Source organism: Spermophilus citellus (genome assembly GCF_964194105.1).
Source record: "Spermophilus citellus genome assembly, chromosome: 7".
Lineage (NCBI taxonomy): Eukaryota > Metazoa > Chordata > Mammalia > Rodentia > Sciuridae > Spermophilus > Spermophilus citellus.
The window spans coordinates 78,063,337-78,640,052 of NC_138188.1; the positions used below are offsets into that span (position 1 = coordinate 78,063,337).

At 40.6% G+C, this 576,716-nt stretch overlaps 5 protein-coding genes and 4 pseudogenes across 22 annotated transcripts in view; 5 read left to right on the plus strand and 4 right to left on the minus strand.

The window, feature by feature from the left end:
- The window catches only part of MCCC1 (methylcrotonyl-CoA carboxylase subunit 1), a 69,623-nt gene extending 62,074 nt beyond the window's left edge, over nucleotides 1–7,549 (minus strand). The window contains 2 exon segments of the mRNA XM_081300612.1: nucleotides 3,944–3,990; nucleotides 7,371–7,549. Coding sequence (XP_081156738.1) covers nucleotides 3,944–3,990; nucleotides 7,371–7,459 — 136 coding nt within the window. The 5' untranslated portion in view covers nucleotides 7,460–7,549.
- Nucleotides 7,550–19,081: 11,532 nt separating this feature from the next.
- LAMP3 (lysosomal associated membrane protein 3) lies at nucleotides 19,082–54,065 on the minus strand. 2 transcript variants are annotated; one of them, XM_081300921.1, is made up of 6 exons: nucleotides 53,826–54,065; nucleotides 46,693–47,396; nucleotides 44,920–45,048; nucleotides 34,905–34,962; nucleotides 31,211–31,381; nucleotides 19,082–20,622 (listed from the first exon to the last, which is right to left on the minus strand). In XM_081300921.1, exons 1-6 carry the CDS (start codon nucleotides 53,872–53,874, stop codon nucleotides 20,489–20,491), a joined length of 1,245 nt encoding a protein of 414 aa, XP_081157047.1. In that variant the 5' UTR covers nucleotides 53,875–54,065; the 3' UTR covers nucleotides 19,082–20,488. The 2 variants fall into 2 exon arrangements, with proteins under 2 accessions (XP_081157047.1, XP_081157046.1); XM_081300920.1 differs by lacking the exon at nucleotides 19,082–20,622 and adding an exon at nucleotides 21,932–28,522 and having other exon boundaries at nucleotides 53,826–54,064.
- A 7,193-nt stretch (nucleotides 54,066–61,258) lies between these two features.
- Nucleotides 61,259–309,179, minus strand: MCF2L2 (MCF.2 cell line derived transforming sequence-like 2). 8 transcript variants are annotated; one of them, XM_081300603.1, is made up of 30 exons: nucleotides 308,503–309,179; nucleotides 277,777–277,860; nucleotides 266,593–266,707; nucleotides 221,053–221,143; nucleotides 218,650–218,769; nucleotides 208,487–208,603; nucleotides 200,543–200,692; nucleotides 194,814–194,938; nucleotides 194,005–194,119; nucleotides 193,394–193,513; nucleotides 177,869–178,060; nucleotides 174,811–175,002; nucleotides 163,755–163,932; nucleotides 159,847–159,938; nucleotides 148,506–148,588; nucleotides 113,653–113,719; nucleotides 112,532–112,647; nucleotides 111,343–111,412; nucleotides 106,567–106,659; nucleotides 105,881–105,973; nucleotides 102,533–102,604; nucleotides 99,898–100,023; nucleotides 91,898–92,113; nucleotides 90,910–91,002; nucleotides 90,657–90,735; nucleotides 77,259–77,292; nucleotides 75,160–75,257; nucleotides 64,246–64,334; nucleotides 63,763–63,878; nucleotides 63,402–63,688 (listed from the first exon to the last, which is right to left on the minus strand). In XM_081300603.1, exons 1-30 carry the CDS (start codon nucleotides 308,576–308,578, stop codon nucleotides 63,550–63,552), a joined length of 3,351 nt encoding a protein of 1,116 aa, XP_081156729.1. In that variant the 5' UTR covers nucleotides 308,579–309,179; the 3' UTR covers nucleotides 63,402–63,549. The 8 variants fall into 8 exon arrangements, 7 of the variants coding, with proteins under 7 accessions (XP_081156728.1, XP_081156730.1, XP_081156729.1 ...); XM_081300605.1 differs by lacking the exon at nucleotides 63,402–63,688 and adding an exon at nucleotides 65,398–65,458; XR_014022845.1 differs by lacking the exon at nucleotides 64,246–64,334 and having other exon boundaries at nucleotides 63,548–63,688.
- On the minus strand, nucleotides 123,070–128,263 carry LOC308652711 (annotated as a pseudogene). Its single transcript has 4 exons — nucleotides 128,180–128,263; nucleotides 127,434–127,708; nucleotides 126,052–126,140; nucleotides 123,070–123,883 (listed from the first exon to the last, which is right to left on the minus strand). The product of its transcript is annotated as an uncharacterized misc_RNA (transcript).
- On the plus strand, nucleotides 127,457–145,950 carry B3GNT5 (UDP-GlcNAc:betaGal beta-1,3-N-acetylglucosaminyltransferase 5). Of its 3 annotated transcripts, none has more exons than XM_081300609.1 (3): nucleotides 127,457–127,823; nucleotides 131,491–131,597; nucleotides 142,020–145,950. In XM_081300609.1, exon 3 carries the CDS (start codon nucleotides 142,339–142,341, stop codon nucleotides 143,470–143,472), a length of 1,134 nt encoding a protein of 377 aa, XP_081156735.1. In that variant the 5' UTR covers nucleotides 127,457–127,823; nucleotides 131,491–131,597; nucleotides 142,020–142,338; the 3' UTR covers nucleotides 143,473–145,950. The 3 variants fall into 3 exon arrangements, with proteins under 3 accessions (XP_081156735.1, XP_081156736.1, XP_081156737.1); XM_081300610.1 differs by lacking the exon at nucleotides 127,457–127,823 and adding an exon at nucleotides 128,758–128,894; XM_081300611.1 differs by lacking the exons at nucleotides 127,457–127,823; nucleotides 131,491–131,597 and adding an exon at nucleotides 140,506–140,577.
- LOC308653958 (elongin-C-like) lies at nucleotides 224,560–224,907 on the plus strand (annotated as a pseudogene). Its single transcript has one exon. The product of its transcript is annotated as an elongin-C-like (transcript).
- Nucleotides 278,847–279,183, plus strand: LOC308653492 (V-type proton ATPase subunit G 1-like; annotated as a pseudogene). Its single transcript has one exon. The product of its transcript is annotated as a V-type proton ATPase subunit G 1-like (transcript).
- Nucleotides 309,180–322,562: 13,383 nt separating the features above from the next.
- Nucleotides 322,563–352,942, plus strand: LOC308653857 (uncharacterized protein). 4 transcript variants are annotated; one of them, XM_081302603.1, is made up of 7 exons: nucleotides 322,563–322,833; nucleotides 323,706–323,866; nucleotides 325,006–325,965; nucleotides 334,152–334,315; nucleotides 334,932–335,528; nucleotides 337,017–337,094; nucleotides 343,682–345,920. In XM_081302603.1, the coding sequence occupies exons 1-2, from the start codon at nucleotides 322,594–322,596 to the stop codon at nucleotides 323,778–323,780; spliced, it is 315 nt and encodes a 104-aa protein (XP_081158729.1). In that variant the 5' UTR covers nucleotides 322,563–322,593; the 3' UTR covers nucleotides 323,781–323,866; nucleotides 325,006–325,965; nucleotides 334,152–334,315; nucleotides 334,932–335,528; nucleotides 337,017–337,094; nucleotides 343,682–345,920. The 4 variants fall into 4 exon arrangements, with proteins under 4 accessions (XP_081158729.1, XP_081158730.1, XP_081158731.1 ...); XM_081302604.1 differs by lacking the exons at nucleotides 337,017–337,094; nucleotides 343,682–345,920 and adding an exon at nucleotides 352,184–352,942; XM_081302605.1 differs by lacking the exons at nucleotides 334,152–334,315; nucleotides 334,932–335,528; nucleotides 337,017–337,094; nucleotides 343,682–345,920 and having other exon boundaries at nucleotides 325,006–325,147; nucleotides 325,886–327,044.
- On the plus strand, nucleotides 346,123–347,222 carry LOC308653034 (apolipoprotein L domain-containing protein 1-like; annotated as a pseudogene). Its single transcript has one exon. The product of its transcript is annotated as an apolipoprotein L domain-containing protein 1-like (transcript).
- Nucleotides 352,943–576,716: the final 223,774 nt, after the last annotated feature.

The window sequence follows — 576,716 nt, forward strand, 5'->3', positions numbered from 1 at the left end:
AATCAATGATAAAAGAAGAAAGGAAAAATCCTACATCACATGGAAAATGAACAATATGTTACTGAATGATCAATGGGTTACAGAAGACATAAAGGAGGAAATAAAAAAATTCTTAGAGATAAATGAAAATACAGACACAACATATCAGAATCTATGGGACACAATGAAAGCAGTTTTAAGAGGGAAATTCATCGCCTGGAGGTCATTCCTCAAAAAAAGGAAAAACCAACAAATAAATGAGCTCACACTTCATCTCAAAGCCCTAGAAAAGGAAGAGCAAAACAACAGCAAATGTAGCAGAAGGCAAGAAATAATTAAAATCAGAGCGGAAATCAATGAAATTGAAACAAAAGAAACTATTGAAAAAATTAACAAAACTAAAAGTTGGTTCTTCGAAAAAATAAATAAGATCGACAGACCTTTAGCCATGCTAACGAAGAGAAGAAGAGAGAGAACTCAAATTACTAACATACGGCATGAAAAAGGCAATATCACAACAGATGCTACAGAAATACAGAAGACAATTAGAAATTATTTTGAAAACCTATATTCCAATAAAATAGAATATAGTGAAGACATCGATAAATTTCTTAAGTCATATGATTTGCCCAGACTGAGTCAGGAGGATACACACAATTTGAACAGACCAGTATCAATTGATGAAATTGAAGAAGCAATCAAAAGACTATCAACCAAGAAAAGCCCAGGACCGGATGGGTATACAGCGGAGTTTTACAAAATCTTTAAAGAAGAATTAATACCAATACTTTTCAAGTTATTTCAGGAAATAGAAAAAGAGGGAGCTCTTCCAAATTCATTCTAAGAGGCCAACATCACCCTGATTCCGAAACCAGACAAAGACACCTCAAAGAAAGAAAACTACAGACCAATATCTCTAATGAACCTAGATGCAAAAATCCTCAATAAAATTCTGGCGAATCGAATACAAAAACACATCAAAAAAATTGTGCACCATGATCAAGTAGGATTCATCCCTGGGATGCAAGGATGGTTCAATATACGGAAATCAATAAATGTTATTCACCACATCAATAGACTTAAAGATAAGAACCATATGATCATCTCGATAGATGCAGAGAAAGCATTCGACAAAGTACAGCATCCCTTTATGTTCAAAACATTAGAAAAACTAGGGATAACAGGAACTTACCTTGACGTTGTAAAAGCTATCTATGCTAAGCCTCAGGCTAGCATCATTCTGAATGGAGAAAAGTTGAAGGCATTCCCTCTAAAATCTGGAACAAGACAGGGATGCCCTCTATCACCACTTCTATTCAATATAGTTCTGGAAACACTGGCCAGAGCAATTAGACAGATGAAAGAAATTAAAGGCATAAAAATTGGAAAAGAAGAACTTAAATTATCACTATTTGCAGATGACATGATTCTATACCTAGAAGACCCAAAAGGGTCTACAAAGAAACTACTAGAACTAATAAATGAATTCAGCAAAGTGGCAGGATATAAAATCAACACGCATAAATCAAAGGCATTTCTGTATATCAGCGACAAAACTTCTGAAACGGAGATGAGGAAAAACACTCCATTCACAATATCCTCAAAAAAAAAAATACTTGGGAATCAACCTAACAAAAGAGGTGAAAGATTTATACAATGAAAACTACAGAACCCTAAAGAGAGAAGTAGAAGAAGATCTTAGAAGATGGAAAAATATGCCCTGTTCATGGATAGGCAGAACTAACATCAAAATGGCGATATTACCAAAAGTTCTCTATAGGTTTAATGCAATGCCAATCAAAATCCCAACGGCATTTCTTGTAGAAATAGATAAAGCAATCATGAAATTCATATGGAAAAATAAAAGACCCAGAATAGCAAAAGCAATTCTAAGCAGGAAGTGTGAATCAGGCGGTATAGCGATACCAGATTTCAAACTATATTACAGAGCAATAGTGACAAAAACAGCATGGTACTGGTACCAAAACAGGCGGGTGGACCAATGGTATAGAATAGAGGACACAGAGACTAATCCACAAAGTTACAACTATCTTATATTTGATAAAGGGGCTAAAAGCATGCAATGGAGGAAGGATAGCATCTTCAACAAATGGTGTTGGGAAAACTGGAAATCCATATGCAACAAAATGAAACTGAATCCCTTTCTCTCGCCATGCACAAAAGTTAACTCAAAATGGATCAAGGAGCTTGATATCAAATCAGAGACTCTGCGTCTGATAGAAGAAAACGTTGGCTCCGATCTACATATTGTGGGGTTGGGCTCTAAATTCCTTAATAGGACACCCATAGCACAAGAGTTAATAACAAGAATCAACAAATGGGACTTTCTTAAACTAAAAAGTTTTTTTCTCAGCAAGAGAAACAATAAGAGAGGTAAATAGGGAGCCTACATCCTGGGAACAAATTTTTACTCCTCACACTTCAGATAGAGCCCTAATATCCCGAGTATACAAAGAACTCAAAAAATTAGACAATAAGATAACAAATAACCCAATCAACAAATGGGCCAAGGACCTGAACAGACACTTCTCAGAGGAGGACATACAATCAATCAACAAGTACATGAAAAAATGCTCTCCATCTCTAGCAGTCAGAGAAATGCAAATCAAAACCACCCTAGGATACCATCTCAGTCCAGTAAGATTGACAGCCACTATGAAGTCAAACAACAACAAGTGCTGGCGAGGATTTGGAGAAAAGGGTACACTTGTACATTGCTGGTGGGACTGCAAATTGGTGCGGCCAATTTGGAAAGCAGTATGGAGATTCCTGGGAAAGCTTGGAATGGAACCACTAGTTGACCCTGCTATTGCCCTTCTTGGACTATTCCCTGAAGACCTTAAAAGAGCATGCTACAGGGATACTGCCACATCGATGTTCATAGCAGCACAATTCACAATAGCTAGACTGTGGAACCAACCCAGATGCCCTTTAATAGATGAATGGTAAAAAAAAATGTGGCATTTATACATCATGGAATATTATGCAGCACTAAAAAATGACAAAATCATGGAATTTGCAGGGAAATGGATGGCACTAGAGCAGATTATGCTTAGTGAAGCTAGCCAATCCCTAAAAAACAAATACCAAATGTCTTCTTTGATATAATGAGAGCAACTATGAACAGAGCAGGGAGGAAGAGCAGGAAGAAAAGATTAACATTAAACAGAGACATGAGATGGGAGGGAAAGGGAGAGAAAAGGGAAATTGCATGGAATTGAAGGGAGACCCTCATTGCTATACAAAATTACATATAAGAGGTTGTGAGGGGAATGGGAAAATAAACAAGGAGAGAAATGAATTACAGTAGATGGGGTAGAGAGAGAAGATGGGAGGGGAGGGGAGGGGGGATAGTAGGGGATAGGAAAGGTAGCAGAATACAACAATTACTAATAGGGCATTATGTAAAATTGTGGATGTGTAACCGACGTGATTCTGCAATCTGCATTTGGGGTAAAATTGGGAGTTCATAACCCACTTCAATCTAATGTATGAAATATGATATGTCAAGAGCTTTGTAATGTTGTGAACAACCAATAAAAAAAGAAGTGAAAACCTGACTTAAAAATTGCTAAGAAAATTATCATAAAAATACCAAACTTCAAAGGTTTATGAGAACTAATTCTATTACACATAAACTAAAGGTTAAACATGTCATCGTCGTCTTCTTCTTTTTCTTCTTCTTCTTCTTCTTTTTTTTTTTTTGGTATTGAACCTAGGGATGCTTACCACTGAGCTATATTCTTAGCCCTTTTTATTTTGGGACAGGTTATCATGAAGTTGTTTAGATACTCTCTAAGTTGCTGAGGCTGGCTTTGAACTCTTAGTCCTCTTACTTCAGCCTCCCAAGTTGCTGGGATTACAGATGTGCACCATACACCCAGCCTAAATATGTCTCTTTCTTAGTTCAGTTTGAAGCAAAGCCAACAAAGTCTGTCAGTACCTGTGGTTGTTCCATACTTCATGGTTCTTTGCTTCCAAGTCCATTTCCTATAAAACAAACCCAAATGAAATAAAATTTAATGAGAAAACACAATATCAGTTATTGTTCTTTCAAAATCTAATTTTTTAAAAAACTTGAAACCAAACCCAGATACAATCTAAGTTAAACCTTACTAAACCTAACACTAACAGAGTGATTTAGTAAGACTTTGTTTGGGAAAGAAAACTAATCTAGAAATAAGGAGCCAAGAGTTCTGGCTGTTTTCCTCTTGAACTACAAGTCCTTGAATGAGTCACCTAACCGGTTTACAATAGAGGCTGACATCTGACCACAGAATTACAGAAGATTAAAAAACCAAGATGCTTCAAGATCATCTACTTCAGCTTTTTTTCCAACTTTTTTTTAACATAATAACTCTCAGTAAATACTACCTGACACACACACATAATTAGAAGTTTCATCAAAGATAAATAACCCTACATTTTGATACTTTCCTTTTTTGTCTTTTAAAAATATGCTGGTTAAACTATAGTTTAAAAAATACCAATAGAATTCAATCCTAATAGGACAGGTTTGACATTAAGAACAGACAAGTAAAGGGAAGGAAGCTGAGCAAGGGCAGCAAAGGGAAAGAATGCTGGCTATGGAGTCAGGAGAGCTGAGTGTTCATCTGTGACCCAATGATCAGCTTGCCCAGGCTCAAGTCACCAGTGCTTTTCAACTGTTTTTTTTTTTTTTTTTTCCATTACTACTCTCCTCATGAGAAAACTTAGGAACCATGAAATAAGATTTTATATGTAAGACTGAGCTTTAAAGGGCCACAAACCATGATGCTATGTAAGATTTTCTTTGCTCTCCCAGGAACTGATATTTGCCCCTTGAATTGGGGATGCAAGCCTTAAATATTATATTCAGTGTTCTTGTACAAGAGAGGACTATAGGAGGTGATTCTGAAGACATATCACAGTTTTAAAAATATGTAATTCAATTCCAAGTTTCTGTATTAAAGGAAAGGAGGAATAACTTGTTTGATCTGTTTTACCTAGGTAGAAGTTCATGAATGTTTATGACAGTTTAGTTCCCCAATACCTGTTTAGACAGTAATTTAACACTGAAACATTAGTCAAGAGCTGATGGAAAGCAGGCAAGATTCACTTTGAGAACAAAAAAGTACAATATTCACTAGATTTCAGTTAAAAAAAGAAAATGCTGGGAAATCAAATTGTAGAAGCAATTCCACCTTAATCTTTTCCATCTACATCTGGAAGATGTAGCAAAACCATTGTTACAAAGGTTTCATAAATGAAAACTTTCCACACAGTGTATATAAGATACTGTATAATTATGTAGATATATATAGTATATATATCTTTTTTATATACTATGTAACTGAGTAGGTCTAATATTGCACTGGGGCATAGATTCAGAAGGCTGCATCACTATAGTGACTCTATATACTCATTGCCACTTAATACACATTCAATTGGATGCTGCCATCCATTAAAGGCTGGTGGGAAGACCCACAGCTTTGGCACATGAGTTGTGTAAGAGAGTTTCCCTAGAAGGATGCCATTCTTCCACATCTTCCCAATTCAGTTGACTTCACTTTCTTGATCTTCAAGGAAGAGCATCTTTTCTGATTTTTTATAAGGTATTTTCTAATTTAGCATCTTCTTTCCTTTGTATTCTTCAGGTAGGTTTGTGGTAAGATTTAAGGCCTGTCCTAATCAGATATTTCTATAAAGTGGTGAATTCTCATTAAATTTAGCTTAAGACCTAATAATGTTCCAAGGCCACTGTTGACCTAAAGTTTTCTTCTGCCATCTTCTAGTAAGAGATGGAGATAGATATATCATTATAATCCTCTATCTCAACAATGTTTTGATTGGTATATTCCATTTTCCACAATTACATAAGCTACAACTTAAAACAGTGACTTAAACAAAATTAAGAGGTTGCTTCCATGAAATAAATACACTCTGATTCAAGAAAGCTTCTATTCTCATGCCTGGAATTCCACGACTAAAAATTCTTTTCTCTAAGCTATCAGAGAATCATGGCATGAAGAGAAATGTAAAATCATTATACCGACTCATTTTTTTTAGTTCTATAATCCATCAACAACTCTAAGGCTTTCTAGAGTGACAGCAATATTAAGAATCATTCTATAGATATTACATAAGCTTTGAGAGGGAAGAGAAAGAAAGGGGTCTGTAGTAGTGTTTTGAAGATCCCTGGGAACTGAAGAAAGGTCAGGAGAAAAAGAGTGGCACTACTATTACTTTCACCAACTTTCTTATTTTGCTTCGGTGAGTCCTATAATTTAGTAATTGAAAGTCCAAGGTGGCTACAATCATTTGTGGAAAATAAAAGCAAACAAGTTTATCTAAAGAGCTGAGTTTGCAAAGTTTGTTTATGAAATGATTGAAACAGGTCAGATTCTGTTTAAACTTCTTTCCATGTGTTAATTTTCACAACTGAGGATACTGGCATCACCTCCTCCTAGGTAAGAAAATTGAAGCAGAGATATTAAGTAACTCAGCCAAGGTCACACACCTAGTGAGTAACTAAGCTGAGAACCAACCTTCTAACTGCAGTCTGTGCCTCTGAACACTAAGCTACATTGTCTTTCCAGAATGGTGGAAAATGATAACACTGAAGCAAAGAAAGATAAAGAAGCTAGCTACCTGCAAATCTGAGGGTGTTTTCACTGCCAGAATAATCATTACTCATGCCTGGAACTATAATTTGAAATGGATCTGGAGCCAGGTTTCTAGAGTGGGTCACTTGGTAGATAGTTCTGTTCCAACTTGGGTATAAGAGCTTTTGACAAATGTCCCAGCCCTATGGAAAGTAAATTTACTCTTATTAACTGAATGCATGCTAACAATGGGAAAGAGCCCCAGAAGTCTTTCTTTGATTTGGACCCAAGGGCTGAACTGTAATGGACTTTGAGGACGTCCAGGCCCCTCTTGCTAGTTGCGTGATCTTGGGCAGGTCTTTGGTTTCCTTGAGCTTCATCAGAACCGGGATTGTATTAATGCTGGCACACAAACGGTGCTGTGAAACCAGAAAGTAAATGCCTAGGAGGTGCATAGTGTCGACAGAAGCATGGAGGATGGCAGGCCCAGCTCCATCTCTCTCCCAGTCCTCGTAAGTGGAAAAACAAGCCAACGGCAGATTGAAGGGTGGATGGGGAAGAGGTAAGTAAAGAAAAGGATGAGTGAAGATGTCTCATTTCTGCTGCAGAGACTGACAGCAGAACCCCCCCCCCCCCCCCCCGCGAAAGCGGATGGGGTTTTCCTTCAGTCCTCTCCCAGCCCGCGACCCTGGGGGTCCCTCCGCACTTCCCGCAGCTCATGCGGGTCCATGCACCCTGTGTCCTAGCCCCCGACCACTGATCCACCGCCCCTCCAGCCGCGGTCACCTCGGCGGCAGCAGCAGGACCGGGAGACGCTGCCACCGGTTCCTCTCCGCCGCCACCAGCAGTACTGACGCTGCCGCGGCCGCCGCCATATCCAGGGAGCCTGACTGCTGACAGAAGGGAGGCTGCGACCCACACGCGCAAGCCCTTTCCGCTCCTTAACCCTAGTGTCCACCGACGGCCACCGTCCCTTCCAAGTACAGATGGGGGCGTCTCCACGAAAGCCAATCGAAGAGAAGAAAAAGGCTTCGGTGGTGACGATTGGCCGGCAGAGCTGCGGACTCTGGGCGAGCCTACCCGGGGAAAGGTCCCTTCTCCCCGCCTCCGGGTTTCTCTTACAGCCGCGGGGTTCCTCCTCCGTGGTTCAGCTTCCGAGGGAGGAATGTTCTCTGGTGATCTTTTCCATGAAAAACCCGGGAAAAAAGTCAAATGGAGAGTAATAAAAAAGCAGGGCCTATACGAAAAATCATAGTAAATTAAACAAGCAAAAGTTTAGGGGAAAAATATAAAAATAAACACGAGGAAAGTAGGAGGAAGAAATTAGTAAATATAAAGAAATAAATTAATGATTTAAGAAAACAATACCAAAGGGATAATAAATCGCTGGGAGCAGTGGCACAGGCGTGTAAATCCAGCAGTTTGGGAGAGTGAGGCAAGAAGATCGCAAGTTCCAGGCCAGCGGTATCTCAAAATAAAAAATAAAAAGGCCTGGGGATGGGACTCAGTGGTTAAGATCCTCTGGGTTTAATCCCTGGTACCAGAATAAATTGAGAAAAGGGCGCAAATGCCCCCCCCCCCCACACACACACACGCACAGGGGAAAATTACAGATACAGAACAATGAATAAAAAAGGCAAATAAATATGAAAAGCACATAACCTTTTACCAAATACCAATAAACGTACTACCTTCATTACCATATTAGCAAATATGAAGTGGGAGAATTCTAAGCTCCCACTGTTTTGGCAGTTTTTGAAATCCCAATCCCATTTGGGGTTCACATGTTTCTCTTTGGTCAGTTTAGTTGTAAATCATTTGTGGGCACTTTGCATGTCTTTCAATCTGGTGACATTTAAATTAATTGTTTTGTTCTAGTTGATCCATTAGGAGAATATGCCGAGGTTTTGTTCATCCAACTGAAGAGACAAGAATGACTGGTCACCATCGGAGTTTGGGGTCTTCATCTAGTAAGCCCACATTACTTCACTGGATCATTTTGAAAATTAAAAAAATTATGTTAAGTGACCTCTGAAACTGTAAAATACTACATACATATGTTTTTCTTTTTTAAAAATTCTAATTTTATTTTTTTACACAAATGGAGCACTTTTCATTTCTCTGGTTGTACATGATGTAGAATTATACCATTTGTACAATCATACCCACACGTGGAGGTAATAATGTACATATCTTTCTACCATCTCCCCCTCCACAACCTTCCCTACTCCCCTCCCTCACTCTCTCCCCTCTGCTCAATCCAAAGTTCCTCCCTTCTTCCCTTGCCCATTATGGATCAAAATCCACTTATCAGAGAAATCATTTGGCCTTTGGTTTTTTGGGATTGGCTTACTTCACTTAGCATGCTATTCTCCAATTCCATCTTTAAATTTTCCACTCTTTAATTTTTTTTTTTAGTTATACATGGGTACAATCTTTATTTTGTTTATTTATTTTAATTTTATGTGGTGCTGAGGATCAAACCCAGTACCTCACATGCTCAAGGCTAGTGCTATGCCACAGAACCACAACCTCAGTCCCTGTTTATTGATTCTTGATTTACTTTTTGTGCTTTAGGAGTGTTGTTAAGGAAGACAGGTCTTAAGCCAACATGATGTAGATTTGGGCCTGCTTCTTTTTCTATTAGGTACAGAGTCTCTGGCCTAATTCCTAGGTCCTTGATCCACTTTGAGTTGAGTTTTGTGCAAGGCAAGAGATAGAGATTTATTGCAAGAAAGATCAGGATGTCCTGGAGGGCTAGCAAACCAGAATTTCTACTCATAAAAAGTCTTAAATTTAAACCATCATCTATATAGTTCCCCTAGTAGAATGATTAGATGGACAGAAATTTGAACTTGTGATTCTGTGCTGAGCTATACTCCCTACAGTAGACCATAAATTAATATTTTGCTTTTTTAAAATATTTTTTTTAGTTGTAGATGGACACAATGTCTTTATTTATTTATTTTAATTTTTTTTTTATGTGATTCCGGGGATTGAACCCAGTGCCTCACACATGCTAAGCAAGCGCTGTACCGCTGAGCTACAACCCCGGCCCAATATTTTGCTTTTATCTTATAATTATCCTGTGAATAGCCACAGTTTTGCACTTTTTGTGCTAAAATATTATTTCATTACACATAAATATTCAAAATATACAATTTGGAAGCATTGTTTTAGCTTTCCTAAAATTTAAAAAATATATTCCTCAAAAAATGAAAGTGCTCTGATTGTCTCTAGAACTCTGAAAATCCATTTAGTAAAGTAGAGCAAGGCTCTGTATACCAGCTTGGCTTTCTAGTATCTGAAAGAGGCTCAGACATTTTCTTCATCACCAGTCTCACATTTTTAATTAAACTCTGTTATCTTGTCAATCTCACAAATTTCATGTCATTCTGTATCAGTTTGGATGCGTTTGCCTATAAGTCACAGAACACCCAACCAAAAATGAGAAAGACTTATCATCTCATATAACAAGAATAGAAGATAGACTGTTTCCAGGACTGATGAACTCCATAGCTCAATACTGTTACCAAGGATGCAGGCATATGCTTCTCTGTTCTGCTCTGCCATTCAATGTCAGAAGAAAGCTGCTCAAGTTCCCACCAGCACAGCAGACAACACCCAGCAAAAAAAAAAAAAAAAAAAGACATTTTCCCCCCATGCATTTCAGGTTTTCTCCTTTGGTTTTTAAGAACATTTTATTATAAAAAGGCTTTAACATTTACAAAAGTAGATCGAATTATATAAGAAATCTCTGCTCCCATTAAACACTTTCAACATTACCAATTCATTATTTTTTTTCATTTCTATCCCACCCAATTCCACCCCCCAGCAAATTATTTTGAGTCAAATCCCAACCATCATTGAATTTTACCCACAAGGATCTCAGAATGTATAAATACAAAAGCAAGAATATTTAAAAAAGTAGTAAAAATATAATAATCACACCAAAAATATTGACAATAATTTCTTAATATTATCAGATATAGTTGAATTTCAAGTTTCTTTGTTTTATAAATATTTTTCTTTCTTCATTAAAAATTTTTAAAATTTGGGCTGGGGATGTGGCTCAAGCGGTAGCGCGCTCGCCTGGCATGTGTGCGGCCCGGGTTCGATCCTCAGCACCACATACCAACAAAGATGTTGTGTCCGCCGAGAACTGAAAAATAAATATTAAAAATTCTCTCTCTCTCTCTCTCTCTCTCTCTCTCCCCCCTCTCTCACTCTCTCTTTAAAAAAAAAAAATTTTTAAATTTAATTTTTGCATTTGTTTGAACCAGATTCTTTTAAAAAGTCAAACTTTACATTTGGCTGATACATTTCTTATGATTCTACTAACCTATAGGTTCAGGTTCTTCAATTTCTCATTTAATTCCCTTGATTATTTATTTATTTGGGCACTAGGGATTAAACCCAAGGGCACTCAACCACTGAGCCACATCCCCAGCTCTATTTTGTATTTTATTAAGAGACAGGGTCTCACTGAGTTGCTTAGTGCCTAGCTTTTGCTGAGGCTGGCTTTGAATCCGAGATCCTCCTGTCTCAGCCTCCTGGGCAGCATGTGCCACCTAGCCCAGCCATAAAAAGTTAGATTGTGACAGTTTATCCTATAGCTTCTGGGTTTGGGTTTTGCTGATTCTATTCTCTTGATCTGTTTGAACATGGTCATTTGACCCTGGCGTTTCATGTAAATTGGTAATTGTACTGGCCAGTGCCAGCTGTCTCAGTAGTTGATTGCACATGCGTGAGTGAATCTGGCCAAGATCAGAACAGCCCCATTGAGCCCATCATACTGCTGACCTACAGATTCATGATAAAAAAATAGCTATGGTTTTAAGCCACTAAGTTTTGGGGGTGATTTGTTACTCAGCAAAAGATAACTGATACACTGAGTGTGCTCTTTTCTAGTGGACTTCTTTTAGTCAATGTCTTTGAATTTCATTTACATTGTGTGTATTTTTAAAATTATTTTATTATGTTGATGGATATTTATTTACTTATTTATATGTGGTGCTGAGAATTGAACTCAGTGCCTCACACATGCTAAGCAAGAGCTCTACCACTGAGGCACAACCGCAGCCCTGTTGTGTGTGTTTTATTACATGAAAAATATTACACTTGTCCATTCTCCTGATGAGACACATTTGGATTGTTTCTGGTTTGTAACCTATTAAATGGTACAGAGGAATTTTCCTAGGTTTGAGAATGTTGCTTCCTGCACTTGAAGAGGCCCACCAAGTTCTGTATTTCCTTCTTAGTGAAAGGGAGGCAGAATGCAAAAATCACCTGTATTTTATTTTGGGGGAGGTATTCTGGCATACTCCTGACACTGGTTCCCTAAAGATACTCAAAACAATCCCTGAATCTTTATCAAGTTCATCTTCTCCCTCCTGGAAGACATGTGTCTTACCAAGGTCTCCAGCATGCTAACTACTTTTTGCTTATTCGTTCCAGCTAGCATGATGTTGCCTGTGTAATGGATGAGTGTGACGTCTTTCAGGATATCTCTGTTTGTCCAGGTCTCTTTGGATTACATTGTTACAGAGAGCAGGATAGTTAACAAAGCTATGAGGCTAAACTGTAAATGAATATTGTTGTTTGTTCCATGTGAAAGTGAATTGGTTTTGATTTTCTTTTTAGTTGGAATGGGAAAAAAAATATTTGCCAAATCAATGGATGCCTACCATGTACTAATGGCCTTATTAATCTGCTCTAGCAGTGACCCCCATCAGATGGCTGCTGCAGTCAGGGTTACTTTTTGATTAAGTTTGCAAGAATTTAGAATCATTCTCTGGAGTTCATTCTGCAGGGACCAGACTAATGAGTTCAACAGAGAAATGACTGGGAATTCTGTAGGTCTTTAATGGTGGTACTGATTTCTGCCATCCTGCTCCAGGACACCAAATTATTATTATTTTTTTTAATATTTATTTTTTAGTTATTGGCGGACACAACATCTTTGTTTGTTTGTGTGTGGTGCTAAGGATCAAACCTGGGCGGCACGCATGCCAGGTGAGCGCGCTACTGCTTGAGCCACATCCCCAGCCCCAAATTATTTTTTATTTATTATTTCAGTGGGGACAAGGAGGAAGGCATTTCTGAGATTTCCACGTGGCTTTTGCTACAATGATAGCTCTTTTGTTTTCTTTTTCTTCTTCTTCTTTTTTTTTTTTTTCCTTAAGACCAAATCTCTTACTCTCCAGACTGGGGTCCAATGTAAGGGTTACTGCTAAATACATCAACTCTTAGATGCTCTTGGTCTTTAAAAGTGACCACTGAATGGATTCACACACCCAGTGAGCCAGATTTTAGTGGACTCCGTTTATTACTTGATTCTTGTAGGCCCCATATCTAGCAGGAATATTGTGATAATACTGTGGGTCTCTGAGTAACAATATCAACTCAAACCCTGTATCAAATAGTGATTGGACTATCTGGTTATTTTCTTTTTCTTGTATACAGTCATTGAGTAAGTAGCCATTCCCACTTCCTTTGGGGGGAGAGGGGGAACCATTAAAATATTCATAGTGACTTTGCCACCTCTAACCAATGGGTTCCAGATCTGAAAAATTGACTGAGTTCTGGAAACTGAGCTAGGGGTTATGGAGTTTTATGGGAGTAGCCACCCTTAGCCTCTTGCTCCTCTATTCTTGCTTTGTTCTTCTTGTTATAAGTTCAGTAGCACCATGTTGGCTGTTCATCTCTTTTGCTCCAGAGGACGCCAGGCTCTATTAATCATATCTCCTATCTTCGCAAATCAAGCCCCCTGGCTGCTCCTCTGACCTTGCCACCTGTTGTAGTAAGGGCATTCTCCTGTCTTGTGGCAGTAAATGCTGCCACCTGGCCTTTACCGTTTGGGGAGGGGATCATTCCTATGGTTCCAGCTCTGTGACCACTTTCCTACCATTTGCATTACAGAAGAGAGCCACACTGAAGTTGTCAGTGATGCTGGTGACACTGTCACCAATATATTTGTGATAGCCTCAATAAATGATATATTCTCTGAGCCTCCCTGGGAAAATAATCCTCCAATTGTGTATTTTGACTTTCCAAAATATATCCATTCCAACATGCCTACTTCCCTCGACTTCCTTTTATTTTCTTTCATCATCTACTAGGGTAATTCAGGAATTTCCACCTTGCTGAGTGTTGGCTGTCATTTCTTCCAGGCTTCCTTAGCAAATGTGCCCATTTCCTGGGGTCCTGTGAGGTATTAAATATAATGTTTCAAGACTCTACCCTCACCAACACCATGGTGCATACCTGTAATCCTAGCTACTCAGGAGGCTGAGGCAGGAGGATCAAAAATTCAAAGCCAACCTCAGTAACTCGGTGAGGCCTTGAGCAATTAGTAAAACCCTGTCTCAAAATAAAAAATAAAAAGGGTTGGGGATGTGGCTCAGTGGTTGAGCGACTCTGGGCTCAATTTCCAGTACAAAAAAAAAAAAAAAAATGTACTCTTTAAGTCACAACCACTGAAATTTTTAGCAACTAAGCTGCCTCCCAGAGCCAGGGGCTCTGTGCTCACTTATCAACAAGATAGTACTCCTCCCCCTGTTGGGCAATGGGTGAGCCAGTTCCAAATCCACTTCTTACTGCTTCTTTTCTTGGGCCACTTGTTAGTCCAGGTGTTCCAAGAGAAAGATGGCAATATGTAAGAATTTTATTAGGAGAAAAGCCTGTGGGAGAAGATGGTTAGGGAGCCACAGGAGTTTGGGGAGCTTTCCCACTATGATGGCGCTGAACATGAATTAAGGGAAAGGGAAGAAGGGTTAGATGGAGGCTCTGCAGTTTGAGGAAAGTTTGGAAAACCCTTGGCTGCAGCTGGGGAGCCCACCAGCCACAATCAGCTGTCAGATGAGAGCTGTGCACCCCAGGAATGGTCCTACTCTAGTATCCCACCATTTTCAGTCATTGACTGGGAGCTTCCTGTGGAAGATGCTGTGACTTTGGTGTAAACATGGTAGTTTAAACAGCTTTCTTGCAGCTGTGACTTAAAGACCCAACCAGTATAATTGTAGGGGAGAAAAGGTTTATTTGGGGGCTCACAGTTTCAGAAGTTTTAGTCCCTAGAAGGCTGGCTCCATTTCTCGGGGCTTGAGATGAGGCTGAACATCATGGTGGAGCATGTGGCAGAGGGAAACAGCTCATATCATGGTGATCAAGAAGCAGGAAGAGACTCTACTCTCCAGATACAAATATATACCCAAAGCCACACCCCACCTCCCACCTCCTGCAGCCAGCCACACCCTACCACTTCAGCTACCACTCAATTAATCCCTATCTGGGGATTCCATCACTGTTTGGGTTTAGACTTTTATGAACCAATCATTTCCCCCTGTGAACCTTCTTGCATTGTCTCACACCTGAGATTTTTGGGGACATCTCACATCCAAACCATAATACATGGCAAAAGCTTTCTGAACTCAGCCACTGGAACCCTTGGCTGATGTTCTGTTGTTAGAGGTCTGCAAAGTGGTGCTTATAGTCACCATAGGCTGCAACACAGAGTAAATGCCATTTGCCTACACCATGTCCCCTGCCTCTTCATAAAACTTACATGACAGGTGGAAACAGAAAAAGCAACAACAAACAAATTAGACCATTTCATTTGGTGTTTGAGTGTATGAAGAAAGTGAACAGGGTTCTGAGATCAAGAGTGATGAGTTGTGTGATGGGTCTGTTGAGGATAGTGTTGTGCCCTGAATGAAGAGTGAACGGAAGGGCTGGAGAGGACCAGGGCATGGCCCCTGAGGAGGCCTACAAGGAGGACCAGAAGCAAGTCAGCAGGGCTGGGTATGTGAGCTGGGGAGGGAGACAGGGCCTGTGATCAGGGGAAGGTGGCCCAGAATTGGCAGGTTCCCAGAGTGGAAGCCTTTCACGGAAAGGCTTGATGTGATCTTTTATGTTTTAAAGAATGGGCTCCAGGGGGCCACAAGAGAAGAGTGTTACAGTGGCCTGGGAGAATGATGATGGGGACTTCGATTGAGGTAGTGGCCATGTAAGAAGTGATTAGATCCTGACATATACTATATATATATATAATATAAATAATATATATTTATTTTAGTTGTAGGTGGAAACAATACCTTTACTTTATTTATTTATTTTTATGTGGTGCTGAGGATCAAACCCAAGGCCTCACATGAGGCCACAACCCCAGCCCCTGATGTATTTTAAAGGCAGAACGGACAGGATGTGCTGATGCATTGAGTTTAGATGCTGAGAGACAGAGAAGGACGAAGATGCCTCCAATGCTGTTGGAATCTAAGTGGTGCTGAGGTGGGAGGAAGAAGCAGATTTGAAGAAGTAGGTTTGGAGGGGGAAGGATAAAGATTGAGACTTTGTTTTCAACTGGTTAGGTTTGAGATCTGTGTGTTACACTTCCATGTGGAACACCAAGGCAGAGGATGTTGAAAAAAGATGGCTGAGGAGAGTTGGGAACAGTGGCACATGCCTGTGATCCCAGCTGCTTGGGAGGCTGAGGGAGGAGGGTGATGAGTTCAAAGTCAGCCTCAGCAAAAGCAAGGTGCTAAGCAACTCAGTGAGACCCTGTCTCTAAATAAATAAAATATAAAATAGGGCTGGGGACATGGCTCAGTGGTTGAGTGTCCCTGAGTTCAATCCCTGGTACCACCCCCCCCCCCAAAAAAAAGATGGCTGAGGAGAAAACTTTGGGGAAAACCCTTATTTTCGTTTTCTCCAAAGCTCGTGTGGTTAGTTTAATGTGTCAACTTAACTAGCTGATAGTACTCAGTTTTTAAATCAAACAGTGCTCTGTGTAGCTATAAAGATATTTTCTAGATGTGGTTAATATCTACAATCAGTTGAGTTTAAATAAAGCAGATTCTCCTCAATGAGGTGAGTGGGCCTTGTCCAATCAGGTGGAGGTCTTAGAGTAAAACTTGCTATTTTCCAGAGAAAAAGTAATTCAAACTTAAGACTGCAGCACCAACTTTTGTCTGAGATTCAGACACATACACTCATGCACGTGTATACAGACACACATACACATACATACACACACAGAGACATCATATATATATCCTACTGGTTGTTTTGTTTCTTTCTTTTTTCTTTTTTCTAGAGATGCTGACTGATGAATTGGAGGAAGGCAGAAAGACCAGCGAAGATTGGGGATGGATGAATAGTGGGAAGCAGAGACTCTGAAATGTGATTGATCAGAGGCTACAGATGGCAGTTTCAATGAAAGCTTGGTAAAAAAAAATTCAAATAATAAGGAGAAGACTGAGAATATAGCTCAGTTGTAAAGTTCTGGCCAAGCTTGTGTGAATCCCTGGGTTCAATCTACAGCATGAAAAGAAATCATAAAGAGAAGTTAAAGAAGATGGAAACTGGAAAGTTTGGTCATGAAGAATTTTATTTTCAAATATCTGCCTATCATCTGAGTCTCTATTATTTCCGGTTTACCTATATCTGAAAGAAAATTGGAGGTAATGTCTTTTCTTAACTATTACAGTCTTTTTCATCTGGTGGAGGCCGGAGACCAGAGGATTCTGCTGCCTTGAAAAATGTCTCTTGCGAATGTTTGCTCAGACCTCACACCTCATCATCAAAGTGTTCTGCCTTTGATTAAGGTAGTGTCTTTTGACAAAATGCAAATGGCCTTTGGAGGAATAAAATGTAACTCCAAAATTATCTACCAACATGAAATAATCAACTAGAGAATAAAATTTGGGAGGAATGGCTGAAGCAAGTTGAGGTAGGATTTTGTGGCTGGTGGGGATGTGAGGAAATTAAAACACTATGTGGGCAGTGGCATGGCTTAGGGTATGGTTTGAGTGCGTTCTCTGAGGGTTCATAGGTTTGGTCCTTAGTGAGGCGATGTTGGGAGGTGGTGGAAATCTTAGGTCATTGGTGGTGCTTCCCTCAGCAGGGATTAGGGTGGTTCTCATGAGACCATACATTTGTTCTTGGAATAGTGAGTCTGACTCCCAAATTACTCTTTGGCTTTTGTTTTGATGCAATTTTATACTCCCATGTGTGCTCGCATCTTGATACCATCTGCCATTGAGTCTTCACCAGAGGCCAAGCCAAAGGAGCTGCCCACCCTTGAACATCCTCCCTCTAGTCTTTGAATTAAATGAACCTCTTTTCGTTTTCTTTTTTCTTTTTGGTACTGGGAATTTAACCCAGGGGAACTTTACCACTGAGTTATATCCCCACCCCTTTTTATTTTTTATTTTGAGAAAGCATCTTGATAAATTGCTGAGACTGGCCTTTCATTTGGGATTCTCCTACCTCAGTGCCCCCACTGGGATTACAGATATGTGCTATCATGTCTTGCTGAACCTCTTTTCTTTATAAAATAGTCCACCCCTCAGGTATTTCATTATAACAATAGAAAACTGATAGAGGTACTTAACAAAAAACTTTGCTAGGATAGTCAGGAGGTCATATCCAGAAAGCAAGAGAGGGAATTTTCAAACAGTTTATTTCATAATTTTTGTCCATAACAATTCTTGTTCTTAAAACCAGGTAAAATAAAAACAATAAAAAGGGCAAAACTACCTTAAATCTCTTTTCCAATGCAAAATTGGTTTTCTCTTAAAAGTACCCAGGTAGGAGTGAAAGAACTTAATGATTGAAGAGGGACCAATTCCTCTCTGAGATGTAATTCTTCTTCCTTGGCAGAAGTTATTCTTCCATTCCTTTTTATCATTATAGAAGACACTATTTTGTCTCTCTCCATTGGATCAATATGGATGATTAATATAGGACCTCTTAGTTATCTGAGCTCCTACCAGAGTAAGTTCTTCATCAGTGTTGGTGTATGGGCTCTTAAGACAGTATGCAGTTGGTTGTTCTACCTAAAAGTTGAGAGATTTAGTCTGTAACTTGAATGGTGTAGCCATTCAGCTTCTCCCAATAGGATCTTCCCACTGAGTAATAATGTGGCAATGGAGAATAGGATAAAATAATTTATTTTGGGCTGGGATTGTGGCTCAGCGGTAGAGCGCTTGCCTAGCACATAGGAGGCCCTGGGTTGGATCCTCAGCACCACATAAAAATAAATAAATAAATAAAATAAAGGTGTTGTGTCCAACTATAACTAACTAAATAAATAAAATATTAAAATAATTTATTTATAGAAAGATAATTTGCTTGATTCAAGCAACAACATCCATATTAAAGAAAGATGGTAAGAAAAATTTTAGCCAGATACAGTGGCACATGTCCATAATTCTAGCGATCAGGAGGCTGAGGCAGGAGAATCACACATTCAAGACCAGTCTTAGTAACTTAGTGAGATTCTCAGCAACTTAGTGAGACCCTGTCTCAACATAAAATATTAAAAGGACTGAGGATGTACTTCAGTGGTAAAGTGCCCCTGCATTTTATCCCCATTAAAAAAAATAAGAAGAAGAAAGAAAAATTTAGGTAGCACAAAAACTAATTACAAGAAATAAATGACATGAATGAATCTTCAAAATAAAATTTTATTACAAAATCTTTAAATACACTTAATATTCCATTAAGACTTATTGATCCTATGGATTCACAAGGGAACAAGTCAGGAATGTCAGTATGTTCTCTAGGTTGAATTGAATGCCACTCTGTTCAAGAGGGTAGGGTCATGTGGTCTTTGTTGCTAATATTCTGACTTTGTTCCTTTCATTAGCAGCAAAACTAAGCAGGAATACTACTTTTGGCTGCTCTCCAGAATAAAGTGAACTGCAGAATAAAATGACCACAACATGCAGAAGCAGAATGTTACCACAAGAGGGCGATATCTACTTTCAATAAAGAAAAATCGTTCCTTGGTCTGCAGTCTTGGTTTTTGAATAAAAGGAACTTGGAGAAGTGTTTCGCTTTCCTTCATCTTTACAGACACAGCTAAACAATAAAAGTGGGAAATTGGCGCATGTTTTACAGAGCTCCTCAGTCTCTTTCAGGAGGCTGGGAAGTTTTATTAAAAATGGACTATTTTATTATCTGCAATCTTCCATGTACCCTAATGTCTCATGATTCTGGGTTCATCCATTTCCTCAGAAGAAATGGAGCAGATGTGGGTGGGAGGTGTGAGTAGCACTTAGTCTCATTATTCTTGTAGGCCACTTGGTACCATGAAAATATCAAAGACCTTCATACCGGACCAACATGAATTCCAATTCTGGCTCTGCCACTCCTTAAGTGCACGGTATTTAAGTGATCTGTAGCCCTTAAATCTGAGTTTCCTAATCTGTAAATTGTGAGGATTAAATTAGATGTGTGTAAATGCCTTAGCCTAGTGTCTGACACAAGTGTTTGATAGGGCCATGGTAATTGCTGCTTGCTTATTTAATTCTGTTGTCTGTAGTATTTAGTAAATCTGGAACAGCAATCATCGAGATTTTGATGTTGGTCTCACATCAAAAACCTAGACAACCTGAGATACGTTGTTCTTTCTGATGATCTTTTTGAAAATTTAAACTGAAAAAGGAGATAAGTCTCATAAGGCATATATACATCAAATAAACACAGATGGTAAAAGCACTGAAAGTCCATTTTTTTTTAACCTGGAAAAGATCAAGGGTAAAATAAAATTCTCAATGCAAACACAGGTAGCATTAATCACAGTGGACACTTTATAATATGGAGGCACATGCCACTTTACATGCATTATGTTGATTCAACGTATCTCAATTGTTTTTGGTTACAATATTCTGAAGAAAGCTAGAAAATACTCTTAAACACTAAGTCATAAGATGAACAATATTTAGAAATTGTGAAATATTTGGAAATATTTAGAAATTGTGCTGCTTGAACTTAAATCACAATTTGGTTTTAGAGGAAGATGGTGGTTTACATCATTGGAAGAACCCACACCCTAAGTTAAGCCCCCAACATACTGAAAACGATGAACGAATTCTCTAAATTCCATTTCCCTTGGGCACCAATTAGATTCTCTGGTATCCAGATGACTGACGCCTTAGGCGGATTGTATAGACACCTATACCCACAAGGCAGAGGCCAATCACGATGGCCCCAATCACTGGAAGCACAATTGTGTAGTCAGACGAACACTCATCCACTAAGAGAGAAAACAAATACAATATAGTAGGTGAGGTTTGGTGACGACAGACCAGAAAGGAGAGAGTGGAAAGGACATGAGCATTGGAGTCAAATGTGATTTTCGTGTGTGAGTATGCGCACGCGCAGTTTTCACCCAGCACCTTAAGCATGACAAGCACATGCTCTACCACTGAGCTGCATCCCTAGCCTCTGGTCTTGGCTTTTAATTACATCATTAATTAACTGTGTGATCTTAGATAATTTACCCTTATAATTCTCTCATTTATAAAGTGAGCAGATACTATATGAGATTATTGGTCGATTAAGTAAAATAACCTTTTTTTCCCCCCTCAGCTATTAATATTCAATCATTGTTAGCTCTATTTCCTGAACTGGCCAAGAAGTAATCCCACGTGTGCTCCCTGTAAAATGGGATGTGTCGATAAGGAAAAGAAAATTTGTGTCACAGGATTCTAGATGATCTCTTGAAAACATGGGATGTTTATCCACTTTTGAAACATTTTTGTCACTCCCAAGGTTTTCTTGTATCATTTCAACTAATTTTTTTTAAAGGACAAGTTAAAAGCAAAACCAAGAAAGTTTGAAAACGAAAGTTTATAAACTTGTCAATACTGTTTTTTCTTTATTCCATCAGAGAGTACCTATTCAATTCATTTAAAATATTATCAGTTAGGTCAGAGATTAATCAATCTTGGCTGAAGAAGAATGGAAGGACCTGGGGATTAAGGAGAACTTGGTAGAATACTCAGTGTAATAAAGAGTTTGGGAGAAAAAAGCAAATAAGTGGAGAACTATATATCTTACTCATAGATAAGATACATTTATATATAGATATATCTTATTTATCTTACATACACATATCTAAAATATGATATGTGTGTGTGTGTATACACACACACATACACACACATACATATACAAATTGTGTCCTGAACCAATGATCACCATTCAGCCACTCCTATGTACCTGAAGTCCAAGAAAAAAAAGATCAAGAGAGGTCAGGGAGATTTCAGAATAAAGAAAATTAATATAAGAAAGAAACTGTATTTGTGGTACACTATTTGATTGGCAATGGGCAATATTTATGTAATTATAATAACATGTGCTTTAGTAATTAAGCAGAAATAGTGGTATAGCCATAAATCCTTTACCTGCTATAGCAGGAAACTGACCAATTAAGAAATATCGTGAGGACTGGGGTTGCAGCTCGGTGGTAGAGTGCTTGCCTAGCACTTGTGAGGCACTGGTTCGATCCATAGCATCACAGAAAAATAAAAGGCATTATGTCCATCTAAACTAAAGCAATATTAAAAAAAGAAATATCATTATACAATTTTTAAAAACTTTTTTAGAATTATGGAGATAAATATCAGAGGAAGCTGTTAAAAGTAGTTAAAGCACTTTATCTCTCGAGGGTTCAGCAGAGAAATGCTGCTTTTCATAACCCCTTTTGTAGTAAATGAGACTTTAGTTACTTAAAGATAAATGAGAAAAAGAATTTTGACAAGAAATTAAAATGAGTGGAAAAAATAAAAAACATACTTGTTGATCTCTAGGACTTCATAGTAAAGATAAGTTCAGGGGCTGTGGTGGTAAATGAGTAAATGAGTCCAGCCTGTGAAAAGCCCTGGGTTTGCTACCCAGTACTGGACAAACAAGAGATATGTTCATACAACCACTCTAAGAGAATCTATCAGAAATTTAAACTGATATTCATACAATAGAATATAATGTAGCCACTAAAAAGAATGTGGTAGTATGTGTGCCTAGCATGCACAAGGCCTTGCACCTTCACCCCAAAATATAATGTGAAAATTCTCAATGTGGCAACTAGAAGTTCCCTAAAGACCTTCAAAGGATATCAAGAACCCAAACAAACGTACAGTGTATCCAATGTGAAAAGATATACAAAAACCTGAAAAAAGGACTGGAGTGAAAGTGGAGGGCAAATTTTACTTTCTATATTGTTTTATTTAGTTTAACACTTTTAAATATATTTAAAATGTAGAAAAATTTACAAAGAAAAGTAGCTATCTAATCACTACATTTGGTTTGAATGAATCACTGTAAATCTTGGTAGACATTTGCTTCCTATGTGCATGTGTGTGTGTGCTGATGCACGTGCTTAAATAAAAATGATTGTGTTTTAAATAATGTATACTCACTATAAATGATTAAAACAATTACGAAAAGTACAAGTAAAGAAGTAAAAACCTATTACCTCAAAACTACCCACCCAGAAATAATTGTTAACTTGAACAAGCACTGTTTCAGGCATCTTTCTTTAAAACTATAAGAATTGATGGGCAGAAAAATGAGTAAAGTACTTTTACCAAAATAGGATCATGCAAGTGCTATTTTACCAAAGCTTTTGATTTTGATTTTACTTGAATTTAATAGAAGAAAAAAACACTAAGATGAAATGGGAGGAATTATTGAATGACAATGTTTATTTGTCACAGGAAGTACTGTTTTATAAAGCATACTTTAAAGTTCAAAAATGAGATTATGAAATACACATTAAATGATTATGAAATGCATTGATGTTATGAAATAAATCAGAGTCATGGGTTTTCTAAACCCTGTTTCCAAATTTAAACATTATCTGTTGATACCATCTTTAAAGATCAATATTAATAGATTCTCTTCCATCTCTTTTGTCCAACTCCAAATTTTGAATACTTATATTATTGTATTTTTTAAAATCACTGTTCAGGCTCATAACATTTAAGTTCTATTCGGTAACTATGATTCCTATAGTCTTCAAAAAATGTGTTGTGGGGGCTGGAGTTGTGGCTCAGCGGTACAGCACTTGCCTGGCATGTGTGAGGCCCTGGGCCTCAGCACTGCATATAAATAAATAAATAAAACAAAAGATCCATTTACAACTAAAAAATATTTTTAAAAAAATATGTTGTGTTGGGGCTGGGGATATAGCTCAGATATATATGGTAGAGTGCTTGCCTCACGTGCTCAAGGCCAGCAAACCCCCCCCCCCCCCCACAAAATGTGTTGTGAAGATAGAATATATTCAGATTATTTAAAACGTTAAAATAAAACAAGATGTTGTGCATTGAGAAGTTCCTCTTTAACCTCTTCCCCCATTCCCATTAGACAACTACTTTTTAAAAATTTTCTTATATGTAGTTCCAATGTTTATTTGTGCACATAGAAACAAAAATGAAAAAAAAAAACCTTTTATTTCTTTTTTCTCAGTATTATGAACTATGCTTTTTGATTTAGCAATATATTTTAGGGGCTAGAATTGTGGCTCAGGGCTAGAGCACTTGCCTAGCATGTGTGAGGCATTGAGTATGATCCTCAGCACTACATATAAATAAATAAATAAAGGCCCAACAGCAACTAAAAAAATATATGTTAAGAAACAGTATATTTTGGATAATTTTTCCTTATCCATATCTAGCAGCCTCAGTTTTTTATAGGTATTTTGTATTTTGTTGGGGATATCCTACTTTTTAAATCTGTTCCCAGTTGATGGATCCTTGTTTTTTTTGTTTTGTTTTGTTTTGTTTTTGTTGTTGTTGTTGTTTTCTTTTTTCTTTTTGTGGTGCTAGGGTAGAATGCATGGGAGGCAAGCATTCTACCAACTGAGCTATATCCCGAGCCCTTACTTTTTTTTTTGGCCAACTTTTTCTATTGCAAATAATACTGTAATGAGTAACATGTACAAATATGGTATCATATACCACAAGGTATATTTATATTCCCAGATCCATAATTGGTTAGTACTTTTTATATTTGTATGAATAAAATGTTCAACAGCATTTGTGTGTGTGTGTGTGTGTGTGCGTGTGTGTGTTAGTGATTTTCCTATTCCTGAAGCCTACCTGCTGTTTCCTTGTTTGTCTTATGGCTCATCTCCTATCTGGGTAAATTTCACTGTCAAACATTATCTTTAGAATGGCTTATTGGTGCTGTCAGCATCCTTGGATTTATTCAAGACTGACGACATCTGTTGATTGCGTTTATACCTAAATATTAATTCTGGATTACACTTTCTTTCCCTAAGAACTTGGTAGGCACCAGTTCATTGTTTATTGGTTTTAAATGATACTGTGAAGAAATCTGAAGCCAACTTTAACTCCCCCATTTATAAGTGATTCTCTATCCCCCTACAAGTTCTATAGCTTACTTCAGATATGTCCTAGACTTTCTATATCAATTATTTTCTGTGATACACTGTGCTCTTTCAATCCCAGCTTCAATTACTTATCTCAAGAAAGATTCTTCTGAATCTTCAAATATATCTTCATTCTATTTTTTAGCTCTCTCAGAGATACCAATTATCATTACATTGGATGGTCTGAATAGCATCTCTATTTAGTATCTTCCATAGGATGCTTTATTTATGAGGTTTTATGTACATTAACTGTGATTACTTCAGTCTTTCTTGCCATGAAAATGATATTTCAGATATTTCAGTCCTACCTATTCTGTTCTTGCTGTTTCTATATAATATAGAGTGATGCTGCTTTGATATTTAATTTGTTTTCTTAGAAGTGAAATGTCCTTTTATCTTACTTCTTCATTTAACACCTCATCTTTAACAACTCTGCTTACATAGAATCACCTTCTCAAGTGAGTCTCAGTAAAAAGCAATTGTCAGGGATTTCTTTCTGTTCCTGAGTTTTCTTTGTCTTTTATCAAACGTGTCCATTTCTATTCTCTGTCACAGGCTAACTGTCTTCTCCTCCCATGCGTAGCCTGAAGTCCTAACCCTGGAACCACAGAGCATGACTATATAAGATAAAAGATGTTGTGTCCGCCGAGAACTAAAAAATAAAAAAAAAAAAGATATACTGTCTCTAAAAAAATGAAGTTAAAATGAGGTCATTGGAGTAAAATCCAATCCAATATGAATGGTGTCCTTAGAAGGAGATGGCATTGGGCATATAGGTACAGAAGGAAGAAAGGATATATAGGTCTTCTTTGTGAAGACCTGGACTACTTGCAGCCAAGGGGAGAGGCCTCAGAAGAACCAACACTGTTGACACTTTGCTCTTGGCTTTCCAGTCCCCAACACTGTGAGAATAGAAATTTCTGTTGATTCAGGCATCCTGTCTATGGTACTTTGTTATAGCATTCCTGGCAAATTAATGTACCCTCCCCCCTTTTGTCAGTGTAATTTTCTAACATTCTTATGACTGTTTTGTTATAGTACTTTTGCATAGTGGTCATGCACTTCTTGCTCATACTTGAGCAGGGTAGCCCAGAAATTCAATTTCCTATGATGCCATTTAGGCAAATTATGTTTTTTTTTTCCCCCATTGCCTATGAGATCAGTCAGTGGTTCCCTTTGAGCTACATATTTGGATTCTATCTTCTTCTTCTTCTTCTTCTTCTTCTTTTTTTTTTTTTTGTAGCCTGAGAATTAGCTAGAGTTTAGAGATAGCCTCAGGTTTGGGGCTGGCTCCCCAATTCACTCCCATACGTCCCATGTTCACTCTTCCTAGCCTTTCCAAGAGCTACTGTCACTCTCCCAGGTCAGAGAAGGAAGAAGATGAAGCAACCACTCTTGTTTCCTCCAAGAATGGAATGGAAGCAAGCATTCACAGAATTTTTCTTCTCGAATTGTAGGCTTCTTAGGATAGATATAATTATGGTGGGGGAAAGGAAGGCAGGGTCAGGAGCCCCACTCAGGTGCCCCTCCACTCTCCACAGAAGGTGGGCAGAGCTGTGAGTGCGTAACATAACCAAGCACTTATTTATTGGTGATTCATATGAAGCAGTTACTGCAATGTCAATTTAAATTAATTTTAAGGATAATTTGTATGGGTAGTGGGGGATAGATAACAGGAGTTTAGGCAACCATCACCCAAAAGAACTCACTGAAGATGCTAGAAGGGAAAATCTAAATTTGTATGAACTGACTTCTCCTGCTACTCTTGAGGTGAAATTTTGCTTTTTGTTTTCATCTGCTGTGGGAGAAACTGCCACATCCTAGAAGATTAAATTTACTTTAGTTATTCTGCAGGGTGGTTAGTGGCACAGTGAATAAACACCTCGCCCTCTGCTCTCTAGAATCTTTCAAGTGCTCTTCACCTTGCACACAAGGGAGCCTGTAGCAGGCGCCTATTTGAGGGAGGAAGAGAGAAGAGGGTGTGTTTCTGCAAAGCCAAGCCCTTGCTCTTAACCCTGAGTCACTTTGGGGAACACCAGGCCCTCACGTCCCAGATTTCTGTCGACATCTCCTTTTTAAGGAGGAAACAGGTATTTCCTGACACTCCGACTTCAGCCTTCAGAGGCTCTTCAGGCTGTCTTGAAGCTGAGTGTCCTCTCTACCACTTCACTTCTAAGAAAGAGGAGAGAGCGAAAATACCTCTAAAGAGAGCCAGTGCATTTCCTAGATAAGCAGCAGTTACAGAGCTGTTGCTGAATTTCATAAATTTCCTGTTAGAAATGAGGAGTGGCAGGCACCCTTGGAAGATGGAAAAAATAAGAAAGAAACTTCCTGTTAGTAAAATCAGTTAAGAACATCTGGAAGTCCATTATGTTCTCTTTTTTTCTGAACTGAAATCCCAACTCTCATATTTAAACACTCAGTGTAATAAAAAAACATTAATAGAATGTTTTCCTCCAGTTAACAATCACTCCTAATCAGGAATTTACTGGTTTATAAGTTGTTTTTTGGTGAATGTTTGCAAAGAGGCAAAGGTCATGATCTAGGTAGATCAACCTCTTTTTCGTGACCTAGCTCTCCTCCAGAAATAGCCCAGATCAATAAATATACAAGGACAGAATAGCATCGAAGAAAGACAAATCAGAAAAGAGAAAGTGTTAAGAAAGCTGACAACAAATGAAGTTAAAGAAACTGAAGAATGAATATTTATTACACCTCTTTTGTTTGCCAAGATCTTTGATATGAGTTTTACATTAAAAAGTGAAATATTAGACAGTTTATATTTTTTAAAATGATAATACATTGGAATAGTATAGAATGTCTTTTAAAAAATGATAGTATATTAAGACCATTTATAATTTGAGTAAGTAAGAGTTTGGATAAAATCCAGGAGTTTAAATTCACTTTATAATCTATTTTGAAATGGAATGGTTTTCCTAAAGTAGTATTAAAAAAAAAAAAAAAACAACCTGAATATTGAGAATATTCTTAAAAATATATAAGAAAAATCAGTGCAGTTTTAAAATGTCTTTCCTATCATCCTCCCTCTGGATTTTGGCTTTCTTCTTCTCCCAAGCACCGTGCTCATGCCTGTCTTTTGCCCCCTGATTCTTGAAACCAGACCTGTCTTATTCAGATATGGAAGGTGGCCCTCGGGCCCAGCTGGCACAGCCTCCCTCAACCGACTAGAGGAAGTGGGGTGGGGGTTGCCCTCTGGACAGCCCTTTGCTGGCCCTCTGGTGGAAAACTGGGTTTCCTAACCAGCTTGGGAAAGTGGGACAGGCAAAGAAAGCCGTCAATCATGGTGGGGCACAGTGGTGCACACCTGTAATCCAAGGGGTCTGGAGGCTAAGGCAGGAGTATTATGAGTTCAAAGCCAGCCTCAGCAAAAGTGAGGCGCTGAGCAAGTCAGTGAGACCCTGTCTCTAAATATAATACAAAATAGGGCTGGGGGGATGTGGCTCAGTGGTCAAGTGCCCCTGAGTTCAATCCCCAGAACCCTGTCTCCCCAGCCCCCCCCCCCCAAAAAAAAAGAGGTCGACCCTTTCACTTTGGGCTGAATATGAAGCCAGAATTCCCAAGGCCGTCGCCCTGCACATTTTGAAGAAGGTGGGGCTTTACATGCGTTCATATCCTCTATTGGGCCTCTTTCTGGCCACCAGGCATGCGGTTAGCCATATGACAAGTAGTCCTGCGATACTCAGGCCCACGGCCACAGGGATCTCTCTCCTGTTTCTGTCACTGAAGCATTCGTCAGCTGTAATTGAAGTCAGAGTAACAGGTGTTACAGGCTGGCCACAAAAGCTGGGAAGTGATATTGCCCCTGTCTGTCTCAGTGTGGTAGAAAAGGAAACTGAAAGAGAGATGGAGCTCTGGGCCTCCACCTGCTGCCTCAGACAACAGATGGGTGAAAGCAGGAAGGAAAAGGATCAATACAGTGGATCTGAAATGGGTAGGGCTGGTAGTTGCTTAAGGAGTTTATTCAAAGGTAGATCTACAGGCCCCATGCTCAGGAATATGGAATTTAGTGGGGCTAAGGTGGGGCCTGGGGACTCTGATGCAGCTGGGAGGCAGATCCAACCTTGGGCAACACTGGTTTGGTCTAGAGGGTTATGACTGGAGTCCTGTTCTAACTCTCAATCCAGATGAGCCCTGGAGCTGGGTCCTCCAACTCCAGAAACGGGTTCCTGCACCCAAGTTTTCTATTCAAACTCTTTTCTTCTTAAAGGGGCTGCTGGAACAACCTGGTGTTCCTTGGGTGACAGAAAATTTAAAAACAACAACAAAAAATATGTAAAAATAGTAAAAAGAGAGCAAAAGTAAACTTCTTGTGGGCTCCTGTGTCCTAGGGAGAAGAGGTATGATGCACAGGTCAGCATCTGAGGTTTGGGGTGATCTTTTCTTTGACAAGGCTGAACTTTTGTACTTGTTGGATTCCTCTCCATTTAAATGTCAACCATTGGCCAAGATTTCCCTAACTCCACCCTCCGTCTGCCACCAATGCTGTGTCAATCGAATCTTCCTCTATACCTCAGTAGCCCTTTCATAATGTCTTTTTTTTTAATTATTGTTTTTAGATGTTGATGGACCTTTATTTTATTCATTTATTTATATGTGGTGCTGAGAGAATCGAACCCAGGGCCTCATACATGCTAGACAAGCACTCTACCACTGAGCCACAACCCCAGCCCCTGCACATGTCTTTTTAGCACCATATTTTACAATAGCCTGCTCCTTTTGATCACCATCTCTCATTCTCTGATAAAAAATACTACTCAGGTGGTGGCGCACAGGTGTAATCCCAGCGTCTTGGGAGGTTGAGGTAGGAGGATCACAAGTTCAAAGCCAGCCTCAGCAACTTAGTGAGGTGCTAAGCAACTCAGTGTGAATCGCCCCTGGGTTCAATCCCTGGTACCAAAAAACAAAACAAATGAAAAAATAACCCCACAAAAACTGTTAAAGGAATGACATAAATCTTCCCATTTGAGCATGTGTAGGGAGATCTGAATAGCAAAGGCCAGGAAAATGGAGTTGAGCTCCAGCAGTGATGGTAGGGTAAATGAGAATATTTTGGCAGTAGAATCAGTAGGGCTTTGTGAGCGTTTGGTGAGAGGGTGGAAGAGAGGAGCGAAGGATAACGGAGCCTCATGCTTGAGGACTCACCAATGAACAGTGAGTTTTAGGAAAACAAAGTAAAAAAAAAGAGCTTCTCTCCATCTGCTTTTTAGCACTGATAATAGGAGCCAGGTGTGTGTTCCTGAAAGGTTTGATTCCCCAGCCCTGCTCACTTCCTGCCTCACAGAGGTTCTGATTGGGAAGATGAGCAAGTGTGGGCCTCATTTTAATTTCACATTATCAGTCATGGAGGGTTTCAAACCTTCATCATGTGCTTTAGAAAAAATACTTTCCCTACATTTGAAGTTTTGAGACCAGCTGACAAAGTGTTTGTTGCTAATTTTACTATTTAACCTGAGCTCTAAATTTTACTATTTAACCTGACTGTAAAACCTGCAGAAATCAGGGCTCCAAGGCGAGCAAGGCCTGACGCCTTAGTCTGCTAAGTGTTTCCCATTACATCGGAGGTGTTTTCTGCTAGACACATCTTTGATTTTATAATGAAACCCAATGTGAAATCAGATTCTAACTGTAGAAATTTAATATATGGCTAAACTTCTAGCTTAACCTATATTGGATAATTGAGAAGAACTTATATAAGATTTTTGATGTCTCCTGTGAGGGATATTTTATGAATTGAAGCTCATGAGCCTCTGATCATAAGTAGGAAAACTTGTGACCCTGCTTTCTGGGTGGGGAGAAAAAGGCTTTTCTGGAAAGTCACCCTACTCTGCTCCTGGCCCTCATCCAAGGGCTGGTTTCCTTCCTGGGCAGCATCAGGCAAGCTCTGCCTGTGGTGGTTCAAACCCAAAGCAGAAGTTAGATGGAAACTAAAACTAACTATGGGGAAACACTGTTGGGTAGAACAACCCGTACCGAGAAGAGGGGATCCAACAGAGTTTCTTTCTTTTTCAAATTTTGCTCCTTTCCTTCTGCAGGTGGGAAAGAATCTATTCTGAAAGCTTCATTCACTAATTCTCAGGATCTATAAAGTGTTCTCCAAACATGCCAGAGTTCCCCAGGGCTCAGTAGCATGTATAAGGGAGGTCACAGATGTGCTTCCTGATGGATTGCATGTGTGTTGAAATGAGTGAGAATGTGTTTTGGTTGGACAATGTGAATGCATCCTGCTGGAAGAGAGCTGTGAGTGTGCATGAGTTAAGGAATCTGGTTTTGGGGAGAGAGTGGCCAGGGGGAACTCTGTCCTTAGAGCTTTGTGGATGTTTCTATTTAGGAAGCTCATGTGATTCCCTGCCCCTTAGACAGCATCAGACAGAACATGACTTGGAAGTGAAGCCTATGTTTGTGGCTTGATGAACCTTTAACTTACCATTTCCAAAGTGATCTCCTTCGAAGTCGAAGGCTTGAAGTTGGACGTTCATTGTTTTCAGCTGAAGCTGTGGGGACAGCTGGATGCTCTGTTCACTCACACACTTGAAGGAATGCCCAACCACTGTCTCAAACATCATCACAGCACTTTTCATGCCTTTGTAAGCTTTCTCTGAAGAGAAAAAGTGAAATTTACCTATAAAAAAATTCTGGCCTTTCTCCACTGAGTCCCAGTTGTTGCTGGGCGGGGAGAAAAACGTGACCCACGTGCCACATTAAAGGACTTTCTTTAGATATGGCTCTCTGAGGGTCCTGCTACCTTCTCCTCATGAAAAAAATACCCTTATTTTGGGGGAGGCTCTGGAGGGGGGGGAATGTCTCACAGAAATGTTGAGGATTCTGAAGTGAGAACTTTGAGGAATGCTTCCTCCAGTTCTTTTAAATCACTGGAGATGGTTGTCAGTGCTTAAGAGGTACCCACAGAAATTTTAATAATAAGAGAGGACTGCTCTCTGACACAGTCACATGAGCCCTTAGTGACCCAGAGCAAAGTCAGCAAGTGGAGCATTCGCATATCACTGGCTGAGTGCATAATAGAGTAGGAGGAAGAATTCAGCAGGAGAGGATGTCACATCCACCCATGGAAACTGAGAAGGGCAGGGCCTGTCTCTTCTTCCCTTCTGAATGCTATCCTCAGCCTGCCTTGCCTAGAAGCCCTATGTGCTTGGCCTGAAGGTCCCTCAGACCTCACTGGCTGTATGTTTCTTCTCTTGGACACACTGGTGCCCTGCTGGCCCCCTTGGCACCCCAGCAAGCTACTTGGTAGAGTGCTCAAGGACGGGCCCTGTCTTATGACAGGTGCACCCTCTTCAGGGAGGTGATACTTCAAGGTAGATGGGGTTAAGGATTTTAATCACATAATGAAGTTTATTGGCTCTAATTCCACACTTGTCAAGCACCCTTCTTCCTGTACATAGTTAGGCTTCTTGAATGGGAAAAAACTCATTGGCCAGAGGACCCAACTGTCTTGTCTTCTTGGCCATTATAGCGAGAAATAGCCATGTGATCAATTAACAAGTTGGCATTAAGGTCTGCATTTTATGTGCAAATGCCCTAGATGTTTCCTACATATGACCAGGAGTAACTCCTAACAGAGAAGAGAGGATCAACAGAGTCTTTCTTTCTCAAATGACTGCATCTTGCTCTTTTCCTTCTGGAGGTGGGAAATAATCTACTGTGAAACTTGTGCATATTACGGTATCATGTGATCCTGATCCCTCTCTCCCCACACCCATGGTCTGTTATCACCATCTCCACTAAAAGTGCGACTGCATTAATACTTCAAGTACAACTGATTGCTGCTACTAATAGCACCATCACAGCCACTGTCACTATAGCTCCTGTTGCCAATGCTAAGTCTTGATCATTGGGACCTGGAATCATATTTCCCCTTTATGAGCATCTAAATTAATTTCTGGTCTGACTTTCCCTTCCCCTGACTCTGAAGATGACTATCTTATCACTGGCAAAAATTTGATCCACGCCTAGTGATAACATCAGTTAATTTATGTTAGCACTCACATATTTATTCCCCAGCCTATATGAGACAGGTTTGAATAATGCACATGAAAATATGTTCTCAATATGATATTTTACTTACATTTAACCAATAATCATTAACAAAATCCTCCTGAACAATATCAACATAATATAGTAAATATTTTAAATAAATATTACCCCACATTTTCATTTTTTTGGCAAGTTTCTTTAGTGTAAGTTTCTTAATTAATAGAATAATGTTTAAGCTAATCCAAAGGTAGAACTTTGAAAAGGAGAAAACAGACACAAAATCCAGTGTCTGCACAGAGAAAGGGAGTCAATACAGGTGTGTTATCTAAGAGTAGGCTTTCTGGGGAAACATCGGGGGCCTTTGGGAGACTCACTGGACTTTTTTGGAAGCATGACTGGTCCAGTAATGAACACTGTAGGAGCTTCCCATGGGTAATTCTCCATACAGCAACCAAAGTGAATTTATAAACATAAATCGGATATATCATTTTCCTACACCAAATCCTCCCATGGCATCCTTTCATTCACACTTTAGAATAAATCCAAAGTCCTCAGTTCGCTTTCCACACAGGCGCTGCATACTCCAGCCTGGTCATCCCCCAGACCTCGTGGGTTGTGAGTTCCCTGTCTTGGGTGCCGAGGTGCCCTGCTGGTCCTTATGTGCTATAGTAAGCCTGCTTGGTACAGCCTGTGCATCTATTGTCCTGCCATCAGAAAAGAGCTTGCTCAGGCCCAGATAGTCCTAAATGGTGATATCTGCTCAAACCTCACCTCTTCAGAACTGCCTTCCTCCCCTGAGGGTTCCCTAAGGCTGATCAGAATCAGCTTTCCATTTCTCTCCACTGCTCATAGAAGGTACCAGCCCTTAATAGTGTCCTATAATTTAGTGTGTTCGTGTGGGGTTCCCTCCCTTTCCAGAATGTACATTCCATGAGTGCAGGAATTATCATTTGGAATAATTAGGGATCCCCAATGGCTAATAACAGATGGGGCTTGGCCTTATCTTTATTTTCATAGAATGTGTGATACCAAGTGTAGAGAAAAATTTGCTTTACTGAAACAGCCCCTTTGAAAGTAAAAACTCCCATTTTTTTTTTCACTTCTTAACTTTTCCATACTGAGAATGGAGGCTGAGGGGCTGTCCCTTGGCCCTGACTGCTCTAGGTAATCTGAGACTGTGACATATTTCTGATTTACACAGCTAAATCTACATGTTTGTCTCCTGCTTTTTGCTTTTTTCTGTGCCCCTTCTCTTTTAATAGTTTTTTGTGACTGAGTGAAGAGGTACCCCTTTAATCCCAGCAATTTTGAAGCCTGAGGAAGGAGGATGGCAAGTTTGAGGCCAGTCTCTTCAACTTGGCAAGGCCCTAGGCAACTTAGTGAGACCCTATGTCAAAAGTTGGTGATAGGAGTCTGGGAATGTAGCTCAGTGAAGTGGTCTTGGGTTCAATTCCCAGACACTGCCCCCCCCCCCCCCATCCTCCACCTCCCCCCACCAAAAAAAAAAAATGTTTTCCATTCTCCTGAGTCCTAGAAGATGAGCTTTGAAACAGAAAGATCTATATCTTCCTCAGAGCTGGTTTTGAATAAAAACCTCTTTTTCTCTCTCACCAACCTGCCTCTTGCTTTTTTTTTTTTTTTTTTTTTGGTACTAGGGATTGAACCCAGAGGCACTTAACCACTGAGCCACATCTCTAGTCCTTTCTATATTTTATTTAGAGACAGTGTCTCACTGAGTTGGTTAGGGCCTTGCTAAGTTGCTGCGGCTGGCTTTGAACTTGTGATCCTTCTGCCTCAGTCAGTAGGAAGTGCACGCAGGTAGCAAATTCCTCCAGAGTTCTCTTGCAGGCTACTTCCTTATTATTATTATTTTAATTTTGTAGTTATAGATGGACAGCATGCCTTTATTTTATTTAGTTATTTTTATGTGGTGCTGAGGATTGAAAGCAGGACCTCACATGTGTTAGGCAAGCACTCTGCCACTGAACTCCAGCCCCAGTCCCCTACTTCCTCATTTTGTTTCTTAAAAAGCAGCATCAAAATTAGCAGATTCAATGATATGAAAAATAAGCTAACCAGAAGCAGAGTTTCATGGCTGCTTGAATAGCCATTCTCTAAGTACCAACCTGGATTTGAGACGGTCAAATAGGCTTCCACTTCACTGATATAATATGAATTTTCTTCCTGTAAAACAGCAGCGTGTTAACCTCTGGGTCATCTCCATTTTTATGTTTATGATTCTGGCTTACAAATTTGTTTTGTCAGGATTCCAGCTATTATATCATTGATGTGGGGGCTGGGGGCACATGGATACTGAACCACAATGGTGTTAGAGAATTTCAATAAAATAAACATACCACACCATAAATATAAAAAATAAGTAATGGCTTCTTTCTGGCCCTGGACTTTCTATGGCTTACTTGTCACTAGACCCGAAACTCAAATTCCACTAGTTTAATTTGAGTCCTTTCAGTAGTGCCAAGTTTCCCCTTTGAAGCGCAACTACATTGGGAAGGTGAAAGGGTTGGAGGGACACATATGAGCTTTTCTAATAATTAATGTCTAAGGGAAGGAGTTCTTAACTTGACAGCACTCATCCCCAAGGGTAAACTTCATGGAATGCAAGAACCCTCTGGAAAAATAAAGTATGCAAAATTGTACATGCATTTTCTTCCATGAGATGTCAATTGCTTGAAAGAAATTAATAGGCCCATGTTCTCAAAATGGTAAAACGGGACCCACAGGAGAGATTCTGGGAAGAAATGGTTTACCTTAGAAGAGGACCCCCATTTAGAAACACAAAGTAATATCCCAAACTTTATTTAGGGATAGTCCTTTTGGACAAAACAAATGAACTACAAAGTAACTATAACCTCCTCAGAGTGTAAAACAATCAAAGGAATGAAATTGGGGTATGAAAAGGTAAAATGAAAAGGGAATTTATTTCTTTGGTGCTGGGGATTTAATCCTTGGGTATGATGCATTCTATCATCGAGCTACAATGTCAACCTGTTTTCTGTTTTTTAAAGTTAGTGATTTAGGGTATTCTCATATGAAAGAAGTGCAAAAAGTGGCAGAGTAATCAAAATTGGAATCTGAAGTCAAATTACTTTTTAAAAAGTTTCCAGTCTAGTTGTTAAAGAAATTTAACAATAATAATATTTTCTCTCTTTCTTTCTTTCTTTCTTTCTTTCTTTCTTTCTTTCTTTCTTTCTTTCTTTTTTTTCTTTCTTCCTCTCTCTCTCTCTCTCTCTCTCCCTCTCTCCCTCTCTCCCTCTCTCCCTCTCTCCCTCTCTCCCTCTCCCTCTCCCTCTCTCTCTCTCTCTCTCTCTCTCTCTCTCTCTCTCTCTCTCTCTTTCTTTTGTACTGGGGACTGAACCCAGGGGTGCTTAGCCACTGAGCCACATCCCCAGCCCTTTTATATTTTATTTAGAGACAGGTATTACTAAATTGCTTAGAGACTTGTTAAGTTGCTGAGGCTGACTTTGAACTGTGATCCTCCTGCCTATGATTACAGGATCCTTTCATACTGTGGGGATAGGTGAAAACTTTGTTATGTGAGAACTTTCTTTTCTTTTCCCTGGAATGCAGGAGCTTATAACTGTGTATAGGAAGCAGAATTGGCTACGTAAGGGATGTGTGGGGTCTTACACAAAGTGAAAATGCAGGGTCTCATTTAAAATTCATTAAGAATTTTAAGAGTCAACAGCAAATCATTAAAGCAAGCATGAACCCTTTCAAATGCACAGATTTCACACCGAGGAAACCAGCCCCAACAGGAAGGGCTGTCTGTTTTTGGCCCACAAGAATCATACTAATACAATCAAGCTAATGCAAACAATGAGGCTTTGCTTAAGAGATGGTTCACATTCACTGTGAGTTCTTTTTCATGACATTATAGGTCAAAGTCTAGAAACTTCTATTTTGCTGCCTCAAAATTAGTGAAACATTGACTGGGACTGAGCTGATGTCTGTCTTTAGGCTAAAGAAAAAGTATGTTAGGTGAACTCATGTAAACAGGGGGATGTTTAGTTTTCTTAGAATTCTAAGTTTTACATAATTTATACTGCTGATCCCAAGTGGATCTTACTCAGATAATGGTGTCCACCTTATTCTGAAGAGTTATGCTACAGGATGTAAAGAAATAAAATTGTCTTAAACTACAGCAAAACACATTTTTAGATTTGGAATTCAAAATCTGGCATAATTCGAATAGGAACAGGCCTATGGGAGGGTTTGCAAGCTTTTTGTGTAAAGAGCTAGAGAGTAAATATTTTAGGCTTTGTTGTTCCCTGATACAACTCCTCAAGCCTGCCATTGAGCAGCCACAGAGAACACATAGACAACTGTGCATGCTCCAAAACACTTCATTTATGCCCCTGGAAACTTGAATTTCATATACTTCCGTGTCAAAGATACCCCACCTCACACACCATTTAAAAATGTAAAAAATCATTTTTAGCTTGTTGGCTATACATTCTCAGGTGGAGGGCTGGATTTGGTCTGGGGATCACTGTTGAACCCTGGTCTACACCATCAGTGGAAAGAAAGTTAATGAGTCAGCCAGTCAGTTACTGCTGAAGGAATCCGTGTTATAAACAGAGTGATTAACTTTCTAACTGGGAGAACAAAGTGTTGCTAAGAACTTTTTAATACCAATTTTGAAACATTTTCTTGTCCCCATGTTGGCATCCTTTAAGTTGTCAAATCTTTGTTCTCAACTTTCATTTTTCACTAGTTCAGTAAATGAATGGGGATAGTAACAGGAATTCTTTCTTAGGTTGATATGAGGATTAAAGGAAGAAAACCATGTAAGAAACTTAATGCAGAACCTTCACGTACATTTTAATTGATGTTATTTATAATGCTGATAATAAAGTAGACTGCCCCTTCCCAAGTAAACTGTTTCCATTGAGATCAAATGATAATTTTTATCTATTTCCCAGAGCTCAGCTCTAATGGCAAACACACACACACACACACACACACACACACACACGGTGGGGGGGACACGCAAGTGAGCTCAATGACATGTAGCACTTCATTTCTCTGAGGAGAGAGAATATGTGGCATTATTTCCCACCAGATGTTTTTCTCTTTTGGGGTTTGGGTTAGAAAGTGACAAATATATCTACTTGCTAGACTCTTGAAGATGAAGTGAACACCTTCTTTTTTAACCATGGGTATTGGCTGAATGGGCGTTAACTGATAGGTGCATGCAGCATTTTAGCTCCATGTAAGAAACTTAGAACAGAGTCTTCACTTACATTTTAACTGGTGTTATTTGAATGGACCATCTATAAAAATCTCACCTCCATACTCAGCCAATGGGATGCTGACACCATGCTTCTCACTACTGGTGTCTGAAAGAGCTCTCTGAATATCTCATCAAAGAGATCCTAATTCCTCAAGGAACCTTAATATCTACCTTAGCAAACTGGTTTCTACAGCAAGACCCAGGATTCCAATACAAGTCAGCCCTTCAGGTCTTTCTAGGAAGCCAGCATGCCAATGACCAGCATGCCTTGAGGTTCTTCTGTTGAGAACTTTTTATAAAAGGTGCTGTGGGAGGCACATAGTTGCAGATACTCAGGGTGTGGATTTTTATCTTCAACATTAATTAAGACTTTTTTTGCTCAGCATCATAGTGACAAAAAAACAAACAAACAAAGAAAAAACCTTTGTTCTAAACAGAGGAAAAGGAAGCCCAAGAGGCTGTTTCTCCTGATCTACTTTTGTGGCAATTTGGCCTAGAGTGCCCTGCACAATTTAGATTCACTCCTTTATTCATTCATTTGTTCATCAAACATTTGCTAAAGAGATACTATGTATAAAGTCAGTGTTGGAGCCTAGAGAGAAATGTGAACCAGCCATAGGCTTTGTCTTCAAGACGGCAACATGGACAAATGCATTAATGAAGGTTGGGGAATAAGACGTGGAGACTTGGAACAAAGAGGAGAAATTCTCATCTTTACAGGCTGATGATCACCAGGCCATCTTACAGGATGAATTCAAAATTAACAAAATTCAAAATTAATTAATAAATTTTAATGAATGAAAATAAATGAAAAATTCAAAATCAATTCAAAATTAATTAATTATAATTAATTAAAATAAAATAAAAAATAAAAAATTAATTAAAAATTAAAAGGTGCTGAGGGTACAAGGGTCATTCTAGGCAGAACATATAGGAAAGCAGGGCATGAAATGGCATGGCATACTTGGAAAGTTCTGAGGGTATTAATATTTGAACACTGTTAAGTTATCAGGAGCCCAGCTCATGAGTCAGGAGGACCCCAAACACACCTCAAAGGCTCTGAAGAAAACGCCAGATAGATCATTAGCATTGATTTCAAGACCTGGGCTGGCCAGTGTACTGCTTGGCCCATTCCCCCTTTCCACATGGTGATTGATTTCCCCATGTCCTGGATCCGGGGCTAGAGGCCTGAAGCTCCCTAGTCAAAGTAGAAGGTGAGAAATGCATAATGTTGACTGTAGAAAAATACACTCTCCCTTCTATATCCATGAAGGGTAGTTCCAGAATCCCCCTTAAACACCAAAATCTCAAAGGATGCTCAAGTCCTTTATATAAAATGGTGCAATATTCACAGAATATTTGCACAACCTCCCTTATACTTGAAATCATCTCTAAATTGCTTACAGTGTCTACTTCAATTTAAAAGCTATGCAAATAATTGTTAAACTACATTGTTTTTAAGGGAATAATGAGAAAAAAAGAAGTCTGTACATGTTTAGCACAGAGGAAAATCTTCTTCAGAATATTTTCATGAGCTGTTGATTAAATTCATAGAAATGGAACCTGCAGATACACAGTGCTGACTGTATATCTCTACAAGGCACAGGATGGTGTTTTAAAACAAACTTATCTGGGCAGGAAGGAAGTTGTGGGAAAGAGGGAGAGAAGGTATGTTTATCTTGACCCTAAAAGATCTGAACAACTTTTGGTATATTACCCTAATCAAATGGGACATTGACAGGAAAAGGTTTTCAGTTCTCTAAAAAGTGAAACAGAGGGAAATCTATCTTTCCTGACCCACTGCGGGCCAGTGGTTCACATATGTGAGCCTGGCCCACCTCCACCATGGTCCTCAAACTAAATCCTGATTCACCCTGGGACCCACAGTTCCCAGAGATTATCATAAAACTCTTGAGACCAAGGGGGGTCTCTGGAATAAAGGGTTTATTAACTGTTACAGATGTAGCCAGAAAAGGTCCAGGTCCAGATCCAGGGATAAGCTCTCACAAATTCCAGCAGTAGGCTTAAGATAGAAGCAGTGCCCACTGAACCTAGAGCTACAAACATATTCATAACAAAAAATTGGAGGGCTGGGGTTGTGGCTCAGTGTTAAAGCACTTGCCTCACTCATATGAGGCACTGAGTTTGATCCTCAGCATCACATATACCACATATAAATAAATAAAATAAAGGTATTGTGTCCATCTTCAACTTAAAAAAATTGGAGAAGAAAAGCACAAGCTGTTGACCTTGAACCTCTCTTGGCTATAGATAAAGAGGGCAGGACAATGTGAAACAGGGAAAGCTTGGGGATAGCACAGTCCATAAGGCACAGTGATGGTTGGGTCTGGATTAGCTGGAGCTAAAAGCAGAATGAGGTGGCTCTTAGAGGATGGGGATGGGATTTGAGTGAAGGTTTTAATAGACATTCAGGATTGTGAAATGAGCTTTTTTTGGGGGGGGTGGATGGGAGTTTGGCTTGAGCAACTATAGCGCTTGTAGTTAAATTTAGAACATTTCAAAATTTGTTTTTTCTTATCCACCCACTATTAGAGAAGAGGAAAAGAGGTGTGGAATAGCTAACAATCTGTTCATGGTCACAGAGCAAATGAGAGGTCTAATTGAAGAATAATAAGGTTAGGTGGCACCTCAGAAAGCAGATTTTCTTTATGTTGTTGTCACTAGTAGTATTTCAATTAAAAAATTTGCAAATTATTAGACATAATTTGAAACCCGGAACTAGAGCCTGTATTTCTTTTATATTCTCCCTTATACCTAGTTCATTGTTCACTGGATCATGGGTCCTCCTGTGTAGGGTCCCTTGAGCTAAAGACAGTTAAGAAGAAGCAGGTGCAGAAGAATTCTCTGCCTTCCCCTAGGTCCCTAAAGGCAAGACAGAAACTTTTAAAGATATCACACTCTTCTCTATTTACCAGGAAGGACAAAAGTGAGTCACTGAAAACTACTGGAGACCCCCATCAGCTGGGCACCACATCAGAACAATCTACAAAAGCAATCTTACTAACTAGCCTATATCTCCCAGTGTTTTCCCCATATATTTACCTTCCCACAGTTTCCTAACTGTGGAAGCCTAAAATGGCTTTCTTTTGTCTTGTCACATCTCCAAAATTTATTGTTCTTTGTTGAAGATGATATATAAGCCAGAGTTCTAAGCCATGGCTTTGAGTTATCTTTCCTGGAGGTTTCTCCTGAGCAATGTACACTGCTCACATTAATAAACGGCCTTGTTTTCCTCTCATTAGTCTATCTTTTGTCTCCAACTTATGGGAACAGATTTATGAGGTTTGAGAAAAAAATTACATTTTCTCTCCAATAGGACAAAGTGGATATTCAGTAAATTCTTACTGATGAATTGGTCAGTGCATTAGGTCTGCTCATAAGTATCCTACAACTCGGTTCTCCTAACATCTATTATAATATAATGAAACATAAAGTCATTCTCTAAGGTCCTCCTTTTCTCTAGAGCAGTGGTTCTCAATCAAGGGTGATTTTGCCTCATAGGAGACATTTGGAAATACTTGTACACATTTTAAGTGTCAAGTTCTATTCCTGACACCTCCTGAGTAGAGACCAGGGATGCTACTAAACCTCTGACAAAGCACAGGACAGTCCCCAAGACGATAATTTATCTGGCCCCAAATGTTAACACTGCTGCTGTTGAGAAATGTAAATTCAGAAAGCAGCAACATTTGAAAAGAGACAGATTGAACTGTAGAGCCCATTTTTTCTTTTGGAAAAATCTGGAAGGCTTTCTTGCCTTGTATTTCATATAATAAATACATTTATTAGGGCAGAAGTTACAGCATCAGGGTCCATAACAAATCTAGCTTGTTTTGTTTGGCCAGCATGTGTTCAAATATTTTAAACGTGTTACCAACACTTAAACAAATACTTTTTACCTAAAGATCTGAATTTCTGCCTTTTCTTGAACAATCAGAAGAGCTGGAAACACTGGCCTCTTGTTACCACTTGAAAGAAGTGTGTGTCAAATATTTAACAACTGGCACAGTAGGAAGCCACTCAGAATGGCTTCCACCTGGCCTTTCCGGATCAAGGTTCCCCAATGGCTGGACCCTGCGATTGGCACTGTGATTGGAGCTGAGGAGTGGCGGCTCCCTCTGGGGACGTGGACATTTTCTTCTTTCTCCCATGTGTCTCCTCATTACTGAGGCATGGTCTATTGTCACTTGTCATTCCATGCTTACCTTCACATTTTTCTTATTAGATTGAAGGGGAAAATTATATCTTTCTTGTCTCTAATTAAAACATTTGAAAAGTTAAAAACATGAGACTACCTGTTTCAAGGGGAAAAATGTTTTTATTAGCTTGCTTCATTCATTGAATTTTATGCTTAGCTACTACAATCTTGAACTTGGAGTTCCTGTTTGGCTTAAACAAATTCTTAAACAAATGCAGAAACTTCCCAGGCTGGCAGGAAGTTTTACCTTCTTCTTCTTCTTCTTCAATTTTTTTTTTAGTTGTCAATAGACCTTTATTTTATTTACTTATATATAGTACTGAGAATTGAACCCAGTGCCCCACACATGCTAGGTAGGTGCTCTACCACTAAGCCACAACCCCAGCCCAAATTTTACCTTCTTGAAGCTTCTTTGCTTCCTCCTGTGCTGAAAACAAATCAACTGCCTGGGAATCTGTGCTGGGGATAGAGTAACTAAGGTGGGCTGGCTAGTGAGATTCCGGCAAAGCAATTAGTGAAACACCTTGGGGCCACAGATGGAGAGTGGCTTCCAAAAGGTGGGTGAGGCAGGGAGGAAGGAGGCCTGTTGGTGCTTTTAGCTTCCTCTGGGCCCTCATTTCCTGCCCATACCTCTGCAGGGAGAGAAAATTTGGAGCACAGAGGATTTTCAGAAAGGCAGGGATTCTACACTCTGGTGAGAGTTTGGTTAACCAGAGTCCAGCCTGAAGGCCCTGGAAAGGCAGGGTCAGAGCATCAGGAGACAGAGGGACTTGACAAAAAGAGAGGTTGAAAGGCAGCCAAGGAAACTTTGATTGGCAATTCTCCCTCAGGCGTGGTGGCAGCAGCCATATGAGACACCGACAAGTATTGGAGGTTTTGGGTACCTTCCCCTCAGCAATTATTCCTTCACACATTGTTCTGAGCAGTGGTTCAGGTGGAAGTGAACCCTGTACTGGAGCATAAATGCTTATGTCTGCAGCCCCTACCATTTTTTCAAGGTGAGTCTTAAAGAAATTCCTGACACCTCTAAAGTTTAATTTCAGTTGCCTAGAGATGGAGCATTAATTCTGCTTTAAGTGGTCTTCTGGGATGAAGAACTATATCTTTAGCATTTGGTACCAAAAAGAAATCCCTGACTTCTCCAAAGCAGGTCTGCCTTGCTCAGAAAAGTATACAACAGGAGAATAAAGCCCTGGAGATTAAGTTAATAACAAGAGCAACAATAAATCAACAAATCACCCTTTATTGAACAAAATAAGGGTATTAAATAAAATTTTTAGGAGGCTACTGGTTTGGACTGAGCTCCTGCTCCAGGTTCAACAGACCCAACCACAATGGAGTTACTCATGCTGAAGTTTCAGGCCACCAAGCCAAAACCAAGTTGTTTATCTGATCTTCCCAGAAATCCAGAGAGAGAGAAAGAGATAGTAGCCAAATCCTCACACAAGCTAATTTTGGGTGGCACAATGAGGAAGTCCCCTCTGCTTTAACCTTTATAAGAAAAGTAACTTTGAAATAACTGATTTGCATGTTGTTCTCTTTCTGCTTTCCTCCCTATTCTTCTGTCCATAAAGTTAATCTCCTCTGCTCAGCTCACCAGAACCCTCATTCTCTCTGATAGAATGAGGTGTTGGCCAATCTAGAGTCATAACTGAGAGGTCATTCAGATCTTTAAACTAGATTTCTTATCATTTTGTCATTTGACAATTCTTATGTGCCAAGCTCTGTGCTAGACAATTTACATATATCACTTACAATCTTTAAAAGGGTTTTATCAGGTGGGTCTAATTATTGCCATTTTACAGATGAGGAAGCAGGCCCCACCTGGCCTGAGCTGAGCTCTTACTTGGCCTATTTGAAAGAGACCTTGGGGAAAATCTCTCCCTGGAGAGTAGGATGATAAGATTTTCTGGTTCCCAGGACATTTGCCTAATTAAGTCACTGCTGTGACAGCTGATGGCTATCAAGCATCTGCCACTTACTGTGAGCTGGGCATGCACTTGATAGATCACTAATTCCTTCCCCCCATTTTTTTTCAAATAATAAAATAAAAGCTTGGTCAGGTTAAAGTACCTGCCCAGTGTCAGAAGAGCATGTAACAGAGTCAAATTGGCAGCTGCCTCTCTTGACCTCAGCACCCATGCCCTGTCCACTCCATGCTGTATTCTACCCCTTCCTGAATATGGTCTGGAAAACCCAGGACCTGGTTAAATCCTGTAATTTTACCTTCTGTGGTTGGAAAGAACCCATTGTGACATTTGGTTTTGGACGTAGGATAATCCTGTTGAATGTGGGGTTCACTGGGAATTTTTCTAGATCTCCTCGTATGTACAACTTCCTCCTTTGGTGGTTTGCAAGGGGCACTGGAGGCTAGGTTCCCCAAAAGCCAAGCCTCCCCTGAGAGGCATTAAAGTCTGTCTTGGCCTGCACAGAGGAGGCTGAAGGGGGATGAAAGCAAACATACAATGTCGACACTTCCCTCTTCTCCATCCCCACACTCCTCATTCTTATCAGCAAAGATCTCAAAAGGCTCTGAGGTCTGTTTCTGCCGAGTCTTGGACAGAGGTGAAGCATTGCATCACCAGGACCCCGGGGCAGGGCTAGGGGTAGGGTGACAAGCAAAGCCACACTGGGGCCAGCTGGTGAGAAGGACCCCACTCCTTACCTTGGTAAATGTGAAATTCACAGATCCACCCTTGAAATTCAAGAAAAGGCTGGAATTTCGGGACCCACAGTTCCCAGAGGCTTGGGTTGTGTTGGGTTCGATGTTGAAGTATCTCTGAGGTGAAAAAGCCTAAACCGAATAAGGAAGATCAGCTTAATGAGAGAGAGAGAAGAAAATTCGAGCAAGGGAGTCAAGCACAGACTAGTAAGTGAACTAAGTGGGCATTCGCTTGAGAACTGGGAAGACCTCAGATGGATGACATCCTCTCCCTTCCAAACTCATGCTCCAAAGCTTTCTTCAAGAAGGCATTTGCCTGTGACAGGAGCTCCCTGGCAGGTGGCTTGTGGTGGAAATATTCTTGATAAACTTGTGGAATTTAAATTTGTTCAATTAAGCAAGTTGAAAGATGAAGGATCTGTGTTCTGGGGTACTCCTGTTTTCAAATGAAAATCTGGGTGTGGAAGTTTTCTTTGAAATTATAAATACTATGAAAAAATGAAGGTTTTATTTTATGTTGATTTCTTTCTTTCTTTATTTTTGTAGCAATGATAGTTTATTTTAATATGCTAAACCAAAAATTAACAACTTCTTTCTTTGAAAAAAAAAATCTGAATTCTGTACATGCAGGTTTGGTTTAAATGACCATAATGTATTTAACAAAAAACAAATTGTTATAACCCATCTTATAAAGATTTCTATATAGAGAGTAGATGCTAAATAATTTCGCTGAATGATCAGATACTTAAAAAAATCTACACATAGTTATAAAATAGTTAAGTCCATAAATTAAGAATACTGTGAATTTACTTAACTGTACAAAAGAATCATTCTCTGATTTCTTTATACATCAATTAATTTTAACCCTTCTCTCCATTCTTTTTTTAAAAAATATCTATTTATTTGTAGATGAACACACAGTATCTTTATTTATTTTTATGTGATGCTGAGGATCAAACCCAGTGCCTCACACATGCGAAGTAAGCACTTCATCACTGAGTCCCAGCCCATCCATTCTTTTTTGGGGGGAGGTGGTACGAGGGATTGGACTCTGGGGCACTTGACCACTGAGCCACATCCCCAGTCCTTTTTGTATTTTATTTAGAGACAGGGTCTCACTGAGTTGCTTAGTGCCTTGCTTTTGCTGAGGCTGGCTTTGAACCCATAATTCTAATCCTCCTGCCTAAGCCATCCAGAGCCACTGGGATTATAGGCGTATGCCACCGCGCTGGACCCAATCTTTTTGTTAATCTGGATTTTCATATTAATATCATGGTGGCCAGAACTGTGGAGAGTGTCAGATTCAAATGTCTCATGTCTCTGGTGAGAGGCTGAGGGAAAGTCAGGCAGAGGGGTGTGGCCAGCACCCCACTCACCACTCCCTACAATGCCGAGTTAGCTAGAAGTCAGAGTATGGGTATTGAAGTTCTCATTGTGTGCCTTCCTCTCTATTTTTTAAAAATATTTATTTTTTAGTTATAGATGGACATGATACCCTTATTTAATTTATTTTTTATGTGGTGCTGAGGATTGAACCCAGGGCCTCACACATGTTAGGCGAGTGCTCTAACACTGAGCCACAACCCCAGCCTTCTCTCTATTTTTGTATGTTCTCTAAAACATATTTGCCTTTTAAAGGAGCACCTTGGAGAAAAATGAGCTCATGGTTATATATTTCATTTAAGGACCAGATGCAGGGTATTGTGCATTCCTAGCAAGGCAAATTCCACTCACAGATTTTAAAGGTGGCGTTATAATCTTGTGGCCCCAACTTACCGACTCCTTTTCTTGAACAATCAGCTGTATCCCCATCTCTGCTTTGATACAGAGCCTGCTTCCATTTAGAACTTGGTAAACTCCGGTCTTGGCTGGTGATGGCTGAGGTACAAGGGTGGGCCCAGGAACTATGGTGGCAGGTGGGATTGTTTGGGTGACATTGTGTGACCCTGGGGATGTTCCCGGGGCATGGGTGAGTGGACTAGGCTTTGGACTGGTTGTGCTTTTGTGAGGTATTGTAGACAAAGTTTTGGGGAGAGTGGTCTGTTCACTGGGTTGGATGGTCTTCCTAGTTGTATGGCTGACAGCAGATGTACTGGTTCCAGCTGTAGGGGCTGGTGGTGTGATGGGTGACTCTGAAGGAGTCAAGGTGGGGCCAATGGTGGCTTCGGTAACTGGGTGTGACTTGTTGGGTGTGGCCAGGGTGAAGGTCACTGGACTGGCGGAAGGGTTACTTTTTATTGTTACTGGGGTAGCAGGGGGAGTTTTCATCGTTGTGTTTCTGGGGTTCTCAGAGTTGGAGGTTTTGACAGCTGTTGGAGACGTGATGTGACCCTCCATTGATCTTGCTGCCACTGCTTTGTGAGGCCCTTGGTGAGTTAGCTTTGCTGTAATCTGTCCTGTTGCTACTTCCGTGGGCTGAAGATGGTGTCTGCTTTCTGGAAATGCTGTTGCTCTTATTGGAGGACCATCATGTAAAATAACTGCAAATTAGGAAACAAGAGTGTCAAAACATCAATTGCTTACAAGTTTCCTCTTCCATTCCCATCTTAATGTTGGCTTTTAAGAAAAAAGACAATATACATGTTTTTAGATTTTAGGGAAATTTACAAGCTCTGACATTCCTCTGCAAGAAGCCTCTTTGTGTACACAGGATGTGGCACTCATGCACCCTAAAGTGATCACACTCAGCTAGAGCTCTAGGTGTGTACGCCTCTTCATTTCCCACCTTTAAATGTAAAACCAGACAGTTGACATCAAATAGTGCTCCTGCTGCTGTGATGTTCTGATGGAACCCGGCAGCATGTCTATTGGTAATAAAATATACAGAGGGTTTTAAAAAAATTTTTTTTAGACATTGATGAATCTTTATTTTATTTATATGCAGTGCTGAGGATTGAACCCAGTGCCTCACACATGCTAGGCAAGTGTTCTACCACTGAGCCACAACCCCGGCCCAGAGTTTTATAGTTCTCATAGAATCATATAATCCCAGGTTTGAAAGGGAATTTAAATGTCATGGAGTCCAAACTCTAATCTGATGCATGAATTAAACCTATGAATCTTTGCTCTATGTTCATCTGATCTATGCTTAATTTCCCCTAATGATGGGAGACTCATTTCTTCACAATATAATCCCCTTCATCTTTTATCTTGCCAATCATAAGTTTTCTAAATATAAAGCAATTCCTGTCGTTTTTCTTAAACTTTTGTATGGCCCAGTCTTTCTCAGCCAAAAAGGAAAAATAAGATGTGATTGCTCTGACTCTTTAGGAGGCCTGTCCTTCATGACAGCTCCTCAGACAGCATTCCCTGTCCTATGTAAAACAGGCCCCAACCCCCATGATTCTCCATCTTAACATTATATTCATTGTTTTCACTGTACGAATTACAATTTGTAATTATTTCCACAGGTGGTATTGGAATTAAGACTAGGGATCTGCCTGGCCAGTGGGTACCAGCAGAAGTTCAGCCCTGAAAAAACATGTATTTATTGGTTTATTAATTTTTGCTCATGTCTTACTAGACTAAAAGTCACCAAAGGTGGGAATTTATGTGTATAATTTCACCACCAGTGCCTGTGTGTAGAAAGTGTTCAGTAAATCTGAGCTGAATGAATAAATGACCCAATGGATAAATGAGGATGATAGCCTTAGAGGTCTAGGGCTATCATAAGGCTCAAGTGAGTTGGTTTTAGTGAAAGCTTCAAGACTACTGAGAACATACATGGTGTCTACTGTAGACACAGTTCTTTCTGGGGGTGTCTTTCAGCATGAAAGAGCTCTGGCTTTCTTTCAACTAGAGCGGTTCTATCTTTGCTTTCTCTAGGCATATAACAATCCAGAAAAGTATGCAAAGCAGGCTCAAAATGGCCTTGGGAGCCACAAAATGACCTTGGGAACCGGGTGTGGTGGTGCACACCTGTAGTCCCAGAAACTTGTGAGGCTGAAGCAGGAGGATTGCAGGTTCAAAGCCAGACTCAGCAACTTAGGGAGACCCTGAGCAACTTAGAGAGTTCCTTTCTCTAAAAAAAAGAGTGGGGAGGGGTGGGAATGGGGATGTGGCTCATGTGGTTAAGTGCTCCTGGGTTTAATCTCAGGTTTAAAAAAAAAATGTCCTTGGGAGTCTGATCAGGTACACAGGGAGAGAGTTCTGTCCTCCAATTCTGTGGTTTCATTGTATTTATTCAGACACTCATTGGAGCCATTGTTTCCAGATGTTGGGCTGAGACTTAGGAAAGCATGTGGAAAGGGAAAGGAGAAGGTTCTACATTGGTATTTATAAAGTCCTAATAATCATATCTAATAAAAATGATCTATAAACACCTTTTTATCTCTTTCCATTCAATACATTTCTAAGTGGTTACTTTCTTCCTATTAATAAATAACAATAAATTACCAAATTACAGGACATTTACTACTTGTAGGCCTCAGATCAAAAGTTTTTTTTTGTTTGTTTTTGTTTTTTTTAATGAACTCTTCTTAAAAATCCTCTGGTAGAAACTATCTTTATCCATTTTTCAAAAGCAGAAACTTGGGTTACAAAATTTCATCAACTTGATTGTAATTGTACAACTTGTCAATGTTGGAGGTGAGACTCAAGTTCTTATACATCTGAATCAAAGCCTGTATTTGGATTTGGGGAAGTGTGAAGGTATAGTGTGTGGCTGGGAAGACTGGGGAATGCAGAGACAAAATCACAGGAGAGAGGTCCTTTGCAGTGACCCTAATTTACCAGCTTCTCATAATGGTGGTTCTTGGTGAAACCTTCAAAAGTTCACATGTTGAAATGGTGGTGAAAACTTCAGGAGGTAGGGCCTCTAGGAAGTCCTCAGGTCTTTGAAAGTGGGCATACTTTTCAGATGGGAACCTCACCCCCTAGAGATTTAGTAAAGGTCAAGGTCACTGCTCTGTCTGCCCAAAAAGAGGGCAAGGGACAGGATGGAAGGCAGGGCATAGCTCAGAATCTGTCTCGACCCTCCCTCTACTCAAAAGAACATAGCATTGGAGTTCACATGCTAATCTGCCAACCCCCACCTCCACTCCCACCCCAGAATTTGCTGTCCAGGATTCAGGAGGCTCAGCAAACGAATACCCCAGGGCCTAGATCCATTGCTCTGACTCTTCCAAGAGACTGTTAACAGGAAGAGGTGTGAGAAGGTTTTAGTTCCCCTACAACCAGCAGGAAGAGCTGAGAGCTGAGTCATTGCCCAGTCCCTGGGAAAGTCAGTGGCCACACAGGGGCTCAGGATGACCACTTCTTTAGTTTTTTTTCCCCCCCGACAGGTCCTTTCCAGACAGACTTTGGTTGGTTTCCTGCCACACTCAACTAAACAGGTATGTAGAGCCCTCCTCTGAAGGTAGGCTCCATACCCAGCACTGGGGCTGGGTCTTTGTTCTTGGAGGCTCAAAGCCTTGTGAGGCAGATGCACGATTTCGTTTATACTCCTCAGTGTGACGAGTGTTATTATTGAAACAGTCCCAGGGGGCCAGGGGAGTATAGGGTGGAGCATCTCATCAAGGAGAAATTCTTTGAGCAGAGATAGAAGGTACTCCAGACAGGAAGAGGAGATGTGCTGTGCCGTGAGGCTTGGAGGCCTGGGATATTGGGAGGACAGGAAGAGAGCCTGGGGAAGCAGGGATAGTCAGCAGGAACAGGCCTTGGAGGACACATTTTGTCTGCAGGCCTCTGAGGAGCAGAGTCGGGGGGGGGGCAATTGGAGTCCTGACCCCAAGTACAGGAGCAGGGAACCAGATTTTAGCACCTGACCCCAGCACCTTGCTTGGTACTTCCTGGGGCAGCTATAGCAGAGACGGTCATGCCCTAGAACAGAAGGGTGGAGACTGCTGGCTGACTACTTCAAAATCTTGTCTTCCTCTGTTCCTTAGGAACAGAATGCTGAGTTTAATCTCAACACTTGTTTCCTGGAGTAAAGAGCCCTTCATCCAACTCTCCCTTCTTGAGTGGGGACATGATCAAGTGTTAGCCAAGGCAATAGAAGCAACAGGGTTATGTGGGCCTTCCAGGAAGGCTGGTTGAAGGGAGCTCAGTCACCTGGGTGGCCTGCGTCTCTGTTGCACATCTTTTTTCCTTTCAACAACCCTGTAACTGGATGTCTGCAGACATCCAGAACCACCAGGAGACCTTGAAGGTGAAAGTCACACAAGATGGTGGGTACCTGAAGATGAGCCCCTATGCTAGAACAGGTCTGACTTCCTCTGATTTGTTTTCACAGGAGAGAGTTACAAACAAGAATCTATCTGTTTCATCCATTGTCATTTTGGGCTTGTTGGTTTTATACAGGTGAATCTAAACTTAACAGATACTAATTTAAATCTTCTCGTTTTCTGAAGCAGGAATTTGAGACCAGGGAAACAAAAGTCTTAGATAAAGATTACTCATCTGGTTTACCTAGGAGCTATATCTTTCCTAGCAAGATGTCTAATAGTTTAGCTGATCTCCAAATCAACAAGTTTTTTTTTTTTTTTTTTTGGTACCAGGGATTAAACCCAGAGGGGCTTAATCACTTAGCCACATCCCCAGATCTTTTTATTTTTTATTTTGAACAGGGTCTCGCTAGGTTGCTGAGGCTGACTTTGAACTTGTGATCCTCCTGTCTCATCTCCTAAGCCTCTGGGATTACAGGTGTGTGCTACCATGCCCAGCAACAAGTATCTCTTGAGCCTCTGCACATACGGTTGGGTAGTGCGGTAGTTCAGGGCATGAATCCCAAAGCCAGACTTCATGGACGGCAATCTCCATGGGCTGCCACTTACTAACAGGGAGTCCATGAACAATTACTTAGCCTGCCCCTATCTTAGGATCCTTATCTGTAAACTGGGGAAGAGAACAACACCTACTTTTCAGAGTTCTTAATGAAAACTAGATGAATTAATATAGGCAAGTAGATGCACATATGGAGCCCTTAGCTTATCTGCTATGAGCATGGCTCTGGTTCAAAGCTCAAATCTGTGCTTTGTGACCATTAGCAAAATTTTAAATCATTTTGTGCTTATGTTTTCTGATTGGCAAAATGGAGATGTTGCCAGTACTTACAACCTAGTGAGACCCTGTTATAAGGTTTAAAGAGCTCACAACAATGCTGGCCTACAGAAAGTACCATGAAGTAGTGATCACTCTGTGCCCATAAGCCCTGTGCTGGGAGAAGGGGGTTGCAAAGATGACTGGAGAGAGGGACATGAGAGAAAAATACAGGAAGGGGACTGACCCAGTCAAGCAAAGCACTTTCACAATTGTTTTACTGACTTGCTCTCATGTTGTCCTCCCAGCACTCCTGGGAGAAGACACTATTTTCCCCACTTTTCAGTGAGGAAACTAAACAGCTGAAAGGTCTGTTTATAGAAACAAGGCCTCCCTGCTGGTAAGGGTTGAATCCTGGGGCACTGATCTGCCTCATGGCCAGATGTGGCTCATGGCTCACCCCTGAGGAAGATCATCACACTTCTTTCACTCCTTCACACTGAGAATTACAGCTCAGAAAGGAAAGGGCATTTGCCCTCACTTGCCTAGCTGGCACTTGGCCATACTCACTGTGTGCCTGCATCTGTCAGTCATTCAGTTCGCGCTCACACGTGTCATTACAGGGACCAGGTAGAGTGTGTTTGCTTTTGTATTAGCCTGTAGTGATCATTTTTTTCTTTTACTCCTCCTTCCTCCCTCCCTCCCTCCCTCCCTCCCTCCCTCCCTCCCTTCCTTCCTTCCTTCCTTCCTTCCTTCCTTCCTTTCTGTCCATGGTACTGGGGATGGAACCTAAGGCCTCACCGGTGCTAAGTACCACTCAGCTACACCCCAGCCCAAGTTATTTTTTTCTGTATCCCAAAGAACACGAAAGTATAATTCTCAAAGCATGGCACAAAGGAAAACAGCCTGCATCAGAGGAGCTGACATGACCCTCGCACAGTTTCAAGATATTCGTAATATTCATGGGGCACCAGGGACCACTGTGTCTTGCACTTGAGCATGCTAACAGGGACAGAGCTAGTTCTCTCATATGCTACGTTCAGTGGTTCTAGGTGGAAAATTGGGAATTGACAGGCAAATTTGATAACAGCAACATAACCACAGCACCCAAGAGTACTCCATGTCCTGGAAGAAGGTGCTTTGGTGAAAGCAGGGACTCAGGACATCAAATAATAATTATACGTTTATCATCCCATTTGGCCTCTCTGAGCCAAAGTGCAATGACAGTATATATATATTTATATATTTATAATATTTATATATTTAGTATATATATTTTTATATACATTTAATTTGTTTTTTTAGGTGTACATGGACATAATGCCTTTATTTATTTTTATGTGGTGCTGAGGATGGAACCCAGTGCCTCACATATGCTAGGCAAGCGCTCTACTACTGAGCTACAGTCCCAGCCCCAGTGGTACTATATTTTTTAAAAAAAATCTTTGACACTGGGTTTACACCTTTCTTAAGCAGAGCAATTGTCAGACCACATGAGATGCATCTTGACAGTTCACTGTTTATATAATATAAACATAGCACTGTTATTTAAGAAAAACAGGAAAAGGAAGAGATGACTTCTTTAAACAGATAACAAAATGAGAGCTCCGTTTTTGAGCTGTGGCTCAATTCTCCCTCTCCTGAATCTAAGTGATTTCTATGGATGCCCTTGATAAGGTGCCCACAACCCATGTGCAAGTCGAATAGAGTCGCTGTGCTCTGGAGTTGATGCCTACCAGGCAACACGTCCAAATTGTGAAAACCCTTGGAAGAACTGAAGGTTGGAGACGTCCTTGATCTAAACACCTACAGGCAGAAGCCATATCTACAGTCTGACCTGTCTCTGCTTGGTTAGGGGCATCAGAATGAATTTAGGTTTAAAAAATCAGATATGGCAAAGGCCACCACGGAAAGTGGTGTGTGTCACTCACCAGCCAGGGACACGGAGAGCACCACCACTGCAGAGAGTTGCCGGGGCATGGCTGGCCAGTGAGGGCGAACCCGGGGTGCGAAGGCTCTGCTGCTCTGGGCTCCGCTGGGCACAGCTGGGATGTCTGAACCGTTGGCACAGGGCTAATTCCAGGGCAAGTTCCTGGAACGCCTAGGAAGTTTCAGCTCCTTGCCCCACATTCACTTGTGGCAGAGAAACTAAAGTCACTTACGTTATGAGAAGGATCTGAAAGACCCGCCCAAGCCGTATGCTGTGCAAGAAGGGAAACCACAAGTGCCCTTTGTGGGAGAGCAGGCACCTTCCTCTCTGCCTGGAGCTTTGGTGAGGGGTGGGGACGTGGGTGGGGATGTGGGAGGGGGCCGGCCAAGGTGAAGGGCATTGGGATCTTTTCTCCATAGGAGGTGGAGGGTCTCTGACAACTTGGGTGTTCTCTTTCTCTGATGGCTTGGGTACATTTCTGTAAATCCTGAGATCATTTCCAGTTGAGAGAAAACCAGTCACCTAATCAAGGCTGAGAGGGACACTTACAATACCAGGGCGGAGTGCTCTGCTCCTGTGCGTCTGAGCAGCTCATTTTGATGCCCAGGAAGGCCTCACTTTGGGATCTTGGGGTATAGGAACTTGACCCTGCCAATTCTTCAGATGAATGACCTTGGGCAACCTCTTTGACCTCGGCTATGATTGGAATAGTAATGCCTACACCCAAGTGGTTTTTACAAACCCTGAATTCCTGGAACACAGAAAATATGCAATATCTTTGAAAGGCAACTTTTTTCCAGTTTTTCTCCTCCCTCTGGTAATTAGACAAAACAGTGATGGTCTGTTTCAAGGCTGTGAGTCTGAGTGAGGAATAAGTGTAGGCCGTGTATTAGGGTACCCCCCCACCACATGAGTGGGTCTGCGGCTTTTAGCACAGTCTCAGATCATTTTCTGAAAAACAGTTTTAGCTACAATTATCTTACTATTTTGTCCTAAACACCCTAATCAAGCAAACTTACCAAAGCTTACAGTATGTTCCCAAATGGAATTTTTATGGTAAAACGTGCCTAATGTTAGCAACTACCTGCTTTCTGATCTTCTAGTCAATTCATTCCACAGACAATAATTTAGTAGATGTTGTGTGCCAGGTACTCTCCTTATTCCATTTAAGCCTCATGGTTACTGGGTGTGGGCAGTTTTTTAATTGCCTTCCCATATTTCAGATGGGGAAGCTGAGCACAGAGAGGTCAAGGTAATAAACGAAGAAGCTGGGCTACTCAACCAGGATTGAGAAGCTAGCTCTTTAAGCTAGGATTTTAAGAGGTGTTCTAGACTAGGATACGCTATCAGCTTTCCAATTGCATACTGCCTAGTCGAGAAACAACATTTACTAATATACAATGGCCACAGTGTGGCTGACCAATTGTTTTCTAGAGCCATACTAGATAAAGAATGAAATAGCCAGAGATGACTTTATGATGTTTGGACCTTCGAGGAGCTTTGAGGTCATAGGGGATCTGAATAATTGGAGAATAGCAGTAATAATAATGAAAATAAAAAAAATCTATATAAGGAATTCTTTTTATGTGTCTGACACTCTGTAATGCATAAGGCAACTCTACATGGTAAATTTTTAAAATCTCTGTTTTACTAATATGGTAACTAAACCACCCAACATCACACAACAGATTAAGAATTTACTAATGGCCTATGTCTTGTCTTCTGCTGATCAACAGGGGGAAAATCTCAGGAGTGGTGACAGGTTTGACTGGAAGGTACTGGAGGGTACTGGAGAATAGGAATAGCAGTGGAGAATAGGATCAAGAGATCAAGATGGTGCCACATTGGAGAGACTGAAGAAGTCAGACAGGAGTTTAGTCTTTCTTCCCTGGAGGCTTCAAAATAGGCAGGTGCATTTGGGAGCAAGTGTTGGCCCGACACTTGGTAAGGGCTGGGTGGCTTTGAGACATTAGTTCAGCTGATATTTCTTGGAGGATGTCTAGAACCAGGCTCCTGAGCAGGCACTCAGAGGATCAGAGTTTTGGCCTGTTTCTTCAGGGCTCCTGCCTTTGATTAAAGATGAAATGTCACAGCTGGAGTTTCAGAAGTGGTTGAAGCCAGGTTTTAGACCATCCCCACTGTCCATTAACAGGCAAAATATTTGCTGGATTGCAGGGACCTGTGAAGGCATATTTCAAATTCTGAAAATTGTTCTCCTTTTGTAAGAAACGAATACAAAAGTTTTAGGAGCTCTGTGTCAGGAACTGGGATCAAAGACCAAGTCCTAGAATAAAATTTCTCCTAGCAACCCTATTAACAGGGATTTAGGAGATATGTGAGGAACCGAGGACAGAAAATATGTGTTTCTTATCACAATATCAAGTGATTTATTATTTTAAAGAATTTTTTCTTCTTTGTAATGTTTTGAACAACTAATAATAAAAAAATTTTAAAAAAGAAATTTTTCTTTTAACTAAGTGTTGTTTTATTAGCAAAAAACTATCACATTCCTTGATTAGTCTTATATTTGTAGCATATGTAGTGAGGTCACCTCTTTTATTACTAATATTGATCATTTGCATTTTCTCTTTTTTCTCTGATCAGTCTAACTAGATGTCTATCAATCTTATTCATGTTTTCCAAGAATCAAAATATAGTTTTGTTATTGTTCTTCTGTTTTCTATTTAATTGATTTCCATTTGGTCTTTATTATTTTCTTTCTTCTACTTAATTTGCATTTTGTTTGTTTTTCTTTTAATTTTTTTTGAAGATGGAAGTTGAGGTCACTGGTTTGCGATTTTTCTTCTTCTCTAATAAACGTGTACTGCTATAAATTCCCCTCAAATTACTTCTATATCTGGATCCCACAAATTCTGATATCTTTCCATTTTTACTTAGTTAGAAATACTTCCTTATTTTCTTTCTGATATTTTCAGCTCACAGTTATTTAAAATAGAGTAGGTTAATTTCCAAACAATTCTGGGAATTTTCAAGATCTTTACTGATTTCTAATTTAATTTCATGGTTGGAAATACAGGATTTAAGTTTTACAAATTTATGGAGACACATTTTTCTGACCATGTTTTTTGTGAGAAGTGCCAGAACAAAAGTACCATAGGCTAGGGGGCTTAGATAACAGAGATACCTGAAATTAAGGTATTAGTAGGGTTCATTCCTTTAAAGGGCTCTCTCCTCTGTGTCTTCTGTGGTCATTTCTCTGTGCATGCCTATGCCCTAATCTCCTCTGCTTATAATGATATCAGTCATATTGAATTAATTTCCACCCTGATAACCTCTTAAAGACCCTATCTCCAAATACAATCACATTCTGAGGTACTGAGGTTAAGGTTTCCGCAAATGAATTTGGCGGTGAAAGGGAAGGACACAGCTCATCCTATCACAACGGGATGTCTTGTAAACTGTTTCGAGTGCACTTGGGAAGGACATGTCCAATCTATTATTGAACCCAGTGTTCTGTTGATGTTCATTAGGTTAAATTGGTCAATAATATAATTTGTATTCTCACTGATTTTCTACTTGTTTTATCAATTTTTGCAAGACAGGAACCGAAATAGTTGAATATAATTGTGTTTTTCTATTTCTCCTTGCAATTCTGTTTTTGATTTATTTGTCCTGGGGCTCTATTATTGACACACAAACAGCCAACATTATTAGGTCTTCTTGGTGGGATGGTCATTGTGTCATTTTGAAATGACTTTTTTTTTTAACATATCTTTGTTCTGAGACTGTTTTATGTTAACATAGTTGTTTTGGCTTTCTTCTGGTTAGCATTAGCATGGTATAATTTTTTTCTATCCTTTTGCTTTTAATCTATTTATAACTTTATAATTAGAATGGCTTTTTATCTTGTTTTTAATATCCAGTTTGACAATCATTCTTTTTTGTTTTTTTGGTACTGGAGATTGAACTCAGGGGTGCTGTACCACTGAGTCACATCCTCAGCCCTATTTTGTATTTTATTTGAAGACAGAGTCTCACTGAGTTGCTTAGCACCTCACTTTTGCTGAGGCTAGCTTTGAACTTGTGATCTTCCTGCCTCAGTCTCCCCAGCCAGGAATTTCACCACCACACCTGGCCAAATCATTCTTTTTTAATCGAGATATTTAGACTACTTCATTATTGATACTAGAATGTTTACTATCTTGGTAAGTAGTTTCTACTTTTCTGTTCTTAGTTTCACATTTCCTCTTTCATTATCAGCTCTTGGATATGTTTATTAAATTCTATTTTATCTCACTTGTTGGCTTATTTGTGTGACTCCATCATGTTTGCTTTAAGGTTTACAGAATTTATAATATCACAGTGAACCTTCAAGTGTTATTGTGCTGCTGTACACGTAAGGGACTTACAATACAGTATTTCAATTTCTTCCCTCCTGGTCTTTGTTCTGTTGTGCTCGTCCATTTTAATTGGTCATAAATCAGAAACTGTAACATATTGTCATAAATTTTAAGCTAAGTAGTCATTATCTTTTTTTAAAGATAAAAGAAATAAGGAGGGGGGGGAGCTTTTAGTCTTAACTCTTAAAATTACTATTTCTCTTAGTCTTCTTTTGTATAGATCCTTGGGCTTGTTGTTGCTATGGTTACCCCAAGTACACTGGGTGCACTTCAAGTGATATGTTTGGTGTGTGTGTGCATTTGTTTGCTCAAATGTTTTCTCAGTGTCTGCTCCACTCTAGCTTTAGGTCTTCCTGTTGATTGTCCTCTCTCTCTCCACATACTGGTGGAATCCCCCCAAGTTTTTCTCAGAAAATATTCTTTTAAGTCATCATATCTTATTGTATCTCTTTGTTATAAGTTTAGCCTTTCCCCTTACTAATATACATGGGATATTATATTTCACAAAAGAAAAAAGGGGTTCCATGATCAAATAAGTTTGGGAAAAGTGTATAGACTTCCTTCCTGTAAGAGCTTTCAGATTCTTGAATCTATTAATTGACATCTACCAAGAGAGGAATAGATTATTAAAAACTTTTTTTTCTGCCTAGCAGAAAATGGATTAACTCATTTAATACTTCTGCATATTCTATAAAATATACTGTAGCAATGTTGGGATAGAGGATCTTTGACTTTCTAGCTCTAACATTGCATAATGTATGGCTGGTATTTAGTACAGACTCAGAACTCCTCTAGGTTTTATGGATTTAGCTGCTTCAGCCAGGCCATTATAATCTGTGGCCACAGCATTCTCAACCCTTGGCAACACATTGAAATCCAAGTCCCTCTAGTGGGCCACATTTTAAAGGCATGGGGGATTTGAACAACTCTAAAAGAGGCCTGAGGGGTTTCATCTGGTGGTTTTGGATTCCTTTCCATTTACTCAAATGGGAAGAGAACACATATTTAATTCACGGAAAACATACCCTTTGTTTCTCCACCCTGTTTTTTAAAAATTTTTATTTATTTTTTTTACATGAGCATTATTATTATTATTTTGCATTACCACCCTGTTTTTAATAAGCCTAAAAGTTCACAACTACTTCCTGAGTGAACAGTGTGGCCAGGCCCCCAGTAGAGATTGTAGTGTCCACTGGAGATCTATTGATACCTGAGATGGCTTCACAAGGAATATTCCCCTATTTCTGTGTCCCCTGCAGCCCACCATGAGCTCTGTGATTCCTGGAGCCCAACAGAGCAGCAGCCTGGGCTTTGACAAGGAGGCTGGAGTAGAAGATCAGAGTGGACAGTCCTGGGGCACTGGGGGCAGCACTTGAGGACATCCAGCAATTCCTGGTACTAGAAAGTCTCCTTTGGTCACCTCTCTGTGGCATAATATCTGCAGAGAGACTCCTTCTGGGAAGATAGGGCACTTGTCCCCTGCCAGCACCATCAAGTGTGGACATTTTCGTATGGCAGGCATGGACTCAGGACCAAAATACTGAACATGCCTTGGGCTGAGTTTCTGTAGTGAGCAGCTGGCTAGTCAATGAGACCATCTAAGTGGTGTTTCCTGAGGCAAATGGCAGCATCCTGAAGATTCTTGTGTTTAGCTAAGATACAAAAGTAGTTGAAGTTCTGCCATATTCTCATAGAGAATTGGGTATATCATGATTGACAAGATAAGCAGAGAAGTCTGCTGAGATATTTATACACATGCATTTGAGACTGAATGTATAGATATGTTTTATAAGAAGTTTGAAAATACACCATCATCCATTAGGCGGGACTACATTTTCTTCTGACTTAGTAGTCATGTTTACTGTTGTTCACATAGTAAAGGACTCTGTGTGCTTTCAATACTCGTTTTTTTTTTTTTTTAAATATGTTTTTTAGTTGTTGATGGACCTTTATTTTTATTTATTTATTTATTGTGCTGATAATTGAACCCAGAGCCTCACAAATACTAGGCAAGTGCCCTACCACGGAGCTACAACACTGTTGAATTAATAAGATTCACAAACTAGGTTGGATTTAAATAGGTTCCCCCTTTGAGAACCACATTCCTGCAGACTTTCTACCTTTCTATGGTTGCAGTTGTCTAAAGCATCTGGAGGAAGTCATGAGTGGTCATGCCCAGAGCCTGCCCTACCCTTACAGATTTCCACAGCAGGTTTCCTTTGTCCCCTTTTTCCTCACCTCCTCTGCAACTGACATCATCACCACCTCACAGGTGGCTGGTCTCAACCTTCCTCTTTCTCTACAGATGTGTAAGAAACTGGAATGAGGAGGTGAAGGAGGAAGGGACTCACCACTAATGAACAAGTGAAAATGGGGGTGGGAAACCACTAAAGCCAGTAAGGAGGGAAGATTCCCAGGAATGTAACTGTGATGGGATCAGGAAGAGCAGGAAGAGCACTGGACTCCTGAAATTGCTTCCCACTCTCTGTTGGTGAGCAGTGAGGATGATAGGAGGCAGGATCTGCTGAGTGCCAGGGCCAGCCCTAATGTTAAGAGCCTTTCTGACTCTTGTGGCCCAGGGGCCCTTAGCAACTTGTCATCCCTGCCATGCAGGGCTCCTGTATGCCTCTGTGCCTGAGCATGTGCTATTCCCTCAGCCCAAGGTCTCCTCCTCCTTCTCTACCTAAAGAAAGTTTTGGCTCCTTTAGATCTAGCTCAGATTATCACCCCTTCCCTAACCACATCAGAAGAGTCCGTGACAGTGTTGGTGCTCCCAGAGTATCTGTCACACTGTGATTGTGATTATCTGTTTCTACATTTGTCTTCCCCACTTGATGGATGATTTCTCACTCATCTTTACATTTCTCTGGGCTCACTTGGTTCTTGAATTTCCCTTAGGACAGAAGTATTCTGAGAGCAGGTGTTGAATCAATTGAATAACATATTATATATTTTTATGGTCAAGATGAAACAATGTGGTTTGAAAATGATGCCGATAAAAGAATCTAAGATTATAAGATTATGGGTTTGGGAAGAACTTTTATTGTGTAAATAGTCTACAAAATTGAAACACACATTATCAAGAAAGATACTTTATTGTTAGGAAAGGGGGGTGGGAGAAGGTAGACTCACAACATAGTTTCACTTTCTGAAAAGTTTCAAAGAGGGATGAGCCTCTCCCTTATAGCCTGTCCCTTAGTCTCTACTTTTTTGGCCACCTAAAGGGCTTCCTTATTAATAAAGTGAGACACATGATTTTTTTTTTTTTTGATATATAAAGTGGTTTCCTTGAGACTCACAGGAGAGGCTGCTCTCATTGGCTCACTCCATTCCAGAAACAGTCAGGGGACCGGAGACTCAGCTAGATCCCATGTCTAGGGAAAACTTAAAACCAAATCATCCCTAACAATTCCAAAACAAACTAAATTCAAAAGTACTCTAAAACTAAGTAACTGCAAAGCTAAGATTGCTGGTTGTACACTGGACTTCCCAGCTTCCAGCCCACCCTTCTACTCTCTGCTTTGGAGACTGGAGGAGGGGAAGGGGACGTGCCTCTTCAGCATCCTGCCTGTCTCCCCCTAGCAGCATCTCTACCCAGAGAGCCAGAGCGTGCTTCAGCAGCACCAGTGATCCAGTTGGATATTTTCCTTAAAAATCCCATAACTAGCCCATCGTGCCATTTTAGAGACACCAGCACCTGCTTTTCAGAGTTCTGCATCTAGCTCCCAAGTTCCTGGGCCATCTGTATCTTGAGCAGCAACTGCTCCTCAGGGGACAAGCCCTAGCCATGGGGTCACCTCTACACTCCTGGATTTTGATAATTCCAACCTCTGACCTTTGTTCTCTCAGCTCTCAGTTTCCATGATATCTAAGTATCACTTCTTCTTATGTTTTAAATCTCCAACAGCTGGTTAACAATTCTTTATATTATATTTTCTCTGTTAAAATAACTAATATAACATTTCTTAATTGAACTGGTACACTAAATTCTAAACCTAAATAACTTGGAAAATAAATCTGAATGAATTAAGAAAGAAAAAAGACGAAAATTTAAGTGGTGAAGGCATAACTGAAAAAAAATGACTGAGAATAAGTTGCTCTGGAAATAATTTAAAAACTAAATACATTAAAAACTTTGAAAAAATTTAATATATTTAAAATTTAAATAATTTTGAAAATAAAGTTTTAAAAATGAAATAACTCACACAATAAATAAAAAATAAGTGAATGTAAAAATAAACAGCTCAAAAAAAATAACTGAAGAAACTCTGGAAAACTAAATAACTCAGAAAAAGTCCTACAGTGATAAGAGCATTGCACTCTGAAAATAAATGACTACAGTAATTCAAAAGCTCTCAATGAGTTTCAGTTAGTCAATTGACTGTGAAAATAAATAGTTCAAAATTCCAATAACTAAAAGTAGAAAGCAACTCAGATACTAAACATTGTAAATACAGGCAATGAAAATAGATAATTATAAGCCAATTAATTTAAAACCTACAACTCAAAATAACTATTAATAAAAATAAAACATAACTGAAAATGAATAATTTAAAAAATCTTGAAAGTAAAATAAATGATTATTCACAGGTAACTACAAGTATAAAATTAAGTAACTAAAAAGCTAAAAATGAATGAAATGTTACCAATGAGACTAAAAAATAATTGAAAATAAATAACCTGTATTAAAAAACTAATACATCTGTCGTAAATACTTCATAAGTAAACTTGGAACCAACCCTCTTTGAAACTGAACAACCTTGGAATGAACACACACACACACACACACACACACACACACACAGACGTTCTCTTGGGGGATGGGGAGGCGCAGCAGCTTCCAGGTGCTCATCCTCGGCCTGCGCTCGCGCTCAGGCTCCAAGGCTCTAATTCCACTCCCATTCCCGAGAAATCTTGCAATATCTGAAGGAATCTTTGATTGTCCCAATTTGGGGATGGGAGGGTGTAGGGGCGTGTTAATGACCTGTAGTTTCTAGAGGCCCGGGATGCTGCTAAACATCCCACAGCCCACAGAACAGCCCCCACAGCAAAGACTTATTCAGCCCCAAAGTTCAAAATCGCCAAAAATTGAGCAGCCCTTGGTGAGTCCTGGCGGCGTAAGCTGTGCGCTCCCTGCGCCCGTGGAGGCGCGTGCAGCCACACACAGTTCCCGGGCCCCTGAGCTGGGACCCTTGGGGCGCTTCGCCTTGGGCTCCCCTCCCCCCGCTACAGACCCGGGGCGCCGAGGCCCGCAGGCTGCTTTCTGCTGAAGGAGCGCGCGGCGTTCGTCTGCATCACAACAGCCCCTCCCCGGGATGCAGACGGCACCGGCGGCCGCGGAGCTAAGGGAGCCTGCGACGAGGGTCAGTTCTCCGTGGAGGAGGGTCTCCGGCTTGCTGCGATCGCCCGTACTGCCTGCGCCTGGACACCCGTCGTCTCCCCCCCCGCAGGAACGGGCAGGCCAGGGGACACCCCAGCGCACCCCTCTGTGCTGCTCGATGCCCTGAAATGACAAGAAGAAAGTCAGAGAAGCCCTGGCAACACATCGGCTTACTTTCTTCCAACTTTCACACTCACGCTTTCTTCTCATCACGTTCTTCTGTTCCTCCCTCGGTGCTTTCTCCTTTCTCCAGGGAAACCGTTTTGGGGGAACAGGTTTCATAACTGTCCTCAGACTGGAAAAGTCCTGAGAGCTGTAAGGGTGGGAACAGGGACACACTTCAGAGTCAGCAGTTGGGGCAGTGCTCCGCCCCGGCAAGGCCCATTGAGCCTCTCCCACCCCAGATCTCCCACCTGGGCCTTTGGGGTGCCCAGCTGCAGCCCCTCCTGACTCCAAACCAGCACATTGCCAGAGACAGTGATGTGGAGACATGCAGGGCTGGGAGGGTGCACAGACACTTTGAAGGTCCAGTGATCTAGGCTTCCTGATTAGACCTGGTCTTGATGGGACAATTATGAAAAATGAGGAAGAGAGGGAATAGAGGAGAGGGAGAAGGGGCAGGAGCAGCCCATGAATAGAAATGAGGGAGATTAGAAAAGATGCAAGAAGGAAATAATTACACTCAGCACACTGCTCTCCTTGTCCATATTTCCGCCACCTTCACCACCATCAAAGGTTTCCGTGGAGACAAACTCCCTGCTGGAGCAGCCTTGGGGAGGGAAAGGGTAGGATTTGAGCCCCTTTGAGGGAGGAGGATGATCCCTCTGCCAATAGCAGGATGTAGCAGGCAGTGCCTGTCTCAGGGACACTTCCACCCCATCTCTAACTTCTATCATAAGGCATTGTACCATCGTTCAGCAAAATGGTCATTTCCTCATCCTCACTGTGCTTCTGGCATAAGGGGACTCCAGGTTTGAATAACTGCCCTAAAGAAGAGTCTCAGGGGGTTTTGTGAAGCCTCACCTCAAAAGTGCTGGGAGGCAACCCAAGAACCTAAAGACAGATTCCAGACACACTTCAGGGTAAATGGCACCTTGGGGTGAAATAATTATGGGGAGCATCAAGAACTGCAGCCCTAGGCCTACAGCTTCCGTGGCCCTCATGAGAGACCTGGGTTTAAACTTCCTAGCTGAGTTGTAGCTCAGAAACCGAGATAATAAGTGTTTGTTTTAAGCTATTAAGGTTCGGGAAATTTATTACGTAGCTGAACACAATCAGCACATATTTGGGGAGTGAGGCAGGGACTGGCTCAGGAATGGGCCCCACCTCCAATATCCAGAGGCAACTCTGTAGGGACTCCCATGACTCCTCTTTAGGGTGGTTGTCTATCCCCGAGTCTCCTTATGCCAGGAGCAAAGAGCGAGGGCAGGAGAATGACTGTCTTCCTGAGAGGTCTGCAAGGGAGTCTTGGAGGGATGGAGGGAGCTGTGTCCTCCATCACCCGCTGCGGGAACCAGAGGGGCTGAGCCTCCAGGGTCCAGTGGTCCCAGTGCCTCAGAGGATGCAGGGGCTGCCAGGGACCACAGAGCCCTCTGCTGGAAGGTTTGGATGGTGGCCCTGGCCTGGCTCAGAGGCCTGGCTCAGCCTGGAACCCCCACAGCCCAGGTGGGCAGGATGGGAACTGAGAGGCCTCATGAGTTCCAGCCACTCTGCAGGCAGCTGGCACCTGAGGTGAGGTGATCACCTGCCTTCATTCTCCTGCAGGGCCATGTAGCAATCATGTATCAAATCATTTACAAATGTAAAACAACAGCTTCCCAGACAATATTCACCCTTGATGTGATGGCCTCATCTGTTGCGTCCTACTCCATCTCTGTGTGCTTGGGTTCTGCTCTAGAGGCAAAGCAGGAGAGGTGCTGTGGGAGTGGTTAAGGGTCACCAGAGCCTTTCCAGGGTGAGTCCCAAACTGCAGCTGCTCTGGGTGTCCTCACCTGTGGCCCTGGGCTCTGGGCAGCAGAGACAATGCCCTATTCACTCTCTATCCTGGTGGCTCCTGGAAGAAACCTGGAATTCTTAGAACCTGCAAAACTTGGAGAAGGTCCTGGGGGCAAAGTCCTGGGGAGGAAGGTGTGGCTCATAGGCAACCAACTGCGGTAATTGACCTGTGGGGACTTCTCAAGGCCCAAAGTGGGGTCAGGAGCTGTGGGTCCTGGCTCCTAGATGATGTTCCTCCTTCATCCAGGCCCTTCCAGTTCTTGAGCTGCCTTTTGTTCTAGCTTAAATCACCTGCATATTTAATCCTCTCCAGGAGTTGGGTCATGGGGTCAGCAGTAAGGAGCTGGCAGCATTGAGGGTCCAGAATCTCAGATTCGAGGGTCTGGCCAGTTATAGGCATGTGTGTGGGTGAACACATGAGAGGCCCACTGCCCAGTGGTAGGAGAATGGACTTTGGAACCAGCCAGACCTGAATGCAATTCTGATTTTTCCACTCACAAACTATGTGACCTTGGGCAAGTTAAATCTGTTTTTTTAAAGAAAATCTTAAAAAAAGGAATAATAATGTCTTGGTAAGAGGATTAGCTAACATGTTAATGAAGTAAAATACCTGGTAATCACATGAATTAAAAAAGTAACACTTGTTATAATTAGTGCTAATAATAATTACAATAATACTGAAGAAAGCTTCTCTGGAGCAGTTATGGGCATTCCAAGTATTCTATTGTTACTCAAATTTGGGGACAATTTGTCATTGTCTCATTCTCAGAAATACTCAGGAGAGGAAACAGATTATAAGGTAATAAATAGCTTTAAAAAGAAACAGCACACACACAGTTTTGTTTTAAATTTTTAAAATTATTATTTGTTATATATGACAGCAGAATGCATTATCATTCATATTACACATATATAGCAAAATTTTTCATATCTCTGGTTGGTTTTTCACACCATTTATGTCTTCATATATATATTTAGGTAATGATATCCATCTCATTCCACCATCTTTTCTACCCCCATGCTCTCTCTCTTATCCTTCCATCCCTTTGCCCTATCTAGAGTTCGTCTATTCCTCCCATGCTTCCCCTCCCAATCCCACTAAGAATCAGCCTCCTTATATCAGAGAAAACATTTGGCATTTGGTTTTGGGGGATTGGCTAACTTCACTTAGCATTATATTCTCCAACTCCATCCATTTACCTTCAAATGCCATGATTTTATTCCACATACACATTCTGAAGAACCAAACCAACACACTGGATCTTGACAAATATTCAATTTGATTACAGCAAAAATTTAAGTGATATGTTCCTTCTTGGAAAATGCATAGAGTGACTAGTCCCAGCTGAGGTCCTGCAGTGTGTTGGGTCAGTGTTCCCCAAGCCTCCAAGGCTCTCCCAGTTCATGTAGCAGAATACATCTAAAGAGTGTGGGTGGGGAAGGACAACAAGAGTGGAAAAGGTGGCCCATGAAAATTCATGCTGATAAGGTCTGGGGAGTAGTGTCTTTTCCACTCTTGGATGATCTTCATAGCTCACATCACATAAACCCTGCATGAATCTAGTTTTAGCATTTAGTGTTTAGAATTCCAAGGTTTTGATTTTGCTTAAGAAAATTGAATGAAACTTATGAACAAGAGAACCTATTAGTGAGATTAAGTTATCCTCATCAGAAAACACATTTTTTGGTAAATTATAGACTTCCAAGGCAAAATCATGGCCTTTCCCTTGCTGAACACTGGATGGCACTAACGGACCAATATAGATCCTGCTAGTTCAGCGGCAACTAATACCATGAAGATATTAAATGAGTAAATTCTATTCTATTCTCTTCCAAACTAGATTTTTCTCTATTCCTTACAATTAGGCACAACCTTTAAAGCATCATCTCTATCACATGAACGAAAGCACATTATTTTCACCTGGGGGTCTGGGAGTGGTGGGGAGCTGCCCTAAGGCAGTGCCTGGGCTGCTGACCTTCCATTCCCTTCCCTGGATGTACAGTAAGTAGGTGCTAATGATCATATACTAACAGAAAACTGGGCACAGCCTAAAAGCTTCATCTCATTTAATCACTTAATCTCATTTAATGTGTGTCTACATTTTGTAAAATAAACAATAAAAAGAACTTAAACCCAAAGAGGCTAAACAATTTATTCAAAAAGATGGAGATGGTCTTGAGCCTGGGTCTGTAAAACCTCAGGATTATGCTGTGCTGCTAACCAAGGTTTCTGTCTTCTAGGGTTTAACTCATGAGTCACCTTCTGCCTGATCATACTACTCACTTTCCAGAGCTCACAGAGGAGAGAGTGCCAGAATGTTCCCAGGGTACTAGGCTGGATTAGGATCTTTTGTTTGGCAGCCCAGAGTGTAAATGTAGGTCAATCAATCAATCCAGACTAGTCTACAGCTGAAGCATCTATTTTATTTGCTAATGGTCTTTGGCTAAGAGGAAGCAAATCATTCCTAAGCATTCAGTTAATTGCTTTCAGATTCCTCATAGTCTCAAGGCACATTTTCCCCCCAAGTGTATTTTCTGTTGTCAAAGTTCTTTTCAGTTTGTAGGGCAGTCTGAGTTGGCAGTCTTAGAGTTTTAGAGCTGTTTTAAGCTGAGATCAAAGAAACGTCCCAGCTAGGAAATCACTTCCTAGCTCAGAAACCAGCTTCCTTGGATATTCAGTGTTGGAAGAAGCCCAATGGTGGGGGTAAGGGTGAAGGACAAGCTGACATGTCTCGTTGGGTCTAGTCTAAGCCTTGCCCATTTCATCAGATTCAATGGGAATTTTTCAATAAGACTAAAATATAAAGCCATGCAAACATTAGTATGGTTCCATTTTTTAAAAAGCATGCATTTCTATGGACACAAAGTTGGAAAGATTTATATAGTGGTTATATCCAGTTTGAATCTTCATCTGTACTTTTCTGTATTTCCTGTTTTTGATAGCCTGAATGAGTATTCCTTTTTGTAACCAGAAAAAAAAAAATCAAGCTAGCTGGTTATATATCCAAAATAACCCACAATCTCACTAGAAAGAACTGTTTGCTAGAACTTATTTTATTCATCAATTTACAAGAGGGCATGAAATAATTTTGAATCATAATAATAACGATGAAAGCAAATAATTTATTTAGGCCAAAAAAGGAAATGTCACAAAAGTTAGCAAAGAAACAACCCCTATGTACTATACTAGATAACCCATTTGCCACCTTCAAAACCCTGGGGATCTGACGGGGGTGTGTGGGGGGGTGCCTAAAGAGAGGCTTGAGGAGGGGCCTGTAGCTCTCTGGGGTCTGTCCAGAGGCTCTTCCTCGGTTGCCTATGAGGCAAAAAGCTTATTCTCAGTGATTTTTCATATGGCCAGGGAGGGCTCTGCAAATCCAGGACAACAGTGAATTCAGAGTTCAAATTTTCATTTAACTCCTTAATTTGTATAGTCAGCGGCCAAAAAGAGGCTGTTCAACCAATGGCATCAGAAATAGCACACCCGCTTGTTCTGTGACTGTCCCACTACTGAACTGCGTCAGTCCTTAGGTGAATTCCATCTTTCTTCCTTGTCCCACTCAGACTCTTCCCCTAGTAGAATGAGAGCCCTATCACTTTGTCCTCATGCCAGTAGGCTCGCAGGCAAAAAAGTAGCTGTCACACTAGAGGGAGGATTGATCCTGACCATGGGGAGGAGTAAGACTGCTGTCTGGGAGAGGCAGAGAGGTGATCATTGGGACATCTCTCAGTGCTCCCATGCCCACTGTCACTGCATTGGTGAGTAAAAGAACTATAGCCAGGGATGAGTCTCGGACTGGATGCCATCAGTAGAAATGCCTGATGGGCAGCAGGGGTCAGGGTGTCTAGCATGAGTAGGAGGGAAGTGATGAATTGAAGGCAAAATCCAAACTAATGACCAACTGCAGCAGCAGGTGGCAGATGTAGCTTTAAGCTAAGTAGGACTTTTACCATGTTCCCTAGTGGAAGTGCTCCCTTAGGATCCAAGATCTCTAGACTCATTGAGGCTAAAGTTGCAGGGATAAGTGGGAACAAATCCCTCATGTCGGTCACTAGAAGTGATAATGAGCAAGCATGATATCTTTGCTCTTGGATTCATATATTCTGCCTACTGGGGCTCAGCCCTGTAATGTAGCCACAGTTCAAGGCACATACTGCATCCAGAAGGATGGCACTCCCTATCCACAGTGCCTTGTCCAAATTGCAGCTCTGCCTTGCCTTCAAAAGGCTGTTCCACTCCTCTATCAGGCCAATTACTTCTGAATGGGGTGGTGGGACCATAGTTCAGTGGTCATTTGTCCATGTTGAGTCCCTTGATGAAAGCAATATTACACACTGTGCCCCTGAGCCTGGTGGGGGCTGAAGAAATCGACTTCTCTTAACAGTACCATACTGAGGGCTCAGCATGGATCTCTCTAGCAGGTTGGACATTCAACAGGCTGGCAGCTAGATAGGACTTTTTTTAATAAAGAAAAGCAGGCTTGCTTATACAGACCCTCATTTGGATGAGTCTGGAGTCAGAGTCTTGGAAGTTTGACTATTTTATTATCCTACAAATTGGATGTTCTAGCAGGGAAGCACCGTTACCCCTGTAACTCTGACTAAAGAACATCTCTCCTCTATGAGACTAGGTCATCTTTGTCAACTGAATATATAAGAGACACATGTGGAGTGGTGAAGGAGTAAGGAGACACCCACCTGGCAAGCAAGATCCCTGGTGAACCATGTACCCATGGGAACCAGGGACCCACATTGTAGCCAGATGGTCCTCACATCCCAGAGCAGTCCTGATGATAGGGAGCCCCCACTGCAGGGCCCATGCACAGCCTCCAGTTCTGCTACCAAGATTTCTGTATTAGGAGCCCATGGTTTAGGCTCTAGGGTGCCATGAAGTAAGCTTGCTGACATCTACTGTCCAAGTTGTCCAGTTGGATTGGTCTTTTGGTACCTTTTCTATAATGGATCTTCTTAGATGGGCACTAAAGCATAATTCAAAGATCTTTGCCTTTGGAGCTCATGACCATAGGTCCATGTGCTTCTACCCCAGGTCAGGTCATGTTGTAATGCCCATCCTAGTCTCTATTCTGGAAAGGGTTTGGAAGGGAGATGTGGAGAACATGAGGAAGAGCAAACATTGTCTTTCATGCTTCATCTACAGGTTCTGCACAGTCCTGGGGGGATGGGAGAAGGTCTCTCTCTTAATAAGGGGGAGTAGGTCACCACTGCCAGTCCAGGGGATAAAGGGTATGGACCCAGAATTCTCATTTCAATGCTTAGGGTCCTTTTTACGTATCATGACCTGACTTTGTCTCCTCATCTACTGGCTAGGATCCCAAAATGACCCAGTGACAGATTTGCCTTGCCTGAAAATGTATCCTTTTCTTAAATTCTGCCACTGGCTCTTCAGCTCAGTCTGCCTGGAGATGAGGAGCTAAACATTGGCAAGGAGGCCCTCTGATTCTCACAATGGGCTTTAAACTGGTGACTAATGTGGGTCTGTTCCTTTATCTTCAGTGCCTCAGTGGTACTTAGCAGCAGACTCTTAATTCCACCATCCTCTCCAAAGACCTAGCACCAGCTGGCGTGTCACTGCCCACCTATATCTGATCCCAGCTCACCACAGGTGAAGGTCCAGGCAATTGAACCACAGCAGTTCAGGGATCAGGACTCTCAGTACTCTGTAACACTACTGATGGGGTCCTTATTATTAATTGCCAGCAGGTGACCCAATACCAGAGTCCCATTGTTTCTTGGATTTCTCCTGTACTGTCTTAGGTCAGGAAGCAGATTGTGCAAGTGTGTTATTGAGAAAGGGCTTTCAGATGAAACCTGTAAGACAGTGAGGGCCGAAAACAGGGCGGGGAAGAAGTAGGCGTAGATGTGGGTTTGGCTGAAGTCTAGCATCAGCCGGATCCCCTAGGAAATGCTAGAGCACACATGGGACCACAAGGGTGTTATCTTGGTACAGAGGGTTGGCTTTTGTACCCTGAACTAGTAACCCATTTGTGGGCCACAAGCTACCCTTGGGGGAGGATGTAGCCTCACAGGCATTTCCTGGCTAGACAGCTCTCGTCAGCTGAGGGCAGTTCTTAGAAGGGCACAACTGTGAGATATCATCAGCTAACCTCAAAGCAATTGGGAAGTAAATGGATGTAATAGCCTGATAAAGAGGAACTGGCAGGTTTCAACAGCATCTAATACAATAATGTGCATGTGGCCTATTTGAAAAAAGTCTTTATGAAGGCTCCTATTTTTTTTTTTAAGCAGAAAATGTTTCATAAGAAAATGTGGAGGAAGGTTCAGAGATTTTCCATAAGGCCCCTGCCCCTACACATGCCTAGCTTCCTCACCATCACCATCATTACCAGAGGGGTGAAGCTGATGGACCTACATGGACACTCGTACTCATCCAAAGTCCATTGCTTACGTTAGGGTTTGCTCTTGGTGATGCACACTCTATGGGTTTGTACAAATGATATGTATCCACCATTACAGTATCACACCAGAAAATTTTCAGTGTCCTAAAAATCCCCACTCTGTATACTCATCCTTCTCTTCCACACTAACTCCTGACAACAAATGATCCCTTTACTATCTCCAGATAATAAAAAATTTGAATTTTCTAGAATGTCATAAAGCTGGGATCATATGAATTATAGGTTTCTCAGATTGGCCTTTTGCACTGAATAGTATGCATTTAGGTTGTTTTTTTTTAAATGTCTCTTCTTGGCTTGATGGCTCATTTCTTTAGTGCTGAATAATATTCCATTGACTGGATGTGCCAGTTTATCCGTTTACTCACTGAAGGATATCTTGGTTGCTTCCAGGTTTGGAAAATGTGAATAAAAGCATGTAGAAATATTTGTGTGCAGGTTTTTGTAGAGACATAAGTTTTCAACTCCTCTAGGAAAATACTGAGCATGCATGCTGAATTGTACGGAAAGAATATATTCTGTTTTGTGAGAAATTACTAAACTGCCTTCCAAAGCAACTAAGCCATTTTGCATTCCCACCAGCAATGAATGAGAGTTCCTGTTGCTCCACAGCCTCACCTGCATGTAGTGTTTTTGTGTTTTAGGCTACTTTTCACAACCCAACTGAATTATTTGTGTATTTATTGATTTTATGGTATCAGCCAATCTTCTCAAGAGCTGAGTGGTTTTCATGAGCCTAATTAGTGAAAAAAGATCATCTCAGCTCATATCAACACAATGGTCATTCTACTGCCACCTGTTTGTCCCCTGAAACCAGGCAGCCTTCCCAATATTGAAAGTTGTGTATGTCTGAGTGTGCACACATATATATGAGCATGTACACAGTTAAAACCAAGTACACACTAAAAGTCATCCTTTCTTTCTTCTGCTCACACCATGCCTTTTGAGCATAATGACCTTAAGTTAGCAGTGAGAGAGAGAGAGAGAGAGAGAGAGAGAGAGAGAGAGAGAGAGAGAGGAAAGGAAGGAAGGCATCTGGATAATCCTCATCCTTATGATCTGGGTAAAAGAGGAATTATAAATTTATATAAGTTAGTTCATATCTCCTGGTGATCATATTTGGACATCTTTGGCATTGTTGACCCTTCTGTCCTCAAACAGATCAGCTCATAAAGATCTTTTTGTGAAACACCTCAAGAGCATGACATACATTATGACCTGGCTAGCTTTCATAGGTTCAGTGTTTTAAAGTCCCAGTAATCTGAAAAGTCACCTATTAAATCAACAACCTAATAGGTTGAGAACTGAAGTGCCAACATATTTTGTTGGTCTGTTGGGCCCCAGCTGAAACAGGAGCCCAACTCCAGGCACCTTACCTCACTTTGAGTTTTTCAAAGTAAGAGGAAACTGGAATGTGACGTCCTCTAACCACCACAGTAAATATGAGACAGTGTTAGAAGATACGACCAGTTACTTAGGAGATATAAATTCAGTTTTATTTTCCTTCAAAAAAAAAAAAAAAGCTTTTCACAAGCCAACCTGAAATTTCCACAGGAAAATAAAACAAAAACCTCCAACCTCCCAGAGCTCCTGTCACCTCCCATGGAGGACTAGGCCTGACGAAAGATTTATAGACCATATTCTAGAACCAAGATTTTTCTCAATCCTTATTTTCCCGGTTTGTACTTAGAAGAAAACAGGTCGCTTTTCATTTTCTAAATATAAAATTTTATAGCACCAACACACCCTAGTTGACAATTACTGCCTTATTAAATGGCATTACTATTAATATTTGTTGACCAAGTCTGAACATCTGATTTCTCCATGACGTGGACTTCTTCCTGTTTAATTTGCTCCTCATGCTCATTAACATCCAAGAGTCCAGAAGCTTAAAGAAGAAACTTATTCAGTCTTGGCCTGGGGTAGATGGGAGGTTCTGGGACTGGGCTTGTTTAATGACTTTTGTACTTTCTAAGTGCTCAATAAGTGCATTTTGAACTAATACTTCTTCTAGCAGCCATTGTAAAATAGAGTATGTGCCTGAAGACATATTCGTATTGCACCAAGTTAATCACAAATGGTCTGCTACGGGCTGAATGTTCATGCTCCATCCCATTCACATGTTGAAGCCCTAATGCCTCATGTGGTGGTATTTGGAGATGGGACCTTTGGAGGTGAGAGGGTTAATGAGGTCAGGAGGGCAGGGCCTTGGTCATATGGGATCAGTGCCCTTAGAAGAGACACCAGAGAGCTGGTTCTTTGCCCTGACCCACTGAACGTGGAAGTCACATGAGCACACAGTGAGGAGAAAGCCCCCTGCCATTCAGGAAGGGGACCCCCCAACTAGCACCAAGCATTCTGTTACCTAATCTCAGACTTCCAGCCTCTGGAACTGTGAAAAGGAAGTTTCTGTTCTTTAAGCCACTTGGTCTGTGGCATTTTGTTTCTGGCAACCTGAGTTGATGGAGACACAGTCCAAAAGCCCAAACTTTAAATATTAAATTCCCAAGGTTTTCACTATGGGCAGTTTCAGGAAGCGTAAAGCAGAAGATTTAAAAATTATCTTTAGTTTAAATAGTTAGGAAAAGATAAGATGATAAAATAACATATTCAAAGCCCCATGAACCTATAACCTATGGTGATGTCCTTAAAATAGGAAATATAAAAATGCCTACATATCTGCTTATTTATTTAATTTTCATCCTGCACCCAATTCTGCCTATAGGAAATTGATGTACAAAGTGGTTAGAGGTGATATCCTATGGGGAAGTACCTGGAACAAGAGCTCTGAATCTTTCCACAGAGAGTTTTGGGAAGCAGCAAAATTCAAAATTCAAGATTCCTGGAGAAAGCGAGAAGTAAAGTGCCTCCACGCATCTTGCTTCTAAAGCACAGACCTTCTGGCCCTGCTCTTACCTGCAACAACTACTCCTTCACAGAGCAGCTCTTCTAGAGAGGAGTTACCTCTCAATGTGAGATTTCTGACCTAATTAGAACACCACAAATGAACAGCAGGAAATTGATTTTATACCACATAAAGGGTGTAGATGCTGTTCTTTCTCCTCCCTCTTACTCCTAAGGGAGGGCCGGGACTCAGGTGTCTTCCCCAGCGGCTCAGCAGCAGTGTCACCCTGCTTCTGTGCTCTGCTCTCCATTGGGTCCTACCTTTCATTCCATGAGTGCTGGAGACTGGCTCTTCCTTGCTAGTTGTAGCTCTATCTGTGTTTTCAGTTCCAGGAACACATTCCACTCCATTGCCTTTGCTTTAGAGAAATACAGAGGAGCACTGAATCATGGGAGAGAACAGCACTTGCATTCCTCCTTCTACCAGCCAGAGCAGCATTGGCTTGCACTAGGTTATCCCTGGCTTAAATCTCCAGGTGCAACTTCTCTCTCCTCCTTTACCTGTGATGTAAGATCTGCCCTAACTCTATGGTAACATTCAACAAGGGAACGTTCAAAGGACACCTCTTGTTGGATAATAAAGTTAACCTCTAACTGGCTGCAAATCTTTTTTTTGGGGGGGTGGGTGGGAGGATGGGTACCAAGGATTGAACCCAGGAGCACTTAATCACTGAGCCACAGTCCCAGCACTTTTTTGTATTTATTTATTTATTTTTTTAGAGACGGGATCTCACTGAGTTGCTTAGGACCCTGCAAAGTCGCTGAGGTTAGATTTGAACTCACAGTACTCTTTTTTGGGGGGCTGGGAGAGGTACTGGGGATTGAACTCAGGAGCACTTGACCACTGAGCCATATCCCCACCCTATTTTGTATTGTATTTAGAGACAAGGTCTCACTGAGTTGCTTAATGCCTCACTTTTGCTGAGGCTGGCTTTAAACTCGTGATCCTCCTGCCTCAGCCTCCTAAGCCATTGAGATTATAGGTGTGTGCCTTTGTGCCCTGCATGGCTGCAAATCTTAAAGGTGGAGAGGTAAGGAGGAGAAATCCCCTTCTGGATTCCCAAAAACTGTTTCACTGGCTTACTGCAGTTCCCTCCTCTCCTGATTATTGGCCTGAAATGCCAACTGTTGTACCAAGTCTTTTGGATTAGATTAGATCTAACACCTACTAAACACAGAAGGTCCAAGTAAATGAGATGGGCCTGAGCTAAACCTTGGCACTGCCCCTCCCCACAACTTTGTTTACAGAGTAGTTTGCAAGCTTCACTTGATGCTTCAATGAGTTCTTTCATTCACTAAACATTTACTGAGCACCTATACAAGTGACAGGCCCTTGTATATGAGGCCCAAGGGAAGCTAAAACTAACAAGACAACCTCCATGCCCTAGAGAAATTTATGGTCTAGTAGAGAGAAAAACACATCATAAAATTATAATATGGTCCACTAAATGGTGTAATTAGAGAGTACTTCATAAGATCGTGGGTGCAAAGAGCAGGGAGAGAAACTGCTGGTTTCTAGAGCCTTCACTGACTCCCACCTCTGTCATCTCTTTGGGCAGCTCCATTAGGAGCAGGATAAATGAGCCTAAAAATTTAAGTGGGCTCCTGTATCAAAACTGGATCACAGACTAAGGTTTATTCAGGAAACACATAGTGGGTTCCTCCTTCAGGCCTTAGCCAGGGAGAGGAGTTACAGAGAAAGTTACCTCCTGAAGGGAGTGTAAGTGCATCCTCCTGCAGACTAGAGGGAATGAGAGGACAGTGGTGACCAGAAGAGCTCTTAGTGGAGAGAGGGAAGCTGTAGGAATTAACGTGAGAGGATACTGGTATCCACTCAGCAAAGAGGGACAGGCAAGCACGTGAAAATAGGAGTAGAATTGGAAGTTCTCATTTGAATATTAAAAACAAACAAACAAATAGATGCAACAGCAATTAAAGGAGGTTTCAAAGTGGCAGGTATCACTTTAATTGATGGCCCAGTGAGTCAGCACTGGAAAAGCTGCCCTTGTCTGGTAGTGGGGTCAGGAAACTGATTTTTTTTTTTTAAGATTGGAAATTATTCATAGCATGTTCAATGTTAAAAAAATTCTATAAGAAGAATCATGCAAAATCAATATGAATTATCCATAGCATTTAACATTTCTTTAAAAAATTTTTTAGATGTTGATAGACCTTTATTTTTTTCATTTATTTATATGCAGTGCTGAGAATCAAACCCAGTGCCTCACACATGCTAGGCATGTGCTCTACCACTGAGCCACAATCCCAGCCCCTTGACATTTCTTAAAAAAAAAAACAAAACAAAATAAAACAAGCAAATAACAACAACAACAAACAAACAAACAAAAAACACTACTCACCCAGTGGTTACTTCAAATTGTAGATTCCCTTGACCTGAAACAAAGCAAAACAACACTCTCAAATTTAAGCTATTTTGAATGGATTGTATATATTGATTTTTCATACATGTATACATAGAATACTATAAAATATATCAAAGTGTATAGATCTTTTTAAAAAACTTTTTTTAGTTGTAGATAGACACAATATCTTTATTTTTATTTACTTATTTTTATGTGGTGCTGGGGATCGAAACCAGGGCCTCACGCGTGAGAGGCAAGCACTCTGCCACTGAGCTACAACCCCAGCCCGTGTATAGATCTTAATCTTATTTTCCTACTTATTCAGAAACAGTTTCTGGCTTGCCTGTCTCTGGTAGCCATTGTTTCTCCCACCCATCCTGCTGGGTTCCCTTTGTGCCTGGACTGTGGGTCCATCCATATTTCAACAATTAGCTCCCTTAGTACTGAATTAAGAACTAAACAGTGTGCCTGTGAAGTACTTATTTTTTCCACTTGAACCCAAAGTATATGATCAGGTGAGGGGTAGATCACAAACCTCTGGACAGTAATAAGAATCATATTCTTTATTTGGATGTCATCCTAGGTGTAAGAAAAATAACACATCTCAACTCGAGTGGCTTCCCCACCTGCCTACCCCTTTGTTGCCTACAACAGCCTAAAATCTGAACTCTTCAGCCTGATATATGAGGCTTACTCTCTCATCTCAATGGCATTTCTTCCAACTCTACCCATGACCTCTCAAGCCAGGATTCAAATCACCACTGCCTATGTTCTCTCTTGGAGGCAGCTTTGTGGTCTTCGAAGGACTCCAGGGGCATCTTTTATTATCCAAGTGACCAGAACATGTTGCCCAGTGACTAGGATGGAACTGTGGACTTGGTTTCTACCTTGCCTTGTATCCCACCTAAGTGCTGCCATCACAAAGCTGCCTGCCCCGTGGGCTTTCCCCACAGCCCCCTAGACCATCCCATCATACAAAGACGTCCCAAACCACAGGGCCCATCTCCCTCCTTGACCTCTCCCCATGTATTTGTTAAACATTCCTCTTCCCTGACCAAACTCTGACTCCATAACATCCTTTGGATACAATGCCCTCTGCTGCTAGGCTGTCTCCAATCCCTCCCTGGCTCCCAGTGTCCTTCTCACCCATAACCCCAGGTATCTTATGCCTTGCTCATTGCATAGAATTATTAGGCCCAAGAATCCCTAAGGATGAAAGGTGCTATAGGGTGATAATGGTTCTGTGTCAGATCTTTGTGAAGTGCTAGACATATACAAGGGACCGATGTTCTTGACATTCCTGAACTTGGAACTTGCATACCACCCTCCCCCACTGCCTGGGTGCCCCTGAGTCTCTATTCTGCCCCTGAGAGTCTCATCTCCTCACAGGGTCCAGCTCAAGGCTCTGCCTCCCACTCACTATGGGCCTTTCCGAGTTCTTAGAGCCCTTGTAAAATGTCACTCATGGTAAAACTGACCCTCAGTTTGCATATCTGTGAAAAAAGGGACTGGGACAACTGTGGGGCTTTCAGGGTTTTTTTTTTTTTTCCTTTTCTTTCTTTTCTTTTAATGGAAACTACATGCTGGTTCTGGTTAGCTTATTATCTGGATTATACCTTCCTGTCATAACCTAGAAGAGCATGGTGCCAGGCCTTGAGGAGGGTTTGGGAAATGTATGTCTGAATTTTAGCTGAATAAATACATTTTTACCTTCCAAATAAATGTGTCTTTTTTACTACAGGCCAGGGCTAATCAGGAGAGATTCAGTTAAGATTTAAATTGTAGATTTTGCTTAATATTGTGGAAAAAGTCAATTGACCTATAGATCACTAAAGTGATCCCAATCAAATCTCAGCAAGTTTTCTTTTCCCCCAGAAATTGATAAGCTCATTCTAAAATATACTGTTGACTCTCTGTATCTGTATCTCTTCCCTCCATGGACTCAACCAACTGTAAACAGAAGATATTTGGAAAAAATTACATCTGTAATGAACATGCACAGAATTTTAAAAAATCTTATTCCTTAAACAATAGAGTGTAACAACTATATATGTAGCATTTACATTGTATCAGGTATTATAAGGAATCTAGAGATGACTTAAAGTATAGAAGAAAATGTGCACAGGGCTAGGGGTATAGCATCTGGAAAGCCCTGGATCTGATCCCCAGCATTGGAAAAAAGGGGGAAAAAAGATGTGTATAGATTATGTGCAGATACTATTCCATTTTACATAAGGAATTTGAGCATATATACAGAACCAATACCCCATGAATCCCAAGGGACAACTGTATATGAAAATGTGAAGAACATAGAATAACCAAAACAACATCAAAAGGAAGAACAAAGTTGGAAGACTCAAATTATCTGATTTTAAGACTTATTATGAAGCTATAGTATTTGAGATAGTGAGGAAGTTAATGTCAAGATGGACAAATAGATCAATGGAAAAGAATAGAACATCCAGAAACAGATGCACTTATATAAATCGTCTCACTTCTATAAATAGTCAGTTGGAGAAAGAAGAGTCTTTTAAACAAATTTCATAGACCAACTAGATATCAATATGCAAATATATCAACAGATATCAATATATCAACACCTGAACTTTGATCCATATCTCACATCATACACAAAACAAAAACAAAAACAACAATAAAAATCACTTAAAGTGGATCTTTGCCATTTGTATATCTTCTTTAGTGATGTGTCAGTTCAAATATTTTTTTTTTAAAGAGAGAGTGAGGCACTGATTGGGGGCTCTGGAGGGCGGCTGGGCACCGCCTCTCCCCCCGAAAAGGGAGCAAGTTGACAGATGAGCTCGCAGGGGTCCCTAATCGGGCTCACCTTTTGTACCTGCTACCTGGCTTCTTACTTAATGAACAAGTATGTCCTGTCTGTCCTGAAATTTACTTACCCTACATTATTCCAAGGGTGGCAGACATTCATTGGTGGACTTCTGCTCCATGTGTCATGGAAACTGGGCTGGATGGAGATCAACAGCAGGTGAAGTGACTTCTTCCCTTCCCTTCTAATACCTTTCCTCCCAAGCATCAAATAAATTTATAGGAGTAAACAGTAACTCAGCAGTCAAACAGAACAAGAAGTAACATAAGCAGCTTCAAAAAGCAAGGAAGAAAAGGAGTACAAACAATGCAGGACAGCCTAAATATTCAGGAGGACCTAGAGTCATCAGAAAAATGGTCATATAAAGAACTCAAGGAACACCTTAGACAGATGGAATGGAATCTTAAAGAGGATACAAGACAGCAAATTCAAGCAGCGAAAGAACACATTGAGAATGAATTACATAAACAGATAAAAGAAGAAGTTAAGCATCTTTATCAGAAGATAGAGATTATAAAAAATAATCAAACAATAATTCTAGAAATGAAGGAAACGATAAACCAAATTAAAAACTCAATTGAGAGTATCACTAACAGAGTGGAGCAAGTAGAAGCCAGAACGTCAGATAATGAAGACATAATATATCATCTTGAAAAGAGTCTAGACAACTCAGAAAGGCTGGTAAAAAAATCACGAGAAAAACATCCAAGAGTTATGGGATAACATAAAAAAACCAAACTTACGAGTCATCGGGATAGAAGAAGGTACAGAGATTCAAACCAAGGGAATGAGTAACCTGCTGAATGAAATAATTACAGAAAACTTTCCAGAAATAAAAAAGGAAACAGATATACAAATTGAAGATGCATACAGGACACCAAGCACACAAAATCACAGTAGACCAACGCCAAGACACATTGTTATGAAGATATCCAATATACAGAACAAAGAGAAAATATTAAAAGCTACAAGAGAAAGGAGACAGATTACATTCAGGGGTAAACCAATAAGGTTAATAACGGATTTTTCATCACAGACACTGAAAGCAAGAAGGTCCTGGAACAATGTATTTCAAACACTGAAAGACAATGGATGCCAACCAAGAATTCTGTATCCAGCAAAATTAAGCTTCAGGTATGACAACGAAATAAAAATCTTTCATGATAAACAAAAGTTAAAAGAATTTGCAGCCAGAAAACCAGCATTGCAAAGCATTTTGAGCAAAACACTACACGAGGAAGAAATGAAAAACAGTAACCAAAACCATCAGTGGGAAGTGCCTCAGTAAAGACAGAGGGCGAGGGGAAAGATAATCATGGAGAAACAAACTAAATTTTTTTAAAAAAGGATAAATAATCAAACATGGATGGAAGTACAAACCATATATCAATAGTAACTCTGAATGTTAATGGCTTAAACTCTCCAATAAAGCGACATAGGCTGGTATCATGGATTAATAAAACAAATCCAACAATATGCTGCCTCCAGGAGACACATCTGATTGGAAAAGACATACACAGGCTGAAGGTGAAAGGATGGGAAAAAATATACCACGCACACGGTCCTCGTAAGCAAGCAGGGGTGGCCATCCTCATATCGAATAAAATCGACTTCAAGACTAAGTTAATCAAAAGGGATAAGGAAGGACATTATATACTGTTAAAAGGAACCATTCACCAACAAGACATAACAATTATCAATATTTATGCACCAAATAATGGTGCTGCGACATTCATAAAACAAATTCTCCTCAAGTTCAAGAATCAAATAGACCACAACACAATAATTATGGGTGACTTCAACACACCTCTCTCACCATTGGACAGATCCTCCAGACAAAAGTTGAATAAAGAAACTATAGAACTCAATATCACAATCAATAGCCTAGACTTAACTGACATATATAGAATATATCAACCATCATCAAATGGATATACTTTTTTCTCAGCAACACATGGATCCTCCTCAAAAATAGACCATATATTATGCCATAGGGCAATCCTCAGTAAATATAAAGGGGTGGAGATAATACCATGCATTTTATCTGATCATAATGGAATGAAACTGGTAATCAATGATAAAAGAAGGAAGGAAAAATCCTACATCACATGGAAAATGAACAATATGTTACTGAATGATCAATGGGTTACAGAAGACATAAAGGAGGAAATAAAAAAATTCTTAGAGATAAATGAAAATACAGACACAACATATCGGAATCTATGGGACACAATGAAAGCAGTTTTAAGAGGAAAATTCATCGCCTGGTGGTCATTCCTCAAAAAAAGAAAAAAACAACAAATAAATGAGCTCACACTTCATCTCAAAGCCCTAGAAAAGGAAGAGCAAAACAACAGCAAATGTAGCAGAGGGCAAGAAATAATTAAAATCAGAGTGGAAATCAATGAAATTGAAACAAAAGAAACTATTGAAAAAATTAACAAAACTAAAAGTTGGTTCTTCGAAAAAATAAATAAGATCGACAGACCTTTAGCCATGCTAATGAAGAGAAGAAGAGAGAGAACTCAAATTACTAACACACGGGATGAAACAGGCAATATCACAACAGATGCTACAGAAATAGAGAAGACAATTAGAAATTATTTTGAAAACCTATATTCCAATAAAATAGAATATAGTGAAGACATTGATAAATTTCTTAAGTCATATGATTTGCCCAGAGTGAGTCAGGAGGATACACACAATATGAACAGACCAATATCAATGGATGAAATTGAAGAAGCCATCAAAAGATTACTAACCAAGAAAAGTCCAGGACCGGATGGGTATACAGCGGAGTTTTACAAAACCTTTAAAGAAGAATTAATACCAATACTTTTCAAGTTATTTCAGGAAATAGAAAAAGAGGGAGCTCTTCCAAATTCATTCTATGAGGCCAACATCACCCTGATTCCGAAACCAGACAAAGACACCTCAAAGAAAGAAAACTACAGACCAATATCTCTAATGAACCTAGATGCAAAAATCCTCAATAAAATTCTGGCGAATCGAATACAAAAACACATCAAAAAAATTGTGCACCATGATCAAGTAGGATTCATCCCTGGGATGCAAGGATGGTTCAACATACGGAAATCAATAAATGTTATTCACCATATCAATAGACTTAAAGATAAGAACCATATGATCATCTAGATAGATGCAGAGAAAGCCTTCGACAAAGTACAGCATCCCTTTATGTTCAAAACATTAGAAAATCTAGGGATAACAGGAACTTTCCTTGACATTGTAAAAGCTATCTATGCTAAGCCTCAGGCTAGCATCATTCTGAATGGACAAAAGTTAAAGGCATTCCCTCTAAAATCTGGAACAAGACAGGGATGCCCTCTATCACCACTTCTATTCAATATAGTTCTCGAAACAGTGGCCAGAGCAATTAGACAGATGAAAGAAATTAAAGGCATAAAAATAGGAAAAGAAGAACTTAAATTATCACTATTTGCAGATGACATGATTCTATACCTAGAAGACCCAAAAGGGTCTACAAAGAAACTACTAGAACTAATAAATGAATTCAGCAAAGTGGCAGGATATAAAATCAACTCGCATAAATCAAAGCATTTCTGTATATCAGCGACAATACTTCTGAAACGGAAATTAGGAAAAACACTCCATTCACAATATCCTCAAAAAAAATAAAATACTTGGGAATCAACCTAACAAAAGAGGTGAAAGACTTATACAATGAAAACTACAGAACCCTAAAGAGAGAAGTAGAAGAAGATCTTAGAAGATGGAAAAATATACCCTGTTCATGGATAGGCAGAACTAACATCATCAAAATGGCGACATTACCAAAAGTTCTCTATAGGTTTAATGCAATGCCAATCAAAATCCCAACGGCATTTCTTGTAGAAATAGATAAAGCAATCATGAAATTCATATGGAAAAATAAAAGACCCAGAATAGCAAAAGCAATTCTAAGCAGGAAGTGTGAATCAGGCGGTATAGCGATACCAGATTTCAAACTATATTACAGAGCAATAGTGACAAAAACAGCATGGTACTGGTACCAAAACAGGCGGGTGGACCAATGGTATAGAATAGAGGACACAGAGACTAATCCACAAAGTTACAACTATCTTATATTTGATAAAGGGGCTAAAAGCATGCAATGGAGGAAGGATAGCATCTTCAACAAATGGTGTTGGGAAAACTGGAAATCCATATGCAACAAAATGAAACTGAATCCCTTTCTCTCGCCATGCACAAAAGTTAACTCAAAATGGATCAAGGAGCTTGATATCAAATCAGAGACTCTGCGTCTGATAGAAGAAAAAGTTGGCTCCGATCTACAGATTGTGGGGTCGGGCTCCAAATTCCTTAATAGGACACCCATAGCACAAGAGTTAATAACAAGAATCAACAAATGGGACTTACTTAAACTAAAAAGTTTTTTCTCAGCAAGAGAAACAATAAGAGAGGTAAATAGGGAGCCTACATCCTGGGAACAAATTTTTACTCCTCACACTTCAGATAGAGCCCTAATATCCAGAGTATACAAAGAACTCAAAAAATTAGACAATAAGATAACAAATAACCCAATCAACAAATGGGCCAAGGACCTGAACAGACACTTCTCAGAGGAGGATATACAATCAATCAACAAGTACATGAAAAAATGCTCACCATCTCTAGCAGTCAGAGAAATGCAAATCAAAACCACCCTAAGATACCATCTCACTCCAGTAAGATTGGCAGCCGCTATGAAGTCAAACAACAAGTGCTGGCAAGGATGTGGAGAAAAGGGTACACTTGTACATTGCTGGTGGGACTGCAAATTGGTGCGGCCAATTTGGAAAGCAGTTTGGAGATTCCTGGGAAAGCTGGGAATGGAACCACCATTTGACCCTGCTATTGCCCTTCTCGGACTATTCCCTGAGGACCTTAAAAGAGCGCACTATAGGGATACGGCTGCATCGATGATTATAGCGGCACAATTCACAGTAGCTAGACTGTGGAACCAACCCAGATGCCCTAAAATGTGGCATCTATACACAATGGAGTACTATGCAGCAATACAAAATGACAAAATTATAGAATTTGCAGGGAAATGGATGGCACTAGAGCAGATTATGCTTAGTGAAGCTAGCCAATCCCTAAAAAACAAATACCAAATGTCTTCTTTGATATAATGAGAGCAACTATGAACAGAGCAGGGAGGAAGAGCAGGAAGAAAAGATTAACATTAAACAGAGACATGAGATGGGAAGGAAAGGGAGAGAAAAGGGAAATTGCATGGAAATGAAGGGAGACCCTCATTGCTATACAAAATTACATATAAGAGGTTGTGAGGGGAATGGGAAAATAAACAAGGAGAGAAATGAATTACAGTAGATGGGGTAGAGAGAGAAGATGGGAGGGGAGGGGAGGGGGGATAGTAGGGGATAGGAAAGGTAGCAGAATACAACAATTACTAATAGGGCATTATGTAAAATTGTGGATGTGTAACCGACGTGATTCTGCAATCTGCATTTGAGGTAAAATTGGGGGTTCATAACCCACTTCAATCTAATGTATGAAATATGATATGTCAAGAGCTTTGTAATGTTGTGAACAACCAATAAAAAAAAGAGAGAGTGAAAGAGGAGAGAGAGAGAGAGAGAATTTTTTTTAATATTTATTATTTTTTAGTTCTCGGCGGACACAACATCTTTGTTGGTATGTGGTGCTGAGGATCGAACCCAGGCCGCGCGCATGCCCGGCGAGCGCCCTACCGCTTGAGCCACATCCCCATCCCCAAATATTTTGTTTATTGTTCTCTCATTGGGTTTTGAGAGCTTTGTATACCCCTTAGATACAAGTCTTTAGTTACATGTTCTGCAAATATTTTCTTTCAGCCAGGCACAGGGTGGTGCATGCCTATAATCCCAGCAACTCGGGAGGCTGTGGCAGAAGGATCACGAGTTCAGAGCCAGTCTCAGCAAAAGTGAGGTGCTAAGCAACTCAATGAGACCCTGTCTCTAAAAAAATACAAAATAGGGCTGGGGATGTGGCTCAGTTTTTGAGTGCCCCTGAGTTCAATCCCCAGTACCAAAAAGATATTTTTTCTTTCAGTGTGTGGTTTATCTTTTCATGATTTTTAAATTAAATTTGAACAGCAGATGATTTTAACTTTGATGAAATCCAATTTTTAAAAATTTTATGGATTGTGAAAGAAAATCAGTAGTAGTGACCTAATTTGGTGGCAGCTCTATTTTTTTTTTTTTTTTTTTTGTGGGGGAACCCTTTATGAAATTGCTGACATGCCAAAAAAAAGTTATTTGATGAGAAGAAACATCCCGAGGACTGTGCATCTTATGCTCTTTCCTAGAATGTATGGTCTGCAATGGTATTTACTAGACCAATGAGCTATAGAAGTAAATTTATCCTTCAATTATAATTCTTTTTATTTTTAATTGTTTTTTTTTAGTTGTAGATGGACACAATATCTTTATTTTATTTATTTATTTTTATGTGGTGCTGAGGATCGAACCCAGTGCCTCACATGAGCAAGTCAAACACTCTGGCATTGAACTACAATCCCAGCCCTCCAATTGTAATTCTTGGTAAAAACCCTACATAACTCATGTAAACCTCCTCCCACTTTTTTTAACCCTTAAAAATACTACATGGGTTCAATCCCCAGTTCAAAAACCAAACTAAACCATCCAACCAAACAAACGAACAAAAACCTCTCTAAACCTTTTCCTAATGGGATACATGGACACATTCTGGTTTCTGGTGAAGTCTGTGTTCCCTAAATCATAATTCTAAGATCCCAAATAAATGCCTTTTTGCCTAACAGATCTTCTAGCCTCTTTAGATGACATGGTTTTAGTATCTTATCTAGTCATCTAAAGACCATGTCCATTTTGTCCTGTATTTACCTCTAAATGTTTTATGTTTTATAGTTTAAATTTTGCATTTAGGTCTTTGATCTGAGGACTGTCAATTTTTTTATTTATTAATGTCAATATATCTGAATAAAGATGTTTAAAAATTGTGGTATAAGGTTCCTGTGTAGAAACTTTAATAAGCTAAAATGTGCATCCCAAGGCACTAACCCTAGCTATTCCAACTCCATAGTTCTGGGGTAGGGATCTTAAAACCTGTATTCAAGTCCTTTAAGTCATTCTTAGGCAGGTGGTCCCTAAACTCCACTTTGAGAAATGCTGATCTAAGAAGTAAGTATTTCTAGAACAATCTTGTAATGAGAATGTTGTTCCTGTGAGAAACCAAGTTACTTTTTCCTACCTTTCTGTTTTAAGCCTTAAGGGCACTCAGACTTAATTACCACATTCAATGTAGTATTAATAGCTGAAAAGCAAAAGTAATCATAGTTTCTATGCAAATTAAAATCAACTTATCTATCCTGGTAGAGGCCTAGAGTTTAAATCAAGAACTTTTGTTACTTTCTTGTGACAAGAAACAGAAGTAGTAGTTTTCCAGTCCTACTTCTCAGTGTATCTTTTTCCACATCTATCCATATGGAAAACCCCTCTGTGCACATTCTCCACACCTGCCCTCCGGTCCTCCCGCTAGATGATGATCAGAGGAGACACAGAAAGAGTGAGAAATGGTTGCATTCTTGCCAAGTCTCTAAAGATAAAATTTATCTTTTCATTTTTTATGCAATTTTCCTTACTTTATACAACTTTATGTGTGTGTGGTGTGTCTGTGTGCGTGTGTGTTTGTCATAAATCATTGCCAGAATAAATGACAGGGATAGATTTTTCACATAAGATTGGCATTTCTCAACCCTAGCAATGTTACCTGACCACTTGGAACTTCATTTATGAAGGCTGGTGTGAATTTCCCCTCCCCTGTTATGAGAAGGATTGAGGATCCTTTAAATGATACAAATGTGAAAGGGTAAAGATGACTTTCAATTACTGTGAGTGACATTAGTGAAAATGGTGGAGAACAAAACTTTCAAAAATTCTCTTTACCATGAAAGTGTGGGGTAAAGCTGGCAAAAATTGTCAGTAACATTTTTTTTTTCAGAAAACTGGAAATTAAAGGTTTGCAGTGAAATCTGGAGATCATTTGTTCAAAATGAACCTCAGTCTGAGCAGTGAGATTTGTGGTGTCTTAACTCACCCTGTTCCTAACTTCCCCTTCCTTCTTGGGGTAGCCTTGGAAAACAACAGTCTACAATGATGGTAAAGAATAGCACACAAAAATTAGATCAGGGGCTGAGGTTGTGGCCCAGTAGTAGAGCACTTGCCTAGCACAGGTGAGGCACTGGGTTTGATCCTCAGCACCACATAAAGATAGATAAATAAAGGTATTGTGTCCATCTACAACTAAAGAATTTTAAAAAATTAGCTTAAAATGGATCAAAGACCTAAATGCAAGAGTTAAAGCTATAAATTATTAGAAGACATCTTAGGTATAAACCTTCATCACCTTGGATTAGGCAATGGTTTTTTAAATATCCAAAATATAAGCAACTAAAGGAAAAAAACCAGACAAATTTAATTTCATCAAAGTAAAAAAAAAATTTGTGCTTCAAAGAACACTCCCAAGAAAGTGAAAACAAACGCTCAAATGCAAAATGTTATTTGACAGGAGTTCTGGTATCCAACTAGCACTACAACTCAACCATAAAAGAAGCCAATTAAAAATGGGCAAAGGAGCCGGGCACTGTGGCACACACTTGTAATCCCAGAGGCTTGGGAGGCTGAGGTAGGAAGATCATGAGTTCAAAGCCAGCCTCAGCAAAATCGAGGTGCTAAGCAACTCAGTGAGACTCTGTCTCTAAATAAAATATAAATTAGGGCTGGGGATGTGGCTCAGTGGTTGAGTGCTCCTGAGTGCAATCCCAGGTACCAAAAAAAAAAAAAAAAAGGGCAAAGGTCATAGATTTTTCTTCAAAGAAAATATATACCTAAGGCCAATAAGCACATTAAAAGATACTTGACATCACTAGTTATAGGGAAATGCAAATCAAATCACAATGAGCTATCATTTCATACCCACTGGGATGGCAATAATAATTATTATTTTTTAAAATATTTTTAAAAAATAGACATAATATCTTTTTACTTCATTTATTTATTTTTATGTGGTGCTGAGGATCGAACTCAGTGCCTCACATGTGAGAGGTAAGCACTCTACCGCTGAGCTATAACCCCCTTCGGCAATAGATAATAATGAGCATTGGAACCTTTATTTATTGCTGGTGTGAATCTGAAATGGTGCTACTGCCTTGGAAAACAATTTGGAAGCTCCTCAGAAAGTTAACTAGAATTAACATAGGATCTAGCAATTCCACTTCAATATCCAAGAAACTTAGAAATAAGGACTCACATTAAAAAAAAAAACTTACATGAAAATATGTAGCACCACTATTTACAAAACCCACAAAGTGTAAATAACCCAAATGTTCATCACCTGATGAATGGATAAACAAATATGATTGCTATAATTTGAATGTGTCCCCTGTGTTGGAAACTTGATCCCCAGTGGAAGGTGGGTCCTAATAGGAGATATTTGGGTCATAGGGGCACTAATCTCATGAATGGGTTCATACAATTATTGTGGGGTGGTTTTGTTATCACAAGAGTGGGCCCTTATAAAAGGACAAGTTTGCCCTCCTTCCATGTACACACATGTGCATGTGTGTGTGTACACATGAGCGCTCTCTCCTTTCTTTCCTTCATCTCTCTTTCTACCTTCTGCCACGTGGGATGAAGCAGAGAAGACCCTGAGCAGATTCCAGCCCCTTAATCCTGGACTTCCCAATCTCTAGAGCTGTGAGCCAATAAATTTCTGATAATTATGAATGACCCAGTCTATTGTATTCTGTTATAGCAGCAAAACATGAACTAAGACAATGGTACATCCAAGCACTGGAGTATAATTTAGCCATAAGAAGGAAGAAAGTACTGATATATGCTACAATGTGGATAAAACCTGAAAAAAAAATGCTAAGTGAAAGCATCTTGACAGGAAGAGTTACTTTTTTATAGTATCTAGAGTAAGAAAATCAAATAGAAAGTAGATTAGTGGTTGCCAGCAGCTGCGGGGTGGGTGGGGGGAGATGGGGAATGACTGGTAATAGATACAGGATTTTTTTAGTGAGGTGTTATAAAAATGTTCCAGTTTAGAATTAAAATTAGAGTGGGGATGATTAGACAACCTTGTACAATTGTGAATAGGCTAAAGTACTGGAATCATACGGTTTAATAGGAGAGCAAATTTTATGATATGTGAATTTTATCTCAACTTTGGAAAAAAGGTAACACAGTTTCTGAAAGGTAATGTTGGCTATTTGACTCCCTGTTCATATTTTCTCAGGTGGCTTTTGGGAGCAGTTGACCTTAGCAATTAGGTGTGTGTAGGAACATAACTAAAAGGGACATTTCAGTGCAACCACACACAACTGTGCCCCTCCCCCAAACCCAGTCAATTTAAAGCAAGCACAGGCATGAACATGTGACCACAGTTAATTTTCTGACAAAACATTCTTTGACAACATCCCCAGCCTGCCCCCATTGCAATCAGAATAATGCTCCAGACTGAAGTCAGCAGAGATAACCTACCTTTAATATTGTTTTGTTGTTCCATCAATAATTTACTTATTTCTGAAAACCAACAATCTCTGATTTCTTTTGAGGTTGCCTGCAATTACAGGTAAGAAAATGCTATGAGTGTCAGATCACCCTGAGTATTAAGCACAGGGCTTTTGTTCTCTGCGTGATCTTTAGAGTAAAGAGACAGAAGATCCCTCGTCGAATTACGGAAACACAAGAGGGAAAGAGCAAAGGAAAACCAAGAACGAGGTGTGGGCTTTACCTGCAGGATGTATTTCTCAAGTCCATTTCGGTTGGCAATTTCAAACTTTTTATTGCTCCCCCTTCCAAGTGGGCGAATTGAAAGTGTCACCAACTATTGTAAAGAAAGAAGTGTTCTGTATCAGCATTTTTTTTGACATTTAAATTGTCAATCTGCCCCTCTAATATTTTTCTACCCTTAACAGGTTTCTTTCATCTTCCTTCCAAATGTTTTTTGCTTTCCTCTGTGCATGTCCCCAAAGCAGCATAAAACACAGTCTGGTACAGCATCCCCTGTTCTGTTTGTTTCAAAGATATGCTTTCCCTGAGGAGGGCTGTAGCACTTGACCTTTGAGTGAAGAAATCACCTCTTCTGTAACACCTACTTCACAAATCTCTGTTTAATGGTAATTGAATGAGTATCCATTAAGAAATATAAATAAAGAAAACTACATGAATTGATAGCTTTAATTAATCACAAGATATAAGTGAGTGTGTGTGTGTATGTCTCTGTGTGTGTCTGTCTCATAGCTAGCAGGCTATAAAACATTTCCTATTCAGGTGAAAGATAAGACTTGATGTGGATAGGGGGTTTATGGACCCCCACGGTCAGAGTGAGGATGCTGTCTGCATTTATACACAAAAATATAACATTGAGAAGATTAAGATGAGACCCAGCTTGTGCTTTAATCACCAAATCTGCCCAGAGGAAAGATTCCTCTTTACTTTCACTGATTAGTTTTTCCAGACAAGCCACAGAAAGGTCCCTTTTGTCTTATCTAGCATGCAGCCACCCCTATGCCTTCCCCAGCCCTGTAGGGACTGACGACAAGTCCTGTCTAGAGTCTGGCAGGCCTGGGTATGGATTCCAGCTCAGCTGTGAAGCATTTGGCAAGTTGAACTTCCCCCTCAAAGCTTCAGTTTCCTCTTCTGTAAAATAAGGGGAAACCATCTCTCTCTTCTCAGTCCCCAGATGGTGGTGACTCCAGGTATATTAGGATCCCCTTTACCTTCATCCACTTCTTAAAGCTGTAATGAGGAGATGGCCCCTGGTCACCAGGCTCCATTCGAATCTTACAGAACACGATTCCTCTTTCGAATAGATAGATTTGCCTCTGGCTGGGTTTAAATCTAATAAAATCCTTCATTTTATAACGATCCTTGTGAATTGTCCAGACATTGAAAGGGCCGTGCATCAACAGCTTGCCCAGTTTCCCGATATCATCCTTTTGAAAACAAACACACCAAGAAAGAAAGAAAAGCCATTAAAGTACTTGGCAGATACACAATGCTTAGGGATTGGTTTTCAAATTATAAAGCACACTCATTTGAAGTTTACAATTCTAGAAATGCCACTTGGGAAAACCCGTCACTAAGTCAAAACTAATTTCGAGGGCTTTGCTGATCATGGTGTCATTTTATCATGTAAGGAAGTAAGTTCAGCTATGCAAGACACATACATAAAGGATGTTAGGAATCCTGGAACTAAAGATATTGCCGCTCTGATATCCTATCTTATAATACACTTTAGTTAGCAGAATTCTGATTTATCTTCTTCATGTTTGATACATGACAGTCTACTTAAAAGGGACAAGAGAGAGAGAATTCTTGTTGCATATGGACCTGAGATGGTGGGTGTTCTACCTGTATCCTAACATCTGCTTCAGGGAATAGAAGGTTTGTTCTGAAAGGAAAGAGCATAGCACAGCCTCTCCTTCATAGCATTGCAATAGGAATAGTAATTACATTTTACTCTGTGCTTTTCAGAGTGAGGAACAATGACAAAATAATCCCAAACGACACATTTTTTTTTTTTTTTTTTTTTAACAAAGCCTGTTTGGCTCCAGGGCACACACCACGGCTGCCTCTCCTTCCCCAGGGAGCCTGCCTTTCCCATGTGTCTGCTGGAAGTCCACATGAGATAGCGCTGTCCTCTCTCAGCTCACTTCCAGGGGAGTGGGAAGAACTAAAGATTGGTTTTCTACTATTTTTAAAAAATTAAGTCCCTGTTTAATGTTAATCTTCTTCTCATGCTCTTCGTCCCTACTCTGTCCTTAGTTACTCCGGAACTATGTAATGTTTTGAACAACCAATAATAAAAAAAGGAAAAAAAATTAAGTCACTTAAACCAGATAATCAAGAATTTATTTCTATGAATCAAAAGGATTCTTTTCAGAAGGAAAAGAAATTATTTGAATGGGGCCATGACAAAGAAATTTCCCTTAATTATATCTAGCTGAGATAAAGCTCCACAGTTTTTGTTTTTCTTTTGGTACCAAGGATTGAACTCAGGGGCATTTGACCACTGAGCCACATCCCCAGTCCTATTTTGTTATGTATTTATGTATTTTTGTGATGCTGGGGATTGAACCCAGGGCCTTGTGTAGGCGAGGCAAACTACCAACTGAGCTATATCCCCAGATCCCTTATTTTGTATATTATTTAGAGACAGGGTCTCACTGAGTTGCTTAGCCCCTTGCTGTTGCTGAACTTTGAATTCGTGATCCTCCTGCCTTAACCTTCAGAGACACTGGGAACCTCCACAATTTTTGAGAGTTAATAGTAAAAATATATGTACTGTATTTAGAACCCATTGGGCATGTTTGTGATTTACTGTTTATATAGCAAACAAATTGTGAATATCTTTTTAAAAAGCATGGCTGTATTTTAAGAGCAATACATTCTATAGTGCTTGTGGCATATTTTCTGGGTTAATTTTCTCCTTTTGCTTTGTAAAGTTGACAAGTACAAACTGAGGCAAATGAAACCCTCACTGAGGAATGGTGAGCCTCAGCTTTTGGAACCTTCTTTCCCACAAGCACGGGCCTCCTGTTCTGTATAGCATGGGCTCCACTTGACCACATTCCGGGATACTTTGAAGAGTTTTTCATTCTGACTTCATCCTTCTGGGACTCACTCACGTGTAATCACCCCACTCCTCAGTGATTGCTTTCTCCTTTACAAGCACTCATTCTGTATTCGATAAAAGTATACGTAGTGCAGAAAGCACATGTTAGAAGTGGGTATTTAATATTTGCCACATGAACAACTATTACTGATAGTTTCTATTTTTAAATGGTCTTATTTCACAAATTTGATATACATTTCAAAAATACATACAACCTGACCATATGGTGCATAAAATCCATATGGTAAGGCCATGTAAACTCATAGTAGTTTCAGTTCTGACTTTCTAGTAGGCAGTAGAGAGGAAAAAGGGGTGAGTTATATGATTCATTATGTCCAAAGATGTATACACACCACTTGTTCAGAAAAAGCACAGCAATTCCTGTTAGTAATACATGTGAAAAATTCCTCCCATAGGATAAAGGGTTACTGGGTCACTGGACCAGGCTACATCCTAAACTACATCCCACAATAAATAGATGAATGTATTTTAGTCAATGCTGCTACTTAAAATACACATCAGTATTTAGAACACATTTGGTCAATGTGGAGGTATCACTTCACAGCGTAGCTGTAAAAGCAATTCTAAAAGAGACCAGAGGATGGGGATGAAGAATAAGTCCAATTGTACACTCTCTAATGAATGACCTGTAGAAGCCTGGGCAAAGGCTGGTAGGTGTCCGCCAAGGTCATGCATTGGCTGTTGTATAGGAAGCCTTGACCTCAGCCCTGCTGAAGAGGTAACCTTAGGAAGCAATGTGTTTTTGGTACCAGGGATTGAACCCAGGGGTGCTTAACCACTGAGTCACATCCCCAGCCTTTTTTATATTTTGAGACAGGTTTTGCTAAATTGTCTAGGGCCACACTAAATTGCTGAGGCTGGCCTTGAACTTGCGATCCTCTTGTCTCAATCTCCCAAATTGCTGGAATTATAGACATGTGCCCACATGCCCGGCTAGGCAGCAGTGTTTTTGTGTTTCATCACCTCTGAAATTTCTTTTTTAGTCTCCCTGTAGTCACAGCTACTTTCAGGTTTGTGAATCCAGAAAAGGGCCAACAGCTGACACAGGGCCCTTGGTTGACCATAATAATCCCTCTGTAACTAAAGAAAACTGAGGAGGAGGCAGTGACCAGCAGGAGTTGTAGTTGTGGACAAGCTGTGTGATTAATAAGAAGGGAGGAGAACTATGAAGAAAATGAGTCAGAAGAAACTATGAGGAAGAGAAAAAGGCACTAATGGAGGAAAAGAACTAGTAATCAGTGGGTAAGAGAAGAGGACAGCAGGTATGGGTTGTACCGGGTACACAGAAGCAGGTACACTTGTGAGAACCTCAAATCCCTCCCTAGGCCAAGATCCCAGAGCTGCTATAGATCCTGGGTTCAGTCCCCCTCTCTGTGAGCCCAGCTATGCTACTGTCCTGACTCTACCTGCAGCTCTGTGAGTCAGCTTTTCTGATAAGCCCACCACCTAAATTCTCTGAAGGGAATCACCAGGTCTATCTAGACTGCCTGAAACTGGTTGTGCATTTTTTGGGTCATCTTGCATAGATGTTCTCATGGGCCCATGAGAGGAGTGAACACCTCAGTGTTTGAGGCCCAATCTTCAGCAGGCAAAGCCACATACCCTGTAGGTACAGTGTTGGTGAAGAGCAGGCACAAATACTTTGTTGTTGGCAGGACACATGTCTGTGTCGAAGCCACCCAACCTCCAAAGGAAAGTGGTGGGAGATTCCCCCGAGCAGGACCAAGCATTGCCCTTGGACAATTATTTAGCTTCTCTTCTTTCCAACCAGACTGTATTTGGTCTCAAGGCTTGAGATCACATGCACAACCATTTTCGGATACTTGTCCCCTAGTATTTGTTCATTTATTGTCATTTCATGGCATTTGGGGGCAAGGGACATAGAACTAAATACTCAATACTGTGAGAAAATATTGATTTATTCAAGAAGTTAATTCAGTAACGCCCCTGTACTTGGTTTGAATAGCTTCCCCCTGTTAATTGGAACCTCAGAAAGTGATCTTATCCAGAAAGAGGATCTTTGCAGATGTATTAGCTAAGATGAGTTATACTGTTTTAGGGTGGGGCCTACTCCAATGACTAATGTCCTTATAAAAAGAGCACAAATACAGAGATCCACAGCAGAGGGAAGACAGGCATGTGAACCTGGAGGCAGACGCTCGAGTAATGCTACCGTCAGCTCAGGAACTCTATGCATTGCCAGTGACAACCAGAAGCCAGGAAGATTCTTACCTGGAGCCTTCAGAGGGAACACAGCTCTGTTAAAACCTTGCTTTTGGCTATCTAGACTTCACAACTGTGAGAGAATAAATTTCTGCTATTTTAAGTCGCTCTGTTTGTGGTACTTTGCTATAGCAGCCCTAGCAAACCAATATAGTCCCGACCATATTCTAACAGTGACAAAGAATTGTGGCTGTGTCAAATGGTATGTTGTTGAAGAATCTGATGCTTATGCATTCAGAGATGAGACCCAGGGTTACCTTAAACAAACAAGCAAGTCATATAGTCTCCTCCATAGGAAACACCAAGGCAAAATAAACTAGTAAACGCTATCATTTTCACTTATGGGCAATTTGCAAGCAAGAGCTGTGATATAAGCATTTCAAATGTGACTACATGGGCCAACTGAAGAATCAACCCAAGAGAATGAACCAAGTGACACTAGAAAGAGACTTCTTTGGGGTGCTCTTCATCCTTGGCAGTGTGAGCTAATGTGACCAGGTTCTATACTTCTCACGCAGAGAAGCAGGAACCATCTGGATAAGTGAATCATCACACTGCCTGGTTGAGAAATGAAAAGCAGAAACTGTGGGAGGAGTGATCACAACAGGCAGAGGCAAAGAGCTCTTTCAATCCCAGCCTGATGATTAGGCTCCAAGGAACTCAGCAGGAGGGCCACTGAATCAGCATCTGTGGGGTGCCAGGCAGGTGCCACGTGCCTCACCTGGGATGTAGGCCTCACTGACTCCTAACAGCCACGCTTTGACACAGGTCTCCTGAGGGTGGGAAGATTCTCAAGGCAATCCACTGAGTGCTGAGGTTGTCTAATGTAGCAACATTAGCGTGAGAAAAGTAGAAACTGAAACAGAAATAAAACATCTGGCCCTAGCTCACAATGACCTTGTAATTAAAAATAAGCCTTTTATTGAATTATGCACATTTGTTCTGGGAATGAAATTTTTTCACCAATCTTTATTTGTTCCTTGGAACTTGTTCCTGGTAAGTCGGGATTTACATGATCTTTATTACCCATTGGATAATAAACTTTTTTTTTTTTTTGCAATTGGAGGGAAGTAGATTACAATTCAGCATCTATGAAACAAATCTGCTTTAAAAACTTGTTAAAACTTTTGTGACTTAATTAAACCAAAGACTAAATGAGTATATCCAACAGGGAAAAATGTAAATATTAGAAAGGATTTCTTTTCCTAGTTGTTTTAATTACAAATTGATCCACCAATATTCAATTTCCTTCCTTTTCAAAACCAGGCTAATATTGGGTTTAAAGTAGAAAAACAAAGAGGTTAAGCTCTGGATTTATCTATGTATACCACAGGTGTTTATAAATACCATGACAAAAAGCTCTATAAAACTGAGCCAAAGGATCTTTGATCTGGTGATCTGAATTAGTAGTAGTTAAGATATTATGTCAATGCCAAGGAGAACCAGATAGAGGGTAGATGGTACCCTGGATAGGATGTGAAAAAGAAATAGTCCCAGCTGATGCCCACGTACTCTTGGGTTAGTTAACTATTCATTCCATGGATTTGCTCTTGAATCAGAAAAAGTTGAAAATTCCTCCATAATTAAATAGGAGACTACAAAAACTGTCAGGATAAATTTACTAATGTATTAAATATAACAGCAGATGAAGGTCTTAGGAAAGAAATTACAGAGCATATGGCAAAGGTACAAAAACAGCCATTTGAATTTAGTGTGAAATCTCTAAAATTTTATAAACTGATTCATTTTATTTGCGTACAAGCTGGCTTGGGATGAAATTAGGGCAGATTGTTATTTCCTTATATTTTAATCATTTTTCCCCAGAACTCCCCCCCACCATGTTATTTACACTCAGATGTTATTTACACTTCTTGATGTGTATTGTTTCTAGGAAATTTATTTATTGGATTCAGGGAAATAGATACCTAATAGAAGTAGCTAACACATGATTCAAGATAAAAAAAAAAAGAACAGAAAGATGTGCCAAAATGATTATGCAAATTGTTCCCTTGATGCTCCTTAGTTGAAGAAAGAAAAATTAATACCAAGAAAATGATCCCCTCTCACACACACCTTAATGTCACCCCCTGTAGTTGACGAATATTCTCCTGAATCATGCATCAGTTGTAAGCAGAGAGCACGTTGGTGTCCCAGAGGATAGAATAGCATCACTGTCCAGGATCACAGCAAACCCAGTAGGGCAAAGTTTCTTAGATGCTGTCCAAAGAAATACCATGAGGAAGGGAAGTTAAAGGATCATTTTTTCCCCCTAATTAGTTTGCAAGGTTTGATGTGTGACAAGGACAGGAAAAAAAGATCATTGACTCTTCTGAGATTTCAATAAACAGTGTAGTAAGAACCAGGAGAGAGAGAGAGAGAGAGAGAAAGTATTTGTCTGAAATGTAATTCTCAGAATGCTGACTACTGTTAGATGAGCAGAATAATGGCTTCCCAGGGATGTCCACATCCTAATCCCCAGAATCTGACACTGTTATGACAAATGGAAGTTAAGGTTACAAATAGATTATTTTGGATTATCTGGCAGGGTCCAAGTAATCACAGGGGTTCTTATATGTGGCAGAGAAGTACAGGCCAGAGTGATGTGACTGGAGAACTCCCCTCCTCCCAACTTCTGGTTTTGAAGCTGGAGGAACAGCTACAAGCCAAGGAATAGGGGTAGCCTTTTGGGGTAGTGGGTGGTACCAGCAATTGAACTCAGGGGCACTCAACCACTGAGTCACATCCCTAGCCCTATTTTATATTTTATTTAGAGACAGGGTCTCATTGAGTTGCTCAGCACCTCACTTTTGTTGAGGCTGGCTTTGAACTTGTGATCCTCCTGGCTCAGCCTCCTGAGCTACTGGGATTACAGGCATGTGCCACAGAGCCCAACTGGGAGTGGCCTTCTCAAGCTGGAAAACTCAAGGAAACTGAAAGAACTCTAAAGGGGAAAGCAGACACCTTGATTTTATTAGCCCATGAAACTATGTTGAACTTCTGATCCTGGAACTGTAAGATAATTTGTGTTGTTCTAAGCTACCAAATTTGTGGTAAGTTTTTATGACAGTGTCAGGAAGCAAATATATTTGAATTGAAATCTAGATAAATTCAAAGTGAAAACAGTTAAATATTAACCATATCCCAGACTTGAGATGTTATACAGCTACAGGAGATGATTTGCCTGGACTGGGGCCCAACTGCTCAGGATTAGTGCTGTGCTCAAGCTGACATGGCTCAGTTCCCCAGCATCGGCCTCTCAATGCATTTTCTTTGAGTCCTTTGGATTAAGGGTTGTACAATACTTGTTGGGCCTCTTTTGGACTCTGTGATGTGAAATGGGGCTAGATTCTTATGTAGGACTCATTTTCAAAATACTTTTCACACTGGATTGGGGGTGTGGCTCAGTAGCAGAGTATGTGCAGGTAAGTATGCACAAGGCCCCAGCAACACACACACACACACACACACACACACACACACACACAAATGCTTTTCACAGAGAAACTCTGAAGCAAGAAGGACAATCTTTTAATATTTTAATAGTGAGTTAGAAAAATACTACTCCTTCAGCGCTTTTGCCCTTTGTATGAATCCTGGCCCCTGAGTTTCTGATTTGTTTAGAAGGTGGAATGGCATGACATTCAGGACCCTGAGGAGTATAAACCAAGATCCCTAAGAATGCTAAGGGGCTTTTCACAATCTCCTGGCACAGATTGCTGACCAACTTAGGTGACTTTCCTCAGAATTCAATTTCTTTATTGTAGATGATTTCTCTGAGTGTGCCTCAGCACCTCCCACCTTGGGAATACTGTGCCCACCTTTGATGTGATATCTTCCAACATTTGCTATGGAACGTACCGGACATCCAGAGACTGCTGCTAGGTCCACCGCCAACTCACAGGACTTGATCAAATCCTCTATCACTGCCAAAGCTTGTCCAAGCTCAGCTGAGAATGAGGAATTTTCGGTCCTCTTTGGCCCATCCTGTGGAAACAAACGCCTTGTTGGAAATCAAAAGTGTACCACCTACCAGGCAAAAACAGAAAACAGGACAGAATCAAGGAACCAAGACCCAGCCAGCACTGACTGGGAGGATGGATGCACTGAACAGTCTCCTGCTCCCAAGAGTTGGTAGCTGAAGTCATTTGCTGGTTTAAGACATTTGCAGTAGAGGCAAGCAAAATCATCCCTGGAAACTTCTGTATTTGTATTAATGAAATTGTAGACATTATTTTCCTGCTGTGTAAGATACAGACAGAAGAGGGCTTTTTTGCTAGGCACTGTGGCACATGCCTGTAATCCCAGTGGTTTGGTAGGCTGAGGCAGGAGGATCGTGAGTTTAAAGTCAGCCTCAGCAATTTAGCAAGGCCCTAAGCAGTTTAGTGAGATCCTGCCTCTAAATAAAAAATTAAAAAGTGTATGTGGTGGGGAGCTGGGAATGTGGCTCAGTGGTTAAGTGCCCCTGGTTTCAATCCCTGGTACAAAAAAAAAAAAGTGGGTTTTTTTAAAACAGGAAAAAACCTAGCCTCTTTAACAGGCAATACCCTTACTTCTTAGGGCTTACTGCAAAAGACAATCTAGGTATCATATTCCCATATTTAATGGCGAAGTCTTATTCCTATGGATAAAATTAAACTTAGAACCATCCCAGAGGAGGAAATTAGTGAACTCTGATAAAAGGCAAAGAATTGGCTTCCTTGTGAAGGTTCACTAATGAGTTATACTCAAAGTCAAAACAGTAGCATGTGGCACATTGAATCTTTTCCAGCTCTGCATTTCCTCCCTCTACTTCTCCCCCACTTCTGCCCACATTCCACCACAATTAGAGATACCAAAGAGATAAGCCAGTGCAGTCTGCACCTCCCAAATAGAAAGACAGCATTAAGTGGAAAAGCCATAGGGACCAATGTTCCAGTTATTACCAGGGCAACACCAAGGACAGCTGTGACAGGGAGGATTGTTTCAGCTTGAAAGGCTTTTGTTAGGGATTTCAGTATTTTATTCCCCTGCTACCTACATGGCATATTTATCTGTCACCTGGTAACAGAAACAGAACAAAAAGATTCTGGTTTGTTCTATGTAATTTTTTTTTTTAACATTTCAATTTCTACAACAAAGAATGGATAGCTCTTCACTGTTCCCAGTTGGCCCCACCTCTTTTTGTCTTCAACAGCATGATGTAGGGAAAGGGCAGTGTATTTTCTTAATGTCTACTGAAGCACTGGGTATTGGCATCTTTGGATCAGAGATAAATGGCAGGGCTGATGAATTGAACAGATCATGGAACCGTGTAGCGTGGCCTTTCACCTTATCACGCATAACAAGTTTCATTTCCTGGTGAAAGACAGACTCTCACCAGAGTTTTTTTTTTTTTTTTTTTTTTTTTTTTTGTATCAGGGATTAAACTCAGGGGTACCCAATCACTGAGCCACATCCCCAGCCCCAGCCCTATTTTGTATTTTATTTAGAGACAAAGTCTCACTGAGTTGCTTAGTGCCTTACTGTTATTGAGGCTGGTTTAAACTTGTGATCTCCTTCCTCAGCCTCCCAAGCTGCTGGCATTTCATTACAGGTGTGCACCACTGTGCCCAACCTCACCTGAGGGTTTTTTTTTTTTTAAACATCAGAAATAAGGAATCTAAAGTTTGTATGCCAGGAATCTTTCTCCTTACCCAAAACTTCTGTTTTTGTTTTAGATACCTTTCTGCACCTCTCCCCTGTCCTTTCTATTAACCCTTATCTCAAACACATGAGACAACTAGTTTTCCACTGTACAATGTAGGGCCCAGAAAAATAATTACACAATTTACTATACCCCTCTACCTATGGCTAGTTCCTCTTGCCCCAGGATGCAAAATGATTCCTTATACTTCAAGCATCTTCTGTTTGCAAGGGGTCCTCATCCTATGCTCCAAGTGGAGAGGACATGTAAATGACTGCTCCCGGACACAACTCAAGAATTTCTTGTTAAAACGAGAATATTCTATAGAAAATTGAAAAGAAACCCTGTTGCTAAGCCACAACATTTCTTTTTAACCTGGTATGGCTACCATTGCCTCCAAGTGTCTTTTACAATTCATACTCACATACAAACACACACACACACACACACACACACACAGAGAGAGGAGAACACAGCATTTATACAAATTCGATATGCTAAGAAGTAAAAAGAAGAAACTATAAATCACACATAATCCTGTCATGCCAAAAAAACCCAGAGATTCTATAATATTTACTTCTAGTCTTTCTATGTATACTTAACATCTTCACTTAATTTTGAATTCCCGTTAAAATTTATTTATGTGGAAGGAAAAAAAACACACATTAGTACTCCTTATTATGCTGCAAATCCTTACTTCAAAATTGCCTTTTTAAACTATGATTTATGAAATACATACTATTTTAGAAAATTTAGATTGTTAACAGAGGTCAAGTCCTCCTGTGCATTGGCAAACACCATTTTGTAAAAAATGTGATATTTATACATTACCTTGGTGGAGCCTCCTTCTAGACCTCCTGGGTCTATTTCCACATCTTCAGGAGATTCAAGATCCAGCAGACCCTGCATTAACCCAAAAGCCCTGTTGAAAATCAAGGAGTCGATTGCCGACAAAATCTACTGCACAATCTGCAAAGTGAAACTGTCTGTGTGTAAATTTTTAAGAGGGAAAGAATGAATGACATCTTTGGCACAGATTTCTTTCTACAAATGCAACCACATGGTACACACCACTTGTAAGTCTTTCTCACTCTATAGATATCATCAGGAACATTTCCTTATGACCATAGTTTTCTTTAAAACATAGTTTTTGATTGTGGCAAAGTATTGCATCCTACAGATAAGCCATGATTGGATTATGTTTATGAATCACAGTTTTCTCTGCTGTTGAAGGTTCAAGTTCAACAATTTTTTACTATAATAATTTTTGTGCATTTTTCCTGGGAATAAACTCCTAGACATAAAATTGTAAATATTAAGAGTTTTGAGGTGTGAACTATGGTGGTGCACTCTTGTAATCCCAGCTACTTGGGAAGTTGAGGCCGGAGGATCAAAAGTTTGAGGACAGCAGAGGCAACTCAGTGATCCATCATTAAATTAAAATTGGAAAAAAAGGATTGGGGTGCATCATTGTGGTAGAATGCCTGCCTAGTATGCATAAAACTCTCAGTTTAATTTCCAGTACTGCAGAAATAGAGTTCTGGGGCATATTTTCAAGTTTTTCAGAGAAGGACTGTGTTCCTGCCAGCTATAAATGACAGTTTGTTCCTCCAGCCCTTACCTGACATAGGGCATTACTATTTAATCACAAATCTTCACCAGTTGAATTGACAGATAAATCCTGACTGTTGTTTTAATTTGAATTCCTCAAATAGTATGTCAGGTAAAACTTAAAAAAAAAAGTTTGCCTAGTATTTCTTCTTCTGTTTTTTCCTTTGGTGCTGGAGATGTAAACTAGGGCCTCACATATGCTAGGCAAATATTCTACCACTGAGCCACCCCCCTAGCCCTTTTTCTTTTATTTTGAGATAGTGTTTCCCTAAATTGCCCTGGCTGGCCTTGAACTTGCTATCCTCCTGCCTCAGGCTCCCCAGCAGATGGAATTACAGGTGTGTGCTACCACACTTGACTTTTATTAATTTTTTAAAATAAATTTCCTTTATTCTATGTTTTTCTATTATTAATTTCTGAGAGTTCATTATTAATTATGCATACTGACCAACTGTCGCTTATTTTGCTAATATTTTCACAAATTTTCATGTTTCTTTGATTTTGTTGGGCAGCCTATCCTTTCTTACCTTTTCTTTTATATTTAGAAAGGACTCCCTATATCAGGCTCTCATGATGCTTTCTAAGCCACAAGGCAATTGGTCCAACATCCATGCCCTTCCAAGCAGCTGATGAATGAGCTTTTCCCCTCAGGTGACAGAATGCTACACAGTTCTTTCTGTCGCCACAGCATGCTGACAGTTAGTACTTCTAATTCCAGGCACATGGCAAGTTTAGCAATGGGAACAACTGGTCTGCCTTGGGTAGCCTCCCATAGACCCGTAAGGAATGTTTTATAGTGATTCTATCTCATTTCCTCAGTGATAGCAGCTAAGAAAACTTTCTAAGCACTTTCAATCTGTATTATCTCATTTAGTGTTCCCCAAAAGCATACCAGGAAAGCACTGTTACCTTAATTCTACAGTGAGGAATTCGAGACAGTTTAAATGGCTTGAAAGAGTTCGTGCAGCTGGGAAGCATCAGAGCAGAGATTCCAACTGTTTGCATTTAACATATTCACTTAATTTTGAATTTCCATTAAAATTTCATTTATATGGAAGGAAGAAAATGCATGACTAACTACTGAAGCTGTGTTGCTAATTACTGTGTCTATAGCTCTCCTATGGAAGAGAACTCAGCTTTAACATAAATAACACTTGTGGGAAAACTCCAAGGGAGGAAAGACCACCATTATGTCCTATTCTAAGGGCCCAGTTTTAAGACATCCAAAGTAAAAATGACAGTAAAAGGGGATGGGAGAAGAATAAAAGGCCCTTGATGAACACTGTATCCAAATTCATTCATAGCTATTCGTGGATGGAAGCCATCAGTCAGCTCGTTCTTCCTATCCATACTAGTGTGATGGTCTCAGTGTCTAAAATAACAGCTACACATGGTACGAAGCTTCCTGGGGGGCGGGGGTCAGCACTGTGCCACACTTTCTATGAATATTACCACAGTCTGATGGAGGAGATACTATTCCTCTCATTTTATATAGGAGAAAGCTAAAACCCCAAAGGTCAAGGTTCCAGACTACTAAGCAGCCGAGCAGTACAGTGAGGCTCAGACTGTGGATGGAAGCTGAAAGGGTAACTCCTTCTAAAGGCAGAATGCTGGGCCATGACCTTAACATCCCTGAGCCTCAGTTTCTTCACACTCTAGTGCCTTGCTGGTATGTCTGATTGTGCAAATGAAACATGAGATACATGTGGTAAAGTACCCAACAAACAGTAGGTGCTTATTTTTGTTGATTGATTTTGCTTTTCTTTAAGTGTCAGTAGCCACTGGACTCTTGTTAATTCAAAAGACATTTTGTAGGGATAGCCCAAACCTTTCCTTTAGGTTTACACATGTGAAACTAGCCTTGATAGGGCCTCATAAGTCTTGTCTGGGGTGTCCAGGAGTGCTGGCCTGCAGATATCCTGGGATCAATGACTCACCACTAAGGACAGGAGAACGCAAGTTGGGTTAGGGCAGAGCATGCATGCCTGTGCCGCTTAGGGGTGCAGACACAACAAAATTCATGCTGTTGGGCTGCTTTCTGGATAAGATCCTAAATCTAAGTGTGCAGGTTGATGTTGTAAAAGACAATTCCAATTTTGCCTTCTTTCTGCCTTGTTTGAATGCATGCAAAATAGTAACTTTGAGGAAAATCACACCTCTTCTCTGAAGTACCAGTCCTCATCTGTAAATTAGAGCTATTGATATCTCACATATCCCAGAGAAGATCAGAGGGCCACCTCCCTTATCCTCTTAGTTGCCCTCATTGTGGCCGCAGCCCTCTCCCCACAATGCTCCCAAAGACCTCTCCTCCCCTGAGTCAGGCCCCTAGAGATTCATGCCCAAGCTAGTTGTCAGACTAGCCAGGCTCCAAGATTCCTTCCAACTCTGATTCTCTGGTCTTCTTCCTCATTAAGGTGGGCTGATTGAGGCTTGGAAAAAGGCCTGAAGGAGAGCCATATCTGGAGCCTCAGAAGACCAGACACAAATCCATATGTATAAGGAGCAGAGCAGCAGAATGCAAGCAATTTGCTTTCCGGGCTCAGAAAAGCACCACCTCAATGACTTTACCTTCAACAGCATCTGGTATTTTATCAGTCTCTGGCTTGGTCCTCTAAGATACTTAAAAAGAGGGAGACTATGATCCAGTTGACGCTGGCATACCTTTAAAAGTCAAACAGAAATTACATAAAACAAAACATATAAAACACACACACACACACACACGAGTCATCCCGCCCCTCAGAAAGAGTATGTGAAATGAGAGAACAAGAGAGAAGGGGTGGCTTGACTTGTATTTTTATAGGAACTAAGGAAGCAGGGCCATTTTTCCTTTTCAGAAGTAAATTCAGTAGACAGTGGGTATTTCAAGTCTTTCTGAAAAGGAGGCAGCCCGTCCAGAGGCAGGATGGCATCTATTTGGGTCATCTAGAGTCTGACAGGTAGAGATGGCTTGTTGGCATCATTCCAGGGAGCCACAAAGTATGGCATTCTTAGTTCCATTTTTAAATCCCACCCAAGAAGAGGATACTGGTTTCTCACCAGACCATTATGTGCTTCTCACAGGTGGGGTCCATAGACATCAAGGACAGCATTGAAATTTCTAATGTGTCATTTCAAAGTTTGGGAGGCTTGGAATAAATATAAATCCCAATACCAAATTTCTCTGCCTAGTTCAGCACTTTTGATTTCGATGCACATAAATATTTTCCAGGAAGAACAACTTGTGGGAGACTTAACGTTAAGTTCAACATTACCCCAAAGTAGGCGCAGTCTTGACACTCTTGCCAGATGGCCATTGCTCGGGGCAGATTCCTATGGTATTTAAAATATATTTGGAGGTCTTCTTTCTGAATGGGGGAAAAAATAGAACAAATTAATCAGGTAGCATTTTTAAGTCAGTGGACAGGAAGGTACAGCTTCATTTATTCATTCATTCAATATGTATTCATTGATTTCAGTGTGTGAGGAACTGGGAGCACATAGAAAACAACCTTACGTTGGGGTAAGTATGTGATGGAGAGGTGAACAGGGAGCTCAAACAGCCATAAGTGCTTCACACAGACACAAGCAGAGTGCTATGGAGCATGTGCAGGGGCTGTGGGTAAATAAATAAGTAAATTCACCAACAGAATTTGTGTGTATATATGTGGGCAAGTAATTAATTTTTAATTTTTTCCCATATTTTTGTTGGTGCATATTTTTGGATTTATTGTTACATTTCGCACATGCACACCATATAACAATATAATTTGGCCCAAATCATTCCTTATTATTTCCCCTCTTCCTCCCCCCTGTCTTTGCTTGGTCCCTTTCCTTTATGCTACCTTTGATTTTCATGAGGAACAGGAATTTTTATCTTTATCTTTCCTCCCTTTCTCTATGTTTAGGACACCAATTTCTCTCACAAACAATTCTGTAGTGAGTGATAAATCTGAAAGAAAGAACACTTGTGGCCAATAGCCCCTCTCTTCTCTGTCACCACCTTCTCTTTGTCCTGGTCATCATGATGCCAACCCTACACAGAAACCTAAGAAACAACTCATAACTGGAAATAGCACAAAAGCAAAATGTGGCACTTTGGACAATAAAACACAAATCTAAGTCATTTGGGCAACACTGGAAGTGACAGCTCTGCCCCAGACATCACCTTTCACCTGAAGTCCAAGACTCTGAGACAGGAGAGATTATGGATTGTTTCAGAACTAGAGATCAAGAAGGATTCAAAGTGCTGTGTGGGAGGGAGCAGAGGAGGTAAAAGGGAAGTACTGGGGAACAAAATTGGCCAAATTACATTGTGTCTAAATTATATTGCTCATGTATGAATATGTAACAACGAATCCCACTATTATGTATAATTATAAAGCACCAATAAAAAACTAAAAAGAAAAATAACAACAAAGTGCTGTGTGGCCCCTGTTCTCATTGGGTCAAAGCTCTTGAGAGGCGGCCACACATCTGCCAATATCCGAGGGAGAAAGGACAGCCTTGGCCTATGGGGCAGCTTGGCAGCTTTGCTGGCTCCACTGGGGGTTCCTGGTCCATAGTAGCTTTGCCCATCACAGAGCCCATGCTGCCCCAGTGGAGAAGCCCATGTGGCCACCTCCTTGCAGATTTCTATGTTCCTCTCCTTCAACTCTTGATTTCCTTTGAGTCGACATAGGTTATTTTTTTCCTCCTCACAGCTTCAACTATGTCTACTCTACTTGTAAACACACTGCTGGAGCTAGGAGTGTAGCTCAGTGGTAGTGCACCTGCCTAATATGCATGTGGCCCTGGGTTCCACTCCAGCACCAAAAAACAAACCAAAAATGTAGGTTTGTAGCAAATGATTTGTTTCTCTAGCTCTTCCCCTCACCTGATAGATCGTAAGTGACCATTTCAGCCAACAACTATTTCAATTCTGACCTAGGCTATCCCTACACACACACACACACACACACACACACACACACACACACATTTAAGAAGAAAAATGGCCCTTGAAAAATGTTGTTCAGATTGACCAGAATAATAATTCAGAGCTTAACTATAAAATGGTCATTATTCATTCACTCAAAGGCTGTATTGAGTGCCTTTGATATCAGACATTGTGTTAAATATTTGTTAAATTCAATGTTTCAAATAGCTTAGTGGTTTGGCCATAGGAAACATTCCTGTCATACTGAAGGCCAGACTTGTAAAACACTGAAAATCAATTAAGACATCTTATCTACATTTAGTCTGTCAGGTCATAATGATATTAGATCCTATAAAATAATCCAAGGTTTCATTGCTTTCGACATTCAGTCATCAAAAGATTCTCAGAGTCTGGAGGTGATTTTGGAGACTAAGCCTCTCATCCAGTACAAGAACTTCAACAACCAATCATCTTTTCCTGAACTCTCTTAGTAATAGAGGGACCTGGTTCTACTGATAGTTGCTGAGTTGAAAGCTACCCTTCTGAAGCTTTCACTCCTTGGTCCTAATTCTGCTCTCTGGGCAAAACAGAACATAAGCCTCTAAGTATTGAAATACAGGTATTGGCCTAAATTGTTTTTGTAATAGTGAATAGTCAAAAATTCCTTTGAGAAAGGATGTATACTAACTAGCAACATATGAAAATGCTAATTCCCCTCATCTCCTTATAGAATAAATCAGAAGGCTATAAAACTGCTATCAAAAACTCATATTCATACAAGGAGACATGATTGCTATAGATTCAGACTATGAGCTTTGGTGGTAGATGGTCCAGGTTCAGTTCTCTCCTTTGTCAATGATAATCTACATGGCCTGAAGTCAGTTACTTAACCGTCCTTGACTTCAGTTTCCTCATCTGTTAAATAGGCTCATAACACTTCTGGGATTATTGTAAGATCCAATGAGATGATGTACAGAAAGCCTCAACATTTGCCCTCTATATGCACAGTACTCAGAAAATTGTAACTCTTGTCAAGACACTTCTTATTTTGTAGAACCCTTGTGCGGCCATTCTTACTTTTGTTTCCCACAATGACTTTGCATATTGGTGCCATTAAGAGTGTTGTATAGAAGAGGCAAGTGAGATTTTGAGAGTTTGCTTGAGTCATACAAATAGCCAGTGGCTCAACTTCAATGAGAAGTTACCTTTTTGGAGTCCCACATTCGATCATGTGAGATCTCAGGGCAATTCTAACTCCAAGTAAACTCCTGACAAATACCATTCTACAGAGAGCAGGGTCTCTGGGGGAGAACCTTTTGGATGAGACAGGCCATGGAATCTGATTAAGACACTTGGTCAGAAATAGTTCAAAATTCAATTCCAAGATTGGTGCAATTCTGAAATGTTACTGAGACAGGATAGACTGCTATCATTTTTATTCCCTGTATTTTATCTCCAGCATTATAAATCATACAGGATTAATAGCATGGTTTGTGGTCTAGATTAATGATTTCCAAGGTTTCCCTCAACATGAAGGGCTATAAAAGCTTTGTGAAAGTACAGGAGAGGAATTCTTTTAAGAACACATGTTTAGTCAGCAATTTCCTGACTGTCTCCTCATACTTGAACCTTTTTATTAAAATCATATCTATTTTTCCTTGAGGAATTTGTCCCTGTTTTTCATTCAACAATTTAACCTTTGGAAGAATGATATAAACAACCATAAAGTAGTTCTTAATTCTGAAACTAGATTCCCTGTTAATGGTTTTATGAGTGTAAAAGTGCAAAATAGAATAAAACACTAATCATGTTACAGTAGTAATTTTAAAAGGGAATGAATCAGATTGAATACAAAAATAGTTTTAGTGTGTTTTAAATTCTGGCACTTGCTGAAACTGTGGAGATCCCATACAGGGTCACAGAGGACTTGGTTTCTCCATTCCATCAAGTGCCTTGAAACCCAGGGACTTTTGTTTGCTTGCTTTTAGATAACTCAAGTATTGCTTTCAGATGTATCAATCATAACTTGGGTATTTAAAATGTGTTAAGTCATTGACTTGGGTTCACAAAAAATAAGGCAGGACTTCTTAGGAAAGAGAAAAGAAATGGGAAAGGTTGAGAAAGTGGAGGACACCAGGGGGCATACTATGGGGGCGAGAAACATGGTGAAGGGGAAGATGTTGGATTCAACAGTCCCACTAGCCCAAAGCAGGGATAGAGAAACAGGTAAAGAAAGAGGGACCAGGGCTAGCGGGTGGGAAAGGGAGGTAAATAGAGGTATGTTGTTGTAGGACAGGAAATTCACAAATTGGGTGCTAAGCATAAGAAAGGTTATAAAGATTTCTAATCATCTCCTATGATATTAAATAAAATGGAAGAAAATATAATTTCTGAAATTTTCAATTTAAGTTCAGTATTTTGAGAGCATTAATATAACTTCAGCATGGGGCTTTAAGCCTGCTGTATGATTCATGCCCTAAAACACAGCTTAGTCATTCAGAAGAGGATCACCCACTATGAGGACCTTGGGTGGCCAGCCTTCCATTTCACGGGCTTTGCAGGAAGCCAGGTCTGCAGTTGCTCCTCCATATGAGTGTGAGCCCAGTGTAACTTGGGAGACTAATAGGACTACAAAGGATCCCTGCAGTGCATTTGAAAGTCAGATAGAAGAGCTACTCTCTTAGCATATTTCAAGTATATAACATGTAATATTAACTGTGCTATGTATTACATCTCCATAACTTACTCATCTTGTAACTGAAAGTTTGTACCCTCTGACCAACATCTTCCCATTTCTTCCCACCACTTGTACTCTCTGCTTCTATGAGTTTTAACTCTTTTTAGATCACACTCTGACACACACACCATGATAACCATTTGAGATGACAGATGTTAATAAACTTAACTGTGGTAATCATTTTACAGTGTATACATATACCATATCATCAGGTTGTGTATCTCCAATATATGAAATTTTTATTTGTCAATTATATGTCAATAAATCTGGGGATCAGGGAAAGCAGAGATGTTTTTAGACCTTTGGTGTTTCAATTTGTCCTTGTCACTTACACAGAAAAACAAAGACTGACTTTAATCACATGGTTATTTTTGTTCACTGGGACCACAGACTTACTCTCTTGAGAAAACAACAGGCCAGAAGTTCAGGGTTTTCGGTGCACTTTTCCAATTCTTTTAGAAAAGTCCTAAGGAAATAAAAAACATAAGGATGTCTTGATTGCTACATGTGTGGGATTCAAATTGTTTAAGGTAAAACCACATAAAGTTTTAAGAAGTGTCTAGAAAAATGCTATTCTCTAGGCTTTATTGCTGCTGACCATCTTCTACACGTTCATTTGTGAGGGGAAAAAAATGTACTCTGAGGCATTACTTATGATGACCATGAAACCACCACAGCTGTTCTGGTCATTCTGAGCATCAGCCGCGGACAGATGGGATACGCTGATGCTACATGACGGTAATGTTCATAGCATCTGCCACTGCTCCCGCTGCCGCTGCTGCTTCTCATCAGCCAGGCACAACCAAGTGCTTCACAAACAAACATTTCATTTAATTCTTGACCAAACTCTGCAAGACAAGTTTCATCAGTGTGACACCTGAGGCTCAAAGAGGCTGAATTACTTCTCTTGGAAAAGTAGCAGCCATGGGATTTCATTTCAGTTTTGTGTCTGACCAATGGACAAAGGATGAGGTTAGGAGACAACTATGGTTCAATTTGCCCAGCAATCTTTCCTTCTCCATTAATCAGGTGAAAGGTCTTCAGAGGGTAAAGTAGTCAAAGAGCTGCAGTTTACTCATGTGTGAAATGGGAGGGTTGGAAGTGTCTTCTCTTTCCTTTCTCTAAAACTCAACATCCAAGCAACACTGGGCTAGAGGGACAATTTATTTGGCCAGTTAGCATTTTCTAGCACCCCGTGCCATTCTATGTTAATGGGCATGTGGGTGTGTATCTTGGTCATCTTTGTATTTCCAATGCTGAGCACAGGGCCTGGCATAGAATAAGTGCTCAGTAAATGCTGATGCATGATTAAATAAACAAGCAAAGGAACACAGCTAGTACAGCACTGATGCCTGACACCTAGGACACAGGCCAATGGTGTCTTTCCCCTTCTTTATTCCTCAGGGATCCCTTGGAGCTTCTTTCCCCCTCACATGCCCATCCTACTCCAATCCAATCCACAGACTCCAAATCACTTGCTCAGGCTTGACCATATGAAAACACTTTCATCTCCAAATTCCATCAGTCTGATTTTTGCTCTTCTTTTACTTTTCATTTCTTCCCCATAATGTGAATTATTATGTACCTGCTATGAAATTCATAAAGTTCTTTAATATTCCCAAAGAGAAAGTCCTTGTTATTCTGAAGAGCATCTGGAATCAGATGTTTCAACCAGATAAAATCCATTGGAGTGATGTATCCCTGCAGAGGTGGCAACAAGGTAGGTTTTACAGATATTATATGAGATGATCTGAATCAGCTACTTCAAGAACCAAAACTTTAATGAAATAATTGGGCAATACAGTACACATGCTTCTTGAAAGCTATTCTATTAAATATGTTCTTTAGATATCAGTTTCCTTATGTGTCCATCTTCAGAAGGAGATGGCTTAATGGCAATGACAACAAAGTGGCATTTTAATTGGAAGAACTAATACATATTTTTAAATGTGTATAAGTTATATGAGTAGAATGTGAAAGAAAGGAAAAATCTTACCCATCATTTTATGACCTGCTGCAATTACTGTTAAGTTTTATTATATTTACTTCATAACTTTTAAAAAGCTTATTTTATATGGTTATAATCATGATACATATTTATTTGTACTTTTTTCAGGTTCATTACAGACTCAGTTTATAAAGCTCTCTCAAGAGATTTTCTTAATGTTGCTACTTATTTTCCAAAAGAATCACATTTTTTAAAACAGTTGAATACTATTTATTCAGCATATATATTATATTTTGTTAACCATTCCATTTTTTAATTGCATATTTTGGTTGCTTCTGATTTTCTTATTGTGAAAAATGTATAATAAATAACATTGTACATATAATTTTTTTCCTTAAGATTACTCCTTTAGGAGAAGAAGGAAAGTGTACATTTTTACTCTTAAGAAAAAAAATACCTTAAAACACAAGAAAGAATCTTCCCTTCTTAAGCATCAAAAGTACTTATATTATAATACCCTTTGTTGGCAAGCATGTGGTGAGCTTAGTTGGGTATTCCCGGGATCGGTATGAACTGGCACAATCCTTTGGAGCTATTTGGTTACAAGGACCCAGAGCCATAAGGATGTTCCTTTTCAAACCGAGGAGATATTGTGCTGTTTATTATAAGACTGAAAACTTGGTGAGGTTCTAGAGACAAAGCAACTATTTTCAGTCTCTTTGTTGCATCTATGCTTAATACCCTCCCAATCTACTTACATCGATTATGCTCTCCATTTCTTTTATGTACACTTCTTCAGTCTCAAGCAAGTCACGTACAATGCGTCTGAATCACAGCAGCAGGTGGGAGATTGAAAGAAAAAGAAACAAAGGGAGGGAGGAATGCTCTTTGAGAGTTCTTTTAGAATTATGCTCATCAACACCGGTCCCCTTAGATCCTGGTCAGTTCATTCTGTTCTACTGAACTCTGGCATCTCACAAAAGCACACTCTGCTCACACTGATATCAAGAAGAAACAGCAAGGTTAGAGGGCTCAAAATCCATGAATGAAGCCTGTCCTCTGGGTGGGCTATGTGGCCTGAGGGTGTCAAGAGAGCGGATGCTGAGGTGGGGAATATCACGTTTGGATCTTTGGTCAAGAAGGTCTGCCTGACCTTCACATTGTACGTGTGGTTTCCTAGATTTCCTCTAAAGCTTTCTGCTGTTCCATTGCTCACATCAAGATCTTTGACCCACACGAATGTCTTTTTCCATCCCTGGGTTAGACAGATGCTAATCATGGCCTTTCCTCCATCATTGAACAAACCCTTTCCCTAGAAAGAGGTAATAGAGGGTTTGGTGGGCAGAATTCTGAGATGGCCCCCGAATTCCTGGTCCCTGGTATACAAACACCTCTTCAAAGTGAGTCAGTCAAACACTGATTTAAGTGCTTCTGTAAAGAGATTTTACTCCTTAGTTGACCTTAAGATAGGTGATCCAGTGGGGCCTGTCCTAATCATACAAGTTCCTTAGATCTGGGCCTTGACATCACAGAGATTCAAAGCACAAAGAGGATTCAGCATGGGAAATTTCTCTCTCTTGGCTTTGGAGAGGCCAGGAGCCATGTGACAAGGTACAGGGGCAGCCTCTGGGATCTGAGAGTGGCCCCCTGGATGGCAGCCAGTAAGGAAGAAGTCGGCCCTATAGTTGCAGGCAATGGGATCCCACCACAACTACATGAAGTTAGAAGAGGATCCAGAGCTCTCTCTGAGAATGCAGCAAGTCAACTCCTTGGACTTTACCTTTATGGGACTTGGAACAAAAAACCCAGTCCTGCTGTGCCTGGACTCCTGTCCCAGGGAAACTCTGAGCTAATCTGCCAAGTTTGTGGTCACTTTTTATACAGTAATAGAAAACCAAGTGAAAGAAGGAGGCCAGTCCCCACATCTATCCCAAACAGGCTGTTTTCTCTCACCTTGGGCTATGAGACCACACTGATGCTTCTTTTTTTTTAGGGCTTCAAGAGGGTAACCAAGTGTTTATACAAGTGTTCATGTGTACAATATATACATTTATGGTTTCCTGTGAACTGTTAGTGGGTTATATATTAAATGGAAGCCTATCTCAGAGAAGGATTTTTTTTTCCTCTCTTAAAAATGGATAAGGCAAGGGATAAATAATTCGACAGGAAAAAAATGGGAAAAAGACATGAAATGAGAAATTCACTCAAACAAACAAATGATTGTTAGTCTTATGGGAAAGAAATACTCAATATACACTAATCCAACAAAGGCATGTTTAAACAGGAGTAATCATTTTCATCTTTGAGGATGGTAGAAATTTCAAATCCTAAAGGAAGATGAGGATATGGAAACACTCTCAGACAATATGAGTGGAAATGTAAATTTGTGCAAGCATTTTAGAAGATAACTTAGAAATATCACAGCTGCTTGAAGCTGTAGCTCAGTGGTAGATTATGTGCTTGCAAATGCAAGGCCCTGGGTTCCGTCCCCAGCACCACCAAAACAAAACAAAACAAAACAAAACAAAACAAAACAAATAAAACAAAACATCACATGATCCTGACTCACTAATTTCATTTCTAGGAATGTTCACAGTCACTCAAACAGTATAACTTCAAAGATAACCAGATATTAACTGGAAATTAATTAAGTACCTGTAAAAAAAATGATGGCACATATACATAGTGAAATGCCATGCAGTTGTTAAAAAGAATGAGATCAATTGGTACATGCCAACATGACAAAGCCCAGGTATTTTAAGAAAAACTAAAAAAGCAAAATGCAGACAGTATGTATCAAATTACTACTTGCATAAAAATCAATGTGTGTTGGAAAAATATGAGAGCAAATTATTTTTATTGTTTTAAGGCATGAATAAATTCTTGATAGTCCAAATTAAAAAAAATAAATGTGTGTGTGTGTGTGTGTGTGTGTGTGAGAGAGAGAGTATGTGTGTGTAAAACTACAAGTAAAATTATAAGTGCTTCAGAAACAAATGCAAAGACACTGACGATATTATTACAGGGATTGCATTTGGAGAGTAGAAGTGAACCAGAATATAAAGAGAGGAATTTCTACATTTTACTTTACACCCTTGACAATGTCTGACTTTCTTAAATGGATGAAACATCTACTGATTTTATAATTTTAAAAAAATGTCTTACATGGCATTTTAAGATGAATATTACTGGAGGTAATGGCATGCAAGCCCCATTTGAGAACTATAAATAAGTCATGTAGTTTACACGTCTTATAGCTCAATAAGTCATTCTTAAAATGGGTTTTTGTATCTATTTATCTATGCTTGTTATAAGACAAGACTGATAAAGTATATGCACTGACAGAGGATAAAATACTTCTTGACAAAAAGTATATGAGACTACCAAAAATTACCTTAAGACCATACTTAGCTAAGAGATTCTTGGCTTTTTATAAACCATCCTGAAACAATGACAGTTACTATGTCAGTACCAATCTGTTTCCATGAGCCACGACATCACTAGAGCCACAGCACCAATTCAGTGTTCATAGCAACCAGAACACATCCAGCCTCCTCTGCTCTCACCAAGCACTGGGCCTGAGAACCAGCAGGTCAGCTTAAGGATGGATCGATGATTAAATGAGTGAGATGGTAGAAATAACTCAGTGGTAAGTGGAAATAAATCCTATTATCCAATAATCATATAGGAACTTAGAGATCTTAGGAATTTTTAGGAATCTGATATAGGAAAATAGTTGCAACTCAGAAGAAGAAGAAGAAGAAAAAAATCCTTTGTTAGGTCATGTCCCAGTTTGTAGTTTGGAAATTAGTCTATAGAAATTAGTCTATATTCTGCTGCTTCATTTTACCTTTTGGGGTGTGACAGATATAACTCCAATGACAGGAAGTCCTCTGAAAACTGGAGGCCTATATTTCAGTTCAAATTTTTAAAATAATAATAACCCTCACACCTCCATGAAGCTATTATTCTTTCTTTTCTCTCCTGTTTCCTTTAAAACAGAAGAAAATTTATGTCTCTTGCTGAGGATTGCCTGCTGGTATTCCAAAGTATGTTACTTTGCTCACAGAAAAGACTCTCAAGGATTTACATGGAAAATCATAAAGCATACATAGTGCAAATGACCAGAAAGTACTGGTAGTACTCAAGTCATTTAAAAACACTGAAGCACCTACAGCAATTTATATCTGGTGGATATCTACCCAGAGGCAGAGGACTGTAGTTAGGAAACCACCCGAGTTTATGACACCTCTGGCAGCTTGCATTAATGGGTCCCGCACTAGTGTCCTCGTGGGATCCTAGCATTCTGTTTCAACTTCCAGATTTCTTTTTTTTTTTCCTGTACTGGGGATTGAACTCAGGGGTGCTCTACCATTGAGCTACAACCCTAACCCTGCTCCCCTTTTTAATTTTTTTTTTTTTTTTGAGACACTAAGTTGCTGAGGCTGGCCTCAAATTTGGAATTTTTCTGCTTCAGCCTCCCTAGTCACTGGGATGACAGGCTTGAGCCATCTGGTCCCTGAGCACTTTGTTTTACATTTCAAAATGGATCCACTGTCTCTTAGAACATTAAGGGGGAAATGGTGACATAATGTGTTTTAAAGGAACGTTTCTTCTCTGAAGCCATATTTCATGGTGATTACAAAAGCAGAACTTTGGATGTCCAGTTCCATTCTGTGACAACTCCTGCTTCTTTCAGATGATACCATAACCAAGGGGCAAGAATGGAAGAATCTGCCCTTGAAGATAATAATGCAACCCTGCTTGGTGAGCAGGACCACTGAGGTACATGCAACATGTGCTAGATTCCCTTCTAAGTTTCTTCTCTGTCCATGCATCCTCATCTGCTCCCTTTGGACACTTGCCCCTCACCCCCATTTCCCCCACTTCTCAGCTGTTTAACACAAGAATATCATTTTAGAAACCAATCTGCCAGAAGTCTATTATTGCTCATTATTGTCAAGCAATTTGCCATCAAGACTTTTCTTTTCTTTTATATGTATATATTTTTAGTTGTAGCTGACACAATACCTTTATTTTATTCATTTATTTATTTATATGTGGTGCTGAGGATTGAACCCAGGGCCTCCCACGTGCTAGGCAAGTGCTCTACCACTGAGCTACAACCCCCAGCTCCACCAAGACTTTTCTTTATTCCTGCTATTCTATGACATGAACACATGTAAGAAAGTAAAATCAATTTTACAAATCTGAACTCAGGTTCCCAGGCTCCTTCCCCCTCTCTCCCTCCTGCTGCTGACTCGCCCACATCTTTCTCTTCCTTCCAGGCCTTTGGTCCTACTCAAGCCCACATTGCCAATGGATTCAACATCATAAACTGGATGCCTCCCAGACACCTCAGTCCCATCAAGCTGAGCTAGAAGTCACTGGATGGAAATGCCGTGCGTATGGGGGGAACTGCTATTTTTCTAGGGTCCCTAAAACACAGGTGTTGTTTCAAGCTCCCCTCTGCCATCATACCTTCTATTCAACCTGTCATTTCACCCTTCATCATGACTCCTGGTGTCAGTTTGTTTTCCACCTTTGGTGCCATCACCATGAAGAAGGCTCTAAATTCCTCACCTTGAACACTTTGGTGCACTCTTAGGGGCTCGCCCTTGCCTCTGAGACACAGCCAACAACTTATTTTGCACATCACTGAGCTACACTCTTCCTAAAACTTCATTTTCATTGTGTCATTGTTCTTCCTCTTCAAGAATTTACATAGCTTTCAGTTGCCCATTACTGCCTAAGTAGTTCCTTCCAAGATTTTATGACTCTCCATCCATGTGATAAAAATATTTATTAAAGAGCTAGCTGTAAAGGTAAATCCAGACTTGCACATTCAGAATGAGAGCAGTGTCTGGGGGCTACAGGTGGAATCTGTAATTTTTGCAAGGACCCTTGCTAGATGAATCTAACTGGACTTCCTATTCAAATGAGTAACACTGATATCACTAACTCCTTGGTTACCCCCATCTCTTTAGTTAGGCAGATGTTATCACTATTTGCCATTTCCCCCGACCCACAAATTCTAATCATCCTTGAAATCCCTAACAGCTGCAGATGAAATCTGTAATACAATCTTGTTCTTGGGGGTATTTTATCCAACACCTATTGACTCCCTGCTATGACTCAGGCACAAAAACAGGCTCATGGGATAGAGAAATGCACCACAATCGTAGCTTGAGTAACCTCCAAGTCTAATGGAAGAGACAAGAAAATAAATGATTTCAATAAAGTAACAGGTGTACAGTGAAGGGCATCAAATGAGTTGGGAAGACACAATTTTGAGCTGAGAGAAATTTTTAAGCAGAGTTTTTGTTTTGTTTTTCTTTTTTTCTATTTTCTTTTTTGCCATTGAACCCAGGGCCTTGCATATAGTAGACAAATATTTTACCACTGAAAAACATCCCTGGCCCTACTCAGAGTTTTGTTGTTGTTCTTTATTTGTTTGTTTTTTAAGTGAGGGAGTAAAGGAGAGGGAATATGTCCCAGGCTGAGAAGAACATCATACTGGCTGCAGCAGGGAGAAGAGGCACGAGTGTTTGCTGTATCAAGTACTGGCAAATTCTTTGGAGGGGCTAGGCCGACTCCCTAGTAGGTTCATAAAATGCTAAAATCAGATATAACTTTAAAGGTAATCCAATTTATCTCTTTCTTTTACAGATGGAAAAACAACCCAAACCAACCACAGAAATAGTCAAAAAGAATGGAGGCCAGAGCCATTAAGGTGACTTACCGAAGATCTATGTCTTTGGCAAAGCAAGTGCTCTTTCCCCTCCATTATGTGGTCATTCTTGGCCTATATTTAAGTGCATCTAAAGACTATTTACCAATTATTAAATAAAACATAATTAGAATGAAACCTGCATGGTGTTAGAAAAATATTGGCTTTGGGGAAACTGAACTTTCAATTCTATTTATTCTTCTAACATACAGGATAAATGACTTCCTTTCTCAGGGTGTTAGTTTCTTTATGGGCCAAAGGACTGGATTAAATAATCTTGACGACCCCTCCTGGCTCTCACAGATCATTCTATAAGTGTATTATTATTTCTAATAAAAACCTTCGATGTGATCTTTGGTTTAATGGCCCTTGTTTCTCATTTCTCCCAAGAAATGAAGCAAAGGTCATGAGGCTTTCAATTCATTTACAATCTTCATTAACTAATAAATAGTTAATGTGTAACTGAGGTGTTAAATAGGGACTGCAGGGAGAAGGGGAAGGGAGGTGGGCTGCAGAGGTCTTGGAGAAAATGAAATCTGACTGCTTCATGTGAGCGGAGCTGGGCTTGGCCAGGAAGTTGGGAGAGGGTTAGAGGAAGGAGACACCACAGGGGCTGTTTCATGGAGACAGGATTTAAGTTTGGGATGATGAAAAAGTTCTGAAAGTGGGTTGCATAATACTGTTGACAAACTTAACACTCTGAAAGACACTTATAATAGTTTAAATGGTAAATTCATGTTTATTATACCACATTTAAAAAAAAACTTTATAATTACTAAAATGTTATACAAATGCAAGGATTGTTAACTTCAATTAGAAGTAGAGGGATTGTGTTTATAATCAATTCATGCTTTAAAAAGTGCTGTATGCATAAAATTATTTCATCATTATTGATGATATTGAAAAGTATCCATACAGATAAAAATTATAATTACTAAAATACTATACAAATGCAAGGATTTTACAATTATACAATTTTACAATTATAAATCCTTGCATTTGTATAGCATTTAGTAATTATAAAGTTTTAAAAAATTGTGGTATAATAAACATGAATTTACCATTTAAACTATTATAAATGTCTTTCAGAATGTTAAGTTTATCAACAGTATTGTGCAACCCACTTTCAGAACATTTTCATCATCCCAAACTGAAATCTCGTCTCCATGAAACACAGCCTCCCCACGCTCCACCTCTCCCCCACCCTTGGCAACCAGTGTTCTGCCTTCTGTCTCCATATACTTTTCTACCCTGAGTTCCTCACAGAAGTGGAATAATACCATATTTGTTCTTTCATGTCTGGCTTATTTCACACAGCATTTAATTTTTGAGGTTCATCTGTGCTGTCACTGTATCAACTTCATTTCTCCTTTGTGGATGAATATCTTTTGTTGTATGCATATACCGCATTTTATTTATCCATTCATCCATTGACAGACATTCACATTGTTTCTACTTTTTGGCTATTGTGACCATTGTTACTATGGACATAGATGTGTAAGTATCTGTTAGAGTCCCTGATTTCTACTTTGGGTATATACCTAGAAGTGGGATTAATTAATCACAGGATAAGTCGATTTTTTAAACATTTATTTTCTAGTTATAGATGGACTCAATATCTTTATTTTATTTTTATGCGGTGCTGAGGATCGAACCCAGTGCCTCACGCATGCTAGGTGAGCACTCTACCACTGAGCCACAACCCCAGCCCCTATAATTCTATTTTTAACTATTCCCGGAAAGGCCATACTGTAGTCCATAGAAACTGCACCATTTTATATTGCCACTAACAGTGCACAACGGTTCCAATGGCTCCACATGTTTATCAAAACTTTTTTTTTTTTTTAAGCTAACCTGATTGGTAAGAAGTAAGGAGTTTTAAAAATCATGTTACTATGCACTTGAGTTATTAAATCCCTGACCAGGAGCTCCTCTGAGGCATATGTACTGTCTCATCTTTGTCCCCATAGCTTTATAAGCAGATAAAATGTCAATATATGTTAATTAACATCTTTGCCAACACTTATTTTTCTTAAAAAAGAAAAGCTAACTCGACTGGCATGAAGTAATGTTTTTTTAAAAATTGTGTTATTATGTACTGGAGTTATTGAATCCCTGATCAGGAGCTCCTCTGGGGCAGATATACTGTTTCATCTTTGTCCCCATTGCCTTATAAACAGATAAAATTTCAATAAATGTTAATTGAATGGATGATTAATGGATTTATGGAAGAACACCAATTCTGTGAACAAGAAAAGGAACCAATTGTTGGTTTCATTTCACAGAAGAGGAAATTGGGACTCAAAGCATTTAATGAGTTGACTGAGGTCAAATTGCTGGTTAGGGGCTGCTAATAAGGTCAAATTCAGTCCTTCTAAACTAGTGACAGAACATTGATGTGCCGTGGGGAATTGAGTACACTGGAGTAATACCGCCTTTTCTAACCCTGCCACATAGCTCCATAAGACACTGGTTATGTATAGCAAGAAAACAGGTTAGCAGGCTGGAGAAGAAGAGAGGCTCAGACATTGTCTATCTGTCCTTAGTATTGGAGGAGTATGATTCAAATCTACAGCGCAGTGCATAGGTATATCTGTGATCTAAAATATACCAAGGTATCCTGTGAGGGATTTCTGGCCCAACAAGGAGATTCCTGGAATACTGCTGATAGGAAAACCGTTGTTATTTCAACTGGTAGAAAAGAGTAGTATTTACAGTAATAATCCTTTAAGGAGTATTCAAGAAACTCAATAATCTTCAGTAAACCAAAGAAATAGTGAAACAATTACTAGGCTTCCACCTCATGAAAACAGAAGGATATCTATTACAAAAAAGAAAATTCCCAAAGGGGAACTTGTCTATGAAATAGTCAAAGAGCAACAAAGGCTGAGAAGAGATAACACTGTTTTCTCTGCCCTTTCTGTATAAAACTCTTTATCTAAGTACCCTACTACTCTACTGGTTCCTTTCCTCTTTTCTCACAGAGATCCCTCTCTTTCTAGGATTTCTTCACCTTAAATCTGCAGAGCCAATTAGGTGTTAATAATGGGTTTTACCACTATATCAGACCAACCAAGATGGATTCCTGGAATGTATATGGTTTCAGATTACACCAAGGACTTCAAAATTGGCTTTTCAGAAGTGCTGTTTAAGACAAATCTTAGCAAAGCAAACCATTTCTAAATCTCAACTAATGGTCTACTTATGTTAAATAATACTCAATATAAATCCAAGGCAGAGTTGTAATTGCCTTTTGGAATTGGTTGGTTTGAGTGATCATTCAGTCCTTCTAAACTAGTGACAGAACATTGATGTGCCGTGGGGAATTGAGTACACTGGAGTAATACCCCCTTTTCTAACCCTGCCACATAGCTCCATAAGACACTGGTTATGTATAGCAAGAAAACAGGTTAGCAATGAGCAATGAGCATTTAGTAATGAATATCTATTCAAAAAAGAGAGGGAAGAGGATGTAACTCAGTGGTAGAATGTGTATGTGAGGCCCTGGTTTAATAAGACCCCTGATCTGAGCATAGCAGGGCTTTGCATCTTGTTCATCAATCACAGAAACAACATCATCAATTTGGTAATATACTCCCTTGTGGAAGATTGAGTCTGCAGTGATTATGGTGGAAATAGGCTCAGGAGCTTTGATGGGATTTCTAAATTTTAAAATGTCGATTCCCTTTTCCTTTTTAGTAGAAACTTCCTTTTCAGCAGCAGAAGCAGATTTGTATTTAGTGTTTCTGAGCCACGCAGACCTTCTGTGAATTTCTTGCTTACTCCGCCTGCCGCCTCGCCCCCGTGGCTCTGCGGGGTGCAGCCGAGGTGCAGGCGAAGTTCGCCGCCCCAAAGCCCCGGCCACCACCCATCCCAGTCCTGCCGGCCGCCCCCAAGCCGGCGCCCCCGGCCCATGCAGTGGTGACAGAGGATCTCCCCCAGCGGGCCCTTCTTCCACTTGGAGGACGACGTGGTCTTGCAGCCGCTGCTGGTGGGCTTCAGGCTCAGCGGCACGGTGGCAGGCTCCAGCGGCCCCCCCGGGCGCAGACACGGGAATGGCGGCCGCCTTTCTTGACCGCCCACTGGTCGGCTCGCCACCCGGGCGACCTGAAGAAGGGCGAGGGCAGGGATGCCAGGTTGTCGACGCAAGGACCTCCAAGGCCGCTGCCCCCTGCAGGTGCGGGGTAGGCTCTGCCGGTCCGCGCCCAGCACCAGCCCAGGGCTGTCCACAGCGCCCCGGGGGCGGGCCCGCCAATTGCCTTTTAAAGTTTAAATGTTAATCAGACAGAATTCAAGAGTGTCCCTACAAAAATGTCACCTATTCACTCAAGTTGATGTGCCACCCTGCGTAGGATGGAGATGAGGTGGAGGGAGACTTCTGGGAACCTATGACCCTATGTGCCCTGAGAGTATGAAGTGTATGATCTACCAGTGGGAATAGGAGAAGAAATGCTGAAAGGCCCACTGTCAGGAAATGGTACCAGGTCATTGTCACAGGGGCTGCTTGAGCATTTGCAGCATGGAGAGGAAACGGAGCCAGTCTCACCCCTCCCCTGGATGAGTTATATCCTATCCACAGAACAGCTTTATTGGACTAAAGGAAGATCCCAGCAAGCAGGGCCTGATCCTCCAAGATGGTTCCTGACCCTGTAGGGCCCCACTGACTGCCAGCTGGCACAGGAGAGGGACCCTCATGTGTTAGCGGGAAGGAGAGGATCAGTTATAGGAGGCCCCCTTCCAGGGCAAGAGAAGAACCTGGAACAAAATGGATTCTTAGAATGGCCTGTGGGGAGGGCCTCTTTGTGCTGTCAGTTCTAGTCATTGCCAGTTCTGAGTGTACCCAGTACAGTCTCATCCAGCTGCTGAGGTCCTGGAATTGAGGGAGGATGGTGATGGTGCCAAACCACAGGCGCAGCAGGAGAGCCGCAGGAAAGGGGCTAGCATGCCTCCAGTGTCAGCCTTGGGGCCTTGGTGGCATCAAGGGAGAAGGACACTGGGCCCATTGTACAACAGATGGAGCTTCTTGGAATGCAAGTTGTACATTTGATGAACGTGGAAGCAGTCAGCAAAAATTTAGTTCAACCAGCAGTTATACGGTATGCATTTGCTCTGTGCAAGGCGTTGGGGGTGGGGGGTTGGAGGAAACTGGAGATGAGCAGGATGTGGTCTCCACCCTCAAGGGGTCTGAGGACTCTCAAAATAGGAAAATAGATCCAGGCATCATTTAGGAGTGACAAAATGCTATCAATTATTATTGACAAGTAAAAATACTGAGTCTGCTGGCCTTACGGGCATTCAAGTCCCATCCATTCACTGTTTCCCAAGCATGTATTTAGATATTCCAGTTTAGACATGCTAAACTAAAGACTGATGTGACATACCTAAGTGAAGACGTGCAAATGCGGAGCTTGGAATCTGGCTTCAAAATACAAATCAGGATTAAAGGCACAGAGAAGATCACCAAGTAACAAGTATGGGGAGAAAAGAACAGACAGGAAGGATGTGCATGAGTTGGAGGGGGCTGGTGGGTAGTAAAGGAGGCAGCCAAAGAGTTGAGGTGTTATTTTAAAGGCTGATGCTGTGTTAACAGAAATGGAATTCCCAGAGACGTGAATTGCATCCCATCCTTTCTGGGTGGTAGTATTGGCACAATGAAGCCTCCTCTTCCTTCTCTCCAGAGGAGAGGAGCTTTCTGCAGCCTGTGGTGGGCATGAGGATGCTGACTGTGCATCCTGCCCTTAGGACAGCCCCAGTCACTGTGCACAACACTCCACATGTTATCATTGGTACACACTCCTTACTTGCCCTGCTGTTAGGTGTTTCTCACTGTAAGATACACATGAATTGGTCAACTTGCCTGAGATCCCAGGTAGGAAACTAAGCCAGGATCCCACCAACATGTCTCTAACAGGCCTGGCCTTGCAGGAACAGTGGCTGGTTTCAAAATACAAAGTCTGTGGTGTCTGAATTCACAGGACAGGGTCTATATAGGGTCTGACCTGATAAAATCTAGACAGAGCCAATTAAACTGAACTAGTTAAGCCTGACACTAGTTTGACATAATTCACTTGTGTTAGGTGTAAAGTCAGCTATCAAACCTGCTCCCTCTTCAGGATTTCTTAAACACTGGCCTCTTGCCTGCTTCCACAGTTTCCTTGGTTCTCCTGTTCTCAGGGCTTAGTATTCGCTCCACAACTGATGCTGCATGCCTTACTGCCCCACCTTCTGGTCCTCTCTCCTAAATCTGCTCTGTCTCTTCTAACATGCAAATTTCTCTACCACCACAAGACTCACTTCTCTATTTACCATCTTGATGATAGTTTCTTTTTCTACTCCCTTCCATAGTTCTCTAGTGCTATGCAAAATGTATTCCTAAGGATGGCATTCAAAGTCATTTATAAACTGAATCCCAGGGTTCTCTACTCACAACCAGTTACTGTGGACAAGGAGAGCACCCTGACACTGTCCTCATTCTTTAGGCTGGCCAAGTCAGTGTCTTTATTGTCAGCATCATTGCTGTTATAGAATTTTATTTCCCACTCATCTCAAAAGTTTCATGTACTCTCTCACAGTGAAAGTAACTGAGTTCTACACCATGAAATCCAACATTCTTGTCCCCTCTCTCTGGAGTGGGATTGGGAGCCAGTCTGTTCCAGGAAATTTTCCCAGATGGGCAAAGGGACCTCCCTTTCCTGTTCCCTTCTACATAGAAGGGAAGTATGTGTGTGTGTGTGGCGGGGGGGATGGGGGCCAGCACACAAGAGTGGGCACTCTGGACCATTGTACCCCTTCCCTTACTCTTCCTCATGCTCTCTACCACCAAAAGACTGGCATCTTCTGGAATTATTTCCGGGTTTATTCTTGAAATCATTCATCTGTTGGTCTAATTTTACAAAGGATGATGTGAATATGTGATTTTTATGTGTTTATCTATTTTGGATACGTTCCTATTTCTAGTGGGTACAGTCTTATGTATTCCTGTATGTAGAGCATGCACATATGCTGATGGGTAGGCCTACTGTTCCAAATGACCAGAAAGGAATAGTCAAAATTGAATATTTCATATGAATACAGCATACACATATGCTGATGTGTGGTGGTGGGGGGCTATGTGGGGTTACATTCAGGATTTTAGTAGGGAAGGAATGTGATTGGCCCTGTAGTAATAATTAATTGGCTTATTTCATGGGTTACTATCAGTGACTTCCTTGTGAATCACATTATGTGAATATTTTTGCCTGTGGTCTGATGCGCATGTAGCACTATCATCTCTGAGGTGACAGTGGGTGCAGAGCCATGCCCTCTGAGAATGATACACAAAAAGAATTTCATTAAAATATTCTGAAAGGCTTTTTTTTTAAAGCAGTTACAAAATGTTCCCCAAATCTAGTTTGCAATAACAAATATAATGTTGTATTTACTATTTACAGTTTTAAACTCTGGTTCAGTAAACTGTTTTGAACTCATCACCTCTATTCCTTTTACAATAATAAACCTGAAACTTTTATTTTACTGAATTGGGGGTACTCTTATTTTTCAGCTATGTTCTGAAATATGTGTAACAAAAAAGAGCTCAAAACACGATCTCCATTGAATGGTAATGTTGTGTTCTATATGGAGAAGGATAAGGCAACATTTGGGGAAAAAGAAACCCAAGGCATAAAGGATTAATTTACTAGCGCTTTCCCCAAGTAGACTTCTACATTCTTCTGATAATGTCTAATTTCGTGCATGGGGAAAACACAGAAAGAGAACATTCATGTGGACCTTGGCTTACATTCGGTCGTCTGAGTAAATGAGCCCAATTACCTGAAGAGGCGCGGAGGAATCACTTCCTGGAGCCTTCCTTTGCAGAAAGAACACTTTCGGGCGGGGCCCCTCACCTTCACCAACAGGCCGGGGTGGTGGCACTCGGTCAGGCGGGGTCGGGCTTTGGCAGTGACGCCTGTAGGTGCAGGCGACGCGCTGTGAGGGAGGCTCCCCCGCCCGGGCCCCGAGTCCCCTGATTGGGCCCGCCCCACTCCGCCCGCTTCAGCCCCGCTCCCGGCGGGGAAGCTAGCTGAGCCATCGCTGGCTGCCTGGCCCTGGCCAGAGATTTAAAGCCCGCAAGTTTTGTTCTTGAGACCAATGACTTTGCTCCGCCGTGAGGTGGAAAGCAGACCTCCGATTTGGACGTTTAGGGAGCTGGGCTTGCATTTGGTGAGTTTTTTTTCTTTTAAATTGCTTTTAAGATTAAACTTGAGTTTGAAAGTAAACCACGAGTGAAACGGCCGGTGGGGAGGGGGGGAGAGGGATTTATTTAAAAAAAAAAAAAAAGACTGCTGTAGTGCAGTGTTATTTGATGTAAATTAGTTTTCTTCCTTTGTTATTCAGGCCCGCAGAAGGTCCAGGCATAAGTGGTGTGACTAGAAACCTCTTAACAAGTCTCGCCTGCCTTTAGAATTCTTGCTGGAAAACTAGAATAAGTTGATCCGACAACCGCAAGTCAAAACTTATCCGTATTTGAGTATCTGTTACGTTAAAGGAATGGGTCACGATCCTGGTGAATAGTGTACCGAGGCCAGTTGTTTCTTTGATATGGAATAAATATACATGCGATCAGCGGCACGATAAAAACCGTGCCCAGCAGCATATTGCATCTTAACGTGATTCGAGGCCTCTCGGTGGGTTTGGAAATGTTGCCTTTCCTTTCTGATCACTAAATGGAGACGTTCTCGCACTGTTGGCGGGATAAGCCTCCAGTCCCTGGATGGGTTTTCTTTGTGCGGCGGAGCAGAGACGCTTGCTCCCTGGGTCCCGGGCAGGGCGGCGGGCGCGGGGGGCTGCGAGCCGCCCAGCCTCCGCCCCGCCCCTGCCCCGCCGGCCGCACCGCGGAGCCGCACCTCCTTGCCGGTGCAGCTCCCTATACAGCACAGCAGGCTCTTCTCTGCCGGCTCTGGACCGGACGAGGTTTCCACAGGGCGGAAAGGGAAGAGCGGCGTGGAGGTGAAGACGAGTTCGTTCACATGGGTGGCTCCGGGACGTCGGGTTGGAATGTGCCCTCGGGCCTGGGACGCGCGGCGGGAGCCGATCCCGGGCCGGGAAGCACGGCCCAGCATCGGGAAGCTGGGGAGGCCCTTCCCGGAGTGGGCTCGGGCTGCCCGGCGTCCGAAGGCGCGGCGAGGAAGGAGGGCGCGATCCCTCCCCGAAGCGCCTTTGTTCTGTCCGGTCAGTCTGCGCGGGCGCCCGGCGGCCGGGACCCGGGGCCCAGCCGCCTCCTGGGTGAGGCAGGTAGGCTGGGGTCCCCGGAGGTCCGGTGGGGCAGTTTCCCAGGACCCCGCGGGCTTTCCCTCCAGGAGGGGTCTCCGGCAAGGCGGCCGCGGTGTTGCGCTGCTGACACCCGCCGGAGCGCGGGAGGCGCGAGGCGAAGAACGCCGCGCCCACAGCTTTGGTTTCCGGCGCCGGGTCCCAAACTTGCCGCCACCCCCAGGGCGGAATTTGTACAGACAGCATCGGGTTGGAAAAGGGGAAATTGGCAGACTTTCGGCTGGCTACAGGCTGGGGAAATGGAAACAGGGAAGTGGGCAGGCAAGGGAAACTGGGAAACTAGACCTCTTCCTGGAGAGGGGAAATCTTTGCTCCTCTTTCTATTGACAAATTTTATTTTGCGTCCTGACTTGACAAAGTGATATTTGCCCAGATACCGTGTAGGTGAAAAGTTAACAACTTTAAATTTGCATTTCACTACACTATATTCGTTTATAGTGTTGGTTTTCATAGGTTTTGGATCACGTTAAAGAGACACCAGTGTTGTGTCCGCAAAGCATCTGGTGGGGGCATGTAGCTTATATTTAGAGTAATTTTCTAATGAAAGTACATCCATTAGAATTGGATTTGTTCCTCTGTGTCTTTATTTTGGGAAACCTTACCTGGTCCCTGTGGGGGGAAGGGAGATGGATGTGAGAAGCTGAAATTGACCCAGAAAAGGACGATTGAAGTTAGATGTCTTAAAGTAGTGGCGCAGAAATGATCCAACCCGGAGCACTCCTAGGATGTTTAGTGATTAGCATCAGATGTTTTTGACTTTCTTAAAAAACAACCTTTGGTAGATTTTATATCTTGTCACAAAGAAGAAGGGAAACCTGCACTTGGGAGCCCACTCTTTGCTTTAAAAAAAAAAGCAAGATAAAGTCAGTACCTTAAGGTTTCCATTATATACTTAAAGTGTTGGGCCACTTGTTCTTACTCCCTACTCGTGACCCCACTCTCCAGAAGTTCACTGAGCCCCCTTTGAGGATGAGACCACCCTTTTCCAAGGGCCCACCTGAGCCTTAGGATGGGATGAGTGTTGTATTGGGAAGTTCATAAACCTAGAGAAGCTCTTCATAAGGAAGTGAGATGAAGGATAAATAGGTAGTATAGATGTTTATAATTGCTTTGCCCAAAAAGAAAACTCAGAAGATAGGGTTGAATTTTCAAATGAATTCCAGGTCCTATTGAGTAAATAATGTCACATTGTATTTCATTAGAATAGAACCATATTTCCTTTTTTTTTTTTTTAAAAAGACATACAAACAATGAGACTGTGGAAAAGAAAGTAACTTTTCAATTCTCAAATATAGAACACCTTGAATAACTCATGGGTTTCAAAATGGGTCATGTTTTTTAAATGGGTCACTTTGGCCAGAATCATTGCACTTGGTGACTTTCAAATTTTAAAGGATTGAGTTCTTTTTGAGGCCTAATTGCATTAGAATTTGCATTTCATAACAGATTGCTGGATAAATTCAGAAGTAACAAAATGTACCCTTTTTTGGGGGGAGTTTTACGTATGCTCAATGGAACAGATTTAAGCAAATTATTAAAAGAGCTTTGCCTTTCCACATCAAATTTCTGCCAGCACAGATGTAGCCAGAACAGTGTGAATCTAGAATTACTTTCCTTACAATATGCAGTATCTATTATGTATTAATTTATAGTGAGAGAGGATATAAGAATTTTTATATATAAAGATAAAAAACTTGATCAGGTGAGATGTGAACTTCAAATAAATAAGTGATTTTTTTTTTACATTTTGATGCCATGAATTCAGAGAATGGCTTTAATCTGTAACTTAATAAGATTTATCTTTTATAATGAAGGCTTTAATACTACAATCCAGTTTATAGAAGAGAATGTTCTACGAAGTCTGCAGGCAAGAAAACCCCCAAGAGCCAGGTGCAAAATTTTTGTAAAACAACCTAAGGTCCACTTATGATTTCATATTTTATCTCTTTTCTTCTTGTTCCACAACTTTTTCTGTAACTTTCTGAGAATGGCCTAAGCGAAATAAGCTAAAAGGTTGACTCAAGTCAGATTTCCTTCTCCATAATTTACAGGGTCTTATAGTCTTATTATCTGTCATCTTCATTGATAGGTCTTTACAGTGCTTGTGGGAACCACAGTGTTCTTTCCTGTCAAGGATAATGAAAGAACATGTTTAGTCAGTTAGGATTGGTATTTCTGGTCTCATGGTAACAGTAGTCATGTGTTAAGTGGCTCTTAGCAATCAAATTAGTTTTTTTTAAACTCCTATCTAATTAATATCTTTATAAGAAGCATATTAATAATATATCTCAGATTTTTGAAAGATAAGTAACCCCTAAAAAATGTCAGCTATCTACCAGTTAACCAACTGTGGTAGATACCTGGATAGTAATGGAATATCTGATGTGGACCATACTTTGTCAATAGGTTATCTCAAAAAGAATTCTCAGAAAGCAGTGCTACATGGTTTACAGTGAAGTCAAGTGCATGTGGATGGTAAATAGAAGAGGCAGAACATAAATCTACAGGTTTTTTTTCTCATTCTAAAACTCTTGGCTCTTCTCTATCTCACCTCCAACAGGTCCAGATTCCAGTTTGCAGTGGAACATTTATTGATTTTTGGTTGAGGATCTACACCTGTAACATCTCTCAAGTCTTCCCAGCATCCTTCCCCTGGCCTCCTACACAGTATGTGATAAGTTAATCTTTGTTGATTTAATTAACTGTAGCTTTTACTTTCATTTAGGGCTATGCAGTGCAAGGCCTGGAATCAGGCTGGTGCTTAATACATGGTAGCTAACTTATTATAATCATTGTCCATCAGCTAAGATAGGAAAACTTATATACCTGCTATATCTCAGGTCACACCATCTTCTGCTTCTTGTCCTCTGTGTGTTAAATCCTTAATCCAAAGCTGTTTCTAGCTACAATGCCTAAATGAGACAAATGAACTGCCACTGAATAACAGGCATAAACGGTTACTATCACCCTATTTCTGATCACTATTTTACCTACTAGTTTGACCTCAGCTCTTCTTTTTTTTTTTTTTTTTCCCTCCACTTTTTCCCTTTACCCTAGCTTCTGACCAAACCAAGTTATTTGACATTTCCCACTGTAGCCACAACTTTTTCTCGGGTGTGCTTTCAAAAATGCCTACATTAGGTTCTCTTGGGATGTCTACTCCTGCTCCCTCCACCCTACCAGTAACTTCTGTCTGTTATTACCTTTCCTTCTGAACTGTCACTTCTCCTTTCCTCCCTGAACCCATGCTTGAATTGCAGCCATTATTATAGGTCCTGCTTATTTGCCATCTCTCTCACACAGGGGTTCCCCATTTCCATCCTCTTCTCCTACTCATCTCAGCATTCTTTGTATAGTAACTGGGTTTCCAATATCAGATTCCTGGATGAAATTTCCAGAGCCTCACCTCCTCCTGACTTAATGCAGCATTTCAAATTTACCTTGGTAATTTTTCTGGGGCAAAGCCATCCTAAAACAATCTCAACAATCACTGCTGGAGTGAATGCTGATCTTTGTGTGTGAAGAGTCCTAGAGGGGTGGCACAGGTAGGATTTGGAGTGGTGGCAGTTTTTGGCATATTTTATATCACCTCAAAGGGGATAGGCAGTCACTTGTTCTTATTGATAGGAGAACATACACACACTTATATGTTGTTGTTTCACTTTATTTTGTTTGGTACTGGGGATTGAACCCCGGGGGGCTTAACCACTAAGCCACGTCCACAGCCCTTTTTAAATTTTTTTGGGGCTGGGATTGTGGCTCAGTGGTAGAGTACTTGCCTGGCATGTGTGAGGCACTGGGTTAGATTCTCAGCATCACATAAATAAATAAATAAAATAAAGCTATTGTGTCCATTTACAACAGGAAGGAAGGAAGGAAGGAAGGAAGGAAGGAAGGAAGGAAGGAAGGAAGGAAGGAGAGAAGGAGGGAGGGAGGGAGGGAGGGAGGGAGGGAGGGAGGAAGGAAGGAAGGAAGGAAGGAAGGAAGGAAGGAAGGAAGGAAGGAATTTATCTAGAGACAGGGTCTTGCTGAGTTGCTCACAGCCTTGCTTAGTTGCTGAGGCTGGCTTTGAACTTTCGATCCTCCTGCCTCAGCCTCCTGAGCTGCTAGGATTATAGGCATGTGCTACCGTGCCCAGCGATATTTATTTTTGATTCATGCACTGGCTATAAACCTTAAGCTGGATGCCTGGTTTACATCTGTTATGTCATGTTCACTTTTTGCCTGTCATTTTATAAGCCAACTTTGAGTACATCTTCAAGTTTTTTCTGTTATTCATGAAAAAATTTTCATACAGCTTTTTAATAAAAGAATGATAGCTTTTCCAGGGCTAGTGTATGATTCCCTGCGTGTATGACTCCTTAGTTTACCCAGTACTGTTAATCAAATACTCGCATCAAACATTCTGAATTTTTTCTCCTTTATTTTTTTCTCTCCTCTCCTTTTGTCTTCCCCACCTCTCTTCCCTACTTCTGCCACTTTGGATCCTTCTCCTTAGATCCCTAGTTATCTTTAGAAAAAAGATTTTATGTACCCAGAGTACACAGACAGATGGGGTCATTTTTACTTATTGTCTAGTGCAATTGGGACAAAGGAAAAGAAAAAGGAAGAAGGGAAAATTGAAAATTGAGCCCAAGGAAGGTTAGGAGAAGGTTATGTTCAAATAGAAAATGAATACAAGTGTTGGTGAAATGCAGGTGGGATCAAAACATAAATGACTCCAAGCTTCAGACAGAGACGGAAATTCTTTGGCTTGGTGGATCATGGCTCTAGTTCCTGCTCCACTCACTTCCTTGCCTTCCCATCCTAATGGGAACTTCGGGAAGAGCTGTGCCGGGAAAGGCGTGAACAGCTCAGGGACTGAACAGAACAATCATCTGCTCTGAGTTGCCACAGCGTCTGGAATTGATGGAGGTGAGATAGTTAACCCCAAATCTCAATGCCTCACTTTCTTCTGCAAAATGGGGGGAGATCATTTCTCCCTTATGGTTTGTTGTGAGGCTTATAGAGTAACAAAGGATGTGAAACAATCAGAACAGTGCCTGCTATGCAGTAAACATGCCCATGTTGGAAACTGTTGCTATAGTGGGTAAAGAAGTTTGTTTCTTAAGTAGGAAAGAAAGAAAAAAAAAAACAAAACAGAAAACTGAAAGAATAGTATTTAAAAGAGCAAGCATTCTTGTCAACGCAAACAACCATGTTGCAAGAATGAGTCCAGGGGGCAGGCATACTAAAGCAAATGTTTGACCTCCTTTGTATTTTTATTTTTTGTCTTTCAAATTTCACATAATCAAACTGTCTACTGGGAGATTTTAGTGACTTAATAGAACTGCATTAAAATGTAATACTACTCTAAAATCCCATGCCACCAGTTGCCAGAGTAAAGACTTAGGGCTTGATTTGCTTATTCTTTTGATATTTCTCTGTCATTATTTTCCCTACAACCAGGAAACAAATCTGTACCCATATTTAACTTATAAAGAAACATAGAACTTAGTTTATGTAGATGAGAATCTTGTAATTGGATTCACATGGTAGTTTATAACCCACCTTCCCCTCTATCCTTCTATCCATGCTTGCTGAATTGGAACTTAAAGTTTTTGGACTAACACTGAATCAAGAACTAACTCTGTAAATATATTCTTAGTGGAAGGATAATAGCTCCAAATGGCTTCTACATTTTGCCTGTGGCTTGAGACAGTTTTAAGGTTAAAGTCACAGCCATAAAAATACCCGAAGACACTAGCTATGGGGTAAAGTTTTTCCTTTTTTATAGGACTTATGTTGGAAACACTCAAACTTCGCTTGAATTAAAGAATAATATAACTTTTGAAAGAATGTCTAATTTTTCACTCAGAATAGGAATTGTAAATTCAAATTTCACGTTGTTTCCTTTCTTCTTAAGCAAATAGAACAGGCAGTTACCACTGACTGGTATCTGGTTGTGCGGTCACAGAAAATTTTATTTTTCTTTTCTTTGAGTTAGGCCTGAGCAGGAACCCAAAATTGTCTCTTAGTTGGGACTTTAAGTCTTCAAAATTTAAATGATGGTATAAAGTATTAAGACTTGAAAGAAACAAAAATCTTTGACTTACTGAAGGAGGCTTATTAGTGTATAGTTTATGATAGTGTCACTTTTAAAAGCATCATTAATATTTGAATGGCTCATGGGGATAGTCTGAATACTAAATTGATTTTTAAAATGAAGGCAATCATTAATTTGGTCCTACTTTCTATGAGACCATTCAGGGACAGGTTTTTACTATGATATTTTATTTCTCCAACAAAGAAAAAACTAGAGCTAGGAGACAATGGTTAAATTACTTTTCTTCTTTTAACCCAGTAGCTTTCCTTCAAATAATATTGTCTGCTTAAGTAGAATTTTAGGGTTTATTTTTGTTTGGGGGAATATTTGAACTAAGAGAAGGCCATTTTATGGTGCGGCTTTGATTCCATCTTGATTGGTGTTTTCAAAACTTTCAGGTCACAGTCTATGAATGGTTCATGTAGCTACTTTAGGAAGCATAAGTGTAGCATTAAAAATAAAAGAAAAATGAATAGAAGTGTGCATTGCATATAATAAGCATTAGTACCATTTATGATATAAATATCAGAAATATATTCTGACACACACACATCCATACACATGAATGAAAACATGTCCATGGAAGTCAGCCACACTTAGTACCCAGGGAGTTTCAGTGAGTAGGACAGGGATTAAGGTATCTTGTAAAACAGGGATGTTTAATCACATAAAGGGATCCTGTCTCTGTTTATAATTTTGATACTTTGTTCATCATGAACTTTTCCCTTAATTTCACCTTTTAAAAAATATTTAAAATATTACATTGACTACCTTATTTTTAGTGCTCCCTTAAGTTTTGCATCCCAAATGTCTACCCTGCCTCCCCGCAGTCCATGTTCTGATCAGTGTGTTTCATTGAGGGCATGGAGACTGTGGGCGAACCTCAGCAACTTGTGACATTGGTGGCATATGGGGAGGAGGAGGTGATGATTGGTGTCTTCTCCCTTCTCTAGGGAGCAAGTGGTAGAACAGTCAGAGTGAGGGGCCAGGCCGGGGTTGGTGAAGGGGCTGGGAGAGGAAGAAGGTAAGAGGGTGGTGACACAGCAGTGAAGGCTACCCACAGGCAGAGAATGCCATTTGTGTGACCCTGCCTGCTGGCGTTAGGTTTCTCCAGCAACCTGTAGGTATTGTGGGAGTAGAGATGGGAGCGATGGCTACTGAGACAGGCAGAAGGACAGGAACCAGGAACTGAGGGCAAACGTATCTTAGGATTCTGCATTTGAGGCTGGGGGTAGGGTGAGGAAGGAAGGTTAGGAGGTTGCTGGAGGGCAGAGGAGTCCCACTGCATATTAAAAGGTGATGGATAGGAACTGAATGTCCTTGAGAGTAAATTTCCTGGGATGTAAGATCTCTGAGGAAATGCAGTTCTAAGTGAAGCCATGTAAATGACTTTCTTGCCAATGAGTTTTCTTGGGTATGTGGGAGGTTAATGTGACCAAATGATACCCATATCATAAATAAGGTTTCCACAGACTTGGGAGAATTTTATGTCCACGAAATAAAATGAAAACGCTAGCTTCCCTAAAGGTTAGATGTTGTTACTGTGTTCATAACAATGGCCAGAAATGCTCAAGAAGCACCATTGTTTCTAGTTAGCATCACTCAGCCCTTAGGTCTGAGATTCAGGATGGCTTCTCTTTATGGAAGGTGTCTTTCTTGACCTTAACTCAGTCCCACCTGGCAGCTGGGTCTGCCTTTAGCCCCCCTTGTTCCCAGCACATTTCTAGTTGGTGCTCTAGAAGGACATTTCCTTCTCTACTTGGAGCTCCACATTGAGAACCTTCCTAGTGCTGCTTCCCATACCAGCCATTTGTTAACTCCATCGTAATTTTCTGAGCTAGCCCTTTAAAGTAGCTCCTATTTTCCTTAACGCCTCCCTCTTTTTCTCCTTCCTCTGAGTTTATTTTTCTTCTAGATTTCTCTGCTCATCTCTCTCCAAGGCAGCTCACACATATGCATGATCAGCCATCTGCGTGCTAAGTGCCAACCTGGATTTCAGTCCTGTCTGGCTTGGATTACCCGCTGGTTGTTTGTACCTTGTTATTGCTCCATCACCTCAACCTCAACACAAGTCTAAGACCAAATGTAACTAACCTTTACCACTGCTAACTCAGGAAACCAGTTTTCCCATCCTTGTTAGCAATACTTGAAATTACATTTCACTCCTCCTCATCTTCCTTTCTTCCCCATCCCAGGTCATTCATCAGATTCTGCTAGGCTTTTGTTTTCCTCAAAAGTGTCTTTATCCCTCATTTGGTTTGGTTGTGATTTGTCTCCCAGAGGTTCATGTGCTATAGGCTTGGACCTCAATGTGGCAGTATTAAGAGGTTGTGGAGCACTAAAGAGGTAGGATCTAGTTCAAGGTGAGTAGGTCATTGGATGTGCTGCCCTCTGCGAGATTGTGAGTTGGTTGTTATGAGAGCTGATTGTTGTAAGGTAAAGTCATTCATGTTCTAGGACCCTTTTGTGAATAGCCATTTCCCTTCCCTTTTCTCTACACCTTGTGATACAATTAAAGGAGCCCTCATCAGAAGCTACACAGATGGGGATGCTTGATCTTGGATTTTCGGCTTCCAAAACTGTGAGCTAAATAAACTTCTTTTCTTCGTAAGACACCAGATCCAAGTATTTTGTTATAGCAACAGAAAATGGTTGAATACACCTTCCTTCCCTCCTCACTTTCACCACCCTGAACTCCATCAACTGGAGGCCCACCTGTCCTGATCTTCAGGTACTGCTCTCTATCCTGCAATACCTCTCTGCCTTTAATCCCTTTTGCTCAAACTTAATAAGTATCAAAAAAGGGAATGATCATCACAAACACAAACAGAAACTTCTGTGACTTCCTTCTGCTCTCTCTACAATCTAAGACTTGATTTTCAAGGTTCTCCATAAGCAGGTACCTACCTCCCTGCTTTCAAATATATTCCCATTTCACAAATATTTGCCCCAGGCAATTCTTTCCTTTCTCTCCTGAAACAAAGACTGTTCCTTGTCCTTTAGCCACTTCGATGTTGGTCCTCCTCAGGCCCTGCTGAAATCCTCTGACTAATCCTCGTGGATCTCACTGCTTAGCGACTCCTCTGTTGTGTGCCTGGAGTTGGTATCACCTGAATGATCTCTGCCATGCTGTTTGCACCTTACCAGTGTTGGCCATGGGAACCAAGTTCTTATGTGGAGATAGTGAGTCTTATCTCACATTGATTATAAATGCTTTGAGATTGGAAACCATAAAATACATACTACTTTATGATCTTTTACCATGCTTGACTCACATAGCAAATACTCACATCCTTGTACGATTAATTCAAACATCAAAAGTTGAGGTTAACTTGAATTTAAAATACAGATCGCACCATCTTGATTAAAACTTTGAAATTTCTAGCAAGTTTTGTATAACTTTCCAGGATCACAAAAGCAGACACCACAAGGAAATGAGTTGACAGCTGGTATGAAGTAGAGAAACCTCAAGGGATATTTTAGGGAAGTGAATAGCCTCTAGCACACCAACCCTAGTTTTTTCCAGAGAAGTTTAAAGAACTCTTGTGAAGAAATACATTGTTGAGTAACTGAGGGGCATGTCTTCCAGGTTGTGAAGTATTTGAGTTGGGTTTGTCACCTTTTCTGATATCCCTCTTCTATTCTTTACTTTTCTGACTACTTGTATTACAAAAGAGAATACTAAGGTTAGCAGTTCCATTCTCCCAGTCCAAATAGAAGAAAACCAAGTTATATTCTGAATATCTGCATATTTCCTCTCAGCAATTCTTTGTCCTCTTCTCTATAGTGCTCTGTATCATATTTTTTAGTAGACCCTGGAGTCATCTATAATTTTTACTTCCCTTCAGTAACATTACATTGATATTCACCTCTGATGTGCAGATGAGATTACCAAATGCAATAAGGTGAAGCCAGAGGTTACACAATAAATCTGAGGTGACCCTTGAGTTTCCAGTCTGTTGATTGGCCACTGAGCCGTGCTACAAGCATACAAAGGAAGCTGCATCCACAGCAGAATATTCTGGGTGGTTGCTGAGCTTCACATTTGTTATTGTTTTATGTCCCGTAAGGCCCAGTGTTTTCTTCCACCACATCAGCTAGCTCGATTGGGCTTCCCCAGTCCCCTCCCCGCACCCTGAATATGAGGGTACAGCATGTGATTTCAAGCAGTATTAGGATGCTCTGAGAAACCAGAAGAGTGAGTGCAAACTATTTTTTGTTGTCAGAGCGAGGTTGTGTAATATAAATGAGTAGTTTACCTTCCCTAAATCTTCCCCCTACTGTATCCATATTATTCGGTTGTAACGTGTGTAAATAGTGGCTAAGCAGTTGAAGTGGCTGAGTGGGAGAAATCTCATTTTGGAATTTCACTTGCTGTACTGAACTAAATAAGGAATGTGGGTTGTTGGCTTTGTGACAAGTTCTCGGTCATTTTTCAGAAATATTTGGACACACTGAGGCCTATTTAGAATCATTGGAAAAATAGGGGGGATAGAATGAACATTATGGGCGAGCTGCCAGCTTATAGTAGCATCAGCAGCAGCAGCAGCAGCGTACCAGCCTGCTGAGTCACAGCCCTGGCTCCTGAGGGGTTCTAGCGCCCTTGTGAGTCAGGTGTGTCTGTATGCTGGGAAGTGGGGTCGCATGCTGTTAAGTCTAGTAAGAAGTGCAGGCTTGTAAATAGTGGTGAACATGTACAGAACAAGCTCAGAGATGGGAAGCTGGTTTTGCATGCATTCTGTTGGATTTCAAAGGTTATGTCCACCTCATTAAGCCTTTGCCAGGAGCCTTTGGAGTAGGGACTCCAGATTGGTTTCAATTGACAGTTTTCTTTGAATTCTTAAACACTGATGCTGTCTTCGACCCTGCCATCAAGAATTCTCTGTTACCTTGCTTTAAACCTTCAGGTCCTTCAAGATGTATTGTAGAGGTAGAAGGACCTTCTTTTTGGCCTCCAGAGGGTAGTCTTTGAGTGAGAGCAGTGGAAAGATTGAGAGGAACTGGCAGCTGAATCAAAGTGTATTTTGCAGTTTTGGTAGATGTCGCCATCAGGAACTGATGCTTCCTGCTGTCTCTTTCACCCTCCTCTAGAATATCGGATCCAGACAGTGAGCCTATCCAAGGGGAATGCTGCTCTTATCAAGCTGTTCCTTAGAACAGGGTTTCTGCCTTTCTGATAGTCAAGCACATACTAACGCATTTGACATCACATCCCTGGATTATGCACACAAAGACCTCAGTTTTACCACATGAGTCCACACTGTTGTTCTGGTTTTTCTTTTTTTTAAATGCTGGTTGTGGCTCCCTAGGTAGTGCTTGCAGGTGTAAAATCCATGCCATAGAGGATAAAGTGCTACCTATGCTGATTAGCTCTGGACAAAGTCTCAATTGGGCTTGCTCTAATGTCCTGTCCTTTTTGAAACTTCTGCATGCCCAGCCTTTGCAGTTATCAGCCTGAAGAGGAGTGATCATGGGGGATGGGAAATATATCAGAATCTAAAAGCCCAGCGGTTTGGATGGAGATACCATAGCCAGAACTGATTCCATTTGGCAGAGTGCTCAGTATGTGCAATTACTTTTACATTCAAGGCCAAGGGTTGGGGTGGGGGATGTGTGGAAAGGTCTCAGGGCACAAAGCACAGCCTTCATCCTGGGACTTGTGATGTGGATTCACGATGACCTCACCTGCATTGCCTTTTCCCTTCCAATCCTGGCCAAAGCCCAGGAGACAGATGTGTCACCATGATTGAGAAAGTTGACTTTTCTAGGCAAGGAAGTATTTATTTGTGGCAAGCAGTGGGGACAGAATTCTTGAGGAAGGAGGGTGCTGTTTCCTAGTAGTGGAAGAAAAGGGAAGTATGGCATGGACCTCATCTGAGGTGGCTCCTAGCTGGTCTTGACTCTGAGTTTTCCTGAGTAATCAGCACTTTGACACTCCAGCATGATTCTTGGTACCCATATTTGGTAAATGCCTACTGGATGCTGAGGGTAGAAGGTCTACACCACGGTACTTGAAAAACCATAACACAGTAGGTCAGGAGGTGCTCACTAGAACATCTTTGAATGAGTGGGGGGCCCAATTCAGGCTTCTGGAGACAAATACCTATAGGACTGGGGTGAGCATACTTCATACTTGCAGGGAGGTGGGATGTGCCAGGTCCCAGCACTGCCAGTGCAAAGGGCAGAGCATATGCAAATGCCAGGTGGCTGAGGTTTCAGCCAGTGGTTTGCTGTGTGACAGAATAGCTGGGAAGGCAGAGGCTGAAGGGTCCTGGGTGCCCTACAAAGCCATGAGTTAAACTGAATCTTATACGTCATGGGCAGACTCTGAAGGGGTTTGAAGAGCTCAGCTGATCTCATGGTTAAGTCTGAGTTTTGGAAAGGAGAACATTTAAACTATGATTTTATAAAGCAAATCTTGACTCTTTGTTTTTGAACCTTGATTTATAAAAACAAACAAACAAACAAACAAAAAAAAAAACAACTCTTACTCCTGCCTTTTCTGGATCAAGTGTTAATAGATCTTTGTTGCTATGTACTTTATTTTCATCTGTGTAACTACTTTCATTGTGATTATATTCAAGTTAGTATTTTCACAGATATACTCGTTAAACTTTAGTATATATGTTGGTCACCATTTTGGAGGTGCTTTTTTTTTTTTCCCCTGAGGGTTGTGGGTATGTGGCTCAGTGTAGAGTACTTGCCTAGCAGGCACAAAGCCCTGTGTTTCATCCCTGCCACTGCCGGAAATACAAAGCAAAAACAGTGAGAAGAGGAAAGCAATGTCTATATTTTGAATGGGAAGATAGGATCAAGCGGTTTTTCTGCTTTTTTTTTTTTCTTTATATTCCTCTAAAAAAACAAACAGCTGTGTGCCTCTGCTAAATACTAATTGCTTTGTGAGTCAGGTTACATTTGGTTTTAAGGAATTACCAGTAGCATGTCTATTTTTGTACTCAGTAACCCATTCACTTGTTATTCTTTTGTCTTTTTGATTCTGATAGGTCAAAGTTCATGTTCACTGAAAGAAGTATATGAGCTAGCTGTTCATGAGGCCACCCACCAGACTTAATGAAGGATGCCAACGTGGAAGAATTTTGATGTTACAGTGTCCTCACTCGATAGTGTATTTCATTCTTTTGCAATCCTAGAAAAAATGGTATTATTTCACACTATTGTGTGAAATAGAAGATCCTTTTCTATTTTTAATGACTAACATGTATTAAGATGGACATTAATTCAACAAAATACCAAGTTCTATGGTGTCAAAGCAGCAAGCACCCATTTGAAACTGATCCCAAATAAAAACAGACCTGAGTGGACATGAGAATGTTTGTTAGTGGCAGAAGAGTAAAAAAATGTCAGTTTATTCAATTATTTGCCACTTGTTTTATACTAAGCCTCATGTTTTTTTGGGGACACATTGATAATCACATCGTGAGCCATATGAAGTCCTACTCTTACAGATACCTCATAAATAGTTATGACTTTGTGAATGATACCTTGTCTCTTAAGCACAGCTCAGAGGGGGCTCGCTACCCATACTTGATTAACCACAAGGAGAAATGTCAAGCTCAAGAGGTCCTCCTCTTGCTGTTTATAAAGACCGCTCCAGAGAACTACTATCGCCGATCTGCGATTAGAAGAACGTGGGGCAGTGAGGAGTATGTTCGGTCTCAACTCAATGCCAACATCAAAACTCTGTTTGCCTTAGGAACTCCTAATCCCCTGAAGGGAGAAGAACTACAAAAAAGACTGGTTTGGGAAGATCAAATATACAATGATATCATTCAGCAAGACTTTGTTGATTCTTTCTACAATCTTACTCTTAAATTGCTTTTGCAGTTCAGTTGGGCAAATACCTTTTGTCCACATGCAAAATTCCTGATGACTGCTGATGATGACATATTTATTCACATGCCAAATCTTATTGAATACCTTCAAAGTTTAGAACAAATTGGTGTCCAAGACTTTTGGATTGGCCGTGTTCATCGTGGAGCCCCTCCCATTAGAGATAAAAGCAGCAAATACTATGTCTCCTATGACATGTACCAGTGGCCAGCTTACCCTGACTATACCGCTGGTGCTGCCTACATCATCTCTGGTGATGTGGCCGCCAAGGTCTATGAGGCATCTCAGACACTGAACTCCAGTCTCTACATAGACGATGTGTTCATGGGCCTCTGTGCCAATAAAATGGGGATAGTACCACAATACCATGTGTTTTTTTCTGGGGAAGGGAAAGCTCCTTATCATCCCTGCATCTATGAGAAAATGATGACATCTCATGGACACGTACAAGATCTTCAGGACCTTTGGAAGGATGCTACAGATCCTAGAGTAAAAACTGCTTCAAAAGGATTTTTTGGTCAATTATACTGCAGGCTAATTAAGATTCTTCTCCTTTGCAAATTGACCTATACAGACACGTATCCTTGTAGGGCTGCTTTTCTCTAATAGCACTTGAATGTTTTTACTGTCACTGAGCCAAACCTGGATGGAAAACCCATTAAATGTTTGTCTGAATGCGGAGTAAATGAATATGAAAGTCAAAGAAATATTTTGAAAGCCCAGTCTATCAGAATGTTTCTTTGATTATAGAAGCCAATCAGTATCACTTATCTGCTTCATGGCCTAAATTCATTTCAAGGAGTTCATATTTACAAAAGGGTTATATCATGAATAGAAACAAAACGAATGAGAAATTCACCTTCTCATTTAATGCCACATGTATATTGGAGGTGTGAGTTGTGAACCTTGGTATTAGAATAACAAACAACTTTTTAGAGACATTAATATATTGTTATACTGGGTATTCTAGTTTATTTCTGTTCCCTGCTTCACCACTTGGCAGAGGCAGTGGGGCAGGGAAGGGTTGGAATGGGAGAAAGTACATGAATCTGGCAAAAGAGTCTCTTGTTCTTAAAAGATGTAGGATGATGTCTACTGTTTCATTAAAAACAGCTGAATCACCTAATGGTAATATCCATGTAGCTATTTGCCTAGATACTGTTGGCATCATTTTAAATATCTTTTTCTCAAAGTTTAATGTGAACTTTGAGAATCAAAATCATTGGCTCTGCCCTAACTGGTACTTCATTTCTTTTTCCTTTCCCCCTAATATTAGAGAATGGCACAAAACATGGGCATTCTCATGTTTGATTATAGGGTGCTAATTTAGGGAGAAATGATCGTCAGTTCCAATAAGCTGATTTAATGAATTTTTCAACTGGTTTTTAAGTATTCAATATTGTTTAAGGTAGTTATTTAAATGTTTTTTTTTTTGCATAGGTGAATATATTACTGGAGGAGACTTCAAAAAGAAAAATAGGGCTGGGGTGGAGCTCAGTAGAAGAGCTCTTGTAGCTTGCGTGTAGCCCTGGGTTTGATCCCCAGCACTGCAAAACAAAAAGCCTCCTTTCTCTCTGATTTATAAAATAAATCTTAGTTTGTAAATCCTTGTACTGATTATTAAATATAACCCACCTCTTCCCAGCAAGGTCTCAGAAACCACACTATTTTGTTCCAAGTTCAGAGTCAATTTTAAATTGAGAGTATTAAACGTCAAATCAAAGCTTTCGTATCTACAACAATCTATTTGATCAAATAACTATTAGACATGAGCTTTATTTTTAAAATATTTTAAACTTGAAAGCAGAGTAAAAGTGATAATAGAGAGTTTCCAGATGAGATTGAAAGTGTTTGTAAAGCTCCAGGTTCCTTTGTGATCAGAGATGTGGTAAAGTAAGTTACATATATTTTACAAAGCAGGATAAAATTGTGGCCATGATGCAAACAACCTCCCCTCACTACAGAATTAGGTTATGTGCATTACCAGGGAGATTATATGAAGGCCAAAATAGTGATTTCAGCAAAAATAGTTGAACTGATTATAAAACCTTTAGCTGCAGAGAAACCTGATGGGGAAAACTCAGATGTCTCATGGGATAAGATGATTTCTGAAACATGCAAAACAAAACTAAAAGATTTCTCAGTATACACAACTGGATGATGATATTTATAATTTGTAGCAGGTAGATTTTTAATGTTTACAGGAATTTTTTGTTAATTTTTTCTCATATTTTGAAAATTTGAGGCTTGTTTACATTGCTTAGGTAATTACACTAGTGTCAAACATTGTAGGTTGTAGTTACTGTATTTAGAATAGACTCAGAATTTTAGATCATTACAGTTTCAAATTTCTGACCAATTTTAAAAATGGTAGAGAACAAAAGCACATTTTGACAAAGCAAGTTTATGAGTAATTTTTATTAGTTGATTCTTTAATGACTGTTTGCCTTTGGGCCATATATACCCTGTGTGTCTTTCTATTCTAGGAACTATTAAAATTTGCCATTGGTTGAAAACCTCAGCATCTCTCTGGCCATCGAAGTGATCTTGTTTACAGCAACACTTTGTGAAACGGTTATTTATTTGTTGAAAGAGCTCTCTGGAACTGTGTTTATCTTTTTTTTTTTTTTTTTGCTTAGAATAGAATGGAACAGGTTTAAATTTTAAGGAAATATGAAGGTACTTTCTTTGTTTTAGAAGAAGGAAGCTGCCGGATGATTCCTTCATCAGACTTCAAGTACTGAGGAGAATATTTGTAAATAGAAGTGTTTTAACCTTTTAAAAAGGAAGGGAAAACAAAAACAAAAACTTCATGGTGCTCCAATGCAGGTTTTTTTTTTTTTTTAAATGTCAACAAAGGGAAAATAAACTATTAGTGTGGATGGTCACTTGAGTAAAAGATGTTTGTACACAGTGTTACTGTTAAAAACTTTTTACCTCTTACTGGTTTGCATCTTTTTTCCATATTATTAATTTTATACCAAAATGTTAATATTTATATTATGAGTTTTGCTCTTGTACAGCAAAATAATTAGTGGGTTAAAAAAACCCTAAGATTTCCAATAAACAACTTAAAAATTGTCAGCAGGTGTGTGTTTAGACTCTGGTGTGGACACCATTTGTTTATATGATCAGCTCCTGTTTCATGGCAGAGAGGCATGACTGTGCCATCTTAGTCCTCTTCCCATTCAGGCTTGCTGTTGTACCCAGGAGTCCTCTGGTTTATGGAACCACCTAGCATGGCTTCGTTAAAGGACAGGATGCAATGTCTAGGTAGGGGAATGTGCTTTTCTAATATTTTTTTCAGGAAGGGATGACACAATAACCTGCAGCCATAGTGCCTTAAAAACCATTTGAAAAGGTTATATTTTCCTTTTATGTGATACTGTTCAGTAGCTGCCGGAAAGTAGATCTGAAGTCTGCCCTCATCTCTTACCATTAGGAATGCTTGTGCCTAAGCTGGAGTGTTTTGTGCTTTGGTGTATTTGCGTATAGGAAGTACTCATCTGTCTTTCACCTGGTTGCTGTTCAATTCTTAGTGTAGTATAAAAGGTAATCCAGTCTATGTATTTTCTAAAACTTGGAAGCATCTGAATTACTCAGTTGTAGTAGAACATGCAAGGAATGGTTAGGATGTTTGTGGCCAGGACTAAAGTGAATATTGATTACTTAGATGAGTTAATTAACTTGCCCTATATTTGAAGACTACTTGGACACCATAGCTTCAATGAGAATGGGACCAGAGAACTCTGGATGCAGGGTTATCCATTCTGTTCTAACAGAGGAATGGTCCATGTTTGCCTGACCCAGTAGGTTCTTCATTCTGCAGCAGGACAAGGCTTCATCACAGCTAGCCTTATAGTATTCCTTTGTAAGCCTCCATACTGCCTCCAGCATCTGATGCAAACTCTTCTATCTGGTTTTTGAGGCCCTCTGTGACCTTCCTTTCCTTCATCCTCTGGGGCTTGATTTTTCCCACTGCCACCTTTATGCATCATAAATCTCATTGTGCCCTGTCTATGTTGGCTTTTTTTTTTTTTTGCCAGGAACACCATTTCTTCTGCACTGGTTGAGATCTTGGAAATCCAACCCCACCTTCACTTCTTCAAACATCTCCTACCCTCCTCAAATTTATATACTTCATCACATATATTATTATATTATCTACTAATTGTTCCATATGTTTTCTCCTAGCTATAAGTTCTGAAGGTGGGAACTCAGCATATCCTAGCACATAGTGTTCAAAAACCACCTTTTTCCAAATAAAATAATGCAGTGTTATTCTACAAGCCATCAAACTGTGAAGAGATTAATTATTCAGAACTTTTAATGGGCACTATCTGGTATAAAATTTTACTAATACTAATTAAAAGTTGATACTTTATCCAAAAATGTCTAAATGCTTCTCTACGTCAAGCATACTGTAATATCAACTGTAGTGCCAACAAATTCATATTAGTTATATATCAAAACTCAAGTCCAAAATTAGGGATAAATAAGAAATACACATTAAACTGTTATAACAAAGACTGGTGATCTTAAGGTATTTAGGATGGTAGAACAAAAGCTAATCTCATAGATTCTCCTGTCTCCTGATTTATTGATGGATTAGGTTTTCATTTTTTCAAAGTTTTTTGCAAGAACATTTTTGTTTCATTAGTTACATGCTGTAAATTTTTCCTTTGTCAATAGTAGTATGATTTAGTGATCTACTGAAAAATAATACAATAATCAACTAACTTATAGAACACATTTATACTTTTAGAATTATAAAGAAGGTATGGGTTTTGGTAATAGAAAAGCCCCAAAAGATAAACTCACAAATGGAAAACAACAGAACACATCACTATCAAATGGTGCTTTTCAGAGACCACCCTACTAAACACTTTCAGAAATTCTGAATTGGGCCATTCACTGTAACTCAAGGATATATTTAGTAAATAAACCCACATCTGTTTCTTTGAGTATATCTTAAAGTGAACGAATGAAAATAATAAATGGCTTTAGTCAAGGGGCAAGTTCTTAAAGATGTTTGCTCATTCATTTCATAGGCATTTTTTATAGGCCTGTCAAGCCAATCACTACGATAGACCCCAGGGACAGAAGCAGCTCATGAGTCAAATGACATGGGTAGAAAGATGTGACTACTGCCAGAACAGGGGTTATGATGGGGATTCTGAGTAGGAAGGTTTTTATTTTTTTAATAAATTCCCCTTATGCTTTTGGTTTTTACCTCCCTAATTTAGGCTAAGCTGCTTTCACATGTGTGCAAACACCTTCTTGAAGACCAAAAAATAGCATTGGATTTGTATAAATTGTGTACTTTGAGAATGAAGAGCTTTTAAAAGGGTTAAAGTCAATAATTCAGTCAATATCAACATTAGTTTACATGTCATATTCACTTAATACTCCATTTTTGAAACAGTGTACCCTTGGAAGTTTCGTTTATAAGATGTTTTCAATTCTCTTGTTGCTTTTATGAGATGCATGAGTTTTGTTCTCAAGTACATAAGGAAGGTTACTATTTATAGTAAATGCTGTGACTTTCTCTGGGAAAGATAAGGGATGAGATTTAAAACAGAGGATTCCCACCCCCATAGATCTGTAAGAGAAGCCGGCCCCCAGATCTGCTGACTTACTTTCGAGGGGAAAGGTCTTCTCTGTCAAGCTGCTCCAACTCAGGGTTCCCGTCAACATGACTCCTTGTAAATATTTCTTCATTCTGAAGTGAAAGAAATTTTGGTGAGATCTTGTTTCAGGAGACTTTTACTCTATATTTTTCTTCCCCCCAATTTCTGTGTTTGATTCAGCTTTGGTTTTTCTAGATGAGCAGCATGAACAGGTTCTCCTTCAGTTCTTTAACTTTTTTGGGTTTTCCCCAGCCACTCAGATCTGTTACAGTTCACCCTTTAGGAAGGTCAGAAACTCATACTCAAAAGCAGGTGTCCTTTTTCCTTACTTGCAAAGGGCTAGTCACATTGCACTCTTCTGTGCCCTAAAAACAATTCAGAGTTTGAGCTAGAAGGAACAGGAAAAGGATCACTTCACTCAATATCTCCTTGTTTTTGTCTTTGCTTTTGATAAGAAATCCAGGTATGGAGGTATGACGGCTCAAGGCCAGAATGAGCTAGAGGCAAAGATGAGGTAAGCCATTGTGGGCCTCCATGGACTGGTGGTCGGAAGTCACTTTGTCCCACCATCCTTCTGGGCAGTGGGATCTTTAGGTGGCACGGAGGAATGATCACCAGTGTGCGCTCCTAAGCCAGCCAGTGGTTGGAGGCCCCACTACCCCACTTGCCAGATGTGAGATCCTGGGCAAGCTCACTTGGCCTTGGGGCCTCCATTTCCTCACCTAGAACATGGACCCCATACACCATCTGCCCTAGGGAGCCATGGGAAGAATTAAGTGAGAGCATGTGCAAATGCTTTTTATAGTACATGATACTGGCTAATTATTTACTTGTTCCTTATTAATTAATAATTTTATGATACTCTGTTTACTATCAATATTATACAAATCCACTTCATTGTTAAAACTGTTTTCTCTTTCTTCTTCCTTCCTCTCTCTCTCTCTCTCTCTCTCTCTCTCTCTCTCTCTGACAAGAGTCTCACTGTGTTACCCAGGATAGTCTTGGACTCCTGAATGCCAGTGATCCTTCATCTCAGTCTTCCTAGTAGTTGGGACTAAAGGCAGGTGCCACTGTACCTTTAGAGTAAACTGAGTCCTGCCTCTTTTTGACAAATGCCCAGTGTTATTATGAAAAAGAGCCAGGCTTATGTAATTCCTGAGAAGACACTATTAGTATAGATTCATGTTTGCTTGAAAAGTACTAAGTACTTACTTAGAATATAGTGATATATTTCCTGGGTGTTTTAAAATCAATAAGGAGGTGAATTTTTAAAGCCCATCTTCATAAGACATTTTTTTAATAAGTGAAGATCTAAGTCTTTGAAATTGTATTCATCATACTTAGGTTTCTCATTGAATTACTTTTTTAATTTCAAAAATTTCTCAACATTTGTTATTGGGACCATTCAGACAAGTATATTACACAAACTAAGATAGTCTAAGAGACTAATGAAAATGAATATTGATGAAAACCTAACATTTTGTGTGTATGTATGTGTGGATGGGCAGGGGTACAAAGACCTAAGACCTACCTCTAAAAATTAAAAACCAAGTAACAATGCTATGGAACTTATTAATGATTTTTATTGCCAAGAAATATTTTTTGGGGTTGGGAATGTGGCTCACTGGTAGACTCTTTGCCTTCCATGTACCAGGAACCAGATTTGATCTCCAACACCACAAAACAAAAAAAAAAAAATTAGATAAAAGAATGTTGTTATTCTATAATAAAATATCCAAGATTTAGATATTTTAGATTTTAAGATTTATGTGAAGTAATTTTTTATTTTCCTATTGGTTTATGGCCAAATTAAGTCCCTAAGAGTCAGAATAGAAAATTTACTCAAGGCCAAAATTTTTAATAGTGAGTGAACAAAAATTAGATGATACATGTTCTCAGATCTGGAAAAGCATTTTATTTCAATTAAAAATTTTTTTTTAACTTTAATATTAGGTTATTAGGGTTTAAGTTATATACCATAAAATTAACTTTTTAATATGTATAATTTATTGACTTGACAATTAATTGTGTATCCAGCTGTGAACCCTCCACAATCTCAGGTCCCCTTATGTTCCTATGTAGCCACTCTCTTCCCTCTGCTTCCAGTCCCTGGCAACCACTGCTCAGACTTCTATCCTCTGGATTTGCCGTTTCAAGATCACTGTGTGAATGGCATCCTGGAGCACCTAGCCTTTGAGTCCAGCTTCTCTTACTGGCAAGTGTTTTGGTGATGCATCTCTGGTGCTGCCAATATCAATAGCCATGTTTTATTGCTAAGTAGTCTTCACTGTATGGACATACTATACTTTCTTTATTCCCTTCAGTAAATATTTTAATCTGATACTATGTAAATATTGTTTCAGCTATATAGATCAGGTTACAGTTCTGTTCCAGTGAGTTATTTATATTCGGTAAAAGGGAATATAGATGTAGAAAAGGCCCTCTTACAAAAGTATCGTGGAGGCCAATTTAATGGAAATAAAAAAGATTCCTTGTAAATGATAACTGAAAGTTAAAAGATGAGCTTTCCCCCAAGAATAGGTGGAATATGTTGGATGTGTCCTTGTAAAATAGGGGAGAGTGACAGGCTATTCAGCCAGTTGTTGACAGTGCACCTGGGCTAATAGAAGGAAGTTAAGGTGAGGCAGTTTTATTATCTGTCATGCCACCCAGAGCAAGGATTTTAAAATGTTCAGTAGGGGGATGGGAATAGGAAAGACAGTTCAATGAATCCAATAGAACTTTCCCATGTTCATATATGAATACACCACCAGTGAAACTCCCCATCATGGATAACCACAAGAATGGGATCCTAATTAGAATAAATTATACTCCATGTATGTATAACATGTCAAAATACACTCTACTGTCATGTATATTGGAAAAGAACAAATAAAAAAAAGTCCATTGAACTAAAGAAAGTTGTGGGTCATTAATATTTTTTGTAGATAATCTTTTCCAATCTGGTATCAAATCCAGAAAGCAAATAGATATCAGATATATTGATTTAGTCAATTTATCTCTAAAATAAAATGTTAACCTTATATTCCAATAAGATGCCATTCTTTTAAGAGTCTAAATTTTAGTTCGTTGTTATATACATCTGACCAGGGACTAAAAAATATTTTTTATAAGTCAATGTAGGGAAGTAAACACTAGTCCTAGGATTTAAAAAAACCCAAAGTTTTCACCACACTATCCAAGCTCTTTCTTCATACTTTTTATAAAAATTTAACCAGTTAATATGGCAGTTAAAGTTATACTATATTCCTTTCTAGATCCACATCCTGTGTCTGAATTACCCACTGGACTTTGAACTCCAGTCTTATTCATCTTTGCATACCGACCATGTAATACAGGGCTTTCAGAGGAGTAACCAATGCTATTGACAAACCTTTCTCTCACTGTAAAACTTGCTTCTAATTATACAGTGAACTGTGCTCTTTCCCACTCCAATGATCTATTGTTTGTGGGGTGGACTGTAGAGTCTTTTGTTTCATAATAACCTAGTGATGAACACTTTGTAACAGTGACTCAAGGCATAGATCTTGACTTCCTCACCTTGTACACTGAATGATGACACATCTCCAATTTATGGGATTTGTACACTTGAGACATCCTCTTAGGCTTACAGAAATGCCTTGGCCTAGACTCAGCAGTATCACTCCATGTTGTTACCACATGTCAGACAGTCCAGGTGGAGCAAAGGGAGACTCCTCTGCCAATCAAGTCTGATGGACTATAACATGGGTACCGTGGAAAGGTCCTCAGTAATCTGGAACCACTTTAATAAGAGCCTGCTGTGAGGTAGCTGCCCTGTACATCCATTTTTGTTAAGTCTCAGATTAGTTGTGTTGTAGCGTAGTGGCTTCCAAAGTCTGACCATAGCCCACAGGCAGCACACGTGCCACAGATATGGAAAACTTTTTCAGGTATATTGTAACTGATGTAATACATCTATTTTAAAATTATGCTATTCATTTTCATTCTGCTTCTTATTAATTAATTAATTAATTAATTTATGTTAGTGAATCTACCAAACTGAATTTACATTCACCATTATGACTTATAATTCAAAAATCTCTTATAAATAAAAAGAACACAGTTTGGATATGAGAAGTAGCCCTAGATGGAAATTTCTGGCTACCTTCTCTTTTTTTTGTTTTTAAAGAGAGAGTGAGAGAGGGAGAGAGAGAGAATTTTAATATTTATTTTTTAGTTATCGGCGGACACAACATCTTTGTTTGCATGTGGTGCTGAGAATCGAACCTGGGCCGCACGCATGCCAGGCAAGCGCGCTACCTCTTGAGCCACATCCCCAGCCCTGGCTACTCTCTATTTAAAAATAAAAATACCTTGGTACCTTAGTTCTCTCATCTGTAAAATAAGGATAATTATGTTCACATCAGAGGGTTGATAAGGCAGTTACAGATTACATTCTAAAATGCTTAGCACTAATGGCTCAATAAATGGTAGTGGTGGTTGACTAATACCTACCTTTTAAGGATTAAATGAGGTTCTGCTTGACTTTCAGTAAGTACGAGGCAATAACTACCTTCCTATATAAACCATGGACCCAAATTTTTAACTATGAAGAGCTAGCCAAGCTACTCAATTTCTCTGGAATTTTCTTGTGTATAAAATGAAGGAGATGTGTGATTTGGCTATGAAACATACCTCTGCTTATAATATAAAATACCAAGATAGGTGCTGTTGTTTCTGATTTTGAGATGAAAGTTGAATTGTAGCTGACCTGCTTTTGGGGAAAATTTAAATTGTAATAGGGGGAAGAGGCTATATTCAAGTAAAAGCTTGCTTATCAAATACACCAAAGAAATTGACCACAGGCCAATCACCAGTGGCTACTTTATTTCTTTGCTAGTAATTCCTATGAGCCTCATGGAAATATAAAATGATACTCTTTTAAAGTAGAGCCTAATAATTTCTTGTGAAATCGAGTCCTGATTCCCTTCAATTATCCTAAGAGTTGTCACGGAGCTACATAAAGGGAGCCAGGTTCCTCAGCTAACTAGTCCTGTAAGAGGAACCAACTCAAACTACCCCCTCCAGAACCCAAACAGGTGGCGCAGCCCCTCTCCCTTTATAGTCATTTTGTCCTCAAGAAAAAAGGGTGGCAATGGAGGAGGCAGGCTGGAAACTGCTCTAGGCCTTCAACCCCAGCTCCATCTCAGCCTCTCTCCAGTGTCCAAGTGCCACCAACCAACATACGGGTTCTGCAGCAGCATCCTAAATGTTGATTCTCATATTCTCAACAAATGTAGATAATCTAATTGTTCCATCTCCCCTATATTTTAAAAAAGTACATGCTTTCAAAGTTAAAAACAAACAAACCAGAAAATAGGTTAATTTTGAGCCTGAAAGAATTTTGTAGAAACAGCCCTGATAGCTGCAGTGGGAGGAGCTTTGATTGAGTAGGGAGGGCAGTGGGTGGGAAGGCTTTGGGACATTGCATAGACTAAAGCCCTTTGGAAGAAAAGGGCAGACTTGAGGAACAAGCGCAAGTGGTCCTGAGGTTCTGTGGACATGGGAAATGATTAGAGAATGATAAGGAATGGAACTTAAGTGCACACTTTGCCTGTTATGATTCCTCTCTTATACTTAAAACCTCAAATTTCCCAGCTAATATCACTTAATTAGTTCAGTTTTCTTATGGATAAATTAGTGGAACTAATACTTTACACTATTGGTAGTATTTTGTTTACAGGGAAAACTGCAAATGCTTTTTAACATTATTTTGAAGGTCTAATTCTTTTTAAAGTATCAAAAATTGAGAAATATGTCATAGAATGCCTTTTTCCCATTCCCAAACCAAGAAAATAAAAGGAAAGGAAATAAGCCATGCCAAGAACACTGAAAAAAAATTGTCCATATGTCCTGAATTCTCTCGGGGGGGGGGGGCTGATTTCATGTGATTGTAACCTCAATACACAAATTTTAATGCAACTTAATTTTATACCTGTAAATCGTTTTAACTGATTAATAAAATTACAAATCAGTAAAGGGCTTTATTAGGTCAAGCTATAGCTGAGCAAACGTGGTCCCTAAGCTGGTTCACAAATAGTTTCTGCATATAGCTGCAAGGTCAATGGATTGACTGGCCTAGAATTAATGGTGCGGGGAGGGCTGCAACCACCAAGCAGCGTTAGACTCACTGAGAGAAATCGAGAGTGTAGGTTGCTATCACAGATCTCTGAAATGATGGACTCAAACTTTATCAGTCCTAATTCCTACTGCCTCTCATGAGTATTTCATCTGGGCAAAAAATTTTATCCTATGAGGAATTCAAGATGGAAACCTCAGAGGTATCATCAATATCTTTCTTTCCCTCCCTATTAAATTCTCCCCTTGTCTTCTCTGCCTTGATCTACTCCTTTGTGCACCAAACTTTCTCTGTGAGTCTAGTGTGTTCCAGGCATGGGAAGAACACTGGGTCAATGGGTTTGATTTCTGTCCATTTCCCTTTTTGCTGCTGCCACCAATGAAGTTTCACCTGAGCTGTGACAACTGCTGCCAGGTGTCAGCCTGTCTGCCTGTTAGCACCTTCCTCCTTCCATCAACAATCCTCTACCAAAGTCTTCAAAATCTTTTCTCTGGTTGACCTTCTCTGCATTCTTGAACCATTCCCAGAATAGACCATACCCCTCAGACTTTGGAGACTTTATATCCTTCCCATCATGGAATGCCCTTCTCTAACTTACCTTTGAAAGTGGTATTTATTCTTTAAAGATGGTGCCACTCCTTGGAAAACCATTCCCAATATCCTTATTATGAACTGCTCTTTTTCTACCCTCAAACACATTGTATTTTGTTGACTGTGAGTAAGTCATTCTATTTTATATTACAAAGTACTGAATATGTGTTTCTCCCATGAAATTTCCATGTTTTCAAGGTTAAGCCCAATGACAGAATGATTTTCATATAATGCATCAAATTGCTTCAAACAATATTAAATTGAGCTGAATAAACTGCCAAAACTGGATCCATCAAATGTTCTAGTCATGTCAATTTTTATATTGGTATTAATGTCATTGTTTTTTCTGATTCAGTTTCTTTGGTGAGCAAAGTGTAATTGACACTTTTCTTCTCTAAACTTTGAATTCAATATTAGCTAGAGAGATCTAGATCCAATTTTTTGAGTCCTCCTTTGTCCAAGTCCCCATGGCCTATGAATGTGGATCTAGCAGTGTTTCAAAAGTGTGGTCATTGTATCCTGGTCACTCTTGTCACGAAATGTGCAGATAGAAAATTCAGATTCCTGGATCCTACCCAAGACCTCCCTAACCAGAATCTTTGTGGTAGAGTCTGGGGATCTGTTTTAAGGCTCTCAGCATTAGGGGTGGGGGTGGGGGTGGGTGCAGGAAACCTTTAGATTCTTCCTTCTGGAAGCTCTCTGGAGAGCTTAGTTGGGGGTGCCTCAAGAATTTGGTGGGGTCCCTCAATTTCCTGTCAAGTATCAGAAGGAGAGCACCAAAATGTGTTTATAGTTCACACAGGTCTCTTGTTGAGAATCAGAAAGCTTAAATGAAACTTTTGGGACTAAAGGTAGTGACAAGACAAGGAACTAAATATGGCCCCTAATCTGTTCTCATTTGGCAAAAAGGCCTGCATATTAGAATTCCATTTAAGGCCCAAATCTAACTTTCCTTCAGCTTCTTTTCATCTTTTACACAGGACACTCTATCTATAAACATAGGATTGAGTGAGAAACTAAAACTCCCTAGGAGTCTGCTGTGTGTTGGGCATCATGCCAGGTGGCTCTACAAGTTCCTCATTTACTCAACTCCAACTCATCTACCCATGAAATTGCTAATTATTTGTTATTTGTCCCCATTTTGCGAAAGAGGAATTTTAGGATATGAGAAATTAACTGCTTGCTAGGTAAATTAGGTAAATAATCAGATAAGTTAGGTAGCCAAGGACAATGTCAGATTAATAAACTGCTGATTCAAGTGTCAGCTCCACTATTTATGAGTAGGACGGCCATTGGGGAACTCAGCATCTCTGAGTCTTTCCAACACTGCTAATGAAATCAGGGCTAACAATCTCCTCTCAAGGTACTGAGGAATGGAGCTGAAATCAGGTTCTTACAGTGCCTGGCCCACACTCCTCTTGCCTCTCCAATTCTCCTTCTAGCCTTTGTTTTAAAAATATTTATATTTTTTAAATTAGGGAGCCTATTTACTCAGAAGCCTGCAAAGCCTCTGTTTCTTTAAACAACTTATTAGGTGACCAGATACACAGTTCACTCTTCACTTTGCACCTTTGTGGGTGCAATTCAGGAAAAAGCCCTTGGTCAGCCTCTGGCTTCTGTCTTCCGTAGAGGCTATGATGTGAGCAGTGTGGGAGGCGGCTTCCATGAGTCATGCTTTTAACTTCCAGTTAAGACTCGCAGAACAGGAAATGGCCACATCACTATTGCCAATAACCACAGTGAATCTCTTCCACCTCTGGGCTTTCCCAGTGAGCTGAGCTCCGGCAAAACTGTTGCCAGATGGCTAAGGGACAGTCTCAGCTGCCTTGGGGACAACCTGAGCTGCCTTGTCAGGTTTGGCTTATCATGTTGCAGAGAACTGGCACAGCAAGGTTCACCCCAGCAGCGAAGAGCCTTTTGGGGCAATGATTCTTCAAACAATTTCAAACCACATCATGGTTTTAGTTAAAGGTAATCATCAGTGACTCTAGTAGCAAGTAAAAACAGCTTTGATTGACAGCTTTTTTTTTTCTCTGAATATTTACTGTTCAAGGAAAGGGGTGGCATTTATCATGATGTTATGACTCACTCTGTCACACTGGGTGTGACTTCATTTCAAAAAACTTTCAGTTCTAGAACTAAGGCCAAAAGGATGTCAGAACTGCCACTCAGGTTCAGAGGCATGCCTACTCTATCCAGCCAGGTCATCTGTCTTGGACAATGGCACTAAATGTAAATAACAATAATGACTGCTCTCTCCTTCTTTCCCTTTTAATAAGCAGAGGTCCATGCAGATATTCATTACATGTTCTTTCCTATCCTGTTTCTTACTACATTTCTTGCATATTCTGGAATAACTATTTCCCTGATTCTACTACCCAGCTTATAATTGCACTTATTGGTTCTAGACTTCTCAGTTTAGGATTTGGGGATTTTGTGCATAATCCACTTTCTTCCTATTCATGTTGTTCAAGACTTTGTTTGACTCTGCTTACAGTCCTCTCATAGCATTGGTCTTCACAAGCAAAAGTTTAACTAGCTTGTCTTTACTTCATCCACCACGTTGACTGTTAACATACACACATTTCTGGGAAAAGCCCTTATTATACACACAAGTCAACAGTAAGGAAAAAGGCAACTAAGTGTAGAAGCAGGATTTAAACACGCACATGTGCTTGCTTAACAGTACCCAGGCTGATGGTGATCTTCCCACACACATGGAGGGAGCTAGCCCCTTAGCAGAATGGACTTAGAATCTGAATGAAACAGCAGCATAGCAGAAGGAAGAAACCAACAGTCTAGAGGACAGAGCCTCTTGGGTCCTACCCAATACTTTCCAAGCCCAGAGGCCTCTGATTCTGTACCTACCACCCCTCATTTTTCACTTACAACAAAAATAGGTCTTCTATTTAACACTCACAATTATTAAAATAATTTACTTCTAATTTGAATTCTTTTATAGAGAACCTCCATGTACTTAAAACTTTCATGGTATCTTTAAAAAGTGTGTAGATCAGGGGTTGGGGCTGTAGCTCAGTGGCAGAGTGCTTGCCTAGCCTGGGTGAGGTGCTAGGTTTGATTTTCAGCACTACATAAAAATAAACAAAAGCATTATGTCCATCTACAACTACAATTTTTTTAATTGTGTAGGTTATAAATGTGTTGTCTGATGACAAGCAAAGTAAGTCACAAGAGATGTAAGTTCTAATCATCTCATGAGTCAATGGCAACATCATAAGAGTTTAGGGGGACACTTCTGGGCTAGGGATGATGTTCCCCAGAAGTCTAGGGTGCAGAGAAGGATAGGCTGATGGTGTCCCTTTTTAATAATCCCACAGACTTTAAGGGTGTCAAGTCAGGTGATGTTTCACTGTGTTTACATATTTAAAAAAATTACCATTTACTTTTTTAAATGACTGATCAATATAGTATGAAATGCAAACTGTTTCATTACTCAAAAGACAAGGATGATGCAATTCCTCCAACCAAGTGAGATTTGGAAAAAGATAGCAAAATCCTGATCTGCCTAGAATACAAAGGATGACTAATTGGCAGAAGAATGTAGTTTGCTCTCTCTAAGAAGTCTGCTGGGAACTTTAGTTTCCACCCTGTTTCTGCTTCCAGGAAAAAAAGCCTAAGACTTGCTCTCTGCTTGACTCCTTACTGGTCAGTGGAGTTGCTATAGGTCCTCTATTCAGATCCTTCAGGGACTGATGATGGATCCAAACTGTTACTGAAGTTCATCTGAGCCCATGGTCTGCTGATCTCAGGTTTCAGAACCATTCAGCCAGCTGATTATTTAATTTATAAACTCTTCTGTGTTTGCCTTGTAGCAACATATATTTAAAATTCATTTTATTTGTGTTTTTAAATATAACGCTCCTTTACAATTGTACATACATTGCTTGGCCATTTTCCAATTTTCATGTGATGCTCAAAACATTCCCAGGAAGTAGCTCTTGTTATCCCAATTTTTACAGACAAGAAACTGAGGCTTATATAAGTTATAATGCTTAACCCCAGGACTGTCTGATTCCAAAGCATATGCTTTTCTTTTCCCTTTGAAATAATTACATAGAGTCACATGAGGTTGTAAAGAAATATATAGGGCAGTCCCACATACCTTTTTCCCTACCTCCTCCAATGTTAACATCTTACATGCTATAGTGTAATGTAGAATGGACTTGACGTGCGACACAGAGCTTATTTAGGGTTTCCCAGTTATTCAGGTGTGGGTGTGTGTGTGTGCATGTGTGTAGCTCTGTGTAACATTCATGCTCTTTTTCTACACAAACCACACACTATTCCACCCATCTTAAATATGAAGTCAGATTACAAGAGTAACTAACATGACTTCTCCCTTAAAACATTGTCTAGCAGCAAGTACATACAGGATCAAACAGGATTCATTTCTAGCTGCAATTGAGATGAAAGGAAAGGAAGAAAAGAAAAAAATCCTATAAACACTAGCTCTTGGAGCACTACTTTGTGCTGTGTGCCTTCATGGGCACATCTTCTGGAGGTGATGATAGGTCATCATAGGGGAGCACAATTTGTTGATTTTTTTGGGGGGGGGGGATTACACTGGCAATCCTATCCTGTTAGAAATTTCTACCAGTGAAAGAAAAGTAATTTTACCTTGACTTCGAATTTAGCTCCATCATCTTCCTTTTCCAGGGAGCTCAAATCTGTCTCCGTGTGAGGTTCCTCAGATGTTCTTGGAAGAGGAGCTAAAGCAACAGAGAAAACATATCATTGATTTGGTTACTCCACTTATAAACTATATCTCAGAGGACTTCACTGACTTGGATGGGCCCTGTCCATGCGGATGACTGACAAGCTTCGTGAGCTGCTGAACAGACGTTCTCCTGGGTGGATGCAATTAAAGGTGAGGGGAAAATGCAGAATATAAGCAGAGTCCTTGATCCCAGGGATTTGACACGTAAGCTAAAGAAACAAAAGTCACACCCACACCACTTGAAACAGCAAACTACAAGGTATTGGTAAATACAATGTGGTAAGAACAATAGAATTTTATCCATTCTTTTCCATTTTATCATTCCCATTCTTAATGGTCACCTCATAGACCACCTGCTTCATGAAGACTTTCCAGATTGGCACAATTGTATGAACTCTTTTATGCTAAGCATAAAAGAATTATTAACATGCTTCGAATTACAGAATGCTTTACTTATGCTGTATAATACTGCATTTGATAGTGTTCTTGAATTAGAAGACTAAGTTCTAGGAACCATGTTTGATTGAATATCTTTTCATTTTAAAAAATAATTAACTTGTACTTAGAGAAAATTTGGAAAATACTAAAATTTTACTATTTAAACAAATCACTTAGCATATTTCCTTAGAGTTTTCTTTAAAATGCTCTTTGTCTCTCCACACACACACAGACACACACACACACATGATGTCACTCATACTATGACTGTAATGGGATGTCCACGCCTGGCTTAACTAGAGGAAGTTGCTGCTGATCTGATGATGTAATGGTTGAATTTCAGAACCAATGGATCCATGCTTGTGTGATAGAATCAATTGAGTCAGGAAGGAATGGGGCTGTCTTGCTCTTTCTTTCCTCTTTCAGTCACTTTATTGCCTTCTCTCCTTCCCACAAGGCTCTCAAGCACCTGGAGGTATACGTTCTTCATGCTCCATGTTCATTGGTAGTCAGACTGGAACTTGGGGAAGAGAAGCCCTGGACAGGCTTTCTAATCTGCTTTATCAGCTTTATTCAGTGCTGGGAATGATGGCCACAAGGCTAATAAGTGAATAGTTCTTAGAGTTCTCGTCACTGTCACTATCTTGGAGTTACAGAATAAATGGATTAACCAGAGGCAGAACTTGAACATTTCTAGGTCCTATACCAACATGCCATCCATCTAATGCCACTAATATTATATTATAATCAGAGAAATCTCTGAACCTTAACTTCTTCATCTGTAAAAGGGGGGAGGTCATGAGAAAGCCTACAACATAGGGTTGTTATGAGGCTTTAATGAGTTCGTAGATGTAAAGTATACAGTAGGACTCAATACATTTTAGCTATTATTATAGCCACAGCATTAAATTTTTTTTCACATTCCTTATGAACTTCAGAGGTTCAGTGTTGCACCAAAGGCACTCGGCTGAGATGGTAGCTCTCACCTCTAAGCTCCGCCACTCACCTCCTTTATGTTATGGAATACCACTGTTTATCTTGGCACAAACTCAGTTACTAAGGAATCAGACAAATGTGTTTGAAAATCCCATTAGTCAACTACTAGAGTCCACATATAGTGGTTACTTGCCAAAAACAAAAGAGTAGGATTATTCTGCAAAATGAGCTGGTTGCCTGCCCGAGGTCAAGGGCAACCTGTGCAGACATGAAGATTTGCTTAACCTGGAACGTTTTCTCTTTTTCTTATATAATTATCTAAACTTTATAACACCAGGGCTGGGAGGTGTGTGGCTCAATGTCAGAACATGTACTTAGCATGTGATGGGCCCTGGGTTCAATTCTTAGCACCTAAATAAGTAAACATTTATTTATTTAGGTGCTATGATAGAGCATATACTTAGCATGTGCATAGCTCTGGGCTAAATCCCAGCACCACACACACACACACACACATATATATATATATATATATATATATAACTATACCACAATGGAAGATTAACATATATAGATGTAATATTATTTATAATAAGAATAGAACAGAGGATGATCAGTGGGGACATGTGGAACTATGCTAAATTAAAGAGGCATATGATAATTCCTACAGAAATATCTAGGGTAAAAACTAAGCAAAAAAGTAGGCTAAAAAATTAATAGAGGAATTAAAACCGAATATTAAAAAATATTTGGTAAGACAGAAGAAGTCAGAAAAGGAGGAAAACAGGAACAAGAATACATAAGACCACCAGGCAACAGAAAACCAAATAGCTATTCTGAATCCAACTATTTCAATACTTACTTTGTATGTAGTTGGACTAAACATGCCACTTAAAAGGTAGATGTAGGGGCTGGGAACATAGCTCAGTTGGTAGTGTGCTTACCTCGAATACACAAGGCCCTGAGTTCAATCCCCAGCACCACACACACACACACACACACACACAATGCATTAAAAGGCAGATGTGAAAAAAATGTATTTAAAGAAAGGCATAAGTGTATGTTCCTATAAAAACTATACTATAACTATAAAGAAAGAATAGAAAAAGATGCACCATGCAAACATTAAGTGTAGGAAAGATAAAATGATTACTATATTAATATTAGACAAAATAGACTTGAAGAATATTACTAAAGAAAAGGAGTGGAGAACAGATATTTCACAATTACAAAAGGGCTAGTGGGTCTGGAAGATATGAAAATTATGAATATGCATGTGCTTAATATCAAAGTTTTACAATGCATGATATGAGAAATGACATACATCATGTCCACAAGCAGTTTATTCCAGCAATGTACAGTTGCTTTAACACTTGAAAATAAATCCTTGTAATCCACTGTCATAACAGGGAATCACATGGAGAGAAGCCACATGATAATCTCAATGTATTTGTACTCATCATGAGGAATATCTGAAAAATTCAGTACTTATTTGTGAGAAAAAAACTCACAGAAAACTAGAAATCAAAGGGAAATTCCTCCATTTGATAAAAGGCATCTATGGAAAAGTTTGCTCACATGATCGTTAAAGGTGAACCATGAACTCTTTCCCCTAATATTGAGAAAAGACAAGAATGCCTGCTGTCACTTCTATAAAACATTGGGGGGGTCCCAGCCATTCCACTGAGACAAGGGGAAAAGGGATAAAGATAGAAACAAAATATATTCTTATTCTTAGTTATATATGATAAACTTCATTGTCTACAGGCTAAAAATAAACATGAAATGTCCAAGACTTTTACTTTCTTAACTACTACATTGTTAAGAGAAATTAAAGATGACTAAAATAAATGAAGACTTATAACACTCAGAAATGGAAAGACTCAATAGGTTTAAGATGACAGTTCTCCTCAAATTGGTTCATGTATCTGTATGATCCTATTCACAAGCCCAGGAGAATTTGAAACAGCATTCTGAAATTTATATGGAAATGAGCAGAACCTAAAATAACCAAAAGAATATTGAAAAATATTTACATTACCTGATCTTAAGTCTTACTAATAAGTTATCATAATAAAATTCTGTGGGATTGGTGTAATGATTTACCTATTTTTTTTATCTTTTCCAAGAGCCAATCTTACCACTCCATTACTAATTAACTGTGGACTTTTAAAGGCTTTTAACAGAGTCTGCTACATTGCTAGTGTCATTTGTGCATCTGTATTATTCCTTTTCTAGACTGTGAGCTTCTCCTTGTATGTCAGCACTCAGTGTCATCTAAGTGCTTACAAAAGTCTTCAGGGTCTGCACCATGTCATGACTGTCATTTGATGAAACAATGACCTCAATACATCTTAGGCAACTGCAATCTCAATCCTCAAGTTCACTGATGAAACACAAAAGCCACAAAACTTCCTTCTCCCAAATAACCTACCCAAGGCGGAGGGCTGGTTGGTTTTTGGTGATACCCACTTTGGGGAGGACTCAGGATGGGGGGCCACAGGTTGCACTGGGCGAGTCTGTTTGGCTGCCAATTTCATCAGACTCACTTGCCTCTTGTGAAATATTTCCTGCACATCACTCAGCTTCTGCAGAACTTTCTGGGCTTTGGCCTAGAGGAACAAAAGCAAACCATAAGTAGGTCTCTCTGTACCTGGTCTGAGAACATGAAGCATTTTCTTTCTTCCTTTCCTTCCTTTTTCCCTTCCTTCCTCCCTCCCTCAGGTGCCTCTTCTTTGGGTATCCTTATACAAGTCATTGTGTGTCTTGCTGAGCTCTAGAATTGTGCTTCTAAAGAGTCTGTGTCTCCCACTTGAGATCTTTGAAACTTTTGGGTCCTCTTCACTACTGTTTCTCCAGGGCTCAGAACTCTGCCAGGCATAGGAGAGTGCTCAGTAAACATATGTTGAGTGGATAAGTCATGTCCATTAATGATAGAAAAGGATGTCACAAGGCCACAGATAAAGGACATTAGGTCAATGCACAAAACAGGAGGATATTGAAATTGGAAAGATATCCTGAATAAAGATCCTGATGGAGAAAGAAGATAGTGCTCCTAGGGGAAACAGTGGCTACATTCTGAAGCAGGATCAAGGAAACCATGAAGCACCTGTAATAAAAAGGATACACATTTAGCTTTTGTTCTGCATGACCCCTTCTCTCTAAGTAGGAAAACAATACACGGAAGAAACACCAGGAGAAAGAGCTCACAGACATTCCCCGACTATACGCTCTATAACAAAGGCTGGGGAAAATAAGGAACAAGCCTCAGGTTCCGCCAAGGTCTGCCTGCATACAAAACGTTCCTCCAGCCTCACTTCCAGTAGGATGTCCCTCTAGCTCTGGTGGGTTAGGGGAAGTGGGGTCACACCTACTCTGACTTCCATGTCCTGTGTGATCTGAACCACTAAAGGAAGGACTCTGAACGAGAGAGCCGAACCACCACAAATCACACAAGTGGCTATAAGGATGACTCATTCTGAAAGTGTAGGCTCAGCATAGCCCCTGGGAGGTTGATGCAGTTTATAACTGGAAAATACATTCATTTTCTGAGAGAGCAAAGAGCCCTGAGGCAGGACTTGGAGCAATCAGGTTTCCATGGCCCAGGAGAACTGGCTGCACAAATGTTCCCTGAAGCTGAAGACCCTATCAATGCTGCCCTCAGGGCCAAGATATGGGGCTGGTCTCACTCTTTGAAGGGTCTCAGAGTTCAGAGTTGTGCTCTTTTACACAGTAATCACTAGTCAGTGGCTGTTGAGCACCTGAAATGCAGCCAGTCGGATTTGAGATATAGTACTATAAGTGTGAAATACACACTGTATTTTGAAGACTCAGTTTGAAAAAAGAATGTAGGGCTGCTGGAACACTTGCCTGGTATGTACAAGTCCCTGGGTTTAGTTTGCAGCATCACAAAAATAAAATAAGAAAAATTAATCATTTTTAATACTGATTGTACACTGAAGCGATATTTTGGATACTGGTTAAATAAAACATGATTCAAATTGATTTCGCCCATTACTTTTTGCTTTTGCAAATATGGATATTAGAAAAATATAAAATCACATTTGTAGTTTGCATTAAATTTCTATTGAGCAACATGGTCTAGATCAAGGCTCATTAAACTTATTCTGTAAGGGACCAAATATTAAATATCTTAGGCTTTGCACACCATGGTGTCTCTGTTGCAATTACTGAGCTCTGCTGTTATAGTATAAAAACAGCCATAATAATATGTAAGTGAGCAGATTGACTGTGTTCCAATGAAACTTTAATTACAAAAACAGGTGGCAAGCTTTGGCACACAAGGCTACAGTTTGCTAACACCTAGTCTAGACTAAGCTCAGGGTCTTGTGTTCAAAGGGTCTCTTTGGAGAATATACTCTTTGGTGTCCAAAAGCTCACTTGTACAATAGACTAGAAGTTATAATAATATAACTAAGTCTAACTCTCCTCCAAAACCAAATTTCAGGGATGGTAATAAAACTTGGTGATCAGCAACTACCATCCTGCCATTGATGATCTTGAAGAAATTGAGACATGGGTGTAACTGCTACACAAAGATCAGGAAATCAGACTGAACAATTGTCAAATGAGTGATGTAGGTGGATATAAGGCATGAGGTCACCCCCAAAAGCCAGAGCGCAATGACTCAACACTTGGATTGGACCCGACTTGGGTCACCTTTGTTCTCTTGCATTTCTTCCTTAACCTTCCAGTGAGAGGCTGGGGATGTAGCTTAGTGGTACAGCATTTGCCCAGCTTGTATGAAGCCCAGCACCAGAGTATGTGTGTGTTGGGGGAAACCTTTGAAAACAGCTCATCATCAAGACCTCAGTGTGGACTCTGGAAATGGTTTAACTGTCAGAATACTCAGTAAGAGGGAAGTTTATCCAACTGCACTCTCCCCTGTCCTCTTTCCTCTTTCACTTGCAAATCCATCCCCATACTGCAATTGAAATTATCTTTCTAAACTGTGTATTTGATGTCAAATTCCCCATTTTTCTTATTTTTTAAAGCAAAAACTGTTTTAATTTCAATTTGCATATTTACAACAATAAATAGAATAATAAACTAAGACTTGAGAGAAAATAGATCATCACTGTGAGTGTAACATCCGTGTGTTGATTTTTTTTCAGGACAAAGATCTTTTAAAAATACCACCGTTTAAGGCTGGGGTTGTAGCTCAGTGGTAGGACACTTGCCTAGCATGGGTGAGACACTGAGTTTGATTCTCAACACCACATATAAATGAATAAAATAAAGGTCCATTGACAACTTAAAAAATTTAAATGCCACTGTTTAGACTGTGCTGTTTCAGTTTTGTATCCAGAGCTTGTCCATGCAACAACAAATTTGAAAACCCCCTGTGTAACAAACCTGAATTTAAGACCTAAATATTAATTCCAATATTCCTAACTAACATGTGTATCAACGAAATAAACATTTTTTACACAGTTTAATTTGGCAATTTTACACATGAAAAGCGATACCTACTTAATATTAGTGTATAGTCTCAAAAAGTTAATTCAGGAAAATTAAAAATGATTTACAAAAGGCATTTTGGTCCAAAATGAAGTGCTGTGTGGGAGTCACTGTCTGACACCAGCCTGTTACAAGGCCATTTTGTCTTAGGCATCCTAGTGGCTGGTGGTGCTTCCTACTCCCCACATGCTCTATGGACAGACCCTCCCCAGACTGGTGCCAAGGGAAATGGCTAAAGTCAACATCACATCACTTCCCCATTCAAAAACGTTTCATGGGCTCCACTGTGCATCAGGAGAAAGTCCTGACTCCTTGTCCTGGAGCAGGAGGCTCATCATGACTCCACTTGATTTCCCTCTAGCCTCACCTCCTGCCTGGACCACTCACCCCTGACCCATCTCCACATTCCCCAGATGTGGAAGCTCCCCCAGTGCTGGCTCCAGCCTGGCTGCCTTTGCACCTCTGCTCCTTTTGCTGAGGTTCCTGCCTCTTCTTTGTTTCCCTGAAAAATTCCTACTAAATCTTTAAGCCTTGATTTAGGCATCTTCTCCTCTGTGGAATACCCTGGTCTCCCCAGGTTGAAGTGACATTGCCTCCCCTGGGTGCCCCCCTGTCTCCTTCATCTTACATACTTTCAGACTGAGTAGCATGGATTGGGAAGCCAGTTGTCCCCCACTAAACAGTTAGCATCTTCATCACAAGGGTCACGACTTCCATTGTTATCTTCCCAGAAGACAGCACAGTTTACTTGGCCCAAACCAGGCACCCAGTGAATATTAAAGGATCAAAATTTGCTGTTTGCAGCTGAGATTGTTTTCCCTCTGTGGATTAGGTGGTGAAAGTGAATGAGGTGGCAAAATCCAAGCAGCACTACTAACAGGGGAGGACAGTGGTACTTAAAGAGAAAGCACTGTAAGAGCCTCCCGCAGGGATATGGCTGCTACTAAAAGAACAACAGCTTAATTTCTGAGGGGGTTAACAGTCACCATGTCTTCAGTGTAACAGATTCAACTTTAGTCATAGAGTGCCATTTAAAAAAAATAAAATTCTTTTATTTATTTTGTTTTTGAGACTGGGGCCTCCCTATGTTGCCTAGACTGGCCTTGAACTCCTGGGCTCAGGTGATCCTCCAGTGATCCTCCTGCTTCAGTCTCATGAGTCACTGGGACCACAGGTGTGCACCACTGTCTGGTTATTTTTTCTTTTTTTAAAGGAGATCTATGGCAAAAGTGCAAAGCAGTACAGAGAATTCCCATATATCCCACATCAGTTTTCCTTTTATTAATATCTTACATTGTATATGCTATATTTTTTGTAATTAATGAACCAATTTTAATATATTACTATTCAATAAGGTTGATGCTTTATTTTTTATTTCTTAGTGTAAACATTTATATAAAAACACAATTTATTTTTCATATTGTCTTAGGCTCCTTTTGACTATCACAATTTCTCAGATTTTCCTTGTTTTCAATGACCTTTACTATTTTTAGGGCTGTTGGTTACGTTTTGTAGAATGTTCCTCAACTGGAATTACCTAGTATTTTTCTCATGATTAGACTGGGGTTATGGGATTTGGAGAAGAAAACCACAGAGGTAAATTGCCATTTCCATTGCATCATGTCAAGATACATACTATTGGGCTGAGGATGTGGCTCAAGCGGTAGCGCGCTCGCCTGGTATGTGTGCGGCCCGGGTTCGATCCTCAGCACCACATAAAAACAAAGATGTTGTGTCCGCCAAATACTAAAAAATAAATATTAAAATTCTCTCTCTCCCTCTCTCTCACTCTCTCTTTAAAAAAAAAAAGATACATACTATCCATATGACTTGTCACTGATGTGTTGACTTTGATCACCTGGGTAAGGTAGTATTTGTTAGGCTTCTCCATTCTTTTTTTTTTTTTTAAAGAGAGAGAGAGAGAGAGAGAGAGAGAGAGAGAGAGAGAATTTTTTTATTTTTAATATTTATTTTCTAGTTCTCGGCGGATACAACATCTTTGTTGGTATGTGGTGCTGAGGATCGAACCCGGGCTGCACGCATGCCAGGCTGGCGCGCTACCAGTTGAGCCACATCCTCAGCCCCCTTCTCCACTCTTAATAGAGTTACTTTATTAATTTCACCTCTCTATACTCCTTGGAAATAAGTTACTATGTGCAGCCTTTACTTAAGGAGTAGAGGAGTTATACTTCCTCCTTATCATAGTTAGCTTTCTATCACTGTGACGAAAAACTTGAAAAACTTGAGAAAGTCTACGTGGAGTAATAATGATTAATTTTGACTCGTGGTTTCAGGAGTTTCGGTGCATAGCCATGTGGCCCCATGGCTTGTGATGACGCTGAATATCGTGGCTGGGAGCACATGGCAAAGCAGAGCTATTCACCTCATGGTGACTGGAAAGCAGGATGGGGCCAGGGACAAGATATGTCACTTCCAGTGACCCACTTCCTCCAACAGTTTTCACCTCCCAACAGTTTCTACCACCTCCTGACAGTCCATTCAAGCATGAATCCAACAATGGATTAATCCATCGATGAAATCAAAGCCCTCATGATCCAATCACTTCCTAAAGCCCCACCTCTTAATTAGGGCTTCACTAGGAACTGTGCTTTCAAAACACGAGGGTTTGGGGGACATTCCTTAAGGAAAGTATCTACATAAGCAATCTGAATTTCTTCTGCATGGGAGATAAATTTCCTCTTTCCTGTTTATTTATTCCATCATGTATTTATATCAGTATAGATTAGTGGATACCTATCTCATACTTTGGATTGTAATCTTGTACTACTTTGTAATTCTGTTGCTCAAATGTTCCAGCACTGGCCACTGAGTGCTCTTCCAATTGGCTCCATGTCCCTCGTTGTGGTGTGTTGTTTTGTTTTGGAGTACTCCTTACTTTCTAGCACTATAAGATGCTCCAGGATCTCCTTAAATACTTCCTACCCCAGTCCTAGAAGCAGCCTGTTTTGTTTTTCTTACTGGAGAATAATATTAGAAAATAAGATCTTAGCTGGCCATGATAGTGTGCATCTGTAATCCCAATGACTCAGGAAGCTGAGAAAGAAGGGAATGCAAGTTTGAGGCCAACCTTATCAACTTTTTGAGACCTTGCCTCAAAATACAATTTTAAAAAGGGTTGGGGAATGTAGCTTAGTGATGGAGTGTTTGCCCATCCTATGTGAGGCCCTCAATTCAATTTCTGGGGGTTGGGGGCAGGGGGAGAAAAGAAAGAAAAGGGAGGAAAATAAAGAAGTGTTTGGTTCTAGATGTGCTCATCATACTGTGGTCTCATTGCTTACAGGCCCTTACAGGCCCTCTCAACTATCAAAGTAGGAAATGCATGTTCTTATACTAACCCACGTGTATACATATATCTATGGATATTTCTATATGTATAGAGTACCAGCAATAAAAACAAATTCATGGCTCCTCAATGGACAAAACTCACTCTATGACAGAACATATTTAAATCCAAGCCAAAGTAAGAAAAGAGCAATGTCTTAGTCTGTTTTCATCTGCTGTAACAGAATATACAAGACTGGGTAATTTATAAAAAAAAAAAAGAGAGAGAGATTTGTTATAATACCCCTTTGTGTAGTTGTCCTTCTGGCATTACACATTCTCAAGAAAAGTCACATCTAAATGATTAAGACGTCAATTGCTAGCAATCTTTCTTCAGATTTACAGAACCCAGAACATCAGATAACATCAGAATGTGTAGCACCCCTCTTTATTCCTTTCTTTTTTTTCTTTTTTGGTATTGGAGATTGAACCTAGGAGGGTTTAACCACTGAGCCACGTCCCCAGCCCCTTTTTAAATATTTTATTAGTGACAGGGTTTCACTGAATTGCTAAGTGTCTCGCTAAGTTGCTGAGGCTAGCTTTGAACATGTGATCCTCCTGCCTCAGCCTCCTGAGCTGCTGGGATTAAAGGTGTGCTCCATCATGCCTGGCAAACTCCACCCCCTTTTTTTAAATGAATTTCTTTTCTTTAGTTGTAGATGGACACCATGACTTTATTTTTATTTATTTATTTTTATGTGGTACTGAGAATGGAGCCCGGTGCCTCACATATGCTAGGCGAGCGCTCTACCACTGAGCTACAACCCCAGCCCCAGCAACCCCTCCTTATTCTTTATTTCTGTGCATCTACTAACACAAGACATATACATTGCTGTGAGGCCTATTTTTCAGAAAAATAGTGTTCATCTACAGAATTATATGAACTAGTCCCAGGAGGTTGAGGTCAATTGCAATGTTCTGGCCAGAAAGGAAAGAAAGAAAAAGAAAAAGACATACACCCTGGATGACAAAGACCCTGCACACCATATTGTCTTTCTGTCCACTGATCCCTGTACCTTTTTAAAAATCCCTTTGGCCAATGGAAAGTACTAACAGAAAATCAAAGAGAAGGACAGAGATGAATACTTGTGTTAGTCATTTTCTCTGTTACCGTAACAAAATGCCTGAGATAAAAGCCCTTTCACATGCATGAGTTCCCCAAATGATCTTTTTTTTTTGGGGGGGACACTAGCCCCCATCTTCTCAGGATGCCAGTGCATGAATAAATACTATTTCCTTTCTAGCATTTATCGTTTCTTGAGTACTGGGCTTTCAAGTGGTGAGCAGATGGACTAGGGTCTGGTAACATTATTTTTACAGTTCTGGAGGCAAAGATGTCCTAGAGCATTGTGCTAGAATCTGGTGAGGGCTTTCTTGCTGTGTCACAACATGGTAGAGGGCATCGTAAGAAGAGAAAGCATGCATGTGAGAGTGAGAGAGGAAGGGTAGAGGCTGGACATATGCCTTTCTCAGGGACTCACTACTGCAGTAACTGACCCACTCCCTCCACAACAGCACTAATCCATTCATGAGGACAGTACTCCATGCCCCAATGACCTCTTTATAACTCCACCTCTTAATGTATTACTATTAAACTTCAACATGAATTTTGGAGGGGCCATCAAACCATAGCAACACGCTTTGGGGTATTTTGGTCCATTGTACATACAGGATTTATTAGTAGTAGTTCTTTTTCAATCCTTCCATTCACTCATGTTTCTACCTATTACTCAGAAGTAGTTTATTAGGTTTTATTTATTTCCTGGCAGGTGATGTGGTGGTGGAAGGATTTGCTGAAGGTGGTCAGAAGTCAGCTGCAACTGTAAATCTCCATGGTTGATTTGCTGCACCTGTGTTTTTGGCTACTAGAGGTGGAGCTTGGTTGAAACTGTTCTGCCTTAGGAATTTGACCTGGGGCTAATAGCAGCACAGCAGGTCAGTCACCAGATGGGCCTCTCCTTGTCCCTGTTCAGGGAAGTAGGAGGATCCCTGTACTGGGGGAAAGTCCCATCCCACCTGGAGATCATATCTGAGGACACAAACTCAGTGAGGTCAGGGAGAGGACATCACGAAGGTAAAGTGAACACCAAGCTGCCCCCACTACTCTCTGCCCATGCTGCCCCTCTGCAGGATGGGCAGGATGGATGAGGCAAAGGCCCTGCCCTTAAAGAGTTCCCACTGTAATAAATGAGACAGACGTTCAAAATAAACAGCTAGAATACAGTGTAATGTGCGTCATATAAGAACAAAGGTTCTTAACATATGGGCCTGAGTACAAGGATAGATTTTAGGGTATTCCCTAAAATTACTTATAAAAGTCATATATGTTGTATATTCTCTGTTGATCTATAACAATGCCTTTCTTTGCTCTGTACCCCAAGAAGCTGACCTCTTTGGACTTCACCAGATGAGCTTATGGATTTTTCAATTGGCTTTGGCCAATGGAAAGTACTAACAGAAACTCAAAGAGAAGAACAGAGATAAATATTTGTGTTAGTCATTTTCTCTGTTACTGTAACAAAATGCCTGAGATAATTAATTTAAGAAGAGGAAAGATTATTTTGGCTCACAACTTCAGAGGTTTCCTTCCATTTTTTTGTTGGCCCCATTTCTTTTTGGCTTGTGGCAAGGTGGGGAGCACATGGCAGAGCAAGTTGCTCACCTCATGGTGTCTGGAAAGCAAAGAGAGAAGAAGACAACACAACCCCAGTGATCGAGGACTTTCTACTTGGAGCCACCTGGTAAAGGGTCCCATCATCTTCCAAAAATGCAAAGCTGAGCAGTGAGCCTTTAACATATGGGCCTTTGGACAACACTCCAGATCCAAACTAGAGCAGTATTGCTCTGGCAGGGACTGTGTCCCTCCACGGAAGGCCACATTCCTACTGGCTGCCCTTTCTCACAGTCACAGCTGTAGCTCTTCCTGAGTTCCCCTTGAGGTAGGATGGGAAAAAAATAGGTAAAAAGGAGACATAAAGGAAGGAAAATAAAATAAAATTTTAGAGTTCTACACACTTTTCTAGTACTTTCACTCTCTAAACAGTCTTTTTCAGACTGGTTACTCCTAAATTCCTGGGAAATCTGTAAATGTATCAAAACACTGTTAACTAACCCCACCTAAATAAATAGAGATATGACATTTTAAGACACCTACAACTTAGGGGACTTTCTAGCACTATCTATTGATCAGACAATGAAGACCATATCAGCCTAAGGATCTACAGGTTGACCAGACCACCATGACCCATCTTGAGATCACCAGACTAACATCATCCCTACATATCCTTCCATACCTACAGCTCACCAGGTTTCCTTTAAAAGAAGGGCCAGGAACTCTCAAACCATATCTCTCACTCATGGGATAGCCCACATTCTCTCTCAAATGTGTATTCTTTGCTTTATCCCCAAAGGTGTCTGTCTCTCTCTTGAGACTGCCAATTCTCCTTTAAATGTGTATCTATCTACTTTCCTAAATTAATCACTGTCTATGACTCTGATTGGTGCATACTGAAATTCTTTCCATCACACAAGCCACGGACCCCACTGGTCCTTCTCTCTGGGAACTCCTCAGAACCTTCTTTATGATATCCTGGTACTTCAGACTTAGGAGTGGTTACTGCTTCCTGTGTCTTGCTAGCTCCAGAGCCCTTCACCAACCCTGTAGTACCCCTAAAACCTGTCCATATCTTTACAAATGAAGCCAACATCAAACTACTTTTAGTCACTTTTGAGTGAGCAGGACCCGAAAATATGTGAATCAGATTCTGGAGAGGGCCCATTACTCAAAAAGAGGTAGAGGAGCCCCTCAAGCAGAGATACACACAAGGTACTATGGATCTGAGGAAGGTGTCATATATAACCCTGCTGGCTTCATAGAAGAGGACTCTTCTCAAAATGGCAACCCAGTGATGTTATCCTCTGCTTTAATTCTTCCAAGGCTTCCCACTATTCTCAGAAAAAAAGATGAAACTCTTTAACAAGGCTTACCTCATCTGTCTGTCTTTAAGCTCAGGCCAAATGACCTTCCCTTGCTCTCTAGACTCACCTTGACTTGGGTTCTGCACTTGTGCAGGTTCCCAACAGCCTTGTTCCTTTCAACTGGAAAGACTCCCCATCTTATCATTTTCCAGACCTTGGCTCAAGTGACTCTCCGCAAAAGACTTCTCCGACACCAATCTATGTCAAGTTCCTCTGTCACATGCCCAATAGGGACCCTGAATCCCTCTGTCAGAGCACTTACCTTGTAACATTTTTGTGTCAATATCTTATTAATGTCTCACTAAACTGTAAGTTCAGTGTCCATATGAAGAGTGGAAACCTGTCTATTTCTGCTCATCACTGTGTCCCTAGCACTCAGCATGGAGCAGGATACAACAGAGATGCTCATAAGTATGTGAAAAGAAATGAATAACTAAAGGTGAAACTTGAGTCAGACCTTGAAGGTGTTTGCCAAGACATTTAGGTCAGGAGTCTGAGAGGTCACCTAAGGGTTTAGGGCCTCACTAAGTTGCCGAGGCTGACTTTGAACTCATGATCCTCCTGCCTCAGCTTCCCAAGCATGTGCCAGCACGCCCGGGTCTTGCAAGAACTTTATAGGCAACAGACAAAAATTCCTCCTCCCTCATTCCTTTCTAAACCAAAGGATCAAAATAACTCAGAAACATTACCTTTATGTCAACAGTGAGTATCAACTCAAACTTGTTGTAAAAATCCTTGGGGTTGAGCAAATGGTACTCCTTGGCAGTGCCCAGGAATGCTTCAATGTCATTCAAGGCAATGTCGACCCCCTCTCGAGACTGGCACTTGTCTACAGCTTGGGAAGCCAAGAGGTAGATTCCTGCTTCACACCACTGACTGACCTTTTGGAAAGAAAAACAATGCTCCGTGCAGTTAACCTGACCTCAACTCAGAGCTGCCACCACCCCAGGGGCAGAAGTTCTGAGCTCCTGAGGGGTCCACAAATATTCTGGGACAATAGGAAATTTTCATGGGCTGGCATAAAACTTAGGCGTCAAACCTCTGTTCATAAAACTATGAGGTGGACAAGCCTAAGCTGATTCCACAGGGTCCACTTCTCAGGGAAGTCATTCAATCAATAAAATGAATTGTATAAACATTCTTCCTGTTTCCACTGACAACTGTTGCTATATCTCTTGGAGATGAAAGATCAGTAATTGTAAGTCACAAGTCAGCCACAAGAGAAAAGCAGTCAATGGCTTTTCAGACTCACCTGCTAGCAAATCACCGTCTTGCATCCAAATAAGTTACAAGAATCTGGGGTGATTAATGAAGCATTAGACTTGGCCCATAGATAGCTTCCTGGGGAGGGAATGTCCTTTAACAAAAGCACCACTTTCTTCTTTGTATTCCAAAATGATTCACATTTCCATTTATTGGTATTTGTCTTTACTACAGAAGCATCCCAAAATGCAAATCTTTGTAACCCATTAACAGTAATACTCAAATTTTCTGGATGCAGGATGAAATCAGATGAAGGATGAATTCTAATATTTCAACTTTGGGAGAGAACAGAGGGTACTGGGATGTTGCTCTACCACTGAGCTACATCCCCAGTCCTTTCTATCATTTAAAAAAATTTTTTTCAGACAGGGTCTCCCTAAATTGTCACAATCCTCCAGCCTCAGCCTCCAAGTTGCTGGGATTACACCATCACACCTAGCTAACAATTCAATTTTTTATTTGTTCTTTCGAACTCCGCTGAGATACCTGGATAGAAAGACAGGGGGCCTGAATATGTGAAAAAAAAAAAAGCTTCTAGGGCAAAAACATCTGTTTTTACATTTATCATATGAACTGAAGAGCAAGGTAAATTGATACAACAAGAAAAATGATCAAAAAGGAATACTCCAAGCATGATGGTGCACACCTGTAATCCCAGTGGCTCAGGAGGCTGAGGTAAGAGGATCGCAAGTTCAAAGCCAGCCTCAGCAATTTAGCAAGGCCCTATGCAACTTAGTGAGATCCTGTCTCTAAATAAAATAATAAAAAAGGATTAATGATGTGGTTCAGTGGCTAAGGGCCCCTGGGTTCAAAACAAGCAAGCAAACAAAAAACCACTCCAAATGGTTATTTCTAAGTGGGAAAATCATAGGCAACTTAAATGTGTATCTTTATTATTTTTCTAAATTATTTACACTGACTTTTGGAGCCTGACAATGACAAAAAAAATGACAAATAAAAGACATTTTAAAATGAATAATTCCCACTGTGTGAGGATGGGAGGGGGGGATTGTGCATCGTGATGAACATTTACCTTCCTCCATCCCCCATTTTTGGATTTTCAAAATAACATAACGTTGTGAAACTGTGAAAACTTTCTCTTTATACATCATGCCTAGATCTGCAGAAAATGTTAAACTGGAATCTGCAAAGTCACAATGGAGGTTGGAAAAGAGCAGCTGATCCTGCAGTGGGCTCAGCACACAGGACAGGCTGCGCACCAGCCCCTTCTGAGCCACTTGTTTCTGGAACAACTGTATTTCATTGACATTAAAATCCCTTTGGCAATGGGATGATGTAAACAGGCTGAGTGGATGCCCCGAGCCATGGGACAGAAGCAGCTGCTGGAATGCAGTGTGTTGACTCATGGCCACTGGCCACAGGCGGCCAGGGAACAGCTGACAGGGAAGGCTCTAGAAGTCAGTGTGTTAGTGCTGACTAGGAACTTACCCTAGAGGTCATCTCTGAAGGACATCAGTGTCCGCACATCCTCGCCTATGAGGACCTGCACACACAGCCTTGCTGACTTGCTTAAGAAGCCAGGGTTTGGAATCTGGCAGTCCTGGCTTCAAATTTGGCTTCCCCTTATTTATGACATGGGTGATCTTAGCAGTCATTCATCCCAGGGTTTTTTAAAGTTGTCCCTGGTACCATGTGAACCATTAGCACCAAAATCACTTGGCACTTAAATAAATGACTAATTCCTGGGCTTTATTCCTCACCTGCTGAATCTGAGTCTTTGAGGTAACCCATCAGGGACTCTGCAATTATAACCAGCTCACTAGGTGATTCTTGGGTACCAAGTTTTGAGATCCATTGATTCATCATGCTATTACTTTTTGCCTCTGGACAAAGACCATTAATACCTTTCTCACTGGCTGTCTTAGGGATTAAATATATGACATAATTATGCTCTGTAGGAACAAAGTAGGTGCTCAAAAGCATTCACAATCCTTGGCCTCTGCCTGAGGAGGACACTTTGAAAATATGGTGCTTGATTCTTTGTACACCTGCAAGGAAATCAAGAAATGTCCCCAGAAGGCCATGACAAAACATACTCTTCAAAATCTGCTTCCATGGACTTTAGTTAATTTTAATGGTGTGGAGAGATGGCTAGGACACTTTATATATCCTATACCTCTATGACCTAGAGTCTGCGTTTTTAATGGCTCTTGAGCACTTTTTCACATAAAATTCTGGATACTCTCAGTGATCATGTGAGGCAGGGAGGACAAGTGTGATTAAAACCACTTTATAGTTGGGCATCGTGGCACATGCCTGCAAACCCAGCTGCTTGGGAGGCTGAGACAGGAGGGTTGCAAGTTCAAAGCCAGCCTCAACAAAAGTGAGGCACTATGCAATTCAGTGAGACCCTGCCTCTAAATTAAATACAAACTAGGGCTGGGATGTGGCTCAGTGGTTAAGTGCCCCTGAGTTCAATCCCTGGTAACCGCTTGACAGAAAATCCGGCTTTGTTTTGCTCACCTTGTCCAGCTGTCTATGCAACTCCAAGGACTTTCCCAAAGTGTCATGTTTTTTCTTGTTTTCATTGATGAAGTCATCACAGAGGTGCCTGAGCTCCACACACTGGGGCCTAATGGAGTCCACTGAATAATGGTGGTCTTGGATGAGCTGGTCTCCAGCCAGTGCAAGCAGCTGGGCCTTCTCCAGGGACTCCTGCAAAACAAATACCCACAGCTGAGCATGAGAGGCTTGGTGCCAGAGCCAGAGCATCTGAGGCTGGTAAGTGCCCAACACTGTGTGCTCTGAACTTGGAGGAGGCTATGCAGGTGCAGCTGATTCAGGGCTTTCTCAGGAGAAAGTTGTCACTCATTCAAACATTTGTAGAGTTCTGAGTGGCACACTGAGGCTACAGTGTTAACAAGCCAGGAATTTTCAGCTTAATGGAGAATTGAGATAGTACCTAAATGCTTATAATTAAATGAATATTACTATGACAAACTCTAGGGCAGAAAAGCATTGCATATTATTGCACATATACCAAGAGACTTTTAACTAAAAGGGAAAGGAAGATAGATGCTTGGCCCTGAGGAGAGTGGTAGTGAACTTAAATTGAAACTAGTGTGGGCACCTCTACGGAAGTCATGGCACTTACAAATATGCCTGTCTAAATCCCTTCCTGAGGTTTCTGTCTGCCCTTAACCGTCTGCTCAGCAATTGCATTTCCTCCTTATGTGTGTGTGTGTGTGTGTGTGTGTTCCTATCAGTCAGTCTTATCCCTGACAAGAATGACTCACTGGGGGCTGTAGCTCTGTGGTAGAGTATGTGCCTAGCATACATGTGGTTGGGGTTTCATGCCCAGCACTACAAAAAAAAGAAAAAAAAAAGAAAGAAAGAAAAATCCATATCATTATTCCTAAATGGTTTGTGCAAACAATATGGTTTATGCTGAATACTTCTTTTCTTTCTGGGAGTCTGGAACTTCAGTACCTGCCAGGCTATGTATGTGACCAGTTCCCAGTAAAAACTCTGGGCAATGAGCCAATGAGCCTCCACTGAGCATCTCTGATAGACATTGCATGTGTTGTCACAACTCATTGATGGGAGAATGAAGTGTGTCCTGTATAACAGTGGGGAAAAGCCTCAGAAGCTTGCCCCTGGTCTTCTCTGGACTTCACCCCATGTACTTTTTCCTCTTCCTGATTTGGCTGAGTATCTTTTTACTCTAATAGGTTGAAATTCTGAATATAACTATATGGTGAGTCCTATTAGTCCTCCTTACAATCTTTGTATCATGCAATTTTTGGAACCCTTGACATACAAGCTAGGACCTGAGTAAGGGACAAGCCATGCAGTCTTTGGCCTTGAGTCTTTGGCAGGTTAGAGAAGCAGGAAGGAGATGGGTGTGGTTGGAGCAGAGGGAACAGGTAGAGAAGGAGTGGAAGAGGTGATTAGAGAGGGAAGAGAGGGTAGGACTGGGGAGGGCCTTGCTGCCATTGTAAACACTTTGGCTTTTACTCATTATGACATGGGGAGCCTCTGAAGAGGGAGATGTCACTCATATTTTATAAATGATTCTAGCTGTACTCTCAAGATGGCAGATCAAAAGGGATAGAAGGGAGACCAGTTAGGGGGCTACTGAAGAAATTCAGGCAAGAGATGGGGCTTAACAAGGTAAGGCACCAATCTAGCTCCTGCTCCATGGCCTTCTTCTGGAAAGTTCTTCCCTGGGTCATTTAGGTCTAAGCTCTGAGTTACCTGCTCACCCAACCATCACTTGGCCCTCTCTCTAACTTCATTTATCTGAAAGCTATCTTCTTTGTTTTCTGTAATGATTATTCCCTTCCTTGCTCACTACCACCAAAATGTAAGTAGTGTAAGAACACTTAGTAGGCATCCAATAAATATCTGATCAACAAAATTAATGCATGAGCCAGACGATGCAGGGGTCTACGTGGAGGGATTGTGTGAATCGGCGTTGACCTTTGAGTCCACAGAAGACTGCCACATTTACAAAGGTCTTCAGGAGCAGAGCCCCAAAGCACCCTTGCTGACCACGTTGAGCATCAGGGCTAACCACATTGGCCCTCATTTTGTTTTTTTATGGTAATACAAAGAATCATTTTAACTCCAGGTGAGGTCACTTGCCCCTCTTAACTTGCACTAGTTTATGATTTTGAAGTTTCAAAGCCTCTGTCCTCCCACCCTTACATATTTTCCAAGCCTTGCAGTGCCCACATACTTCTGAACACCTTTTCTGATCCTGCCTCCACTACCTCCTTGTTACTACTGTCTGTTCAGGTCTTTATGCTTTCTCACAGGGTCAGCTGGTCACCTAGATTTCATTTGGGTTGACTGGATTGAGGGATGCCCAGAAAACTGGCAAAACAGGCTTTTGTGTGTGTCTTTGTGGGTGTTTCCAGAGAAGACTGGTGTGTGGTTCAGTGAACTAAGTGTGGAAAACCTGCTCTGTATGTGGGTGGCATCATCCAATAGGCTAGGAAAAAGTGGATGGCATGAAAAAGTAGAAGAAGGAAGAAACTTGCACACGCAGGCACAATCGACCCTTCTTGAGCAGGTGTGTTTTTTGTTGCTGCTATCTCCCATTGACATCAGACTCAGATGCCAGAGGCCTGTTAGGGGACTCTGAGGTCTTGAGCCTTGGACTAGGACTGCATCACTGGCTTCTCTCTCTTATTCTGAGCTTCCAACTTTTCTTGAACTGAGCAGCTATATTAATCTCTAGCATGCAGACAGTTACTACTGTCTGTTCAGTCTCTGATCATGTAAGCCAATTGTTATGATTTGAATCTTTAATGTCCCTGAAAAGCTCATGTTCTGAGAGCATGGTGCTCCAAACAGCAAGATTCGGAGGTGGGACTTTCAGGCAATGATTAAATCATGAGGGCTGTAACCTCATCAGCAGATTAATCCACTTGATGGATTAATTATTTGAATGGACTGAGTGGTAACTGTAGTCAGGTAGGGCATGGATGGAGGAAGTAGGTCACTGGGGGCATGGCCTTGAACTATATCTGTCCCGGGCTCCTCTCTCTCTGTTTGTCTCTGCTTCTCAATCGCCATGAGCTTGGCAGTCTTCTTCTGCCACTCCTTTCTACCATGTTATGCTTATCAGGCCAAGCAATGAAATTGGTCAACCTCTGAAACCCTAAGCCCAAAGTAAACTTTCTCTACTCTAAGTTGTATTGGCAGCCATTTTGATCACAATGACAAAAAGCGGACTAACACACCAATCTAATAAAATCTCTTATAATTACATATATTTATTGGTTACGTTGCTCTGGAGAACACTGGCTAATACATTTTTCTTTAAATCATCCAGACTGGCAGAGCAGCAATACCAACACAATGCCTTAGCATGTCTATGTCATTCCCAAGCTTCAAGTCTTTACAGGTCCCTCAAGATCTTCAGGAGCAAGTTCAAACTCTAGAGCAATGCACATGACTTTCATGATCTGGCTCATAGCTTGGTGTGCCTCTTACCAACTCTGCTCTATGTCCCTCAGCTCTGTTCTCTGCTGTAGCTGTAATTATGACTCATTTGCCCTTCTCCCAGTATTCAGGTAGCTCCAGGCTTCTGTGGTTTCTCCATCTGTTCTCTGGGCCTCGAAAACCCCATCCTTTCCTTCTCACACTCTTCCTGACTCCCCACTGCTCCTATACCTCTTTGAAGCTAACTCTATATCACCTTTCCAGGAAATTTCTCCGATTTTGCTATCTTATGTTCTTTCTCTGCGTTCCCCCCAAATCCTATGCTTCTCTTGACCAGAACTTACCTTTCACTGTATTGAGATTACTTAACCATTGTCTGCACTGTGCCAGCTCTTATGCCACTTAAATATAAGTGGGACATAAAAGGTGCTTAAATGACTGTTGTGCAAAACAAAAAGGAGTGATGATATGTGAATAAAGTGACACGAATCAAGCTGTGACTAGTTTAAAGAACTCAGAGTCAAATTTTCAGTTTTCTTGTTTTGAGCAAAGACCCAGCCAGATGCAATGGTCTCCAGCCCTGGGAGGAGATTAGAATGCTAATTCCCTGGGCAGTGAGTTTTGACCTTTTTGTTCATAGCTCAGAATTTAGAATAGTGCTTGGCCTAGTAGATCAATAAATATTTGCAGGATGAATCAAGAGTGAATGAGAGACCTTTATTAGGACTGTTTAGTCCCTGCAGTACTCACTGCTTAGTCCCTACAGACTGAACCTAGGGAATGCTCTGTAGCACAGAATCTTCCCTACTACTCTGTGATAATAACAACAGCTATTGTTTACTGAGCACATATGAATGTTTTACAATGATTATTTGACTCTTCCCAACAAAACTTTCAGAATAGGTACTGTTTTACAAAAGAGAAGTGGAAAAACTGAAGTTGACCCAGGTAGGAAAGAGAAGGCCAGGCCTCCAATTCAGTCAGCCTGGCTCCAGAATCTGGCTCTGACCAACAGAGAAAAATGGCCACACTTGTTCTGCCTAGGCTTAGAGACCTCATCTGGTTGCTCAAACTTGTCGGACTTTGGTTAAATATAGAAATATGAAAACTTGGCAGAGAAGTCTGTTGACATTTTTTTTTTAAGTACAGCTGCCTAATTTATTAAGCATAACACAGAGTTTTCTGGGTTCAGGGAAATTCAAACAAGATACTTCCTAAGGACCCTAGAGCAATCACAGCCTGATCTTCACTTGGTATGCAGTGTCTTACCCTTCAGTCCTGTTCTTAAGATACCCGAGTGAGGGATGGGGATATGGCTCAGTTGGTGGAGTGCTTGCATCGCATGCACAAACTCCTGGGTTCAATCCCCAGAACCACAACCACCACCACCACCACAAAACAAAACAAACCATGAGGTGGTAGACAAGAGATGTGAATAACAGGTCCAATTGGATCTGCAGGGAAGGTCCATAGAGAGAACTCAGGATCTACCCTGATTCAGCCTCTGGATGGCTAGAAGATCACTATTATAGAAACGAATGGATGATAAAAATAACCTCAGAGTACTGACCACCTATTACATTCCAGACACTCAGTAGGTTCTTAACCATACATCTAACTCATTTAGTCTTCACAGATTCTGCAAGGTACAAATTATTACTTGTTTTATAAACAAGGATACTGTGTTCAGAAAGGCTAAGTAATTTGGCTAGGGTCACAGCTGGTAGATTTTAGAGCCTAGATTTGAATCCAGCTTTGATGGACTCTCCCACCCATTTTCCTGTCACCTTCTAGTTCACCTGTGCTTGCCAGGCATGCTGAGAATGAGGACTGCACAACTATGATTATCACATCTTTGTGGTGCCCACCAGGAACTTTACAATAAAACCTCCAAATCGCCACTTATTGTTCAGTTTATACAGCTCCCACTCAAGATAAATAATAAACAAAACCTCCAAGGTGAAAAAGAAATGATGATAAAGGGCTAAAATCTGTTTTTCTGACCACAAGCCTATCTGGCATTTTTTCAGATGCTGAAAATTCCCTAAGACCAGGGGCTAAATTGTAACATGTAAATCAGAAATCTTTATGGTAATAACAGCTGCTTTTCCCCTCAGGACTCGACTACTAAGACAGAAGAAAATACAGTGTCTACCATGCCTGAAATGCCCAGCAGGTAACTAAAAGCAGCTTACGAGTTTGGCATCTCTGCCTCAATTTTGCATGTCTCTTTTGATCTGAGTCATTCCCTCCCGCAGTCACCCTGGACTCCAGAAACAAATCTGATGGATAAACACCTTGGGGTGAGTTGCAGCTCCTGCTCCCCACCCCCCACCCCATCACAACACTTTCCCATAAATGTTAACAAGGCTCTGCCTGGCTGTCCCTGAGAAAACAACCAACCAGACCACAGTTTGACCAAGGCTGCTTGGCTATACATACTTCTAGCCCCATTTTGCTATATTATCTGGGAGCTCATGTCAGTACCCGTGAAAACAGAGCTGAGGATGCTTGATCCCTCGTGTCTTCCCAATATAACTGTATTGAGTAAATTCCTTTCTTGCCTTTCACCATTACTTTTTCCATTTTGCTTCTGGGGTGAGTGTCTGAACCTGTTAATTTTTTTTGTGAGTGCACTGGAATTATACATAATGGTGGAATTTATTGTTAAATATTTATACATGCACACAATAACACAATATAACAACTGCTATATACCATAATGCCACAGCATTTCCCCTTTCCTTCCCCTTCATTCCTTTACTCTAGTGGTCTTCTTTTGAATTTCATGAGATCTCACCACCTTTCTTTTTCTTATTCCTCTCTAGTTCCACATATGAGAGAAAAACGTAAAACCCTTACTTTTGACTTTCTGAGTTTGGCTTATTTCACTTAACATAATGTTCTCAAGTTCCATTCATTTTCTTGCAAGTAACATAATTTCATTCTTTTTTACAGCTGAATAAAACTCTTTTGTGTATGTATATCACATTTTCTTTTATCCAGTCATTCACTGGTTGCTGGTTCCAATGTAAATTGTGCTGCTACAAATGTGGGTATGCATGTATAGCTATAGTATGATGACTTTAATTCTTTAGGGTAGATACTGAGGAGTGGCATAGCTGGGCTATGCGGTGATTCCATTCCTAGTATTCCTCTATACTGACTTTCATAGTGATTGTACTAATTTACAATCCCATTGATAGTGTAAAAGGGTTCCTTTCCCCTACATCCTCACCAGCATTTATTATTGTATTTTTGATGACTGCCATTGTAAATGGAGTGAGATGAAATCTTAATGTAGTTTTAATTTGCATTTTCCTAATTGCTAAAAATGTTGAACATTTTTTTCATATATTTGTTGCTAATTTGTATTTCTTCTTTTGAGAAGTGTCTGATCAGTTCATTTGCCCATTAATTGATTGGGCTATTTGTTTGTTGTTGGTGTTTTTTTTTTTTTTTTGCATTAGGTATTTTGAATTCTTTATATATTCTGAATATTAATCCTGTGTAGGGGAGTAATTAGCAAAGATTTTCTCCCATTCTGTAGATTCTCTCTGTACATTCCTTTGCTGTGCAGGAGCTTTTTAATTTGATGCCATCTCACTTATTAATTTTGGTGTTGTTTCCTAAGCTTTGGTGTTGTTTCTAAGTGTTAGAAGTCCTATTGAGAAAGTTGTTACCTGTGCCTATTTGTTGGAGTGTTGATCCTATATTTTCTTCTAGGAATTGCATAATTTCTGGTTTGACTCCTAGATCTTTGATCCATTTTGAGTTGACTTTTGTGAAGGATAAGAGATAAGGATTCAGTCTTACTCTTTTGCATACGGATAACTAGTCTCCCCACTCCCCACACCATTTTTTAAAAAGGCTGTCTTTTTATGTTTTTGGCACCTTTGTCAAGGATTAGATGACTGGGATCTGTGTGAGTCTGTGTTATGGTTTGGAAATGAGGTGTCCTCCAAAAGCACTTCTTAGTACAGGTATATTTAGAAGTGAACTGATCAGATTGTGAGAACTGTAACCTATCAATCCATCCTAGTTTGAATGGACTAACTGGGAGGTAACTGTAGGCAAATGGAGGGGAATCACTGGGGGCATGCCCTGGAAGTATACATCTTCCCTATGGCCCCTTCCGCACTCTATTTCTGCTTCCTGAACCTGCTTTGAGCTGAGTGGCTTTCCTCCTCTGGACCTTTCCCCCATGATGTGCTGCTTTATCTTGAACCCAGTGCAATGGAGTCAGACATATATGAACTGAGACCTCATAAGCCCCAAATAAACTTTCCTTTTTCCCCTTGATATGTCCTTTCTGGTTTTGGTGTCAGTGTGACACTGGCTTCAGAGAACAAAATTGAAAGTGTTTCAATTTATTTCATGGAATAATTTGAGAAGCATTTGGCATTAGTTCTGCTTCAAGGTCTGGTAGAACTCACCTGAGAAACTATCTGGTCCTGGGCTCTTCTTTCTTGGAAGGCTTTTTTATGACTGCTTCTGTCCATTGTTACTTACTGATCTGTTTAAGTTTTCTGTGCCCTCTTGATTTAATTTTGGCAGGTCATATGTGTCTAGAAATATATCAATTTCTTTCAGGTTTACCAATTAATTGGAGTATATCTTTTTAAAATAGTCCCTAATAATTCTCTAGATTTCTGTGATGTCTGTGGTAATTTTACCTTTTTCAACTCTGATTTTACTAATTAGGGTCTTCTCTCATTTTCTTTTGGTTAGTTTGGCTAAAGGTTTATCAATCTCTTTACCTTATCAAACAACCAACTCTGTTTCCTTTGTATTTTTTTATTCTCTGTTTCATTGATTTCAGTTCTGATCTTAGTTATTTCCTTCCTTTTGCTGGTTTTGGAATTGGTTTGTTCTTTTTCAAGGGCCTTGAGGTGCATCACTAGGTTTTTATTGGGATGTTTCTGATTTTCTTATGAAGACACATTATAATTAGAACAGCTAACATATAAGGTAGAATTTTAAAAGGTAGAATTTTAAAAGCATATGGAGCCCACAAATGAGCAGGAATAGCTATGCTTATAGCCAACAATGCAGAATTTAAGCCAAAAATAATCAGAAAAAATAAAGAAGTTCACTTCATACTGGCAAAGGGAATAATCCAAGAAGAAGATAGAAAGATAGTAAATATTTATACCCTAAACATTGGTGCACCTAATTACATAAAACAGATACTACTAAATTTAAAGACCCAGTTAGACCCTAGTACAATAATACTGGATGATTTCAACACCCCTCTCTTACCATTAGATAGGTTATCCAGACATAAACTCAGTCAAGACTTTTTAGACCAAAAGAAATTATAAGTCAAATAGGTTTAATAGATATCTATATAATATTTTATTTGGATAAAATAATAGCTATAAAATAATCCTGCTTGTTTGTGGGCTCCATATGCTTTTAAAATTCCACCTTTGTTCTGTATGTTAGCTGTTCTAATTATAATGTGTCATGGGAGGTTCTTTTTTATCTTTTTGATCTACTTGGGTTTCTAAATTATTCCTATATCTTAATGTCCATCTCATTCTCAAGATTTGGAAAACTTATTATAATTTCCCTGAAGAGTTTATACATGTCATTAGTCTGCATCTCTCAATCCTACTTGATTTTCATCCTTTCACTTTCAGCCTGTAAATGTCTTTGCTTGTAAGGTGCATCTTTTGCAAACAGTATATAGTAAGCCTATGTCTTTTAATTGGAGTGTTGAGACCATTTACGTTTAATGTTATTATAAAGAGATGTAATTCTTGCCATTTTGATTTATTTCTAATGTTTAATTGGGTCCTGTTTCTCATTTGCTTAACTACTCTTCAGAGAGTTGCTCACTTGTAAGCGCTGGATTTTGTTTTTCATTTCTTCTGTGTGTAGTAGCCAACAAAGCAGTGTCAGCTTAGTAGTCATGAATTCCTTTAGTTTTTGTTTATCTCAGAAGGTTTTTATTTCTTCTTCCAGTCTGAAGGATAGCTTTGCTGGACTACAATTATGTTTGACAGTTATTATTTTTTAGGGCTTGGAACACACAATTCTAACCCTTCCTGGATTTTAGAATTTTTGCTGAGAAATCAGAAGTAATTCTGATTGCCTTACCTCTAAATGTGACCTGATATTCATCTCATGGGGCTTTTAAAATTCTACTCTTGTTCTGTATGTTAGCTTTTCTAATTATAATTTGTCATGGGGAGATTCTTTTTTTGATCTTTTTGATCCAATTGTGTTTCTAAATGATTCCTGGATCTTAATGTTCATCTCATTCTCAAGATTTAGGAGACTTTCTATTAAAATTTTCCTTAAGAGTTTATCCATGCCATTAATATGCATTTCTCAATCCTCCTTGGTTTCAATGATTCTTTAAATTTGGTCTCTTAATATTGTCCCAGAGTTCTTATAAATTCTGGCCATGGTTACTTTTTTTTCTTTAATAATGTCTGAATGTTCAAGGCCAGCACTTTGTCTTCCAGTTATAAAATTCTGTTTTCAGCATAGGCTACTCTATTAGAGAGACTTTCAACTTAACATTTTATTTTATTTATTGTGTCTTTCATTTCCAAGATGTTTTTGTAGTTCTTTTTCAATATCTTTATTTCCTCATTGAATTTCTCATTCATATCCTGTACTGAATTCCTTAATTCATTCAATTATTTTTCTGTGTTCTCTTGGAATTAATTGATCATTTTTAAAATCATTCTTTTGAATTCTTTATCTGGTATTTCATCCACTTCAATATCTTTGGAGTCCCTTGCTTGTGAGTTGTAAACTTTAGAAGGTGATATGTTACCTTATTTTTTCATATTTCTTGTATTCCTGTGTTGGATTGTATTCAGCTGTTGGGAGGGATTTCTCTTCCACTCTTATGTGTTGGCTTTTTTAGGTCACAGTATTTTCTTGACAAAGTGTTCTGGGATATCAAATTGTAGTAAAATTTTCAATTTATTTCTAAGTGAGTTTTAGGACAGTTTCCCTTCTCAAACTTTGCATGTGGAGCAAAATTAGTGTATTTGGACATAGTGTATATTGTGTCAAAAGCTTGAGGATCTCACTTTCCTGGTAGGTCTCAAAAGAATGGGGTCCTTTTTGTAGATCTGGTTATTGTGTTGTGTATAACAGGGTATGTGTATATCAACCTCTGTGATATCTCTTCTTAACAATTCTGTATATTGTAAAGAGGCATGGGAGAGATCTAGATTGAGACCCCATCATCGGTGTGGTATCCAAAGTCATTGTGTTAATTTTTTTTTGTTGTTTTTGCTGTAGAAGTGAATGTCCATGAGTGGGTCCTGAGGAGTCCCCTCTCACCATTCCTTCTTGGGGACTGGTTATTAGTTTGTGTTTTTGTCTCTTCTATTTTTTGTATTAAAGTATCATTGATGTTTGAGCATGGTTGGTTTGCATGTAGAGCAAAGTGTGCTGTTTCTTTTTATTTATTTATTTATTTTTAGCGGTCATAACATCTTTGTTTGTATGTGGTGCTGAGGATCGAACCTGGGCCGCACGCATGCCAAGCGAGCACGCTACTGCTTGAGCCACATCCCCAGCCCCGTAGTGTGCTGTTTCTTAACAGCCAAGTGTCTAACCTGTGAACTCATAGTGTCACAGTAGATTCTCAGCACCTCACAGAAAAGAGACAAACAACAACAATAGTAATGAACAATATATAGTATTAAAATAAATACACAGTGCCTAATATGACATTTGCAGGACTAATAACCACAAAACAGAAATATTCAAGAGCAAAAAGAATAAACAGCTGTGAATTAGATTTGGCATTAAGTTAAACAGCAGGTGTCAACTACATAATCCACAGTACTAATAACCACAACAACATGAAGGGTGAAATCAAATAATAAAAATCAAATAATTAAAAAAACAGTTCATTAAGAGAAAAGGAAATGTGATAGAAAGGTAAAAGAAACTTTAGAATGTTTAAAACGAGAACAGAGAGAAAGCAGAAGAGATGTAGCAAGTGATGGCTATAAAGAAGGAGAAAATAAAATAAGTACAGAGAAAGAGATAGAATAAGAGAATATGGCTATGAGAGGGAGAATAAAGCAGAGAAAGAGGGAAAAATCAGATTTTAAAAAGAAAAAGAACCACAAACCCTAATGCTTAAAAGACAAAAGAAAAAAAAAAGGAAACAAAAATTGCTAATGACGGGGCTGGGATTGTGGCTCAGTAGTAGAGTGCTTGCCTAGCATGTGTGAGGTACTGGGTTTGATTCTCAGCACCGCATATAAATAAGTGAATAAAATAAATGTCCATCAACAACTAAAAAAAATTGCTAATGAGAAATGAGAAAAAAGAAACAAACAAATATATATATATATATATATATATATATATATATATATATATATATATATATATATCTCCACAAACCAATCAGCACAGTGAGAACACACATGCAAAGAAAAAAAAGGGGAAAGAAATTAGAAAAAAATGAAAAAATCGTCTCCACTGAAGTGGTCAAAACTGTCATCAAAGATAGATGTTCCATGCCCAACTGTCCTTCTTTCTGTTTCTTCTTGGACTATGTACTGCTTAGAGCAAGTGCTGGGTTGTTAAATCCTTCCTTTTTTTTGTGCTGCTCACCTAGCTGCCAGCTGGAGTGGCCTGAAACTGAAGCTAGTTAAAATTGCCTTCAACTTCCCTTCTCATCAGTGTAAGATAAGACAAAATGGAAAGTACTGTGCACTGGAGTTTTGCTGGACAGACCAGATCAATGAGTTCTTGGGTGGGGCTACAGCAGAGTTCTAAATGGGGAGTTCTGGTAGCTAGGGCTTAGCTCAAATCAGGCCTTTGGGGACTTTGTTGGGTGGTATCTTCCCTGGGGAGATTAAATCAAAATATCCCTACGGCCAGTGAGATGCCAATCTCTCTTCTGGGGATCTGGATCTCACGGACCTCCCAAGAATTCTACTTGTAGGGAAGGGGAGCCAACCTTCCACAGGTCTTGTACACTCTATTGCCTACAAATATGGCCTTCCCAGGGTCAATCCCCAAGTGTAATCATGTCCAACTCTTGAATTTCCCAACCCTCTTCAGTTGCTCATGGGAGCTGCCAGACTTAAAAAGAAATCAAGTCGCACTTCCCTCCAAATTCATTCTACCAGGTACAATCTTCTCTGCACCTGTTTTGATCTTGATCTACTAGGCACACCCTAGGACACATGGTGGGTGCTTTCTGGGACAGTTTGACAATATTTGCTGTGTCTCCCAGGCTCCTGCAGCAGTGAGCTGAAATGTAGTCTTCTCAAAATGGCTCTTCACCTGAGTCTGAGCTCACCACTTGCCGGTTGAGAAACGCAGAGCACTTTGTAAACACCAGCTCACTGTGCAGCATATGGTTCAGGTAAGGTTGGACTTCTTTTTTGTTCTGCCAAATTTGTCCATTGTGTTTCTCTTTCCATTTGTGTTACCCCCACGCTGCGGTGAATCTGTGACACTGTCACTTCTGCACCTGGCTTGGCTCCCATATACTTTTTCTTGTCCTTTGTTCAATACTTCCAGGTTTCCGGGTTTTTCAGAATCACCGACTGTCCAATATTGAATTTCAGTTAATTTCTTCAATCACCCTCTTCACTGAGAAGCAGTACTCTTATTGCTTGAATCCCAAGCCATGATACAACTGGAAATGCAGCCTTCCTCTAATCCACCATCTGGAATCTCCTGAAACTGATTTCTTGGGACTCCTAACGTCAAGCTCCCTCTGGCTTAGGACTCTGGGAACACCATCACCTTGTTCCTTTAACACTTTACAGGACAAATGGGAAGACTAGCCAAGCCCTTATTATCTGAAAAAACAATTCCTCTTAGAAACCTGACAGAAGACATGTTGAGGAAGATCTCAATTTTGTTAAGATAGCTTTGTTCAGTATACCCAAAGGTAGCAGATTAGGTATAGTGCATCTTAGGGAAAGTAGATTTTATAAACTGGTAAGTGAGGCACAGGATGGATGAAATCCATCCCTGGACACAGGTCACATCCAGTGGGTTAGTCTAGTTGGTTCAAGAATTTTGCCCATTAAAAATGGATCATGGAAAAAATAAACAAATAAAAATAAAAATGGGTCATTGGGTTCACAGAGCATTCCTATGTTCCCTGATCATATGCTTCATCTCTAGGTTTGATCAGCCATTTTTAAAAAGTATGTATTAAGGTAGACAGAAGAAAGAATGCAATGTTATTGTGAAGATCCATTATCACTATTTAAAATGTAATCAAGAACACCCTCCAGTAGCTTTCTGTTTCACTGAGAATAAAATCCAAATCATCAGCAAAGATCTCAGGCCCAATATGACCATGGGGCCCTGTCCATCTCTCCCAACTCACGTCCTCACTGTGCTCCAGGAACATTCCTTGACTCACCAACCCCATTCTCATGTAGGACCTTTGCACTTGTAGCTTCCTCTGTCTTGATGCTAGTCCCCAAAGCTTTGTGTGACTACAGAGATCTCAGATCAGAGGCCACCTTCAAAGGCCTTTCTTGGCCATTCTAGCAAAAGTAGCACCCCAGTCACTTTCTCTTATATTCTGTTTTCTCTTTATGTCACTGGTCACTATCTGGTATTATTTTATTTGACTGATTTTAATCAACTCTCTCTCCTTAGTAGAATGTAAGTTCCATGAAGACAGGGTCTTGAGTGTTTCTCCACACCCACAACACCTAGGACAAGGAATACCTGTTGATTAATTAACATTCTCCTGGTTGGTCAGTAACCACCTTCATTTATATATGAAGGTATTTTTTTTATTGGTGAGACATTTTTTCCCAATATATAAATTTATATAAGCAAGAATACATTGTATCTATATTTAATAAAGAGTTCTATTAAAAAACTAGAATTATACAACATTGGGGCTGTCTATTCTAGAGAATTTGTGACACGTCATTATCATATATGTGAAGTTCAATTTCTAATGACTTGTGTGTTTTTAGCATTAAAATACTTAGCTATCAATGATCACTGATAAGAGAAGGTGCTCACTAGAGCAGTATGGGATTCCTGAGAGAGGAGCTGGGTGCACAGGTGGGTTTGTGAGTTCACACATGCCCAGGAACACCCTCAGCTTAGCATGACTTTCATTTTGTAGTCTTTAAGGGTATGTCTTTAACTGTAATGTATTTGTCAATTACCTGGGGATTTTATTAAAATGCCAATTCTGAGTCCTAGATAGGGCCTGAGATTCTGCATGTTTTATAAGTTTTCACTCAGATGGCACCTATGAGACTGGCTAGGGGCTCACACTTTAAGAAGCAATCTCCAGTTCTGTAAAATTATCATCTGGGAAACATCCCTCTAGATTAGCTCAGAAAGGAAGTGCTAATCACAGGGGACTCAGTCCCCTGGAGAGAAAAATATAGAGAACTTAATTAAGAAAAAGCAGAAAGGCATTTTCCTGGAAAGAGATGACTCATTTTTTCTAAATCTGTAATAAACTGAATCTATAAGAACTTAGAATAGAATTCCTTTTGAGTGCTGACTGGTGTGCAGATTTGGGAACTTGTTTAATTCTGATATGGGAATTGTAAATACACACTCCTTTACAAGTCTGAAATTTACAACTTTTGGGGCATGGGACAGGAGAAAAATTTTGTCAATTCCGTGTAGCAGAAGAACTAATATGAATCCATTTTCCCCGCCAATTATTGTTTTTTCTGGTTTCCCCTTTTAAAAAATTTCCCCTCCTTGCCTCCAACCCTCACCTCTACATGAGGAGCTCTAAACTGTCTATGCTAATTGACTTGGCCAGTGATTCACCCACTGTGACCTTCTCCCACTTGGCTGCCGATCCCATGAGAGGTACACCTGAACTTCTACCTTCCTCCATATGCTTTAGCAGCTTTAGTAAGACTCTGCTACGGGTCTTATTTTGTATTATTTGTTATAGTTGTTAATATGCCTATCTCCTCGGGGACCTGGTGGTGGGGGTGGAGTGACTGAAGGGCAGGATTTGGGCATTCCTGGGTCCTTTAGCAACCCTCCAACAGCAATGATTGAACACCATTTGTCATTGTTCATAGAAACTTCCTTCCAAGTACAAAAAAAAAAAAAAAAAAAAAAAACCCTCAAAAAACAAACCTGGCCCTTTTCCTCCAGTTTTTTGTGTTCCTTAAGAAGTTGTTCCACATGCATCACGCTGTCTCCAATGCCCGTAAACTCTGCTAGCTCTTCCAGCAAATTTTCCAGGGCAAGTTTAACCTGAAGGACACATTAGAACTGTGCATAAGTAAAACAACAAGCACCCATCTGTAAAAGTATAGGTTTGTTATGTGCAAGAAAACCTAAAAAATCTAAAAGGATCAGGACTTGGGTGAATCAATATATGCCTTTCTTCTTTCTTCTTTTTTCAGCTTAGTACCTTTCAGATTAAGCTGGGGATCTAGAGGCACTCATAGTTAGAATGTTAGAACTACATTCAACAGCTCATCAGTCTAAAAGCAACTTAAACCAACACTGAAATGCTACATATGTCAACAGGAAAATGGGATAATGGGATTCTAGATTGCTGTTACTCCACTGCAAATGTGGGGTCTATGAAATAGTAAGGATGTAAAGAGGGAGCTGGATTAGGCAAAAGAGGAAATCCCAATCCCAGAGCATCTAAGGGGAAAGAGAAAAATCAAAGGTCTGTATGAAAAATGGAAGTTATATTAAGAAAAAGGAAGTTATATTAAGAAAGAAAACAATACCTTATAAAAATTGTGCTCAAAGCGCTGTAGTTGTAGGCATTGGTTAAGTTTCAGGTGATGCTCAGACCAAAACTGACTGAAGGCTTTTTCTGTTTCATCCAATTGAACTAATAGCCTTTTAAGAAATAATGAAAAAGCAACTTTATGTTAGCATTCATTTCTACAGGTGTCTGCATAGGCCTATGTTATGTACCACCTATGTCTTCCATCAATGTTATTAATTGTGACATTCTGTGTATTATTAAAGACTGTGTCACCTGTGTCTTTCTTAAGGTTTAGTGGGTCCCACACATTCAGACACCTGCAGTACAGGAAGAAACTTAACTCCAGATGCAGCCACTGTGTTTTAAAAATGTGCTTCAGGTGACCCAACCTTTGTGCCTTCTTTTTCCACCTGAGACTACACATGTGTAAATAACAGCATCAAACCAAAATTTTTTTGGAAATGAAACTCAACAAATACCATCATCTCTCTGGAAATCCTGGGATTAGAGCATATCATAAGAGGAGGGAATGGAACTCTCCTAAATATTATTTATTTCCCCCTTTAGTCCAAAATATTATTCTTTCTTGGCCTCACTAAGACACAGTAGTATCTATTCCAGCCTGTTCTTAGTTGTTTTATTTATTTATTTATTTTTTTATCCAGGACAATCTATTTTTATTTTTTTCCAGTTTGAAACCATATTTGATTTTTAACATAGCTAGAAATATCCAATAACTATATATATATATTTTTTTCTTAGTTGTTTTAGAACATCTAGGTCTACATTCTCTCCTGAGAAATCAAAGTCCACCTACTCACTCACCTTTCCATGGTAGCTACATTCTCAAGTTCACTGATATTGAGTTTTCTGGTGGGATTTTTGGTTGTTGGTTCTTGGATGCATGACAGTAGGGTGGTCCCTTGTTCTCCAAGTAATTTCAGCTCATCCTAGAAAAGCAAAAATATAGACTTTCTTAGAAGGAATCCACAAAAACAAATTCATGGTATTTGGGAGGTGAGGAAAAAGGTAGATCCATATGTTTTTCATTTAGGATGTTAAATGTCAAAGAAGTCAAGATGCAGTCAATTAATTTAAAAATTAATTTATCCTTAATAAGTAATGCATACTCATGATACAAGATTCAAAATATACAAAAGGGTGTGACATGAAAAGCAATTCTTTTGTCCCCAGCCTGTCTATTTTCCCTCTCCAAAAGCAAATATCTATTAAGATTTTTGTGTAGATCTCAAGCTGTTGTTGTACATTAAAAGCAAACCTAGTTAATAAAAATCTGTTTCTAATCCAAGATAGTGACAAGAAACAAAAAAATAATGACAGGAATTGAATGTTAAGTGCTAGACATTTGCTAAACAATAATAAAACAATAACTGCTAGTGGACCATGAAAGTATTTTATCTGGTCTCATTAGTAAACACTCCCCTCTGCTAACTGTCCCCTAATTGTGGCCTGGTCCAATTCAAGAAGTTTATCAGAAATGGGCAGCAATTTCAGTTTGACATGGAAAGATTTGGACTTCCAAGGCAACTACTAATTCTATAATACTCTTTTAACATGGTGCTTTGCAAGCTATTTTTGAAGCTATTTTCTTTCAAATCCAGTAGCTCAGAGACCTCACCTTGGAGGTCACCTCTCATTACCACAAATTTTAATCATAAGGGCCAGGCTGAAAGCCAAAAGGAGCATATTCAGCCTGAGAATTTTACTCTTCAGAATTCTGGGTTTGGTTCCTGGGTCATCGGGGCTGGTTTGATATGCTCTTGAGGATTAGAGGAGGCCCATGATTCTAACTTAAATACTGAAATACTCTTCTGCCTGTGAGCACTGAAACTGTTCTTCTAGGCTAAGCGACCTCTTCAGCCTTCACACAGCCTCCAGCTAAGGGAGGAATCTACACCCACACCCCAACTATGTTCACATAGAATTCCTGGGTCCTCTTAACCTCATGCCTTTCTTCATTGCCTCCCATCTCACTCCAGTATTTCCCTTAAAGGGTTACTTTGCCCATACTCAACTTCCAACTTGTCCCTAGATCTGTGTGATGTCTAGACAGCTCCTTGGATTCCGCAACTCTGTCCAATTCAGACAAGGCCCCAAGTCAGCAAATGGCAGTCTCCCCTGCCTGCGAATTGGATGCATCCCTTCTTTTCCACTCTCAAGTATGGGCCCTCTTTTCTTCTTATCTCATCAATGCTCATTAAATATTTGCAGAGTAGCTAAATTAGTAATAGTCTAAAAGAAGACAGGTTACAGATGAATAAAGGTACATCAGATATGATGGGAAAACATAGATATGATGTATACTTGTCCTTACCCTTTTTTTCCTCCACCCATCGAAGAGGGTCCTGGATTTTCCCACTCAGTTTCTTAACTGAACCTCGGAAAGGATTCTGGTATTATTTTACAGGTGCACACACGCACACACACACGCACACACACTTTGAAATGCAGATGGGAAGGAAGGTGGTGAGGCTAAAGGAAAAGAGGCATATAGCTTAGTACAGAAGGAGATATGGAGACACTGGGAGAGGGACTGAAAGGAGAGACATATTCAGAGAGCTGCAGACATGAGGGAAGTATCTGAGATAGGGAAGGTGGATCTTAATAAGTGATTTCATACCCTGTGTATCACCTTCACACTGTTTAAAACAAAACAAAACAAAACAAAAACCACAGGCAAAAATCATGACCTGGTTACTGCTTTGGGACTAAACCACATGGTGAGCTTCAGTAAGGTTACAAAAAATCTGCCATAACAAAAGGGAAAGATGGAGCAACTGTGGTTCTCAGAAAGGGTAAAGGTAAGGAGCCTAATCCCAAAATAGAGTTTCAGTTTCCATGGAAAGATAGTGTCCTTCATCCTTTTGAGTATTTAATTTTTTTACTGCCTGCACTCAGTGTGGATGGAGGAGCTCAGGGCACTGTCTCTGGACCCTGTGTATAAATTCATGCTCCCTTCCAGCGAGTTTTCTTCCTTTGTATCTACCAGTGGCGGCAGAGTGAGTACTGCTTGCAGAGTGAGAGAGCCCACTGCCTGTCCAAGTCGCCTGTACTCAGGAAACGGGAGCCTCCCTGTGGAGACGGGGCAAGCACAGAGCTGGGCGCTGTGCCATGGGCTGAGTCCAGCCTCTAGTTCATCATCCAGCGGAGACAGAGGCAGCGCATGTGCTGCCTCCCGGGGAAAGCTATGTGCACACGTGCTCTTCCTTCCTGACTCTCAGATGGGAGAGTGAAATCACAGAAAACAGAGTTTCAAATCTTAGCACCAAGCCCAGTGGCCATGATCTCATTGGATAGAAAATTACACATCCTGTACCAAAATTGGAAGCACTCTTGGACTGCAAGGATGAATTAAGAGCCAAATTGCGGTTCACACTGGGGGAAGGAATTTATGTTACTAAATAAGAGCCTTCTTTAAAGTCATTGGTTTGTTTAAAAGTTTGATAAAATTGTTCTGCTGTGAATGTTTTCAGATTTTGTTTTTCCTGTGTGAACAGATTAGTTTGATATCCAGGATAGCCAAAAGAAAGAGACTCTGTTAGATGATAGTGTTGAACAAAGTAGTAACAACTCCACAGAGAATTAGCAAATGAGGCTATAAAAACTCTTGAATTCAATAGCTCTAGTATTTTGACTGCTTGTCAAGTGACTGGGCGGTTATAAGGATCTAAGATAAGGGATCTCAAAGATCCCAGGAGAAGGTAAATCAAACAGTCAAACCAAGTATCCCAATGCCATGCTAGCTGTTTAGAAACTGTTTTAGAAATTTTTCTCTTTAGGGTGAGAGAAAAAAAAATCATACACCATAACTTTTATACATATTAAAACAGATTTAAAAGTTCACCATTCTGAGGAATTAATCTTACACTATACTGGCTTTTCACTTAGGAAGATGTTTTCTAAATGAAAAAGAACTCATTTAATTTCTTAGAGAATGTTTAGTTAAAAGGTAGGTAAGGGCTAGGGATGTAGCTCAGGGTAGAGCGCTTGCCTAGCATATATGAGGCCCTGGGTTCAATCCCCAGCACCGAGGGAAAAAGAAAAAAAGGTAGAGAGAACACTAAGATGTAAAATAAGATATGTGTAAACAACCATAAAAAGCTATTAAGTTATAAATAAAAATTCAAAAAGTATTTCCTTTTTTTAATATAAATCATTTTCTTCTTAATGCATTTTTAGTTGAGAAAGAGGAAAAATATAACTCCAGTTTAATAATTTTGACATTCTTGCTTCTAAGTTATAAGGAGGAAAGAAATAAATTTATATTTGGCCAATAATTAGTCATCACAAAAAGGAACACCTTCTGTATTATTTTTAAAAGAATATTAATATTACTTGGAAAGACAGAATATTTTAAATCCAAATTCATTTAATATAAATAAAATTGAGAATTTTATCCTCAAATAGTTACAGGTCTTGTCCATGACCTTGGGGCAGCATGGAATAGAAACACAAGTATGATCTTCAGTTTATGCAAGGCTGCATTTATTTTCTTACTAAAAGGAGAATTCAATGGAATCCCCTAAATTCTTTTTAATTGTCTTACAGGTTATATAGAGATATTTAACCCAATTGAAATATGATAATTAGAGTGTAAAATTATTTCTTTATAATTGTCAAATAGCATTTCACATTCTGTGGATCTAAAAAGTTACTCCACAGCATAATCAGAGTTGTGTGTTCTAAGTCTGAAAATAGCTGGTCACCATGCACAGGAAAATGCTCTTCCCCCATCTTGTAGACTGGTTCCTTCCCATTCTGTTACCTCTGTGGAACTCTGCCTGTGTCAAAACTATACAGTGCCTGCTCATCTGACTTTCCCAGAGTATCGCTGCTGCACAGACAGCAGGACTTATCTGATTGGTTTTCACTCCCTAGGTATGTGTCCTTGTATAAAATCCAAACTTTTAAACTTTTTCCCCAGAGCACTGTATGTGCCCTTACTACACCTAACTTGGAAAGGGCTGAACTTTTTTTTTTAAGTGCTAGGAATTGAACCCAGGGCCTCCTGCATACTAAGCAAACACTCTACCACTAAGCTACATCCCTAAACCAAGCTGAATTCTAATATGTACCCAAAAGTTGCAAAAATGCTTTGCTTAATGGTTGCCTGAGAACTATCTGAGTGACAGGTTGTCATCTCGGGTACTTCTGCTCCGCAGCTGCTCCTTGAAAGAAGGCTCTGTGCTCTGTGCTCACGACCGCCTGTGCAGAGCTCTGTTTTACAGTTCCTGTCTGGCAGCCTGCCATGCTCAGCATCCTTCCCATTACACTCTGTCCTACTAACTGCTGCTCTGCAGACTCCTAAAGGTCTTAGTCTGTGCATCTGCAAACTCTTTCCTTAGCAGATTTCACCCAGGCACTCCCAACCCTGCTTTCTGCAACCTGGACCTCACAGGAATCAGGGGAGGTGAGCTTGGCCAACTACTTGGAACAGAAAAAGGTCAAGCTTCTCAGAGGCATTTCCTGGGAAAATCTCCAAGATGCTGTCAGGATTTCAGTTTCATTCCAGATCTTTGGATCACTTGGAGTAGGCTTGGGAATACACTTTGCGCTCTTTCTGGATGACAACTCCCCGAAAGGTGGAGTTCAGCAATGTTCTCTGGCAGAAGAATTAATTTCCCTAAACCACTAGACTCTGAGACTCCCCTAACCAGACTTCGTGTTTCTCAAAGTTGCATTTTTGGGTTTTTTCTTGGCTCATAGTGGTGGGTCCTCAATAATTAACACCGAATAAGTGAACAAACCAGCCATCTAGCAAAAAGTTTTGCAATTATTGATAAGAGTGCAGCAATTTCAAATTTGATGTATCAAAAATTCACACAATGTTAAGGTGTACCAATGCCCAGTCCTTAGTTTGCTGTCTACTGAAAATGGGTCTTCTGATTAACAATGCATTCAGTCTGTTTGTGTTTCCCAGGGCCTGACAGACATGCAGCGAGAAACTCCAGGAGGATTTCTCTTACTGCATAGTCTGAAAAATCTGCCAAACTCCCTTCTCAGCAGGTTCTGACATGCTTTTGTGAATCACTTAATAGGTGTCGCTCCTCCTCCTAAAACCCATTTCAGAGCACCTCCCACAGTCCCTTTTCTCAAATTAGTCTTCAAATAAAACAACACATCCCTGAGAAACTGAAGCACTTAGTCAGTTTATTAGTCCAACCCCAAACTTCACAACAGCTGCTGGAAAGCTCAGATTTGGAATCAACTCTCTTTCCTCTCCACCCTGGCAATGCCATGCCATCTTGCTGTGTTCTAAGCAGAGTCATCATAAGAGATCTGCCCTTGGACGGGTGCTTATACACCTCATCTTGCCAGCACAGTGCTGGAAGGGGTTTGTCTTCCCTAGGCTGCTTTCCCTAGATCTTACATTCAGCAGCCTCCAGAGATTTTTCTCTTCACATACTGCCTATATGGAAGGTCTCGGACAATGGCTGCCAAGTGACTGGAGAAGAAGCAGCAAAGAGTCTTCACTCTAATTCTGCTATGGTTTGTGCCAGGAGCTGGCCTTTGAGAGGCCACTGACTACTTACCTGCAGTTTGTCCTGCTGTCTTGTGTGGGACATGAGAAGGTCTTCAGTGGAGAGCATGCCTCTGGGCAGCTCTGTCATGGACAGGCAGGACCCAAATGTCTGCAGCATCTGAGCAGTATTCTTCAATGTCAAGGCAAAGTTTTCTATGGCCTGGAAAATCAGACAATTATAATAACACGGAGCAGTTAACATTCACCAATATGCTTTCTCAATGGAACAACACTGAATTAGCTATGCTTTTCTCAGTGCCACATATTGTCCCTGATACTATATTTATCTATCATCTCAATAATATAGAGTTGGAGGCATTTGCTATACTTTAATATGAAACTCCAACAAGTTAATTGAATTGCCCAAAATCATATTACTTGGGCAGGAAGGGAGGAAGGGAGGATACAACTAAGATCAGCGGGTTCAGGGCTCTGTTCATTACTCCAGGGTAATGAACATTAAGTCTGACTCCAGATTTACGCAGGTGCAATGCCACAAAGGGCAGAACCACCCCACTTTCTTTCTAAAAAAACCTCACCTTCTCTTCTAAGTCCCTGCAATACCTTCTCTTTTTCCCCATCCCTCCCCCAGCTTCCTGCTGCCTCTGAGAGGCCTGTCAAATCCTGCTGAGAGGATATAAAAATTGGGAGGGGAATGAAGATAGTGATTAGGTCACTAGTGACCTTTATGAGAGTTATTTCCATCTATGGGATGGACTGGGGACGTCTTCCTGTCCCATCTCTTTTATAAAATTTGCAAGCACCGTGTCACACTCTTCTCTGTACTCCCAGGGTGTGGTACCAGAGGGTGCCCATAAACTGCTATTGAGTTAATGGAAAAAACAAAAAGGTTCTACAGAATTTTCATTTGGGAAGAAATGACCTCTGTTCCTACATTATCAGAGAACTGTTTCTGAAAACCCAAACCCACATCATAAAGAATGTACCAGATCCGACAGGGCCTGTCTCTATGCCAGGGCCTGGGGCTGGAGCTGGCATGATAAAGCTTCCAGAGCACTGCCCACTCCCTCTACTGTCTGGACCCAAAAGGTTCTCTACTTCAGCTGTTTTCATACTTGAAGTATTGCTGTGGGAGGACATCTCCCTGTTAGCACAAGCATTTGAACAGCCACAACTTTGAGCACCTTAGTGCTTCTGGCTTAGAAATCCAAACTCTTTTGTAAAAATCTTTCTTTCAACTACACTAGTTTCATTATATTGAGATAACTATATATATAATTGTGGTGAGCCGTTTCTGCGGACTGTGGTCGCCATTACAAGATGGCGCTGGCTCCGCTGTGGTCTGTAACAAACAACTCCTTATTTGGGAGAGTTGGCGCATGGTTTTTTAACACCCTATGAGAAAGCTCCACGTGGCAGCTTCGCATTGGGGCTTGAGATGCTTTATTAAGGCTGGGAGAGGCATCCGAAAGGAAGAAGAAAAAATATCAAGGACCTGAATAAACGGCTGAAAGAAGATTCCTGTTGTTGCGTCTTCCTTGCGGGCAAGGGGGTCGCGACAAGTGGTGCCGAAACCCGGGAACCAGAACTTTCAGTCGTCAGGGGTGGTGCACCGGATAGTCCCAGGTAAGTGGGACCCGCGACCAAAGCGGGGATAGTCCCAGTAAGTGGGATCCGCGACCAAAGCGGGGTCAGCTCCTCTACAAAGAAAGAGAGAGCCTCATATTTTATTGCAGCTGCAATGTGTACTTTCACTTTTGTTTTCTGTGTTTCTTTTGTCGTCTGTGTCTTTTGTTTTCTGTGTTTCTTTTGTTGTTGTGTCATGGGTGCCGCATCTTCAAGTCCGCTTCTCCTGGCCCTAGATGGCCTGTTACGTTCCAAGGGCCTGGAAGTGAAGCATCGTACTTTACAGAGATTTTTACAGAAGATAGATATTGCTGCACCGTGGTTTGCATTTTCGGGCAGCCTTACCATACCTAGTTGGGATAAATTAGGCAAAGATCTTGACTTTGCTTCTGAGCAGGGCATATTAGAGGGCGGGGTGATACCCCTTTGGAGAATAGTCCGTAGTTGCCTCACAGAGGACAGATGTCATGACGCACTTACTAAAGGACAGGAAGTTCTAAAACAATTACATGAGGAGAAATCAGATACTCCCATATTTGTCATTAAGAAAAAATCAAGGAAGTGGCGCCTACTGCATGATCTACGAGCAGTTAATGCTCAAATGCAACTTATGGGGCCCATTCAAAGAGGGCTGCCTCTGCTCTCCTCTGTTCCTCAAGGCTGGCACATTATTGTTATTGACATTAAAGACTGTTTCTTTTCTATTCCTTTGCATCCTAAAGACTCGCAGCGTTTTGCCTTCACCCTTCCATCGTGTAACCACGAGGAACCAGATCAAAGGTTTGAGTGGGTAGTGTTGCCGCAGGGAATGGCTAATAGTCCCACGATGTGTCAGATGTATGTGGGGAAGACACTCGCACCTCTCAGACAAAAGTATTCCTCCATCAAGATCATTCATTATATGGATGATGTATTATTGGCTGCTAAATTAGAGCAGACAATTCATGAGGCCTATAAAGACCTAGTGAAGTTGTTAGCTCAATATGGACTGCATATTGCACCTGAAAAGGTTCAAACAGGGGATTCTATTAAGTATTTGGGAGCAACAATTGGGTATGGCAAATTACGACCACAAAAAATCACCATACGAACTCAGGATCTCCAAACTCTAAATGATTATCAAAAACTGCTGGGAGATATTAATTGGATACGAGGATATTTACATATTTCTAATGTTATGCTACAGCCTTTGTATGCTACTCTTAGGGGTGATCCAGATCTTACTTCCCCTCGTAGCCTCACTAAAGAGGCTAGAGCGGCCCTTATGACAGTAGAAGAAGCTATACAACATGCTACTTTATGCAGGCTCCAGAGTGATAAACCTTTCCAATTATGTGTGCTTGCCACTATGCGGCAGCCTACTGTTGAGCGTGCTCATCGCACCTTAAAGGAAACTTTACAAAAACAAAAGGGGGGAATAGGAGCTGAACATACTCCTAAAGAACGCCTGTCCTTAGCTCTCTTTACCATTAATTTTTTGAATTTGGATATTCACGGTCGCTCTGCGGCCGATAGACATGTGTCCCCTCAGCCCTCTGTGATTGGCTATGTTAAGTGGAAAGATGTTCTTACGGGCCAATGGAACGGCCCCGACCCCGTGCTGACATGGGCACGAGGATCTGTATGTGTTTTTTCCCAGGATCGCACGGAACCATTGTGGGTCCCTGAACGCCTGACAAGAAGAGTCTTGACGCCAGCTACTCAGCAACAAGAAATACCACAGCAATCCCGTGATGAGGATCTTCATTCTGCTGAGTGCTCTGGCTCTGGTGCTGGTGCCGATGACATGGACGACACCAATGCAGTGGTGGGCAGCGGCACGGGCTTGGCCAATGCCGATGCCGGTTCATGATTTAATGATTCCAGGAATGCCTCCCGTATCATTGGCGAATATTTGGCCGGAAATTGGTCCAGATAAAGCTATGATCACACAAGCTCTTGCAGCTTTAGAAAATGGCATCTCACCTCAAGTCTGGCTTGCGCAGATTAAACAGTAAATCTTTGACATGGTCGTTGCACCCCAAGTTTTATGAACATTGCACTGGGATTGACATGTCTTTCTTTGTTATTCTCTTAGTGTTGGAAAGCCCTTGCACTCTGCCGGCTTTACTGCCATTGCACGCAGATGGGTTTCCACACTAGTGCTTTTCTATCGCCTTAAGACCCGTGCCTTTCTTTTAGGGTGTTGCCAACTTGTTTGTCGTCGTATTTCTATACAGCCACAGTTCAGCCTCAGCCATCCCCCTTCGTCCACCATCATCACGATACAGGATGCGAGGCAAGGCACTGCACTTGAGTGATCCTTGAAGTGGACCTCAAGGAGAGCATGTCCTATTGCATGCGGGTTAGATGCGTCCACGCCCCGTCCCACGAAAAAAGGCGTCGGCTGATATGGCCTCAGATCTGGGGAAGGGCCCTCCTTGGGGCTGAGCCATACTATGCAGCCACTTCTGCACAGTGGGATAGGACCTCTACTCTCGCCTGTATTGTTTTTGGAAAACAAAAGGGGGAACTGTGGTGAGCCGTTTCTGCGGACTGTGGTCGCCATTACAAGATGGCGCTGGCTCCGCTGTGGTCTGTAACAAACAACTCCTTATTTGGGAGAGTTGGCGCATGGTTTTTTAACACCCTATGAGAAAGCTCCACGTGGCAGCTTCGCATTGGGGCTTGAGATGCTTTATTAAGGCTGGGAGAGGCATCCGAAAGGAAGAAGAAAAAATATCAAGGACCTGAATAAACGGCTGAAAGAAGATTCCTGTTGTTGCGTCTTCCTTGCGGGCAAGGGGGTCGCGACATATAATTATATGTGTATATATATATATATATATATACACACACACACACACATATATATATATATATATATATATATATATATATATATCACTCTCTCAATTGTATTCACTAATAGCCTATGATGAATAACAGAGAAAAAAAAACACTGGGAGGAATAATAAAAAATATTAAGATTATAATATATTTTGCTTTATATGCATGATTTCTTCTAATGCATCTTAGTTATCATTATTATCATCCCACATTATAGAGATGAGGAAACTAAAGCATGTTGAGAATAATTTCCCAGAAGACATATCAAAAAATACATGGCAGAGGTGGGATTGGAGTCAGATGAGATCTGGCTCCGAGCTGTACTCTTAAGTGCCATATTATCTTACAATTTGGCATTCAAAGCTATATTAGCAAAATTAGATTTAAAACTAGATCCTCAGAAGATCTTGGCCTTGAGAATTGAAGATTTGAATCAGAGTTCAGATCCTAATTTTCCCTAATCGTGTTATTTGGATAAGCCATGTGGTGCAGTTGAGTTCCAGAGTCCTCACTTGAAAAATAGGAGAAATACTTTCTGTTCTGTGGGGATTTTTTTTTTTTTTGGATAAAAAAGGATAGCAACTGTGAAATGATTTTGGTGACAATAAATACCTTACAACTATGATAAGAATAACAGTGACCACCCTGAATGTCAGGTGTGAGGCCTGCAAATGTCATCCTTGAAACAGAGGAGAGGTCACCTATTAACAAATTAACTTGATTCCATGTTATTCCCTGAATAATCACCTTGGAAATGGGCAGAGGATCTGATTCTAATATGGGAATTAAAAAGAGGTTGGTTTAGTTCTTTTTAGTTATAGTTCTGCCACTACTTGACCATTTGACCTTAGATAAGCTTCTTTTTTACTCTGAAGGTCACTTTCCTGTATAATAAAGTGATTGAAGTAAATGATGTTAAGGTTCTTTGAGTCCTAACCTTTCTATGCGTTTCTCAATAACCTGATATCCAAAAAGCACAAAATAAAAAAGAATCTATATGTTTCAATCATAAGATATACAACAATGTGTATGTGCTTCTATACTATTCTACTCTAAGGTTTTAACTAGATGTGTGTATTTATAAAATTATCTATCTGTGGAAAAGGCATGAACAGAATATCACTGGTCTTCTAATACTAGTTGCATTTTTTAAAGTTCACTATCATGTGTTTAAGACATGCACAACCACAAACAAGGTGGCTATAAACTAGGTCTAGTGGGGAAGGAAGTGTGTAAATGTCTGCTCATGCCATCTCTAACCACTCTTCATGAACTTGGCCTTCTTTAACTAAGTTTTCAAAGACCTATTTTTGTCTCTGAAACAAAAAGGTCAAGGTTTATCTCTTTAAAATGTATTTATCACAAATTTGTCTGACTTGAGGTAACTTGAAAAACATGAATAGCATGATAAAATAAGTATCTGGTAGAGAAATCAGAGCAAAGGGGAGAGCTAGTTAGCCCAATAAGGCTGAGTGAATTCTTTTTGATTATCTAGGAAGTTGAGAAATAAAGCCTAGAAGCACTCCAGTTTCCACTATTTATATGGTCTAGGATATAAAGAGGTCTGCAGCCTATGAAGACCTCCTCACATCCCCTCATTTATAACACTCTACATTAACTTCCCTGACAACTTTCTTAGTTAGACTTATTTAGAATTATATGCACATCATGAGATTTTCACCATTCTTGTGACCAAATTGATGAGAAGTGTAAAAGGTTCTGGCCCAGGTTGGGGGACCTTTCTTCAGGTTTTGGGAAACTTCCTTGGAATTCACAAAGAAGTGAGGAAGGAATTGGAATTTGTAGCTTTGAAAGAAATGCAGTGTTTAATTTCTAAATTTCCTTTTTTGTTTTTTAGAAAAAATCACAAAACATTATATCTGAAATGCACATACCTAATATGTATGTGCAGTTCAGGTGTTCACTGGTAAATATTGAGCAACATGCTTCCAAAGTGACCAGATACAAAGAAAAGTGCTGACATCACAAGCTGTGAAGGGAGGTGAAGGAAGAGTGGGTTTTGCTGAGGAAACCTAATCTTTTCAAGGTTAGGGGTTAGGAGAGTGGGCAATGGGAAAGAAACTATAGGATCATATTTTCTGGTGACTGTCTAAGCCTGTTTAGGCTATTATAACAAAAATACCCTAGACTGGGTAATTTATGAACAATAGAAATTTATTTCTCACTGTTCCGGAGGCTTGAAGTCCAAATTCAAAGTGCAAGGAGGTTTGATGTCTGGTGAGGGCCTGTTCTCATAGGTCGCACCTTCTCTGGTCTGTACAAGGCATGGGGCAAGGCAGATCCCTTCACCTCTTGTGAAGTCTGACAGAATCACTTCCCAAAAGGCCCCACTTCTTAATACTGTCACATTGGGTTTCAACATATGAATTTGGGGCAGGGGATAAGATACCAACATTCAGATCATAGTAATGAGTTTCATTCTCACTTTTTCCTCAATATCACTGAAACTTCTATTTTAGCCCAACAACCACCAATACAAGTAGGAAAAAGTAAAATACTATATATCAGGCACTTTCACAGACCGTATTTCCCCTCCTCCCCCACATCAAACTTCCAGGTAGCTTTTGGCAGTCCAAGGTTTCTCAACATTGGCAGTATTCACATTTGGGGCTGGATAATTTTTTTGTGGTAGAGGCCATTTTGCACATTGTAAGATGTTTGGCAGGGTCCTAGGTCCCTAGTCCCTAGATGCCTTAACTACTCGCCACCGAGTTCTGACTACAAAAAATGTCTAAAGACATTGACAAATATCCTCCATGGGACAAAATTACTTCTAACAGAGAACAGCTGTGTTAATCCTTTTTTTTCTTCCTTTCTCTCTTTTGCAGTGCTGGGGATTGAATCCAGGACTTCACATTTACTAGGCAAGTGCTCCATACGGAGCTACCTCCCCAGCCTTGTTTATTTTAAATTTTGAGACAGAGCCTCCCTAAGTTGCCCAGGCTGACCTTGAACCTACACTACTACTGCCTCAGTTTTCTGTGTCTCTGGGATTACACATGTGTGCCACCATGCCTGGTGTTAGTCCCACTTTAACAGAGGAGGAAACAAGCTTAGAGAGGCTTAGGAACTCGCCAAGTTCAGGCAATAAGTAATTTTGGCAATATTTAAGTACAGCTTCTTCTAACTCCCTGGGTTTCAATCTGTACGTACATTGAAATCATCCAGGAAGATTTATGAAATTCTAATGTGTGAGATCCATTCTAGAACAAGTAAAAAAAAATAATTCATGAGATATACATAGCAGGGTGTTGGTTTTTTAAAACTCCCAGGTGCACCCCAAGTTAAGACTGCCAAAGCCCCTGCACCAAAAGATATAGGGAGGTTCCGTGGTCAGCGGGAAAAAACTCAGCCTTTACCCTTACACCCTAGTTCTTCACCAGTTGGTAGCTGAGAAATCCTAATATTCCCAAGGCCAGGCAGCCACCTGCAGTGATCTCACAACTGCTGATCTTTAATTGCCCTGTCTTCTGGAAAACAAAGAGAGGAAGAAAAGCCCAAACAAGTCAATACTCACAGTGCGATGATTTATCCACTGACTGTGGCGGTATTCCAGAGTTCCCCCTAACTCCTGTGTCAGCTGACTTTTGTCAATGTAGCCATGAAGGTCAGAAACTGAGTTTAACATGATGATCTGTAGGGGGAAAAATTATATTTTTAATGGGTCCTCACATAGCTCATGTAGATTCTATTTTTAAATAAGACTTTGAACTTGAGTTATTAGGCATTTATATCCAAAGATGGTTACTATATATAGCAGAGAACTATTTTAAAGTCTCTTTCCACTTTTCCCTTTGGAACAAGGAGTACCAGAGTCAGACAGCCTGTGACAACCTGGTGACCTGGGTCAGGGAAATCAGTTCCAGGCTACTCACAATCGGGCCTCACTTTAGGTAAAATTTTGTCCCAAATTCCCAAGCTAATAAAGTATATACCATAGCCATCAAAATAAAGGACTGTGCTGAGGCCTAGGATATCTGTGATGAGAAGCCCAATAAAGTGTGGTCCAGGAATATCAAAATACAAGACAGAGACCTATAAAGTTTGTATTGAAAAGAGCCACACCAATGTAACCTTCATGAAGAATGTATGCCCCCAATTTATCTTTTAGGAGAAGACATATGGAGGCAGTTGGGAAGGGGGTTATATCCTAACAATTCTGCTCACGAATGAATACCCACACATTTAGAGGACACTGACATAAACCAGATGGTCCCTCTCTATTCCTCCATGGCAGTTCTGACCTCATCATGGTCCTGAAATAGAAATTTGGGGATACTGCCGCAGTCTGGCTGGGCACAATTCAGGAGCCACTTGTCAAAAGAAACTAACTTTATTTTTAGAACTACACACTCCAAACAAAACAGCTCCTCAGGAAAAAACCCTCAGAGCCCAACTGCCACCACCGGCTTCCCACAAGCCTCTCTCCCCAACTCCTGCCTCCCCACCTCCCACAATCCTCCTGCTCTTGAGGCCGATTGGCTGGGTCGTGTGGGCGGAGCCAAAGAAGTCCCCCAATGAGCAGCTCCATGGTCTGAAAGGGCAGGGAAACAGCCCAATGAGCATCACCGCAGAGGAGCCAATCAGCTAGAGGTTGCTGGGGCCGCTGTGAGCCAATCATCAGCTGGCAGTCTGAAGGGCGGGGAAACAGTCCAATGAACATCACCGCAGAGGAGCCAATCAGCTAGATGTTGCTGGGCCGCTGTGAGCCAATCATCAGCCGGCAGCTGGAAGTTTGCTGGCAGCTGGAAGTTTGCTGGGGCCCCTTTGGCTGTGGCTCTCAACAGGATACAAAGAGAATACTGAGTCTCAAAAGAAAAAACACTTGGAAACCATTGGAATGCGGAACAAACTACTTGGGAGTGACCAGCCCCTATCCCTTTCATCTGAATTCTTGCCTGCAGCTTGATGATTGGCTGATGAAAAAGCAACAAAACCTCCAGCAACCACAAGGCAACTACAGGAACCATTCCTTCAGAGACTATGTGCATTGAAGACTTTGGTGACCAAGAAATGACCCTGGCCTCATTATGACAGTAGGACACACACCCCTGAAGATTCGAATGAGGCATGGCATGATTGGAACGTGCAAGGACAGTGCACCAGCACGAGGAAAATTAGCACAAAATTGCACAACTCCACCCTGGCCCCACCTCCTTCAGCCCCCTAGCTACTGTCTCTTTATCAACATTAAAACCCCAAACCAAGACAATGTGACCCATTATTTTTAAAAAATTTTAATTAGGTATATATGACAGCAGAATGCATTTTGACTCACTGTCCACAATTGCAGCACAACTTTACATTTCTATGGTTATACACGAGGTAGTGCTGCACAATATGTGCAGTCATACATATATTTAGGGTAATGAGGTCCATTTCATTCCACCTTCTCTCCTGTCCCCATACTCCCTCCCCATTCCCCACCTCTCCCTCCCCTTTGCCCCATCAAAGTTCTTCCATTTTTCCCATGTCGCCCCCATTATGAATCAGCATCCACTTATCACAGAGAACATTCGTCCCACTCTTAAAATAGCCTGAGCTCTGCTCTGAAAGCGTTTACCTTTGCCTTTCACTTTCTAGAAAGCTCTTCCTCTCTTTGCTAAAACCTGATGCATTCTTAAGTTCTCTTCTGTGATGTGGTCAAGAATTGGAGGTCTGAGTGGAGGTCTCCTGAGCTCCTGCAGACCTCCTCAGATCTCCTTGTGGTGACAGTCTGAGCTTTCTGACCCAGGGGCTGGAGAGAACCCTGGCTCTCCCCTAGCCAGGGACTAGGGCTCCTCAACCCTGTCTTTGAAATGCCTTCCACTTGAAACCTTTAATTAACAACCTTATTTTTTTTTACTCCATGTTGATTATTTTGAAAATTTATTCTTGGTCAGATATAAGAATATGGACTTTCTTATATTATATGAGTCAAGTGATAAATTCATTTTGGAATGAAAAAATATATAAATAAATTAAGGTCTAAAAAGTCTATAGGAGAAACAAAATTAGACAAAAAATGATTTATTTATTTACTATGTATTAAACTGCTAATAAATGCCAAGAACTAAGGAATAAAATCATAAGTACAATAGACCCTGCCTGGGGAACTTGGGTTTAGTGGCATTTGATGACTATTTCTCCTTATGTTAACCCCAAGGGCCCCAAGACTTTCTCTTTCACCTTTGAAAACTGTTTGGGAATTTTACAAATACAAATTTTAGTAATATTAGAGAGGAAAAGAAAAAACAAACAAACAAACCCTAAATCCATCTAAGCTTTTTCCTCCTAAAAATGTTAAACCACTTATGGGAGTTTGAAAAAAGATTTACAGGCTTTCTAAATTAAAATTATAAGACAGGTAACAAGATATTATCTAGTTAAGAATGTATTTTGCTTCTGGGAATATCTGTTCGTTCCTATGGTAACATTTAGTACTGAAAAAAAAAAAAAAACAACCCAAAAACCTATGTACAATATTGTGTTAGACAGAAATAACTGCCCTGTAGCCCAAAGTGTCAAAATCTATCCTGCCAGGCTATGTATTTCCGATTCTCCTTATCTAAACAGGGAGGGAGGTGTGATTTTTCACACTTGCCAGGACTCTGTTTTCTCATCTTAAGCTTTAGAAAGGACCAAGAAGAATTTTAAATTGAAAATTAAGAATAAAAGGAGCATATTAGCAGAAGTGTTGTGCAAGTCAAAAAAAATCTTAAGGTAAAATCTTTGGATTAGGCAAAGAGTTCTGCATTATGACACCAAAAGCATGACTCATAAAAGAAAAGTTGATAAGCTAGATGTCATCCAAATTTAAAATATTTACTCCATAAAGTCACAGTTGAGAGAATGAAAATATAGCCCACAATTGGGAGAAAATATTTGCAAGTCACCTGACAATGACTTATATCCAGAATATATACAAAACTCTCAAAACTCAATAATAAGAAAATAACACAATCAATAATGGCAAAAGATTTGAACAGAAGCTTTGTTACTGGAATCCTAGATCAGAGGGGGCTTGACTTCAAGACGTCCCAACAAATCAGGTCCAGCCACTCATCCCAACAAAATGGAAAAAATAACAGTGAAAGTCAGGAAAGGAATTTATTCAATATAGCTATATTGGGAAGACAAAGGGGATCAAGTGTCCTTAACCCTGTTTTCAGGGGTACTGACATGAACTCTCAAATTAGGTAGCAAAGTGGGATTAGAAGTACACATAGCCAAGCAGTCTTGGTGAAACTGTGGTCTGGTTGATCATGATCTCAGGGCCAGCCAGGCAGAGCCTTGTTGGCAGCTATGAGAAATTTGCTGTTGCCTGGGGAGTAGTTGCAACTCATCCCAAGCTGTTTAACCATCAGACCTGTTGTTCCTGGAATCCAAGGTAACTGCAAGAAGGAATGATTCAGAGAAAAGGGCAGGTGGAAAAACAAGATGGTGTCAGTTCCTTCAGGTTAGGTGCCACTGGGTGATGTGGAAAAGGATATTGTAAAAGCTGGCATATGACAATCTGTTAATTATGATGTCCCTGCAAACCTTGAAAATAGCTTAGTTATTTTTCTAATCTTGCTGCCTTCTGCCTTTAAGGGAGAGGATTACCAGCTTTTCCCAAGGGTTAAGGTAGCAAAAGAGGCAAATGCAAAATGAAGGCAGAGATGTCGATCTTTTATCCTGTTTTAGTTACCCTTTGGACAGCTGCAGGCCCAAGCTGAAGATTCAGTACTTTTAGCAAAAGCAGCCTCTAAGGCCTTGTTACAGCTTCACCAAAAAAGATATACAAATAGAAAATAAGCACATGAAATGAGATTTAATGTCATTAGTCATGATGGAACTGCAAATTAAAACCACAGTGAGATACCACAATACAAGCAACCAGAATGACTAAAACTTTTATTAATTACCAGTTTTTGGCAGGGTGGCAAGAATATGAAGCAGCTGGAATTCTCATATACTGTTAGTGGGAATGAAAAATAGTAGAGCCTCTTTGCAAAACAGTTCAGCAGTTTCTCGTAAAATTAAACATATACCTACAATATGTCAGAGCAAAATCCTGCATGATGTGAATATTTATAGCAGCTTTGTTCTTAATCACTAAAAGCTAGAAACAACTGAAATGTTCTTCCCTGGTGAATGAATAAACCCATATCTCTATAACAAGCGACAATATTCAGCAATATAAAGAACTGTCGACACATCCAACAACATGGGTGAAACCCAAATGGTTCATGCTAAGTAACAAAGTCATACTCAATGTCTGCTTAGTATATAATTTAATTAACATGATTTTCAGGAAAAGACAAAACTGTGAGGACAGAGAACAGATCAGGTTGCCAGCTGTTTGGGATGCGAGAGGAAATGATTAGAAAGAAGAGCATAAGGAAATCTGGTGGGTGATAAAACCATTCTGTAGCTTCACTGTGCTGGGAATTAAATAACTCCGTGTGTTTGTCCAAACAGACTATGTATCAGAAAGAGCGAATTTTACTGCACGTTAAATTAAAAAATGAAGAAGGCAAAGCAGTTTCAACAAAAAAATGTTTTCCTCCTAATTTACTCAGGATCAAGAGTTTAAAAAACAAGTTTAAAATTTTTATATAGGAAAGGGAAATAGCAAAACAAATCTGTTGGTCAAACTCACAGAACATACTGAGCATGTAAATCTGACCTTAAAGTAGTTGTTGTTCTTTGTTATTTCTTTGTTTCTGTATTTGCATATTGGGCATCCTTCATCACAGGATCAATTAAACAAACACTATTTTCTTATTTTCTGTGTTCTTGATGCCCTGCATTTGTGGCCTCAGTGATTGGCCAGAGACTGTCCCTGCCATGGCTAACCCACAACCCAGAGATAGCCAAAGGTTCAGCAGGGAGCATGCTTTTCATATGCAAACCAGCCAATCCCCATCCAAATCCTCATCCACATTTATCAAACTCATATGCACAGACGTTATTTCCCCCACCCTGAAACTAGCCCAGAGCCAGGTACCAGATAACCAGAGACTACTTGTGTAGCCCAGAGGAATTATTTGAACTAGCCAATCATAAGCTGTTTCCCCTTCCTGCAGAAAGGCTTTGGCCTGGTTTTCCCCCTTGCTTCCGCTTCTGCCTCCTGACAGTGCCTCCCCTGTGACCTATGCAGCATTGTGATGATCCCTTCCCTGGAACTCTCTCGAGTGTAACAAACTTCTTTCCAAGCCTCTGCATTCCCTTCTCTGGATCCAAGAACTTTAGGATAACACGTACCACTTGCACATTCTTGGAACAGTTGTTATACATTAAGCATGTCTTTTTTTGTTTCCTTTTCTGTATATATTTATGTTCTTACCCATTACTTGCTTAAAGCTGTTCCTGCAGAAGATGTTGGCTCTTTCCATTACAAATGTAAACATTTCCTGTTTTCTGCCACAGACTTCTTTTTTTTTTTTAAAGAAACAAATTTTCATGTCCATGATAACCTGCCTTTTTGTGAGACTGCCTTAATAACTTCACATAACAGTTTGGCAAGGCAGCTATGTGTCTAGCTGTTTCAGAATGGCCAGCAATAGGTGCTCAGAAACTTTCACTACATTCAAGTACTCTGTCTCCCTTGACTACAATTTTATCCCTATGCCAGGAGATCCGTATGCCAACTATGCATAATGAACTTATTTCCCCTTCAATTTATAGAAATATAATTATTATCTAACTAGAAATGAACAGGGAGATATGATAATAAGAGAGGCTAAGGGCTACAAAAGTACTAACATCACAACCACATTTTAAAAACAAAGTAAGGAAGACTAACAGCTGGATCTGTCATTTAAAAGGCAAAATGTGTTTTGAAGTTTGTTTCAAACTTGGTAACCTAAGACTCTGGATTCCACAGAGCATCAGACTTACCTGGGGCGAGCAAGGTTGTGTGTGGGTCAAATGCAGCCTACAAGGCAAACTTGTACTGGAGAATGATCTAGCAAATGTGCCCAGGGTGGCCGAGAGCTCTCTAAAAAGTTGATTTTAAGTTTCAAATCAAAAGTAGACTAGGTAGGGAATCAACATAACTACCGGAAATAGCTAAAGACATAATATTGAGATAATGTAGATGTCCTGTCCCTCCTCTGTGTAGATGCACCACATGAAAAGCAGGTCATAAATCACATAGGGATCTGTATATATGGTCACTCAGAGGCATGTTTTATGTACAACCAGGGCAATACATAGGATATTGAGCAACTGATCAGTTAAAACAAAGTGGCAAGAAACAATTGATTAGTCTTCAATAATGAAGGGTAAAAAAGCTCATGAGGTCTGTGACAGGTCATTTGCTTCTTGTTAGTTGTCATCTCTTCCCAAATATCAATCATTACTCAATTCAGGAAAATTGAGTAAGAAACTCACAGCTTGTTTGATTTCCCTTAAACACTCAAGCTTTTTTTGTGTGTGGGGGGGTGGTACTGGGGATTGAGTCTAGGGTAGCTTTACCACTGAGCTACATCTCCAGCCCTTTTTATTTTTTTATTTTTGAAATAGGTCTCACTAAATTGCTTAGGGCCTTGTGAAGTCACTGAGGCTGGTTTCAAACTTGTGATCCTTCTGCCGCAGCCTTCCCATCCACAGGGATCGCATGCATGTGCCACCACACCCAACTCAAAACTGCTGTTTTGATTTTGTATCACCACAGCTTAGTTTGTCCTATCCTTGAACTTTACATAAAAGGAATCATGAAGAATATGCTCTTTAGCATATAGTTTCTTTATCTCAAGAGAAATTTTTATAGCCTCTTTAGGAAGCATTTTATTGTTGATTCATGTTTAAGAATTTTCACCGATGATAGAACATCAACACTTAAGATACTCTCCCACATAGCCCGGTTCAGCTTCTGAATCTTGGTTTATGCACACATATCAATATATTTCTCTCCAATACAATCATTCCAGCCATGATTACTGGATCAGATTTAACCTCCAATTTCAATTATTGGCCTTAACTTAGGAAGCTCTTCAGGACTATCTTTAATTCAGAGAGCACAGCTTTATCTACACAGTGGTCATGGGCAAAGTACTTCTCCATGGTGCACACTCACAACGGTAGAAAAGGCAGCAATGATGCCGTGGATACTGAGTATTCTCAGCAAGCAGGTTGATCATGTTGGATGTGATGGAGGAATCCTCTTTTGCTGCCATGTCATTTAGGCTTTTCATTTTGATGGAATGGTTAACACAGGAATTCAGAATAGAAGCAACCACTTTGGATTCTCAAGAGAATATTATTGAGTTGCTTCCATGTTATTGTATGTATTTGTACTTCACTGCTTTTTTTAGGTTTATTATTTTTTATAAATTTTTAAATTTACTTTAATTAGTTATACATGAAAATAGAATGCATTTATGTGCTTTGATATATCATACATAAATGGAGTATAAATTCTTATTTTTTTGATTGTACATGTTGCAGAATCACATTGGTCATGCAGTCATATATGTATATAAGGTAATACCATCTGTTTCACTCTATTATCCTTCCTATCCTCATATCCCCTCCTCTCCTTTCACTCCCCTCTATCTAATATGAAGTAACTATATTCTTCCCTAGAGCCCCCACCATTGTGAATTAGCATCTGCATATCATATTTGGCCTTTGGTGAGAGCCTACAGATTGTGAGAAAATCTTTATCACATGAACCTCAGATAAATCATTAATCTCTAGGATATATAAAGAACTCAAAAAACTTAACACCCCAAAAGCAAATAACTCAATCAATAAATGGGCTAAGGAACTGAACAGATACTTCACAGAAGAAGAAATACAATTGATCAACAAATAAATATATGACAAAATATTCAACATCTTTAACAAGTAGAGAAATGTAAATCAAAAATACTCTAAAATTTCATCTCACTCCAGTAAGAATGTCAATCATCAAGAATACAGGCAACAACAAATTTTGGTTAAGATGTGTGGAAAACGGCACACTCATATAATACTGGTGGGACTGAAATTGGTGCAACCACTATGGAAAGCAGTATGGAGATTTCTCAGAAAACTTGGAATGAAACCACCATTTGACCAGCTATCCCACTTCTCAGTTTATACCCAAAGGACTTAAAATCACCATACTACAGTGATGCGTCCATGTCAATATTCATAGCAGCTCACTTCACTGCTTTTTATTACTTAATGTTATTCCTTTATAGAAGCATGGCACAGACAGTTTCTTCATCCATTCACCTGTCAATAGACATTCTTGTACATTTTTTTTGGTAGACATACATTTTCATTTCTCTGCTGGGTCACAGCTTGAGTCTATGTTTACTTTATAAGAAACTACTAACTATTTCCAACGTGGTTGTACCATATCTTACCATTTTCGTTGGCTGAAAAGTATTTCACTGATTAGGTAGAATATAATTAACTTAACTAGTTGCAATAATTAAGTTCTTCCCAGTCTTTAGCTATTAAAAACAACTTCGCCTGGGAATGGTAGTGCACATTTATAATCCCAGAGACCTGGGAGGTTGAGGCAAGAGGATCTCAAGTTCAAGGCCAGCCTCTGCAACTTAGACCCTGTCTCAAAATAAAATATAAAAAGGACTGGGGACAGATCCCAGCAGTAGAGTACCTCTGGGTTAAATCCCCATGTTATGGTTTAGATATAAGGTGTCCCCTAAAAGTTTATGTGTAAGACAATGCAAGAAAGTTTACAGGTGAAATTATTGGGTTATGATAGCCTTAATTTAATCAGTGTATTAATCCTCTGATAGAGATTAACTAGGTAATGATTGTAGATAGCGCCTCCAGGTATACCCTGCCTGCCCACAGTCACCTACCTGCCCACAGATAGGACCTTCTCCAGCATACTCTACCTATCCAGTCACCTACCTGCCCACAGATAGGACTTCCTCCAGGCATACCCTACCTTCCCACAGTCACCACTCAGTTAATCCCTATCAGGGGATTAATATCTCATAACCCAATCATTCCAACCATAAACTTTCTTGATTGTCTCACACATGAGCTTTTGTGGAACACCCCATTATCTAAACCAGAACATATCTGTAGAATAATTCTTATAGAGAGTTCAAAGAACATTTACATTTAAATTTTCTATAAATACTGATAATTAGTCCTTCATATTGGTTGTTACCAACTATATTCCTACCAGCTAAGCATGAGAGTGATTGTTTCCACACCTCTGTTTGCCAAACTTATGCATACAATTTTGAATCTTTTTAAAAAATTTTGTTGGTTTTTCACTGTACAGATTCTTATGTCACCCCCATGCTTTAGAGTCACATTTTCTTTCAACTTTACCCTTTATCTTCCTCCTCTATTATCTTTCCTTAGTTATATACCACTCCCAGATCAACATAACTCTAGTACACCATTTCACCATCTCACTCCCCAACTAGAAAACCTTTGCTGGACCCTCATTGTCTACTGGATAAAAACCAGACCCTTTATCCTCCTGCTGAAGATACTATTTCATGTTTCCTTCCTTTTCTTCCAAAATACTATTTTCTGTGTGCTCCAACAAAACTGGGGATTCCCCCAGACTTCATAAGAAGTGTGTGCTTCTTGCCCTGTGCCTTTGCGCAGCTGTTCCCAGCCTAGGATGCCCTCCTCTCCCTCTGTAACTCTTGAGTCTCACCTTTCTTAGCAGCCCAGTTCAAATGACAGATGCCCCTGAGAGATGGAGACAAGGTGAGAATTCAAGCTTACCGGCACTTTCATCTTAAATTCATCTCGATAGTATTTAATGCCAATGTCAGTGAATGTTCTCTGGATAAGGCGAGATGGACGAAGGATGAATATGAGCTGTAAGTTTCCTGGAAATGCCACCTGCAAGCATCATGACAAGTGTCAGGGTAGAGAGAAAATGTCACATCCATTACCAAGATATACTTTAGTCTTCTCCTGCCCAAGATCACAGAAGAAAAAGTTAAATTGGAGGCCATGGATGTCAAAGAATTAGAATAAATCTAAGAGAATTTCAGAATTAAAAGAGCCCTAAAGGTCAGGTAACTCAAACTACTCTTTAAAAAGTAAAGCAAATCAAACCAATGAGCAAAAAAAAATTCTTATTATAAAAATAATTCCTACTCTTTATATAAAAATTGTGAAATAGAATTACATTATAAAATAACCACCCATGGTGTCACAGGCATATTTAATATTTTAGTTTATATAATTATAGTCTATTTTGTTCATTAAATTGTCTATATCATAGTTAGACTTACACCACAGTTACTTTGTAACTTGCCTTTCCACTTAATATACTATGAACTTTTATTCCTGTTATTTAATATACTATGAGCTTTTATTCCTGTTATTTAAAGAAGTCTTTGGAAATATTTTTATGGGTGCATGATTTATCTAATCAATAACTTTTTGCTAATTGTTTAAGATTTTTTATATTTTTACTATTATAAATGAACATCTTTATACATACTTTGGAACATTTTCTTAGGATAGATTCCTATAAGAATTACTGAGCCAAAGAACTAGCATTTTAAGGGTTCTTGGTAGGACCCTTTGTTTTTATTGCCAAATTGCTTTTGGAAAGTACTGGCCTCATCTTGAGGTGGGTCCTGAGCAAGGAGTTAACTCGGATTCACAGAACTACTTAGTGACAAAGTCAGAACCCAAGTCTCCCACTACCCACGGATTCCTGTTCTTCCAGTGGTTTCCCAACCTCTTAAAGTGAGAGTTACAAGAAAATCTGGTCTTCACTCCTATTCTGATTCATTAGGACTGATATGAATTCCAGGCATCTGCATGTTTAACAATCACTTGAAGAAATTCTGATACGTAGGTAGATTTAGGGACTCCTGCACCACAGCATCTTTTACACATAAAGTGATGAATATAATTTTGGCACAAATAAGGCTCATTATCATATTGTTCGAGTATTGTCTGTGGCCCCTGGGAAAGCAGAACTCCTCAGAAGCCATATCTCTGGAATAGTCATGGGCATCAACAATGATGGTAGTTATCTTACAGATAAGGCCTGTAGAAAAACTAAAGGGACAAAACAATTAATGTACCAAGGAAAGCAGTACTCCCGTCTCCATCTTTGAAACACAAACTCCTAGACAGGACAGCCTTGCATTTTGTTGTATCATGTTATGATAAATCAGCTGAGGCAAAATGTGTGTATCTGGATGAGGTTCTAAAGCAATCTGAGAAGACTCTATATGGGTACACGTCTGTATGTATGACTGCTTCTGTATGAGGGTGTATGCAAGGCTTCAACCGTCCTTCTCCCATCCTAATTCCAGCACTCACATTAACACCCTGACATTTTGCACCCTCTTTAGTCAGGCTTCACTGTCCTTATGAGCCTGGGCTAGGGTAAAAGAACTGGTGTAAGTGGCCCTGCAACCACATGGCTGGGTTCACAGGTCTGAGGTCCCAACAGAGAAAAGATGCATCTACTTGCTCAAAGGCAACAGTGGTTAAAACTGACTAATAAGGAAAAGGAAGCCCATCGAAAATTGTTCAATTTAATGCCAAATGCAAACATCCCTTCAACAAATGTATCTAAAGACCATTTTGTCTGGTTTTGCCACTGTTTTTCTACTTTGTGAAAAAGTAATTTGAATAGTAAAATAAAGACTGTCTTAAATCAGGCATCCCCCAAAGCAAACAATCAAACAAAGGATTTGGGTACATCTGGAAGCACAGATGAGGGAGTAGGGAGGTAGACAGCAATGCATAGACAATGCATAAATGATGGGGTTACTTTTATAGGTAAGGGAGGCTGAGAGCCTCTGAGATTTTGTTTGCAACACAGCTCAGAATTGTTCCAAAGGGAGATATGGAAGCTGGTGTTTACGTATCAACTCCTGTAACTCAATGGTTATTCTGTTAACTTCCTAGCTCTCCCTGCCTTCCCTTCTTCAGTAAGTAGAGAAGTCAATAAGGCAGAAAGACTCAGAGGAGTCTTTGTGATGCTCAGGAATTGTCTGTTGGAGACCTTCCATGGTGCAATAGCACCTGTTTCAAAGACCTTCTCAAAATTTGACATAAAATAATTGCCTTTTCCTCATAACTTTGATATGAAATATTTGAAAAGACTATTTAAATGACTTTAACTATCATAGCACAAAAATAAGTATTTACTGCTATTCGTGTCAAGGATGCCTTTATGGAGCTCCACTTGTCCCTTCTTCTGTCAATCACAATGACGAATCCAATGCTGGCAGCCTCCACACTGAAAAAAAGCAAGGTCAGTGTTAGGAGAGACCTAAGGATTTGGTATGGCTCCCACAGCAGAACACATCCTGCCCAGCTCAGGCAAGTAACTAGGTCTGATCTTCCCACCAAAGAAGCCAACTCCCTCTCCCAGTCCGAGTCTGAGCCCCAACAGTGCAAGTACTTTGTTTCTCAGACCCTTTATAGGACTCAGATTCTAGCTGGCAAATCCATGCAACACCAACAGAGGACATGTGCTTATGTCTGAAGGAAGAGGCATGTGTCAGTTGAGAATCGTGTGTCCCTAGCATAGCAGAGGACATCAAGGTTGAGCTCCGTCCTCTTTCTTTCCTCAAGTGAATATTAAGGGAGATATCAAAATCCTTCTCCAGGAGTCAGTCCTATAGGTATTCAGAAATAACACATGCCAGCGGGAACACAACCCCCTTCCAGTGTGTGGCCATATAGAGGCTAATGGACCATATACATGAGAAGATATTATCTTCATTAAGACCAGAAGCCCTCCCTGCCCACCACTTAAGCCTGCACAAAATTCTCACAAGGTCCACAAAATAAAAAAAACATTTACTTTGTCTCCTTTGGGATAAAGTGTAGTGTAGAGGAAAGAGCAAAGACTTTAAAGCCCGGATCAAACTCTATGGCTGTTACTTCCTAGCACTGAAAACTTGGGGACATCTAATCTTTCTAACATGTGGTATTCTTCTCTGTAAAATTAGAATAATATCACAAATAAAGCAGTTGTTAAAAGCACAAATTCTGAAGCCAACCTGACTAGATGAAAATTTCTGAATTCTAGTGTATGTGTGTATGTATATATATCTCCATATATTCTCCCTTGGGAGGGAAGGAGTTACTTAACCCCTCTGGTTTCCAAGACATTTTATTTTTAAAGCAGGATTAATAAAACAGTGCCTATTTATAATATTCATGTGAGAGTTAAAAGAGCATGTAAATGTATAAACATACTACTATATAAGTGATGACTATTATTTCTATGTGATTATTATGGAGATTAAAAGAAATGTAGGACATGAAAAATAGTTGGCCCACAGTAACCCTTCAATAGCTTTCTAAATTGGAAAAAAGGTAGGCTTTATCCTAAAAAGTACCTGTAGGTGAATTAGGTAGAAGAGCTAAGCAAAATCTGAAAGAAAATATAAGTAGCTCACCTGAATTAAGCATCACTGGGTTGACCCATTATTGTAGGCCCATATTGACAAATGCAAGGAAGCAAGGAAAAGTGACTAAAAAAATCAACTGATAAAATACTCTGTAGATTTAGGCTAAGAGAAGTTCCCATTGTTGGCAGACAGAAACTTTGGAGTAACTATGATCCATATGTTAAAAAAAAAAAACAGAGGAAAAGGTAGACAAATGATGTATTGTTCTAATAGAGAATTAGAATCTACAATAAAAAATAAATGAACATTCTAAGATTATAAAACACCAATATCTGAAATTAAGAACTTGTTGGATTTGTTTAATAGCAGACTGAATACAGCAGAGGACAGGATAGGTGGAACTGGAAACACACCAGTTGAAAATAATCAAAGTAAAGAATAGAGAGAAGGGGAAATAGAATAGGATGTAAGAGATATGTGGGATGTGAACAAAAGTCCCAGAAGGAGAAGAGAAAGAATGTGTTGCAGAAACAAATTTTTCAAAAATGGTTAAGAATTTTCCAAAACCTGAGAAAACATCAACTCACAGATTTAAGTTGTTCTCCCACTTCCACATAGAATAAAGCAAGGAAAACCCTGCTTTAATGAAAATGAAAGATCAGGAGGAAATCTTTAAAAAGTGAAAAAAGACTCATGACATTCAAAAGAACAAAATTAAAAAAAAATAATCACTGACTTTGCAACAGAAACCATGGAAGCTGCAATCCAGTGGAATATGATCTAAGAGAACTTACCTGGAATTACTGAGAATTCTACACCCACTGAAAATTCATTCAAAATATTGAGGTGAAATAAGAATATTTCCAAGCAACTAGAGCTGACAGAATTTATCATTATTAGTCTTAAACTTGAAGAAATATTAAAGGATATTCTCCAGGCTGCGTGAAGTTGGAAGCATAGAAATGAAAGAAAAATAAACAGCTTGAAAAGGATAAATTTCTGGGTAAGGAGGTTTGGCTATGGGTCAGGAAGACTTTCATTCCTGTGAAAAGCAGTACTGGTTGTATTAAAAACCCGTATTTTTCCTTATATATGAGAGAACTCTGAAGACAAAAGAATTTAATAAGTGAAGAATTTCTAGAGAAGGGTTAGACTTCCCATAGTAAGCAACTTCTAGAGCAGACTTTCCCACCAAGTGGTGGGTTACTTATTCTGAACAGACAAGCAAATGGATGAACCTGAAAAAAAGATAATCCCACCTGGTAGTCTGACTCTGAAAAAATCAATGAAGACACTGCAGATACTAAGCATGTGGATAAATATTATCAACTATGTGTCTTATTTCACTAAAGACTATTGACCACTCAAAGAAAAAAAATAACAAGGTATCAGTAAATATATTGCCTATGTGAAATAAAATTTCTCAAAACAGCATTCAGTATGAGATGGAGTAAATAGAATTTTACTATAGAAATTAAAGTTGATTGAGATGGAATTATACTATTTATGTTGTATATAAAGTAATGTAAAATTAATACAGGGTAGATTGTATTAATTTAAGGGCACACACTGTCAGATTAGAGAAATCATTGCTAAAGACTCAATAGAGGAGATAAATGGAATATTGAAAATATTTGAGGGGTGGGAGTTTAGCTCAGCAGTATAGCACTTGCTTAGTATGCCTGAGGCCCTGGGTTTGATCCCTAGCACTGAAAAAGAAAAGAGAGAGACAGAGGGGAAGAGAGGATGAAATAAAAAGAAATGTGAACAATTCAAAAGTCATTACAAAAGGAGAAATAAAAGGACCAGCCACAGATGACATAATAGCAAGACAGTAGATTTAAACCTAACCATTTTAATAATCACAGTAAGGGGAAATAGTTGATATCACTTCATTTAACAGGCAAATATTGATAGAGTAAATATATTGGTTACAAGAGATATACCTTAAACCTAAGGACAGAGATAGATTGAAAGAAAATGATAGCAAAAGTTATACCATGCAAACAACAATCATAAGATGGCCAGTTTGTCTATATAAACAGAAGAAAAAGTTGTGTTCAAAACAAGGAGTATTGGCAGGGATAAACAATTAATTCATAAAGAGCCAACTTATCAAGAAGATGTAGAAATTCTAAACGTGCATAAATGCAGTAACATTGCTTCAAAACACACTAATCAAAAATAAAATTTATGTGGTGTTGGGGGGTGGCCCTGGAGTAGGGGCCATGGTGGTATGAGGGGACCTGGCTGCAGTAGCTGATGAGAAACTACTAAGTTCCTGTGGAACATAATGGATGGAGAAGAGAAAACCTATGGTAGTTGTGAAAGCCCTGATGCTATGTATGTCAAATTGATATCTTCTAATGGTCATGAATTTATTGTAAAAAAAAAAAAAAAGAACATGCACGAACATCAGGAACAATAAAAGCCATGTTGAGTGGCCCAGATCACTTTACCGAAAATGAAACTAATGAGGTCAATTTTAGAGTGATCCCCTTCACACGTGCTATCAAAAGTAAGCATGTATTTTACCTACAAGGTGCGCTACACTAACAGCTTCACTGAGATTCCCGAATTCCCAATTGCACCTGAAATTACACTGGAATTGCTGATGTCTGTGAACTTCCTAGATTGTTAAACAAATTATAATTAACTGTTAAATTTTTTCACAGTATTTAAGACCTGTAGTTCAGTTAGTAATTTTTTCATATATAGCGTGCTGCCTATATGCAATTGAACTACAAATTGAATTGCAAAGCAGATTTTCTTCTGTTTTTCGACATAGCAATCAAAGTTGAAAATTGTTTCCTACATCAACAAATTAAGAACATTTCCACAAACTGAGAAATAAACATTTGTGCCAATTTTTAGGTGGTTTTGTTTATCCTTTGGATGGTAACTTTAAAAATTAGAACAATGATGATACAATAAATGCTGAAATATAGGCATAAACAAACATGTTCTACAGGTAAATAATGGGGCTATGTATTTTTTTTTTAAATCTGATCTATAGCCACTGATAGTATTACTAGAGTTGTGCAAGTAATTACATAATAAACATGTTTATAACTTAGCCAAAAGTTGACTTTTTAATTCATTCTCATTTGTTATACATGATGGCGAATGCAATTCATTTCATATTACACATATAAAGCACAATTTTCAAGTAACTGATTGTACACAAAGTATTTTCACACCATTCATGTCTTTATACATGTACTTAGGGTAATGAGGTCTAACTCATTCCACTATCATTCCTACCCATTTACCCTCTCCTTTCCCCTCCTTCCCCTTTGCCCTATCTAAAGTTCCTCCATTCCTCCCACGCTCCCCCTCAATTGCCATTATGAGTCAGCAACCTCATATCAAAGAAAACATTTGGCTTTTGGATTTGGGGGATTGGCTTGCTTCACTTAGCATTATATTCTCCAGCTTCATCCATTTACCTTAAGATGCCATGATTTTATTCTCTTTTCATGCTGAGTAATGTTCCATAGTGTATATATACCAAAGTTTCCCTATCCATTCATCTACTGAAGGGCATCTACGTTGGTTCCACAGTTTAGCTATTGTGAATTGTGCTGCTACAAACATTGTTGTGGCTATGTCCCTGTGGTATGCTGTTTTTAAGTCCTTTGGGTATGGACCGAGGAGAGGGATAGATGGGTCAAATGGGGGTTCCGTTCCCAGTTTTCCAATGAATCTCCATACTGCTTTCCAGATTGGCTACACCAATTTGCAGTCCCACCAGCAATGTATGAGTGTGCCTTCCCCCCCCCCCCCCACATCCTTGCCAACACTTATTGTTGTTTGTATTCTTGATAGCTGCCATTCTGACTGGAGTGGGATGAAATCCTAGAATAGTTTTGATTTGCATTTCTCTAATTGCTAGAGATGTTGAACACTTTTTCATATGTTTGTTGATTGATTGTATATCCTCTTCTGAGAAGTGTCTGTTTAGTTCCTTGTCCCATTTATTGATTGGGTTATTTGTTTTTTTTTTTTGGTGTTAAGGTTTTTATATATCCTAGAGATTAATGCTCTATTTAATGTGCTTGTGGTTAAGATTTGCTCCCATTCTGTAGGCTCTCTATTCATCTCACTCATTGTTTCTTTTGCTGAGAAGAGGCTTTTTAGTTTGAATCCATCCCATTTATTGATTCTTTGTTTTAATTCTTGCATTACAGGAGTCTTATTAAGAAAGTTGGGGCCTAATCTGTCATGATGGAGATTTGGGCCTACTTTTTCTTCCATTAGGTGCAAGGTCTCTGGTTTAATTCCTAGGTCCTTGATCCACTTTGAGTTGCATTTTGTGCTTAGTGAGAGATAGAGGTTTCATTTCATTTTTTCACATGTGAATTTCCAGTTTTCCCAGCACCATTTGTTGAAGAGGCTACCTCTTCATTAATGTAAGTCTTGGGCGCCTTTGTCTAATATAAGATAATTGAAGTTATGTGAGTTAGACTCTGTGTCCTCTATTCTGTACCATTGGTCTACAGGTCTATTTTGGTGCCAATACCATGTTGTTTTTATTACTATTGCTCTGTAGTATAGTCTAAGGTCTGGAATAGTAATGCCACCAGCTTCACTCTTCTTGCTAAGAATTGCTTTGGCTATTCTGGGTGTCTTTTTTTTTTTTTCAGATGAATTTCATGATTGCTTTTTCTACTTCTATAAGGAATGGCATTAGGGTTTTGACTGGGATTGCACTGAATCTGTATAGTGCTTTTGGCAGTATGGTCATTTTGACAGTATTAATTCTGCCTATCCAAGAACAAGGTAGATCTTTCCATCTTCTAAGGTCTTCTTTAAATTCTTTCTTTAGAGTGTTGTAGTTTTCATTGTAGAGATCTTTCACCTCTTTCATTAAATTTATTCCCAAGTATTTTATTTTATTTTTTGAGGCTATTGAATATACTTCTTCTTGTTTCCTATTTTCATGTTCAGCAGATTTGTCATTGATGTACAGAAATGTCTTTGATTTATGGGTGTTGATTTTATATCCAGCTACTTTGCTGAATTCATTTATTAGTTCTAGGAGATTTCTGGTGGAATCTTTTGGGTCTTCTAGTTATAGAACATATCGTCAGCAAATAGTGATAATTTGAGTTCTTCTTTTCCTACTCATATCCCTTTAATTTCTTTCATCTGTCTTATTGCTCTGCCTAGAGTTTCAAGAACTATGTTAAATAGAAGTAGTGAAAGAGGGCATCCCTGTCTTGTTCTAGTTTTTAGAGGAAATGCTTTCAATTTTTCTCCATTTAGAATGATATTGGCCTGGGGCTTAGCATAGATAGCCTTTGCAATGTTGAGGTATGTTCCTGTTATACCTAGTTTTTCTAATGTTTTGAGCATGAGGGGATGCTGTATTTTATCAAATGCTTTCTCAGCATCTATTGAGATAATCTACAAGACCTTTAAAGAAGAACTAACACCAATACATATCAAACTATTTTATGAAATAGAAAATAGAAAAAGAGGAAACACTTCCAAACACATTCTATGAGGCCAATATCACCCTGATTCCAAAACCAGGCAAAGACACATTAAAGAAAGAAAACTTCAGACCAATATTGCTAGTGAATAGAGATGCAAAAGTTCTCAATAAAATTCTGTCAAATCGAATACAAAATCATATCAAAAAGATAGTGCATCATGATCAAGTAGGGTTCATCCCCACGAATGCAAGTTGGATGAACATTCAGAAATCAATAAATGTAATTTATCACATCAATAGACTCAAAGGTAAAAATCATATGATCATCTCAAAAGTTGATTTTTATAATTCAAAGAAAGAGAGTTGAAATTTCTTATGTTTTTTGTTAAACTGCAATATTATTTAAGTGTATCTTGTGTTTTGTTTATTGTTACAATTTAAGAACTTTATTTAAAAACAATTTGGAAGATCACTAGGTTCAACTTTAAAGTAGTAACTGAATTGTAAGCCATGATCAACAAGTGAACTTCATGACTTAGATCCTGTTCATTGTGCATTTGGGGCAATACAAAGTACTGTACTTTCATGCTTCCTTTGCAATTTTCATTCTTCATACGTTCCTATGAATATACTTCTTCTTGTTTATGTATGTTTTAAAACACTCATTATGAGTTTTATTTATAAAACTAGATTTTTTGAACAGTACCAGTCTTCCTCCATCAAATGTTATAAAGTATGAAAAATGTTGAGCAATGTAGTAAAAAATCTTATAATACATCTAAAAAATAAATAAATAAATTACTAAATATTGGGATTTTATTACTGCTTTCTTAGAAACTGATAGAACAAGAAGTAAAAAAAAAAAAAGTCAGTAAGAATGTAGAACTGATTTTGAAGAACTCAACTGTCGCATTCCACACAACAAAAACACTCAGGAGTCACTCCAGAGGAATTGGGCTGCGCAAAATAACCACACAAGAGACAGAAATACCTTTTTCTTTGGGGGTGCTGTGAAGGCTCCTCTGACGTTAAGGGTCCGCAGAAAGAGAGAGCACGTGTGCTGACCCCTTTTATTGAGGAGAAGCCATTCAAATGAGGCAAGGGGTCAGGTTTCAAGGTGCTGAGTCTAGCTTCATGATGTCTGCTGTCAGCAGGTTGACTGACATGTAGGAAGGCCACACCCAAGGGCAGAGTAAAAGAAGAAGACACACAAAGGGTGCTTCCATGGAACATTCTATCCCAAACAGGGCAAGGGGTAATATCACAAAGGAACAGGTGAGCTAGCTCGATCCCTGGGGATGTAGGAAGGCACACCCCTACATGAAGACACATTTGCGTTTTCTCTACTCTCAAGATCGGGGCTACCGTCTTTGGTTACTTAAGCAACCAGATCATGAGGTGATCGACAGTGTCACGCAGATCAGGAGGGGAAGCAAACTCTGGTCACATGCTATGTCGGCCTCCCACACTCAACATTTAACAACTACAGAAACACAACTTCTCTTCAAATGCTCATGGAACATTTATCAAAACAGACCATTATCAGGCCATAAAGTAGTCTTAATAAATTGTACGGAATTACAAGTCATAGAGTGGAACTTTATATTCCTTATATTTTCTTTCATTTATTTTGATCTCTATTGTTTTTCTCTATAATTTCATTTATTCCCATTTCCTTGGGTTTAATTGCTATTATGGTTTGGATATGTGGTGTCCCCCAAAAGTTCATGTGTGAGAGAATGCAAGAACCTTCAGAGGTGAAATGATCATGTTGTGAGAGATGTAACCTAATCAATGGCTTAATCCACTGATATGGATTAACTAACTGGGTGATAACTGAAGGCAGATATGATGTGGCTGGAGGGGGCAGGTCAGAGGTGTGCCCTTTGGGGTATATATTTTGTTCCTGGCGAGTGGAGCAGTCTCCCTCGGCTTTTCTGTTGTCATGTGCTGATATGCTTTCCTCTGGCATGTGCTTTTGCCATGATGCTCTACCTCATCTTGGGTCCAGAGCTATGGAGTCATCATTCACAGACGTAGACCTCTGAAATTGTGAACCAAAATAAACCTTTCCTCCTCCACGTTATTCTATCAGGACAGAGTGATGGAAAAATTGACTTAAACAATTGCCATTCTAATTTCTTAAGATGGAAGATAAGATACTGATTTAAACTTTTTCTATTTTCTAATGTAAGTACTTAAACTTACAATTTTCTCCTAAGCATTACTTTAGCTATTTCATGGACACAAATATATTTTTTTATTATCATTTAGCTAAAAATGTTTTCTTACTTCCTTTGTGATTTCTTCTTTGATACATGGATAATTTAGAGGTGATTGTTTAGCTTCCCAGTGTTTTGTGATTTTTCTAATTGACAACAATAAAAGTCAAAATCATGGTCTTCTCATGGGAGACAGGCAAAGAAGTGAGGGGTTAGGTAGATTTATTGATGGAAGAGAAGCAGGAAGAAATCCTCATAGAAATAATTCTAGACCCTGGCTTCAAGAGACAGAGTAGAGAAAGGATACACTTTCCACTAGCTCTGCTGTTTGGAATAGAAATGATAGGAATATTGCTTTATAATAAGTTTTGTTTGTTTGTTTGCTTTGGGAGGGGTTGCTGTTTTGCTCTACTTGTTTCCTTGTTTTGTTACTCTTACTTTCCTTGCCTCTTCCTCTAACAATAGCAACATATTTGGTTCTGTCTGTATCTCTCCCTCTCCCCCTCCCCTTCCCCTTTTCCCCCTTCTTCACTTTCTCCCTCTTTTGTGGCCTTCATGTACTACTTCTCTTCTACTTTTTCTCCTCTCTACTTTTGAATTTTCTAACCTTCCTTTTGCCCTCATATCCCAATTTCTTTACTCTGAATGACCTATATTTTTAATATCCTTTAAATTTACTCAGTTAATCATTTGAGGAAAAGGAATAAGTGGATAAGAGGAAGTCACATTATAGTGGCTCCCAAAGAGTAATTTGAAACAGAAATTCAGCATGACAAATTGAGTCTACCAAGTTGAGAAGAGTAAAGAACCCTTTCACAGGTGATCTGAGCCCTGGAATAAGGAACCTGGCTGACACTAAGAGTAGGGGAAATGCTGAAATCAATTAAATATAGACCAAATCTGGTGAGCCCTGAGTAATCTTTTCTAAGCCTAGAAGGTGCTGGAGGATAGTCTGATGCATCTGTTCTCCTCACCCCAGCACATGGCCTGAGACTCCCCAAAAGAGGGGTGTGTCAAACTTGACAAGCTAAGGAGGGAGTGAAGCTCTGCATAGAGACTCCCCTAACAAGTTTTACTACTTTAGGCCAGAACTGAGAATAAACAAGTGGCACAATAGCTAAAATCCCAGAAAGAAAGGACTATATTTCAAAAACCTCAGCAAGTAAAACAAACAAACAAACAACAAAATAGACTCCAGAAGATGATGGAGAGGAAATAGGCAGTACCTCTTGATCCTTCCACAGCACAGAACTGAAGCAGTGAGTGAATAGTTGACCTGAAAGCCAAATATAGTTTAAAAGCAATTTTACTTACTTGTTATCTAATCTCTCAACCAATTCAAGAAAACCACTCCCATTTACTACTCAGATTAGTGGACTGACATAGAACATTTTTGGTAAGTTTTTCAAAAAGATTTATTAGTATATGGCTTTGTTCTGAAGCAGCTGTAATTATTGGGGATTAATGTCTCCTCTCAATGTGGCATTTAGAAACTGGACATTGTAGCAAGTTCAGATTGTGAAATATTGAACTCTAAAACATTTGCCCAACCCAGGGCATATAGTAAAGAAAAAGCAGCTTAATAAAAAGTCCATTATATTAAAGTAAAAGAAATAATCATTCCAGAAAAAGGGTGGAAATACTAATAATATGAAAAAGCAAGGGAGCAAGTCACTCCAAATAGCTCACAACATGACAAAAACTGATCCCACTGACACCACAGTGGACAAAATGCTAGAAAAAGAAAGTAGAAAGTTGATAATTAATGTTCAAGAAACTGAAAGAAGCTCTGGAATGAACTAAGGGAGAAAATACAGGAAAGGAAAGAACATTTCAATAAAGAGAGATTCTAGAATCAAACAGAAATCCTGAAAATGAAAGACTAAGTAAAGCAAATTAAAAGGTCAGTTGAAAGCATCATCAATAGATAGGCCACACAGAGGACAGAAATTCAGGCCTCAAACAAATATATAAGATAATCTTGAAGTATATAATCTTGAAAACAAACTCAACAACAACAACAAAGATGGGAAAACATTAAGAGACCAAATCTAGGAATCATTGGAAGAGAAAAAGGCACTGAGATAAAAGCTAAAGGAATGCACACCTTTTCTGTAAAATTGTATCAGAAAAATTTCCAAAACTTAAGAATGAGAGAGAAATCCAAATACAAGATGCGTTTAGGACCCCAAATAGACAAGATCAAAAAAATCTTCACTAAGACATGTTATAATTAAAATGTCTAGCAAGGATTTTAAAAGCTTCAAGAAAAAACAGTAGGTCATATTTAGAGGCAAGCCAATTAGATTTTCTGCTGATCTCTCAACCAAGACTCTAAAAGCCAGAAGGGATTGGAAAAATATACACTAACTCCTGAAAGCTAATGGTGCAAAGACAGCTATATCCAGCAAAATCATCCTTTAGAATTTAAGATTAAGTAAAAACCTTTCATAATAAGCAGAGGTTAAAAGAATTCATAACCACAAATCCAGCACTACAAATATACTTCATAAAATATTACAAATAGAAAAAAGGAAGAAGAAACATCAGAGTCAGGGAACGCATAAATCTCACTAAATAAATAGTCAAAGGAGAATCATGTAAATTAAACATCAGGAATAAATCAAGGTGGCAGGAAATAAAAATCATCTCTCTATGATAATTATGAATATAAATGGTCTCAAACTCTTCAATCAAAAGACATCAATTGGTGAAACAGATTAAAAAAGAAGATCCAATCACACATTGTTTACAAGAGATTCACCTTACAGGCAAAGACATCTACCTGCTGAAGGTGAAAGGTTGGGGAAAAAAACATATAAATGAATACCAAAAGCAAGCAGGAGTAGCTACTCTTATATATGACAAAGTAGAATTAAAGCTAACATTAATCAGAATGGACAAAGAAGGTCACTTCATACAGGAGTCATCCACTGAAAACATATAATGATTATAAATATTTATGCCCTAAGTGTGGGTGCAATTATGTACATAAAATAAACCCTACTCAACATAAAGACTCAAACAGACCCCATTACAATAATTCTGAATGGTTTAAACAGTCCTTTCTCACCAATAGATAAGTCACTCAGACATAAACTAAGTAAAGACTCTAAGAACTAGAAAATATCTGATCAAATGTACCTAACAGACACCTATAGAATATTTTATCCATCAACAATCAAATTCACTTTCTTCTCAGATGCACACAGAACCTTATCTAAAATAGACTATATTTTAGGACAAAAATAAAGTCTTAGCAAATACAAAGAAAATACAGATAATTTCATTCATCCTATCAGATCGTAATGGAAGTAAATTTAGAAGTCAATAACAAAGATGAAAAAACAAACCATTTTAGGGGGAGAATCCAAGATGGTGGTCCAGAGGGAGGCAGCATTCTGCGTTGCTCTGTAACCCAGGCCTCAACTAGTGGGAATACTGCTTCTCTGAGAGCTATACAGGACATCTATACAGCTGCTCTTGTGCAGAAATCACCAGCACTGTATCCCCACACAAGGCTCTGGGCCTCAGCATTAGAGCAGGACTCCTGGATCCTGACACTCAACCCCTGAAGTTTTAGCCAATGCAGGGCTTGTGGGCACCTTAACAGGATCACCTATCACCACTACAGAACTCCCAGATGCCACTCTGCTCTATGTAGGACACTCAGCTGCTACCTATCCACAGGAAATCCAGCTGCCACTCCTCTGTGGACCCCCATCTACCAACAAGGGGTTCCCCTTGTCGCCTCCATCTTGCAATAGCTACTGCCATAGTGGTATTGCCTATGTGAAAATCTGTCTACCCCTGGGGGTATCTTACAAGCTCTGAAAGCAGCCAAAGCTGCTATACTAAATGTCACTGAGCTCATCTCTGAACATATCGCACAACACCATTGCCTAGCTCACCCAACTCCACCTGATACCCGTCACTGGAAACAGACTGCATTCATCTTGGCTCAACTTCTTTGCCACATTTGGTGGGGGCAGCTCCCAGATCAGAACTACAGCTGGCCAGGTACCTGGTTTCCAACTCCCCCCTGTCCCCAGCAGCAGTAACCCAGCACAGTAGCTGCCCAACACAAAGCAGCTCTCTGTGGGACAAGTGTGCAGTACAACCAGGACACCACCCACGCGAGCCCGGGTGAGAAAGTTCCCTCAATTGGGAACTGCTAAGGGAGAGGGAAATGGGGCAAAAGTTTAGATACTAACAGAGAGACCAGGAACTGGTAAATCTTCAGGCAAGATAGGGAGATAGGACTGGGTGCTCAACTCAAACGAGCAAACCCAAAAAGAGACTCTTGAGGTGAAGTCTCCCTGCAGGGACTGTTGGTTGCCACTCCTTGCTTCCAGGGGCTCTGCACCAGAACCAGCCTTCCCACCCTGGTTACCTTCACCATCCTGAGGGCAGAAATATCAGCTAACAACAGACAACCCCACCTAATGGATGAAAAGAGAAGCAGGAAAAATATGAATCTCTAAAACTAGCAACAATCCTGGTTTCTTCCTCTGAGAATTTTTTTTCTTTTTTTCTTCCCCGTCTCTATCTTCTGGCCCTCACATCCCCAACATCATGAAACTAAGAACTTTGCATGAATTAGGATTTTGAGGACTGGGGCATCTGAATAATAATAATAATAATAATAATAATAATAATAATAATAATATCGATGTGTTGTATATGCTCCTTTTTTCTTTTTCCCTCCAATTTTTACTATTTTAATATCCTTTATTTTTCTAAATACATATGTGGGTTTGTTTAATGTACTCTACTGTCTTTCCATGTACTTTTCCACCCAAAATTACTTCCTGTATATCTCTTGCTACTAACTCTCTTCATTAGATTTCTCTTTCACACTTCCTAAGATATATTAACTATATATCCTCACATCCTCCCTCCTCAGGAAATCATCCTATGCCTCACCTCCAGTTCATTGTCAATCGTCAGAAACTTTAAACCCTTTTATAAACCTACTGATTATATTATAGATAATAATAGAATCCAACATTTCTGTTCATTGTGACCAAACTGTAAATGTCTTAATAGCAACAAATTGTTCATATGTGGTATATTGTTGGTATCAAGATCTGTTAACATTGTCCTTCCCCACAAAGGAGAAGTATTGGAACCCCATGGGAGCACTACAAACCTATAGGGTAAAAACAATAACACCTCGGACCCACAGTGCTAGAATAGAAGACACATGAGCAACATAAAAAGACAAGGGAAAAAAGTGTCCCCCCCCCCAAATAATGATATCACATTATTAGAAACCATGACGACCACAGCAGAAGAAATTACAGAGGAGTTCAGGATGTACATGACTAAAATGTTCTGTGAACTGAAGGAGGATCTAAGAGAGCAAATACAGGCAGCAAAAGAACATTTCAACAAGGAGCTACATAAACAAATACATGAAGCAAAAGATCACCTCAACAGGGAGACAGAGGTTCTAAAAAACAAAACCAAAAAACCCAGAAATCCTTGAAATGAAAGAAACAATAAACCAAATTAAAAGTTCAGTTGAAAGCATTACCAACAGAGTAGACCACTCGGAAGATAGGACACTAGACAATGAAGACAAAATATATAATCTCGATATACCACACAGTGAAAATGGTAAGAAACTGTTAGCAGAACATTTAAGACCTATGGGATAGCATAAAATGAACGAATTAAAGTTATTAGTTGCCTCAGCCTGGCTGGGCACAGAATCACGAGCCACTCAAGCAGGAACAAAACTTTATTTTTGAAAAAGCCGCCAATACTCCGTACGCGCCGGCAAGCCAAAAACCGGTCCACCCATGCGCGCGTCTACCGGAACCGGGGGGCCCGGACCTCCCCCGGAATTCCCTCCTACTATCCTTCCCCAACCAATGGGAACTCTCCAGGAGTCCCGTAACATGAGTCCTGTAGCAGGCCAAGGTGAACAGCAGGAGTCCAATTTGCATATGAATGTAAATCTTAACATAATCATATCATCTCAATGGCTAGCTGGCGTCACCTTACAACCGAAAGTGCCATGCATCATATTATTTGCTTGTGGCTCCTAGCAATTAGTATAGAGGAAGGCATAGGTTCCAAACCAGAGGAATGAGCAATCTATTCAATGAAATAATATTAGAAAACTTTCCAAACATGAAGAATAAATCGGAAAAGCAAATTCAAGAAGCCTACAGGTCACCAAATGTACAACAGATTCACACCAAGGAACATTATAATGAAAATGCCCAACATACAGAATAAGGAGAGAATATTAAAATCCATGAGAGAAAGGAATCAGATTACACAGGGAGAAACCAATTAGGATAACAGCAGATTTTTCAATACAGACCCTGAAACCTAGAAGACCCTAGAACAACATACATCAATCTCTGAAGGAAAATGGATGCCAACCAAGAATCTTGTATCCAGCAAAATTAAGCTTTAGATTTGATGATAAAATAAAAGCCTACCATGATAAACAAAAGTTAAAAGAATTTACAGCTAGAAAACTGGCACTACAAAAAATAATTGGCAAAATATTCCATGAAGAGAAAACAAAAAACAATAATGAAATCAGCAGAGGGAGGCAGTACCCTAAAGGAAAAACTACTCAAAGAAGAAAACAAGTCAAGTTAAAAAACAAACATAAACAAATTTGGCTGGGAATACAAACCATGTCTCAATAATAACCCTGAATGTTAATGGCCTAAACTCACCAATCAAAAGACATAGGCTAGCAGATTGGATTAAAAAAGATGCTGCCTCCAAGAGACTCATCTGATAGGAAAAGACATCCACAGGCTGAAGGTGAATGGTTGGGAAAAATCATACCACTCACATGGACTGCGGAAGCAAGCAGGGGTTTCCATTCTTGTATCAAATAAAGTAGACTTCAAGCCAAAGTTAATCAAAAGGGATAAAGAAGGACATTTCATACTGCTCATGGGAACCATACACAAACAAGACATAACAATTATAAATATATATGCCCCCAAACAATGAAGCAGCTATGTTCATCAAACAAATTCTTTTCAAGTTCAAGAGTCAAATTGACCACAACACAATAATCTTGAGTGACTTTAACACAACTCTCTCACCACTGGATAGATCTTTCAAATAAAAGTTGAATAATTTTGACTTAACTGACATACTGCTTTCTTCTCAGTAGCACATGGATCCCTCTCTAAAATAGACCTTATAATATGCCACAAAGCAACTCTTAGAAAATATAAAAAAGTAGAGATATGGCCCTGCATTTTTTTCAGATCATAATAAAATGAAATTAGAAACCAATGACAAAATAAAAAATAAAAATTACTCCAACACCTGGAGACTAAACAATATGCTACTGAATGAACAATGGGTTGCAAAAGACAGCAAAGAGGAGACTTAAAAAATTCTTAAAGGTAAATGACGAAATCTAGACGATTCTTGAAGATGGCGGTGGGAAGTGAGTAAGCTGCTCCGTGCTCTGCGCCTCCGCACCCGCAGCGTATGTTGCCGCGTCTTAAAAGAAGAAGTAAAGATCATTAAAGGAGATCTGTCGACAAAGACTCAGCACCGTGTCATGAAAGGGGCCTAGGTGGAGTGAATCCGCCATGACTCCAGCCAAGGTGGAGTGAGTCCATCACGACTTCAGCACGAGCAGTAAGGCTACAGCCTGAGCTGCCCGGCTCCCTCGACCCCTTCTCCTTCTCCTCTCTGCCTTTCCGCTTTGCTTCTCCCCCGCCGTCTCTCCTCCCACGTTCACTCCCTAAATCTAGATCTCAATTTCTTTCCCCCACCCCGCCCGCTCTCCCTCGTGTCCAGTACCCGGCCCGCGCGGGCCCCGAGGCGCTGCCTCCCCTCCCCCAGCCCGCACCCCCTCCCCGGGGGTCCCAAAGGCCACAGCTGGGCCGCCACCGCTGCTGCCGCCGCCGCCGCTTCCCGCAGAGCACCATAGAGCAGACTCTGCACCGCGCGAGTGAGCTGCCGAGTAAAATGGAACAGCTGATAAGATGAGTGACAATTTAAAATCTAAGTGATCCAACATGGCGGCGGACGCGGAGAGATCAAGTCTCTAACCCCTTCAGCTGCGCGAGCATAGGGAGAAGTAAACTGTCAAAATACTGTTCGCTCAGGACCACTAGGCACTGTTGAGCTGAAGGGGATCCCAGGCGAACAGTCTGCCCTTCTCAGAACACACCGAGCCCGGATTGGGCTGCATTCTAGTTCTGGTTTGCCTGCTTCTTGTGACTCAGCACTAATGATCCCACTGAAATAATTAGTCAGCCCACCTGAACTCACAGAGGTAAAAGCCAACTGAGCACGATAGTCAGACCCAGGGTATCGCTCCCACCAGTGCTGACAACAGAGGTCCCTTGCACCAGCTACAAGGGGAGTTGCTACCTGAGGGCAAACAAATTCGCTGGGAGTCCTCAGCCCCAAGCCCTACAAACTTAGGGTCTGAAAGAGGCAAACAGAAAGGGTGTGCCCAGGCATCCATGGAAACAGGGCTCCCAGGAGCAGCAGACCCGGCGTGTAGCCAGTATTGTGGTGAGCGTCACAGGTGAGCGGGGCCTGGCTTGAGGAACCACAAGAGAAGGCCCTAGGCACTCAGGATTGGAGACCCGCACAGTCTGGGAAGAAGAGCTGAGGCACAGTGATTGGTTACCACCCATCAAGAAGAGAAGCCTGGCCTAGTGGGCATAGCTCCACCTACTAGAAGAGAAGTTAATTGAGCTCTATGACTGCATTTATTATTATTATTATTATTATTATTATTATTAATTTATTTTTTTAATGATTATTATTGGTATTTTTTTAAATTTTATTTTCACTTTTTGTTGTTGATGTTGTTGTTGTTCTTTAACTTTCTTATTAATGGTTTCAATTTTTTTAAATTCTTTTTATTCTATTATGATTACCATTATTTTTTAAACTTTAATTTCCATTTGTTTATTATCATTCTAATTTTTTTTTGGTTTTAAATTTTTAGTTTTTCGTTTTTTCTTTCTTTCTTTTCACTTTTTTTCTTTTGTCTTTTCATTTCTTTTCAATTTTCTTATTCCCCCTTTCTTGAATTCTACCTGCTACACTCACTCTCTTTAGTGATTTCTTCCCTTCCCTTCTAATATCTCTCCTCCCAAGCATCAAATAAATTTATAAGAGTAAACAGTAACTCAGCAGTCAAACAGAACAAGAAGTATCATGAGCATAAAAAAGCAAGGAAGAAACTAATAAATGAATTCAGCAAAGTGGCAGGATATAAAATCAACACAGGATATAAAATCAACACACATAAACTAATAAATGAATTCAGCAAAGTGGCAGGATATAAAATCAACACAGGATATAAAATCAACACACATAAATCAAAGGCATTCCTGTATATCAGCGACAAACCCCTGAAATGGAAATGAGGACAACCACTCCATTCACAATATCCTCAAAAACAATAAAATACTTAGGAATCAACCTAACAAAAGAGGTAAAAGACTTATACAATGAAAACCACAGAACCCTAAAGAGAGAAATTGAAGATCTTAGAAGATGGAAAAATATACCCTGTTCATGGATAGGCAGAACTAACATCATCAAAATGGCGATATTACCAAAAGTTCTCTATAGGTTTAATGCAATGCCAATCAAAATCCCAACGGCATTTCTTGTAGAAATAGATAAAGCAATCATGAAATTCATATGGAAAAATAAAAGACTCAGAATAGCAAAAACAATGCTAAGCAGGAAGTGTGAATCAGGCGGTATAGCGATACCAGACTTCAAACTATACTACAGAGCAATAGTAACAAAAACAACATGGTATTGGTACCAAAACAGGCGGGTGGACCAATGGTACAGAATAGAGGACACAGAAACCAACCCACAAAACTATAACTTTCTTATATTTGACAAAGGGGCTAAAAGCATGCAATGGAGGAAGGATAGCATCTTCAACAAATGGTGCTGGGAAAACTGGAAATCCATATGCAACAAAATGAAACTGAATCCCTTTCTCTCGCCATGCACAAAAGTTAACTCAAAATGGATCAAGGAGCTTGATATCAAACCAGAGACAAGGCATCTGATAGAAGAAAAAGTTGGCTATGACCTACACACTGTGGGGTCGGGCTCCAAATTCCTCAATAGGACACCCATAGCACAAGAATTAATATCTAGAATCAACAAATGGGACTTGCTCAAACTAAAAAGTTTTTTTCTCAGCAAAAGAAACAATAAGAGAGGTAAATAGGGAGCCAACATCATGGGAACAAATTTTTACTCCTCACACTTCAGATAGAGCCCTAATATCCAGAGTATACAAAGAACTCAAAAAATTAGACAATAAGATAACAAATAACCCAATCAACAAATGGGCCAAGGACCTAAACAGACACTTCTCAGAGGAGGACATACAATCAATCAACAAGTACATGAAAAAATGCTCACCATAGCTAGCAGTCAGAGAAATGCAAATCAAAACCACCCTAAGATATCATCTCACTCCAGTAAGATTGGCAGCCATTAAGAAGTCAAACAACAACAAGTGCTGGCGAGGATGTGGGGAAAAGGGTACACTGGTACATTGTTGTTGGGACTGCAAATTGGTGCAACCAATTTGGAAAGCAGTATGGAGATTTCTTGGAAAGCTGGGAATGGAACCACCATTTGATCCAGCTATTCCCCTTCTGGGTCTATTCCCTAAAGACCTAAAAACAGCATGCTACAGGGACACTGCTACATCAATGTTCATAGCAGTACAATTCACAATAGCAAGACTGTGGAAGCAACCTAGATGCCCTTCAATAGACGAATGGATAAAAAAAATGTGGCATTTATACACAATGGAGTATTACTCTGCATTAAAAAATGACAAAATTATAGAATTTGGAGGGAAATGGATGGCATTAGAGCAGATTATGCTAAGTGAAGCTAGCCAATCCCTAAAAAACAAATGCCAAATGTCCTCTTTGATATAAGGAGAGTAACTAAAACCAGAGTAGAGAAGAAGAGCATGAGAAAATGACTAATATTAAACAGGGATGAGAGGTGGGAGGGACAGGGAGAGAGAAGGGAAATTGCTTGGAAATGGAAGGAGACCCTCAGGGTTATACAAAATTATATACAAGAGGAAGTGAGGGGAAAGGGAAAAATAATACAAGGGGGAGAAATGCATTACAGTAGAGGGGGTAGAGAGAGAAGAGTGGAGGGGAGGGGAGGGGGGATAGTAGAGGATAGGAAAGGCAGCAGAATACAACAGACACTAGTATGGCAATATGTAAATCAGTGGAAGTGTAACTGATGTGACTCTGCAATCTGTATACGGGGTAAAAATGGGAGTGCATAACCCACTTGAATCAAAGTGTGAAATATGATATATCAAGAACTATGTAATGTTTTGAACATCCAATAAAAAAATTAAAAAAAATTCTTAGAGATAAATGAAAATACAGACACAACATATCGGAATCTATGGGACACAATGAAAGCAGTTTTAAGAGGGAAATTCATTGCCTGGAGGTCATTCCTCAAAAAAAGGAAAAACCAACAAATAAATGAGCTCACACTTCATCTCAAAGCCCTAGAAAAGGAAGAGCAAAACAACAGCAAATGTAGCAGAAGGCAAGAATTAATTAAAATCAGAGCAGAAATCAGTGAAATTGAAACAAAAGAAACTATTGAAAACATTAACAAAACAAAAAGTTGGTTCTTTGAAAAAATAAACAAGATCGACAGACCCTTAGCCATGCTAACAAAGAGAAGAAGAGAGAGAACTCAAATTACTAACATACGAGATGAAAAAGGCAATATCGCAACAGATGCTACAGAAATAGAGAAGACAATTAGAAATTACTTTGAAAACCTATATTCCAATAGAATAGAAGATAGTGAAGACATTGATAAATTTCTTAGGTCATATGATTTGCCCAGACTGAGTCAGGAGGATACACACAATTTAAACAGACCAATATCAACGGATGAAATAGAAGAAGCAACCAAAAGACTACCAACCAACAAAAGCCCAGGACCAGATGGGTACACAGTGGAGTTTTACAAAACCTTTAAAGAAGAATTAAAGAAGAATTAATACCAATACTTTTCAATTTATTTCAGGAAATAGAAAAAGAGGGAGCTCTACCAAATTCATTCTATGAGGCCAACATCACCCTGATTCCGAAACTAGACAAAGACACCTCAAAGAAAGAAAACTACAGACCAATATCTCTGATGAACCTAGATGCAAAAATCCTCAATAAAATTCTGGCGAATCGGATACAAAGGCACATCAAAAAAATTGTGCACCATGATCAAGTAGGATTCATCCCTGGGATGCAAGGATGGTTCAATATACGGAAATCAATAAATGTTATTCACCACATCAATAGACTTAAAGATAAGAACCATATGATCATCTCGATAGACGCAGAAAAAGCATTTGACAAAGTACAGCATCCCTTTATGTTCAAAACATTAGAAAAACTAGGGATAACAGGAACTTACCTCGACATTGTAAAAGCTATCTATGCTAAGCCTCAGGCTAGCATCATTCTGAATGGAGAAAAATTGAAGGCATTCCCTCTAAAATCTGGAACAAGACAGGGATGCCCCCTATCACCACTTCTATTCAATATAGTTCTCGAAACACTGGCCAGAGCAATTAGACAGACAAAAGAAATTAAAGGCATAAAAATAGGAAAAAAAAACTTAAATTATCACTATTTGCAGATGACATGATTCTATACCTAGAAGACCCAAAAGGGTCTACAAAGAAACTACTAGAACTAATAAATGAATTCAGCAAAGTGGCAGGATATAAAATCAACACACATAAATCAAAGGCATTTCTGTATATCAGTGACAAAACTTCTGAAACGGAAATCAGGAAAAACACTCCATTCACAATATCCTCAAAATAAAAATAAAATACTTGGGAATCAACCTAACAAAAGAGGTGAAAGACCTATACAATGAAAACTACAGAACCCTAAAGAGAGAAATAGAAGAGGATCTTAGAAGATGGAAAAATATACCTTGTTCATGGATAGGCAGAACTAACATCATCAAAATGGCGATATTACCAAAAGTTCTCTATAGGTTTAATGCAATGCCAATCAAAATCCCAATAGCATTTCTTGTAGAAATAGATAAAGCAATCATGAAATTCATATGGAAAAATAAAAGACCCAGAATAGCAAAAACAATTCTAAGCAGGAAGTGTGAATCAGGTGGTATAGCGATACCAGATTTCAAACTATATTACAGAGCAATAGTAATAAAAACAGCATGGTACTGGTACCAGAACAGGCGGGTGGACCAATGGTACAGAATAGAGGACACAGAGACTAATCCACAAAGCTACAACTATCTTATATTTGATAAAGGAGCTAAAAACATGCAATGGAGAAAGGATAGCATCTTCAACAAATGGTGTTGGGAAAACTGGAAATCCATATACAACAAAATGAAACTGAATCCCCTCCTCTCGCCATGCACAAAAGTCAACTCAAAGTGGATCAAGGAGCTAGATATCAAATCAGAGACTCTCCGTCTGATAGAAGAAAAAGTTGGCTCCGATCTATATATTGTGGGGTCGGGCTCAAAATTCCTTAATAGGACACCCATAGCACAAGAGTTAATAATAAGAATCAACAAATGGGACTTAATTAAACTGAAAAGTTTTTTCTCAGCAAGAGAAACAATAAGAGAGGTAAATAGGGAGCCTACATCCTGGGAACAAATTTTTACTCCTCACACTTCAGATAGAGCCCTAATATCCAGAGTATACAAAGAACTCAAAAAATTAGACAATAAGAAAACAAATAACCCAATCAACAAATGGGCCAAGGACATGAACAAACACTTCACAGAGGAGGACATACAATCAATCAACAAGTACATGAAAAAATGCTCACCATCTCTAGCAGTCAAGGACATGCAAATCAAAACCACCCTAAGATACCACCTCACCCCAGTAAGATTGGCAGCCATGATGAAGTCAAACAACAATGAGTGCTGGCGAGGATGTGGGGAAAAGGGTACTCTTGTACACTGCTGGTGGGACTGCAAACGGGTGCGGCCAATTTGGAAAGCAGTATGGAGATTCCTGGGAAAGCTGCGAATGGAACCACCATTTGACCCTGCTATTGCCCTTCTCGGACTATTTCCTGAAGACCTTAAAAGAGCACACTACAGGGATACTGCCACATCGATGTTCATAGCAGCACAATTCACAATAGCTAGACTGTGGAATCAACCCAGATGCCCTTCAATAGATGAATGGATAAAAAAAAATGTGGCATTTATACACCATGGAGTATTACGCAGCACTAAAAAATGACAAAATCATGGAATTTGCAGGGAAATGGATGGCACTAGAGCAGATTATGCTTAGTGAAGCTAGCCAATCCCTAAAAAACAAATACCAAATGTCTTCTTTGATATAATGAGAGCAACTAAGAACAGAACAGGGAGGAAGAGCAGGAAGAAAAGATTAACATTAAACAGAGACATGAGGTGGGAGGGAAAGGGAGAAAAAAAGGGAAATTGCATGGAAATGGATGGAGACCCTCATTGTTATACAAAATTACATGTAAGAGGTTATGAGGGGAATGGGAAAATAAACACGGAGGGAAATGAATTACAGTAGATGGGGTAGAGAGAGAAGATGGGAGGGGAGGGGAGGGGGGATAGTAGAGGATAGGAAAGGTAGCAGAATACAACAGTCACTAGTATGGCAGTATGTAAAAATGTGATGTGTAACTGATGTGATTCTGCAACCTGTATTTGGGGTAAAAATGGGAGTTCATAACCCACTTGATTCTAATGTATGAAATATGATATGTCAAGAGCTTTGTAATGTTGTGAACAACCAATGAAAAAAATATAATAAATATAAATAAATATTTATGACAATAATAAAAAAAAGGTAAATGACAACATAGACACAACATATCAAAATCTCTGGAACACTATGAAAGCAGTATGAAGAGGAAAGTTCATTGCATGTAGTTCATTCCTTAAAAGAAGAAAAAGTTGAAAAATAAATGACCTAATATTATATCTCAAAGCCCTAGAAAAAAGAAGAACAAATCAACCCCCAAAGCAGTAGGAGACAGAAAATAATTAAAATGATTCAAATGTATGATATCAAGGCCATGGTACTGTCATGTGTAACTAATTAAAACAAATTAAAAAATAATAAAAAATAAATAAATAAATTCCTTTTGGGGGGAATAAGAGTTGAAATCAACGAAACTGAAACAAAAAAAAAATTGAAAAAATTAGCAAAACAAAAAGTTGGTTCTTTGAAAAAATAAATAAAATTGACAGATCCTTAGCTACGCTAATGAAGAGAAGAGAAAAATCAGATTACTAACATGTGATGAAAAAGGTAATATCACAATGGACACTACAGAAATGTAGAAAATAATTAGAAATTATTTTTAAAACTTATACTCCAATAAAATAGAAGATATTGAAGGCTTCAACAAATTTCTTAAGTCATATGATTTGCCCAAATTGAATCAGGATGACATACACATTTAAACAGACCAATAACAAGTGATGAAATAGAAGATACCATTAGAAGCCTACCAAATAAGAAAAGCCCAGGACCGAATGGATACACAGCCAAGTTCTGCAAGACCTCCAAAGAAGAATAACCAGCACTCTTCAATTTACTTGTGAAATAGAAAAAGAGGGAGCACTTCCAAGCTCATTATATGAGGCCAATATCACTCTGATTCCAAAACCAGGCAAAGACACATCAAAGAAAGAAAACTTCAGACGAATATCTCTAATGAACCTGGATGCAAAAATTCTCAATAAAATTCTGGAAAATCAAATACAAAAACATATCAAAAAGATAGTACACCATAATCAAGTGGGATTCATCCCAGGGATGCAAAGTTGGTTCAACATATGAAAATCAATAAATGAATTCATCACATCAATAGACTCAAAGATAAGAATCATTTGATAATCTCAATAGACACATAAAAAGCATTTGACAAAATACAGCATCCCCTCATGTTCAAAACATTAGAAAAATTAGGGATAACAGGAACATATCTCAACATCATAAAGGCTATCTGTGCTAAGCCCCAGGCCAACATCATTCTAAATGGAGAAAAATTGAAGGCATTCCCTCTAAAAACTGGAACAAGACATGGATGCCCTCTTTCACCACTTGTATTTAGCAAAGTTCTTGAAACACTGGCCAGAGCAATTAGACAGATGAAAGAAATTAAAAGGATACTCATAGGAAAAGAAGGACTTAAATTAGCACTATTTGCTGACGATATGATTCTATATCTAGAAGACCCAAAAAGTTCCACCAGAAAACGTCTAGAACTAGTAAATGAATTCAGCAAAGTAGCAGCATACAAAGTCAACATCCATAGGGGCTGGGGTTGTAGCTCAGTGGTAGAACATTAACCTAGCATATGCAAGGACCTGGGTTCAATCCACAATATCACATATAAATAAATTAAATAAAGATATTGTGTCCAACTTCAACTAAAAAATAAACACTAAAAAATGAAGTCAACACGTATAAATCAAAGGAATTTATGTATATCAGTGACAAATCATCTGAAAGGGAAGTGAGGAAAACTTCCCCATTTATAATAGCCTCAAAAAAAAAAAAAAAAGACTTAGAACTCAACGAAAGATGTGAAAGATCTATACAATGAAAACTACAGAAACCTAAAGAAAGAAATCAAGAATACCTTAGAAGATGGAAAGATCTACCTTGCTTTTGGACAGGCAGAATGAATATTATCAAACTGACAAATACTACCAAGAACACTATAGAGATTTAATGCAATTCCAATCAAAACCCAAATGGCATTCCTCATAGAAATAAAAAAAGCACTCATGAAATTCATCTGAAAAAATAAGAGACCCAGAATAGCTAAAGCAATCCTTAACAGGAAGAGTGAAGCAGGTGGTATCACTATACCAGACCTTATACTATACTACAGAGCAATAGTAACAAAAACAGCATGGTACTGGCACCAAAACAGACTGGTAGACCAATGGTATAGAATAAAGAATATAGAGAATAACCCACAAAATTACAATTATCTTATACTAGAGAAAGTTGCCAAAAACAAACATTGAAGAAAAGAGAGACTCTTCAACTATTGGTGCTGGGAATACTGGAAATCCATATTCAAAAAAATGAAATTAAACTCCTATCTCTCACCATGCACAAAGCTCAACTCAAAGTGGATCATGGTCCAAGGAGTTAAACCAGAGACACTGTGTCTAATGGAAGAAAAAGTAGGGCCTAATCTTCATCATGTGGGATTAGGCCTCAACTTCCTTAATAAGACTCCTACAGAACAAGAATTAAAATCAAGAATCAATAAATGGGATGGATTCAAACTAAAAGCTTCTTCTCAGCAAGAAACAATGACTAAGGTGAATAGAGAGCCTACAAAATGGGAGCAAATCTTTACCACAAGCACATCAAATACAGCACTAATCTCTAGGATATATAAAGCACCCAAAAACCTTAACACCAAAAAAAAAAAAAAAAAAAAAAAAACAACAAACAAACAAATAACCCAATCCATAAGTGGGACAAGGAACTGAACAACACTTCTCAGAAGAGGATATACAATCAATAAACAAACATATGAAAAAGTGTTCAACATCTCTAGCAATTAGAGAAATGCAAATCAAAACTATTCTAGGATTTTCTCTCACTCCAGTAAGTATGGCAGCTATGAAGAATACAAACAATAATAAGTGTTGGCAAGGATGTGGGGGGAAAAGGCACACTCATACATTGCTGGTGGGACTGCAAATTGGTGTAGCCAATCTGGAAAGCAGTTTGGAGATTCCTTGGAAAACTGGGAATGGGACCCCCATTTGACCCATCTATCCCTCTCCTCGGTCCATACCCAAAGGACTTAAAAACAGCATACTATAGGGACACAGCCACATCAATGTTTGTAGCAGCACAATTCACAATAGCTAAACTGTGGAACCAACCTAGATGCCCTTCAGTAGATGCATGGATTAAAAAAATGTGGCATATATACACAATGGAATATTACCCAGCAATAAAAGAGAATAAAATCATGGCATTTGCAGGTAAATGGATGGTTGGAGAAGATAATGCTAAGTTAGCCAATCCCCAAAAAACAAATGCCCAATGTTTTCTCTGATATAAGGAGACTGATTCATGGTGGGGTAGGAAGGGGGAGCATGGGAGGAACAGATGAACTCTAGATAGGGCAGAGAGGTGGGAGGGGAAGAGAAGGAGCAGGGGGTTAGAAAGGATGGTGGAATGTGATAGACATCATTATCCAAAGTACATGCACAAAGACACAAATTGGTGTGAATATATTTTATATACAACCAGAGATATGAAAAATTGTGTTCTATATGTAATATCAATTGCAATGCATTCTGATGTCATATGTAAAAAAATCAATAAAAAACCATTTTAACATGTAGAGATTAAATTATATGCTTTTGAATGAGAAATGGGTCACAAAAAAAATCAGGGGAGAAATCGAAAATTTCTTAAAAACAAATAAGAGCTGAGATATAATAGATCAAAATCTCTGGGACAGCATGAAGGTAATTCTAAGAGGAAAGTTTTTAGCATTGAATGCTTACATTAAAAAAGAAAACACAAAAACTAGAAAGATCCCAAATAAATAATCTAGTGATACACCTCAAGGCCTTAGAAACACAAGAACAAATGAATTTCAAAATCAGAAAATAATTAAGATCACAGCCAATATTTAAAAAATTGAGAATTTTTTTTAAAAAGTACTAAAAAAGCAACAAAGAATAGATTCAAAGAGAGAATATCCAAGGCTACAAAACTAGAGATACAAAAGGAAGTGTCATCACAGACATTTCTGAAATCCAGAGAATCATTAGGGACTATTTTGAAAATTTATACTCAAACTAGAAAGAACAGAAGATATTAACAAATTTCTAGGTGTATATGACCTACCTAAATTGGGCCAAGAGGACAGAAAAAACCTAAACCAACCAACCAATACAAACAATGAAATGGAAGCAGCAATCAAAAACCTTCCAACAAAGAAATGCCCAGGTCCAGAAGGATTCTCAGCAGAGTTCTACCAGACCTTTAAAGAAGATCTAATGCCAATATTCCTCAAATTATAAGTGAAATAGAAAGGTGGGGAGAACACTTAAGTACATTGTTGGAAGCCACTATAACCCTGATACCAAAATCTGACAAAAACACATCAAGGAAAGAAAACATCAGACCAATATCCCTGATGACCACGGATGAAAAAATTCTTTTTTTTTTTTTTAAAGAGAGAGTGAGAGAGGAGAGAGAGTGAGAGAGAGAGAGAATTTTTTAATATTTATTTTTTAGTTCTCGGCGGACACAACATCTTTGTTGTTATGTGGTGCTGAGGATTGAACCCGGGCCGCATGCATGCCAGGCAAGCGCGCTACCGCTTGAGCCACATCCCCAGCCCGGAAAAATTCTTAATAAAATAAAATATTAGCAATCCACATTTAAAATATTAGCAATCCACATTAAAAAATATTAAGAAGATTTATGCCATGACCAAGTGGGTTTCATCCCAGGGATGCAAGGTTGGCTCAATATACACAAATCAATAAATGTAATTCACCGCATAAATAGAATCATGACAAGAATTGCATGATCATCTCAATAGATGAAGAAAAAGTCTTTGACAAAATCCAGCATTCATTCAAGTTTAAAAAGCTGAAGAAACTAAGAATAGAAGGAACTTACCTCTATATCATAAAGCCTAAATTCAACAAATCCAAAGCCAACACCATAGTGAGTGAAGAAAAATTGAAAACATGTTCCTCTAAAGTCAGAAGGAAAATAAGGATGTCTGCTTTTACCACTTCTATTCCACAATAGAAGATCCTTAGCTACGCTAATGAAGAGAAACTCTAGCCAGAGCAATCAAGCAAGAGAAAAAAAACTAAAGGGATACAAATAGAAAAAAAAAAGTCATCAAATTATCTATTTCCTGATGACATGCTTATACAAAGAAGACCCAAAAACTCCACCAGAAGATTTCTAGAGCTGATAAATTCATTAAAGTAGCAGGACAAATACCAACATACAAAAATCAATAGCTTTCCTATACTGCAATAATGAATCTGCTTTTCAGCAGATTCTGTTCATGACAACCTCAAAACAAAAACAAAAACTTGGTAATAAGTCTATCCAAGGAGGTGACAGATCTCTGCAATGAAAACTATAGAACATGGAAGAAAGGAACTGAAGATGACCTTAGAAGATGGAAAGAATTCTCCTGTTCTTGGATAGGCAGAGTTAATATTGTCAAAATGGCCATATTACCAAAAGCAATACACAGATTCACTGCAATCCAATGAATCAAAATACCAATAACATTCTTCACAGAACTAGAAAAAAAATCAATCCTAAAATTAATTTGGCAGAATAAAAGACCCAGAATAGACAAAATAATCCTGAGCAAGGACAGAAATGCTGGAGGCATCATATATCTGATCTCAAATTATACTACAGAGCTATAGTAACAAAAATAATATGGTATTGGCATCAAAACAAACATGAAGGCCAATGGAATAAAATAGAAGTGAGAGACAAATCTATATCCATATAGTCATCTGATATTAGACAGAAGTGTCATCCCCCAACCAATATATTGGAGAAGAGATAGCCTTTTAAACAAATGTCACTGGGAAAACTGGGTATTCATATGCAAAAGAAAGAAACTAGGTCCTGATCTCTCACCCTTCACAAAAGTCAACCCCAAGTAGAATAAAGGTCTAGAAATTATACCAGAAACTTTACAACTGCTAGAAGAAAATACAAGGTCAAATACCAATATACTGGCACTAACTTCCTTAACAAGACCCTTAAAAATCAAGAAATGAAACAAATCATATTCCCATATCTTTAAGTTTGCAAAACAACCTTCTAGATAACTTAATAAGGAAAAAGAGGATGGAGATTGAGAAAGGAGGAGAAGAGAGAGAAGAGGGTAGGAGAGGGAGGAGAGGGACCAAAGCACTGGTATACAAAATAAGAAATGGCAAGGGGAACTGAAAAACAAGAAATTCAAAATTCCCAAGAAAGTCCTTTGCAGACCTCTATGCAAATAAATTTGAAACTATAGACATAAATAATTTCCTTTAAAAAAAGTACTGTTTACCAAAATGGACCTCATCAGAAATGTAATGCTTGAACAGTTTCAATTTAGAGGAACGTCATCAAGGCCCAGAAGGTTTCACAGGGGAATTCTACCTGATCACCAGTGACCACAAAAAATTATTTCAGATCTTTAAAAAAATGAAAAAAAATAACTTTAAGATACTATTTATGAAGCATATATGAGATTGACATCTAAAACTAATATGGCAGAAAAAATAGAATTGTTAGTTCAAGGACATAATGGTAGAGAGATCCTATTTATAATAGCAACAAAAGATATAATACTTAAAATTAAACCTAACAATAAATGTACAAAACTATGCCAGGAAAAATTTTACACACTCCTGGAAGATGTAAAAGTGGATTTGAACAAACGGGAAGACATTTCTTCTTGATAGGGCAATTCTAACACCAGAAAGATATCACTCTTTCCCCCAGGTTAATATATAAATTTAACAATGACAAGATCAACAAGATGTTTCCTTCTTTCTTCTTTTTCTTTTTCTTCTTCTTTTTTTAAAATGGGACTGTACACAGAAAACAAGAAAGGACAATGAGGGAAACACTGGAAAACTAAAGCTTAAGGGGATGGGGAGGAGCCAATTAATCCTATCAGATATTAAACATAATTAAATCCTCTATAATTGAAATTACTCATGAATAGACAGACCAATTGACTCTCGAATCACTGAGGTAAGGATTTTTAAGTTAATGATGCTCCAGTAACTGAATAGCCATTTACAAAAAAATACATACACTCAGCATTATGCTTCATACCACACACAGAAATAACCAAGTGCACCAGAGCTAACTGCAGAAAAAGCAAGCACTCGAAGACACATGAAAGCATGGATGAACTACTGCACCACCTCAGTGTGGGAACTTTCTGACAATTACTCAAATTGCAGATGTAATCAAAGAAAAAAAATGACACATTTGATGACAAACATTTCACAGGACAAAATATATCCCTAAGCAAAGTAAAAGTGAGATAAAAATACATGTGACAGGCATCACAAACAACAGGTTGATGTCTGTAGCACATGAAGAGCTCAGAGAAAAATAAAGCTCAAAAAGGCAATCAAAACAGGTAAGAATATTGGGCTGTGGCTGTGGCTCAGTGGTAGAGCATCTGCCTCGCACTGTGAGGTACTGGGTTCAATCCTCAGCACCACATAAATAAATAAAGATTTTTTTAAAAAAAGCAAGAATATAAACAAATGACTATATATGAATATATATATATATTTTTATATATATACTAGACTGGATACCTGTGTGTGTGTGTGTGTGTGTGTGTGTGTGTGTGTGTGTATTGTTAGAGGAAAGAAATAACCAAAGAGAAAAAATATAATCTAAACCTAGAGAGAATTGAATCTGGGTTGAAGGCTTATGAGAAAGAAGGAAAAGGTTTGGAACTGCAAACTTATAAAGCATAAAAACAAAATTCTAAAAGCTTCCCATGGGAGAAAGAAACAGCTTATGTATGTAGGAATGAGACTCAGATCTTTGTGAGAACGATCCACCTTGTTATCAGTAACATCAGATGCTACCAGTCAATGGATCGGTGATATTTTACATAAAAATTTCCATACCAACCAGATTGCTGTCAAGTGTGAGGACAGAATGTAGCCTTTTTCAGACATTCAAGATCTTGTTAACTGCATCTTAACCATATGCCCTTTCTAAAAAAGAAATAAACTAAAAATATTTCAATAAAATGGAATAACAAAAGAAAGGACCTTACCAGAATGAATAAAAAAGCAATCCTAGGTGAACTGAAGTGTGTAAAGATAATTCAATCAGAAAGATGCTTGTGGTAATGCACTGGCCCCTTTAATAAATGTGTGGACTATCTGCAACAATGGTACAAATATCTTCCTTCCCCATTATTCTTGGGACTCCATAATGATAATAAATAATAAGTAGTAAAAACATATAATAACTAATAAATAAGTAAATAAGTACTGTAAGCTAACACACAGTAAAAGATCTAGTCTCTCTGGCTCACAGTCTTGGGACATTTTATTGACAATTCAGTAACTGGTATAGGGTATGTGCAGAGGTATCTACTTTCCATCCAAAACTTGATTTTTAAAAAAGCAACACTGCACAGTTTTATAGCTAATAATTCACTTAATATCTTTCTCAGTTTCATCTCAATTCCTCAGACCACCTCATCATCATAACTGCTCACATCTCATTCATAGGAGAGGAGGCTGATTGTAATGGAACATAGCTATTATGTTCATAACTGATAACGCCACTAAGACCAAATCCCAGATACTCACGATCATCAGCACCCACAAATTCAAGGAAAAGGTTGAGCTCTGAATTTCTAAAGAAGCCTAAATAAAACATGTCAGAAAGGGGAAAATAGGTTTCTATCCCAACAGGATGGGTGACTCAAAGGCAGGATGCGGTGAAGGTCTTCTAAACACAATGGCCTTCAAAATGAACAAAGAAAACTACCGTATGCACACAGGTTATTCTACTAGGAACACTAGGTGAAGACCCCAATCTCTTTCTGCTAAGACAGAAACCTAGCATATTACATTTGTTTCTGCCCTTTATACAATTTACTCAAATTCTCAGTTGCCAATGGCATTTATTCATTATAGACCCATGGGGTGCTCTCTAATTCAAGCCTCAGTCAGGTACTGAAGTCTGGCTTCTCAGGCATCCTTTCTGAGGCTGCTAAGCAAATCTACCCACTTTGGGCTATGCAGCAGCCCAACAAGACGACCCTCTCTAGACCTCTATCCTTAGTTCTCTAATGAATCAGTCTCCCCAACTTTTCAGAGTACAGTTTTACAGCCTGTCCCAGGAAAAAACATACTTCACCCTAGCCATTCAATCAAAGCAGCACTTTTGCCCATTAGTACTATTCAAAATGACTTTAAAACAGGGGCTTTTCCATGCGTTCATTATGGTAAGAGGCCCAAACTGGACTTACTTCTCTAGTGAGAATGGTTTCTAAAGCTAAGAAGGTGTTATAATCCCATGCAGTCTTTCAATACAAAGGAGCAAGTCTTAGTATAATTCACAGGTCAAATAGTAGCACTGCTTTCCTACCCTTTGCTAAAGAACAAATATCAGACCACATTCTAGGCCACCTGTCATAAAAGAGTGTGAGATTCATCCCAAAGATTATTCATCATACTTTATGTGGGGAAAACACATGAAGGAAAATTGTTCTAGCTTAAATAGGTCCTTGAACAGATTCATTATACAAAAAGTCCTTGTGAAATAGCAAATGTTATAGTTTGGATCTTAAATGTCCCCCAGAGGCCCATATGTCAGAGGCTCAGTCACTTGCCTAAGGCCTTATTGGGAGATGGTAGAATCTACAGGAGCTGAGACCTAGTGGAAGGAAGTTAGGTCACAGGGGTTGTGTCCTGGAAGGAGATATTGGACCCCTGGGCCTTTCCTCTTTCTTTCTCAGCTGTGAGGTGAAACCTCTTCTGTCTTCCATGTGCTCCCTGCCATGATGTACTGCTTTGCCAAAAGCCCAAAGCTACATGGTCAAGCAACTATGGACTGAAATCTCTGAAACAATGAGCCAAAATAAAGCCTTCCTCCTTATAAATGATTTACTTCTGGTATTTTGTCACAACAATAGAAATTTGAAATGGCCAATAATAAAATTAACAATGTGAAGAAATATGACTCTTGTACTGTCTAACAAAAGTAATTGACCTAATTCCTAATAATGAACTTAGAACTGTGAATAAAACAAGGACACTGAATAGAGAAAGAGCAATAAAAACCCATACTTAAATTATACTAATTCTGATTTGGGGACAAACAGATGTGATTTAAAATAGTTACTACTGCTGTGGTTCAGAATGTGTTTCCAATTTTTTCAAACAACCTGGCTACAGATGTAGCCCCAGGCCGCATGTTCTTCAGTGGCACTATCTTGCTTGTTAGTGAGCTTTTAGTTACTGTAACAAAATACCTGAGATAATCAACTTATAAGAAGAAAGGTTCACTTTGGTTCACAGTTGTAGAGGTTCCCCACATTCTCCACCACCCCACCTTATTCAGAAGCTAAGTCTGATTCCAAGTTTTCTTCTCCACACATTTTGAATGCCTGTTCCATATCATCACAGCTTCTCCTCTCCAAGCTCAATGAACCTCAACCTGGCTGTGCAGGGGAATAGCCTAAATCCAAAAAGCATGATTTAATTGCTCTGAATTCTGGTATGGGAATCTGGAGTTTTTTTTAAAAAAAAAAACCCAGGTGATCCTAACATGCAGCCAAAGTTGAGAACCATTGTCCTAGGATGACTTTGATAAGGGAGAGCCAGAAATATCAGTAAAATAAAACACGGTGAAACCATCAAAACCCAAATGAGGCCTCAATTCCACTCACCCAAACATGTAAAGGCAACAGATGCAACTGCAGGACTCCTGCTAGAGCTTCTCTCCCTCCTCCACCACGTCCCTCTCACCAGTACCCACCTTTCCTGTCACCCCTTTCAAGCCAGTCTTCTGGCCACCACCTTCCATTCTGCACCTATCCCCATGCAGACGTCCCTAGTTGTTCTCCCTGCCTCCTTGTCCTTGCTCCATCTGGCCCATTCTGAACAGCACCACCAAATCAGTCTGCTCACGGCTCCCTCCCTGGACCCTCCAAAGGCCTTTTCTTGCTCCTGTGCCTCAGTTCCTCAACTCGGTGGTAAAGGCCTTGCCCAATCTGTTCCCAGCTGTCTTCTTGGCTCTAATGTCTCACTCCTATGTAAGAAGGAGCCTCATCACTCTGTTCCAGTCAACTTTGGTGGGCTGTAATTCCCCCCCATAATGCTCTTCAAACTTCAAAATCCAAGGGAGACAGAAATACAAGGTAAGTCACTTGTCCCAGATTACAGTTAGTAAGCAGTAGGATTTAGATTTCTTCCCCTCACCCACTGGGGTTGAACCCAGGGGAGACTTAACCCTGAGCTATATATCCCCAGCCCTTTTAAGACAGTGTCTCACCAAGTTGTGGAGGCTGGCTTTAAACTTACAATCCTCCTGAACATAACAACATGGCGGCGGGCGCAGAGAGATCAAGTCTCTGACCTCTTCAGCTGTGCGGGCATAGGGAGTCGTAAACAATCTAAATTCTGTTTGCTCAGGATCACTAGGCAATGCTGAGCTGACGTGGATCTGGGGCGAACAGTCTGGGCCTCTCAGAACACACACTGAGCCCGGATCGGCTGAATTCAAGCTCCCGTTCGCCTGCTTCCCGCAGACAAACAGCTGTGACTCAGCACTAATCCATCCGGCTGAAACAACTGGTCAGCCCTTCTGATACTACGGAGGTAAATGCCAACCGAGCCTTCATAGATAGTGGCCACAGGTTTGAAATGGGGCTTGGGAGAGACAGTAAGGACCCACCCGTTGCATTGGTCACCTGGCAAAGGGAAACGAACTGTCGCCATTTGCAAGAGATACCACCATGGCAGAGAACTGACGTCACCAGACTGTGGCGGAGGAGATAACTTCATTGAAACCTGCGGTTACAGGTGTGTAATTCCCTAGCCTTCCCTCTCCACACATCGGGGAAACCTTACGGGCCCCTCCCAGCTCTCCCGTGAGCGCGATAGCCAGACCGAGGGAATCAGACGTGGCCCGGACCCGCGGCGGGGAACTCCCAGCTACCGCTCCCACCAGTGCTGACAACTGAGGTCTCTTGCACCAGCTACCGGGGGCGTGGCTACCGGAGGGCAAGTAAAATTCGCTAAGGATTCTCAGCCCCAAGCTCTACAAACTTAGGGTCTGAGGGAATGGCAAACAGGGAGAGTGTGCCCAGTCTTTCATGAAAACAGGGCTCCCGGGAGCAGCAGACCTGGCATGTAGCCAGTATTGTGGTGAGCGGCACGCGTGAGAGGGGCCTGGCTAGAGGAAAAGTGGGGAAGTGACTAGACACAAGAGGAGGCCCTAGGCACTCAGGATTGGAGACTCGCCCAGTCTGGGAGGAGGAGCTGCTGCACAGTGATTGGTTCCCGCATATTGACAGGAGAAACTTGGCCTGGTGGGCACAGCGCCACCTACTGGAAGAGAAGTTAATCAAACTCTAAGACTGCATTTATTAGTTTTTTCTCCTCTTCTTTTTTTTTGATTTGGGTTTTTTCTTTCATTTTCATTTTTCTTTCTTGTTTTTCAAATTTTTCTTTCAATTTTTTTAAAATTTTTTTATTCTAATTTTAATTTTTATTATTATTATTATTTTTAAAAAATTTTTTTCTTTTTTTATTTCCTATTTTTTTTCTTCTTTTGTCTTTTCTTTTCTTTTCAATTTACTTATTCCCCTTCCTTGAATTCTACCTGCTTACTCTCATTCTCTTTAGTGACTTCTTCCCTTCCCTTCTAATACCTTTCCTCCCAAGCATCAAATAAATGTATAGGAGTAAACAGTAACTCATCAGTCAAACTGAACAAGAAGTAACATGAGCAGCTTCAAAAAGCAAGGAAGAAAAGGAGTACAAACAATGCAGGACAGCCTAAATATTCAGGAGGACCTAGAGTCATCAGAAAAATGGTCATATAAAGAAATCAAGGAACACCTTAGACAGATGGAATGGAACCTTAAAGAGGATACAAGACAGCAAATTCAAGCAGCGAAAGAACACATTGAGAATGAATTACATAAACAGATAAAAGAAGAAGTTAAGCATCTTTATCAGGAGATAGAGATTATAAAAAATAATCAAACAATAATTCTAGAAATGAAGGAAACGATAAACCAAATTAAAAACAATCTCAAATCAATTGAGAGTATCACTAACAGAGTGGAGCAAGTAGAAGCCAGAACGTCAGATAATGAAGACAAAATATATCATTTTGAAAAGAGTCTAGCCAACTCAGAAAGGCTGGTAAAAAATCACGAGAAAAACATCCAAGAGTTATGGGATAACATAAAAAAACCAAACTTACGAGTCATCGGGATAGAAGAAGGTACAGAGATTCAAACCAAGGGAATGAGTAACCTGCTGAATGAAATAATTACAGAAAACTTTCCAGAAATAAAAAAGGAAACAGATATACAAATTGAAGATGCATACAGGACACCGAGCACACAAAATCACAGTAGACCAACGCCAAGACACATTGTTATGAAGATATCCAATATACAGAACAAAGAGAAAATATTAAAAGCTACAAGAGAAAGGAGGCAGATTACATTCAGGGGTAAACCAATAAGGTTAACAACGGATTTTTCATCACAGATACTGAAAGCAAGAAGATCATGGAACAATGTATTTCAAACACTGAAAGACAATGGATGCCAACCAAGAATTCTGTATCCAGAAAAATTAAGCTTCAGCTATGACAACGAAATAAAAATCTTTCATGATAAACAAAAATTAAAAGAATTTGCAGCCAGAAAACTAGCATTGCAAAGCATTTTGAGCAAAACACTACACAAGGAAGAAATGAAAAACAATAACCAAAACCGTCAGTGGGAAGTGCCTCGGTAAAGACAGAGGGCGAGGGGAAAGATAATCATGGAGAAACAAACTAAAATTTTTTTAAAAAAGGATAAATAACCAAACATGGCTGGAAGTACAAACCATATATCAATAGTAACTCTGAATGTTAATGGATTCAACTCTCCAATAAAGCGACATAAGCTGGTATCATGGATTAAAAAAACAAATCCAACAATATGCTGCCTCCAGGAGACACATCTGATTGGAAAAGACATACACAGGCTGAAGGTGAAAGGATGGGAAAACATATACCACGCACACGGTCCTCGTAAGCAAGCAGGAGTGGCCATCCTCATATCGAATAAAATCGACTTCAAGACTAAGTTAATCAAAAGGGATAAGGAAGGACATTATATACTGTTAAAAGGAACCATTCACCAACAAGACATAACAATTATCAATATTTATGCACCAAATAATGGTGCTGCGACATTCATAAAACAAATTCTCCTCAAGTTCAAGAATCAAATAGACCACAACACAATAATTATGGGTGACTTCAACACACCTCTCTCACCATTGGACAGATCCTCCAAACAAAAGTTGAATAAAGAAACTATAGAACTCAATACCACAATCAATAACCTAGACTTAACTGACATATATAAAATATATCAACCATCATCAAATGGATATACTTTTTTCTCAGCAGCACATGGATCCTTCTCAAAAATAGACCATATATTATGCCATAGGGCAACCCTCAGTAAATATAAAGGGGTGGAGATAATACCATGCATTTTATCTGATCATAATGGAATGAAACTGGAAATCAATGTTAAAAGAAGGAAGGAAAAATCCTACATCACATGGAAAATGAACAATATGTTACTGAATGATCAATGGGTTACAGAAGACATAAAGGAGGAAATCAAAAAATTCTTAGAGATAAATGAAAATACAGATACAACATATCAGAATCTATGGGATACAATGAAAGCAGTTTTAAGAGGGAAAGTCATCGCCTGGAGGTCATTCTTCAAAAAAAGGAAAAACCAACAAATAAATGAGCTCACACTTCATCTCAAAGCCCTAGAAAAGGAAGAGCAAAACAACAGCAAATGTAGCAGAAGGCAAGAATTAATTAAAATCAGAGCAGAAATCAGTGAAATTGAAACAAAAGAAACTATTGAAAACATTAACAAAACTAAAAGTTGGTTCTTCGAAAAAATAAATAAGATCGACAGACTTTTAGCCATGCTAACAAAGAGAAGAAGAGAGAGAACTCAAATTACTAACACACGGGATGAAAAAGGCAATATCACAACAGATGCTACAGAAATACAGAAGACAATTAGAAATTATTTTGAAAACCTATATTCCAATAAAATAGAAGATAGTGAAGACATTGATAAATTTCTTAAATCATATGATTTGCCCAGACTGAGTCAGGAGGATACACACAATTTGAACAGACCAATATCAATGGATGAAATTGAAGAAGCCATCAAAAGACTACCAACCAAGAAAAGCCCAGGACCGGATGGGTATACAGCGGAGTTTTACAAAACCTTTAAAGAAGAATTAATACCAATACTTTTCAAGTTATTTCAGGAAATAGAAAAAGAGGGAGCTCTTCCAAATTCATTCTATGAGGCCAACATCACCCTGATTCCGAAACCAGACAAAGACACCTCAAAGAAAGAAAACTACAGACCAATATCTCTAATGAACCTAGATGCAAAAATCCTCAATAAAATTCTGGCGAATCGGATACAAAGGCACATCAAAAAAATTGTGCACCATGATCAAGTAGGATTCATCCCTGGGATGCAAGGATGGTTCAACATATGGAAATCAATAAATGTTATTCACCACATCAATAGACTTAAAGATAAGAACCATATGATCATCTCAATAGACGCAGAGATAGCATTCGACAAAGTACAGCATCCCTTTATGTTCAAAACATTAGAAAAACTAGGGATAACAGGAACTTACCTTGACATTGTAAAAGTTATCTATGCTAAGCCTCAGGCTAGCATCATTCTGAATGGACAAAAGTTGAAGGCATTCCCTCTAAAATCTGGAACAAGACAGGGATGCCCTCTATCACCACTTCTATTTAATTTAGTCCTTGAAATACTAGCCAGAGCAATTAGACAGACAAAAGAAATTAAAGGCATAAAAATAGGAAAAGAAGAACTTAAATTATCACTATTTGCAGATGACATGATTCTATACCTAGAAGACCCAAAGGGTCTACAAAAAAACTACTAGAACTAATAAATGAATTCAGAAAAGTGGCAGGATATAAAATCAACACGCATAAATCAAGGGCATTTCTGTATATCAGTGACACAACTTCTGAAACGGAAATGAGGAAAAACACTCCATTCACAATATCCTCAAAAAAAAAATAAAATACTTGTGAATCAACCTAACAAAAGAGGTGAAAGATTTATACAATGAAAACTACAGAACTCTAAAGAGAGAAGTAGAAGAAGATCTTAGAAGATGGAAAAATATACCCTGTTCATGGATAGGCAGAACTAACATCATCAAAATGGCGATATTACCAAAAGTTCTCTATAGGTTTAATGCAATGCCAATCAAAATCCCAACAGCATTTCTTGTAGAAATAGATAAAGCAATCATGAAATTCATATGGAAAAATAAAAGACCCAGAATAGCAAAAGCAATTCTAAGCAGGAAGTGTGAATCAGGCGGTATAGCGATACCAGATTTCAAATTATATTACAGAGCAATAGTGACAAAAACACCATGGTACTGGTACCAGAATAGGCGGGTGGACCAATGGTATAGAATTGAGGACACAGAGACTAATCCACAAAGTTACAACTATCTTATATTTGATAAAGGGGCTAAAAGCATGCAATGGAGGAAGGATAGCATCTTCAACAAATGGTGTTGGGAAAACTGGAAATCCATATGCAACAAAATGAAACTGAATCCCTTTCTCTCGCCATGTACAAAAGTTAACTCAAAATGGATCAAGCAGCTTGATATCAAATCAGAGACTCTGCGTCTAATAGAAGAAAAAGTTGGCTCCGATCTACATATTGTGGGGTCGGGCTCAAAATTCCTTAATAGGACACCCATAGCACAAGAGTTAATAATAAGAATCAACAAATGGGACTTAATTAAACTGAAAAGTTTTTTCTCAGCAAGAGAAACAATAAGAGAGGTAAATAGGGAGCCTACATCCTGGGAACAAATTTTTACTCCTCACACTTCAGATAGAGCCCTAATATCCAGAGTATACAAAGAACTCAAAAAATTAGACAATAAGATAACAAATAACCCAATCAACAAATGAGCCAAGGACCTGAACAGACACTTCTCAGAGGAGGATATACAATCAATCAACAAGTACATGAAAAAATGCTCACCATCTCTAGCAGTCAAGGACATGCAAATCAAAACCACCCTAAGATACCACCTCACCCCAGTAAGATTGGCAGCCACTATGAAGTCAAACAACAACAAGTGCTGGCGAGGATGTGGAGAAAAGGGTACACTTGTACATTGCTGGTGGGACTGCAAATTGGTGCGGCCAATTTGGAAAGCAGTTTGGAGATTCCTGGGAAAGCTGCGAATGGAACCACCATTTGACCCAGCTATTGCCCTTCTCGGACTATTCCCTGAAGACCTTAAAAGAGCACACTACAGGGATACTGCCACATCGATGTTCACAGCAGCACAATTCACAATAGCTAGACTGTGGAATCAACCCAGATGCCCTTCAATAGATGAATGGATAAAAAAAATGTGGCATTTATACACCATGGAATATTACGCAGCACTAAAAAATGACAAAATCATGGAATTTGCAGGGAAATGGATGGCACTAGAGCAGATTATGCTTAGTGAAGCTAGCCAATCCCTAAAAAACAAATACCAAATGTCTTCTTTGATATAATGAGAGCAACTATGAACAGAGCAGGGAGGAAGAGCAGGAAGAAAAGATTAACATTAAACAGAGACATGAGATGGGAGGGAAAGGGAGAGAAAAGGGAAATTGCATGGAAATGAAGGGAGACCCTCATTGCTATACAAAATTACATATAAGAGGTTGTGAGGGGAACGGGAAAATAAACAAGGAGAGAAATGAATTACAGTAGATGGGGTAGAGAGAGAAGATGGGAGGGGAGGGGAGGGGGGGATAGTAGAGGATAGGAAAGGTAGCAGAATACAACAGTCACTAGTATGGCAATATGTAAAAATGTGGATGTGTAACCGACGTGATTCTGCAATCTGCATTTGGAGTAAAATTGGGAGCTCATAATCCACTTCAATCTAATGTATGAAATATGATATGTCAAGAGCTTTGTAATGTTGTGAACAACCAATAAAAAAAAAGAACAAAAAAAAAATAAACTTACAATCCTCCTGTCTCAACTCCTGCTCACTGAGATTACAGGAGTGCACCACATGCCCAGCCAGGATCTGGGTTTCAGTCCAGGTTTGGTCTGTATCCAAGCCTTTTAGACCCATTCTCTTTTTGGAATGTTGCCCTCTGTATCTACCTGTGGAGACCATTCCATCCTTCAAGGCCATTTCATTCCTGAAGTTTTCACTGTTTAAAGAGACTTTTTCTGTCTTCGGAATTTCTATCTTAAGAGATTTTTTCTGTCTTCTGAGTTTCTATACTACCTTAATTACAATTTTACAAAATATCATGACTACAAGGTTATGTGATGAGTTTCCTAAGGCTGAAGGCATTGTCTCATGGTCTTTTGGTTTTTTATAAAACCACGCATAGCTCTCCACACCCTGGGCATGAAATAGAGACCTGGTGAAGCCTTTCCACATTCTCCACGCCAGCCACAGTGGGAGATCCTTACTAACTTCAGGCACAGAGACCCTGTCCCTGCCCTGAGCACCTTGCCACTTTCCTATTCTATTGTATCAATTTTCCCATTCAATACCACGAGTCCTCTGCCAACTGCCTATAAAATATTTTGCAACCTGGGAAGGGCTCTGCCACCTGGTAACTAGGCAACCACCAGGAAGATGCAAATCATGATAAATAGGAGTCATAAAACCAAGGACAGCCGGTTTCATTCTCTGGAGCCTGAACCATAAAATGGAAATCAATGTTTGGGTCAAATTCTCCTTTCAGGCCTTCTTCCCTGTGTCTCTGCTTTATGTTGAAAGGAACAAGAGGTAGGGCCACAAGCAGGAGTGAGCAAAAGCCAGGAAAGGGACAGGGGCAAAACTGGTCTGATGGCTACTCTCTCAAGAGACAGCATTCTAGGAAATAATAGTCCTCGTTTACAAGAAATTATACAAGTAGCACAAAGCAGAAAAAAGAAGGGAGGCAAAAACAGTAGCCCCTTACTCGGTCACCTCTTCTACCGCTGCAAGGAGGCAGTTACAACCCTCCTTGCTTCTCTCTACCTGGGTTCAGATGGCACTAACATGCTGTCCTAGGCATGATTTGCAAAAGGTGGCAAGTACAAGATGAATTTTACCCATTCAGTTTAGCACTGGATATACCTAGGGAATTAGGAAAATTGGAGGGTGAGTCTAAAACAAACAGGAGAGTGGGGACCCCTTTCACCCAGTGCCCACATCGCTGGCCACTCTCATTCTTACTGCTCACATCAAAGGAGAAGTTGCTAACAGGATGAGTCATTGTCCTGAAATGTAACTGGGTCCAAGAGGAAGTCCAAGTTCAACTCCCTAAATCCCTGGGAGGTGAAGGCAGGAGTGAGGAGTCAGGGTGCCCCCTTTGACCATACAGCCAATGCCTTCTTTTTTTCTCTCTCCTTTTAAAAATTTGTTCTAATTAGTTATACATGACAGAAAAATGTATTTTGATTCATTGTACACAAATGGAGTGCAACTTTTTATTTCTCTGTTTGTACACAATGTGGAGTTGCACCATATGTACAGACATATATGTACCTAGATATCTCATTCTACCGTCTTTCCTACTCCCATCCCCTTTGCCCAATCTAAGTTCCTCCATTCTCCCCCTCACATACAACCATTATGGATCAGCATCCACTTATAAGGGAGAACATTCGGCCTTTGGTTTTTCAGAATTGGCTTACTTTGCTTAGCATGATATGCAAATGCCATAATTTCATTCTCTTTTAAAGCTTCTTTATCCATTCATCAGTTGAAGGGCTTCTAGGTTACTTCCACATTTTAGCTTTTGTGAATTGAGCTGCTATGAAACATCTAACGCCTTCTGTTTGGAATGAGTCATTGTCAAAGCTGGAAATCCCACCAACACTACTCCAGAAGCTATCATGTGTCAGACACTGTTCGAGGGCTGGAGATCAAACATGAAAACAAAGCAAAAAAGGCACTGATCCCACTCTTGAGAAGTTTACAGTCTCATGGGAGATGTAGAAATAATTTCCACTGACTACGGTGTTCTACAGGCAGAAGCTCAGATTCTGTGGAAATCAAGATAAAAGACTCTATGAGAGCAGAAATGAATCAGAAGAGACAAGCTCTGAAGAGATGAGGTCAGAGCTGAGGGCCATGAATGCGGAGGAGTCAGTATCTTGGGGGAGGGAGGGGGAGAGGGAGGGTGTTCCTCACTGTGAACCAAGGTGAGTGAAGCCCAGAAGCTATGTGACACCTTCTCTCCAAGCAACAAAGGATGTCCTCAAACACTCTATGTCTGCATTAATTCAGGGTGAAGGATGAAATGGTGAAATGCAATTTAAGTGTTGAACTTTGAAGAAGTATATTAAAAATAAACCCATCACCACTTCTGAAGAAGAAAGATGGATAAAAGAGAACAAAGAAAAAGCCATTTGAGAGTGGGTTTCATTAAATCAATCAACATTGCACTCTCCATGGTGGGATCAGACTCCAGATGGCCCTCCAGTCACAAAGCTGGTGTTTACCCCTAAATCATATATAAGGCAGATGGGAAGCCAGTGCAAGAGCACATACATGTCTGTTGTGTAAATTCTTAACAACCCTCATTAAGTAAGAGATGATGTCACAGGCAATAAATCCCAGGAGGGCAGGCCTTTCCTGGCCAGGCCAGCCATGCAGGACAGGGCACCCAATGCTATCTAGAATCAGGTCTTGGACCTCATTCCCAGCTGCGCCTCTGTGAAACGCAGCGATCAATATGAGCTCCTTCCCAACCCTCTCCCTTAAAGACTTGGGTACATGGGAGGCCCAAATGTGAGACCTGGGCAGGAAGAGGCAGAAGTAGCAGATGCCAGAAAACATTTCTGTCATGAACTGAGAGCAGTTTTTATCATTGTCTTTTTCGTTTCCTTGCTCTATGACTTAGTTTCATCATCAGACAATGACAGTGATCAATTCTGCCCTAATGCTCTTATTTAGGAAAGAAAAATTAAATAGCTCCTTGACATGGTTTGTGCTCCTTCAGCAATGGTCATGTGTCCCGGCAATGTGATCCAGAAAGCTAGAATAACCCTCGGCTGGAGTAGAGGGCCTGAATCCACCCAGGGAGCATGGGCGGATTCATCAGTTTTTCATTCATTCTACAGTAGTTTTAAGGACTGCCCACAGGCAGCACAGTCAACACTAATACCTGTTCACTTTTCTTTTTCTTTCTTTCTTTTCTGTTTCTCTTTTTATTCTCTTCCTTCCTTCCTTCCTTCCTTTCTTTTTCTCTCCTTCCTTCCTTCCTTCCTTCCTTCCTTCCTTCCTTCCTTCCTTCCTTCCTTCCTTTGTGTGTGTGTGTGCCAGGGATTGAACCCAGGAGCACTTAACCTCTGATCCACAACCCCAGCCCTTTTTATAATTTAATTTAGAGATAGGGTCTTTCTAAGGTGCTTAGGGCCTCGCTAAATTGCTGAGGCTGGCTTTGAACTGTGATCCTCCTGCCTCAGTCTCCCAAGCCACTGGGATTACACACATGCACCACTGTGCCCCACTTGCCAATATTTTCTAATTTCCTTCCACATTTGTTGTTCCTAATTGATGGGCCAGAGATATTGGCCTAGTTACATGCCAATGCAAACTGTGCTGTTGGAAGGCTCCACCTCATTCCAGGCCTGCCACATGACAAATGTGGAGCAAGGCCCATGACTGAGAAAGTAGCAGAACACCATATTCAGCTCACCTGGGGATGCTAGTCAGGTAGGTCATGACATTCAGGAAGTCCTCCTCTGGGATGTGTTTAAACCCCACAAACTCTGGAAAAGTGATGATGGGGGCACCATCCTTCCCTCGGCCTCCTGCAACAAAAATGAGTGGTCAAAACATTAGCAAAATGTGTTCATGTCACTCCTCTGCAAGTCAGAGACATCATATCAAATCAGGAGAGATAATGTTGGCCTCCCCCTTTCTACCTATGTTATTTCAGACTGGAATTTGGAAGAAATTAACACTGAACTATTTTTTGGGGGGGTGGTTCAGGAATTGAACCCAGGGTTACTTAGCCACTGAGCCACATCCCCAGCCCTTTTTTATATTTTACTTTGAGACAGAGTCTTGCTGAGTTGCTTTGGGTCTCGATAAGTTGCTGAGGCTGGCTTTGAACTTGCAATCCTCTTGCCTTAGCCTCTCAAGCTGCTGGGATTATAGGTGTGCACTACCAGGCCTGGCAACACTGAACTATTTTAAGTAGGTCTCTCTTCCCCGTCATGCTTGCTCAGCAGCACCATAAGAATTCAACTTGAATCCTTTGAAGATACTATATGTAGAAAAGGTAATATTGATGATGTAGAACAGGGAATAATGCCAACACGAATACATCAAACTGCTCTTCATTTTTATAGCCAGTGAATATCAAAGGTAATATTGCTTGGTGGTTAACAGAACTCTAAAATCGGACAGCCTAGCTCAAATCCTACTTTGCCACTTAATTACTATATGATTTTGAACAAGACACATACATACGTTGCTCTCTATGGATACTTGTTCCATGTAAACTTCCTATATACATCCCAAATATATTGTTCCTATTATATGTGTTTAGGAAGCTTCTGATATAGGTCTAAGTAATATAAGTGTAAACACAAATGAAAAGTGCCTTAGTAGAGTGCTTATTACACATTAGTGCTCAATGAATGGTGACTTGTTGGAACTCTTATTATCATCATCATTATTATTATAAGGAGGAAATAAGCATCCATGCTTGAAGAACTTGTAAATAAGGATATAAGACATCCCTATGAGAACAAAATTATAGAAATTGACATCTAATTCAGCCGTGCAGACACTACCAGGTTAAACTAAATAGATTGTATTCCTGATCTCCTTGCAGCTACATGCGGCCACATGACCAGGTTCTGGCCTCATAGTTCCCAAACTGTGTGGCAGGTACCTCAGAAACCATAATGAACTCACAGGAACACCATGAATACAGAAGAGGGAAAGTCAGAGAAGCAGAGACCATGTTCTGCCAATACAATTCTAAGGAGAGCAGGGTGGAGACCTCACCATGAGGATCCAAGCCACATGGCCAACCTCATTGATGGCACCCAGGTACCATCATCCATCCCACTCTCCTGCAGTCTCTCTCGCCTGCTCAGCACCTTCTACTTATAATATGACTTCTCAGGTAAATGTGTGTGAAGAGGAGTGTGCTGCCTGGCAAAGCAGAAGTCAGCAGTGTGATTTTTCTACCTGAGTCTCTTGTAGATGTTACGGATGTGGCTCTCAGAAACCAGTCACTAGGGATGGAGGTCACTTTGACATCCTTGTCATCCAAGGAAGGCACCTTGACATCGTGTGAGATTTGTCTGGCATCCTTTTCCAGGAGGTACCTCTTCGTTATTCCCATATGTTTATTTAAACCTCCCAAAGCAAAGCCTGGGATTACATGTTTGTAGAGGCTTCACAAAAACACTGAACTACCTCACTACACTGACAGAATAGGATGTCATCAGCTTTTACTTAACTATTCTTCCTATTGGCAGTTTCACAACTAAGGAAGTTTCAAAGGCATGAGAGTTTAAGAGCATTTGTATCTCTAGTATGGCTAAATGTAGATGCACTTTAATACTGCACTAAACCAAACAAACTAAAATATTCATTAGGATGTGATTCAATTGTGCTATTTAATTTTCCTCCTCCTCCTCCCCCTCCCCCTCCCCCTCCTCCTCCTCCTCCTTCTTCTTCTTCTGGTGCTGGGGAAGAACCCAGGGCCTCACAAATACCAGGCAACTGCTCTGCTACTGAGCTGCATCCCTAGCTCTTTCATAGTTTCTAAACATTTTATAATTGGCTGAAATAAAGCTTTTTCCACCTAAATGGTGAAAGGTAGGTGGAGTTTTCTTCTTCTGAACACCAGAGAAGCCCCTGATTAATTGTGAACACCTACTTGCTATTGAACACTCATTTGAAGAGGCTCCGGCACTCAGGAAACAAAATCGAGCCTACACAGAAGCCCTGACCACCAAACAAAGCATTTAGTGCCACCTTGCGAGAAAACGTGGTAATGCAAGGGGAGAAAAAGACTAGCACATGCCTGGGGATGGATGGCAATAGGGTACCATTGGCAAAGAAGATCTCTAAAGGAAGGAATTTTATGGATTAAAAAAAAATGTGGCACATATACTCGATGGAATTTTACTAAGAAATAAAAGAGAATAAAATCATGGCATCTGCAGATAAATGGGTGGTATTGGAGAAGATAATGCTAAGTGAAGTTAGCCAATCCCCAAAAAACAAATGCTGAATGTTTTCTCTGATATAAGGAGGCTGACTCATAGTGGGGTATGGAGGGGGAGCATGGGAGGTATAGATGAATTCTAGATAGGGCAGAGGGGTGGGAGGGAAAGGGAGAGAGCAGGGGATTAGAAAAGATGGTGGAATGTGATAGACATTATTACCCAAAGTATACATATGAAGACACAAATTGGTGTCAACATACTTTATATACAACCAGAGATAAGAAAATTGTGCTGTATAAGTGAAATAAAAATTGTAATGCATTCCGCTGTAATTTATTTTTAAAAACAATAAAAAAGAGAAAAAACAAAAAATAAAATAAAAAAGGAAGGAATTTTATGGGCAATTTTGGAGCATGTTTTATGTTTATTAAGATGAAAAAAGTCAGGATTTCAGGCTAATAATGAGCAAGAAATTTCCCTTCATCTTGGAAGTTTACTATAAATCCATTGGATGGTCTGGAATATATGGAGCAAGATCAAATAAACGGTTGGACAGCAAAAAAATAAGACCAGTCATCGTGTTCAGCCTTCCATAAGCCTTTTGAGACCTTTGAGAGGAGAAGAAAGATGAATATATCACACCATAGACTCTGAACTACCACAGAACATCCTATCCAATGACAGGAACTTCAGATCTGGTTGCAGATCAGAATTCTCCCTTAAGAGAAATACCATAGGATCAGACGAGATTAAAATTCCAGAATTGATGTGGATGGGCTTTGGAATATTTAAATAATAATATTTAAAACATAAATTTTAATTTAGAGTTTTGATTTTTTAGACTATGAAAATGTTGATGGAGGGATGTTCATTTTAATTTTGGGGTATACTACTGAATAAAGAGATTCACATTAAAAGCTTACATATTTTTTAAAAGCCTACAATTTTAAATCTATTTTGAAAATAGCTAAAATATCAAAAGACTTATTTTTAATTAATTTATAAGTTAATGCTTATTTTATTAATTTAAATGTATCCAATACTAGTTAAAATGCATATTAACTAGAATGTTGTTTTTATTCATTCTCATCTTTCCTAAAATAATGTTTTTCAAACTCTATGCATCTTTGACATCAATGTCTAATAGAGGCCATTTCTTTTTTAAATGACTTACTTTATAAAATTCAGATGCTTTAAGTACATTAATTCAATGTGTTTTAATAAATTTACAGAGCTGTTCGACCATGACCATAATCCAATTTAGAACATTTCCATCTTACTCTAAAAGATCCTCGGTGACTATTTGCAGTCATGCTACCCCACTTCCCCTGAATTTACCTTGTTTCTGATTCACCGTTTCTGGCTATTTCATTCAAATGGAGTCATGATACGTGGCTTCCTGTAATCTGGCTTTTTTTAATCTGGTGTGACATTTTTGAGACTCATCTGGGTTGTAGGATATATCAGTATTTCATTCCCCTGTCTGGATAATATCCTGCTTAAGGACATACCATACTCTCTAGCCATTCATCAGTCAGTGAACATTTGGGCTGCGTTCACTTTGGGGCATTAATGAATAATACTGTTTGGGGCTGGGGTTGTAACTCAGTGGTAAAGCACTTGCCTAGCACATGTGAGACGCTGGGTTCCATCAGCAGCACCACATAAAAATGAATAAAAATAAAATGTCCATAAAAAATAATAATAATGTTCATCTACAACTAATTTTTTTTAAAATAATGCTATTTTGAACAATCCTGTACCAGTCTTTGTGTAAATGTATCAGGGTTACTTTTTTTTTTTTTTAAGAGAGAGTGAGAGAGGAGAGAGAGAGAGAGAGAATTTTTTTTTAATATTTATTTTTTAGTTCTCGGCGGACACAACATCTTTGTTGGTATGTGGTGCTGAGGATCGAACCCGGGCTGCACGCATGCCAGGCAAGCGCGCTACCGCTTGAGCCACATCCCCAGCCCTCAGGGTTACTTTTTGATAAAATTTCTAAAGCATTTCTTCTTAATTTTTATTAAGGTGAAATGTATATTATGTAAGAACTGAGTAAATACTACACAGTCCTAGGAAGGACTTCTTATTTCTCACTTGTACATACATATCTGGGATCTCTATGTGTAACTACATTAATACTATCTTCTTAAAGTTTTCTTAGGGTTGTTTTGTCTTATTTTTGAAGTGCTGAGGATTGAACCCGGGCCTTGTGCATCCTAGGCAAGTGCTCTACCACTGTGCTATGTCCCCAGTCCAAGATTAATTTATCCTTAATGATATCTAACACCTGCATTTGTATGATAATACCCCAGGATCAATTACTGAATCCATTTAGAAGAAGAAGAGGAGAGGGAGGAGAGGAGTGAAAGGGGTAGGAAGAAGAGGAGAAAAAAAAGGAAGGAAGGAAGGGAAGGAGGGACGAAGGAAAGAAGAAAGGAAGGAAGGGGAAAATGATTATTCCAAAGTTCCATTCAAGGAAGACAATGAACCCCAAATTCTTTGGTAAAATGGTAACCTAAATAAAGTAAATACCATGCTTTCTAGTATGATTTTTAACTGTTCATTAAATGAAATACAACTAGCTTGACTGCAGCAAACACTTGTAAGTGCTAGGGACACTAGTGGTTCCTGAGAGGGCCTGAGTGGAGAGTCAGGAATGCTGGGACATTCTATAGGAGGGTGGTGAAGACCAAATACCAGGACAGAGTTTGGCAGCTACTGTTATTGGCCTCCCCAGTACTTATTTTCCCTTTCTCTTCCCCCAAGGAACAGGTTTCGGCTGGGAAAAATGACAGAACCATTCCCAGGGAGGTAGTTTGTTTCATTTACTTATTTATTTATTTAGCAGTACTGGGGATTGAACCCAGGGCCTGGCATGTGCTAGGGAAGAGCTCTACCACCAAGCTACATCTCCAACTCTTTTTATTGTTGTTGTTCTTGTTTAATTTTTTGAGACAGGGTCTTGCTAAGTTCCCCAGGCTGGCCTTGAGCTTGTGATCCTCCTGATTCAGCCTCCTGAGTCACTGGGATTACTGGAGTGTCCATACCTGGCTTCTTGGGGTGGGTGCACTTTGGAAATCCCAGAGCCTGGGATACTAAGTGGCCCATTAAAAAACAAAGAATTGAGCCTGGCACAGTGGCTCATGCCTGTAATCCCAGTGGCTCTGGAAGCTGAGACAGGAAAATCGTGAGTTCAAAGCCAGCCTCAGCAATGGCAAAGTGCTAAGCAGCTCAGTGAGCAACTCCTGTCTCTAAATAAAATATAAAATAGGGCTTGGGATGTGACTCAGTGGTTGAGTACCCCTGAGTTCAATCCCTGATACCCAAAAGAAAACCCAAAGAATTGTCCACATACTTTTTGATTCCTAAATGTCTTACTAGGTAGAGACTTAATATAAGTGAAGACTCCACTTGTAATACTCTGAATGTAGACTCTGTTTTACATATAATCATAAAGAATTTTAAAATAGTTTTAATAAATACTGACTTTTCCAGGGATGCAATTACCCTGTAAATTAAAGGAAGACAGCATTTGTTCAGAATTTAAATTTGACATTTGTTTATCTTTCAGAAAAATGCTAGAGTCACACCACTCTGCATGTCTACATGGTCTGATCACCCACACTACAACCAGAATTTGCAGCAGTCACATCTTCTTGGTTACCCAAGTACAGGAGTACTATTTCCTCATTACTTCTTTTGAAATACATATTGTTGAAATACATGCTACTTTGCTATAATTACTTTCCTTTATTTCCTCTTTACATGGCAGTGGGGACTCCACAAGCCTAAGAATGCTTTATGCTTTGATTATTCATTATTTTCAAAGGATTAAAGCTACTATAAAGCCAGGTACACCTGTAATGCCAGCAACATGGGAGTCTGAAGCAGGAGGTTCACAATTCAAGGTCAGCCTCAGCAACTTGGTGAGGCCCTCAGCAACTTAGCAAGATACTGCCTCAAAATTAAAAAAAAAATAAAAAGGGCTGATGTGGGAGCTGCCTATCAGTGAGCTGAGCATCCCCTCTCAGCCTTGAGTAAGGGGGTGTTGGTCTGGCATCACATACCATGTGCTGTGCCAAGCAAGTGGCCTTCACCTTTGCTCAGTAAAGATGTTTGCTTCAACTCTGGACTTGAGCATTACCCAATGGGATTGGGCAACCCCCTTGAAACCTTATCCCTGCCTTATTTGGTGTAGAATATTCTATAGAAAATCCTTTGTTGTCTTTTCCCTATAAATAAAGGGAGAGTGGGTGTACCCACTCTCTTGCTTTCCAGCATGGAAGAGGACTCTTGAGGTCACAGAGCAGTCTCACCCTCTATCTGTAAAACCCGTTTCTCTGTGTTGTATGATTTCTTGGCCGTTTTCTTAGTTTAATGTTGCAGCTAGCTCTTTTAAACCCAGTTCATCTCGTCAGTGCTGGTCACTGGTAAGGGGCTGAGGATATGGCTCAGCGGTAAAGTATAGCTAGATTTAGTCCCCAGTACCCCCCGCCCCCGCAAAAAAAAAAAAAAAAAAAAAAAAAAAAAAAAAAAACAGAAACAACTATGAAGGGAGGGTTCAGGTACAACGATTCTGAGGGAGAAATAGCCATTAAAAGAAATATTAAAGAATAATTCCTCATAATTAAAAGAAAGGCATTACGGCAGACACTGATAAATGGCTAATTTTTCATAGCCCCCCTTTCCCAAGCCAATATGGCAGTTAGAAGGCCAAGTTCTTGCCTTCTCAGATTCACTTGCAGCTAGGAATGACTATATAACATAAAGTTAGTCAAAAATTCTGGAAGAGTTCCTACTATCCTGACAAAAGGAACAAAGAAAGCAAGTGTTTTCCTTTTCATTCTTCCTCCTTTGGACATAGCATTGATGTCTGAAGCAGCAACAGCCATTTGTGATTAAAATTTAACAAACAAGGAAACATTAAGAGAATCACAAAGATAATGGCCTTAATATCATTAAACCATGATCCAACACCAGGAATTTGTACCTTCAGATATCATATTATGCAGTTTAAAGTCCTGTGGGCTAAGGTCTTTCATAGCCAGATATCATGCTGGGCACTTTCCTTTAATATAACCCATTTTACAAATGATAACCTACTAGTTGAATGTGAATCCAGAACAGTCTCAATCCAAAGTCTAGAGTGTTTGTCCTATACTAACCTGCCTATGTTTCCTAGTAAAGCCCCAAACTTAGATATATCCCAAGTTCCCTGTGAACAGGAAGGGTGTCTTCTATGCATGAGCTGGATGGTGCCCGGGGCTGGGGTCCCTGGTGGTTCTAACCTTAGAAGAAACCATGGTGAAGGAAAGGAAGGAGCCTCTGGATGGTGAAACCATCTGGTCACAAGTCTGGCCACAAGTCAGACTTCCAGCAGTAAGTCTTTGCTCCCCTACCAGCCAGAACAAGAGCTGACTGGAGTCTCATGGAGAAAAAGGCTACATCCTCACTCCACAGCCTTCCTGGTTGATGGGACCTCTGGCTCTTTCCAGAGCTCAGTGAAATCTGGAAAATTCTGCAGCTGGAAAATATTCACTCTGCTTACCTGAACCAGGAAAAGAAAACTGCTGTGCCTCTGAGCAGAGGCTGCAGCCTTAGGGCTGCCACAATCACAGAGATCTCTGCTTCCTGCCCACAGCGTCCTCCTTGCTGACATTTGCTGTCGATGCCAGGCCGAGAGGGATGGGTAGACTGAAGAGCTAGCCTCTGATTCCAAAGAGCTAACTCAGGGCTGGTAGTCTGAGAACCTGCCATCTTGCAAGTGCTTTCACAACAAATCCACACTTCTCTCTCACCAGAGGGGCAAACTTGATGAACAAAAGAGACTCAGAAATGAAGGGTTATCTTTGCCATGGTCAAGTGCCTTTCCTAAAGGAAAGGTGGCTCTTGGTCCAGTGTGTTTTCACAGTTCTGTTTCCACATTCAGGAGTGACAATTATCTTTATTCCTGACTTAACAGTGGAATTCTACACATATTCACTGTGACCATGATTTTGATTCCTTGTAAAAACTCTATCACACTGAAAACTAGCTTTGGTGACACAACCCCAGGATAAATATTTTATGGGAATTTAAAATGTGTCTAGATGCAGCCACAGCAATGTTTATAGCAGCTCAATTCATAATAGCTAAGTCATGGAACCAACCTAGGTGCCCTTCAACAGATGAATGGGTAAAGAAAATGTGACATATATACACCATGGAATATTACTCAGCTATAAAGAAAAATGAAATTACGGCACTTGCTGGTAAACAGATGGAACTGGAAACTATCATGCAAAGTGTAATAAGCCAAAGAACCACAGGCCAAATATTCTCTCTGATATGTGGATGCTAACACACAACAAGGGACAGGGGAGAAGAGAAGTTCATTAGATTAGACAAAGGGGAATGAAGGGAATCGGGGGAAGGAATAGGAAAGATGGTAGCATGAATCGGACATAACTTTCCTATGTTCAAATATGAATACATGACCTGTGTAACTCCACATCATGTACAACCACAAGAAACGGACTTTATACTCCATATATAAATGATATGTCAAAATACATTCCATTTAGTTATACATGACTAAAAAGAACAAATAAAATAAGTGGAGAAAAAGATGAACATTTATCTGGCAGTTACAGCACTATGTATTTGTTATGCATTGTGTCATTTAATCTTAAAATTTATGATGACCCCACTGTACAAATGAGGGAACTGAAACTTCAAAAAGTAAAGTGACACTGCTAGTTAGCAGCAGAATCCAAATCCTTATATAGAGCTATATGGTGTCTGTTTTTCTCACACTGCCTCAAGAAATAAGAATGAAGGCCTGGGGCTGTAGCTCAGAGGGAGAGCGCTTGCTTCTCATGTGTGAGGCACTGGGTTTGATCCTCAGCACCACATAAAAATAAATGATTAAAATAAAGGTTATGTGTCTCTCTACAACTAAAAGAAAATAAAAATAAAAAAGAAGAATTTTTTAAAATGCTTCCATAATACTCAAAAGGGATAAAAATGAACCATTAAATTATAAATTAATGGGGCTGGGGATGTGGCTCAAGCGGAACTCGCTTGCCTGGCATGCGTGGGGTGCTGGGTTCAATCCTCATGCACCACATAAAAATAAAATAAAGATGTTGTGTCCACCAAAAACTGAAAAATAAATATTAAAAAAAAATTCTGTCTCTCTAAAAAAAATTCTGTCTCTCTAAAAAAAAAATTATAAATTAATCAGTTACTGGACTCCTGTCTGAGATGAGCCATGGTGTAATGATAAATGTCAGAATCATATATTGTGCCAACAGAGTTTCGGTCCAAGGCTATAGGAATCCACCCCAACTGCTCCCCACCATCCCTGCAGACCCAGATGCAGGTGGGCCCTGGGGCCTTCTGTGTTGCAGGGTCACAGCTCCAGTTTCTAGGAACCCAGAAGACAGTCTCCATCTTGCCTTTTGTCTTGCACAGCCTGGACTCGCCACAGGAAGCTGAGAGATAGCACCTTCAGGGGGCTGGTTAGGTGCTTCCCAGGGCCATTGCTAGGTCCTAAGCTGGGCATTGAGGAGCAGTGAGTCCACTAACCTCCCAGGGTAAACCAGAGGACTTAGATAATTTTGTACTGAGCACCTTTTATGTTTCATTCTCTGTTCTAAAGTCTGGCAATACAGAAACAAGAAAAATGAAGACCCTGCATTAATGGAGTTTTCACTTGAGGAAAGATCGGGCAGTGTTCTAGATTGTATACAATGTTCCCACCCAGGATGTAATGCTGGAATGGGAAGAAGTATCCCAATAAGTGAAATTACATTTCCTTCATATCAGTGGGCTGAGGCTTTGAAGCAGATTAAATATGATCTGAGAAAGGGAAAATAATGTGACTTCCTCATATTCCCAGTCATAGAGTAAGATTGATACCGACTGCACATTCTCTCCATGATGTAACTAAGATGGTTTTAGGTTTAGTTTTTGCTTTTTCCAGAACAGGTGTAAAAGCTCAAGAGTGACTGGCCACCCTATTCCCCTGTGTGTGAGTCAAGGGCCTCATCTCACTATTTTTCGAGTTTGGTTTTACTATAATTTATTTATAATAATTTGGTGTCATCCCTAGTTTCAGGAATTGAAGTGATGTCAACCTCAACTAAATGAATGAAAAAGAATGTTCTCAAGTGATAACAACTTTCCCAGGATTGTAGATGAGCTCAGGAAATTTCTAGTCTCTTACTAGACTATATCCTCTTTAATTCCAATCTAACGCTGTATGGAAATCTCCTTAGAAGAGATGAGAATAAAAGACAAATGTCTCAGAGAACAAATAACCTCAACAGTGCTCATGAGTCCTTTCAGCAAGACTCTCCAGGTTGACTCCTGGGAGAACATCAATAGGACAATGGGAGAATTCACCCTGGTAGCTGATCCAGCAGTTATTTCTTTGTTCTTCTTCAAGATCTTTCCAACTCTGTTCTTTACAATCTCAAGGCATAAACTCCCTTGGGAAAGATCAAGATTGTCCCCAACAGAAAAGACAACCACTTCCATGAGCTCCTGGCTATGGCAAGCAGGATATCCTCACTCCATTCCAGTCCTGGCTGAGGCTTTAGGGGTGAGTGAAACATGAGCCTAACATTCATCAGGGTTCCAGAGACTGGGCTCTTCCCATAGGAATCCCAACAAAACGTGCAAATGAATTTGCCCCTTACCTGAAAGAATGGCAAATTGCCGGTGAAGCTGTTCTATTATGTCCACTGCCACCAAAGGCCTGACTTCCTGCTGCATAATTTCATCTGTACAAATGAAACACAAATCAGGTTAAACCCTTGCATATTACAAAGAGGAATTAAAACACACACACACACACACACACACACACACACACACACACACAGGAAGGTTCCATGACTGGGGAAACCTGAGACTTATCAAGATATGGCTATGGGCACATTATTCTCTTGATCTGCAGGAGCTGCAGGGCTGTATCCAGGTTTTGAGTGGTGGGAAGCTTATACACACAGGCATGGGACACGTGCCTGGAGCCCCTCCCAAGGAGAGGGAAGTATAGGAAAGGGCCCTGAAATTAAGGCTCCCACAACATCACAGTAACCCTGCTGGATGGATTCATTTCCCAGGCAGCCAATTGCCTATTCCTTTGGGTCCATGGAAGGACATTTTAATACTAAAATCAGTTACCAGAGCTCCTCTCAAGCTGGGTCATGAAATCAATCTGGAATTCATTGATTTTTATTTCCCTCCCTTTTTCTCTTTCTCTTTGCCTCCATTTCTTTTTCCCCCTTCCCAGAGTAAGGAGCCTCTTCCCACTGCCAAAAGGGGCAAAGGAGGCACTCTTCAAGTTGCTATTTAAATATTCTCCTTACTAAATAAAAGTATACAGGTTTCCATTGCAAAACTTCAAACAGTTCAAGAATACACCTACAACTATCCTCTAATCCGAACAAGTGACTTTTAAGTCTATAATTGGCATTTACAGGGGCTCCCAGACCTACTGTGGAGAGTCAGCCAAAATAGCCTAAATAAAAAATATGGTAAATGAAACCTGCCTCTCATATCATCCTAGCACTGAATCCTATGGAGTATGGCTTGTTCACTTTCCTCATGTGTCCGACTGGGGAGCTGCAGGCAGATGCCTCTGCCCAACATCATAAGAGATTGTTACAACCCAATATCATTAGTTTAGCAAAAGATGGATATTCAAAATACTGTGGGCCATCGCATAGAATTAGGCCACTTGGCTGGGCCTCTGAGTTGCACAGCCATGACCAGTCAGTCACAGGGGATCCAGCAAAAAGCAGGCTGCAGAGAAGATGTCCAAAGCCCACAAGTGAAAGAACCAGAAGCTGAAGCAGGCCAAAGTAGCCTCTCAGGCTGAAATTGAACAGTATCGCCTGCAGAGGGAGAAAGAGTTCAATGTCAAGGAAGCTCTAGCACTGAGATCCTGTGGCAGCTCTGAAGTGAGAATGAGACCCAGGAAAAAATGACTACCCCACAGACCTGCTTCCAGCAGAACAGGGGGATGCAGTCTTGAATAATCTCTTGGCCTTTGTCTGCAACATGCGACCGAAATTCATGAAAACTACCATTTAAATGGATAGGAGGAAAAAGAAGCCCGTTTCCTAGATAGGCACTTCAGAACATGAAGTGCCTTGCAGAATATGAAGCTTCAGCAGAACTTGAGTTCTATTCTTACAAAAGGCATGAAATTATTTCTCTGTGAGATAAAAGGTCCCTTTTGGAGAATAGCAAATCTACCTTCTTTGTATAGCCTTAGTCCTTATCCAAAGGTGTTATCTTTTTACTTCATCCTTCTTAGAAATTTAATACGTATGTGTTGTCTGTTTTCCTATGCCTTCAGCTCAAGCAATGGATGTATCAATGTTGAGCTTTTCTTTCTTAGATTTAGTAGGGAAAAACAATTATTTACAGAAAGAAAAGGATTAAATATTTTCCCCTTATACTTTCTTGAAGGTCAGGGGCTTTATCTATGAACAAGTAGTAAATAGTTATTTGTAATTTATCTGAAGCATCAGCAGCCTTAAATTCATCCATTCTGACTAAGGGTTTGAACAACAAATACTAACATACTTGTTAGGGCTACTGTTAGTTTATTTTAATCAAAATTACTAGATAAGAGGATTCAAGGACTTGCTACATGTTATCATTTGGAGTACTGATAATCATTTAAAAGTAAAGACTTTGCCATACAAAAAAAAAAAATTCAAAATACTGAATGAGTATCACTTTACCATCATTGTTAAGTTGAAAAATCCTAAACCAAACTATTCTAAGTCAGGAACCATCTATATATCCATTTGGGAAAGGGAATTAGGGAGAAGAAGTAAGCCGAATCTCTTAGCCTGGGCTGGGGAGAGGAAGGCATTTTCATGTTCTCTCTAGAAAGAGAACTCTATTATCCTTAGTTACATATTTTCCAGGGACTCTGGCTTTATCTATTTATTTATTTACTGTACTGGGAATTGAACCCAGGGGCACTTAATCACAGAGCCACATACCCAGCCCTTTTTATTTAATTTTAAATTTTGAGACAGGGTCTCCCTAAGTTGCTTAGGGCCTCTGTAAGTTGCTGGGGCTGGCCTCCAACTTGCAGTCCTCCTGCCTCAGCCTCCTAAGCCACTGGGATTATAGGCATATAACACCACATCTGGCTTTCCATGGACTCCTAAAGAATGAACTAGTTAATGTTTCTGTAGCAGTTAAACATCTGGGTAGATTAAGGTACAAACCACACAGCCTTGTGTACTGATTCTATTTGGAAAGATTTCCTACTGATCCAGGAGGGAGTTTTGGAAGCATTATGATATTGACCAATCAGAAGGTGATATTTGGGAAGCTCCTCCTGGCACCTTGGTTCCTATTCTCAGCTTTGGTGTGAAGGTTAAAAGAGTTGATTTTTGTAGAGATGTACACAGTAGGTACTCAGTAAAGGCTAATTACATCTGTTACTCTGAACAGACAGGTCTTTCCCACATTTCTTTCAGAATTGTGTAGGAGTGGGCTCACTAGTAGCTAAAACCCCAGGATCCTCCTCAATGAGTGAATTCCAACTTTTTTTTTTCTGGAAGAAAGGACTAAATCCAAACTAGAGCTCCTTCATCTTAATCCCCATTCCCTACTCAATTTGCCAAAATTCAAAGAACTTCTGCATCATTAATTTGGGTGGGTAGAATAACAATGATATCACTGTTAATCTGGGTAGGTGTAGCTATTATAGCTACATTTTACAAAAAGGAGGACTTCCTCTGTTAGAAACACAAATGAAATGATTTCTGAGATTTGCTTTAAATACTCCAGTATTCTCCTCTGCCAAAAGTGTTCCTGGGGTGGGGGAAGGCAAAAAAAACAAGATTGACAAAATGTGCATATTTATTGAGGCTGGTTGAGTCCATGGGGGCTCATTATACAATTCTCTTGCATATGTTTCAAATTTTCCATCATAAAATGTAAAATACTAATGGACAGTAACATAATTTCAGCAGAAAGAGAAGTTATATGACTGAAGAGTTGCTTCAAATGTAATTTTACAGGGTCCTAGGAAAGTGACGTACTCAAAAATAGAGCTTGGTTGTCATTTTTTTCATACCTGAAGGAGCATATTTGAGATGATAAACCCAGAGGAAAGCAAAAAATCATAAAGTGCAACTTATTATTCTTATACCTCTTATTTGAGATATCCATTAAATTAAGCATCTTAAAGAGAAAATCTGAAAAGATCACAGAAATGAGGGAAACAAATCATGCCCTTGCCCCATTTCATTTTCTAAATGAAGAAGTGGAGACCTAAAGAGATTCTCAACTTGCCTGTGGTAACACAACAAATGAAGCATAGAGCCTGGGTCAGTCATGGGTGACCCAAATTAACCAGACTTAATGAAGTGCCTTGACCCTTGGCCTTCAGGTGCAGAGGCCCCTCTCCTCCCCACCTCTGAGAGGCTGACTAGCAGCCCTTAGCCTGGGAATCTGAGGTTCGCACAGATCTTCTCAACAGCCTCATGTGGCTATCTCATTTACAAGATTAAAAGTTATGATTTCTCTTTCTAAGAATAGAAATGAGCTGGTGCATCTCTGGCCCAGGTTTTGCTGATCATGCCTGGCCCCCAGTCTGGCAATGATGTTATTTACTCTTGAAGTCTTCCTAATACAGAAGCCATGTGACCCAAGTTGGCCACCTGCAATAGATCAGGAGCTTTCTTTTAGATTTGGCGTCTGACTCAGAGGTGAAGACTGCCAATACACTCGACTTTAGTGATGCCTGAGATTTGTGGGCCTGCTGGAATAGAGGCATGCTCAGTACTGGCCATCTAAACAAGGCCTGTTGATGCTCTGTACCAACAGACACAGGGCCAGCCCTGCTGTTGGCAGGACTTACCCTCCCATATAGGTGGAGTCAGGAGAAGTACCCAAGTTCCTTGGTCCTAAAGGAACTCGTCCAGCTGCAGTGGAAAAGTCCTGGCTTCAGATACAGACATACCCGAATAAAATACCCTCTCTGTCACCTTCTAGCAGGGCAACCAAGTCAAGAACACTGTAAGTTTCGTTGTCCTCTCCTGGGAATGAATTTCCTTCTCTCAGGAAGAGCTGAACATAACCAAAGATGATCCTCCAGGGTTGGGTGCCTGCTTCACATCTACCCTGGCCTTCTGTCCAGCATGCAGGCTTCTCGCTTGTTTTTTGATACTTTTGATGGACATGGATTAGGGGAGAAACCTGTCTCTTTATAAGCCACAGGAGACAAAAGGGAAGCATTAACTCAGATTCAACCCAATTTCTATCCTGGGCAAAGTTACAAATATACTAGAAAAAAATGCCTTTTTCTATCTCCAGTAAGTGTATAGAAGCATGACTGTCTTTTACCCTACCTAAGATTTGAGAAGTACAGAAAGTATGAAAGGCCCTACACAGCCTCTGGCCTCCTAGATGACAATAATAGTCCAGCATGTTCCATGGGAATCCAGATGTAGGCAGCGAGCAGCAGCCCTGGGTCACCCACTTCTCAATCTGAGATGGAAACATGAACTCTGAGCAGGACCTTTGTTTACTAATGATGAAACCACACTGCTCACAGTAGAGGGCAGGAAATGGGCTGAGACTATCTAGGTGCTGAGTGATGTGACTGGAAAGGAATGAAGGGCAGTGAGACCCTGAGCCTCCCACTCTTCATGTTCTCAAATTCTTGTCTCATTGTGATCTAAAAGACACAAGTATGGTGGTGGTGATGTGTGGGGGGGATTAACTTTTTTTTAATAATCTGGACCAGAGAAGAACAGTAGCCCCAGATGTGGCAGAACCAGTGACATCCAGTGCTTTGCCCAGAGAATCAGGTGGACAGACGCAACAGAAGGGTCTGTCACTTAGGCCTCAACACCTGCATCTGTAGCAACTGCTAATCAGCAGTGGACCAGGATCTCCATTCCTAGGTATTGTGTCACTCACAGTCCTCTGTTAATAGCACCAATACAGCACCAGCTGTGAGCCAGGCACTAACAACACACTTTACAGATTAATTGGTTTACTTACTTAAATAATGGCAGAAAGGGGATAAACCTAGCACTCAAGTGAGCCCCTCCCACCAGCCCTGCCCTCCCATGCCCACTACATCACACCTGACTGCCCAGAAAACATCTGGGGACAAGAAGCTAAGAGAAAACAGCTGCTGGGCTGGTGCAAAGCCACTTGAGGGCACACTGCCTCTCACTTTTCCATCTTACTGATGGAGAAATACATTCCCTTTCTGGACTTTGTCCTGTGCTACAGTGATGCTAAACCTGACCCAGACCAACAACTTCAGTGTCACAGTCTTGTCCACTAATTAAGAATGAATAAAAGACATTTGAAAAGTAGACAGAAGAATTTTTGGAGGAACTTAAAAGTTTTTAAGAATCAAGAACACTAAAACAATATTCAATTCCCTAGCAGTTGATTAATGGAATTTAAAAAGCAATTGAATACGGATTGAACATCCCTAATCTGAAAATACAAAATCCAAAACATTTTAAGCACTGACATGACACCACAAGTGAAAAGACCCACACCATGAAGCTTTGTTTCACGCACAAGATTATTTTTAAAAATTGTATGAAATTAACTTCAGGCTACATGTATAAGGTGTATATGAAAATAAATAAATTTCATGTTTCAACTTGGGTCCCATCCCTAAGACATCTCATTATGTATATGCAAATCTTCTAAAATATGAAAAAATATGAAATCTGAGACACTTTCTAGTTCTAAGAATTTTAGATAAGGGATACTCAACCTTCATCTCATTTCTTTGTTTCCTTTTTCTTTTTCTATTTTTAGTACTGGGGGATTGAACCCAGAGCCTTACACATACCAGGCAAGCACTCTACCATTGAGCTACAATCCCAGCCCCCTTGTATCTTATTTCATCCATAAAATAGTTGAGATTCTAACATACATTGCTGGATTTATGTTGGAAAACTAGTACTTCTGTATAACTCAGAAAATGAGGCCAGCAGTGTCCTTTCAGAAAATAGTTTTACAATATTTTACCCTGTGATTATTGAACACTTATATAGTAGATTCCATACAAAACACTTCATATACATTTCTCCCTTCACCCTCAGAACATCTCTAAGGGTGTTAATGAACAAGCTCTGAAGGGGTTTGTCCAAAGGCAAGCAGAGTCCAAACTTGAACCCAGCTTGTTTTGAACACCAAAGCCCAACATCTTAACCAATGCATACACCTCTTCAGTATATAGTCATTTAAACCTTCATCATCTTTTACCCATTCATTCTGTATCTTAAAAATGTATTACAAGAACATAATAAAATAAAAACATTCTATGTAACAATGTAGACTTGTAATATTATTTTTAACAGTGAAAAAATGGAAGCAATAGTTTATACAGTTATGAAGTCCACATCTACAGAAAATTATTTAAGATACAATGCCAAGAACACTAAAATCATTGAAGCCAGGTTGAAGAAAAAAAGTATGTGGTATATTTGTACACGTGTGCCCAGGTATATGACACAGTGTGTCCAAGTGTTGGGACCACATGTGGTTACTCCTATTTAGTTTACAAGCAGAAAAAAAATGTGCTCTGATAACCTATATTTTTTGCACTAGTATATTTATTGAAGAATAATTTACATGCAGTAAAATGCACAAATCTTAGGTGTACAGCTTGATGAATTTTGACAAATATATACACTGATGTAACCTTATTGCAAATCATGATACAGAAAATTTTCATCCTCCCAGAAAGTTTCCTCGTGTTCCCTGCCCCAGGCCCTGCCCTATGGAGGGCTCCACACAGCACAATCTCCCCCCATAAACATTTGTATGGAAGACCACACAGGTGCTTCTGTCATGATCCAGAGCTCAGCGCTGGCAGGGGACACAGTAGTCCTGCATATCCACCCTCTTATACCGCTCAGGCCCAAGGAGGAACTCCACATCTCTTGGTCTATGTCCTCAAAAGAAAAGATGACTGCATCCAAATGTTATGAAGGTCTGTGGGCTGTGCCACCGCTGACATCATGGACACACACTGCTTCAGAGGACAGGGAGGATCTGAGCACCGGAAGTGCTTAGGTAAGAGAAAAGACAAAGTAATCAACTTGTGAAACACTTCCTCTCATGTGACATGAATGCTGTAGATTCTTGTACAATAAAGTATCATGTCCAGTATTACCAAGCATCAACGTTCTCACTTTTCTTTTTCTTCTAATTCATGATGCAAATATACACAAATTTTGAACTCATCAAATACAATTGTCTTTTACTTAGATTACAGCTATTTTAGATCACTGTTCTCAACAGAGTTAAAATCATGTGAAAAATCTCAAATTATAACAGCATAGCAATTTTGCTGACATGAAGGCAAGAGAAAAAATATTTTAGGGAGTAACTGCTAACCTTATGGGTGAATATACATTATTTATTCAAGGACCACTGATCCATCAACAACACCCACAGGCAATAATTCAGTTCAGTCATCTTTGATATTTTCTGATTTTCAGTCATATAAAAACTATATATATATATATATATATATATATATATATATACATACACACACACACACACACACACACACACACATACACATATATGTACATTGTATCGCTCTGGTGGTATTTTTGTCAAGAGAGGAAAATAAAATATATTAAGCTATATAAATAAGATCATATGGCTATATGAAATAAAATATACTAAAAATATATTCCATTTAACAGTGAGAGTGGTATGTGGCTTTTCATTTGCACTCTTGCCCCAGGATTTCCAAATCTTGGCGAGGAGTCTATTTAAAATAGTGCTTTCAGAATGGGTATGTTATTAGACATATACAGGTCTGGTTTTTAAATATGTATTCACATCTATTTTCTCCTTTTTGCTCACTAAAGTCAAATTTGGTGTTTTTTTTTTTTTTTAGAGCTTCTTAGTTTCTGCTGGTATTTTTACATTGTGACCTTATATGAGGCCTGAGGTAATATTTCCCTGAGGCTGAGGCCAGAGTTTCCATGTGCTACAGTGTCTACACCCCCCAGTGGTCTGTGTGCTACAGGCTAAGTTCCCAGCTTGGCGCTATAGGGAGATGTGGGAACTTTCAGAGGTGGGGCCTAGTGGAAGGCCTATAGCCACTGGGGCTTTACACTCAAAGGGAATAGTGGTACCTCAAGTCCCAGTGCCAAACAGTGCCAAACAGAGGAGAACTCTGTTTCCACGTTTTTGTGTCCCACCACATGCTCCCCTCCATGATGTGCTGCCTTGCTACAGGCCCAAAGCAGCAAGGCTAATCAATCACAGACTGAAACCTCTAAAACTGTTAGGGTAAATAAACCTTTCCTACTTATAAGCTGATTATCAGGTATTTTCTTATGGTAACGTAAAGCTGACTAACACCCTATGCAAAGAGGCCCTTTAGCAGCAATAACTAGAAGCAGCATTCTGGCCACTTTGATAGCAACCCTATAATTCCAGAATTGGCAAACAAGCCCCACTGTCTAGGTAATAAGAAGCAATCAAGGCCCTGGAAGAGATTGTCAAAATGCCTAGTCCCTTCAGAAAGATTTTCTGTTTTATTACTAGATTTCAAAGTGCTCCATCTGTATTTTATACTCCCCCAAAGCAAGAGCTTCAGAAATCATTCTGATCTTTAAAATTCAGATTGCTTCATTGGACCTTGAGGGGGGCCAGAGATTCTACATTTGTTATAAGCTCTCCTAATGCTGCTGTGTGAACCTGGAAGCAAGTATCCACTGGATACCAACTCCCTAGACTATTTTTCAAAAATTTATGTTCAATTAGTTTGTAAGTTTAACAAGTCGTGAATAATCAGCATTATCTGCCAAAGCCATTAATTTACAAATTTCATTTATCTGAATCTTTCAAACATTGTATGTATCTAACAAAGAAAAGTTAAAACCTAAGTAATATCTTTCTCAACACTTCAACTGTTTTAAATCCAATCCAGCATCCTTGCAGGATTGGCTCCAAGACCCCCATAGATACCAACATCTGCAGATGCTCAAGGGTCTCATGTAAAATGGTGTGATGCCAAGCCTGTTCTTGATCCTTACCTATTGCTTATGAAAATGGAGCTCACGGGGAAAACTGTTGTTGGGTTGTCCACTAGTCTGCTTCTCTTTTTTTTTTTTATTGATTGTTCAAAACATTACAGAGCTCATGATATATCATCTTTCATACATTAGACTCAATTGGGTTTTGAACTCCCATTTTTACCCCAAATACAGATTGCAGAATCACAACTGTTACATACTCACATTATTACATAATGGCATATTAGTGACTGTTGTATTCTGCTACCTTTCCTATCCCCTACTATCCCCCCTCCCCTCCCCTCCCCTCCCCTCTTCCCTCTCTACCTCCTCTGAGCAGATTATGCTAAGTGAAGCTAGCCAAGCCCTAAAAAACAAATGCCAAATGTCTTCTTTGATATAAAGAGAGCAACTAAGAACAGAACAGGAAGGAAGAGCATGAGGAAAAGACTAATAGTAAACAAAGACGAATGGAGGGAGAGAAAAGGAGAGAGAAGGGAAAGCATATGGAAATGGTAGGAGACCTTCAATGATAGTCTGCTTCTCTTACTGCCCAAACAAAATAATCCTTTGTTCTTGAAACAAAGGACTAGAAGGTGTGAACTTTTGGTTTAACATTTTCTTCTCTGCTAATTGAAGGCAATAAGGCAACCCTGGATTAAGACTCTGCTTACCTCTCCTTCCAGAACACCTCAAGCCCTTCCCACTGCTTATCATGGGCCCCCTTACAGTCTATGCCCTCCATTCTCCATCCAACAAGTCCATTGTCTGGAAACAGTGCTAAGGGCCAAGTAACAAAATGGTGAGAAGAGTAGGGAGACTGAACCAAGAAACAGGGGAACAGAAATATAGAGGCAACCAGGTAAAGATGGAGATACATACTGCAATGGTGCACCTAGAACCACCAGAGATGAGAAACTGAATCTACCCTGGAGCCTCTAGGAAGCAGACTGGCCAATAGCCTGATTTTAGACTTCTGGCCTTTGGGATTCTGAGAAAATAAATAAATGTCCATTGTTGTAAGCCATCAAGTTGGTGGTCATTTGTTACAACAGTCATTAATACAATAACAACAAATTCAAAACAGACAATTCACAGAAGAAACACAGCCAATGAATATATATCTCAGGCACGTTTAGCTTCATGTCTCCATCATTTCTGCTGCTAAACAAAATACCTTAGATTGGGTAATTTATAATGAATAGAGCCAAACACTGTGTACATCCCAGGAGCTTAGGAGGCTGAGGCAGGAGGATCACAAGTTCAAAGCCAGCCTCAGCAATGGTGAGATGCTAAGCAACTCAGTGAGACCCTGTCTCTAAATGAAATACAAAATTGGGCTGAGGATGTGGCTCAGTGGTTGAATGCCTCTGAATTCAATTCCCAGTACCCCAAAATATAAATAAATAAATAATAGAAATTCCTCACAGTTCTAAAGGCTGGGAAGTTCACAATGAAAGCACCAGCATATTTGATGTCTGGTAAGGACTTGGTCTCTGCTTCCACGATGGTGCCTTCTTGCCTCATGTGGTGGAAGAGCAAAGGGATAAACCCTATATCCTTATGTGGCAGCAGGGACAGAAAGATGAGGCTTCTTTTAGATGGACAGTAATCCTACCTCACAAGGGTGGAGCCTTCAAATGATTAACACCTCCTAGAGGCTCCGCCTGCTAATACCATCACACTGGGGCTTAGGTTTTGACTTATGAAATTTGAACATATGTTCAAACCAAAGGATCAAAACAAAATGAGACATTTCACTGTTAGAGTCTGTAAACAAGTCAGGATGGCGCCTGGCATTTTGCCAGGGGAATGTTAGAGTCTGTAAACAAATCTGGATGGCGCCTGGCATTTTGCCAGAGGGAGTGGTTTGTGAAGTAACTCCAGCGAGCCATTAAGTGTGGAGATTCCTTATTGGTTGACTGCTATATGGAGTTTATGTTAATTAAGATAAGCTGTGTGAAATGTATAAATACCCCTCCTGTCCTACAATAAACGGCTCCCACTCCTGCTGTATCAATCTACACAAGTTGTTCGTCACCCTCCCCCACCCCGTTATTTTGCTGCAGCCGGACTGCGGCATTTCACTTTTTAAAATTTAATAAAATGAGACATTTTTGCCTAATGGATTTGTTATTATTTTAAAGATTAATAACATATAGGGTTGGCAAGAGGGTAGGCAGGTTCTCTATGGGTAAAGGCAAAATTGGTAAAAATCTGTTGATTCTTTTGGGGATAATATTAAATATGCAGTCTTCTAGCTAGGAAATTCCATGTTCATGAATTTAATCCATGATAATATCAACAATAGTGCAAAAATAAGTATGTACTAAGATATTTATTAATTTGTTTGTCTATAACAAATGTCCATTAATAGGTGATTGGTTAAATATATAATGATACAGCCATAAAATAGAACACTGTGGAGACATTAAATGAAATCAGACCTACCTGAATGCACTAAAGAAAGGAAGTTCAAACTACATTAATTTTTTTTTCAATTTTAGATACAAAATAGAACATTATCATTTGTGTTAAGTTAATTCATATGTTTATATGAAGTAACTTCTTAGTTGAATATTTTTACATTGAGAAATTGAGGCAGAGATAGCTAGCTGCCCACCAGAAGGTCTCAGCTCCTATTCCACACAGTAGCATTATCACTGTAGGTGTCTGCCCAGCCAAGGACTCAATCTCCTACCCATTGTCAGTCATGGTCATGTGGCCAGTGAATGCCAATAGGTTGAGCATTGCTCCTGAGTCAGAGTGTTAAAGAAATAGGTGTGTCTTCGCTTTCTTTTCCCTCTTCTAAGCTACAAGGTGTCAACTCTGAGGTGAGATGGCAGACCCACAATATAGTATTTATATTATATATTATACATGTATACGAATACAGTATGAGCAGCTAGGGTCTCTCACAGGGTCTCTCATAGTAGGAGTAGCCAGGATCTCCGAAACAATCTGAGGGAAAACAGTCCTCTAACCAAGAATAGTTTGAGTATATACTAATCCACTGAAATCCAGGTCTTTATCCCTACTATAGGTATGCATTCATTTTATGTTTTACAAACTTTTTTTTTTCATTTAAAAAGAGAATAGTTAATGGAAAAGCAAACCTTTAACTACTGACTCTCCCTGGCCTCCAACAATGACATACAGGTCTTATTAAACACATAAATCAGTGGATCCTTTCCTGAGTTTCATTCTCCTAAAGAGGAATTAGTGTTATTTCAAAAAGTCTACTGACAGCATCCCATTAATTTAAGATGAAAGTAATATCAGAAAGGCCATTTAGATACCCACAAAGCATACATTGGTTTATTCATTGCTGTTTTGAGTCACAGATAAAATAAAATAGTTGAGCCAGGTGTGGTGGCACATGCCTGCAATTCCAGTGGCTCAGAAGACTAAAGCAGGAGCATCACAAGTTCAAGGGCAGGCTCAGTGACTTAGGGAGACTCTGAATAACTTAGTGAGGGCCTGACTCAAAAAATAAAAAAGGGTTGGGGATGTGGCTCAGTGGTTGAGCACTCCTGGGTTCAATACTTGGTATCAAATTAATTAATTAATTAATTAATTAATTAATTAATTAATAGTTCAGAACCAAAGCAAATACATGAACATTTCACAGCCTTCTTCAATGGGGGGTGGGGGGAGAAAGTGACAATGGTGTCTGTAATGTTGCAAGCTTAGGATTCAGAAATTCTTTTATTCTTTCAAATTACATCTTTTCCTCACTATTAACAAAACTGGAGGTGTATAATTATGATTTAACTTTAGTAAAATTTGAGGAATAAGTTTTACCTAAATTCAAGCCCTGTAAAGATATTTGTGTGTACAGTTGAACACGTTTTAAGTATGAAATAGAAAATCTGATTTATAATTTTCCTTTCATAAGTAGCAAATATAAAGTATCGCTTGCTCTTGAAAATATAGTATTTATATTATATATTATACATGTATATGAATACAGTATGAGCATGAATCATATGTCAATCAGAAAGTATACTGCAATGAATTTATTTTAAAAGCACACTTCTCCATTTAGGAACCCAGGTTTCATATGTAAATAAAGAATAATGAGAGAAACAATGAATCCTACTATTATATATAGTTAAAACGCACCAATAAAAATTATAAAGAAAAAAAGATTTGAAAAAAATAATGGAAGAGACAGAAACATTTGCTTTAATACCTCTTCTACCCTATAATCCCAGGGAATAAATATATTAAAATAGTTTCAAGGCAAAAGAAAAAAAAAGAAAGAAACCTGGGAGTATAGCAATAAGACCATTCACAAAAGAAGCAGCCTGACTACTTGTTCTAAGAAACAAGTAGTTGTTTCAGCTCTTAAAGCAGTCTTACTGGCTTGCAATGCATGGAAATTCCTACTCAGACCAAATCTGTTACCAGCTCATGAATCTATCGCGAAGTCTTCTAGACTTAATGATTTTTTTTAAGGAACACGAATTCCATAACCTGGATTCTTATTTTCGTTTTATAAAAGCGCTATATGTTAGTTCCTTTTTAAAGGAGAAAATACAACTGAGCAAAAATAAGAAGACATCATTGTTTCACCCAAAACAAATCAGTTATTGCATGTAATATCCAATATGTACACCTCTATGTACACATATATCTATGCTTTTAAAATAAGCTCACGCCTATACACTCTACTTTTCTTTTCAGAATATTTGATCATCTTTTTTTACTATGACTCTATCTCAATAAATATTGTAAAAGCTGAATGATACCTTTTTAAAAATCATTTTTAGACTCAGCAAGAAAATTACAAAGTTAATAATTTTCAATATAAAATTTCTTAGCTCAAGCATTCATCTGCTAAGATGAGGATAAATGACCAAACATACATAAAACAAATGCCTCCCCACCCTCCAGGTACCTTCTTGTGCCCTACATTCTAGCCTGACGCAGCTTCCTAGAAGACGGTGATACGCTCTCATCTCTGCCTCCGTTATCCGCACCAAGGTGTAAGGTAAGCATATGGGGTCTGGCTTGTCACATCTTGCGCACCGGGCAGCCATGGGATGCCAGGAATCAATGCCCCCTTGCTCGCTCTCCATTCTGCTCCAGGCACTGCATTCACATAGTGTGTTTAATCCTCTCTCCTGGCTAATCTCTCTGAAATTCACTCAAGGTCATTTCATTGCTGAAAGCTGATCCTTTAGATTGGTGAGTGTTCACAGGATTACAGTCCCAACAGATTACCAGACTTCCTCATTTGGAGACAAAAAAAGGAAGTTAGAGGATAAGGATATTGGGTTGGAAAGTAACATGCCAGAGCTGCTGACCATAGTTTTTTATTTTTCTATTTTTTAGAAGTATCACAGCATAACACATTAAGATATTTGAAATACAATAATAGGGATAAATTTTTTAAAAATTTAAAAATGTTTAGTCATTCATTCAGTCATTCATTTGCAATGCTGGGCATTGAACCCAGGGGCTTGTACATGCTAGGCAAGCACTCTCCCACTGAGCTACATCCATGATCCTTTTTAAATTAATTAATTTTGAGACAAGGTCTTGCTAAGTTGCTGAGACTGGCCTTAAACTTGTGATCTTCCTTCTTCAGCCTCCCAAGTATCTGGGATCACAGGTGTGTACCACCAGTGTCCCCCTTAAAGGATGCTCTTAAAATATAAACATATATGTAATTTTTTCCAGGTCACAATTCTGTTCTTCTTTCCTTTCTACCTCTCCATGATGCTAAGAAAAGAAATCCAGACAACAGAGTTTACCATCTCAGTAGGAAACTAGGTTGGCACAGAAAATAAGGTTCAAATTCTGAAATGGGATTTACAGTATCTCTCACACTACTCCTAAGTATCATGACAAATGTTCTTTGCCTCCCATAATGTGACCAACATTTCACCTGATATCATGTGAGGAAAAGTGAGTTCACCTTTTACAACTGTACTGTGCAAAGCAGTATAGTCAGAGACAGACTGCTTTTTCTTAATTCATTTTATGTAGGTTCTTCATGTGATTATTATTGTGCTCCAAGATTTTTTTTAAAGGACCACAATGTGAAATAGCCATTAAGCAAGTAATAACTTTTGTATACAATTGCCATGTGAACTAAAGTTCTCTAAAGAAGCCATATCTATACTGAAGAGCCTGCAGAATGTCTGACGGTGGCTCAGCAGGATACCAAGATTGTGAAGAGATGGCATGCTGCAGATCAAGAGTCAAAGTTACCTAGCACTATATTTAGTCCCTTTAATAGCTGCTTACCATCAACCTCTGTATCTGCCCTAACATCCTGGTGACTACTAGCTAAAACTAAATTTGAATAGCCTCCACCAACCCTAAAACTACAAGTGAGATGATATCTGAATCCTATAGAAAAGATGTCCCTACTCTGCTGCAGCCCACCTATCTGATGATCCTACAAATGTGTTTGGTAAATAATTGATTCAGGACTTTCTTTTGTTCAGTGACTGAAAGTTCATGCAACTTTTCCATGGAGCATGTAATTTGGAGTAACCTGAATTCATGGTCCCCAGCTTTGATCATCACTCAAATTTGGCTCAGAATAAACTATTATTTCCTTTGAAGCAAAATTACTTTATTTTGATAGTCTAGTTTTTATTGGTATCATTCAAGCTAAAATTTTACAGTAAAGTTTGCAAGTGGCCAAAGAGATATTGGAAGATTGGGTTTTTTAAAAAATGCTATTCATTTTATTTTTTCTGAGGGGGTTAAAATAGACACATATTGAAATGTTTATACCTAGAGTATACATTTCAGACAGTTCTGACAAAAGGACATACCAATGTAGTCCATTTTCTGTTCAAGACATAGACCATTTCCATCGCCCCAGAAGTTATCATGTCCTCCCAGACAACCATGGTTCCTAATCCCTAAGCAACCACTTTGTGATTTGTTTGACTGCTTTTTCCAGTTATATCCATTTACATTTGCAGCAGCAATATATAAAAGTACTTGATTTCACACAGCGAGGTTATCTTGTGGTTTGTTTCCACCAAAACTCATGTTGAAATTTAATTGTCAATGTAACAGTATTGACATTTGGAGGAGACTTCAGGAGGTATTTGAGATTCATGGGGGCTCCGTCCCTGAAAGGATTAATTAATTCCCACTACAGTAGGTTCATTTTCATGACAGTGGGTTATTAAAAAGCATCTTGCCCCCTTTATCCCAATCCTCTTTCACACATGTCTGTGTGTTCTTCCACTTCTCATCATGAGTTAAAGCAGCTTGCGGTCCTCATCAGAAGTCAAGTAGATTTTGTTGCCATGTTCTTGGACTTCCCAGAATCATCAACCTCTTTCCTTTATAAATTACCCTGTCTTAGGTATTGTTATAGCAGCTGAAAAGGAACTAAGGGTATTGTTATAGCAGCTGAAAATGAACTAAGAAAGGCTTTCTTTCTTAATAGATGTTAACTTCTTTACCCTTTGTTTTAGTCAGCTTTTTCACTGCTGTAACCAAAATACCTGATAAGAACAATTTTAAAGGAGGAAAAACTTATTTGGCTCACACAATTTCAGAGGTTTCTATCCAGAGAGCCAGCTCCATTGCCCTAGGACTGAGGTGAAGCAGAACATCATGGTAGAAGAGTGTGGTGGAAGAAAGCAGCTCAGGATACCACGTCCTGAAGCAGAAAGAGACTCTGCGGATAAAGATGAAATACAGACCCCGAAGGCATGTCCCCAGAAACACACCTCCTCCAGCCACACCGTACCTGACTACTGTTATTACCCAGCTAATTCCTATCAGGAGATTAATGCACTGACTAGGTAAAAACTCTCATTACCCAATCATTTCACCTCTAAATTTTCTTGCATTGTCTCGTGCATGAGCTTTTGGGGGACTCCTCATATCTAAACCATAACACCCTTTCATGCAGATATGAATATACTGGAAAGCTTGGTGGTATCATAGCACTACTGGACATAAGAGCTAGCTTTGCCAACTGTGTAAGCTCACAATGGTAGTGTCCATGTAACTGCACATACCCAGCAATGACCATACAATGTCAGTTAACAGACCAGCAGGGAGAAATAGACTATAAAATTTTGGAAACTCTACCTATTTGATTATACTTGAATCTATTATATGAATAAATAAATTATAAATCCTATATTCCATGGATTGACCTTTATTATTTAACCCAGATAAAATAGCCATTAAAGGACTAAATTTTCTTTGTTTTAACAGTGGATTCTGAAACAAATGGGGAACTGAGTAATTGCTTAGGAAAGAGTTGATTATTCAATAGTAATGGCCATGAGAAAGGACTATCTGCTCTCTTTCCCCCCAAAAAACTAGACACACACACACACACACACACACACACACACACACACACATCCTCTCATTTTTAGCATTTTTGAAATGTAGTTATTTATCCTTGCCTAGTCTTTTGAGGGTTAGGGCTTTGGATTTATATATTTGAGATTTGTTTTGCTTTGTTTTCATTTGTTTCTTTTTTCTCTTTCTTTTCTTCTCCTGTTAACAGACAAAATTATCTTGTTCTCTCTTTCTCCCTTTGTTTTTCTCCTATTTTATTCTTCTCCTTCCTTACAATCATCACCTGCTACATTTCTTCTGCATTTTCTCTGTTCAGTTTTTGAAAATTTAAACTTTCTTCTACCTTCCTAGCACATTTTCTTTTCTCTTAATTTATTGTATTTTTACCATCTTTTAGAACTAATTGGCTCCTGTAACTCCTGCCCCCACCATTCATGCTGTTGCAATTATTACTGCTCTGGATGACAAGTTGGCACCTGTTGTTTAATTTAATGCCAGATCTAGTTTATGGTTAGTTATTGCTTTTGCTGCTGGCAATTGCTGACCCCACCATTTCTGTTTTTGTGGCAATTAACATTGTAGATATCGTAGTAGAACTAGGTATTTATTTTAATGATGTATATTGTTCACATTGGTTGTTACTATTGTTTGTTTCCTTCTGGAAACCTACAGGGACACTGCAAGTTCAGAGTAGAGACTCTGCCACTGAACTAAACTCAGCCAAAAAAAGCATAACTTGCTCCACACACCGATTAATGACAAACTTCAATTATACTTTAAAACAAAGGAAAAAAGAAACAAAAATCCAAACTAATGACCAGGCCCCAAAGAGAAAAGGTCCCACTCACAGACATCCACTGCAAATCAGAGAGAGTGAACACAAAGGCTGTGGATACAACACCTACAAGGGGTCTCAAGCTAGATAGCCCTAGGACACTTTGGCAAGTGAAGACTGTGCCCTAAAAAGGCCCACACATTAGAAAGGAAGAGAAATCCCTCCAACACCTGCATAAAACCCAACACAGGAATAAAAGTAGTATGAAAAAACAAGGTAACATGACACCTCCAAAAGTTCATAATTCACCAGCAACTGACCCCAAACATATTGAAGTGGATGAAATGTCTAATAAAAAATTCAAAAGAATGATTATAAGAATGATCAATGATTTCCAAAAGACCACAGAAAAACAACTGAATGAATTAAGGAAGTCAGTATGGGATATGAATGAGAAATTCAATAAGGAGATTGAGATAATGTTCAGTTAAATTCTCTAGTAGAGCAGACCATGCTGCAGACAGAATCTCAGAGCTGGAAGACAAATTGGCAAGCCTTGAACATTCAGACAATATTAAAGAAAATAAAAGAAATAACCATGATCAGAATATAGAAGAACAACATTAAGAAACCAAATTTAAGAATCTTTGAAATTGAGGAGGGTTGTAAGATGCAGGCTAATGAAATGGACAACCTCTTCAAGGAAATATTATTAGAAAAAAATCCAAACCTTGAGAATGAGATGGACATACATACATATAGGATGCATTTAGAGCATTAAAGAAGATTAAAAAAAAAAGAACTTCTCCATGACACATTATAATTGAAATATCTAACATGCGGAACAAGGACAGAATTTTTAAAGCCTCAAGAAAAAAACATCAGAACACATTTTGAGGCAAGCCAATCAGAATCACTTTGGATTTCTCAGCACAATCTCTAAAAGCCAGGAGGGGTTGGAATGATGTGTTCCAAGTTCTGGATAAAAAACAAAGAACTATCAACCAACATTGCTACATCCAGCAAAGACATCCTTCAAAAATCAAAGAAGAAATAAAAACCTTCCTAGATAAGCAGAAACTGAAAGAATTCATGACTTCTAAACTGGCATTATAGAAATTACTTAAAGAAATATTCCACACAGAAGAAATAAAAATAAACCCCAGAGCTCATAAACAAATCTCACTGGAAGAGAAGCTAAGCAAATGAGAAACAGGATCAAATTAGATATTATAAATAAGTCAAAATGGCAAAAATTATTAAACAACTCTCTGCAGTAACATTGAATGTAAATGGTCTCAAATTTCAAATTTAAAGACACAGACTCATGGAATGAATTAAACACCAAGACCCAATTATATGTTGTTAGCAAGAGATGTACCCTACAAGCAAAGACAGTCAATGGCTGAAAGTTAAAGGATGGAAATTGATATACCTTGCAAAACAAGCAGGAGCTACTCCCATATCTGACAAAGATGACATCAAATTAAAATTAATCAGAAGAGACAAAAAGGTCACTTTACACTGCTAAAGGAAACAATCCAAGAAGAAGATTATAACAATAAAAAATTATTTATGCCCCAAACATGGGTGCAACTAATTTCATAAAAGAGACACTGCTCAAATTGAAGCCTCAGATAGACCCCAGCAGAATAATACTGGGTGATTTCAACACACTACTCTTACCATTAGATAAGTCATCCAGACATAAACTCAGAAAAAACTCTTAAATTTGAAAATTATGGACTTAACAGACATCTATAGAATATTTCATCCAACAAAATTAATTTTAAAATATCAACTCTTCCCAAATTAAGTTAAAGTCAATAAAATTCTATTTAAAATTACATTCTTTTGAATTTTTTTATCAGACATTTCATCCACTTCAATATGTTTGGGGTCAGTTGCTGGTAAATTATGAACTTTTGGAGGTGTCATGTTACCTTGTTTTTTCATATTACTTTTATTCCTGTGTTGGGTTTTATGCAGGTGTTGGAGGGATTTCTCTTCCTTTCTAATGTGTGGGCCTTTTTAGGGCACAGTCTTCACTTGCCAAAGTGTCCTAGGGCTATCTAGCTTGAGACCCCTTGTAGGTGTTGTATCCACAGCCTTTGTGTTCACTCTCTCTGATTTGCAGTGGATGTCCGTGAATGGGACCTTTTCTCTTTGGGGCCTGGTCATTAGTTTGAATTTTTGTTTCTTTTTTCCTTTGTTTTAAAGTATAACTGAAGTTTGTCATTAATCTGTCTGTAGAGATAAAGGGAATTTAAAAAATGATTATAAAGTTTATTTAAAAGAATTTTAAAAGATTTTCAGTTAAGAATTTTTTTTAAAGTTCATGAAAAAAAATGAAATTTCACCTAGCATATGTTTAACTTTGTTAGAAACTGCTGACTGTTTTCCAGAATGATAGTACCATCTGACATTCCCACCAACAGTATGTCAGACATCCAGTCCTCCCTTACCCTTGTCATGGCTTGGTATTATCACTTTTAACCACTCTACTAGGTATGCAATATGATGTTGAGCATATTCTTGAATATTTATTTGCCTCTGTGTATCTTCTTTAGTAAAACGTCCTCTCAATTTTTTTGCCCTTTTTTTAATGTTTGGTTATTTGACACAGTTATTGTTAAGTTTGAGAGTTCTTTAAATATTCTGGATGGAAGTCCTTTGTTAGATGATTCACAAGTAGTTATTCCAGTTGAAACATTGTCTTTTCATTCTCCTAACAGATCTTGTATCAGAAAAATAAATTCTGATGAAGAATAATCCATCAAATTTTTCTTTGAGGTACTATACTTTCAGTGTTGTCCTAAGAAATCTTTGTCCAACCAAGATCACAAAGATTTTCTTTTATGTCTTCTTCCTGATTATAAACTAGGTTTTACATTTAGATCCATAATCACTTTGAGTTAATTTCTGTATATGAGGTGAGGCATACATAGAATGAGGCTCATTTTTTTTTCTTGCACATAGACATCAAGTTGTTCCAGCACCATTTGTTGAAAATGGCTTTATACCCTTCCCTAGTGAGTTACTTTTGTGCCTTAGTCAAAAATCAATAAGTCACATCTGTGTGGTATTATTTCTGGATTCTCTCCCTTGTTCCATTGATATGTATGTTCATCCTTTTACCAAAACCATACTGTCTTGATCACTCTCTGCCTTAAGTAAGTCTTGAAATTAGGTAGTACAAGTCCTCTAAATTAGTACTTAAAAAAATCCTTTGGCAATTATAATTCCTTTTGCCTATTATAGTAGCTTTTAGCTGGTTCCATGTTTCTACAAAAATGTTTAATAGACTTTTTGATTAGAGTTGTATTTAATTTATAGATCAATTTAGGAAGAATTAACATATTTATATTGACTCTTACAAACACAGACCATGTATTAATTTTGTGAACACGTTTTTAAAGCCCTTATGAAATACCACATAATGTTCATTCTCCTCTCTATTTCTTCTGCTTCTCTAAGATTATACAAAAATCCTCAGAAAATAACCAGGAAACATGATCTTTCTCTTTAAAATCTGGGTTAGTTATCTCAAGACACTGAAGGAGAAAATGCTTGCCCCGTACATGAAGGGCAAATCAGGTTGTAATGGAATTTTCCTTCTTACTTCTGCACCATATGTCAAGGTCTAAAACTCCATTTCACAGCCTCTGGGCTTTTCTCTCCCTTTCAAGCAAAGTTTCTTTTGCTTGCTAGAGGGATAAAACACATTGGAAACAAAACAGAATAAAAAGCAGAAGCCTGAAAATGCAAAAGCTCCTGAGGCCCATTTTTCCAGTAACAACCAACCCTTCTTCACCAGTGGAGAAGGAAAAAGAGGAAAAGGAGGTAGGAGAAGGAAGTCACAGAAAAGGGAAGGTCAGATCCTTGAAACCCTCAGCAGCTAAGGTAGCCAGAGGACACTTTTAGGACAGGAATCCCTCCAGCTGCATTTCAAATTGTCTGTGCTGCTAGATCATAAGATTTCCTCTTCCATCTTTAGAAAATTCCCCTGCATCTTCCTATCTTCTGGGTAGATGGTTTTTGAGTTACTGAGGAAGAGTTGGGTTTTGCTACTAAATCAATCAGGTGCCAAAGAAAGACAGCAGCTGTGAAATCCCAGAAGCAGAGAGGCCAGCGGAGCACAGAAGATAAGTCCAATGCTGGGGGTGAGCCTGGTGCAGGCTTGGGATGAGGAACTGGGGAATGAATGGTGGCTGACTTGGTCTAACTTATGTTTGCTGGATGCTTGTCTCCCCCATTAGATTGCAGGCTCCAGAAGGACATTCATTCATTCGTTTCTCCAAGCCCCCAGCACATCTAACGAGCCATGTAGGGCACTAGGGTTGCAGCAGTGAAGGCAGAGGCCTGGGCCTAAACTTCATGGAGAACTGTGGCCACAGGCAGGGGTCATGCCCACTCCTTTAAAACCCTGGCCAGAGCCAAGCTCCCAGAGGCCCTTGTGAATGTTGTTAGTCATAAATTAGGGGTTAAATAAGATAAAACATGCACAAGTATCTCTTTTCACTCAGTGAATTAATTATAGTTTCCTGGGAAACAGAAAACAAAGCCTAAAATGAATTTAAATTGATCTGATAGCAGGTGAAAAAAACCAGACACTCAAACCCAAACTTGGGCTGGAAAAGGGTCTGGAATCAGATAACTGAACAAAGAAATTCACAATTAACTAGATTCTCTAACCCACCATGTTCAGATATTAGGACTTGTAGTTGTCCACATGTATATGCCCTGCATTTGAATCTCCCTCACAGTAAAAGTCCTTTAAATACAGAGTCTTCTTCACTAAATAAAAGTGCATCATAGAGCTGTCACCTTGCCACTGTAACAAGAGGTTACAACCTTATGACTTTTTCTTTTTTAAACTCTGGTACTTAGTCTAGAAAATGAAAGTAAGCAACACTCCTAAAAATTTCTTCCTTAATAAAGACTTTTTTCTACCTGAGCATTCATATTTATTACCTCTGCATGTTTTAAGGCTACAAAACAAACTCTTCAGTTTAACTGACAGTGTTTCTTTGGAAGAAAGTAACCATTAATAAATCAACATTTCAAGTGGCTTATAAAATACACTAAAGGACTAATGCTGTCAGCTCTGTTAGGCTTTTGAAAAAAAAAAACTTTTAAATTCACTATTAACACTTCTTCCATTTACTGGTTCATATGCGGTTCTGTAATGGAAAATTAAGCCAAGTGTGATGATGTACAGGCTTGAAAGCCAGCCAGACCTCCTTCAATTTTTCCCCCTCCACACTGAATTACATTGGGAGAATTTCCTAACCTGTTTAAGCTTCCAATTCCTCCTCCATAAACATGGTCTGCACTTCTAATTAAGTTTAATTAAGTCAAAAATGTATATAAATCATAATACGTGATACTGAACAGGCAGGAAATGAACAATAGCTATCACATCATTTTAAATATATTTTTTTCATGTCCCTCCAGCCTCTCCTCCCTCTTTACTCCAGAAAATGATCTGTACGAAGACTGGCTTCTTAGAAGGTAGATCTCTGTTCTCTCACTTTTCTTTCTTCTTTCCTTCTCACTTTCCTTCTGTTAAGATAAAGCTCAGGGTTTCTCAGTTGTGCAGGAAAGGGTCATTGACCTTGGAGGCCTGAGCAGAGAACAAACCAACCAGGACAACCAGTACAGGAAGACCAATGCAAATTACCAAAGTGGCTGTTCCCCTCCCTTCCCTTATTAGAGAGCCTCCCCGCTCCACCTGCCTGAACTCTCACCTTCCTTTAAGATCCAGCTCAAGTCATACATCTCGAAAAGAGTTTTCTTTAGCCACAGCAGCTCACAACTTCTCCATCCAAACTCTTAACGGAATTGCCTGTATTGGCGATTGACAGGGGATCAACTTAACTTTTGGGTCTGTCCCTTAATAGCATGGATTGAGGGGCTGGGGATGTGGCTCAAGCGGTAGCGCGCTCGCCTGGCATGCGTGCGGCCCGGGTTCGATCCTCAGCACCACATACCAACAAAGATGTTGTGTCCGCCGAGAACTAAAAAATAAATATTAAAAATTCTCTCTCTCTCTCTCCTCTCTCACTCTCTCTTAAAAAAAAAAAGTGATCAATTCATTTAAAAAAAATAGCATAGATTGAGTCTCAAACTCTCCTCCTATCTGATAGTTCACAGGCCTCCTTGCCAACCCCCACAGATCCTTTGTTTCTGGGGAAGAGAGAGGATCAGAGGACACAGGAAAAGACCCACAACAGGTAGAAGAAAGAGTAAAACAAAACGGACAAATCCTATTTCTGACAGAGGTGTGGAAGACTCTCCCAAGAAAATCTGCCAAAGTTTCTGATTCGAATTACTTTAAAGCAGTTGCACACACAGTCCAGATCCAGAGCTTCATATGACTCAAGCTATCTATACAGTAACAATAAAATATAGGACAGCAGCCCTCTCCCACGATGGCTTTACTACATCCACGAACACAAGAGGTATGTATTTTTTTAAAAATATTTTACTAGTTGTTGATGGATCTTTATTTATTTATATGTGGTGTTGAGAATCAAACCCAGTGCCTCACACATGCTAGGCAAGCACTCTACCACTAAGCCACAACCCCAGCTCCAAGAGGTATGTTCTTAAAGGCCTTGAACTACCCTCTCTGCAGTGCCCCTGGGCAGTCCCAGTTTCTAAAGGAAGAAGCAGGGAGAATGGTAAGAATTTCCAGGACAATTTCCACACTCACTCCAGGCAGCTTCTCACAATTACTGCTGCGGCCAGGGTCAATCAAGGCCAGGGACCTGGGGTCTTTTCATATACTCTACCAGCCTTACCTCACTTACTCTACCCACATTGACCCTGCTCAATCTTCCTACAGGCAGTCAAGCTATTCTGTTGCAATTTGTGTTCCTGCAAAGATAAGCACATCTGTTCAGATAGCAATTTTTAGTAAGAACTAGGGGGAACCAGGGAGAGTAGGCCTCTTAACCAGATTGGCAGAATAATACAACACTCCTTTCACGCTTCCCCTGCTAGTCCACAAAGCAAACAACTGAAGCCATTCCAGATTCCCGAGTTCTTTTTGCAATAGTCTCAGTTTATTCTGAACCACTTGTAACTACATAGCATAATTCCAACTTGTGAAATAAACAAAGGGACTGGCTTAATCATCACCCTGCTTCACAGATGAGGAAATTCAGGAGACATTCTGAGACTTCTTTTGCATTCAGTTAAACACCTGATTCCTAATCTTTAACTTTTATATAGCTGATTTAACCTACAAGGTCACAAAGCAATATTAATTGTGACACTTAAGTAAGACATTGTCATGTTGTAAGAAAAGACTGTAGTATGAGTTCAGTCAAGAACCAAACAGGTATCAATATTTGGAACACAGAAATATTTGAAGCCAGACTGTAATCAAACACTGAAAAACACACATGAGATAGACATCAACTATTGCAGCTACTCAGAAAAGGAGGGAAAACTGGCGTGGGGGTGGCAAAGGGCCATTCTGCTAAGGGTTCCTGGTGGCAGTGGTGGTTGGGGGGACGGTGGGGGGGGAGCTTGGGATACACCCTGGAGGTTCAGAAAGCAGGCAAATGAAGTACTGCTAGTGAGAAGAATCACAAATGAAATTGAAACCCAGAGAGGCTAGTAAGTAGATTGGGTAGATTCCAAAGGGGCCCTCTCCAACCCATTTCAAATCAAACAAACAGAAAAAGAGCTTTTTCATTTATAGAGCCAGTATGAGCTGGATCTAGAGACTAAATATGAGTTTGTGTCTCTGTCCTTAGGGAGACAATTGTGTGGGAAAGCAGAAATTTTTCCTCAATACCAAATTAACATAAATACTCTGTAAAAATTAATTATTGACAGGTAGCAGTAAAATTATTCATTTTGATACAATGGAGAACACATCAACTGTAAAACAAGACTTGAGTTCAAATCCTGACTCCCCCTGTTGGAAGCACTGTGGCTTTAAGCAAGTTCCTTAATTGGTTTTTTTATTCTTAGTTTTGTCATCTATCAATATACGAGTAATAGTACCTACTCTCTGAAGTAAAAAAGATAAAAAAGGCACATATGAAAGGGCCTGATGCTCAATAAATGTTCACTTTCTTTTTTAAATACCTTTAAATACCTTTCAGTAGAAAACCAACACAGAATAGAGAAGCTGGTTTCATTGCATCTCCCTCCCTCTTATGTCTGGTTGTAGTTTACATCCCTCCCTCTTATGTCTGGTTGCCGGCATATTAGGTGATGTATAATTGTCATCCCAGAAAAGACCTATTCTAGAATCAAAGGAGAAAGTGATCAAGGATTTTTCTCATTGGTATTTTTAAATGGCTAAAATCTAAATATTTAAGCTCCTACTGGGAGTGTCTAGCATCTTGCTTGGAATCTGTCCCCTTAGACAAGCTGTTAACCCCACAGGCTTTCCTAAAGGCAGACAGTAAGTGGAATTCTGGTTTGTGTAGGCCAGCATGCTACACTGGACCTTTAGGAATGTTTTAGTTAAAAGCAAAAAATCAAAGCCTGGGCTAAAAGGCTCCCTCCTACACAACCTGCAGACACCTCTGAAATATGAAACCTTCAGTGGGAGGTCCTCCAGGAGAACAGGAGAGTAAACACAGTGGTTAGCCCCCAAACACTCCCCTCCTCCATGTTTTGTAAGCTGTCACCAACAATGGGAAAGCCACATCACAGTCGGCCATGCTCAGCAGCTGGGTTCCAGTTCTCAATGTCTGTCTTCATCACTGTAGTGGACAAAGAAGAGGTGTGACTCCCGTGGTGAGAATTCAAACACTTCTCCAAAAAGCTACCACATTTGTGCCAGGATTGGCCTGCAACCCTGTCAATGGACGTTTCATAAAAACTGTTCATCAGGTTGTGGAAACTCCCCTCTATTTCTAGTTTGTTGAGCAATTTTGCTTTTGTTGTTGTTGCTTTTAATTTAAAAAGTTGGTGGATTTTGTCAAATGCTTTTTCTGCCTCTACTGAGAGGATTATGTGGGTTTTATCCTTCATTTATTGATATACATCATTTGATTTTTGAGATGTTAAATCAACCTTGCATTCCTAGGGTAAGCCCCACTTGATCATGGTACATAATCATTTTATATGTTGCTTGGTGATAGAATTATGCTGGAGCTTGTGTGTGTGTGTGTGTCTGTGTGTGTGTGTGTGTGTATGTGTCTGTTTTGTACCAGGGATTGAACCCAGGGGTGCTTTACCACTGAGCCACATCCCCAGCCCATTTCTATATTTTTATTTAGAAACAGGGTCTTACTGAGTTGCTTGGGGCCTCACTAAGTTGTGAGGCTGGTTTGAACTTGTGATCCTCCTGCCTCAGCCTCCTGAGCCACTGGGATTACAGGTGTGTGCCACTGTACCTGGCCTTGTGTTTATATTCCTAAGAGATACAGACCTGCAGTTTTCTTGTGTGTCTTTGTCTGGGTTTGGTATTAGGGTAATACATAAAATGAGTTGGTACCTAATTCCAACCTCTTCATGAAGGAGTTGTCAAAGAACTGCCATTAATTCTTCTTTAAGTATATAATAAAATTCACTAACAAAGACATCTGGTTCTGATCTTTCATTGTGGGAAGGGTCTTTAAAAAATTACTAATTCAGTATCTTTACTTGTTATAGGTCTATTCAGATTTTTTTTCTTTTTGTGTCAGTATCTCAGTCCATTTTCTGCTGCTATAACAGAATACCACAGACTGGGACATTTATAAAGAAAAGAAGTTTATTTCTTAGCATTCTAGAGGTTTAAGTCCAAGGTTGAGAGGCCCCATCTGGTGAGGACTTTCATGTTCCATCATCCCAAGGCTGAATGGCAAAAATCAAACCCACAGTCCCAAGTACTTTTGTAATTAGTATTAATCCCTTCATGAGGGTGAAGGTCATGATCTAAATTCCTCCCATTAGACCTCAACTCCCAACTCTGTTGCACCTGCTTTTTTGGGGGGGGGCATTCAAATCATAGCACCCTTTGAGTTGCAATTCTTTCATTTCTAAGATGGTGATAAAAATATATATCCCACTCATTTCACAGGTTTATGGGATTATACATGAGAAGACAGAATGTTGCAAAGCACACATTTGCCAGGGGCCATTGGGAGTTCTTTGGGAGCAGAAACTACAGCAAATTCATATCTATATCTGGCATGGAGCTGGCTAGGGAAGAAAGGAGGCAGCAAAAAGGGCAAGAATACCATAGCCTGAACACCACACACAACCTGGTGTTAGTCAAGGAATACTGCCTACCAGATCTTCAAGAATATCCTACATCTGGAGAAGTGGGGGCAGTCTTAATAAGATTTAGTAATCATCCAGATCATTCTCTGCATTTAACTTCAGATTTCACTTGGAGAGAGTCCTAAGATCTGCCCAAGATCTTCAGTGGTAAAGGGATCAATGATATGACCAGTAACTGAAACATATGTGTAATCACAATTTAGATAGTATTTTTTACCCACATCTTACTGATCTTCAAAGCTATGCATTTCTATTTTTCAACTTGAGATTCACTAATGAAAGTGAAAGCATCCAAATCTGGATGGTCACACCACTAGAACACTGCCATTTCCCTATACCACAACCTCAAACATTTACCAATATAGTCATGTACCACATAAATTTTGGTCACCAACAGACTGTACACTCCATTTGTCCCATAAAATTATATAGCCTAGTGACCTCATTGCCATCTTTGTGTTTGTACATATATGCTACATGGTTCCCACAAAAACAAAATTACCCAACATTTCTCAGAACATATTCCCATCATTATGTGACAGGTAACTGTGTTTAATAGAGCATTCAATATATTTTACAGCATATTTGAAATACCAAATTCTATTTTATTAGATTTTTTTCTTCTTCTTTCATCCTGCTTTCAGCAATATTTCACATTCAGTGGTCCCTGGTAGAATTATTCTAACCTTCTATCTTAAGAATTCATTGGTCAGCCATGCACAGTGGCACACACTGTAATCCCAGCTGCCGGGGGAGGCTGAGGCAGGAGGATCTCAAGTTCAAAGCCAGCTTCAGCAACTCAGCAAGATCCTTTCTCTAGATAAAATACAAAATAAGGGCTGGGGATGTGGCTCAGTATTAAAGTGCCCCTGGGTTCAATTCCCAGTATTAAAAAAAAAAAATTCAGTGGTCACATTTGGCACCAGAAATATTTTTTAAAGCTCAATTCTTAAAACTAAGCCTTTCAGTATAAAACATATCTACAAAGTATATCTCCACAATTCTATCATTTGAGATATGCATCATTATTGCACCAAACACATTGGACTAGGTTACTCAAAGAATAAGAGTGGCTCACTAATAGAAGAAATATTTAACATACTGGAACCAAAGAAGCATTTTAACAAATGTATAGAAGGTTGAGGCAAACCCTTTCTAGCTTTATCAATAAAAACTGACTTGCATTCACAAACGAGTGTGAAAGCAGTCAGCAACAGAGAACATTACCCAGATAATTGAAGTTACCCACATCCAAAAGTTCTGAACCTGTATATGTGTCTTTATTGGGGGAGGCTCAGGGCAGTGACGAAGGAAGAAAATGCTGAGAAAGAATTAACTGACAACTGTCACAATGTCTTCTTTCGATTACAACATAGGGCCTGTCCTTTCAGCACAACCTGTATTTCGGGGACAAGGAATGAGTGTTTTGCTTCCCATTTTAGCTCATAGAAGGAGATCAGACTTGCTTGATCTCCTTTGGCTTTAAAAGGTTTCTTACGGGGTTCACTGACAGGGTGCTTACATCTCTGGGCAGTACAGTAACAAGGAGGGTACAGTAACAAGCAGGGTGCAGTAACAAGCAGATGCAGGCTGCGATTAACCGGCAACCCCCTGCTCTTATTTATGAACAAGCCTTCAGTGACTTGGCATATATTCGTCTGGAACGCACCAGCACACGTTCCTCGTGTATCCCCCCACCCCAATGATCTCCAAACAACTCCCCAACCCTGACCCCGCCGGGTCAAAAGTGGGTAACCGATCACAATAGTCCAGTAGCTCTCGGTTTAGGGCCCAACCGACTTGGCAACCACCTGCCTCACAGCCTCCGCCTCCCTACCAGATGTGAGGGCCCCAGAGCTGCCAGCGATGCGCTCCCAGGCTGCCTATCATTGACCGCCCCACCAGATCCCGCGGCCTCAAGCCCAGATGCAGGTACGCACCAGCACCAGCCCAGGGAGGGCGCTGCCGCTGGGCTGAGGGTAAGCAGACAGCCCAGAGAGTGCGCCCCCACCCTCCATTAGTAAAACACAAGGTAAAATAGCTCCATTTACCGACATGAGTGATCACTGTGGCCAGTCGCTGGGTGAGCTCCTGGAGGGCCATTTCTTCTTTTAACAAAAATAGCATTTCACTGAAAACAAAACTACTCAATAAAAAAAAAAAAAGCCAAACAAAACTGTTTCTACCGCTGCTGTGGATGAGTTTTTAAAGGCATCCTCGAGAGGATGTTCTACCCTCCCTTCTTCCTCGCTGTCTTCAGGCACAAAACGGGAGTCACCAGCAGCCCAGGCCAACTCTTAAGGGCCGCTCCGCTACAGCACTCCGGCCACGCCCTGCAGGGACTGATTTTAGGGCTGAAGTCTGGCGGCTTTCCCAACGTAACGGCTGGCATTTATAGCGCAGGAAGGGGCCATTCAGGAGGGGAAGGAAGCAAGTCGCCCCAATCTCGCCAGGGCGCCCCGCGGGCTTCTCTGACCAAGAAGGAGAAAGGCTTTGTGGTCCGGGACGGTGGAGACTCTGACCCCTCCACAGAGGATCGGGATGAAGATGCACGGCTGGCGCCAAGGGATGGCGCGGAGCCTTCGTGCTTGCAGGGCTGCGGAACCGAGGAGGCTGGCGGGCCCCAGTTCCTCCGCCCCGCCCTCCCCACGCCCAGTCTCCCGCCCGGCGCCGTCCGCCCAGGCGCCCACCTCTCCCTGCCCGCGGGCGGCGCCTGGCACTCCGGGAAGCGCGCACGCGCCCCAGCTACGCCTCTTTTCGAGATCGCTGCGCCCCTTCCTCTACCCAGCGCTCCCGCCCCAGGAACCGTTGGACACTGGAACTAGCGACTAAGGCGCTCCGCCTAAGCAGGGGTTCAGGATGCCAGATGTGCTTCTTCCTGGTCTCGGCCCCTCCTAGATCCCCGCCCAGAATCTGTGGAGAAGTCCGGGAGAGAAAGGGGCCAATTAGTAGAGGTGTAGTTCTCCCGCCAGGACGGGGTGGGGAAAGCTGAGAGGCCCTTCTGCCTGCTCTCACATCCTTACTCCAGTCTGTGGCCCTTAGGTAAGGGACGGACGGTGCAGTGTGTTTTCTGTTCAATGGTTGTCTTCACACCGTTGTCATCTTCCTCTGGGCACATCTGCACTGGAGCCCAGCAGGCGGGTTGTGCCTATGTTACAGGGCAGAGGCCTACCATGAAACTGAGGCAACAAGGGGGTTCTCCTTTACCCCATTCTTGAAATCATGCCACAAAGGCTTGAGACACGTTGCTCAGAATAACAGGAATGAGTTTATTAGAAAGGTAGAGAAAGGGAACACTCTGAATGGAGAGTGTGTCTTCTCCAAAAAGAAGGAAGGCAGGCCTCTCCTGCCCTCCAATTTTATTTGGAGGTTCCAGGGTGGTTCTAGAAAGTCACAATCAGGTCAACCTCTTGACTTTTGACTGGTAGCAGGATGATATGAGCCTTTCAAGTCCCAATTGTGCATGACATCTCTAGGTCGCTTTGACCCACGAGGACTGTTTCAGTTAGAACCTGTTCTTACGTATTTTTTTGGTTAGGGGGAATTATCCTTATCTTCCTAAGTTCTGGGATCTGGTATGTGTGTGAGTCACAAAAGTCTCCCCTTTTGAGGTAACTTGTGTTCTTTTTTAACAGCATTTTGGTCCTGCATTTCTTATGCAGATAACAGGAATGTAAGGTAGCCTATCAACTTAAGGCAGGCAGGGCTGCAGGTAAATTGCTTTAAAAAATTTTTTGTTTCAGTTGTAGTTGGACACAATACCTTTATTTTTATTCTTAGTTGGTGCTGAGGATCAAACTCAGTGCCCCACACGTGCTAGGTGAGCGCTTACCGCTGAGCCACAACCCCAGCCCCCAGATACATTGCTTTTTAAAAAAGAAAGTATATGGAGGTCAGCTCAGTGGACCCAGTATATAGATTTATTCCCTTAACCTCATGTTCCCACTGCTCAGATCTTTCGGTTCCTTACCACCTGGACAAGGCTAGGCACTCGTGTGCACTCAAGTACTTGCCATGTGGGCCTTTTCCTTTGTGCAACTCCTCCCTTGTATTGTCAGCTGTCAGATGAGCCAGTGCTCCTTTCTGAAAAGGCTCTGGGTCAGCCTCCATGTTGACCCTTCTTTGCATCTGCCCCAGAAGCATCTTCAGTAGATACAATGCCTATTTTCTTCCATGGATCAGTACTATATGATAGGCAGCAAAAGACTAACTTGGTTCAGCAGAACTCCAGGAAAAGTCTAAGCAAAGGCTAATCTGGTCAGGATTTCTCCCAATCCATTCTACAATGGAGGACCCTCCCACGTGTTCTGAGCCAATGCTGGGAATCTCAGCTGTTTTTTCTTCCACATGTAAAAAGCCAAGTCCCAAACACCCTGGGTTCAATTTGGAGGAGCAGTCACTCAAACTAGTGGAATGAGGACATTTCAAATTGCTTTCTGTAACGCTTGTGAACTACGATTAAGAGATAATGTTAGTTCACCTGAGACATGAAGAGAGATTCCTGCTTCCCCAGAGGTTTGGGTATTTTGTACTGTGCCCACACAAGCAGAACAACCATTTTCACAACAACTTCTTGCATGAGTTTCAGAAAAGGGTTAAAGAACCAAAGGAAGTGAGACTGCTTTGGAATGTGTCTATTGTGGTTCCTGGATATTCAAGGGTCACAAGTATTTTCAAATAACCAAATGAGGTGTTTCCTGTTGATAATATTGTACCCCATGCCTAGCCAAAGCCAGTTTTGAGTTTTGGAACACAGAAATCAGTGCACTGCCAAGAAGACAGGTAAGGTGGGTGCATGCTGGGCTGGGAAGGTTGAAAGCCTCAGCTTTCTGGATTAGGCCAGGTCTTCATGCATGAGAATCTTATAAAGATGGGAGGGAAAGATTGGAAAAGAAAAAGGAAAGAGGAGAAGCTTGTGAACAGGAACAAGAAAAAAAAAGAAACAGATTGAAAGGAAATAAATTACACTCAGAGTGCTGCTCTCCTTCTGTACTTTCACAATCTTCAAAGGTTTCCATGGAGATAAATTGGCTCAATTTATGGTAAGATGCAGCAGGCAGTGCCTATCCTCATAAACTAATTCTACTCCCATTTTTTAACACTTGCTGTTCAGGCAGGGTTTGGACTGCTTTACCTGGTTGATGAGGAAGTGAGTCTGATTTCCAGGTTTCTTTTCCAGAAAGCTCTTGAAATTCTCTAAGAAGAAATGACCATGTAGTATGATAGCCTATTCCACCTTATTCTTCTGAGAAAATGATCATTGTTTCCATTACTTTTGTGAGTACCAACATTCCTCCTCATCCTCCCTCCTTCATTGCCTCTTTTTCTGCTTTCTAATTATGATCTCTTTCCTGTCTACTTGACTGGGAAAATCAAAGAATAAGCCAGAATGGCCTGCCTCCCTCTCCAGTGAATCAGTAACAATCAGTTGCATCTATTAACATCCCTTATGCTTGTGATAAGCACTGCCAGGTACAACTACCAACACCAAATAACAAGTGACTGCTCTGTTCATAGAAAGGTGAAATATAGGTCTTTCTGATGTTACTAGCTCATTTTGGTGTTACCAGTTCATCCAAAGATTGTTTTGCTTAGTTTGAGATAGAAATCACAAAATGGCAAGCAGTATCATCCAAATAAAGCTTTGTTGGGGGTTGTGTTCAAGCACAAGGTTGACAGTGTACAGGGTAGAGTTCCCGGATCAGCCTTCTGAGAATGCAAAGAGCAAAGTTTATGTAGACAAAAAGGGTGGGCTAGTGCAGGCACACAGTCAGAAGTTGCACATGATCTTAGGACTTCTGCACATGTCTTGTCAGTTCTTTGCTCCCAGCCATGAGGTTTGCACTTGGTGCTGGATCTTCACAAGTACATTGGTTTCCTCTGTGCTCTGCTGGTAAAATATGGTGGAGGTTATCACTGCCACCTCCTCAGGAAGACTACATTTGATCAAGTTCAAATGTATAGAACACACAGGTGTTACAGGAAAGCTTGTGGGGGTGGGGAGTGAAGTCAGCAGTTCCTGAAGCTAGAAGTATGGCCCATGGTGGAAATATAAGAAGCTTGTATTAGGCAGGAAAATCAGGGCCCTCCCTGCTTTGCTTCAATAGGGTGTCAGGAGTGTCCTTTTTTTCTTGTGAGAAGACTCTTGGTGGACCTGGAGATAGCTTCAGCATAGGGACTAATCACTAGAAAGACCAAACCTTGGTTAGAAACTTGGCACCTTGAGCATCACCCACCAACATTCAGGGAGGGGAAAGGGGATGGAGATTGAATTAATGACCAAGAGCTAATGATTTAATCAAGAATGGCTATGTAATGAAACATGTATAGAAATTCCTAAATTACACAGTTCAGGGATCTTCAAGATCGGTGAACTCATTGAGATTCTGGGATGGTGGTGCACTTGGAGAGAGTATGGAGCTGTCTGTACCACCACCTCCTATATCTTGCCCTATGGTTCTCTTCCATGTAACTGTTCCTGAGTTGTATCCTTTAAGCTAAACCAACAACCATAAATAAAACACTTTTTACTGGGTCCTGTGAGTCACTCTATCATATTACTGAAGCTAAGGAAGTCTTTGTAGGACTCCCAGTACACAGCTGGCCACAAGTATGGAGCTGAAGACTGGCAATTAAAATTTGAAGGGTGAGGAAGTCTTATGGGTTTGAACCTTTAACCTGTGAAATATATGTTAACTCCAGATAGTTCATGTCAGAATTGAATTGAACACTCAGTTGTTGTCAGAGAGTTAGAAAAATGATATTAGCAAAGATACAACCTACTCTGTAGCTGATTATGCAGACAAACCCAAAAAGTGAAAGGTCACCTGTGCTCACACCATCCTAAGTCATCCTTTCCCTTTCCTGAAATCAGCTTGTCACCCTGAGCAGTATATGTGTACACATATTCTGTCTGCCTCTACCTCTGAAATATCACTCTCCTCCCCACATAGTTCCTTTCTTGATTTAATTTCATCTTGCAAGTGACTGAATTAAAACACAGATTAATTTCCAAATACATAGGATGTCTACTTTTAAAATCATCACATTGATTGAGAAGAATAGGATCCTGAAAGTTGAAATGGAAATATATGAGAAGACTCTGTTGGAGTTCTGGGGACAATGAGCCCCTAACTTCTGATGCCTCTTCTTTACCAGTAAAAGTGGTTTCTCCACCCCCACCTGAGAGGATTAGCCCTGCATTGGCTGAAGAAACTATGATGGCCTCCCATGATTAGTTATTTGCAAATCAGTATTTTTTTCTCCTCAGGACTCACCCTGACCTTCCCTTTTAGACCTACAATCAGGTTTGGGTCCCAGCAGGTCTTTAAACATGACTTAAGAAGTATGGCCCATGAGGAGGAATGCTGCAAAATAATTATTTGAGTTTTCTAACTTATACAGATAAACCATCTGGGGAATCTGTGTGGAAATGGACATGGATGATGATGATGATGATGATGATGATGATGATGATGATGGTGGTGGTGGTGGAAGGAACATCAAGTTGGATTAGGCTGAATTTATTGATATAGGCCCACAAAGCAGAGAAGTTACATTTAAGCTGACAGAGGTACAAAGAGCTCTACTGGCTGGTTAGCTGAAGCATGGATCAAAAGTTTGCCCACAATGGGTGAGTTAGAAAAGCCAGATCTGTGTCTATTTAATGTAGAGAAGGGGATTCAAAGGCTTGAGGAGATCAGGATATTAGAGCAAATTTGTCATGTAATACCTACTCACCCACTCTGAATGATCTAAAGGACACACCTTTCACCATAACTATAAGAAATGAATTTGTGAGGAGAGCACTGACATCCTTAATAACTCTATGATTATTCCTTTCTGTATGCCAGACTTTATAGTGGGAACAACAGTCACCAAATTGGGAAATTCTGACATGAACTATCTGGAGTTAGCATATATTCCACAGGTTAAAGGTTCAATCCCATAAGACTTACACACTCTTCAAATTACAAGGACAATGGGAGCAATTAGATCTCAGAGGGGCAAGGACCAAATAGCAGCACTCAACTGACAAAGGCATGGTGAGCATTGGCTACCATAATAAACAGAAAGTTTGAAACAATAATTAGAATAGTTTGTTTGACTCTTGCAGACATATGGCATTGGCTGGTCGACCATGGTGTTGAAATATATAGAGTAGTAAAAGTGATATAATAGAGACCAACTAGATTCTTACTGATTTGTGTCAGCAAAAAGTTCCAGGTCACATGGACAAAAGTCTCACTTCAATCATAAAAATTGAGAATCCTTAATCAATTCCCATACTTGAGCCAGTTTATAGACTCAGAACTCAGGAAGGCTGGATCCCTTTTAGATAAGATCCCAATAAACTGCCAACAACTTATAGTGTTAACTTTTCTTTAGCCTTCCCCAAAGAATGGTATGGCCTTTTTCTACTGAGTGTTATACGTTAGGGGGAAAAAATAGAGACCTTTGTGCATCACTGGACATGGGCTCTGAACTGAAACTAATTCCAGGAGACCAAAATGTCACCAGGCAGGAAAGGCGCTAATGGAAGTCAGGTGACCAATGGAGTTTGCTATGGACTGAATGTCTGTGACTCTTAAAAGTTCATATGTTGAAATTCTAAGCCATAAAGAGACAGTAGTAAGAAATGGGACTCTGGGGAGGAAATTGAGTTATAATGGCAGAATCCTCATTAATAGGATTAGTGCCCTTGTAAAAGAACTCAATTGACCCTTCTGCCATGTGAGAAGAGAGAGAAGTCAGCAGTCTGCAATAAGGAAAGCAGGTCCTCACCAGAACTGACCATGCTGGCATCCTGATCTCTGACTTCCCAGTCTCCATAATTTTCTGTTGTTTATAAGCTATTCAGTCTAAGATATTTTGTATGTGTACTCCAACATTCATGTATTGGAAATTTAATCCCTAATGAAACAGTGTTGAAAGATGGGATTTTTAAGAAGTTATTAGATCATGAGGGCTATCTTCATTAAGCACGAGTTCAGTACCCTTACTTTCTCCCTCTCACCCATGTGACAACTTCTATTATGATATGACACAGCAAGAAGGCTCTCACCAGATGTAGTCCCTCAAGTTTGGTCTTCCCATCCTCCAATTGTGAGCCAAATTTCTGTTTATTATAAATGACCCAGTGTAAGGGATATTGGCATAAAATGAGTTAAAATGCAGCCCAAAGATAACATTATAGTCCTAGTCCATCTTAGAGTGGGCACAGTGGGTCCCCATCACCCCTGTGGTTATTTTTCCAACTCTAGAATACAAAACCAGAATAGATAAACTCATTGGTTGGCAAAATCTCCATGTTGTTCCCTGATCTGTGGAGTGAAGAATACTAAAGTGGGAAAGATTAAGTGGAAGCCATTTTAAAAAAAAATATTTATTTTTTAGTTATAGGTGGACACTATGTCTTTATTTTTTACTTTATGTGGTGCTGAGAATTGAACCCAGTGCCTTACACATGCTAGGTGAGCACTCTAATTCTGAGTCATAACCCCAGTCCCTAAGTGGAAGCCATTTGAACTGCCTCTTCCTATGAAAATAGTAAACCAAAAGCAATTCCTAGAGGGATGGCATTGATTAGTGCCACCATTAAGGACTCAACAAGTGCAAGGGTGGTGATTTCCACTACATCCTCATTCAGCTCACCTATGCAGCCCGCGAAGAAGGTAATAGATCTCAGAGAATGACTGTGGATTATCATAATCTTAATCAAGTAGCAATTCCAGTTGCAGCTGCTGTGCCAGATTAGTTTTGTTGCTTGAGAAAATTAACACAGCCTCTGGTAGCTGGTATGTAGCTATTGAACTGTCAAGTGCTTTTTATCTTCACACTTAAGAGAAAAAAGACTACCAAAGCAGTTTTCTTTCACTCAGCAAGGCCAGCAATATACCTTCACTCTCCTACCTTAGTGGTACATTAAATATACAGCCCTATGTCATAATTTAGTTCACAAGGACCTTGAAGGCCTTTCTCTTCCACAAGATATCCTACATTACGTTAATGACATTATGTCATTAGTGAACAAGAAATAGAGCAATTATCCTAGACTTATTGATAAGAAATTTACATGTCAGAGTGCGTGAAATAAATGTGACAAAAATTCAGGGACCTTCCACATTAGTGCATTAGTGAAATTTCTAGGAGTCTCTTAGTATAGAGCACAACCAGGTATCTCTTCTAAGGTAAAGGATAAGTTGTTACACCAGAAGGGCTTATAAACAAAAACAAGGTCCAAGACCTAGAGGGCTTCTTTGGATCTGAGTGGCAGAATATTCCTCATTTGGGTATGTTACTCCAGGCCATTTACCAAGTGCCCTGAAAAACTGATAGTTCTGAGGGGGCCTATACCAGGAGAAAGCTCCACAGCTGTATGTGCACATCATCAAATGGGAGTGATATATATGTGATCAGCCCTGAGCTCTGAAGATACAAGTTAGATATATAAAGAAGGGACTCAAACACTCATTGTACCAACTCCTGTTACACTCCCTTCTCTCTGCCAGCCTAAACCTATGGCCTTGTGGAGGCCAACAACCAGTTGACAGGAAGAGCAAACTCAGGTCTGATTTATAGATAAAAAGTACTATATGCAGGCATGACTCAAAAGTGGATAGCTGCAATGCCACAGCCCCTACTGCAACATTCTCAAAGGACAATTTAGTCTGTTTTGCATTACTATAATGAAATAGCTGAGGCAAACTACTTAAACAAAAGAGGTTTATGTTGGCACATGGTTATGGAGGCCAATGGTCAAGAGAAGGTTCTAGTGATTATGACCTTCTTTGCTGGCAGAGTCTCAAGATGGTTTAGGATATCACATGACAAAAAAAGAAATGTGTATATATATGTGTATCTCCTCTGGCTGGTCTCTCTCTCTCTCTCTCTTAAAAGTCCCAAGTATTCAATCATAGGACCTCCACCCTTGATGACCTTATCTAATCCTAATCACCTCGTTAAAGTCCCACTTTTAAACACCATTGTCAGATTCAATTTCCATCCTCTTAATACCTCAAAATAGGGATAAAATTTCAGCACAGGAAGCTTGCAGGATGCACTCAGTGGTGACGGGAAACCCTCTTCGAGGGTGGAACTTTAAGCAGTGCACTTGGTTGTTGACTTTGGATGGAGAACTGGCCTGATGTGAGACTGCATACCAATCTATGAGCTGTGGTCAGTGGTTTAGCTGAATAGTCAGGGATTTGGAATGTACATAATTAAAAATTTAATGACAAGGAAATTTGGGGAAAAGGTCTATGGATTGATCTTTGTAAATAGGCAAAAAATGTGAAAATATTTGTGTCCGCCATGGATGCTCACCAAAGGATGACCTCAGCAGAGGAATATATTAATAATCAAGTAAATAAGAAAACTTATTTTGTGGATAGCAGTCAGTCTCTTTTCTTAGTCACCCCTGTCATCACCCATTGCTTCACGAGTAAAGCAGTCATGGTATAAAGGATGAGATTATGCCTGGGCTCAGCAACATGGATTACTGTTTACCCAATTTGCAATTGGCAAAGTGTCCAATTTGCCAGCATCAGAGACCAACATCGATATGCCACCATTCCCTGGAGCAATTAGCCAGCTACCCAGTGGTAGACTGATTGCACCATACTGCTTCCATAGTGTGTTTTATTGGAATAGACACTCTCAGCATAGATCTGCCTTCCCTGCACACAATGCTTCTGCCAAAATACTATCCAGCAACTTAAAGAAAGTTTTATCTAATGTAAAGGTATTCCACACAGCATTGCTTCTGATGAATGAATTTACTTCATAGCCAATAATCATGGGATCTACTGGTCTTATAATGTTCGCCAACATCCTGAAGTAACTGGCATCATAAACGGTTGAATGGCCATTTGAAAACTCAGTTATAGCATCAGCCAGGTGGTAATATCTTGCAAGGTTGGGGCAAGGTGCCCTAGGAGGCTGTATATACTCTGAATCAGCATCCAATATATAGTGCTACTTTTCTCATAGCCAGGATCCATGGGTCCAGGAATCAAGGGATAGAAATGGAAGTGGTTCTCATTAGTACTGTCCTTAGTGAACCATCAGCAACATTTTTTCTTCCTGTATCTGTGACTGCATACTCTGCTGGCTTAGGAGTTCCAAAAAAAAAAAAAAGGAATGTTTCAGTAGATTTAAGATTGCCACCTGTCACTTGAAGCTCCACGTGCCCCTGAAACAATAGGAAAATAGAATTTTAGTGCTAACTGGAGAGACTGAACTTGAATGTTAAGGGGAAATTGAACTATTACTTCACAATAGAGATAAGCCAGAGATCTCTTACAGTGTCTCTTAGTATTGCCATATTTTGAGATTAAGGTAAATAGAAAACTACAACAACCCAATATAGGCAAGGCTACTCAGAAACTATTTGGTTAACTTCATCAGGTAAAGAACTGTGACCAGGGTTGGGGCTGTAGCTCAGTGGCAGAACACTTGCCTGGCATGTGTGAGGCACAGGGTTTGATCCTCAGCACCAAATAAAAATAAACAAATACATTCTGTCCATTTACAACTACAAAAAATGATACTTGTCTATTAAAAAAAAAAAAAGAACTGTGACCAGCGAAGGTTCTTGCTAAAGGCAGAAAGAATAAGCAATGGGCAGTAGAAAAAGCTAAGTTATAAAGATTAGTTACAACCATGCGTCCAATTACAAAAATGAGTACTGTCTTATGTATTTCCTCCTTATTTTGTTATGAGTTTGTGTGTGTGAGCATGTAACAAATATCTTGGTTTTCTTCCTTTTCATATCCCCTTCTCATGTATTAACATATGCTGCCTATGTATCATAGTATTTAAGTATTATCATCTTTTTAAAATATTTATTTTTTAGTTGTAGTTGGAGACAATATCTTTATTTTATGTATTTATTTTTATGTGGTGCTGAGGAGCAAACCTGGGGCCTTGAACGTGCTAGGAGCACTCTACCGCCGAGTCACAATCCCAACCCTTAAGTATTGTCATCTTTACACCACAGTATTTAAGTTATGGGATATTAAGAAGAAAAGTAAACATCACTTAGGGACTTTACATCTTCCTAGGAAAGGTTATTGTGTTTTCAATTATAGAAAGGATAGTTGTGTCATGTCAAATGGAATTATGATCTTGTAACTGTAATTACTTGGAGCTTAAATATAGTTTAAAGAGTTGTCTATGGGTACCAGGTTGACAAGGGTGATTATGATGGTTAATTTTGTGTGTCAATTTAACTGGGCCACAGGATGTCTAGTTATTTAGTCAAACATTATTTGGGGTGTTTCTGTAACTGTATTTTGGATGAAATTTAGATTTAACGGGCTGAGAATATAGCTTGAAGGTTGAGTGCTTGCCTAGTATGAGTGAGGCCCTGGGTCTGACCCCTAGTACCATGCATGCAAAAGAAGGAAAAAGAGAGAGGGAGTGAGGGAGAGATTTAAATTGGTAGATGGAATAAAGCATATTGCCCTACATAATGTAAAACTCATCCAGACCATTGAAGGTCAGAATAGCAAAAAAACTGGCTCTACTGCCTTATGACCTTCAAGATGAGACATTTACAATTCTTGATTCTACAGCAGCCTGCTGGCATTCAAACTCAAACTGAAACTGGAACATCAGTTCTGCAAATTTTAGACTTGCCAACCTTTATAAATCACATGTGCCAGACATGTGTTTGTGTGTATATTTCTCCTATTTCTCTGGAGAAAACAGGAATAAACTAAGTCATACTAAGTATTTCATGTTAAAGGTGTTGTATTTTTAAATTTCAAATCTCAATTATTCATTGCTGGTATACAGAAAAATTCTGACTTCTTAATATTAACCTTAAATCCTACAACTTTGCTATAATCACATATTAGGGTTTTTGTTATTACTTAGGATTCTCTATACACACAATCATGTTATGTGTGAACAATCATGTTATGTGTAAACAAAGGCAGTTTGGCTACCTACCATCCAGGTTCGTGTAAATATGTTCTATGACATTTGCACAATGATGAAATCACCTAATGTGTTTCTCAGAAAGTGTCTCTGTCATTAAACAACACATGTATATGCATTTCTGCATTGGTTTTTCATTCTTCAGTATATTTTAGATATAACTCCACATTAGTACATATAGAGCAGAAACTCTAGAATTTTATTATTTTTAATAGCTGCATAGTAATCCACTGTATGTTCTGCACTGATGGGCTTCAATCTCTATTATCTTTGCTATTAGAATACTGCAATGGACTCTTTAAACACCAGTCATTTCAACATGTACCTGTAAGATACACTCCTAAAAATAGAGTTTCTGGGCAAAAAATGTTTATTTGCAATTTTAATAGATATTGTGATTGTTCTTCATGGGCTATTGTCAATTTGTACTTCCATCAGTTAAGTATGATAATGCCCATTTTCCTGCTACCTCACCAATTAGAGTATATTTTATGACTTGTGATATTTTCTAATATGATAGGTGAAAATTATATTCTATTATAGTTTCATTGTAACTTTATTATTTTGAATGAGCTTGAACACTTTTATTATGTATTTGTGTTTCCTTTTTGTGAACCATTGGTACTCTTTGTCATTTTGCTAATGGTTGCTGATGTCCTCATTAGTTTACAGGTACTTTTTATGTATTAAAGAAATCAATTCATTGTCTGTGGTATGAATTGCAATTTTTCACCCAGATTGCTCTTTTTATTTTTACTTGAGATACTTTTGCCACTTTTAAATTTTTTATGTACTTGAGCCATCAATTTTCTTTTATGGCTTCTGGGTATTGCTATGGAATGTTATTAGGATTGCTTTAAAAGCCTAAAGCTTTATTTTTTCCCCATTTACTCTTTAACCTATCTGGAATTTATTTTGATGCAAAGTATGTATTGTTAATTGTGATCCAACTTTACTTTTTCCAAATGGCTATCCAGTTGTGCCAACAATATTTGCTTAATTTTTATTGACTTAATAAAAATATGTTGAACTTTATCAAATGCCTTTATAACATTTATGAAGATGACATATTTTTCTTTTTAAACTAATTATATCATTTCATTTCTGAAAATGACGTTATTCTTTTCATGTTATAATAATTTTTAATTGTTTTCCTTAATACTGATATTCATGAATAAAAATTTCAATGGTCAGTGTATATGTGCTTGATGCATATGTTTAGTGAGATTTGGTATTAGTGTTAGTCTTACTTCATAAATAAAATTTGGAAAGTTTCTTCTTTTTCTGTGCCCAAGACAGAATCAATAGCAACAGACTTTATCTGTTTCTAAAAGTTGCATAGTAAACTTCTCCTGTGAAATAATTTGGTACTGATACCTTTGTGGATTTAGGTGTGGGAAAAGACAGTTCTCTTATATATCAATTTCTTCTATGATTATCGGTCTACTTAGAATTTCTACCTCTGGAATATTTTGGCAAATTGTATTTTCTTGGCATTTTATCTATTTCACTTAGGTTTTCAAATTATTACACAGAGTTGAGTCAAATCTCTCATAAAATCTTTTAACTTTTTCTTTATCTATAGTTATCCCTCTCCCACCCTCTCATTGTTTTGCATTTTAATTGTACTCACTTCTCTTTGTTAGGTCAACCAACCATCCTACTGTAGCCTTCCCCCCCCCCCCCAAAATCTTTTACTTAGTAGTGTCCTGTTTCTATTTTCTAATTTCTTCGTTTATCCTTACAAATTCTTTCCTTCTGCTTTCTTTGATAATTTCTTCTCAATTTTTGAATTGGACATTTAATTTACTTCTATTTTGTATTTTCTTTTTGAGCACTACCTTAAGTACATTCCACAGATATTATTATACAGCATTTTATCTTTTCTTCGTTTTTAAAATATTCAGTAATTTCGATTTTGAGGCAGTTAAGAGGAGGATTTTTTTCATTGCACGTTTTTTACAATTTGAAAATGCTTTACCATTTCCAATGGTTCTCACTCCCCGCCCTTTATCCAACGATAACCCGGGTCCCGGTTCTTTGCCTCAGGTGCTCTAAAGAACAAAGATCCCGACACTGGGCAGACGCCCCGCGGAGAAGGCGCAGGCCCTCAGGAGACTCGGAAGCAGGGACCTCTCCCCGCCTGCGCCAGAGGATCTACCTTCGTCCGGGCTTTTAGCGGTGACGCCCCCTCCCGAATGCCTCGCTATGATTGGTCTGTTTTTCGGACCTGGACGGTGGCCAGAGGAGAACAAGAAGCTCCCGTTCAGCATCAGCGAAGGAAGCGATGCAGTGGGCAACTTCGGAGGCTCAGCTTCGCATCTGTAAGCATCAGGCCTCCGGCGGCATGGCGGCGGCGGCCTCACCGTGTCGCAGTTGCAGGTGGCAACGTGGAGGAACCGGTGGCGGCGTCTCCCGACCCTGCTGCCGCTGCCTCGGTAAGAATAGGTGGAGGGGACGTGGATCAGCGCGCGAGCGCGGCGGGGCGGTGACAGGTGCCGAGGGACCCGGGCTCTAAGAAGGGAAGGACAAGAGGACAGAATCTGCTTCTCAGGGAATCCGCTTTTAGCTCCACTGCCAGGAGGGACCACACCCAGCCCCCTCTTCTCCTCCCCACATAACAGGAGCTACAGAATGCTTTTCCGTTTCCTATATTTATACTGCAAGAGGAATCTCCCCCCATTAATTCATCCATTATTTATTTGTTATCTGTGAACTCATAGGTTAATTAATATTCCATGGATTATAATCCGTCAGTATTTATTTGTGGCTCAACTGGCCCAGTTTCTGGCCAATGGAGTCTCTTCAAGCTGGTTCCTTTAACTTTTTTCACATATCCCCTTCATTCCCTATTTTCTAGAATAAGGTGTTCCAAGCTCAATTTGTTCTTTCTCCTCCTGTCCACAGAAGTAGCCATTTCTCCAAAGAGCCTCAATTCCTTTTTTATACTGTGTATGCACATACACACACACACACACACACACACACACACACACACACACACATAAACACAACATGTGATACATAATATGTATTATATACATAACATACTATTATATTACACATAGTAATATATCAATACATAATAAATATAAATAATACATTATTGTTATACCTATATTAACATATACATGATATATATTATATATCATAGTATATACATATATCATAGTATATTATATATTATATATTCATAGTATATACATATATCAAACCAAATATAATAGTTCAATATTTATCCATGGGCTTTGAAGTCAGTTGTTGGAGTCTGTATTTCTATAACATAATAATTTAGAATATTCTCTTTTAGATCCAAAAGCTAATTCTGGCACTTGAAGATGATATGGGAGCGACTTATGTCTGTATTGTGAAATTGGTGTTCTAAATGAATTACAAAAATGCAGGATGAGGCAGTACATAGTACTCTTGGCATATAGGAGAATTTCAATGTGTTAAATAGAAGACATCTTTGTAAGTATTGCTGTAGTTTTCCTATAGCGTTTTTTTTTAAACCAATGATATTTAGGTTATATATTTATTTGGGGAATATAATTAAACTAATAAAGCCAGTTGCTATACACTTTGATACAGAGACTTATAAAAATAGATTTTATTTTTTTTAGAACAGTTTTAGGTTTACAGAAAAACAGAGAAGATAGTATAGAGTGTTCACATATACCTCATACCCTGTTTCCCTCTTATAAGTGTCTTATGTTAGTATGGTAATTTTATTGTACAATTTTAGGGTGGTTAACAGTTAATGAACCTATACTCATACATTTTTTTTGAACTATAGTCCAAAATTCATTCAGAGTTCCTTAGTTTTTTTCCTAATGCACTTTTCCTGTTCCAAATGCTATCCAAGATACCACATTATATTTAGTTGGCATGTCTCCTTAGACTCCTCTTGGCTGTGAAGGTTTCTTAGTATTCCCTTGTTTTTGGTGACCTTGACAGTTATGAGAGTGTGGTCAATTATTTAAATAGAATGCCCATCTATTAGAATTTGTCTGATTTTTTAAAAGAGAATTAAACAGGATTTGGGGTTTTAGGAAAGAAGACCACAGGTATAAACTGTCATTCTTGTCATTCTATATCAAGAATCATAAATATTGACATTGATGTCAGTTACTTGGCTGAGGTAGTATTTGTCATCTTTCTCCAATGGAAAGTTACCCTCCTCCTTCCCTCCCTCCATACTGTACTATTTGGAAGGAAGTCACTATGCACAGCTCCCGCTTAACTAAAAAAAATTTTGAACTATCCAAAATGGATCAAGTAATTTATTTTGAATGAAGTAGATTAAAATGTTGGGCTGAGATTAAGGATCAAATTCATGAGCTTTACTACAAATTATGTACAAGTATTCAGGTGTACATGAGATTTTTCTCTGGCTGGCAGGTTGGGTATGTGGCACTATAGCTGCAAAGTGCTATATTGTCCTTTCCTCCTGCTGAGAGCAATTGCTTCCCACAATCTCTGTCTTACTCAATTCTGTAGTAAGACAGGGACGCTTGGTCTCAAACATGCTTTCTGTAGTAATTTTAAGAAAACTGATTTATTTGCTTAATTGATTTGTCTGTATAATTAATGCTTCTCTCTTTTTTAAGGTTGTGTTGCTTTCTGCTGCCATGCTAATCAATATGTTGGAAGTTATCAAGAAGTTCATGAGAAAGCCAGTTTCAAATTCTGAAGAAAAACGAAGAGGCAACCGTTGGACATGTCAGTGTTTTACAGAAATTTTGGAATAGGGTAATATTTTTGTCATTCGTACACATAAATGTACCTTCTCTAAGGTCTGTACTAAAATTTCAGAAACTAGTATCATGTCTTGGTATTTGAAATAAAGCTAGCAGAGTAAGCACAAGAATCAAAAAATAGCTGAACAGCTGTAACAGAAGAAAAACTGAGATAGACCTCTTCTAAGACACCCAAATTCCTACCTTCTAAGAGTTGGTATAATAATATCTATACTTAGGCATGATTAATAGAATGAGTGGTCTCTTCCAGTGGTAGGGGTGAAAGTTAGAAATCAGATAGCCCTTCATTCCCACTATGATGGAAATTAACATTTCCTCTCTGAAAAAACATAAGAAAAGTAATTATATTCACTTTGTGACAAATGAGAGACTAACAATCAGGCCATTCTTTGTAGAACACAGGAAAAAGGTATACTGGCTTCTAGAAAATGCATGTTGGGGATTTTAGTTTTTGATCTGATAAGAGCTGTTCTTCCCTAGTATTATTACTAATTAAGATGTTGTTGATATCTAGTTATTTCCATAGAAAACTGAAGCAGGATCTAGTTACAATGTAGCCATGAAGTGCTTCATTGTGTTTTCCCCTGCTCAAAATAAAACTGTTACCTTCCAGGCCCTGCCTGCCTTGGTGCCCTAGCAGCAGGGATGCTTGGTCGCATACATGCCTACCAATATGAACACTGACTTGGCAAGTGACTCTGAAGAATCAGGATTTGTTAATATTTTGTAGGTGGTAACAGAAGGAAAAAGATGCTATCAGGAGACAATTCAAATAAGGGAAAAACTATTTTGATTGCTCCTGACTTGCTGGTAAGTATTTTAATTTCTTATTTAATTACATTATTTATCTATCAAAGGTTTGTTTGAGAGGAAGATTTATAGTAACCCTGTCATTTGAAGCTGTGGAGGAGTAAAGATCATACACAACTGGCTGGAGTGGCACATGCCTGTAATCCTAGCCCCCTGGGAGGCTGAAACTGGAAGATCCCAAGTTCAAGACTGGCCTCATCAACTTAAAGAGGCCCTAAGGAACTTAGTGAGGACCTGTCTCAAAAAGTAAAAAGGGGATGTAGCTCAGTGCTCAATTGCCTCTAGGTTAAATCCCAGTACCAAAAAACAAAACAAAACTAAATTAAACTAAACTGTACCATTTCACGTAATTCAGTACTATTTTATGCCATACAAGAGCATGCAGTAGTTGCTTTTTGAATACATACTGTCATATGGCAGATTTTTTATTTTTATGTACAAATTCAATCTATGGTTATAAACTGTGATCACTACTTGTGAAAATTATATTCTCAGTTGAAAATCTGTTATGTGCTTTGAATTCCTTGCTCTTATTTTGATGAAGTAAATTCACATTTTGGTTTTCAAGGTGATTTTTGTCAGCCAGATAACCTTGAAAATCAGGCAAATAAATCAGGAAAATAATCTTATCACCTTACAACAAGATAAGATTTATTTAAATTATACTTGGCAGGATTCTGGTTGGTGAGCATATAGTGGGAAAGCAAATGTGAAATGTAGCCCAGATTTTGGACTTTATAATGTTGATTTGGAGAGGTAAAAAAATTAAAGATGCTGTTAGATCTGATTGTCTTTAGCTTACATGTAAGTCTTTTATTTTGTTTTTAAGTTACATTGCTCCTATTTTGTGTTTTCTTAACAATTCCTATATATTTGGATCTTAGCATTTTCTGATAGCAGTTCTCTTGACTTTGTCTTAGTTCTAGTGGCTTTATCACCAAATAAATTAAATTGTACCTTGTTACTAATGTAAAAATGACTTTAAAAAAATACAGTTGATAATAGTAAGTGACAAGGTGGTAGTCAGACAATGTCATTGTCCTGATTTAGATTCACATGTGAAACAGAATGCTGTTTGAATAAAGAATGGTCAGTATTTGATTTGTTTTTCTCTTGATTTGGTTATTTTATATTTTATTTATGTGATTTAGATTCACATGTAAAACAGAATGCTGTTTGAATAAAGAATGGTCAGTATTTGATTTGTTTTTCTCTTGATTTGGTTATTTTATATTTTAACTTGCTCCAACAAGGACATTTTTCAATCATTGTGCTGTTTTGATAGAGAGCTGTGGTGGCAAACATATTTCAATCATTTATGTTACGGTGTATGTGGTGATTTGAGCAGAGAGCAGTCATAAATATGGGTCAGACTAATAAATCTTTAGAGGTTTTCCTTATTGGAAAAAGTTTAAAGTTCTGTACCAAAGCTATCCAACAGAATGTTCTATGATGATGGAATGATCTTTATCTGCACTGTCTATTACAGTAGTGACAGATTACATGTGAATATTGAAATATGGATAATGCAATGGAGGAACAGAATTTTCTATTTTATTTAATTTTAATTAATTTAAATTTGAATCTCCATAAGTGGTTATTGACTGATATATTGGACAACATAGTCCTAAACAATAGTTAACATTCCAGAGTTAACAGTTGCAAAACTATGTCCAAATGGATTATATAACTCTTCCTTTTGTTTTGTCCCTGACCTTGACATCTGTCCCAGGGTGACATCCACACTTGATTTTAGTATGGGCTTTAATTTTAAAACTGCAAACCCAATACTGTTATCTACTTTAAAAATAGTAATGCTCAAGATACCTGATAAAAATCTCATTTTTCAGCCAAATGAGTCTTGAATGCTTTCATACTAACTATAAAAATCTTTTCTTATTCTCTAGATTTTTTTGGGGTGGTGGTGGTGTTGTAGCACCAGGGTTTGAACTCAGGGGGCACTTGACCACTGAGCCACATCCCCAGCCCTAATTTGTATTTTATTTAGAGATAGGGTCTCACTGAGTTGTTTAGGGCCTCGCTAAATTGCTGAGACTGGCTTTGAACTCTTAATCCTCCTGTCTCGGCCTCCTGAGCCACTGGGATTACAGGCGTGCACCACTGCACCAGGCTTCTCTAGATATTTTTATCAATGTCTGGTGCTCCAATTAAAATCACTCCTTATACAATTTTGGCAAATAAGCAGCCATTGATGGTTAACAAGTAGCTCATATTGTTCTGTAGTTCATGTAGTACTTGATAAAATTCTGATTAATAGTATCTTTTGTTCAGATTTGGCAGTGGGAATCAATTTGAGAAGAAAGCTGTAACCATAAAATTAAAGACAAGAGGATTCTTTGTGACATTGAGGTTTTCTACAATATTATAGTGTAGAAAATGCCAATAACCATAGCTGATCTTATTTCATTTCTGGGATGAGATAGTTTTAAATTAAATGCTCATTGTCGCTAAACAGTTGATCACAACATGAGTTGTACTTCTTTCTTTGGGAATATTTGAATTTTGTTTTAATGCTGATAGTGGATCAGAAATAAAGATTTTGATACCAAAGCAACTATCACTATGATTTCATGTGAGGAAATTCACTGGTTTTATCATTTATTAAGACTATCATGGTTGGGTATAAGAGATGAGATCTGCCTTAGCAGGTAGCTCAGTGGTAGAGCACTTCCCTAGCACACATGAGTCCCTGGATTTGATTCCTGGCACCAAAAAAAAAAAAAACCAAAACAAAAATCCAAAAATGGGGCCTATAAAAATCTTGCTTAGAAATTTATTTACTGGTTTTATTGGATGTTTTCTATTACTTAGTAATACACTTATAGTATAAAAGATATGTGCTGTGTAAAATCAGCCAATTATGTAATACTAGTGTGTTTGTTTGCCTTTACTGTGTTAGTCATTAGGCTGAGTAGAACAAACTTTAAAATGATTTTTAAGGAAAAAAATTGAATTCATTTTGTATGGTATTTTGTCTTTAATGTAGAAAAGCAAGTATTAAGTGTAAACTAAAAGCTTTTTGTTACATTCCAGCAACAATCATATTAACTTTAGTTAAATCCCAGAAAAATTGTCATACTATATGTTAAACATTCAGTAAATTACATAAAATATATTTTTCTCATTCCTGAAAGAATTATACTTTTTTCCATAACTCCATATTTTCAAATGAAGATGAAACAGAGTTCCATAGTAAATATTTTATTCCAGTTACAAAATTTCATACTAATGGGACATTTCATTAAAAAGTTCAATAGTTTTAAGTTACCTGCTGCCTGGCAGTAGCATAGAGACTGATCAATGCAGGTGTTCATAAGCGTCTGCCAGTCCTTATCTCCTTCTTAAAAGAAAAAGGAAGCATTTACATATATATTTCTCCCTCATCTTGTTAGCAACATTTCTTGTACATGGAAGGTAGCTACTAACAGCAAGGTTTTCTGTGTTAATCAGTTGAAGTTATTTTTCTATAACAAAACATGGAGTACTATAGTTGTCCTATAACAGAAACAGTGGCATTGAATGTGATTTTTAAAATTTTTAATACACTATATTTAGAATATTTTAGGCTTAGAAAAAGATTGAGCAGAAAGTACAAAGATTTCCCCTAAACTCCCTTGTTGGGAGCTGCCACATAGGAGCTGAGTGCCCCCTACCTTTAAATGATGGAAATGTGGAGACTGGCTTCCCTGACTGGGAAGCAGATGGATCCCCATTTCTGCTCAGCAGAGGAACCCCGCTTTGGGAGTGGGCGTTACCCAGTGGGGGTAGGCTGGCCCTTGTAACCTTACCCCTCTGCCTTATATGAATAGAATGTTTTTTGAACAGCCTCCCCCAATAAAACCCGGGTTCAAGGTGTGCTCCCTCTCTTTCTTGCCTGCCTTGCCTCCTTTGTGGGAGCTGGGTCAGAGTGGCATAACAGAACCCAAAGAGAAAGGTATTTTCTCTGTCTGTGTGTCATTATTTTGTACTAGCCCAGTTCTCCTTGAGTGACCCTGACTAATTTAGTCTTGTGTTGCGATGCTCCCTGTTCTCACACATGCATTGCAGCCCTCACAATCTCCTTGCACCAGAGTGGTATATTTGTTGCAGTCAGTGAATCTACATTGACACATCTTTATCACCTAAACTCATTGTTCATATTAGGGAACATTCTTGATGTTGAAACCCTGGGGCTTTAGATAAATTTATAATGACATTTATCTTCCATTATGGTACCATGCAGAATATTTTCACTGCCTTAAAAATTATCTTACTCTATTCATCCCTCTCGTTTCCCCAAGTCCCTGGCAGCCACTGAACTTTTATTATCTTCATTGTTATATAGTTGGAAATATATAGTATGTAGTCTTTTCACATACTATATATTATCTTAGCAATATGCTAAGCTTAGCATATTCATTGAAACATAGCAATATGCATTTAAACTTCCAATATGCTTCTTAGCAATATGCTAAGCTTAGCATATTTATTGAAACAGCAATATGCATTTAAACTTCCTTCATGTCTTTTCATTATCTGATAGCTAATTTCTTTTTCATACTAAATAATATTTCATTGTCTGGATATTTCAGGGTTATCCATTCACCTACTGAAGAACATTTTGGTTGCTTTCAAGGGTTGGCAATCATGAATAAAACTTATACAAACATGTACAGATGCTTATCTAGAAATAGGTTTTCAATATCTTTGGATACGTAATAAGGAAAGTGATTGTTGAATCATATGGAAAGAGTATGCTTGGTATTTTAAGAAACTACCAAACTGTCTTCCAAAGTATCTGTACCATTTTGCACTCCCCACTAACATCACATGAGAATTCCTACCACTCCACATTTTCTCCAGCATTTGATATTGTCAGTGTTCTATGATCCTTATATTTTCCTACTCACAATTACTTATCAACCTGTATCTTGACCACAGTTTAAAATTTATCAAAATAACTGCTCTGATATGAGTGGATTTCCACCAGTTGTTTCCATCAGTATCACCTAGAAAATAATATGTTTATGAATTTATGATGAGAGCAACCCCTTGTCCTTTCTTGGTGTTGACATCTACCTTTCTTCATCGTGGAACTATTGTTATGAAAAGACAGATGCTAGAATCCTTGGGAGTAAAATATTAATTAAAAGCCATAAACCATCTTCAGTAAGTCAAGGTAAAAAAGAGATCCTAATAAATAAAACAAAGGGGGTGACATCTCCCCTGATGTCCACTCCCTACAGAGATTGGAATGCTGGTGGAGATAAATACATACAGATAGGACAAAGAACATCTTATAAATTTTAAATATGTTGTATTACATAATTTGCTAGATGCCTTGATGGCCCTGTGTTTTAGCCTATTTTGCCTTCTATAACAGAAAAATATATACTGGGTGGCTTATAAAGAGCCAAAACTTATTTATCACAGTTCTGAAGGCTAGGAAATCCAAGATCAAAGGACTGGCAGATTTGGTATCTAGTGAGGGCCCACTTCCTGATTCATAGATAGCCCTTTTCCTGCTATGTCCTTACATGGTGGATAAAGAACAAGGGAACTTTCCATGGTCGCTCTTATTGGGACACTAGTCCCATTAATAATTGTGGAACCCTCATAACTTAGTCAACTACCAAAGATCCTACCTCTTAAAACCTGACATGGAAGGTTATGTTTTCAAATCTAGAGTGACACAATATCTAACTTGTATCATTTCACCCATGACTGGCAGCTATCAAGAATACAAACAACAATAGTGTTGGTGAGGATGTGGGGAAAAAGGCACACTCATACATTGCTGGTGGGACTGCAAATTGGTGCAGCCAATTTGGAAGGCAGTATAAAGATTCCTTGGAAAACTTGGAATGGAACCAACATTGGACCCAGCTATCCCACTCCTTGGCTTATACCCAAAGGACTTAAAAACAGCATACTATAGAGACACAGCCATATCAATGTTTATAGCAGCACAATTCACAATAGCTAAATTGTGGAACCAACCTAGATGCCCTTCAGTAGATGAATGGATAGGGAAACTTTGGTATATATACATAATGGAACATTACTCACTATTAAAAGAGAATAAAACCGTGGCATTTGCAGGTAAATGGATGGAGCTGAAGAATATAATGCTAAGTGAAGCAAGCCAATCCCAAAAAACCAAAGGCCAAATGTTTTCTTTGATATGAGGATGCTGACTCATTATGGAAATGGTGGGGGTGGGGGTGGGGGGTGGGGAGGGGGGAGCATGGGAGGAATGGGGGAACTTTAGATAGTGCAAAGGGGAGGGAGGGGAAGGGAGGGAGCAAGGGGGTAAGAATGATGGTGGAATGAGTTAGACATCATTACCCTAAGTACATGTATGAAGACACGAATGGTGTGAAAATACTTTGTGTACAATCAGTGACTTGAAAAGTTGTGCTCTATATGTGTAATATGAAATGAATTGCATTTTGCCATGGTATATAATAAATTAGAATAAATAAATAATTTAATAAAAAATAATTAAAAGGATAAAAAAATACATTCATTACATTCTAATAGTCCCCCAAATCTTTACCCACTCTAACATCACTTCTAAATTCTAAAAAGTCTCATCTGAATATCTAAATTCAGTATGGGTGAGAATCAAGATGCAACTCATCCTGAGGAAAATGGCTTTCCAGTCATGAACCTCAGAAACTAAACAAGTTCTGTGCTTCCAAAGTACAATGGTAGGACAAGCATAGGATGATCATTTCCATTCTTCAAAGGGAAAGGGGTAACAGATCTCAAGTATATCCAAAATTAAGGGCAAACTCCATGAGATGAGATCTTAAGCCTCAAGGATAGTCCTCTTTGGCTAGATGCTCTGTATTCAGGCCCAGCCCACCAGGAAGGAGACCTTGCCTTCCAGTCTTGCTGGGGTGGTAGTCTAGCCCCCAGATTTCCATCAATCAGGGATTGTGCTCCACAGCTCTTAGTTTCCCTTAATTCTTAGCTTCTGCCAAATCTCTGTCTCTTCAAGGCTTACAGAGCTTGCAGAACTTGCAAGACTTATAAGGCTTGCAGAGGGCCAGTTTGAGACCAGAGGAAAAAAATGTTGTTACTTTTATATTCAAGCTGCTGTGGGACCTAAATGGCTAGCTATCTTATCTGCTTTTATACTCCAGGACTCTGCTTTCTTAACAAGTTCCTCCCTAAACACTATAGCACAGGAAGGAAAAATGGAATGATCTCATATATACAATCCTTCTTTACCTTGAGAATCTTTTTTTTTAATATTAAAGTTCTTTTTTTTAGAGAGAGAGAGAGAGAATTTTTTAATATTTATTTTTTAGTTTTTGGCAGACACAACATCTTTGTATGTGGTGCTGAGGATTGAACCCGGGCCGCACGCATGCCAGGTGAGCGTGCTACCGCTTGAGCCACATCCCCAGCCCAAACCTTGAGAATCTTTACCTGAGGATTTTAGCAGTCTCACATTCTTTAGATATCTAAAGAATCTGAGCCAAAAAGTCTACCTTAATCTTATAAAGATGTTTTTTTTTTTTTTGATATGAGGATGCTGACTCATAATGGCCAAGACCAAATCCAGTATGGCTACTCAAAATGCTCCTTTACTAGAGTAATTAGAGCCATGTCATGTTTCGGGGGACTCCTGTTTTCTTTGTGTTTTTTTTTTCTATATTTTTGAGCTCATGGTTATGGTAAATTCACATTTGAGCCTGCATGCTTTGGATCCAGTTTCCATGTTAGGGCTGTAGCTCTGTTTCTCTTGCCTAGCATGCATGAGGTCCTGGATTAGGCTCTGGGTTTGATCCTGAGCTCTGGGGGAGAAAAAAAATTGTCATCTCAGTGGGATTTTGAAAACAAACTGAGGTACATATGTTCATCTTTCTAGTTTTGTTCTTATAGAAAACTGATACAGAGTAAGGAACTATCCTCCCCTGGCCCCAGGCTGGGAAAAGTTTTAATAAGTTGTTAGCAAGATAAAATTAGAATATTGATTTCTATTAGTCTAGTATTTCTTTCACTCCACCTGTAGTGGCCGATGCCTAAAACCTTCATTATAGCTTACTAAATTGAGGTTAAATCATGTTTGCTTTTAATTGCCATTCATTCCCATCTCCCATCTCTTATCATTGTGTTTCTGAAGTTCATTTGTGTATGCTTATATTGGTTCTTGTTCTCTATATTCATTTGAGAGCCAGAATAAGTGTGAGAGCACCTGATGGAATCATTTTCCTTCATGAGTCCACTCAGAGAGTCTTGGATTGACTAAGAAAGAGGAGCCTGGTGTCTCTCTCTTGAAATACTGATATTATGTATTGATGGAGTATCTACCTGTGGATGACTCTACAGAGCAAAGGTACCTGCCCTTTTAAAATTTTGCTGTATGAAACAAGTTGTTTTGCTATGGGCAAGTTATAAATAAATTGATATGGGGGCTGAGGATGTAGCTCAGTGATGGATCACTTACCTGGCCTATGTGAGACCCTGGGTTCAATCCCTGATATGTCAGAAAAACAAATTAAAAAGTATATGGAATTGGTCTTAAGTGGTATTTGGTTCCCTTTCCCTTTTCTGTTCTTCATTTTATAAATGAGAACACAAATTTGAATGACTTTCTTAATGTCACTTAGTTAATGAGAAGCAGAGCTGACACTTAGAAATTCTCTTCTGACTCCCTACCCTGTGCACTCCTTCAGAAAATGACTCCATCCTGAGAAATTATTTTTGAAACTTATTTCTACCAAAGGCAGATGTATGACAAATGGGATCTTAATAGAGTGCTCATGTCTTCTCTCTTCTCCAATTTTCACTGTAATTAAAAGCTTGCTCGGTAGGATTTCATTATTCAGTTGTCTTAAATTGAAGTATATATGCTCTTTTTTCAAAATTTTTTGCCTTAATTTCTGTGAATGCCATCATGACCTTATTTTGAGATTGATACGTAACATTTCTTTACATTTCCTTCTTTGTAGCTATATCCAGATCTCATTATGCATCAGAAAAATGAAAAAAAAAAGAGGAAAATTCTATGGAGGAAAAGGAACCCGCTTAGATTTTTCTGAGAAATGGAATACTGGGTTTGGAGGCTTTAAGAAGTTCTACTTTGATCAATACTTATGCATTCATAAGAGGGGAATCACCTGGTTTCCCTCCTAAGTGGGAGTGTACAGAGCTGATTCATGACATGCCCTTGTCAGAACTTCATTCTAGTAAAACATTCACTTCAGAAACTGAAAAAGAAATTATGACTCTGAATCAAGGAAAATTGGACAAGCACTGTCAGTGATGACAGAGTAAAGCCATCAGTGACTGGAGCAGAAAAATCTGTGAGTAGTGTAGATGGGCCTGTGTCTGAAGAGAGTGTTCACAATGAGAACTCCTACCAGATGGAGGATAGATCTTTCAAGCAGAACACTCTTAGTTCTAAGTTGCTGGACCACTCTCACTGTAAAAGTCCACTGGAAGCTCCCCTGGTGATCAGTGAGCACAAACTAGAAAATCAAGGAGGTGGGAAGAATAATCCAAAAGCATCTCCAGTGGACGATGAACAGCTTTCACTCTGCCTTTTGGTAAGCACTCTTCCTTTATTCTCCCCCAACCTCTGGCCTCACTAGCTGTCCATTAGCTTTTCTTAGAAGAATCCTCTTTTCCCCTCGAATATGTGGCTTTCCCTTCAACCACTTGGATATTTTCTTAAGACCTTTTATATTGCTGTATTATGTAGAGCTCCACAAATTATTTTATCAATTGTGATTGCTTGATGGACATTTAACATTTATTTATAATTGTTTTTTCTATAAATGAAATTCTTGGTACTTACACATTTCTTTCTGTAAGTTAAGTTCCTGGTATTAGAATTGCTGGGAAAAGAATATTCACACTTAAATTTTTAAGAGAATTGTTGAATTACATTCCAAGAAGTTTTACCAGTATTATAGACCATATGAGAGTTTTAATTTGTCATTTTAAAGTTTGGACATCTTTTTATGTGTTGAACATATTTTTATTTGTGCATGGTTTTTCTGTGTCTGTTTTTCTATTAGAATGTTCCTATTTTATTTATTTAATATATAAGAAGGTCTTAGGAGACAATATGGCAGTTAGCAGTCTTTGATCCATTCCCCTACTTGAAATTTGAACATATTTTTATTTGTGCATGGTTTTTCTGTGTCTGTTTTTCTATTAGAATGTTCCTATTTTATTTATTTAATATATATAAGAAGGTCTTAGGAGACAATATGGCAGTTAGCAGTCTTTGATCCATTCCCCTACTTGAAATTTATCCTAGATATAAAAGAGTACTAATATGCTTATATAAGGGTATTAATACCCTTATATGAACTTATATTAAAAAACTGAAAACAACCAAAACAGGTTTCTATTGAAACACATATAAATTTAGGCACAATTAGATCATGCTAAGTTAAATATACCAATCCCCCAAAACCAAAGGCTGAATGTTTTCTCTGATAAGTGTATGCTGATCCATAGTGGGGAGCAGAGGTAGGGAAGAATGAAGAAACTTTGGATTGTGCAGAGGGGAGTGAAGGGAGGGGTCGGGCAGTGGGGTTGGGAAAGATGGAGGAATACATTATTACCCTATTACATGTATGATTACACTACTGGTGTGATTCGGCATCTTGTACAGCCAGAGGAATGAGGAGTTATGATCCATTTGTGTACAATATGTCAGAATGCATTCTACTTTCACATATAATTAGAACAAATAAAAAAATTTTAAAGACATTTTGACACATTTAGGAAATGATATACATCATACAACTGTTTAAGAACATATTTTAGGGCTGGGGGTATAGCTAAGTGGTAGAGGGAGTGCCTAGCATATGTTAGACCCTGGGTTCAATCCCCAGCACCACTAAATAAATAAGCTTGGTTTGTATCTTGATACTGAAAGATGTCTATACAAAATTTAAAAAGCAAGCTAAAAAAGTAGAGGGCTAACAAATCATTTATTTATTTAGGTCCTGGGGATTGAATCCAGGGTGCTTTACCACTGAGCTACATCCCCAGTCCTTTTTATTTTTTATTTGAGACAGGGTCTCACTAAGTTGCTGAGTTTGGCCTCAAACTGAAAAATCCTCTTGCTTCAGCCTCTTGAGTCACAGGAATCACAGGTTTGTGACACCATGCCTTGAAGCAAATCTTTAAAAAAGAACTATTTCTGTTGTTTATATTGTCTTAGAATAAAAATGAATTTTCTTAATAAAAGGTTAGCAGAACCATAATTATTTTACCACAAAATACTAATCAACTTTTATAAATGTAACATTTCAAACTATGAATATGCATGTAATAAAACTGTAGCATGACCTGTGGAAGTAGGAATTCTTACAGAATACCCATTTAGTGACATACACTCTAATTTATTATTTAGCAGGCTAAGGGAGAAAAATCATGGCATCTTAGTAAGTCTTAAAAAGCCTGTTTATGAGACTCAGCTTCCCTTGAGTTTAAATCTTTTAGAACACTAGAAATAGCTAAGCATTGTGGTGCATACCTGCAATCCAAGCAACTTGGGAGGGTGAGACAGGAGGATCACAAATTTGAGACCAGCCTCAGCAACTTAGCATGATCCTGTCTCAAAATAAAAAATTAAAATGGTTGGGGATGTAGCTCAGTGGTAAAGCCCCTCTGGGTTCAACCCCCAGTACAGTACCACCAACAACTAGGATTCAAAGGAAATGTCCTTCACTTAGTAAAGAATATTTGTCAGAAACACATAAAATTTCCAGGTTTAAGAGGATGGAGTCAAATACATGGAACCTGTTCTTCTTACCCACTTCATAGAAATTATGAAAAATATACAAAGCACATGTATCTCCATGCCCCCAGATGAGGAGCATTTTGGTGAATGAGAAACTCAGAAGCTTCCACAGGCAGAAAATAAAGGGAAGGTCCAGAGGGGCAGAAGGAAAATCAGTGTGCAGAAATGTGCTTATTTCCTGGAGTGGATGTAAGGACAGACACATATTAGAAGGCTGAATAGTTGGAAAATTTCTCTCTACCTGCGCCACATATTGGCAAAGCAGACCACCAATGTCAAATCAAATAAGAACAGGAGATAGGACATTTGCCCCCATCTCTGTAACACATGCCAAGTATCACCACTCCCTCTGAAAGCAGTCCAGGACAGAGCAACAGCTACTGCCCATCACAGCCCCTTCTCCTCAGCAAGTACTCAAGTAGAGATAAGCTGCTTGCGAGATAATAATTGTGAGATAAGCTCACAATCTTATCAATCTGAAAAGAGTCAACCCAGTCAAAGAGACAAATTTACCACATGAGAGAAATGAACCTGAATAATCAGGATTAATAGAACAATCAGAATAGGAAACATGAAGGGCCATAGGAACAGCAGATACTCCCTGAACTGACTTCTGTAGGATTAGCCAGAATTGCATTCCATGGAACACTAAATGCTGGTTCTACCATAACTGTCACACTCCTTTCAGTTAATTTATGTGTTTGTTTAGTTGTAGTCATGGGAAACTTATTGCCTCCCCCCATCCCTCCCAGGAAACAGGCTTTTCTGAACCTAGAACAGACAGGGAAGCCCATAAAAAGTAGCAGAAAATATATTTATAAGGATTAAACAACCGTGGTGGTCATGGCACTCCCAACAGGGGTGTGAGTGAGGGCTCAGCCCTGTGAGGCCTCCAAGTGGGGCTCACATCCTGGCATCACTGGGTGGGATGGGGCCTCCTGCTACAGCACTGGGCTGATGGGAAGATAAACACAGAGTCAGAACATGGGGCTCTCCCTAACTTCCACTCTAGAGCTCACAGTCAAGTCCCTGGGCCCCTGGAAAGAGGACAAAGGAGAGGGCTGACACCACAAGTCACTGAAAGGGCCCTTGGGGGGCACTGTGGATTACCCAGCCCACTGCACTCCTAATGCTCCACTCCATATGTTTCACATGGTACTGAGTAAAGATTTCCAAAAAGAAAAAAAAAAGAATCTCCTTTAAAACATTATAAATTACTGGACTAGTCTCAGTCCTCATTAATGAAAAAGGAAGTTAAGGGCCTAGCAGTGCCATCTTTTCTCTTTGTCTATCCAGGAACACCTGAGTGTGTGCTGAAGCCCTGTGACCTGGACCCTGTGCCTTCCAGGTCCATAATCCTGCTTTTTTTTTTTTTTTTTTTTTTTTTTTTTTAGAGAGAGAGAGAGAGAATTTCAATATTTATTTTTCAGTTTTCGGCAGACACAACATCTTTGTTTTTTATGTGGTGCTGAGGATCGAACCCGGGCCGCATGCATGCCAGGCGAGCTTGCTACCACTTGAGCCACATCCCCAGCCCCCATAATCCTGCTTCTTAGGCTCCAAGTGCTTCAGCTCCAGGACTAACCCCACCTCAGGAGCTTCCCCAACACATGTGCAACCCACAGACACCCCTCTTCCAATACACACCTGCTACTACACCTCACCCTCTAGATAGCTGTAGCCTCGCCACTCCCTGGGGGTCCCTGTCCACATGAGTCAAAATCCATAGTTTGAAAGTTGGGCCCAGGGAGGTGTGTAGGATGATGTGCTGGGGAGTATCTGGGTGACTGCAGGGCCCCCATTGGAACCCACTCAGTCCCCCCACACAGCTTCTGACTGGTACCTGGGGAGCCACAAGCCAAATGCAAAGGGTCACTACCACCTTGGCCTGGACTCCCTGACCACCCTCACCCTCAGCTTGGAAGGTACAGAGCCTAGGGCTGTCAGCAAGGAGCCTCATCCAGGCTGAAGTTCCCCTCTACCTCATTTTTTGGGGGACAAGACACTAGAAAGACAAGAAAGGGAACTTCCCAGAGGCTCCCAGGGCACCCTGGAAAAAACCCTAAAAGAAAGGAACAGTGAATATCAGAGTCTGGAAGCTGGAGCAAGGGACCAGGTTAGAAGAGCCAGCTTCACCCCACCCCACCAGCCCCAGGGTCCACCATTTGAGCCTCTGGTTCACCAACCCACTTGGATCCCAATGGTGTGTGGAAGGTCACATAGCAATTATTGACACAGCCCTTATCAAATGGGTTGTCCCCTTGAAGGAATTGGCCCTGGAGAGAGACAAGGATGGGAAGAGGATCTCAGAAGCAGTAGGACTGGGCAAATCCATCACCCAGAGACCCTTCCTAAGTTGGTCAGCTAATCCAGGGCTCAACCCAGGCCTGCAGCAAGTCTCCAAGGCTAGGGAAGCCCAAGAGTGACCCAGGGCCTCCTGCCTTCCTGGGCTCCTAGGAAGAGTGACTTCCCTGACCCACTTGTGAACAGCTCTCCCCAGACAGTGCTGACACTGCACCCACCTCTCCTGCCTTCTCAGGGCTCCCTCATCACTTTGTGCCTCCCTTTGCAGGATCCTTGCTCTGTCTCCTTGGCCACACAAGTCCTCTCACCACGTCTTTCAAGATACCTATAAGCTCTTCCTTGTGCTGCACAACTGCTCCAAGGACAGTGTCACCACCCTGCTCCCACTTCACTTTCCCATCTCTTATTTTTTCCTAAACATGTGCCATCATTGAATTTCACTATCTGAGAGAGCAGTGGCAGTAGGGGATGGCCAATCATAGTTTTCTAGACAAAAATCACATGGCCCAGGAAAATCTGGGTTGAGAGAAGCCTGATACCCCGATCCCTCTGAGGATAAAGAGAAGAAGAAAAGGCAGCAGGAAGTTGGGCATAAGATAGGGCAAGTACACAGAGCAGTAAAGGTTAAGCTCAGAGGACAAATCCTCCTTTGGACACTTGTCTGGCTTCTCCTTTCATTCCACTTTCTCCTTCCCCCGACTCCATCCATTGGCCTCACCCTTTGCTCCCCTGTAGACCAAGTTGAGTTTCATGCCACTTAATAAGCTTTAGTTAGCAAATATTCTGTCACAATGGGAAGTGGTCCAATAGCACGTTTTCCACCCCTAACTTCCTATGGCTCATGCATGAAGACTTTGATCTTCAACACTTTGTTCCACTAGAAGGAACTAGGATTCCACATCAGGACAGCTCTGGAATATCCCACAATGTCCAAAAGCAGCATGAACCATTGTGCTCTATGAGGTTCTGCCTCTTTTAAGGTGTTCACAGCACTTAACTAGTATCTGGCCAGGTACAGTGGCACATACCTGTAATCCCAGTGATTTGGGAGGCTGAGGCAGGAGGATTGCAAGTTCAAGGCCAGCCTCAGCAACTTAGCAAGGATCTCAGCAATGTACAGAGATTCTACCTCAAAACAAAATATAACAAGGAGTGGGGATGCAGCTTCAGTGGTAAAGTACCCCTGGGTTCAATTCCTATTACCAGAAAAAATTAATTAACAGCAGAGCATTAAAAAAATCAGAATTTTTTAAATTTGAAGAAAGAATTTTTGATTAGGTGTTTATAAAGTATAGAGAATGTTGATTGTACATAAGGTCTAGAAAAATCCTTAAAGGAATAATAATAATATCTAGTAAGAACTAAGCTGTAAATTTGAATACCTTTCTCACCCCACATGGAACCCTATTAGACACAAATAGAGTCCAACAGCTCTGAAGCACCCAGACCAGCCTCTCTAACTGGCTCCATTGCTGGGGCTCCTGCTCCAATTCTGTGTCTCAAATTACCTCACAATCCACAGGACCAAAATCAAGTGGCATCTTCTTCTTGCCCCTTCTTCTGCCCAACTTCCTGCTGCCTCTCCTTCTTCCCCTTATCCTGGGAGGGATCGGGGCATCAAGCTTCTCTCTTCCTTTCTCTCTTTCCTCCTATCCTCAAATGTTCTTTTGTTTATTGTTTCACTCATTTATTCAGATTCCTTTCTTTTGTATGCTGGGGATTGAAGAACCCAGGGCTTTGCACATGCAGAGCACACACCCTACCACTTGGATACACCCCAGCCAGAAATATTTCAAGGCATCACAAGTGCCTCAGTCAAGCCAGGCATGAAGGTGAATGTCTGAGATCCAAGGGACTTGGGAGACTGAGGTAGGAGGAAGGCAAGTTCAAGACCAGTTTTAGCAACTTAGTGAGACCCTGTTTCAGAGTATAAAATAGAAGGGACTGGGAATGTAGCTAAGTGTTAGAGTGCCCCTGGGTTTCATTCCCAGTAGCAAAATAAATAAATAAATAAGTAAACAAAGTCTGATCACTGCATTGGGGGTTGAAAGCACACTGCAAAGAGCATGGCCAGCCTACTTTCAGGGTGCTGAGGCAACTACAACATAAGACCTTGAGAATTGTGGAGAATGACCAGAGTAGAGGGGAGAGGGGATTGTTGAGAGCCACATCCAAAGGGGCCCCAGCAAACTTCCAGCTGCCAGCAAACTTCCAGCTGCTGGCTGATGATTGGCTCACAGCGGCCCCAGCAACATCTAGCTGATTGGCTCCTCTGCGGTGATGTTCATTGGGCTGTTTCCCCGCCCTTCAGACTGCCAGCTGATGATTGGTTCACAGCAGCCCCTGCAACATCTAGCTGATTGGCTCCTCCACGGAGCTGCTCATTAGGGGACTTCTTTGGCTCCGCCCACACGACCCAGCCAATCAGCCTCAAGAGCAGGAGGATTGTGGGAGGTGGTGAGGTTTGTGTGGGGGTGAGAGGCTTGGGGAAGCCGGTGGTGGCAGTTGGGCTCTGAGGGTTTTTCCTGAGGAGCTGTTTTGTTTGGCGTTTGTAGTTCTAAAAATAAAGTTAGTTTCTTTTGACAAGTGGCTCCTGAATTGTGCCCAGCCAGACTGCGGCAGGGGATATCATAGGAAAAGAGGAGTCAAGGCAGCCCACAGCACCCAGGTACATGCAGAGAAGAAGCCCAGAGAGTTAAGTACTAAGACATGCAAGAGGGCTATTCCCGCTACTTCATCTTTCAGAGGTTGGGTCCAGTGCAGAAAGAGTAGTCTGAAGACTGTCTGCTGGCTTTGGCCATTGATGAGAGCATCTCATGACAACAAGGGAAGGGTCTGGTCTGATGTGGGCCAGGAAGTGAAGGATAGAGCTAGTGAGCAAGGTCAACCTTGAAAGTTCCAAGAACAGTACAATATGTGCACCATAATCTATATACTTTTCTATATATATGTGATATGTCAAGCAAAAATGAAGATTACTATGACACCCATATATTATTCAGCTAAGTTCATCAATTTTAACATTTTGCTACAAATAGCAAATTCTCTATAACCACCATACTAATATCACTTTGAGGAAATTTGATATTGACATGAAACTATTATCAGTTATGTAGACCATTTTGAATTTTCGTAAATCCATTATAGCTGGATTTTTAAACAATACAGGATATGATCAAGGATCACGTTACATTTTTTTTTGTCATGATTCTTCAGAAACTTTTAATCTAGAAGGGTTCTCTGATTTTGTTTTTATACAGCACTGACATTGTTGAGGAGTCGTGGACAGTTGTTTTGCAGAATTTCAATGTTTCTGATTGCCTCCTCATGATCTGTTTTAGTCAAAACGTTTTCTGCAGGAATAGGACAGATGATATTGCTTACCTCCTATTGTTTCATGGAGGGAAACTTAACATCTGTTGTCCAGTATAGGTGATGTTGAAGTTTGATCATTCAGTTAGGGTAATGCTGTTTGAGAAGTTAAAGTGCTGTCAGCCAGGTTTCTCCTTTGTGACTTACTACATACAGAAAGAGTCCACTGAGAGAACATTCTAAATAATAATAACTAGAAGGAACAAACCTTTTAGATTCTAGCTAACATATGGTCAACTTTATTTCTTCTATTCTCTTTAGTTTCTTTATAGGAACTATAAGGAACCTCAGAGGGAGAAGACAGATGTAATGGAACAGGAGGGGAAAAGAAAATTTGACAGAACATCGATAAGAGTTTTTCCAAATTTGGCAAAATATATAAATTTACACATTCTAGAAGTACATAGACACCCCCCGCCCAACACAGCCCATATACAAAGAAAACAGATCTGAGTGCATATGAATCAAATGGCTAAAAACTGAATACAAATTTTTTGAAAGCAGCCAGAGAAAAAGGATAAATTACATATAAATAATAATGGTTGGATTCCTGCCAGAAGCAATAGAGGTCAGAAGATAGTGAGAGGGATCTTTAAAGCACTGAAAGAAACTTCTGGTTTTAGCACCAACATGTGAAGAGCTTGGAAGTTGTGACTTCCAGCCTTATAATAAGAACAAATGGAAAATCAGCAACTTTTACATCTCCACCAGAGAACTGAGGTAGCAGGGCACACTGCCACCATGAAATCTGGAGAAAGAGCTGAATCCAGTTCATGGACAGCTCTGTTCCCCTGAAGCAGAAGCCACAGGAGCCATCAACTGGTAGGAACACCTAATGATAATTCTGATAAATGGTTGGTACATTAGTGTGGGAGTGAGAAACTCCTGGGACACAGCCTTAGAGAGCCCCCGCCCCTCAGGCTCTACTCCAGGAACCTTACTAGTTTCTCTTGCTAAAGAGCCAAGGAAGATACCCTTATGGCTCTGGCAGGGGTTGGGGAAAGGTAACCATTGTGAAAAGAGCAACCATTCTCTAGAACAGAAACCTACTCTCCAAGGAAAAGGACTTCACCAGAGCTTTGTCCCATGACAGGGATGGCATTTCTCCTACTCCAGGCTCTTGTCTCATGCAAGGTGCTAGTGGTTGTGGAAAAGTAAGAAACAGCAGTGAAAGTCACACTCCAGAAATGCAAGCTCACTCAACACTATGATCTAATCATAGACCACAGAATCCTTCTTTCCTCTCTACTGTGCCACTATACCAAAAAGCCTCCAGCACAATTCTAGAGAATTACAGCTAAAAGAGTTGAAGACACAAATTCTTTCTGGGCAAGAAATGAACATAAAGACATGATAAAAATCTAAAGTTTTTTGGCCCCTTTGGCTACAGAAAACACGAATTTGTAGTCATATTAGCAGAAAATCTCACCAAATAAATGGCCTGTTTACCTCAGTTCCTATTATTCAATACACTATGTCTGACTTTCAACAACAAAAAAATTATAACGCAGACTAAATGGCAAGAAGAAACAAAGTCTAAGGACATAAAGCAAGCATTAGAATGAGACCCACAGATGATTTAGATGTTGGAATTATCAGATAGGAACTTGAAACAACTATGATTGAGATGCTCAAGGTTACAGCTGAAAAAGAATATTAAAGAAAAGATAATGTCAGCTGAGAGATGGAAACTGTAAATAAGAAACAAAAGGAAAGACTAGGAATAACACTAAGATAAATGATTAACACCTTTGATGGGCTCATCAGTACCCTAGATGTGACTGAAGAGAATATTAGTGGACTTGCAGATAGGTCAGAAGAAACTTCTCAGGCAAAATTGCAAAGAGAAAAGAAAAAACTTAAACAGAAAATTTAAGAACGACGGGGCAATTGCAAAAGATAATCAACTGTGCAACTGGAATAGTAGGAGGAGAAGCAAAATAGAACAGAGTTGAGGAAAGACTTCAAGTAATAATGATGGAAAACTTTTCTGAAGTAATAAATACATGGAGTTCAGAGAACATCAAACAAGGTAAATACCCCAAATCTACACCTAGCATGTTTCAAATTGCTGAAAATCAAAGACAAAGAGATGGTGTTTAAAGAAATGGATAATCTTACTCAAAGAGGAGCAAAGATAAGAATCTTAGTGGACTTCTCCTAAAATATGCTAGAAAGAGTGCTGAGGCTAGAGTATCAAAGCCAGCTTCAGCAACATAGCAAGGCCCTAAGAAATGTAGTGAGACCCTGTCTCTAAAAATTAAAAAAAAAAAAAAATAGTATGGACTTAGAAGACTCTTACATTTTAGATAAAAACATTAATTCTAAGTTGATGGTAAAAATTTAAGATTACAGAAAAGGAAGAACAGAAGAGCAAAGGTCAGATGGTACAAACAGAAAACAAAGAGCAAAATATGAGGCCTAAATCCAAATATATCAATATTACATTGAACAGAATGAATTAAATACTCAGTTAAAAGGCAGAGATTATCAGAATGGGTTAATAAAAATCAAGACCTAATCATGTCTACAAGAGATATGCTTTAAATATAAAGATACAGGTAAATTGAAAATTAAAAAATTCAGGAAAATAATGTAAAAATAAAGAATGGAAAGTTGGAACTTTTATTAATATAAATCTGTATTAATATCAGATAAAATAAACTGCAAAGGTATTACCATATATAGAAATTCTGGGACTTTTCTTTCCTGGAGGCAGCCAGAAGTAAATGGGCATGAAGCGGCCTCTGGCCTGGGAGCAGCAAGGTGCGGATTCGCTGCATCGCTTCCAAGGGCTGTTGCTGTATAGCCGCGGCCAGCTCCACGGCCAGGTGCTGCGCCTGCGCGAGGTGGCCCGGCGCCTGGAGCGCCTCCGTAGGCGATCCCTGGCCGCCAAAGTGGCGGGCAGCTCACTGAGCGCTGCGGGCGCAGTAGCTGTTATCGTGGGGCTTTCGCTCAGCCCTGTCACCTTGGGTGCCTCACTTCTTGCGTCGGCTGTGGGACTAGGGGTGGCCACCGCTGGAGGGGCAGTCACCATCACATCCGATCTCTTCCTGATTTTCAACTCCGGGGAGGTGCGGAGGGTGCAGGAGATCACTGCCACCTGCCAGGACAGATGCGTGAGATCCTGAGTTGCCTGGAGTTCTTCTGCCGCTGGCAAGGCCGCGGGGACCGCCAGCTGCTGCAGAGCGGGAGGAACGCCTCCCTGGCCCTGTACAATAATGTCTACTTCTTTGTCTTCTTTGGCTCACGTGGCTTCCTCATCCCCAGGCGCGCCGAGGGGGCCACCAAGGTTAGCCAGGAGGTTCTGACTGGTGGAGAGCCTGGAGTCCTGCACCGGGGCTCTGGACGAACTTAGTGAGCAGCTCGAGTCCCGGATCCAACTCTGCACCAAATCCTACTGTGGCCAGGACCTCAGGATCTCTGTTGACCAGCCCGCAGGGTTGTTAGTTTCTGAGAGCATCCTTTCCCCCTAATGACCTCGGCCTGAAACTTCTCCCATGGGATGCTCCAGAAAAACACCACTTTGGGCTAAGAACTGAGTGCAAAGGATGTGAAAGTGGGTGGATGCTCACAGCCCTTTCCCCATCACTGACATGCAGCCTGGGCTTGCATATTAGGAACTTCTCACTCCTATGATCCTAATGGAGTTTGTGACCTGAAAACTCTTTTTCCTTTATCAAGAACCTTTTAGATCTCACATAGCTGTGCAGATACACCTGTTTTGGAGCTATTTCTAGTGGTAGGGGCGGGTCCCTGACCCCACCCTGATGATTTGAGCTGGGGCTGGAGAGGGTGCCACCCTCTGGGTTCTCTCCAAGTCCCACTAGGTTTTGAGGTCCTCAAAATGCCTGTGAGAAGAGACACTTGCTTTAAAATATCTCTTCAGGAGTTTCTGATAAAAAGAACTCCAGAATCCTGTTTGCGACCCAGAGAGGGCCTGGAGCTGACATGCCCTCTTCTTCCTGCCCCGCCCACAAAGTGTGGTCCCAGGACTGGCTCATTAGTACCATCCAGGAACTTGCTGGGATCATCTAGTAAGTTCTTGTACTCAATCCCAATTTAAGGAAGCAGAAAGTCTGAATGTGGGGCCCAGCAACTTGTGTTTAACAAGCCCGCGAATGATTCTGATTACACTAAGACTTGAAAACCACTGCAACAAATGTCAACTTATGGTCCCTTCAATGAGATTTCTTAAAGTCTCACGGCCTCTCTAGGGTCTCCTTGGACTTCAGAGTCATTCACAGAAAGGCAAAGACTGTTCTAGAAGCAAAAGAATGAATGTATGTGCGAGCAAGCGTGCTGATCAACCCATCCTGGGGAAATTTTTTCACAAGAACTAAGGGATGTAGCTCATTAAGTCCATAAGAGGGCAGTGTTGCTTAATCATTGTAGAAACTGGTACAGAAAGGAATGTGAATTTACCAGAAACAGATATTTCCCTATTATTTTCTCTGAGAACTCCAGACTACATGTGTTTATTTTAAGTTTGCTATTTAATAACTTTATTATTTTCATTTAATTTTATTTACTCACGGAATAGCATGTTTCTGAATAGAAGACTACTGAGGCTTTTTACTTTTTAACTGAGGCTTTTTTTTTTTTTTTTTAAGAAATGAAGTTGAGTTTGATTTTCAGAGGGATTTTTTCCTCTAGTGTTTTAAGCAATTTTTAAAAATAAGTGTGGGGATTTCTGAACAAAGAGACCAGGAGCTGGTTTTAAGCTTGTAAATGGAGGCTTTAATTGTGGGATATATAAATGATGAAGCATATTTATCCTGAAGGTACTTTGCCAGAAGATAACACTTGACCTGGAAAAAAAAAAACTTCTATAGTTTAGGAAGCTTTTTAAAAATTCAAGGAAATTGAAAGAAGTACTTAGTCTTTGGAAATGTGATGTCCTATGAAGTTATGTCTTATGGGTGATAGACAAATTAGTTTGTGTTAGGGTGTTAGAGTGATGTGTCACATTTTGACTTTGGGGACTGTAACAAACCTGTTATGTCTAAGAAAATACTTTTCATTTCTTTAATTCCCATTCCTACAATTGTAATGTTGAAAAATAAGTTGGAAAGTCTTCAGGGTTACATACAAAAAACTTGGCTGTATTATTCAATATGGTATAAATTTATCTAGCCTACACCCATGCTTCCCAATGATGACTGTGTCTGAGGAATTATAATTTTAGCAGTAGAGGGAAGGTTTTGCTTTCCCTCTAAATTGCAATTGGTCTATGTCCTGGTTTATTATAAAATTAATATTGTCTTTTAAAAAAAAATTAGTGTCATTTCCTAGACTGCCTTGCATAGATGGTAGCACTGTAGATCACCAGAATGTACTTCACATTGCTGTTGTGTTAAATCATAAAGGTATAGCCATCAATTATTGATGCTTAAACTTGAATTATATTCTTCCAGTGTCTGAACTGTTCCCTAGAAATCAACTGGGCAATTTTGGAAGCAGCAGCAATAGTTTTCGGCGGACACAACATCTTTGTTTGTATGCGGTGCTGAGGATCGAACCCGGGGCCGCACGCATGCCAGGCAAGCGCGCTACCGCTTGAGCCACATCCCCAGCCCAAGCAGCAGCAATAGTAGCGGCAATCATTTTTCTTATTATTTGGGTATTTTAGTATACCAAAGTTATAAACTTCTGGAGTTATTATTTTATTTTAGTGGCCCACTTTATATCTTTGGCAATGTGTCTGCCTTTGAACAATAGTTACACATAGTAGAAATTCAATAAATGCATCTGAATAATTTAATTAACTGTTTAGCTGTATTAATAGGAATTTGTTGATAATGAAATATCATCTATCATCTTATTTGTCTGATATAAATATTGGATCCTCTACCATGTTTAATCAAATTCAGCTACATTGTCCTAAGAAAAAATATTTCTTTCTTTAACAGGAATGTGAATAAGGCTTTTCCTTAAGGTCTTCATTCTATAAACAAACAGGTTGCAATGGCATGTTGTAAAGGGAAGGGAAAGGTGTATTTAGCCTCTAAGTACTACTCAAAAACGTCAGGGTTTGAACATGTATGTGTTGTACTAAATGTTTAAGTGCTTCTCTTTTTGTTTCTTGGGTTTACAATCATTTGGATTATTTTATTTCACAATAAAAGATATTCATGTGGTTCTATATTTCAAAAAAAGAAATTCTGAAGAAAGATATGACAATAATTATTGTTCCTGCATGCAGTAACAGAGCTTCAAAATATATAAAGCAAAAATCAACAGAATGAAAGGGAGAAACACACAGTTACCAACAATCGTGGGAGATTTTGATACCTCTCAGTAAATACACTAATTGGGCAAAAATATTAATAAAGACATAGAAGGTTTGAGCAAGAGTATCAACTACCTCAGCCTGACTTTACAGAATACAACACACAATAACTACAGAACTCCCGTTCCCTTTGAGGGCCCTTCATACTTTCATTGAAACAGATCATATTCTGAGCCATAAAACAATATTACTTATCAATAATGGATGGATTCAAACTCACAAGCTTCTTCTCAGCAAAGGGAATGATCAATAATGTGAAGAGAGAGCCCACAGAGTGGCAGAACATCTTTACTACCCACACATCAGATAGAGCACTAATTTCCAGAATATATAAAGATCTCAAAAATCGTTAACACCCCCAAACCAAATAACCCAATCAATAAATGGACTAAGGAACTGAACAGACAATTCTCAGAAGATATATGTTCATCAACAAATATATGAAAAAATGTTCAACATCTCTAGCAATTAGATAAATACAAATTAAAACTACTTTCAGATTTCATCTCACTTCAGTCAGAATGGCAATTATCAAGAAGACAAGTTAACAATAAATGTTGGCGAGGATGTGGGGGAAAAGACACACTCATAGATTGCTGGTGGGACTCCAAATTGGTGCAACCATTATGGAAAGCAGTATGGAGACTCCTAAGAAAATTTGGAATGAAACCACCATTTGACCCCAGTTATCCCACTTCTCAGTCTATTCCCAACAGACTTAAAATCAGCATACTACAGTGACGCAACCACATCAATGTTACAAAGCAGCTCAACTCACAACTATGGAACCAACCTAGGTGTCCTTCAACAGATGAAGAAAATGTGGCCTACATGCACAATGGAATATTACTCAGTTTTAAAGAAGAACAAAGTGATGGCATCTGTCAATAAATGGGTGGAAGTGGAGAATATCATACTAAGCCAAATAAGCCAATTCCAAACCCAAAGTCTAAATGTTTTCTCTGATATATTGACACTAATTCACAATAAGGAGCGTGGCTATGAAAGAATAAAGTTACTTTGGATTAGGCAGAGGGGAGTGGGTGTGGGGGTAGGAAGGAGAGTAGAATGAACTGGACATTTTTGCCCTATGTGCATATGTGACTATATGACTGATGTGATTCTACATCCATCACATACAACCAGAAAAATGAGAAGTTATACTCCATTTGTGTATGATGTGTCAAAGTGCCTTCTACTGTCATGTATAAATAATTAGAACAAATAAAAGGGAAAAAAAAGAATGGTGTCAGCCAAGGGGTGGAGGAGGAGGAATGGGAGTTATTACTTACATGGTGACAGAGCTTCTATTTGGAGTGACAAAACTGTTCTGGAAACAGAAGGTTGTACAATATTTTATGTGTAATTAATGCCTGTGAGCTGTCCACTTATCATGGCTAAAATGGCAAATTTTATGTTACAAGTCTTTTACAACTATGAACACTTTATTAAAGTTTTAAAAATTTTTCTTTTCAGAAACTGAAAGAACAGGATGCCATGTTAGTAGCTTTTCTTGAGAACCTCCTTGTCTGCCATGATATGCGGCTTGTTAAACTTGTGAGAGGTTTTGCCAAGTTCAGGAATGGGTGCTGAGAAAGAGAGGAAACAAAAAATGCATAATTTAGAAGCAAAACATGTTCTTTCAACTAAGGCCTGAAGACTACTTATGAATACATTTGATTTAAACAACCCATATTTTGATACCTGCCCAAATCTCTCATAATCACAACCATAACTTTCATAACTGTTTTGAAAACAGTTGTTTTTAATTGTTCTAAATTCTAAAAATTGACAGTTAAACAGCCCATTAATACACTCACACCAGCATAGAATGGACATGATATTTGATAATATACCAAAACAAACTATCACAAAATTAAACTTTTACTCCTGGCAGATGAAACCCTAAAATGTAGCAGCTGCCTTATTGGTAGTGATCAATGAATATGAAATGAAAACTTTCTGTTGGTCATTCAAAAATACTCAATATTTTCCCCAAATTGCATCATTTCCAAATTTACCTCTAGTAATTCCCAGGCTGAACCTCTTTTCTCCACCTCCACTTCAAGGCACTTATTCAGGGAGTCCAGGAATGCTGGGGAAACTTTTCCTGGGTTTGTAGGTCCTGGCGCTCCATAGGTGGCAATGAGGTGTAAGGCCTAAAAATATAAAAACATCTGTGACATTCTTTTTCTTTGGGGGGGGGGATGGAATACTGAGGGTTGAACCCAGGGTGGCTTTACCAGTGAGCTACATCCCTAACCCTTCTTTTTAATTTTTGAAATAAGGTCTCACCAAATTCTTGAGGCTGGTCTTAAACTTGTGATCCTCCCCTCTTTAGCACTCAAGTCACTGGGATTACAGGTGTGCAACCATTGGGTATAGCATTTATGACATTTTAAAGGCACTCAACAAGTTTTAATGTAATTTATCAAGTTTATGGAACTATTTGTGTGTGTGTGTGTGTGTAGTGTTGAACCAAACCCAGGGCCTTATGCATGCTGGGAAAGCACTCTACCACTGAACAACATCTCCAGCCCCTCTGAATTCTGCAAAGACAATCACTATAAATACTACAGTGAGTAAAATGAGGTTATCATTATCTCTTCCTGCTTGAATTTTGTATCCTCCCTCCTTCCCTTCCTTTATTGTTTCTTCTCCTCCTCCTCTTCCTTCTTCGACTTCCCTCTCTTCCTCCCTCACTCCTTTCTCCCCCCCCCCACCCTTTCTTTATAGGGAGTGATGCAGGAATTGAACCCAGGAATATGCTAGGCAAATAAGTGCTCTACTGCTGAGCTATACACCAGCCCTCTTTTCATTTTATTTTGAGACAGTGTATCTCTAAGTTGTCCAGGCAGGCTCAGACTTGGGATCCTTCTGCTTGAGCCTCTCCAGAAGCTGAGATTACAGGTGTGTGCCCCCAGGCCTGGCAGCTTCATCTTTTCTGGGTTGAAGTATAAATGCAATACATTTGCTTAAAGAAAACAAAATCAACAACAACAAAAACCCCACCTGGGGTGCATAAAAGTATAAAGAAAAATCATGACAATCCTACTACCAATGTGGACTATCCTGTTAAACCTTCCCAAGCTTTTTAAAAGTCACATTTCAAAACAATTTGAATCTACTGAAACTCTTTTCCTTCAAAAGCTATATGCCAACTTCATCATTCCTAAGAACTTAATTATAAATTATTCTAATGGCTAAATTGAATAGTGCCTTAATATGGGTGTTTTCATAATTTAATCAATCCCCTTTAGAAAAATCTTTGTATTCTTTAATTTTTGATTATTACCTTTAAGTTTCCAGAAATGAAATGAATTTTAATTAATGAATTTTTTAGTATAAATTTTAGGTTTTAAAAGTGAGCAGACAATAGAGACCCTCACTGAGTTGCCTGTGACATAGGAAGAACACTGTAAGGGATCTCGGTGACCTTCTTCAAAACTGAAAAGACAACTAGAGAGCCTTGCAAATGCTTTTTCCAAATGCATACTGGATTTTAAAATGTGGATCCTGAAATGTTCCCATGTTGGCCCCTCATTTTCTTATTATTAATATCTTGCATTACAGTGTAGTATACTTACTACAATGATATGTATGTTTATATAAATACATTTTTGTTTTTTGGCGGTGCTGGGGCTTGAACCATGGGACTCATGCATGCTGGGCAAGCACTCTATCACAAATAAACAAATACGGATATACTTCTATTAATCCAAAGCTGACACTTTACATTAGAGTTCACTCTTTGTATTAGATTTATAATGCCAATGTCTTGGCTGGGCACAGAATCACGAGCCACCACACAGCTTTGTAGATTCAAACAGCAATTCCCGAACTCACACCGGCCTCCACACACGCTCTGGGGCAATCCCAGTCCTCCTCCGCCCAATTCACCTACTCCACGAGGCTTTTTTTCCAATATCCCATTTGAATCTCACGAGAACTCTTCGGGAACAAGCAGCAGGAACACCCTAATCCCGGCAGCAATAATCTTCAACCTCCAACTTCCCTAAAACCCCTATTGTCTTAAACCGGGAACGCCCTAAACCCAAGGACCGGGATACTTCCTCAAACCTGATCAGCTCTAAACCCGGATCCGCCTTGGTCCTTGAGCAAGGTCACTTTACATGCAATGTCAACAGCGAAATCCATTTAACATGGGGTACGCTAGCAAGGAAATTTTGATGCGTCATTCCTACTTGGCAATGGCCCTCAGCAATATAATTCTGTGGGTTTTGAAAAATTAATATTGTTATAATGGTAGATTTATAACATCAACTGCACTAAAAACCTACTACTCAACCTCTTAGCATTCCTGAATCCCTGCAATCACTGAGTTTTTAAAACTCTTCGTACTTGAGATGTCCTAAACTTACATGCTAGGCAAGTGCCCTATCATGGATGAGCAGTTCCAGCCCACCAGCTACACTTGCAATTGGAGAGTATCTAGCCCCTTTAGACTGAAGGGCATCGCTAAGCACTATGTTCTTAAGGATCTTTCAGAGTCTAATATGCTCTTAAGGATCTTTCAGAGTGTAATATGCTCATGGCATAGGCATGTAGTCAATTTGCCATGATCTTTCCCTGTAATAAATAAATACATAAGATTAATTTCTGTCATGTCTATTGTTGTTATGATATCTCAGTTTTTATAAATGAATACTATTCTATTGTATGGATATAACACATATATTGGATTTCTTTTGTTTATTTTGTGGTGCTGGGGATGGAACCTAGGGCCTCAGGCTAGGCATGTGCTCTACCACTGAGCTACACACAGTCCTCACATTCACTTTTTGAAAAACATCTTGGTTCCAGATTTGGCAAATATGAGTAAAGATGCTATAAAAATTTCGCACAGGTTTTTATGTGGACATGTTTCAATGCATGGGGTAAATACCTAGGAACACATTGCTGGGTTATGTGGCAAGCTCATGTTTTGTTTTGTGTGAAACTGAAAAAAATCCTCTTCTGGAGTGGAGCCTCCCACTAGCAATGCAGGAGCATTCCTGTTGCTCCATCTCTCATCCAGCATTTCTCACTTTTTATTATTCTCACTCCTTAGTGATTAGGTACAACTCTCTCTTATTATTGAATATTTGCACCTTTCAATGATCACACTCTACCATCACATAACACACCATATCACACAGGACAAGAATCTTAGGGTTGTTCTTGGCCCTGATGCTTTTATTGTCATTTTATACATGCATATCTCCTGCCTCCACTGTTATTATTTTTATTTAAATGGTTTTATCTTTTAAAGATACTTTTATAGCAAAAATTCATATATTTATTCAGGTAGTTAAAAGTACTTTCAACTTTACTGTATTTGAGGAGGCTGTTATTTAGTGTTATTTCGCTTTTGGAAGATGGATTTCTCTCAGAACTTCATTACACATCATGAAAACCCTTTAAACTGTCTCACAGCTCACTTATGTTATTTCATTTAAAAACTGTTTTCATTTCTATCTTTATATTTCATGGTGGTAGTTTTCAATACAATAATCTATCATTAATCCAATCTCAAATATTAGTTTCCATAATGTGTTAGTCAGCTTTGTGTCACTGTGACCAAAATACCCGACAAGACAAAGTTAGAGGAACAGGTATTTTGGCTCACGGTTTCAGAGGTTTAGTTCATGGTCACTGACTCCACTGCTCTGGGCTCAAGGTGAAGAAGAACATCATGGCGGAAGGGCACAGTGGAGGAGAGCTGTTCTGCTCAAGGTGGCCAGGAAGCATCAAAGCAGAGAGGGGAAAATGGGGACAGGGAAAAAAACCCTTTGAGGGCACCCTCCAGTGTCCCATCTGCTCCAACCACACTCCTATAGTGACCAACTATCCATTCAAACTAGGATAGAGTGATTAGGTTATGGCTGTCACAATCCTATCATTTCACTTACAAATATTCCTGCATTAACACTGGAGCTTTTCAGGGACACTTCACACCCAAACCACAACACGTAACTAAGCTTAATTTGGATCTTTTAGAAATATGCCTTCCATATGCCTAACTTTTTAAAGCCTAAAACATAATTATAAAAATTATTTTTATGACCTTGTGTGATAATTCTTTCATCTGTGTCAGGTATGGGTTGGTTTCACCTGAATATTCTCCATGAGGAACTACATTTTCCTACCCCTTTGTCTTTTTGTTAAAGCTTTGACTGGAGGTCTGGGTGCCTTTGGGTCCTGGCCACTTCTGATTCCTATCAATATTCTCTGACTTTTTTTTAGGAAGATCAAGTCTTCTTTTATTTGAAGGGCAGATCTGTGTTAACTATGGAGGCCACATGGGAGGTGGAGCTTCATATTTCTGCGTCTCTTCATCTTTGGAGAGTTTTGATGTTCTCCTCCTCCTTTCTTGGCCTGGAGGTGCTCTTCACAAAGCTCCTGGTCTTCCCTGGTTTCAGACCCACGGGTCTCATCCGGGTCAGTCAAGATTCTCAGAGGCCTTGTCTGCAATTCACCTTGGGGACATGTTCCATGAGAATCTGCTTTGTTTTGGGCTATGTTCCTTCATCTCCCAGGTACAGGATCTGGTACAAGTGGTGATCTCCTTAGATTCATGATATCTTGTGAGAACCTGGTGCACAACTCTCACCTTTCTCCTCCAGGTTACCTATTCTAACTATGCTCATGTGACTGCTCTCCCTGCAGGCTAAGGTGTTTTTCCATATTGAGCCAAGGGAATGCAGAGTAGCAAGCTCGTGGATGACCAGCCCATCTTTGATCACCTTCTGGATCTACTGATAGTTGATGCCATATGGGATTTAGCTGGTTTCAGTGGGGTCTAATCAGATCCACAGCAGAGGACACTGAGGACAAGCCCCTTCTGAAGCATGAGTAGAACTATGGTTGTGGTTGTGGCCCTATAAATATTCTTGAGCTTTGTTCTGGGATATAGTTTTAACCGGTTTTGGTCTTATTTGTAAGATTTGTTAGGTGGAACTGAAGTAGTGTTTAAGGGTAATTATTTCTGATTATTGAGACAAGACTCCTTTGAGCTTCTACTCCATATCTTGTGAGTGATAAAGTTTTCTATGGTGGCTTATAGAAACAGGCACTACTCCCAAGCTTACACATGTGGCAGGTACTACTCCTTCTGATCTTGTTCTTCTGAGCTGGGGGGTCTCACTATGTTGCCCAGACTTGGGCTCAACTGATCCTCAACTTTCCAACTAGCTGGGACTGTTGGTGTGCTGACCATCACACTCAGCCCTGGGGTTTGTTCCTACTCTTGGAGATTGAACCAAGGGCCTTGTGCATGCTAGTCAAGCACTCTGCCACCTCAGCCCAGTTCTTGCCAATCTCATCAGATAATTATATTTCAATCTTTACAGTGGCTCTTCACACCAATCTCTGTTGAATTCTTAAGGGGGGCCATCCCCAGAGCTCAAGAGTCTTCATCTTTCCTCCATTCCCAGCTTTTCCAGCAATGTCCCATTTGGGTTGTCCCTCTCTGTACATGGCCTGTAAACTGGGGCAGTCATAGGGTTCACTTCAGTTATTACTCACTTTCTGACATTACTGTCCTTTATTCAATGTCTGATACAGCATCTTGAAAACCACTGTTTCTTATAATCTAGTTTTTGGATTTGTTTCCAGCAAGAAGAGTTAAACTGGTCCCTGTTACTTTATTTTGACAAAAAGCAGATGTGCCCATTCATCAAGTTTTCACCAACATTACATCTCAACTGATCAAGTCTCAGTCTTCATCTTTATTGACATAACTGAGGTTCCTGCCAAGCTGATCTCTCCCTCACTTTTTGCATATAAATTTCAGGGCATATCTTTATCCACTTTATCTTTCCTGCAATTACTTCTTGGTCTCTTTGCTGGTCTGCCTCACCAACTCTTAGTTATGGACTGTATTCAGGGTGCCAGGTAAATTTTTGTCCATCTATTCCCACTTGACTCTGTGACCTCATCTTGCCTTGCAGCTGTAGGAAACATTTGTAGCTAAGAAGCTTCAATTTTATTTCTATAACCTGGATCCCAGGCTTGCATACCTAACAGCTTTATCAACATATCCACATGAACATCTTACTAGGTGTGTCTTAACTTTCACATAACTAAAACACATTAAAATGTTCTCAACTAAACTCCCAGTTATCACCCCAACCCCTCTACCCTTCTTGCAGTCCTTCCCATCTCAACTAAGGGACATTTCCGAGTTCATCATTCGCATTCTTAGGCCATAACTCTTGGAACTCTCCTCAACTCTTCTTTGACACTCCTTTCAAAATACATCCAGAATCTAAATATTGTAATTTTTTATCACCTCCACTGATACCATTCTTATCTACATTACTGTCATTTCTTACCTGAATTATTGCAACAGCTTCCTAATTGGTCTTCCTGCTTCTGCCTTGACCTTCCTTGAGAATCTCTTCTGAACAAATTGACCAGAAGGAGTGAGCCTCTAAATATTTAAGTAAGACCATGCCTCTGCTCTAAACTTTCCACTGATTTCCCCATCTTAGAGTGGAAGCCAGAATCCCCACAAAGCACTACACAGGGCCTCACTCACTGACCTCTCACCACCTACTGCTTGCTCAGTGCACTGTGACTCTGCCAAAGCCCTTCAAGATCTTTTTTTTCCCCTAAAATATTTTTTTATCTTTTAGGTGTAGATGGAACAGCACAACAATGCCTTTATTTTTATGTGGTGCTGAGGATCGAACCCAGGTCCTGCCCGTGCGAGGCAAGCACTCTACTGCTGAGCCACAATCCCAGCCCCCTTCAAGATCTTTCACTGCACCAGGAACATTCCTGCCTCAGGGCTTTTGGATTTGTTGTTTCGTTGGCTTGCCTTGCTCTTCCCTAGGTAAATAAGCACCAATCTCATATCTTGGTCCAAATGTCACCTCAGAGAAGCCCTCCATAAGGACCCTTTTGAAAACAGTCCCCTGACGCTCTCTCTCTGCCAGTCCAGCACTTAAAGAGTCCATTACTTAATGTATTATTATTATTTCCCTTCTTGTTTCTCTCCTTCCACTAGAATGTAGGTTCTACCGGGCAGGAATTTTTGTGGGTTCTCTAGGCAGCAAGTTGAACAGTGCCTTGCACAAGGCAGGTACTAAATTCAATATTGGCTAAATGAATATATGAAACAAAAGGGTTTTGAAAATGGCTCTGGAAAGTGTTCTAAATAGATCTACTGTCAAAACTACTTAACTGCTTAGTTGAACTGGAATCTTTGGCAATGGGGCAAAAGACATAAAAAAGTATATAAAAAGAATATAAGGTATATAAAGTATATAAAATATAAAGTATATAAAAAGAATATGCAAATTCAATTCCCTCCGCTGCCTGACCTATTTTCCTTAGTAGAATACATTCAAGGGTCAATGTTGTACATGTATCAGAACTTCCTTCCATTTTATGGCCAAACAATATTCCACTGTTCATCAGGTGACAGGTAATTGGGTTGTTTCCACTTTTTGCTATTCTAAATAACACTGCTATGAACACTTCGTGCAAATTTTGTGTGGACATGTGCTACATCTCCCACTCCATGGATATATGCTTTTTATTTACTTACTTATTTTTATTTAATTTTCTTTTTTGATGTGGTATTGAGGATTGAACCCAGTGCCCCACACATGCAAGGCAAGCATGCTACCACCGAGCTACAACCCCAGTCCTAGACATATGCTTTTAATTCTCTTGGATATATAACTAATAATGGTATTGATAGGTCATATGGTAACTCAATATTAACTTTCTGAGGAACTCCCAAATTCTTTCAAAAGCAGAGCAACATTTTATATCCCCACCAGCAATTTATGAGGGTTCCAATCATTTTTTCATTTTTATTTTTATAGTACTAGGAATTGAACTCAGGAGTGTTCTACCTCTAAGTTACATCCACAGCCTTTTTATTTTATTTAATCTTTTAAATTAATACTTTATTTTTGTTTTTATATTTTAATTTTTTAATTCATTTTTTAAAAATAAATGACAATTCTTATTACACATATAGAGCACAATTTTTCATATCTCTGGTTGTATATAAAGTATATTCACACCAATTTGTTTCTTCATACATATACTTTGGATAATGATGTCCTTCACATTCCATCATCATTGCTAACCCCCTGCCCCCTCCCTTCCCCTCCCACCTCTCTGCCCTACCTAGAGTTTGCCTACTATCCACAGCCTTTTAAATTTGAGACAGAGTTTTGCGAAGTTACCCAGGCTGGCCTCAATATTGCAATCCTCTTACCTGAGCTTCCCAAATTCCTGGGATTACAAGTGTGCACCAGTGTGCCTGGCAAACAATTCCCTTTATCCCTCATTCTTACCAGCACTGATTATTTGTCTGACATTAGGTGTAAAGTGGTGTCCTGTGGTTCTGATTTGTATTTCCTTAATTACTAATGGTGTTTGCCACATATAGTCTTTGAAAAGGAGATGGGAGGATGGTTGAAATTCACCTTAGTTGCAAGAATATTTACCTGTTCAAAGTCTACTCTGTTTGGAAATGGACTTGAACACTGTCAGTGATACAGCTTTCTCAGAGGAGTCATCTTGCTTTCCTCTTTTCTGGACTTTGGGTATCAGAGGCTGAAGTTCAAAGTGGATAACCTGGTTTCTATATCCAAGGTACTTAAATGTGTAAGATAAGTACCTTCACTGTGTAGAAAGAGGCACATACCTAGGAGACTTCAACTATGTAGAAAGGTGAGTCCATGCTTACTTATACCCCAAACAGGAAACCATGCAGCTGACTAACAAACACCTACACTCTTTAGCTAACATTTTCAGCTCTATAACTTAGAAGCAGTGTGACTTATAGATACAAAGTAAGGGCAGAGGTTAGGATTTGTCAAGTTTTTTTATTGGTTGTTCAAAACATTACATAGCTCTTGACATATCATATTTCATACTTTAGATTCAAGTGGGTTATGAACTCCCATTTTTACCCCATATACAGATTGCAGAATCACATCGGTTACACATCCATGTTTTTACATGATGCCATATTAGTAACTGTTGTATTCTGCTACCTTTCCTATCCTCTACTATCCCCCCTCCCCTCCCCTCTCATCTTCTCTCTCTATCCCATCTGCTGTAATTTAATTCTCTCCCTTGTTTTTTTTCCTTTCCCCTCACAACCTCTTATATGTAATTTTGTATAACAATGAGGGTCTCCTTCCAATTTCCATGGAATTTCCCTTTTCTCTCCTTTTCCCTCCCACCTCATGTCTCTGTTTAATGTTAATCTTTTCCTCTTGCTCTTCCTCCCTGCTCTGTTCTTAGTTGCTCTCATTATATCAAAGAAGACATTTGGCATTTGTTTTTTAGGGATTGGCTAGCTTCACTTAGCATAATCTGCTCTAATGCCATCCATTTCCCTCCAAATTCCATGATTTTGTCATTTTTTAGTGCTTCGTAATTCTCCATTGCGTATAAATGCCACATTTTTTTTATCCATTCCTCTATTGAAGGGCATCTAAGTTGGTTCCACAGTCTAGCTATTGTGAATTGTGCTGCTATGAACATCGATGTGGCAGTATCCCTGTAGTACGCTCTTTTAAGGTCTTCAGGGAATAGTCCGAGAAGGATAATAGCTGGGTCAAATGGTGGTTCCATTCCCAGGTTTCCCAGGAATCTCCATACTGCTTTCCAAATTGGCCGCACCAATTTGCAGTCCCCCCAGCAATGTACAAAAGTACCCCTTTCCCCACATCCTCGCCAGCACTTGTTGTTGTTTGACTTCATAATGGCTGCTAATCTTACTGGAGTGAGATGGTATCTTAGGGTGGTTTTGATTTGCATTTCTCTGACTGCTAGAGATGGTGAGCATTTTTTCATGTACTTGTTGATTGATTGTATGTCCTCCTCTGAGAAGTGTCTGTTCAGGTCTTTGGCCCATTTGTTGATTGGGTTGTCATCTTATTGTTTAATTTTTTGAGTTCTTTGTATACTCTGGATATTAGGGCTCTATCTGAAGTGTGAGGAGTAAAAATTTGTTCCCAGGGTGTAGGCTCCCTATTTACTTCTCTTATTGTTTCTCTTGCTGAGAAAAAACTTTTTAGTTTGAGTAAGTCCCATTTGTTGATTCTAGTTATTAACTCTTGTGCTATGGGTGTCCTATTAAGGAATTTGGAGCCCGACCCCACAATCTGTAGATCGGAGCCAACTTTTTCTTCTATCAGACACAGAGTCTCTGATTTGATATCAAGCTCCTTGATCCATTTTGAGTTAACTTTTGTGCATGGCGAGAGAAAGGGATTTAGTTTCATTTTGTTGCATATGGATTTCCAGTTTTCCCAACACCATTTGTTGAAGATGCTATCCTTCCTCCATTGCATGCTTTTAGCCCCTTTATCAAATATAAGATAGTTGTAACTTTGTGGATTAGTCTCTGTGTTCTCTATTCTATACCATTGGTCCACCCGCCTGTTTTGGTACCAGTACCATGCTGTTTTTGTCACTAATGCTCTGTAATATAGTTTGAAATCTGGTATCACTATACCGCATGATTCACACTTCCTGCTTAGAATTGTTTTTGCTATTCTGGGTCTTTTGTTTTTCCATATGAATTTCATGATTGCTTTATCTATTTTTACAAGAAATGCCATTGGGATTTTGATTGGCATTGCATTAAACCTATAGAGAACTTTGGGTAATATCGCCATTTTGATGATGTTAGTCCTTCCTATCCATGAACAGGGTATATTTTTCCATCTTCTAAGGTCTTCTTCTATTTCTCTCTTTAGGGTTCTGTAGTTTTCATTATATAAATCTTTCACCTCTTTTGTTAGGTTGATTCCCAATTATTTTATTTTATTTTTTTGAGGATATTGTGAATGGGGTGGTTGTCCTCATTTCCATTTCAGAAGATTTGTCACTGATATACAAGAATGCCTTTGATTTATGCGTGTTGATTTTATATCCTGCCACTTTGCTGAATTCATTTATTAGCTCTAGTAGTTTCTTTGTAAACCCTTTTGGGTCTGTTAGATATAGTATCATATCATTCGCAAATAGTGATAATTTAAGTTCTTCTTTTCCTATTTTTATGCCTTTAATTTCTTTCGTCTGTCTAATTGCTCTGGCTAGTATTTCAAGAACTAAATTGAATAGAAGTGGTGAGAGAGGGCATCCCTGTCTTCTTCCAGTTTTTAGAGGGAATGCCTTCAGTTTTTCTCCATTCAGGATGATGCTAGCCTGAGGCTTAGCATATATAGCTTTTATAATGTTGAGGTATTTTCCTGTTATCCCTAGTTTTTCTAGTGTTTTGAACATAAAGGGATGCTGTACTTTGTCGAATGCTTTCTCTGCATCTATCGAGATGATCATGTGGTTCTTATCTTTAAGTCTATTGATGTGGTGAATAATATTTATTGATTTCCGTATATTGAACCATCCTTGCATCACAGGGATGAATCCTACTTGATCATGGTGCACATTTTTTTTATATTCTTTTGTATTCGATTTGCCAGGATTTTATTGAGGAGTTTTGCATCTAAGTTCATTAGAGATATTGGTCTGTAGTTTTCTTTCTTTGAAGTGTCTTTCTGGTTTCGGGATCAGGGTGATGTTGGCCTCATAGAATGAATTTGGAAGAGCTCCCTCTTTTTCTATTTCCTGAAATAACTTGAAAAGTATTGGTTTTAATTCTTCTTTGATGGTTTTGTAAAACTCCGCTGTATACCCATCCGGTCCAGGGCTTTTCTTGGTTGGTAGTCTTTTGATGGCTTCTTCTATTTCCTCCTTTGTTATTGGTCTGTTTAAATTGTGTGTATCTTCCTGACTCAATCTGGGCAAATCATATGACTTCCGAAATTTATTGATATCTTCACTATCTTCTATTTTATTGGAGTATAGGGTTTTAAAATAATTCCTAATTATCTTCTATATTTCTGTAGTGTCCATTGTGATTTTGCCTTTTTCATCCTGTATGTTAGTAATTTGAGTTCTCTCTCTTCTTCTCTTCATTAGCATGGCTAAGGGTCTGTCGATCTTATTTATTTTTTCAAAGAACCAAATTTTAGTTTTATCAATTTTTTCAATGTTTTTTTTTTTGTTTCGATTTTGTTGATTTCTGCTCTGATTTTAATTATTTCTTGCCTTCTACTACTTTTGCTATTGTTTTGCTCTTCTTCTTCTAGGGTTATGAGATGAAGTGTGAGTTCATTTATTTGTTGGTTTTTTCTTTTTTTGAGGAATGAACTCCAGGCAATGAATTTCCCTCTTAAAACTGCTTTCATTGTGTCCCATAGATTCCGATATGGTGTGTCTGTATTTTCGTTTATCTCTAAGAATTTTTTGATTTCTGCCTTTATGTCTTCTGTAACCCATTGATCATTTAGCAACATATTGTTCATTTTCCAGGTGATGCAGGATTTTTCCTTCCTTCTTTTATCATTGATTTCCAGTTTCATTCCGTTATGATCAGATAAGATGCATGGTATTATCTCCACACCTTTATATTTACTAAGAATAGCCCTATGACATAATTTATGGTCTATCTTTGAGAAGGATCTATGTGCTGCTGAGAAGAACGTGTATCCACTTGATGATGGTTGATATATTCTATATATGTCGGTTAAGTCTAGGTTATTGATTTTTATTGAGTTCTATAGTTTCTTTATTCAGCTTTTATCTGGAGGATGTGTCCAATGGAGAGAGCGGTGTGTTGAAGTCACCCATAATTATTGTGTTGTGGTCTATTTGACTCTTGAACTTGAGGAGAGTTTGTTTTATGAATGTTGCAGCACCATTGTTTGGTGCATACATATTGATAATTGTTGTGTCTTGTTGGTGGATGGTTCTTTTTAACAGTATATAGTGTCCTTCTTTATCCCTTTTGATTAACTTAGGTTTGAAGTTGATTTTATTCGATATGAGTATGGCCACTCCTGCTTGCTTCCAAGGACCATGTGAGTGGTATGATTTTTCCCAACCTTTCACCTTCAGCTTGTGTATGTCTTTTCCTATCATATGAGTCTCCTGAAGGCAGCATATTGTTGGGTTTGTTTTTTTAATCCAGGTTACTAGCCTATGTTTCTTGATTGGTGAATTTAAGCCATTAACATTTAAAGTTACTATTGATATATGGTTTGTACTTTCAGTTATGCTTATTTATTTATTTATTTATTTATTTATTTTAATTTGGCTAGTTTTTCCTTTTTGGTTATTTTTTTCTTCCCTTATTGAATTACCTCCCACTGTTAGTTTTGGGTGCTGTTTTTCATTCCTCTTGTAGTGTTTTTCTCAAAATGCCTTGCATGCTGGTTTTCTGGCTGCGAATTCTTTTAATTTTTGTTTATCGTGAAATATTTTAATTTCATTGTCAAAACTGAAGCTTAATTTTGCTGGATATAGTATTCTTGATTGGAATCCATTATTTTTCAGCATTTGAAATACGTTGTTCCAGGATCTTCTTGCTTTCAACGTCTGTGATGAAAAATCAGCTGTTAACCTAATTGGTTTACCCCTGAATGTAATCCGACTCCTTTCTCTCGTAGCTTTTAATATTTTCTCCTTGTTCTGTATGTTGGATATCTTCATAATTATGTGTCTTGGAGTTGGTCTATTATGGTTTTGTATGTTTGGGGTCCTGTAGGCTTCTAGGATTTGGCAATCCATTCCATCTTTCATATCTGGGAAGTTTTCTAAGATTATTGCATTCAATAGATTGTTCATTCCTTTGGTTTGAACCTCTACACCTTCTTCTATCCCAATGACTCTCAAGTTTGGTTTTTTTATGACATCCCATCTCTCTTGGATTGCTCGTGATTTCTTAGGATCCTTTCTGTGTTGACTATATTCTTTTCAAGTTGATAAACTTTGTCTTCATTATCTGATGTTGTGACTTCTATTTGATCTAGTCTATTTGTAATATTCTCGTTTGAGTTTTTAATTTGGTTTATGGTTTCCTGCATTTCTAGGATTACTGTTTGATTTTTTAAAAAAATCCCTATCTCCTGGTAGAGCTCATTCTTTGCCTTTTGGATTTGCTTATGTAATTCATTTTCAAAGTATACTTTCATTGTTTGGACTTGCTGTCTAAAGTCTTCTCTAAGATTCCATTCCATCTGAGTTAGGTATGCCTTGAGTTCTTTCTCTGTCCATTTTTCTTATGCCTCTAGGTTCTCCTGTGAATTTAAGTTGTCCTGCATTTTTTGTAATCCTTTTTTCCCTTGTTTTTTCATGGGCTCATGTTACTTTCCAACTCTGTTTGACTGCTGTGTTTCTGTTTTCTTCTTTAAATTTGTTTTGGTTTTTTTAGTTCCAATATCTCTCCTTTGAGTTGGGAGACAATGTTTAGAGATGTTGGATTTAATTGTGATTTAAGGTAAATTCATTAGTTTTATTAAAGGCCTACAGATTTTGATGGCATATAGAGAATTGAGGTTTGAACTTAGGATTTTATGTTGAGGTCGGGTGATTTGATGGTATGGAGGTTAGTGTATGTTAGCTTCTTTGGGGGGTTGCTCAAATGCAGGCGGATATTAACAAGAGAATAGACAGGAGTACTTGGGGGTAGTTAAAGGCTTAGGCGGACTATAGAACAATTCGTAGTATTCATCTATTTGCATTTAGTAAGTTGTATGTAATTTGGGTGGTCATGCTTAAGAGGAAAGATGGGGAAAAGGTAAGGAAGCAAACCAAGAAAGAGAGAGGGAGAGAGGAAAGAAAAGAATAGAAAAAAAGAAATGACAAAAATAATAAAATGCAATAAAATAAAAATTACAATTAAAAAATATATAATTTTAAAAAAGAAAAAAAATTAAAATTAAAAGATTTTAAAAATTAAAAAATTAAAGAAAAAAAAAAGGGCACTGTTAGGCTTCTATTTTCTTTGATTCCAGTAGGTGGTGATGTGCCTTCCGGGCCAAGATTTTGCCCTGCGGCTGTAGGAAACAATCCGTGTGGTCCCTCAAAACCTGTTAGCTTAGGTTTATTCCTGGTCTCTAGTCACCTCGCTTCTCCTGCCAGCCAGGCCTTTCCCAGTGTGATACCTCTCGGCAGTTCAAGCTACACTCTGGGCCTGCAGTTTCTTGGAAGTGGAGCGCAGCTATTGGGAACCAGCCTCTATTGTTTTGATTCCCTCTGCTAGCCCCTCCTCTGAGAGCTGGAGAGACAGGTTTTGTTTTCCCCGCTGGTGGGAGGGGGAGTTTGAGGTCAGGTGCCTTTACCTTTCCCCACACTTCTATTCACGCTCACTCTGTTAATCACGCCCCTGGAAAGCCGGGGAGAGATTTTATGTGATTTCCCCGCTGTATGGGAGATGGTCTAAATGACACACACCTTTCTATCGCTGAATGAGCTGCAATCTGTCGAAAACTGGCAATGGTGACGTCAGCTCTCCAAGATGGTGGCCACTGGCTGCCTCGGTGGGCTGTCCGGTGTGGAGGACAGAACTGGACCACTTCCTTCCCCGTCTCAAACCCAGAACTCAGCCTGGAGCACAGTGAGGGCACAGCCGGCAGGAGCCCACAGAATCTGCAGCACCGTTCCTCTGCGTTGCTGGCTCGCCATTTCTAGGCATGCCCGTTTCCCAGTGCGCCGCAGTCTCTAGCAGCAGGGCGGGCCACCGAACAAACAGCCTGAATCTCCAGGCGCACGGTTCACTCACAGTTGAGCCCCAGTAACCAATCCTCGGGCGATGGAAATCCTTCCTCTAGGTTTCGGTGCACCCCAATTTTGCTGGAAATTCCTAACAAGATAGCTTTTGGCTGTTCTATCTCATTATTCACCTGCGCAGTGACGCAGTACACGGGGGTGATGCACTCTATTCGCCGCCATCTTCTCGGGGTTTTACTTTTCATCTGTCAAGTTTTGATTCTAAATTCTTGGCCAATGAACAACACAAGGAAGTTCTTAAGGGAAAGTTTGTTTCTTACAGTGAAGCTGGTGTTAAACTGGTCTTACCTGTGTGAGATCTTCCTTCATGTATGGAGGCTCTCCTGCCAGCATCTCAATAGCCATGATACCTAGAGACCATATGTCGATTTTAGGGCCATAAGCTTTCCCCATAACCATTTCTGGTACCATCCAGTAGGGTGTTCCAACCGTGGCGGTGCATGTATTCTGCTCAGGGGTGATCTGAGCACAAACACCAAGGTCCACTTAGAAACAAAAATAAAACATCTAGAGTTAATAGCTACTAGATATGGTTTTGTAAAAGAGTCCACCTCAGATGACATAATTTCATTTGGACTATTTGGGCTCCTGCATTTTTTTAAAAGATTTTAATAATAATGTAATCCAGACTGGGATTTGAATATTTTGATGATGTTATATACTGCCACTGTTTGCTTTTTCTTCTTACAACAGAGTGCAAGTTATTAGGCTTTTATTCTAAATAATACATTTTATCCTAAAAGTTTTAGTAAAACTGAAAAGCAAAAAAAAAAAAAGGGGTGGGGGAGAAAAGCACCAAAGGTGGACACCAAACCCAAATGAAATGAATCAGGCAAACGTCAAGATACTGAAACTACTTTAAATGAAATAAAGAGAAACTAGAATTACTAAGCATACAACTTAGCAAAGAGTTTACAAAAAAGAACACGTTTGAGTGCAATTATACTAACAAAGTTCTAACTAGCCTTCATCTACTCCAACTCTCTCCACTATAACTGAGAAACAGAAAACTTTAGTACTTTATGTTAATTCTGTGGAAAGGTTAGGATGAGAATTTACGATCCTTTCTTCCCTTCTATTGTTAAAGCCATTCAACTACTTATATAACCACTGGTATATCAGGCCTGTAAGTTTTAGATTGTTTGATATTTGCATAAGAATGAATAATAACTATGAACTGCTTTGTTTGTTTTACCTAACTAGGATATTATATGAACTGTTCATATTAATATATTTATCTGCCTCATTTTAAAAACTATAACATATTATAGTGTATTAACATACCAGATTACCATTTCTTTACTCTTTGACATTTAAGATAGTTTAGTTTTTCTTTACCATGTTGCAGGAATATCCTCTTACTAATTGTGGTGCATATATTTAATAATTCTACTGGAGTGAATACTGAAAAGTGCAACTGTTAGGTAAAGTAATATTTATAATGAAAACGAGTGTTTATAAAACTGAGGTACTGTTCAAGAACCTTGTAAAAATATCTAATCCTCACGATAACACTATGAGATGGGTAATTTTTAAAAAATTTGTTCTGGGTAATTTCCTTTTTTTTTTTTACTGGTACTTACAACTGAGTCACATCACCAGGCTTTTAAAATGTTTTATTTAGAGACAGGGTCTTGCTAAGTTGCTTTAGGACATTGCTAGATGGCTGAGGCTGGCTTTGAACTTGCGATCCTCCTGCCTCACCCTCCCAAACTGCTGGATTATAGGTTTGCTCCACTAAACCCAGCCACAGGTATGCTTACTATTAAAATAATTCTCATTTATAAAAAAGGGTAACCAATGCATATATGTTTTTAATTAATTCACCTAAGATCATTAATCTAGTAAGTGGCAGAGTCACCAAAGTCTAATTATTTTTCATATGTCTCTTCCAAAAATGTATGTGATGATCGATTTCCAACTTGCCCACTAAGATAACTAAAGATAGAATCTTATATTTTGATGACCTGATTGAGTAACTTACTAGATGTACTTTAATAGCTCTGCTTGAGTCCTCCAGGGGGCATGGCAGTAATTCAAAGATTATGGACACAGAGGAAAGAAGTTCACTATGTTTTGCATTGACTCTGCTATGTCTCATACAGATGAACATTAGAAAAGGGCATATTTTCCTTTGTCATCCCTGAGGTCAGGGTCACACAGCCCCCTCCTGCTTAGGCTATACTGGATAAAACTCAGGGAATGCTGAAGAGTACCATGAGAAAAACTAGTCTAACAGATGGCAGAAACAAATGCAAATTTATATCTCTAAGACAGCATCAATACTAGGACAGTCCCAGGCACTGCTTTTTAGTCCTTTACATGTTTAACCTCCAAAAAAAAATCCTGATATTGGTAATATTATCTTCGTTAGAGAATAAATGAGAAAAGAGACACAAAGAGATTAACTTGCCCAACATTATTCAGCAAGTAGTAGCAGCTGTGCCATTTAAACCCAGTTCAGGTCCAAGTTCATGGTCTTTACCACTAGATTCTTTCCTCTTCCATATTTTAATTTTCAAGAATATTAACAGATGAGGTTTTTTTAATTAAAAAGGGAGGAAAACATAATAAAAAATAAGTAATGAATGTATTTCCTTCCATCCCCAAAAGTACGTTGTTACTTTTTATGTCATGGTGAATCACATTATTGGCATGTAAAAACTCCAATGCCTGTAAACACTGAACACCAGAAAACACATATCAATGAAACAGTCCTAGAAAGTCCCATTCACTAGTTCACACAGAGTCATTATAACTACTACTTATGGCCTTTAGCACTGTCTATAGTATTCAGCCAAAGACCCTGCAATACTTAACATTTAAAAGGAAAGCATCATCTCATATGCAAAGTTCTGAAAATATAATGCCTTAATTAGAAGATCCCCTTCCACACTGTGATCTCATCTAGAGACATTTTTAACTAATATCTTATTAAGTCCTTTCTTTCCCAATGATTTTTTTAGACAAGGCCTTTCTATGTTACCCAGTCTGGCCTCAAATAATCCTCCTGCCTCAGTTTCCTGAGGAGCTAAGACTGCAGACACCTGCCTTGTGCCCAGCTCATCCATATATTTTTCTATTTTTTTTTTTTTTGCAATGCTGGGAATCAAACCCAGGGCACTGTCTATATGAGGCAAACACTGTCTGTGCCATGGATTTTAAAAACTGAGTGTTCAGTAGTCTCTAATAAAATGAAGGATGAGTCCATATGACTTCTAGGCCTTTTCAGGTTTAAATGCCTAATAGTACATAGCACTTGGTAAATAAGCATAAGTTCTTTTTTTAAAATTTTTTTTATTATTAGTTGTTCAAAACATTACATAGCTCTTGAATAAGCATAAGTTCTTTACAAATTATTTCCACAGTAGAGAATAAACTTGTGGTTATTTTCACTTGAAACTTGAGGTTTCATCAATGTGAGCCACTGAGAGAAGCAGGCAAGATGGAGGGTGGTCTGGTTGCATTGAGGGGTTCGTCAATATAATGTTCTGTCTTCTTCATTTCTTCTCTGGTAGATTTTATGTCAAGCTATCTCCACAGCCTGATACTAACCATGAAAATATATGGTTAGGGGTAGAGTTCAGTGGTAGAGTCCAGAATGTTTGAGGCCCTAGGTCTGATATCCAGAACCAAAGCAAAGAAACAAAAATATCCACCACAATTAAAAATAAATAAATAAAATAATAACCATCTGCAACTAAAAATATTTTCTAAAAGCAAGCATAAATTACCCCCTTCCTTAAATACAAGAATGAGATTTAAAAAATTTCTTTGCCCCCTGGTTTTTGAATACAAACTGATAGGATAAATTATACACTTGGGAAAAGTTAGTTGTATTTTCATTTTCATTTCCATCAGAGTAGAAGCACAACAAAGTCTGTACATTATTTGTAACTAGTAAAAATATCATTCAAAATACTCTACTATTATACAAAGAAAAAACATATAAATGTTATTATCATATTACATTTACCAGGCATTTAATCAGATTCTTGAAAAGACACAGAAAAATACTTATACAAATAAGTAGAAATAAACTTGTCACAAGTTAAAATTTGGGGAACATAAAAGAAACCTCAAGTGAATGCAGTTAGAACAACTCCTAAAATACATTTTATATCAGGTATGAAAAAAATGATAAATAAAGTATAAATAGAGAAATTCTTAAGTTTTGATTAGTTTTTAAGTGACTAAATATAGTCTGTTTAAGGGATGATATTCAGAACTATGAAAAAGTTCTTCCTTCCTTCCTTTAATTATTTCAGTTAAACACAACTCAGAATTAAATTTTCAAAGAATGTTACCTTTATAAAACGAATTCACTATGTATTATACAAAGTTTATAATTCACTATGTTTTATACCATAGTCCCCTCATAAATATTTATAATTTTGTCATTTTTGACAAAGATCCCTGTGACATTAGGACAAAGTAGTATCAATTTCAATGACAATAAGCAAACAATTAACCTAAGTCTCCTGTATAGAAAAGTTATGAAGAGACAGATGGAACTTGTTTTTGGCTTAGACTTAGGCAATTTGGAAAATTCTACTAGCTTAAGCAAACATTACATCTGAAAGTTCATTAAAATTTATAAAGAAACAACCATTTCTTCACCTTCAGTAAGCTCAATAAAACCAGAGGCAGACTTACTGATATGGAAGGTGAATGTGTTTTGCTTTGTCTGTGATAGTTCTAGTTCCCATTTTTTTGGGGGGGTGGGGGAAGGTACTACTGGGTGCCAGAAAAGGGACACTAGAGATTTAATCAAGAGAAACTTTCCATTGAGCTACATATCTCCAGCCCTTTTTACATTTGAAATTGAGACAGGGTCCCACTAAGTTGCTTAGGGCCTCCCTAAATTGCTGAGGTTGACCTTGAACTTGCAATCCTCCTGTCTCAGCCTCCTGAGTAACTGGGATTACGTCAGGGACCACCACACCTGGCTGAGTGGTATATTTTTAAAAGCACCCCCTTTTATTCTCAAAAGTGCATTGTCTGGATGATAAACTATTGTGATGACTATAAAGAGATTTGCAGTGAATTTAGTTCTTCAAAGACTTTAACTAGGCATACACCAGAGGTGGAAGTAGGAGGATCACAAGTTCGAGGCAACTTTGAGATTGTCTCAAAAATTTAAAAAAATAAGAACTGGAGATGTAGCTCAGTGATGGAGCACCCCTGGATTGAATCCCCAATAACACACACACATACAGAAAAGGGCCTAAATCCCATTCCCAAGGTATCCTACACATGAAGGCCTGAAACTCTCATCAGAGATGAAACACTACACATTGCAGAAATTCCCTGTGCAGAAAAACTTTCCTTTAATTCATTTCTTGCTGACCACACATCACACCCTGCTTTATCCCAAAGAAAGAAAACTCACCTCTATGCACATAGCAGCAATCTGCGCCTCATCCATGCAGGTTTCTGTTACAACATCAGTCAGTGGCCCACCAGCAAGGTACTCGGTCACTACAAACAAGTCATCTCTGACCACCTGGTCTCATACACCTGTTTGTATGTCCTAAAAACAGGACATACAAAATGTACATTTTATTTTTTTAAACATATGACACTCTTTGTTCCAGAGTTCAAATGTTAAGTGCCATAATAATAAAACTACAGAACTGATAGTTTGAGAGCCAAGAAAAACATTGGAAAGTTACTATGTAACAGCACAAAAAAAGTCTGAGGGCCATTATGATATTCATTATGAATTTTAAGTCATAGTTTGCCCATAATAGTAGTTTCGGTGTATATTTAGAGTTTGCCAACAAAAATAACCCTATAACATAGGGATTATTGGTCTTGTTTTGCAAAGACAGAGGCTTGGAGAGGTGAAGAAACTCATCTAAGATCACATAGTGACAGAATCAGCATCTGAAGTCAAGTTGTAATGATTCCAAAGCCTATTGCTTATCTTAACCAACAAACCAAGCTGACTTGAAATATTACTTTCAAAAGAGAGAAATATACCTGAAAATTTATTTCCATGAATACAGACACCCAGACCCCATGATTAGGCTAAAGTCTCAAAATATATTATCATTTACCCATCCTAAACAATTTATATATGGAAGAAAATCACCTGTAACTCTCTAATACAACCACTAGTATCATTTTTTACTAGTTGTCTTTCATTCATATATTTGATAACTTTAAAAAATTGAATAAAATATGTAATTTTCTATTCTGTCCTTTTTTTTCTTTTCAATCAATTTCTAATCTATATGAGCTTTTTATTGTTTGGTGGGGGTACAAGGTATTGAACTCAGAAGTACTCAACCACTGAGCCAACTCATTAGGCCCTTCCTAAATTGTGGAGGCTGGCTTGGAACTCATGATCCTCCTGCCTCAGCGTCTCCAGTCAGTGGGATTATAGGAGTGCACGACCACATCTGGCCTATGAGCTTTATATAAACATGAGCTTTCTATAAACATATACAATTTGCCCACAAAGTTGAAATAAAAACTGATCTAAATGTTTAAGAATTGTCTGCTAGTCAACTCTGTGGGGTAATACATGAATCCCAGTTGACCATTCCTTAATGTTTCTGCTTCTGATCATTTGCCTGAATATACATACCATCAGCAATGTCCTCATTTAGCTGACTTCTCTCACTTTCCAAGTAATATCCTTGTAAGCAAAAGAACCTTCTAACTTGGAGTAAGTTATTTTCACCTCTCCTCTTTCTCTTTTAAGTTTGCTTCAGTGGCTAACCCTAACCCTCCTTTGAAACATAAGCCTATATAAATTTCCATATCTTTATCTCAATCTTTAAAAGAACCTCAAACATATTTACCTGTCCAGTAAGTTAATTATGTTGGGAATCTTTAATTCTTTCATCACCAAAAGCTCATTGGGGATCAGGTCCTTCCATGGATATTTCTGTATATAAATGTGTTTAATTGCAACCTACCATGGAAACAGAATGGGAATAAAATGGTTTTCTTAATTCTCTTAGAATGTAACAAACACTAACCAGTCACTAATTTATAGTAACACATGATATTACATAGTGAGAGTATAACTGACAAATGGTATTTTTACTTGCACACTGACTATGCACAGTGTTTTATACTACCTGGACCCCAAATATATTCAGATTTATCTTGAAGTTGATTAACCAACTTAAGACCAGTCCAGTGCCAAGAATAACCCTCTTTTCACTCCAACCTGGGAAAACATTTTTTAAATATTTGCTTATAGATGACGTATCGTAATTCCTTCTTTGTTCCCCCTCATGTGATAATGGCTATAAAATTATAGAGATTAATTCTTACAACATATCCAATTAAAAATATTCTTATTATGCTTAGCATTATCTAGTTTTTCCTCCTAAACAAAAAGCTAATATAACATCTAGAAGTATGAAAAAGTTGCTACCTTTTGTTCCAGAGTCACATCAATAGTAGTAAAAACTGGACCAGAAAACCTAGGGGAAACAAGACACAATCAGAATTCAGATTTCTAAATCCCTGCCATAGGCTTCACCCTTCTCACTGTTAATTTTTAGATTTAGCATTTTAAAAATAGAAAAAGGAAAGGGAAAAGAGGATGCAATCCTTGTAGCCCAAATTTTGATTTGAAATATTTTAGACCTACAAAAACATAGGAAAAAAGATAAAGAAAAGAATGAATAACAGACACTCTTGCAGACAGCTCCCTACTTAAGGAACAAACAACTGCAACTGGAAGTTTCTGGTATACCCTTGCCTGCAGTGTTCTCCCTCCACCCAAGGGGACCTGCATTGGATGTTCATCCTGTGTTTGATGTGTGAGTTTCCAAGTGCTTTTCTATACTTTTAACTACGAAGTTCCTGTTTATGTATTTCTCTGCTATTTGCTTTTAAAAATTTATCTGACTGGGCATGGTTGTGGGAGACCAACCTTGCATGTGACTGCTTCATACTCCCTGGCTGGATGCTGAGGCGCTCAGTCACAGAAATGTGGTAGAGCTTTCCCCAACCTTCTTGGGTTCAAGTGTCTCGTGAATGGGTGTGTCTTGCTACAGCCCCATGGGTGAAGCTATGCTTACCTGTTCTTTTGTAATATAACCCCTTGCCCTGTTTAGGATAGAATCTTCCATGGAAGTGCCTTGTGTGTATCCCCTTGTCTTACTGTGTCTTTGGGTGTGGCCTACCCAGGTGTCAGTCAACCTCCTGCAGTGGACATCATGAAGATAGACTGAGCCCCCTGAAACCTGACCCCTTGCCTCATTTGAATAGCTTCTCCTAAATAAAAGGGGTCAGCACATGCTCTCTCTCTCTCTCTCTCTTCCTGCAGATCCTTAAGGTCACAGTGACCCCAAAGAAAAAGGTATTTTTGTCTCTTTTGTGGTTATTTTGCGAAGCCCAGTCATCCCAGTTTTCCTGGAGTAACCCCTGAGCCTTTTAGTCATGAGAACAGAAACCTGGCACATGGTGGCACACAACTGTAAAGGGGCTGGGGAACTAGCTCAGTGGTGAAGCCCCTCTGGGTTCAATCCCCAGGACCACAAACAAACTAATAAACAATTCACCTGGATTTCTGATACTTATCCACATACATAGGTATGATTCTTTTTCATTCATTATTAATTATTCAACATATTACATCTATTATCATGTTCAAAATATTAAGGTGATTATCAATTTTCTATTATTATTAAAATCAGTGCTGAACTGAATTTAGTTCTTAAAAAAGAAATTTACCATAAGAATATTTCCAAAAGTTCTCATTCTAAATCCCACTTATTCTTTATAAATTCACAGAACATTTCTAGAGATTAGTAACAATAAAAATTCAAGGTGTTTATTTGCTCTCAAGCAATAGAGGAAAGAGCTTCCTATAGTTTAAAAACAATTAACTGAGCAAAATCACAGTGGTAGACTCAAAGATTAATAATAATATGATTCAAAAATATTTTATGTATTTATTTATTTATTTAGTACTGAGGACTAAACCCAGCGATACCTTACCACTGAGCAAACTCCCCAGTCATCCCTTTAATTTGTGTTTAAAATGCTTGACTGAATTTTCAATGTTGTTTTTGTTTAAAATAGGAACTATTGTGAGCATAGGTGACCCTAAGACCCTAAAATAATTAATAATATTTTTAAACACATTTTAAACACAAAATTAATTTTAGTATCATCATTCCTTTTAATAAACTCTACTGATTTTAAAACAGTGGTTTTTCAAACACATCAAGTTTCAACAATAATTGGTTCCCCCCCAAAAAAAAAACCTGAAGAAATTTAATAGAAGCAAAAAGTTGTCCCAAACAAGAAGACACATATTCTCCATAAGCTTGGGACTCCTAACTAATCACTTCCTCAAATTTCATGACATTTTAGAACAACCAATTGTTCTTATCTGCCTGAGAAGTAAGGGGATTCTCAGGATGTACAGCTTTCCAAATGGCAATTCCAGCAGGGTATGGTGGTACATGCTTGTAATCCCAAATATCCAGGAGCTGAGGCAAAAGAATCACAAGCTGGAGACCAGTCTTGGAAACTCAGTGAGACCCTGTCTCAAAACAAAAAAATAAAAAGGATTGGGGTATAGCTCAGTGGTAAAGCACCCCTGGGTTCAATCCCCAGTACCAAAAACAAAAACTTGGCAGTTCATGAGAAATTCCTCACTGTACTTTTCTTCTCCACTGCATGTACTATACACTAATGACAAATTATGAAACAACTATCAGTAATAATAAAATAATGATAGCCAAATGAATAATCCTAACTGATTTTTCTGAGTATTCCAGTATATCTTCTTAAAATATATTTAGCAAACCACCTACTACTATAGAGATTACTCTAATATAAACTAAACATAGAACGATTTTAGGAATTTCAAAGTAATGACCAAGAAATGGTAAAATTAGGAGGTTGGATATAAAATCCTAGTGTAAATTCTTATGACCACTAAGTTAAAATGTAAGAAAATCACATTAAAATTTCACTTCCTCAAGATAAAAGTAGATGGGGTCATGTCAAGGAAACTCATATAAATAATCTTATGTAGGTATTCAATCTCAAGTTAGCTACTAAGATTCAAGCCAAGAAGCTAAGGGTATAAAGATAGGGGAGATGTGATAACTAAGGGTCACAAATGAAGAGTCACAACTAACAATTTTAGTTTATTTTTTAAACAGCAGCCCTCCTAAGATAAGGATTATTATATGTAAATATCTATAGGCTATCACAGTCAACATAGTTTTCTATTGGAAAATACTGAGGAATCAAGAACAAATAAATGTTGAACATGTGATTGTAACAACCCATCTCTATTTTTCCTTGAACCTTCTGGGTCACATTGTTTTTTTGTAACTATACTTACTGGAGCCTTGTAATCAGACATTATTTTGTTACCCCCTTCCTGGTACTGTTTACATTTTTTATAATGCTTGATTCAGGCCAATGAGAGTAAATAATTTAAAAGGGACAAGGAAAATGTGTTTTTCATTGGAATATATTTTATGATTACATGTTTCTATTTTGAAAAGCTATAGGTTTGGACAAATATATACAAACCTGCTTTGCTAAGATTTCCAACTATGTCCCTGTTCATATCCTTTAGATTTGGCTCATAGGAAATAAGTGTTGCTACCAAAGGGACTGACTTCACTATCAATACATAATATATTTGAAATGCAGTATCATTCAAAAATGAATATTATTTTGCCTCCACGTTTTTTGGGTGGTACTGGGGGTTCAATCCAGGGGCACTAGAGCCCTGAGTTATAAACCCAGCCCTTTTTATATATTTATTTTGATACAGAGTCTCACTAAATTACCCAGACTGACCTTGAACTTGAAATCCTCTGCCTCAATATCCTGAATTGCTGGGATTATAGCTATGTGCCACCATGCCCAGCTCACTACATTTGAATTGAAGTATTTTCACCTATAGGAAAAGTTATTATTTCTGCTTTAAGCTAAAATAAAAGGTATATATATTTCAATTCAACTGTGCGCGCATGTGTGTGTATGTATGTGTGTGTGTGTGTGTGTGTGTGTGTGTGTGTGTGTGTGTGTGTGCAGTGCTGGGGAAGGACCCAGGGCCTTGCACACACCAGGCAAGTACTCTGCTACTGAGCTCTATCCCCAGACTTGGGTCAAATGTTTTAAAAAATGTTAATTCATGAATAATATGAAATGTAGGTAGCATACTTAATTTCACCATAATCTCCTCATCGGTCAAATTTGTGTTCTTTTTCTGTTTGTCTGAAGACTTGGCACCATTGTCAACAGTTGTGTCACCAAGAGGTGCAGGAACAGTGTCAGTTATAGACTGGGTGGAAATCTGTAGAGATATAGTTCATGACTGAGATTTGAAAAAAAATTTTTTAGACATTCTTACTGGCATATTATTCAGTTCCTTAATTTTTTACCCAAACTAAGTTACTTCTCTTATTGTTCTAAAGAACGAAATACTTTCAGACTTACAAAAGACATGAATTGAAAAAAAAGTGAAATATTTTTCTTTGCCATAGCATGAATGTATTTAAAAATGTAACTAGCAGCCAGGAGGTACAGTGGTGCATGCCTGTAATCCCAGTGACTTGATAGACTGAGGCAGGAGAATTCCAAGTTCCAAGCTAGCCTCAGCAACTTAGTAAGGCCCTAAGCAACTTAGAGAGACTCTGTCTCAAAATAAAAAATAAAAAAGAGGGCTGGGAATGTGGCTCAGTTGTTAAGTATCCCTGGGTTCAATCCACAGAGCCTGCCCCCCCCCAAAAGAAAAGTATATCTAGGAAACTAGAAGGTCTATGAATAAAATTTATGTGTGCCCAGAGCTAAAATAGTATAACAGGGGCTGGGGGAGTAGCTCAGTGGTAGAGTGCTTGCTTAGCACGTGTGTAAGGTACTGGGTTTCAGCCTCAGCACCACAGAAAAAAATACATAAAATAAAGGTACTGTGTCCATCTACAATTAAAATATTTAAAAATACTTTTAAAATTAAAAAAATAAAATAGTAAAACAACTTAGTAGAAGAGCAGCACACTTTAAAAATAATGTTTTTAATTTAAAAAAAAATACAAAAGACTAGAAATCTTCATGTTGAAATAACTATTACTAATTTCCAGGAAACATTTTACACAAATATAATGCCTACCCTCCCTTTCACTTCAAAGAGCCAGTTGTAAGGAATATAGAAAACACAGCCATCTGTCATGAGATGGGAATCCAATGGCAGTCCTCAGAGCCACATCACAGTCCAGCCCCCTTAGTAGTTCTCTCCCTGGATCCATCTGAGCTCATTACTATTGAAATTCTCCTCAGCTGGTGAGGAACTTTCCTCTCAACTCTCTTTTGAATGCCATCAAGGCTTTGAGAGAAATGTCAAAATGAGAAATAAAGTATATAATCTGGGGAAGAGGAAAGATCGAAGTTTTAGATAGAAGAGTTACCCACATTATGAAACAGAGAAAAAAAAAAAACAGACAAATACATGACCTCTCTGGAAAAGGGGGCAAAACATGGAAAGAAAACACCCAATGAGTTAAGTATTCTAACTTTTAAAGAAGCCATTAGATTTTCATTTTTCAAAAAAGTAGTTTTTGTTGAGTACTCTTCAGGTAAAAATTTTAATTTAATCTTAAATTAATTTTCTCATAGTAAAATATTTTAAACTTGAAGGTTTTTTGAAATTATTATGAAAGTCAAATGCAAACAGCTGTTTTTAGAAACACACATGCACAGATGTGCACACCAGGTTATTAGTCACTCACTGGTTTTGTATGATCTGGTCATGGGGCAATGACAGGCCTCTCCATCACCATCATCTTCCTCTGTTACTACTGCTGATGGTTCTGACCCCCTTGGTTTTCAGCTGCGTTCATCACAGGAGCAAAGGAAGAAAAGCTAGTAAAATTCAAAGGTTAATATGTGACCATGTCTCTTTTTTTAAACTCAAGATGGGGTAGGGAGGGAGAGCATGGGAGGAAGATTACCTCTAGATAGGGAATAGAGGTGGGAGAAAAAGGGAGGGAGAAGGGGAATAGCATGGATGGTGGAAGGAGACCCTCTTCATTATACAAAATACATGTATGACGATGTGAATTGGGTGTCAACATATGTTATATATATCTTATATACAGAGATATAATAAATTGTAGTATAAAGGTGTATATTAAGAATTGTAAAATAATAAAAAATAATAAGATAAAGTGATTGGTAAAATCTACACTGAGGGAAACAGGACAAATGATCCTGCATCTTTTAAAGTACAGTGCAAGGAAGAGAAAGCAGGAGAACCAGTGTGAGGAAGGGGAGTCTAAATCTCCAAAGACATTCCAGGGATCGCTCAACCAACTGCACCACGTGAACTTCATTCTGATGCTGCTTTACATAAACTATTTTTATTTTTTAAATTAAATTTAATTTTTTAAAAAAAATTTAGTTGTAATTGGACACAATATCTTTATTTTATTTTTATGTGGTGCTGAGGATCGAACCCAGGGTGCCTCACACATGCTAGGTGAGCACTCTACCACTCAGCCACAATCTCAGCCCCACAAACTATTTTTAAAAATCCAGTATATACCAGTTCTTACCCACTGATATTCTAATTCTGAGATATGAATCCTTTTGGTTATAATGTTTATTTTTATGTATTTACATATAATTTTTGAGTAAAAAATCATTTTTTGACTCTAAGGTCTATGCATTTATATAGCAAAACATCCTTTTATGCCACTGACAATAAATAAATTTCTAGTATAAACATATCTATAAATCCACACTTCTTCCTTCTAAACTGAAAATCATTTAAAGCTTTGAGGAGCGAAAAACCCCACCTAAATGTAACAATATGGAGCAAGTATCAATCCCACTATCATACTTAATTATAAAGTATAAAAATAAGGAAGAAAAAGTAAAACATTCAATTGCATTTCTAACAAAGCCATGAGATCAATGTAATCCTCAGAATCCAGGTGAGACTTAAGAGCCATCCAGTTTACAAAAAGCAGCATCTATGTAGGAGGAAGTAGGAACGATAGTAGCCTTTTATTTTTCCCGAAATAACCTTTTTATCTATCAGTGCTTCACAACTTTCCATGTGATTCAGTGTTTTACCACTTTCTAATGTCTTACCAGGAGGAGTAAAACAGAGATTTTTTCTGCTTTACTGTGTTGAAGTCATAGAACTTTAAGACACTCGGCACAGCTTGAGGATTCCCCCTTTGCTTTCCTTTGGGGACACTGTGCCAATGAGGTTTGTGCCAATGGAGCCCAGTGCTCTGGTATGCCCTAACAAAGAGAAATTCAGAAATGAATTGTAATTTAAATTGCTCTAATACAATTAATTTTCAGAGATAAATTTCAAAATACATAAAACAAACTATACATACAATTTTAGATTTGATTAAATCTAGTGTTCTAAATTTCTACTTTTCCATAACTATTTTGCAAATGAACAGGAAAGATCAAAACAGAGTACTACTGGGAATGGAGTGCTGGGTTTGTTTGGGGAAAAGGACAGAAGTGTAAAACCTGTATTTCCTCCTGTTAATCAACCAGCAAAGTAGCTCCCTAATTTACAAGGCTTAAGCCAAGAGCAAAAGACAAGGGACAGCAAACAGGAAGAAGGATGATTGCTTATGTCTGGTTCTGGTCTAGGCATGAGACAAATAAAGAACACAGGGCAGCAGGCCCATTCCCACTTCAGCACTTCAGGAAATACAAATTTAGGGTTTTGAAACCAAGAACCCACCTTATACAGTGTTTACTGTTTCATGTCTTGACGTGAGAGAGCTACCAGGGATTGAACTCAGGGGCACTCAACCACTGAGCCACAACACAAGCCCTTTTTATTTTTTAAGACAGGGTCTCACTAAATTGCTTAGGGCCTCACTTAGTTGATGAGTCTGGCTTTGAACTTGCAATCCTCCTATGTCAGCCTCCTAAGCTGCTGGGATCACACTCATGCTCCACGGAACCCAGCAATACAGTACAGTTTCCCCCTTAATCCATTCAAAATGATCTAGTAGTACATTAAATGGTTATGTTATATTTTAACCAATTTACCACTAATGACATTTAAACTGATTTTTTTTACTACATTTTGATATCTAAATAAAGGGACAAAACCCTTAATCTATGCTGTTTTATTGTTTCCCTAGGACACATATGCTAAAAGTTACATTTCTGGGTCAAAAATTATACATGCTAAACTAATTTTCATTTATGATTTGTGTTTTCTGAAAAATATTTTTTGGTTGTTTTTATTTTTTTATTTTTAATTTTTTTTAAGTCTTTGGTATTAAACCCAGGGCCTCAAGCATGCTAAATACATGCTAAACACTAACACAGGTATACTTCCAGTCCCAAGATTTTAATATTATGAACTTAAATTGGTTTGTTTTCTTCCCCATCTCCTGAACTGGGGATTGAATCTAGGGATGCTTTACCACTGAGCTTCATTCCCAGTCCACCCACCCTTTTGCAAATTTGGAGACAAGAGTCTTGTTAAGATCCCAACACTTTCATCAAACCTGTGAATCTCCTAACTCAACCTCTGGAGACTCTGGGATCACAAGGGTGAGCCACAGTGCTTGGCTTCACAAATTATTATTATTATTTGGTTTTATTTTTTGGAGACAAAGTATCACCATTTTACCCAGGCTTATTTCAAACTCATGGACTCTGCAGAATAGTTGGAAATACAGGCATGTGCCACCAAGCCCAGATTTCATGCTTTTATTCTTTTTAAAAAACATTTATTTATTTATTTATTTGTAGTTGGACACAATACCTTTATTTTATTTATTTTTAATGTGGTGCTGAGGATCGAACTCAGGGCTTCATGCATGCTAAGCAAATGTTCTACCACTGAGCCACAACTCCAGCCCTAATGTTTTTATTCTTTAATTTGTTTTTGGCAGTACTGGGTATTGAAGCTAGGAACATTGTACCACTGAGCTACATTCCCAGCCCTTTGCCTTTTGAAATAGGGTCTTGCTAAACTGCCCAGGCTGGTCTCAAACTTATGATCCTTCTGCCTCAGCCTCCTGAGCTGCTGGGATGATAGGCATATGTCACTATGCTCAGTCATCTTAAATTGCTGTTTTTTATTCTGGGTTTCTTATCACATGTAAAAGGTTTTATCAATATGAGATTATACAGCCAAGTGTGGTGACAAGTACCTGTAACCTGTAGTCCCACCTGCTCAGAAAGCAGGAGCATAAGAAGCACTTGAGCCCACAAATTTGAGACCAGTCTGAGCATCACAGGAAGCCCCACCACACGCCCAAAAAAATGGAATAAAAGATAAAAGTGGCTTTCTCCAATAACTAAACAGTGAGAAAATAACCTGAATTTAAATGCAAGGTTTGTGGTGTGGCTCATTGGTGGAGCTCTTGCCTAGCATGCTCAAGGACAGGAGTTTCCTTCCATGCTTATTCATATTAGCCCCAAAGCAGAAATCTAAAATGTCCAAGTCCTTCTATATAATGGAATATACACACACACACACATACACACACACACACATACATACATATATATATATATTTTTCCAGCCCTGGGGGTTGAACCCAAGCACATCAACCACTGAGCTTGATCCTCAGCCCTTTTTATTCTGAGATAGAGTCTTGCCAAATTGCAGAGGCTGGCCTTAAACTTCTGATCCTGTTGCCTCACTTTCCTCAGTTACTGAAATTAGTCATGTGCCACCAAACCTGGTTTACAATCTCTTTTCAATCCAGTCCAATGGTACACACCTGCCTTCCAGAGCTCAGGACATTAAAATAGGAGAATTGCTTGAGCTCAGGAGTTCAAGACTGTCCTGGCCAACATAGTGGGACTCCATTTCAAATAAAAAGAAAACTCAAAACTGATGGTCAAGTTTTCTTTCCTTTTACACGATTAAGGATTGAATCAAGGGGTGCATTACCATTGGCCCACATATCCAGGACTCTGATGTTATTATTGTTTTTTATTTTGAGACAAAAACAAGTCTTTTTCAGTTACATATACTTGACTTGTGATCCTCCTGCCTCAGCCTCCTGAGTAGCTAGGGCTGAAGATAGGCACCTCTTCACCCAACTCTATTATCAGTTTTAAAGCATGCAATAAATCAACTATAGCTACCAAACTGACCATTATAGTCCCCAAACTTACACATGTTTAACTGAAACATTGTAATCTCTGACTAATACACTAGTCTATTATAACTAATAATAAATAAGTGCGCTTTCTATTTTATAGAATGTTTTAGGCATACTTGGAATTATCCAGGCTGGTAGGTATTCTCCCATCTCCAGCGCTTGCTTGCCAGGAGGCCAGCCAGGTCAGTCATTGTAATTATTACTGTTGCCACATTTTAAGGGTGAGAGAAATGCTAAATGTCTTGCCCAAGGTCAAAGAGTCAGGCAGTGTTGGCTCCTGAGCTTGGGTCTCCAGAGAGCAAGGATCTTCCCTTCCAGGAGGGATTTGTTCCAGCCCCTCAGAGCCTCCACCCACCCCAGGAAACACACTTCTCTGAACCTAGGACAGACAGGCACAGCAGCCATAGGAAGCAGCAAAAAATATGAGTATATAACAGGTGTGGGGTCTTGGCACTGTCAACAAGGGGGTGAGTGAGGGCTCAGGTATAAGAGACCTCAAAATGGGGCTCAGGAGATGAACTTCTGGTGTGTGTACTGGCATTGCTGGGTGTGAAGGGTGAATGGGAGGCTAAGCCTCTCCTGGAAGCCTCCCAATACACCACTGGGCTGATGGGAAGATAAACACATAGTCAGTACATGGGGCTCTCCCTAACCTGCACCCCACAGCTCACAGTCAAGTCCCAGGGTGCATAGAGGTAGGACAAAGGAGAGGACTGGCACCAAATCACTGTAAGAGCCCATGGGGGCCACTGTGTGTGACCTACCCCACTGCACTCCTAATGCTCCACTCCAAATGATTAACATGGAATGCCAAATAAAAATTTCCATTAAATTGAATCTGGGCTGGAGTGGTGGCTCAGGGGTAGAGTGTTTTTTTAGCATGCATCAGGCACTAGGTTTCATAGCCAGCATCACATAAAAATAAACAAATAAAATAATGATATTGTGTCCATCTACAACACATATATACATATAAAAACCAGAATTTTCTCTAAAACAAACTAGTGCAATAGTCTCAGTCCTCATTAATAGCTCACAAACTGGGGTCCATCTACAACTGATATATATATATATATATATATATATATATATATATATATATATATATATATATGAAACAGAATTGTCTTTAAAACCTAAACTACTAGTCTCAGTCCTCATTAATAGCTGAGGAAACTGGGGACCAAAAAAGTAAGGACTTGCCCAAAGCCAATCAGAAAGTTAGTGTTTCAGTCTTTTCTCTTTCTCTATCCAGGGACACCTTAGTGTGCTCTGAAGCCCTGTGACCTGGACCCTGCACCCTCCAGGTCCATAATCCCACTCCTTAGGCTCCAAGAGCTTCAGCTTCAGGGCCAGCCCGACATCGGGGGCTTCCCCCAACACATGTGCAACCACAGACTCCCATGTTTCAAAGCTCAACCGATACTCCTTACCTTCTGTAAGGGTGCAGATTTGCCACACCTTGGGAGGGCCTGAGTTGCGGATCTGGGCCAAAGGAGGTCTTTAAGATATTGTGTTGGCCCCCAGTTGGTGCCCTGCTCCACCTGAAGGCACACAGCCTCTGACATGTACCTGGGAAGCAACAGGCCAAATGCAAGGAGTCACTACCCACCTTGGCCTGGTCTCCCTGACCATCTCACCCCTCAGTTGGGAAAGCACAAAGCCCAGGGCTCTCATCCAGGAGCCTTATCCAGGCTGCCATTCCCCTCTACCACATTTCTTGGGGCAAGAACCTAAAACACCAAGGAAAAGTGAAATTCCCAGAAACTCCCAGAGTGCCCTGGAGAAAAACCCAAAGCAAAGGAACAGGAAGTGTTAAGGCCTGTGAGCTGGGGTCAGGGACCACGGAAATAGACCCAGCTTCACCCCACCCCACCAGCCCCAAGGGTCCACCACTTGAGCCCTTGGTTTACCAACTCACTTGGGTCCCAAGGGTGCGCATAATGTGAGGTAACAGTTTCTTGTGCAGCCCTCATTGAATGGGTTTTCATGCTGGAGGGAGATGAGGAAGGGAAGAGAAGCTCAGAATCAGCAGGACTGGGCAACACCCTCTCCCAGTGATCCTCGCTAAGTTGGTCAGTTAATCCAGGTCTCAACCTGGGCTTGTGTCAAGGCTCCAAGGACATTGGAGCCCAAGAATAACCCAGGGCCTCCTGCTTTTCCAGGCTCTTAGGAAGAGTGACCTCCCTCGACCCACTTGTGAGCAGCTGTCCCCAGACAGTGCTGACCCAGCACCCACCTCTCCTTCCTTCCAGGGCTCCTCATCCCCTTGTGCCTCCCTTTGCAGGATCCTTGCTCTGTCTCCATTGGCCACACCTGTCTTCCCACCATGTCCTTCCAGGTACCTTTTAAGACCTTTCTAGTGCTGTTCTGCTCAACTGATCCAAAGATGATGTCACCACCCTGCTCCCACTTTACTCTCTCACCTCTCAATTTTTCCTAAAAATCTACCTTCATTGAATTTAACTATCTGGGAGACTAGTGGCAGCAGGGGATGCCCAGACATATTTCCCTAGTCAAAAATCAGATTTTCCAAAACCACCCTAAGATACCACCTCACCCCAGTAAGATTGGCAGCCATGATGAAGTCAACCAACAACAAGTGCTGGCGAGGATGTGGGGAAAAGGGTACTCTTGTACACTGCTGGTGGGACTGCAAACGGGTGCGGCCAATTTGGAAAGCAGTATGGAGATTCCTGGGAAAGCTGGGAATGGAACCACCATTTGACCCAGCTATTGCCCTACTCGGACTATTTCCTGAAGACCTTAAAAGAGCACACTACAGGGATACTGCCACATCGATGTTCATAGCAGCACAATTCACAATTGCTAGACTGTGGAATCAACCCAGATGCCCTTCAATAGATGAATGGATAAAAAAAATGTGGCATTTATATACCATGAAGTATTACGCAGCACTAAAAATGACAAAATCACGGAATTTGCAGGGAAATGGATGGCACTAGAGCAGATTATGCTTAGTGAAGCTAGCCAATCCCTAAAAAACAAATACCAAATGTCTTCTTTGATATAATGAGAGCAACTAAGAGCAGAACAGTGAGGCTGAGCAGGAAGAAAAGATTAGCATTAAACAGAGACATGAGGCGGGAGGGAAAGGGAGAAAAAAAAGGGAAATCACATGGAAATGGAGGGAGACCCTCATTGTTATACAAAATTATATATAAGAGTTTACGAGGGGAATGGGATAACAAACATGGAGGGAAATGAATTTCAATAGATGGGGTAGAGAGAGAAGATGGGAGGGAAGGGGAGGGGGGATATTAGAGGATAGTAAAGGTAGCAGAATACAACAGTCACTAATATGGCAGTATGTAAAAATGTGATGTGTAGCAGATGTGATTCTGCAATCTGTATTTGGGGTAAAAATGGGAGTTCATAACCCAATAGATTCTAATCTATGAAATATGATTTGTCATGAGCTTTGTAATGTTGTGAACATCCAATAAAAAAAAAGGAAAAAAAATCAGATTTTCCAGGAAAATCTGAGCTGAAGACCTTCAGTACACAAAGCAGGAAAGGTCAAGCTCAAAGTTCATGTCCTTCTCTGGACACTGACTGGCTTCTCCTCTCCCTTATTCCACATTCTCCTTCCCCTGAGTTCATCTGTCAGCCTTGACCCCTCCTCCTTCCAGACAAGATTGAGTTTCAGCGGAACTTCATGAGCTTTAGATAGCAAATACTGTTATAATGGCAAGTGTCCCAGCAGCACCTCTATCCACCCCCAACTCTCCCACACATGAAAACTTTGATCTTCAACACTATTCTCCATTAGAAGAAAAGATGATTTCACATCAGAACAGCACTGGAATATGTCCAAAAAGCAACACGAATCATTGTGCTCTATGAGGTTCTACCTCCTTTAAGGTGTTCACAGCACTTAAGAAATGAGTATACCACCAGGTGCAGTGGCGCACACCTGTAATCCCAGGAACTTGGGAGGCAGAGGCTGGAGGATCACAAGTTCAAGGCCAGTATCAACAACTTAGCAAGGCCCTCAACAACTTAGTGACACCCTATCTCAAAACAAAACATAGCAAGGATTGGGGATGCAGCTTCAGTGGTAAAGTACCCCTGGATTAAATTCCTAGTACCAGAAGAAATAAATCAATTAATGGCAGAGTATTAAAAAAAATAAAGAATGTTTAAACTTACAGAAATAATTTTTGATTAGATATATATCAAGTCTAGAACTAAACATTGATTGCCAATAAGGTATAGAAAAGACTTCAAGGAATGATAATTACTAAAGTTTTAAGATCTGAGCAGTAAATTTGAATACCTTTCTCTCACCACATGGAACCCTATCACATACAAATAGAGTCCAACAGCTCTGAGGCACCCAGACCAGCCTCTCTCACTGGCTCCACTCCTGGGGCTCCTGCTCCAATTCTGTGTCTCAAACACTCTCACACTCCACAGGACCAAAATCCAGCAGCATCTTCTTCTTGCCCCATCTTCTGCCCAACTTCCTGCTGCCTCTCCTTCTTCCCCTTATCCTGATATGGATATCAGGGCACCAGGGATATCAGGGCACCAGGCTTCTCTCTGTTCCTTTCTCTCTTTCTTTCTATCCCCAAATGTTGATTCTTCTGTTTGTTGGTTCACTCATTTATTCAGATTTCTTTTCTGTGTGTGCTGGGAATTGAAGAATTCAGGGCCTTGCACATGCTAAGCACATAATCTACCACTGAGATGCACCCCCAGCCAGAAATATTTCAGGGCATCAAAAATGCTTCTGTCAAACTAGGCATTAGCAAATTACTGAAATTCTGATTCAAAATTTTAAAAAGTGTTCAAAAAGAAAAAAATAAGTGTGCTGAGGTTAACGGGGAGGCTGGGAATTTTGCTTAGTGGTTAAGCACCTCTTGTCAATCCCTGGTACAAAAACAAAATAAAACAAAACAAATAAGAATACTGCCAAAAACTAGATACAAAGTAAAAATCCTTCAATTGGGGAATATGTAAATAATCTGTAGGTCATCCATACAATACTACACAGAAATAAGAGGCAATAACCTACTGATGTGAGCAACAACATAGATAAATCTCAAATGTATTGTGCTCAATGAATGAAGCCAGACTAAAAAGCCCACAATGCCATTGATATATGATTCCGAAAAGATAAAACCCACAAGGACTTAGGGAGAGAAATTGACAAGAAATGAAAGAATTTTCTGTGATAATGAAACTGATCTAACCTCGATCTTGGTGGAGAGTACTCGATGGTATCCATTTGTCAAAATCCCTCACTATTGACTAAAAAGGGTAAATTTTATTGTCTGTAATTATTCCTCAATAAATGATACTTTTACAAAAATTTTGCCATGGCTCCTACCTAGGTTGCCACACTTGACGTTCTGGGCCTTTCTAATCTTGACCCCCTCGGGGTCAACCTCATGCCATCTTGTGCTTGACTTTGATCCCTTTCTTTATTATTCTGTTAACACCCTACAGAACTTTCTGGTTTCTGTGCCTCTGTGCAAAGATGGACCTCTCACAGTCAATCCCCTCCTGTCTGCCTCTCCAAAATCACACCTAGGACACAAAGAGTGGCATATTCTACTCTATTCTACAGCGTGGGCCTTGTCAAACTCCCAGTTTCTTCCAGTATGCTACTCCATTCAGGACTGACCCCTCGCTCAGAGTGTTCCTGGGTGTCTGCCAGTGTTATTCTGATTGCAAGTTGCTATTTAACACAAGTGCATGGTGTACTCACCACTTCACCCATCCCTCAAATAACTGTCACCTAGCATACCCAGCACACAGTAGGCTTTCAATGCAATGCACCCTGAAGGGAGAATGGCCACCAAATACAGAGATATCTGAGCTGCATCTTCAGATGTGGGTCTGGAAGGACTCAGGAGGTACCATCAGGGCCAAGGGCATTTCCTAATTACAGAGGAGCAAGATGCATCCTTACAACCCAGGGCATGCACACTCAGCCTGCATACCTGGTCCTCATAGGTCACCTGGCTGCACCCACTGCCACTGCCTTGATGAGCAACTGTAGGATGAGCAGGAGCAGGAGGGCCCCAGCAGGTACAGCCACTAGGATCCTGGGCACGAGCTAAGAAGTAAAGCCATGGAATACTTCCTCCCTGGTCCCGCCCCAGCTAGCACCGCCCACCCGCTCTCCCTCCCTGGACTGTCCAGTACAGCCAAGTGAAACCTCACTCCACCACACTGTCCTCCCACCTGTCCCTTTTCAACTTTTATTATCCTACTCTGTGGCCCCCCTAGATTCTGAACTCCACAGACCATCCTACCCCACCCATCTCCCTGACCCCACTGGCCTTCCACATGTCCTTCACAGGTCCTCCCCAAGTGACTTCTCCCTCTAGCTCTGCCATTGGTTATCTCTGCCCCTCCCCTTAGCTGTTTGCCCCTCCCTGCCCACCACACCAGCTCTTCCCAGTGTGGGCCCTTGGTACTGTGTGGATACGTTCAGGAAAGCCATGTGCCTCCTGCCTATGATAAAAAGCATGCAGGTGGCCATCATGGCACCCAGATAGAGGCACAGGGACAAGAGGAGTAGCAGGTAGAGTCAGATGTTTCGGTGCCCCACACAGTTACTTACCCACCTGCAATGGTGGTCGAACTCCTAGGGGAGAGGAATGAGGACTGAGGGTCCCTCAGGACTGGCCTCCATCACCTCCTAACCTTGAGGCCTCCACCAATTCAGCCCTCTAGGCTGCCTGCTCTTGCCCTACACATGGGTTCTCATCTCAGGGAGAACCTGGATTTCCATGGTTAGAGCACAGTTAGGACTCCATGTCTCATTAGGTCACCTGTCCTGAAAAGTCTTTAGAGATAAGACCTACCTGTTGTCACTTAGAGCAGGATAATACAATTCTGGGCCTCCGTTTTCTTAGATACTGAATGAAGATGTAAAAAACACCCTTGCCCAACCAGCCGTCGGCACTTGTGAACCCGAGCAGGGTGTGCACATCAGAGAAATGCACTCAGAACCCAGGAAATCCTCTAACTGGGACACTCAGACCAAGACAGGCAAAGATCCCCAGGACACGGCAGCAGTCAGCTTAAAGGGCTGGGGATCTAGTATCAGCAAGCCAGGGGAGGGGACAGTCACTGCTTTTCCTCCCCCTGACTCCACCAGGCTCAGCACAGAGGGGATGCCCTTTGCATATCAGCACCTGTGCAAGCAAGGCCAGCCTCCCTGGACAGGTGGAGACACAGAGGTGATGACATATATAAGTGACCAACAGTGGCTGAAAGCCACTTTAAGCAGTTCAGGAAGATGGTCTCATACCCACCACTGGCCCACTCATGACATGAGGTTCCTGGTCCTAGCCAGGTGCCCAGGGACAGGTTGGTGGGTGGACAGGGAGGATGAGCACTCACCTCCACACAGATGTCACAGCTTTTGCAGTGGAAGGTTCGGGGCAGGCAGTGAAAAATAACAGGTGGGACACCACGGCATTTGGTATAACCTGCCATTCACTTGTGCCATGTAGGGAGCCTCAGTGTCCTGCTTGAAGGCGCCTGGCAGGGAAAGAGGTTTGGGCAGTGGAGGAGGCCCTTGTATCACTCTGCTGCTTGTGGCAGCCCCATAACATCACTGGGCAACAAGAAGGTGGGGAGGAGGTGGGCAGGGGAATCCTGGTCCCTGTTGAGCAAGCTGACTACTCAGATGGGTGGCAATCAAAGAGAAGGGGCTGTCCAGCCTCAAGAGCTCTATATGGAGCTCCCCCCTTTGGAATAGTGATCAGTGTTTGGAGTCGTGTGTGAAATCGGAAGGAGGAAGAATGAATTGTGGTTTGGAAGAGCCTGTTGGCCTCTCATGCCAGCCTACCCCATCCTTCCTTCTAAAAAACCTCCAAGATTCTGTTTTTTCACACTTCAGTGGCTTGGGAAATGAAGTGCCAGGGCCCAAGTAATGATGACAGGGTAAGAAGGGATCCTCAGGCCCTTTAGAAATGACCCTGTAGGCACCAGTCCTTGGGGTGCCACCTCCCTCTCCCACGGGTCTGAGGCCTTACCTCTGTGTAAGATGACTGGGTCCGACACATTCATGGAAATGAGGCTGTACAAAATGAGGAGGCAGAGAAGGCCTGAGGCCACTGGAAAGATCCAGTCTCCATTTTAGGCCAGTGCTCAGCATCTGAAACCAGGACCAGAGTCAGTTCTAGTCCCAGAGCCCCCATGATGCCCTGCTCACCTGAGGTCAGACTCACACACCTTAAGGGCAGATCTGAATATCCCAGCTAGAGACAGACCCCATTCCCTCCACCAAATATCACCAGCATTACCAGCCTCCCATAGTTCCCTAAAAGCCTCAGGCTCTCCACATCTCTGTGCTTTTAACTAAATATCCTCCTTCCCCTCCTGACCTCCCTCCACTTCCCTGCCTCTGCACTCTCACTGTCTATTTCCCGACTGTCTCTTGGTGAGAAACCCGACAGCTGGCATGGAGACTCACGGGAAAGTGAAGAACACTGTGCTCAGAGAGACCAGTGCTGTCACAGTCAAACAAGCCCAAAGGGTTGAGAATAGCCAGGATCTGGCTGGGGGTGTGGGTGGGGACAAAAAACCATTTGAAGCAGTCATGCTCTGATGCCTGTTCTCAAACAAATGAGAGCCAACCACTCCTTCTCCTGGCTTGGCACCCAGAGTACCATGACTACAAGTGTGACATCAGAGAAGTTCTGAAATAGGGCCTCTGGCTGCTTCAACCCTCCCCCATCCTTACATACACACTTGAAGACTGGGACATCCTGCTCTTACAATGGTGGCTTTGTTGGAGCTTGTGAGGATGGGATGTGGTTTGTCCCCCAAAGGTTCATGGGCTTGAGGCTTGGTCCTTGGTGTGACAGCACCTGCAAGAGATGGGGCCTAGTAGGAGGTAATTTGGTGACTGGGGATGAGGCCCTTAGAAGGGACTAATGGACTTCTCATGGGCCTCCATTAGTTCCTGTGAGAGGGAGTTGTTATAAAAAGAATGAGACTTATCCCTCCCCGGTTTCTGGCCCTGCAGTCTCTACCCATTGCATGTCCTCCCACCATGATGCCATTCACCATGTTGTGTTCACTCTCACCAAAGGTCAGTCATAATGGCTGCCAGTTGTTGGACTCTGAGCTAAATAAACCTCATCTCTTTATAAAGTACCCATTCTTGGGTATCTTGTTAGATCCAGAGAATGCAGGCTAATACAGAGACCATATAATATGGTTCCTGGGGAGATGGCATGGGAGAAGTTTGGTGATAGTTATCCCCCTTTCAGGCCAAGCACTAATTGAAGCAGACAGTGCTCATTGCTCATCCTATCTTTCTTTCTTTTTCTTTTAACAGAGTTCCAATTTGGGGAAGGAGGTATTAATTTATACAACTAAATAATTTCCCAGTTTCCCTCATTTCCAGCGTGGGTTTTATGACACAATTCTGTCTCAAAATAAAAAATAAAATGTGTTGGGGATGTGACTCAATGGTTAAGCAACCCTGGGTTCAATCCCTGATGATGATGATGATGATGATGATGATGATGATGATGATGATACTTGTACATGTTTATGGCATACAACATATTTTGAACCATGTATACACTGAAGAATGGCTGAGTCAAACTATTGAACATATACGTTACTCTCATATACTTATTTGTGGTGAGAACCCCTAAAATCTACTGTCTCAGTCATTTTCAAGTGTATAAAACATTATCAACTGTAGTCATTCTGTTGTATGTTGTATGTTGTTATTATTTTGCACAGCAGATCCTTTAAACTCATCCCTCCCATCTAAGTGTAATTTGGTCTCCTGTGACCAGCATCTCTCCAGACCACAGCCAAGCCATCCCTGGATGCCTGGCAGAGACTATTCGGCTATTTCTTTTTTTTTATGTTTTTTAAATAAATGACAGCAGAATGCACTACACTTCATGTTATACATCTAGAACACGATTTTTCATACCTCTGGTTCTATACACAGTATGTTCACACCAATTCATGTCTTCATACATGCACATTAGATAATGATGTCCATCACATTCCACCATCATTGCTAAACCTATGCCCCTTCCCTTCCTGTCCCATTGTCTCTTCCTCCCATGCTCCCCCTCCCTACCCAACTATGAGTCAGTCACCTTATATCAGAGAAAATATTCAGCATTTGTTTTTTTGGGATTGGCTCACTTCACTTAGCATTACCTTCTCCAACTCCACCTATTTATCTGCAAATGCCATGATTGTATTCTCTTTTATTGCATTGTGTATATATGCCACTTTTTAAAACCATTGTTTACTGAAGGGCATCTAGTTTGATTCCACAGTTTAGCTATTGTGAATTGAGCTGCTATAAACATTGATGTGGCTGTGTCCCTAGGTTGTGGGGACACAGGCCCATGTGTACATGTTTCCCCTTCTTACCAGTGCCCATCACATTTGATTAGGGTCCATCCTATCTGCCTCTTTTAACCTTCTTAGAGGCCCATCTCCAAGTACAGCCACACTCTGAGGATCTGGGGGTCAGGGCTTCAACATGTGAATTTGGGGAACACACATTCCATCCCATAACAGGAAGGGGAGTTTGTCCTTTTCTCCTGGTTACTGCTCCTCCTCCTCTCTTCCTCTGGCTCACTGTGGTTTCTGACCTCCCAGGACAGGCACCCTTCTGAGGTGGTTTTCCTTGGTGCTGTTCAGAGGGTGCCTCCACCCCTCACTGTCCCTGCTCATCAATGTCCTTCTTGCCTCAGGCACAAGGAACTGATCATACCTCCAACTCCTTCCTGTTGAAGCCAGTTCACCCTATACAGGCCTAGCCCTTGATTAGGGTGCTTCTCACTGATTAGAACAAATTTTTTTTAAAAAAAGATGCCTTTGGAACACAAACTCAAGGTGGTGACAGCCGAGTCTGTGGGCTCAGGCAGCAAAAGGCCACAGATGGAATCTGGGTGTAGGTGAGAGCTGAGTATAGATAGTTGCAGATGCAGAACTGGGCACAGATGCATTGAGAGCAGGTGGCTGCAAGGACAAGAGTGGAGGCAGTGTGTGCCCCACTGGCCTGACTGTTCATGCCAAATAACAGAATTTACTTAACCTAGTCTAGAACAGAGAGTGTTTGCAGAGAAACATCCCTTCTTTTTAACCTGAAGGCATGTAAGCCCAAGGATAATAGCTGAAATCTCACTGATGCATATTATGTGCCAGACTCTGCATTAAGCACCTCTTGCATACAATGCATGCTTGCTTAGCCCTCATAACCCTGTGATCTACATTTAGCCCCATTTTATAGATGAGGAAGCTGAAGCACAGAGAGCTTATGTAATATGCCCAGGTTACACAGCAAGAAGCACTGGAACAAACCTAGGCAATCTGCTTCCAGAGCCCATGCAATCTGCTCTCATATTCTCCTGCTTCTTAGAGAAGAGGATGGCCAAAGGAGGCAGTCACCCAACACTTCAGGTCTGTAGCCCTGTGCAGGAGAAGCAAGGGGAGGAGGCCTTGGTGGGAGCTGGGTAGTCTCCCCTGACTTTTCTCACAGGAGCTGTAGGAGGGACTTCTGCTTCTCTCTTTGGCTTTTGATTGGAGTTAGCCCTAGTGAATGGTTAGAGAGACAGTCCCAGCATCCCAGTTTCCTTCCATACTCAGCACAGGGCAGGTGGTCTATGGGTATTCATTAAACTGAAACTTGAATTTAATTGGCCAACAATATGCAAAATTGTGAGCAAGTCGCTTCCAGCTCTAGAGTTTCTTAACTGAGCAAACATAATTAATTCCATCCACTAAACACAACATTCCCAACCTCTCCCCTTCCCCAATCCCTAGATTCTCATCTGGACTATTTAATAACGTCATAGGAGGCACTTTCAAAAATTACCCATGCCTGAGTCCCAAATCGATGCAATCAGATGTAGGGAGCACAGGTGATTTCACTTCTCCAAACTGCCCCTGTCACTCCTGCTCAGAGCCTTAGGCCAGCAGCATTTATTTCTCTCCCCAAGCAAGATGACTCAGAGCATTTTATCATGAATAATTTTATACATGATCATTATGCTGCAGGCCATTGTTTCCAAGAAAAACCCAAGATGATCAGATGAATAGGGTTGGACAGGCTGAACCTAAGGTCCCCTGCAGGGTCATTAGAATGGGGGTGTGGCACCAACTCCAAGTAAGTTTCATGGCAATACAGCCCATTCATCTCACCTGGACACCCCAGTCAGGTGAGAGCAGCCCCCACCTTCCCTTCCCAAGAACCAGTAGATGGCCACCAACATCTAATGAGTGAGGCAGGGCTGGGCACCAGCCCTCAAGGGTAGAAGCCAGTTCAGAATTCATACATTCAACAGAATGACTTTGCTTTGGGAAGTGTTAGCAGCTGGCAAAATGGAGCAAGCCCTCTCACAGAGATTTTAACTAACGGAAAATGAGAAATTTTCCCCAGCAAAGCCAAAGGGAGATCCAAGAAGCCATGATTCCAGTTCTGGTCTCTCTGAAGCCCAGAGGCAAGTTTCCCCCAATACAGACATCAGTTTGGTGAGTACAGGGATAAAGCAAAATAGCAGCAAGGGTCCTACATTTGGGGATCAAGAGAGCTGGGTGTGAAGGCCAACCTGGCCTCTCCATCTCCCTGACCTCTTTTCCGCCAGTCTGTGCAATAAATGCACCAGACCTATGAGCACTGATTTCCCCAGCTCCAAGGTCCCGTGACTTTTCCCCAGGGGCAGGCCCTTCTCTCCTGCTCTCTGATTCCAGTACAAATAGCAAGTTTCTCGGTCAGTTCTCACCCCTGAGCCTGAAGGGAATTCTTTCCTTAGAATCTGAGCTTCACTCATTGTACCTTATCCCCTGCCTGTGACCCTGAAGAGTGTCCATCTCCACCTAGTATCCCTGCCCCCAGCTGAGCCAGCTCCTGCTGGCCCAGGACATTGCCCAGTAAGGAACAGCCTCCAACCCCAACATTTTAAAATACAAAATTTGGCTATTTCTTTCTAAAATCTGTTTCAAAATAATTCAGATACAACCTGGAAAATTACCCCAACTGGGTAGAGCTCTGTAGCATCTCATCTGGAAATAACTTTAGATCTACAACAAATTTGTAGCAAAAGGTCAGAGGTCTGTGGGTTGTTCACTGTCTGCCACAACCTTGCCACATCTTCCCTGACCACACGCTTCTCAAACCAAGAGGCTGCTGCAGGGATGCGCTGTTAGCCACTCATTCTGTTCCAGCATCCAGCCCAGGCTACCACAACCTTCTGCCACTTTCACTTTGACCATCACAACTATTTTTCTCAGTCCCAGCATGGATCTCAGCCCCCGCTGTTTGCTGGAATCACCTGGGAAGCCTTAGAAAGGCACCAAGTTCAGGGCCACAACACCAGTCACATCAGAGTTCCTGCTGGAGGCAGGACTGGCACCTGAAGCTCTAGAAATTCTGGTGCACAACCATTTAGTATTGAACTATGCTGCCCTCAGAATGCCAGCAGGTGTCCATCCTGCCAAGCTCTTGATGTGGACATGTGGCTATTTCTAAATTAACTTTAAATGACACATGAATCTTCAATACATTCCTCCTACAGTGCTCACTAGTGCTTTACCTCTATTTAATCAAATTAGAACATTACAGCTCAAAGTTAAGTCCCTTTTAATTAATCCCTCAATTATATTCTCTCCTCTTCTCTGGAGAAACTCACCTTTCTGTCTTTGGCCTGTACTCTTACAGCCTTTTTGCTCTATTTTTTTTGTTTTGTTTTTTTATTTATATATAACAGTGGAGAGCATTATAATTCTTATTACATACAGCACAATTTTTCATATCTCTGATTGTATACATAGTATAATCACATCTTTGGATAATAATGATCATCACATTCAACCATCATTAATTACCTCATGCCCCCTCCTTTCCCCTCCCACCCCTCTGTTCTATCCAGAGTCTGTCAATTTCTCTCATGCTCCTACTCCCTAACCCATTATGAACCAGCCTCCTTATATCAAAGAAAACATTTGGCATTTGGTTTTTTGGAACTGGCTAACTTCATTTAGCTACATCCATTTACCTGAAAACACCAAGATTTTATTTTCTTTCATTGCTGAGTAATATTCCATTGTGTATATATTCCACATTTTTTAATGCATTCATTTATTAAAGGTTGGTTCCACAGTTTAGCTATTGTGAATTGTGCTGCTATAAACATTGATGTGGTTATGTCCCTGGAGCATGTTGTTTTTAAGTCCTTTGGGTATAAACCAAGGAGAGGGATAGCTGAGTCAAAGGGTGGTTCCATTCCCAATTTTCCAAGAAATCTCCATACTGCTTTCCATATTGGCTGCACCAATTTGCAGTCCCACCAGCAGTGTATAAGTGTACCTTTTCCTCCACATCCTCATCAACACTTATTGTTGTTTGTATTCTTGCTGATTTTGTATCTTGCTACTTTGCTGAATTCATTTACTAGTTCTAGAAGTTTTCTGGTGGAATTTTTTGGGGGTCTTTTAGAGATAGAATCATATCATCAGCAAATAGTGCTAATTTGAGTTATTTTTTTCTTATCTGTATCCCTATAATTTCTTTTGTCTGTCTAATTGCTCTGGCCAGTGTTTCAAGAACTATGTTTTTAGAGGGAATGCCTTCAATTTTTGTCTATTTAGAATAATATTGGCCTGGGCCTTAGCATAGATAGCCTTTATGATGTTGAGATGTGTTCCTGTTATCCTTAGTTTTTCTAGTGTTTTGAACATAAAGGGGTGCTGTATTTTGTCAAATACTTTTTCTGCATCTATTGAGATGATCTTATGATTCTTATGTTGATGTCTATTGATATGATGAATTACATTTATTGATTTCCATATGTTGAACCAACCTTGCATCCCCCTAGGATGAACCCCAGTTGATCGTGGTGCCCAATCTTTTTTTTTTTTAATTATTTTATTGTTGGTTGTTCAAAACATTACATAGTTCTTATTATACCATATTTCACAGATTGATTCAAGTGGGTTATGAACTCCCATTTTTACCCCGTATACAGATTGCTGTGTCTGATATGTTTTTGTATTCGATTTGCCAGAATTTTATTGAGAATTTTTGAATCTATGTTCATTAGAGATATTGTTCTGAAGTTTTCTTTTTTTGATGGGTCTTTGCCTAATTTTGGAATCAGAGTGATATTGGCCTCATTGAATGAGTTTGGAAGTGCTATCTCTTTTTCTATTTCCTGAAATAAATTGGAGAGTATTAGTTCTTCTTTAAGGGCCTTGTAGAACTTGGCTTTGTATCCATGCAGTCTTGGGCTTTCTTGGTTGGTAGACTTTTGATGGCATCTGCTGTTTTTTCACTTGAAATTGATCTGTTTAAATTGAGTATATCATCCTGATTCAATTTGGGAAAATTATATGACTCTAGAAATTTGAGATGCCTTCAATATTTTCTATTTTATTGGAGTACAGGTTTTCAAAATAATTTCTAATTATCTTCTGTATTTCTGTAGTGTCTGTTGTGATATTTCCTTTTTCATCACATATGTTAGTGATTTGAATTTTCTCTCTCCTTCTCGTCATTAGCATGGCCAAGAGTCTGTCAATTGTATTAGTTTTTTCAATGAACCAACTTTTTGTTCTGTCAATTTTTTCAATTGTTTCTTTTGTTTCAATTTCATTGATTTCAGCTCTGGTTTTAATTATTTCCTGTCTTCTGCTGCCTTTGGTGTTGACTTGTTCTTTTTTCTAGGACTTTGAGATGTAGTGTTAAGTCATTTATTTGTTGGCTTTTTCTTCTTTTAAGGATTGAACTTCATGCAATGAACTTTCCTCTTAGAACTGCTTTCATAGTGTCCCAGAGATTTTGTTATGTTGTATCTGTGTTCTCATTCACCTCTAAAACCTTTTTAATCTCCTCCTTGATGTCTTCAGTAATGCACTGTTCATTTAGTAACATATTATTTAGTCTCCAGGTATTGAAGTGGATTTTATTTCTTCTTTCATAATTCATTTCTAATTTCAATCCATTAGGGTCTGATAGAATGCAGGGTAGTATCTCTATACTTTTTTATATTTGCTAAGAGTTGCTTTGTGACATAATACATGGTCTATTTTAGAGAAAGATCCATGTGCTGCTGAGAAGAAAGTATATTCTCTCGTTGAAGGTTGGAATATTCTATATATGTCAGGTAAGTCTAAATTATTGATTGTGTTGTTGAGTTCTATAGTTTATTTGTTAAGCTTTTGTTTGGAACATCTATATAATGATGAAAGCGGTATATCAAAGTCACCCAAAATTATTGTGTTGTGTGGTCTATTGACTCTTGAACTTGAAAAGGGTTTGTTTGATGAACATAGCTGCTCCATTTTTTGAGGCATATATATTTATAATTGTTAAGTCTTGTTGGTTATAGTTCCCTTGTGCAGTATGTAGTATCCTTCTTTAACCATTTTGATTGACTTTAGTTTTAAGTCTACTTTATTTGATATGAGGATAGAAACCCCTGCTTGCTTCTGTAGACCATGTGAGTGGTATGATTTGTCCCAATCCTTCACCTTTAGTCTGATGAGTCTCTTAGAGGCAGCATATTGTTGGGTCTTTTTTTTAATCCAATCTGCTAGTCTATGTCTTTTGATTGGTGAGTTTAGGTCATTAACATTCAGGGTTATTATTGAGACATGATTTGTATTCCCAGCCATTTTTGTTTACTTTTGGTATTTAACGTGACTTGGTTTCTTTTCTGGTTAGATTTTCCTTTAGTGTAATCCCTACCTCTGCTGGTTTTTCATCATTGTTTTTCATTTTCTCTTCTTGGAATATTTTGCTGAGGATGTTCTGTAGTGCAGGCTTTCTAGTTGTAAATTCTTTTATCATGGAAAGCTTTTATTTCATCATCAAATCTAAAACTTAGTTTTGCTGAATATGAGATTCCTTGGTGGCATCTATTTTCTTTCAGAGCTTGATATATATTATTCCATGATCTCCTGGCTTTGAGGGTCTGGGTTGAAAAATCTGCTGAGATACTAATTGGTCTCCCCTTATATGTGATCTTGATTTCTCTCTCTTGTGGCTTTTAAGATTCTGTCCTTATTCTGTATGCTAGATGTTTTCATTATAATGTATCTTGGTGTAGATCTGTTGTAATTTTATATATTTGGTGTCTTGTAAGCCTCTTGTATTTGGTTTTCCAATTCATTTTTCATGCTTGGGAAATTTTCTGATATTATCTCTTTGAAGAGATTGTGCATTCCTTTGGTATGAAACTCTGTGCCTTCCTCTATCCCAATAACTCTTATATTTGGTCTTTTGATGCTGTCCCATAATTCTTGGATGTTCTTATCATGGTTTCTAACTTTCTTCACTGTGTAGTCAACTTTATTTTCCAGATTGTATACTTTGTCTTCATTATCTGACATTCTTTCTTCCAAGTGATCTAGTCTGTTGGTTATGCTTTTTATTGAGTTTTTTATTTGATTTATTGTATCCTTCATTTCAAGGATTTCTGACTTTTTTTTTCAGGGCCTTTATCTCTCTCGAAGTAATCTTTTGCTACCTGCATTTGCTCTCTTATCTCATTGTTGGAGTGATCAATTTTTGCTTGTATTTGCTCGTTTAGGTCATTTTTTAATTCACAGATCATTTTAATTATGAACTTTCTGAACTCCTTCTATGACATTTTATCAACTTCACTGTCCATAGGTTCTGTTATCTTATAGTGTGGATCTGAGATATTAGTTTCTTCCCTACATTCTTGTAGTACCCATACAGATTGTCTGTATCTCACCTTGATTTTGGGCTTCCAGACCCTGATGGTGTCCCTCAATGGATGCTACTGCATCTTGATCTTGGACCTGCATAAGTTGGAGTGGGTATATCTGGGCCACTGGGGTTGACCTTCCCATAATAGTCTGCTGGTTAGAAGGGGCGGTCCTGTACCAGAGGCTAGGGTCTGGCAAGTGTCTGCCCTGTCAGGAAAGGCCTGGATGAGGCGTGCTGTGCACCTGGGCCCTGCAGAGGCCAGTATGGTGGATCTGGGCCATTGGGCTTGACCTCCCATGGTAGTGGGCTGGTAGCAGGGGTGGTCCTGCCAAAAGCTAGGCTCTGCCAGAGACTGCTCCACTGGGGGAGGGATCAACCTTGCCTAATGAGATCCTGGATCCCGCATGGGATCCACATCCCTGATGTGGGTGGTCAGGGATGGATCTCGGCTCCCATGATCTTCTGCTGGAAACAGGGGACAGCCGTGCACCAGAGGCTAGGTTCTGGCAAGTGTCTGCCCTGCAGGGAAAGGGGTGGACCTGGCCCTCTGTGTGCCTAGGCCCCATAGAGGCTGGTGTGGGTGAATCTCTTTGCTCTGAGTTTTCAAAGAAGCATTAGGAAATGAGATGTTGTTGGGATCATGCCATATTTAACATTCTGTCTGCAGCGCAGTTTTCCCTTTAAAATCTTAAAAGACTTCTCTGCATTATGACATATAAGCCTAGTTCAATATATATTGAATAAAAAATGAAAATCCCCTTTTGCATTTCCTCCTCCAAATTCCTTACTGAGATAACCTAATATTAATAGTCAGTGTATCATAATGAGTTATTAATAAGATGAATACATGCATATATTAATAATACAAGACATAGTCAATGGTGATGGTATTTGGCATAAGAGAGATGGCTATATGTGCTTTTCTGCAATTATTACTTTCTCTTAACAAAATATCTTAGAAATCTGTCCCTATCAGCATACCAGACCTACCCCACTGTTTTCACTTTTACATAATGCTCTATAACATGGGGTGTAATCGTGATCTATTACTGTGTAACAAATTTCCCCTCAAAAGTTAGTAGCTGAAAACAAAAATGTATTACCTCACACAATTTCTGAGTCCATAATCCTGGAGCAGTTTTCCCTGTGGTTCTAGATCAGGGCCTTGGGTGAGATTGCAGCTGAGCCGTGGGCTGGGGCTGGAGTTGTCTTAAGAGGCTCCAGTGACTGGGAGGCTTGGGTAGAACTTTGGCTCCTGGTGTGGCTCACTCCCATATCTGGTGGCAGGTGGACTTTGCTCTGTCCACATGGGCTCTCTCCAGGACTGCTCAGAACAAGGCAGCTTCCACAGAGCAAGTGATTAGAGAGAAAGGAGGAGAAAAAAATCCCAGATGGAAGCCATTGTCTTGACAATGTGACCTGCTATTTCTTTTGCCATGTGCTATTGATTATTTAGATTGGTCCTGGTTTACCACCTGGGGAAATACCAGAGGTGGGGGTGGCTGGGCACCAACTTGGAGCCGTCTCACCACAAAGACATGAAAAGCTAATTTCGGCTTTACTATAAATTACTGCAAATTCTGAACTTGCTTGGAATGCCTGCCCATGCCTTGAACTCACCCATGCTTGGCTCTCTCTGACCAGATAGCAGCCGTCTCTGAAACTTTAGTGACACCTCATAAATCTTGGCCTTCCCTGGTCAGATAATGACCCTCTTTGAGGCTCTAATGACCTTCATAAATTCTGATGTTTGGGCCAGCAAAAATATAAACTTTGTGTTATGCTCCTCAGAGTTTTGGTGTCTGTAACCCCCCCTTTATGTAACTTTCTGGGCTATAAAGCTGGGCTGTTCCCATGGTTTTTGTTAGGAGAGGCAGCCCGGCCAGTCGAAATAATAAGCTTGCTTTAATTTGAATTTAATTGGAGTCAGTGGTCTTTTCTTTGTGTCCTGGTCTAACATCCCATGGCCCACACATGAAGACTTTAATCTTCAACACTATTCTTCACTAGAAGGAACTAGCACTCCACATCAGCATAGCTCTGGAATAATCCCTCCAGGTCCCAAAAGCAACCTCTACCATTGTGCTCTATAAGGTTCTGCCTTCTTTAATGTGCTCACAGTGCTTAAGAAACTAGTATCCCGCCAGTATGCCTCTAATACTAGTGACTGAGGAGGTTGAGACTAGGATTGCAAGTTCAAGGCCAGCCTCAGCAACTAAGAAAGGCCCTCATCAATGTACAAAGATTCTATCTCAAAACAAAATATAACAAGGAGTAGGGATGCAGCTTCAGTGGCTAAGTACCCTATGGGTTCAATCCCTACTACCAGAAAAAATATTAATTAGGGCTGGGGATATAGCTCAGTTGGTAGCTGCTTGCCTAGCATTCACAAGGCCTGGGTTCAATCTCCAGCACCACACACACACACACACACACGCGCGTGTGCGCGCGCACACACACACACACACACACACACACACACAAAATTAATTAACAGCACAGCATTAAAAAACATTGCAGAATTTTTAAATTTGGAGAAAGATTTGATTAGGTATTTATAAATTATAGAAAATGTTGATTGTGCAAAAGGTTTAGAAAAGTTCTTAAAGAAATGATAATAATGTTTTAAGAACTGAGCAGAAAATTTGAATACCTTCCTCTCCTCACATGGAACTGTATCAGACATGAATAAAATCCAAGAGCTCTGAGGTCCCAAGTGCAACTTCCCTCACTGGCTCCACTCCTGGGGCTCCTGCTCTAATTCTGACTCTCAAATGCCCTCCTACTCCACAATCCAAATCTAGTGGCATCTTATTCTTGTCCCATCATCAGCCCAACTTCCTGCTGCCTCTCCTTCTTCCCCTGATTCCAGGGGATAAGGAAATCAGGCTTCTCTCTGTTCCTTTCTCTATTTTCTTCTATCCCCAAATGTTGATTCTTTTGTTTCTTGGTGCACTCATTTACTCAGATTTCTTTTCCTTGGGTGCTGGGGATTGAAGAACCCAGGGCCTTGTTCATGCTAAGAACACACTACACCACTCAGATATGCCCCCAGCCAGAAATATTTCATGCCATCAAAAATGCTTCAGTCAAGCTGGTCATGGTGGTACACACCTGAGAACCAAGGGACTTGGGAGTTTGAGGCAGGAGGAAGGCAAGTTCAAGACCATTCTTAGCAACTTAGTGAGATGCTGTTTCAAAGCAAAAAATAGAAGGGACTGGAAATATAGCTCGGTGTTAAAGTGCCCCTGGGTTCACTTCCCCATAGCAAAAAAATAAAGTCTGGTCACTGCACACTGCACAGAGCATGGCCAGCCTACTTTCAGGGTGCTGGGGCCAGTAGTAATGCAAGGCCCTGAGACCATGCAGAGTGGTCAGGGTAGAACAGAGAGAGGGTATCATGGGAAAAGCATAGGCACCCAAGCCCACCCAACAAGAGAGCTCTTTCAGCCACTTGTGTTTTCACAAGCTGTGTCCAGTCCAGAAAGAGTAGTCTAAAGAATGTCTCCTGGCCTTGGCCATTGTTGAGAGCATCATCAAGACACCAAGGGCTGGGGTTGGGATATGGGGGCCAGGAAGTAAAAGGTGAAGCTAGTGTGCATTGTCAACTCTTTCAGGGAATAAGGCACAGAGAGTACAACAGGCAGAGTAGAGGCCTAGCATGTTGACAGTGGCACTTGCTTGGCTTTTAAGATGAGGAGCAACCATGTGTAGATGACCACTAGAAGGAATGGTAGTTAGAGTAACAGCAGCACCTAGGGCACTTTCTTGTACCGGCCACAGTTCTACATGTCTTTTGTGAATTCAACCATGCTTTCCTCTTTTACAGATAGGGAAACTGAATGACCAGGTGCTAGTATGTTGCAGAGCTGTGCTTTGAACTCACGTGATCTGGCTCCAGAGATCTTTCCACCAAACACCAAGCAAGTGACTCCAGGAGGAGTTGCAGTCAGGGAATGGAGTAAGGAGGGATTGAAAGTTGGAGCGTGAAATGGGTGCTGCAAGTACTGGAGAGGAGCCCTGTCTGGTGAATGCCAGAGTGCAGACCACATTTAGGTCCCTTGAGATATGGGATTCTGGACTTGGAGGGCCTCATTCTGAGCAGAGGAAGAAGGGCAATGGCCTATGGCCTGACCTGGGGCTGGAAGAACCACAGGATGGAGGAAGAGAAAAGGCTGCCAGGCAAACTCAATGATATATTAGAAGCTGGAGAGAAGAGAAGACAGGCAGACCACAGGGCTGAGGAATAAGGGCCAAGCACAGGAGTCACAGGTGGGAGGGGGACCAGATATGGCAGTGGTGGGGTGCAGACTAAAAGGATGGGAGGTGATAAGAAGACAGGCTCCTCTGTCTGTTGAGCTGTCTTGGGTCTGTAGCTTCCCCCTCCCCTATTGATGCTGCCCACCAGTCATTCTGAAGGAGCCTTTAGTCAAGTGATTGTCATAGTAAAAGAATCCATGGCAAACATGCCCACTCCTATCATTCCTATCCAACACTAAAAAGAGAAAGAAAATCAGACACACAGGTTGGAAAGTTATGAAACTCTTCTTCACAGAGGATATGTTTTTTTCAAGTAGAATGAACAACAACACTTAGTGGAGGAGCAACTCTGCTTCATTTCCCAGAACTGGAAAAACAATAGCATTAAAAAATTCTGCTTTGTTGGAAGATGCTACAAAGAAAAGAAAGGTATAAGCCATAAATTGCAAGAAAATATTTGCAAAACATAGATTTGAATCTAGTAGAGAGAATTCTTAAAACTCAGTAAGGAAACAACCCATTTTTTTTAATGGGCAAAAGATCAGAAGAAACACATTACCAATGACATGCCAATGGCCAGGAAGACATGCAACTATGCACAGCATCATTACTCATTAGGAAAACACAACCTGGATCCTTAAGGAGATACCACTACTCATTTGTTAAACAGGCTCAAAGGAAAAGACAAAACAAAATAACAAATGACAATGACAAAAGTTGTTGAAGATATGGAGCAAATGGAATTCTCATACATTAGTGATAGAAATTAAGAAGGGTACAGTAGTTTTGAAAGACAAATTTGGCAATTTCCTATAAAGTTCCACACATGGTCATCTTATGACTCAGCAATGCCATCCCCCTCACAATTTACCCAACAGAAATAAAAACTTATGTCCATGTGCCTGCATACCAATGTGTGTGGAAGCTTTATTTATAACTGTAAAAAAGTAGTTGGGCACAATAGCCCTTGCGTGAATACTAGCAGCTTGAGAGGCCTAGGCTGGAGAGTTGCAACTTTAAAGCCAGCCTCAGCAACTTAGCTAGGCCCTAAGCAACTTAGTGAAATCCTGACTCAAAAAGAAAAAAAATAAAGGGACAGAGAAGCTAGGGATATGGCTCAGCGGTTAAGCACCCCTGGGTTCAATCCCTGGTACAAACAAAACGAAACAAAATAATACAAAACACAAACACTGAAAAAGTAGATAAATGAACAATCCTTCAATGGGTGAATGTGTAAATATAATGTGCAAGACACCATACTATATGAAACAACAATGAAAAGAAATAAAATACTGATAGGAGCAACACATGGATGAATCTCAAATGCATTGTACTAAATGAGTGAAGCCAGATTTAAAAGGCAAAGACTCCATTTATACATGATTCTTGAAAAAGAAAAACCAGAAGGATGTAGGGAGTGAAGCTAATAACAGAAGATGATGAAATTATTTTCTGGTCTATCCTTGATCACAGTGGAGAGTGCAGGACAGTATCCACTTGTCAACATCCTTAATGGTAGATGAAAAAGGGCGAATTTTACTGTGTGTAAATTATTCCTCAAGAAACAACTTTAAAAAAAATTTCTACTGTGGCTCCCAGGTTTTTTCTTTATCCAAACTAAATTCTACGCTTGAGTTTCTGGACCTTTTTAATCCTGAGTCCCACGGAGTGAACTTCACTGCCCATGCCACCTTGGGCTTGAATTAGAGCCATATCCTCATCATTCTTGTAACACCTACTTTCGGGATTCTGTGCAGTTTTGCACTGGTGTGTCGCTCACAGGCCATGTCCTCCTGTCCTCTGCTTCTCCACAGTCACACTAGGACAGGGAGTGCGGTCTCGCCACACTCTCAGCTCCTTTCACTCGGCTGCACCATTCAGGAGCAATACTGCTCACAGTGTTCCTGGGTGTCTCCGGTGTTACTGTGATTGCATGTTGCTCATCAACACAAGTACTTACTCATCTCTGTACCCATCCTTCAAATAACCCACAGCCTAGCACACCTAGCGCACAGTAGGCTCTGGAAGCAATGCACCCAGGAGGGAGAAGGACCAGCAAGCTCCTGTGGGTGGAGAGGACTGAGCTGCATCTGAAGAGGTGGGTGTGGAAGGACTAATGAGGCACCATCAGGGCCAACGGAAGTGGAGAACGCACAGAGAGTGGCGGGTGGCAGAGGTGTAAGTTGACTCTGCACAGCCGGGTATCCTGACACAGTCCCTTGGCCTCACTTACCTATCCCTCTGGGGCGCCTGGCAGTGCTCACCTCTAGAGCCTGAATCAACAGCCCTAAGATGAATGGCAGTAGAGCAGCTGTGGCAGGTATAGCCACTAGGAAGCTGTGCACGTGCTAAGAAAGCAACCCTGGGGACCGTTGCTCAACGGCACCGCCTCTCAACGCACCCTCCCTGACCCCTCCCCCATATGGCCCCGCCCACCTACTCTTCCTACCTGCACTGGACAGTTAGTCCAGTACACCCAACGGAAACTTCCCTCAACCGCGCTGTGCTGTCCTCCTATCTCTCCGTTTTACCTTCATTACCCCTCTCTCTGGCCCAGCAAGTGTCTCAGCTCCACAGTGAAGCCTACCCTTCTAGCTCCCTGACCCCACTTATCTTGAACATGTCTTTGACAGGTTCTCCCAAGGGGCTTTGCCGCTAGACCTGCCCTGCATTACTCCACCTCTTGGCTCTCCACCCTATGCCCACACAACGCTGCTGTTTCCATGTGGGCCCTGGGGACTGCATGGACACACCTGGCCTTGTCCAAGGAGAATGGCATCTCTCTGGTACGCAAAAGGAAGATGACACATGTCACCAGGAGGACACCCAGGTACAGGCAAAGGGGCCCAAGCAGTAGCGGGATGTGCCTGATGTTACTGTGCCACATGCAGTTGTTCACCCACCTACAGTGGTGCTCAGACTTCTATGGGGAGAGGAGGCAGGGCTCTAGGTTCTATCTAGCCTGGCCTCCATCATCCCCAAGTAATAAGGCCTCGCACAAAGCCTCCTTCTCTTGGCCCTATACACAGGCTCCCATCTCAGGGAGAACCTAGCATTTCCATTGTTAGAGCACAGTTAGGACTCCATGGCTCATCAAGTCACTGGTCATGAATGAGGTCTTCAGAGACTAGACCTGCCTGGTGTCACCTGGAGCAGGATATGCAATAACTCTGGGCCTCTATTTACTCAGATACTGGTTAAGGATGTAAAGAACACCCTTGCCCAGCCAGGCAAGAACCGTGCAGGGTATGCACACAAGAGAGCTCTCAGAACCCAGGAAACCCTCCAACTTGGACACCCAGAACAAGACAGGCAAAGACCTCCAGAAGACAGGAGCAGAAGACGGGAGCAGCCAGCCTGCAGATCAGGTATCTTGTACCAGCAAGCCAGGGGATGGGATGGTCACTGCCTTTACCCTCCCTGACTCCACCAGGCTCAGCACAGATGGGATGCGCTTTGCACGTCAGCAGCACCTGTGCAAGCAAGGCCAGCCTCTCAGACACACCTCGATATAAGTGACCAAGAGTGGCTGGGAGCCACATTCAACCATCTGGGAGGATGGTCTCATACCCACCTCTGGCCCACTTATGCTGTGAGGTTCCTGGTCCTGACCAGGTACCTGTGTATGAGTTGGTGAGTGGACAGGGAGGAGGAGTACTCAACTTCCTTCACACAGATATTACAACAGGGACAGTGGAAGGTCCTGGGTGGGTAGGGGGAGGAGCAATGTGGGCACCAGGGCATTAAAAGGCCTTTGATACATCCAGGCCACATATGCTACCTCAGGGTCCTGCTTGTAGGAGACTGGCATGGGAATAGATTTGGGCAGTGACAAGAGGCCCTTTCTATCACTCTGCTGCTCAGGGCAGCCCCAGAGCTAGAATGCAGGCAGTGTTGTTAGAGAAGGACCTGCCTTTGGCTGTCTTCCTGCAATTATGCCACTAAGCCTTGCTACAGAAAAATATTAAGCAGGGTATTAAAGTTTATTTCTAGATACTCTGCCTGGTCTTAAAACAAACTATGATTTTGGCAGCAGGAAGGATTCTGGTAGCCCTTGTGCTATTTGGCTTCAACAAAAGTGTGTAAGTTTTTGAGAACATTTTACTTTTAATTGATATTCTTCCCTGGGTAAACATAAAAACATTTCTAGTTGGTGCCATAGAGATGTTGTCAAGAGTAAAATTATACAGTTTTGCTGTTGTCTGGGATGGAATGTTGGATGGATTATTTTCTTTGTCAAAATAGATAATATATTTACATTGTAACAAAGATGCTCAAATGAAACAATAAAATGATGAAATTGAGGGCACAACTCACATCCCTGGGTACTGAGCTCCAAATACTTCACCCCTTTGGAGTTGTCAAAAAGATATTCTTGTGTAGCAGTACTGAGTTTTCCAGATGAAATTGGCCTATACAAACAAATTTAAATGTGTGATTTCAGTAACAACATTTGTCCTGGCTCAGAGACCTGATACCAAACCCAACCAACTGATGCAAATGCATCATCCTTCTCTTGGATTGTTTAAAGAAAAAGAGAGGCCAATTATTCTTTTGTTTGTTTTTAATACAGCAAGAATGTCTGTGTAGAATTTGAACTCTTCTGTTCTTCACTGAGTGGGAGGAAAGGAGTGGGGGGATTTTAGAAGGTTCTTTGAAGGAGAAGCCAAGTTACTAGAGTAAGCTCCAGGTTCCTTGGGACTCACCTTCCTGTCTTGCACTGGGCACAGTCAGTATTTCCACTGCCTGTCCACCCAGAAGGAAGGCAAAGCTGGTTCATTGATGCCCATTTGCATTATCCTCCTGGGCTTGAAGATGTTCTTTGATTAAACTGGGCCCATCTTGCCAGCCCAGAGGGAGACTCTCCTGGCTCTTCAACCTGCGCATACTTTCCAGCCTCTATCTCCCCAGCCTCTTTAAAGAATCAGGCATATATTTGTTTCCCTCTCAGGAATCACAGATGATTGTATCAAAGATTCAGCTCACCTTCCATATTAATCTCACAGACATGACACAAGATTGAATATTATAATAAACACACAAAACTAGAGGTGTTTCAAAATAATGAAAAGGAGAAAAGGGTCTGTGAAGTTGAAAAGCGAGAATAGACACCATCAGATATGAACATAACAGAGAAAAAATTTCTGATTAAAAGGAACAGAGCCTTAGTGAGCTTCAGGATGATATCCAAAAAGCCCAAGATACATGGAATCATAACCTCTGAATACATAATGGCACAGGAGGGAAACATTTGATGGAACATTGACGAGTATTCTTCAAAATTTGGCAAAATAAATTTACACATTCTAGAAGTACAGAGACCCCTCCAACACGGCCCATATACAAAGAAAATATACAAATGGAAAATCAGCAACTTTTACATCCCCACCAGAGAACTGAGGTACAAGGGCACACGGCCACCATGAAATCTGGAGAAAGAGCTGAATCCAGTTCATGGGACAGCTCTGTTCCCCTGAAGCAGAAGCCACCAGAGCCATCAACTGGTAGGAACACCTAATGATAATTCTGATAAATTGTTGGTACATTAGTGTGAGAATGAGAAACTTCTAAAGGACACAGCCTTAGAGAGCCCCTGCCCCTCAGGCTCTCCTCCAGGAACCTTACTAGCTTCTCTTGCTGAAGAGCCAAGGAAGATATCCTCATGGCTCTGGCAGGGGTTGGAGAAAGGTAACCACTGTGAAAAGAGCAACCATTCTCCAGAACAGAAACCTACTCTCCAAGGAAAAGGACTTCACCAGAGCCTTGTCCCATGACGGGGAAGGCATTTCTCCTACTCCAGGCTCTTGTCTCTTGCAAGGTGCTAGTGGTGGTGGAAAAGTAAGAAACAGCAGTGAAAGTCACACCCCAGAAATGCAAGCTCACTCAACACTATGATTTAATCATAGACCACAGAATCCTTCTTTCCCTCTCTACTGTGCCACTATACCAAAAAGCCTCCAGCACAACTATAGAGAATTACAGCTTAAAGAGTTGAAGACTCAAATTCCTTCTGGGAAAGAAATGAACATAAAAACATTATAGGAATCAGAAGTTTCTGGCCCCTTTGGCTACAGAAAACACTGAACTTCTAGTCAGATTAGCAGAAAATCTCACCAAATAAATGGCCTATTTACCTCCATTCCTATTATTCAATACACTATGTCTGACTTTCAACAACAAAGAAATTATAAGGCAGACTAAATGGCAAGAAAAAACATAGACTAAATATATAAAGCATTAGAATGAGACCCACAGATGATTTGGATGTTGGAATTATCATATAGAAACTTGAAACAACTATGATTGAGTTATTCAAGGTTACAGCTAAAAAAGAATATTAAAGAAAAGATAGATAATGTCATCTGAGAGATTGAAACTGTAAGTGAGAAACAAAAGGAAAGACAAGAAATAAAAACCACTAAGATAACTGATTAATGCCTTTGATGTGCTCATTATCACCCTAGACATGACTGAGGAGAATATTAACGGACTTGCAGATAGGTCAGAAGAAACTTCTCAGCCAAAATTGCAAAGAGAAAAGAAAAATTTAAACAAAACAGAAAATAAAATTTAAGAATGATGGGGAAATTGCAAAAGATAAACATGTGCAATTGGAATAGTAGGAGGAGATTCAAAATAGAACAGCGCTGAAGACTTCAAGTCATAATGACAGAAAACTTTTCTGAAGTAATAGATACAGGGAGTTTGGGGAACATCAAACAAGGTAAATACCCCAAATCAAAGCCTAGCATTTTTCAAATTGCTGAAAATCAAAGGCAAAGAGATGTGCTTAAAGAAATGGATAAGCGAAATCATAGAGGAGCAAAAATATCAATTTTAGTAGACTTCTAAAATATGCTAGAAAGAAAATACAGTGAAATTTTGAACGGTTGAAAAGAAAAACCCACCAGCCTATAATCCTCTATCCAGTGTATCATGATTTGATTTGGTGTGTATATTTTTGTCCATCTATTCTGACTTGACTCTGTGACCTCATCTTGTCTTGCAGCTTAGGAAACATCTGTAGCTATGGAGCTTCAATTTTATCTCTCTAACCTGGATCCCAGACTTGCATTACCCAACAGCCTCACCAACATATCCACTTGAACATCTTACTAGGTGTCTTAACTTTAACATGGCTAAAAACAAGTTAAAATGTTGTTCATTAATAAACAGCTACGGCTGACTAATAAACACCTACACTTTTTAGCTAACACTTTCAGCTCTATAATTCAGAAGCAGTGTGATTTGTAGATGCAAAGTAAGGCCATGTCTACAAATTACCACCAAATTACCACCCCAATCGCTTTACCCTTCTTGCAGTCCTTCCCATCTCAACTAAGGGACACTTCAAGTTCATCATTCCAATTATTAGGCCATAACTCTTGGAACCCTCCTCAGCTCTTCTTTACATAGATGCTCCTTTCAAAATAAATCCAGAATCTATGTTTTTTATCACCTCTAATGATACCATACTTGTCTACATTACTGTCATTTCTCTCCTGAATTATAGCAATAGCTTCCTAATTGGTCTTTCTGCTTCTGCCTTGGCCTTCCTTAAGAATCTCTTCTGAACAAATTGACCAGAGTGAGCCTCTATATATTTAAGTAAGACCATGCCTCTGCTCAAAACTTGGTTTCCCCATCTTAGAGTGGAAGCCAGAATCCCCACAAAGCACTACACAGGGTCTCACTCACTGAACCTCACTACCTACTACTTGCTCAGTGCACTGTGACTCTGCTAAAGCCCTTCAAGATCTTTCACTGCACTAGGAACATTCCTGCCTCAGGGCTTTTGGACTTGTCATTTCTTTGGCTTGTCATGCTCTTCCCTAGGTAAATAAGCACCACTCTCACATCCTGTGTCCAAATGTCACCTCAGTGAAGCCCTCTATAAGGACCCTTTTGAAAACAGTCCCCTGACGCTCTCTCTCCGCCAGTCCATCACTTAAAGAGTCCATTGCTTAATGTAGCATTCTTATTTCCCTTCTTGTGTCTCTCCTTCTACTAGAATGTAGGTTCTATAAGGGCAGAAATTTTTGTGTGTTCTCTAGGCAGCAAGTTGAACAGTGCCTAGCACAAGGCAGGGACTAAATTCAATATTGGCTAAATGAATACATGAAACAAAAGGGTTTTGAAAATGGCTCTGGAAAGTGTTCTAAATAGATCTACTGTCAAAACTACTTTAACTGCTTACTTGAACTGGAATATTTGGCAATGGGGCAAAAAGCATTAGGGAAAGAATATGTAAAAATCCAATTCCCTCTGCTGTATGACCTATTTTCCTTAGTAGAATACATTCAAGGGTCAATGTTGTACATGTATCAGAGCTTCCTTCCCTTTTATGGCCAAATAATATTATACTGTTCATCAGGTGACAGGTAATTGGGTTGTTTCCACTTTTTGCTATTCTAAGTAACACTGCTATTTCAGAATAATCGATTGTTCTAGTCTGCCTGAGAATTAAGCGGATTCTCAGGATGTACAGCTTTCCAAATGGCAATTCCAGCAGGGTATGGTGGCACATGCTTGTAATCCCAAATATCCAGGAGCTGAGGCAAAAGAATCACAAGCTGGAGACCAGTCTTGGAAACTCAGTGAGACCCTGTCTCAAAACAAAAAAATAAAAAGGATTGGGGTATAGCTCGGTGGTAAAGCACCCCTGGGTTCAATCCCTAGGACCAAAAACAAACAAGAACTTGGCAATTCATGGGAAATTCCTCACTCTACTTTTCTTCTCCACTGCATGTATTATACACTAATGATAAATTATGAAACAGCTATCAGTAATAATAAATAAATGACAGCCAAAGGAATAATCCTAACTGACTTTTCAGACTATTTCAGGATATCTTCTTTCAATAAATTTAGGAAACCACCTACTATTGCAAATATTACTCTACTATGGAATAATCAATTTATCTATTTTAGAATTGTTCAAAGTAATGACCAAGAAATGGTAAAATTAGGAGATTGGGTATGAAATCCTGGTGTGAATTCTTATGTCCAGTAAGTCAAAATATAAGAAAATCACATTAAAATTTCACTTACTCAAGATAAAAGAAGACAGGGCCATGTCAAGGAAACTCACATAAATAATCTTATGTAGGTACTCAATCTCAAGTTAGCTACTAAGGTTCAAGCCAAGAAGCTATGGGCATAAAGACAGGATGTCATAACTAAAGGTCACAAATAAATAGTCACACTAAACTTTTTAATTTATTTTTAAAAGCAGCAGTCCTCCTAATATAAGGATTATTATATACAAATATCTATAGGATATCACATTTCAAGCAGCTTTATATTGAAAAATACTGAGGAATCAAGAACAAATAAATGTTAAGTATGTAAATGCTTATAACAACCCATCTATAAAATATTTTTCCTTGAGCCTTCTACATCACATTGTTCTTTATAACTATAGTTACTGGAAGCTTGTAATCAGACATTACTGTTACCCCCTTCCTGGAACTTTTTACATTATTTATAATGCTTGATTCAGGCCATTGATATTAAATGATTCAAGAGACAGGGACAATGTCGTTTTCTTGGAATATATTTTATGACTAAATGTTTCTATTTTGAAAAGCTATAGGGTGGGCAAATATATACAAACCTCCTTTGATAATGTTTCCAACTATGTCCATGTTCACACTCTTTACATTGGCTCACAGGAAATAAGTATTGCTCCCAAAGGGACTGACTTCGCTATCAATGCATAATATGTTTCAAATTCAATAACAAACAAAATGAATAATATTTTTCCTTCACTTTTTTGGGTGGTACTGGGGGTTGAATCCAGGGACACTTTACTCCTGAGCTATATCCCTGGTCCTTTATATTTTATTTTGAGACAGAATCTCACTAAGTTACCCAGACTGACCTTGAAATCTTCTGCCTACATCTCCTAAATTACTGGGATTATAGCCATGTGTCACTATGCCCTGCTCACTACATTTGAATTGAATCAATTCTCCTATGAGAAAGTTATTCTTTCTGCCTTAAGTTAAAATGAAATGTATAGATTTCAATTCAATTGCGTCTTTTGTGTATGCGTGTGTGTGCAGTGCTGGTGAAGGACCCAAGGCCTTGTACACACCAGGCAAGTGCTCTGCTACTGAGCTCTATCCCCAGAATTGGGTCAAATGTTTTCAGAAATGTTAATTCATGAATAATATGAAATGTACATATCATACTTAATTATGGTGAAATTAAGTATGATATGTACATTTCATATTATTCAAATTTGTATTCTTCTTCTGTTTGTCTGAAGACTTGGCACCACTGTCGACAATCCTGTCACCAAGAGGAGCAGGAACAGCGTCAGTTATAGACTGGGTGGAAGTCTGTAGAGATATAGTTCATGCCTGAGATTTGAAAAAAATATTTTCAGATATTCTTACTGGTACACTTTTCAGAGTTCCTTAATATTTTAATCAAAACTAAGTTATTTCTCTTGTTGTTCTAAAGAATGTCATACTTGCAGACTTATAAAAAAGCACATATGAAAAAAAATGTGAAACATTTTCTTTGCCATAGCGTGAATGTATTTAAAAATGAAACCAGCAGCTGGATACAGCAGTTCATGCCTGTAATCCCAGGGACTTGAGAGACTGAGGCAGGAGGATTCCAAGTTGAAAGTCAGCCTCAGCAACTTAGTGAGGCCCTAAGCAATTTAGTGAGACTCTGTCTAATATAAAAAATAAAATGTGTCCCTGGGTTCAATCCACAGTGCCCCCCCCAAAAAAATATACCAAATAAAATAGCAGGTCTATGAATAAAATTTATGTGTGCCCAGATGTAAAATAGTATAACAAGGGCTGGGAGTGTAGCTCAGTGGTAGAATGCTTGCTTAGCATGTGTGAGGTACTGAGCTTCTGCCTCAGCACCACAGAAAAAATAAATACATAAAATAAAGGTATTGTGTTCATCTACAACTAAAAATATTTTTTAAAGTTAAAAAATAGTAAAATGACATAGTAAAAAAGCAGCACACTTTAAAACTAATGTTTTTCATAAAGAAAAGATAAAATGCAAAAGACTAGAAATCTTAACGTTGAAATGACTAATTTCCAAAAAACAATTTACACAAATATAATGCCTACCCTCCCTTTCACTTCAAAGAGCCAGTTGTAAGGAATATAGAAAACACAGCCATCTGTCATGAGATGGGAATCCAATGGCAGTCCTCAGAGCCACATCACAGTCCAGCCCCCTTAGTAGTTCTCTCCCTAGCCCCCTCTGAGCTCATTACTGTTGAAATTCTCCTCAGCTGGGGAGGAATTTCACTCTCAACTGTCTTTAGAATGCCATCAAGGCTTTGAGAGAAATGTCAAAATGAGAAATAAAGTACATAATCTGGGGAAGAGGAAAATCTGAGTTTTAGATAGAAGAGTTACCCACATTATGAAACAGAGAAAAAAACAGAGAAATAGATGACCTCTGGAAAAGGGGGTAACACATGGAAAGAAAAAAACTGAATGAGTTAAGTATTCTAACTTTTAAAGAAGCCATAGATTTTTATTTTTCAAAAAAGTAGTTTTTGTTGAGTGTCCTTTCCGTAAAAAATTTAATTTAATCTTAAATTAATTTTTTCATAGTAAAAAATTTAAACTTGAAGTGTTTTTGAAATTATCACTGAAAGTCAAACACAAACAGCTGTCTTTAGAAACACACATGCACAGATGTACACACCAGGTCATTAGTCACTCACTGTTTTTGTATGATCTGGTCGTGGGGCAATGACAGGCTGCACCTCTCCATCATCACCATCATCTTCCTCTGTTACTACTGCTGATGGTTCTGACCCCTTGGTGTTCAGCTGCATTCATCACAGGAGCAAAGGAAGACAAGCCAGGAAAATTCAAAGGTTAATATGTGACCATGTCTCTTTTTTTTAAACAAACTTTAAGAAGTTATTTTTTCAATAGCTAATTTTTAAATGATTAAATCTCACTGCTTCCAATATAATCAAATAAAAAGTAAAGATGATTTTATGAAATATGAGAAAGTAAATATATGAAATAAATGTATATGATAAATATTCTTGAGTACTATTTAGAAACATATGAAATAGTTCTTTAGGTCTTATATTAGAAGGCAAAATAAAAACAGATTTGTTTTTGGTAACCTTAATTAGAACAAGAACTATAAGAAATAAATCATCACCTTACTGCTGGTGTTCCAGAAGGGAAGCAATCCTTCTCTGAAAATGAAAGAGAAAGGAATGTTAACAATTCATCAAAGAAAACTTTTATATGATAAAAAGAAAAATAATATAAAAGAGGAGCAAGTGAAATGTCTTAAAACTGATTTCATTTTAAGTAAAATGACAGTAGTAGTAATATAAAAATAATAATTCATATAAGGCTCAGCTATTAACTCTATAATCTTAATGAAACCTTAAAAATACATTTTTAAAAAAACCTGAATTGATCATTAAAATGGTTCTTACCCCTTTGATTGATCATTAAAATGATATATAATTTACTTCAATAAAGTTATTAAAATGTAAGGGAGTCCTGGCCTGGTAATTATATGCTTATAATCCAAGGGGCTCAAGAGGCAGAGACAGGAGGATCTTGAGTTCAAAGCCAGCCTCAGCGATTTAGCTAGGTGCTAAGGAACTCAGTGAGACCCTGCCTCTAAATAAAATATAAAATAGGGCTGGGGATGTGGTTCAGTGGTTGCGTACTAAGGAAAAAGGAGATATAAAGCCACCTACCATGGCAACTGGGAAAAGAATTATTTTTGACATGTTTTGTTTCTTTTTAATATGAAACTTACTAGTTGACACAAAAGTTCTAGGTAAAAGTCTGACCTTTTGCTAAGGATACAAGATTAAAGTAAAAAAGGTCAAGATCAGTATTACTTGAAAAGAAGTCTATTTCTTTTTTGAACATAGCCTTTATCTCTGTGATGATGTAAGCATACTAAATACAATTAATTCAAACCACATATGATTGTTGCATAATTAACATTATTTTGAAAAACCAGATATGAGACTTTAGAGACAGATAAACATTAAATAAAAATGATATCCTGGGGGGTATAATTGGAAAAATCTACACTAAGGACAAAAATCTAAAAATCTAACAGGAGAAATGATCCTGCATCTTTTAAAGTACAATACAAGAAAGAGGAAAGCAGGAGAACCAGCGTGGGGAAAGGGAGTCTAAATCTCAAAGGGATCGCTCAACCAACTGCAACACCTGGACTTCATTCTGATGCTGCTTTAAACAAACTATTTTTAAAAATCCAGTATATTCCTATTCTTACCCACTGATATTCTAATTCAGAGATATAAATCCTTTTAGTTATAATGTTTATTTTTATGTAATTTGCTTGCAATTTTTGAGAAAAAAAACCTGTTTTTACTTCAAGGTCTGGGCATTTATATAGCAAATATTCCTTTTATACCACTGACAATAAACATATTTCTAGCATAAACATGTCTATAAATCCACACTTTTTCTTTCTAAACTTAAAATCATTTAAAGCAATGAGGAGCAAAAACTCCAAGTAAATGTAACAATATGAAACAAGGGTCAATCCCACTCTCATGTTTAATTATAATGTATAAAAAATATGGAAAAAATGTAAAACATCCCATTCCACTTCTAACAAAACTATGAGATCAATGTAATCCTCAGACTCCAAATTACGCTCAAGAGCCATCTGAACAGTTGACAAAAAGCAGCATTGATGTAGGAGAAAGTAGAAATGATATAGCTTAGCCTTGTATTTTTCTAGAAATAATCTTTTTATCTATGAGTACTTCACAACTTTCCATATGATTCAGTGTTTTACCACTGTCTTATGTCTTACCAGGAGGAGTAAATTTAGATTTTTCTGCTTCAATGTATTGGAGTCACAGAACTTTAAGACACTTGGCAGAGCCTGAGGATTCTCCTTTTCTCTCCTTTGGTGACACTGGAGGTTTGTGCTTGGCTTCACAAATTATTATTACTATTATTATTATTATTATTATTATTATTATTATTATTATTATTATAGTTTGTTTTTTGAGATATAAGGTCTCACCATTTTCTCCAGGTTTATCTCGAACTCATGGACTCAAGTGATCCTTGTGTATCATTCTGCAGAGTAGATGGAACTACAGGCATGTTCCACCAAGCCCAGCTTTAATGTTTATTCTTTAAAAAAAAAAAAAAAACATTTTTAGTTGTAGATGGACACAATACCTTTATTTTATTTATTTTTGTGTGGTGCTGAGGATCAAACCCAGGGCTTCATGTATGCTAGGCAAGCACTCTACTACTGAGCCACAACCCCAGCCCAAATGTTTTTATTCATTTATTTGGTTTTGGCAGTACTGGGTATTGAAGCCAAGAAAATTGTACCACTGAGCTACATTCCCAGCCCTTTTTACTTTGAGATAGGGTCTTGCTAAACTGGCCAGGCTGGTCTCAAACTTATGATCCTTCTGCCTCAGCCTCCTGAGCTACTGGGATGTTAGGAATATGTCACTATGCCCAGTCATCTTAAATTGCTGGGTTTTTAAATTTTTCTGGGTTTCTTATCACATGTAAAAGGTTTATCAATATGAGATTATATAGCCAAGTGTGATGGCATGTACCTATAGTCCCACCTGCTCAGAAAGCAGCAGCAGGAAAAATCACTTGAGCCCACAAATTTAAGACCAGTCTGAGCATCACAGGAAATCCTATCACACCCCCAAAGAAAATGGGAAAAAAAGATAAAAGTAGGGCACTCCAATAACAGTGAGAAAATAACCCGCATTTAAATGCAAGGTTTGTAGTGTGGCTCAATGCTGGAGCTCTTGTGTAGTAGTATGCTCAAGGAGAGAGTTTCCATGCTTATTCATATTAGCCCCAAAGTAGAAATTTAAAATATCCAATTCCTTCTATATAATGGAATATAAATATATAAAATGTCCAAGTCCTCTGTATAATGGGAATATATATATATATATATATATATATATATATATATATATATATATATAATTTTTTCCCAGCTCTGGGGGGCTGAACCCAACCATATCCTACCACTGAGCTTGATCTTCAGCCCTTTTTATTCTGAGATAGAGTCTTGCTAAATTGCTGAGGCTGGCCTAAAACTTCTGATCCGTTGCCTCAGGTTCCTCAGTTGCTGGAATTAGTCATGTGCCACCAAACTCAGTTTACAATCTCTTTTCTAGCCACCAGTGGTGAACACCTGCCCTCCAGCACTCAGGATGTTGAAATAGGAGTTCAAGACTGGCCTGGCCAACATAGTGGGACTCCATCTCCAACAAAAAGAAAACCCACAAAACTAATGGTCAATTTTCCTTTGCTTTTCCACCTCTTTAGATTGAATCAAGGAGTGTATTACCATTGGCCTACATCCCCAGGACTTTTGATGTCATTATTGTTTTTTATTTTAAGACAAAACAATTCTCTTTCAGTTGTAGATCCTCAACTTGTGATTCTCCTGCCTTAGCCTCCTGAGTAGCTAGGGTTGTAGATGTGTACCCTGCACCCAACACTATATTCTGTTTTCAAGTACGCAATAAATTAACAGTAGCTACCATATGGACCTTTATACCTCTGAAACTTAAACATGTTGAACTAAAACTTTGTAATTTCTGACTAATATAGTAGCCTATTAGAACTAAAAATAAATAAGTTTGCTTTCTAATCATTTCAGGTACATTTGGTATTATCCAGGCTGGTGGGTGTTCTCCCATCTCCAGTGCTTGCCAGAAGGCCAGCCAGGTCAGTCATTGTGATTATTACTGTTGCCACATTTTAAGGGTGAGAGAAATGATAATTGTCTTGCCCAAGGTCAAAGAGTCAGGCAGTGTTGGTTCCCGAGCTTGGGTCTCCAGAGAGCAAGGATCTTCCCTTCCAGGAGGGATTTGTTCCAGCCCCTCAGAGCCTCCACCAACCCCCAGGGAACAGCTTCTCTGAACCTAGAACAGACAGGCACAGCAGCCATAGGAAGAACCAAAAATATGTGTATATAACAGACGTGGGGGTCTTGGCACTTTCAACAGGAGAGTGAGTGAGGCCTCAGGCACAAGAGACCCCCACATGGAGCTCAGGAGATGAACTTCTGGTGCATGTCCTGGCATTGCTGTGTGTGAAGGGTGAATGGAAGGCCAAGCCTCCTCTGGAAGCCTTCCAATATACCACTGGGCTGATGGGAAGCTAAACACAGAGTCAGTACATGGGGGATCTCCCTACCCTCCATCCCATAGCTCACAGTCAAGTCCCAATGCAGGACAAAAAAGAGGGCAGGCACCACGTCACCGCAAGGGCTCATGGGGGCACCATGGGTGACCCACCCCACTGCACTCCTAATGCTCCACTCCAAATATTTCACATGGTACATCAAATAAAAATTTCCATTTAAAAAAGAACCTGGGCTGGGGTGGTGGCACATGGGTAGAGTGCTTGCCTAGCATGCATTAGGCTCTGGGTTTGATCCCTGACACCACATAAAATAAACATATAAAATAAAGATATTATGTCCAACAACATATATATATATATATATATATATATATTATATTATATATACATATAATATATAATATATATATATATATAACAGAATTTTTGTTAAAATCATAAAGTACAAGATTAGTCTCAGTCCTCATTAATAGCGGAGGAAACTGGGGCCCAAAAAGGTGAGGGACTGTCCCAAGGACAACGAGAAAGTTATTGATACAGTCTTTTGTCTTTGTCTATCCAGGGACACCTTGGTGTGCTCTGAAGCCCTGTGACCTGGACCTTCCAAACTCCAAGTCCATAATCCCACTCCTTATGCTCCACGTGACTCAGCTTCAGGACCACCCCAATCTGAGGAGCTTCCCCCAACACTTGTGCAACCCAAAGACCCCCATGTTTCAAAGCACACCCAATACTCCTCACCTCCTGTAAAGGTGCAGACTTGCCACTCCATGGGGGGTGCCTGAGTTGCAGACCTGGGCCCAAGGAGGTCTTTAAGATGTTGTTTTAGCCCCCAGGTGGTGCCCTGCTCCACCTGAAGGCATACAGCTCTGACATGTACCTGGGAAGCAACAGGCCAAATGCAAGAAGTCACTACCCACCTTGGCCTGGTCTCCCTGACCACTCTCACTCCTCAGCTGGAAAAGCTCTCAACCAGGAGCCTTATCCAGGCTGCCATTCCCCTCGAGCACATTTCTTGGGCAAGAACCTACAATACCAAGGAAGAGTGAAATTCCCAGAAAGTCTGAGTGCCCTGGAGAAAACCCCAAAGGAAAGGAACAGGGAGTGTTAAGGCCTGGGAGCTAGGGACAGGGACCAGGTAAATAGACCCAGCTTCACCTCACCTCACCAACTCACTTGGGTCCCAAGGGTGCACATAATGTGAGATAACAGTTTCTTGTGCAGTTCTCATTGAATGGGTTATCATGCTGGAGGGAGATGAGGAAGGGAAGAGGAGCTCAGAATCAGCAGGACTGGGCAACGCCCTCTCCCAGTGATCCTCGCTAAGTTGGTCAGTTAATCCAGGTCTCAACCTGGGCTTGTGTCAAGGCTCCAAGGACATTGGAGCCCAAGAATAACCCAGGGCCTCCTGCTTTTCCAGGCTCTTAGGAAGAGTGACCTCCCTCAACCCACTTGTGAGCAGCTTTCCCCAGACAGTGCTGACCCAGCACCCACCTCTCCTGCCTTCTCAGGGCTCCTCATCAGCTTGTTTCCCTTCGCAGGATCATTGCTCTATCTCAACTGACGACACCTGTCCTCCCACCATGTTCTTACAGATACCTTTTAAGATCTTTCTAGTGCTGCTCTGCTCAACTGATCCAAAGATGGTGTCACCACCATGCTCCCACTTTACTCTCTTACCTCTCTTTTTTCTAAAAATCTACCTTCATTGAATTTCACCATCTGGGAGATCAGTGGCAGAGGGGCTTGCCAAAACATATTTTCCTAGTCAAAAATGGAAAATCTGGGCTGAAGGCCTTAAGTACACAAAGCAGGAAAGGTCAAGCTCAAAGGTCATGTCCTTCCCTGGACACTGACTGGCTTCTCCTCTTCCTTATTCTACTTTCCCTTTCCCCTGAGTTCATCCTCAGACCAGGTTGAGTTTCACCCCAACTTCATGAGCTTAAATAGCAAACACTGTTAAATGGCAAGTGTCCTAGCAGCACCTCTATCCACCCCCAACTCTCCCACACATGAAGACTTTGTTCTTCAACAATCTTCTCCACTAGAAGGAAAGACGTTTCCACATAAGAACTGCTCTGGAATATGTCCAAAAAGCAACATGAACCATAGTACTCTATGAGGTTCTGCCTCTTTAAGGTGTTCACAGCACTTAAGAAATTAGTATGCTGCCAGGTGCACTGGTGCACACATAATCCCAGGGACTTGGGAGGCTAAGGATGGAGGATCACAAGTTCAAGGACAGCCTCAACAACTTAGCAAGCCCTCAACAACTTAGTGACACCCTATCTCAAAACAAAATATAGCAAGGTTTGGGGATGCAGCGTCAGTGGTAAAGCATCCCTGGGTTCAATCCCTAGTACCAGTAGAAATAAATCAATTAATGGCAGAGTATTAAAAAATTACAGAATTTTCAAACTTAAAGAATTTTTAATTATATATATATAAATCTAGAAAATATTGATTGTATGTAATGTAGAGTCAATGCTGAAAAGAATGATAATTATTAAATTTTTAAGAATTGAGCAGTAAATTTGAATACTTCTCTCTCCCCACATGGAACCCTATTAGCCACAAATAGAATCCAACAGCTCTGAGGCACCCAGACCAGCTTCTCTCACTGGCTACACTCCTGGGGCTCCTCCTCCAATTCTGTGTCTCAAACACCCTCACACTGCACAGGACCAAAATCCAGAGGCGGCATCTTCTTGCCCCATCTGTCCAATTTTCTGTTTCCTCTCTTCCTCTTATCAGGGCATCAGAATTTTTTCTGTCCCTTTCTCTCTTTCCTTCTATCCCAAAATGTTGATTCTTTTGTTTGTAGTTCACTCATTTATTCAGATGTCTTTTTGTGTGCTGCTGATTGAAGAATTCAGGGCCTTGCACATGGTAAGCATACAATCTACCACTGAGATGCACCCCCAGCCAGAAATATTTCAGGGCCTCAAAAATGCTTCTTTCAATCTGTGCATGGTGATGTACACCTGTAATCCCAGTGACTCAGGACACGGAGGCAGGTTTGAGACCAGCCTCAGCAATGTAGTGAGTCACTGTTTCACAATAAAAAATAGAAGGGTCTGGGGATGTAGTTCAGTGGTAGAAGTTGCAGTCAGGGCATGAAGTATGGTGGGAATGAAAGTTGTAGCATGAGATCAGTGCCTGAAATGGGTGCTGCCAAAAGTAGAAAGGAGGCCTGTCTTGTGAATCCCAGAGGGCAGACCACACTTAGTTCCCTTGAGACATGGGATCCTGGTCTTGGAGGGCCTCACTCTGAGCAGAGGAGGAAGGACAATGGCCTATGGCCTGACCTGGGGCTGGAAGAAACCACAGGATGGGGGAAGGGAAAATGCTGCCAGGCAAACTCAATGATGGACTGAAGCTGGAGAGAGAAGACAGGCAGACCACAGGTCTGGGGAATAAGGGCCAAGCACAGGAGTCACAGGTGGGAGGGAACCACATATGGCAGTGGTGAGGTGCTGACTAACAGGATGGGAGGTGATGAGAAGACGGGCTCCTCTGTTGAGCTGTCTTGAAGTCCGCAGCTTCCCCTCCCCCACTGATGCTGCCCAACAGTTTTCGTGAAAGAGCCTTTAGTCAAGTGACTGCCATACTAAAGGAATCCCATGGCAGAGATGCCCACTCCTATCATTCCTAGTCGAAGCTCAAAGAAAAAGCAATAAAGACACACAGATGGGGAAGAAAGCAATGAAACTGTTCCTCACACAGGACATGAGGTTCCATTCAGAGTGAACAACAACGAATGCTGGGGAAGAAGCACAGTGGTCCAGCACCCTGTCTCAATCCCCAGGGCTGGAAAAACAGCAACACTAAGGACTCCTGCTCTTTGGAAGATGCTATGAAGAAAATGAAATGAAAAGCCATGAATTGCAAGAAAATATTTGCAAAATGTATATCTGAATCCAGTACAGGGAACACCTGAAAATAAGAAAACAACACTTTTTTTTTTTAAATGGGCAAAAGATTGGAGCAAATAGTTCACCAACAATATACCCATGGCTGAGAAGACATGAAAATATGCTGAACATCATTAGTTATTAGAAAAATACAGACTGGAGCCCTAATGAGATACCACTACTCATTTATTAGACAGGCTACAATTTGAAAACAAAAAAGAATAACAACAAATGATAGTGTCAAAAGCTAGTGAGGATGTGGAGGAACTGGAATTCTCATTCATTGCTGGTAGAAAGTAGAAATGGTACAGTTGTTTCCTAAAAAGTCCCACATGTTTACATAATGACTCAGCAATGCCACCCTTAACAATTTACCCAACAGAAATGAAAACTTATGTCCGAATGTCTGTGCCCCAGTGGTGGTTGTAGCAGCTTCATTTATAACTGCCCCAAACTGGCTGGGCACAGTGGCCTGTGCCTGTAATCCCAGTGGTTTGGGAGACTAAGACAAGAAGGTGGCAAGTTCAAAGCCTCAGTAACTTAGTAACTTAGCAAGGCCTTAAGCAACTTAGATCCTTTCTCAAAATTTTAAAAATTTTTCAAAAAGAAATAAGGATCCTGGGGGTGGGGTGGGGTGAGGCTAGGAATGTTGCTCAGTGGTTAAGCACCTCTGGGTTCAATCCCTGGTACAAAACAAAACAAACCAACAATAATACTACCAAAAACTAGATACAAAGTAAAAATCCTTCAATAGGTGAATGTATAAATAATCTGTAGGGAAATACAATACTACACAGAAACAAAAGACAATAAACTACTGATATGAACAAATACATATATGGAACTCAAATGTGTCATGCTAAATGGATGAAGCCAGACTAAAAAGCCCACAACACCATTTTTTTAAAGAATTTTTTAATATTTATTTTTTAGTTTTTGGTGGACACAACATCTTTATTTTATTTGTATGTGGTGTTGAGGATCGAACCCAGCGCCTCGCACATGCCAGGCAAGCGCGCTACCGCTTGAGCCACATCCCCAGCCCCCACAATACCATTTATACATGATTCTGGGGTAATGGAACTGGTTGACCTTGATCTTGGTGGAGAGTACACAATGTCATTTGTCAAAATTCATACCTATAGACTAAAAAGGGTGAATTTTACTGTTTGTAATTATTCCTCAATAAATGACATTTTTATAAAATGTTACCATGGCGCCTAAGTTTCCACTACTTGAAAATTACATTCCATGCTTGATGATCTGGGCCTTTCTAATCTTGACCCCCATGGGATCAACCTCATTGCCCATGCCACCTTGTGCTTGAACTAGATCCGTTTCTTGATCATTCAGTTAATACCCTACTTTCAGGTTTCTGTGCCTTTCTGCAAAATTGTACCTCTCACAGTCAATGCCCTCCTGTCTGCCTCTCCAAAAGCACACCAGGGACAAGAGAGGGACATATTCTACTCTACAGCCTGGGTCTTGCCAAACTCCCAGTCTCTTCCAGTGTGCTACACCACTTGGACTGACCCTCTCTCACAGTGTTCCTGGTGTCTCCTGGTGTTATTCTGATTGTAGGTTTCTTATCAACACAAGTACTGACTCACTTCTACATCCATCCCTCAAATAACACCATCTAGCACACCCAGCACACAGTAGGCTTTCAATGCAATGCACCCAGGAAGGAGAATGGCCACCAAGCTCCAGGGTATAGAGATATCTGAGCTGCATCTTCAGAGGTGGGTCTGGAAGGACTCATGTGGCACCATCAGGGCCAAGGGCAGTGGAGAAAGCACACAAAGTGCCTAATTACAGAGGTGCAAGATGCCTCCATACAGCCAAGGGCACAACACTCAGACCACTTAACTGATTCTCATAGGGTCGCCTGGCAGCGCCCACCACCACTGCCTTAATGAACAACTTCAGGATGAGGGGGTGCAGGAGGGCCCCAGCGGGTACAGCCACTAGGATGCTGTGCACAGGCTAAGAAGTGAAGCCGTGGAATAGCTCCTCCTTGGCCCAGCCTTTCAACCCGGCTCCTCCCCTCCCTCCCTCCTACACCAGCTAGTACCACCTGCCCACTCTCCCTCCCTGAACTGGACAGTTAGTCCAGTACACCCAAGCGAAACCTCACTCCGCCACACTGTCCTCCCACCTGTCCCTTTTCAACATTCATTACCCTACTCTGTGGCCCCCCTAGATTTTTAACTCTACAGGCATCCTACCCCTCCCATCTCCCTGACCCCACTGGCCCTCCACATGTACTTCAAAAGTCCTCCCCAATTGACTTCCCTCTAGCCTTAGTCACCCCATCCCTCTTTGGCTGTTTGCCCCTCCCTCCCCACATCAGCTCTTCCCAGTGTGGGCCCTTGGGGCTATGTGGATTTGTCATGGTATAGTCCAGGAACATCATGTGCCTTCTGTGCATGATGAAAAGCACACAGGTGGCCAGCATGGCACCCAGGTAGAGGCACAGGGACAGGAGGAGTAGCAGGTAGAACCAGATGTTTCAGTACCCAACGTAGTTATTTCACCCAACTGCAATGGTGGTCAAACTCCTAGGGGGGAGGAGACAGGACTGAGGATCTCTCTGGACTGGCCTCCATCAGTCCCTAATCCCGAGGCCTCCCCCAATTCAGCCTTCTAAGCCTCCTGCTCTTGCCTTACATGCGGGTTCCATCTCAGGAAGAACCTGGCATTTCCATGGTTACAGCACATTTAGTGCACTCATAGTTTTTGAAGAGCCTGTTGGCCTCTCATGCCAGCCTGCCCAGGCCTCTCTTCTAAAGCAACTGGTAAACCTCCATAGCTCATCAGGTCACCTGTCCTGAGTGAGGTCTTTAGAGACAAGACCTGCCTGGTGTCACTTGAAGCAGGATATAACATCTCTGGACCTCTGGTTTTTCAGACACTGAATCAAGATGAAAAAACACCCTCGCACATCCAGACATCTGCATTTGTGAACCTGAGCAGGATGGGCACATCAGAGAAACACTCAGAACCCAGGAAACCCTCCAAATGGGACACCCAGACCAAGACAGGCAAAGATCCCCAGGTCACGGCAGCAGTCAGCTTAAAGGGCTGAGTATCTAGAATCAGCAAGCCAGGGGAGGGGACAGTCACTGCTTTTCCTCCCCCTGACTCCACAAGGCTCAGCACAGATGAGCTCCCCTCTTTGGCATATCAGCACCTGTGCAGCAAAGACAGCCTCCCTGGACAACTACAGACACAGAGGTGATGACATATATAAGTGACCAACAGTGGCTGAGAGCCACTTGAAGCACTCTGGGAACATGGTCTGATACCCCCACCAGGCCCACTCATTATGTAAGGTTCCTGGTCCTGGCCAGGTGCCCAGGGACAGGTTGGTGGGTGGACAGGGAGGACGAGCACTCACCTCCACACAGATGTCACAGCTTTTGCAGTGGAAGGTTCGGGGAAGGTGGTGAAAATAACAGGTGGGACACCATGGCATTTGGTATAACCTGCGGTTCACTTGTGCCATGTAGGGAGCCTCAGGGCCTGCTTGAAGTCGCCTGGCAGGGAAAGAGGTTTGGGCAGTGGAGGAGGCCCTTGTATCATTCTACTGCTCAGGGCGGCCCCATAGTATCACTGGGCAACAAGAAGGTGGGGTGGAGGTGGGCAAGGGAATCCTGGTCCCTGTTGAGCAAGCTGACCACTCAGATGGGCGGCAGTCAAAGAGAAGGGGCTGTCCAGCCTCAAAGCTCTATATGTTGCCCCCCCCCCTTTGGAATAGTAATCAGTGCTTGGAATTGTGTGAAATGGGAAGGAGGAGGAGTGCACTGCATGGTTTTTGAAGAGCCTGGTGGCCTCTCGTGTCAACCTGCCCAGGCCTTTCTTTTAAAGCAACTGGTAAACCTCCAGGATTCTGTTTTTTCACACTTCAGTGGCTTGGGAAATGAAGTGTCAGGGCCCTAGTAATGATGACAGGATAAGAAGGGATGCTGAAGTCACAGGTGGGGTCAGCCCTTTAGAAAAAAACCCCGTAGGCACCAGCCCTTTGAGTGCCACCTCCCTCTCCCACGGGTCTGAGGCCTTACCTCTGTGTAAGATGCCTGGTTCCAATACATTCATCGAAATGAGGATGTACAAAGTGAGGAGGCAGAGAAGACCCATGGCCACTGGAAGAGCCCACTCTTTTTTGGGCCAGGGCTCAGCATCTGAAACCAGGACCAGACTCAGTTCTAATCTGAGGCAACCCGGAGCCCCAATGAGGCACTGCTCACCTGAGGTCAGACTCACACACCTTAAGGGCAGATCTGAATATCCAGGTAGAGACAGACCAAATTCCCTCCACCACATGTCACCAGCATTATCAGCCTCCCATAGTTCTCTAAAAGCCTCAGGCTCCCCAGGTCTCTTTGCTTCTAACTAAATATCCTCCTTCCCCTCCTGGCCTCCCTCCACTTCCCTGCCTCTGCACTCTCACTGTCTATTTCCTGACTGTCTCTTGGTGAGAAACCCAACAGCTGGCATGGAGACTCATGGGAATGTGAAGAACACTGTGCTCAGAGAGACCAGTGCTGTCACAGTCAAACAAGCCCAAAGGGTTGAGAATAGTCAGGATCTGGCTGGGGGTGGGGGTAGGGACAATAAATCATTTGAGATAGTCATGCTCTGAGCAAGCTCTCAAACAAATGAGAGCAAACTGCTCCTTATCCTGGGTTGGCACCCAGAGTAGCATGACACAAGTGTGACATCAGAGAGGTTCCGGAATGGGGACTCTGGCTGCTTCCAGTGCCCTCTGAGAGCAACCCTCCTCTGCCCTCACATACACACTTATAGACTGGGACATCCTGCTTTTCCAATGGTGGCTTTGTTGGAGCTGGTGAGGATGGGATGTGGTTTATCCCCCAAATGTTCATAGGCTGGAGGTTTGGTCCTGGGTGTGGCAGTGTTGAGCTGGTAGCACCTGCAAGATGTGGGGCCTAGTGGGAGGTAACTGTGCCACTGGGGATGAGGCCCTTGGAAAGGAGTAATGAACTTCTTATTGGCCCCCATTAGTTCTTGTGAGAGAGGGTTGTTATAAAAAGTACAAGACTCATCCTCCCCAGTTTCTGGCGACGAAGTCTTGACCCCTTGCATGTCCTCCCACCATGATGCCATTCACCATGTTGTGAGCACTCTCACCAAAGGTTAGTCACAGGGGCTGCCAAATGTTGAACTCTGAGCTAAATAAACCTTATCTCTTAATAAAGTACCCATTTTGGGTAATTTGTTAGAGCCAGAGAAAGCAGGCTAATACAGAGACCATGTATTATGGTCCTGGGGAGATGGCATGGGGAGAAGTTTGGTGATGGTTACCCACTCTCAGGCCCAGTGATAATTGAAGTAGGCAGTGCTCATTGCTCATCCTATCTCTATTTCTTTCTTTTTCTTTTAACCGAGTTCCAGTTTGGGGAAGGAGGTACCAATCTACACAACTAAATAACTTCCCAGTTTCCCTCAAAATGAAAAATAAAATGTGTTGGGGATGTGACTCAATGGTAAGCAACCCTGGGTTCAATCCCTGATGATGAATAGGATGATGATGATGATGATGATGATGATGATACTTGTACATGTTTATGGCATACAACATATTTTGAACCATGTATATACTGAAGAATGGCTGAGTCAAGCTATTGAAAATATACACTCTTTCATATACTTATTTGTGGTGAGAACCCTTAAAATCTACTGTCTGAGTCATTTTCAAGTGTATAGAACATTACCAACTCTAGTCATTCTGTTGTATGTTGTTATTAACTGTTGTCATTATATTGTACATTAGATCCTTGAAACTCATCCCTCCCATCTAAGTGTAATTTGGTCTCCTGTGACCAGCATCTCACCAGAGCACAGCCAAGCCACCCATGGGCCACTGGCAGTCACTACTCTGCTATCTATTTCTTACTTTTTTTGATATTTTTAAAATGAATGATAGCAGACTGCATTCAATTCCTATTACACATATAGAGCACAATTTTTCATACCTCTGCTTCTCTATATATACTATGTTCACACCAATTTGTGTCTTCATACATGTACATTAGATAATGATGCCCATCACATTCCACCATCATTGCTAACCTCCTTCCCCCTCCCTTCCTGTCCCACCCCTTTTCCCTAGGTAGAGTTTGTCTTTTCTTCCCATGCTCCACCTCCCTACCCCACTATGAGTCAGTCAGCTTATATCAGAGAAATATTTGACTTTTGTATTTTCTTGGGGGGGATTGGCTCACTTCACTTAACATTATCTTCTCCAACTCCACCCATTTATCTGCAAATGCCATAATTTTATTCTCTTTAATTGCTTAGTAATATTCCATTGTGTATATATGCCACTCTTTCTTATCCATGTTTACTGAAGGGCTTCTAGGTTGGTTCCACACTTTAGTTATTGTGAATTGTGCTGCTGTAAACACTGATGTGGCTGTGTCCCTGTAGTATGCTTTTTTTTAGGTCCTATGAGTTCAGCTTTTCTAGATCCCATATGTAGGTGAGGTCATGTGATACTTGCCATATGCCTGCCTTATATCGCCTAGTAAAATGTCCTTTGGGCTCATTCATTTTACACCAATGACAGGAGTTTCTTATTGGCTTAAAGACTGAATAGTGTCCCCTTATGTTTCTAAACCATATACTCTGTACCCATTCCTCCACTGATAGACACAGCTTTTTCCATTTCTTGGTTATGAAAATAATGCTGAAACAAACATGGGATGCAGATGTCTTTTAAACTCTGATGCCATTTCCTTTGGATATATACCAAGCAGTGGGGTTCTTGCACCATAGGGTAGTTCTATTTGTGTGTGTGTGTGTGTGTGTGTGCGCGTGTGTGTGCGTGCGCGTGTGCTGGGGATCAAACCCAGGGCCTTGTGCATGCAAGGCAAGCACTCTCCCAAGTGAGCTCTATATGTAATTTTTAAAGAAATTTCCTGTAATGATTTCTATAATCACTGTGCTAATTTACATTCCCTCAAATATTGCATACAAATTCCAGTTTCTCTACATCCTAACCAGACCTCAATCTTCTTTTGTCTTTCTTTCTTTTTCTTTTATTTATACTGGGAATTATACCCAGGGTAACCCTGAGATATATCTGTAGCCCTTTTTACTTTTTATTCAGAGACCAGGTCTCAATACATTGTTGAGGTTTATCTTGAATTTGTAATCCACTTGCCTCAGCCCCCTGACTTACTGGGATTAAAGGCATGTGCCACCAAGCCTGTTTCTTTTGTCTTTTTAATAATATCTATTCAATAGTTGTGAGATGGTGTCTCATTATGGTTTTAATTTGCATTTCTCTAATGATTAGGAATGTTGAGCATCTTTTTCAAATTTCTGTTGGCCAGTTGGGTTTCTACTGAGAATGCAGTAATGTTTGTGTCACAATATACCATCAACTTTTATGTTGATTTCTGTTGTAGCACAGGAAGGAGGGATGATGTGCGTGGGACATGGGAGAAGGTCAGGAGTGGTACTGGAATCATAATAACCAGGTCTATTGAGCTTTGGAGCAGGACATGCTAGCCTTAGTTTTTTTTTTTTAATTAGATATATGTGACAGCAGAATGCATTTTAATTCATCGTACACAATTGCAGCACAACTTTACATTTCTTTGGTTGTATAGGATGTAGTGTCACACCATATATGCAGTCATACATCTCCTTAGGGTAATGATTTCCATCTCATTGCACCGTCATTCCTACCACCATGCCCCCTCCCAAACTCTGCCTCCACTTTGTTCCACTAAAGTGCCTCCATTTTTCCTATGTCCCCAACCCCATTATTATCAGCATCCACTGATCAGAGAGAACATTCAGCCTTTGGTTTTTGGACTTGGCTTACTTCACTTAGCATAAGAGCTACAGGATACAGGAAATCAGGGCAGAATTGGGAAGGTGGCTTCACTTTTCTTGGAGGTACTGTTTTGAGGAAAGGCTGTCTAATTTTGTCTATTTTACCATACATCATATTGTAATCTCAGAAACACTCATTGTCCCTCCATTTCAATATCCATCCTCCGTGGCAGTCCCACAGGGCATTGCCCTGGCTTTGCAATTCTGGTCCCTCTGCTGCTTGTGCTGCCTCAGGGAAGCCATGGACAGAGTAGGGGAATATCTGTCTCCCGCAGCTCTTGCCCAACCCAGGCTTAGGCTGGGAAGCACATGGTTATCCCAGGACTCAAACTCAGGGATCACTCAGGATTGTCAATCAAAGTTCTGACTTCTGAACCTTGGTTCTTGACTTTGAATACAGAGAATTTCTACCAGATTTACACAATGAAGGATTTCCCACAGGCCCAGGCCAGGGACTAGTTAGCCAACCCCATTTTAATGACTGGATTTTTATTGATCCTTCTGTCATTATAGGATAGATGGCCAAGAGCAATACTCCATGCTATGAACCATTTCTGTGAGCTGGTTGACATCAGTGGTTACTTGCAAGGTTGCTTTGCAAAAACTGAGACATTACTCACTACCCTGCCTCCACCTCTGGGAATATTAGCAGTCTCAATGAGAGCAACTAGCAGAGAGGGGAAACATCTCAGACAACTTTACATCTGCAATTTCAGAATCCAGTTGCTTTTTTGTGACTGGTGGCAGCAGCATTTACAGTGACTCAGATCGTTTTCAGCACTTTTAAGTCCAATCTCTCAGATCAACCTAAATATGAGATAGGAAATGATTCAGGATTAAATTGGGCATACATTATTGGGAATAGTTTATTCCAGGTGTTTAAGCAAGCAAAGAGGTATACTTAAGGAAATATATGGGAAACATACCACAATGGAGTTGGCTTTGCCAAATGGGGATTTTTCCTCCCCAAGACTCCCTCAGCATCTTAGTGGGAGGGAGTGTGTTATAAGAACAGCTAAATCCCTAGGAGGCCAGAACCCTGGATTCAGATAGGATCTCTGGCAGGAAATGAATGGGGGCATTTCATAAATGTGCCTTTGGCCCAGAGCACTGCTTAGACAGTGCAGAGCCAAGCTAATTGGGCCTGTGTGATGGCTCCAATTATTGAGCCCACCAAGCCTCAGTGCCCAGCTCATCTCCTTATGGTATCTCACACCCAGGGTCCCAGGGGTCACAGTGTAGTTTTCTGTACTGTCATTTCCTGGTTGTGTTTCCCAGGATTCAGAAGAGGCCACCTGGAACATGGCAGCTGGACATGTGTCTTCACAGATGACTGCCAGATGAAGCCCTCTGACAGTCTTGGTGGCTCTGCCTCCTTGGAGCCCTCATAGCAACTGAGCCTGCACATAAGATGGAGCCCCTAACTAGAAGCAGGAGAGTTGCACAATGTCCCTTCCAACTTCTCATCCCACTTGGACTTATGGAGGACCTGCATTGTCACCAAACACTTAATATTTTATATCTCTTACTAGAAAATAGGACAACTCAGACTCATAGAATGTGGGATTTGAAAGAACCATGGACATCATCTGGCCCAATTCTTTCACTTGAAAAAAGAAGGAAACCAGAAATCCCAACAGGAGAAGGAGCTTCCTGAGACTGCAGGCCAGGTGACAGCAGAGCAGGACAACAATTCAGGGTGGAGAAGGCCAGCACTGCAAAAGTGACCCAGACCCCAAGAAAATGGCCACTAAAGTCCTTCATCCTCTCATGGAGCTCTCTCCAGGCCCCAGTGCCCAATGGTGTCCCAGTGCCACATCCCTCCCTCCAAGGTGCTCTACCCAGACCTACCCTACCCACTGCTCTTCCCTGCCTCTTCCCACATCCAAGTTTATTCTGTTTCCAGGATAAGCATTCTCATCCCAGTAACTTAAACTGCTCCATGTTCAAAAGCCTGACAGCCCTGTTATCTCTCAGACTACAGAAGTTTGGGGTGAATTCCTATTTATTTTCAATTGTCTAACTTATTGGCACAAATGTACTCATAATATCCTTATGCTATCTTTCCAATATCTCAGCACCTTGATGACAGCCCCTTTTTCATTCCTAATATGATTTATTTGGGCCTTCTCTCATGTATTGTTCAACAGTCTCGCCTTAGGCGTGTCTTTTTTATTAATTTTTGCAAACATCACTCTTGTGTTTATTTAGTTTCATTATTTATGTCCTCACATTTATTAATTTCTTTTTTTCTAATTTCTTTAGGTACTCTTTTCTTTTATGCTTATGCTGATTTCTTAAATGATATACTGGATCCTTAATTTTCAGGTTATGTGTTAAAAAACTTTGGTTGTGTCTTTGCCAATTTCTCATCGTAATTCTGACAAGTTTGAGTTATACAATTTGGAACTTTATTATTAGGTTCATGCAAGTTCAAAAATGTTATTTATTTTCCAGTAAATTGTCCATTTCACTTTATGTTCTGACTCACAATTCCTAAAAATGCTTTATGTCTTAAAGTCTGTTTCATCTGCTATCAGTTTTATTAGCTCACTATTTTTTTTAGTAATAATTGCCTGATGCAGTATTTTTCATTTGTTTTATTTAATCTTTCTGTGCCACTGTGTTTTAGGTTTGCATTTGATCAATAGCATATAGCTGCCTTTAGGTTTTTAATTATTTTTAAATCCAATTTGCGAGCTTCTGACTTTTAACTGGTTAGGATCATTTCACTTATGTTTACTCTATTAATTGAAGTAATTTTACTTTTTTTATCATGTTGTGTTATTTTTTGCCAGATTTTTTTCCACCTCTTTTCTAGCTTCCAATGAACTGAGTGAATTTTTCTTTATTGACCTATTTAACAGCTTAATGTTTCTTCATTATGTTTGTATTATTCTATTTGTTTCACTTAAAAAATTTTAAGACTCATACTTGATATACAATGTGTAAAGGTCATTAATTACTCTAAAGCCTTTCCCATAAAAAAATAAGAACCTTAGAATCAGAACCATGTCAGGCCATATTGGAATATAAGACAAAAGGAAAAACAATCGGTCATATTGATCTTTTGTTTATTGAAATTTTAATATTTGTGCATCATGGACTTTTGTTTTAGTTTTGGTTTTAAAATATCGCCTTAAAAAATGTCCTTTATCTTAATTTTGACTTTTTGGATGTTCCTTTCCCTTTTGGGCCCAAGGTAAGCACCATTTATTTCTAGCCCTACTTAGAACTTTACCTCTGTTTCCATGTTGTATATTAGTTTTGCCACTATTTTAGTTTGACTTCATTTGATTTTCCAAATATTCTATCCTTGCTATTATTTGATAGTCATTGATTGTTTAGATTTCCTGTTGTTGTTCACCACTTTTTCCTGCTCATCATTGTTTCCTGTATTACTCTCTTTTCTTCCCATTTGATTTTCCTTCTTTCTGAAATATTTAAGGTTTGAGTGGAAATTTTTATTAGACCCTGTGTATGTCTTTATAAACCTCATCCTTGAAGTATTATTCCATTGGATGATTAGGATAATGTCCAGAAGTCTTCCACCTTCTTGTTCTCCCTTGTAGGCAATCTGTCTTTCTCACAAGTTGCCTTTAAATTTTTATCTTTGTTCTTGATGTCCTGAGGTTTCCTTTGATGTCTCTAAGTGTGGGCCTTGTTTTATTTATCCTGCCTGGGATCGCCTGTGTTTCTTTTATGTAAGGTTTGTTAATTCTTAAAAATATGCAGCCATTATCTATTTAATTTTTTTATTGCCCTTGTTGTTTCTATAATTTTTTGGACTCCTACATTTCACTTCCCCTTCTGATCTCTGAAATTCTTAAAGTTTCCTGTGAGTTCCATCTTTTCAACCTCCTTGTGCTTCATTTTGGTAAGTTTCTTAGAACTGCCCTCCACTTTATTAATTTTCTCTGAAACCTTATTTAGTCTTCTAACTATCTAGAATTTTTTTTAAATTCAAATACAACTTTTTCATAAGTTATATTTGCTCCTTTTTCAAATCTGCTTATAATTTTTCTAAGCTTAATTATTATTTTGGAGTTTTATTTCTTCCTTCATAAAACAAATTCTAAGTTTTGTATATGTAACTCATTCTCATGGTTCAAAAATCAAAATAGCATAAAACATAAACATTGAAAAGTCTCACTTCTGGCCACATTGCTCATACAACATCTATACCTCAAATTCTGTGGGCAAAAATATTTATAATTTTTATATGTATTTTTCAGTGTTAATATAAATACAGACCCAGATATAAATTTTTGTTGCTTTCCTAACCCCTTTTCTTAGATAAAAAGTGACTAACTATATATACTGTTTTCTTTGGTTGCTTTTTTCAGTTAATAACACACCCCTCTCTTCACATTGGTATGCATCAGACACAGAGCATTCCTAATAGTGCTTTGTGTAGACGGATCATGTGTATTTGGTTTTTGGTTTTTATTAAATCAGTCTTCTAAAGAAGAATGTGGACTGTTTCCATTTTTTTTCTTTCTCTTACAAATAGTACTGTAGTCTTCTTGTACATAGTCACTTCTTGACCAGGACTAGATCTTTCTTCATTAATTGTTGACAAACTTGCATTCTTCATCTATCTTTCTATTCCCCTGATTTTCTGGAACTCTAGTCATTCCATTTGCTGCATCCTCACTTTTTTTTTGTGCACAGTGTGTGTTCTCCTCAGCTTCAGTGTATCTGTGTGTTTTGCAAAACTCCTTTCATCCTACTTTATGAATGAGTTCCTCCAAAGCTTGCTTTGTTTACTTCCATGCAAATTCAAAATAGCAGCCCAGGACCAATCTTCTATTGAAGCTTGGGAGTTTCCCACACTTCTGAATAACAAATACTAACTTGAATTTACATGACACACAGGACCTGAGTTTTGATTTCTCAAGGGACAATTTTTCACCCTGAGCCCGGGCAGACACAGACATGCTTCCTTGTCACCCAGCTGTACCAGTGCACAGGACTTTTCCTAATCTATATTCTCCCTGGGGGTGTGACCTCCAGCATACCAGCTAAAAGGTCTAGTTCCAGCTGACTTCCCTCTACAGGGCCCAGGACTCTTCTCCTGCTACTGTGTGAGTATGAAGCCCTACACCTGAGTTTCAGGAGCTGTGATATCATGACCACCATATGCTCCTCCATCATCAATCTCTCCCAGCAGCTCCTCCCAAATTCTCCAGGAATAGGCAGATCTCAGTCATGTCTGGAAGAGCTATCAATTCCCTCCTTGCTTGTGGTGTTGGTGTTCTTCCTTTCTGACTTATGCACTTGTCCATTTATTTTTAATAACTCTGGTAATGTCTTATCCAGGTATGTGGGCAGAAGAGTTTATATTATCCAACATTTCCTATGGTCCTTTTTCTTCCTGGGCCTTATGGCGATTCATATCACCACTCTAGCTTCTGTCTGTCCAGGACATGTTTGAAAAACACAAGTTACTGTTCCTTATGAGAACTTCAGGGATGTAGGCTGGTGGAGAATCTCACTGATAGTTAAAAAACACATGAAAGGTTAATTTTGGTGGCTGTTATAGTTCCTCTAGTTGGACCAGAAGTCCAATACATCTCTTTTCTCATCCCATTTAGCTACTTGGTCCTCCTTCTATGATTCTGGTTAAAGAATCATGTGGATTGTGGCTCTCTTACTGAGTCATTCAACATCCATTGTCAAAACAGCCAAGGATGATATCAGTAGAGAGATTCTCATTTAATTTCAATGTTTTCAGAGGGAACAGAAGGTCAAGAGGGTGTAATGAAATACTTTAGGCCACATTGGTGGGGCTGACCTTCATCAGAAATGAGGAGCTCTTTTTGGCCCTGACTTCAGCAGATTGGGGTTTTGATGAACAGTTGTGCCCTTTCATTCTTTATCATGATGTACCCAAGTTCACTGTATATTCAACAGGGCAAAAATCCCTGTACTCCTAGAACATTTGACTCTCAATGGATGAGGGACTCGTGCATTGTTGCTATCTCCTAGTTTCTGATGAGGACTGAAGGCATCATTTCTTATTCTGGAGAGCTTTTGGAGGCCCTGTTCTGTGTGAAACATGTCAGGGTTTGGGAGAAGTGACAAGCCACTTTAGAAAGAAGAGGGCTTAAACCTCTCCTCATGGGGCTGGAGGGCTTATTAATGAGCCGATGCCTCCCATTTCTCCTAAAAAAAATCCATTTTCTGCTGGTCAGCAAGTGGACTGTTGTTAGAGTGATGGAAGTAGTTGGCAGGGGCAGGGGTCACTGAAAATAGAATAAAATTGCAAAATGTTCAGTGATCATGTGACTTCCAAAGTGAGCCAGGCTAGGGTCACCCACAGCTTGGTCCCAGTATGAAGCAACCTCATGACATTAGGAAGGCTTTTCTTCCTCTCTCTCTTTCCAGAACAAATGGGATATACAGTACTCAGATGCGGTGCTGTTATCAGGAGAGGCTGTGGTACCTCTGCAGTGAGGGCAATCCAGGGCATCTCCAATCTTGCTTGTTGCTAACTTTACAAAGCTGCTTGTAAGATATAAGAGCATTATAAAATTTTTTTAAAGAATACAAAATTTTAACAACCCAGAGTCAACAAGGAAAATGTAACTTTAATAATAGAATTTGAAAACTTATTAGCATACCAAAAGAATATTCATCAGAATGTTGCTCCCTGATAGGTTTCTCCATCACGTCTGCACAGGAGAGATAAATACTGAGCTAACTCATCAGTCCTCACGATGAGGAGCAGATGTGCCCTCATAATTACCCTGGTACTTAAGAGAACCAACCTGGAATGAGAGTGTGGCATCCGCATAATCAACTCTGAGTGCTCAATGTCCTTAAATCCACTCCCTCTGGGAAGCTGAAAGGCAGGCCACTATAATTTGAATAAGATGGAAGTCTTTTGATTTTGTTAAGTTCCTTACAACACATGGAAATAAATAATCATAAAATCTCAAGGTTGGAAGGGAACTTAAAGGTCATTATTCCCATCTGATTAGTGATCTCCTTCATCATATCCCTGCCAATGGCCCTACCAGCTCAGCCTCACCAGCTTCAGTGACAGGGCCCACCCCTCCTCCCAGCAGGCTGGAGGGATTACCTGTTGCTCACCAGACCACAGTTTCTCACACATCAGATTCCCTACAATTTGATGCTGAGCTATTGGCACCGGCTTCTCTGCTTTGTTCACCATTGACTGATTTCCTGGGAGTTCCCCCAAACATTTTCCCTTTGTCTCAAGTCCTGTCACATCACTTTGTCCTGCCTCTCACCAGGCACCATTATTTCCAGAGGAAATGAAGACCACAAACAAAAGCCATCAGCTCTCTTTCCCTCTTGCTCTCATCCATTGTTCATCTCCTTTCCTACTTGTACCCAAGTACTGTGATCTGTATGTGTCCTCCAAAGTCAGCTGTTGAAAGATCATTCCCAAATATGGCAGTGTTGGGATGTGAGACCTTGAAGAGGTGATGAGGGGACTAAAGCCATTATAGCATACATGGGCTGAGTATCACGGAAGTACATTCTCTTCAACCCTATTTCTCTCTTGATCTTTTTCTCCCACTTTCTTGACTGTTCTCTTTGGGATGGCACAGCAGGAAAGCCCTAGCAAAATAAGTGCCCCTTGACCTTGAACTTTCACCCTCCAGAATCCTAACAACTGTCTCTTCTTTATGAATTACCCAGTGTCAGGTATTCTGTTATAGAAGTACAAAATGGACCAAGACACCAAGAAAGAAGTGTCTCTCTTCTTAAGACAAAGTAACCTTTCCTCTTTTGGGGGGGAATTGTGTACTTGCTGTCATCTGTTAAATTTCCATGACCAGGCAAGCCCTCTTCTCCATCTCTTGTGGATCATTCTCAGTACACAAAAATTTTCAAGCCTTTCCTATACTTAAGAATGCCTCTCCTAGGGAGTGTGACAATTCAAGTGGCTTCTCTCAGGGAAAAGTGGTGAAGGCGATCCCCCACTCACTGTCTTGACAGGGTCACAGTGAGAAAAAGTGTTGGCAAAGCCGCTCTCCCACTGTCTTGACAGGGTCACAGTGAGGATGAATGCTGGCAAAGCCACACTGGTTGGTGGGTAACCGAAACCATGAGACCCTTTTTTATGTAATTGGGACTTTGCATTTTCATGCTTATGTTTCTCACAGGAGGCATGAGTATGTTAAATGCCAAACAATTAAATTTCAGATGGCTAGAACAGAACAGGTAGTTCATGCCTTGGAAGCTGTTCTGCTACCCACCCCTCAGCATATCAAGGACAAAATAAAAGGCTATTCTTCTATCTTAGTACATTGTGGACAAACCTAATAACAGACAACAATCATCCTCTGAAAAACAAACTCTTTGAGAACTAGTACACCTTGACTGAGAAACAAACTCTTTGAGAACTAGCGTACCTTGACTGAGAAACAAATTCTTTGAGAACTAGTGTACCTTGACTGAGAAACAAAAGAAACTCTCTGAGAAAGCAGCTCAACCAGTTTTATGAGAATAAATTTAGGAATTAATTAAAATAGCTTTATAAGACACAGTTTTAGAATAATGTTAAAAATATTATTTAGATTCTTAAGTTTAGAAATTATTAAGTCTTTAGTTATATAGGTTTCTGATATGCTTTAAGGATGATTCATAAACTTTAGGATATTTTAAATATAAGATTTAAAGGGACTTTTTTAGATGGGAATTTTAGATTAAAAATAAAGTGCAGGTGTACTTTAGGTTAATGATTAATTAGGAGACTTAGAGTCTGGTTACGTAGTTTGACATTAGTTAATAAGGAAATAACATCTTGGGAAAAATAGTAAATCTTGGGAAAATCTGAAGGATGTAAATTGGTGACATGTTTTATTGATGAATCTGTACTTTGATGATTGTATGGCTGGGGGTCATATCCTGGAAGAATGTAGATCAGTGTGCTCTCAATCATGGTTAAGGAAATGTCATGTCTTGGCAAAGTTTTAAGTTATATAATCAATGACGTATTGTGAATCTATAATGATGAGAAAAATTGTAATAAAAAGGGGACCCAGAGAAAAGCTGTTTTAGCTCTCTCTCTGAAGATTGCTCAAAGGGAACGACTCCTGTCTCATCATTTCGCCGACGCCACTCCTCCTTCGGGACTCCCTGGACCCCGCCGGGGCTGGCCCCCGGCAGAAAAGTAACAAATAGAGAGGTAGAAATGATAACTAGGAAGGTTGTTTTCATTCTTGTGTGTTCTTCAGGTGTGCTCACTCTCACATTCACCACCTCCTCCTTCCCTCTATCCCCACTGCTCTACTTCCTGTCTCTGTTAGTGTGACTATTCTAGGGATCTCAGATAAATGGATAAATTATTCAAGCTATCCTTTTGGGTATGGTTTATTTCAATAGCATAACAGTAATTTTTTTAAAAAGCCCTTCCTCATCCTATTAATCCTCTCAGCAAGGCTCTGTCTGCATTAGTTAAAATAGGCTGCTATGTCAAACAGCCCCACATTGAGCACAGAAATGCCCCAAATCTTTCTTCATTCAGGCAAGGTCTTCTATAGACTGAAGTTACTCCTTAGAGAAACTGTCCTTGGTGCAGGCACCCAGAGATACAAGCTACTTTAATCTGATGTGCCCACCATCTTCTCAAAGCCAGGCTTCCTCCTCTTGCCACAGCAGGAGAAGCAGTAACCACTTCTAAGTCTAAGGTGCTAAGAAATGTTTTTCCTGTGTGCAAGGAGCAAGAAAAGAACAGAAAAGAGATTATTTTACCAACAGCCTTAAATGCACATCCATTGTCTTCTGCCCTTGCTTTTTACTTCTACCTTAACCTCCTCTGGCTTCCACCCCTTGTTCTTCAGAGTGTGCTCTGTCTCCCAGTGACTGATGGTGAACCTGGGAAACCTGGCTTTTCTTCTGGGATCACAGGAATTCAGTCATCTACAGGATCCTGTTCCTAGACTATGCTTTAATGTTTTACCTTGGGATTTTTTCTTTTCCTTTTCTTTTTTTCCTTTGTTTTTTAAATTTTTATTTTAAAATTTTAATGGCCAGGCATGGTGGTGCACACCTGTAATCCCAGCAACTAAGGAGCCTGAGGCAGGAGGATCACAAGTTAGAAGCAAGATTGGACACATTCTGGTGTGGATGTGCTGGGATTTTCTTTTCTTATCATAGTAAACATACCTAACATAGAATTTACCATTTTAACCATTTATAAGTGTCTGGTTCTGCAGCATAAAGTACCTTTCCCTTGTTAGGCAACCATCACCACCATCTACCCCCAGAACTTTTTCATCACCCCAACAGAAACTCTGTGCCCATTCATCACCTCCTCCTTCCCTCTACTTGCACTACTCTACTTCCTGTCTCTGTAAGTGTGACTATTCTAGGGATCTCAGATAAATGGGTAGATCATACAAGATATCCTTTTGGGTATGGTTTATTTCATTAGCATAATATTGTTTTCAAGTTTGTCCATATTGAAGCATAAGTTAGAACTCATTACTTTTCAAGCTGAATTATAGTCCATTCTGTATAGATAAATAGAATAAATAACATTCCATTCTATGTCATATTTTGTTATCCATTCATCTGCCAATGAACATTGTAGTTGCTTCTACATTTTGGCTACTATAAATAATGTTGCTGTGAATGTTGATATGCAAACACCTGTTCAAATCCTTGCATTTAGTGCTTTTAGATCTATCTGCAGGAGTGGAATTGCTCGATCATATGGGAATTACCTGCTTAATTCTTTGAGGAATTACCATAGTGTTTTCCATGGTAGCCCTACGACTTCATATTCAATTAACTATGCATGAGGGATCCCATTTCTCCACATACTTGATAATACTTTTTGTTTCCTCATGTTGGTTTGTTGGTTATTTAATAATAGCCATTCTAGTGGGTGTGAAGTGGTAGCTCATTGTATTTTTGACCTAAGTATGGGTTTCTCTTTTTTAGTTGCTGGATCACTTTTTAATTTAATAGTTTTGTCAATTTTCTCAATTGTTTCTTTTGTTTCAATTTCATTGATTTCAGCTCTGATTTTAATTATCTTGCCTTCTACTACATTTGCTGTTGTTTTGCTCTTCTTTTTCTAGGGTTTTGAGATGGAGTGTGAGATCATTTATTTGTTGGTTTTTTCTTTTTTTGAGGAATGAACTCCAAGCAATTAATTTTCCTCTTAGAACTGCTTTCAATGTGTCCCATGGATTCTGATATGTTGTAACTGTGTTTTCATTTACCTCTAAGAATTTTTTTATTTCCTCCTTTATGTATTCTGTAACCCCTTGATCATTCAGTAACATATTGTTCATTCTCCAAGTGATGTAGGATTTTTCTTTCCTTCTTTTATCGTTGATTTCCAGTTTCATTCCATTATGATTAGATAAGATGCATGGTACTATCTCCACTCCTTTATAATTTCTAAGAGTTGCCCTATGGCATAATATATGGTCTATTTTTGAGAAGAATCCATGTGCTGCTAAGAAAAAAGTATATCTGCTTGATGATGGTTGATATGTTCTCTACAAGTCAGTTAAGTCTAGGTTATTAATTGTGTTATTGTATTCTATATTTTCTTTATTCAACTTTTGTTTGGAAGATCTGTCCAATGGTGAGAGAGGTGTGTTGAAGTCACCCATAATTATTGTATTGTAGTCTATTTGACTCTTGAACTTGAGGAGAGTTTGTTTTATGAATGTAGCAGCACCATTGTTTGGTGCATAAATATTGATAATTGTTATGTCTTGTCTGTGAAAGGTTCCCTTTAATAGTATATAGTGTCCTTCTTTATCCCTTTTGATTGACTTAGGCTTGAAGTCGATTTTATTCCATATGAGGACAGCCATCCCTGCTTGCTTCTGAGGATCATGTGAGTGGTATGATTTTTCCCAACCTTTCATCTTCAGCCTTTGTATGTCTTTTCCTATCAGATGAGTCTCCTGAAGGCAGCATATTGTTGGATCTGTTTTTTTAACCCAGGTTACCAGCCTATGTCGCTTTATTGGTGAGTTTAAGCCATTAATGTTTAGGGTTACTATTGATATATGGTTTGTACTTCCGGTCATGTTTGTTGATTTATTTATCTATTTATTTTTAATTTGGTTTGTTTTTTCCTCTTTGATTATTCCCCCCCCCTTTACTGAGGTATTTCCCACTGTTGGTTTTGGGTTGTTGTTTTTCATTTCCTATTCTTGTATTATTTTGCCCAAAATGCTTTGCAGTGCTGTTTTCTGGCTGTGAATTCTTTTAACTTTTGTTTATCATGAAAGATTTTTATTTCATTATCAAACCTGAAGCTTAATTTTGCTGGATACAATATTCTTGGTTGGCACCCATTATCTTTCAGCGTTTGAAATACATTGTTCCAGTATCTTCTTGCTTTCAGCGTTTGTGATGAAAAATCAGCTGTTAACCTAATTGGTTTACCTCTGAATGTAATCTGCCTCCTTTCTCTGTTAGCTTTTAATATTCTCTCCTTGTTCTCTATGTTGGATATCTTCATAATAATGTATCTTGGATTTGGTCTATTGTGGTTTTGTATGTTCAGCATCCTGTAGGCTTCTAGGATTTGGACATCCATTTCATTTTTCATGTCTGGAAAGATTTCTAAAATTATTTCATTCAACAGAATCCTCATTCCTTTGGTTTGGACTTCTATACCTTCCTCTATCCCAAGAACTCTTAAGTTTGGTTTTTTCATGATATCCCATATCTTTTGGATGTTATGCTCGTGGTTTCTTACCAGACTTTCTGAATTGACTAGACTCTGTTCGAAATGATATATTTTATCTTCATTGTCTGATGTTCTGACTTCTACTTGATCTACTCTACTAGTAACACTCTCATTTGAGTTTTTAATACGGTTTATAGTTTTTTAATTAATAGGATTATTGTTTGCTTTTTTATAACCTCTATATCCTGGTAGAGTTGTTTTTTGCTTCTTGAATTTGTTTATGTAATTTGTTGTTGAAGTGTTCTTTCATTGTTTGCATTTGCTGTATAATGACCTCTTTAAGATTCCATTCCATCTGAGTCAGGTATGTCTTGCATTGTTTGTAATCCTTTTTTTCCCCCTGTTTTTTCATGATGTTCACATTAATTTCCAGCTCTGTTTGACTGCTATGTTACTATTTACTCCTATAGATTTGTTTTGGTTTGTCTATCTCTGGTATCTCTCCTTTGTGATGGGAGACTATGTCTAAAGATGGTGGGTTTTATTGTACTTTAAAGCAAATTCATTCATTTCATAAAAGGCATACAGATTTGAAAGGCATGTAGTGATCTGCAGTTTGGTCTTAGGAGTTTATGTTTAGGTCAGGTTATGTGATGGTATGGGGGTTGGTATACCTTAGCAACTTTGGAAGATTGCTCTACTGAATGGGGATACAAACAGGAGAATGGACTGGAGTATTTGGGGGTAGCTAGGTACTTGGGAGCAGTGTAGACTGCCTCAGAACATTCACCAATAAGCATTTAGTAAATTACACATAATAGATGCCGTAATGCTTGGGAGGAAAGGTAGGAAAAGGGGAAGGAAGAATCCATTAAAGAGAAAGAGAGAAAGAAAAATAGGAAGAATAAAAGAAAATGGGAAAAATTAAAAAGTAAAGAAAAAAAAGATAAATGCAGTATTAGAGTTTGACTATCTTCTCTTCCAGTAGGTGGAGCTGTGCCCTCCGGGCCAAGCTTCTGCCTTCAATACACAGGAAACAATCCCTATGAGGCGGCTACTCTTCCCCCACTGGGAGGGTCTCCAATCCTGGTTGCCCAGTGCCTTTCCTGGTCTCCAGAACCCCCTCCCGCTTCTCCTGCCAGCCAGGCACCACTCCCCAGTGATGGTCTTCACAGAACTAGCTACACTCCAAGCCTGCAGTCCCCTGGGTGCCCTGTTCTCTTGAACGACTGGGCACTCTCTCTGTTTGCCATTCACCCAGACCCCAAGGTTGTGGACTGTGGGGGCTGGGGACCATCAGCCTATTTTGCCTGATTCCCTCCTGTAGCCACGCCCTGGGAGCTGGTGAAAAAGGCCTCCTCAGCTGTCACCGCTGGTGGGACGGGGAGTTGGAGGTCAGGTGTCCCTCCTGATTCCCTCGGCTCTGATAATCATGCTCATGGAGAGCTATGGAGAGATTTTTTAGATTTCCCAGCTGTATGGAGAGGGAGGGTTGAGGGTCACACACCTGTGGTCGCCAATTTTGCTGCAGAGCAATCCATCCACTGAACTCTGGTGAGTCAGTTCTCTGCCAGGGTGGATTCCAGTCTTCTTGTCGGGCTGTCCAATGGGAAGGCTGGGTCTGGTCTGCCTCTCCTAAATCCTACCTCAGCTCTCAGTCCGCTGGCCCATGGAGGCTCGGTTGTCACCACCTCAAAAGATCCGAAGTTTTTTTTCTCTACTCCACTAGAGTGTTTTTGTAGTGCTGAGTCGCGCTGGGTTGCCGATCAACCAGCCAGTACATCCGCACGCAGGATGGCCTGGATTCACCCACGCCCAAGTACACTGCAGCCTCTGAGAAGCTCAAACTGCTCGCTTAGGTTCCACCTCAGCCCAACTTTGCTGGTCGTTCCTGAGCAGATATCATCCAGTTGTTCTGAAGTCTCTCTTTGCCAGCGTAGCTGAGAAGGTCACGGGATTGCTCCCTCCCCACCCACTGACATGTTCTTCCTCCCCAGGATCACTTTTTTAAAAAAGAACAAAATTATGGTATTTGCCAGTAAATGGATGGTAATGGAGAATATCATGCTAACTGAAAAAATCCAAACTTAGAAATTCAAAGGTCAAATGATTTCTGTCAAATGCAGAAGGTGGAGTAAAATAAAGAAAAAGGGGAGGAAAGGATAGGATAACATAAAGAACCAATCAAATATAAATAAATACATGTTAATGTTTTCAATGTGTTTATTGCAAACATGTTCTCAGTTTTGTTGTTTGCCTTTTAATTTTGTGTAAAATTTTGAATGCAAAATGTGTTTTTATGTGATCAAATCTATTAATCATTATATTGGCATCATCTAAGTTTACTTGCATTTCCCTCGCCTTCAAGATGATGAGTATTAGTTATATTGTTTCTTTTTTCTTTCAATTCTTTAATCTATTTGAAATTAATGTCAGGTAAGATGAGATAACAGTGTAATCCATGTGTGTTCCCCATGGTTACAATCAATGTTTTCAGCATCACTTATCAAGTAGATTTCAATTCAGGATTCATGACCCACACTTAAACAGACATGGACTTCTCCATATACACTAAGGTCTGTGGAGTGGACCCTGGAAGGTGTCTCCCAGATTCCCCTCCAGTATGAAGAACTTACCCACCCAGCTGCTGGAGTGTGGGTGGGAGACAGCTGCAAATCTGGGACCTGCCTCCCCTCTTTCCAGGGACAGATTGTATCCAAGGAGTGGTTACTACACACATACAGGCCCAGCCACTGTACCCCAAAGCAGGACAATTTTGAAGGGTCACATGACTTTTGGGTTTCCTGAGATTAGTTGTGCCCCTACCTCAGGTGACTCGCCCCTGCTCAGTCTTGCATCTTCCCATCCCCTTCCCTTCCTTCCATAAGGGTGCTGGGGGAGCGGGGCTGAGGGGGTCTGGGAATGTTGCTCAGTGGTTAAGCATATCTGGGTTCAATCATTGTTACAAAAACAAAACAAAATAGACCAACAAAAATGCTGCCAAAAACTAGATGCAAAGTAAAAATCCCTCAATTGGTGAATGTATAAATAATCTGTAGGGAAATACAATACAAAAGACAATAAACTACTGATATGAGCAACTACATAGATGAATCTCAAATGTGTTGTGCTCAGTGAATAAAGCCAGACTAGAAAGCTCACAACACCATTTATGCATGATTCTGGAAAGAGAAACACCACAAGGACTCAGGGAGAGAACTTGACAAGAGATGAAAGGATTTTCTGGGGTAATGAAACTGGTTAACCTTGATCTTGGTGGAGAGTACACGATGTCATTTGTCAAAATCGATAACTAGAGACTAAAAAGGGTGAATTTTATTGTTTGTAATTACCCTCAATAAATCACATTTTTACAAAAATTTGACCATGGCTCCCAGGTTTCCACTACTTGAAAAACTACATTCCACACTTGACATTCTGGGTCTTTCTAATCTTGACCCCCTTGGGGTCAGTGTCATGCCACCTTGTGCTTGAACTAGATCCGTTTCTTCATCATTCTGTTAACATCCTACTTTCAGGTTTCTGGGCCTTTCTGCAAAATTGTACCTCTCCAAAAGCACACAGGACACAGAGAGTGGCATGTTCTACTCTACAGCATGGGCTTCACCAAACTCCCAGTCTCTTCCAGTCTGTTACACCACTCAGGACTTGACCCCCATCTTTTCACAGTGTTCCTGGGGGTCTCCCGGTGTTATTCTGATTGCAGGTTGCTTATCAACACAAGTGCATGACATACTTACTCATCTCTACACCCATCCCTCAAATAACTGCCACCTAGCACACAGTAGGCTTTCAATGCAATGTACTCAGGAGGGAGAACAGCCAGCAAGCTCCAGGGTATAGAGATTTCTGAGTTGCATCTTCAGAGGTGGGTCAGGACAGACTCATGAAACAACATCAGTGCCAAGGGCAGTGGAGAAAGCACACAAAATGCCTAATTGCAGAGGTATAAGACACCTCCACACAGTCAAGGACACATGCATGGCCACTCCCTTGATGAACAACTACAGGATGAGGGGTAGCAGGAGGGCCACAGCAGGTACAGCCTCTAGGATGCTGTGCACAGGCTTGCAAGTGAAGCCATGGAATAGCTCTTCCCTGGCCCCGCTTTTCTACCCAACTCCTCTCTCCCTCCCTCCGACCTCAGCTAGCACCACCCATACACTCTCCCTCCCTGGACTGGACAGTTAGTCCAGTGATAAAACCGGAAATTCATATGTAGCAAAATGAAATTAAACCTCTGTCTCACCCTGCACAAAATCAACTCAAAGTGGATCAAAGACTTAGGCACTAGTGCAGAGATCCTGTACCTAATAGAAGAAAAAATAGACCCAAATCTTCACCATGTCCGCCTACAATCTGACTTCCTTAATAAGACTCCTATGTGCAAGAAGTAAAATCAAGAATCAATAAATGGGATGAATTCAAATTAAAAACTTCTCAGCAAAGAAACAATTAATAATGTAAGCAGAGAGCCTACAGATTAGGAGAAAATATTTACCACATGCACCTCCGATAAATCATTAACCTCTAGGATATAAAAGAACTCCAAAAACTTACCACCAAAAAAAATAACCCAATCAATAAATGGGCTAAGGAGCTGAACAGACATTTCACAGAAGAAATATAATTGATCACCAAATATATAAAAAAGTGTTCAACATCTCTAGCAATGAGAGAAATGCAAATCAAAACTACTCTATGGTTTCATCTTACTCCTGTCAGAATGGCAAGCATCAAAAATATAGCCAACAATAAATGTTGGTGAGGATGTGAGGGAAAAGATACACTCATACATTGCTGGAAGGATGGCAAATTGGTGCAATCACTATGGAAAGCAGTATGGAGATTCCTCGGATAATTGGGAATGGAACCACCATTTGACCCAGCTCTTTCACTCCTTGGTTTATACCCAAAGGATTTAAAATCAACATACTATAGTGACACAGCCACATCAATGTTTACGGCAGCTCAATTCACAATAGCTATACTATGAAACCAATATAGGTGTCCCTCAATAGGTGAATAGATATAGAAAATGTGGTATCTATACTCAATGCAACATTATTCAGGTTTAAAAAGGAGTGAAATTATGGCATTTGCCAGCAATTGGTTGGAGTTGGAGAATATCATGCTAAATGAAATAAGCCAATCCCACAAAACCAAAGGCCAAATGTTTTCTCTAATATAAAGATGCTGGTTCACAATAAGGCCAAGGCTCTAGGAAAGAATAGCATTACCTTAGATTAGGTAGAGGAAAGTGATGGAAGGAAAGGGGAGGGGATGTGAAGATAGGAAATGTAGTAGAATGAAACAGACATTATTACTGTATGTATATATATGACTACATGACCAACATGATTCCACATACATATGCACTCAGAAAGATGAGAAATTATATGTCATCTATGTATGATATATCAAAGTGCATAAGTGCATTCTACTGTCATGTATAACTAATTAAAACAAAAATATTAAAAATGCAATGGGAGTGATAATTAAAGGGCAAGAGTGCTGATATTAATTAGAGAAAATAGAGTAAGGGAATTATGGCAACAGATTCATTGATTCTACTAAGTGTTAAGAGCTTTTAAAAAAAGCCATGGTTCAGGGTGTGAGGTTATAAGTCAGTGGTAGAGTGCATATCTAGCACATGCTTGGCCTTGGGTTCAATACTGAGCACCACATAAAAATAAATGATAAATTAAATAAAGATATTGTGTCCAGTTACAACTAAAAATAATAAAAAAATAAAAGCCATGCTTCAAATTCTCTTTTAGATAATTAATACAGGCAACTATGAAGAAATGCTGTCCCATTAGAGAAATAAAATTGCAGGACCTTTCCAATGACAGTCCCATGTTCAGAAAGTTATGTTCACAAGGGGTTGTGTGAAAACATAAAAATGATTATGTCACTTTCATAGAACAATGAAATAACAATATATTAATGTAATATTTTATGTTTATTCATATTTCACGAAAATTTCAATAACATACTTTGCAATTGATGTCGTTAAAGCTGTGCATGAAATAAAGTATTAAATTTGGGACTGTCCTTCACTTCTGGTTCTTCCTGGTTGTGTTTCTAGTGCTCAACTCTTAAAAAAAAATGAATACAATTTTTTCGAAAACCCAAAGCTAAAAATTGAAGGACTTCCTTGAAGGCATATGCACATGTCTACAACTGATCTGGGTCATCAGTTTCTCTGGGAACATACTTTGCTTAGCATGTTTTGCCTTTCCTGCAAACATTCCTTTTGAGTCTAAGAAAGTAAAACATGTGCCTGTGGTGAGTCAAAGGTGTAAAAGTAAGACTTTTGCAGTTCACTATAGGAAATGGAGGGAAGGGGTCCCAAAGTTCAGACAACTCTGGGATGAAGTCCTGTGAATGTTTGGCCCCAGAACAATGACAGAAGTGAGATGAGCTGAAGAATTCTTGTAATGAACATTTCCCATACATTGATACTGGGCAGGATTAACAGGCAAGGGAGAACCCTGTGTGGACCTGTGCAAAGGGGACCCCAGCATCCATCCCTTTTCCCGCCAAGAAAAGACACCTGCACAGGGCCCATGCTGGCATCCAGCCAACCCACCTTTCATTTCCCAACCTCCAAATCAAGCACACTAGTGGAAAACGATTGTTTCCATGATTTTATTATACAAGGGACAGAAAATTTCATGAAAATCCAAGAAGCCATAGACTTCTCCCTCGACTGCTAATCTGAGAATTGTCTATTTGAACCTGGTTTCTTCTCAGAGGATTGTCCATTGCAGCATGTTCACGGAGACGCCAGTGCTCTCAAGCCAAAGGCAGGCAGCCAGGAGTCCAGAGCCTTCCAATGTAAAGCCTCTGCATGGGAGTGGAAAGCTCAGGCAGAGGTTCCTGGCACCAGCACAGCAAGATGCTGGAAAGAGTATGGGCAATCTCGGGATCCCTTGGTCCAATGGGGCAGCCTGGGCACCGGTCTTCCTGGTTTCCTAGAGGCGTCCAACTCTCCTGGTGGGGCCGGTGGCTCCTGCTGGGTCTGAGGCCTTGGGCCAGGGCAGGCAGGCAGGCAGCTCTGGGCCTCTTCTCAAAGTGCTGTGCAATCCGGGTCCGTGGATGGGGCAGTCAGAGCTGAGAAACCCACAGGGTGGTAAAAGTGTTTCGCGGTTGAAGTCCTGCTGATCCCCAGAAAGGAAGCCCAGCCGGGATACAAAGGCAGAGGCCAGGGCCCAGCATCTGCTTCCTCAACGGCTGGCAGTGCCTGGGGCCCTGGAGCATACTCTCCACAATCCCAGGCCTCCCTCACACAGCAGGGAGAATGCTTCTCCATAGCTGCAGACTCTCAGAGGGAGAAAAGTCTTCAGAGACTGCTTGCAAGATAATTTCTACTCTCCTGGGCTCCTCTTGACCTGAAACACAGGGTGTGGAACTTATGGAGACAGGATCTCATGGGTACATTTCTGCTGAAGGGCAAATTCAATCATCTTGGATGTCCTGTCCGTGTTGGATTGAATCCATGTTGTTGATAGATAGGTTTCAAACCACTTTCTAAATTCCCGGGATCCCCATCACTGGTGGCCATGACCCACACCTGACTACCCTGGTCTCCAAGGAGGGAAAGTGAGACAAGAGGGAGAAATAGAGAGGGAGAGATGGAGAGAGACTATGAGTTCGCCTTGGAGGAGGCTGAGGCTGGAGGATTGCAAGTTCAAAGCCAGCCTCAGCAATTGGGCTAGACCCGAAGCATTTGAGGAGATGTTGCCGGAAAAAAAAAGAAGAAAAAAAATGCTGAGGATGTGGCTCAGTGGTTAAGCAGTTTGGGCTCAATCCCTCTGCATTAGGGTTCTCGAGAGGAACAGAATCAACAGGGAGTTTGGTTAGGAAAAGGAGACTCACTGGGTTGGCTTGCGCACCAGAAGCTGGATAGTCCAAAATGGCAGTCTGAGGGCTGGAGAGCTGGAAGAACAAGCAGATAAATCCCCAGAACAAGAGAGATCAGGATGCTCCCCTAGTCGTAGGCCAAAGGCTTCTGGAGAATCGCTGGCACAGCCTGCTTTGGAAGAGAGAAGAAGCAAGAGTCCGACATTCAATCACAGCAGCAATCAGGAACTGTTCAACAGGAATCCGCTTGCATCTGCTGCTGCTTGGCTGGTTCTTCCAAGCCATCCTCTTATTGGATGCTGCTGCCATGCTTAGGGAGGGTCTTTGTTTCCACTGGCTATCCCTCATGCCAATCATTTCCAGACACACCCTCACTGACACACCCATGAGCCTTTTGATCCTCTGCATCTCTTAATCTCATCAAGTTGGCCATTGGAAAGGACCATTACACCCTGGAAGAGTGAATGAATGAATGAATGAATGAATAAATAAATAAATAAATAAATAAATAAATAAATAAAGTAATGAATTAATTACTATCCCAGGCTTCTGGAAACTCCCTGGACAATCCCTGGCACAGTCCACTTTGCAGGAGTGAAGAAGCAAGAGTCAGATATCTTCAAGTGATGGCAGCAGCCATCAAGAAGAGACGCACTGGCATCTGCTGCTGCTTCCTTGTCCTTTCAACATTTATTCAAAACAAGCAAGCCACCATTTTATTGGATCCTGCTGCCCAAGTTTAGGGAGGGTCTGCACTTCAGTTGCTATCCCACATGCCAATGATTACTAGACACACCCAGAAGGCTCTGTGAATCACTGGCATGTCCAAATCCGGTCAAGGGGGAGGAATGCTCACAGAAAAGAGGGCTACCAACACTGAATCAACAAGAACACCTGAACAAATCTACAACTTGATTGCCATTAAATCAGGAAGCAAACACAAGGTGAGGCTGGAGATAGAAGTAAACCGCAGTAACAATACTAAACCTACTCTATCCTTTTTATGATGACAATGTGTAGAGTTCTCTACTTAATGAGGATAAAACATTAAAACAAATGAGAATATATTCTTAATCTTTTATTGGTTAATATTTTTTAAACATCCCATTTTCTTTGTTTTAAACCATTTTTTAAACATCGTTATTTTTTTAATATGGCTTTGAGGATCAAACCCAGAGCCCCACTCAGGCTAGGTGAGTGCAGTACTGCTTGAGCCACATCCCCAAGCCTGGTTTTATATTTTTAAATAGATTTCATGCATACCATTCTTTCTTTTTCAAACTATAAAATTTTGTCCAAGGAAAGATCTATTTAGTTATAGAGAGAGTAAATCATGTACAGTTTTTCCTCAATATTCGTAAATATAGTCTCTATCATGTGAGTTTTTCCTTGGTAAGATTTATTTTCTTCCCTTTGCCAAGCATTCTAAATTCTAAAGAAAGGTTGCACCTAATTGATCACTGTGTTCATTGCTAAGTAGACTTTCTTTAGATTGACAGTACTTAGATCATTTGCTGACCTTCAGATTACATCAGAATGTGGAATACACCTCCTAATTCTTCACTTCTGTGCATCAGTTAACACAAATCATGTAAATTGTTGTGAGATTTAACTTGCAGAAAAGTAGTCAGTCTGGCTAAAGAAATGTAGGAACTATTCCTAGGAAGTTCAGGTTGGTTGGAATGTTCTGAGGAGGGAAAACTGTAAAGCAGACAGATGCCCTTACGAAGATCATCCCCATTACACCTTCTTCCTGTTCATTACTTTCTACACATTATTTTCCTCACTTTACAATCACATTCATGCACCTGAGTTCCCTGGGGTGGCCTTTTTGGGAATGATGTCTGCACCTCAGCTTCTCAGAGTGCCAACCCTTGAGTAAACCTGATTGTTTTTGAACTCTTGTTTCCCAAGTACTTACTTACCAGGGGTGAGTACATGGACTTGGATCCAGTAACAGATTCAGCTTTTAACAATTTGAGTTCACTGGGGACCTGTGTCTGCATCCTTCTCATGCCATACACTCACTTCTGAATGGCCTGTCCCGTCCTTTGTCCTGAAATACCAAGCAGGAGAGTAAATCTATTTCCCACATGAATATATTTCCCCAACTCAAGGTCTGATACTCCAAAAGTGGATTCCTTGTTTTGTACTGAACACCTTAACTGGATTTACTCAGACAACTCAACACTAATTCTACCCTCTTTGTGGATTCCCTGTCTTGAATAATGATACCCAGAAATGTTAACAGTAACTCAGAAATCTAGGATGAATATTCCCTCCCTCCCTCTCTCATTCTTTTTTATTGGCATCCTTTTTCCTATTCTCCTTTTGAACTTCCCTACCTCCTTCACCATAATACTAACTCTGATTCTATCCAGAGACTGAACCCTTCATGCCATATTAGTTATCACTGGTTTTAAAAAAACTGAGATATTCTAAATTTCAAGATGAGGGCTAGAGAATGGAGAGAGAGAGAGAGAGAGAGAGAGAGAGAGAGAGAGAGAGAGAAAGATATTCAATGAGTTTACTGTTTAGGGTCAGACTAACAGATATGTCCCACATTCTGGAATATATGCTGAAATTTTCACTTGTAACCCCATCTGGTAGCCAACCAGAGCCACTACATCTAGCTTATGTGTGAATTTTCTGGACTATGAACATTGTCCAATCCAGAAACAACAAGTGAACTGTCCCACTAGTCCACAAATTTTTCCATTCTGCATTGTAATGCCTCTCTTATCTATAGGCAATGTAAGCTAAATGTAAAATGATTTATACTTTCCTTCCTCACATTTTCATGATAAGAATATTTTTGGCTCTTAGGCCTGGTATACATATTTCCAGCCACACTCCAGCCTTGCTACTGATAGTTGTGGAACTTGTCTTGGGACCTGCCCCTTTTCTGGCTAGCAACCAGCATGGCCCAATGTGGACAGTGATTTCAGAGAACTCTCAGTTTAAAGGGGTTTTGTTTAATATCACCTTCTATGTTGCATTCCCCTTTCTAGGGGGAATGATGTCTGCATTCACTGTCCTCAGTACATATTTCTCTGGCAAGTTCACTAAGACTCACTCCACAGGTTGGTGAAAGAAGAAATTCTCTCTAGGTTCTTAGTGGTTCACATTAATGCCTAACATTCATGGACTCAGGATGCCTTGTGTAATCTGAACTCAACTAGGCCGAGGTTCATGCTGTCCCCATGCACTGCTGCTTTCCTTTCACAGGAAAGACACAAAGTTTTATCCCAGGGCTGGGTGTGCTCCTGGATTCAGTACTGAATACAGTCCTAGATTATTAGAAACAACTGTACCCAAAATAAAAGTAGCATCAGGAACGGGACACTATGTGGAAGGATTAGGAAAAAATCTTTATAAATGTATTGTGAGTGCTACTGAGGAAGGTCCTCTTCACCCTGCAGGAACTAGAGAATAGGGTACTTAAAATCCATCCATCTCTTCTAGAGAGCATCTCGAAGCAAAGTCCTTTGAGCTGCAATAAGGATGAAAAACTGACACTAAATGGCCAGAGGGAATTTTCAATCCAGGAGACCTATGGAAAATGCTCTCTTTTTGGCTGGTGAATAAGGTGCACGTTGGAATTCTCTGTTGAGACAAGAGGCAAAAAGGATTGTGAACTTTCTATCTCAATGTTACTGACCCTGGGGAATGTTCTCTTTTACTAGCTGCTCATTGGTTGCCATGGTCTTTTTCTTCACCTGAAATACCAGGCCCAGGGGTGATCACTGTTACCTCAGTATTGAGCCTCAAATTCACACTTGAAAGAAGGAGATGGAGATGCTTGCTATGGTTTGAATGTATCCCTGAAAGCTTATTCACAGGAATCTGAATCCCCCCATGCAACAGTATCAGAAGATGGGGCCTGAAAAATGTGATTCGGCCAGCAGGGCTCTGTCTCCATGAATGGCTTCCATGCCCTTTACAAAAGGGCTTTCAGTAGTGGGCCCTTGCACACATGTTCCTGTGCCTTTCCATTATAGGACAAGGTAGCACAAAGGCCCTTGGCAGTTGCCTGCACCATGTTTTTGACCTCACTACCTCCAGAACCCATAGAAAATGTGTTTATTTTCATAATAAATTGCCTGGTTCCTGAGATTCTGTTATAGTGACAGGGACCAAATTAATACAATTGTTATAATTAGGAGTTTTCCTAATGAAGGGGATTATGAAAGAAGGTCAGGATATGCCACCCTCAATATATGCCACTTTGGCCTAAGGATTATTTTGAACTAAAGGCATTTGAGTTTCTGAAATCTCTCTTTATACCTAAAAGTAGGGCTATCCCAAATAACTTGATCATCATTAGTACTCACCCCAGGAACAATTACATCTCCCTCTGATGAGAGAATTTGCCACCACACTCAAACAGACATTCTCTACAAACTATCTTAATTCCCTATTAATTGGATTGCAAATTCTCCAATTTTACCACTCCTATGGAGGAATTAGTTCTTTCTGTGATGCATCCATACACAAAAAACTTAAAATTCATAAATCGGTTATGCCTTTGGTCCTGTTCAGCTGTTTCCAAATTATTTCAGTCCCAACCAAGGCCATTGAATCTACCAAGGCAGAGGAAAATCTTTTCTTTGTTTTCCTAGAAAACATAAACATGTATTATTACTATTTCTCTAAGACAGACATAGCTTCTGAGCTGTGTCCACACTTCCCACAAGGCTCACCTGTGCACACTGCTGTGGTTCCAAACTTCCTTTCTGCAGTTTTGCTTCAAATGTTAGAGAATGTCTGTTGTGTGTCACCTTCTTTCAGTCAATAGTATCCTAACAAGTCTTGTTATTGTCTTGTTATTGTGCTGCATTTCTTGGTTTCGTAAAGCTTTCCTTAATGACATTTTACAGACATATCTTTCTCTGTTTACACTTTGTTCCCTCTTTCCAAATGACAAACAAGGACAGACACTGTGAAAGGCTCCAAATCACATGTTTTTCTGTGCCCCACAATTGGCCTTGGGGTGTTGAAACTATGGCCTGGCACTGATATACCTGACATTGCCAGCCTGCCCAGAATGTAGCCAGTTTCAGACTGCAAAACACTTAGCGTCTCCTCGTGGGGAATATGCCCTTCCCATGACCAGTGTCTGGCCATTCTCACAGGTGCACACCACACTGGAATTAGACTGAATTTGAAGGCCTGAAGTAGCTCTGATGCATACTCCTTCAGGGGAGTAACTCCTACCAAACTCCTCTTTAGATTCCTAAACTGGAGTTGGTCACCCTTACCACTAGGGGTGCTAATTCTAACATTTCTGCTAAGATGCAAGGATAGGGTAGAGGGAAAGAGTTGGGGGTTTAGCTCAGTGATATAGCACTTGCCCAGCATGCCTCAAGTACCTGGGTTCAATCTGCAGTACTTCAAAGTATGAAAGAAGGAAGGAAGGAAGGAAGGAAGGAAGGAAGGAAGGAAGGAAGGAAGGAAGGAGGGAGGGAGGGAGGGAGGGAGGGGTGAATGAGTGGGAGATAGGACTGATGGGTGGGCCCCCAATTTTTCTTTAAACAGTTCTCTTCCCTGGCCTCTTGATCCTGATAAGGTGGCTGTAACTTTTCCTATGGGAACAAGGCACTTCTTCCTCCATTCTGCAGATCCACAGCAAAGGAGGCAATTGGAGATGCTTCAGGTACTAGATAGGGTTTTGGCTAGAGGGGGAAATGGTAAGATAGTGGGGGAAGACTGTAGTAGTCAGCTTGAGAGTAGGTGAGATAAGGGTCCAAATGGAGTCCACTTATCTCTCTGGGGCACCTGTCCCCTGCTCCAAACAACCGGGTTCATCTGGGGAAAGGATAGAATTGATTTGATGAGAGCCAGAGGAGTGTGGGTGATCTTAAGGGCTGCTGGAGATGCACATGGTAGAGTCTGCAGTCTCTGTGGGGCATCCCTTCCAGTAGTGCAGATCTTTGGGGGAAGCATAAAAAGTCATGGGACAGAGCAATTTCCACCTGTGCAGTGGAAATTTTTGTAGAAAATACAAAAATTTGTGGAAATATTTTGTAGAAATAAAGTAATTCAGAGGCTTCAGTTGAAACACCAGCCTCTACCTCAGAGCAAAGCCTGTCCAAGGAAGGGACATGACCTTAGTCCTCGAAAAACCCACAGAGCACTCCTAAGAACATTCCCACCCTACTAAGTTGTTTATCTACAAATAACAGGAGAGATCTGCTGCGCCAGGTGTCCCTGACTCAGTCAGGCTCAGTGGGGATCCATAGCAGCCCCCTAGCAGCCACCAATCAGCATGAGACAGGGAAATACCTGGGATGCCAGATAACCCTCCCAGAGGTTTATGGTGGTTGATAACAAGTTGGGAAAAGTTCAGCACATACACCCCTCTTGGCTCAAACCAATCAGTTCAAACGAATACCCCTTTTGTACTGACAAATCACCCCTACCCAACTAGTTCCCACCAGCGAATGTGCTAATCATGTTTTAGAGTTGTTATTTGATTTTCCCGTGGTGTGTGATGATTTGCTAAAAGAGGCTATGATGTATGTGAAGTCCCTGCCCTCTCCAAAAAATGTATAAAACTGCTGCAAACCCTGGGCTCGGGGCCTCTCAGCATCACCAGTTGCTGTGTGTGCGTGCGGAGGACCGAGCTAGCTCGCAATAAACACCTCTTTGCTGCTTACATCGATCTTGGGTCTCTGGTGGTCTTTGGGGGCATAACACAGTCTTACTTGAAAAGTGAGTGGAAAGGGAGGATTCAAGTGCTTGAAACTTTGCCGCCATTGCAACATCTCAAGACAGAGAAGCCTTCAATGACTCATTTAAAAAGTTAATTTGACAGAAGAACCCCAGCTAACCAATTAGGGAGGCCTAGTTTGAAGGTTCGGGGACAGAGTTTCCTATCAGAAAAGAATGTGTTTCTCTGACTTGCCTTAAAAGCACTGAGGTATCTATAAAAGGAGAGGGGTCCCAGACCAAGACGGAGGGGTGGCATGCAAGGAGGGCCCATCACTGCTTTTTGCTAGCAGAGCTGTTAGTGTTCCGGAGGCCTTATTTTTCCCTTAGACCAGCCTGATTGGTGCCCGCCTTGGGTGCTACTCAGCCTGCTCTCACCACGTGCAGCCCTCTGGGTCAGTTGCTGGAGGCTTTGGTAATCGGAGTTTGGGGACAGCCAATGGGAGTGGAAATCTCACTAGCTTCATTGACTCACCGACATCGCTGCTGCCTTCTCAGAGCTGGCATAGATTTACCTGCTGCACCACTTATGGAGCCAGATGCAATGCCTTTGACCTCGGCAAAGCCATAAGCTGGGTTTGGCTTTTGCAGGGTCCAGTGACGCCAGCAACTGGAATCTTGGTTCACTAGTGGTGCACCCAAAAGGAAAGGAGCCTGCTTTTCCCCTTAGCACTGCCATTAGTTGTGCCATGGTTAGGAGAGAATGTTTCTCTGCACCCTGGGCGGTCCCTTTCTCAGTGGATCCTAGGTGAGTTAGTGCAGCCTTTCCCAGTCGCCTTTCCTGGAGTTCCCATTCGCTCTCTGACCAGCAGGGGGACCCGATAGTTTTCCAGTCACAGCACAGATTTGTACCAAGCCTGGGTGGCAGTAAGGCTCCTTTCTTTGCATTGCCAGATTCTAGGTAACAGCACCGTGGTTAGCGCCAAAGTGGAAGTTTGTCACTGGCAACAAGGCTAGTTGAGGCCCTTTTCGGAATCCCAGAGCACCATTCTCTCCTGCCCACTTTCTCCTGGTCTGGGCTCAGCTAGTTGTGCTGTGGGTGCGTTTTTCCACTGGCACCCCCTACTACACAGTGCTAATGGGTTCTAACGTGCAGTTTCTGCTGTTGCCTGGAACAGAGTTCCTTAGTGGCAGCCAGGCTGGCAGGGCCAAGGCGCCTCTGCCACTGAGCCCTTCAGCTATGTTCCAAGCGTCCTCCTCTCCTTCGCTGCCAAAGAACTGAGTTTTGTTTTGGTGGCAGCTGCCCCTCTGTCTCAGGACCCCTGGCCTCCCTGTGCCAGGCTTCTATTGGCTTAGCAAGCATCAATTTAGAGGCGCCTGTGATTTCCACTCCTTAAAGTGTCCTGATTGGAGGCGAAGCTAGAAGCCTAATCGCGTCCTGGGGTACCGCCCTGGGTTTTCTGGTCTTTGGAGTCCCCGTTTGTCCATGGCCAGTTAGGATGTAATACTAGAGGGTGAGCTCTCCGTCCAAGCAAGCCCGGGATTGGCCATTTCTTAAGCGTTTATTCCAGCTTCTGGTGTTTAGTCCTAAGAACCAGGGTTTAGCAGCAGCGCCTGCAATTTAAGTGGAAGAAAGTTCCGAATTCCTGAGAGCAAACTCCATTTCAGCTTTGTGGGTGATGGTTAAGTTGGGCACAAGCGTGAGTACAGGCGAATGCCATTTTTCTGAAAGGCCACTTCAACAATTGCCACTTTACCACTATCCGCAGTTTCTTTTTCCTAACCAGTTTGGTTTTGCAATGAAAAGTTCCGCTTTGACTATGCATGCAGCCGCCTGTGATTTTTTTACTCACATAGAACTCAGGGAACACCAGCTATTGGGACTTGTAGGTGTCACCAATACTGGTGTCCTTTTAATCTTAGGAAATATAGGTTTAGGCAGAAAAGGTCTCAATTACATCACACGGGGATGTCACAGTCCAAGATCACACTGCAACAAAACATGGTTTGCAGTTTCCTTGTAGGGCTCTTTCTGTTTTGTTCATTTTGAAGAAATTTTTCTTTTGGTAAATTTTGCTGTGCATTTTGTTGTGTCTTCGTATTGGCTTTTAATAATTTTATTGTTTGCACTTACGTAAATGTTATGCTTTTCCTAGGGATTCCCTCAGTGTGGCCCCGGGGCCTTCTGCCTCCAGACTTGTTCCTCCAGGAGGTGGTATTAAGGTTTATGTGTGGTGTGCCCCAAAAGCTCAGGTGTGAGACAATGCAAGGTTTGGAGGAGAAAGAATTGAGCTTAATTAGCCTGGATTTAATGGGTGAATGGATCCCTGAAGGGATTGACTGGGTGGTACCTGGAGGCCAGTGGGATGTGGCCTGAGGAAGCCATTCCCTTGGGGCCTGGATAGGGGTTATATATCCCTACCTGGCAGGTGGAGTCCCCACCACCACCACCACACTACAACATGAGCTGCTTCCTTGTGCCACTGCGAAGTTCTGCCTCACTCAAAGCCCAGAGGAATGAGGCCGGCCTTCCATGGACCAAGACCTCTGAAACTGCGGGGCCTTAAATAAACTCTTCCTCCTCTATAATTGTGCTGGTTGACTCTTTTTAATCACAGTAGCAAAACAGCTAGGAAATAGAGCTGGGCATCTGGGCAGCTGATACGTGGCCAAGTTCTGGCACCTGCACTCTCTTAGCCCTACAGGGAGCTGGGTTTCTCACCAGCCCTTGGGGAAGAAGCGCCTAGTGGATTTCCAGGTTGAGGCTCTGCTCCAAGTGCCCCCCAAACCTTGTCTCCCTCAGGAGACCTGGTGGTTCCCTGTGCAGGCACTCTTGTTCCTAGCATCGCTATTTTCCCAGGGCTACTTTTCTTCCAGGATGTGTTCACTGAGAGGGCTGGGCCTTGATTTTTCTGTCACAGGTTGTATTTTCAAGGCAGAAGTTCAAGGCAGAAGGGTAACCGAACCCGAAGAGATCGCCCTTCATTGCAAAGCCAATCGGCACAGGCAGAAGGCCTGGGAAAAGTCACTACTTGTAGTAAGCAAGTGGTGCACTGGGACCTGTGACCAGTGTCCCCCAAACAAGGAAGGCAGGGGGAACACTTACTGGAAAGACCTCACGCCTATTCTCGCTGGTAAGACTTGTGACAATTAGCAGGTGGGCAGTTTCCTGCGAATTCTCAGTTGAGACACTTAGGAAAGCCAGTTCAAAGATCTGGGCTGTAAGGCACTGGGACCCCTCCTAGCCTGAAACTGTGTGCAATTGAGTGAACCTGTGTGGGTGCTAAAACAACATAGGTTTGGGGATCATCATGGACTCTAAGCTATAACACCACAACTTGAGCTCCTTTTGCAACTGTTTTATTGAAGCAGTTTGAAGTCCATTTCATTGTGGCATAAATCACAAATCAGATCAGTAAAATGGACATTCCTCATTTAAGTAGTCCAGAAAACAAAGGTAATGCCCTAGTGGAGCCAGGAGAATAATATGGTGAATCAATCATTTATTCCCAGGTGCTTCTGTGGATATTTGTTAAAGCCTAGATGCCTGTTTTGAACTTTTTCAAGGTGCTTTTGGATTTCACAAGTGTTCATATTAATGCATTGGGAAGTATATTGGCAATAAAAAAATATCCTTCTTGCTGGGCTAGAATATAAACTAAAGAAATTTTATTATGGCACACTGATTTCCCTACAAATTCTATACCTTTTTGCTGGGTGCATGATGGCCCAGGAGATTTCATTAGTTGTACTTCTTCAGGGTGAAAGACTTGTCATCACAAGTAAAAACACAGGCACAAGCTGGCACTTTCCTGCGAATGTTCAAATTATGCTTCATACCTGTGTTCACAGGTGGCAGAGGGAACCCCTCCAGGGTAAAAAATTCTGCATTATAAAGAATTTGAAGCAGTGGCCTGCAGATTCCTGATGAAGGGGTGTTTCCAGGCAGCTTGGATTATGGTAGCCAGCTAGGTGTAGCTGAGCCTCCTCCTGCATGGCTTGGAACTGCCAATTCTAGTCTCAGGAGTCCCACTCATTCATCCCTGAGGACCAAAGCACCTGAGGTGTCACCTCAGGCTCCCGGGTCTTGTGTGAACTAGGGTCAAATCATGTGTTGCTATGTGTCTTCCTTCTCTTTGGAGAGTCTCTTTTTCTTCCCTAAAAACCAGAGAGGATCCAGCCAACAAGAATTTGTAGCAGACCAGTGGTATCCCAAGTTTCTGACTCAGGGACTCCAGGCTGAGAGAGTACAAAGCACACCTGCCCAGGGTCCATCCCACACAATCCTCACCACCACTAAGCATCCACTCTTATGTGCAGACTTCCAGCTTAACAAGGTCCCCCACCAGAACTCTAACAAAACTTCTTCAAAGTCCCTGTGTTGAGAGTGATGAAGCAATAATGGATACTTGCCCAGCTTTAAGTGGCCAATCCACTGCAGCTCCATGGGATGCAAATCATGAAGACTCTATACTTGTATATGTGTAATTCTGCTGAATAAAACAAGACAGTGTCCTATAACCAATCATTCCTACTCATGTACATGTAAGCTGAGATTTTAAAAACAATAGCCTCAACTTATCCCCAACAGATTTGGCTACCAAATGAGCTTCACAGTCAAACGTATACTCCAAACATTAGGTTTAAACTTTTGAATTATTGTATTATTAATGAACAATCATTGAACTGTACTCCAAATTCTTTCTTTCAAGAGAGCCTGTGGGAGCTGGGTGCCATGGTGCATGCCTGTAATCCCAGTGGCTCAGGAGGCTTAGGCAGGAGAATCAAGGGTTTAAAGCCAGCCTCAGCAACTTAGCCAGACAATAAGCAACTCAGTGAGGCCCTGTCTCTAAATAAAATTCAAAAAAATGGTGGAGGGGGGCTCGCTGGGGATGTGGCTAAGTGCCCCTGAGTTCAATCCCCTGTACCAAACAAAAAGAGACTGCCTATGGGGGCCTGTCATTCTCTTGGTGAAAGCAAAGAATATTACATAAATTCTTCACCTTCCAGTGAGAGGTCTTATTGATGTCAATACCACAAATAGTTGAGGAGGAAAGCGAGAAATAATTTTGAGGAAATAATTCCTTTCCATTGCTTACTGATAGTGTTTCCTATCTATACCTTCTGAGAAATAAGGTGCAAAAAAGTAAATTAGGGTCTGTAAATAATGGCATTTCAGTGTCCCCAACATGTGTCTGTGTCATCACTTCCTAGCCTAGGTCTTCTTTGGGCAAACTCACAAAAATATTCCCTGGAATACTGAAAACACAGAGTTATCCTTCAGTGGAGTGCAACATATGGAGAAAAGTAATACTTTGCAATTCACAATAGGGATGTGTATAGTTCTTCATAATGGCATCAACATCAACAGAGGCAACACAGAGAAGTGTGACTGCAAATGGAGAAGAGGATGTACTGGAGATTGGGGTCTATCTAATGCCCTGACATTTTTGCAGCAGTCGCAAAGGAAGGATCATCATCTCTGTAATTTCCACTTACTGATATCTTTGATATTGTGCTGATCATCTATTTTATATCAGTGTTCTCCTTGCTTCTCAGAATGCAGTGGGTGCTCTCAATTCCATTCCCTATTGACCCTATTGAGAGGTTCTGGCACTTGAGCCAATTAATGGATGCAGGAATTCCAAGCAAGACCCTGTCTCAAAAAAATAAAAAGGGCTGGGGACTGGTAGTAGCTCAGTATCATAGCACCCCTGATTTCAGTCCCCACTACCAGGAGGAGGTGGGGGAAACTGCACTCTTATGACCTGATGGCAGGTTGCCCTGCTTTCAGGCTTTTTATGGTTGAGGTAGTAGTTGGCCCCCCTCCCCAAAGCTCATGTGTGAAACAAGGCAAGAAAGTTTGGAGGAGAAATTACTGGGTTATGCAGATCTTAACCTAATCAATGTATCAGTCCTCTGATAGGTATTAACTGGGGGGTAAGTATAGGCAGCTAGTGTGTGGATGGAGGAGGTGGGTCCCTGGGAGCTGCCTTTGGTATATGTTTTGTCCTCATTAAGTGGCGCTACTTTGTGTTCTCCCTCCCGCCACCCCACCCCTGCTCTCACTTCTTTCTGGTTCAGTGAGCTGAGATGCTTTTCTCCACCACACATGGTGTTCTGCCCCACCTTGGGCACAGAGCAACAGATCAAGGGAGTTGGTCACCTGTGGACTGACATCTCTGAAACTGAGGGCCCCCAAATAAACATATTCTTCTCTAATCATTCTTCTCAGATCTTTTTATCACAATAGTGACAGAGCTGACAAAACAAAGCCAGGGCCTGGCACAGTGGTGGCACATGCTCAGGTGCAATAGTGAACCATCTGCCCCCAAACAGCTGAGGAGGATGAGGCCAACCTTAGCAAAGTAGCCAGGCACTAGACAACTCAGTGAGACTCTAACTAAAAGACAAAATAGGGCTGGGGATGTGGCTCAGTGGTCGAGTGCCCCTGAGTAAATCTCTGGTACAAGAAAAAAAAAATGGGGCCAGACTACCACATCTACTTCCTGGCTCTGTTGTTGCACAAATGTTACTAAGGAAACTTGAAGCCATGTGCCTGACACTCAACCAGCAGAAGAAGTAGTCGTTTAAATACAAAGAAAGAAAATAAGTCATGAAAAACATTTCTGCAGTGCAATTAGGAAACAATACAAACCAAACATATCCATCCAGGGCCAAAGTATCCAAAAGAAAATTTAAAAAGCAAAACATCCAGGCAAGCATCTCCACAAAGTGAAACTGCAAACTTGGGGCAGGGGCTGTTGGTTGAACTCAGTGTAGCATGCTCCAAGCCTGGATTCAATATCGTGGCACCGAAAACAAAAAACAAAAACAACACCTAGTGCAGTCTGGGCTGTACTGATTATCCATGGAGCAAACTAAGCCTGCATTGTTGCTAACTGGGGCTGCTAGGTAGGCTAAATTAAAAGGATTCAGAACTTGTGTACACTTGTGCATTTGTGATTATTGCAAACTGAGGCTTCATGTGACCAAGAAATCCTTGGCACAAATAAGGAAACTGGCAATGCCTACAGTCATCCACCAATTGGGTATCAGGTGCGACTAAGAAGTCTGAGGCACTGCTTGGCTAGTACTGGTTTCCTTCCACTAAGTTCTGACCTGAAAATGCAACCTTGAGGGGCACTTCAGATCTCAAGCATAGCTAGCTGGATTTGACTTCTTACTCTTACAAAAAAAAAAAAAAAAAGAAAGAAAAAAGAAATTCACCAGAACTTGCTCAGAAAAAGAAAATTTGAAAGCACAACTAAGAAATCACAGGCAAGGAATAATCACTTAATTCGTTCACATTGGAGTCTACATCTAACCTGTACAAGGTGGAAAATTCTGAGACAAGGCTAAGTCAGACCTCAGGGGCCTACTGGCACTTGCCTGGGCGAAGAAATCTCAGATATGGCCATACTGAGTCCTGGTACACTTAAGTAATGGTAGCACTCACCTTGTGAGTTGCTAAACCTTGCCTTCCGCAGCAAACCTAAGTGGAAAGACTGCTAGACATGCAAATCAGTAAGGAATCTTTTCAAACTGGTGATCTGTGCACTTGTCCAGTGTGTGCAATCACCTGGTCCTACCACCAGAAATAGTAAGATGGATAACCACCTGCGGGACTTTTGACAGAATCAAAATTACTGAGTGTGAAATGCAATGAAACACCATCCTTAAAAAACAAGGGAAGGCGTGAGAATAGAAATAAAACGAACTGGGACTGAAACAAAATGACAAAAATATACAAAATACATAAATACGTTAACCAAATCAGTATTTAAAAACGGGTTAGAGCCTGGCATGGTGGCGCATGGCTACTGTAATACCGGGGACTCAGAAGGCTGGGGCAGGAGGATCACAAGTTCAGGGCCAGCCTCAGCAACTTAGCGAGCCCTGTCTCCCAAGCAACTGAGCGAGAGCATGTCTCAATAAATAAATATTTTTTTTTTTAAAAAAACACGTTGTAAAATCGAAAGGTATATGAAATTAAATGAGAAAAGCCAAGGCGTATTTATATTGCAGATCATGCTAAGTAACAAAATGAGTATTAAAGATTAAGAAATAAAATGGAGAAACCAATTCCTTCTTTAAACCTACAAAATTCTGAGAGTGATTGTAAAATCGTGCAAGTCGTTTCTAAAAGTTGAAATGGATAAAAGTCTCAAGTTATGGAAGGGAATGTGTAATAAGACGAATACAAATGTTTGAAACAGAAGAAAACGGCAAGTAAAGGGAGACCTGAAGGCTACAGAGAATCATAAGGAGAAAGAGAATTTTCAAAAATTGACAAGGAACAACTAAAGGCAAATCTCAGTGCGTTTTAATTGCCATTTTGTAACTGAGAATCTTTTCAGAGAGTAAGATCATTGAGGGTCCTTCTCTGATCTGAGGCTGCCTCACTGCCAGAGAAGGATGGGCAGCACCCCCAAGGCCTTGAGAACCCCGGGCGAATCCACGCCAGGAGGCCGGAGGAAACCAGATGCGGGTTCCACCAGTTGGAGGAGAGAGGTCAGGGGCACTCGGAGAGACACTGGTCCGCAGAGGTCTTGGTGTCCAGCGGCTTGTCACGGGTTAGGGGGCTGGGAGGTTGCGTCCTTGGCAGTGAACTCTGCTACACCTTGGCCGCACCGGGTTCTTACGCAGGCTCCTCCCATCTGCTGGAGCCTCCAGTTTCTCACGTCGCAGCTTCCCGGCCTTGGTTAGTTCCCAGGAGCTCTGGACTCCTGCGGAATCCGTGTTGCGGTGGACCCGGCGCCCCCGCCAACAGAACTGGAGAGCCGCTCCCAGTTGAAGTGGCAGTTGTCAACAGAGAACTCTCCTAGGACAGGGTAGCAAGGAAGAGGCCAAGTCCCTCCAGTTTCTAAGCTCAGCACAGGAGGAGGCTGCGGCTCTGGCGCCACCTCCGCGGAATCCCAAGCCTGCTTCACAGGGCCCAGGAAATGCTACTCCATCCGGTGAGCCTCAGACAGCAGGACAGAAGCCTCTGCGCTGATGGAGAGGTGAGGCAGAGCCTCCGCACCCTCGCCATCCCCAGTATTTATGGTCTTTTAGGCGGAGGGCTGAGACAAGCCAGACAGACTAAAACGCAGTGATAGCAAACTCCAGGAGCTCAGTAGGCGAAAACATCATACATAAAACCGAAATGATTAGACGTGATGGGAAAACGTAGCCGAATAACAAATCAAAATAAATAGAGCTGAAGGGGAACTGAACCTAAGAAATCCAGAGCCAGCTCTGCGGGCCGGCATCACTATGTAGTCTTTGCACAAATTGCCTCCTGCCCATTTACGCGGTATCGCGCCTAGGTTTGCACGCGGCTGCTGTGCCCGCTCTCTCTTAGTACCACAAGAGTTCCCTGTTACTGGCACCAGTTTCCTATCAAGCCATGGCGATTCTCCTAGCTGGGTCTATGGATGGAGCTGCCATACCCTCTCCCCAAGCTCCTTGCTTCTCTGTGATCGCCCGACTAAATGACCAAACGCAGCCCAAAGAGGTTTTCTTTTGACAACAGCAACTTTCTTCCAAGGAAAGGACCCCAGCGTCCCCTGCTTTGCTGCGACCTTGTTCCCAAGCCAATAGGTGCAGCGCCTTGGGGCGCAGTGTTTCATGGGGCAGCAAGGCTCATTGCCAGGAGACCTAGAGGCCAGGCAGCGATTGCAGCCCTTTGTAGGTTTAGTTCCTCTTCAGCTCCCTTTATTTCATTTTGTTACTCAGCTACGATTTCCTGTTGCCTTTAATCCTTTCGGTTTTATGTAGGAGATCTCACTGGCCAGAGGGCCGGCATCACTAGATAGTGACGGCTATCCCACAGCCACGCCCCCAGAGAATCCTTTCTCAGACCACACCCCACAGGCCTCCAGTTACCACTCAGTCAGTCCCATCAGGGATCCATTCACCCATTAAATCAAGGCTAATTAAGCCCAATCATTTCTCTGCCAAACTTTGCATGGTCTCACACGTGAGCTTTTGGGGAACACCACGTCAAAACCCTAACACGTGCTTCTGGAGGAACAAGTCAGGACACAGAAAGCTTTCCAGACTGCAGATGTCCATTGTGGACTATCCAGCTTTTTGGTCAAGTAAGCAAATCTAATCAATCCCTTTTTTGTAATCATACTTCCTGTTGATTCTGTTCCTCTGGAGAACCCTAATACACCTTCCTGGTCGCTGTTTCTGCTTCATCCCCCAAATTTTGGTACAGTGTGTTTTTCATTGTTATTCACATCTATGTATTTTTCTACTTAGTCTTGTGCTTTTTTTCCTTGATCAGAAAATTGTTTGAAATGCTTTTTGCTTTCTACAAGTTTCTGAATTTTTACTTCCCCTTTTTTATTATTGATTTCTAGCTCCATTCCATTAGGTGTTTAGAAGACACTGATGGCTATCTTTACGATGTTTTTTAAAAAAAAATCTTCATTATGGACCATGAATACCTTTCATGAGGGATTATAACCAAACCTACTCCAAAGAGCCCCAAGTCCTCCTCTTATATTGGTGACTCATTTTACAAGATAGGAGTTGGACATAGTGGGGTATGAGGTGATAGATCAATCAGATTACAGCACCAGATCTGAAACCCAAAACTCATTTCCCATTTTTAAATTACTGTTTGGAAGTATTCCTACTCACAAGTATTGTACCATGCAGGCAGAGTTCAGGAAGGAAAAGGGTTACAACCAAACCATATTATGTGAATCTAGGTATTGTGCTTAAAACCTTGCTAAAGCCCAAAGAAAAATGTCTATTTTTCAGTGACTTGTATGGAGCAAGACTGCCTCCCACTTACAAAAAACTGACAGATGCTAGATTTTTGTTGTTGTTATTAATCTCATTAACTAAACTTTGTGATGGGATTTCCTTTCAGGATTAAAGCCAACACCACCCAGGTTCCAAGTCTGTGGTTAGAAACTCCCTGGAGGCCAGAAGGGTTTAAGAACACCCAAACTGCTGCCTGCTAAGTCCCATATACTTGGTGGTGCCTGGTCTGAGGCCCACAAAGCCATGGAGCAGTGTTTTCCCTGCTGTGTGCCACAGGCTTGGAATTCTGCAGACCAGGCACCAGGGCTCCAGAGGCCACCAACCCTGATCTCAATATATCCTGGGCCCTTGCCACTGCCCTTCTACATCCACCTGCCAGATATCTCCTATGACTGCCAAGACTTCCACTGCAACCTGCATTCCACATCCCGAGGGTGTCGTTCCTGGCATGGGTTAGGAAAAGATGACTTTCCCAGAGGACACAGCACCTTGCACCAGGACACAGAACCTCTTGTGCTGGACAGGGCATTCTCAACCCAGACCAAGCCCCAGGTGTCCCACCATTGACCACCTGCTGGGGCTCCCTTGTCTTGTTCCAGGTGCACCTGTAATGAAAGTCTGGAGCCCAAGACCTCTGGTGGTGGTGATCCTTGTAAGAGTCCTCTTCCTTCTGCCCCTGCAAGCCACCATGGGACTAGCCAAAACTGCTGGCAGTGGATCTAGGCTCTTCTGCACAGGACTCCTTGAGGCTGCTTGAGTCTGCAACCTTTGGGGCTCAGCAGCATTGAGATTTCCTTTGTTTGGAGGAGCATTTTGGAACAGATCCTGTAACAGTAATGCTTGCCATGGAGGCATCACAGCTATTGTGCATGTTTCTTTTTTCTTCTTTTTTCTCAATAAAATTGTGCTAAAATGTGAAATTCTTGGGTGTAGTGTACTCCCGCTGGGGATTGGGGAAAGAGGAGGCTCAGAACCCTGGGTGGTGAGAGACCATGTTCAGATCTAAGAGGGCCCATCCTCATTGCTGTTGCATTGCTTATTGGCATGGTGAGTTGGTGGCATCTTCTGAGTACAGGTTGGGCAGACAGGGCACTTGTATATTGGGTGTTCTACAAGCACTAAGTCTCCAAGGAGATACAGAGCAGCCTTGAGAACCCACATGAGAAATGATCTTATGTGCCACCTTGTCATCTGTTTCCCCCAAGACTATTTCAGGGGTGCCTCCCCATCTGGGTCACAGCAGCCGCTATATACTTAACTGCACTCACTGTGAGGCCTCTCTACAGACCCCAGCAGCTAGACCTCCAAACTCTGGGCCTAGGTATTCATGCATTGTCATAGATCTTTCAGAAGACTTCACCCAGAATATTTTGCTGTCAAGGGCCTTCCAAGGAACTCTGCTAAAGCTGGCCTTCCTGGTACCTTCTTTTCCTTAGGTTTTTAAAAGTTTCAACTTGAAATCATACTCTGGTTTTGACAACCTTATCAGATACATCCTCAATACTTTTAGATAACAAGATGCATCCCCAATAATTTTTCTTCTTATTTTGACACATGATGTAGTGCAGTTGCTGAAGCTTGTCTTGATTCTGTAATCCTTTTGCCTCAGCCTCCTAGGTCACTGAGATTACAAGCCTGTACTATCCTGACACATATTGCAAGATTTATCTTTACAATTAATTTAATATTCAGGGAGCTGGAGTACTGTTTCTCAGTGATATTTTACAAAATATCAAAATGGATCTAAACTTTTGCTCCTGTGAAATAACTGAAAAAGAACAATCATGTAAAGTAATTCAATTGAATATATGGCCAACGATTCTGCTATGCTAAATGTGCTAAGGTCTTTAGTATCTAACTCTGGAAAGAAAGTGGATTCAATAAGTTGTATAATTATAGCATCTATGTGATAAGACTAAATGCAAGTGATGACTTCAATTTGCATCAGAAACATTACACCCTGTAGTGTATAAAAGAATAGAGTATCTTGGTTTTAAATCAACACATGAGGGACTGGGGATGTGGCTCAAGCGGTAGCGCATTTGCCTGGCATGCGTGCGGCCCGGGTTCGATCCTCAGCACCACATACCAACAAAGATGTTGTGTCCGCCGAGAACTAAAAAAAATAAATAAATATTTTTAAAAATTCTCTCTCTCTCTCTCTCTCTCTCTCTCTCTCTCTCTCTCTCTCTCTCTCCTCTCCTCTTCCACTCTCTCTTAAAAAAATAAATCAACACATGAGATGGTATTTCATAGGTTTTTAAGTTGAGATATAAAAGTGTAATCCCTTGGATTGACATTTATGTTTGTCTTTGCAGTTGGTATTGGTCTCCTGGGTTGAATTTTCACCCTGAGCTCTTTTCATATAGTCATAGTTTGGCGTTCTTATTTCATCTCTAAGGGCTCCTTCTCTCCCTCCCTCTCTCCCTTCCTTCCTTCCTCCTTTCTTCTTTCCTTCTATCTTTCTTTCTTTCTTTCTTTCTTTCTTTCTTTCTTTCTTTCTTTCTTTCTTTCTTTCTTTCTTTCTTTTTTTCTTTTCAGAAACTGCACACAACTTTGATAGATCCCAAGCTCCAGGATTACTACTGTAACTTCTATTGCCAATGCAGTTCCAGACATTGACTTCTTCCTGGACTCAAGGTAGTTTCTTCTTCCTGAATCTTTTCCTCTGCTACATTTCCTTCTGGTACTCTAGAGCTCTATTCATTGATGTTCTTCCCCCACCAAGGTTTCACCCAATTCTGACTGCTGATATGTTCTTGCCTTAAAACTACATGAGTGTTTCTCCTACAGCAGCAAAGTAATGATTCTTGGGGGCAGTGTGAACCTGGAATCTGGAAAGAGAGTTCAGATTACACTGGGAATCCAGAGTTCTTGACTGTTGTGGTGCTAAGTGGAGCCACAAAGAGATGTTAGTAGGTCAAAGATTTGAAATCATAATTGAAGATTCAGCAAGACAACAGATTGGGATAAGTAATAGTGAAGAAAAAAATGGATGTGAATGAGGCAAAGAAGAAACAAAGTACATAAGACTGGACACTTAATGCTTTTGAACATACTAATTATTGATACTTAAATAGAATTAATGACATTCACCCAAAATTAGTTAGAAAAATGCTGAAAATTACAGAACTCTTTTCAAATTCCCTCAGACAAATATATAATACTACTAGTTTATTCAGTAGGAAAGATAAGGCTAGCCTCACTAATGCTAGACAAAAGAAAAGTAAAAGAAACACGCATTTCAATGGCATATTAGAAAGTGTTAAGAATTTGTAGGTCAGTGGTGGAGCACTTGCCTAGCATGCATGAGTCCCTGGATTTGATTCCTACGTTATAAAAAAAAAAAAAAAAAAAAAAAAAAAAAAAGAAGGAATTGTCATTATAACCCATGTCATTAAAAAGTTGGCAAAAATACATTTCTCAATACTGGTTGTTTGAATGAGTTTGGTAGGATAGTTGAATATGCAACATAGCCATGTATATTATCAATTTTAAATATACTGTTTGACACAGGAATTCCACTTTTAAAAATTTATTTCATAGATTCATTCCCAGAAAACAAGAAACTCTATGAACAGCAACAACTACAAAAATAGTGTTCTTTCATTGTACAAGATAAAAAAAAAAAAAGATCCACTTAGTTTGAAACAAGGCAACCTTTAGAAATCAAAATGGAATTGATTGTATAGAGGTTCTGGGACATATTAAATGTCCTTATAAATCCAAGAGGTAGAGAGCATTAGGGACTTCTACATCTATGTACATGTTTATAATAATGAAAACATGGCTTCCCATTGACATGGAATCATGCAGATTTTAAATCCCTAAACAAAAATAATAATGCTACACAATTTTACAGATTTTGTGTTGGACCTTTAATCTTTCACTTTCATTTCTTTCTGTGTCTTCCTGGAAATTATTCTAGTGAAATAAATTTTAAGTAATGGCTTTTTTAGCAAAATATTTGTAGAATCACAAAAACTACAAAAATATTGAGATTTTAGTCTGCAAAATGGATGCAAATGATATCAAAGGTAATTCAATTAAGAAGCTTATTAAATTATGAAATAGATGCAAAAGATACTGAAGATTATTAAAAGACACACTTTTAAACCTTACAAAGATTAGTTAAGGTTAGTTAAAGATTAGTTAAGTAAAAGTGTCATAGTACAATTAAGTGGAGTTCCAGTCAGGACATATCTTGTATTCTTCCTGTTACATTCCCTAATTCAGACTAAAGCACTTGGCCTCTCTCTGTGCTACTTATCAAAAGCTAAGCCTTCCTCAGGCTGAGGAATTGGAACAGAACCTGTAGCCCTCTTCCCCTTGCAGAAACCCACCCTGAATCTTGGCCCCAGGCACACTTGTAACTTCAGGGATTCATTCCTGCACTGAAAAGGCTAAAATACATTAAATTAAAAATCCTTTCACTATGATTTTAAGACAAGATGTTAATATTATATATCAGATGATATATTAGGTATGTGAGTTAATTGTTTTCTTTTAGTTTTACAAGAAATGAAAACAATTTTGTAGGCCCCTAAAGTATTATAAGGCCTTTGGCACTTTGCCTAGTGGGTGGATGAGTCCTGCCTGGTATCCTAGGGATTTGTGTTAGCAGCAGCTGGGGCTCTATCTCTAGGGAGGCCAAATTATAAACCTACTTCAAAGCAGAATTCACTTGGTCCTGCATGGGTAAGATGAAACTTTGTGAAGGAATTTATGCTTCTGTGTGTGTCCTTAGACTCCCAAGGATAAAAACTACTCCTCCTTGGATCTTTCTGACAAAAATTGTGACAGTAAAATCCACACTGATTTCTTTCTCTCAAACATAGAGATTTCTTCATGTATCATATGTCTTCATGTATCATTTTCAATTTAAGATCATGAGACTCTTGATTGTATTTCAGAAAAACAATACCATAGAGAAAATAAATGTAAACATAATCTCCAAGGAGATTTTTGCCCTAAAATTTAAAAAAAAAGGCCTGAGGTTGTGACTCAATGATAGAGCATTCACCTAGCACATTTGAGGCTCTGGGTTAGATCCTCATCAGCATATAAAAATAAATGAGGAGGAGGAGGAAGATGGCGGCGAAGGAAGTGCATCACCCCAGTGCGCCAACTCACTGTGCGGGAGAAAGACGAGGTGAAACAGTTGAAGGCTATATTGTTGGGAATTTCCAGTGAAATTGAGGTGCTCCAGAATCTAGTGGACGGATTTCCATCTCGTGAGGTTCGGCTGCGGGGGCTCGGATGCGGGCGATTTCTCCGCACAGAGGGTCGCGCCCCACAGCTAGAGTCTGCGGCGTGCGCTGGGAAGCGGTGAGGTGCTGGAGCGGGGGTGCAGCGATGCGGATTCTGGGGGCTCCTGCCAGTGGTGCAATGGCCGTGCTTAGTGCTGAGTTCCGTCTTTGAGACAGAGGAGAGAAGCAGTCCAGTTCGGTTCTCGACACCGGTCGGACCATGGAGGAGGACGGCAGCCGCCATCTTGGAGAGCTGATGTAATCATCCCTGTTTTCTACTGATCTCAGCTCATTCAGCTACGGAACAGGAGATTTCAGGCTGGTATTTGCCTGCGACTCACAGACAGATCGCTCAGGCTCGGGGCTGGAGAACCAGTGGAGAATACTCCTAGGGACTCGCTCCTGGCAAGGCATGCGCCGGGCTCTGAGCGGCCGGATTCTGGTTCCAGGGGCTGCTTTGGCCCAGGGCTGGGGAACCTACGGAGAATGCATGTTGAGGCCAGCTCCAAGTGGAGCGTGCGCTAAGCTCGGGGCGGCTGTGTTCTGACTCCCGGAACAGTTTTGGCCCGGGGCTGGGGAGCCCGCGGGGACTGCGTCTTTGAGCCTGCTCCCAGCGGAGCATGCACCGAGCTCAGAGAGCTTGGAGCAGCCGGGGTCTGGCTCCCGGAGTTGCTTTGGCCTGGGGCAGGGGAACCCGCGGGGGTTGCTCCTTGGAGCCTGCTCCTAGCAGAGTGTTTGCCGGGATCGGAGAGGCTGGGTTCTGGCTCCTGAAGCTGCTTTGGCCCAGGGTTGGGGAACCTGCGGTGACTGCTTCTCGGTCCGGGTCCTGCTGGGTGCTGTGGGGGCCAGGGGGGCAGAGTGGAGCTGCCGCCTGCACCCAGAGCAGTCCATGTGACCCACCTGCGTGGTATTACGACACCACAACTGCAGCTGGGGCAGAAAAGAGTAGCCGCCCACGCCTAGAACAGGACCAGCGACCCAATGGCGTGGTAGCCAAGTCACCCCATTTGGAGTAGGGACTGTACAGAGCTGCCGTCTGAGCCTGGAAGGTAGGCAGACCTGCGATCCACTGGCAGGACAGGCCTGGTAGCCTGCCAGCGTGGTGGACACGTAGCACCGAGGCAGTCACGTCACACTGGTTGGAGTGGGGGTGGAGCAGAGCCACCGCCCGTGTCCGGAAACGGCCTAGCGACCCATTGGAGAGGCAGTCAGGTACCCCCATTGGGAGTAGGGGCTGAGAAGAACTGCCGTCCGAGCCCGCAAGGTAGGCAGACCTGCGACCCACCGGCGGAACAGGCCTAGAGGCCTGCCAGCGTGGTAGACACGTCACACCAATTGGAGTAGGGGCCGAGCAGAGCCACCGCCCACATCCGGATCAGGACCAACGACCCGAGGGCGTGGTAGTTACGTCACCACAATTGGAGTGCGGGCAGAGCAGAGCCGCCACCCACGCCCGCAGGGTGGGCAGACCTGCGACCCACCAGAGTGGTAGACAGATCACCCTAATTAGAGGAGGAGCACAGCCACTACCCGCCCTGCAAGGGAGATTTTCAAACTATACAAGAGCAATATAAATAAATAGGGGGAAAATTTCAAAAACACAACAGTTTCACCAAGCAGAAAGAAACGTGAGCAGTATGAAAAGACAAGGAAAGAAAGGACCACAAGCAATGCAGGTCAACTCAACTTTAGAAGAGGTAATAGCTTCAACAGATGGAATGTCAGAAAAATAGTTCAGGATATACATGCTTCAGATGATCTGGAGTCTCAAGGAAGACATGAGACAGCAAAATCAGACAATGAAAGATCACTTTGAAAAGGAACTACATAAACAAATCCAGGAAGTAAAAGATCAATTACACAGGGAGATAGAGGTAATAAAAAAAAAAAATAGAAATCCTGGAAATGCAGAAAGCAATAAACCAACTTAAAAACTCAATTGAGAATACTACCAGCAGAGTAGACCACTTAGAAGACAGAACATCAGACAATGAAGACAAAGTATTCCAACTTGAAAAGAACATAGACAGCTCAGTAAGACTGCTAAGAAACCATGAGCAGAACATCCAAGAAATATGGGACAACATTAAAAGACCAAACTTAAGAGTCATTGGGATACAGGAAGGCACAGAGCTCCAAACCAAAGGGATAAACAATCTATTCAATGAAATAATACGAGAAAACTTCCCAGACTTGAAAAATGAGACAGAATCCCAAATCCTAGAAGCCTATAGGATGCCGAATGTGCAAAATCATAAGAGATCCACACCTAGACACATTATAATGAAGATGCCCAACATACAGAATAAGGAGAGAATTTTAAAAGCTACAAGGGAAAGGAAGCAGATTACATTTAGGGGTAAACCAATCAAGATAACAGCTGATCTCTCAACACAGACTCTGAAAGCTAGAAGATCCTGGAATAACATATTTCAAACACTGAAAGAAAATGGGTTCCAACCAAGAATCATGTATCCGGCGAAATTAAGCTTCAGGATGGAAGATGAAATTAAAACCTTCCACGATAAACAAAAGTTAAAAAAATTCGCAGCTAGAAAACCATCTCTTCAAAAAATCATTGGCAAAAAATTACAGGAAGAGGAAATGGAAAATAACAATGAAAACCAGCAGTGGGAGGTAGGACAGTAAAGGGGGGAAAGTAATCAAAGAGGAAAACAAATCAGGTTTAGTAACATTAATAAACAAATATTGCTGGAAGAACAAACCATATCTCAATAATAACCCTAAATGTTAATGGCTTAAACTCACCAATTAAGAGACACAGGCTAGTTGAATGGATCACAAAACAAGACCCAACAATATGCTGCCTACAGGAGATGCATTTGATAGGAAAAGATATACATAGACTGAAGGTGAAAGGTTGGGAAAAATCATACCACTCATATGGACTGCAGAAACAAGCAGGAGTGTCCATACTCATATCTAATAAAATAGATTTGAAGCCAAAGTTAATCAAAAGGGATAAAGGGGGACACTGCATACTGCTCAAGGGAACCATACACCAACAAGACATAACAATCATAAATATATATGCCCCAAACAATGGTGCAGCTATGTTCGTCAAGCAAACTCTTCTCAAGTTCAAGAGTCTAATAGACCACCATACAATAATCATGGGAGACTTCAACACACCTCTCTCACCACTGGACAGATCTTCCAAACAAAAGTTAAATAAGGAAACTATAGAACTCAATAACACAATTAACAACCTAGACTTAACTGACATATATAGAATATACCACCCAACATCAAGCAGTTACACTTTTTTTCTCAGCAGCACATGGATCCTTCTCAAAAATAGATCATATATTATGTCACAGGGCAACTCTTAGACAATATAAAGGAATAGAGATAATACCATGCATCCTATCTGATCATAATGGAATGAAACTGAAAATCAACGATAAAAGAAGGAAGGAAAAATCATGCATCACTTGGAGAATGAACAATAGGTTACTGAATGATCAATGGATTTTAGAAGACATCAAGGAGGAAATTAAAAACTTCTTAGAGTTAAATTAAAACACAGACACAACATATCGGAATCTGTGGGACACATTGAAAGCAGTTCTAAGAGGAAAATTCATTGCTTGGAGTTCATTCCTTAAAAAAAGAAAAAACGCAACAAATAAATGATCTCATACTTCATCTCAAAATCCCAGAAAAAGAAGAGCAAAACAACAGCAAAAGAAGTAGAAGGCAAGAAATAATTAAAATCAGAGCTGAAATTAATGAAATCGAAACAAAAGAAACAATTGAAAAAATTGACAAAACTAAAAGTTGGTTCTTTGAAAAAATAAATAAAATCGACAGACCCTTAGCCATGCTAACGAAGAGAAGAAGAGAGAGAACTCAAATTACTAGCATACGGGATGAAAAATGCAATATTACAACAGACACTTCAGAAACACAGAAGATAATCAGAAATTATTTTGAAGCCTTATAATCCAATAAAATAGAAGATAGTGAAGCCATAGATAAATTTCTTAAGTCATATGATCTGCCCAGATTGAGTCAGGAGGATATAGACAACCTAAACAGACCAATAACAATAGAGGAAATAGAAGAAACCATCAAAAGACTACCAACTAAGAAAAGCCCAGGACCGGATGGGTATACAGCAGAGTTTTACAAAACCTTTAAAGAGGAACTAACACCAATACTTTTTAAGCTATTTCAGGAAATACAAACAGAGGGAGAACTTCCAAATACATTCTACGAGGCCAACATCACCCTGATGCCTAAACCAGACAAAGACACTTCAAAGAAAGAAAACTACAGACCAATATCTCTAATGAACCTAGATGCAAAAATCCTCAATAAAATTCTGGCGAATCGGATTCAAAAACATATCAAAAAAAATTATACACCATGAACAAGTAGGATTCATCCCTGGGATGCAAGGATGGTTCAATATACGGAAATCAATAAATGTTATTCACCACATCAATAGACTTAAAAATAAGAACCATATGATCATCTCGATAGATGCAGAAAAAGCATTCGACAAAGTAGAGCATCCCATTATGTTCAAAACTCTAGAAAAATTAGGGATAACAGGATCATACCTCAACATTGTAAAAGCAATCTATGATAAGCCACAGGCCAGCATCATTCTGAATGGAGAAAAATTGAAGGCATTCACTCTAAGATCTGGTACAATACAGGGATGCCCTCTCTCACCACTTCTGTTCAACATAGTCCTCGAAAAAACACTGGCCAGAGCAATTAGACAGACGAAAGAAATTAAAGGCATAAAAATAGGAAAAGAAGAACTTAAATTATCACTATTTGCAGATGACATGATTCTATACCTAGCAGACCCAAAAGGGTCTACAAAGAAACTATTAGAGCTAATAAATGAATTCATCAAAGTGGCAGGATATAAAATCAACATGCATAAATCAAATGCATTCCTGTATATCAGCAACAAATCCTCTGAAACGGAAATGAGGACAACTACTCCATTTACAATATCCCACCAAAAAATAAAATACTTGGGAATCAACCTAACAAAAGAGGTGAAAGACTTATACAATGAAAACTACAGAACCCTAAAGAGAGATATAGAAGAAGACCTTAGAAGATGGAAAAATATACCCTGTTCATGGATAGGCAGAACTAACATCATCAAAATGGCGATATTACCAAAAGTTCTCTATAAGTTCAATGCAATGCCAATCAAAATCCCAACAGCATTTCTTGTAGAAATAGATAAAACAATCATGAAATTCATATGGAAAAATAAAAGACCCAGAATAGCAAAAACAATGCTAAGCAGGAAGTGTGAATCAGGTGGTATAGCGATACCAGACTTCAAACTATACTACAGAGCAATAGTAACAAAAACAGCATGGTATTGGTACCAAAACAGGCGGGTGGACCAATGGTACAGAATAGAGGACACAGTAACCAATCCACAAAACTACAACTATCTTATATTTGATAAAGGGGCTAAAAGCATGCAATGGAGGAAGGATAGCATCTTCAACAAATGGTGCTGGGAAAACTGGAAATCCATTTGCATCAAAATGAAACTGAATCCCTTTCTCTCGCCATGCACAATAGTTAACTCAAAATGAATCAAGGAGCTTGATATTAAATCAGAGACACGGCGTCTGATAGAAGAAAAAGTTGGCTATGATCTACATACTGTGGGGTCGGGCTCCAAATTCCTCAATAGGACACCCATAGCGCAAGAGTTAACAACTAGAATCAACAAACGGGACTTACTCAAACTAAAAAGTTTTTCTCAGCAAAAGAAACAATAAGAGAGGTAAATAGGGAGCCTACATCCTGGGAACAAATCTTTACTCCACACACTTCAGATAGAGCCCTAATATCCAGAATATACAAAGAACTCAAAAAATTAGACAATAAGATAACAAATAACCCAATCGACAAATGGGCCAAGGACCTGAACAGACACTTCTCAGAGGAGGACATACAATCAATTAATAAGTACATGAAAAAATGCTCACCATTGCTAGCAGTCAGAGAAATGCAAATCAAAACCACCCTAAGATACCATCTCACTCCAGTAAGATTGGCAGCCATTATGAAGACCAACAACAACAAGTGCTGGAGAGGATGCGGGGAAAAGGGTACACTTGTTCATTGTTGGTGGGACTGCAAATTGGTGAGGCCAATTTGGAAAGCAGTATGGAGATTTCTTGGAAAGCTGGGAATGGAACCACCATTTGACCCAGCTATTCCCCTTCTGGGTCTATTCCCTAAAGACCTAACAAGAGCATGCTACAGGGACACTGCTACATCGATGTTCATAGCAGCACAATTCACGATAGCAAGATTGTGGAACCAACCTAGATGCCCTTCAATAGATGAATGGATAAAAAAATGTGGCATTTATACACAATGGAGTATTACTCTGCATTAAAAAATGACAAAATCATAGAATTTGGAGGGAAATGGATGGCATTAGAGCAGATTATGCTAAGCTAGCCAATCCTTAAAAAATAAATGCCAAATGACTGCTTTGATATAAGGGGAGTAACCAAGGACAGGGTAGGGATGAAGAGCTTGAGAAGTAGATTAACATTAAACAGGGATGAGAGGTGGGAGGGAAAGGGAATGAGAAGGGAAATCGCATGGAAATGGAAGGTGATCCTCAGGGTTTTACAAAATTACATATAAGAGGAAATGAGGGGTAAGAGAAGAATAATACAAGTGGAAGAAATGATTAACAGTAGAGGGGGTAGAGAGAGAAATGGGGAGGGGAGGGGAGGGGAGGGGAGGGGGGATAGTAGAGAATACGATAGACAGCAGAATACATCAGACACTAGAATGGCAATATGTAAATCAATGGAAGTGTAACTGACGTGATATAGCAATCTGTATACGGGGTAAAAATGGGAGTTCATAACCCACTTGAATCAAACTGTGAAATATGATATATTAAGAACTATGTAATGTTTTGAATGACCAATAATAAAAAAAGAAAAAAAGATGAATAAAAATAAAGGTATTGGGGCTGGGGATGTGGCTCAAGTGGTAACATGTGTGCCTGGCATGTGCAAGGTGCTGGTTTCAATCCTCAGCACCACATAAAATAAAATAAAGATGTTGTGTCCACTGAAAACTGAAAAATAAATATTAAAAAATAAATCTCTCTCTCTCTCTCTCTCTCTCCCCCCTCTCTCCCTTTAAAAAAAATTAAAATTAAAATTAAAATTAAAAGTCCTTTCACTATGATTTTAAGACAAGATGTTAATATTATATATCAGATGTTATATTAGGTATGAGAGTTAATTGTTTTCTTTTAGTTTTACAAGAAATGAAAACAATTTTGTATGCCCCTAAAGTATTATAAAGCCTTAGGAACTTTGTCTAGTGGGTGGGTGTGTCCAACTACAACTAAAAAATAAATTTTAATTTTTTAAAAAACGCATAATTCCTTTCAATGTAAGATTTTGAAATACAGTTAGTGATTGTGAAAGTCAGCCAGCTTTGTGTACTACCTCTATGCAATTGACCATTATCAATCCCTAAAATGTCTGTAATTCCAGCTACTCAGGAGGTTGAGACAAGAGAATCACAAGTTCCAGTCTAGCCTCAGTAATTTAATGAGGCCACAAGCAACATAGTGAGAGTCTCTTAAAAGATAAAAACAGCAGAGGATGTAACTCAGTGTTAAGGTGCCCTAGGTTCATATCCAAGTACCAAGAAAAAAACACAGTTTAATGTCAGTTTTTCTTTTCTTTTCTATTATTTTATTTTGCCAGCATTATTTTTTATCATGTGCTGTGCTATGTGTTTCTTTTCATGATTTTCAATACTGAAAGCATAAGTTGTATAAAGACTTCTAGAGAGTTCTAATTTTGTTTTATGCAAATTTAACCAAAAGAAAGTACATTATGACAATGCTAATTATTTGGCTAGGCAGTGTGTGTGTGTGTGTGTGTGTGTGTGTGTGTGTAAAACAATTAAAACTTTCTCAAAAATGAAAAGATGTTCTTTTGTATAACTACTTTTGTAAAATATAAAATTTCTCAATATCTGGAAATGTTGGGAAGTGGCATATGTGATCATGTCTCATTGTGTTTTTTTTTTTTCTTCCTCTTGGTGGTGCTGGTGATTGATCCAAGGGCTTCACATATGGTCAACAAGGCCTGGACCCTTCAGCTCCATCTCTAATTTTTTTTTTTTTGAGACAGGGACTTCCTTATTTACTGTGGCTGGCCTTGAACTTGTTTCCCTCCTCCCTCAAACTCTAAGTCCTTGGGACTACAGGACTGGGCCACTACACCTAGCCTCCTGCCTTTATGTATTGTGGAGCCTAATACTCTCATTGTCCCCAAGTTTCAAAAAAATCAACAAGGAGAGGGAAAGGAAGAAATGCTGATTTAGACTTTAAGTCTTTAGAAGTAAGGGTGATCACATGGAATGTTCTCTCTATCTAACCACAAAAACACTCCAACTCCTCTTTGACCCTCTATTCCCATTCCCTGTCATGGACAATTAACACTCAATTAAGCTGATGAGAAAAAAGACAAACAGGTCTGATCCCACTGTTCAGGAAGACCTAGCACCTAAGCCCCTCTAAATCCAAATCCCTTCAATCTAAAACCTACTGGATTTCAGGAAACAGGAAAGTTTAAAAGTCCATGTCCATGCTAATGAAGTATTTACATCCCTTGAAGCTCAGCCCAGTGTAATTTATCTTTTTATTTTTTAAGACAGGATATTGCTCCGTTGCTCAGGGTGGCTTCAAGCAGTGCTCCTGTCTGAGCCTTCTGTGTAGCTTGGACTATTGGTACACATCATGGCACCCTGCTGATGATAGCTGGCTAAAGCAACCTGAGCAAACTGATGCTTGCCATGCGACTCTACTGTCATGATGGGCAAAAGGTGCAACTTATGCAATCCAGGGGGAGAAAAAAATAATGTCCATGTGCTTCTGCCATTTCAATGCTTTATTCACTCAAATCATTCAATACAATTTTACTCTATAGGTTCTTAATCAAGTAACTGATAATCCTTAATGTTAGTACTTCAATAAACATAATCAACTCACAGCAAACAACTCTAGATTAATTATGAGCACTAAAATCACACTTAATCCTGACATTCTCATGATAGAAATTCCCTCTGCATGCTAAGCTCAAGTGTCATATCAAAAGTCTCAAGCCTTGGGCTCTAAGTCCAGCAGATGCACACTTACTTTGACCACGGTGATCAGGTCAGGAATGAAGGCAGGCTTCTCCTAGGGTGGAGCTGATGGCTGGCTGAGGAGGCAGTGTAGGGAAAAGTCCTTTTCTCACTAGAGTAAAGAGGCTGCTGTAGAATTTGAGAGAGATGAGAACAAGGCAGAGGATCAGGCAGATGAGAAGAATTGGGATGTCATTCTAGGTCCTCATCAGGCTCTCAGGCTTGTGTGCATCAATGTCAGCTGGCTGAATGTCTGCTCATTTGCTCCATCATTTCTACTAAATTTTGGGGCTTCTGATCACCCTTTCAATCCCTATCAGCTGCCACCAGATTTCTCAGTGACATCATTTGCTCTGGGGTTAAAGCATCTGGTCTGGTTTTCCCCATCCTGATTTTTTTGCTTCTTGCTCTCATCAGGGTGAGGGCAACATGGGAGAGACTAAACTCTGAGCTTGTCAAGGTAGGGAGAAGGGACTAGTTTGTGTTTGAGGGCCATACTAGAGGGCTCTGTAGGTAGGCATGCCTGGTGAGACTGCAGGTTTCAAATTAGAGTTTTTAAATGGAGTTGCTTAGGCTAAGGCCTAAGGCCATCCTTATACCCACCAATGGACAGAGCCCACTAGGGCAGGATTCTGTAACTGCCTGGACATGTCTGACCTACAGCTGATGTCTTGGATTCCTTGGTTGTCAACTCAGAAGACCCAAGACTAGAGATTTCATTTGGTCTTCTTTCCTAGGTAATGTAACTGGGGACCATTTAAAGGACACTTATTGATGCTGGTTCTCTCCAGAGTTCAAGAAGGTCACATTCAGTTTTGAAGAAACACCAGCAAGTGGCCACCCAACTACACATTCTGTTAGCACCCTACCCTCATATCTTCAGAGATGCCCTTGGATTCAGCCCACAGCTCTGACCTGGGTAATTGTCTCCTTCTTGTCCCAGACCCACCTATATACCTCCCCATCCTGACTCACCCCCTCAAAATCAAGACAACCAGTGAATAAAGAAATGGGTTTAATTATCATGAAAAATTCAATCAGATTAGAAGCTGTGAGAATTCTCAGTCCATCTATAAGAAGAATTCCTTATCAAATTAATTACACAAAGATTTTTTTTTTCTTATTGAAGAACCTTTAATTCATTCAGGAGAGAAAGAACAAAATAAGAATGACCAGCACAGCCAAGGCTCCTAGGCATGCAGGGCACAGTTCCAGTGCATGAGTCCACAAGGACAGTATGAGGGTCCCCAATGGAGTACTTCAGGTTCCTTCCAGGGCATTGGCTGATGGGTATTGTACTGCAAGGCATCCTCCAGGCTGGGGTTCCTTTCTATTCTGTGTTTCTCTGGGATGTAATCCTCAGTTTTCAGCAGCTTTGAGGGATGAGCTGGGCTCCATGAAGCAGCCTGAGAGTGTGTCTGTCCAATAGCCCAGGCACTGGCACCTCCTGGGAGGTTCAGGGTCCATTGGGCTGTACTGATGGTAGGGCTTGCCTCTTCTTGAGTTGATTGGAGCTCCTGAGTGGATTCAGCCCTCGTGGATTCTAGACCTTGTATTTGGCCCTTCTCAACTCTCTGTTCCTGTGTAACAACATATTCCATTAGAACACTACTCTCAGATCTCCAAAGACAGCTCCCTGTTCTGTGTAGGCCCAGTGAGATGGTTAGCTTACCGAAACATTCACATCTCCACAGCTCTGGAGGCACTGGCAGCAGTGGCGGCTCATAGCAGGAAAATTATCCATTGCCCAGGCCCACGCCTGTTCTGGGTTCAGGCCTGGGGGCATGTTGGTCTCTGGATATGCCCTCCTGGGAGTCAGGGATCCTGAGGTTGACAGAGGGACCACCATAGTTTCAGCTTCCCTACCAGGACAAGGTGTGTTCCTGGACTAGGAAAAGGAGCAAATGATTCAGTCTGGTATGGACAGAACTTTTTATAGTGGTCTGTCTTCTAGCTGACCTCAGAAGACATATCCAATCACTTTCCAGGAACATTCATTTGCATCACAAATTGATTGAAGAACCTGATAGGATTAAGGTGCAAGTGGACTAATCCTGAAGGCATTGTTGAAATTCCTTGGTTTTGATTGAATTAGATAGTGAAAAGGTGGGTGGGTGTGGGTGGCAAGGAAGGCTCCAGTCCTTGGCAGTTTCAAATCATTATAAAAATTATCTTCCTATTTCAGATAAACATAGACAAATTAGCTGGGCATAGTGATGCACCCCTGTAATCCCAGTGTCTTGGGACACTGAGGGAGTAGGACCTTGAGTTCAAAGTCAGCCTCAGTAAGGGTGAAGTGCTAAGGGACTCAGTGAGACCCTGTCTCTAATAAAATACCAAAAAAAAAAAATAGGGCTGGTGATGTGGACCCATTCTCAAGTGCCCTTGAATTCAATTCCTGGTATCCAAAACAAAAACAACCACATAAAATAATGACTGTGTCCAATCCTGCATCCCAGTTTGTTTTTTCCAGTCATGCTGGTGATTGAATCTTAGGCTCTAAACCACTGAGCTTCCTCTTAGCCCTTTTAATTTTCTGTTTTGAGACAAGATCTGGCCATGTTGCCTAGTATGGCCTCAAACATGTGTTTTTCTTCCCTCAGTCTTTTCATTTGCTGAGATTACCTGAATGAGTTATTGAACCCAGCTAATTCTCCCCATATGTGCAGGGATGACCTGGTTCTAGAGACCAGACTCAGTGGTACTGGATCATAGTCTTAAGACCATAAGCTAATTCATCCTGGAACTGGATGGAGAAGCTAAGTTTTAAAGCATTCATGGCTAAGTAGGGAAATGACTAAGGGGAGCAGGTTGTGTTGAGAAAAGGAGAGACCTATGGCTATTTTGATTTGTAATTTTTCTTTTTAAAAAATATAGATGGACACATTTTCTTTATTTCTTTATTTTTATGTAGTGGTGAGGATCAAACCCAGTGCTTCACACATCCTAGTGAGTGCTCTACCACTGAGACACAACCCCAGCCCCTAGAATTGTAAATTTTCTATTCTATGCCTAGATTTTCTGCATTAAAGTGCATCTAAATTTCCTATGATTTTCCTGTCTAAAGGACAAATCAATGGAGTTAATCTCACATTATCCATAGTTTCCTCCCCGCCCCCAGAATCCTAACCTTTTCTAATGTAAATGGGAGTATTTTATCCTAAGTTGTTCCTCTTTATCTACTTTCCTTTTTTTTTTAATAGCAATTCATCCCATTTCTATTTTATTTAAATATATATTTAGCCAGCTCTGCTGCAGCACAGATGTAATCTGAGTGACTCTGGAGCCTGCATCAGGAGGATTTAAAGTTCAAGGCCAGTCTCAGCTATTTAGAGACATCTTTCTTTTTCTTTTTGTTGTTGTTTGTTTGTGTTCCTTTTTTGTGCATGTGTTTGTTTTCATGCCTGTGTTCATTTTCTTCTTCTGGTTTAGGAAACAATTCTTTTTCAGTAAGGATCATCTCAGTGGGGCAGGGGAATTCATGTATGGGTTAATCTGGCCATGAGCTCTGTAAATGTGGCAGTATATCTAGGTTCTTTACTCATTGGATACATTAAATGACCAAGAAACTCATATCTAAATACTCAAGTTTAGCATTACTCTTCCACATTTAAAGATGTCTGCCAAAATTGAGTACTTTTTTTTGGTCTATGGACCCTATGTCAGCTCTACTCTTTAGACACACCAATCAACTCTACCATTTTAACCGTGGAATGGCACACATTTGTTTGTTTTTGGTTTTTTGGTTACTGATGACTGAACCTAGGGGTACTTAATTCTTAGTTAATCCCCTGGTCTTTTTAATTTTCTGTTTTAAGACAGGGTCTCACTAAGTAGCATAAATCCTCACAAGGTTGCTGAGGGTGGCCTTGAACTCTGGAATCTCATTTCTCAGTCTCTATTGCTCCTGGGATTACAAGCATGAACCACTATGCCAACTCACATTGTTTCTTTAAAGTGACATCTTTCAGACACTTGGTGGCCCTTTAGATATGCATACCCTTGATGACCTTGGCAGTTTCCTTGTGTTTCAAAAGTGAACACAAAAATTTGAACCTCATTATTTTTAAGATTTTGTGGGGTTTTATGTATCAAGACAATAGTGAACCATTTTCACAGATCATCTTGGACAAGATATAGGAAGAGGAATGATTCATTCTATAGGTGATTATAATTTCACTTGATGTAAAAAGTTTCAGGAGACATATCTAATTTTATTAAGAATGAATTTTTAACATTTTATTTTTATTTATTTATTTATTTATGGTGGTAGCATTGGGAAGTGTACCCAAGGCCTCACGCATGCCAGGCAAGAACTCTACTACTAATCTGCAATCAAAGCCCTTCTTTGTGAGTTACTAAGATCTTTTTATGTACATTTTACCTGCAGCTTTGAACTCTGACACAGTAGCCTCTGATGTGCCTTAGCACACTCTACCTCTCCATTGTCCTGCAGTGGACATTTGTATTTCTGCTGTCCCCTATCACCACACATAATTGTCCCTATGCACCTGTGGGAGAATTTACCTAAGGTAGGTGCCCATAGACATAACTGTTTCCTCAAAAGAGTATTACCTAAATTTTTCTGAGCATTACCAGATTGTTTTTTAGGGTGAATGCAGCACTTACTTTCCAACAATAGTGTTGTGCAGTACTGCATGCACACATTTCCCACAAACACTTGAAATGACCCAGTATTCTGACATTTGCTGGGGCCTTTGTGGCTCTGAAGAGGTTTGCTTTTGGCTTGATGGCCTCCTGATCCATTTTTTTTCTAATTTCTTAAAGTCTCTTTTGTGAGTCTGTTACTGTGTGTTTTTGAGACACTCTTTGATGTTCAGTCTTAAATCTATCTTTGCTTTTTGATCAGATTATGAGTTATCCTCATCCCTCCTGCTTAAACTAAGTGTGTTCAGTTTCTGTTCCTAAAGGCAAAAGGAACACAACTGTTCCTTAACATTCCTCTTCCTGCCTTTTATCCTGTTACAATCCCTTTTATTTTTAACAACCACAAAAGAATGGACTTAGGTTTCATTCATAAAATATACATTTTCTCCATAAAAAAGTATTAAAATATTCTGTTTTCAGGATGTTCTTATCAAGTTAGTTTAACATTTTTATTTCAGGAAAAATAATGCCTTTCAAAATTTTGGTTTTTTTTTACAGTTTTCCTTTCATATAAGCTTTTCAATCAAGAAATAAATTGTCTAAACAGACATTTTTATATTTTCTATATATATTAACTGCATTAACACAGAGATCCAGAAACCAGAAGCAGAAGCTTTGCCCTCTAAAACCTCCTCTCCCTGGTGGGTATTAAACCATATCTGGGGCTGGGGATGTGGCTCAAGTGGTAGTGCACCTGTCTGGCATGCATGCAGCCCGGGTTCGATCCTCAGCACCACATACAAACAAAGCTGTTGTGTCTGCCGACAAATAAAAAGTAAATATTAAAAAATTCTCTCTCTCCCTCTCTCACTCTCTCTTTATAAAAATAAATAAATAAATAAATAAAGCATATCTGAGTGACATTAGTCTGAATGGGGCCAGTGTCTGGGAGAGGCTGTGCTGGCCATGGGCAGCTCTGTGAAGGCATTAGAAACTGGAGATTTCCAGGCCCTTCCTTAAGTAGAAGCAGAACAAAAGTACTATCCAAGGAGACACACTTCCCAACTAAGGAACTCCTGCCACACATTCTTTTCTATACTTGGATAGATTTGTTTCAGGCCAACAGCTGGGCTCTTTTGCATTGTTCCCCCTGGATACCTTCCAAAACTCTTCCCACCAAAGCAAGAGGAGCCCTTCTCTAAGACTCTAATATCAAGTTCATAGCACAGCTCAGAATAAGAGCTCTGTCCCCCACCCCATCCAGTACTCCTCCATCTCTGTTCTCCCTTCATTCTGTCTACTTTTGAACAAGAGAATCAAATATTTATGAGGGCCTATAAAAACAATATCTCTTGCCAATTAGTAAGTAAACAAAGAGCTTACATTTGTCTGAAAGGGAGAATAAATAGAATACCTCAGATTGAATACTCAGTACTTGTAGGACTCACAGATCATGGCCCAGGGTTAAAGATCAGCATGTTTCTGGGGAGCCTCTCTCCAGCACTACATGGATGTGACCAAAAGAAGCTGCCAGGACAGATGACTTCATGGTTGCTTTGCAGCATGGCACTCTCCTGAAGCTGAATTTGAGTTCTTCTGTGCCATGGGCATAGGGTTCCAGGCAGGCAGGCAGGAGGAACTAGGTATGTTTCTTAGTATCTCGGCTGTAGGCAACTGACTGTGTCAAGGACAAGCCCAATATAGCAGCCCCCATGGCACAGAGAGCAGTTCCCAGTAGAAATGTAGGGGAGTAGCCATGGCCTAGAATCTTCTGAGCTCAGTATCAAAAGCAACTGGGATCTCAGTGTCATCTTTGCAGAATTCAAAACCTGCTTCACACAGGAGTAAATGGTCCATGATTTTGGCTTCTATTTCAGGAGAATCAGTGTTAGGGCTGAGAGAAGTGGCAAAGGATTGAGTGGCTGCTAAGCATTCAGATGCTTATATATGGATCTCTTGCAGAATCTTATTTTTTAATTCTTTTTTTGTGTTGTTGGACACAATACCTATTTTTTTTTAGAGAGAGTGAGTGAGGAGAGAGAGAGAGAGAGAGAGAGAGAGAGAGAGAGAGAATTTTTAATATTTATTTTTTAGTTCTCGGCGGACACAACATCTTTGTTGGTATGTGGTGCTGAGGATCGAACCCGGGCCGCACGCATGCCAGGCGAGCGCGCTACCGCTTGAGCCACATCCCCAGCCCCCAATACCTATTTTTTATTAATTTGTTTTTACGTGGTGCTGAGGATCGAACCCAGGGCCTCACATGTGCTAGGCGAGCACTCTACCACTGGGCCACAACCACAGCCCTTCTTGCACAATCCTAATGTAGAGTTCATTATGTTGGGTGATGATGGTACTCTTGGAGGCAAATTGCTTCAGAAGGCTGGGTCTGATGAACTTCAGTGGAAAACCAATCATCTTCACATGACTATTCTGTATATCTAAGAAGAACAAATAAAAAAAACAAAAAGAAAGGAAAGCAATCATCTTGAATGAAATTACAATAAATCAAATGGTATCAGTTATTAATTAGATTAAGGTTAAAATATTTTACAAAGTGTTACTTATTGTGAAATGCCAGTCTCTCTGTTCCATTTACATATGTGATATCCTATGTCACATAGCATTTCTTCAGGGCATGTACCTTCTTCTTCTACAAAGGCTTAATTCACAATCCAAATCGAACCACAGGCTATGCTCTAGCTGAGAATAAAATTTAGGACCTCTTGGGGAGGACTATTTGAGAGAAGATGAAGATCAATTCTTCAGTCTTCCCTGGAATTATCAGCTGCCTGTTTTGTTTCTGTACAGATGAATTTCTACATTAAAAGGACTAAGGGGAAGAGAGAGATCGTGGGAGGGAAGGAAAGGAAGGGAGGGCAAGCTATAGACTTAAATATCAAATAACTAAATAGGGTTCAGATTCAAATTCTTGTCTCAACTTATAATAGATTTAAGTGACATTTAAATTTTCTAAGCCACAGGTGGTGGTGATTGATTAACCTGTGAGGGAGAACAAAATTGTTAATTTCAAAAAGTAGATTTCAGATATTAAGAAATCATATAGGTCATTCAGGCACAGTTGTCTCATACACCTGTAATCCTAGCTACTAGAGTAGTTGAGGCAGAAAGAGTAAAATTTGAGGCCTGGCTGAGTAACTGAAAGAGATCCTGTCTCAGAATGATAAAAAAGGCTGGGGATGTATCTCTCTTCTAAAGTGATCCAGCTTCAATTCTCAGTACTGAAGAAGGTAAAAGGAAATGTAAAGAAAGTGACAGTTCCTGAGACATAATACAACTAACAACCCTTTTAAAGTTATATTTATTCTTATGTGTTGGTACTATTATGCTAAAAATATAAGCCCTTTAAACATCTCCCTAATGTAAGGGGATTTTTCACATTCTTGTACCAGATCCACTTGATATTTATTTTCTTTTTGAGATAGGGTCTTACTAAATTTCTCAGGTTGTCCTAGAACTTGAAATCCTTCCACCTCAATCTCCTGAGTAGATAGGATTACATGCATGACTCACTGTTGCCTGGCTATCAGATTCACTTTGAAATTGTCAGAAGTACATGTATTTAGCATCTTACAGGACCACCGTCTACTGTTTTTAATGATCCTTTTACTTTCAATGTCATCAACTCTGCATTAGTACTAACTTAAGCATATACAGAGTGCTTATCTTTTGCAACATGTTATGAAAATATCTATAAGTATGGCATGTTCCCTCTCAAATGTAGAATCTTAAAAAATTTTACTTTAATGTAGAATAGGGATTGTTAGGGCTTGGGAAGGTGTGAAGAGAAGGTGGAAGAAGAGTGGATGGATGTGACCAATACACTCCATATGTATATATGGAAAGATGACATGAATTCCTCCTCAATATGTACAGTTTAATATGTGCCAATAAATCAATATTAAAAGCACTACATATGCAAAGATGAATAAAATTCATTTTTTTTCTCTCCTGTACGAGGAGGCACAGAATTCTTCAACCCTAGAGCTCCACCTGGAAAGAGAACAGGGTTGGAGGGAAATTCTCCATCTTGGAAAGCCTTGAGGATACCAGAACCCAATCTAGTTTACTAGGGCTGCTGATCAGAATTCTTAAAGGCACAGAAATGACTTCCACATAGATAGATAGATTGGAGACTTCTGTCTAAGCACCTGTCTGGTTTTGGCAGCCCCACACTGCTGCAGATGAGGTCCTTGTCCCAGTAGATTAGTAAATGCAAAAGAACAGAAAGAAAGAAGAACCTGTTGGAGGCCATATGTGCCCCCGAGGGGCATTCCCACAGCCTGCTCCTGCTTTTTTGGTCTCTGAAACCCATTTCTGTTTCTGATCCACTGTCCCATGCTGCCATCTCCACACAGGAGCCTGCAGATTCATACCTTCCTTGGTTGGGTTGGAAAGGCACAGGGTGGAGTGGTCCCCAGATGTTGAGCCTGGAGTATGCCTTGGCAAAGGAACACTTTCCTTTCTGTGCCTTTCCTTTTCTAGACATTTAAGAAGTTTTGTAAATTAAATCAACCTTATTTGGTCTATAATAACATAAAAATATTTGTCTTAATTGGCTCTATGGATTGTGAGGAAATATTTCTTAATGACATTTTATCCTTGCTTCAAATAAAGAAAAAATTAGTCGTTTCATGAATTTATTCAGTTAGTTGTTAAGTAGGAGAGCAAAACACTCAGTGAATGAAAAAACATAAGACCTTTTTTTGTCCATTTTCCTTTAGGTTAAGCCTTGACTTTTGCCTTTCCATTCTCAACTTTTCTGTTACCAGCACTAGCTTCTGCCTTGGGCCCTGGCTTCAGTCCTATCCCAATCTTTCAGAATACCTTAAGTGAGTTCATGCCACACCTGTCATTGCAAGTACATAATTTGTTATGGAAAAATTGAGATTCTCCCATTTATCTTGTTTTATTTCGAGTGAGAAAACTAGAGGGCCATTATGAAAGTCAGAGGGTGGAATATGACAAAAGAGCCCCTCTCAAGAATGAAGGAACTTTCTTCCATGCTGAGGATACAAGGTGGCTGCATCCCTGCTCTATGTATACCCTGTCCTGTCACCTGCCATTTGTCACAGTGGAGCTCTGGACTGTTCTGATGCTGAATGCTCTTAACTGTCCACAGTCCACCAAATAGAGACAAGGTTACTTCCCCATTTCAGCAGAAAGTAGCTTGGAGATGTCATTGCCCACTTTCCATAGAAATGGAGGCTAGAAATTGACAGTGGGGAAATGTAACAGGGGTTCATTTGATGCTTTGACTATATCCCTTGGGGCTTTGTAATTTACATGTTTTTTTTTCCCAACCTTCTTCTTCCTAATCTTTTCCCTTACCTTCTTTTCCCTGTTATTCTCCTCCCTGATCTTCTCCTTGCTGATCTCTCCTCCCTAATCTCATTTTCTCTGAATCACCTCTATAAAAGCTCCCTGTTCCTGCTGATGGGCAGGATCATAGCCTTTGGGACAGGAGTCCCCTGTGTTTTTTCTTGGCTAGAAAAGCAATAAACCTTCTTTTCCTTTTTTCTCAAAAAAGGGGGGGGGGCAATTTTGATTCTCAATTGAATGCATTTGGATAAATGGACTCTACTCTTTTCCTGCCATTAGATGTGAAAAGACAAAAACTGTTTATCTCCCATTGCTAATTACTGTTCTAAGTTTATGAAAAGGTGTTTTAGAAAATAGAGAAAAATATCTAAAGCCATAGATAAAGTAGGAGATAGTGATAAATCATAAAGGGTGTCTTTATTGGGGCTGGGGATGTGGCTCAAGCGGTGGCACGCTCACCTGGCATGCGTGCGGCCCGGGTTCGATCCTCAGCACCACATACAAACAAAGATGTTGTGTCCGCCAAATACTAAAAAATAAATATCAAAATTCTCTCTCTCTCTCTTTCTCTCTTTCTCTCTCTTTCTCTCTCTCTCTCTCACTCTCTCTTTAAAAAAAATAAATAAAATAAAGGGCATCTTTAAATCACTAAAGGCCAGTGAAATTAAAATGATGTTACTGAGAGGTATGTTTTCGCTGCCTAAAATAAAACTTTATTTCCCAAGTATATCCAAACATTTGAAAGGGCAGATGTTGGAACACCAGCATACCAATGACAAGCATTTCTGACTGATCCAAAGCAGAAATCAAGAGCGCAGAGTTTCCTTTATACTTCTCTGCCTAATGGCACAAGAAATCACAGCTCTTCATACCTCACCAAGCAAAGATCTTCTCTTCCCTTTTCTATAGTGGTGGTTGGTGTGCTGCAGCAGCCAACATCAGGGTCTAGTTTGTGAAAAGAAAATAGAAAAAGCTTTTTCATGTAGGCCCTGGACATGTTGGCTGTGATTTTTAGTCTACCAGTACTCCATGGTGTGGTCCCTTTCTGTGGGCTTCACCCAAGGGCTGGTAAGAACTGCACTTTCAGGTTCCACCTACTGAATCAGAATCTCTTTTTAATGGATGGGCTGGTTATTCCTTTTCACATTAAGAGTTTGAGGAGCACTCTGCAAATTGGGTCCTGGGAGTTTGGAAATGATTTTCCAAGGGTGAGAGGTGAGGGGAACCTCGCTCAGTATTTGCGAAGCAGAGGGCATCCTTGCTGCTTTGCCCAGAACGATTCTGCAAGCCACAGTGCAGCCCTCTGCTCAGCAGCTGCCCAACTGCCATAAAGACTGGAGCCAATGGAAGCCAGCATCACCTCCTGGAGACACAGTAATCTCAGGTGACTGTGCCTGAAGTACAAAAAGGCGACCACATCTGCAGTTCCAGAGGCTGCGGAAGACCAGGACAACATCTAAGATCTAGGAAAGCTGTGCTCCTCTTGCCCCAGCCCAGTGGCCTTCGGGGAAATCTGTGGTCCTAGCTCAACCACCACAACTATGTTGCTTGGGCAGAGCTCTAGGACCACCTCCTGCAACTGCTCCACCCACTGCCTTCCTGGGACCTGAGGGCAGGCTTCCTCCCCTTCTCTAGGTGCACAGCCAACTGGAAGTTTCTGCACAGGACCCTCTTCCATTTTCTCCCTGTTGGCCCTGTCTCTCCTGTCTCCATATGAGACCAGTTACCTTTTTGACATTGAGGATTATTATGGGACCAATTTTTCATCATATTCAACTTAAATTGGAATCGTTTGCTTCTTGGTCAGATTTATTCAAAATTTGAATCTGCAGGCAGATGCATCCTTGTATGAAAATTAAAAAAAATAATATGAATGAGTGTCAGGTTGTTGTTTGTTTGTTTGTTTGTTTGTTTTGTGATACTTGTCCTAATGGGGAATGTGGTGCTCTACCACTGAGCTACACATCTTGCCCCCTACTCCCTTTTAATATTGAGGCAAGGCCTATGTTTCCCAGGCTGACCTAGAATTGGCCATCCTCCTGCTTCACTCCTTCCAGCAGCTGGGATTACAGGCCTGTGTGCCACTGTGCCCATCTATATGAATTTCTTTTACATAATTCACATCTGTTATTTTCACTTCAGACCAAGGAATTTCTCTAACTCACATCTTTACTTATATCTGCAAGTTTATGACACAAACAAACCAAAACCAAAATGCTCAGCATGGATTGTCTACCATGTGCTTTTCAAATAGCTGAGGGGCAGAGATTAGACACTTGGCTCTCTTAACAGGATTGTCTGTATTCAGCCATTCATACACACTAACAAATCATTTAACAGCACTGTGATAATTACTAAGAAAAAGTGGAACACTCCACACATAGAGTTCTGCCCTCGGGCTGCTTACTCTCTCACCTACCACCATCCCTTGAAATTTTTACTTCCTATAAGGGATAAGCATCCCCTTTCCAAGTCCTTTTTCTCTGGTCGCTGCATTGGAATCAGAGGATGATGTTAATATCCACGGGCTCTTGTTATATATTACCCTACCTGGCTCCCCATTCGTTATCTCATTTCTAACATAAAAATCAAGGTATGGGAGGAAGCTGGGAATGAGGTGAGGCACTGGAGTTAAATGAGGTCATTAGGGCTGTGGTCCTAGTGATAGAACTCAGCTGTAGCAGCTTTTTTATTCTTTACCAAAGAGGGGGGGGGTGGAATTGAGTTGAGATGCAAGAGCAAATTGGGAGCTGTGATCAGCACCATTCTCCCAGTCCTTGGCCATCCTAACAGTGTGTGTGTATTGGAATGGGGGGAACTTAATTAAGCCTATTGAGAGTGTGTGGGACTGGGATGGGGGAGGCAGTCAGGGACTGCTGTTGTATTGGCACCAGGCTTGTCTCCAATATAGAGAACATAGGAAGAGAATCTAAAATTGTAGGAGAGTTGCAGGAGCTTCTAGGAAAAGGAACACAGAAAACAATGGTAGAAAAATAGAAAGTTGGGAAACATGGGGGGAATAAGGAGACTCAGAACTCACTACATTTTTCTGGAGCAGTATTCTCAGCCCTTCCTAACATCAGAATCATTTGGGGAGCTAAAGAAGAACAACAAACAACCCCAAAACTCTAGAAAGTTCAAAACTTAAGACATTGGTTGGGGTGAGAGTTTTAATATTTGGGGTAAATTTTAATTAACTCCTGTGAGCACATTTTCTCATTTGATACACTAGGATTACAGATTTCTTCCCAGTGAGGGTTAAATGACAGCATATGCAAGGAAATTCCCACATTCAGTTATGATTCAGTGAAAAAATGAATGCTAGCACAGCAGCCTGAATCCAACACTTACTACAGGATTGTGTTATTATATAGATTTAACACTGTCTCACATACCAGCGACTGGAGCTCTGCCATATGCCTGCATATGCTGGAGAGAAGCAGACCCTGAACACTGGCATCTGCTTCTTGCCCCCAATGGTGATGATGCTGTCACCTTGTTTTTCAGGTGACACCTTCTCTCCGCTGGCTTCCAAAGGGTGAATCCAAAGGCTTCCACAGATTCTATGCATTCTAGGTGGGTTAAGCTGAGAGACTGCGATTGGTATCTGGGAACCTGGTGAAGTTCACTCCCTCTGGCCAGCTTACTGTGATCAGATGGGAGAGGCTCCTCCTGGATATGTGGCTTGCAGTAGGTGTTGGGTAAGCAGGTGGGTGGCCCTAGTAAAGGAGCAGAAGGCCTCGGGTGAGTGAGGAGACAGACCACAGCCACAGGTGAACCATCCCAGAGAAGATGAAATCTGCCTTTCGCCTTTTGGATACAGCAGCCCTAGGAGAAGAAGAGACTGTGCTCAGGGTGGGTCTTCAGGTGTAAGCCTGGGCAACAGCTCAGGCTTTGCCCCTGCACCTGCCTCCTTCCTAAGAGCAGCTCTTTAAGCTGTGTTCTCCAGTTTCATTTGCCTCAGTTTACCTTTTGACCACTCTGATGCCTGGTGCAACCGGTTTTTCTTTCCACAGGGACCTAAGGAGACTTCAGCAGCGCCCTTCAGTAGCTAAAGGAAAAGAGAAAGGACTCTTTTAGGGGTGCTTAGCGCTTTACCCTCCCAAAGCAGTCAGGGGTATACGACCTTCTGATGCCACCTAGTGGACATCTAACGTCAAAGCACCGGGAGGCCAGAGGCTGTGTGAAGCAGGTGAAAAGCCCACAGGGAATGTGGATTTTCTAAGTGGGGTTATTGTCACTCAGCCTGATGACAGTTTCCAACTGAAACAAAGTTCTGAGGGATCTTAAAATAGTTGCCTTCTTCCTCTCCATCATTTCCTTTATCCTTCCAATGCAAGTGTTTAGAGCTCTGACCATGGATGGGAAATGAACATTCAGGTAGTTCAACAGTTAGAGAATGCAGTAGGAGGAAAGTTCCCTATAAAACTAATCAGTCTAATAAAGTTAATGAACCCTCAGAGCTTCTGAGAAAGCCCCTAGCCATGTGTTTTTGTAACTTATATACTTAATGTTTTTCAGTCTTCCTTAAATAGATTCCTCTAACCCTCCCCCAATTGCATGAGCTTCCCCTTCCACAAAATCTGGATACACCCCTAGCTGGACTGGTGAGTATCACAAGTGGACCCGGGAATTTCAAAGGATATGGCTGTCAAAAAGGTGCTAGGGAGAGGGGAAAGAGAAAGAAGGAACTATAAAGACCTAATGGGGAAGGAGGAGGACTGGGTTGGCTTTGGGCTAAAACTCAGAGCTTAGTAAGACCTGAGAAATTGCACTTTGCCTCAGGCTCTCCTGTCTGTCTCTTCCTGCTTCTGGATTTGCCCACTTGATCTTCTTGTGCCTACCCAGGGCCACTACAATGGTGCCCTCATGGGTAATGATGAATTGCAAGAGATTTGGCTGGTGGCCCAGAGTAAGTAATCTGGGACTAGGTTATTGTTTTCATTTCTTTTTTAATTCATTATTTTTGGTGCTAGGGATTGAACTCAGGGGCACTCCACCATTGAGCCACATCCTAGCCCTATTTTGCAATTTAATTAGAGACAAGGTCTCACTAAATTGCTTAGCACCTCACTTTTCTGAGGCTGGCTTTGAGCTCATGGCCTCTTGCCTCAGCCTCCTGAGCTGTTGGGATTATAGGCATTCGTCACTGTGCCCGGTTCATTTCCTCTTTTTTGACTTAAAATGTTTGTTATAAACATTTAGTGACCTTTAATAAATTAAGCTTAACAAAGTCAAAATCTTTTTTCTTTAATCTACAAACTTTTGAACTTTAAAAATATGCATATGCTTTATTATGTATTCTCTATATTTGTCTTTTGTTACTATATTTTCTCCAAAAGTAATGCCAGTTTTAACTTACCTCTTGTATTTGATCAACAGATGTAGACAGTTCAATAAGGTTAAATGCCTCATTTTTTCCAATGACATCTACTTTATAATATCTGATTTCCAAAATTTGTTTAAGAAATTTTGTCTGGCTGGGCATGGTGCTACACACCTGTAATCCCAGCAGCTCAGGAGGCTGAGGCATGAGGATAGAGAGTTCAAAGGTAGGCTCAGCAATTTAGCAAGGCCCTAATCAACTTAGTGAGACCCTGTCTCTAAATAAAATACAAAAAAAGGCTGGGGATGTGGCTCAGTGGTTGAGTGTCCCTGGATTCACTCCCCCGTACAAAAAAAGAAAAAAATAATTCTGTGTAATTGCAATGTCACCGATATTCTGTGTTTTCTTGTAGTGAAATTTAAATTTTCATATTTAGGTCCTTATTTATGGCTTATATTACTTTTGGGTATGAGGTAGAGATGTTCACAATTTCATCTCTATATGAAAATTATAAATCCCAATATTATTTCACTTATTGATATGAAATGTCTCCATTTTATACAAAATATTTATTTTTTTGTCTGCTTAAGCCGATTAATATTTCTCCTAATTAATTGTCTCTCCCAAAAGAATAGAAACACTGATTAAAGGGGATGGATTCCAGGTGGCCATATTTGCTACTCACTCTCTTGGAGTGGGCACATCATAGGTCAGGTGTCATTTCTGATGTCATCCTTTGTCTCCACACCTGCCTCACTGATCTGACTAAAGGCCAGTGATGTCCTTCACCTCCACATTGCCAGCATCTGTCAAAATGCCTGGAGCTTCAGCACTGTGCACAGTTTGTTGAAGAGCAGAGCATTTGGCATGGTAATAATGGAGATGATTCCTCAGCTGATGTCTACTGATCCCAATGGAGCCGAACACTAACTACCACTGTGCTCTCCTCCACTGCCCCTCCACTTTGTGATTTTTTTTAAGAGAGAGAGAGAGATAGAGAGAATTTTTTTAATATTTATTTTTTAGTTTTCGGTGGACACAACATCTTTATTTTATTTGTATGGGGTGCTGAGGATCGAACCCAGCGCCCCGCGTATCCAGGCAAGTGCATTACCACTTGAGTCACATCCCCAGCCCATGTGATTTTTAAGTCTGAATTCTAAGACCTTCCTTGAATCAGCTCCAAGTGTAGAGCGAAACCCAGCCTGGAAGTCCTGAGGTCTTGACTCTAGCTTAGAGATCCTGGTTCCTGTTTCAGCCCATCTTTGATGAATTGGCTCAATATCATTTTCTCACTATCAGTGTCCTGTTTCTTATAAACAAAATTGGATTTGGACCTTTACTGTGCATTGACTGCTGTGAGGATTTGTGGGTAACTATAACTAATATCTTGAGCCAGGGAAACAAGCATATTGGAAGAGCACTTACATGGGTGAGGACCTGAGTTTAACCCCATCATTGCAAGAAAGAAAAAAAGAGAATGCATTCTCTGATTGGTTTATGGAAGATTGAAAGATTCAGTTTCTGGAAAAGTGAAATGGATTCTGGAAGCATGAAAGACTAGGCCAAGTGAAGCCAGAATTAGACAGGTGGTCAGTATAGATAGGTAAATTGAGTTAGGTCACACCAAGGAGACTAATTTTGAGTGAGTCTGAGAAGTTGGACACTGTCTCCTGAGGGATTGAAATGTTAATTCCTTCAGAGCCCTTCCTCCACCCTTATCAAGAACCTACCCCTGCTCCATCCTGTTGCCAAGGTAACCTGTCCCAGGAATTGCTCCTCCCTACAGGGAGCTATCAGGTTGCTAATGTGTCCTTGGCTACTCCATCCTGCCCTTCCCCCTTCAGCCCACCTGTTTCCCACCTTTGGGCCATCCCACCAAACATTCCTAGGCCTAGTGCTGGGCCTAGTCACATAGGCAGGAAGGAGAAAGATAAGGGGGGAAAGGCAGGAGAACAGGGCTGGGGTTGTGGCTACCATTTCAGGATTCTGGGTTTGATCCTCAGCACCACATAAAAATAAATAAGTAAATAAAATAAAGGTATTGTGTGGGCTACAACTCAAAAATAAATATATTAAAAAAGGCAGGAGAACAAAGGAAGCCTAGGACATACAAAAATGGCAGAACACCTCACTTCTTTGGATACCAGGATACCAGCTATGGCCCCCTTCTCCCTTGAGGGAGAAATCTGTGTTACACAGATTTTTAAATAAACCCTTTTTTATATGCTTGCCTTGATGTGAAAGGTGAGTGACTCACTGGAGACAGAGATTCAACCAAGAGATTTTATTGGGAAGCTGCCTGAAGGGGAAGAAAAGGAGAGGCAGAGAGCAGAGAGAGGAGAGGAGGAGGGCAGAGAGAGAGCAGAGAGCAGAGGATGAAAGCAGAGACTGCAGCAGAAGAAGATAGTGAGAAACTGATGTGACTCCATTTTTTAAAACAGCTTCTACCTCAAGGGCTGTCCAGAGGGAGGGGGCTTGACCTTTGTCCTTAGAAAAACCCACAGAGTGCTCCTAGGCACATACCCACCCTGATGAGTTGTTTGTCTGCAAATACACAAGAGATCTGTGGTGCCAGGTGTCCCTGACTCAGGCTAGGTGAGGACCCATAGCAACCCCCTAGCAACCACCAATCAGCATGAGACAGGGAAAATGACTGGGATGCCAGATGACCCCCCCCTCGCAGTAGTCTCAGTGGTTGATAACATGTTAGGAAACCGTGTAGTTTAGCACGTATACCCCTCACAGATTAAACAAATCAGTTCAAATGAATCCCCCTCTTGTACTAACCAATACCCTTCCCCAACTTGTTCCTGCCAGTGAATGTGCTAATCGATGTTAAGAGTTGTTGTTTGACTTTCCCATGGTGTGGAATGATTTGCTATGTGATGTTGTGAGACATAAGTATCCCCCCCCCCAAACCTATAAAATCTCACTGAACAAACCACAGGGCTCACTCCTCGGGACTACTGCATTGGAGAAATGGTTCTGAGTCCAGGCTCGAGCTTGCAATAAAGACTCTTGTATGATTGCATCAGATTCAGCTTCTGGAGGTCTATCGGGGTCACATGAATCTGGCATCACAAGGCAGAGAGAAAGAAAGTAGAAGATAGGAGAGAAAGAAGAGGAAGAGGGCAGAGAGGAAAAGTAAGAGGGCAGAGTGTGAGCTTGCAAGCTTTGGCTTAAGAAGGGTTATGTAGGTGATGTGGCAGGTGCTGATTGGAAGGGTGACTCAGGAAAAGAGAGTGGACACTGTGTCCAGTGGGTATTGGTCAAGAAAAACCTTTGAATTTTATGCTCTTCAGCTTGGCACCCTTCAGAGAGGAGGAGAGGGGTTAAGGGATTCTGTAATCTTCTCTGGAGACTTAACTTCAGCAGGGAGTCTCCTACGCACCCAAAATGATGTGCTTCTCTAATGTTCAAACTTCAACATGTGAGGAAGCAGAACTTGTCACTGGTAACCGATGGTATCACAAGGACAGGCTACAACTGGTAAAGAATTTTTTAAAATATATTTTTTGTTATCAATAGGCATATATTTATTTATATATGGTGCCAAGAATCGAACTAGTGCCTCACACACACTATGCAAGTGCTCTTCCACTGAGGCACAACCCCAGCCCTGGTAAAGAATTTTTAAGAAGCAGCAGCAAACATGGCGGCGGGCACAGAGAGATCAAGTCTCTGACCTCTTCAGCTGTGCAGGCATAGGGAGTCATAAACAACCTAAATCTGTTTGCTCAGGATCACTAGGCAATGCTGAGCTGACGTGGATCTGGGGCGAACAGTCTGGGCCTCTCAGAACACACAGTGAGCCCGGATCGGCTGAATTCAAGCTCCCGTTCGCCTGCTTCCCGCAGACAAACAGCTGTGACTCAGCACTAATCCATCCGGCTGAAACAACTGGTCAGCCCTTCTGATCATACGGAGGTAAATGCCAACTGAGCCTTCATAGGTAGTGGCCACAGGTTTGAAACGGGGCTTGGGAGAGACAGTAAGGACCCACCTGTTGCATTGGTCACCCGGCAAAGGGAAACAAACTGTCGCCATTTGCAAGAGATACCACCATGGCAGAGAACTGACGTCATCAGACTGCGGCGGAGGAGATAACTTCATTGAAACCTGCGCTACAGGTGTGTAATTCCCTAGCCTTCCCTCTCCACACATCGGGGAAAGCTTAAGGGCCCCTCCCAGCTGTCCAGTGAGCGAGATAGCCAGCCCGAGGGAATCAGATGTGGCACGGAACTACCGCTCCCACCAGTGCTGACAGCTGAGGTCTCTTGCACCAGCTACCAGGGGCGTGGCTACCGGAGGGCAAGTAAAATTCCCTGAGGATTCTCAGCCCCAAGCTCTACAAACTTAGGGTCTGAGGAAATGACAAACTGGAAGAGTGTGCCCAGTCGTTCATGAAAACAGGGCTCCCCGGAGCAGCAGACCTGGCATGTAGCCAGTATTGTGGTGAGAGGCACCCGTGAGAGGGCCCTGGCTAGAGGAAAAGTGGGAAGTGACTAGACACAAGAGGAGGCCCTAGGCACTCAGGATTGGAGACTCGCCCAGTCTGGGAGGAGCTGCTGCACAGTGATTGGTTCCCGCGTATTGACAGGAGAAACTTGGCCTGGTGGGCACAGTGCCACCTACTGGAAGAGAAGTTAATCAAACTCTAAGACTGCATTTATTAGTTTCTTTTTTCTTTTTTCTTTTCTCTTTTTTTTTTTGATTTGGGTTTTTCTTTCATTTTCATTTTTCTTTCTTGTTGTTTTTTTAAATTTTTTTTTTACAATTTTTTTTAAATTTTTTTTCTTCTAATTTTAATTTTAATTTTTTTATTTTTAATTTTTTTTCTTTTTTATTTCCTATTTTTTTCTTCTCTTGTCTTTTCATTTCTTTTCAATTATCTTATCCCCCCTTCCTTAAATTCTACCTGCTTACTCTCATTCTCTTTAGTGACTTCTTCCCTTCCCTTCTAATACCTTTCCTCCCAAGCATCTAATAAATTTATAGGAGTAAACAGTAATTCATCAGTCAAACAGAACAAGAAGTAATATGAGCAGCTTCAAAAAGCAAGGAAGAAAAGGAGTACAAACAATGCAGGACAGCCTAAATATTCAGGAGGACCTAGAGTCATCAGAAAAATGGTCATATAAAGAACTCAAGGAACACCTTAGACAGATGGAATGGAACCTTAAAGAGGATACAAGACAGCAAATTCAAGCAGCGAAAGAACACATTGAGAATGAATTGCATAAACAGATAAAAGAAGAAGTTAAGCATCTTTATCAGGAGGTAGAGATTATAAAAAATAATCAAACAATAATTCTAGAAATGAAGGAAACGATAAACCAAATTAAAAACTCAATTGAGAGTATCACTAACAGAGTGGAGCACGTAGAAGCCAGAACGTCAGATAATGAAGACAAAATATATCATCTTGAAAAGAGTCTAGCCAACTCAGAAAGGCTGGTAAAAAAATCACGAGAAAAACATCCAAGAGTTATGGGATAACATAAAAAAACCAAACTTACGAGTCATCGGGATAGAAGAAGGTACAGAGATTCAAACCAAGGGAATGAGTAACCTGCTGAATGAAATAATTACAGAAAACTTTCCAGAAATAAAAAAGGAAACAGATATACAAATTGAAGATGCATACAGGACACCGAGCACACAAAATCACACTAGACCAACGCCAAGACACATTGTTATGAAGATATCCAATATACAGAACAAAGAGAAAATATTAAAAGCTACAAGAGAAAGGAGACAGATTACATTCAGGGGTAAACCAATAAGGTTAACAACGGATTTTTCATCACAGACACTGAAAGCAAGAAGGTCCTGGAACAATGTATTTCAAACACTGAAAGACAATGGATGCCAACCAAGAATTCTGTATCCAGCAAAATTAAGCTTCAGGTATGACAATGAAATAAAAATCTTTCATGATAAACAAAAGTTAAGAGAATTTGCAGCCAGAAAAACAGCATTGCAAAGCATTTTGAGCAAAACACTACACGAGGAAGAAATGAAAAACAATAACCAAAACCATCAGTGGGAAGTGCCTCGGTAAAGACAGAGGGCGAGGGGAAAGATAATCATGGAGAAACAAACTAAATTTTTTTTAAAAAAGGATAAATAATCAAACATGGATGGAAGTACAAACCATATATCAATAGTAACTCTGAATGTGAATGGCTTAAACTCTCCAATAAAGTGACATAGGCCGGTATCATGGATTAAAAAAACAAATCCAACAATATGCTGCCTCCAGGAGACACATCTGATTGGAAAAGACATACACAGGCTGAAGGTGAAAGGATGGGAAAAAATATACCACAAACATGGTCCTCGTAAGCAAGCAGGGGTGGCCATCCTCATATCGAATAAAATTGACTTCAAGACTAAGTTAATCAAAAGGGATAAAGAAGGACATTATATACTGTTAAAAGGAACCATTCACCAACAAGACATAACAATTATCAATATTTATGCACCAAATAATGGTGCTGCGACATTCATAAAACAAATTCTCCTCAAGTTCAAGAATCAAATAGACCACAACACAATAATTATGGGTGACTTCAACACACCTCTCTCACCATTGGACAGATCCTCCAAACAAAAGTTGAATAAAGAAACTATAGAACTCAATATCACAATCAATAACCTAGACTTAACTGACATATATAGAATATATCAACCATCATCAAATGGATATACTTTTTACTCAGCAGCACATGGATCCTTCCCAAAAATAGACCATATATTATGCCATAGGGCAACCCTCAGTAAATATAAAGGGGTGGAGAGAATACCATGCATTTTATCTGATCATAATGGAATGAAACTGGAAATCAATGATAAAAGAAGGAAGGAAAAATCCTACATCACATGGAAAATGAACAATATGTTACTCTATGATCAATGGGTTACAGAAGACATAAAGGAGGAAATAAAAAAGTTCTTAGAGATAAATGAAAATACAGACACAACATATCGGAATCTATGGGACACAATGAAAGCAGTTTTAAGAGGGAAATTCATCGCCTGGTGGTCATTCCTCAAAAAAAGAAAAAACCAACAAATAAATGAGCTCACACTTCATCTCAAAGCCCTAGAAAACGAAGAGCAAACCAACAGCAAATGTAGCAGAAGGCAAGAAATAATTAAAATCGGAGCGGAAATCAATGAAACTGAAACAAAAGAAACTATTGAAAAAACTAACAAAACTAAAAGTTGGTTCTTCGAAAAAATAAATAAGATCGACAGACCTTTAGCCATGCTAAGGAAGAGAAGAAGAGAGAGAACTCAAATTACTAACATACGGGATGAAAAAGGCAATATCACAACAGATGCTACAGAAATACAGAAGACAATTAGAAATTATTTTGAAAACCTATATTCCAATAAAATAGAAGATAGTGAAGACATCGATAAATTTCTTAAGTCATATGATTTGCCCAGACTGAGTCAGGAGGATACACACAATTTGAACAGACAAATATCAATGGATGAAATTGAAGAAGCCATCAAAAGACTACCAACCAAGAAAAGCCCAGGACCGGATGGGTATACAGCGGAGTTTTACAAAACCTTTAAAGAAGAATTAATACCAATACTTTTCAGTTATTTCAGGAAATAGAAAAAGAGGGAGCTCTTCCAAATTCATTCTATGAGGCCAACATCACCCTGATTCCGAAACCAGACAAATTAAGACACCTCAAAGAAAGAAAACTACAGACCAATATCTCTAATGAACCTAGATGCAAAAATCCTCAATAAAATTCTGGCGAATCAAATACAAAAACACATCAAAAAAATTGTGCACCATGATCAAGTAGGATTCATCCCTGGGATGCAAGGATGGTTCAATATACGGAAATCAATAAATGTTATTCACCACATCAATAGACTTAAAGATAAAAACCATATGATCATCTCGATAGACGCAGAGAAAGCATTCGACAAAGTAGAGCATCCCTTTATGTTCAAAACATTAGAAAAACTAGGGATAACAGGAACTTACCTTGACATTGTAAAAGCTATCTATGCTAAGCCTCAGGCTAGCATCATTCTGAATGGACAAAAGTTAAAGGCATTCCCTCTAAAATCTGGAACAAGACAGGGATGCCCTCTATCACCACTTCTGTTCAATATAGTTCTCGAAACGCTGGCCAGAGCAACTAGACAGATGAAAGAAATTAAAGGCATAAAAAATAGGAAAAGAAGAACTTAAATTATCACTATTTGCAGATGACATGATTCTATACCTAGAAGACCCAAAAGGGTCTACAAAGAAACTACTAGAACTAATAAATGAATTCAGCAAAGTGGCAGGATATAAAATCAACATGCATAAATCAAAGGCATTTCTGTATATCAGCGACAAAACTTCTGAAATGGAAATGAGGAAAAACACTCCATTCACAATATCCTCAAAAAAAAAAAATACTTGGGAATCAACCTAACAAAAGAGGTGAAAGATTTATACAATTAAAACTACAGAACCCTAAAGAGAGAAGTAGAAGAAGATCTTAGACGATGGAAAAATATACCCTGTTCATGGATAGGCAGAACTAACATCATCAAAATGGCGATATTACCAAAAGTTCTCTATAGGTTTAATGCAATGCCAATCAAAATCCCAACGGCATTTCTTGTAGAAATAGATAAAGCAATCATGAAATTCATATGGAAAAATAAAAGACCCAGAATAGCCAAAGAAATTCTAAGCAGGAAGTGTGAATCAGGCGGTATAGCGATACCAGATTTCAAACTATATTACAGAGCAATAGTGACAAAAACAGCATGGTACTGGTACCAAAACAGGCGGGTGGACCAATGGTATAGAATAGAGGACTCAGAGACTAATCCACAAAGTTACAACTATCTTATATTTGATAAAGGGGCTAAAAGCATGCAATGGAGGAAGGATAGCATCTTCAACAAATGGTGTTGGGAAAACTGGAAATCCATATGCAACAAAATGAAACTGAATCCCTTTCTCTCACCATGCACAAAAGTTAACTCAAAATGGATCAAGGAGCTTGATATCAAATCAGAGACTCTGCGTCTGATAGAAGAAAAAGTTGGCTCCGATCTACATATTGTTGGGTCAGGCTCCAAATTCCTTAATAGGACACCCATAGCACAAGAGTTAATAACAAGAATCAACAAATGGGACTTACTTAAACTAAAAAGTTTTTCTCAGCAAGAGAAACAATAAGAGAGGTAAATAGGGATCCTACATCCTGGGAACAAATTTTTACTCCTCACACTTCAGATAGAGCCCTAATATCCAGAGTATACAAAGAACTCAAAAAATTAGACAAAAAGATAACAAATAACCCAATCAACAAATGGGCCAAGGACCTGAACAGACACTTCTCAGAGGAGGATATACAATCAATCAACAAGTACATGAAAAAATGCTCACCATCTCTAGCAGTCAGAGAAATGCAAATCAAAACCACCCTAAGATACCATCTCACTCCAGTAAGATTGGCAGCCACTATGAAGTCAAACAACAACAAATGCTGGCGAAGATGTGGAGAAAAGGGTACACTTGTACATTGCTGGTGGGACTGCAAATTGGTGCGGCCAATTTGGAAAGCAGTTTGGAGATTCCTGGGAAAGCTGGGAATGGAACCACCATTTGACCCTGCTATTGCCCTTCTCGGACTATTCCCTGAAGACCTTAAAAGAGCATGCTACAGAGATACTGCCACATCGATGTTCATAGCAGCACAATTCACAATAGCTAGACTGTGGAACCAACCCAGATGCCCTTCAATAGATGAATGGATAAAAAAATGTGGCATCTATACACAATGGAGTACTATGCAGCAATAAAAAATGACAAAATCATAGAATTTGCAGGGAAATGGATGGCACTAGAGCAGATTATGCTTAGTGAAGCTAGCCAATCCCTAAAAAACAAATACCAAATGTCTTCTTTGATATAATGAGAGCAACTATGAACAGAGCAGGGAGGAAGAGCAGGAAGAAAAGATTAACATTAAACAGAGACATGAGATGGGAGGGAAAGGGAGAGGAAAGGGAAATTGCATGGAAATGAAGGGAGACACTCATTGCTATACAAAATTACATATAAGAGGTTGTGAGGGGAATGGGAAAATAAACAAGGAGAGAAATGAATTATAGTAGATGGGGTAGAGAGAGAAGATGGGAGGGGAGGGGAGGGGGGATAGTAGGGGATAGGAAAGGTAGCAGAATACAACAATTACTAATAGGGCATTATGTAAAATTGTGGATGTGTAACCGACGTGATTCTGCAATCTGCATTTGGGGTAAAATTGGGAGTTCATAACCCACTTCAATCTAATGTATGAAATATGATATGTCAAGAGCTTTGTAATGTTGTGAACAATCAATAAAAAATTTAAAAAATTAAAAAAAGGAAAGAAATAAAAGTATTGAGGGGAAAAAAAAGACACGCCTAAGGCGAGACTGTTGAACAATACATGAGAGAAGGCCCAAATAAATCATATCAGGAATGAAAAAGGGGCTGTCACCAAGGTGCTGAGATACTGGAAAGATAGCATAAGGATATTATGAGTACATTTGTGCCAATAAGTTAGACAATTGAAAATAAATAGGAATTCACCCCAAACTTCTGTAGTCTGAGAGATAACAGGGCTGTCAGGCTTTTGAACATGGAGCAGTTTAAGTTACTGTGATGAGAATGCTTATCCTGGAAACAGAATAAACTTGGATGTGGGAAGAGGCAGGGAAGAGCAGTGGGTAGGGTAGGTCTGGGTAGAGCACCTTGGAGAGAGGGATGTGGCACTGGAACACCATTGAGCACTGGGGCCTGGAGAGAGCTCCATGAGAGGATGAAGCACTTTAGTGGCCATTTTCTTGGGGTCTGGGTCACTTTTGCAGTGCTGGCCTTCTCCGCCCTGAATTGTTGTCCTGCTCTGCTGTCACTTGGCCTGCAGTCTCAGGAAGCTCCTTCTCCTGCTTTGATTTCTGGTTTCCTTTTTTTGTCAAGTGAAAGAATTGGGCCAGATGATGTCCATGGTTCTTCAAATCCCACATTCTATGAGTCTGAGTTGTCCTATTTTCTAGTAAGAGATATAAAATATTAAGTGTTTGGTGACAATGCAGGTCCTCCATAAGTCCAAGTGGGATGAGAAGTTGGAAGGGACATTGTGCAACTCTCCTGCTTCTAGTTAGGGGCTCCATCTTATGTGCAGGCTCAGTTGCTATGAGGGCTCCAAGGAGGCAGAGCCACCAAGACTGTCAGAGGGCTTCATCTGGCAGTCATCTGTGAAGACACATGTCCAGCTGCCATGTTCCAGGTGGCCTCTTCTGAATCCTGGGAAACACAACCAGGAAATTATGGTACAGAAAACTACACTGTGACCCCTGGGACCCTGGGTGTGAGATACCATAAGGAGATAAGCTGCACACTGAGGCCTGGTGGGCTCAATAAGTGGAGCCATCACACAGGCCCAATTAGCTTGGCTCTGCACTGTCTAAGCAGTGCTCTGGGCCAAAGGCACATTTATGAAATGCCTCCATTCATTTCCTGCCAAGATTCTATCTGAATCCAGGGTTCTGGCCTCCTAGAGATTTAGCTGTTCTTATAACACACTGCCTCCCACTAAGATGCTGAGGGAGTCTTGGGGAGGAAAAATCCCCATTTGGCAAAGCCAACTCCATTGTGGTATGTTTCCCATATATTTCCTTAAGTATACCTCTTTGCTTGCTTAAACACCTGGAATAAACTATTCCCAATAATGTATGCCCAATTTAATCCTGAATCATTTCCTATCTCATATTTAGGTTGATCTGAGAGATTGGACTTAAAAGTGCTGAAAACGATCTGAGTCACTGTAAATGCTACTGCCACCAGTCACAAAAAAGCAACTGGATTCTGAAATTGCAGATGTAAAGTTGTCTGAGATGTTTCCCCTCTCTGTTAAGTACTCTCACTGACTGCTAATATTCCCAGAGGTGGAGGCAGGGTAGTGAGTAATGTCTCAGTTTTTGCAAAGCAACCTTGCAAGTAACCACTGATGTCAACCAGCTCACAGAAATGGTTAATAGCATGGAGTATTGCTCTAGGCCATCTATCTTATAATGACAGAAGGATCAATAAAATCCAGTCATTAAAATGGGGTTGCCTAACTAGTCCCTGGCCTGGGCCTGTGGGAAATCCTTCATTGTGTAAATCTGGTAGAAATTCTCTGGATTCAAAGTCAAGAACCAAGGTTCAGAAGTCAGAGCTTTGATTGACAATCCTGAGTGACCCCTGAGTTTGAGTCCTGGGATAACCATGTGCTTCCCAGCCTCAGCCTGGGTTGGGCAAGAGCTGCGGGAGACAGATATTCCCCTACTCTGCCTATGGCTTCCCTGAGGCAGCACAAGTAGCAGAGGGACCAGGATTGCAAAGCCAGGGCAATGCCCTGTGGGACTGCCACGGAGGCTGGGTATGAACTGGAGGACAATGAGTGTTTCTGAGATTACAATATGATGTATGGGAAAATAGACAAAATTAGACAGCCTTTCCCCAAAACAGTACCTCCAAGAAAAGTGAGGCCACCTGCCCAATTCTGCCCTGATCTCCCTGTATCCTGTAGCTCTTATGCTAAGTGAAGTAAGCCAATTCCAAAAACCAAAGGCTGAATGTTCTCTCTGATAAGTGGATGCTGATAATAATGGGGTTGGGGACATAGGAAAAATGGAGGCACTTTAGTGGAACAAAGTGGAGGCAGAGTTTGGGAGGGGGCATGGTGGTAGGAATGACAGTGCAATGAGATGGAAATCATTACCCTAAGGAGATGTATGACTGAATATATGGTGTGACACTACATCCTATACAACCAAAGAAATGTAAAGTTGTGCTGCAATTGTGTACGATGAATTAAAATGCATTCTGCTGTCACATATATCTAATTAAAAAAAAAAAAAACCTAAGGCTAGCATGTCCTGCTCCAAAGCTCAATAGACCTGGTTATTATGATTCCAGTACCACTCCTGACCTTCTCCCATGTCCCAATGCACATCATCCCTCCTTCCTGTGCTACAACAGAAATCAACAAAAAAGTTGATGGTATATTGTGACACAAACATTACTGCATTCTCAGTAGAAACCCAACTGGCCAACAGAAATCTGAAAAAGATTCTCAACATTCCTAATCATTAGAGAAATGCAAATTAATATCATAATGAGACATCATCTCACAACTATTGAATAGATATTATTAAAAAGACAAAAGAAGCAGGCTTGGTGTCTTTAATCCCAGTAACTCAGGGGGCTGAGGCAAGTGGATTACAAATTCAAGATAAACCTCAACAATGTATTGAGACCTGGTCTCTGAATAAAAAATAAAAAGGGCTACAGATATATCTCAGGGTTACCTTGGGTATAATTCCCAGTATAAATAAAAGAAAAAGAAAGAAAGACAAAAGAAGATTGAGGTCTGGTTAGGATGTAGAGAAACTGGAATTTGTATGCAATGTTTGAGGGAATGTAAATTAGCACACTCATTATAGAAATCATTATGGGAAATTTATTTTAAAATTACATATAGAGCTCACTTGGGAGAGTGCTTGCCTTGCATGCACAAGGCCCTGGGTTTGATCCCCAGCATGCACACACACACACACACACACACACACACACACACACACACACAAATAGAACTACCCTATGGTGCAAGAACCCCACTGCTTGGTATATATCCAAAGGAAATGACATCAGAGTTTAAAAGACATCTGCATCCCATGTTTATTTCAGCATTATTTTCATAACCAAGAAATGGAAAAAGCTGTGTCAATCAGTGGAGGAATGGGTACAGAGTATGTGGTTTAGAAACATAAGGGGACACTGTTCAGTCTTTAAGCCAATAAGAAACTCCTGTCATTAGTGTAAAATGAATGAGCCCAAAGGACATTTTACTAGGCGATATAAGGCAGGCATACGGTAAGTATCACATGACCTCACCTACATATGGGATCTAGAAAAGCTGAACTCATAGGACCTAAAAAAAAGCATACTACAGGGACACAGCCACATCAGTGTTTACAGCAGCACAATTCACAATAACTAAAGTGTGGAACCGACCTAGAAGCCCTTCAGTAAACATGGATAAGAAAGAGTGGCATATATACACAATGGAATATTACTAAGCAATTAAAGAGAATAAAATTATGGCATTTGCAGATAAATGGGTGGAGTTGGAGAAGATAATGTTAAGTGAAGTGAGCCAATCCCCCCCAAGAAAATACAAAAGTCAAATATTTCTCTGATATAAGCTGACTGACTCATAGTGGGGTAGGGAGGTGGAGCATGGGAAGAAAAGACAAACTCTACCTAGGGAAAAGGGGTGGGACAGGAAGGGAGGGGGAAGGAGGTTAGCAATGATGGTGGAATGTGATGGGCATCATTATCTAATGTACATGTATGAAGACACAAATTGGTGTGAACATAGTATATATATATAGAGAGAGGTATGAAAAATTGTGCTCTACAACTAAGAACAGAACAGGAAGGAAGAGCATGAGGAAAAGACTAATAGTAAACAAAGACGAATGGGGGGAGAGAAAGGGAGAGAGAAGGGAAAGCATATGGAAATGGTAGGAGACCTTCAATGATACACAAAATTATAAGAGGTTATGAGGGGCAAGGGGGAGGGGGGAAAAGGGAGAGAATTGAACAACAGCAGAAGAGGTAGAGAGGGAAGAGGGGAGGGGAGGGGAGGGGAGGGGAGGGGGGATAGTAGGGGATAGGAAAGGTAGCAGAATACAACAGTCACTAATATGCCATTATGTAATAATGTGAGTATGTAACAGTTGTGATTCTGCAATCTGTATTTGGGGTAAAAATGGGAGTTCAAAACCCAATTGAGTCTAATGTATGAAAGATGATATATCATGAGCTCTGTAATGTTTTGAACAATCAATAAAAAAAAGAAGAAAAAAAATTGTGCTCTATATGTGTAATAGGAATTGAAAATGCAGTCTGCTATCATTCATTTTAAAAATATCAAAAAAAGTAAGAAATAGATAGCAGAGTAGTGACTGCCAGTGGCCCATGGGTGGCTTGGCTGTGCTCTGGTGAGATGCTGGTCACAGGAGACCAAATTACACTTAGATGGGAGGGATGAGTTTCAAGGATCTAATGTACAATATAATGACAACAGTTAATAACAACATACAACAGAATGACTACAGTTGGTAATGTTCTATACACTTGAAAATGACTCAGACAGTAGATTTTAAGGGTTCTCACCACAAATAAGTATATGAAAGAGTGTATATTTTCAATAGCTTGACTCAGCCATTCTTCAGTATATACATGGTTCAAAATATGTTGTATGCCATAAACATGTACAAGTATCATCATCATCATCATCATCATCATCATCATCATCATCCTATTCATCATCAGGGATTGAACCCAGGGTTGCTTACCATTGAGTCACATCCCCAACACATTTTATTTTTCATTTTGAGGGAAACTGGGAAGTTATTTAGTTGTGTAGATTGGTACCTCCTTCCCCAAACTGGAACTCGGTTAAAAGAAAAAGAAAGAAATAGAGATAGGATGAGCAATGAGCACTGCCTACTTCAATTAGCACTGGGCCTGAGAGTGGGTAACCATCACCAAACTTGTCCCCATGCCATCTCCCCAGGACCATAATACATGGTCTCTGTATTATCCTGCTTTCTCTGGCTCTAACAAATTACCCAAAATTGGTACTTTATTAAGAGATAAGGTTTATTTAGCTCAGAGTTCAACATTTGGCAGCCCCTGTGACTCACCTTTGGTGAGAGTGATCACAACGTGGTGAATGGCATCATGGTGGGAGGACATGCAAGGGGTCGAAACTTCGTCGCCAGAAACTGGGGAGGATGAGTCTTGTATTTTTTATAACAACCCTCTCTCACAAGAACTAGTGGGGGCCAATGAGAAGTCCATTACTCCTTTCCAAGGGCCTCATCCCCAGTGGCACAGTTACCTCCCACTAGGCCCCACATCTTGCAGGTGCTACCAGCTCAACACTGCCACACCCAGGACCAAACCTCCAGCCTATGAACATTTGGGGGACAAACCACATCCCATCCTCACCAGCTCCAACAAAGCCACCATTGGAAAAGCAGGATGTCCCAGTCTATAAGTGTGTATGTGAGGGCAGAGGAGGGTTGCTCTCAGAGGGCACTGGAAGCAGCCAGAGTCCCCATTCCGGAACCTCTCTGATGTCACACTTGTGTCATGCTACTCTGGGTGCCAACCCAGGATAAGGAGCAGTTTGCTCTCATTTGTTTGAGAGCATGCATCAGAGCATGACTATCTCAAATGATTTATTGTCCCTACCCCCACCCCCAGCCAGATCCTGGCTATTCTCAACCCTTTGGGCTTGTTTGACTGTGAGAGCACTGGTCTCTCTGAGCACAGTGTTCTTCACGTTTCCATGAGTCTCCATGCCAGCTGTCGGGTTTCTCACCAAGAGATAGTCAGGAAATAGACAGTGAGAGTGCAGAGGCAGGGAAGTGGAGGGAGCCCAGGAGGGGAAGGAGGATATTTAGTTTGAAGCACAGAGACCTGGGGAGCCTGAGGCTTTTAGAGAACTATGGGAGGCTGATAATGCTGGTGACATGTGGTGGAGGGAATTTGGTCTGTCTCTACCTGGATATTCAGATCTGCCCTTAAGGTGTGTGAGTCTGACCTCAGGTGAGCAGTGCCTCATTGGGGCTCCGGGTTGCCTCAGATTAGAACTGAGTCTGGCCCTGGTTTCAGATGCTGAGCACTGGCCCAGAAAAGAGTGGGCTCTTCCAGTGGCCATGGGTCTTCTCTGCCTCCTCACATTGTACATCCTCTTTTCGATGAATGTATTGGAACCAGGCATCTTACACAGAGGCCTCAGACCCGTGGGAGAGGAAGGTGGCACTCAAAGGGCTGGTGCCTAAAGGGGTTATTTCTAAAGGGCTGACCCCACCTGTGACCTCAGCATCCCTTCTTATCCTGTCATCATTACTAGGGCCCTGACACTTCATTTCCCAAGCCACTGAAGTGTGAAAAAACAGAATCCTGGAGGTTTACCAGTTGCTTTAAAAGAGAGGCCTGGGCAGGTTGGCACGAGAGGCCACCAGGCTCTTCAAAAACCATGCAGTGCACTCCTCCTCCTTCCCATTTCACACAATTCCAAGCACTGATTACTATTCCAAAGGGGGGGGGCAACATATAGAGCTTTGAGGCTGGACAGCCCCTTCTCTTTGACTGCCGCCCATCTGAATGCTCAGCTTACTCAACAGGGACCAAAATTCCCCTGCCCACCTCCACCCCACCTACTTGTTGCCCAGTGATGCTATGGGGCTGCCCTGAGCAGCATAGTGATTCAAGGGCCTCCTCCATGTCCCAAACCTCTTTCCCTGCCAGGCACCTTCGAGCAGGACCCTGAGGCTTCCTACATGGCACAAGTGAATGGCAGGTTATACCAAATGCCGTGATGTCCCACCTGTTATTTTCACCGCCTGCCCTGAACCTTCCACTGCAAAAGCTCTGACATCTGTGTGGAGGTGAGTGCTCCTCCTCCCTGTCAATTCACAAACCTGTCCCTGGGCACCTGGCCAGGACCAGGAACCTCACATCATGAGTGGCCCAGGTGAGGGTATCAGACCATGTTCCCAGAGTACTTCAAGTGGCTCTCAGCCACTGTTGGTCACTTATATATGTCATCACCTCTGTGTCTGTAGCTGTCCAGGGAGGCTGTCCTTGCTTGCACAGGTGCTGATATGCCAAAGAGGGGAGCTCATTTGTGCTGAGCCTGGTGGAGTCGGGGAGGAAAAGCAGTGACTGTCCCCTCCCCTGGCTTGCTGATACTAGATCCTCAGCCCTTTAAGCTGACTGCTGCCGTGTCCTGGGGATCTTTGCCTGTCTTGGTCTGGGTGTCCCAGTTTGAGGGTTTCCTGGGTTCTGAGTGTGTTTCTCTGATGTGCCCATCCTGCTCGGGTTCACAAATGCAGATGTCTGGATGGGCGAGGATGTTTTTTCATCTTGATTCAGTGTCTGTAAAAACAGAGGTCCAGAGATGTTATATCCTGCTCCAAGTGACACCAGGCAGGTCTTGTCTCTATAGACAGTTATAAATAGTTATAAATAAAACTGCTACAACAACCATTGGTGCACAGACATGCGGACATATGTTTTCATTTCTGTTGGATAAATTGTTAAGGGTGGCATTGTTGAGTCATAAGGTAAACATATGTTGGACTTTTTAGGAAACAACTGTATCATTTCTACTTTCTACCAGCAATGAATGAGAATTCCAGTTGCTCCACATCCTCACTAGCTTTTGACACTGTCATTTGTTGCTATTCTTTTTGTTTTCAAATTGTAGCCTAATAAATGAGTAGTGCTATCTCATTAGGGCTTCAGTCTGTATTTTCCTAATGAGTAATGATGTGGAACATATTTTCATGTCTTCTCAGCCAGGAGTATATTGTTGGTGAATTGTTTGCTCCAATCTTTTGCCCATTTAAAAAAAATGTGTTGTTTTCTTATTGAGTTTCAGGAGTTCTGTATACGGGATTCAGATCTACATTCTGCAAATCTTTTCTTGCAATTCATGGCTTGTCATTTCATTTTCTTCATAGCATCTTCCAAAGAGCAGGAGTCCTTAGTGTTGCTGTTTTTCCAGTACTGTGGATTGAGTCAGGGATGCTGGACCACTGTGCTTTTTCCCCAGCATTCCTTGTTCCCTCTGAATGGAACCTCATGTCCTGTGTGAGGAACAGTTTCATTGCTTTCTTCCCCATCTGTGTGTCTTTATTGCTTTTTCTTTGAGCTTTGACTAGGAATAATAGAAGTGGGCATCTCTGCCATGGGATTCCTTTAGTATGGCAATCACTTGACTAAAGGTTCTTTCAGGAAGACTGGTGGGCAGCATCAGTGAGGGAGGGGAAGCTGGAGACCCTGAGACAGCTGAACAGAAAGAGAAGCCTGTCTGCTCATCACCTCCCATCCTTTTAGTCACCAGCCCATCACTGCCATATGTGGTTCCCTCCCACCTGTGACTCCTGTGCTTGGCCCTTATTCCTCATCCCTGTGGTCTGCCTCTCTTCTCCTCTCTCCAGATTCTAGAATATCATTGAGTTTGCCTGGCAGCCTTTTCCCTTCCTGCATCCTGTGGTTCTTCCACCCCAGGTCAGGCCATAGGACATTTCCCTTCCTCCTCTGCTCAGAAAGAGGCCCTCCAAGTCCAGGATCCCCAAGTCTCAAGGGACCTAAATGTGGTCTGCCCTCTGGCATTCAACAAAAAAGGCTCCCTTCCATTATTGACAGCACTAATTTCAGGCACTGATCCCATGCTCCAGCTTTCAATCCCACCATACTCCATTCCTTGACTGCAACTCCTCCTGGAGTCACTTGCTTGGTGGTTGGTGGCAAAGACTCTGGTAAAAACCACGTAAGTTCCAATCACAGCTCTAGAACTGACCATCAGGGAGACCTTGGGCATGCTAATTACATCTGGTCACTCAATTTACCTATCTGCAAAAAGATGGAATTGTGGGTTAATTAATGTAAACCACATAGAACAGTGACTGGTACCAGAAAGTGCCCTACGTGCTGCTGTTACTTCACTACCATTCCTTCCCATGGTCATCTACACATGTTTGTGCCTCATCTTAAAAGCCATACAAGTCCCATCCTTGACATCTCAGGCCCCCACCCCACCTGTTGTGCCTTCTGTGTCTTATTCCCTGAAAGACTTGACCTTGTCCACTAGTTCACCCTTCACTTCTTGGCTCAGGTCAGTCCGGCCCTTGCTGTCAGGATGATGCTCTCATTAAAGCCAGCAGACATCTTCAGACTACTCTTTCTGAACTGGACACAGCCTTTGAAACCATAAGTAGCTGTCTCAGCACTTAACTCTCTGGGCTTCTCCTCTGCATGAACTTGAGTGCTGTGAGCTGGGTTGCCTACATGGTTCTCATGATACCCTCTCTCTTCTCTACCCTGGTTATTCCCCATAGTGCTCAGGGACTCGTGTTGCAGCTGCCCTCACCACTCTGAATGTATGCTGGCCATGCTGTTTGCAGGGTGCTTTCCACCCCCTTGCAGTGCCTGAACTTTTTTTTTTTTTTTTGCTACAGGGTATTGAACCCAGGGGCACTTTACCACTGACCTACATCCCCAGTACCTGCTATTTTTTATTGTGAATTAGGGTCTGACTAAGTTGCTGAGGCTGGTTTCAAACCTGCCTCAGTGTCCTGAGTCATTGGGATTACAGATGTGCACCATGGTGCCAGTTTGAGAGAAGCATTTTTGCTGCCCTGAAATACTTCTAATGGGGGTGCATCTCAGTGGTAGCGTTTGTGCTTAGCATGTGCAAGGGCCTGAATTTTTCAATCCCAGCACACAAAGAAAAGAAATCTGAATAAATGAGTGAACCAACAAACAGAAGATTCAACATTTGGAAATAGAAGAAAAGAGAGAAAGGAACAGAAGCCTCATACCCTAATCCCCCAGGATAAGGGGAAGAAGGAGAGGCAGCAGTAAGTTGGTCAGAAGATGGGCAAGAAGAAGATGTCACTGGATTTTGGTCCTGTGGAGTGTGAGGGTGTTTGAGACACAGGGGCCCCAGGAGTGGAGCCAGTGAGAGAGGCTGTTCTGGGTACCTCAGAGCTGTTGAATTCTAGTTGTGTGTGATAGGGTTCCATGTGGGGACAGGAAGGTATTCAAATTTACTGATCAGTTCTGAAAAATTTATTATCATTCTGTGAAGTATTTTCTATACCTTATGTACAATCAATATTTTCTATACATTATATATATATAATCAAAATTTTTTTCTCTAGGTTTAAAAATTCTGTAATTTTTAAAATAATCTGCCATTAATTAATTTATTTCTTCTGGTACTAGGGATTCAACTCAGGGGTGCTTTACCACCAAAGCTGCATCCACAATCCTTGCTATATTTTGTTTTGAGATAGGGTGTCACTAAATTGTTGAGGGCCTTGCTAAGTTGTTGAGGCTGGCCTTGAACTTGTGATGCTCCAAGTCCCTGGGATTACAGGTGTGCGCCACTGCACCTGGAGGTATATTTCTTAAGTGATGTGAACACCTTAAAGGAGGCAGAACCTCATAGAGGACAATGATTCATTTGTATTGCTTTTTGGACATATTCCAGAGCTGTTCTGATGTAGAAGCGTGTTTCCTTCTGGTGGAGAATAGTGTTGAAGATCAAATTCTTCATATGTTTGCCATGGGAAAGTTGGGGGTAGTTAGAGGTGCTGCTGGGCCACTTGCCATTATTTTTTTTTTGTAGTAATTATGACGGCATTTATTTTTGTTGTTGTTGAGATTATTAGATACTGAGCAGACTGCTGAGAAATGAAGGGAGAAGAAGTACCCCAGCTTTTCCCCCTATATTTTGCTCTTTGTTGAGTCTGGTGTGATCTGAAAGCATGATTGGAGAATTTGATTGTGGATTAGACTAAGTATGCATATATTTTTGATACTAGGGGGTACACTTGTTCATTGTTGGTGGGACTGCAAAATGGTGCAGCCAATTTGGAAAGCAGTATGGAGATTTCTTGGAAAGCTGGGAATGGAACCACCATTTGACCCAGCTATTCCCCTTCTCGGTCTATTCCCTAAAGACCTAACAAGAGCATGCTACAGGGACACTGCTATATCGATGTTCATAGCAGCACAATTCACGATAGCAAGATTGTGGAACCAACCTAGAAGCCCTTCGATAGATGAATGGATTAAAAAAATGTGGCATTTATACACAATGGAGTATTACTCTGCAATAAGAAATGACAAAATCATAGAATTTGGAGGGAAATGGATGGCATTAGAGCAGATTATGCTAAGTGAAGCTAGCCAATCCTTAAAAAACAAATGTCAAATGTCTTCTTTGATATAAGGGGAGTAACCAAGGACAGGGTAGAGACGAAGAGCTGGAGAAGAAGAATAACATTAAACAGGGATGATAGGCGGGAGGGAAAGTGAAAGTTAAGGGAAATTGCATGGAATTGGAAGGTGAGCCTCAGGGTTATACACAATTACATATAAGAGGAAAGGAGGAGTAGGAGAAAAATTATATAAGTGGAAGAAACGATTTATAGTAGAGGGGATGGAGAGAGAGAAGGGGAGGGGAGGGGAGGGGAGGGGTGAGGGGACAGTGGAGAATGGGATAGACAGCAGAATACATCAGTCACTAGAATGGCAATTTGTAAATCAATGGAAATGTAACTGATGTGACACAGCAATCTGTATACGGGGTAAAAATGGGAGTTCATAACCCACTTGAATCAATCTGTGAAATATGGTATATTAAGAACTATGTAATGTTTTGAACAACCAACAATAAAATTAAAATAAAATAAAAAAAAGAAAGAAAGAAAAAAGGTAGTGACTGTATGACCAATGTGATTCTACAACCTGTACAATCAGAAAAATGAGAAATTATACCCCATTTAATTCAAATGCATGAATTGTCGAGATCATTGTACTGTCATGTGTAACTAATTAAAAAAATTTTAAAAAAGAAAGAAAAAAGGTAATCTGCATTAAAATATTTAGTCAAGCCAGGCATGGTGGTACACACATGTAATCCCAGCCACTTGGGAAGCTGAGCCACTTGCCATTATAACAGAGTGTTTGCTAGAGGAAGCTCTTGAAGTTGGGGTGAAACTCAACCTGGTCTGGAAGGAACAGGGAGTGAGGCTGATGGATATACTCAGCAGAAGGAGAAAGTGGAATAAGGGAGAGGAGATGCCAGTCAGTGTCCAGAGAAGGAAATGACCTTTGAGCTTGACCTTTCCTGCTTTGTGTACTGAAGGACTTCAGCCCAGATTTTTTTCCTGGAAAATCTGATTTTTGACTAGGAAAATATGTCTGGGCATCCTCCACTGCTTTCCCAGATGGTGAAATTCAGTTAAGGTAGATTTTTAGAAAAAATGAAGAGGTAAGAGAGTAAAGTAGGAGCAGGGTGGTGACACCATCTTTGGATCAGTTGAGCAGAACAGCACTAGAAAGATCTTAAAAGGTACCTGGAAGGATGTGGTGGGAGGACAGATGTGGCCAATGGAGACAGAGCAAGGATCCTGCAAAGGGAGGCACAAGGGGATGAGGAGCCCTGGAAGGAAGGAGAGGTGGGTGTTGGATCAACACAGTCTGGGGAGAGCTGCTCACAAGTGGGTTGAGGGAGGTCACTCTTCCTAGGAGCCTTGGAAGGCAGGAGGCCCTGGGTCACTCTTGGGCACCCCTATACCTAGAGCCTGGCCACAGGCCCAGGTTGAGCCCTGGCTCAACTGATCAACTTATGAGGGTCACTGGGAGATGGCCTTGTGTAGTCCTTCTGATTCTGAGCTCCTTTTCCCTTCCTCATCTCCCTCCAGCACAGTAACCCATTTGACCAGGGCTGCACCAGGAACTGTTATATCATGCTATGTGCTCCCCTGTGACCCAAGTGAGTTGGTAAACCAAGGGCTCAAGTGGTGGACCCTGCCTGGGGTTGGTGGGGTGGGGTGAAGCTAGGTCTTTTTCCCTGGTCCCTGACCCCAGCTCATAGGCCCTGACACTCACTGTTCCTATCCTTTGGGGTTTTCTCCAGGGTGCTCTAGGAGTTTCTGGCCAGCAAGCTCCAGGGTATGGAGATATCTGTGCTGCATCTTCAAAGGTGGGTGTGGAAGGACTTGTGAGGCACCATCAGGGCCAAGAGAGTGGAGAAAGCACAGAAAATGCTTAATTGCAAAGGTGCAAGATGCCTCCACACAGCCAAGGGCACAACACTCAGACCACTTACCTGATTCTTATAGGGTCGCCTGGCATTGACCACCACCACAGCTTTGATGAACAACTGCAGGATGAGGGGGAGAAGGAGGGCCCCAGTGGGTACAGGCACTAGGATGCTTTGTACAGGCTAAGAAGTGAAGCCATGGAATAGTTAGTTTCACCTGTATACCTTTTGACCCAGAAATGTAATTTTTAGCATATGTGTCTTAGGGAAACAATAGAACAGTATATATTAAGGGTTTTGTCCCATTATTTAGATAGCAAAATGTAGCAAAAACTCAACTCAAATATTATTAGTGGTAAATTGGTTAAAATATAGCATGACCATTTAATGTACTACTTGGTTATTTTAAATGGATTTAGGGGAAAAAACTGTCATGTATTGCTGGGCTCAGTGGAGCATGACTGTAATTCCAGCAGCTTGTGAGGCTGACTTAGGAGGTTTGCAAATTCAAAGCCAGACTCAGCAACTAAGGGAGGAACTAAGCAATTTAGTGAGACCCTGTCTCAAAAAATATAAAGGCTGAGGATGTGGCTTGGTGGTTGAGTGCCCTTGAGTTCAATCCCTTGTACCCCTTCTCCCCTCTCCCCCCAAAAAAGATATGAAACAGTAAACACTGTATAAGGTGGGTTCCTGGTTTAGAAACCCTAAATTTTTATTTCCTGAAATGCTGATGTTGGAATGGGCCTGCTGCCCTGTGTTCTGTATTTGTCTAAAGCCTAGACCAGAACCAGACATAAGCAAGCATCCTTCTTCCTGTTTGCTGTCCCCTGACTTTTGCTCTTGGCTTATGCCTTTTAAATTAGGAGCTACTCTGGTGGGTGACTAACAGGAGGAAATACAGGTTTGACACTTCTGTCCCTCTCCCCAAACAAACCCAGCACTCCATTCCTAGTACTCTGTTTTGAACATTCCTCTTCATTTGCAAAATAGATATGGAAACGTAGAATTCTAGAAAGCTAGACCATTTAGAATTTAGTCAAATCTAAAATTATGTGTATTGGTTTGTTTTATGTATGTTTGACATTAATCTCTGAAAACTATCTGTATTAGAGCAATTCAAACCACAACTAATTTCTGAATTTCTCTTTGTTAGGGCATGCCAGAGCAGTGGGCATGACTCCAACACAGTGAAGCAGAAACATCTAAGCTTTACTCCTCCTGGTAAGACATCAGACAGTGGTAAAACACTGAATCACTTGGAAACTTGAGAAGCACTGATAGATGAAAAGATCATTTCCGGAAAAATGAAAGGCTAAGCTATATTGTCCCTACTTTCTCCTACATAGAAATTGCTTTTTGTCAACTGTCCAAATGGCTCTTGAACATCTTCTGGAATCTGAGGATTAATTTGATCTCATACTTTTGTTAGAAATTGAATTGGATGTTTTACATTTTTTTCCATATTTATTATACATTATAATTAAACAAGATAGTGGGACTGACACTTGTTCCATGTTGTTGCATTTACTTGGGGTATTTCCTCTCCTTACTGCCTTAAATGATTTTCAGTTTAGAAGGAAAAAGTTGGATTTATAGACATGTTTATGCTAGAAATATGTTTATTGTCAGTGGCATAGAAGGAAGTTTTGCTTTATAAATGCATAGACATTGAAATAAAAAAATATTGCAAGGTCTTTTCAGTTTTGAAGAAGGTCAGCAAGATCCCTTAAAGTGTTCTTCCTGTGTCACAGGCAACTCAGTGAGGGTCTCTATTGTCTGCTCAATTTTAAAACCTAAAATTTATACTAAAAAATCCATTAATTAGATATAATTTTATTTCTAGAAACTTAAAGGTAATAACCAAAAATTAAAGTCTACAAAGATTTTCTAAAGGGTATTGGTTAAATTATGAAAACACCCATATTAAGGCACTATCAATTTAGCCATTAGAATAATGTTATGATCAGATATTAGGAATGATGAAGCTGGCATATAGCTGGCACATAGTTTTAAATTTTATTGATTTTTCTTTTTCTTTCTTTCTGTTCCCTTTTTTTCTTTTTCTTTTTTCTTTTCATTTGCTTGCTTTAACTTAAATTGTTCTTTTGGCTTTGGCCTCTAAAAGCTAGATTACTGAATTTAGCTCCCTTTTCTTCTCTCATCTGTGTATTTAATGCTATAAATTCCCCTAAGTGCTCTAAATGCTTACACAGTGCTTTGGATAAATTGTGCAATTATAATACATTGTAGTTTCTTTGTTTTAATTCAAAATATTTAAAAATTCCCTTGAGACTATTTTTACTCATGTGTTATTTATAAATGTATTATTGAATTCCCAAACATTTGGGGGATTTTTCAGTTCTGTTTCAATTAGTGATTTTTAGCTTAATTTCATTGTGATATAAAAATATGTTTTATTTTATTTCCAATGTCTTAAATTTATTGATGACTCTTTTACAGCACAGGACATGGTGGACCTTTCTGAATTTTATGTAAACTTGAAAAGATTGTGTACTCTATTCTTTTGGAGTAGAGTATTTTAGAAATGCCAAGAAGATAAAGTTGATTGACAACGCCACTCAGGTCAACTATATCCTTATTGATTTTCTGCTTCCTTCATCTATCAAGCCCTGAGAGATGTGTTGGGAAGTCTGCAACTTTAGGAGTGAATTTTGTCAATTTCTCCTTGAGTTATATCAGTTTTGGTGTCACATATTTAGATGTCTGTTGTTAAATGCTTACATATTTAGACTTGTTATGTCTTCTTGGAGTTTGTCCCTCTTTATCCCTGATAATTTTCCATATTCTGAAATGTACTTCATGTAAAATTAATAAAGCTATTGCAGATTTCCATTGATTAGTTCCTATAGTGCATCTCTGTTTACCTTTTGGCTTTAATTGTATCTGAGTCTTCTTAATCAAAGTGGTTTCTTATAGACAATATATGGTAGAGTCTTGTTTCTTTATTCAGTTTGAAACTTTTTCTTTAATTGTCATTTTAGACTATTCACATTTAAAGTGATTATTGGTAGAGCTGGAGTAGTATTTAATGTATTTATAACTGCTTTCTCTATTTTGCATTTGTTCTTCATGCATTTTCCCATTTTTCTGGTTATACTTAGTATTTTATATGATTTTGTATTATCCCCTTTCTTAGAAAAAGGAGGTCAGAAGAAGTTCTTCAGAAAGCTAATATTGAGTTACCGTATGAACTAGCAATACTACTACTAGATATATATCCAAGAAAATTAAAAGCATATGTCAAGGGCTAGGGTTGTGGATAAGAAGAAGCATGCTTGCCTTGCATGTGTGAGGCACTGGGTTCCAATCTCAGCACCACATCAAAATAGAAAATTAAATAAAAATAAATAAATAAACAAAAAGCATATGTCAATGGAGTGGCAGATGTAGCTCAATGGTAGAGTGTCTAGCAGGCCCTGGGTCAGTCCACAGCACTGACAAAAGAAAAAAAGGCAATAAAAGCACATATTCACACAAAACATGCACAAAGTTTTCATAGCAGTGTTATTTAGAATAGCAAAAATTGGAAACAATCCAATTTCCTGTCACCTGATGAACAGTGGAATATTATTTGGCCATAAAAGGGAAGGAAGTTCTGATACATGTACACCATTGACCCTTGAATGTGTTCTACTAAGGAAAACAGGTGAGACATCAGAGGGAATTGGATTTGCATATGCTTTCCCTGATGCTTTTTGCCCCATTGCCTGATTCCAGTTCAAGCAAGCAGTTAAAGTAGTTTTGACAGTAGATCTATTTAGAACACTTTCCAGAGCCATTTTCAAAACCCTTTTGTTTCATGTATTCATTTAGCCAATATTGAATTTAGTCCCTGCCTTGTGCAAGGCACTGTTTAACTTGCTGCCTAGAGAACCCATAAAAATTCCTGCCCGGTAGAACCTACATTCTAGTAGAAGGAGAGAAACTATAAGGGAAATAAGAATAATACCTTAAGCAATGGACTCTTTAGGTGATGGACTGGCAGGAGAGTGAGAGTCAGGGGGTTGTTTTCAAAAGGGTTCCTTACCTAGGGAAAAGCATGGCAAGCAGAAGAGCATGACAAGCATGGAAAGCCCTGAGGCAGGAATGTTCCTAGTGCAGTGAAAGATCTTGAAGGGCTTTAGCAGAGTCACAGTGCACTGAGCAAGCAGTAGGCGGTGAGGGTCCGTGAGTGAGGCCCTAGTAGTGCTTTGTAGGGCTTCTGGCTTCCACTCTAAGATGGGGAAACCAGTGGAAAGTTTTGAGCAGAGGCATAAAATGGTCTTACTTAAATATTAAGAGGCTCACTCTGGTCAATTTGTTCAGAAGAGATTCTCAAGGAAGGCCAAGGCCAGAAGCAGGAAGACCAATTAGAAAGCTGTTGCAATAATTCAGGTGAGAAGTGACAGAAATGTAGACAAGAATGGCATCAGTGGGGTGATTAAAAAAAAAAAAAAAACAATAATTAGATTCTGGATGTATTTTGAAAGGAGCATCTATGTAAAGAATAGTTGAGGGTAGTTCCAAGAGTTATGGCCTAAGAATGGGAATGATGAAATGGAAGTGTCCCTTAGTTGAGATGGGAAGGACTGCAAGATGGGTAGAGGGGTTGGGGTGATAATTGGGAGTTTAGTTGTGAGATTTTAACGTGTTTTAGACATGTTAAAGTTAAGACACCTAGTAAGATCTTCAAGTGGATATGTTGATGAGGCTGTTGGGTATGCAAGCCTGGGATCCAGGTTAGAGAGATAAAATTGAAGCTTCTTAGCTACAGATGTTTCCTACAGCTGCAAGGCAAGATGAGGTCACAGAGTCAAGTGGGAATAAATGGACAGAAATTTACCTTGCACCCTGACACAGTCCATAACTAAGAGTTAATGAGGCAGACCAGCAAGGAGACCAAGAAGGAATGGAGGAAAGACAGGGAAAAAAGATATGCCCTGAAATCTATAGGCAAAAAGTGATGGGGAAATCAGGTTGGCAGAACCCACAGTTATGTCAATAAAGATGAAGACTGAGACTTGATCAATTAAGATATAATGTTGGTGAAAACTTGATGAATGGGCACATCTACTTTTGGTTAAAATAAAGTAACTAGGACCATCTTAGTCTTTCTTTCTGAAAATGACTCCAAGAGACTAGATTATAGGAAACAGTAGTTTTCAAGATGCTGTATCAGACATTGAATGAAGGACAGTGATGTCAGAAAGTAACAACTGAAATGAACCCTACAACTGCCCCCAATTTCTAGGCCATGTGCAGGGAGGCATAACCCAGATGAGGCATTGCTGGACAATCTAAGAAAATAGAAAAGATGGACACTCTCGAGCTCTGGGGAGGACCCCCCTTAAGAATTCAACAGAGATGGATGTGAAGAGCCACTGTAAAGACTGAGATATAATTATCTGATGAGATTGGCAAGAACTGGGCTGAGGTGTAGTTTAGTGGCAGAGTGCTTGCCTAGCATGCACAAGGTCCTTGGTTCAACCTCCATCAGTAGGAACAAACTCTGGGGCTGGGTGTGATGGTGCACTCCCATAGTCCCAGCTAGTTGGAACACTGAGGATCACTTGAGCTCAAGTCTGGGCAACATAGTGAGACCCCCCAGCTCAGAAGAACAATATCAGAAGGAGTAGTGCCTGCCACATGTGTAGGGTTGGGAGTAGTGCCTGTTTCTATCAGCCACCATGGAAAACCTTATCACTCACAAGATATTGAGAAGAGTCATAAGAGTCTTAGGAAATAATTACCCTTAAATACTGTTTCAGTTCCACCTAACAAATCTTACAAATGAGACACAAATAGCTTAAAATTGTATCCCAGAACAAAGCTCAAGAATATTTATAGGGCCACAATCACAACCATGGTCCTACTTATGCCTCAGAAGGGGCTTGTCCTCAGTGTCCTCTGCTGTGGATCTGATTAGACCCTAGTGAAACTGGCTAAATCCTATATGTCATCAACTATCAGTAGATACGAGGTGATAAAAGATGGGCTGGTCATCCATGAGCTTGCTACTGTCCATTCCCTGGGCTCACTATGGAGAAACACCTTGGCCTGCAGGTAGAGCAGTCACATGGGCATAGTTAGAATAGGTAATCTGGAGGAGAGGGTGAGAGTTGTACACCAGGTTCTCATAAGATACCATGAATCTAAAGAGATTGCCACTTGTACCAGAGCCTGTACCTGGAGATGAAGGAACATGGCCCCAAACAAAGCAGATTCTCATGGAACATGTCCACAAGTTGAAGGCAGACAAGACCTGTGATCCTGACTGACCTTGCTGAGGCCCACCTTTGTGAAGATCACCTCCAGGCCAAGAAAGGAGGAGGAGATTGTCAAGACTGTCCAAAGAGGATGAAGCCCAGAAATAAAGCTCTACCTTCAGTGTGGCCTCCAGAGTTAACACGGATCTGCCCTTCAAATAAAAGAAGTCTTGATCTGCCTGGGAAAAAGTCAGAGAATATTGATAAGAATCCAGAAGTGGTCAGGATGCAACAGGCACCCAGACCTCCAGTCAAAGCTTTAACAAAAAGACAACAGGGTAGGAAAATATAGTCCATCATGAGGAGAAAATATTAAGATGGAACCAACCCATACTTGACTCAGATAAAAGAATTAGCACACAAGGTCATGAAAATAATTTTTATAATTATGTTCCAGGGTTTAAAACATTAGGCATAAAAAAATTTAAAAATAAATAAAACATTAGGCATTTTGAAGGCAAATTTTGAAATGATGGAAAGCAAACTTAGTTACATATTGTAATTTGGATATGACATGTCCCTGAAAAGCTCCAGTGTTAATGCAGAGATATTTATAAGAGAAATGATAGGATTGTGACAGCCATAACCTAATCACTCTATCCTAGTTTGAATGGATAGTTGGTCACTATAGGAGTGTGGTTGGAGCAGATGGGACACTGGAGGGTGCCCTCAAAGGGTTTTTTGCCCTGTACCCCTTTTCCCCTTCTCTGCTTCTATGTTTCCTGGCCTCCTTGAGCAGAACAGCTCTCCTCCACCGTGCCCTTCCGCCATGATGTTCTGCTTCACCTTGAGCCCAGAGCAGTGGAGTCAGCGCACCATGGACTAAACCTCTGAAACTGTGAGCCAAGATACCTGTTCCTCTAACTTTGTCTTGTCAAGTATTTTGGTTACAGTGAAACAACTGACTAACACATTATGAAACTATAATATGTGAGACTGGATTAATGATAGATGATTGCAGTAGTGGAAACTACGACAGTGAAACATAGGGAGAGATGTGAAAACAACTTTTCAATGAAATAGCATCAGTGAGCTTTGAGACAGTTTCAAGTCTTTTCATGATGTGTAATGAAGTTCTGAAAGAAAAAAATCAACCCAGAAATCTATCTCCCAAAAGCTAAGTAACAGCTTTCTCAAATGCACTAAATTGAAACTACTTCTAACTACCTGAATAAGTATATGAATTTTTTCTATATAAGTAGCTTTAAAAGATAAAACCATTTAAATAAAAATAATAACAGTGGAGGCAGAATATATGCTTGTGTTAAATGACAACAAAAGCCTCAGGGCCAAGAACAACAACCCTAAGTTTCTGGTCCTGTGTGACATTGTGTGTCACGTGATGGTCAAGTGTGATCACTGAAAGATGCAAACATTCAATAATAAGAGAGAGTTGTTCCTAATCTCAAGGAATGGAAATAATAAAAAGTGAGAAATGCTGGATGAGAGATGGAGTAACAGGAACACTCCTGCATTGCTAGTGGAAGGCTCCCTCCAGAAGAGGATTTTTTCAGGTTCCCACAAACAAAACATGACCTTACCACATAACTCAGAAATTTGTTTGTTAAATAATGAAAACAGCCATATTAAGGAACTATTCAATTTAGCCATTAGAATAATGTGTTCCTAGGTATTTACCCCCAGGCATTGAAACATGTCCACACAAAAAACCTATGAAAAATTTTATAGCATCTTTATTTGTGTTTGCCAAACTCAGAACCAATACTGGCTCTAGCTAAGCAGTTCCTTTGACATAGAATGTACAATCAAGATGTATTTCAAAAAGTGAATGGGAGGTCTGTGCACAACTCAGTGGTAGAGCACATACCTCGAATGCTCTGGCCCTGGGTTCCATCCCCAGTACCACAAAATGAATAAAAGAAATCAAATGTATATGGTATATCCGTACAATAAAATAGTACTCATGGATAAAAACTGAGATATCATAACAACAATAGACATGACAGAACTTTATCTATTTGCTTATTATAGGGAACAGACATGGAAAATATGGTGTGGGCATATTAGATTCTGAAAGATGTTTAAGAGAATAGTGCTTAATGATGTCTTTCAGTTTAAAGGGGCTAGATGCTCTCCAATTGCAAGTTGAATGTGTGGGCTGGAAGTGTTCATTCATGCTAGGGCACTTGCCCAGCATGTAAGTAGAGGACATCTCAAGTAGGAAGAGTTTTAAAAACTCAATAATTGCAGGGATTCAGAAATGTGAAGAGGTTGAATAGTAGGTGTTTAGTGCAGTGAATTTATTCAGTTGATGTTATAATGGTGGATACATGACAATATTAATTTTTCAAAACTCACAGAATTATATAATACAATGCACAATTATATAATAATACCTAATAAGAAATTATATAATACAATACCAAACTCACTCTAATGTAAAGTTGTAAACTTTGGATTAATAGAAGTATATCCATCTTTGTTTATTTGTTTAGAGTTCTTGCATAGCATGCACAAGTTTCCCAGATTTCAAGTGCCAGCCAAAAAACAACAAAATATATTTATATTTAGATAGGTATACACACAAATATCAATATAATAATTACACTGTACTGTAATGCAAGATATTAATAATAAGAGCATGAGGGGCCAACATGGGAACATTTCAGGATCCCCATTTTAAGACCCAGTATGTATTTAGAAGTTGCATTTACAAGGCTATCAAGTTGTCTTTTCAGTTTTGAAGAAAGTCAGCCAGATCCCTTAAAGTGTACCTCCTTTCTCACAGGCAACTTAACGAGGGTCTCTACTGTCTGCTTAATCATAAAACTTAAAACTTCTACTTTAAAAACCCATTAATTAGAAATAATTTCACTTCTAGAAATTTAAAGGTAATAATCAAAATTATTACCTTTAAATTTTTGCTGGGATTGATTTTGTTTTCTTTAAGCAAGTGTATACATTTATACTTCAACTCAGAAAAGATGAAGCTGCCAGGCCTGGGGGCACACACCTGTAATCTCAGCTTCTAGAGAGGCTCAGGCAGGAGGATCTCATATTTGAGCCCACCTGAGCAATTTAGAGATACTCTGTCTCAAAATAAACAAAAAGAGGCCTGGTGTGTAGCTCAGCAGTGGAGCACTTATTTGCTTAGCATGTTTTTGGGTTCAATTCCTAAAATTCCCATAACAATCCATAAACTTTATATATTATAACTTTGTTGAGCTACCTTAAGAATGTCACAAGTGCTGTACCCAATGGTTGCACACCTGTAATCTCAGTGACTCAGGAGGCAAAAAAAAAAAAAAAAAAAAAAAAAAAAAAGGAGGATTACAAGTTCAAGGCCAGCCTCAAGTATTTGGTGAGACCCTATTTCAAAAATAAAAATAAGGATTAGGAATGTAGCTGGCAATGCCCCCTCTGTTCAACCTTCAGTATTTCAGCCCCCCCACAAAAGAATTCACAGATGTTGTTCCATTTTTAGGCCTTACACCTGATTGCAACAAATGGAACTCCAGAGCTTCCAAATCCAGACAAACTTTCCCCAGTATTTCACGATTTCTTACATAAGTGTTTGGAAGTGGATGTGGAAAAAAGAGGTTCAGCCAAGGTATTGGTAGAGGTAAATTTTGAAATAATGCGATTTGGATAAAATATTGACTATTTTTGAATAACCCACAGAAAGTTTCCATTTCACTATTCATTGATCACTACCAATAAGGCAGCTGCTATATTTTAGGACTTCATCTGCCAGGAGTAAAAGTTTAATTTCATGAGAGTTTGTTTTGCTATATTATCAAATATCATGTCCATTCAATGCTGGCATGAGTGTATTAATGGGCTGTTTAACTGTTGACTTTTAGAAATTAGAACAATTATAAACAACTCTGTTTTCAAAACAGTATATCAAAGTTATGGTTGTGATTATGAGACATTTGGGCAGGTATTAAAATATGGGTTGTTTAAGTCAATTGTATTCATAAGTAGTCTTCAGGCCTTAGTTGAAAGAACATGTTTTGCTTCTAAATTATGCACTTTTTGTTTCCTCTCTTTGGCAGCACCCATTCCTGAACTTGGCAAAACTGCTAGAAAGTTTAACTCCATACATCCTGGCGGCCAATGTAGTTCTCAAGAATAGCTACTATCATGGCATCCTATTCTTTCTTTCTTTCTTTTTTTTTTTTTTTTGTTATTTACTGGTATTTTTGATTCATTGTTCTCTAAAGAGCTGATCCCTTCAAATATATCTGTGTACTTTCATATTCTCCTGGTAATGCCATTTGAGGCTTAGAGCTTACTTCCTAAGCCATGTGCAGTCAGCTGCAGGGCAAGTAAACTTGGGAAGCTTAGTTTGAAAGGCATCCTATTCTTTCATTTTCTGACAGGAAATTGTTTTAAAAGTATAATAAAGCGTTCATTATTGTAAAAGACTTGTAGCATAAAATTTGCCATTTTAGCCATGATAAGTGACCAACTGAAAGGCATTAATTACACTCACAATATTGCACGAGCTTCTGTTTCCAGAACAGTTTTGTCACTCCAAACAGAAGCTCTGCCACCATGTAAGTAATAAGTCCCATTCCTCCTCCTCCACCCCTTGGCTGCCACCAGTCTTTTTTTTCTTTTATTTGTTCTAATTAGTTATACATTGATGAGGGCCACAACCAAGTTAAGATGGCACCTGGCAGTTTGCTAGGAGGAGTGGTTTCTGAGTCAATGCCAGGGAGCCATTAAGATGATAAGGATTCCTTAATGACTGACTGCTGTATCTAGTTTATGTTAATTAAGTTAAGCTGTGTGTAATTAGTTGGGTATATGTACCTCTGCAGTCCGGCAGAGAGGTGGTGCCTGCTACCTAGGGTACCCGCTACTTTGAGTTCCCGCTCAGTTCCCACTGAGTTCACTCGCAATAAAGTATTTCCCACTTCAACCTTCAAGTTGCTTGTCATCTCCCAGTTATTTCGCCCAGCTGCACAACAGCAATACATGAAAGTAGAATGCACTTTGACACATCATACACAAATGGTGTATAACTTCTCATTTTTCTGGTTGTACATGATGCAGAATTACATCAGTCATGTAGTCACACATGCATATAGGGGTAATAATGTCCAATTCATTCTACTCTTCTTCCTATCCCCATACCTGGCTTCCCTCCTTTCACTCCCCTCTGCCTAATACAAATAATTCTACTCTTCCATAGCCATGCTCCTTATTGTGAATTAGTGTCAATATATCAGAGAAAACATTTAGAATTTGGTTTTTGGAATTGGCTTATTTTGCTTAGTATGATATTCTCCACTTCCACCCATTTACTGGCAGATGCCATCACTGCCTTCTTCTTTAAAACTGAGTAATATTCCATTGTGCATAGAGACCACATTTTCTTCATCTGTTGAAGGACTCCTAGGTTTGTTCCAAAGTTAAACTATTGTGAGTTGAGCTGCTTTATAACACTGATGTGGCCACGTCACTGTTGTATGCCAATTTTAAGTCAGTTGGGAATAAAGAAGTGGGATAACTGGGTCAAATTGTGGTTTTATTCCAAGTTTTCTTAGGAATCTCCATACTGCTTTCCATAATGGTTGCACCATTTTGGAGTCCCACCAGCAATCTATGAGTGTGTCTTTTCCCCCACAATCTCGCCAACATTTCTTGTTACTTGTCTTGATAATTGCCATTCTGACTGAAGTGAGATCAAATCTGATAGTTTTGATTTGTATTTCTTTAATTGCTAGAGATGTTGAACATTTTTTCACATATTGGTTTATGAACATATATCTTCTAAGAATTGTGTGTTTAGTTCCTTGTCAATTTATTGATTGGGTTATTTGGTTTTGGGGTGTTAAGATTTTTGAGATCTTTATACATTCTGGAAATTAGTGCTCTATCTGATGTTCGTGTAGTAAAAATGTTCTGACACTCTGTGGGCTCTCTCTTCACATTATTGATCATTCCTATTGCTGAGAAAAAGCTTCTGAGTTTGAATCCATCCCATTATTGGTAAGGAATATTGTTTTATAGCCCAGAATATGACCTGTTACTGAAAGTATTATGTGCCCTTAAAGGGAACGGGAGTTCTGTAGTTGTTGGGTGTTGTATTCTATAAAGTCTTTTAGGCTAAGGTAGTTGATACTCTTGCTCAAAACTTCTATGTCTTTATTAATATTTTTGCCAAATTAATGTATTTACTGAGAGACAGATATCAAAATCTCCCATGATGGTTTGTAACTGTGTGTTTCTCCCTTTCATTCTGTTAATTTTTGCTTTATATATTTTAAAGCTCTGTTACTGGGTATAGGAACATTAATTATTGTCATATCTGTCTTTAGAATTTCTATTTATGGTAATACTTTTCAAGTTTATTTTATCTAATATTAATTCAGCAGTTCCAACTTTTCATTCTTTATTTTTTCATTATTATTTTCCTGATTTTTAATTTTCAATATATCTGTATCTTTACATTTAAAACACATCACTTGTAGACATGATTAGATCTTGATTTTTTTAACCCATTCTGATAATCTCTGCCTTTCAACTGGGGTTTTAATTCATTCTGTTCAGTGTAATATTGATATATTTGGATTTAGGCCTCATATTTTGCTCTTTGTTTCCTGTTTGTACCATCTGGCCTTTGCTCTAAATCTTAAATTTTTAGCATCAACTTAGAGTTAATGTTTTTATTTAAAATGTAACAGTGTATTCTAAGTCCATACTATTATACATAGAGTTAGTTTCACATAACTAAGCACACAGACTCTAAAACTAACATTGCTTCTACCACATGTCTCTTCTATTTGGGGCAGCTCTCTGAGGTCAAGGTAAATTTCCTTGCAGCTTACTAGCCCTTGTCTCAAGCCTGAAAATCTCTGGGAAGTGACACAACACAGTGAAACATCACAGGTCCCCTTTGACTTGTCAAAGCTTTCTACCATAGACAGAATTCTGCATAGCAAAGGAAAAGAGTTACACCTACGATTGTTTACAGATGTGGAGGTTTTCCTAACCAGGTGTGAGTGTGTCCCTCCTTCACCCCACTGCCCTACCAGGGCGACAGGGCTGGCAAATTTGCAGAAGCCAGGGAGCTCAAAAGCAATCCTGTTTCCTTCATTTTGAAAAATTCACATATTACAAGTTCTCTGGTGGGCTGAGATGACCGAGTCTAGGGTCAGCTGGCAGGAAAGTACTCCAAGTAGATCATTCCACCTCCCTAAAAGGTCCCATAGAGAGGCCAGGAGACGCAGCATATGCAGTCAGAAAACAAAAGAACTTAGTCTTCCCCAAGTGTGGACTCCCCCTAGTGGTTGACATGGAAGACAGAGATGAAGCATGGGGTCTGCTCAGGCAGGACCCTGAGGTTTTGTTCCTTCCCCTCTTTTCCAGCACCAAGCTCCTTCAGACTTGGAGAGCTGGAGAGAATTCTTGGGCAAACAAAGTAAGAAGTCCTGAAAGAAACAAGACTGCCTGTGAACTTGCCTGTGGGAGTGGTGTACGGAATACTGAGAACATTACAAATGGTCATATTTGTCTAAAGCACATTTTAGTGTAGCAGGAGTCAAAGTCATTTTCAAAGTCAAAGAAATGTTATCAGTCTCTTCCTCATCTGCCAATCATATACCCAGACACACCCAACTCAAAGATGTATGTTTAATACTTAGCTGCCTTTCTCCCTCCTCTTCCATCCCTCCATGTTTTGCATTCCTCCCAGGTGGACAGGCAGTGGAACTACTGACTGTGACCAGTGAAGGACAGGAAGGTGAGTCTGAAAGAAACTGGTGCTTTCTCTAGTAACTTGGATTCTCCTTCAAAGAACCTTCTAAACTTCCCCCACTCCATTCCTCCCACTCAATGAAGAACAGTAAAGTTCAAATTCTGCACAGAGAATCGTGGTGCATAAAAAAAAAAAAAAATCTGGCCTCCCTTTTTCTTTAAGCAATCCAAGAAAAGGATTATGCATTTGCTTGAGTTGGTTGGGTTTTGTATCAGGGCTCTGAGCTAGGAGAAATGGTGTGAGTGAAATCACACATATTTACATTTGGTTTGTATAAGCCAGTTTCATCTGGAAAAGTCAGTACTGCTACACTAGAATTTTTTTTTTCAACTCCAAAGGGGTGAAATATTTGTAGCTCAGTACCCAGGGATGTGAATTGTGCCTTCAATTTCATCATTTTATTGTTTCATCTAAGCATCTTTGTTACAATGTAAATATATGTATCTCTTTTGACACGGAAGATAATCCATCCAACATTCCATCCCAGACAACAGCAAAATTACATAATTTTACTCTTGACAACATTTCTATGGCACCAACTAGAAAGTTTTTATGTTTACCCAGGGAAGAATATCAATTAAAAGTAAAATATTCTTGAAAATTTACACACTTTTTTTGAAGCCAAATAGCACAAGGCATACCAGAGTTCATCCTGCTGCTAAAATTATGATTTTGTTTTAAGATCAGGCAAAGTATCCAGAAATAAATTTCAATACCCTTCTTGATGTTTTGCTGAAGCAAGGCTTAGTGGCATAATTTCAGGAAGACAGCCCAAAGGCAGGTCCTTCTCTAACAACACTGCCTGCTTTCTAGCGATGGGGCTGCCCTGAGCAGCAGAGTGATAGAAACGGCCTCTTGTCACTGCCCAAACCTCTTCCAATGCCAGACTCCTACAAGCGGAACCCTAAGGCAGCATACATGGCCTGAATGTATCAAAAGCCTTTTAATGCCCTGATGCCCACATTGCTCCTCCCACTGCCCACCCAGGATCTTCCACTGTCCCTGTTGTAACATCTGGATGAAGGTGAGTACTCCTCCTCCCTGTCCAATCACCAACTCATTCCTGGGTGATCAGGACCAGGAACCTCACAACATAAGTGGATCAGAGATGGGTACAAGACTATCCTCCCAGAGTCTTAAGAATGGCTCCCAGCCACTCTTGGTCACTTACATCTGTTATGGCCTCTGTGTCAGTATGTGTTCTGAGAGGCTGGCCTTGCTTGCACAGATGATGACATGCAAAGGGCATCCCATCTGTGCTGAGCCTGTTGGAGCCTGGGGGATGAAAGGCAGTGACTGTCCCATCCCCTGGCTTGCTGGTGCTAAATACCTGATCTGTAGGCCAGCTGCTCCCATCTTCTGGAGGTCTTCATCTAGATGTCCCAGTTGGAGGGTTTGCTGGGTTCTGAATGCTCTCTCATGTGCACACCCTGCAGGGTTCTCCAAGGGCAGAAGCATGGATGGGAAAGGTGTTCTTTACATCCTTAACCAGCATCTGAGTAAATAGAGGCCCAGAATTATTGCATATCCTGCTCCAGGTAACACCAGGTAGGTCTAGTCTCTAAAGACCTCACTCATGACCAGTGACTTGATGAGCCATGGAGTCCTAACTGTGCTCTAACAATGGAAATGCTAGGTTCTCCCTGAGATGGGAGCCTGTGTGTAGGGCCAAGAGAAGGCTGCCTAGAGGACAGCTTTGGGGGAGGCCTTATTATTTGGGGATGATGGAGGCCAGGCTAGATATAATCTCAAAGCCTGCCTCCTCTCCCCATAGGAGTCTGAGCATCACTGTAGGTGGGTGAACAACTGCGTGGAGCACTGTAATATCAAGCTGTTTTTGCTGCTGCTTGGTCCCGTTTGCCTGTACCTGGATGCCCAGCTGGTGACATGTGTCATCTTCCTTTTGTGTACCAGAGAGATGCTGTTCTCCTTGGACAAGGCCATGGCAGGTCCATGCAGTCCCCAGGGCCCACACTGGAAACAGAAGGGTTGTGTGGGTTGAGGGGTGGAGAGTCAAGAGGTGGGGTAATGGAGGGCAGGTCTAGGGCAAAGCCCCTTGGGAGAACCTGTCAAAGACATGTTCAAATTTAGTGGGGTCAGGGTGCTAGGGGAGGGTAGGCTACATACACTGTGGAGCAGAGATTCTAGCTGGGCCAGAGAGAGGGGTAATGAAGGTAAAACAGGGAGAGCAGGAGGACAGCGCAGCTGGTGGAAGGAGGTTTCCGTTGGGAGTACTGGACTAACCGTCCAGTCCAAGGAGGAAGAGTTGGTGGGCGGGGCTATCTGTGGGAGGGGTCATGGAGGGCGGAGTCGAGCCTAGGGGCGGGGCCAGTGAGCAACTGCCCCAGGGTTGCCTTCTTAGCACACGCACAGCTTCCTAGAGGCTATACCTTCCACAGCCGCCTTACTGGAATTCATCTTGGGGCTGTTGATCAAGGCTCTAGAGGTGAGCACTTCCAGGCGCCCCAGGGATAGGTAAGTGGGGCTTGGGGCCTGTGTCAGGATGCACGGCTGCACAGAGTCAACTTGTACCTCTTCCTCCAGGCACTCTCTGTGCGTTCTCCAATGCCCTTGGCCCTGATGGTGCCTCATTATTCCTTCCACACCCACCTCTTCAGATGCAGCTCAGATATCTCCTTCTCCTGGAGCTCCCTTGTCCTGCTTCCTCTTGGGTGCATACTATGCGCTAGGTGTGTTAGACTGTGGGTTATTTGAGGCATGGGTACAGAGATGAGTAAGTACATGGTGCACTTGTGTTGATGAGCAACCTGCAATCACAATAACACAGGAGACACCCAGGAAAACTCTGAGCAGGATTGGTCCTGAGTGGTGCAGAAGAGTGAAAGGAACTGAGAGTGTGGTGAGGTCGCATTGTAGATTAGGACGCGCCACTCTCCCAGACATAGGTATGGACAGATGGGCATGACCTGTGTAGGGCACAGGAGTGGAAAAAGGCACAGGATCCCAAAAGTAGGATGTTTAGGGAATGATGAAGATATGGCTCTAAGATACGGCATGGGAAGTGAAGTTGACCCTCTGAAGCTCAGGATTAAAAAGGTCCAGAAACTCAAGTGTAGAATTTAGTTTGGATAAAGAAAAAACCTGGCAGCCACATTAGAATTTTTTTAAATTGTTTCTTGAGTTATAATTTACACACAGTAAAATTCGCCCTTTTTCATCTACGATTAAGGATTTTGACAAGTGGATACTGTCCTGCACTCTCCATCGTGATCAAGGATAGACCAGAAAGTCCTTTCATCATCTTCTGTAATCAGCCTCACTCCCTATATCCTTCTGGTTTTTCTTTTTTGAGAATCACATATAAATGGAGTCTTTGCCTTTTAAGTTTGGCTTCACTCATTTTGTACAATGCATTTGAGATCCATCCCTGTGTTGCTCCAATCAGTATTTTATTTCCTTTTATTGTTGTGTCATATACTATAGATGCCCTGCACATTATTTATACATTCACCCATTGAAGGATAGTTCATTTATCTGTTTTTCCACAGTTTTTTGTTTTATATTATTTTGTTGGTACCAGGGATTGAACCCAGGGGAGCTTAACCACTGAGCTACATCCCTAGCTCCTCTGCCCCTTCATTTTTTTCCCTTAAATTTTTTTTGTTTGTTTTTGAGTCAGGGTCTTACTAAGGTGCTTAGGGCCTTGCTAAGTTGTTGAGTCTTGCTTTTAACTTGCAATCCTACATCCTAGGCTTCTCAAGCTGCTAGATTTCAGACATGGGCCATTGTGCCCAACTAGTGTTTTACACTTATAATTAAAACTTCTGCAAACATTGGTATACAAGAAATTGCAAAATTAGTCTTCGAAATCCAATGTACCCTTCTTATTTAATACCAGCAAAGTATGAGGATTCCAATTGCTCCACATCCTCAACAATTTTGACATTGTCATTTGTTCTTTTGTCTTGTCTTTTATTGGATCCTGTTTAATAAATGAGTAGTGGTATCTCCTGAAGAATCCAGGTTGTGTATGATGCTGTGCATATTTGCATGTCTTCTTGGCCATCAGCATGTGTTTCCTCTGATCTTTTGCCCATGGTGGGATTACTCCAGAGCTGTCCTGAGTGGGAATGCTAGTTCTTTCTAGTGAGAACAGTGAAGATCAAAGTCTTCATATGTGGGCCATGGGAGAGTTGCAGGTGGACACATTTGCTGCTGGGCCACTTCCCATTGTGACAGAATATCGCTAGCTAAAGCTTATGAAGTGGGTGAGGTGCAGCCTGGTCTGGGGAGAAGAGAGTGGTGAAGCCAATGAATGAAATTGTGGGAAGGAGGAAATAGAATAAGGGAGAGGAGAAGCCAGTCAGTGTCCAGGGGAGGACTTGATCTTTAGGCTTGACCTTTACTGCTTTGTTTACTTCAGCCCAGATTTTCCTGGGTCGTGTTTTTTGTTTTTTGGTTTTTTTGTTGGTTTGTTTGTTTGACTAGAAAATTATCATGGGGCATTGCTGCTGCCCCTGCTCTCCCATGTAGTGAAATTCAATGAAGGCACATGTTCAGGAAAAAATGAGAGGTGAGAAAGTGAGGTAGGAGTGGGGTGGTGACACTGACTTTAGAGCAGTTGTGCACCCCAAGGAAGAGCTGATAAAGTATCTGGAAGGAAGACAGGTGTGGCCAATGGAGACAGAGCAAGGATGCTGCACAGGGATGCACAAGGGAATGAGGTGCCCTGAGAAGGTAGGAGGAGTGGGTGCGGTGTCAGCCATGTCTGGGGAGAGCTGCTCATAAGTGGTCAGAGAGGTCGCTCTTCCTAGGAGCCTGTGAAGCCAGGATGCCCTGGGTCACTCGTGGGCTTCCCTGGTCTTGGAGCCATGTTTCAGACCTGAGTTGAGTTCTGGCTTAGCTGGCCAACTTAGGGATGGTCACTGGAAAATTGCCTTATGCAGTGCTATTGTTCCTGAGGTCCCCTTCCATTCCCCATGCCCCTCCAGGACCACTTTCTTCAGGAAACAACCCCTTTGACCAGGGCTATGTCAGTAATTGCTATGTGACCCTCTGCAAACCAGTGGGATCCAAGTGAGTTGGTAAACCAGAGGCTCAAGTGGTGGGCCCTGGGGCTTGTTGGGTGGGGTGAAGCTGGTCATTTTCCATGCTCCCTTGCCCCTGCTTCCAGGCCCTGTCACTCAACTGTTCCTTTTTATGAGAGTTTTTTCCAGGGCCCTCCAGGACCCTCTGGGAATTTACTTTTTCTTCCCTTTCTCTGTTCTTGCCCCAAGAAATAAGGTAAGGGAGGGCTGGGGATGTGGCTCAAGCAGTAGTGTGCTCGCCTGGCATGCGTGCGGCCCAGGTTCGATCCTCAGCACCACATACAAACAAAGGTGTTGTGTCTGCCAAGAACTAAAAAATAAATAAATAAATAAATAAATAAATATTAAAAATTCTCTCTCTCTTTAAAAAAAAAAAAGAAAGAAATAAGGTAAGGGAAACTACAGCCTGGATGAGGCTCCTGGCTGGAAGCGCTGGGCACTGTGTCTTCCAGGCTGAGGGGTGAGGGTGGTCAGGGAGACCAGGCCAAGGTGGGTATTGACCCCTTGCTTTTGACCTGTCACTTCTAAGGTCCATGTCAGAAGCTCTGTGGCTCCAGAGGGAGGAGGGGACTGAATGGAAGCCAAAGGATGTGATCAGTCATGCACATACTCCCCAGCACACCATCATACAGACCTCCCTGGGCCCAACTTTCACAGAATGGATTTTGACTCCCATAGGCAGGGCTCCCCATGGAGTAGGGAGGCTGCAATTATCTAGGAGACAAGGAGAGGCAGGTGTGCATTGGGAGAGGGCTGACTATGTGTTATACAGTGGCCTGGTGGGGCCCCCTGGGGCTCAGGCCACAACTCTACAGAGAGAATGTTTCTCAGGATCCATGGGGGATTGTTTCTAGTATTCCCAAGGATACCCAAATCTCTAGCTACTCAAGACCTTTTCATAAAATGGTGAAATATTTAAATATAAACCACATAAAACTTCAAGTACAGGTTAAATAAACTCTAGGTGATTTATAATACCTCATACAATATAAATGTTATATAAACAATCGTTGTACAGTGTTTTCCAGGAATAATGATTAGGAAAAAAATTATACATATGTGTGATCCACAAAATTATTTTTATCAAAGGCATGTGATTCATATTTGATTGAAAGTATGGATACCAAACCTGCAGATATGGTCAGACAAGTTTACTTCAGGACTTCAACAACAGCCTGGACACCCCAGAGCATCCTGACTGAGAATGAAAGTTTTGGGGAAATAAAGGTCTATCTCTTGTCCCAGGGAGCTTGTGGACCAGCAGAGGAGAAAGGCTGAGGGCTACATTGGAGAAGAGTCAGTGCTTGGTCTTCATGGGTCAGCCTGTTTGTTCATCTGTCCACACATGTATTCCAAAGGCCAGCTCCCTGTCAGGCCCTGGAAGATGGGTGCAGATGGCTGTGCCCTCAGGATCCCAGCCACAGCTCAGCATCCCCTATCCTATGGGTTGAGGTGGTAGGTTTCAGATCAGTTTAGGGCACTTTCATGGCAAGGACAGTCTTACAAGATCATCTTTTCAAATTTTTCATTTTTTCTTGTCTCAGAAGAGGAGACCGAGGTTCGCACAAAGGGAAGGGCACATACTCCCAGCTGGAGATTCATTTTGGATGATCTTCAGTAGTCCCTTTAGTCCTCCATGTCACCTGTATCTCCTAACAGGATCTGAGAAGGGTTTTTCAGGACCTTTGTATGGCTCTTCTTAACAAGTCACTTAAGCACCCTTGTGGCCTGTTCTGTTCTAAAGGCACAGTCACATTGCCAATAAGGCATGGATTTACCTACCCATATTGAAGTGCCTCTCTGGGGCTTGCTAAGTAGAGGAGGAAATTGTCTTCACCACTGAGGCCAGAAAGCTAGCCACCTTCCAGGAAGCTCAAGTCTTCCTCGAGGCTGCCAGGTGGTATGCGGGTGGCAGTGTGTGGGGTCACCAAACTCAGGTGTTCCTTATGGTATGTCACCTGACCTTTGACAGTCCTAAAAGAGAAAGGATCTGGGCCTTGAGCATCTCCATCCTGGGTCATTTGCTGCACCCCCTTTGTCCAGGTCCTGCTAGGACCTTGGTTTCTGAAGAGCAGTAAGGTCCATGGAAGCCTTTCCTAAAGCTCAGAGAAGCCAGGGCTTTGGGCAAAAGCCCACTTGCTCATCAGCTGGTGCAGAAGAATGGGTTTCTCTCTTCATTTCCAGACAGGATGTCCCCCCGGCAGGCCCAATGGCCTCTGAAGCTCTCCCACAGAAAACTGACTGCAAATGACCCCTTTCCTCTTGCTGCTTCACCCTCTGCCCTCTGCTGGCTGCCTGAGCACTCTGAGTCATTCCACATCTAACCTATCTTAATAACAAGATACCTCAGGCTGGGAATGTTTGTTCACAGTTGCAGTGTCTGGAAGTCCAAGATCAAAGTGCCAGCAGGCTCACTGTCTGGTGAGCCCATCTATGACTCATAAATGGCAACTTTCAGGGAAATCTTCATGTGCTGGGAGGGTGAACACACTCCCTTGGGCCTCTTTTCCATGGGCAGAAATCTGTCCTTGTGACCTAATTGCCTTCCAAGGACTCTACTTCTCTGTATCACAGCAATAGGAATTATATTTCCACAAATTTTAGAGCAACATAAATATTCAAAATATCGCATCCTCTTGACATTAAATCAGAATCTAGGTGTATTCATCAGCTTTCTGTCCCTGATGAATATTTCAGGAGCAATTAACCTATAAAGAGAACAAAGTCATTGTGGCTCCTGGTTTGGAAGATTCTAGTACATGGTCAGGTGGCCCCATTATTCTGTGCCTCCCATGAGAGCGCTGATGATAATGACAGGCTTCACAAAATCTCATGACCCCAGAATCGAAGAATAAAACTGTAAGTGGAGGAGACTAGGGTCCTAATGTCCCCTTCTTGAGCAAATCCCCAAGGACCTAACACCTCCCACTAGGCCCTACCTCCACTAGTTTCCATCACCTCCCAATACTGCCAAACTGGGGACCAGTTCTTTACCATATGGGCCTTTGTGGGCCATTCATTCAATTACAGCACCAGGAACTAATCTGATGTCCCACAGACATTCTTTGGAACCAACCTATTTTACTTGATTTACTTATATTGATTACTCTCAGGTACTTTGGAAGTTCTGGGCTGTATGCAAGCTACATCACAGAGGGAGGGAGAACTCAGACTGTGGCTACAGGCTCAGTTGCTGTGTGACTGGCACTCCTGCCAGTGGGAGGAGGGGGGCCAGAGGGCAACTGTCACTAGGCACTGTCTGGATGTCAGGCCCACACATTGCCTCATGGGTCAAAAAGTGGACAGTTGCAACAGGAAACATGGGCCACAAAACGATGGTCAGTAGAAACAGCATGAAGCGGAGATGTGGGAAAATAGGATACAATGAGCTCTAGGAAGCGGAGTTCATTCAGGAGGGTAAACTGAATTAGGTCAATTAGAGGGAAATCAAACAGCAGCAGCCCTGTGGCCAGACCCTGTGCTGAATGCACCACATACATCACATGGAATCCTCAGAAACCCAATTTGCAGATGAGGAAAGAGCATCTCAGGCTTTATGTGTCTTGCCCACAACACAGAGCTCAAGCCAGGATTGCAACTCATGTGCATCTGGGTTCATCTGCATCATGTGTTTCTGCAAATAATGGCGTGGGAAGGGGTTCTTGTTTCTGCCAGTTTCCTTTTAATCAAGGAAGATCAGGCCTTGAATCTAGCCTTCAAACACAGTGATGTTTGTTTAGCACTTACCAGGTATGATAAGCCATTATGTGTTTGTTGGTATTCTGGAAACTGTTGGCTATTCCAGCCAGTCTTCTCTGGTATACTTGTTGAAATGTCAGCCAATATTTGCCTTTCTCACATAATGGTCTGGAATTGGAGGGAACTGGAATTTACATGATTGATGTAGCAATTCTGATCTTATAGAGGATTAGCAGCATGTCCTTGGAAAAGTCATTTTTCTTGTCCTAGAAGGAAAGTACCCAGGCATCAAGGAGCATGCTCAAAAATGCTCACAGCAACTCTGAATGAGAGCAGGAACAACTGAAGACCACCCAGGATAACAGTAATGAACCACGGTGACCTGTGTGGTAGACAGCCTCCAAGTTGGTACCCAGCCACCCCCACCTCTGGTATTGCCCCAGGTGGTAAACCAGGACCAATCTAAATAATCAATAGCACATGGAAAAAGAAATGGCAGGTCACATTGTCAAAACAATGGCTTCCACCTTGGGATTTTTTTCTCCTCCTTTCTCTCTAATCACTTGCTCTGTGGAAGCTGCCTTGTTCTGAGCAGTCCTGGAGAGAGCCCATGTGGACAGAGCAAAGTCCACCTGCCACCAGATATGGGAGTGAGCCACACCAGGAGCCAAAGTTCTACACAAGCCTCCCAGTGACTGGAGCCTCTTAAGAAAACTCAAGCCCCAGCCCACAGCTCAGCTGCAACCTCACCCAAGGCCCTGATCCATAACCACAGGGACAAGCTGCTCCAGATTATGGACTTAGAAATGGTGTCAGATAATACATTTTTGTTGTTTTCAGCTGCTAACTTTTTTTAAAAATAGTGTTTTTTTTTTAACGAGAGAGAGAGAGAGAGAGAAAGAGAGAGAGAGAATTATTTTTTAATATTTATTTTTTAGTTTTCAGCGGACACAACATCTTTGTATATTGTGCTGAGGCTCGAACCCAGGCTGCACGCATGCCAGGTGAGTGCGCTACCGCTAGAGCTACATCCCCAGTTCCTCAGCTGCTAACTTTTGAGGGAAAGTTTGTTACACAGTAATAGGTCACGAATATGCCACATGATATAGAGCATTATGTAAAAGTGAAAACAGTGGAGTAGGTCTGGTGTGCTGATAGGGACAAATGTTTTGTTAAGAGAAAGTAATAATTGCATAAAAGCACATATAGCCATTTGTCTTATGCCAAATAACATCACCACAGACTGTGTCTTGTATTTATTTGTATATGCATATATACAACTCATCAATAACTCATTATGATACACTGACTATTAATATTAGGTTAACTCAGTAAGGAAATTGGAGGAGAAAAGTGCAGAAGGGTATTTTCATTTTTATTCCTATGGGAAACACCAGCCCTGCTCCTCTCCTGGGTCCCTTCCTTGCTGGAACCTTGACACCTGGCAGTGGACATGAGACTTTCACCAACCTAGCCCTGAGGGATCCCATCCCTTCCTCCCCTACTCTCTCTCTCCATGCATGCTGTCCCTACGCCAACACACCTGTCCCTAACCCTGAGCCTTTGCACTCCAGTCCCTGGGCCTGGCCTCTTGCCTGAGCCCCTGACTGCTTTCTTCATGTCAAGTAGCATAGTGTGGCAACTGCTGTGTGTCTGGTCTGATCTGGGGGCCCCTTGCTTGTGCCCCCGGGGCACACTCCCCTCCGTGACCTTTGCACCTGCCTCTGTCTCCTGCTCCTCATGCAGCCCCTTTCTCCCCTTCCCCTTGATCTTTCCTTTGGCACTCTCAGATCTCCTGCTCCTTGGTCCCATATCTCAGTCCGTCAGTGTGTCCCTTGCCTGGACTCCTGGCTTGGGTCCTGGCCCTCGCCCCTCTCTGATCCCACCACGAACCCAGGTTATGCCCTCCCATCGCCCTCCTCCTGGCCCCCTTTTCTTGCTAGGCCTCCTTTGCCAGATCCCTGGCCCCGGATTCTCACCTGGGCCAGTTCACCATGTGAGAAACACAGCCCTGCACTTCACCTGTGCCCCTTGCTCTGCCTGGGCCCTGGTTCTGTACCGGGAACCCTGACACCTGGCAGTAGCCCTAGGCCTGGAGGCTGGCTCTCCCTGCCGGATCCCCTGTGTTCCCTCTCCAGCCTTGTCCACTTTCCTGAGCCTTCTGGCCCAGACCTGGCCCTTGGTTCTCCATTTCCTGGCCAGGCTCCTTGCTTGAGCCTCTGGTGGCCATTCTTGCTCCTTGAGTCCCTGGGCTTTGATTGCAGGCCCCTTGCTGGGGCCGCTTCCCTGCTCCCCTTTGCTTCCCTGGAGTGCAGAACACAAGTGCCAGGCCACCTTCCAGGCCCTACCCTTCCCTGCTCTCCTCAGGCATGGGCCTTCCTCTAGGTCCCTAATCTGGGATCCTTGCTGTGTTCCAGACCCCCACCCCACCCACATCTGGCCTCTGGCCCTTCAGGCTGTGCCCTGTTTCGGCCCTCTTGCCTGTCTCTGTCTCTGCAGGTCCCCTTTTCCTGAACCCCTTCCCAGGGTGCTTCCCAGGGCCAGGAAACTGGAACTGGTCTCTTGGCCCTGGGGGCACCCTTTGGGAAAACATAGCCCTCCCCCTTGACTGGGCCCTTTGGCCTCTCTCAGCCTGGGCCCTGCTCCTGAACCATGACACCAGTCAGTGGACCTGGGCTTTGAGCCTTCCTCCCCTTCAGCACCCACTCCCCATTCTCCCCTCCCTCCTGTACCCAGCCCTGTCCATTTTCATGCACCTTAGCCCAGTCACTCACCCTTGGCTCTCCATTCCTGGGCATGGCTCCTTGCTTGAGACTCTGGCTGCCCTTCTCATGGACCCTATCCCTGTCCCTTCTTCCGACCTCCTCCTGTGCCTACCCTTTGTTCCCCTGTGCTATGGTATCCTGCCACTGTCTGGACCCTCCACTCTGCCTGCTTATCCCTAGCCTGGGCTCCTTAAATGGGTCCTGGCTCCCCACCAACCCCCACCACCTCCGCACGCCAGGTATCCCTTTACTGTGCCCTCTTTTGCCCTCTTTAGGCTCAGGTCCCTCTCTGAGGACCTGCTCACCTGAGACAGAGGAGTGGATTGGCTGGGCTCTGTGCCCTGAATGCTCCCTATGGGAAACACAGCCCTGCCCCTCACCTGGGTCCCCTTTGCCGCCAGAACCTTGATGCCTGGCAGTGGAGTTGGAACTTGCCCCAACCTAGACGTGAGTGATGCCCACCCTTCTCTCCTCTGACCTCTGGTCTTGCATGCTGCCCCTACCCTGACCCAGCCCTCCCTAACCCTGATCCTTTGCACTCCAGTCCCCAGGCTGGAACATTGACTCCTGGCAGTTAAGAGAAAATAAAAATTGCAGAAAAGCAATTGTCTGAGGCCCTGTGTTCCACCTGTAGCTAGGCATAGAGTGGCATTGCTATGTGTTGGGTCTGACCTGAGGTCCCCTTGCTTTGCCCCATAGCATGATCACCTTGGTGCACTTTTTCCCTACTCTGTCTCCTGGTTGTCCTGCACCCACTTCCTCCCCATCCCCTCATGCTTTCCAGGTGCTCACCAGTCTCCTGAACCTTGGGTCCCTCATCACTGGTCTATTGGGTGGATCATTGCCTGGCCTCCCGGCTTGGGTCCTGGCTCTCAATAGACCACTCTGAACCCACTGTGAACCCCTGCTGTGCCCTTCCTTCACCCTCCTCCTGGACCCCTTTTCTTCCCAGGCCTCCTTTGCTGGGTCCCTGGCCCTGGATTCTCACCTGGGCCAGTTCGCCTTATGAGAAACAGAGCCCTGCCCTTCGCCTGGGCCCTTTGCTCTCCCTGGTCCCATGGTCCTGAACCTGGAACCCTGATACCTGGCAGTGGCCCTGAGCCTGGAGCCTAGCTCCCTCCTGCTGGATCACCTGCCTTCACTCCCCAGCCTTGTCCATTTTACTGAGTCCCCTGCCCCTGCAATGGCTTGGCTTTCCATTCCCTGGAATGGATCCTCATTTGAGCTTCTTCTGGTGGACCTTCTTGCTTCTTAGTCCCTGAGCTTTGACTGCCGGTCCCTTGCTGGGGCCGCTTCCCTGCACCCTTGGCTTCCCTGTAGTGCAGAACACTATTGCCAGGCCACCTTCCAGGAACTGCCCTTCCCTGCTTTCCCCAGGCATGGGCCATCCTCTGGGTCCCTAACCGGGGCTCCATGCTGGGTTCCTGGCCCTCACCCCACCCACACCCAGCCTCTGGCCCTTTGGGTGCTGAAGGGGAGGAAGGCTCAAAGCCCTCCTCTGCCCCCACTCTCTTTCCCTTGTGCTGTGGTATCCTGGCACTGCCTGGACCCTCCATTACCCCTGCCTCTTCTTAACCTGGGCTCCTCCATTGGATTCTGCCTCCCCACCAACCCGGCCCCCCCACCTCTGCATGCCAGGTAGCCCCTCACAGTGCCCTCTGTTGGCAGTCCATTTGTCCAGGTTTCTCTCTGAGGATCTACATGCCTGGGGCAGAGGAGTGGAATTGGTCTCTGTGCCCTCAATGCTCCCTACAGAAAACACAGCCCTGCCCATGGCCTGGGTCCCCGAGGCAGCTGGAACCTTGATGCATGGCAGTGGAAGTAGGACTTGCACCGACCTACCCTGAGCGATCCCCTCCCTTCCCTGCTCTGCCCTCTGGCCTTGCATGCTGTCCCTACATCAACCAAGCCCTTTCTAACCTGGACCCTTCCAGCTCTAGTCCTCAGGTCTGGCCATTCGCCTGAGGCCATGACCGCGTTCCTCCTGTCACATGGCATAGCATGGGGTGGCTTTGTTTTGGATCTGACCTGGCCCCTTACTGGGGCCCCCTAGTGCAATCGCTAGGTGACCTTTGTGCCTACTTCTTTCTCCTGGTCCTCATGCAGCCCCTTCCTCCCCTTCCACTTGCAATTTCCCCTGGGCACTCACCAGTCTCCTGCTCCTTGAGTCCCTCATCCTAGGTGGGTCAGATGGTCCCTTGCCTGGAGTCCTAGCTTGAGTCCTGGCTCTTGTCCCTCTCTGCACCCACCCTGACCCCCTACTGTGCCCTCCCATTGCCCTCCTCCTGGCTCCCTTTTGTTGCCAGGTGACCATTGCTGGGTCCCTGGTCCTGGATTCTCACCTGGGCCAGGTTGTCTTATGAGAAAGAGCCCTGCATTTCACCTGGGCCCTTGGTCCTGCACCTGGAACCTTGACAGCTGGCAGTGGCCCTAGGCCTGGAGGCTAGCTCCCCACTGCCAGATCCCCTGCCTTCCCTCTCCAGCCTTGTTCACTTTTCTGAACCCCCTGGCCCAGCCCTGGACCTTGGCTCTCCATTCCCTGCCCTAGCTCCATGCTTGAGCCTCTGATGGCCCTTCTTGCTCCTTGAGAACCTGGGCTTTGACTGGGGCCCCTTGCTGGGGCCACTTCCATGTGCCCCTTGGCTTCCATGGAGTGCAGAACACTAGTGCCAGGCTACTTCCTGGCCCCGCCCTTCCCTGCTCTCCCTAGGCATGGGCCCTCCTCTAGGTCCCTAATCTGGGCTTCTTGCTGGTTTCTGGTCACCACCCCACCCAATGGGGCCTCTGGCCCTTCAGGCAGTGCCCTCCTTGGGCCCTCCTGTGTGTCCATGTCTCTGCTGGGCCCCTTTTCCGGAACTCTTTGCCAGGATGCTTACTTGGGCCAGGGGACTGGACCTGGGCTCTTGGCCCTGGGGACTCCCTTTGGGAATAGGTAGCGCTGCCCATTGACTAGGCCCTTTGGCCTCCATTAGCTTGGGCCCTGCTCTGGAACCCTGACTCCTGCAAGTGGACCTGGGCTTTGAGCCTTCCTCCATCTGAGCCACTAGCTCCCCTTTCTGTCCTCCCTCCCCTCCCAGCCCTGTCTGTTTTCATCCACATTGGCCCAGGACCTTGCACTTGGCTTTCCATTCCTTGGCATGGCTCCTTGCTTGAGCCTCTGTCCACCCTTCTCGAAGACCTTGTCCCTGTCCCTTGATATCAGGTCCATTTTTCTGGCCCCTCCTGTGCCTCTCCTCTGTTCCCCTTGTGCTATGGTATCCTGGCACTCTCTGAACACTCCACTCCCCCTGCCTCTCCCTAGCTTGGGCTCCTGCAATGGGTCCTGGCTCCCCACCGACCCCCTCCTTCGACTCTGCACCCCAGGTAACCCCTCACACTGCCCTCTTTTGGCCCTCTTTTGGTCTAGGTTTCTTTCTGAGGATCTACTTGGGGCAGAACAGAGGATTGGCTGGCCTCTGTGCCCTCAATGCTCCCTATGGGAAACAGCCCTGCCACTAGCCTGGGTCCCCTTTGCCCCCTGAAACTTGATTCCTGGCAGTGGACGTGGGACTTGTGCTGACCTAGCCCTGCGGGATCCCCTCCCTTCCCTCCTCTGCCTTCTGGCCTTGCATGCTGCTCCTACTTCAACCCAGTCCTCCCTAGTGCTTAAGTCCCCAGGTCTGGCCGCTAGCCTAAGGCCCTGACCTCGTAACTCCTGTCGGAGGGCATACCGTGGTGTTGCTTTGTGTCGGGTCTGAGCTGGGGGCCCCTTGCTTGGGCCCCCTAGTGTGATCCCCTGGATGCCCTTTGCACCTTATTCGTTCTCCTGGTCTTCATGCAGCTCCTTTATCCCCTTCCCCTCATGCATTCCTCTTGGCTCTCCAGTCTCCTTCTCCTTGGGTCCCTCATCCTGGGTTGGTTGTTTGGGTCCCTTGCCTGGGCTCCTGGTTTGGGTCCTGGTTCTCTCCCCTCTCTGCACCTCCCGCGACCCCCCGCCATGCCCTTCTGTTGCCATACTCCTGGCCCACTTTTCTTGCCAGGCCTGCTTTGCTGGGTCCCTGGCCCTGGATTCTCAACTGGGCCAGATCGCCTTGTGAGAAACAGAGCCCTGCCCTTTCCCTGGGCCCCTTGGTCTCCCTGAGTCCTTGGTCCTGCACCTCGCATCCTGACACCTGGCAGTGGCCCTGGACCTGGAGGCTAGCTCTCCAATGCCGGATACCCTGCCTTCCCTCCTCAGCCTTGTCCACTTTCCTGAGCCCCCTGCCCCAGCCTTGGCCCTTGGCTCTTCATTCCCTGGCCTAACTCCTTGCTTGAGTGTCCTGTAGCCCTTCTTGCTTCTTGAGTTCCTGGGCTTTCACTGCAGGCCCTCACTGGGGCCTTTTCCCTACTCCCCTTGGATTCCCCTTACTGCAGTACCCTAGTGCTGCCCTGCCTTCCTGGCCCTGCTCTTTTCTCTCTCCTCTGGCATGGGCCCTCCTCTAGGTCCCAAACCTGGGCTCCTTGCTGAGGTCCTGGCCCCCACCCCACCCATGACCCTTTTCCGGCCCTTCAGGCTGTGCCCTTCTTAGGCCCTCCTATCATCCCTGTCCCTGTCAGGTTCCTTTTCCCAATCCCCTTCCCAGGATGCTTACCTGGGCTGGGACACTGGACTTGGGCTCTTGGTCCTGTGGGCTCCCTTTGGGAAAACATAGCCCTACCCCTTGGGTGGGCCCTTTGGCCTCCCTCACCCTGGGCCCTGCTCCAGAACCCTGACACCTGGCAGTGGACCTGGTCTTTGAGCCTTCCTCCCCCTGCGCAACCAGCCTGCTTTTCTCCCCTCCCTCCTGTCCCAGGCCCTGTCTCTTTACATGCACCACTCCCCAGCACTCGCAGTTGGCTCTCAATTCCCGAGCCTGCCTCCTTGCTTCAGCCCCTGGCCGCCCTTCTCAAGGACCCTGGCCCTGTGTCTTGATTTCAGGCCCCTTTTCCATCCCCCTCCTGTGCCTCCCCTCTATTCCCCTTGTGCTGTGGTATCCTGGCACTGTCTGGACCCTCTGCTACCCCTGCTTCTCCCTGGCCTGGGCTCCTCCGATGGGTCCTGGCTCCCCATCGACTCCCCCTTCAGGTCCACATGCCAGGTATTCCCTCACAGTGCCCTCTTTTGGCCCTCCTTTGGTCCAGGTCCCTCTCTGAGGATCTACTCACCTGGGACAAATGAGTGGATTTGGCTGGACTCTGTGCCCTGGATGCTCCCTATGGGAAACACAGCCCTGCCCCTCACCTGGATCCCCTTCACCGCCAGAAACTTGATGCCTGGAGTGGAAGTGGGACTTGTGCAAACCTAGCCAAGAGTGATGCCCTCCATTCCCTCCTCTGTCCTCTAGCCTTGCATGCTGCCCCTTCCCCTACCAAGCCCTTCCTAATTCTGACCCTTCACACTTCATTCCCCAGGATGGCTACTTGCCTGAGGCACTGACTGTGTTCCTCCTGTTGCCTGGCATAGAGTGGCATGGCTTTCTGGGAGTCCTACCTGAGGTCCCCTTGCTTGGGCCCCCTAGCACCATCACATTGGTGCCCTTTTCACATACTTTTGTCTCCTGGTCCTTGCATAGCCCCTTCTTCCCCATCCCCTGGCACCTTCTTCTGGTGCTTGCCAGTCTCCTGCTCCTTGGGACCCTCATCCTAGGTGGGTCAGATGGGTCCCTTGCCTTGGCTGCTGACTTGGGTCCTGGCTCTCGCCTGTCTCTGCAACCACCCTGATTCCCCACCTTGCCCTTCCTTTGCCCTATTACTGGCCCGCTTTTCTTGTCAGGCCTCCTTTGCCAGGTCCCTGGCCCTGGATTCTCACCTGGGCCAGGTTTCCTTGTGAGAAACAGAGCCCTGCCCTTCGCCTGGGGCCCTTGCTCTCCTTGGGCCATTGGTCCTGCACCCCAAACCCTTGGCTTCCCTGGAGTGCAGAACACTAGGGCCAGGCTGCCTTCTGGGCCCTGCCCTTCCTGCTCTCCCCAGGTGTGAGCCCTCCACTAGGTCCCTAACCTGGGCTCCCTGCTGGTTTCCTGGCTCCCACCCCACCCACACTCTGCCTCTGGCCTTTCAGACTGTGCCTGCTCTGGCCCTCCTGTGTGTGATAGAGTTCTATACTTCTTGAGCAAAGAGGCAGATAACATCTAGATAACTGACTTAACACACAGCCTGATTCAGAAAGAAAGAGCCAGAGCTGTGGGAGCCAGTGATCACAATAGCCACAGGCCAAGGCCTCCTTCCTTCCAATCTGGTGATCTGGCTTCCAAGTAACACAGCAGCAGGAGAGACACTGAATCTGCATCTGCCAGGTTCCTCACCTGGATGTAAGCCTCACTGACTCCTAATAGCCATGCTTTGATGCAGGGCACACAAGGCAATTGCACTGAGTCACTGAGGTTATTTATTCAGGCCTTATCTCTGCACCAACATTCTGTTAAGGGAAGTGGAGACTAACACAGAAATATAAACCTTAGTGCTTTGCCTCTATAGAGTTTGTGATGAAAAAGAACTTCCATTGCTGATTTTAGACAAACTGGTTCCAGAAAAGAAAACTAGTTTGTTCAGCATGAGAATTCAGACTTGAAGCCGGTTCCTGATCAGTCAGGATTAAATGGGATCCAAATGTCTTCCTGTTATGCATTGAATTCAATAGAGAAAAGTTTTTTCCACATGTGGAGGGAATTAAATTCATTCTGGTTGAGAGCTATAAGGACAGTCTCTGAAAGTGCCACCTCCTTATCGTGCCCCCCCCCCCAGATCCCTACCCTGTGATTTAGCCAAACCATGAATCAACTGAGCACACATATTGGGGAGAAAATTGATTTGTGTATCAGAAGAGAATCTCCCTTAGGTTTTTCACTCATAAATTCATCCATTCCAGTTTAACTACTTCCTATACCAAAACCAGGCTAAACTTGTACTTCATGATCCTCTACAGACTTTAAATCAAATCAGGGCATTTCTCTGTTCAAACCCAAAACCTTTTAATAATTCACTATTTTGGTAAAGCCAAGTTCTCAAAAAAAAAAAAAAGGCCTATAGAATCTTATATAGTCCCATTTCTCATTATTTATCTCTCTAGTGTCATCTGATTTCTTCGTTTTCCTTTTTCTTTTTCCAAGCATTTTTTCTGCCCTTTGAAGCACCCCACCTCACTCCCTCTTTCTTTCTGTTTTTTCACATCATGTCTCAACAAATATAACTTTCAGATCAAATGCTGGTTTTGTATGGTCCACAGCTGAAAATAGTATTTGCATTTTAAGTGGTTGAAAAAAATCAGAAGATGAATAATATTTTGTGACACATGGAAAGTAAATGAAATTTAAATTTCAGTGATCATAAACAAAGTTTTATGGAACAGCCATGGACACTGTTTCCCTGATGTCTACGACTGATTTTGTGCTACCAGGACACAGTTGAGTAATTGTGATGAGACCATGTGATGCATAAGCCTGAAGTGCCAGCCATGCCTCACAAGGTGGTGCACACCTATAATCCCAGCAGCTTGGGAGGCTGAGGCAGGAGGATTGCCAATTCAGAGCCAGCCTCAGCAACTTAATAAGGTATTGAGCAACTCAGTGAGACCCTGTCTCAAGATAAAAAAAAGGGGGGGCTGGGGATGTGGCACTCCCTTGAATACCAGCTCTGAATCCCCTCCTCTCCAGAGAACTCAATCTCTCTCTCTCTCTCTCTCTCTCTCTCTCTCTCCCCCCCCCCGTGTGTGTGTGTGTGTGGGGGGTGTTCTATCCTTTAAATAAAACTTTTTACTCTTGCCTTAATGTTTCTTGGGTTTTGATCTTCAACATGGGAGGAACAGAACTTGATCCTGATTTTCTGGTTCCAGATGGGCCCCCTGCAGGGATTTTCACCAGGATAAGCTCCTCCTCACCCCACTTCTTTCAGAGATGCACCTTTCTTTCTTTCTGGAAGACAATAATGGGCACATGTCAGCTAATTAAATGCAGTTATTGCAAGCCACAGTTCTACCAGACTCAGGTGACAGGATTCATGACCTATGTGGCTCCTAACCACCTGTCCTGTCAGGCATGTAGGCTTATGGCAAAGCCATTTCTCATCATTGTACCCAGGCTTGTAGCATGTCTGGTATGAGTATACAGTGTCTCTAATCCCATCTGCTTTTGGATTTTATGGAGCTGAAGAAAGGGCTGGTGTAAGCAAAAATAACCAAAGGGTTTGCCACTTTAATTAAAGCACAAATTACTGGGGTGGGCACAGACTTCATGGATTAGCTATGCCTTTTATTCAGTAGCAGAGTCAGGCATCAGAGAAGCCCAATTTCTGAGTAGAAAATGGAACCTCAGTTACAGAAGGAATGTGGGATTTTTGTATGTTACACTGACAAATGACTTATCTTTTCAACAGGATGTGTCACTTTGGGCATTCAGAAAAGAGATTGAAAAAGTTTGAAATTTGTTTTTATTGGGCAAGGGGGGAAGGCCCAGAGTTGATCTTTTCCCCCAGGGGATCACTGTACTGTCACTGGGAAAGGATTCATATCTGGCTTATTCCTCTGAGGCCTACTGTTAACTCAGAGCTTCACTATTTGTATTTCTCCTTCCAGGACTCATCAGCAATAGGAAAGGGTGAAAGTCCAGTGTTGAGGGCTGCGCACCCTGGTGGCGGCCGCTCGGCGGCTCCGGCGTCATCCTCCGTGTCCCCGCCTTCCCTCGCGGTGGCCCACCCCGTCTCCACCTCCCTCGCCTTCTTGTCCGGTCCTGGGTGCCGCCCGCGAGCGGGGCCCAGAGATCCACGCTGCCCACGACGCCTCCTCCGGGCGCTGGCAGAGGCGAGAGCCGGCCTGGTCCGCAGGCGGCATAGCCAGGAGCAAACCACTCTGAGGAGGCAAGACACCAGGGCCGGGCTCCACCCGCTCAGCTGATTGGCTACTCTGCGTGATGCTCATTGGACTGTTTCCCCGCCCTTTCAGACCACGGAGCTGCTCACTGGGGGACTCTTTTGGCCCCGCCCACGCGACCCAGCCAATCTGCCTCAAGAGCGGGAAAATTGAAAATGACCTAAGCTTTCCAGTGAGTGTGCTCCCTGGAAGTGCTGGAGGTGGCGGTTGGGCTCTGGGGAATTCCTGGCGAGCTCCCGTGGTTTGGCGTGGGTGCTAAAAATAAAGTTCCTTCCTGCTTGACAAGTGGCTTGTGAATTGTGCCCAGCCAGACTGCGGCAGTCCAGAGTGGTGTCACATATCCACCTCCTCTCTTCAAGACCCATTGTCACTGGGAAGGGATGAATGTTTTGCCTTCTTCCAAAGTTATGGGCCAGGCTATATGGGCTGTGACCAAACAGACTCCATTTTACCCTGAGACTCCATGTCATGAAAGAAGTGCTTCTCCCATGAGAAAACTCCACCTCTGCTTCTTGATCCTGTAGCACACCTTGCTTAGAAACACAAATATTTCTGTTCTTATGCAATGTCAAATTGTTCTCCTTTGGGTTCCCATTTTTCGTGGACAATCTACCCTCTCAGAGAATGCTTGTCTAGACATTAGTAACCATTTTTCACTTGTACCCAACCAGGGTCCCCTTCTACTTATGCTTTTAGATATCATGATGTTTGTTTATGATTTTGAATAATAGCTACAGCCACTTATGATTAATGTACTGCCTGGTATATTTATAGTATAAAAAGTATACTCAAAGCCCTGGAGGGGGTCAAAGGGTATAGAATTGCAGTGTGGCTTTTCACCCAGCACTGGTAGATCCAGACAGCCAGTTGATGATTGAAGATGCTTTAAGATCCATTCAGTAATTTATTGCAATCTCTCTACAACACCTCCCTCTTTCCTCCCAGGTCACATTGTCTTGGGGGCTGTCATTTTCCGTATCTTTCAGTTGGGACAAATGCGAGATTCTGGCTAGGGTCACTTCCCAGTGAAACTAAAAGGTTCCTCCCTCAGCTCCTAACCCAATCCCATTTTGGGGTATCCTGTGGTGACTAATGGATGAAAAGGTGCTCTGAAAAAGCCCCAGTGACACACTTCAGAATGAGCCAAACTCTACTCTCCCACATTCATTCCTCCTGAGCATTCCTCTCCCCTCTCTGACCAAACTCTACCCATTGAGAGAGGGGCATTATCTGGAGTGGTTCCTCAGGAAATGGCTGGGTTCCCTTTGTTTGCTTATGAAGCCTTTATAAACCTGTAAGGATTCTACCTACTGTTGTTTCTGTGCTCCATTGAGTTTCTTTGACTGCACAAGGGAGGCATTTCCAATTCACCCCTTCTGCACACGTTAAGCATCTAACAACCATTAGCTGTCCTCCTTACCCTCCAGAGATTCCTTTGGCTCACAGAGTAGAGAAATATGTGCATAAAGGTCATTTTTTTTTTCAGTGGGTTATCACATTTGGACATTTATAGTGACAGGAGAGGTCAGTCATGCCTCTAAGTCTGAACTCTCTAGGGTCTTGGCATAAGGCAAAAACAAAGACCCTTGTTCATTCGGCCAAATGCTGCCAGCAATAGATTTGGCAGAACCATGTGGTGAGAGACAGTTTTGCTGCCCATCAGAAGCTCATAGGGAGATGTTTCCAAAGAAAAAACCTGACTTTTCTCTGTCCTGGACACCTGAGTTGTGTTTCCTCCAGAAACAGGGTTGGAAACTGCTGGACACTAGAGGCTCTGGGAGCTGGATACTCAACAAGTGCCTCATTTTCTTCTGCTGCCAGGCCCAGGAAATGACCTAATCTTCACATTTGGATAAAGGAGATGTCTTACATCCAACCTGGCCTGATTACCAACAGGAGTAATGAAAATTGGTCTCCAAAGGAAACAGAAACTATAGGACCACACCTTAAGAGACTGATTTTACCAAAGGGGAAAAAATGGTGAAAATGTCTTGTGTATGAGGTTTTGCTTCTTAAGATCAGAATAGTAGCCCACAGCTTTGGACAGAATTCAAATTGCCTGTTGAAAGCAAGGCAGTGATCCCTCTATTTGAGACTGTGGAGGCAGCCCTGAGGGTCTCTGAATTGCCTTGAAGACCGTTTTTTCTTTGTCCTGAATAATAGTGTACATTCTTCATCAAATAGCTCTATTTGATGAAGCAGCAGTTTCCCACCAGGATAACTGAGTCAATCTGTGATTCACATCAAACAAAGCTCCCTATCAAATGGTCACTTGGCCACACCCTTAAGGTTCCATTTTCCGCCTTGTGCAGAGGCTGGGAATTTCCATTTCTTTAAGTTCTGCTTTCTTTTTGTTTAACAATTCTGCCCTTAAGTCATTTTTCTCATGGCATTTTACTATTAGCCAATAAAAGGAGCCAGACCATTCCTTCAACACTTTGCTTAGCAATTTTCTCAACCAAATATCTAACTTTTTGGCTCTCAGTTCTACCTTCCACCAAACACTAAGATACAAACATGATGTATAATATTGCCACTCTATAACAAGGATCACCTGTCCATGTTTCCAATAACATATTCCTCATTTGCCTCTGAGACCTCCTCAGAGGTGTCTACTGCCCAGATTTTCTCATGATTCCTTAAGTATTCTCTAAGACCACTTCTTCTCTGCAGTTCTCCTCTTTTCTTCTGAGCCTTCATCAGATTTGCTTTCAACAATCCCTTCTATGTCATATCAGCTTTTTTCTATTTGCTTCCTTCCTTCCTCTCCAAGTAGAGGGGTTCTTTGGAGGGGTAACAAGAGGGCACCCAGGCTTGGACTCATTCCTCTTTCTCCAACTCATTCCTTGAATAAATGGTTTGTACCATCAGGGCCCAAGTCGTATTTATATGTAACCTTTGACAAAATATGTTTGTTCGTATGTACATACACATCACTATGTGGAGAGATCTTACTTACATAGACCTCTTGAATGCGTGAATCTGAGTATATATATTTTTTAAGAAACACATTGTGCACTGTGTATTTATTTTGAATTGAACTCTTTATAATCCAATAACTTTATAATGTACAATTTTTACATGGTTCTTTGAAGAAAGTTTTACCATTCTTTTTAAAGGCCCAACATAAGAAGTTCACACACATATTTTGAAAACATGTTATAAGTAGATTGTAGATAAATAGATATATGATAGAAAGAGAACCAGTCCAAATTCATGGCCTTTCTGCCTCAACTGTTATATATAAAACAGAATGACTGCCAATTAGTTCAAAGAGCCATAATACAGTTTGCCAGCCACTCTCTTTCATTTGGGTATTTGAAAATGCTAAGCCCCTTTACTGAACAAAATTAATTTTCCTGCTTGATTTGCCTGGAAAACTCAAACTTATCAAAAAGTTGCAATTGTTTTAACTGAGTGCTTCCTGTGAATTCCCTAACATGCTCAAGCTTGGCCAGTGTTAGAAAGTTAGTTAGAGTGACCAGTTTCTTAGAAATTCAACCCAGGCCACAGTCATACCAGACAAAAATAACATAACATAATATAAACATTATTACTTTAATATAGAAAGATAAAAAATAGGTTTATTTGAAATTATTTATTACTCTATATTATTTGCTTTTCTGTTGCAAAATGTTATTATTTAAGCAAAAGAACAAGATAAACAGTGACAATTAGTAGTAATTCATAGTAGCAATCAATGTGTATGAGAATAATATAGCATTCTTAGGATATTTCTATTTTCTGATACAGTAATTTTAACTCTGTGTATGCAATAGGATATTTAAATGTTACTGACCATAATAATATATTCTGAAGATGAAGGCATTTAAAAAGGGGGAACACAGCAGGTGGGGTTATAGCTCAGTTGGTAGCGTGCTTGCCTCACATGCACAAGGCCCTGGGTTTAATCCTTAGCACCATTAAAAATATAAAAGAAAAGAAAAAGAGAACATAAATACAATTGGATCAGTTGAAGAGTTACCTGTGTTCATTAAAAATAACGTGCTTGTTTCTGTCCCTCATGACCCAATAATATATTTTATATGCTTCCTGTTTTCTTTTCCAATATTATTTCTCAAAACTCCCTTCAACCTTTAGGACATCCTTCTTTCCTTTCATGTAGTGGTAAAGCTAAAGACAGCCAAATATAAAATTTGCTTTGGCTTATACCTGCTCATCCCAAACCAGTTTAATGTGATGACATCAAGCTAAATATCTTCTCAGAAAGTGTTTGAGCATGGAGTAGTTGGAAGAGCAGACAGTTTTGCCTTCAGATGTTTGAAATTTCCAACCCCCAAGCAGTGCCCATTCACCTAGTACCTACAGGTTTGTTTGGGGAACCCAGGTGTTTGTTGTTCCTCTTGATATTTGACCAGAAACAATGATGGCCATTTTACAGATGCATATCTAAGGAGATGCACATTTCTGTAAAGTCAAAATTTTAATTCAATACTTCTGCACATTGTGAGAAAACTGAAAAATTACCAAAGCTTCATTATGAAAACCTTCAATATCACAGCAAGCAAAACATACCCTTCCCAGCAGTGTTATATACATGAAATGCAGGATTGTTAGCAGGTAAGATCTTTTCATTTTCTTTGTAAGGAAGTTTATAGACAGAACAGACTTTGCCAAAATTACATGCACTGTCTGCCAAATACATGCGCGCAAGAGTGAAGATGCTTATGTTTAGATTAAATAACAACAATCTTTGGTTTTCTTCAATTTTATTAGAATTTTCATAGAAACCAAGAAGGTGGTTTTCTTTCTCTCCCAGCCCCTTCAGTAGCCACACCAACTCTCCCCTGCCCAGGCCTGGCCCCTGGCTCTAATCACTCCACCTCCTGCTTCCTAGAGAAGGGAGAAGACATGGGACACTCATCTCCTCCTCGTCCCCATGTGTGCTCCCGTGCATTCTCTGTGCCCTCATTGTTTCTGCAAAACATGCTGTTTGGATACAGGACTGGAGGAGGCAAGCAAAGCACTTGTAGCTCAGTGGTAGAGTGCTTGCCTAGCACGTGTGAGGCACTGGGTTTGATTCTTAGCACCACGTATAAATGAATAAAATAAAGATCCACTGACAGCTAAAAAAATTTTTTTAAGAAAACTTTTTTTTAAAAAAAAGCATGAAAGAACATAATTCTCAATGTATTCTTTAAATACAGTATTTTTAATTGAAGTTAATAGTAAAAATTATCAGCAGTTTAAATAAGGCAGGGTACAATTCAGCATGTACACAGCCCTCTCTCCATCCTGATGACTATAGCTCTACCTGAGTACTTACTGAGTGCTTCTAACTAGTACATGATCTTGATTGTGCATTCATAGCTACATCTGAAACAGTTTTACCAAACAATATTTTCCCTTACTATTTATCCTGTATAGTTTCCAGTATCCCTCCCCTCCCCCCAATTCTGGTGGCAACTCACTATGTGAATTCCATGAACAATTAATTAGTGAAGACCTGCAATTTTAAGAAAACACCAGTAGAGGGATCCACAGTTCTATCCTTAACTTGATACTTGGAAAAACAAAAGTAAATCCCCAAATTCCAGATAAGTAGGTGATATAATCCAAAAGCATGACTAGTGGATTAAAATTGGGGGATATTATATGACTATCAAAAAAACTAGGTCATTTAATTATCCAATGTGACTCCAGATTTCTCCTTTTTAGGGAAGTGTAATGAAATGTGCTTATTTAAATGTATCTCTAGCTCCTCTATGTAAATGCACTCAGATTTAGGTCTCTTATTCTAGTCTGAATACACAGTCTCATCTGTATTAGGAAACAGGACAACTGTTCTAACTAAATAATCAGTCCAAGATTCAAAATACCCCATAAAACTGATGAGTTTAAGTTTTGAACATAACTGATAAAGTTCCTCTAAGAAGCTACATTAAAAATCGGTCACTATGACTTTTACTTTTGCTTTTTAAATCCCATAGTAGGATGATTCTTGGTTCTTGTTCAGGGATGGCCAAGTGAAGAAAGATTAAATTATCTGTAAATTATTTATGTTATATCAGTTTCTACATTCTATCTTTCCCTACCTTCTTGTGGTGATATATTCCTGACTAAAGCAATTTGTTCCTGTTAAAACCAGTTCAGGAGCCAAACTGCTGTCACAAATCACTCAGAGTTGACTGGAAAACTTGTAATTTCAACTCCATGAATTTTTCTCAGTAAATCCATGGATACTGGGAAGTGTGAATGACTACTATTTAGTAGTAATTACTTATCCTATCTGCCTAAGAAGGGAGAAACCAACCTGAAGATCAAATTTATAAACCATATTTTAAGTGTGGAAAAGTTCTGTATCCGGTTGTTATACCATTTATTAATTCAAATTTGATGTCTTCCAATTTGCTTGGCTCCTCTAGAGAAGATAAAATTTTACTCAATAGCTGTCTTTGGGTGTTTGATGAGTGTGACTATCCATGACTGGCTGAGATCATAGGCAAAGATGAGGGAGTTTTCACACACACACACACACACACACACACACACACACACACTACAACTACAGAGAATTAATTCTTGATCAATGTTAGCCCAAAGACTAAATTGCAATTTTGTGTGAATGCTGGGCAAAGGGAAAACTTGGGTTATGTTGCCATCTCTCTGTTGGCAACTTAAGACCTACTCTGTCAATTCAGTGATCCCAAGCTACATAAACTAGTTTATGTGTTTGGTCAGAGTTAAGCAGGAGTGCACAATTCTGTTCATTGGTGTGAAGGAATAAAGGCAGGAAACAGCCAAATGAACAAATAGACAAACATAAGCCCGAATATTTAGTTTATAAAAAGGATTATAGAGTGTCAATGTATTTTAAAGGAGTTATGTTAAACCCCATTTAAAATTCTCAGGACCTAATTTGTGCAGAATTTCAAACCAATAAAAAAGCTGACATATAAAACAGGTCTCAGAAAGTTCAGACTCTTGCTTTTCTCCATCGCTCCTGAGTCAGCGCTCTTGAGACACAGTTGTCTTGCTGATGGGTCTGCTTGTTAATCTGAATGCCATTCTTGTCTTGTCAGTGTTTTTCTTGGCCCCTGAGGAAACAAAGGTCTCCTTTGGCAGATTCCTTCCCCATGTGTACTGCACGCCAGGCACTGTTCCAAGTGCTTCACATCCCTGGTAACTCTTCAGGCCTCCCAACTAACTATGAGGGAGAAATGATCTCCCTGTTTTACAGAAGAAATGGAAACACCAAGATACACAGTTAACCATGTCACCTCCATCAGGTTCCACACCCCTTGGCAGTTCAGAGCAGAGAACTGCTACCATCAGTCCCCAAGGTGCTCACTGGCCTTCCTGGCACAGCTCCTCCTGCAGTTCCCATCAAGATGGGAGGGCAGGGAAGTGGGTGGGGCGGTGTCAAGAGCCCAGATCCTTAAAGTCAAAGAATTTCCTTCTCTGTCTGAAGTTTGCATTCATTTATGCTTCACCACTGCCTCATTTTGTTAGCACCTGTCCTCATTTTCTTCATAATGTATCCTTTTCCTAACCCTCCACCTTAACATTTTAAATAACTCCACTCAATAAAAGCCACCCTACAAAATTTTCCCCAGGGAGAAAGTTGGATGACCCAGGAAGAGGACCTGGAGTGGCACTTGCTGCTGCTGTCAGGCATGAGGGGAGTTCAGAGAAAGAGAACAGGAAGAGGAGGAGGAGAGAAAAGCATAGCATAAAGCAGAGCCTATCTATCAGAGAGTGTGTCTTAAGAGAAATCTATCTTAATGAACTTATATGCTGCTGTACAGTTAGAGACATGTCTCTTCCTACCCCAGAAAAATTTGCTTTATTAGAAAGAAAAATTAAAACTTAAAAATCTATGTCGCATCTTTTTTTTTTTTTGGTACTGAGGATTGAACCCAGAGGTGCTTAACCACTGAGCCACATCCCCAGCTCTTTTTTATATTTTATTTAGAGATAGGGTTTCACTGAGTTGTTTAGGGCCTCACTAAATTGCTGAGGTTATTGTTGAACTTGAGATCCTCCTGCCTCAGCCTCCAGAGCCATTGGGATTATACACATTTGCCAGGCGCCTGGCATGATGGCTTTCTTAGAGCACTGCATCATGTTTTTTCAATCCTTCCATTTTTATTGTAGATCCCACACAGGGGCATGGCTCAGCACTCAGTATTATTTATTTTCAGTGCAAAGTGTAGAGTTTATTGTCTCAAAGTATAAAACATTATTTGCCCATCGAACCACAAAGAGTACTAATTTATAATTTATATCTACAACTTGTTTTAAAACCACTAGCACTAATCAATACTCAGGTAATTCATTGTTGAATAGAGAACCAATCTCATCTGCTCTTTTGCTCCATCCACTCCAAATATCAATCCTGAGCAAAAGCAGCCAATATATGGAATACTGTATATATTGTATGCTCAAATGCCCACACAAGTTTAACTTCCTTTCATGTACTACTCACTTAAGTTCCCATGTCTGAGTTGTACCTGCAAAAATACATAGGACCCCACCCCAATAACCTGTGGACTAACAGTCACACATTCAAAATTTAAAACCCACACAATCTTACATATAATAAATCAACCATATAAATAAACACTCTCAGAGTAAGTCAGGAGATTGTTGAAAGGATGTTGGGCTTTTTGTGGAAGAGAAGACAAACAGCATATAGATGAGAGCTGCGGACAGCCAGAATGACCCAGAATGCTCCTCCTGAGGCCCACATATGAACTCACACACAGGGAAGCAGGAGAAAAGGGAGGACCCTTTGCCCATCTGGAAACATTTTCTAGAGGAAACTGGATCCCCAGAGAAACCCTTAAAGGATATAAACAGAGTAGCAGGTTTTATACTTCAGAACAAAGTGTTTCTGGTGGAAGAAATAGAGTATAGCTGGGCATGGTGGCACAGGTCTATAGTTCCAGCAACTCTGGAGGCTGAGACAGGAAGATCATAATTTGGAGGCCAGGCTCAGCAACATAGTCAGGTCCTCAGCAACTTAATTAGACCTGGACTCAATAAAAAATAAATAGGAGTGGGGACAAATCTCAGTGATAAATCATCTCCTGGTTAAATATCTAGTATATCCCTCCCCCAAAAAATTGTTATATGGGTGATAGTCTGAGACATCATCACCAAACAGGGAAATGGGGAGATGGCCAAGACTGGCTTCAACATCATGCAGGATCACCTTGGTGGTGCTCTTGCAATGAATGAAAGATACATGTCAGAAAAAAAATAAATTAAAAAAAGATACATGTCCCGACGGTGTCTTATCAGATCATTGTAAGAATCAACAATATTGGTAATCACACTTGTGATTGGGGAAAAAAACGCTCCAGACATTATAACTCATGCTGGGGTGTAAGAGTTTGAAAACAGAAATAAGAGAGTTTCCATACAAAGGAGTTGAAGTTTGCTAGTAGTTTACACTGAAATTTGGAATACCATTTTCCTAAGCTAAAAATGGTTTCCTGAAGCTAACTACTGTGTGTTGAAAAGTTTTATATTATAATGCCCATTCTTATCACATACTATGTAGATAGTTTATAGAGTAATTTTCCCCCAGTTTCTTGAACATAGTATCTTTGTGTCTTGGATCTGATCTGTCAAGCTATTAATTATTAAACACAAAAACTTGAAGAAATTGTCAATTATGTAGTACACCACATTAATAGTGGAGGAAAAATATCATACATGATCATTTGGTACAGAAAAAGCATTTGACAAAATCTAATACTTTCCATAATTAAAAAAGACACACACACACACACACACACACACACACAGAGAGATAAAAGGTAACTTCCTCAACCTTATAAAGGACATTTATGAAAAATATTTCATTATATTTATTAAAAGTTATAGCCACAGAAATTAGGCAAGAAAAATATTAATATCCAGGTGAGAAAGAAAGAAGAAAAACTATTTGTTTGCAGGTGGCAAGATCTTGCATATAGAAAACCCTAAGAGAGTCATGGCAGATAACTCCTGTAACTTGGGAGCCTATGGGGGAGGTTGAGACAGGGGACCACAAGTTGGAGATCAGCCTGGCCAATTTAGTGAGAGCATGTCTGAAAATAAAAAAGGGCTGGGGATGTTACTCAGTGGTGAAGCACTTGCCTACCATGCATAAAGCCCCGGGTTTGATTTGATCCCCAGTACCACACACAATCTCTCTCTCTCTCTCTCTCTCTCTCTCTCTCTCTCTCTCTCTCTCTCTCAAACACACACACACACACACACACACACACACACACACACTCCTAAAGAGTACACACATGTGCACACACAATTAGAACTACTAATAAATAAGTTCCATTTCTATTTTGTGGAGTAGTAGTTTGTGGTGAACTGGTATTTTACAGGTTGGTCAGTTTTCTCTCTTCTCATCTCCAGCCCTTGCCAGGAAGCCAGACAGTTTAGTCACTGTGATTATTACTGTTGCCATATTTTAAGGATGAGAGAAATGCTAAGTGTCTTCCCAAGGTCAAAAAGCCAGACAGTGTTGATTCCTGAGCTTGGGTCTCCAGAGAGCAAAGATCTTCCCTTCCAGGAGGGCTCTGTCCAGCCCCTCATAGTCTCCCCTCACCCACAGGAAACTTGCTTCTCTGAACATAGAACAAACAGACAAAGAAAAGTAATAAAAACCAACAAAAATATATTTTATAAGGATTAGATAATTGTGGGGGCCATGGCAGCCCCAACAGGGGATTTAGTGAGGGCTCAGGCCCAAGAGACCTTGATGTAGGGCTCACATCCTGGCATCACCAGGTGGGATGTTGCAGCACTGGCCTGATGGGAAGATAAACACAGAGTCAGGACATGGGGGCCCTCCCTAACCTCCACCCCACTGCTCACAGTCAAGTCCCTCATCTTCTGAAGGCAGGAAAAAGAATAAGGCTGGCACCACAAGTCATTGCAAGGGCCCTTGGGGGGCACTGGGTGTTACCCACCCCACTGCACTCCTAATACTCCACTCCATCTGATTCATATGGGACTGAGTAAAAATTTCCAATTAAAAAAAAAGAATTTACTTTAAAACATTAGAAACTACTGGACTAATCTCATACCTCATTAGTGGCTGAGGAGGGTAAGGGACTGTCCCAGGCCAACCAGCTAGTTAGCAGTGCAGTCTTTTCTCTTTGTCTATCCAGGGAAAACTGGCTGTGCTCTGAAGCCCTGTGACCTGGACCTTATATCCTCCAGGTCCATAATCCCACTCCTTAGGCTCCAAGGGCTTCAGCTTAAGGGCCAGCCTGACATCGGAGGCTTCCCCCAAAACATGCGCAACCACACACTCCCATGTTTCAAAGCTCAACCGATACTCCTTACCTTCTGTAAGGGTGCAGACTTGCCACACCTTGGGAGGGCCTGAGTTGCAGACTTGGGCCCAAGGAAATCTTTTAAGATGTAATGCTGGCCCCCAGGTGGTGCCCTGCTCCACCTGAAGGCACAGAGCCTCTGACATGTACCTGGAGAGCAACAGGCCAAATGCAAGGAGTCACTACACACCTTGGTCTGGTCTCACTGACCACTCTCACCCCTCAGCTGGGAAAGCACAGAGCCCGGGGCTCTCATCCAGGAGCCTTATCCAGGCTGCCATTCCCCTCTACCATATTTCTTTGGGCAAGAATCTTAAACACCAAGGAAGAATGAAATTCCCAGAAACTCCCAGAGTGCCCTGGAGAAAAGCCCAAAGCAAAGGAACAGGAAGTGTTAAGGCCTGGGAGCTGGGGACAGGGACCAGGGAAACAGACCCAGTGTCATACCATACCACCAGCCCCACTTGAGCCCTTGGTTTACCAATTCACTTGGGTCCCAAGGGTGCGCAGAGGATGATGAAACAGTTTCTTCTGCAGCCCACATCATATGGGTTATCATGCTGGAGGGAGATGAGGAAAGGAAGAGCAGCTCAGAATCAGCAGGACTGGGCAAGGCCATCTCCCAGTGACCCTCGATAAGTTGGCCAGTTAAGCCAGGGCTCAACATGGCAAGGCTCCAAGAGTGACCAGGGCCTCCTGCCTTCCCAGGCTCCAAGGAAGAGTGACCTCCTTCGACCCACTTGTGAGCAGCTCTCCCCAGACAGTGGTGACCCAGCACCCACCTCTCCTGCCTTATCAGGACTCCTCATCCCCTTGTGCTTCCCTTTGCAGGATCCTTGCTCTTTCTCCATTTGCCACACCTGTCCTCTCACCTCATCCTTCCAGGTACCTTTTAAGATCTTTCTAGTGCTGTTTTGCTCAACTGATGCAAAGATGGTGTTACCACCCTGCTCCCAATTTACTCTTTTTTCTCGATTTTTTCTAAAAATCTACTTCATTGATTTAACTATCTGGGAGACTAGTAGCAGAAGGGGATGCCCAGACATATTTCCCTAATCAAAAATCAAATTTTCCATGCAAATATGAGCTGAAGACCTTCAGTACACAAAGCAGGAAAGGTCAAGCTCAAAGGTCATGTCCTTCCCTGGATACTGTCTTCTCCTCTCCCTTATTCTACTTTCTCTTTCCCCTGATTTCATCCATCACCCTCAACCCCTCCTTCTTCCAGACAAGGTGGAGTTTCAATCCAACTTCATGAGCTTTAGGTAGCAAATACTCTGTTAGAATGGCAGGTGGCCCAGCAGCACCTCTATCCACGACTATCCAGCACCTCTATCCAACACTCTTCTCCACTGAAGGAAAGATGATTCCACATCAGAACAGCTCTGGAATATGTCCAAAAAGCAATATGAATCATTGTCCTCTATGAGGTTCTGCCTCCTTTATGGTGCTCACAGCACTTAAGAAATGAATATACCACCAGGTGCAGTGGTGCAAACAGAATCCCACAGACTTGGGATTCTGAGGCTGAAGGATCGCAAGTTCAAGGCCAGCCTCAACAACTTAGAAAGGCCCTCAACAATTTAGTGACACTCTATATCAAAACAAAATATACTAAGGATTAGGGTTGCAGCTTTGGTGGTAAAGCACCCCTGGGTTAAATCCCTAGTACCAGAAGAAATGAATTAATGTCAGAGTATTAAAAAGTTGCAGAATTTTTAAATTTAGAAAAAGAATGTTTGATTAGATATATATCATGCATAGGAAATATTGGTTGTACATAAGGTATACAAAATGCTTAAGGGACCCAACATGGCGGCAGGCGGGGAGGCAGCACTTTCAGTACCTCCTCAATAACAGGGTCAGACAGTCGCATTAATACGTTCAGATTCTACCTGCTGAGAAATTTCTAGCAAAATTCCGCTGAAGTGAGACCTGTTGGTGAATTTGTAGGATTATTGGAGGTGAAATTTGCCCCAGAGAAGTGAATCTCTGCCACGTGGCGTGGAGGTCCAGACCCGCCACCCACCACTGCTGCGCAGGGACCAGCCTCCAGGGCAGTTCAACAGGCACCGCACAGGGACCCTATGAAGAGGTCTCTAACCAAGCCTTCATGAAATAGCGAACCCAGAACCAAAACCAACCGAGACTGGGTCAGACCAGAGACAGGCCAGACCCACCCCTCCCTTCGGACACTCCAGCAAGGAGCCTGGGGCCCACCATAGCAGAGAGGTGATGTCACCAGAATTCAGCTGACGGGATTCCTTCCCAGCGGAATCGGCTTTAGCAGGTGTGTGTCTCCCACCCCCACCCCTACCAGATACATACAGCCGGGAAAACTCTACCCAGAGCCCCGTGGGGTGACTGTGGGGGCCGAGGAAAACGGAGAAGACCCCCATCCCCAACTCCCCCTACCGCCAGCTGGGTGGGTGTGACTGTAGGGGCAGAGGGAAGCAGAGGAGACTCCCAACACCCAACTCCCCCTACTGCCAGCGGCATGGACATGTCTGTAGGGGCCCAGGGAAGCAGAGGGGATTCTGGATCCCCAACTCCCCTTACCACCAGCGGCAACACCCAAGGTCTTAGCCACCAGTTCCCGGGGGCGTGCCCACCAAAGGGGTCCGGAAAAATTAAACTGTCGGTTCCCATCACCGCTCCACAGCACTGGGGCTTGGATGAATGACAGAGAGATTGCTCAGTCGTTCAGGAAATAGGGCATGCAGTGGGGCTGCAAGTGTAACCAGATCCTTGGAGAGCACCTCCGATGAGCAGGCTGGGCTGACTGGCAGGAGGAATGGGGGGAGGGGCTCTGAAGAGAAACTGCTCTGTACTAACAGGATTGAGAGAATCCCAGGAGCAGCCTTACAGGTAGTGCTGCCTGCACATAGAGGGCAGAAGCTCCGCTTGGAGGGCACAGCTCCGCCTACTGGAAGAGAAGAAAATGGATCTCTAAGACTTCATTTTTTTTTTTAAATTTCTATTTTATTAGTTTTTTTCTCCCCTTTTCCTTCCTTCTTTCTTTCCCTTTTCAAGTTTTATTGTTCTTTCCATTCTCCTCTATTCTATCTCTCTCACTGTTTCTTTTTAAGAGCACCTTCCTTTCCCTTCCCCCCAACTTTCATCCCAATTACCTGTAATTGTCTAAATGCAAATAGGTGATTGTTTCGAGGCTGTCTATAGGGCTCCTAAATACCTAGCTATTACCAAACACCCTGATCCAATCGCCTGGTAATATCCCCCTTCAGTAGAGCAATCTTCCAAAGTAGCCAAGACATACTAACCTTCATACCATCATACCAACTAACCTAAACATAAAGTCCTAAGACCAAAATGCTTAAGGAATGATAATTAATAAATTTCTAAGAACTCAGCAGTAAATTTGAATACCTTCCTCTCCCCACATGGAGCCCTATCACACACAACTGGAATCCAACAGCTCTGAGGCACCCAGACCAGCCTCTCCCACTGGCTCTACTCCTGGGGCTCCTGCTCCAATTGTGTGTTTCAAACACCCTCACACTCCACAGGACCAAAATCCAGCATCATCATCTTCTTGCCCCATCTTCTGACCAACTTCCTGCTGCCTCTTCTTCTTCCCCTTATCCTGGGGGATCAGGGCACCAGGCCTCTCTCTGTTCCTTTCTCTCTTTCCTTCTATTCCCAAATGTTGATTCTTATGTTTGTAGCTTCACTCATTGATCCAGAGGTCTACTCAATCTGTGCTGGGGATTGAAGAATTCAGGGCCTTGCACATGCTAAGCACACACTCTACACTAGGATGCACCCCCATCAGAAATATTTCAGGGCCTCAAAAATGCTTCTGTCCAACCAGGCATGGTGGCACACACCTGTAATCCCAGTGACTTGGGACACTGAGGCAGGTTTGAGACCAGCCTCAGCAAATTAGCGAGACCCTGGGGATGTAGCAGGGACTGGGGATGTAGCTCAGTGGTAAAGTGCCCCAGGGTTCATTACCGAGTAGCAAAAAAATAAAACCCAGTCACTGCACTGGGGATGGAAAGCACCCTGCAAACAGCATGGCCAACCTACTTTCAGTGGTGAGGGCAGCTGCAACACAAGGCCCTGAGCACCATGGGGAGTGGCCAGGGTAGAGCAGAGAGAGGGTATCATGGGAACCATGTAGGCAACCCAGCTCACAGCTCATGAATTAATCCACAATTCCCTATTTTACAGCTAGGGAAATTGAGTGACTAGGGGCTAAGTAGCATACCCAAGGTCTCCCTGATGGTCAGTTCTACAGCTGGGACTTGAACTTATGTGTTCTTTGCCAGAGTCTTTGCCACCAACCACAAAAAAAGTGACTCCAGAAGGAGTTGCAGTCAGGGAATGGAGTATGGTGGGAGTAAAAGTTGGAGCATGGGATCAATGCCTGAAATGGGTGCTGCAGGTATTGGAAAGGAGCCCTGTCTGAAGAATCCCAGAGTGCAGACCGCATTTAGGATCCTTGAGCCTTTGGGACCCTGGACTTGAAGGACCTCACTCTGAGCAAATGAGGAAGGGCAATGGTGTATGACCTAACCTGTGGCTGGAAGAAACACAGGATGGGGAAAGGGTAAAATCTGCCAGGCAAACTCAATGCTGATACTAGAAGCTGGAGAGAGGAGAAGACAGGCAGACCACAGGGCTGAGGAATAAGGGCCAAGCACAGGAGTCACAGGTGGGAGGGAACCACATATGACAGTGGTGGGCTGGTGAATAAAAGGATGGGAGGTGATGAGCAGACAGGCTCCTCTATCTGTTCAGCTGTCTTGGGGTCTTCAGCTTCCCCTTTCTCACTGATGCTGCCCACCAGTCTTCCTGAAAGAGCCTTTAGTCAAGTCATTGCCATACTAAAGGAATCCCATGGCAGAGATGCCCACTCCTATCATTCCTAGTCAAAGCTCAAAGAAAAAGCAATAAAGACACACAGATGGGGAAGAAAGCAATGAAAATGTTGCTCACTCAGGACATGAGGTTCCATTAAGAATGAACAACAACGAATGCTGGGGAAGAATCACAGTGGTCCAGCACCCAGTCTCAATCCCCAGTGCTGGAAAAACAGCAACACTAAGGACTCCTGCTGTTTGGAAGATGCTATGAAGAAAATGAAATGACAAGCCATAAATGGCAAGAAAAGATTTGCAAAACGTAGATCTGAATCCAGTATACAGAACTCCTGAAACCCAATAAGAAAACAACACTTTTTAAAAAAATGGGCAAAAGATTGGAGCAAAGAGTTCACCAGCAATATACCCATGGTTGAGAAGACATGAAAATATGCTGAACATCATTAGTCATTAGGAAA

Coding starts and splice junctions, on each gene's coding strand:
- B3GNT5 (XM_081300609.1), top strand. CDS start 142,339: ATGAGAATGTTTGTTAGTGGCAGAAGAGTAAAAAAATGTCAGTTTATT.
- MCF2L2 (XM_081300602.1), bottom strand. CDS start 308,578: ATGCTATTTTTGTTAAAAGAAGAAATGGCCCTCCAGGAGCTCACCCAG. Junction 194,120..194,813: donor AATGTAGCTACCATGGAAAG/GTGAGTGAGTAG, acceptor ATTTCTTAAAAG/GCTATTAGTTCAATTGGATG. Junction 90,736..90,909: donor TTGAGAAATACATCCTGCAG/GTAAAGCCCACA, acceptor CTGTAATTGCAG/GCAACCTCAAAAGAAATCAG.
- LOC308653857 (XM_081302604.1), top strand. CDS start 322,594: ATGCCTCGCTATGATTGGTCTGTTTTTCGGACCTGGACGGTGGCCAGA. Junction 322,834..323,705: donor ACCCTGCTGCCGCTGCCTCG/GTAAGAATAGGT, acceptor ATTCTCTTTTAG/ATCCAAAAGCTAATTCTGGC.
- LAMP3 (XM_081300920.1), bottom strand. CDS start 53,874: ATGCCCCGGCAACTCTCTGCAGTGGTGGTGCTCTCCGTGTCCCTGGCT. Junction 45,049..46,692: donor TTGTTCAAGAAAAGGAGTCG/GTAAGTTGGGGC, acceptor TATTCGGTTTAG/GCTTTTTCACCTCAGAGATA. Junction 31,382..34,904: donor TTTGACCGTCTCAAATCCAG/GTTGGTACTTAG, acceptor TTTTCTCTTCAG/AGAAAGCTTACAAAGGCATG.